The sequence below is a fragment of the Lithobates pipiens genome, unplaced genomic scaffold (genome assembly GCF_037356315.1).
Source record: "Lithobates pipiens isolate NorthernLeopardFrog02 unplaced genomic scaffold, aLitPip1_a1.2 Scaffold_22, whole genome shotgun sequence".
Taxonomy (NCBI): Eukaryota; Metazoa; Chordata; class Amphibia; order Anura; family Ranidae; genus Lithobates; species Lithobates pipiens.
In genome coordinates this window covers 131,704,776-132,281,491 of record NW_027507784.1, presented here as the reverse complement: position 1 = coordinate 132,281,491, position 576,716 = coordinate 131,704,776, and the positions used below count along the sequence as shown (strand labels likewise).

Sequence of the window (576,716 nt, the reverse complement as noted above, 5' to 3'; positions counted from 1 at the left end):
CCGCTAACCTGTTTAGATCCCCTTTTAGGTGGACTGCTGATAGGGATAACAAATGTTTTTCCGCCCACCGAAGAATCTCCATGGCCAGTACCTGAAGCGACCTGCTTCTTGTACCCCCCTGTCTGTTTAAATAAGCCACTGCCGTGGCATTGTCTGTTAGGACTTGGACGTGATGGGACTGAAGCTCCTGAACAAACAACTCCAGAGCTAAGGCAATCGCCTTGAGCTCCCTCCAGTTTGAGGACCTTATTGTCTCCTCTTTGGCCCAGGACCCCTGAGTGAAACGTGTTCCTAGATGGGCTCCCCACCCCCAGGAACTGGCGTCGGTTGTTAGTCTTTTCCCGACTGGAAAAGCCCAGACTAACCCTTCCGATAAGACATCCTGTCTTTTCCACCACCATAGGGACCTTTTTACCTGGGTTGACACTCTCACCTCTGCCTCTAGGGATGCCACTGTGTGATCCCAAGATTTTAGAAGGAAAGCCTGCAGACACCTGAAATGCATTCTTGCCCACTGGACTGCTGGCATTGCTGAAGTCAGAACCCCCAAAGCTGACATAACCTGTCTTACTGTCAGATTTAGGCTGGTCTGTAATAAAGACACTGCACCGGAAATCCTGTCCCTTTTGTCTAAGGGAAGGAAGATTTTTTGCTCCGCCGAACTTATTAGATACCCTAAAAACCGAATCTCCTGAGATGGGTTTAGGGACGACTTTTGGAGGTTCAAAATCCAACCCAACGCCTCCAGATGGCTGCGAGCTTTGCCTAGATTGGTCTGCAATTCCTCGCTGGATGGGGCGAAAAACAGCAGATCGTCTAAATAAGGAATAACTGCGATTCCCTGAAGACGCAGTGGCGCTAAAGCTTCTGCCATTATTTTGGTAAAAATTCGGGGAGATGATGACAGGCCGAAGGGTAGGGCCCTGAACTGGAGATGATGAACCACACCCCCCAACCTCACCGCCAGCCTGAGAAACTTCTGAGACTGGGGAGAGATCGGAACATGTAGGTATGCGTCTTTTAAATCTACTGACGCCATAAAACATCCTGGCGTCAACAGATTTCTGACCGAAAAAATTGAGTCCATTTTGAACTTCCTGTACCTTATGGACTCGTTTAAAGGTTTTAGGTTGAGAATCAACCGAAATTTCCCTGTCGGTTTCTTTACTAGGAAAACATGGGAATAAAACCCCTCCTGCTGTTCTTGCAGGGGTACCTGTACTACTACGCCCTGTTGCATCAGTTCCTCTAGAGAGGACTTCATGGCCAGGGCCCTTACTGGGTCCCGCGGGGTGTTGGTAATCAGGAACCTTTTTGGGGGGTTGTTGACAAACTCGAGTGAGTAACCCTGCGCGAGAGTGGTCAGGATAAACTGATTTGAAGTTATCCCTGACCACTGCGGAAGAAATTTTTGTAGTCTTCCGCCCACCTGCAGAGACGAGTCATTGCGATTTTTCGGCCTGTGTAGGAGGACGGAAAAAAATTCCGCCTCTACCTTTCGGCTTCGGGGCGGACCAACTTTTCCTTCTCCCCTGCAACTTGCTGTCCTGATCCTGAGCTTTTTGAGGTCGAAAAAGACGTTTTGGTACCTGCTTTTTCTTTTTGACCGGAAAGGATCTCTTTTTATCGGCTGTCCTGTCAAGGATATTATCGAGGTCAGAGCCGAAGAGCAAGTCTCCTGAAAAGGGTAACCCACACAGCTTATTCTTTGAAGCCGAGTCACCCGGCCAGGTTTTAAGCCATAAGGCTCTTCTTGCAGCATTAGTTAGAGCTGCTGACCTGGCTGATATCTTAATTGCTTCAGCTGAGGCATCTGCAACATAAGCCACTGCCGTAATCAGGGTAGGAAAAGAATCTAAAATTTCCTGTTTAGGGGAATCTGCAGCTATATGTGACTTTAACTGGTTAATCCAGTATTCTAAATTTCTGGCTACACACGTTGTGGCCATTGCTGGCTTTAAATTGCTCATAACTGATTGCCATGATCTCTTGAGCAAAAGATCCATACGTTTGTCCATCGGATCTTTCAAAACTCCCATGTCCTCAAAGGACAGATCCGTGGACCTTGAAACCTGGGAAAAGGCGGCATCCAGTCTGGGCACCTTGTTCCATACTGCTGCAGGGTCCTCCTCAAAAGGAAAACGCCTCTTGTGGGCTTTGGAGAAAAAGGGCTTTTTCTCTGGATCCTGCCATTCTTTCCTAATGGCCTCAGAGATGACCGGATGAACTGGGAATGTTCGGCCCTTAGGCTCATCCAACCCAGCATACATGCGGTCATGGAGTGATAATTCCTTTTTCTCCTCACTTAAACCAAGCGTAGCATGAATGGCTTTAAGGAGCCCATCGACCTCTTCAAGGGACAGTTTGAATTTAGAGGGGGCTACCTCAGAATCCTCCAACTCCTCTTCCGAATCTTTAACGGAAAGAGCAGTGGACTGCTTTTCCCTATCTGAAGGGTCTTCAGGCAGAAATTCCAACACCGGGATTGAGAGAGACCCCTGGGAAGACTCTGAAGTGGAAGGCTGACTAGCAGCCGGGTTTGCTAGTGAGTCACGAAAATTCTGAATCGTGGCGTATAGCTCCTTCTTTACAGAGGCCACCAGATCCTCACATACAGAGGCAGATTCCTCCTTAACTAAAGAAGTAATGCAGGGACTGCATAAGGTTTTCTTCCAATTTTCTCCCAGCTTGGCCCTGCAAGAAGGACATCTTTTCTTTGGGTCAGAGCTCTTAGCCTATGAAGAAAAAGACAAAAAAAGGGAAAAAAAACAGGGAACCCTTAGTGAGACCCAGTCTCAGCTTTGATAGGGATCACCACACAGGTGCACTGAGAAGAAACCAGTCAGCTTCTAGTGCCCAGACAGGCCCCTTGCCACCAGGGGGGAAAAAAAGGAGAGAGCGAGACCAAACGCCAGGAAAATAGGAAAAAGAAAGGCAGACTTTAACCGCTGCCTCTTACCTGGGCTTTGCTAGTGCCTGTGCCTGTCCCCACCGCTGCAGACGCTGAATCTTCCATAACAGGTGTGCAGAGATCCACTTGTGGCTAAACGCCGCCTCCGGAGTCACGCCATGCAGCTGCACCGGACCGGAAGCGGAAATAGGCACCAGCACCTGTCCTCCCTCCTCCCCCCTGCGTCCACGCCGGAAACGACGTTTCAGCTGACCCGATGACCCGCTCTGTCACTTCCGGCGCGACCGCCGAAAAAAAAAACATGGCGGCGGCACACGCGCGCCGCCGCGCCTACGAACGTGCGGGCCACCGAATCTTCTCCGAGCACAAGAGGGGAAGAGGAGCCCGCTTGCTACCGCTGACGAGGCGTGGGTAGGTCGGGAGGACAGCGGGTCTCTAAAGGAGGAAAAAAAAAAAAAAAAAAAAAAAAAAAAAAAAAAGGGAAAGAAGCCTAGTCCCTCAGGAACACCTAAGAGAAAAAGACTCCCTCCCAAAAGGTGTTCCCTCCGGGCCGGAGGAAACACAAAAACTGATGTGTGGTAGGGAGGCGCCTCCCTTTAAAGTCTGGAGGAAGAAGGTGTTTCCTAACGAGGAGGGTGGAGTCGCTATCTCTCAGGTGCTGTCCTGAAAGACGCCTTGGGAAATTTGCTTAATCTTCCTCCCACAGGAACCCTGAGGTCACTGGGGTTTGGGATCCTGATTGGGGCGGCTAAACAGTATGCACCCTTTCCCTTTATGTCCCGACCAATGTTTTTTGGGGGTTGAACTCTTCTCTGATTTAGAGGGTTCCTTAAAGGGACGAAAAAATTTTCTTTGGAAATTTTTCTTTTTTGCGGGAAAGGTTTTCTTTTTATCCGCCCTCCTTTCTAAGGCAGAATCTAATTCAGGCCCGAAGACTAAGTCTCCTGTAAAAGGGACGCTGCACAGGCGGGTTTTAGACGCCGTGTCTCCCCCCCAAGTTTTCATCCATACTGACCTCCTTGCTGCCACTGAAAGTGCTGCTGACTTAGCCGTAAATTTTACGGAGTCCGTGGAGGCGTCAGAGATGAAACTGGTGGCCTTAAAAAGCATAGGGAAGGATTTCAGAAGCTCCCCCCTAGGAGTGCCTGCTTTTAAATGTTCCTGTAGTTGCGACAACCAGAACTCCAGGTTTCTAGCTACACAAGAAGTGGCTAGAGCTGGTTTTAAGCCTGCCATAGAGGCATCCCAGGCCCTCTTTAAGACAATGTCTGTTCTCCTGTCCATGGGATCTTTCAGATGGCCCATATCCTCAAAGGCCAGATCAGCCTGCTTTGAGATTTTGGACAGAGGGGCGTCTAGTTTAGGATTTTTATTCCAGACCGCCTCTGGGCTCTCATCAAAAGGGAACCTTCTCTTAAGGGATTTAGGAAAGAAAACCTTTTTATCTGGTTCAGACCACTCCTTAAGGACAAGGTCAGAAAGCACCTTATGTATAGGGAAAACACTTGCTTTCTTTTTCCCCAGAGCCTCATACATCTTATCATGTCTGGATAACTGAGTTTCTTCCTCCTCAATTTCCAGTGTATCATAGATAGCACCCATTAGCTCATCAACTTCCTCAAGAGACAATCTATACTTTGAGGCTTTAGATGTTGCTTGATCAGAGTCTGTGTCAGAGGAATCGGGGCTAATCAACGTGGGGCTAGGGTCCCTGACCATACGGGGCTCCCCTGAGCTGGGTGTTGTAAGGCATGGTGAGGAGGAGATTGCAGTTGTTTTACTAGTGGATGCAGCTGACCCTACGTCAGTGATTAACTCCCGGAGGGATTTAAAGGTCGACGCCATTTCCTCTTTAAAGGAGCCCAAAAATTTTGCTAAGGGGGAATCTGCCTCAGATTTAAGCAAGCTTGCAATGCATTGCTTGCATAGGGCTTTGTTAGAGCCAGAGGACAACCTATTCCCACAATTAGGGCACTTTTTGCGGCCTGCCTTGTCTTCCTTAGGTAGCTCTTTAGCCTGAAAATAAGAAGACAAATAATTTTTTAGCGTCAGCTCCATGTCCCTCCTTAGAATCACCACCAACTGCATACATCCTTAACTGTGAGTTAACCACCACCGTGGGGCACTACAGAACCCAGCCTACAAACACCACCACTCCAACAGAGTAATAGCATGCCCAGCAGCCTACCTGGGATTGGCTGGTGCCTGTCTCCACCGGAGTGTCCTGGGGAATAGCCTCCATGGTCCCCCTCTGCCGCTACGGATCCCGCCGCTAGTCCGGTATTGCTGGACGCTGGTCGGGACTGTACAGGCACAGCGCTGGCTCTCCCTCTCCTCCTTGTACCCTAGAGACCGGGAACCGGAAGTCTCGGCACACAGTGATGACGCGGTTCCGCCGGAAATGACGCTCGGCGTCTCCGACCCCACCGCAACAAGGAGCAGAGATGGCAGGTTCCACTCACCGCTCCTGGGGGAAACCGGCGTCATTCTGCCCCTGGCCACCTCGGCACTGGAAGGAGGAGGGTAACGGGTCTGCTCCGATTCAGCTGGACGGTACCCGAGCCACAAAAAAATAGCTATGGACCCAACTGCAGCCAAAAAACAGGACCCGGTCCCTTATGGCTTACAGGTTCTCAGGCAGCCCCTGAGAGGGGCCTCCAGGTTCCTGGCAACATGTTCCTCCGACGGAGGAAACACAAATGACTGACCAGGGACCTGAGGGACCGCCTTTTGAACTGTGGCAATGTGTTTCCTGTGTCGATGGGAGGACCTCCATCTCTCAAGGGCTGTCCTGGAAGAACACTTTGGAAAAAACAATAGCAAAAAGTAAACAATAGTGTATGTTTTTTCAAAATTGTCGCTCTATTTTTGTTTATAGCGCAAAAAATAAAAACCCGCAGAGGTGATCAAATACCACCAAAAGAAAGCTCTATTTGTGGGAAAAAAAGGACGTCAATTTTGTTTGGGAGCCATGTCGCACGACCGCGCAATTGTCAGTTAAAGCGCTGCAGTGCCGAATCGCAAAAAGGGGCTTGGTCCTTTTTATCTTCAGTTTTTAAAATAAAAACAAGATAGAGAGATATTACTATATATATAAAAATTTATGTATCATCCAAATATATACGAGTTCATGCACTGTGCAGATAGTACAAGTACCAGCACCGCTGCTGTTGCTGACCTTTTCTATAAAAAAAGAAAAGCTAGTCATCTGCTGGTCAACCTGACCCAGAGGCTTTGAGATTTTCTGAATAACTCAGAACAAAACAGGCAAATCAGACATTCTGACTTTGATTGCAGCACGTTTGTACTTAGTAACTCAGGCACCATAGCAATTGACAACAGAAACTCCCCCCAGCTCTCTCTCTCTGCACAAGTTTCCTTTGAACCAGGAAAACAGAATTAAGCAATCAAGAAAATGCCAAACCTGGCCAATTGACTCCAACCCAATAGTAATCATTCAGAAGGACCTGCACGATTATTTGTTAAAAAAATAAAAAATAATATTGTGATCTCCATTCAACCCCCCTCACGATCTTAATCTAGCATTTCCACAATTCATGCAGTGCAGAGGTGTTCTCTGCTCACTCACAGTTGTCAAAAAAAAAAAAAAGAAGGAGCGGGCAAATGTTTATCAACATTGTCAGCACTGGGACAGAACTATAACCACTTCCCGCCCGCCATATAACAGAATAACGTGCGCAAAGTGGTTAAGTTATCCTGACTGGACGTCATATGACATCCAGCAGGATAAGCCACCATCGCGTGCCCGCAGGGGCATGCAGTGTGGCGATCATTGGTGTGGTGTGTCAGTTTGACACACCACATCACCGATCTTGGTAAAGAGCCTCTGACGTAGGCTTTACCATATCATCAGCTGTGTGCAATCACAGCTGATCACAGTGTAAACTGGAAGAGCCGTGTATCGGCTTTTCTCGCACTGACAGACGTGAGTAGAGGAGAGCTGATTAGCGTCTTTTTTTGTTTCGCAAAAAATAAAAAGCCCAGTGGTGATCAAATACCACCAAAAAAAAATTCTATTTGTGGGAACAAAATGATAAAAATGCTGTTTGGGTACAGTGTTGCATGGGGAAACACACAGATCAGTCTTCCTGCTTAGCAGAAAGACAGGATCTGCGTGATCTCCCCTGTCAGAATGGAGATCTGCCTTGTTTACACAGGCAGAGCCCTGTTCTGTCACTGCGGAGAACGATCGCGGATGGCCAGCAGACATCGAATCCACCGAAACCTGCCGATTGGCTCCCCCGCTGGCCAATGGGCGCGCACCCACAAAAATAGGATTTATATAACAGCTTACCTGTAAAATCCTTTTCTCGGAGTGCATCAAGGGACACAGAGCCATAGTATTAACTATATGGGGTATATAGGCACCTTCAGGTGATGGACACTGGCACACCCAATACAGGAAGTTTACTCCCTATATAACCCCACCTCCTACCTTGAGTACCCCAGTTTTGTAGCAAAGGAATATACACAAATCCCAAAACTCCACTGTGTCCCGTGATGTATTCCAAGACATTTTTTTTTTACAGGTAAGCGGTTATAAAAATCCTATTTTCTTTATCGTACATCACGGGACACAGAGCCCTAGTATTAACTATATGGGAAGTCCCATAGCAATGCTATTTGAGGGGATGGAGACATAACCCGCAGGGCACCCCCAGACTTGAGGGCCTATACTGCTGCCTGCAGCACACTGCGCCCAAAGGCGATATCCTCATGCCTTCTTACATCCACCTGATAAAACCTGGTGAATGTATGAACTGAAGACCAAGTTGCAGCCTTACAGATCTGAGCCATGGAGGCCTGGTGATGCACTGCCCAAGAAACATTAACTGCTCTGGTAGAGTGTGCTTTGACTTGAAAAGGTGGAATCTTACCCTTTAAATCATAAGCCTGAATTATAAACTTGCCGAATCCACTTAACGGCAGTGGATCTCGACGCTGCCTGTCCTTTCCTAGGACCTTCTGGCAACACAAACAAGGAGATCAGTCTTCCGGATCTGAGCAGTCATCTTTAAATAGACCTTGACCACTCTCACCACAACAAGACAATGTAGTGACTTCTCTACCCTAGAACATGGTTTTGGAAAAAACAATGGCAGGACAACATCTTAGTTCAGGTGAAAACCTGAGACCACTTTTGGCAGAAAACTTGGAGGACGCAACACAACTCTGTCCTCGTGAATAATCAAATATGGCTCTTTACAAGAAAGAGCAGCCAATGCCGAAACCCTCCTTGCCGAGTATATAGCAACCAAGATCACTAACTTCCTTGTCAGAAGGAATAAGGGAGTATGCTGGATATGTTCAAATGGCTGTTTTTTTTCTAACACTGACAAAACTAAGTTCAAGTCAAGGGTTCAAAGGGGGTCTGACTGGCGGATTAAGCCACATTACCCCTTGCATAAAAACCCAGACCAAAGAATGTGAAGCAAGCGGTCTTTGAAATAAGACCAATAAAGCTGAGACTTGGCTCTTCATAGTACTCAATGCCAGCTTCATCTCTACCCCTAATTGTAGAAAGGCAAGAATTCTGCCTATGTTATACTTCCAAGGGTGCCAACCCTTGGACTCACACCAGGAAACATAAGCCCTCCAGACTCTATAATATATAGTTCTGGAAGCTGGCTTCCTTGCATTAATCAAGGTAGAGATAACTGACCCGGAAAGCCCACATTTCTTCAGAATGTGGGTTTCAATAGCCAAGTCATTAAATTTAGTGTTTGTAAGGTAGGATGGATGAGCGGGAAATATAGGGATAAGCAGATATGCATCCCTGATGTCAATAGTTGCCGGAAGTTCTTCTCCTTGTAGGATAGAAACCACCGACCTGATCGACTCCATGAGAAAAGAGCAGATCTTCAGAAGCCGATTTAGATTCTTCAGATTTAGAATGGGTCTGACATCTCCACTCGGTTTTGGTACCGTAAAGAGGTTTGAATAAAACCCCAAACCTTGCTCTTCTGTGGGGATTTGTATGATCACTCCTTGAGCCAGTAATCGGTCTAGTGCCAGAAACAGAGATTGCCTTTTCCCTGGATCTTTGGGAACGTTTGACCTCATAAAACGAGATGGTGGAAACGCCGAAATTCTAGTTTGTACCCTAGAACTACCGTGGAGATGACCCATCTGTCCTGAATTTCCTCTTGCCAGACTTTTGAGAACTGCAGAAGTCTAACTCCCCTGCCCGGCGAGTAGGGGCATCTCTTCATAAAGAGGCTTTAGAATTCTGTTTTGCAGGTTTCCGCCCCAGGACTTCTTTTGTGCCTGGGCCTGACCCTGAGACTTTCCTCAAGATTCTGGCGGCAAAGGCCATCGCCACTGCCTAGAGCCGGATGCCCCTGGTGCAGAAGAAAGAGTCTGCTTAAATGAAGGGCATTTATTCCTTCTCTTAACTGGCAAGAGAGTACTTTTTCCACTTGAAATCTTTTGGATGCATTTGTCCAAATCATCCCCAAATAGCCAATCCCCGTGAAAAGGAAAACCAGTCAGGAGCCTTTTACATGGTGCTTCGGCTGACCAATTTTTTAACCACAGGATCCTACGCAAGTGTACTAGCACAATCGCAAGGCGGGACGCCTGGTGAATAGAATCTTTAAAAGGTGTCTATGGCAAAACAGAACGCTCTTGGCAGTTCGGCCAAATCCCAGGCTTGCTGTACAGGAAGCACCTTAAGGGTCTGTCTAAACTGGTCCTTTAGGGATTGACAGATGCCTATTGCGAATGCAGGCTGAGTAACCGCACCTGCAAAAGAAAAAGAGGCTTTTAAACAGGAATTCCAACCTTTTATCTGTTGGATCTTTAAGCATTTGTGCATTGTCAACTGGACAAGTTAGAATTTTATTCACCCTGGATATAGCAGCGTCAACTGCTGGTACATTACATCTTTTGGTGAATTTCTCCTCCATGGGATAGGGTATTGTGAATCTCTTTGGAGGGAGAAAATGCTTATCTGGGTGATCCCATTCAGCATAAATAAGCTGTTCTAGTAATGCATGGACAGGAAACACATGCAAAGGCTGTGAAGGTTTTAAGGAACCCAAAGAAGAAAAACACTTTCAACTGACTCTGTTAGGGGTAGCTTGAAATCGGAACAAACCATTTCCGTAAGAGCTTGTAACAGCAATTTCTCAGACTGTGAGGCTGAAAAGGGTTCATCTACCATTGTTTCCTCTGCAGAGGAGTAAACAGTTTGTCTTTCCTCCTGATCGCCTGAGGACAACACCTCATCCTCTACCTACTGTTCCCTTGGTAAAGGGTCCAAGGTGGGGGAGGGGGGGGGGGGGATCTACCATGCTTCCTATCCTTTGTATGGAGGATGCGATTAAAACCGCTAATCTTCCTTCTAGCCCCAACAGGGTGGAGGAAAAGGCATCTTCAGTCACGTATACAGTGGCTGAGATGTGAGAAGCAGCTGCACCACCAATTGGTTCCAAGGACTCACCCTGGCTTGCCACCTCTGGTATTTCAGGAGAAGATGACAGTGTGGAGGCACGACTGGAGTTCCCAGCACCCGAGGGTGAAGTTTTGGTACCTGTGGTGTCTTTTTTGGGAGGCTTAGTCCTAAGCACAAAAGCAGAGACACTAAGTAAATGCGCTACTTGCTGAGAAATAGTCAAGCAATACAATGCTGCTAATAAAGTTCAGCTTTGTGCTGAGTAAAATGTATTTCCTCTAACTGGGAGTGCCTGTATGCAGCACCTTACGTGCCCCCACCGCTCCTGTGTCAACAGCAGCTGTACTCTCCAGCTATTAGCTGAAGAGAACGTATTTTAAGCGCCTGCGCCGTGTGTCCTCATGGAGGCTACATACCGCACATGGCGCCGTGCTTAAGCAATGCCCCCTCTGCTCATCAACCCCCCCTCCCCCCCGTTTTAAAACTTCAAACAGTTCCCGGGTCTTGTCAGTCAGCAGACCCAGCGAGAGGGGAGGGGAGGCTGGAACAAGGCACACAAATACAATATACAATATAGGGGGGGTGGGGGAGTACAAAGTGTTGTTGTACCCCCCAGCCCCTTTCCCTCATGGGGAAAAGATGCAGAGATGCAAACGTTTTCCTGGATAGGAATCCCCTCTGAACAAAGCTGTATGATGAGACCACACACCTGCTGTCTTAACCATTTGACACAGAGCTGAACTGAGAGGCAGCACACAAAGGTATGTGCATTTACTCCCTCTAGTGGAGAACTTAAGGCATGACAACACTTTACTCAAGGAAGAAGTTCTTAGGCTCCTTATCCTCGCCGCAGGATTCTGCTGATAACAGACAGATCCAACCTTCACCCATGACGGCAGGCTGCATTTAGCAAACCTTCAAGGACTGGTTCCCTTTTTATCGAAGTTCCACTCCCTTGGACCTGCATTAGCACCCCGCCAGGAAAAACTTTAGTGGAGTGGAGTTACAGGCAAAACCTTGTTCTTCCTATACGAGGCCCGGGTCCCATCCACATTGCCCTCAGTGGCACTTTGGATGGATCCTGTCTGTGGAGGCTGTTTTAAATCCAGCAAGGGTCCCTCCAGCGGAGCTCTTCAGAGCACATCTTCACTCGTGACCAACACCTTAGACACTAGCGAAAAACTCTCCTGTACTCCTGGTAGGAAGAGGGGTTGTATAGGGAGTAAACTTCCTGAATTAGGTGTGCTAGTGTCCATCACCTGAAGGTGCCTATATACCCCATATAGTTAATACTATGGCTCTGTGTCAGCAGGGGATCTTACACTTTTTTACCCTCACTGTAGGAAGGAATGGCAGAACCCAAGATTTTCCAGCAGAACATAACACTACCTCCACCAGCTTGTCTTCCTCACAGTGCATCCTGGTACCATCTCTTTCCCAGGCAAGTGACGCACATGCACCCAGCCATCCATATGATGTAAAACAAAACTCCAGCTCCATACACAACAAGCTGCAATGCCCATTTTTTCTGATTTCAACAAATCAACTTCAGGGACTAATTATATATATATATATAAAATGGAGGCGCGAGTTTGGGGTGGAGAAACTTGACTGGCCCACACAAAGTCTTGACCTCAACCCAATAGTACACCTTTGAGATGAATTAGAGTGGAGACTGCAAGCCAGTGCCTGATCTCACAAATGCACTTCTGGGAGAATGATCAAATATTCCCATAGACACATTCTTATACCTTGTGGGCAGCCTTCCCTGAAGAGTTGAAGCTGTTATAAGGTGGGCCAACACATATAAATACATGTGTATGTAAAATGATGCCAATGTTCGCAACTGTAAAAAATAAAATAAAATAAAATGTAACACAAAACTCACCATCTTTATTTCCTTTATCCAGTATGCCATTTAGCTTACTACATAGCTGAATAATATTATCAAGTTGCCTGTTGATCTGCACATCTTTTACCCAGGCTGGTGTGTGGCACAAGGGGCATTCATTTCCAACATTTTCATCCACACAAGTCCTTAAAATACAAAGAAAAAAAAAAATCAAAGGGTTGTTCATAGCTCAAAAATACCCAATCGAAACATTATTTTGTACTGTAAAATATTGATGTTCTACTGTAGCTTAATTGAACAAAACATTACTGTGTCACTTGTAAATAACGATATTCAAATAAATTGTATTCTATGTTCAGGAGCTGGCTTACTTATACCAACATAGAAACTTCGAAGACCTGCTGTCAAGGGGAACCTGCCAAATATGAGAACTATGATTGCCGACTTGTTATTGAATGTGCAAGCTTTGGGGTTGACACCCTTGTCCTTAATTTACTACTTGGTGATTCATGGAGCTGACGTTGGAATTCCTGACCTGCACAACTCCTGGTCAATGACTCATTAAAGAGGAAGTAAACTCTCCCACTCTGATGCTTCTTTTCATTTAGTTCATTATAAGAAGTAATTATCAAACTATAGCCACTGTAATCCAGCCCAAATCATATATTACTTACTGTTTAAAGAAACTTTAAAAAACTTGTTTCCAAGGGTTAGGCAGTGCCATCTTAAGTATTGTTTTCTGAGTCCACAGTGGGGTGCATTTCCGCCCTTACATTGAGCACTTCCTGTACTGTTAACCAAGCCTCCTTCTCAATCCAACATTTCTATGGCAACCCTGCTTCCCTGTTCATAGCCGACTTGTTTTATTTCATAGTATTTACTTGTGCCAATTGTCTAATGTTTGCCTGTGTCAGTCTTATCAGCTTCAGCTGATAAGACTGCAGTAATGGCCAGGTTTACACTTCATGTGATGTCACATGGGGTGTAGGAGGAAGCTCTGAGTGATTATGCAGCCTCCTGGGATTTCAATGGTGTGCCGTAGGAAGTCCTGATAACAGATAGACAAGCACATAGAGAGTGTGCCGTAAATCAGGGGAGATCTGGGCATGCTCAGTGACGTCATTCTAAAGAACAAAAAAGGGATTACAACAATACTAAGCAAGTAAGGAGATATCTACAAGCAGTGTTCATTAGGGTTTTTTTATGCTGATTTACATGGGACAAAGTTGTGGGGGAGAGTTTACAACCACTTTGAGAACAGTCACAAATGGCAATTTTCAATGTTTTGAATTATTATCCTTAAATGGTTAAGTATTGTACATTTTCACTGGACACATAAATGTGATTATTGCAGTCTTCCCTTAAAAATAATAAAAAAAAAAAAAAAACACAACACATTAGCTAGGGACCTCATTCAACTACCATGTCCACCTGCAGTTCTGCAATCATCTGCAATCATCTTCCCAAGCTGGCAGAAGCAGCTTTTCTTCATAGGTCTTAACAGAGGAAGAGCATGTTTGCACAATAAGCTGCCATGAACTTGTATGGACTTGTATGGGGCACTCTACCAAGACCAGAGATTGCCCCATATAGGAGTGTAAGAACCCTCACTTACCAGTAAAGCCAGAGCTTAAGGAAAATTTTTGCATTTAAGATGTAATGTAAAAAAATAAAAAAAATTAAATAAAAAAGCATGGGGCTGACCACATCTGTCTTACTGTGGTTAGTAAGTAGCTGGTAGATATACATTTTAGTTTAGAAAACGAGGGTTTAAGAGGGTTGGTTAGTGCACTTAAACTCTGCTGTCACTGCAACTGCAATCGATGTTCAACCCAGGACTGAAATCCCTGATGTCGCTGTAAACAAATGCGTTGTAGACACAGGACACATTTCAAAGCCAGTTGGCTTCTTCATTCATTTCAAGGCAGTGACAGTGGCTTTCTCCATCTTCAGCATGCTTCATCCCCAGCCGTTGGCCAAGGCTGGTGGTTCTCTGGCTGCCTCTCTGACTTTCTGGCTCCCAATTCACCTTTATGCCATGCCCTCCATGTGAGTGCATTTCTATTTTTAAATAAATTGTCATTTATTTAATCTTTTATGCTACACTATGGGGTTGCTCTGTTCCTTCTTTTGTTTTAACTTAGGGAAAGAGGACTGTCTTGATTTAGTTGTATCCACTCTCCCTCTCTCTTAGATTAGAAGCATCAACCAGAAGCAGCACAGATGGACGATCAGTGGATAAGAGAGGCCAAACTAATGTATTAGTTTATAATAATAAAAACAGCCAACACGTTTCAGGGGTCAGAAACAGGGCTACAACAAAACTCCAGTCACATTTACATTATATAGTGTTTTGTTGCAGCCCAGATTAGCAAACTGATAAATGAATTAGGACTCAAATCCTTTTGTCTGGCCCTCCCTCCATTAGTGCATGCTTTTTATCTGGTAGTCTGCTGGAGCAGCCACTGGAGGGTAGCCTTGTCTGTTGTGAGCAACCCAACCTGAGCCAGTAAGCTCTCCAAATGTTTTTGTCACCTCATTACTTTGAATGAACTCACATCAAAGTCCCAGCTCCTCCTGGATGTTTTTTTCTTCATTAGAAGCAGCACAAAAGCTGTCTGTTCTCCTGCCCCAGCACAATACTGACAACAAGCATTTTAAATGGCACCCTAAGGCCTCTTTCAGACGGACTGTCCGTTCAGGTCCATCTGTCAGTTTTTTTAGGCGGACCTAAATGGACACTCCATAGAACTCTATGGAGCGTCCGATGTCAGCAGTGACATGTCCACTGACATTCGACCCGCTCCGATCCGAAAAAGTGTGACGGAGGAAAAACCTACTTTTCCATCAGTCTAAAGATCGGATCGGGTGACCACGGACTCTACGGTCCATCCTCATCCGATCCCCCATAGGGGAGAGCGACGCTCTGACAGGTCCGTCCCTGCACAGTGTGCAGAGTCAGATCTGTGATCTTCCTACTCAGCGGGGATCGACGGATCCCCCGCTGAGCAGAGCGGGCTCCGTACATGGACAAGTCCGTGTGCAGGAGCCCTAAGGCACATTCCCCAAAGGTGTAGGTCTGTAAAAAGGTACATTTGCAGCCCATTCAAAATTAATGGGATAGCTTATTATAAGGAAGGGGTAGGCAACCTTAGAGAGAAATGGAGATCTACTTGAACAACACTGATAAAGTCAAAGATCACCAGGCAGGGTTAGGGCTGGTTCACACCAGAACACAATGCCAGAAAAGCATGTTCCATGTGCATTTCCTGAACCATGTTCAAAACGTACTGCCTTTGTAATCTACTGCAGGTGATAAAACATTTTTAACCCCAAATGTAGATTGCAAATGCAGTGGACACAATAAAAAAGTATTACAAGAGAGTGCAGGGATCAGGAAGGCGCTGTGCTCAGAATGCAGGGTTTAGGAGAGCGTTGCGTTGTCTCCTACCCGGTGGTTGGCAGGTAGCTCGCGATCTACGGGTTGCTGATCCGGCTATAAGGAAAGGTGCCTACAGCGCAGGAATACATGGATGTCCTCCCAGGATTGCGCTGCCTGTGTGCCCCCTCTGTGATCTCTGAGTCCTTCGGGACACAGTTAATCACAGATTGGGGTAAATGGCCAATCACATTGGCCCTTTACCACGTGATCAATTGTGTCCAATGACAGCTGATGTAAACACAAGCCAGTTATTGGCTTTCCTTTTCTCACACTGACAGCAATGATAATCAGGGCACTGATTATTAGTTTCCTGATTATCAGTGCAGTCCCAACAGTGCCCACCAGTGCCGCCCATCAGTGAAGGAGAAAAATTACCTGTCTGCAAAACTTTACACCAAACTATAAAAAAAAAAAAAAAAAAAAAAAATTCCCCCCAAATTTTTGGTCTTTTTTCACTTGCTTAGCAAAAAAATATAAAACCCCGTGGTGAATAGATACCACCAAAAGAAAGCTCTACTTTAAAAATGTCATATGGGTACAGTGTTGCATGACAGCACTGTAGGAGCCCTTTCATACTGAAAGTGCGGGGGCGTCGGTGGTAAAGAGACGCTAGTTTTAGCGGCGCTTTACCGTAGTTTTAGAGGCACTTTTCACCCCCGCTAGAGGCCGAATAAGGGGTTAAGAGTGCCCGCAAAGCACCGCTGCCCGTTGATTTCAATGGGCAGGGGCACTTTAGGAGTGATTCACCACACCTAAAGCACCTCAAAGAAGCTGCTTGCAGGACTTTTTTTGCTGTCCTGCCAGCACAGCGCCCCAGTGTGGAAGCACTCAGGCTTTCATACTGGGATTGCAGATGAGGCATTTTTAATGTGCTTTACAGGCACTATTTTTAGCGCTAAATGGCCTGAAAAATTTCATAATATGAAAGGGGTTTAAAGCTGAAAAATGGCCTGGGCAGGAAGGGGGTAAAAGTGCCCAGTAAGCAAGTGGTTAAAGTGCATATAGTAAAGCACTGCAAAGGTCTAAATCTGGTCTAAAAGTTAAGATGCACCTAGAAAAACAAACCTTCAACTACCTATTAGAAGTCAGATGATAACGAAAAGTGTAACTTACCTACAAAACACATGTTCACATCCACCCAAGCACACAGGCTGCTTCAACATCAACAAGCTGCAGGAACAAGAAAACAACAATTTAATGAAAATAACACATTAAAGAGACCAAGATGCAGCATTCCTCAGCTATGCTTAGTAAAATAAAATCAAAAGTCATATTGCATAATAAAGACTTAATATGGCGGTATCTTTAATCGCCCTCTCTTTAGCTGTGCTAGTACTATATAGCTGATTTGCACTTTTTCTCTCATCTCTTCAAAGCAAGCACAAGTTTGCCAATTTTCTAAGCTTCTTGACAGCCCACTTGACAAGACACATTGGATACTCTAAGCTTTCCACCATCAAATTTCCATTTGTCCTTACTGTGCTTAGATTGAATTTAGAAAGACATTGGTATCTAGTTGTTGCTCTAGTTATTAGCAGGCATACAAGAATGCTAGCAATAATATTGACGATAACAACACTCTCTATAGGTGATGCCTAAAGCATTCTTCTAGGCCAGGGGTAGGCAACCTTAAGCCCCATACACACTATCAGATTTTCTGTTGAGTTTTTCCTTCAGATTTACCAAAACCATATAATATGAGGTCAAACCTTATGAGTTTCAATTTGTATGCAATCAGGCAGGTCCTTCTACTACATGGTTTTGGTAAATCTGAAGACAAAAAATCAGCAGAAAATCTGATAGTGTGTATGGTGTTTAAGAGAGATTGAGATCTACTTGACCAACACAGATGAAGTCAAACATCACTGGGCAAAGCGTCCTGTTAGGGCCGGTTCACACCAGAACGCAATGCCAGAAAGGCATGCTCCATGTGCGTTTCCTGCACCATGTTCAAAATGCGCTGCCTGTGTGATCTACTGCGGGTGATGATACATTTTTAACCGCAAATGCAGTGGATTACAAAAAAGTCCAGAGATCGGGGGGGGGGGGGCGTTGCGCTCAGACTGCAGGGACTGGGGGGGCGTTGTGCTCAGACTTCAAGGAATGGGGGGGGGGGGCGTTGCGCTCAGACTTCAAGGACTGGGGGGGGGGGCGTTGCGCTCAGACTTCAAGGACTGGGGGGGGGGGGGGGGGGCGTTGCGCTCAGACTTCAAGGACTGGGGGGGGGGGGGGGCGTTGCGCTCAGACTTCAAGGACTGGGGGGGGGGGGGCGTTGCGCTCAGACTTCAAGGACTGGGGGGGGGGAGCGTTGCGCTCAAACTTCAAGGACTGGGGGGGGAGCGTTGCGCTCAAACTTCAAGGACTGGGGGGGGGAGCGTTGCGCTCAAACTTCAAGGACTGGGGGGGGGAGCGTTGCGCTCAAACTTCAGGGACTGGGGGGGGGAGCGTTGCGCTCAAACTTCAGGGACTGGGGGGGGGGGAGCGTTGCGCTCAAACTTCAGGGACTGGGGGGGGGGGGGAGCGTTGCGCTCAAACTTCAGGGACTGGGGGGGGGGGGGGGAGCGTTGCGCTCAAACTTCAGGGACTGGGGGGGGGGAGCGTTGCGCTCAAACTTCAGGGACTGGGGGGGGGGGAGCGTTGCGCTCAAACTTCAGGGACTGGGGGGGGGGGGAGCGTTGCGCTCAAACCAAACTTCAGGGACTGGGGGGGGGGGGGGGGGAGCGTTGCGCTCAAACTTCAGGGACTGGGGGGGGGGGGGGGGAGCGTTGCGCTCAAACTTCAGGGACTGGGGGGGGGGGAGCGTTGCGCTCAAACTTCAGGGACTGGGGGGGGGGGGGAGCGTTGCGCTCAAACTTCAGGGACTGGGGGGGGGGGGGAGCGTTGCGCTCAAACTTCAGGGACTGGGGGGGGGGGGGGGAGCGTTGCGCTCAAACTTCAGGGACTGGGGGGGGGGGGGGGGAGCGTTGCGCTCAGACTTCAGGGACTGGGGGGGGGGGGGGGGAGCGTTGCGCTCAGACTTCAGGGACTGGGGGGGGGGAGCGTTGCGCTCAGACTTCAGGGACTGGGGGGGGGGGGAGCGTTGCGCTCAGACTTCAGGGACTGGGGGGGGGGGGGGGAGCGTTGCGCTCAGACTTCAGGGACTGGGGGGGGGGGGAGCGTTGCGCTCAGACTTCAGGGACTGGGGGGGGGGGGAGCGTTGCGCTCAGACTTCAGGGACTGGGGGGGGGGGGGAGCGTTGCGCTCAGACTTCAGGGACTGGGGGGGGGGGGAGCGTTGCGCTCAGACTGCAGGGACTGGGGGGGGGGGGCCTTGCGCTCAGACTGCAGGGACTGGGGGGGGGGGCGTTGCGCTCAGACTGCAGGGACTGGGGGGGGGGGGGCGTTGCGCTCAGACTGCAGGGACTGGGGGGGGGGGGGGCGTTGCGCTCAGACTGCAGGGACTGGGGGGGGGGCGTTGCGCTCAGACTGCAGGGACTGGGGGGGGGCATTGCGCTCAGACTGCAGGGACTGGGGGGGGGGGCGTTGCGCTCAGACTGCAGGGACTGGGGGGGGGGGGGGGGCGTTGCGCTCAGACTGCAGGGTTAAGGAGGGCGTTGCGCTCAGACTGCAGGGTTAAGGAGGGCGTTGCGCTCAGACTGCAGGGTTAAGGAGGGCGTTGCGCTCAGACTGCAGGGTTAAGGAGGGCGTTGCGCTCAGACTGCAGGGTTAAGGAGGGCGTTGCGCTCAGACTGCAGGGTTAAGGAGGGCGTTGCGCTCAGACTGCAGGGTTAAGGAGGGCGTTGCGCTCAGACTGCAGGGTTAAGGAGGGCGTTGCGCTCAGACTGCAGGGTTAAGGAGGGCGTTGCGCTCAGACTGCAGGGTTAAGGAGGGCGTTGCGCTCAGACTGCAGGGTTAAGGAGGGCGTTGCGCTCAGACTGCAGGGTTAAGGAGGGCGTTGCGCTCAGACTGCAGGGTTAAGGAGGGCGTTGCGCTCAGACTGCAGGGTTAAGGAGGGCGTTGCGCTCAGACTGCAGGGTTAAGGAGGGCGTTGCGCTCAGACTGCAGGGTTAAGGAGGGCGTTGCGCTCAGACTGCAGGGTTAAGGAGGGCGTTGCGCTCAGACTGCAGGGACGGGGGGGGTGAAATGAAGAGTGGTAGAGGACACTGCTATGGGAAAGGGGGGGACACTACTGTGTGTGTGTGAGGGGGGGCTGTGAAGGGGGCCCGTGGACACTATCATGGACAGGGCTACCCCCCACGCACAGTAGTGTCCCCCCCTTCCCATTGCATCCTACCTGTGCACACAGGAGACCGTGAGGTAACAGTTCTGGACAGGGGGTGGGAGCAGGAGCTGGCAGAGTGACTTTTCATATTAACAAGCTGGTAATTGGTTGCTTAGGACCCAGCAACCAATCACCTGTGTGTTAGCGTGAAAAGTTAATTTGGCCAGCTCCTGCCCCTGCCCTCCGTCCTGAGCTTTGCTGGCTCTTGCTCACTGATGACAGTGGCAGAGGCGTGGGGCAGAGAGAGGAGGACCGAAGGTGCCGCAAGGGAGGCTGAGGGCAGAGAGAAAAAGTGTGGGTCAGCAGCGCAGACCCGTTCCCGGTCTACCTGTCACCTACCCATGGTCGACAGGTAGCCCGGGATTGACGGATTGCCGACCCTGTCTCTAGGCAGTCAAATACTGTACGCAACTGAAACAGAGTGTCTTTGTGCAGAGGCGAGGCAGTCATCTTGGTACAGAAGAAGGCACGTCAGACCTACGTCCTAATAACTTGTGATCTCATGACTGGTGGGGGTAATGAGTAGTAGCAGGACAGGTGGAGGAAGCACATACTCACATGATGAATTCAACAGAGGCAGGGAGAGCCTTGAACTGCTGGTCATTGGGTACAGATTGCTTTTCATTAATGAGAACACAGAGCTGTACAGCTGTGATATAACCAACTCTTGTAATCCCAACACTCAGGAGACACATCGTCTTAGATGATCTTAGCCCCCGGTCACATCGGTGAGACTGTCATGCGATTTGATAGTTAATAATTGCATGACAAGTCAAACCTTATTGTTTGTAATGGAAGCAGTCAAATCAGAGTTACACTGGTTTTGAAAGCAATTCATGCCTTACTTTTTGCAAGTTCAGCTGCAACTTGCATAGATAGATATACATGAAACCACACAGATGTCTTCCAAGTCGCACTGACATGCAGTTTGAAATTTTGTGGCTTCAAGTGAAGTTGCACGATTTCAAAGTTTGATTAATGCCACGCTGCACATAAATGAAATTTTTCTCCCACAAATAGATGGACTTTTTTGTGGTATTTGAAAAAAAAAAAAAAAATAAAATAAAAAAGGTCTTTATAAATTTAGGTCAATATGCATTCTGCTACATATTTTTAGTATGAAAATTTTCAATAAGCGTATATTGGTTGGTTTGCACAAAAGTTACAGCATCTACAAACTGTGGGATATATACTGGAATTTGTATTTATTTATCGTGGGACTGCGATATTACGGCGGAAAATCTGACACAAATTAATACTTTTGACACTGGGAACCCGTAACACCAATACAGTGCTAAAAATATGCACCGTCGCTGTACTAATGACACTGGCTGGGAAGGGGTTAAACATCTGGGAGCGATCAAATGTTAAATGTGTGCCTAACCTGCGTTTTTTGTGCGTACTATGAGCTGCTTTCACTAAGGGATGTGCTGGATTGTATTCCCTGATTTAGAGGGAATCAAACTCCAGCACATCCTTGCTGACAGGACGGAGCTCTGCATTTTTTACATATGTAGAGCTTGGTCCAGCGTGTCCACCCATTGGCCGGCACATGCAAATCTCTTTCTGCTGTGACTAATCATAGCAGAAGTGGTGTGCACCTCTACCTGGAAAAGAAGAATCACATACACACATTTTATTTATTATATATTATATACACACACACACACACACACACACACACACACACATATATACATATACACACACACACACACACACACATTTATACACCCGATTCTGCACAGAGCGGCCGCCTTGTAGCGGTAAAGCGAGGTTTACCTTTTCTTGTCAGGATTACAAAACTTTGTTTAGCATGCTCCAACGCAGAGGTTGGGCCCCAATGACAGACACACACAGCTTTTTACCACTAATCAGCAAGAAGAGTGATAAGGAGGGACTGTGCTTTCACGGCCCCATGGCCAAATAAGAGGCCCTTTTGTCTCCATCAATTGTGATTCTGATATGATCTGATTTGTTGTTACTGTATACTTTGTTTATGGTCCGTTTTTTTTTTTTGTTTTTTTTTTTTTTATATTGCTGTTGTCTTATGCCCTGTACACCCGGTCGGACATTCCGATGACAAAATCCATTGGATTTTTTCTGACGGATTTTGGCCCATCTTGTCTTGCATACACACGGTCGCACGAAGTTGTTGGAAAATCCGATCGTTCAGAACGAGGTGACGTAAACCACATACGACAGGACTATAAAGAGGCCCGTAGCCAATAGCTTTCATCTTGTAATTTATTCTGAGCATGTGTGGCACTTTGTCAGTCGGAATTTAAATGATCTGATTTTGTTCTCGGAAAATTTTAGATCCAGCTCTCAAACTTTGAGTGTTGGAAATTCCGACGGATAAGTCCGATGGAGCCCACACACAAACTGATTTTCCGACAACACGATCCGATCGCACATTTTCCGTTGGAAAGTCCGACCGTGTGTACAGGGCATAACTCTAATAGGCATGTTGCCCAAATAAACAACCCTTCTTTGATGTGTCAGAGAGTGCAGTGCTGCCTAGTGGGTCACTAGCACAAGGAACATCAGCGGGTAAACAATACAGCCCTTCAAAAGGTTTTATGAAATCTAAATATATATTTAAAACAAATCACAAACTACACTAGGAAATGCACAATTTGTGCCCGTTCAAATATTTTATTGTTTTCTTAGTTCAGTTTAATTAAAAATCTAGGAATAGGAATTACAGCTGGAACAGGACTCTATACTCACAATAAATAAAACAAAATTCCCACTAAGGCCCGGTTCACACTGCCGCAACTTTGAAGCTGACATTCCAGCGCAACTTTGGCACAAGTTGCATACGACTTCCTTAACCACAGAATTTACTTCCTTCCTGACCAGACCACTTTTTGCGATTCAGCACTGCGTCGCTTTAAATGACAATTGCGCCGTCGTGCGACGTGGCTCCCAAACAAAATTGATGTCCTTTTTTCCCACAAATAGAGCTTTCTTTTGGTGGTATTTGATCACCCCTGTTTTTATTTTATTTGCGCTATAAACAAAAATAGAGCGACAATTTTGAAAAAAAAAAGCATTATTTTTAACTTTTTGCTATAATAAATATCCCCCAAAAATATATAAAGAAACCATTTTTTTCCTCAGTTTAGGCCGATACATATTCTTCTACATATTTTTGGTAAAAAAAATTTTAAAAAAATTCGCAATAAGCAATTATTGATTGGTTTGCGCAAAAGTTATAGCGTTTACAAAATAGGGGATAGTTTATGTCATTTTTTTTTAAATGGCGGCAATCATCGATTTTTATCGTGACTGCGACATTACCGCAGACACATGGGACATTTTTGACACATTTTTGGGACCATTGTCATTTATACAGCAATCGGTGCTATACAAATGCACTGATTCCTGTGTAAATGACACTGGCAGTGAAGGGGTTAACCACTAGGTGGCAGTGTAAGGGTTAAGTGTGTCATAGGGGCGTGTGGCTGTGTTTTCCACATCACTGATCTCTGCTCCAATCACAGTGTCACTGTTTCTAGGCAGAACAGGGAGATACTTGTTTACTTAAGAATCTCCCCGTTCTTCCTCTCCGTGAGGCGATCGCGGGTATCCCCCCAGCTATCAAGTCCACGGGACCCGCGACTGGACTCACGGAGCCTCCCGTGGGCGCGCGTGCCCCCGCTGCCTCTTAAAGGGAAATGTACAGGTACGTGATTCTGCCTGTACGTGCCCTTCTGCCAACGTATATCAGCGTGAAGCGGTCAGGAAGCAGTTAACAGAAGTCAATGCAAGTTGTGCCGAAGTCGCACCAAAGGTAGTGCAGGAATCTTTTTCTAAGTCGGAGCAACTCAAGTCGCTCCAATTAGAACTGTTCCATTTCACATAATGGGGTGCGGCTTGTCATGCGACATGTACTTTCAAAATGGGAGCGCATGTCACACCAGTGTGAACTGGGCCTAAGAGCCCTTGCACACCGACAGATAGTTTTAGAGGCGCTTTTCAGGCGCTAGCGGGGTGCTTTTAAGCCCTGCTGGCGACCACATAAAGGGTTAAAAGCCTCGTTGCTGAGGTGCTTCCGCAGCGCTGCCCATGGATTTCAATGGGCAGGGTGCTTTAGGAGCGGTATATACACCGCTCTTAAGCACCCCAAAGATGCTGCTTGCAGGACTTTTTTTTTTTTTTTTTTTTTTTTTTTTTTTAAGTCCTGCCAGCGCAGCGCCCCAGTGTGAAAGCACTAGGACTTTCACACTGGGACTGCAGATGAGGCATTTTTCAGGCTCTATTTTTAAGGCTTCATTCAAAAAACGCATATACAAATGTTTTTTTAATTACAGGTCTAAACACAGCTGCATTGTTTTGAATGGAGCCATTCATACAGGCAGGTAAACATGTACTGCATTCAGATTCCTAAGAGTAATAAAAAGTGCATCTAAGAACATGATTTTGTGCACTTACATACTCTATATTACCAAAAGTATTGGGAAACCTGCCTTTACACACACTTGAGCTTTATTGACATTGCAGCCTCAGTCCATATGGTTCAATATTGAGTTGGCCTACCCTTTGTAGCTATAACAGCTTCTGAGAAACAACAGAAAAAAAGTCTGGCGGCAGGAAGCTGGGACATTTGTAGCATTGGGGGACAACATCAGGGTCCTACTTGTGCCCAATAAGCAGCGATATGGATGAGCACACCAGGAGAGGTGTGAATATCAATGCAAACAGTCAATGGCAACCATAAAAAAGCGCTAGTCAGGATAGTCCTGTGCGGACAGATAACCATGCAAAAATCAATAAGATAAACTATTTATTGATTTATTAATACCATGTGATGATTTAAAAACAGTTAAAAATCTCCTTGCATGAATAGATGACAATCAACTTGCTCACTGCTGTAGTGGTACCTTATGGTGGTGACCACAGATGGACTGGCTTGGAGAAGAATTGCTGCAGTGGTGGACATGAGGGTTCCACCACTGCAGCAACTGTTCAACAAGCCAGTCCATCTCATAAATCAATATATGGTTTATCTTATTGATTTTTGCCTGGTTATCTCTCGGCAGAAGACTGTCCTGACTACTGTTTCATGGTTGCCATTGACTGTTTAACTCTTCTGGGAAGGCTGTCCACAAGGTTTAGGAGTGTGTCTATGGGAATGTTTCACCATTCTTCCAGAAGCGCATTTGTGAGGTCAGGCACTGATGTTGGAGATGCCTGGCTCGCAGTCTCCGCTCTAATTCATCCCAAAGATGTTCTATCGGGTTGAGGTCAGGTCTCTGTGCAGGCCAGTCAAGTTCCTCCACCCCAAACTTGCTCATCCATTTGGGTGTAAGGGCAGGCGCCCCAATACTTTTGGTAATATACAGTTGTATTTTATATACTTTTTTTTTATAGGAATTACTAAATGGCAGACCACAGCCTGAACCTGGACTGAGTGACAGTTCTATCAGGATCATCAGCCAGCTAGCCCCCAGTTCAGGCTCCTCCCATCCTCAGCAGTAAATGGTTGATAGGCCCACCGGAGTCCTAACAACCAATGATGTCACGTGCATGCCCCGACCTCTGGCATCACAGGAGGATAGAAGTAGAACTTTGTGCACAGCTGCAGCCTGCTCCACCTCCCGCCCTCTGCAGTTGAAAGCTGTAAGAAAGAACTCTGATGTAAAGGGGTGCAATGATGTGGATGCCTGATGTAAGGAAGCACTCCAGGGGGACCCCCCGACGCAAGGAGGGGCGTGGTGACTGGGACCCCCCGACGCAAGGAGGGGCGTGGTGACTGGGACCCCCCGACGCAAGGAGGGGCGTGGTGACTGGGATCCCCCGATGCGAGGGGGAGCCAGGTGCAGGGGGCACGCTCTGCCAGGGACACCTGATGCAAGGGGATAGTAAAAGTTATGTTGGTTGTCACTGTGGTGCGGGCATGCACAATTTTAAAGTGTGACACGTTTGGGATCTATTTACTAGGTGGGACACCATCGTTTATATTTTACAATATTGCATTCATTTTTTTTTTTTTTTAAGTGCATCTTTATTTTCTTCCCAAGAACACGTGTGAAAAACTGCTGCACAAATACTATGTGACATAAATTGCAAAACAAATCCATTTATTCCCCAGGGTCTCTGTTTAAAAATAAATAAATTATGTTTGGGGGTTATAAGTAATTTTCTAGCAAAAAAATACTGATTGTTACATGTAAACAGAAAGTGGCAGGAAAATCCTGATGTGCAATTGGCCCAACACCCTGGGTGTGTATTTCAGAGTCCTGACCAATATGTGAACTGTGATTGGAGGAAGTACTCCCCCCTCCCCCTCTGGAGCATTACAGGTGATGTCAGCAGAGAGGGCAGGCTGTGAAGGATCTGAGGATCTCTTTCCTCCAATCCCCGGTGACCTCATAGAGATGTATGGGAGCAGTGTCCGCTCTCAGGGGTCACATCACATGTACACTCTGACTGCAGCAACCAATCACAAGCCCCTCAGACTACACACAGTGACTGTACATGTCCTCCCAGCCCTCCTATAACAAGGTATAGATCACACACGGGACCTTCCCAGCAATGACTCTCCTACCATTCAGAGCAGTGCAGTCTCCCCTCCAGCTCCCGCACTGCGGCTCGGGTCCGGCTCCATCCAGCCATGTGCTGTACCGTGCCGGGGTCCTCCCTGTCCGGAGGTCGGTTCCCAGATCGGACACGTAAAGCCATAGCGGGCACACAGCGACTCAACGCCGGGCGGAGACTTAAAAAATGGCGGGAGATGGAGGAGAGGAGGGGCGTCCTGGAGGACACGGCGCGCATGTGTGAGGAAAGTGACACACGGGGGTGTGTCCGGAGACAGAGCGGGGTGAGGGGTGTCTGCGCTTAGCCCCCCCAGACAGAGCGGCATGAGGGGTGTCTGCACTTAGCCAGCCCCCCCCCCCATCGATAGAGAGAGGTGTGTGCGCTCAGCCCCTGCAGACAGAGCAGGGTGAAGGGTGTGTTATCAGACTGCCACCCTCCCCCAGACATAGAAGAGTGTGTGTGCGCTCAGCCCCCCCCCAGACATAGAGGGGTGTGTGTGCGCTCAGCCCCCCCCCAGACATAGAGGGGTGTGTGCGCGCTCAGCCCCCCCATCCCCAGACATAGAGGGATGTGTGTGCGCTCAGCCCCCCCCCCCCAGACATAGAGGGGTGTGTGCGCGCTCAGCCCCCCCATCCCCAGACATAGAGGGGTGTGTGTGCGCTCAGCCCCCCCCCCCCAGACATAGAGGGGTGTGTGTGCGCTCAGCCCCCCCCCCCAGACATAGAGGGGTGTGTGCGCTCAGCCCCCCCCAGACATAGAAGGGGGTGTGTTCTCAGCCTGCCACCTTCCCCCGGGCTGAGGGGTGTGTGCGCTCAGCCCCCCCAGACATAGAGGGGTGTGTGTGCGCTCAGCCCCCCCCCCCCCAGACATAGAGGGATGTGTGTGCGCTCAGCCCCCCCCCAGACATAGAGGGATGTGTGTGCGCTCAGCCCCCCCCCCAGACATAGAGGGGTGTGTGTGCGCTCAGCCCCCCCAGACATAGAGGGGGGTGTGTTCTCAGCCTGCCACCTTCCCCCGGGCTGAGGGGTGTGTGCGCTCAGCCCCCCCAGACATAGAGGGGTGTGTGTGCGCTCAGCCCCCCCAGACATAGAGGGGTGGGTGTGTGCGCTCAGCCCCCCCAGACATAGAGGGGTGGGTGTGTGCGCTCAGCCCCCCCCCCCAGACATAGAGGGGTGTGTGTGGGCGGTGTGTGTGTGTGCACTCAGCCCCCTCAGACATAGAGGGGTGTGTGTGCGCTCAGACATAGAGGGGTGTGTGCACTTAGCCCCCTCAGACATAGAGGGGTGTGTGGGCACTCAGACATAGAGGGGTGTGTGTGCGCTCAGCCCCTGCAGACAGAGCAGGGTGAGGGGTGTGTGTTCTCAGCCTGCCACCCTCCCCCAGAGGGGTGAGTGCGCCCAGCCCCCCTCAGAGTGGAGTGAGGGGTGTGTGTGTGCGCTCAGCCCCCCCAGACATAGAGGGGTGTGTGTGCTCAGCCACCCCCCAGACATAGAGGGGTGTGTGTGCTCAGCCCCCCCCCAGACATAGAGAGGTGTGTGTGCTCAGCCCCCCCAGACATAGAGGGGTGTGTGTGCTCAGCCCCCCCAGACATAGAGGGGTGTGCGTGCTCAGCCCCCCCCAGACATAGAGGGGTGTGTGTGTTCTCAGCTCCCCCCCAGGCAGAGGGGTGTGTGCTCAGAAAGCCCCCCCCAGACAGAACAGGGTGAGGAGAGAGTGTGATGGATCTGAGGAGCGGGGTCACGGGTGTGTGTTCTCAGCCAGCCCCCCCAGACAGAGCGGGGTGAGGTGTGTGTGCTCAGCCAGCCCCCCCAGACAGAGCAGGGTGAGGGTTGTGTGTACTCTCAGCCAGCCCCCCCTGACAAAGCGGGGTGTGTGTGCTCAGCCAGCCCCCCCCCCCCCCGACAGAGGGGTGAGGGGTGTACGTGCTCAGCCCTCCCAGACAGAGCGGGAGTGAGGGGTGTGTGTGCTCAACCAGCCCCCCCCTGGACAGAGCGGGGTGAGGGGCGTTTTGTGCGCTCAGCGTCCCCCCCCAGACAGATCGGGGTGAGGGGTGTGTGTGCGCTCAGCCCCCCCCCCCAGACAGCGGGGTGAGGGGTGTGTGTGTGCTCAGCCCCCCCCTCCGGACAGAGAGGGGCATGTGTGCTCAGCCCCCCCAGACAGAGAGGAGTGAGGGGTGTGTGCGCGCTCAGCCCCCACCCCCCCAGAGAGGGGCATGTGTGCTCACCCCCCCAGACAGAGCTAGGTGAGGGGTGTGTGTGCTCAGCCAGCCTCCCCAGACTGAGGGGTGTGTGTGCTCAGCCCCCCCAGACAGAGAGGGGTGTGAACAGCAACCCCCCCATAGAGGGGTGTGTGCTCAGCCCCCCCAGACAGAGCGGGGTGGGGGGTGCATGTGTACTCAGTCAGCCCCCCAGACCGAGCGGGTGAGGGGTGTGTGTGTTCAGCACCCCCAGACAGTGGAATGAGGGGTGTGTGTGCTCACCCCCCCAGACAGAGCGGAATGAGGGGTGTGTGTGTTTGCTCAGCCCCCCTAGACAGAGTGGGGTGAGGGGTGTGTGTGTTCAGCCAGCTCCCCCCCCCCCCCCCCGACAGCAGGGTGAGGGGTGTACGTGCTCAGCCCTCCCTGACAGAGCGGGGGTGAGGGGTGTGTATGCTCAGCCAGCCCCCCTTGGACAGAGCAGGGTGAGGGGCGTGTGTGCGCTCAGCTCTCTGCCCCCCCAGACAGAGCGGGGTGAGGGGTGTGTGTGCCTAGCCCCCCCCCCAGACAGAGAGGGACATGTGTGTTCCGACCCCCCAGATAGAGTGGAGTGAGGGGTGTGTGTGCTTAGCCAGCCCCCCCCCCCCAGACAGAGCTAGGTGAGGGGTGTGTGTGCTCAGCCAGCCTCCCCAGACAGAGCGGAGTGAGGGGTGTGTGTGCTCAGCCCCCCCCCCCCCAGACAGAGCGGGGTGAGGGTTGTGCATGCTCAGTCCCCCCCAGACAGCGGGTGAGGGGTGTGTGTGTGTTCAGCCCTCCTAGACAGAGCGGAGTGTGTGTGCTCAGCCCACGCCCCCCCCCCCCCAGACAGAGCGGTGTGAGGGGTGTGCTCAGCCAGCCCCCCCTGGACAGAGCGGGGTGAGGGGCGTGTGTGCGCTCAGCTCTCCTCCCCCCAGACAGCGGGGTGAGGGGTGTGTGTGCTCAGCCCCCCCCCCAGACAGAGCGGGGTGAGGGGTGTGTGTGCTCAGCCCCCCCCAGACAGAGTGGGGTGAGGGGTGTGTGTGTGCTCAGCCCCCCTAGACAGAGCGGAGTGTGTGTGCTCAGCCCACGCCCCCCCCAGACAGAGCGGTGTGAGGGGTGTGCTCAGCCAGCCCCCCCTGGACAGAGCGGGGTGAGGGGCGTGTGTGCGCTCAGCTCTCCTCCCCCCAGACAGCGGGTTGAGGGGTGTGTGTGCTCAGCCCCCCCCCAGACAGAGCGGGGTGAGGGGTGTGTGTGCTCAGCCCCCCCCAGACAGAGCGGGATGAGGGGTGTGTGTGCTCAGCAAGCCCCCCCAGACAGAACGGGGTGAGCAGAGAGGACAGGGTGTGATGGATCTGAGTTGAGGGGTGTGTGTTATCGGACAGAGCGGGGTGAGGGGTATGTGCACTCAGCCAGCCCCCCAGACAGAGCGGGGTGTCTGCGATCAGCCCCCCCCAGACAGAGCGGGGTGAGGGGTGTGTGCTCTCAGCCCCCCCCCCCCCCCAGACAGAGGGGGTGTGTGTGTTCAGCCAGCCCCCCCCCCCCAGACAGAGCGGGATGAGGGGTGTGCGTGCTCAGCCACCCCAGACAGAGCGGGGGTGAGGGGTGTGTACTCAGCCAGCCTCCCCCAGACAGCTAGGTGAGGGGTGGGTGTGCTCAGCCAGCCTCCCCAGACTAAGGGGTGTGTGTGCTCAGCCCCCCAGACAGTGAGGGGTGTGAACAGCAACCCCCCATAGAGAGGGGTGTGTGCTCAGCCCCCCCAGACAGAGCGGGTGAGGGGTGTGTGTGTTCAGCACCCCCAGACAGAGCGGAATGAGGGATGTGTGTGCTCAGCTCCCCGAGACAGAGCGGGTGAGGGGTGTGTGTGTGTTCAGCACCCCCAGACAGAGTGGAGTGAGGGGTGTGTGTGTGCTCAGCCCCCCTAGACAGAGCGGAGTGTGTGCTCAGCCAGCGCCCCCCCCCCCCCAGACAGAGCGGGGTGAGGGGTGTGCTCAGCCAGCCTCCCCCCTGGACAGAGCGGAGTTTGGGGCGTGTGTGCGCTCAGCTTTCCCCCACAGACTGAGGGGGTGTGTGTGCTCAGCCCCCCCAGACAGAGCGGGGTGAGGGGTGTGTGTGCTCAGCCCCCCCCCCCCCCAGACAGAGCGGGATGAGGGGTGTGTGTGCTCAGCAAGCCCCCCCAGACAGAACGGGGTGAGCAGAGAGGACAGGGTGTGATGGATCTGAGTTGAGGGGTGTGTGTTCTCGGACAGAGCGGGGTGAGGGGTATGTGCACTCAGCCAGCCCCCCAGACAGAGCGGGGTGAGGGGTGTCTGCGATCAGCCCCCCCCCCAGACAGAGCGGGGTGAGGGGTGTGTGCTCTCAGCCCCCCCCCCCCAGACAGAGGGGGTGTGTGTGTTCAGCCAGCCCCCCCCCCCCAGAGAGAGAGCGGGATGAGGGGTGTGCGTGCTCAGCCACCCCAGACAGAGCGGGGGTGAGGGGTGTGTACTCAGCCAGCCTCCCCCAGACAGCTAGGTGAGGGGTGGGTGTGCTCAGCCAGCCTCCCCAGACTGAGGGGTGTGTGTGCTCAGCCCCCAGACAGTGAGGGGTGTGAACAGCAACCCCCCATAGAGAGGGGTGTGTGCTCAGCCCCCCCAGACAGAGCGGGTGAGGGGTGTGTGTGTTCAGCACCCCCAGACCGAGCGGGTGAGGGGTGTGTGTGCTCATCCCCCCCCCAGACAGAGCGGAATGAGGGGTGTGTGTGCTCAGCCCCCCTAGACAGAGTGGGGTGTGTGCGCTCAGCTCCCCGCCCCCCCCCCCCCCCCCGAGACAGAGCGGGTGAGGGGGTGTGTGTGTGATCAGCACCCCCAGACAGAGTGGAGTGAGGGGTGTGTGTGTGCTCAGCCCCCCTAGACAGAGCGGAGTGTGTGCTCAGCCAGCGCCCCCCTAGACAGAGCGGGGTGAGGGGTGTGCTCAGCCAGCCTCCCCCCTGGACAGAGCGGAGTTTGGGGCGTGTGTGCGCTCAGCTTTCCCCCCCCCAGACAGAGCGGGGTGAGGGGTGTGTGTGCTCAGCCCCCCCCCAGACAGAGAGGGGTGTGTGTGCTCAGCCCCCCCAGACAGAGCAGGGTGAGGGGTGTGTGTGCTCAGAAAGCCCCCCCAGACAAAACGGGGTGAGCAGAGAGGACGGTGTGATGGATCTGAGGTGAGGGGTGTGTGTTCTCGGACAGAGTGGGGTGAGGGGTATGTGCACTCAGCCAGCCCCCCCCAGACAGAGCGGGGTGAGGGGTGTCTGCGATCAGCCCCCCCCAGACAGAGGGGGTGTGTGTGTTCAGCCAGCCCCCCCCCCAGACAGAGCGGGGTGAGGGATGTGCGTGCTCAGCCACCCCAGACAGCAGGGGTGAGGGGTGTGTGCTCAGCCAGCCTACCGGAGACAGAGCTAGGTGACGGGTGTGTGTGCTCAGCCAGCCTCCCCAGACTGAGGGGTGTGTGTGCTCTGCCCCCCAGAATGTGAGGGGTGTGAACAGCAACCCCCATAGAGAGGGGTGTGTGCTCAGCCCCCCCAGACAGAGCGAGGTGGGGGGTGCGTGTGTACCCAGACAGAGCGGGTGAGGGGTGTGTGTGTTCAGCACCCCCAGACAGAGCGGAATGAGGGGTGTGTGTGCTCAGCCCCCCTAGACAGAGGGGTGCGCTCAGCTCCCCGCCCCCCCCCAGACAGAGCGGGGTGAGGTGTGTGTGCTCAGCCCCCCCCCCCCAGACAGAGTGAATTGAGGGGTGTGTGTGCGCTCAGCCCCCCCGACAGCTGCGTGAGGGGTGTGTGTGCTCAAATAGCCCCCCCCCCCCCCCAGACAGAGCTAGATGAGGGGGTTGTGTGCTCAGCCAGCCTCCCCAGACGTTGAGGGGTGTGTGTGCTCAGCCAGTCTCCCCAGACAGAGCGGAGTGAGGGGTGTGTGTGCTCAGCCCCCCAGACAAAGAGGGGTTTGCACAGCAACCCCCCCAGATAGAGGGTTGTGTGCTCAGCCACCCCAGACAGAGTGGGGTGTGTGCTCAGCCACCCCAGACAGAGCGGGGTGAGGGGTGCGTGCTCAGCCACCCAGACAGAGCGGGGTGAGGGGTGTGTGTGTACTCAGCCAGCCCCCCGGCAGAGCAGGGTGTGTGCGTGCTCAGCCCCCCCAGACAGAGCGGGTGAGGGGTGTGTGTGTTCAGCACCCCCAGATAGAGCAGAATGAGGGGTGTGTGCGCTCATCCCCCCTAGACAGAGTGGGGTGAGGGGGTGTGTGTGCTCAGCCCCCCTAGACAGCGGGGTGAGGGGTGTGTGTACTCAGCCCCCCAGACAGAACGGGTGAGGGGTGTGTGTACTCAGCCCCCCCAGACAGAGCGGGTGAGGGGTGTGTGTACTCAGCCCCCCCAGACAGAGCGGGTGAGGGGTGTGTGTACTCAGCCCCCCCAGACAGAGCGGGTGAGGGGGGTGTGTGTGCTCAGCCCCCCCAGACAGAGTGGGGTGAGGGGGTGTGTGTGCTCAGCCCCCCTAGACAGCGGGGTGAGGGGTGTGTGTACTCAGCCCCCCAGACAGAACGGGTGAGGGGTGTGTGTACTCAGCCCCCCCAGACAGAGCGGGTGAGGGGTGTGTGTACTCAGCCCCCCCAGACAGAGCGGGTGAGGGGTGTGTGTACTCAGCCCCCCAGACAGAGCGGGTGAGGGGGGTGTGTGTGCTCAGCCCCCCCAGACAGAGTGGAATGAGAGGTGTGTGCGCTCATCCCCCCTAGACAGAGTGGGGTGAGGGGGGTGTGTGTGCTCAGCCCCCCTAGACAGGGGTTTGCACAGCAACCCCCCCAGATAGAGGGGTGTGTGCTCAGCCACCCCAGACAGAGCGGGGTGAGGGGTGTGTGTGTACTCAGCCAGCCCCCCTTGCAGAGCAGGGTGTGTGCATGCTCGGTCCCCCCCCCCCCCCAGACAGAGCGGGTGAGGGGTGTGTGTGTGTTCAGCACCCCCAGATAGAGAAATGAGGGGTGTGTGCGCTCATCCCCCCCTAGAGAGAGTGGGGTGAGGGGGGTGTGTGTGCGCTCAGCCCCCCTAGACAGAGCGCGGTGAGGGGTGTGTGTACTCAGCCCCCCTAGACAGAGTGGGGTGCGCTCAGCTCCCCGCCCCCCCCCCCCCAGACAGAGCGGGGTGAGGTGTGTGTGCTCAGCCCCCCCCCCAGACAGAGTGAAGTGAGGGCTGTGTGTGCGCTCAGCCCCCCTGACAGCTGTGTGAGGGGTGTGTGTGCTCAAATAGCCCCCCCCCCCAGACAGAGCTAGATGAGGGGGGTGTGTGCTCAGCCAGCCTCCCCAGACATTGAGGGGTGTGTGTGCTCAGCCAGCCTCCCCAGACAGAGCGGAGTGAGGGGTGTGTGTGCTCAGCCCCCTAGACAGAGAGGGGTTTGCACAGCAACCCCCCCAGATAGAGGGGTGTGTGCTTAGCCACCCCAGACAGAGCCGGGTGAGGGGTGTGTGTGTACTCAGCCAGCCCCCCTTGAAGAGCAGGGTGTGTGCATGCTCGGTCCCCCCCCCCAGACAGAGCGGGTGAGAGGTGTGTGTGTGTTCAGCACCCCCAGATAGAGAAATGAGGGGTGTGTGCGCTCATCCCCCCCTAGAGAGAGTGGGGTGGGGGGGGTGTGTGTGCGCTCAGCCCCCCTAGACAGAGCGCTGTGAGGGGTGTGTGTACTCAGCCCCCCTAGACAGAGTGGGGTGCGCTCAGCTCCCCGCCCCCCCCAGACAGAGCGGGGTGAGGGGTGTGTGCTCAGCCACCCCAGACAGAGCGGGGTGAGGGGTGCGTGCTCAGCCACCCCAGACAGAGCGGGGTGAGGGGTGTGTGTGTACTCAGCCAGCCCCCCGGCAGAGCAGGGTGTGTGCGTGCTCAACCCCCCCAGACAGAGCGGGTGAGGGGTGTGTGTGTTCAGCACCCCCAGATAGAGCAGAATGAGGGGTGTGTGCGCTCATCCCCCCTAGACAGAGTGGGGTGAGGGGGTGTGTGTGCTCAGCCCCCCTAGACAGCGGGGTGAGGAGTGTGTGTACTCAGCCCCCCAGACAGAACGGGTGAGGGGTGTGTGTACTCAGCCCCCCCAGAAAGAGCGGGTGAGGGGTGTGTGTACTCAGCCCCCCAGACAGAGCGGGTGAGGGGTGTGTGTACTCAGCCCCCCCAGACAGAGCGGGTGAGGGGGGTGTGTGTGCTCAGCCCCCCCAGACAGAGTGGAATGAGGGGTGTGTGCGCTCATCCCCCCTAGACAGAGTGGGGTGAGGGGGGGTGTGTGTGCTCAGCCCCCCTAGACAGGGGTTTGCACAGCAACCCCCCCAGATAGAGGGGTGTGTGCTCAGACAGAGCGGGGTGAGGGGTGTGTGTGTACTCAGCCAGCCCCCCTGGCAGAGCAGAGTGTGTGCATGCTCAGCCCCCCCCAGACAGAGCTGGTGAGGGGTGTGTGTGTTCAGCACCCCCAGATAGAGAGGAATGAGGGGTGTGTGCGCTCATCCCCCCTAGACAGAGAGGGGTTTGCACAGCAACCCCCCCAGATAGAGGGGTGTGTGCTCAGCCACCCCAGACAGAGCGGGGTGAGGGGTGTGTGTGTACTCAGCCAGCCCCCCTGGCAGAGCAGGGTGTGTGCGTGCTCGGTCCCCCCCCCCAGACAGAGCGGGTGAGGGGTGTGTGTGTGTTCAGCACCCCCAGATAGAGAGGAATGAGGGGTGTGTGCGCTCATCCCCCCCTAGAGAGAGTGGGGTGAGGGGGTTGTGTGTGCGCTCAGCCCCCCTAGACAGAGCGCGGTGAGGGGTGTGTGTACTCAGCCCCCCAGACAGAGCGGGTGAGGGGTGTGTGTACTCAGCCCCCCAGACAGCGGGTGAGGGGTGTGTGTACTCAGCCCCCCCAGACAGAGCGGGTGAGGGGTGTGTGTACTCAGCCCCCCAGACAGAGCGGGTGAGGGGGGTGTGTGTACTCAGTCCCCCCAGACATAGCAGGTGAGGGGGGTGTGTGTACTCAGCCCCCCCAGACAGAGTAGGTGAGCGGGGTGAGGGGTGTGTGCTCAGCCCCCCCCAGACAGAGCGGGGTGAGGGGTGTGTGCTCAGCCCCCCCAGACAGAGCAGGGTGAGGGGTGTGTGTGCTCAGGCTCCCCCCCGGAGATACAGAGGGGGTGAGGGGAGTGTGTACTCAGTCATCCCGGGGATAGAGCTGGGTGCACTATTCCTCCCTTTGACACCAACGATGGGGCACTATTCCATTCATTGACACCAATGATGGGGCACTTTTCCTCCCACGGACACCAATGATGGAGCACTTTTCCTCCCACTGATACCAATGATGGGGCACTATTCCTCCCGCGGACACCAATGATGGAGCACTATTCCTCCCGCGGACACCAATGATGGAGCACTATTCCTCCCGCGGACACCAATGATGGAGCACTATTCCTCCCGCGGACACCAATGAAGGGGCATTATTCCTTCCGCGGACACCAATGATGGGGCACTATTCCTCCCGCGGACACCAATGATGGGGCACTATTCCTCCCGCGGACACCAATGATGGGGCACTATTCCTCCCGCGGACACCAATGATGGGGCACTATTCCTCCCGCGGACACCAATGATGGGGCACTATTCCTCCCGCGGACACCAATGATGGGGCACTATTCCTCCCGCAGACACCAATGATGGGGCACTATTCCTCCTGCGGACACCAATGATGGGGCACTATTCCTCCCGCGGACACCAATGATGGGGCACTATTCCTCCCGCAGACACCAATGATGGGGCACTATTCCTCCCGCGGACACCAATGATGGGGCACTATTGCTCCCGCGGACACCAATGATGGGGCACTATTGCTCCCGCGGACACCAATGATGGGGCACTATTCCTTCCTCGGACACCAATGATAGGACACTATTCCTCCCGCGGATACCAATGATGAGTCACTATTCCTCCAACTAACAATGGGTCACTATTGTTATTGTAGTCAGCACTACAGTTTCTGTAGCTGCTGACTTCTAATTATTACATGGGAGACTGCAGCTCCTCTATAACCACTTTCTTACTGGGCACTTAACCTCCCTGGCGGTATTCCCGAGTCTGGCTCGGGGTAAGATGTAAATACCATAAGCGGTATTCCCGAGCCAGACTCGGGGTCGCATCTCTGGATCCCTGGAGGGGTTTACGTACCTTGTCCCTTAGATACAGCGATGGCCCCGCGCTGTACAAGCAAGCTGTCCTCTGCTCGATCTGTCACATCGCCAGGCTCCGTTCCCTGCGAGCGTTGCGGCGCACGGGGATGGAGTTCGGCGCCAAATTCAAAAAGTAGAGTACACAGTATAGATACAGTATACTGTAATCTTACAGATTACAGTACTGTATCAAATAATTACACATCCCCTTTGTCCCTAGTGGTTTCTCCAGTGTCCTGCATACATATTTATATTTTTAATACTGTTCTTTATGCCTGGAAACTGGAGATTGTCCATAGCAACCAAAAAGTGTCCGTTTACATCAAAAGTGGTTATAGACCAGCTAGAAAACAGCGATAATAAATTAGAATCACTCACAGAATTGAGCGATAGTAATATTTCATATTTCAAATTTTATCATACCCGGGATGTCTATTGCCGCGTACACACGGGCGGACTGTATGGCGTACTTAGTTCGTCATACAATCCGACGGACAGTCCGTCGTACTTTCGACTGAACGGACTTGACCACACACGGATGCACAAACAGTCCGTAGAAAGCTTGCGCGATGACGTGTACAGCACGTACGACGGGACTAGAAATAGGAAGTCCAATACACAGCAAAGCACCCTTCCGCCCTGTAAATCCTTTCTGAGCATGCGCCATTCTTAGTCCGTCGAACTAGCATACCGACGAGCGGATTGTCCGCTGAAACCAAAGTACGACGGACAGAATTTCGAAAAATCCGAAATTCTTAGTACGCCAGACTGCACGCTGAAAAAGTCCGCTGAAGCCCACACACGAGCGGACTGTCCGCTGAAATGTGTTTCGACGGACTAAGTACGCCATACAGTCCACCCGTGTGTACGCGGCATATCAGACTCTTGTTTGGACAGATTTAATATTTCTAATTATATGTAAGAATTACAGGCCTACAATATAAAACGCCAAATTTCCATGCAAAATAATTGTACCGCTTTCAGCACCTAAAATCTCTTTCTCTTTCATTGATGTACGCTGATGAGGCGGCACTGGTGGGCACTGATAGGCGGCACTGGTGTGCACTGAGAGGTGGCGCTGAACGGCATTGATAGGTGGCACTGGTAGTGATGGGCACTGGGTGGCAATAATGGGCACTGATTAGTACCGGTAGGTTACACTGATAGGCAGCACTGCTAGGTGGCATTGATAGGTGGCGCTGGCAGGGGGTACTGATTGGCATCTTCTTCGGGACCCATGTCCCTTGCACATAAGCCGATGATCGGCTTTTTTTTTCTCCTCACGCTGTCAGGGCGTGGGGAGTGTGCAAAGGGGAGGACGTCATTGGAGGGTAAGGGCTAGTGTACACCAGATTTGCTTCCGTGTGTCTGTGTGATTCTTGTGCATTCCCCTACAGTGCGACTTGGCGGGCTGCGTACTGCAGCTGAACACACAAAAAAGTAGTGAATGCGCAACCTTTGAAAAACAATGGCACCATGCGATCTGATGTCTGCAAATGAGTTTGGGGTGCCCTTAAAGGGGAAGTATAGCTAAAGCTTTTTTTTGACCATACAGTACTTCTCCTATGGATCACAGGAGCGGAGGTCATTTTCACACTCCTGTGACCTGTTTCCAGGCAACAGCTGGCTAATTCCCACTGTTGACTGACGTCACTCAGCTGGTCATGGCTTGGGAAAAGTCCATCCAGATTCCTGGACCGGCACCCAAATCGGCCTCTCAGCGATCTGCAGAGTTCATGAGCCAGCCCCTCCACAGCCCAGTGCTCCAGTGAGCGCTGGAGGGGTTAGCAGAGAGATGGTGGCTGACAGTTCCAACTCTGCTTGGAGTAAAGGCGGAGAACTGAATAATCGGCAGTGTTTGATTGCTCAGTTCTTACTGCAGAGCCAGCCAGGGAAAGATGCAGCAACAGATCGGTGTTCATACCCATTGACATTTTCCACATTTTGTCCTGTTACAACCAAAAACGTAAATGTATTTTATTGGGATTTTAAGTGATAGACCGACACAAAGTGGCACATAATTGTGAAGTGGAAGGAAAATAATAAATGGTTTCCTTTTTTTTGTGTGCATTTGTATTCAGCCCCCTTTATTTTGATACCCCTAACTAAAATTTAGTGGAACCAATTGCCTTCAAAAGACACCGAATTAGTAAATAGAGTCCACCTGTGTGTAATTGCTGATCCCTTATGGGGATGTCCGCTTACAGGAGGCAGGCAGACGGATCTCCTGCGGGGCACTCCTGAGGCTTCCCGGGGTCAAGCGGTGTGCAGCTTGTGGACAACGCTGACTTGTTGGCTGGGAAGAAAAGGGGAGAGCCATTGTACCAGCAGGAGGATGGTGATATGACGCGGCTCCCCCCTTACGCCAGGAGTGACGTCGCCGTCCCATGCCTCGCAAGAGAGGGGCACTTCCGTGTCAGTGAGGCTTAGAGAAAATGGTGACGGAAGCATCTCCTGCTTCGGAACGGAGGTCAGACTGGCGGCAGAGCAGGGGTCCACATCGTGCCTGAGAAAAGCAGAAGGCCCGTAAGTGCACTGGCTATGGAGCGAGAGGAGGGGCTGGTAACGGCCAAAGCAATAGAGGCGACCACATGGGGATGATTCTACCCAGCTGGCAGGGGTATTTGGGGTGGGCGGAGGCCCCCAACCCTTACCCTTGCAGGGTACCCTGCAAGGGTAAGGCAGCCCTAAAACCTAGAGAACCTGAGCCTCTCTAACAGGGAAGACTCAGGAAGGTTCATCTGCTAACAGTGACAGCAGGCATCCTGAACCCCTGACAGCTCTAACCTCTCAGGACTCTGAAGAGGAGGCAGGGATCTCTGATCGGAGCCTTCCTGATGAGGGGGTGGATCTAGAGCATAGCCAGAAGGAGTATTCAAGACCAGGTGGACACATTTTGGCTGATATGGAGGATTTCCTCAGGACAGTATACGCATCGGAGGAGATCCAGGAGCCCACAACACAGGTCTCTGCCCAGGACAGGATGTATAGGGGCCTGGTGAGGCCTCATTCGAAGGTTCTCCCAATTCACCAGGCTCTTGAAGATATCTTGATAGAATGGACAGCACCTGAGAGAAAGCTCTTGAAGTTTAAAACACAAACACGCAGGTGCCCCTTTGAGGAGGAGAGGTTTTTTTAAGACACCCAGACTGGATGCTACTCTAGCACAGGTATCCAAACAATCTGACCCCTCCTTCGAGGATGCAGGCATTATCAGGGACCAAATAGACTTCCGATCTGAGATCTACCCCCCCCCCCCCCCCCACGCAGGGCCTGGGAGGTCAGTGCAGCAGCCATGAGTCCAGCCCTGGCATCGGTCTGTGTGGCCAGAAACACGGAGATGTGGGTAACCAAGTTAATAGATCAGGTGTAGTGTACTTCCAAATCCAAGCAGATCATATACTCCTTGGAGGTAAATGGAAGAGCTGTGGCCTACTTGGCAGACGCGGTAGTTGAAACAGTGCATACTACCGCAAAATCTGCAGCCCTTCTAAACTCTACCAGGAGAGCTTTGTGCATAAAAAAAAACTAGGATGGGGACCACAGGTCAAAGACATGTTTGTGTGGTCTACCAATCGAGGGTTCCCTACTCTTTGGCACAGGTTTGGACCAGGCCCAATCTAGGTCTTCAGGGAAAGGCAAAAAGTTCCCCGTGAAGCCTAATGCCCCGTACACACGAGCGGACTTTTCGACATCCAAACTCCGACGGACTGAGTCCGGCGGACTATCCGATCGTGTGTGGGCTGCAACGGACTTTAGCGAAGCTAAAGTCTGACGGACTTTAGAAATGAAGCATGCTTTAAATTTTCCCGACGGAACTCCGCCGGACCCGGTCCCCTTTGAAAAATCCGCTCGTGTGTGTGCTACTCCGACGGACTAAAACCGACGCTAGGGCAGCTATTGGCTACTGTCTAGGAACTTCCTACGTCGAATCCAGTCGTACGTCATCACGTTCGACTCCGTCGGAGTTTGGTGTGATGGTGTGTGGTCAAGTCCGTTCGGTCGAAAAGTCCGCCAGAACTCCGTCGGAACTCCGGCGGAACTCCGGCGGAACTCCTTTGGAGGTCTGTCAGACTTAATCCCTCTCGTGTGTACGGGGCATAAAAGGGATAAGGGAAATTTTTTTTTTGATGCCCCTAGGTTAACAACCGGTTCAGGAATAAGAAGGAAGTCAAGAAGTGAGGAGGTCGGCAAGGGCAAGCAAAAGGAAAGTCTCTTTTCCAGCCCAAAACCTGCTGACAAAGGTTCTAAGTGACGCCAGTGTAGGGGGGAGGCTCTCACAGTTCCTCGCTCAGTGGGAGATCACGCAAAGCCCCCACATCCTGCAGCTAAGAGGGCTACAAGTTGGAGCTTCTTTCCTTACCCGGTCCAATTTTTGCTCTAACCCACCTACCCAAAGACCAACAGAAAGCGAGAGGTCTCCTAGAGAGTGTTAGGCAGCTGGCAGTGCAGAGGGTCATTTCGCCGGCCCCAGCAGAACAACGTGGACAAGGATTTTATTCTCATTTTTGTGTTTCCAAAACCCCTTGGGGGAAATACCGCCTTATAATAAACTGAAGATTAAACAGGTTCCTGCAGTACAAGAAGTTCCGCATGGAAAGTGTGTACAGCGTCAGGAAACATCTTTTGAAGGAGGGCTTCATGGTCACGATAGACCTAAAGGATGCATACCTTCACATCCCCATTTTTCCAGAACATCAAGACTTGCTGCGCTTTGCTGTTCTCATGGATCCGGGCATTCAGCACTGGCAGCTTTGCGCCCTGCCCTTTGAACTGGCGGCCAGCGAAGAGTCTTCACAAAGATTCTAGCGGAGTTGGTTTCCCACCTCCATCTCCAGGGGATTGCGCTGATTTCCTATCTGGATGACCTATTGGTTCACAACCAGTCCCCGGAGTTCCTGCTTTCTGACCTAGACAAGGTAGTAAATACCTTGGAGTCCCTGGGGTGGTTAATCAGCTTGGAGAACTCCTCGCTGGTTTCATCACAGACCAATATTTACCTAGGGTTCCTGGTGGATTTCGTGGCACAGAAGTTGGTACTGCCCCAAGGGAAGGTAGAGGGCCTGATAGGAGCAGTTTTGTCCCTCCTAAAGCCTAGAGAGGTCTCCCGCAGGGCCATTATGAGGATACTCTGGTTAATGACGTCTTGCATTCCCACTGTACCCTGGGCCCAGCTCCACTCCAGGACTCTCCAGCAATTCCTGCTCTCTTCCTGGGATGGAAAAAACGGCAACACTGGACAGTAAGGTTTCCATTCCAGGGGTGGTAAAAGAATAACTTGAGTGGTGGGTCAATCCTTGGAGGTTGAGGGGGGTTACCTTTGGGCCCAGCTTCAACTTCTCAGGTTGACGACCGGTGCAAGCTCCTGGGGTTGGGAGGCCCATCTAGAGGAACTATGGGCCCAGGGAGTCTGGAACCTGGTTCAGAGGGACTCTTCTTCCAACTTTAGGGAACTCTTGGCGGTCAGGAAAGCCCTAGAAGCATTTGAAGAATGGATCAGGGGAATGGAAATCCAGATCCTTTTCGACAATTCGAAAAAACGGTTGCCTTCTTGAATCGCTAGGGAGGAACCAGATTTCGCACACTGATGGGCTTAACTCAGGAACTCCTAGAGTGGGCGGAACAGAGAATCCCCTCAATCTCAACGGTTTATATAAGGGGTTTCACCAGGGGGAGTGGGAGTTAAACCCTGAGGTGTTCTCTCTTTTGCTTCAGTGCTTTGGCATGCCAGAGATAGACCTCTTTGTGGGCTCCAGCTGACTTTTTTTTTCCCAAAAGTCTGGCGGATTTAGAAAGTAGTTTTGACTCAAAAATTGTCCGGCGGACAATCCGGCCGTCTGTGCACTAGTCTGCCGGACTTTTGAAATGAACAGACTTTCCCGCACACGGAGGAAAGTCCGTTCGTTTTGAACGTGGCTCCAGGTAGACGGGACTAGCGAAGGAAGTCAATGTCGACGCCTCCATGGGCAAGATCGACACGTTGCTGGCCCCGTCACCTGGTATGGACTTAAAGGGGAGCCCCTACGCTGAAAAAACGGCATGGCCCCCCCCCCCAAAGTCCATGTCAGACCCTTATCCGAGCACACAGCCCGGCCGGTCAGGAAAGGGGGTGGGGATGAGCGAGCGCCCCCCCCCCCCCTCCTGAGCCGTACCAGGCCGCGTGCCCTCAACATGGGGGGGGCTTTGGGGAAGGGGGCCCCCACCCCAAAGAACCTTGTCCCCATGTTGAAGAGGACAAGGGCCTCTTCCTGACAACCCTGGCTGTTGGTTGCCGGAGTCTGTGGGTGGGGGGCTTATCGGAATCCGGGAGCCCCCTTTAATAAGATACCAGCCCCCCACCCTATGTGAATGAGTATTGGGGTACAATGTACTCCTACCCATTCACCTGGTAAAAAAAAATGTAAATAAAACACAACACAAGGTTTCAAAACAATCTATTGCACAGCTCCGGGGGTCTTCTTCCGTCTTGGGGGGTCTTGAAGAGGAAGAGAAGGCAGCGGCGACAGAAGACCGGGCCACCGCTAGTAAAAGAGCTAAAGGAAGAAAGCGGAGGCTCGGCAAGAAGAACCGAAGAGGGGGACAAGACCCCCGAAGTCGGAAGAAGAGGCGGCGGCGACAGAAGACCGGGCCACCACTAGTAAAAGAGCTAAAGGAAGAAAGCAGAGGCCCGGCAAGAAGAACCGAAGAGGGGGACAAGACCCCCAAAGTCGGAAGAAGAGGCGGCGGCGACAGAAGACCGGGCCACCACTAGTAAAAGAGCTAAAGGAAGAAAGCGGAGGCCCGGCAAGAAGAACCAAAGAGGGGGACAAGACCCCCGAAGTCAGAAGAAGACCCCCGGGCGGCGACGAAGAAGAAAGCCGGGCTCCTCCACTAGTAAAAGAGCTAGCAGAAGATAGCAGAGGAGTCCGGCGGGAAGACCCCCGGATCTGTGCAATAAATTATTTTTAAACCTTGTGTTGTGTTTTATTTACATTTTTTTTCACCAGGTGAATGGGTATGGGTACATGGTACCTATTCCACCGGAAAAGTCCGGTTGTGTGTGGGCAGGTCCACTCGTTTGGAAAGTCTGGCGGTTTGTCCGCCAGACTAAGTCCGCCGGATAGTTTGATCGTGTGTACGCGGCATTAGTGTAACTGGTAATTTTTTGGCTTAAAAGCAAAACGCTATGTGTGTTGCAAAACATTGCACATCACCCTGAACACACCAACCCCACCGTGAAACATGGTGGTGGCAGCATCGTGTTGTAGGGATGCTTTTATTTAGCAGGGACAGGTAAGCTGGGCAGAGTTGATGGGAAAATGGATGGAGCCAAATACAGGGTAATCTTAGAAGAAAGCCTGTTAGAGTCTGCAAAAGACTTGACACTGGCGCAGAGGTTCACCTTCCAGCAGGACAGCGACCCTAAACATACAGCCAAAGCTACAGTGGAATGGTTTAGATCAAAGAATATCCATGTTAGACTTGCACAAAGCTGATAAAGACATACCCAAAAATACTTTTTAGCTGTAATTGCAGCGAAAGGTGGTACTACAAAGTTTTGACTCCGGGGGGCTGAATACAAATGAATGCCACACTTTTCACATATTTATTTGTAAAAAAAAAAATTTGAAAACCATTTATCATCTTCCTTCCACTTCAAAATTATGTGCCACTTTGTGTTGGTCTATCACATAAAATCCCAATAAATTACATTAACATTTTTGATTGTAACATGACAAAATGTGGAAAATTTCAATTTCAAGGGACACCTTTTCAAGGCACTGTAATTGTTTTTCAAATCCCAAGTGCAGTGCAAAAGCAGTGTGTTTTGAACGTGGTGCAGAAAAGTCACAATCTGCTGTGAACTGGCCTTAAAGCTTCCTACCTGCCTGTCCACACTACATTGAGTTGTGCACACGCAGCTCAGTATACAGCTTTGACAATGCCAAGATGCATGAAATCCTGTGCATGTGTGGGAGTGATGTCATCACAGCCTGGCCAATGAAAAAGGCAGAAGATTGATACTGAGAAGACCAGCCAAAGATGTCAGCAACTGGTGAGGCCTCATTCACATGGGGTGTACAATACTTTGTACACATGCAAGACTGTGTTTACCTGCTCAGGGCTGCACGTGGGTTTTATACATATCCATGCAGGTAGTCCTATCCATGACTATTGGGACACAGCGGCTGCATAGACACAGCTACTGTGTCCCAGTATGGCATCTGTGAGGGTGTGTCTCCACAAACTCGCACTGCCTTAGTTTAGGGACATGCACCCACACAAATATTATATTGGTTCGCAGTTTCCCAATAGACACCTGTGGGTATGCCTACATGTTTAAGTGGAAATTTAGGTTATTTAAAAATTGGTGGACAGGCATGATTTTTAATCTCCTCTTTTATCAGGACTGTGACAAATCGGACAATTTTGACACTTTTTTGGGCCATTGAAATTTATACAACAATGAGTGCTATAGTCACTGATTACTGTATAAATGTCATTGGCAGGGAAGGGGTTAACACTAGGGGGTGATCAAGGGGTTAACTGTGTTCCCTATGTGTGTTCAAACTGTGGGGGAAATGTGGCTGACTAGAGGAGGAGAGAGGTAGGAACACACAAGCTGTCTCCTCTTCCCTGACAGAACCGGGATTTGTGTGTTTACACACACAGATCCCGGTTCTCGCTCTGTCACGAGCAATCGCGGGTGCACCGGCAGTCATCGCACCCCCCAGACAAGCGTATTGACTCCGGGGACACGCTGTAAGGGCACCTCCGGCAACTCGCACCTGCATTAGCGCCAGAAAGAGCAGACGTACGGCTACGACGGCTCGCGCAGGGGAGCCAGCCTGCCGCAGTATAACTGCAGCGGTTGGTCAGGAATAATCAGATTTTTGAATTGAAAAAATGCAAGACGTTTATTAAATAGCGGAGGTATGGGGAATTGACTTCCTGTGCTCATTGTACAGACAGCATGTCACTTGTGTAGCACCCAGAATAGGATATCATTGAGTGTGCACATGAATGCCGTTTGAAAACTAGACAATTACTGGAGTTCACACATCACTACATACATGTTACTGCAGTATTTGTAAGCAAACCATTCAGTAATCTGCTGAGCATATCAAAAGACTCAAAGCTGTTCACATTGACAATGCTACAGGTCTTAACACTTCTTGGGACATGCTTAAATGTAGCTTTTGCAAGTAGACAACATCAGGGTTCACAAGTTCAAGACCACTTCTCCCCAATATGGCAGCAGATGCTAGTGCTTTCCCAGGTCGGGACATTTATGTCCTGTCCCCCAACTCTATTTAGGGCACCAGGGCCTCTCCAGGTATTCCCCAGCCAAGGAATATCTATAACTGTAAGCTGTACATCTCTGTAGAATAGGTCCCACCAAGTCATGGGGGCCAGCTCCCTAGACCCACTCCTGCTCTCTTGAACCTGTGCCCAAACTCTTCCTGTTCTCTCATGTAACCCCCCTATTTATCTATGAGGAGGGGACCACTTGGTCGCCAAACAAGAGAAAAGTACCAACACCCCCTCACATGCCACCTGCAAGTTGCTATCCTTTTCAGGATTTACAGTATGTGCAGAGCAGATATTCTGACCACAACTGTTGTATTAGTCACTTATACCTTCGTGAGGCCTCATGCCTGGCCTGTATAAGCAGATACAATCACTGCAGACAGTCTTTATCAGATAGCTGAACTCACCAAAGATCTTTATTGAATGTAACAGGCATAGGTTATATATGTCAAACTTGGATCTCACGAGTAGACAGAGGCATCATTACCATGCTATATTGCACAACTGCTCAACAGGCTTACGGCGACATCACCCTGAATGCGCCCAATCTCATCTGATCTTGGAGGCTAAGCAGGGTCGGGCCTGGTTACTACCTAGATGGGAGACCACCTGGGAATACCAGGTGCTGTAGGCTAGGCTGAGCTGTTGGAGGCATCATTACCACGCTGCATTGGATGTCTACTCGTGGGATCGTGAGTTCCGATTTTGACATATATAACCTGTGCCTATTTTACCAGTGTCAGAAGACACTTTTAAATGTGAGTGCTATGTGGTTTGAATAAATAAGGAACCTTTTAAAAGGATTTTACACTATGCTATGCTTCTCTTTCAGTTCCGATTATTCCTCTCTGGAGAGATCGATTGTATAAACGCGGAGGTTGGGAGTGGCTGTTTTTAACTGTGCAGACTAGTACACCTTGGTTAAGAAAGAAATCACCTACTGAATGTAAAGATTGTATGAAAATAAGGAGATCTGAGACCGTCCATCACGGATCTCATCACGCTAAGGGAAAATTTCATGTTTGCTGGTTTCTTATATCCAGCCACTTATGTCAGTGAGTGATTTGGATCATAGCGGTGGAGGATACATTACATGAAAAATATATTTATACTTGTGGAGTGAACAAAGTTTTGCTGAACTTTGTCTTTTGTTCCTTAACCACTTAAGGACCGCCGCATGGCAATGTACGTCGGCGCAATGGCACCGACAGGCACAAGCATGTATATGTACGTGCTTGCCTTCCAGCGGGTCGGGGGTCCGATCTGACCCCCTCCCGCTGGATGCGGCGGTCCGTTTCACTTCAGGAGCGATCCGGGATGAGGGGATGGCCATTGGTTTCTGGCCATCCCCTCTCGATTGCTCCTGGCGAATGAGAAGCTTCCCCTGCTGTGTATTGTAAACACAGGCAGGGAGGAAGTAATGTCATTCTCCTCGGGGCCGTCTTTTTGACCGGACTGCGAGGAGAACAGAGAAAGTAAGTGTGCACCAACACTACACTGACATGTAGGTACACATAGGCACACAAATCCCCCCCCCCCCGATCACCCCCCCCCCCCCAGTCACAGTGTCACTGATTGCAGTTATCATTTATTTACTGATCACTGCATTTAGTGTCAGTTGTGACAGTAAAAACTGTCAGGGCAGTTAGTGTTAGGTCCAGGGTAGCCCCCTACCCCCCCCCCATAAAGGTTTAACCCCCTGATTGCCCCTAGTGTTAACCCTTTCACCCCCTTTTGCCAGTATCACTAAGCAATTGTTTTTCTGATCGTTGCATTAGTGTCACTGGTGCCGCTAGGTAGCTAGTTATTTTTTTAGGTTCACCGCCAGGTTTTTATAGCACTAGGTACCCCCATATACTACCCAATAATGGGTTTAACCCCCTGATTGCCCCTAGTTAACCCTTTCACCCCCTTTTGCCAGTGTCACTAAGCAATCGTTTTTCTGATCGCTGCATTAGTGTCACTGGTGCCGCTAGGTAGCTAGTTATTTTTTTTGGTTCACCGCCAGGTTTTTATAGCGCTAGGTACCCCCATATACTACCCAATTACGGTTTTAACCCCCTGATTGCCCCTAGTTAACCCTTTCACCCCCTTTTGCCAGTGTCACTAAGCGAACGTTTTTCTGATCGCTGCATTAGTGTCACTGGTGCCGCTAGGTAGCTATTTTTCAGCCCAGATACCTGCTGGCACCTGCGTTTTGCCCCTCCGCCCAGCCCACCCAAGTGCAGTATCGATCGATCACTGTCACTTACAAAACACTAAACACATAACTGCAGCGTTTGCAGAGTCAGGCCTGATCCCTGCGATCGCTAACAGTTTTTTTTGGTAGCGTTTTATATTTAAATCCTGAAGGCAGTGCTTGGTTTTCGGGGCCCGTACGTGGCTAGGCTCCCAAAAAGTCCCCCACATGTGGTATCCCCATACTCGGGAGAAGCAGCAGAATTTATTTTGAGGTGTAATTTCACTTATGCCCATAGCATGTGTGAGCAATATATCATTTAGTGACAACTTTGTGCAAAAAAAAATTGTAATATTCCTGCAACTTGTGGCAAAATATAAAATATTTCATGGACTCAACATGCCTCTCAGTAAGTAGCTTGGGGTGTCTACTTTCCAAAATGGGGTCATTTGGGGGGGGTTTTGTGCTATTTTGGCATTTTATGGCCTTCGAAACTGTGATAGGTAGTGAGGAGTGAAATCAAAAATTTGCACCCTTAGGCCGCGTACACACGCGGGGACTGTTCGCCCAACTTTGTCCGTCAAACAGTTTCAGCAAACAGTCCGCTCAAAATTAGCATGGACGGACATGGCCACACACGACGAATGAACAGTTTGCTGAAACCGTGCGCGATGACGTGAACGGCACGTACGACGGGACGAAAAATACGACGTCCTATACACTGCATTATAACTTTCGGCGTGTAAATCCTTTCTGAGCATGCGCGGAACTTAGTTTGACGAACAAGCCTACACACGAGGGGACTGTTCGCTGAAACAAAGTTTCAGCGGACAGTTTTTCGGAAATTCCGAAAAACCTTGTTCAGCGGACTGTTCGCTGAAACTGTCCGCTGAAAGCCCACACACGAGCGGACTGTCCGCCGAAACACTGTTCAGCGGACAAAGTTGGGCGAACAGTCCCCGCGTGTGTACGCGGCCTTAGAAATCCTGAAGGCAGTGATTGGTTTTCGGGGTCCTGTACACGGCTAGACTCCCAAAAAGTCCCACATATGTGGTATCCCTGTACTCAGGAGAAGCAGCAGAATATATTTTGGGGTGCAATTCCACATTTAACTATAGCATGTGTGAGCAATATATCATTCAGTGACAACTTTTTGTAAACTTATTTTTGTGTCATTATTCAATCACTTGGGACAAAAAAAAAAATGTAATGGGCTCAACATGCCCCTCAGCAGTTTCCTTGGGGTGTCTACTTTCTAAAATGGGGTCATTTGGGGGGGGGGTTGTACTGCCCTGCCATTTTAGCACCTCAAAAAATGAGATGAATGAGAAATGAGGCAGTCATAAATTAAAAGCTGTGTAAATTCCAGAAAATGTACTCTAGTTTGTAGACGCTATAACTTTTGCGCAAACCAATAAATATACGCTTATTGACATTTTTTTTACTAAAGACATGTGGCTGAATACATTTTGCCCTAAATGTATGACTAAAATTGAGTTTATTCGATTTTTCTTATAACAAAAAGTAGAAAATATATTTTTTTCTCAAAATTTTTGGTCTTTTTCCATTTATATCGCAAAAAATAAAAATCGCAGAGGCAATCAAATACCATCAAAAGAAAGCTCTATTTGTGGGAAGAAAAGTACACAAATTTTGTTTGGGTACAACATTGCATGACCGCGCAATTACCAGTTAAAGCAGTGCAGTGCGAAATTGTAAAAAGACCTCTGGTCCTTAGGCTGACAATTGGTCCGGGGGGCTGAAGTGGTTAATATTTTTTGATATTTTGTGACACTTCATTTTTTGGCACCATATTTTGGGACACTTTTATGGACTTTGAATTTTGTTTCTGTTCTTGTTCTTTGGTTGAATATAGATGCACACAGATTTAAATGGACATTTATGTGGGTTTAGTGCCCCACTCTTTTTAGCACTTGTTGGTGTGGCCACACATCACAATACACTTTAATTTTAGTTTAACTTATTTTCATTATATCATATAGATAGAAGTGTTATCATCACATGAGAAATGATTGGAGAGAGATTATAGGATTGTGTTGAGTTCACATTTTTTAGGATTGATTACTTTAAGATACACCTGGGCACAGCGCTGTCTTTCACTTTTTTATGTTGAGATTTTTCAATTAGATAGCTGCAGGACAGAATCTACTAATACCACCTTAGCGCGATCTAACCCCATTCTCTATTAGTAATCGGTAATAACTTACCAGATTTTATGATTGATTGCTCCTGGTTATTGTGCCTTCCTTTCTGCTTTTTTGTCCAGTGAAGATCTCCAAACACAGACTTGCTATGGACCTTCAAAGAAACCGAAAGCACTTAAAAAAAAAGAGTATTTTTATAGTTCAATATTTATATCAGATATCTACTACACCAATTGAAAACATTTGGAGTTATGTACGCTGTAGGGCTGGTTGTGCTTATTAAAGGCATGTATTATGTGCTCCTTGGTTTTATCTGTAGAAAAGTGATGTAGTGTTGGCAGGTACTGTTACTGTGTTTAATACTGTATCTTTTGCATGGAAGGTTATAAATGACAAATGAAAGGTAACAAACAGATAATATGCTTTGCCTGGTATTATACAGGCAGTCAATTTCTGTCTTCTTATATTGTGTGCAGATTCCTTTCATACTTGTTCTTTTGTTTCTGGAAAAATGATGAAGCTCCCTAATTCTGCAGTTCTCCAATATATTTAATACCATTTATCAAGCACTCTGTACAGCTGATATATTCCTTGGCTTTTGTTCAATCTATTCCACTAGATTTTTTTTTTTTATCTTGGCTTGTCTCTGAAGATACTACTTCAGGAATTCTGTTACTTTTGTGTGTGTGGTGCAATTGCCCAAGCGCATAAAATGCTTATAAGTAAAATTTATCTCTTTCAGGTTCAGTAACAAAATCCCTCACCAAACAGAAGAGTGTCAGTGTTAGACACAATTTATAAAACATGCTTTGACATTTTGTGTCTCAAAGCAAATAAGCATCTTGCCATAAATCTGGAAGTAAATGTGATTAAGAGATCACGGTTTTTCTACGAGGAACTTAAGGATAAAAGACTGTTCAGATTCAGAGCAGTCACAATGGCTTAAAAATGATCAAAACAGCTGTCAGTAAAATGTACTAACAGCTTGATTCTCTCAGTAGGTACTGCAATAAAGCATTAACCCTTTTGTCAGGATATATAATATGTCATTATACACTTGTCATCTGGGACCTGAGTCAGTTTGGGTTCAGATTTTCTCCAGTGCCAATGGATCAGCTTCTGACGTAGGTAATGATGTAAAGGTAGAAGGAAGAGATCAGAACAGGTTTCAATGTATGACAGTACAGTCTCTTTTGTCACTGACTTCTCTTCTGAATATAATCGAATAGGTGATATCATTAGGAAGAACCTACCTGTCCTATATTCAGATAAGGATCTTCTACCTATCCTACAACAAGGATGTAGGTTTGTCAGTCACAGAGCTCCATCTTTAGAAATTCTCTTGTCTCCTAGTTGTTTTTCATCAGACACTCATCCAACCCCCATCTGGCTACATACTCCAGGCTCTTTCCCATGTGGCCACATGTCTTGTTGATATTGCCATTCTTTTTAAATGATGGAAAGGTAAGTTCTCTAACCTGTCAGGATACATATTGAGTAAAATGTTATTAATGAAACCCTATGCAGAACATGTCATGTGATTATGAGATCCAAGCAGTGTGTTACACTTTCCATAGAGGGGTACCTATGGAGTGGAGGCGGGGGTAATGGGATATCTCACGTGCAAGCCTCCCTAGGGGTAAAAATAATGCAACCACCTTCCCTAGGTCCCAATGCAAAATCTAAACATTTCCTTCCAGCAAAGAATATGTTTTGGAAAATTGGTAATCACTTGTTTGGGACTTCTCTGTTTCCTGCCACACAGGGTAACCCAAGTAAACGTTATGGTGCCAGCATACTTTAATATTCTGTGAAAAGAATTGTCTTTATTGATCTTTGTTCAACATGTCTTACAGCATAGCTGCAGTGTTGTAGAACCACCAGGGGTCCTTACATCAGGCTAAAGTGACAGTAAATGTTGTTAAAGTGATTCTTTTCACAGCACTTGAGTTATATTTGGGACAAAGATCTGCAATTAGCCCAGGTTCTGAATCTAGGGAAGCAACTGTCAACACTGAGATGACACTTTATACTAAAGGAGAGTTGGGATCATACCCAGCAGGGGCCAGCACAGAGGCGGGTGGAAAAGGACCTCCAAGGTAGTTTTCTCAGAAATACTACTGGTACTTCGAGACACACCAGAAAGGCAGAGGGAGATTAGGGAAGTAAACAAGTGGCTGAGGAGCTGGTGTAGAAAGGAGGGGTTTGGGTTCCTGGAGAACTAGGCCGACTTCTCAGTTGGTTACCAGCTCTATAGAAGGGACGGCCTGCACCTAAATGAGGAGGGTGCAGATCTGCCGAGAGTGAAGATGGCCGAAAAGTTAGAGGGGCTTTAAACTAGGCAACGGGTGGGAGGGTCCAGAGATAGATGGCACGGAACACATTTCAAAGTGTAGTCTTATTTGCAACCTCAGAACACCCAATAAGGAGATAGTATGTGACCAGCCTGAACTACGTGGCATGTTCACCAATGCCGCGTAGTTGTCCGTAGTTGGTTAACATAAGAAACCACTGACATTACCTGTATTAAGTTAAATAAGATTTGGTGTTGTGGATCGTGACTCATTTTAGGGATGGGCCCTTATGTTCCCTAGCAACGGGCCCTTCCCTAAAATAACTCACGATCCACAACACCAAATTTTATATAACTAAATACAGGTAATGTCAGTGGTTGCTTATGTTAACCCCTTCTTTACATATGTTTATTGGATCTACTTTAACTGTGTTAAACCTTTTATTATGGTAATTTTTTAGTCCTTTTGGTGGGATTTGTGATGTCACACCTATCTGGGGGTGGGAGGGGCTTTGGTTGTCTTCATTTTCTGATTGGTTGATGGTTATTTAAATTCTCTCTAATGTTGTTCCACGTTTATCACATGCCTGACGAAGGGGTACTGTGTGACTCTGAAACGTTGCACCTTCTTGTGTTGTGATCATGCAATAAATTTAACCGTTTGGACGCCACTTTGTGCTGATCCTTTGTGTGCTGACTAATATCTACGTAGGGAATTTAATAAGACACGTGGCCATTCACTAATATTAGTAGAAAAGCGGTTTAACCTTAAATGGCGTAGAGGGTTCTTTACTGTAAGAGCGGTAAGGGTGTGGAATTCTCTTCCACAGCCAGTGGTTTCAGCAGGGAGCATCAATAATTTCAAAAAAGTATTAGATTAGCACCTGAAAGACCACAACATACAGGGATATACAATGTAATACTGACATAAAATCGCACACATAGGTTAGACTTAATGAACTTTTTCAACATTGCCTACTATGTTACTAAGTTAAATCTGTAATTTACATAAAGAGACACTTCTGATGTTATCTGCCATTGTGACACAACTAGTAAACTGGTAATATATGTGTTAATTTGCTTTAGTGGTAAAACTGTTAATTCTATTGTAGAAACTGCAAAGCTATTGAAGACATTACATTGTGCTTTCAATCTGCTGTAAGGTGATGGAGTCAAAATTACCCCAGTCAACACAGTGAAAAATACAATTGATTTTTATAAAATTGGTGCCATTTTGTGTTACCATTTTAATCTAGTCAGAATTTTCCTTTTTTTATTGAAGCTGTCAATTCATTGCCCAGAGTTGACTTCACTAATGACACAATCATGGTGGCTGACTGAACTCGTATATGGTAGATTGCTTAGTTTCTGGTGATTACTTTCCATTGTATTTGCAACTCCTGCTGGATGAATTGATTGAAAAATAGTCCCATACATTGTCAGCTTTAAAGCTGACTTGAGGAAACTTGTGTTTCACTGGTTGAACTTCTCACAAAGTGTAGGAGACAACATGTTATTGTAAGGTGGACCCCTGCTTATACTGCCACAAACACCTGTAACCACTTTTGACTCTCACACCTGTTCACCCCTATGGACCAGAGCAATTTTTACAATTTTGCTATGGACCTGTTGTTTGGCGATAACTTTGTCATTATAACTAAAGAAGAAAGTGCGTTGTCTCTTTAAGTGTCTCTCACACCAGAAAGTGAACAATAAAAACTGAAATTTAAGCAAAAAAGTTCATAATTTTATAGTAAAATGTCCACCCAGGTTCTGGAAAAAGTGCTAAGTGCTCAGAATCCTCCAAAAAGTGCTTCAGTGCTGAAAGGTGCTTCTTAAACCAAGAGACCTCTCACCAAACAGATATGATTTCACAGTAAGGAGATCAATAGTGTTTTATGTATTCCACCTTATAGAGCTGAAGCTCTCACCATCTGATCTCAGAGGAGCTTTACGATCCTGACGGCCAAGTCCAAAAGCAGTATCCCCGTGAGAATGCAGCACTTGGCTTCTATTCTACCATCAAATTCCAGTGGGTGCGTATCAAAAACAAAGGAAAAAATCTCGTATGGCTATGCTGTAGCAAACTTGATTTATTTAAAAAGAATTTCACTTACAAATAAAGAGAAGCATATGAAGCAGCATGGCCAAGATGTTTCCACATACAAGGTGTCTTCTGGGAGGGGATGGGGGTCCTGGCAAACTAACAGAAACTGTACGTGCTACACACATCCTATATAGAATGATGACCTTTTTTTGGGGCACGTGTGCCTAAAGTCTGCAGCTAGTTAACCACTTGCTAAAAAGCGACATAACTGTACTCATCATAGTTATTTCTGCAGCAATCATCAAGATATCATTTTCTCCTGCCGGCAATTCCCTTCACTGTAAAAGTAATCTTAGCGGCTAAGACGCTGCTGGATTACAGACAGTGAAAGGGGGTCCCACCTCCTCCAATTGATGCCTTTATTAGGCTCTCATGTGCTGTTGGGAAGCTTGCTAAGGATGTGACCAAGGGCATCGGGTTTCTGGGACAAAGCGAGAGAAAGTTATGTTGTTCGTCCAACTGTGTGACATCAGAAGCGACAAGGATTTTGTCACTTCCAGTTTTGGTCTGATGTAAACAAGCTGTCACCAGTTTGAACAAGCATCTGGTCAAACCAGTCTTGAGCAACAACTGGAATGCTGGGAGATGTAGTTCAAGGGAGCAGCCATTGAACAGAATGACTGTTTTTCTAAACTAGGGGATATATATTCTTTGCCTGGAAAAAGCCTGTGTCTTTTGCTCCGTGGGAAGAGAGTCCAGACCTGTTGGAGCGAGCTGCCTGAGAGGGAGAGACCCTGAGAGTAGGCCTAAGGTTGCAGGGATCGGAACTGCCACTGTGTACATAGCGAGGCCACTACGGTGAGTCCAGCTTATCCACTAGACCCACTGAACCAAAGTTTCAAGTGCCATCACATTGGGACCAGTGCAAGAAGGGGCCCCTACCACTGCAAGACTTTGCAGTCTTAATGAGGAGTTGGTAAATAGGCCTCCAGTCCATCCACGTAATTTCTAATAGACAGATCACTGAAGGCAGGATGCGATAAGCCACCCCCTCATAATCAAGTACCACCAGTTGTCATTTGAGTTCTCCTTATTACAATCCTGGGGTGCAATCTTATCAGTATTGGTGTTTCATAGTTGCATTATTTATCCTTTTTTGCTAAGTGACAATATACAAGTTTACTTTTCCTCAGGTCTTAGTGCCTCATTGAAGATAGCAATATCATTGAGCATTAAAAAATAATTGTGTGTTATTTGCTCTCCTTCTCTATTAACCTGACGTGCCGGTAGGGCTTAGGCCTTAAGGGTCGCAACAGAGAACAGAGGTCCCATCTTAACCTTATGGGGTAGCGGTACACTATCCATCTCACATACTGAAAGCCCTATGGTCAGGGAGTCAAACAAAGTATTATTAACCACTTCCCAACCTGCGCACGACGATGTATGTCAGCAGAATGGCACGGGCAGGCAAATTGGCGTACAAGTACGTCTATTTGTATTTGCCGCCCTGCCATCGCATACACACCGGTTGGGACCCCTGTGAGTCTGATCACGGGTCCAGCAGACTCGATCGCCACAGGGATACCCGCGATCGTCTCACGGGGAGTCTGAACGGGGAGATGCCAATGTAAACAGTATCTCCCCGTTCTGCCTAACAAAAAGCACTGATTGGCACTGATGGGCCCTGATTGGCAGTGATAGGTGGCACTTATAGGTTGCACTAATTGGCACTGATAGGCAGCACTGATTGGCAGCATTTAGTGGCACTGATAGGCAGCACTGATTGGCAGCATTTAGTGGCACTGATTGGCAGCACTGATGGGCCCTAATTGACAGCACTTAGAAGCACTGATAGGCATCACTGATGGGCACTGATTGGCATTGATAGGCAATGCTGATTACTACTGATAGGTGGCACTGATTGGAAGCACTAATGGTCACTGATAGGCAACACTGATTGGCATTGATAGGCGGAACTGATAGGCAGCGCTGATGGCTACTGATAGATGACACTTATTGACACTGATAGGTGGCACTGATTGGAAGCACTGATGGGCACTGATAGGTGGCATTGGCTGGCACTGATAGGCAGCACTGATTGACAGAGGTGGCACTGATTTGCACTGCCAGGTGGCCATGATTTGTAGTGCTGACTGTCACTGATAGGCAGTATTGATTGGCACTGATAGACAGCACATATTTGGCACTAACAGGTGCTACTGATTGGCACTGTCAGGTGGCACTGATTGGCACTGTCAGGTGGCACTTATTGGAAGCACAGATTGACATTGACAGGTGGCACTGATTGACAATGGCAGATGGCATGGAGTGGCACTGATTGGAAGCATGGATTGGCAATGGCAGGTGGCACTGTTTGGCACCACGGGTGGCACTGACTGGGGGAGAGAGGGAGTTTCACATTGAGCAGATTATGAGGCTTGTAAGAGCTGTTCAGTGTGAAACATGTAATGAAACTGCATACAGGGAGAGAGACCAGCTGTCACAACTTAGCGGTGTTGTCGGGGATGGGCAGGACCGAACAGCACCAGCCAATGATTGGGCTGCTTAAGAAAGGGGGTCAGGGCCACTTAAACGCAGCAGCCCGCCCAGACCCCACCCCATTGTCTGGTGTTTTATTGCGTCATTTTCTGTCATCGCGTTTGGAGAATATAACTCTGAGACCACTGTGTCCGGTACATGCGGTTTTAATCGTCTTTTCATGTCAGTGCATTACCTTTAATAAATCCTGGTAATAAAAGGTTTTACACTATTGTGGTGTTTGTCTCTCATTTGGGGTATATGACCTGATATCACGGTTGAAGTAAAAGAAATCTGACATTTTCCCCAGTGGTGGCTTGAAGTTTCTGTTGAGTGAATCTCCTTACAGACGTGGAGTTTTTTCAGACATACAAGCCTATGTTGAGCCCCCATAATAGGTGGTCAATCAACACTCTTTGGTAAGGGCACATCCTATTTTTTTGGTGGTGGTCACACAAGGAGGAGGAAGTTTGTGACACAGCATGCAAACTTTCACTTTTGTATCATGTTTGTGATTCTTGGACTCACTTGTTTATATTATTTATTTACAGATTATTTCATTTAAACACAACATAGTTGTGTCAGAGAAATGGCAGAAGCCGCACTCGCCAGTATCGGCACTTTCCTGTCTGTCTGTGTGGCAGAGTAGTGCTCCGGCGCATACGGGTGCGCGATACAGCGGGCCAGCGCATAAGGGTGCCCGATACAGCGTGTCAGCACGTGCATGCCATAGACCGCACAACGTAATATCCCCCTGGCTGGCCTATAAAAGGCAGTTCATCCCCTTGTTTATTTGCTGGTTTGTCTTTCAGCTTCCAGTGTTCCTGTTCCAAGTTCTGTTTACCTGTGTTTGCCTGTTGTGACCTGAATTGATCCTGACCTCCTCTGATCTTCTCTGGTACTTTTACCCCGGCTTCCTTAAAGGACTTCTCTACTACCTGATCTCTGTGTATGACCCAGGCTTGCTTAAAGGACTTCCCTACAGCCTGATCTCTGTGTTTGACCCTCAGCTAGCTTTTAAGGACTTCTCTACCACATGATCTCTGTGTATGACCCCGGTATGCCTAAAGAACTTCTCTACTGCCTGATCTCTGTGTTTGACCCTTGGCCTCCTCCTCAAGAGTCTGCTCCAGTCTTTTTCTGGATCCAAGGTGTTAGAGCCCCAGCCATTCTTCCCAACCTAGTTCAGTGCCAATCTTCCCCTGCATGGTTCAATCCATCCTACAGGAGATCTCCACGCTAGCCTCTTCTACCTGCTGGTGACCCATGCCTCTCTTTGCCCTATACCCTCTGTACCACTTTCAGTGGTAGAGTGCGCTCAGTTGCAAGGGGAGCCGCTCTCAGTATCTCGGCCTTCGTGAGTACCTGACAGTACAAACCAGCCATGTCAGTGGACGACAGAGCTGGTTCTCCCCTTGAGGCTCTATGCCAGCAGGTTACAGCCCTTACGCAGGCAGTCCAGAGACTTCAAGAGGGCTATTTCCAAATTGAAGGCTGTCTCCAACACATGACAGTATCTCCTGCTCCTGCAGATGCAGTTCCAGCATCCGCCAGTGGGGCGTCCTCCTCACAAGATCGAGCCAATACAGCTCCTGCAGTGGTAATGACCCTCCCTGAACCCAGGGTCCCCATACCAGAGTGATTCTCAGAGAACCGGAAGAAATTGAGGGCTTTTAAAAATGCCTGTCTGTCATATCTGGCTCTCCAGCCCAGGACTTTACCTGCTGAAACAGTAAAAGTGGGGTTCATTATCTCTTTACTGTCTGAAGAACCTCAAGCATGGGCCCATAATCTCCTTGAGCAGAAAAGCCTCCTTCTCAATTCTGTGGAAACGTACTTAGAGTCTATGGCCCAATTATATGACGATCCCCAGCGCACGGCCACTGCTGAAACCATCCTGCACACCCTATCCCAGGGGAAAAGACCAGTGGAGGACACCACTGTCGAGTTTCAAAAAGGGGGATAACATTTGGAATAAGCCCGCTCTCAAATACCAGTACCGTCAGGGTCTTTCTGGAACACTTAAGGATGAGCTGGCATGGGTGGAAACTCCTACCACCCTGTAAGACCTAATTCAACTGTCCATTAAATTAGACAGATGCCTGCGAGAACACCCCACCGAACGCTTCCAGTCCTCACGGCCTACCTGGACGCTACCTCGGATTCCTCCAGTTCCTTCACCCTCTCCGATTCCTTCTTCCTCTGACAGTGAACCCATGTAACTGGGTTTGGTCTGGTCTCCACTCACTCCTGATGAGAAACAAAACTGGCATCAAGCTAATCTGTGCCTTTACTGTGGAGGAGCAGGCCATTTCTTGCGTGACTGCCCTGTGAGACCCAGTAAGTTTTCCCCGCAGTACACCATGAACTTCTAAGTTGCTGGTTCAGTTCAATCCCACCTTGTCCTCCGTGTCTCATTACAGGTGGTGGAAGAGGAGGTTCGGCTGTTGGCCATCATTGACTCTGGGGCATACAGTTGCTTCCTGGATGCATCTCTGGCCCGAAAACTGCATATCCCCCTTTAAGACAAGAAACAACACCTCCAGATACACTTGGCAGATGGATCTGTCACCCAAGAAACCAGGCCCACTCTTACCTCCACGGACTCTGGCCATCAAGAATTTCTTTGCTTTGACATCATATGCTGACCCATGTTCCCCATCATCTTGGGAATTCCATGGTTGCAAGCCCATGACCCTCAGATAAATTGGAGTAAAAAATAAATCTCCTTCTCCCCTGCCTACTGCTCCCAGCATTGCTTTGTTCCAGTTCCCAATAACATTGCCACCTGTCTGACTATACAGCCAGGATCTGACAATCTCCAGCATGTTTCCTCTGTTTATCATGAAATCATGGACATCTTTGATAAGAGGAAAGCCATTACCACCTCATCGGCTTTATGACTGCCCTATTGATCTTTTTACCTGTTTCCGAGATTCCCTTTGGCCATATATTCCCACTGTCTGAGACTGATTTGAAAGCTCTCCGGTCCTACATTGACAAGAATCTCTAAAAAGGTTTAATTCGCCCTTCCTCTTCCCTGGCTGGAGCGGGTATCTTCTTTGTTGAAAAGAAAGATGGCACCCTAAGACCCCTTTCACACCACACCGCACCTTGCGTCGGCGGTAAAACGCCGCTATTTTTAGCGGCGTTTTACCGCCGGATTTGCGGCGCATTTCGGCCGCTAGCGGGGCGCTTTTACCCCCGCTAGCGGCCGCGAAAGGGTTAAAACCGCCGGCAATACGCCGCAATAGCGGCGTTTTGCCGGCGGCATTACAGCTCTGCCCCATTGATTTCAATGGGCAGCAGCGGTGGAGGAGCGGTAAACACACCGCTCCTTCACCGCTCCAAAGAAGCTGCTGGCAGGACTTTTTTCTGACGTCCTGCCAGCGCACCGCTGTAGTGTGAAAGCCCTCGGGGCTTTCACACTACACACAATGGTGCAGCTTCTTTAGGGCATTTTGCAGGCGCTATTTCTAACGCTATAGCGCCTGCAAAACGCCCTGGTGTGAAAGGGGTCTAAGACTTTGTGTAGACTACAGAGAACTCAACAAAATTACTATTAAAAACTGCTACCTGCTCTCTCTCATCCCAGAACTGTTTCACCGTTTTTGAACTGCCCGAATGTTTACCAGACTGGATCTACGGGGTGCTTACAACTTCGTTTGGATACATGCTGGGGATGTGCTGGGGATGAATGGAAGACACTTTGAGTACTTAGTGATGCCTTTTGGGCTTTGCAACGCCCCAGCCACATTTCAGCATCTAGTAAACACCATTTTCCGAGAGTACCTGGACAACTTCGTAATTGACTATCTTGACGATATCTTGATCTTTTCCACCACAGTAGAATTGCACCTGAACTGAAAGGAGAAAAATGTGAGTTTGAAAAAACAACCATCCAGTTCCTTGGGTTCATCATTTCCACAGAGGGGTGCAAAAGGTGAAAGAAATCCAGGAGTGGCCAGCCATCTCGGATAAAAAAAGCAGTCCAGTGGTTTATAGGCTTCGCCAATTTCTACCGCAGATTTATTAAAGTATTCTCATCAATCATTTTCTCCCATCACCCAAATGACTCGCTAGCAAAACCGTTTGCAGTGGTCCCAGGAAGCTTTCAATTGATTAAAGAATCTTTTTACCTCCGCTCCCATATTACAACACCCTAACCCAGCCTTACCTTATGTATTGGAAGTAGATGCCTCGAAGTCAGCGACAGGAGCAATTTTGTCCCAAAGACGAGATCAGAAGGCACTTCTTCATCCAGTGACTTTTGCTTCTCGTAGACCTAGCCCACCTGAAAAGAACTATGATGTAGGTGACCGGGAACTATTAGCCATCAAATTTGCTCTAGAAAAGTGGGGATACCTATTGGAGGGTGCCTCCCAGCCTTTCATGATCTTCACAGATCACAAGAACCTGTCTTAGACCCCAACAGGCCCGATGGGCATTATTTTTATCCAGGTTCAACTTCCACATCTCCTACTGACCTGGCTCAAAGAAAGCGTACGCACTCTCCAGAATGTTCCCAGAAACCACACAGTCGACAGAACCTAGTACCATCTTATCTCCACAAAAATGTCTCTGTCTCATCCAGCCTGATCTTAAAACTGCCATTAAACAGGTCTCCAGCCAGTATACTGAACCAGAGGTGTCCTCCTTAAAAGAATGATATGATTTGCTATGGGGCCAAAACAAAATATTTATTCCATCACAAGTAAGACTTCAAATCTTAAAAACTTTCCAAGACCACAAAATGGCAGGGCACTTTGGAGTACAAAAGACCTCCGAATTAATTCACCGTTCCTTCTGGTGGCCAGGTTAGAGACAGGACTATAACTACTATAATAAATCCTGCATTACCTGCCAACGCAGCAAGGGGTCAAACACTAAGGCCTGGTGTCTACTAAGGCCTTTACCTGTTCCGGGAACAACCCTGAAGGGAAGTCTCTATGGACTTTATCGTGGACCTGCCCCCCTCTGAAAGGTTCACCACCATTCAGGTAGTAGTCGATCGCCTCTCAAAAATGGCGCACTTCCTGCCCATGATGGGCACTCCTTCTACCCTGGATATGGCAAACATATTTATTAAAGAAGTGGTAAGACATCATGGTGTACCTCTCAACATCGTGTCTGACAGGGGAATCCAATTCACCTCCAAGTTCTGGAAAGACCTCTGCAAATCCTTAGTCCTCAGAATACCACCCTCAAAGCAATGGGCAAACAGGACAAATCAGACTTTAGAACAATATCTCCGCTGTTTTCTGTTCTTGTTCCCAAGATAACTGGACTTCCCTTCTCCCATGTGCGGAGTGAAGGAATATGTACATTCCCTAGAGCCAATGTGACTCCATTTTAAGATTAGTATCCATTTTGTCAGTATGTATATAGTCAAATATTGCTTGTTTAAGTCTTATGCCGCGTACACACGAGCGGACTGTATGGCCTACTTAGTCCGCCGAAACACATTTCAGCGGACAGTCCGCTCGTGTGTGGGCTTCAGCTAACTTTTTCAGCGTGCAGTCCGGCGTACTAAGAATTTTGGTTTTTTCGAAATTCTGTCCGTCGTACTCGCATTTCGGCGGACAATCCGGCCGTGTGTATGCCAGTCCGCCGTACTTTTGAAATGAGCGGACTTTTCCCGCCCGGAGAAAAGTCCGCTCATTTTGAGCGGGTATCCAGGTAGGCGGGGCCCGCGAAGGAGACGTCGCTGGCCCCGCCGCCTGGTATGGACTTAAAGGGGAACCCCAACGCCGAAAAAAATCGGCGTGGGGGTCCCCCCCAAGTCCACAACAGACCCTTGTCCGAGCACGCTACCCGGCTGGCCAGGAAAGGGGGGCGAGCGAGCACCCCCCTCCTGAGCCGTACCAGGCCGCGTGCCCTCAACATGGGGGAAGAAGGAGAAGAAGAAGAAGAACGGAAGGCGGCGGCGACAGAAGACCGGGCCACCGCCTGTAAAAGAGCTATAAGAAGGCGCGGTGGCCCGGCAGAAGAACCGAAGAGGGGGACAAGACCCCCGAAGTCGGGAGAAGAGGCGAGGAAGAAAGCCGGACTCCTCCGCTAGCAAAAGAGCTACAAGAAGATAGCGGAGGAGTCCGGCAAGAAGACCCCCGAAGACGGAAGACCCCCGGAGCTGTGCAATAAGGTATTTTATCTCGTGTGTTGTGTTTTTTTTTGTACTTTTATTTTACAGGTGAATGGGTAGGGGTACATTGTACCCCATACTCATTCACATAGGGTGGAGGGCCGGTATCCGGGGGCCCCCTTATTAAAGGGGGCTCCCGGATTCCGATAAGCCCCCCGCCCGCAGACCCCGACAACCAACGGCCAGGGTTGTCGGGAAGAGGCCCTTGTCCTCATCAACATGGGGACAAGGTGCTTTGGGGTGGGGGGGCCATGCGGCCCCCCTTCCCCAAGGCACCCCCCCATGTTGAGGGCACGCGGCCTGGTACGGCTCAGGAGGGGGGGCGCTCGCTCGCCCCCCTTTCCTGGCCGGCCGGGTAGCGTGCTCGGACAAGGGTCTGTTGTGGACTTGGGGGGGACCCCCACGCCGATTTTTTTCGGCGTTGGGGTTCCCCTTTAAGTCCATACCAGGCGGCGGGGCCAGCGACGTCTCCTTCGCGGGCCCCGCCTACCTGGAGACGCGCTCGAAATGAGCGGACTTTCCTCCGCGTGTGTGGGCGAGTCCGTTCATTTCAAAAGTAGGGCGGATAGTACGGCGGACTTAGTACGCCGTATTAGTCCGCTCAAAAAGTGCCGTGTGTGGGCAAGTAGCCCGTTCGGAAATTCCGACGGACAGTCTGACGTACTTTTCCACCAGACTAAGTACGTCACACAGTTTGACCGTGTGTACGCGGCATAAGATATTCGCCACACAGATTCCCATGAAGCTGTTCCTCTATAAGTTTGTTCTGTGATTCCTTAGAAACAGATACTGATTACACTGGCCTCAGTGTGTCTGCAAGTTTGTTATGTACAATAAGTTATTGTTATGAATTATATGTCTGAACATAATTGTTTTGCATAACTCTGAAAAGTCCCATGACGCACATGGGGTATTGTATAGCATTGTATGATAATCTGTTTCCAATATAAGTGTTAGAAGAATAAAAGCTTATCAGATTTACTCTGACCAAACCATACCACTGGTATCTGTGTCACGTTTGTAATGAGTATATCTCCAGGCCTGTCGGTATAGGATGAAGGGAAATCAGACTCCGCTCTAGAATAACTGAACCCCAACACGGAGTTTGCCTACAACAATTCCATACACTCTGCCACTAATAAAACACCTTTTTGGGCCAATTGTGGGTTTCATCCTTCCATTCTGCTGGACTCTATTACTGAAGTCTAAACTCCTGTGGTACAAGACCGGATAAATTTCATCCAAACCAATTTTTTGTAGATCCAGGAATCCATGCAGGAAGCTCAAAACAGCAGTGGCGGCCCGCCCCTTGGGGGGCGCCCGGGCGCCGCCCCCCCTCTCCCTAGGTGTAAAAAAATAAAAAAAGTAAAAAAAATAAAAAATAAAAAATAAAAACGGGCCCTTTAAGACATAAAAAAAAAAAAAAAAATGTCATTTAACAATTTAACACAGTGCACTATGAGAAGCGCCACGTCGATGCAATCACAAGATTGCATCCATGGCGCTTCATTTGCGGGTTAAAAACCCGCCTTGCGGCGCACTGCAGAACGCCGACTAGCTTCCGCCCGTAAAATCACTGTGATTCTACGGGCGGGAGCATTGTCATTCTTAGACAGGCAGTCACTTCCGGCTTTCGGCTGCTTCACGAAACCCGGAAGTGACGTCGGCAGCTCCGTTCCTTAGCCTGAGCGGAGCTGCCAGACAGTGAGACAGGTGAGTCACCGCATAAAGGCTTTCTAGTTTCTACTTTGTTGAGAATGTTCATGCATTTAGCTGAATGAATGCAAAAAGCTTTCACAGAAAGAAAGGTTTCCCCAGGCCAGGCGACTTTTGCCGTGGCCAATCAGAGAATGAGCTCTGAAGGGGAACTCCACGCCAAATTTCTGAAAAAAAATTTGACGTGGGTTCCCCCTCCGAGAGCATACCAGGCCCTTAGGTCTGGTATGGATTCCAAGGGGAACCCCCTACGCCGAAAAAACGGCGTGGGGGTCCCCCCCAGATCCACACCAGACCCTTATCCGAGCACGCTACCCGGCCGGCCAGGAAAGGGGGTGGGGACGAGCGGGCGCCCCCCCCCCTCCTGAGCCGTACCAGGCCGCGTGCCCTCAACATGGGGGGTGCCTTGGGGGAGGGGGGGCGTGCGGCCCCCCCCACCCCAAAGCACCTTGTCCCCATGTTGATGAGGACAAGGGCCTCTTCCCGACAACCCTGGCCGTTGGTTGTCGGGGTCTGTGGGCGGGGGGCTTATCGGAATCCGGGAGCCCCCTTTAATAAGGGGGCCCCGGATACCGGCCCCCCCACCCTATGTGAATGAGTATGGGGTACAATGTGCCCCTACCCATTCACCTGTGAAAAAAAGTACAAAAAAAAACACAACACAGGGTTAAAATATTTTATTGCACAGCTCCGGGGGTCTTCCGTCTTCGGGGGTCTTCTCGCCGGACTCCTCCGCTATCTTCTTGTAGCTCTTTTGCTAGCGGAGGAGCCCGGCTTTCTTCCTCGCCGCCAGCCTCTTCTTCCAACTTCGAGGGTCGTGTACCCCTCTTCGGTTCTTCTGCCGGGCCACCGCGCCTTCTTATAGCTCTTTTACAGGCGGTGGCCCGGTCTTCTGTCGCCGCCGCCACCGCCCGTTCTTCTTCTTCTTCTTCTTCTCCTTCTTCTCCAGGAGATGTTGCCTCGACGATCTCCCTGGCCGGAATGCCAGGGACGCGCTGCGCTGCCACTTATATAGGGACAATGGGGCGGTGTCACATGGGTTGATGTCACATGGGTTGGTCACATGGGTTGATGTCACAGTCGCCATGTGACATCAACCCATGTGACCAACCCATGTGACATCAACCCATGTGACACCGCCCCATTGTCCCTATATAAGTGGCAGCGCAGCGCGTCCCTGGCATTCCGGCCAGGGAGATCGTCGAGGCAACATCTCCTGGAGAAGAAGAAGAAGAACGGGCGGCGGCGGCGACAGAAGACCGGGCCACCGCCTGTAAAAGAGCTATAAGAAGGCGCGGTGGCCCGGCAGAAGAACCGAAGAGGGGGACAAGACCCCCGAAGTCGGGAGAAGAGGCCAGCGGCGAGGAAGAAAGCCAGGCTCCTCCGCTAGCAAAAGAGCTACAAGAAGATAGTGGAGGAGTCCGGCGAGAAGACCCCCGAAGACGGAAGACCCCCGGAGCTGTGCAATAAAATATTTTAACCCTGTGTTGTGTTTTTTTGTACTTTTTTTTCACAGGTGAATGGGTAGGGGTACATTGTACCCCATACTCATTCACATAGGGTGGGGGGCCGGTATCCGGGGCCCCCTTATTAAAGGGGGCTCCCGGATTCCGATAAGCCCCCCGCCCACAGACCCCGACAACCAACGGCCAGGGTTGTCGGGAAGAGGCCCTTGTCCTCATCAACATGGGGCGCCCGCTCGTCCCCACCCCCTTTCCTGGCCGGCCGGGTAGCGTGCTCGGATAAGGGTCTGGTGTGGATCTGGGGGGACCCCCACCCTGTTTTTTCGGCGTAGGGGGTTCCCCTTGGAATCCATACCAGACCTAAGGGCCTGGTATGCCCTCGGAGGGGGGAACCCACGCCAATTTTTTTTCAGATTACATAAGGGGCGTGTTTTATGAGAAATGGGAGGGGCCAAAATGATGGGCGGGGTCATGATGGGCGGGGTCTGTCGCCCCCCCATCCAAAAACTTCACCAGCCGCCACTGCAAAACAGTTATAAGGAATATTATGACAGGGGAAGAAGGAGTAACCCAAACTTCAAAAGAGGAGACAAGGTTTGGTTATCCGCCATTAACCTCAAATGTCCATCACGAAAATTGGGCCCAAAATTCATCGGCCCCTTTGAAGTAAAAAAAAGTGGTTAATCCTGTGGCTTTCAAATTAGCTCTACCCAGTTCTTACAAAATACATCCTGTGTTCCATGCATCTTTACTGAAGCCAGTGATCCCCAGCCCTTTTTCAGTAAGGGAAGAATTACAGCCTCCACCAGTTGAAATCGGAGGTGAAAATGAATTTGAAATAGAAGTGATAATGGACTGTATAAAAAGGGGAGACAAATCCAGTATCTCATTAAGTGGAAAGGGTATCCCCCAGAAGATAATTCCTGGAAACCTTCAAACAATGTACAAGCTCCTTGTTTGGTACAAGACTTCCACAGAAGATACCCAGGAGTACTGGCCAGGTTGGGCATCTGGAGGCTGCCCCTTGGGGGGGTACAGTCAGCCAGGTTTGCCACTTGTCTGTGCGGAAGAGTAGCACTGCAGCGCATATGGGTGCATGATACAGGGGGCCGGCACATGCGGTGCACGATACAGTGTGTTGGTGCGTGCGTGCCATAGCGCGCACATTGTGAGATCCCCCTGGCTGGCCTATAGAAGGCAGTTCATCCCCTTGTTTAATTGCTGGTTTGTCTTTCAGCTTCCAGTGTTCCTGTTCTAAGTTCTATTTACCTGTGTTTTCCTGCTGTGACCCGGATTGATCCTGACCTCCTCTGATCTTCTCCAGTACTTTGACCCCGGCTTGCTTAAAGGACTTCTCTACTACCTGATCTCTGTGGATGACTCCAGCTTGCTTAAAGGACTTCCCTACTGTCTGATCCCTGTGATTGACCCTTGACCTTCTTAAAGGACTTATCTACCACCTGATCTCTGTGTATGACCCCTGTTTGCCTAAAGGACTTCTCTACTGCCTGATCTCTGTGTTTGACCCTCAGCCTCCTCCTCAAGACTTTGCTCCAGTCTCCTTTTCTGGTTTCTTTTTCCAGATCTAAGATGTTAGAGCTTCGGCCGGGCTTCCCAACCCAGTTCAGTGCCAAGTCCAGCCCTGCATTGGTTCAATCCATCCTACAGATCTCCACGCTAGCCTCTACTACCTGCTGGTGATCCGTGCCTCTCTGTGCCCTATTTCCGCTGTACCAATTTCAGGGATAGAGTGCGCACTGCTGCAAAGGGAGCCGCTCTCAGCACCTCGGCCTTGGTAGGTACCTGACAAGTTTTTCACCTGTTTGGTAGCTGTTCAGTCCCACCCATCCTTAATAACATGACTGATTTTTGACGGCTCCTTTCTCTCCCTGCATGCAGTTACATTATATTACAGTTTCACACTCTGAGTGGATCTTACAAGCCTCACGATCTGCTCAATATGATACTGTCTCACAGGCAGCGGGGGCTACTCACTGCTTGGATGCAGCATTTCACAGCAGCCTAGGCATATCTCGAGACACTAACACCCACAGGGTGATTAGGGTGTGCCCAGGCACACTCGGCACACCCTGTGCGCACACCTATGCACAGATGTCTTTTGAAATCACCTCCGAAGTCACCAAAAGTAGTGTAGGAACTACTTTTGGGAATCTGCGCAGCGCCACAAAGTCGGCGTCACACCAATTTGGACGGTGCCGTTGCCGGCAATAGGCTCCAATTTGGCATGCGATTTGACCTGTCAAATCACATTGCAATGTTGGCTCAGTGTGAAATAGTAAAAGCTTAACTGAACAAGGTGAATTTAGAAGCTGATTGGCTAGCATGCACAGCTGCGCCAGATTTTGAGTGTTCTAATTTTAGTAGATCAGCTCAAGAGTTTTGCTGAGAAATCTGGGTCATCATGAGCAGCACAAATTAGCAGACCAATGGAGCTCACAACCATACAATGTCACAAGAAATAGGCACAACTTATGTGAAACCATATATAGATGTGGTAAGGGATAAACCTATATATTTTGTTTCAATAACCCAAAGCCAATATTGCAGCAAATGTACTGTGTCAAATGTGTGAGAACCAAACAAGTTTATTTCAGCCTACGTTCACATTGGTACGATTTGGAATGCAATTTGACATGTTAACCTCTTCAGCCCCAGAAGATTTTACCCCCTTCCTGACCAGAGCACTTTTTGCGATTCAGCACTGACAATTGTGCGTTTGTGCAACGTTGCACCCAAACAAAATCAACGTCCTTTTTTTCCTCACAAATAGAGCTTTCTTTTGGTGATATTTGATCATCTCTGCGGTTTTTATTTTTTGCTCTATAAACAAAAAAGAGCATCAATTTTGAAAAAAACACGTTATTTTTTACTTTTTGCTATAAGAAATATCCCCCAAAAATATATAAAAGTAACAGTTTTTTTCCTCAGTTTAGGCCAATATGTATTCTACATATTTTTTGTAAAAAAAATCGCAATAAGCGTATATTGATTGTGAGCAAAAGTTATAGCATCTACAAAATAGGGCATAGTTTTATGCCATTTTTATTACTTTTTTTTTATTAGTAATGGCGATGATCTGTGATTTTTATTGGGACTGCGACATTATGGCGAACATTTTTGGGACCATTGGCATTTTTACAGCGATCAGCGCTATAAAAATGCATTGATTACTGTAAAAATGTCACTGGCAGGTAAGGGTTTAACCACTAGGGGGCAATCAAGCGGTTAATGTGTTCCCTATTGTGTGTTCTAACTGAAGGGGGAGGGGACTGTGTAGGGAAAGAGATAGATCACTGTTCATACTCTGTAAGTCACTGTCACTGTCACTTCTCCCCTCAGAGAACTGGAAACTGTGTGTGTCTGTGTCCCCCGAGCGTTCGTAGGAGCCCGGCAGTGATCGCAACCACCGGGAGCTTGTATCGGCTCCGTGGGCGAGCACGCGCCCCCTAGTGGCCATAGGGAGAAGCAACGTTACATAACGTTGTTTCGCCCAGCTGTGCCATTCTGCCACAGTACAACTGCGGCAGATGGTCGGCAAGTGGTTAAATTGCATGCCAAATTGGCAGCTATTGCCCTGAAGTCAGACTGCATTGCCGGGTTGAAATCTGTTTCTAACCCGCAGCAATGTGAACCTTGGCTTAATATCTTTTAACCACTTGCAGACCGGACCATTTTGCTGGTCAAAGACCAGACCACTTTTTGCGATTCGGCACTGCGTCGCTTTAACTGACAATTGCGCGGTCGTGCGACATGGCTCCCAAACAAAATTGACGTCCTTTTTTTCCCACAAATAGAGCTTTCTTTTGGTGGTATTTGATCACCCCTGCGGTTTTTATTTTTTGCGCTATAAACAAAAATAGAGCGACAATTTTGAAAAAAACGCATTATTTTTTACTTTTTGTTATAATAAATATCCCCCAAAAATATATAAAAAAATATTTTTTGCCCTCAGTTTAGGCCGATACGTATTCTTCTACATATTTTTGGTAAAAAAAATCGCAATAAGCGATTATTGATTGGTTTGCGCAAAAGTTATAGCGTTTACAAAATAGGGATAGTTTTATAGCATTTTTATTAATAATTTTTTATTATTTATTTTTTTACTAGTAATGGCGGCGATCTGCGATTTTTATTGTGACTGCGACATTGTGGGGGACCCATCGGACATTTTTGACACATTTTTGGGACCATTGTCATTTATACAGTAATCACTGCTATATAAATGCAGTGATTCCTGTGTAAATGACACTGGCAGTGAAAGGGTTAACCAGTGGGTGGCAGTGTAGGGGTTAAGTGTTCCTAGGGGTGTGTTACTAACTGTGGGGGGGTTGGGCTTTCATTTAGTGTACACTGATCTCTGCTCCAATCACATGGAGCAGAGATCAGGCTCACTAGTTGCTAGGTAGAATGGAGAAATGTTGTTTATACAGCATTTCCTCCATTCGGCCGCTCCGTGAGACGATCGCGTTGATGCCCGCGGCGATCGAGTCCACGGGTCCCGCGACCGGATTCACGGGGGTCCCGACCAGCGCGGGAGCGCGCCGCCGCCGGCGCGCTCCCGATGGCAGGGCGGCATCGAATATCGGACGTACCTGTACGCCAATATGCCTGCCCGTGCCATTCTGTCGACGTACATCGTCGTGCGCTGGTCGGGAAGTGGTTTTAAATATGGTAAATTTGTCTTCATTTTTCAAAACACTAATACGTGAAGCTCACATCAAAAGCAAAACTGCATTGTTGCCCACACCATTGCTTTTATATGCGACTTACCAGTCGTAAGACCTTTGTGTTAGTCTTTCTTTGATCCACCTTTTTCTCCTCCAGTCTCATCAGTAGTGCAGAAAAAAAGGCTCCAGATAAGATAATATTGTTAAAAAAATGAACTTTTTATTTGAAAACTTTTGACTCACATGTCCCTGTTTGTACAGCTCAATTACAAATGTCCACCTGCCACTGCCTGCACTGGCTTCTGGGAATCACTCAGCACTCCAACAGTGCTTCCTTGCAACCAAAACAGGATGGGACAACTAGTGCATATATAAACTCCCCCAACGCATTTACTAAATATATAAGACATTGAAAGGCACTTGTTTGGTTCACACACATATATTCGATTTTTACAAACTTTCATTTGTTGCAATGTTGGCTTTTTGAAACAAAAAATATTTTTTTTGTCATATGCAGTAGGTTGAGCATAATTGGTGTCACTGTTTTTGGGTGTTTAAATCGGCATCTGTGGGTACAAATGTTTTGTTTGTTAGTGGAAAATATATATATTTTTTATTTACATTGTTCTCAGTTACCTGGCCTTCCTGTGTATCAGATATACCCTACACATAGTTGAAGACAGGGCCTTTGAAGACTTGGCACGGCAACCATCTCTTGCCACCAAACAGTACAGTTACCCACCCAGACTGAGTTACCTACAGCTAGTTCACCCTCTCTTGGGTGAACTCTGCTGAGAGCACAGCAACACCCTCATGAAGAAAATCATAGAAATGATCGGGGTAAGATTTAAAGGGATGGCTGTGGCAGTCTGACCCTACTGTTGTGCAATGAACAAATATCACTGTTCTAGGTGATAATGATATCCTCCTTAATGATCAGGTGTTGGTCCAGTTAGTGGTCTGGGCAAGTGATTCAAGAGGCAAAGCGAATGACCGCCCTCAAAAAAATAAGGAAAAAAGCTTTATTGTATAAAAAGCACCAAACATCAAAAAATATTTACAGCAACACTGTCATGGCAGGCATGGAGGGGAACATGGTTGCTGCACTTCACAAATTTATTCACTTAATCAAAACCTGACCCTAGTAGTGTTGTCACTACATCTGTTGTTGAAAACAGACGATGGTGCTCTCAAACCTGAGAAAAAAAATGTAGAGGGGGGTGCAGTTACTTATTCCTGAGTAAATCTGTTACTTATTTGTATGCAAATGTTCAGTTATTTTATAAGTACAAATTCTGCTTTTTTAAGGACCAAAGACTGTAATAAAGTCCTCGGGAAACACACAGCCAAGAGTCACCATCCGATGTGTGATTGCCATCAACAAAGGCCAGCAGGGTACTCTTACCAAATGGTGTGGGCTACCTGCCAGCAGCAAGGAGCCAAACAAGCAGAACTGGAAAATTTGAGCATCACAGGAACCAATATGTTGAATGGACACCTGCACAGCTCCAACTTCCAGACATCACCGGAACCAACATACAGGATGCACAGCAGCACAGGTCCAACATCCAGGAACTCATAAGCTCCACTAATCAGCAAGAGGGAGTCATAGAAAAATAAATCGCCACATAGCATACAATCCTTGACTAAAAATGTATTAAATAAGATATTGCACTTACATCAATGTGGACAATGCAAGCATTGTATATGGTGTGATCACAGAGGAAAAAGTAGAATGAAGTAAATGGAGCCAGCACAGTATGTTCCAACGCTTTTAGTCTATTTAGACGTCATCTAGGGTATAGCTCTGTTGGTGGTGATCGCACTTCGGATGATGACTTGGTCTTGGCTGTGTGTTTCCCGAGGTGTTTATTACCTGTCTATATGAATGATTTTCCCTCAAAGGCCGAACATTTATTTTTCACCTTATATGAACTATCTCATTCCAAGTTCATTCACACGTGTTTGGATCCTTTCACGTTTTTCTTCAATTCAGTTTGATGGACATTATGTTCACAGGTGCCAAATACTTGCTCTTATGCCGCGTACACACGATTGGAATTCCAGCCAGAAAAAGACCAATGAGAGCTTTTCATTGGAAAATGCGACCGTGTGTATGCTCCATCGGAACTTTTTTTTTTTGTAAAGTCCTTTTTTTCATTAATATACATTTTGGATTATTGTATTATTTTCTTATGCTCTCCTTTTTATTTTTTTATGTTACATTTCCACAGCACCATTATTATGTTGTATTTGTAAACCTGTTTATTGGTGGTGTCCCTTGTTAATTTTGACATTGTATTTTTGAAATGTACCTGCCTACTCACCCAAAAAATGTTATATTTGTTATTTGAAGAAAAACACATAGGCAAGTATTTTCTGGAAAAAAAGGCACACATGAACTTTGTGGCTCAAAAACTTGGTAGCTTGAGAAGTCCATATAGAAAGGAGGTCAGTCTGGTCCAGGAATCCCTGAGAACAGGAACAGCAGCAGATGACATATGTACCCAGGCTGTGGTACTACAACAGGCTGTGTGTTCTTCAGACCAGACTGAAGGCAGGCAATCACTTTCTTGTCTTCCGTACAGTCTTCCCTGCAGCCTTCCCTACAGCCTCTCCTGGAGGCTGTGGCTCTGGAGGTGGACCTGTGCCAGAAGGAGGAGGAGGAGGATGGGGGAGCGCACACAGGTGGTAGTCATCAGTTAGTTCACCACTCAACCCCTTGTGGATAGTTGTAAAAATTATTTGTTCACATTTGCGCCATTGGCCCTCCTCCATTTGCTGTAAATTGGAGGCTATGTAGATGCCATAGGCCTCTACAGTATCGAGGGGGATTTCAGGGCGTCATTAGCCTCCTTGATGAGGGCCAGTGCTGCCTCCTCTGTTTTAGTCCCCTTCCTGGGCCTTTTGCATGGAAGGACGAGGGGAGGCACCTGAGACTGGGTGTTACTGGGCCCTGCCACCTCCTGGCTGAAACCTTCCCCTGCCTCCTCCTGTGTGCCACTTGCCAGAGCCTCGTCCTGGCTAAGGTCTTCCTGGGTATGAAAAAGGGACAGAGTTTTAGTTTTTTGTTCATCAAACACACACAATTTTCAGCTCATGACTGTTGCAAATTTAATGTTACTAAATAGAAAAGACTGTGATTCTGAGCCCAGCATTTTTCATTCTTACCCCAATCATTTTTGGCGACTACTGTCTATTGATATGTAAAACACTTTTTTGTTAAATCATTTATTTCTTATCATTAATAACATCTAATTAACAATCATCATTTTCACATAAAAAATATGTATAAAAATCCTATACCTGGCTCCAACTGGGCTCCTCAATCTCCTCCTGGATCGAAGGCCCAGGTTGGTCCACTGAAGCCTCAGCTGGGGTTGAGGGAAGGCTGGAGGGAAGGGGTGCTGGAAGAGTTGAAAGCGATTCCCTGCCCTCAATCTGGTCATCAAGAAAGCGCATCCTGTTATAGTACCACAAACTAGGTACATACACCTGGTCTGCTGCTGCTCCTGACCTCAGGGATTGCTGGACCTTCTGATACTCCTTCCTATAGGTGCTTCTCAAGCTACCAATTTTTGTTTCCAGAGACCTCATGTCTGCATTGGGGGCCCGGGTCTTTACAAATTCAAGCAGCTTCTCCAGCGTTGCCTTCCTAGCTGCTTTGTTGTGATATAAGGGGTTTTTCACCTCCCATAGATTTCTCATATCTCTGTATTTATCCAGGAATTCGCCCAGGAATTCTTGATCTTTAAATGGATACATATTCTCTGCAAGACCAAACAAAAGACAAAAACACTCATCTCAGGATAATCTTAAAAGCCAATATAGGCATCAATCTAGATTCAGTATAGTCCGCTCATGTCACCAAAGTTAAAATCTTACCTTCGTTCTAACATTCGTCGCTTCCATTCCTCCTTCCTCTGCACACAGAAGGTAGTTATGACACACAAGTGTTTAAGCTTTATATACACTGCGCATGCGTGAAACTCCGCCCGCGTCACCTACCCCTGACGTTCTTTCTAGAATATTCCCCGCCCCGTCTCTTTCGTCACAGTGGGAGAGGAACATGGCGGAGACACACCAGGTGCATAATTCCAGTAATGAGGAGGAGGAAAGCCCAGAACCAGGAACGTCCCGATCCCGGAGGAGATTTAAGGCCACAAATATGTCCTTTGCTGAGACGTTGGAGATGGTCGACATCTTGAGGAGGAACGACTATGACGGGAATTATGGTCCATACCCAAACCCAAATCTGAGAAAGGCTAAGATCATGCCTAAAGTTGTGAAGAGTCTGTACAGGAATTTTGGGGTACGATGATCCAAGGATCAATTGAGGAAACGCTGTCCGGACCTCAAATTAAGGGAGCAGGATCAGTATAGAAAGATCAAGACAGTTCTTTGAAAAAGTAAGTATTTGTCGTGTGTTCCTATTATTATTGTTTTTCTTTACGGTGTTGTACATTTAAAAATGGCTACTTTCATGTTCATATGCACAGTAAGCGGTCGTAGTAAACATCGTTAGTTTCCTAAATAAATGCACTGTTTTCCCATATACCTGATTAAATACATTTGTTCATGTTATTTTTTAATTTAATAAAAGAGGTTTAGGACATTGTTGTCTAGATGTGTTTGAACCTAGAAGGAACAGCAAACTAGATTCAGTGTAATGTATGGAGATGACAGTCAGCAGCTGTCTACACATCTGGACTCAGGTGCACTAGTGTGGGACACCAGAACAAACTTTTTAGGATGTCAAACACAGGTACTCCACTGGATACTTGGGGGCCCAAAAAAGATAAGTATTCCAGCTTTAGTAGGGCATAAATCATGTCTTCAGCTTGTAATTCTGACCAAACAGACAATTGTACCCCACTTCGAAGCAATGTTTATCATTCATATTTGTTGCCTCAAATATCTGTGTGCTAAGTATACCTTTTGTTTCATTTTCATAGGGGAGCAAAGAATTGGGAAATATGAGGTCACCAGGGACCCCTCACCTCCTGAACAAGGGAAACAGAGGTCACAACCAGAGGATGTAGAGGAAGGAGAGGTGCTCAAGACTGAGACCACAACAGGTGAGTGTCTGACGCCCCAGCTTCAGGTAATAAGAGATGCATGCTTGCATATTTATAATACATGGTGTGTTTTTTTAGATTTTTAGGTAATGTACAGGTTGTGGAAGAACAATCAGATCATTTCACCAGTGACAGTCCCCAAAGGCTAATCCAGGACATCATGTGGTGCAGTCAGGATTTACACATTATCAAACAGGAAACCATGGATATTGAAGTAAAACTTAAGAACATGATTGATGTCCTAGGAAGAATTTCATTTTCCAAAAAATTGGCACTATTTTGTGTTTTTTTTCCTAAAAAGTTTTACATTTTAAAAAAGCCTAATTTTGAAGATGCACACAGTATGTCAACATGTGCTATCTGCCATCAGGGGATAGCAATGTACCCGTTTTGTGCCTGAAACCCCTTCCTCAAAACTCAAGTAGATGAGAGGAAGGTGTTGCAGCCCCAAAACACGGCCATTTGTCTCCCATGATGGGAGATAGCACATGTTGACATTAGGCATGGGATCAGAATGCAAATCCCCAGTTTGACTCCCAATTTGTGTGCATCTTCAAAATTAGGCTTTTACAAGGGTGACTTCACCCCATCTGTTGAAGGCAAGAGCCACACATTTTGGACAATATAATGTGTGATCTTGCCTTTTAAGTTTTTCAATGTTGAACTTTGTAAGTTCCAGAATTGTGTATGTTCTGTTTTGAAACATGGCTGTTTATGTAACCTTAAAACAAAAAAATATGTAGCTAACTCAAAATTTTATATTTTTTTTACAACACGTGAATGTGTACAGAGTAAAATAATTTTTACTCAACAATGTGTGGCTTCTTCTTTCAATGATCAATACCATTTTTTGTGTTTAAATTGGTGTTTACAGTGTCAATGGGTTTAGATAATAATGTACAAACCACTTGGTACTTGGTACAAGTGCACTAGGAGACAGAAAAAATAAACACAAGCAGGAATTCAAAAATCCAGATTTTTCCAGCTTTAAATGTAAAATGTATTCAACATGTGCTGGAAAAGCAATGGCCCCCCTCCCCGAAAAATCTTGCACATCATTTTGGCGCACTTCATGGGCACTTTGGGGGGGGTAAGCCAGGATGGGCCGCTTCCAGGTACGTCATTGATTGCTGAAGTCCAGCATCAGGCCCAACTGTGACCACATCATTTGGGTTGTTTCTTTTCAGAAAGTTATGCAGGATGCAACAAGATAAAATGATGGTGTTAAGTTTGTATTCCGCCATATTAATGGCCGTTTGAAACAGATGGAACCGGCTGGCCAGAATACCAAACGCGTTCTCCACAACTCTTCTGGCTCTGGCCAGCCGGTAATTAAAAACCCTCTTCTCAGGGGTGAGGGTCCTCTGGGGGAATGGCCTCATGACATGGTTTCCCAGACCGAAAGCCTTATCTGCTACGAAGACAAATGGCAGTCCTTCGACGTTCTCCTCCGGGGGTGGCAATCCCAAGCCACCACTCTCGAGACATCGGTAAAACTCGGCCCGGGTAAATACTCCTCTATTCCACATCCGGCCATTCCTCCCCACGTCCACATATATAAACTCATATGTCGCCGACACCACCGCCATCAACGCGATACTATGAAACCCCTTATAGTTAAAATAGTATGACCTCGAATGGGGTGGTGGGACGATGTGGACGTGCTTCCCATCGATTGCCCCTCTGCAGTTAGGAAAATCCCACCACTGGGCAAACTGGGAGGCCACAGTCTGCCATTCCTGTGGCGTTGAAGGAAACTGTGGAGTCAAACAAAAAAATCGAATTAGTAATTTTGCACAGAAACATTACAAGCAGATTATACACAAACATTGTTGACCAACATCAGTATAACATTTCTTGTAAAGAGTATTTAACCACCTTCAGACCGGACCATTTTGCTGGTAAATGACCAGAGGTCTTTTTACAATTTGGCACTGCGCTGCTTTAACTGGTAATTGCGCGGTCATGCAATGTTGTACCCAAACAAAATTTGCGTCCTTTTCTTCCCACAAATAGAGCTTTCTTTTGATGGTATTTGATTGCCTCTGCGATTTTTATTTTTTGCGATATAAACGTAAAAAGACCGCAAATTTTGAAAAAAAATGATATTTTCTACTTTTTGTTATTAGAAAAATCCAATAAACTCAATTTTAGTCATACATTTAGGCCAAAATGTATTCAGCCACATGTCTTTGGTAAAAAAAAAGTCAATAACTGTATATTTATTGGTTTGCGCAAAAGTTGTCACATCTACAAACTAAGGTAAGTTTTCTGGAATTTACGCAGCTTTTAGTTTACGACTGCCTATCTCATTTCTTGAGGTGCTAAAATGGCAGGGCAGTACAAAACCCCCCCAAATGACCCCATTTTGGAAAGTAGACACCCTAAGGAAATTGATAAGTGGCATGTTGAGCCCATTGAATATTTTATTTTTTTGCCTCAAGCGATTGAATAATGACAAAAAAGATTTTTTTTTTTTTTTTTCACAAAGTTGTCACTAAATGATATATTGCTCACACATGCTATGGGCATATGTGAAATGACACCCCAAAATAAATTCTGCTGCTTCTCCTGAGTACGGGGATACCACATATGTGGGACTTTTTGGGAGCCTAGCCACGTACGGGGCCCCGAAAACCAAGAACCGCCTTCAGGTTTTCTAAGGGCGTAAATATTTGACTTCACTCCTCACTACCTATTACAGTTTTGAAGGCCATAAAATGCCAAGATGGCACAAAACCCCCACAAATGACCCCATTTTAGAAAGTAGACACCCCAAGCTATTTGCTGAGAGGCATGTTGAGTCCATGGAATATTTTATATTTTGCCACAAGTTGCGGAAAAATTACAAACTTTTTTTTTTTTTTTTTTTTCCACAAAGTTGTCACTAAATGATATATTGCTCACGCATGCCATGGGCATATGTGAAATGACACCCCAAAATAAATTCTGCTGCTTCTCCTGAGTACGGGGATACCACATATGTGGGACTTTTTGGGAGCCTAGCCGCGTACGGGGCCCCGAAAACCAAGCACCGCCTTCAGGCTTTCTAAGGGCGTTACAGTTTTGAAGGCCATAAAATGCCAAGATGGCACAAACCCCCCCCCCCAAATGACCCCATTTTGGAAAGTAGACACCCCTAAATTTAGGGGTACACTAGTGAGACTAGGTAATAAATGGCGGGTGCCCTGAAACTATAAAAAAAATAACTAACCAACCAGCGTCACCTGTAACAGTTATATGGTGATCACTGGTGAAAGGGTTAACTAGGGGGCAATCAGGGGGCTTTATGCGGTAGTATATGGGGGTCCCTGGCGCTATAAAAAGCTGCGGCGAACCTAAATACCTACCTGCCTAACTAGCGTCACCTGTGACACTAATACAGTGATCAGAAAAACGATCACTTATTAGGCTGGGTTCACACTGGAGCGATGTGGGAACGCCACGAATGCGCGGCGGGTTCCCGCATCACATGCCTCCCGGCGGCAGTTCACACTGCCCTATGCGAACTGCTGGGAGTGTCAGTGAAATGTTAATGACACCCCCAGATCAGTTCGCATATCGCAGTGCGATCTGCAAACTCGGATCGCATGGTGTGAACACCCATGCGATCCGATTCTGCTGCGGACCAAAAAAAGGGTCCCGTGCGAGTTTGCGGCGGGTGCGGCGGGTGCGACACGAATTCAGACATACTATCTGTATGGCTGAACTCGAATCGCACAGAGATCGGATGTGATTTGCACTGCAGTGCGGTGCGAATCACATCCGTTCTCATAAACCGCTGCAATGTGAACCCAGCCTTAGTGACACTGGCGAGGGGGGGTGATCACGGGGTTAAACCTTTATTGGGGGGTTAGGGGGGTACCTTAGAACTAAAGGGGGCTAACCCTAACTGCCCTAACAGTTATTACAGTCACAAATGACACCCGCCGGGTGATCAGGGGGTTAAACCTTTATTAGGTAATAAATGGCGGGTGCCCTGAAACTATAAAAAAATAACTAACCAACCAGCGTCACCTGTAACAGTTATATGGTGATCACTGGTGAAAGGGTTAACTAGGGGGAAATCAGGGGGCTTTATGCGGTAGTATATGGGGGTCCCTGGCGCTATAAAAAGCTGCGGCGAACCTAAATACCTACCTGCCTAACTAGCGTCACCTGTGACACTAATACAGCGATCAGAAAAATGATCGCTTATTAGGCTGGGTTCACACTGGAGCGATGCGGGAACACCATGAATCCGCGGCGGGTTCCCGCATCGCATGCCTCCCGGCGGCAGTTCACACTGCCCTATGCGAACTGCTGGGAGTGTCAGTGAAATGTTAATGACACCCCCAGATCAGTTCGCATATCGCAGTGCGATCTGCAAACTCGGATCGCATGGTGTGAACACCCATGGGATCCGATTCTGCTGCGGGCCAAAAAAAGGGTCCCGTGCGAATTTGCGGCGGGTGCGGCGGGTGCGGCGGGTGCGACACGAATTCAGCCATACTATCTGTATGGCTGAACTCGAATCACACAGAGATCGGATGTGATTTGCACTGCAGTGCGGTGCGAATCACATTCGTTCTCATAAACCGCTGCAATGTGAACCCAGCCTTAGTGACACTGGCGAGGGGGGATGATCACGGGGTTAAACCTTTATTGGGGGGGGTTAGGGGGGCACATTAGAACTAAAGGGGGCTAACCCTAACTGCCGTAACAGTTATTACAGTCACAAATGACACCAATGCAAAAAAAAAAAAAAAAAAGCAATTGGTGTCACTGTGACTGGGGGGGCAGGGGTAATTGGGGGGTGATCGGGGGGTAAAGGGGGGGTGTGAGTGTGCCTGGCATGTTCTACTGTGTAGTGTAGTGCTTGTGCAACTCACCGATGCTCTCTCCTCGGTGCCGGAACGAAAAATACCGACACGGAGGAGAGAATACATCACTTCCTCTCCTGTGTTTACATTACAGGAGAGGAAGTGATGTCACGGGACATTTTCATTCGTCGGGAGCGATCGCGAGGGGGTGGCCATGAATGAATGGCCGTCCCCTCGTCCGGGATCGCTCCCGAACGAATACCGACCGCCGCAGGCACCGGGCGGGGGCCCAATCGGGCCCCCGACTGGCGGGCAGGCAAGGACGTACATGTAAGCCCTTATGCCTGCCCGTGCCATTCTGTCGACGTACATCGTCGTGCGGCGGTCGGCAAGTAGTTAAAGGCTAAAATATAAGGTCCACTTATCAGATTCATCACCCCTTCTGATGGCCCCTTGAAAATATTTTAGGGGGGGGGGGGGGTATGTTTTGGACAGGTAACCACGCTCTCCACTACGTAATGGAGTAATAACAAAGTAATGTGTGTTACTTTGGCCAGCCCCACCTTAATTACACTATTGGCAGCCCACTGGACAGGTAATAAGAAGTGGCATCAAAACAAATGAATAAATGGAAGCACATTTGTAGATTCTGTAATTACCTATCAAGATAATAATATGAGAAGAAAAATTCAAACAGTAGCATTTGAAAGTATTCAGGCAGGCCCTTGCACTACATGCTTTGGAGAAATTCATCCATAAATCTGACCACAAAAGAGGTAGGTATAGTGTGTATTGGGTTTGGCAAAGTCAGCAGGTAGAGGATTTCTATCAGCTGACTTAGCAGTTGGGGGGAGGGGAGTTCCAAATGATTTTGGGCCCTCCAAAAAGTCTCTGGCACTCTGCATGAATTTAAGTACAACAATAACATTTGTAAACATTTTAGGGAGTCTTTAAGGTAAAGCATTACAATGGAGCTGACAAAATACATTGTTAATTGACTAGACTATATAGGAGTATATGGGCCTCGGATAGCATGCTGGGGGGGGGGGGGGGTAGTGAAGGCAAATATGCATGAAGGACAAAAAAGGAGCATACAAAATTCCAATATGCATGTGGACAAAGAGGAAATTCCCAGCCTATTACAATTATGTTAATTATAGAATGATGAAAGAAATACAATACATTAGCAAACATTAAATACATAGAATGTGATGTTAAAGGAGAAAACTTACCCTCATATATTCCTTCTGCAGGACATGAATGATGGCAGAACAGGTCTCTGGAATAATGATTCCCAGAGCCTGGGGGGAGATGCCTGTCGAGAACTTGAGGTCCTGAAGACTTCTCCCAGTCGCCAAGTACCGCAACGTGGCAACTAGCCTTTTCTCCGGAGTGATGGCTTGCCGCATGCAGGTATCCTGCCTGCTGATATAAGGGGACAGCAAAGCCAGCAGACGGTGAAAAACGGGGTCTGTCATCCGGAGATAATTCCTGAAATCATCAGGATTATTCTCACGGATCTCACGCAGCAAAGGCATATGAGAGAACTGGTCACGCTGGAGCAACCAATTCTTGGTCCACGAACTCCTCCTCGCCCTGTTCATGGACCGGGCTTGTGTCAAAGTAAGAACCCCAACACCAAGCCCCCGCACAGCACGAACTCTACGACGAGTATGTACACGTAACATGGCTTCAAAATGTCAGCTCGTCAGAAAGAACAACAGAAAGCACTGATAAACAGCAAGGCCTGAAAGAACGAAACGCAAATCAGCAACGAGCGGACAATAAGCACTGAAAATCAAAGCGTACTATATACCAAGATATAGTCCGCAATGACAAACAAATGCAAACTGACTACACGCACTGATAGGCAGATACACACCGACAAGCACAAACTGTAGAGCAGGAAGGATCTGAAGCACAAGTCTGAAAAGCGCGACTCGTCTCTAACCAAACTTCTACAAAACACGCAATAAACACGAGATCAGCAGAAGGAGCCCAAAGGGCGCCGTACGTGGTGCTGAACTTCCCTTTTCCAGTCCCGTAGTATGTGGTGGACGTCACCGCATTCTTGGCAGTCAGAATTTGGTGTGACCGTGTGTAGGCAAGACAGCTTGAGTGGAATTCCATTGGGAAAACCATCAGAACGTCTTCCGACAAGAATTCCGATCATGTGTACGCGGCATTAATATAATATTGTATTGTCATTTATTGTTTGCATATTTGCACATTAGCACAGACACTCAGCACTGCACTTTATCCTACATATACCGAGGAGGGATGTGATCGTTGCATTGGCGACCAGGGACAGGAACCTACTGACCAGGCCCAGGGGGAAGGGGGCAGAGAGCCAAGGAAGAAAGACAGTGCAACACAGGGAGCGGGAAACACATAGATCTGCCAGAGCAGGGTGACCTGGTAAACCCCAATATCATGGTCTGCATTCAGCATTGATGGCCACAGTACCTCACAGACTGCACAGAAACCCAATTATCTGCATCAGAGAGGGAGAGAAAGCTACAATGAGTGTCAGTGTGGCCTGAACTTCATCCAGCCAGGACTATGCAGCCTACTACTCATCTGACATCAGAGAACAGACTGTATCAGTGAAGACTTCAGAGGGATGAGCGCAGGGGTCAAGTCCTGGGGAAGAAAGTGTGGAAACTGCCACCCAAGATCCACTCCCCCACCAAAAAAAAAATATATATATACGCTCATATGCATATATATTTCACAGAAAATACAGTGCAACATTTATTGCAAAGTGGCAGTTTACAAAAACAAAATAAGTTAACTTGTCAAACTAACAGAATAGTCACCACAATGGGTGATGATCTTTCCCTCGCAGGGAATTTCTAACACAAATACACCCTGTTCCAAATTATTATGCAAATTCTGTTACACAGCCCATTAGAAAATATCCCATAAACTGGAATAACGTTGCCCTTGCCGTGCAAGTTTATCAACTTTACGAGTTTTAGTATCATCTGAGCTGCGATGTGTGGTCGGCTATTTTGTGACATATGGTAAAGGTTCCCATAAATGCACAGCGGGACCAATGAGACTAATAAACAAAAGAGAAGATGGGCATTCAATGCCAAGCCCACTCCTAATGGGTGACATCACCAAATTCATTACTATTCCTCCCTATGACACCAATGATGGGGAGCTATTCCGCCCACTGACACCAATGATGATGATGGGGCACGATTCTTCCCAATGACACCAATGCTGGGGGACTATTCCTTCCACCAGAGAGTAGGTGTTCCCATCAGAGTGTCCCCCATCAGAGAGTAGGTATCCCCATCAGAGAGCCCCCCATCAGAGTTGTGACTGAGCCATCACAAAGTAGAAAAACGTGTACCTAGATAAGGCCTTGACGAAGGAGCATGCTGCAGGGGGGCAAAAGCCGGGCGGAGGAACTTGCTTATGAGGGCGGGGAGCACAGGTGATGTCATTGGTTGTTAGGACAATGGCGGTTCTAGCACCCAATGACAGTATTGCAGCGGGGATCTAGCGCTGCAGATTGGCAGGCGCGGTCCTGTATTATATAGCCGTGGCTGCTGGAGGAGGAGGACTGAGGGAGGGGAGGAAGCCGTCCTTCACTATGCAGCGATGCTGGGCATCACTGCTTAGTGAAGGATCGGCTCAGGCGGCTCTAGTCCTACAAAGGGAATGGCATTCCTGCTGTGAAAAAAGTTCAGGGACCCTTTTCCCGCAGGACTCGAGCCCTGGGTGAGCGGCCTTTGACCATCCTTGTACGTGTTGGAATTTTCCTACACTTGCTGGGATGCTACTGCCTCTGGCGGAGCTCTATTTAACCACTTAAGGACTGCCGCATGGCAATGTACACCGGCAGAATGGCACCGACAGGCACAAGCACGTACATGTACATGCTTGCCTTCCAGCGGGTGGGGGGTCCGATCGGCTGTGGCGGTCCGTTTCGCTTCAGGAGCGATCCGGGATGAGGGGATGGCCGTTGGTTTCTGGCCATCCCCTCTCGATCGCTCCTGGCGAATGAGAAGCTTCCACCGCCTGTGTAGTGTAAACACAGGCAGGGAGGAAGTGATGTCATTCTCCTCGGAGCGGTCTTTTTGACCGGACTGTGAGGAGAACACAATAGTAAGTGCACCAACACTACAGTGACATGTAGGTACACATAGGCACACAAATCCCTCCCCCCGATCACCCCCCGCCCCCCCCTCCCAGTCACAGTGTCACTGATTGCAGTGATCATTTATTTACTGATCACTGCATTTAGTGTCAGTTGTGACAGTAAAAACTGTCAGGGCAGTTAGTGTTAGGTCCAGGGTAGCCCCCTACCCTCCCCATAAAGGTTTAACCCCCTGATTGCCCCTAGAGTTAACCCTTTCACCCCCTTTTGCCAGTGGCACTAAGCGATTGTTTTTCTGATCGCTGCATTAGTGTCACTGGTGCCGCTAGGTAGCTAGTTATTTTTTTAGGTTCACCGACAGGTTTTTATAGCGCTAGGTACCCCCATATACTACCCAATAATGGCTTTAACCCCCTGATTGCCCCTAGTTAACCCTTTCACCCCCTTTTGGCAGTGTCACTAAGCGATCGTTTTTCTGATCGCTGCATTAGTGTCACTGGTGCCGCTAGGTAGCTAGTTATTTTTTAAGGTTCACCGCCAGGTTTTTATAGCGCTAGGTACCCCCATATACTACCCAATAACGGTTTTAACCCCCTGATTGCCCCTAGTTAACCCTTTCACCCCCTTTTGCCAGTGTCACTAAACGATCGTTTTTCTGATCGCTGCATTAGTGTCACTGGTGCCGCTAGGTAGCTAGTTATTTTTTTAGGTTCACCGCCAGGTTTTTATAGCGCTAGGTACCCCCATATACTACCCAATAATGGTTTTAACCCCCTGATTGCTCCTAGTTAACCCTTTCACCAGCGATCACCGTATAAGTGCCACTGGTGACGCTGGTTAGCCAGTTAGTTATTTAGGTTCCCCGTAAAGTTTTTACATAGCGTCAGGGACCCCCATATACTACCTAATAAAGATTTTAACCCCCTGATTGCCCCTAGTTAACCCTTTCACCAGTGATCACTGTATAAGTGTTACAGGTGACTCTGGTTAGTTAGTCTGCTTTTTATAGCATCAGGGCACCCACCATTTATTACCCAATAAAGGTTTAACCCCCTGATCACCCGGCGGTGATATCAATTAGGTTTTAGGGTCAGGGTCTGCATCGCCCCAGGCAGCGCTAGGTTAGTGCCAGTACCGCTAACACCCACACGCAAAGCATACACCTCCCGTAGGGGTATAGTATCTGAACAGATCAATATCTGATCTGATCAGATCTATACTAGCGTCCCCAGCAGTTTAGGGTTCCAAAAAAACGCAATGTTAGCTGGATCAGCCCAGATACCTGCTAGCACCTGCGTTTTGCCCCTCCGCCCAGTCCACCCAAGTGCAGTATCGATCGATCACTGTCACTTACAAAACACTAAACACATAACTGCAGCATTCGCAGAGTCAGGCCTGATCCCTGCGCTCGCTAACAGTTTTTTTTTGGCAGCGTTTTATATTTAAATCCTGAAGGCAGTGCTTGGTTTTCGGGGTCCCATACGTGGCTAGGCTCCCGAAAAGTCCCCCACGTGTGGTATCCCCATACTCGGGGGAAGCAGCAGAATTTATTTTGGGGTGTAATTTCACTTATGCCCATAGCATGTGTGAGCAATATATCATTTAGTGACAACTTTGTGCAAAAAAAAAATAAAATTTTTTAATATTCCTGCAACTTTTGGCAAAATATAAAATATTTCATGGACTCAACATGCCTCTCGGTAAATAGCTTGGGGTGTCTACTTTCCAAAATGGGGTCATTTGAGGGGGGGGGGTTGTGCTATTTTGGCATTTTATGGCCTTCGAAACTGTGATAGGTAGTGAGGAGTGAAATAAAAAATTTGCACCCTTAGGCCGCGTACACACGCGGGGACTGTCTGCCGAAACTAAGTTCGTCAAACAGTCCGCTCAAACTTTTGAATGAACGAACACGCCCACACACGGCACTTTTTGAGCGGACAAATACGGCAAACTTTGTTCGTCGTACTAAGTCCGCGCAACTTTTGAAATGAACGGACTCGCCCACACACGAGGCAACAGTCCGCTCATTTCGAGCGCCTGTGCAGGTAGGCGGGGCTCCGCCGCCTGGAATGTACTTAAAGGGGAACCCCAACGCCGAAAAAAATCGGCGTGGGGGTCCCCCCAAAGTCCACAACAGACCCTTGTCCGAGCACGCTACCCGGCCGGCCAGGAAAGGGGGGCGAGCGAGCGCGCCCCCCCTCCCGAGCCGTACCAGGCCGCGTGCCCTCAACATGGGGGGTGCCTTGGGGAAGGGGGGGCCGCGCGGCCCCCCCACCCCAAAGCACCTTGTCCCCATGTTGATGAGGACAAGGGCCTCTTCCCGACAACCCTGGCCGTTGGTAGTCGGGGTCTGCGGGCGGGGGGCTTATCGGAATCCGGGAGCCCCCTTTAATAAGGGGGCCCCCGGATACCGGCCCCCCACCCTATGTGAATGAGTATGGGGTACAATGTACCCCTACCCATTCACCTGTAAAATAAAAGTACCCAAAAAAAAACACAACACACGAGATTAAATATTTTATTGCACAGCTCCGGGGGTCTTCCGTCTTCGGGGGTCTTCTCGCCGGACTCCTCCGCTATCTTCTTGTAGCTCTTTTGCTAGCGGAGGAGTCCAGCTTTCTTCCTCCCCGCCGCCGGCCTCTTCTCCCGACTTCGGGGGTCTTGTCCCCCTCTTCGGTTCTTCTGCCGGGCCACCGCGCCTTCTTATAGCTCTTTTACAGGCGGTGGCCCGGTCTTCTGTCGCCGCCGCCTTCCGTTCTTCTGCCGGGCCACCGCGCCTTCTTATAGCTCTTTTAGAGGCGGTGGCCCGGTCTTCTGTCGCCGCTGTCGCCTTCCGGTCGCCTTCCGTTCTTCTTCTTGTTCTTCTTCTTCTTCTTCTCCAGGAGATGTTGACACGTCGCTCTCTCCGGCCGGAATGCCAGAGCCGCGCTGTGCGGCCACTTATATAGTGACAATGGGGCGGTGTCACATGGTATATGTCACATGGGTTGGTCACATGGTGACCCCGCCCCCTTACGATGTCATAGTCCCCATGTGACATCAACCCATGTGACCAACCCATGTGACATATACCATGTGACACCGCCCCATTGTCACTATATAAGTGGCCGCACAGCGCGGCTCTGGCATTCCGGCCAGAGAGAGCGACGTGTCAACATCTCCTGGAGAAGAAGAAGAACAAGAACAAGAAGAAGAACGGAAGGCGTCCGGAAGGCGACAGCGGCGACAGAAGACCGGGCCACCGCCTCTAAAAGAGCTATAAGAAGGCGCGGTGGCCCCGGCAGAAGAACGGAAGGCGGCGGCGACAGAAGACCGGGCCACCGCCTGTAAAAGAGCTATAAGAAGGCGCGGTGGCCCGGCAGAAGAACCGAAGAGGGGGACAAGACCCCCGAAGTCGGGAGAAGAGGCCGGCGGCGGGGAGGAAGAAAGCCGGACTCCTCCGCTAGCAAAAGAGCTACAAGAAGATAGCGGAGGAGTCCGGCGAGAAGACCCCCGAAGACGGAAGACCCCCGGAGCTGTGCAATAAAATATTTTATCTCGTGTGTTGTGTTTTTTTTTTTGGGTACTTTTATTTTACAGGTGAATGGGTAGGGGTACATTGTACCCCATACTCATTCACATAGGGTGGGGGGCCGGTATCCGGGGGCCCCCTTATTAAAGGGGGCTCCCGGATTCCGATAAGCCCCCCGCCCGCAGACCCCGACAACCAACGGCCAGGGTTGTCGGGAAGAGGCCCTTGTCCTCATCAACATGGGGACAAGGTGCTTTGGGGTGGGGGGGCCGCGCGGCCCCCCCTTCCCCAAGGCACCCCCCATGTTGAGGGCACGCGGCCTGGTACGGCTCGGGAGGGGGGGCGCGCTCTCTCGCCCCTCTTTCCTGGCCGGCCGGGTAGCGTGCTTTGGGGTTCCCCTTTAAGTCCATACCAGGCAGCGGGGCCCGCGACGTCTCCTTCGCGGACCCAGCCTACCTGGAGACGCGCTCGAAATGAGCAGACTTTCCTCCGAGCGGGAACAGTTTGCTCATTTCGAAAGTGGTCTACACACGGGCGGACTGTCCGCTCAAACCAAGTTTCAGCGGACAGTTTTTCGGAATTTCCGAAAAACTTTGTTCGTCAAACTGTCCGCTGAAACTGTCCGCTGAAGCCCCACACACGAGCGGACTGTCCGCTGAAACACTGTTCAGCGGACAAAGTTGAGCGAACAGTCCGCCCGTGTGTACGCGGCCTTAGAAATCATGAAGGCAGTGATTGGTTTTCGGGGTCCTGTACGCGGCTAGACTCCCAAAAAGTCCCACATATGTGATATCCCCATACTCAGGAGAAGCAGCAGAATATATTTTGGGGTGCAATTCCACATATAACTATGGCATGTGTGAGCAATATATCATTTAGTGAAAACTTTTTGTAAACTTTTTTTTTTTTTGTCATTATTCAATCACTTGGGACAAAAAAAAAATTCAATGGGCTCAACATGCCCCTCAGCAATTTCCTTGGGGTGTCTACTTTCCAAAATGGGTTCATTTGGGGGGGGGGTTTGCACTGCCCTGCCATTTCAGCACCTCAAGAAATGAGATGTGTAAATTCCAGAAAATGTACTCTAGTTTGTAGACGCTATAACTTTTGCGCAAACCAATAAATATACGCTTATTGAATTTTTTTTTACTAAAGACACGTGGCTGAATACATTTTGGCCTAAATGTATGACTAAAATTTAGTTCATTCGACTTTTCTTATAACAAAAAGTAGAAAATATCTTTTTTTTTTTTTCAGTCTTTTTCCTTTTATTACTTAAAAAATAAATATTGCAGAGGCAATAAAATACCATCAAAAGAAAGCTCTATTTGTGGGAAGAAAAGGACGCAAATTTCGTTTGGGTACAACATTGCATGACCGCGCAATTACCAGTTAAAACAGTGCAGTGCGAAATTGTAAAAAGACCTCTGGTCCTTAGGCTGACAATTGGTCCGGGGCTGAAGTGATTAAGGGGTACACATAATCCTTTTACTGGTCGTTTTTTTTGGACACTTTGCAAAGATAATTTTACCTTGTGGATTAGAAATACATTCACTTGGAGTTTGAGCATCCTACCATTAATTTTAAAGGATCCCAACGGCAACAGACTCTGTGATAGTTTTTACTCGCTGGCTAGTGGGTACCTAGTGTCTAGTAAACTGCTGTTAGGGCCCATAATATGTGGCATCCTATCAGGGATATTGGTTGCAGTGTTTGTTGTTTATTATACCCTGCAGTTTTGCTCTCCACTTGACTAGTGCATTTTAGGCATGGCCTTTCACCAGTGGTAAAGAGTCAACACCTACCCTACATTCTTTGTTGTATTATTGAATTATACCACTATTAATGAATTGCTGCATTTACCATTGACTAGACTATTTAACCATCTTTTTTTTCACAGCTTATTGCTGATTTTATTGAAGCATATTTATTGCCATTGGTGTGTTGGTGTTTGTTTGGCCAGTTACAGGGCATATCAGCACTGGAAACTGTCAGATAACCCAGCATTTCCAGCAGCTTCAAATCTTTCCTAAGCATCAGTGAGGTATATTCAAATTTGAACCTGCACTCCAAATAAACAAAATATTTACAGTGGGGTGAAAAAGTGTTTGCCCCCTTTCTCATTTCCTGTTCCTTTGCATGTTTGTCACACTTAAGTGTTTCGGAACATCAAACCAATTTAAACAATAGTCAAGGACAACACAAGTAAACACAAAATGCAATTTGTAAATGAAGGTGTTTATTATTAAAGGTGAAAAAAAATCCAAACCATCATGGCCCTGTGTGAAAAAGTGATTGCCCCTAAACCTAATAACTGGTTGGGCCACCCTTAGCAGCAACAACTGCAACCAAGCGTTTGCGATAACGGGCAATGAGGCTTTTACAGCGTCCTGGAGGAATTTTGGCCCACTCCTCTTTGCAGAATTGTCCTAATTCAGTTACATTAGAGGGTTTTCGAGCATGAACGGCCTTTTTAAGGTCATACCACAACATCTCAATAGGATTCAGGTCAGGACTTTGGCTAGGCCACTCCAAAGTCTTCATTTTGTTTTTCTTCAGCCATTCGGTGGTGGACTTGCTGGTGTGTTTAGGATCATTGTCCTGCTGCAGAACCCAAGTTCGTTTCAGCTTGAGTACACAAACAGATGGTCGGACATTCTCCTTCAGGATCTCTTGGTAGACAGCAGAATTCATAGTTCCTTTTATCACGGCAAGTCTTCCAGGTCCTGAAGCAGCAAAACAGCCCCAGACCATCACACTACCACCACCATATTTTACTGTTGGTATAATGTTCTTTTTATGAAATGCAGTGTTCCTTCTACGCCAGATATACTTGGACACACACCTTCCAAAGAGTTCCACTTTTGTCTCATCGGTCCACAGAATGTTGTCCCAAAAGTCTTGGGGATCATCAAGATGTGTTGTGGAGAAATTGAGACGAGCTTTGATGTTCTTTTTGCTCAGCAGTGGTTTTCTCCTTGGAACTCTGCCATGCAGGCCATTTTTGCCCAGTCTTTTCCTGATGGTGGAGGCATGAACGCTGACCTTAACTGAGGCAAGTGAGGCCTGCAGTTCCTTGGACGTTGTTGTGGGGTCTTTTGTGACCTCTTGGATGAGTCGTCGCTGCGCTCTTGGGGTAATTTTGGGCGGCCGGCCACTCCTGGGAAGGTTCACCACTGTTCCATGTCTTCGCCATTTGTGGATAATGGCTCTCACTGTGGTTCGCTGGATTCCCAAAGCTTTGGAAATGGCTTTATAACCCTTTCCAGACTGATAGATCTCAATTACTTTCTTTCTCAATTGTTCCTGAATTTCTTTGGGTCTTGGCATGATGTGTAGCTTTTAAGGATCTTCTGGTGGACCTTACTGTGTCAAGCAGCTCCTATTTAAGTGATGCCTTGATTGTGAACAGGTGTGGCAATAATCAGGCCTGGGTGTGGCTAGAGAAATTGAACTCAGGTGTGGACAACCACAGTTATAGTATGTTTTAACAAGGGGGGCAATCACTTTTTCACACAGGGCCATGATGGTTTGGATTTTTTTTCACCTTTAATAATAAATACCTTCATTTACAAATTGCATTTTGTGTTTACTTGTGTTGTCCTTGACTATTGTTTAAATTGGTTTGATGTTCCGAAACACTTAAGTGTGACAAACATGCAAAGGAACAGGAAATGAGGAAGGGGGCAAACACTTTTTCACACCACTGTACATGTAATCTAGCTACCTATTTATAAAATAATGTCCCCAATGAGACTCTGGGGGTTATTTACGAAAGGTAAATCCGCTATGCACTGTAAGTGCACTTGAAAGTGCACTGAAAGTGCAGTCGTTCTCAATCTAAGGGGTAGATCTGAAATGAGTGGAAGCTCTGCTGATTTTATCATCCAATCATGTGCAAGCTAAAATGCTGTTTTTTATTTTCCTTGCATGTCCCCTTCAGATCTACAGCAACTTTACCTCCAAGTGCACTTTCAGGTGCACTTGCAGTGCAAAGTGGATTTCCCTTTAGTAAATAACCCCCTCTGTCACCACCTCTTATTTTTAAATTTGAGCACAGGTGCAAGAAGTGTAAAGAAATATACTCTCTAGTACCCCCTGTCTTGTCTTGAAATAGCATCTCCATGCTGATTTATAGCTGCTGTATTACTAAAGCTAGAAACACTTTCAGGACTTTCTGCCCCTGTTGCTACATCCTTATCTTCCAGAACATAAATGTACACAAAATTTAAATTCATGGAAAATTATCCAAAAAGCAAATCTATACTGTATACTTAGCACCATGCTGCAGCATCTCTGTGACATTGCAGCTGTCCCATGCAGGCTCCAAGACTGAGACCTGAGTGGATCAGGCAACCGAGCAGATAGATGGATCCCGACAACATTATGGGGATACTTCCCATACTGAAAGTGGCTCTGCCCAATCAGCTGATAGCAAGCAATAGCCTGTTATCAGCCCAACTCTAGGTCACATTAGAACACAAGTAAATGTGATCTAAAGTATGGCCTAAAAATATTTGTCCATACTCTTTTAAATATTGTATATAAAAAGATCTTACAGTATATGAAACAATCCACATGCTCAAATTTAAAGCAATTCCACTCCAAAATGTACCTTATTCTCACATTTATATTTATTTTAATAACATACATATATACACACAGATAAGCCACAACATTATGACCGAGTCTTTACCTCAATGGTTCAGGGCTGTTTTGGTAAGAGGGACCTACTCAGTATTAGGTAATTGATCATAATGTTATGGCTGATTGTGTGTGCGCGTGTATACATATATATATATATATATATATATATATATATATATATATATATATATATGTATGTGTATATATATATGTATAGATATTTATACTGTGTATAGGGGTGGCCTTTCCATTAAGAGTGCACGGGCGCCGCCTCCCCTATCCATGCGCCCGGTTCCTTTCAGGATGCTGGATGCATGGAATCCAATGTGGGGTGGGTGTTTTTTTGAAGCACAGATTAGAGCCAGAGGCTTCAAAATAGGGTAGGCTTGGGGTGCTGAGAATTCGCTCACAGCCAGGCCTGGACTGGGACAAAAAATAGGCCCAGAATTTTGGACTGAGCAGCCCATGATATGTTAACTTGCCCCTTCCCCACTTTTCACCCTGATGGATCCCCTGGGAGAGGGGAGGGTGTACCCAGCAGAGGTGCAGGGGGGCAAGGGGGACTGGGAAAGAGCATGAAGAGGGGGTGGAAAGCACAGGATTGGAACCTTGAGAACATGGGGTGGGGCGAGAGCACAGGGGGGAGGCAGTGAACACAGGGAAGAAGAGGAGAATACAGGGGGGCTGGAGAGCACAGGAGGTGGGGGGTTGGAGTGCACAGGGGGAAGCAAAAACTCAGGGTGGGGTGGAGAGCACAGAGAGGGTGGAGAGTACAAGGGGGAGGCAGCGAAGAGCACATAGGGGGCAGGAGAGCACTGGGGTTGGGCAGAGAGCACAGTTGGAGGCGGACAACACTGGGGGGGCTGGAGAGCACTGGGTGTGAGGTGGACAACAGTGGGGGGCTGGACAGCATTGGGGGGCTGGAGAGCACTGGGGGAGAGCAGATGGGAGGTGGAGAGCATGGGGTGGGGGATGTGGAGAGCACAGGGGGGCAGCGGAGAGTGTGGGGGATGTGGAGAGCACAGGTTGGCAGCGGAGAGCATGGGGAAGGTGGAGAGCATTGGGGGAATGTGGAGAGCACAGAGAGGCAGCTGAGAGCATGGGGGAAGGTGGAGAGCACGGGGAAGGCTGAGAGCCAGGGGTGAGGTGGAGAGCACAGTGGGAGAGCAGAGAGCTCAGGGAGGGGCAGCGGAGAGCATGGGGAAGGTGGAGAGCACAGGGAGGCTGAGAGCCAGGGGAGAGGGAGAGCAGGGGGGGCAGCGGAGAGCATGGGGGGAGGGGAAGAGCACAGGGGGCAGCAGAGAGCATGGGGAATGTGGAGAGCACAGGGGGCACCAGAGAGCATGGGGGATGTAAAGAGCACAGGGAGGAACCGGAGAGCATGGGGGATGTGGAGAGCACATAGGGGCAGCAGATAGCATGGGGGGTTGTGGAGAGCACAGGGGGGTACCAGAGAGCATGGGGATGTGCAGAGCACAGGGGGGCAACGGAAAGCATGGGGGGATGTGGAGAGCACAGGGGGACACCGGAGAGCATGGGGGGATGTGGAGAGCACAGGGGGACATGGGGAGCATGGGGGAATGTGGAGAGCACAGGGAGCAGCGGAGAGCATGGGGGGATGTGGAGAGCACAGGGGGCAGTGGAGAGTGTGGGGGATGTGGAGAGCACATGGGGCAGCGGAGAGCATGGAGGGAGGTGGAGAGCACAGAGGGGCAGCGGAGTGCATGGAGGAGGTGGAGAGCACAGGGGGGAACCGGAGAGAATGGGGGATGTGGAGAGCACAGGGGAGCAGCGGAGAGCATGGGGGAGGTGGAGAGCACAGGGGGGCAATGGAGAGCATGGGGAGGTGGAGAGCACAGGGGGGCAGCGGAGAGCATGGGGGAGGTGGAGAGCACAGGGGGCAAAGAGTATGGTGGAGAGCATGGGGAGGTGGAGAACACGAGGGGGCAAAGATGATGGGTGGGGCAGAGAGCACAGGAGGGGCAGTAGAAATAAGCAGGATAGGAGGAGCAGTGGAGGTGGCTGCATATAAAAGAATCATTCTCTCCATCTTCCTCCTGCAGTCTTTGAATGCCTGCTTCTCCTCTCCCTCTGAAAGCATTCAAAGACTGCAGGAGGAAGATGGAGAGAATTATTCTTCTATATGCAGCCGCCCCCACTGCTCCTCCTATCCAGGTTACAGGGGGGGCGCACTCACGTTCTCTATGATCTGGCTCCAAGGTGTCTGCAGCAGGTCTCCTCTAGCTCCTCCCTCTTCGTGGTCACGCCCCGGCACAGACAGCTGAACTATATGCGCGGGCACGGAGGTGTCTCATCTAGCTCCTCCCCCTTCGTGATCACGTCCCCGGCACAGACGGCTTCACTATACATGCAGTTGCAGAGAGCTCCTTCCCCTGCATGTTTTTGTCTCCCCGGGACCGATGGCTGACCTGAACTAGCAGCTGGGCGGCCGCTGAGAGGCCAGGTGAGTGGCGCAGGCTCAAAGAGCAGCCCAGCTTTGGGCCTAGTAAGGACTTGCGGCCCTGTGGCCCACCGAGCAGGTGCCTGGTTTGCCCTATGGCCAATCTGGGCCTGCTCACAGCCCACCCATGTGTGGTACAACAGCAAATAAATATTCGCTATTGTAACACTGATCCTCCTCCCGGCAAATCAGAAAGCGGGTTTTGACACCCAATTGGCTGAAAGGTGATCCTATTGGATGCTTAGGAGGAGGGGAGGAGCCGCATGCTGGAAGATGAGAGGACATGGACCCGCTGCATGTAGTCGCTGCATGCTACCTGCCACCCACCTAGATAGGGTAAGTGCTGAACCGAGCCAGCAAATAGCATGGAGGGGGGAGTGTGTTTGTCGCACCCCCCAAAAAGAAACAACAGAAGAAGCCACTGTATATATATATATATATATATATATATATATATATATATATATATATATAGATAGATAGATAGATAGCAGGGTCCATAAATATGGAACATCAACACAATTCTATTCTTTTTGGCTCTATACGCCACCACAATGGATTTGAAATGAGATGTGCTTTAACTGCAGACTTTCAGCTTTAATTTGAGGGTATTTACATCCAAATCAGGTGAACGGTGTAGGAATTACAACGGTATAGTTTATATAGTGTATATGTGTCTCCCACTTTTTAAGGGACCAAAAGTAATGGGACAATTGGCTGCTCAGCTGTTCCATGGCCAGGTGTGTGTTATTCCCTCATTATACCATTTACAAGGAGCAAATAAAAGGTCTAGAGTTAATTTCAAGTGTGCTATTTGCATTTGGAATCTGTTACTGTCAACTCTCAATATAAGATCCAAAGAGCTGTCACTATCAGTGAAGCAAGCCATCATTAGGCTGAAAAAAAAACAAACCCATCAGATAGCAAAAATGTTAGGTGTGACCAAATCAACTGTTTGGAACATCCTTAAAAAGAAAGAAAACACCGGTGAGCTCAGCAACACCAAAAGACCCGAAAGACTATGGAAAACAACTGTGGTGGATGACCGAAGAATTCTTTCCCTGGTGAAGAGAACACCCTTCACAAAAGTTGGCCAGATCAAGAACACTCTCCAGGAGGTAAGTCTATGTGTGTCAAAGTCAACAATCAAGAGAAGACTTTACCAGAGTGAATACAGAGGGTTCACCACAAGATGTAAACCATTGGTGAGCCTCAAAAACAGGAAGGCCAGATTAGAGTTTGCCAAACAACATCTAAAAAAGCCTTCACAGTTCTGGAACAACATCCTATGGACAGATGAGACCAAGATCAGCTTGTACCAGAGTGATGGGAAGAGAAGAGTATGGAGAAGGAAAGGAACTGCTCATGATCCTAAGCATACCACCTCATCAGTGAAGCATGGTGATGGTAGTGTAAGGCGTGGGCATGTAAGGCATGGGCATGTATGGCTGCCAATGGAACTGGTTCTCTTGTATTTATTGATGATGTGACTGCTGACAAAAAGCAGCAGGATGAATTCTGAAGTGTTTCGGGCAATTCAGCAAAATTAACTCATTGGACGGCACTTCATAGTGCATATGGACAATGACCCGAAGCATACTGCAAAAGCAACCAAAGAGTTTTTTTAAGGGAAAGAAGTGGAATGTTATGCAATGGCCAAGTCAATCACCTGACCTGAATCCTATTGAGCATGCATTTCACTTGCTGAAGACAAAACTGAAGGGAAAATGCCCAAGAACAAGCAGGAACTGAAGACAGTTGCAGTAGAGGCCTGACAGAGCATCACCAGGGATGAAACTCAGCGTCTGGTGATGTCTATGTGTTCCAGACTTAAGGCTGTAATTGACTGCAAAGTATTAAAAAATGAAAGTTTGATGGATTTTTGGTCCCTTAGGCCCCTTTCACACTGACGTCCCGTTCAGGCCCGCCTGTCAGTTTTTCAGGCGGACCTGAACGGGTGCTCCATAGAGCTCTATGGAGCGTCGGATGTCAGCGGTGACATGTCCGCTGACATCCGACCCGCTCCGATCCGAAAAAGTGTAACGGAGGAAAAAGCTATTTTTCCACCCGTCTGCGGATCAGATCGGGTGACGACGGGCACTGCGGTCCGTCGTCATCCGATCTCCCATAGGGGAGAGCGGCGCTGTGACAGGTCCGTCCCTGCGCAGTATGCAGAGACGGACCTGTCATCTCCCTGCTCAGCGGGGATCGGCCGAGTGATCCCCGCTGAGCAAACGGATATCCACGGGGCGGATCAGAACTGATCCGCCCCGTGTGAAAGGACCCTTAAAAAGCGGAAGGCACATATACAAACTGTTGTAATTCCTACGCCGTTCTCCTGATTTGGATGTAAATACCCTCAAATTAAAACTGAAAGTCTACAGTTAAAGCACATCGTCGTTTCATTTCAAATCCATTGTGGTGGTGTATAGAGTCAAAAAGATTAGAATTGTGTCAATGTCACAATATTTATGGATCTGACTGTAGATATAGATATATATCGATATATCTATATATAATTCTATTCTACTTGTTGCCGTTATGTGTCAGAATTGAATGATCAGATCTATAAAATGAAAAGAGAACAACCAGATAACAGAAAACATTTATTGTAAACATTTTGCTTTTAAAAAATATTTTTTGTTTTAAAACAATAACAATGGCACTGTTAACATCATTTATAAATAAGTATGCCTGTCTTGAAAAAAATTGTTGCTGCTCACAGAGAAAGCCCTTGTGTCACTGCATTTGCTATTTTAATCAATGGCTTTTAAGAATAAAGAAAAGAAAAACGTTGGGAAATAAAGACATTGAATATGTTAATTTTATTGAACACTTTTCACTTTTTTTCATTTTACTGAAAATATTACAAAGCAAATCTTCTGAAATGGAATATAGTACTGTATATTAATTTGTGAATTTTCAGCAAAATTAAGTGCTTTTCTTCCTGGTATCAATTTGATTCCTTTTAAAAAGGCAATGCAAAAAGTTTAAATAAATTAGGTAGTGGTAGCGATAGCAGAATCAAATCATAGAAACATAATTACACATGTATTTTCTTCAATTTATTTCAATTTATTATCACCCTAAATGTGCACAAAAATTGCATTCAAAATGCTAAACACTAGCACCATTTTTCTTTTATTTGGTACAATCATTAAATAGAAAATGACTGAAATTGAAAGACCAGTAACAAGGTATATCTTTACAAATATATGCATACTATGGCGTACACTATTAAAACAGCAAGAAATCTTTGGTAGTAGAACATAATTATATCTATTTGTTTTTAACTGCATTTGTTTTTTTAATTTTAATAATGTTACCATTTTTACAAAAATGCTGGGTACCCATTAGACACATCATTATGCTCCAGTATTGTTATTGCACCACTTTTGCAGGGCTAGTACTTAATGCACATAGGCAAAACATGCAGTTCGCCAAAGGGTAGATTAAACCTTAATAGCTATAACTCTTGTTGCGATAACATTTTTTTCCTGAGACTGATAATTGCAGACCAATGAATTATATTTGTGCAGCATTCCTCACATTTTCTCTCTCAGCAGTGGGACCCAGTGCAAATCAACAGGCAGCAGATACACAACATACAACATGGTAAGTACCACTCATAGACATGCCTGGTTAATGCTGTTCAGTTCATTCTTCAGCACTCAGTATCTGCGGAAATCTGGGGATGAAATTGTTGCCCTTATACTTCACCACTCATGTAAGAAGGGTTCCTGGGACTAAGTTAGCGATATCATATTTATACACACACTATCCTTGTGGTAGGGCTGGCATTGAGCATGGTGTATCTGATAACAATTGCAGCGTGAGCTATTGTGGGTTGTTCATCCTTATTCAGTCCTAAGTCAAGGTAACAGCAAATGTAGATGTTGCTTATTTTTTTTTTTGTACCTAGTCATTATTTTACTATATTTGGAAATAGTGCAAATACATAAACAGGTGTGGACTTTCTATGCAGTGACGAAGTGAAACTTTGGGCAAAATGGCATACTGTATATGATGCAGTCTATCAGTAGTTACTAGTGACATAGTTTTATTACCGTACCTGTTGAACCTGCCAGTAAGTTTGTTATTATTAAACTACCTTTATCAGACCAAGCTAACCAGAAAAAGTGGAGGGTTGAGACAAACAATTTAACACCGACAGAGGTGCTTTTATTCATTTATGTAAAGCCTTTACTTCAAAAGGAAAACACCAGTTTTTTTTTATAACTGCTTAAAAAGTGTTAGCTGGAGTCATGCTTTTATTTGTTAGTCAAGCATGTAGAATCCATCTAAATTAAGTAGTCTATCTAACACTACCCTCTCCACAGGTTGGCTGTGCTGCTGTCTTATAGAGGGTACATTGCTCCTCCATAGATACAGTGGATAGTGAGTGGAGCCACTCTAAGACAGGAAGTGTTACTGGCAGGACCACAAGGTAAAAAAAAAGAAAAAAAAAAGAAAAGCCTAATATATAAAAAAATGCAGCCAGGACTGGTAAGTTGCATTACACTAACTGTTTGTTTTTAGGTTTAGATATGCTTTAAGCCCAGTCTAACAGCCCAAGTGCATAAATATGTGTAAAAAAAAGGAATGCATACAGTCCAGATAAATAAATCTTTTAAAGACTTGGCAAAATTCATTTTTTTATTCTAGCAAACTTTTAGAAAAATTGTAAACATTTGTATCCTCTTTTGCGTGCAACAATGAAGAGTCTGTTAAACAAATCTTCTATTATTGGACTTTATCTCTCTCATCGTCGTAGTTTAATAGTATCTTTAATTGTAAATTTATGACCACTGAACACCAAGACAGAATTTAAGAGCCAATATATGTTCAGTGTCTCCATATATATCTGGCTCTGAGTTTATCAATAAAATATTCATCTGTTTCTATAAATTGCATTTTCTTTCTGTTTGGAAATGTCATGACTGTCATTCTGAATATGGCACTATCATGGAATCAATTACTACATTTCAGTAAGGCAGTTTTATCAAAAAAGATCACAGACTTACAATGACTACATAAAAAAATATACATATTGATGTTTGTTGTTAGAGTAAAGTGATGGTCATGATTAATCACATTTAGGTTTTGTCTCCTTGGGTGACCTTGTCTTCATAAAGTGCTTAATTCTTAATTCTTTCTATGCTGATATCCCCTGAGAGGTTTTTGAGGAAAAGTCTGTAGAATCTTTATGCAACCACCACCCGTAAGTCCTGGCTGCTACCACTGCCGAGACTGGAATTATCAGGGGTTGTCTGGGCCTGAGCAAAGTTGATGAAAACCTAGAAAAAATAAAAGGCCATATTAGAAGGCTAAATACAATTACAATTCTTTCAAAGTCATGGGGCACTAACCCAAAGCAACCAATCATATTTGCTATATCTTACTGTACTTTGCATAATGTTTTTGTATATAACACAAAGTCTTGACTAAGCAATTAGTCATATTTAATTGCTGGAAACAGAATAGTAACACGAAGAATAATCTATTTACAGTCCTACATGAAAGGTCTTCAGTTGCCCCAGGAAATCTGTGTATCTTATATGTACCTCTCAAAAAGAATCACAATCGTTTTGGAGCAAATGTATTTGCTGATTTTTTTAAAGCCTATGTAACAGAGTGTACAGATAACACTGGTGTCAAAGAGCATCATGGAAAATCTAAAGAAAGAGGAAAAAAGAGAATCTGTTTGCTTTTAGGCAACTTCTCTCTACTGAGCAGTAGGAAATAGAATGGGTGGAGAGACAAGCCACTTTTCTGACTCATTCAAATGTCAGTAATCAAAGCTCCAGCTACTGAGATCTGTAAACTCAAGGGAAAACAGTTCAGATTCTCCCAGGAAACATGTGAAAAGGAGCATAGAGGTCTAACTGCTGGCTGGAAAAGGTAAATTTAAATTTTCATTTGTAATATTTAATTTTTGACCGACTACATAAAACCGAATTTCTCTTAAACTTTTTTTTTTTTTTAGTCCTAAATGCAATGAATAAGGAAAATCTAGACAACAACATAATCCCATTTAAGGAAGTCAGAGGTAAGTCCTAAATAAACTTGCTCTTGGTTATATATACTGTACAGTATGTCCAATGGCACCTTGATCAAGTATGCACCTAAAAGCTGACTTTGGTATATTTATTTTTATTTTTTCTGGACCGAAGCTGCTAGAGTTGTAAGAGATTAAACTCGATAGATGAATATCTTCATTTTAATTAGGTCCTCTTTGCTGCTAATAGGGCTGAGTGATATAAAATATAACAGACCTGTTGTCACCTCAGTTTATCAAACTACATTATCATTTGACCAGTTGATGAGTGGGAAATATGTTATATACAAAAAAGACCTGCACTTCTTACTTTCTACAAACCAACAAAAATAACAGATAAGAGCAGCTCCCACATTCTTGTGATTCCCACAGCAATCAAATAGTAATAATAATAAGTGCAGCACTGGCAAATTAAGAGAAATGGCAAATTAATCACAAAATGCCACTACCTTTGTGTATGACAATGAAAATAAAAAATCTGATTATAGATGAGTATAAACACATATAGTACATCCAGAAAGTATTCAAATTGATTCTCTTTTTGCACTTTTTGTTATGTTACAACCTTGTTCCAAAATGGAATAAACTTATTATTTTCCTCAAAATTCTACACGCAATACCCCATAATGACAATGTGAAAGAAGTTTGTTTGAAATCTTTGCAAATTTATTAAAAATAAAAAAACAAAGAATCACATGTACATAGGCATTCACAGTCTTTACCATGACACTCAAAATTGAGCTCAGGTACTGTACATCCTGTTTCCGCTAAACATCCATGAGCTGTTTCTACTACTTGATTGGAGTCCACCTGAAGTAAATTCAGTTGATTGGACATGATTTTGAAAGGCACACACCTGTCTATATAAGGTCCCACAGTTAACCGTGCATATCAGAGAGCAAACCAAGCCATGAAGTCCAAGGAATTGTCTGTAGACCTCCGAGACAGGATTTTATCGAGGCACAGATCTGGGGAAGGGTACAGAAAAATCTCTGCTGCATTGAAGATCCTAATGAGCACAGCGGCCTCCATCATCCATAAATAGAAGAAGTTTGGAACCACCAAGACTTTTTTCTTAGAGTGGGCAGTCCAGCCAAACTGGGTGATTGGGAGAAAAGGGCCTTAGTCAGGGAGGTGACCAAGAACCCAATGGTCACTCTGACAGAGCTCCACCATTTCCATGTGGAGTGTGGGGGAACCTTCCAGAAGGGCAACCATCTACAGCACTCCACCAATCAGGCCTGTATGGTAGAGTGGCCAGATGGAAGCCACCCCTTAAGGAAAAGGCACATGATTGCCCGCCTGGAGTTTTTTAAAAGGCACCTGCAGGACTCTCAGATCATGAGAAACAAAATTCTCCAGTCTGATGAAACAATGATTGATCTCTTTGGCCTAAATGGCAAGCGTCATGTCTGGAGGAAACCTGGCACCGCTCATCACCTGGCCAATACCATCCCTACAGTGAAGCATGATGGTGGCAACATCATGCTGCGGGGATGTTTTCAGCGGCAGGAAGTGGGAGACTAGTCAGGATCAGGGTAAAGATGAATGCTGCAATGTACAGAGACATCCTTGATGAAAACCTGCTCCAGAGTGCTCTGAATCTCAGCCTGGGGAGAATGTTCATCTTCCTATAGGAAAATGACCCTAAGCACACAGCCAAGATAACAAAGGAGTGGCTACGGGACAACTCTGTGAAAGTCCCGATTGAACATCTCTGGAAAGATTTGAAAATGGCTGTGCACCGACGCTCCCCACCCAACCTGATGGATTTTGAGAGGTCCTGCAAAGAAGAATGGGAGAAACTGCCCAAGAATAGGTGTGCCAAGCTTGTAGCATCATACTCAAAAAGACTTGAGGCTGTAATTGGTGCCAAAGGTGCTTCAATAAAGTATTGAGCAAAGGCTCTGAATACTTATGTACATGTGATTTTTTCATTTTTAATAAATTTGCAAATATTTCAAACAAACTTCTTTCACATTGTCGTTATGGGGTATTGTTTGTAGAATTTTGAAAAAAATAATGAATTTAATCAATTTTGTAATAAGGCTGTAACATAACAAAAATGTTAAAAAAGTGAAACGCTGTGAATACTTTCCAGATGCATTGTATGTAGATTATAAATATAAAAATTATGTGCAATCAAATGAGTATAAATCAAAGTGAAAAAATTGTGATAATCGAAAATCACAATCACAGTGCTTAGTCACACTCCAGATTGAGTGAGATTTCCCACAGTGACCTGCTTTTTAGTGTGAGGTCACTGTGGGAAATCTTGCACAGTTTATAGTGTGAATAAATACTGTGATTGTCATTTTCAATTATCACTACTTTTTCACTTTGGTTTTTCACTTATTGGATTGTACATTATTTTTCCATGTATCTTTTACACATGTGCTATATTTATACTAGTTTGTAATCTGATCAGATTTTTTCATTTTCATAGACATACACAAAGGTAGTGGTAGTTTTTGATTGATGTGTGATTTATTAGGACTTTTGAAAGCATTGCACTTTATTTATTATGAGTAGGAAATATAAGTAAATATGTTTAATTTCTGCAAACTAGAATTTTTTGCAAAATGCTTGCTGCTGTGCAAGTTAGAAGATAAGCACATATATATATTAAAAAAAGCATTAGAAAATATTTTTCAGTGTACCTCATCCAGAGTTGTCTGACTGACTGAAAAGTGAATGATGTTCAACGCTGTTTTATTAGACTCGAGAAGGTCAAATATACTGGCGACTCCTCCTACAGACATAGGGACATGGTACTCTGCCATGGTGAAGTGGTGATCCTATTCAGAAAAAATAGAATTTTTTTTATATACATAAGTACCTACAAGTATCTTTTAAAATACATTCAAAATCTTCAAAAAGTCACAAATGGAGTTCTAAGAATGAGTTTTTAAGTCAACTTATGAAAAAGATTTTACCTGTATCTACTACTGAGACATAACTACTTTATGATTTAAGAAGACAATACTGTGCATCGTACTGAGTAGCAGTGACGGCCCGTAATGCAGGGCGCAGGGGCGCTGCCCCCTATCCATGCGTCTGGCCCCCTAATCTGCATGCAAGATGCTGGACACATGGAATTCTATGTTTTTTTTTCTTCTTTGAAGCATGTGATTAGAGCCAGAGGCTCTAATAGGCTTCAAAAAAGGGTAGGCTTGGGGTATAGAGCACTGCGCCCAGAGCCCCCCCCAGTTGTGTGACAATAGCAAATGAATAGTCGCTATTGTCTTCCTGATTCTCCTCCTGGCCAATCAGGAAGCAGGTCTTGAGGCCCGTTTCCCAATTGGCCAAATGATGAAGTGATCCTATTGGCCTAGGAGGAGAAGGGAGGAGACCCGCAGCGGAAGCCGCCATGATGCCAAGGAGAAGGAGATGTCATGGAAGCCGCTGCCGGTCGCCCAGCAGAAGTGCTGCCTGTGATCTAGACCAAAAAAAATATATACCACCAGCTGCCACTGCTGTGTAGGGTGGAGGACACATAGAAGCAGTTTTCATACACTGCATTACTGACCTGGCCTAAAAGCCTGACACAGTTATATGTAGTTTGAAATAAATAGCTCTATAATATTAGGTTATATTTGCTGTACAGTATACACCAGTGGTTGTGGATGTGCGTTTTGCTGTTGGGACATAAAGGAATCTAGGAACAAACAAAGGCTCTACTGTTCTGAATTGAGGCTTAATACTCTAATTTCTGGGATAAGTGATGGAATAAGATAGAGTACACTACTTTACTATGCTATGCACTGATTTGGTTGGAGGGATTATTTTTGATTATTTTAGTTCCTTTTCACCATAATGTGTACTTACTATCTAACAGAATTTCAATGACCCAGAAACTTTTTTTATTTAGCTTATTTATTAAACATTTTAACATACTAAGTGCAGAGTGCAGGACCTATAGTGACTCTAAAAAATACATCTTGTTTTGGCTTCAAAAACTAAAATTTTGGGTGTTATGGGTTACTGAACTTTACTTCTTACACATTTTTTTAAATAAACGTATATATCTGAGAGCTAAATTCCTAGTTAACATATTCTCTGAATTCTCTAGGACAGGGATCTCCAAACTTTCTAAACAAAGGGCCAGTTTACTGTCCATCAGACAGTAGGGGGTCCGGGTTGTCCCTGGAGTAAACAATGCCTCATCTATGGTATCTGAGGGAGTAATACTGGCCAATTGTTGGTGTCGGGGGGGGGGGGTAGTATCTGATTGTTGGTGTCAGTGGAACGAATAGTGCCCCTTTGTTACTGTGTCACTGGCAGGAATAAAGCCTCAAGGGCCAGATAAAGGCGAGCAATGGGCCACATATGGCCCCCAGGCTGCAGTTTGGAGACCATTGCTCTAGGACATTGCTCCATTGCAATAAATGTGAAGTTATAAGGTAAAGAAATGTGTTGCAGGTTTTTTTTTGTATAAAAGGGTAATTGTATTAAAATATAAGTAAAAGCCAGTTTAAAGGCTTTGTTGATACAGGAGATGCTATTTGCACTACAGAAATGTAGAGCAGAGTAGAGTAGCAGCAGAGGAGGTAGAATCGCTGGGCATACAAGGTATGCTTAGGGTAACCAGATTATGTTTTTTGTGGGTATAAGTCTATAAACTTTTTTCCCATTTTGGATATATAGAAAATGGTTTGCCTGTCAAGTTTTTATTGTTGCCCTTGGACGGAGAAGAGTGCTGCTCAGGCTATGCTAGTACTGGGAATAGTATGAAGGATAGGAGCATCCACTGCTGCAGGAGTGCTGGAGGGGGGACCCCATGACTAAGCTCCAGGGGGTGGAGCGAAACACGTTGGGACAGGGCCTGGTGGGAACCTAGGCTGAGGTTGTAATTTCACCACTGAAAACTTGCGTGGATGTGCTGTCCCTCTCCATGGCAGTAAGATTCATCTTCTGTATCAATATCAGTTACAGTGTATAACCACTGTAACCAGGACTGAAAGTGAGAGTGAATCTACTGGAAGAACAAGAATAGAAGAGAAATAATCCACAGGGGGCACTTGTTCTGGTGATAATTGCTCGGTACATTTGTGCAGAGGGCTGGATTTACCTGCTCAAGAGGTATAAGTGGTCTTTACCAATTTTTGGGAGAGTGATGCAAGGCTCTGAACACAGTCTGCCTGTGTTTTCCGAGCCATGCCTCTGTCCCACAATGATCTACAAGCAGGGATGTGTATAAAAATCTGTTAAACCGTCTGCCTATCATTGATTTGCACAGACTGGGCAAATGCATCTGCACAGACCGTCTGTACCTCCTGGGTGAGTAAATACAGCCCTCTGCATAGGGGTACTGATTAATGTAACCATGTGAATAAGGCCTAAGGCCTGGTTCACACTGGTGTGACATACGCTCCGACTTTGGGAGCACATCTATGAGAGCCATCTTAACTGTTTACAGTCGGTACGACTTCTCATCCTAACCATGCAACTTTGATATCTGAAATGGTGATTACAGCAGCAGGTAAAGGAATTTATCTCACATTGGGATTGCTTTGATTGGTCAAAAGGACAAGTCAGACTATCTCAAAGCCGGAGCAAAATCATATCCTGTTCATTCAAGTCTGATGGAAGAAGGACCGATGTTGCAGAGCAAAGTCGGATCGACAGTCATACAGCAGTCGGGTCGCACCATCACCACTGGCCTAAGGCCTGATTCACACCTATGCAGGTTGCAGTTTGCATATTGAAGGTGCATTTTGCGTTTTTCAATACACAGTTTTTATCCATTGAAGTTTATGGAATCAAAAACCCGAAAAATGTCCCTGGCCCTTTCCATAAAATGCACAGATGTGAACATGACCCATAGGAAACATGTTAAATGGATTGTACAGTGTTTCTGCAAAACTAAAAACGCACTCACACATAGGTGTGAACCAGGCCAAAGGCTGGATTCACACCTATGCATTTTTAGTGCTTTTTGCATTTTGCAGATTTGCACTAAAGTCCATGTACCATGGTTTCCTTTGGTGTGAACCAGGCCTAAGGCTGGATTCACACCTATGCATTTTTTGTGCTTTTTGCATTTTGCAGATCTGCACTACAGAACGTGTTCCATAGGAAACCATGTTGAATGGACTGTAGGGCAAATCTGCAAAATTCAAAAAGCACTAAAAATGCATAGGTGTGAATCCAGCCTTAGAAAGGATTCCCCTCACTTTTTGACAATATTCCTTTCGTTTCCGCCTTAACTTTAAAAAGATTTTAATTGTTTCTTGGGAAACAGACACTAGGAGTCTGCAGACCGCTGTATTTGAATCCTACAGTTGTTGTCACAAAGAGCCTCTCATTCTGTTTTCTTCTTCTTCTTCTTTTTGTTTTTTGTTTTTTTGCAGGAATGAGTGATAATAAGCCTTGTGCTAAAAGTGCACTTATTCTTTTAAAAAATTCATTCCTAAAACACAGTGAATTTCAGCCTGAATAGTTAATCTAAAGAAATGTATTTTTTCTCTGTTTCGGCATCAAATCGCATACGCTATCCTCTCACAGTCCAGTGCTTTATACACAGTGGATCATCATCTGTTCAAACATGTTATTTACAGTGCAGAAGAGAATGATTTTCCTTAAAGCAAACAATAATCTTTTGTTCTGAATAAACCTTTTGCATTGCAGAAGAAATTTTCTTTTTTTTTCTTTTTTACATTCAGCGAAAACACAGCTTGTTTAGTCAGAAGACTTTTTATCCTCAGAAAACCGAGAACTAGGGACAGAATATAAGGCCATTGATTTGAGACTGAAAATAATGTTTAAAGGAATTATCGTGAGGCATTATAGTTGAAAATTTTTCTAGCTCCTATTTTCTTCTTATTCAGAAACATTTTAACTGTCTGCAGTCCATTATCCAGGACACTAAGGTAGGGCAAATGAAATTGCATCAGGAGTTAGTAATTAAGTGATCAGCATTGTTTCATCCAATACTGGAAAACCTGTCCAGAATTATTAAGATGTATTGCAGCACACAGTTTTTCTTTCTACGCTTTCAATGAGCAGGCACGGCTCTAGGCGATGTCAAAGTAGGATATTTGTTTTGGCAGCAATTGCTGGGAGAGCATCGTTATGAGAATAAGCTCAGGGAGAAGTGCTTTGACTGCTCCAACAGCCTACCACTTTTCACCTGTTTTCAAACTATAACTCTCATCATCCTCTAGCCAGATGGAAATCATGTGAGCTGTAAATAACTATTCGAAGTCCTTAGAAAAGTAGGAGTAGTTATACGTTGTTTAAACTATAATTAAATGCTATGTTTCAAGCTGTTTGTGGAACATCAAGGCTAACATTTAATGGAAAATGCATGGTGTTTCATATCCATTAGATTGCCTAATCATGACCAGAGTATTGTAACATTAGTTTGCAATCTCCCATGGGGATATTAACTCACTGCACTTATAATCTGCAGAAAATCCCTTTAAACTGTGTCACCATACGCTATGGTAGATGCCAAAATCAATTCAGACCTAATCTCCCTTAAAGTGGTAGTAAATTCTGTACTACCACTTGTACTTACATGTAAGCCTATAATAAGACTTTCCTGTAGGTACCGTGAAAATCTTCTAAGCTTGAACTGTTGACATGGCACGATGACATCATCGGTGCATGCGCTCTGGAGGTCCGGACCTTCAGAGCCTGTGCTGGAAATGGCGGCTCCCACGTGTATGCGCAGGCGTGACTTCATCACTTATCAGGCCAATCACATGACCAGGGCTTGCAAACCCGAAAGACAGACAGGGAACATGTCAGCCCTCTCAGCGGTGACTTTACAGCACTGGAGGGCTTTGTTCCAAGGTGAGTATTTAATAAAGTGCTAGTATGTTATTCATACTTGCCCATTAAGGAACAAAGAGGAACCCCCTACGGGTGGGACTTTACCGGTACTACCTGGTAGTGACGGTAAAGTCCCACCCGTAGGAGGTTCTTCTTTATTCCTTGATACATTTGGGATGTGGCACACCTTTTTTGAGTTCTCCTTATGGGAAACCTTCTTCATACTTGCAAATTATGCCACTGACTTGTAGTTTTTTTTTTTTTTTTTTTTTGAACATCTGCAGTTTACAACCGCTTTAAAGGGATCACCTTTTTTTAAACAGCATTGTTATGTTTTTCTCTTGGTAGAAACAAACAAGAGACAGCCCATAGCCTTGTAGTAAAAAAACAAAACAAAAAAAAAGAGAGAGACCCATATCTTTTGCTTTTAAGCACTGCTAAAAGGAATTGAAATACACCCCTATTAATATCATATGATCATAGTCATCCTGTCTTCCCAGAGAAGCAGGGCATTTTGAGAACGCTAAATACAGCACTCTCAACCTGCCCCAAAGATGCTGCTTGCAGGACTTTTCTTAACGTCCCACAAGCGCACCGCCCCAGTGTGAAAAGACAAACTACAATGAATGAGAGGTGGTTTTCAGGTGCTTTTCAGAGGCTATTTCTACCGTTCAGGTCCGCCTGTCAGTTTTGACGGCAGACCTGAACGGGCGCTCCGTGCTAGTCTATGGATCAACTGATGTCAGCAGTGACATGTTTCGCTGACATCCGACCCGGTCCGATCTGCTAAAAGTAGATGGATGGCCCTACGTTCGGATCCATTGCTGGTGGATTGGATCGGGGAGATTGGATGAAAATGGACATGCTGTCCGTTTTCATCCGATCTCTCCATAGAAACCAGCGGCGCTTGACAAGCCCCTTCCGTTCAGTGAGTCGAGAGGGACCTGTCATCCGCGGGCTCAGTGGAGATCAATGGAAAGATCTCCCGCTGAGTTGGCGGACAGAGGCGGACTCCGTGGAAGCGGATCCGCCTCGTGAGAATGAGGCCTAAAGCGCCTGAAAACCACCCAGTGTGAAAGTAACCTTACTTTGAGACAAGTCTATGTTAATAGTGCAATATCTGTTTTCACCTAAGCTTCAGTTTTAAGCTGCCCATACACTGATTTTTTATTTTTTTGCCTGCATGCTATACAGTGTGGATGTAATAATCACCCGCTTTGACTACTGTTTTTTGACAGCTGGCCCCACTGACTGTCAAAATACCCTAGCAGTGACTGAATCTGATTGGATGCAGCTGAACATTTTCCAACAGGTTTCTTCAACAGAAGTTGAATGTTCAACTTTTCATGAATAGAGCGGGTCCGGCAGGACCAACCACTAAACAAAGTTTGGCCAGTTCCTAAGGAACTGGATGCAATTTCCAGTGTATGGCCAGCCTTATACAATGGCTATAACTCTGTAGGGCCAAAGCTTTATTCAACTTTTATTAAAAAATAGATAGTAGATATAACACTTCAAAAATTGACTCTGAAAATAAGTAAAACAAAATAAGTTTTGTTAAGCTGTACCTTTAGATAAGTGTTTGGAAAATGAAAGTGCATAAAGTCGGTGATTGTCTTGATATTGACGGAAGAGTCCTTGAGATGCATCTTCACGGTGAACCCACTTCCAAACCTAAATGTATGACAAAAACATTCATATGATGGAGCCTAATTACAGGATGTACCTTGCATGTGGCTGTGAAAGCCCAAAGCTTTCAGTATCTCAGAAATAAGTCTGGTCTTGAAACTGAGAGATGGGAGCTTTACAGCAACAGCTGAAATGTCAAGAGTTCACAGTATGTGCACCGTGCGTCACTAAGTAACGTCAACAGTGTACGAGTCCAAACTGCTTCTAAATTGATTAACTGCTCACTTATACATCATTGTAGGATACTGAGACAAACTGCCAAGCAGTGTATGTCTCCAAATGCCACTATTTCTATGTCTCCGACTTTTGATGTGGATTTATTTAAAAAGCAAAAAATGTATACATTTTGCTCAAAATGAATTTGGACTTTTTCAGACCTGTGTGCTATGCTTGAAGAAGCATTAAACCCAAAACCAAATATGTAATATATTGCAGCTTACAAATCCTTAGCTGTAGTGCCTGTATTGGTTTGTAGGCTTTTTTTCCCTATCTGTTTGGGTGATCTGACCAATAATGCACCTCCTCTGTTATACAGACACCACTTAGGATGAATGAACACGGAGGGGGGGGGGGGCAGATTTGGACAGCAGCATTGTAAGTCTGGGAGGAGGGGAGTATTAGAAGTACTAGCAGATTTAAATACAGTAACAAATTGCAGCTAATCTCCAGATCATACTTTATTATTAGTTACAGCAAACTGTTTTTTTCTTTTCGGGATAAATGGTCTTATATAAATAAAAAAAGCTGATAATTTTAAGCACCCCTGCTAGTGTTTAATGGACTGTTTGATCCCGTTAACTGCAAGAGAGCTTTTCTGTTGAAAAACAGGATAGACTTACTAGCTGACCACAAGTTGAAAATAGAAAAAAGCCAAAAAATTGAAACTAATGCAGACATAACACTAAGAATTGGTAAGCTGCAATATAATAAATGTTTGTTTCTGGGTTTAATACTGCTTTAAACAGGCCAAACTTCTGCTACACACTCCACCTGACACGCTAGTGCCTGGTGTAGATTTTTGATGGGATTTAGCACTGGGAAACACTTTGTGAAAGATGAAAACTTCAGTTTATATACAACTATATAGATCAGACCAAAATGAGGGACAAAGGGACTTTGTTCCAAATCGGGGACAGTCCCTCGAAATCAGGGACAGTTTGGAGCTATGACCTAGGTAAGTATGATTATTTAAAAAAAAACATACTTCTCTTTTAACCTCCCTAGCGGTGATCCCGAGTCTGGCTCGGGTTGGGATTTTAGTTCCATGAGCGGTAACCCCGAGCCAGACTTGGGATCACATCACTGGATACAGGGAGGACATAGGGAGAGTTACTTACCTTGTACCCTGGATCCAGCGATGTCCTCCGCGCTGTGTGATCGAGCTGTCCTCCGCTCGAAACACAGTGCCGAGTGCCGCCGAGCTCCGTTCCCTGCGGCGTTACGGCGCACAGGAGCGGAGATCGGCGCCAAATTCAAAAAAGTAAAAGTACACAAAACACACACAGCACTGTAATCTTACAGAATACAGTACTGTATAAAAAAATTACACACCCCTTGGTCCCTAGTGGTCTGTGCAGTGCCCTGCATGCACTTTTATATTATAAATACTGTTTTTTCTGCCTGGAATTTGGAGATTGTCCATAGCAACCAGAAAGTGTCCCTTTTTCAGTGTTTTAGGATTTGATTACATTATTGAATAATTTTTATTATTATTTATTATATTATAAACTTTATCATACCCGGGATGTCTGCTAGACTCTTGTTTGAACAGATTTAAGAGAGTTATTCCTAAGAATTGCAGGACTACAATATAAAACGCCAAATTTCCATGCAAAATAATTGTACCGCTTTCAGCACCTAAAACCAGAACTAATCATACCGCCAGGGAGGTTAAAAAAGCAGCAGTAGCCAAGTACTTAAGTTAGAGGGTTGATTACAATATACTTTATAAACAGAAAAGCTCATCCGATCCTAGTAATACAATCAAGTTATAAATGCTTATTTAACTGACAGATATTTATGTAATGCTAACCTGCTCTTTACGTGCTGTAAGGAACCAATGCACTGAAACTTCCCCTTCACCATGATTGCTAATCTTGTACAGAGGGCTTCACATTCTTCCATACTGCAAAAAGAAATACAGTTGTTACTTTTGTGTGTCTGCAATTAACCAAATAATATTCATTTTAATATTGTTTAAAAAATATTAGAGCATTTACATTTGATTTTTAGACCGGCTCATATAATCATAAGATCCTGATTGTCAGAGCTCCATATTATCACATCTCACCATATTGGGTGTCTAGAAAATTGTCACCTGTCACCTTCCTGCCCAAAACACGACATCTAGGAAGTTGTGTGTAGCATATGTGAGAAAGAAATATTAAAGCGGAACTTAAATCATTTTTCATCTTTGCATCTATTAAATCTTCTGCTCTTTTTGTTTTAACTTTGGATAGTAAAACATTTTTTGTGACAGTAAATACTTTATACAGCCCAGTTCCTGTTTCTTGTCTGGTAAAAAGCCTAGGCTTATGACATCATGCACAGCTCTCTCTCTCTCTCATGAGAGTTTGCCAGGAAGGGAGGGGGGATGAGTCATAAGAGGGCAAATGAGAGCTGCAGAGCTGGAGGTGTGTCTCTGTGTGTCTGTGTCTGTGTAAATTCAGGAAGTGAACAGGCAGCAGCTTCAGCTGCCCACAGTTAAAATGGATGCAGCCAGACTTAGTGGAGGGAGATTTCTGCAGCATATTTGTCAAGTACAGAATCACAGTATATATAAAATAATATGCAAATTGGTTGGAGGGAAGCTTCAGAATGGCAAAGATGTTTTTATTACAAATTATGTGAGCAGACTACAGTTCCTGTTTAACCACTTATAGACCACTGCACGTCGATATACGTTGGCACATTGGCAGCGGTGGGCAAATGGGCATACCTGTACGTCCCCTTTAATTGGCGGGGCTAGCAGGTGCACATGCCCGCCACGCACAGCATGGCCTGCATCGGTCTCCCGGCAATCGTGTCATGTAAACAAGACATTTCCCCATTCTGCCTTGTGACATGACAGAGATCACTACTCCCTGTCATTGGGAGCAGTGATCGCTGTCATGTGAGTTGAAGCCCATCCCCCCACAGTTAGAATCACTCACTAGGACACACGTAATCCCTTCATCGCCCCTAGTGGTGAACCCCTTCCGTACTAGCGTCTTTTACACAGTAATCAGTGCATTTTTATAGCACTGATCGCTGTATAAATTACAATGGTCCCAAAATAGTGTCAAAAGTGTCCCATGTGTCCTCCATAATGTCACAGTGATGAAAAAAATTGCAGATCGCCACCATTATTAATAATAAAAAAAAAAATGTCATAAAACTATCCCCTATTTTGTAGACGCTATAACTTTTTCGCAAACCAATCAATATCCGATTATTGGGATTTTTTTTAGCAAAAATATGTAGAAGGAAAAAAATCATATTTTTATATATTTTTGGGGGATATTTATTATAGCAAATTGTAAAAAATATTGCATTTTTTATTTTCAAAATTGACGCTTTTTTTTGTTTATAGCGCAAAAAATAAAAATTGCAGAAATACCACCAAAAGAAAGCTCTATTTGTGGGAAAAAAAAAGGACATCAATTTTGTTTGGGAGCCACGTCGCATGAACGCGCAATTGTCAATTAAAGCGGCGCAGTGCTGAATCACAAAAAGTGCTCTGGTCAGGAAGGGGGTAAAATCTTCCGGGGCTGAAGCGGTTAAGGAAATTGACACTGACAACATTGAATAAATACAGTGTATATAGAACACCATGACAAATAACACCAAAGAGACTATCACAGCATTGCAAAATTAGCCAAAAAAAGCAATGAATGACCACCAATGCCGTGTACACACGACCAGACTTTTCAACGGACTAGGTCCGACGGTCTTTCTGACGGACTTTCCGAATGAACGGACTTGGCCACACACAAGCACACCAAAGTCCGATGGATTCGAACATGATGACGTACGACCGGACTAGAATAAGGAAGTTCATAGCTAGTAGCCAATAGCTGCCCTAGCGTTGGACTAGCATACAGACAAACTGATTTTTCGATCGGACTCGAGTCCGTCTGAAAGATTTGAAACATGTTTTAGATCTAAAGTCTGTCTGATTTTTAGACAGCAAAGGTCCAATGAAGCCCACACATGATCGAATTGTCTGGCGGATTCGTTCCATTGGACCTAGTCCATTGAAAAGTCTGGTCGTGTGTACGCGGCATTAGTTGTGGATCAATTCTCCTACTGTGGCTCATTCTGTTTCTACTACATAATTCTGCATTATGATGTTCCATTTTTAGTTATTGCTCTATATCCCAGCACCTTATAATCCCCCCAACAGCTGTATATAATTCTTTCACATCATGCCTTTATTTCTTATACATCCTTAAAAACCAATTACCCTGCCTGTTGCCCCATGTTATGACAGCCTATTACTGAGAATGCTGCCCCATATTCTCTCTTCTGATATCGTTCTTACCTCCTATCAGTGATTTGCTCACCAGCCTATTCCCACAAACCAAGAATAAAAAGAAAAATTGAAGCAAACATCTTAATTTATTGACACAGCCCAGCAATGGCTTTCCGCCTCACTTTTCAATTTCTTTAGCTTGACATGTGCACCTCAATATGTCATATTATAGTAAAGAGCAGAGGGATTTTATATGGTGCACAAAACAGTGGAAAAACTAAAACATGTACAGTCATTATGTGATGGAATCACAGCACTAAATCAAACGGAGCAAGTGTGCTGGGTCCATCTGATTTATCGCTTGTACATACTCTTCCATATCCTCTGAGAAGACATCGTGTATGCAATCCCAGATCTTTAATTTCAGATTCTGGAGTAGCTTATTAGGTGATAAAACAGAAATCAAGAGATAAGGAACGAGGAAACGCAGCTGAATCAAAACCGTATAGAAAAAGAGAACAAAGAAATATACTTTTTAAACGGTTTGATTTCGTTTTCCCTGCATCCACAGTTCTGGCAATAACTCATAATGGGTAGATGTGAAACAAAAAACCACTGATGTACCATTGTACTGTAACAATTGCATGGCTTTATAAATAGCTCCCTTCCTTGTTTTAAAAATACCCCATTCACTGTGTGCTGTGAGTAGAGCGTGCTAGCACAGCTAATAATGAGATAGTTGGTATTAGATATGTATGCCTTCATTATACTTATCTGAGACGTGACTTTGCAACCTTTTTGTAAACAAGGCAGATTTCCCTTATTAACTCCTGCTTTGTACTTTAGTTAATATAATTATTTTTAAACATAGAGGATATGTGATCAACCATATGGCATTGTATGCTCAAAGTTCACTAACAAAAAGAGCTTAAAAGTCACATAAAAAGCGATTGAAAGTTAAAATACCAACTGGAAATAGCGGAGCAGAGGTAAATGAATGGAGACGGTGAATTAGAATCACTATTATGTAATCGCTCTGAAATCCTGTTTGAAAACTCTGATACAATAAGCTTTCAGGACCTAATATTTACTGCATGCTGACTTCTCTAATGCCGCGTACACACAATCGGAATTACGGCCAGAAAAAAAGCTTTTCATCGGAAAATGCGACCGTGTGTATGCTCCATCGGAATTTAGCTCTCCGAATTCCCGCCAGCCAAAAATTGATAGCTTGTTCTCAATTTTCCCAACGGAAAAACTTTCTATCTGTAATTCCGATCATGTGTATGCAATTCCGACACGCCAAAAATCACGTATGCTCAGATTCAACTACGAGACAGAAGCTATTGGCTACTGGCTATTGAACTTCCTTTTTCTAGTCCCATCCATTTTTCTAGTGTTGTACGTCACCGCGTTATAAACGATCGGAATTTGGTGTGACCATGTGTAGGCAAGACAGCTTGAGCCGGATTCCGTCGGGGAAACCATCAGAGCTTTTTCCGACGAGAATTCAGATCGTGTGTACGTGGCATTAGGCAGGAAGCACGGGTGCAGCAGAAGTCAATCAGCGGGTGCTGGACTTGAATGTCTGCCGGCACATGCAGATCACCAAAGAGAAAGGCTGGACAAAGCTCTGCATATAAAAGAATGTAATGTGTGGTGGTTGTGGCACTGCTATGCGGTTTAAAAATAATGTGCATGTTTTACAAATTAAAATATAAATAATAAAATTTAATTTGTAAAACATGCACATATTTTGTAACTGTATTCATATATTAAGGTTAGTTTTTAAATGTCTGTGGTGTTTTCCATGTATTTTTATGTACTTTTGTGTAATTTTTAAACATTTTAGCAACATGTGAGGTTTTATAATTAGTGGTTTCCCCTATATGTCATTTGAGTAGGAATCATACAACTGTGACATGGCCGAGGAACTTATATGGAAATCCGTTTTTTTCCTCTTTTTTTCCTTTTTCTACATGTACCCGCAGCATAACGTAATTCCTTTAGTTGTTTTTGATTGATCGTTATTGCAAATAGCGGGGATATTATTATTGTTATTATTATTATAGTCAGTAATAAGGGTATAATCTAACCAATTATGGCTGCTGTAGTAATTTTCCCTTTGGGGTGTACTCACTTTTGTTGCCAGCTGTTTAGACATTAATGGCTGTGTGTTGAGTTATTTTGAGGGGGCAGCAAATTTACACTGTTATACAAGCTGTACACTCACTACTTTACATTGTAGCAAAGTGTCATTTCTTCAGTGTTGTCACATGAAAAGATATAATAAAATATAAAAATGTGAGGGGTGTACTCACTTTTGTAAGGTAGTGGGGGGTTATTTACTAAAGGCAAATTCACTTTGCACTACAAGTGCAAACTACAAGTGCAAAGTGCACTTGAAATTGCACTGAAAGTGCACTTGGAAGTGCAGTCGCTGTAGATCCGAGGGGGACATGCAAGGAAAATACAAAACAGAATATTAGCATATGATTGGATAATAAAATCAGCAGAGCTTCCTTTCAGATCTACCCCTTAGATTTACAGCGACTGCACTTCCAAGTGCACTTTCAGTGCCATTTTAAGTGCATTTTGCAGTAGTAGTTTGCACTTGTAGTGCAAAGTGGATTTGCCTTTCGTAAATAAACATCACTGTGTATCACATTTAGAACATAGTGCCATAACCCTACTTTGTAAATGACAATGAAAACAGCTCATTAGTTACCTGTGAGACGTTAGCACCACTGCACATTTTTCCTGAATTTCTTCAGAAATAATCCTCCAGAGATGCCTTTTAGTTTTCGGATCCATTCCTGAACTTGGCTCATCCTGGTAAACCAAAAAGAGAGTAATCTTAGTGACAACATTTAAGGAGCCAATTATATGTTTTTTATTCATGGCAGTAGAGGGCTACACTGCAAAGGTGAAGCAAACCCTCCACCCCTACTCCCTATTTGGCTGTGATTAGAACATGCATGCTATCAATAAAGAAACATAGACATTCAAAGCAATGATGTATGAAACAGTTCTAACGATAGGGTACAGTCATGATTTCCAAGAACACAACTGTAATACAAATAATGCACATGCCCATTGCACACCATATATGCATGGGCAGCTAAGATTGCAGGATGGGGCCCATTTTTCTATATTGTCTTTGATACTGTATATGCAGGTAAGCAGATTCTACGTGGGCCTAGGCAGATTGGGCCCTCTGCTTGCATTGCCTCTTAGGGCTGGTTCACACAAGGAATTGCACAGGAATGGGCCCTTAGACCAGATTTCTACCATCGGTACTGACCATACCAATTGTGGCGGCACAGTGGTGTAGTGGTTAGCACTCTCACCTAGCAGTAAAAAGGGTCACTGGTTCGAATCCCAACCATGACACTACCTGCTTGGAGTTTGCATGTTCTCCCTGTGCCTGCGTGGGTTTCCTCCAGGTACTCCGGTTTCCTCCCACACTCCAAAGACATGCAGGTAGGTTAATTGGCTTCTGTCCAAAATTGGCCCTAGTAAATTAATGGGTACTTTGGATTGTGGGCTCCTTGAGGGTAGGAACCAATGTGAGTGTACAGGGATGGGAGTAGACACTCACTCAGGTTGAACTGGATGGACTGGTGTCTTTATTCAACCTTACTAACTATGAAACTATGAAAACTTGTTGATACATAGTACATGATGACTAACTTTAAACAAGTATACAACATAGACCATGTTATATACAAATTGCACATTTTGAAAGAGATTCGAAATGTAACAGTACATTAATGTTATTATCTAGCTTCCCAGGCATGGTTTAAAAATTGCTCTTTTTACCAGAAGAAGAATTGATGGTTTTCCAATGAGGGCAAGAGCTGTTGAAAGTTTTCTTCTTGTACCACAGCTGTAACTGGCAGTTATTCTGTCTTTGTATTGAACAAGTTGAAGTTTATGAAGTAATTGGTTGGTCACCTATAAATAAAGAGACAAGGTAAAATATGACTAGGTTTGTCATGGTGTTTTAAGCTGTTGTGGAGACAGGGTAAATCTATGACTATACTTATAACTGACATGCTTCACACTGTCAGGCTATGGTTCACACATGGGCAACCTATTTTCTGTGTGTAGACATCCCATTCCCCCCCACACCAAACCAAGTCACATGGTGCTGCAGCACTCTGCAATTTGGCACTGCACGTACAGATGCATGGGGGGTGTCTGCTTAAGAGCAGTGCATTTTGCCTGCAAGGTAGGTACATGCATGATTGTGCAAGCATTTCTGACTTGCGCAAGTGGGAACCTTCAGAGTATGTACCTGCCTGTAGTTTGCATGTTCTCCCTGTACTTGTGTGGGTTTCCTCCAACACTCCAAAGACATGCAGGTAGGTTTTATTGGCTTCTGTCCAAAATTGGCCCTAGTATATGAGTGGGGACATTGGATTGTGGGCTCCTTGAGGGTAGGGACCAATGTGAGTGTGCAATGTACAGGGATAGGGACAATTATAGGCACTCACTCAGGTTGAACTGGATGGACTGGTGTCTTTATTCAACCTTACTAACTATGTAACTATGTACATTCTAAAAATGTCTTGTATGAAGCATTTTCTTGGTCTATGCAAGCATTTTCACATCTCACTGTGGTCTATAAAAATACTGAAGGTTTGTTACAAGCATTTTTAATGACCCAAAACACAATAAATTGATGCAAATGCAATTCTTGTAAAACACTTGTGAAGCCTTGGCAAATACTGGCATATGTTTCTCTGGATTAAGCACATATTTCTATTATAGCTATGCTAACAGCCTTGCAGGGATGGATAAATAAAAAGCAACAGAAGAGCTGAAATGCTTACCTTTTCTGGAGAAAATACTGCTCTATGCTCCCTTCACTGCTGGTCACATTACAAAACTCTAAAGCCCCGTACACACAATCGGGATTTTCCAACAACAAAATCATGGCATTTTGTTCAAAGGGTGTTGGCTCAAACTTGTCTTGCATACACACGGTCACACAAATGTTGGCCAACAATTACAAACGTAGTGACGTTCTAGACGTACTCCGTTGTTTTTCAGCTCTTTAGCACCACCCTTTGGGCTCCTTCTGCTAATTTCGTGTTAGTAGAAGTTTGGGGAGTGTTGATTTGTGCATTCCTTTGCGTTTCTTTGCTCGTTTTTCATTTTGTGCTTTTCAGTTAGTTTCTGAACAGCCGTTCGTCAACATGTTGTGGAATCAGATAGCGTGTTATTTATTATTGGCCTAAAGTTATTGCTTTGACTTTATTTTTTTGGTTGAATGTTGCACTTTTTGGTTAAGTTCTATTGGCAGATAACATGTCTATTATTTTTTTTTTAAATGCACAAATTAAAATAAAACATAATAATATTATTCTTGATATCACTAGAAAAAAAAGCCTTTGAAAATTTGTTTGCAATAACGCCATCAGTATCACCAAAGAAAATTGTGCTCTGCATTTGGAGATTTCATAATTTGCCATGTCACAAATGTTAATTCTCCATTAAGAATGCTAGTTTATAAGACCAACCGCTTCTGCTTCCGAGCATGCATGTTTGTACTTTGGACTTTTGTCCGATGGACTTGTGTACACACGATCGGAAAGTCCGACAACACACATTTGTTGGTGGAAAATTTGAGAACATGCTAGCCAACATTTGTTGGCGGCAGAGGCGTTGCTAGGTCTACAAAAGATCTGGGGCTAGAGCCCATAGCAGCGTAGTAAAGAAAGTAATACGCTTGGGCGGCCATACACAGGTATATACAGTAATATACGTGTGTGTGTATATCTCCCCAGAGAGCCCCCCACTTACATCAGGGTCCCCAGGGAGCTTCCCATTTAAAATCAGGGTCCCCAGAGAGTCTCCCCTCCCCTTGGGGACCCCTGCAGAGACTCGGGGCTATGGGCCCCAGATTCAGGGCTATAGCACCAAAAGTCATCCCCAAGCGACGCCACTGGTTGGCGGAAAGTCCGACAGCAATTGTCCAGTGGAGCATACACATGGTCAGACTTTCCAACAACAAGCTCACATCCAACATTTCCCTGTCGGAAAGTCCGATCGTGTGTACGGGACATAAGACTTTGGGCACCCGATTGCTGTCATAGAATCAACCAATCTGAATTCTGATCATTTCCTTTAATAAAGATTACATATTCAAATGCCTCAGACTTAGTTATATGACCAGCAGTAGAGAGAGGACGCAGCAGTATTTTCCCCATGAATAATAAATATTTTTGTCTTTTATTATTTTTTCTTATTCTGTTCATCTGAGCAAGACTGCCACAAATAGCTAAATGGTAAATGAAATGTTAGGCAAAACACTAAATATATATTTAAAATGCATATACCAAGTTAGCTAGTTTAATTGACAAAAGATCTGTAATTGCTGTGCAATTGCAGAACCAAAGAATCTAAAAAGCAAAGAACACTGTGCCTTGCATCAACTTTTAAGGCCATTCATAAAAATCTAAAGTAACGGGACTTTACCATGCAGAGCAAACAGCTACACAGGCTGAAAAAAAAGAATCACAGCAGCTGGGTCTCTTAGGTGCTAGATTTATATCCATGATCTGTTTGCATTTGGGGCATATTTATCAGAGTTATATATAAATGAATATGACATCTACTAATCATTCACCGTAATTAAAAATACATGTACCCGGATACAAGCTACACCTGCAGTTAATGTCCAGTGAATGTAACATTCACTGCTTATAAATATACTCCTTGATGCGAAAGTGATAAAATGTGTGAACCAAATGCTACAGTATGACTTTTTTTTATATAATAAATGTAGCCATGATTTTAAAGATCCCTACTCTTTGTTTCTTAACAAAAAGGCTAGAACAGTTGGTCTCTACTGTTAGGTGGGCTTGTACTGTAGGCTATGTATAGCCTATTCTCTGGTTATTTTTATTTATTTATGTCTTAGGGATTAGTACACCATCAATTAAATTTGGCCTTAATTCTTGGATTTCTACACTGTGCATCTCCAGTATTTAAAGTGGTTGTAAACCCTTACATATACCCAAAGAAGTAACCAGCATCAGGTGATGCACAGAGATGAAACAAACAGCAATTCAAAATCCAGAATTTATAAAGCTTGTCTGAGCTTCCAGAAACTAGGGGGCTGAGAGCTGAAGATCTGAAGTTACACTCTGCAGAGTTCATTAAAAGGAGCTCTGAGAGCTGATTGGAGGGAAGGCACCCCCCCCCCCTTCATACAGAACAGAGCTGAGACTGTGAATCAGCTTGAGTTCCCTCCCTGTCACCTTTTTGCTCTTGGTGTCAGGAAAACATGTGAGAAGTGATTCATGCTGATAGCAGAGGAACAAAGCAGCAGACGGAAATGACACTTAGTACTCTTAATTAAGACAAGTAAACACTATAGAGGGATATGCTTTGTTCATATTTCATGTCTGAGGTTTACAACCACTGTTATTATGAGAAGTCCTACAATACATACATTAATTTGACATATACTGTAAATTGTACAGTATAAAAAAACAAATTTGTGTTGGTCAGCAGACTGGTTGGTGAGTTGAGCTATGGAATGTTCTGTTTTTGTCTTTCATGCATTTGCCCTTCTATGTGCTCCTTGCTCTTAAGGCCAGCTATAGGTGGGTGCAGTGGCCATTTGTTTGTTACTGATGTAAATATGGTCAGGGGACACACTGGGCACCTTTGCTGCCATTGCACCACGTGCTGGGTGTCCAGTGTGCTCCTGTTCCTTTAAGGAGGATTGGGCTACTTCCAGGCCCACCTGCCCCTCATCTACCCATTAGCATGCATGTGCTCCCACTGTGGAGACGCTCATAAATTCAGGAATGTAGGACTGCAAGCATACACAGGGTGCCATGAAGAGTCTTTGCAGCTTATGCATGCGTTTGCAAATGCGTGCTAAATAAACTCCTGTTTTTAATGCAGACTGTTGGACAGATCAATTTGGTTGGTCAGCAGACTGGTTGGTCAGTTGAGCTATGGAATGTTCTGTTTTTGTCTTTCATACATAACTATTTTATAAGGTTTCTTCCACTCCAACCCCAACAGAATATTATTTTCTATTCCTAATTTCCCCTTCATATACTGTTTTTATTCTGAGGGTGTTATTCAACATAATATGACAAAAGTAAAAAAGCTAATATCCAAGTAAAGGGTAGAACACATTATCTGATTATTAAAAGATCTAAAATCAATGTACTTACTGATTTGATCCTTCTTTCTGGGATTCCATGTATTCTTGCATAATAATATAAGTGCTCCAATCCAGTCATGAGTTCATCCAGTGCATCCTCCTGCGGGCAATACCCAAAGGATGACCATTCTGCATTTAACCCTAAAACATTCACCATATTCCTGAATGAAGGAGAAAAATTCTGCTGAGTAAATTCCGTCCAATCCATGTGAACAAACTGACAAAATACTTTTTCAATTTTAAATACCCCATGTAGTTCCTGACTTGGATGTTTCCACTAGATGGTGAAGTATCTCCTGTGAGCATCTTGAATGTTGTGGTCTTTCCAGCTCCATTTACACCAAGCAGTCCAAAACACTTAAAATATAAAAACAGTTTAACTTAATGGCTGAATCCCAAACAATGATTGAAATAGAATAAGAGGAAATAAACATCAGTGATATATGTATGATACATGCTGACTAGCTACTGTTACTCCAAATATAAGAGTATGACAATACAATGATTGTAGTTAAATGTAAGTATAAACATTTTATTCTTTAAAATGTAAATGTTGTATATACTGTATATCATGCTTACATTTATAAACATGATGGTAGACTGTAGTATCTAAATGGACTACTATATAAGTACAGATTGTCACACAATCCAGAGGATTGCAATGCCTACTGTTAATCATCAGGAAAAATGTTTACTGGGGTAGAAAATCACAGGACCATTCCTATCAGTCTGCTGATTAAGCAGCAGGAGCATTCATCTCCCTTACACTATCCAGTGGACATTGAATGAAAAAAAATTATAGTGTGAGGGTCTGATTATTCTGCATGAGATTGTATAAAACTCTTAACTTTACCATATTTAGTTTGTTCTTCTGCAGTAAGTACCTATATTAATATAGCACAGTGTGCATGAAATGCTACTTCTTCTATGTCCTGTTTATAAGACTAACAGGTACAATTGATGGCGTGCCACAGCCTAAAGCTGGGTACACACTAAGCCCTTGTACACACGGTCGGAGATTCTGACAACCAAATCCGACTAATTCCGACTGATTAATTCCGGAAGAAGTCCGAAAGTGATGTTGCATACACACGGTCGGACTAAGTTGTAGGAAAATCCGATTGTACATAACGTGATGACGTTATTTCATTATGACGGGACTACGTTCAGGCTAGTAGCCAATAGCTTTGGTCTAGGAATTTGATCTGAGCATGCGTGGCACTTTGTCCGTCAGAGTAGGCTACACATGATCGGAGTATGTCCGATCGGAGCATTTTGTCAGAAAATTTTACCGGCAAGTTGGAAAAGTTGGTCCGTCGGATATTCCGACAGAAACAGTGCGATGCAGACCACACAGAGTCAGAATATCTGAAAAAAATGGTCCGGTAGTACACATTCCATCGGAATCTCCAACCGTGTGTACAATGGCTAACAGTTTTATTTTGTGCAACCCTACGGTTGGAGCCACTTTACTAACCATGCGAGGTTGGCTACCATTGGCTGAGAGCGCTGTTTGGGAGTCGGTCGGCTGCTGGTTTTCTAGCATGCACATCCAACAGAAGCTGGCCAAACGGCTGGCTTCTGTCGGACTGACCAACATACACATGGACAGAATGTCGCCCATTTATTTATTTTTTAACCAGGAAATGTCTCTCGACATTCTGCCCCTGTGTACAGGGCTTAAGACAATCAGCCATGCACCCCTTCATATGAAGGTCATATGTGAATGGCTGTGCGGCTACATAATTTCAATTACTGTACAGGACACAGAAATTAGTCCATCATTAACCACATCGGCCATCTTATGTCCTGAGGGGAAACACCAGTTTAGAATCTTTTTGAAATAGTATGATCATTTGCATAATATGTTAAATGGTGTACTATGGCAAAACAGTAATATTCACCTCTCCAGGTGGAATTCCCAGGCTCGTGTTGTTGACTGCAAACACTTTTTTGTTGACCTGATGGAAAACTTTGGTTAGACCTTCAAGAACTAAAAGATCTCCATTTGCATCACCAGAGTCTACTCGGTCTCTCTCGGCTTTTACATCCTCATCTTCATCTGGATCTTTCACAATAAGGGGGTACAGCTTGAACTGTTTTTTGAAGAAAGTCCTAGTGCATAAAATGGGTAAAATTGTCCTTAGTTTGCCTCACAGCATTAGTTTAAATCACACATCCTCTTAATAATACTACTACACAGCTGTCAAAACACACAGTTAAAGTAATTGTAAAGGTTTTTTTTTATTACTATTATTAAAATAACAAACATACACTATATTGTCAAAAGTATTGGGACACCTGCCTGTACATGCGCTTTAAAGACATGCCAGTCTTAGTCTGTAGAGTTCAATATTGAGTTGGCCCACCCTTTGCAGCTATAACAGCTTCAACTCTTCTGGGAAGGCTGCCCACAAAGTTTAGGAGTGTGTCTATGGGAATGTTTGACCATTCTTCTGTGTCTCTATTGGGAAGATTTCCTTATTTCCTACCCTGGTCACAGGGGCTCAGTGTGGTGAAAAATCTCCAACTTGAATACAGACAAACAATGAAATACTTCAAGTAGTATTGAGAAAGTCAAATTGCTGCCTATTCATCTATTAGCAAGATTTCCCTTTATTCTCTGTCCCAGTGACAAATGGACACCAGAATAAGAAAAACTAGAAATTCCTCTCAATGGAAATACAAGCAGAACCTAACAGAGTTCCTACCCATTCCCCCCTATCCAAATCTTACAATTAGGTTTTAAATGCAGCTCAGCTTTAACAATAAGGCCACTTACTTAACACTGTAGATTATTCCATCATTGATTAACAGTCGTAGCATAAAGCAGAATGTCCCTTGGACAGCCATGGCCACAAACATATAACCCAGTATGTCCAGGTCAAAAATATTCACTTCCTGGCTACTTCCAAAGATGGCATACTGGTCTTGTATAGCCTGTTGCTGTGCTAGTTCAATCAGCCCATAACCAAAACAGAACTGAGGGAAGACCTTAAAAAAGTTTGTGAGGGCATTGTATGTGGTATTCAGGCTCTGTAAGAAAAAAAAAGAAAATCTATTAAGATATGGAAAGTTACAAAATTTTATTAGCATATTTATAGGTTTAGCCAGGCAGTAGATGCTTGGCTGAGTCTAATTTGCAGAGAAATTATTTATGGAGTTGGTGGCACTTTTTCAGTATATTTTCATACATACAAAAAGGGCATGCAGCCTGATTTTAAGAGCCCAACTCTGAGCTATTTCTTTTTGTCATATGATTCCCCAACTGGTTAAAAAACAGCCATGGTTGCAATAGTCTCCTTTAATCTGGTGCTGTCCACAGAAGTACTGCTTATCCCCCTCAAGATGTCTTTACTCTTCTTGGTTAAATAATGCTCCGTGTTATTCATTCAAGATAATATGGGGTTGACTTACTAACGGCAAATAGATTGTTCACTTTGTAAGAGAAGTTGCACTTTGCATAGGATTTTTCCCCAGAGTTTATTGAATGAGGTGAAGCTGACTTCCATTACCCAATCATGTGTAAGCAAAAATTTAGATTTTGATGAAATTTCACCACATTCTCTAAGCTCTGGAGAAAATTACCATGCAAGGTCCAACTTTCCTTGAAAATGTAACAGCCTATTTGCCTTTAGCAAATGAACCCCTATTGGTGCAGAGGGTCATGGGACTGTCCAACAAGTTGGCATCACCACAGCACCCCGGGCTCACCTTGCACTGACGCTGAGAGCAGGATTAATTTCATTATGTTTTTACTGCTCTCTGCATAGGCTACCCACATCCTGGGGAAGAAGAAACAGAACCTCATTTGACTGTACAAATAGTTTTAATTAAACGTGATCTTTCAACAAATAACCTTGTACGTGTAGCCATGTGCTGGGCTACAGCCATATGGAGTTGGAGACATTGTTATTATTCTTCTCTTCCTCTACTGTGATACTGATACTGATGTTATGCTGCATCATCCTCCTCCAGTCAGCAGGGGGAGAGCTAAAGCCAAGCAACCCCAAGAACTCGTGCTACATTAGTGTGATGGTCAGTAGGGAAGAATGTTCCTTTCACTTCTGGTCATTGGAAAGAATTAACCCCTTACAGATAGCTAAAATGATCAATGGTGTCAGTGGAAACTTATGTGAGAGGCAGAAATTGCTACTTTCTCAAGGAACCGCTAGCAACCTCTTGAGTTTGGGTTTACTATATTTCCCAAAATACACTGTGCAGAAGGAGGAGTGGAGAGAGGATTTTTATTGAACTGCACTGGAAAGTACTTCCTCTTGAGGATAGAGAGTGAGCACCTCTGTCTGACCATTTGCCTGTCAACTGGAGACAAAACCAGCAGAAATCCAAGCCTGAGACTTGGGAGTAAGGACTCCCATGGGCAGCACAGCGGTGCCCACATCCCAGCACCACAGCCACAGGGAGACTAGAGAATCCAATCACCCTCTATTTCCACCTCTGATCGCCGCAGGCTTTTCGGGAGAGACGGAGGGGGCCCTCCCATTCTACAGTGATAGGTCCCCGTAGCATCCCGGAGACTGGTGAGAGGGCTTTTAGCCCATAGCTGATGCTGCTAGCACTCAGAGCCACTCAGAACAGGACACCAAGTGTACCCAATCCATGCTGCACCCATACTGAACCCTATACCATGCTTATTCCAAACATACACTGCACCTATACCAGCCCTATTCTGCATTATACCAAACCTTTACCACATCTGAACTACATCTACCTTCCACCTGTACCGAGACTGTACTGCAACTATACTGCATGCAGGTCAACTGGAACTTTCTTTAGGTGCACCAATGCTCTTAAAAGACCCTGCTGATAGCAGGCATATAAACATCTGAAAGGACTGCCCCTATTTATTCTGCAAGCCCCCTTTTGTTCCCCTTGCCCCTCCGTTAACCTCCTGCTTTTCTTTTAGACAGTGTGTATCCAGTTGGTCTAGGACTAGCATTACTGCCATAAATGCGCTCTGGTGCTCGGTAGATTAAACTTTACTACTGCTCGTGGCTGTATTTGAGATGGCTTTGCTACTGTTTATGCTGACCTGGATACTGAATGCCATCATGTGCCTAGTCTTTATAGTGAATAACTTTGTATGCTAAATTGTGTTATTACTATTGTTAATCCATTTCATGCCTGCTTAGTTACCAACCATATTGGGTGACAATATATTGTTTGCCTTTGCTACCTGGTTTGGTGCCTGTTTCCATTCATACAGCCAGGGCCGTCTTTAAGGCAGGGCAAAAGGGGCAGCTGACCAGGGCCCTGTCATTGTTGTGGGGCCCAAAGCAGCTGCCTCATACTTGCCAACTATCCCAGTTTACATTCCCTTCTCCCTTGAAGTTTTAGTCCTGTGCTGCTACTAATGCTGTCCAGCTCTGCCCTATTGTTGTGTACAGATGACTCACCTGCAGACCTGTGTTTACATGTAAATACTGGCATTCGTATGTATATAGCAGTCACATGCATATGTAAATAGCTGAGGCCAATGGCATTGATATGTAAATAAAGGCAGCATTCATAGGTATATCATGCCCCCCTGCAGTGAGGAGAAGATGTACTGTAACCTATCGCAACCAGTGAGCAGTATTACTGTACAGTAATCTCTAGAAGCCAATCAACAAGCAGAAATGTGCTGTAACCTCTAGCAACTAATCAGTGAGCCTTAAGGAGTACTGTAACCTCTAGCAACCAGTCAGTAAGCAGTAATGATATGCTGTAACCTCTGGCAACCAATCGCAATCGCTGCCTGATCTGATACAGTAAACTGATTTTAAGTCTAGCTGCTATTTATTGTATGTCTCAGAGAAGGTGGAGAGCGAAATTGCATGGGGGGATGGGGCCCTAAGAAAATTTTTGCCCAGGTCCAATCAATATTAAAGATGGCCCTGCATACAGCTCTGCTACTGTGTACTAAATATTACCTTCAGTGATCTCCTGGGATATTGTATTTCTGTACGCTCAACTTGTGTTAGAGGAGGCTGAGGTTTTTTGGAAAAGGTTGAGGCAAAAAACATAGGACCCAGCCTTATCAGTAGCTCCTACAGGGGTAGCACTACATATGAAATCTTCCTATCCATTATTATAGCTGTGGATACACAGCTATGCATCATGCATGTCTTTTTAACAGCTTTGGCATAACATTTATCAACTACTAAGAACAATTCCTTTATTATTCCAGTGGGATCATTTGTCAATGTGTCTAGGGAATTGTACCAAAATACAATCTTCTTCTGTAGATTAGATCTCACACTGTTTCCTTTACAGGGTAATGGATATGATTTTTGCTGATATGTGTGATATTTAGAGAAGATACCAGCAAATCAAAAAGTTACTAATAGGACATCAGTGGAAAATAATTTTAAGTGGAAATAGATAGGAAAGTATATCATATAAAAAAAACAAAAACGTTTTGTTCAGTTACTTCCTGGTTTCCAGACCTAGGCAAATGACGTCGTACTTCCTAGGAGTCTTCCAGAGGGGTGGAGGGAAGGAGACATTTCTCAGCTAACCACACCCCCTGCATGCATGCCTAAGCTTGGGCAGATGAATTCCAGATAAATCATCTGTCCTTACTCAAGATAGCCATGTCCAGAAATGCTAGGGGGTGTTTATCAAAATGATTTCTCAACAAAATAAAGCATGGAGATGCTGATGGATAGGTAAAAAGAATTTTTGGTTTGTGATACTCCAATGCAGTATAGTTCTACTTTAATTGTATTGAGAGATGCCATTTAAAGGATATTTCAGTTTTAAGTGCATAGTGGACATTAAGGTCCTATTCACACCTGCGTGTCGCAATGCGTTGCTTATTTTAGTGCATGTTTGATGTGTTTGTCGTGCAACAGCATATGAAAGCTTACTCATTTGAATTAGCTTCCCTACGCATTGCAAATGTGCCAAAGCAGCTCAAGCACCTTTAATGCGCACTGATAAGCATAAGCATTTTGCATTCCATGTTCCGTGTTTAACAACAAAGCACAACAAAATATGACACTGCTACCTGCATTTGGGGTGCCATTAAGAAATACAGAAATACATGCTGGCATTTCCAAAGCTTCAGCCCTGCAGCTGTTGTAGAGCTACAAGTCCCATCATGCATCTGCCTCTGTCATGCTTGTGGCTGTCAGAGTCTTGCAATGCATCATGGTATTTGTAGTTCCACACAACCTAGTGGGCTGAAGTTTACCTACCCCTGCTATACAAAATCTTTATGTTCACTAAGGACAAGGCACAACTGAATTTCCTTTTATATTGATTCAAGAGTGACCATCATTTTTTTTTCTACATTCAGTGAAGTAATTAAAACGTAGGCGCATACAACAAGTTATCCTAAATCATCTTTTGTTTGTAAAACAGCTGAAAGCCATGGTCTTGTTAGTTTAGCTGACCTGGGTTACCATACACCACTTCTCTTTGTGCATTGATAGCATTATTATACTTTCTGTCTATTATATATATATTATCTTTTCATAATCCCTTGCAAAGCAGAACATAATGAGGGTGGGAGAAGATCAGGAACTGCTGCATTGTACACTGTTGACACTCTAACATGTTTTCAATCCCAGGGAGCAGAAGAAGGAAATGTTTGCATAGCTCATGGGAGGAAAGCACAGGTAGGCCCCTAAAGAATAACAAAGCAAACCAGGTTGGCAATAAAAAAAATACAAATGTGCAATAATAAATAATGGTGCATAAATCCTAGCTAGCATGACCGTTTGCGAATACAGAGATGTTGAACATTTGACACATATGTATTGCAAACATATGTATTTATTCATTTAGCTGTTCCACTTCTTAAGAGACAACTACATTGTTCTAAATGTATTTTAAGGTTTTGTATTCACAGTGACAGATAATAATCATGGTTGTTATTTTATAAAATCTTGCCAGAAAGGCAAATAATACAGTGACTCTGATGAGATACATACTGTATATAAATGCACATTGTTAATAATATACATCTTTGAAGACTTAAAACATTAAATACCTGGTAATTTTTGTCAGTTGTACTTGTCTGCTGTAGAAGCATATACACTACAGAAGAAGAGATGATGGTATTGATGCCAATAAACAGGTTGATGCCCACATAAGTAATGAATGCCATGCCAGCGTTCTTGAAAGTTCCAGCTATCAGATACATCCAGGCAAAAGTTGCATAGCTGAGAGACACAATTGTAAAATGTAAACGACCATGGTCAAGTACCTTCTTAAGATAATATCAGTTATAATAATTTAGTTTATTTACCCACAGAGTGTATGTTAGACAAATTATGTTATGCTCCATAAACATATGCATTAAACAAATTTTTAAACTAAGTCACATGGTACGCCAAAGACCCTGTGCTGCACCACTAAACATCTATAATATTTGCAAGAAGGTGACCAAGGAGCACATAATTAGTCTGGGCTGCAGTCTTCCTGTTTCAGGGATATAGGTGTGGGGGGGGGGGGGTCAGCTACTGGACATTGTGTGGCTCCACTTAAGGATCTGACCCAGTTAAACCTCACTGAGGGGCATCTGGAAGAAGCTGAATGGGCACAGCTTCTCCTTTGGGGGTACTGCTCTGTTGCAAGATCCTAGTGACTAAGTACTATTGAGATTGCTGGGTTTGTAGTTTCCCTCCTGACAGGTACATACCAACCAGTCCCTTCTAGTTTTGCGGAAAGACTTTGAGCTAAGTAGTTACTCTGCTGAGAGATACATACATAAGTCTCCTTTGATTTCTGCTGAGGGGACTGTCCTGAAAATTAATCTCTATGAGAATTGCATGCTAAATTGAGTAGAAGAATTGTTCCCAAAGTTTGCAACTTAAAGAGCATTATCTGTTTCTGTTAGTGGTTCTGAAGTATCCCATACTACTCTACATTCCATCCAAGTTCTCTAAAATAATACTAAAGAAAAATACTTCCCCTAGACTTCTCTTTGTCTCAGTGTGCCTGGGCTGTGCTCTGTGTGTGCTGGCACCCTCTGCATTAGTGAAAAAAACTTTGGTCATCCTCATCATCATCTGTGCTGGAAGTGTACAGTGACTATGCTTTTGACCATCAGCCAGTGACCATTTCAGGGGTATCGCTCCAAAGCAACTTTTTCGGTTGCTTGCTGCTTTTGCAGCCTCTATCAACAAACATTTAAGAAGGTATTTCAATGTATCAGGGACCAATCATTTATGTTTTGCAAGATCAATTTGTTCAGATATTGTATATCTGAAATATTTACAATGCTTTGTTGATCAAACAAATGTAACTGTATGGACCAGCGGGGGATTGGACACTTTTAAAGCTGGGGTAAGAGCCACAGAATCAAAATAGCAGCCAAGGACAATGTCTAAGCAACAACCAGGTGCTAGCATTTTGAGAGCGAAGTCAGCACATGTTGAAGTCAAGCCAGAAAGCTAGTTAGAGATTGGACAAACAAAAATATTACAGACTGATGCCAGGGATAAAGAATGTATACGGCAGTGTTCCATATACCTTGTCAGCAGGAGGTGGAAGGCATTAAGAGGTGCTAGATCTAGGAGCTTATATGTGCTTGGCCTTCAACAGAGCCCCTGATGGTGACTATGGAATTGGCCCTAGCATAATTTTCCAGACTGAGGGTTTCAGTATTACTTTGCTGGTGACAACTGACAAACAGGTAATGACAGACTAGCTACAGGCATGGAGCACAAATGAATACACGGAGTGACAGGGTTAGAAGAACACTGTCAAGAAATGTAAAGGCTGAATGGAAGAAGGGTTAAGCCAAGGTAACAATTAGACAAGAATTATATACAGAGAATAACAAGGCTAACAAGCAGGGATGCAGAGATATACCAGAGTTGAACATCAATTTTCCTGTGGAAAGTAATGAGACATGGCAGGCCTTAATTAGACAAAGGTTGCAAACACCACACAAGTGGGGATATGGTGAAACAAGACAAATCACAGCCCAAAATACAGAAAACATAGAAGAGATCACATAGCATGAGCGAATCTGAAATAAACTTTATATCCAAATATAAAAAATAAAAATAAACACCCCACTGAGGTAACCAGCTTACCCAAATAAAATAAACAGCAGAGACACTCCTCCAAGGTTGGGGTAGTTGTAGAATGCTGGAAGTTTAAAGGCTGCTATCATTGCAATGGAAAGGCTTACCGGTATTAAGTAGATGACCTGATGAATAGAAGACAAAATAACTTCCTTAGTTGTTCATACATAAGAATGAATCTAATCAATGAGAGAATGTGTACAAGTGAAGACAATTAAAGCAATTAGCATTGCATAACATTACAATTGCCAAAATTCTTCCTTCTTTCAGATTCTTTGAGCAGGCATGTGTTAGCTCACTCAGGCATTTCAGGTAATCAGCTAATTATTGGTTTCATTACTAATGAAGCTAACATAAGGGTAAGTTTACATTCTGACTCTAGTTAACATTTAATAAACATTCTACATTAAAGAACTGGCAACTCTGCACCTGGGCCTTCGATTTGAAGGCTCATATACTACTCCTTATAACATAGGGGGCACTATTTACACCATCAGAAAATGCCCAAGGCAGAAGCAAAAGTCAGAGCAGTTTGGACCAACATATATGAACAAATTCTAAACATCTTGACAAATTTAAGGGAGATCTGCCCATGGTGCATGACATGCCGTACGATGGCATTACATTATACAATCTTATTATCAATGTATTTACAATCTCTTTAGATTTACCAAAATGAATAATATGTAATATGATGACAATCCTAAGCAATCTATGTAATTTGTATTAAATAAGACTACTCCCTACAGTACATAGTTAATGGTAGATATCAAGAGAGTTTAAATGGAATCAAATTGTGTGTGTGGTCAGCTTTGTAGCCTTTCCCTGTGTCCTCTTTTACATGAATAATAATGCCTGATTAATAAAGTTGCAATATGTGATATAGCATGTTAAAAGGCCATATAGAGAACAGGGTCATATTGTTTGAGTCATCAAAAGGGGGGAAGTCCTAATGAGGCATGACATGTTTTCCTTGCAATTTCTCCTGATTTGCAAAGCTTTTTCACTAGGTGAAAAAAGATAATTTTACATGTCAAGATTGCTTTAGCTTTTCAACTGCTGCAAGCTACTAAAATGCTATTTGTTGCACAATGAGGCAGTGGTCTTTTGATGATATAGAAGCGCATTAGGAAGAACATAGGGTAACAGTTAAAATATTTTGATTTCGTTTATTTTTGCTTTAACTTAAGTCAGACTTTTTCTTGCAGATTTGGCCATAATAGGGAAACAGTAACCCTGTCAGATTTTATTGCTGTATCCGGACTGGGGAGATTCATCCCCTCTATTTGTTCTAGTAAACATTTTCACAGGGTTTGAAAGTGAGGAAAAACCCAAACCTTCAATTAGGGACACCAGTTGAAAAGTCAATGGTTTCTCAAGTTGCTCACTTTAGAGAGATTTCCTCTTGTTTCCTGTTGTGTCTACCCAACAGGAATAGAAAGGAAATGGGACACATATGGCAAAAACCTTGACAGGGGTACCCACAAAAAAAAAAAAACTTAAACTGACTTGTTGAAAGTAGATCTCCCCAAAAGGAATGGAGTTGATCCTAGGAGCACCCAGTGAGAACTTCTCCAGCCTGGCAGCTTACACCACCAATTCACCCCCCCCCCCCCCACACCCTCCACTGCTGGCTAGTAGGACTGAAACTGTAGTTACAGCTGACAACTCCTCACGTAGGCACCACCACTCCTGCAATCACCACTGTGCCAGCACTCCTCCCAATGCACCTTCAATGCTCTCACCCCCCCCCCCATGCTCTCACCAATGCAGCTTGCCCTTATCCTCCTACTCCTGCACCACATTTGCACACCCACCTCCACTCTCACCATTGTGCCAGTCCCTCATCCTCTCCCTCTGTTCTCACCACTTTTTCCCACATGTCACTTCCTTACTTAGCATTGCCCCAACCCCTACCTCAAAGCTTGTTGCCACTGCATCAATGCCTGCCACTGTACCAATATGCACTTCTCTTCTCTCTACCACTGCAGCAATGCATCCTTCCTTATGCAGCCTTTTCAACAAATGGGCAAACTTTTGCTAGTTAATGTTGATAAAACTTTTATATTAAATTTGTAGTGCTATCAGTACCATGGACCGCTAATAAAATACTACTTCTTACCATTCATTTTAAACTAGTATTTGCTTAAATTAAATGAAAAGTCTGGGTACAACATTAATAAATGTTACATACATTCAATACTATGAATAATGTTAAGTCATTATGAAACAACTCCAAGCAAAATATGTTCATACCGAACTGCTTTTTTTATTGATCCTCCCTGAATCAATCCCAGTTTTCCTTAATATCCTTTTCAGAACTAAACATTTTGAGTAGAGCTAAGCTATCTTGCGTTTGAGATGTTATGTATATAGCAAGCAACAGATTAAATACAGAATGAAGAATTTATAGCTCCAAGAGCTAAAGAACCTTCTTGCATTTCCCCAGACTACAGCCATGTCTCAGGGCAGATGTAGTCCTGTGTAATAGGCTGTTTTTTTTATCATTACTGTGCATGGTTTGCGCTTACTAAATTCATTTCTCACTGCTAATATTTACTTGTATACTCAAGATATTAGCATCCTAATCCATGTTTTCTTGTGTTTGTTCTAAACAAACACAACCATTTAGCAGTTTTCCAGCAACCAAAAAGAGACACATGGGAAATAGATCAAATCTCTGTCGGGCAATTTTGTTGTACTTTCTAACTACACATGATAATAATAAAAATTAGAACACTTGCCCAATATTTAAAGGACCACTGTCACAAAAGATATTATATTCTGCTAACTGTATACAGTTAATACATGTAATGATTGTATATCTACTTAAGGCCCGCCCAATAGCAGTTTTAATGCTACAAGGCGGCACCTCTGCGCTGGACCACGTATATGTACGTATACGGACTCTTCTGTGCAGGGGCCGCGCATGTGCGCCACCGCCAGCTCACTCCCACTGTTATTATACATGGTGGGAGCCTATCAGCAGACAGCTGATGTCCACCAGCACCCGCGATCATCTGACAGAGAGGCAGAACAGAGGTCTGCCTATGAAAACAAGGCAGGTCGTCATTCTGACAGCAGGGAAAAAATTGAATTTGTGTCCCTGAAAAGCAACCTCACAATTGTCAGTTAACCGCTAGCCAACCAGCAGCCACAGTTTTACTGCGGCAGCATTGGCTCGGGTGCACTAATCGCCACTAGAAGCTTGCGTGCCCCCGCTCGCTCTCCGAGGGGCACTCGGAGAATCGGGAGTTGTGTGTGTAAACACACAGTTCCCGGTTTGCTGAGCAGTGAACTGACAGATCGCCTGTTCATACAGAGTATGAACAGCGATCTGTTAGTTTTCCTGCACAGTCCCATCCCCCTTTCAGTTAGAACACTCCCTAGGATACATATTAACCTCTTCACGGCCCCCTAGTGTTAACCCCTTCACTGCCAGTGACATTTTTATAGCGATCAATGCAATTTTAATCACACTGATCGCTGTATTAATGGCAATGGTCCCAAAAATGTGTCAAAATTGTCCGATGTGTCTGCCATAATGTCGCAGTAACAATATAAATCGCTGATCACCGCCATTACTAGTAAAAAAAAATTATTAATAAACATGCCATAAAACTATCCCCTATTTTGTAGACGCTATAACTTTTGTGCAAACCAATCAATATACGCTTATTGCATTTTTTTATTTATTTTTTGCCAAAAATATGTAGAATAATATGTATCGGCCTAAACTGAGGAAAAAAAATGTTTTTAATGTATTTTTTGGGGATATTTATTATAGCAAAAAGTTAAAAATAATGTTTTTTTTTTTTAAATTGTCACTCTTTTTTTGTTTATAGCACAAAAAATAAAAACCGCAGAGATGATCAAAGGCCACCAAAAGAAAGCTCTATTTGTGGAAAAAAAAGGACGTTAATTTTTTTTGGGAGCCATGTCGCACGACCACGCAATTGTCAGTTAAAGTGAAGCAGTGCTGAATCGCAAAAAATGGTCTGGTCTTTGGCCAGCCAAATGGTCCGGGGCTGAAGTGGTTAAAGTAACATGTCATGAAGGGGGATAAATCTTCAGGAGGTCAAGTGGATATACCGTAAATTCCCTATTTTTCTAATTTTAAAACCCTTTACTTTATTCATACTTATATGCAGACCTAAGTAACATAGGTGAATAACCTAATATGGGATGAATATCTTTCTCTCACAATAATTTTTTCTCTTCTATAAGATATCAAATTGATGGCAGCAGTGTTTCCTTGAGCATAGTATCAAATGCCCAAACTGGGATATCTATTTGATATACTTTATATATTGACCATTATACTTATAGGCACAAACAGGCTGCTATGGAAGTTAAAGTTGTTGTAAACCTCAGTCATGGAATCAGAGCAAAGCACATATATCTGTAGTATTTACTTATCTTTCTCCAAAGTTCTAAGTGTTGTTTCTCTCTGGTGCTTTGTTCCTCTGTTATCAGCATGTGTCACTACTGAGAACTTTTTCCTGATGCATTAAATAAATGTGTGTTGGGACAAAAAGGGGGGGGGGAGCTCTGCAGACAGCTTGTCTATTGAGAACACAGTTCTTCTAATGTGTTGAGGGTGGTTGTGCCTTTCCTCCAATCAGCTCTCACACACTGTTACTGCAGCCTCTCTGCCCCCTCCTTTGTGCTCCTGACAGATGAAGAAAGATTTTTAACAATTTCCTGCCCTTTTGAAGGGGTGTAGGAAAGAGAAGACTGCAGATAAAAAAAGTAAAACCTATATAGGAGGATTTGTTTAATCTGTGTATCATATGAGGCTGTTCACTTCACTGGGTACATAGTATGTGAGGGTTTACATCCACTTTAAGTTTTGTGCACTATACAGGTATATTCAAGCTCTCCTTTCTCAAGCTTATCTGTTAAAGAGCGCTAGAAACAAAATGCAGGTTTACGGCAGCCAATCAGAATCAATGTATTTGTCTGACCGCAGTAACATGAATCATGACTGCTATTGGTTACTGCACTTTGTCCTTAGGCTTTACACCTTCCAATTTTTTAATAAATAAGCCAATTCATTTTTAAAACATTACTCCAGTTTTGGATAACGCTTTTCTAATTAAGAAAAAAAATATTAATTCTTATTCCAAGGGTCTTCTGGCTGGTCCATTGACTTCACAGGCCCCTCCACTTCTCTTCTGATGTTAGCAGTGGGCAGTCCCTACTCCTGCACTGAACAGCACTAATATATTAATATGTGAGTGCAATTTAGTGCAAATAGCACTGCACACTTAGGCCAGCATGATGACACATTCTTAGGGGGTGTATCTAATGACATCAGAAGTAGGTTGAATGATGCTGGCTGTCATCTACCCCAAAAACATAGAGCGGACCATCTGTGTTATGCCCTGTACACACAGTCGGACTTTCCAACGACAAAATCTGTCGGAATTTTTTCAGACGGATTTTGCCCCAAACTTGTCTTGCATAAACATGGTCGCACAAAGTTGTCGAAAAATCCAATCGTTCTGAGCGCGGTGACATACAACACATACGACAGGACTATAAATGGGCAAGTAGCCAATAGCTTTCTTCTCGTAATTTATTCTGAGCATGCGTTGCGCTTTTTCCGTCGGAATTGTCTACACACAATGGGAATTTAAACTATCGTTTTTTGTTGTCAGAAAATTTTAGATCCTGCTCTCAAACTTTGTGTGTCAGAAATTCCGATGTAAAAATTCAGATGGAGCTCACACACAATTGGATTTTTCCTACAACACGATCCAATCGCACATTTTCCGTCGGAAAGTCTGACCGTGTGTACAGGACATAAGACTAAAGGTAGGCATTGCAGAAAAATTAGAAACTGCTGGCCTAATTATTTTTGGAGCTGGAGATCTGCTTTAGTACATTATGATTTTCTTTTATAAAATCCAATAAAAAAAGATATACTAAAACTATAAAACTATAAGTCACAAAACTGTTGATGTTGCAGTCTAGCAGTATAACTTGAAATGCTTATTCTAGAATGTAAGTTCCTGGTTGTAGCTTAAAAAAACACAAAAACTTTTGCTGAATATTTTATGTAATTTCCAAAAGAAATAAATATGAATTTTATTGCTACAAGTCTGTTTGTTTTAGTCCTCTTTTTTTCCCTTTTAATGAAAGAAACTGCAGCACTGCTATATTTAATGTATAAATTCATGTTCTCTTCTCTATGGCGAAGTGTGAACTGTTCATGTTCCTCTCAACGTTATTTCATTTTTATTTTTGTGTCCAGTCATACCCAGTCAGCATATTATCTCCGTTTGTTCATAAAGTGCAGAGACAAACATTTGACAAATGACAGGGACCTGTCCTTCACTGATCCTCTTAGCAATATACCCCAGCTGTCATTGACATATCCAAGGTCAGCCACAGAGTTTTGGCTGTGACTTGGACTATTAGGGTTAATGAGGTGTAAGAGAAAAGTAATGTAGATACAGTAGCAAGAACTGTGTTGGATGACTGGAGAAGTGTGATTTGTCTCTGAATACAGCTTCACTTTCCTACAAGTGCTTAAGGCAGCTGTCTGTGTTACTCAGATGTTTCCTATAAAATATTCATATCAACTTTCTGAACATTATTCAGTGTACGCAGGGCAAGGCTGCAGGCTAGCATAACAATTATCAGGTTACTGTTGCTAAAAGCAAAAATCTAAACTCAATTTTTGCTACATGTTTTCCCAGATTGCAAGGTATTTGGATTAGGTATCAGTTCCCTGCAGTTGTAGGGAAACATATATTTAAGGCTAGCCCTATGGTAACTATGGAAATAAATACGAAAACACGCAAGAACTATATTTTTTCAAATTGGTTGTGATGGTTCTGTATAAATGCTCCCTATGTATCTGCTTGTGCCCAAGGCACCATTTCCAGATGCAAAGATGACTTTTCAAATGGCACAGATTTTCAGATGGCACAGCTCCAAGGGTTGGCAGTAGACCTAACTAGCGTGTTAATGTTTTTTTCTTCTATGGTTAGTACAGATCTCTTTGCATTATGCAAAGCTGACTACTTAACACCTCTGCTTCCATCTTCAGACTGTTTTAGTAGGGTAACAAATACAGATTTGTGATTAGATCATAAAGGCATGGTGTGTTTTGGGTGGCATCTGCTGTCTCACAGAAAAACAAGGGTCTGACCTGCCACCTCTTGCCTTGACCATACGCATAGTAATCAAAGTGATAAAATAGAGCAACACTAGTACTGTAGACTAAGGTACACTATAATACCAAAAGTATTGGGACGCTTGCGTTTACACGCACATGAACAATAGACACACCTCAGTGCCTGACCTCACAAATGCGCTTCTGGAAGAATGGTTAAACATTCCCATAGACACTCTCCTAAACATTGTGGACAGCCTTCCCAGAAGAGTTGAAGCTGTTATAGCTGCAAAGGGTGGGCCAACTCAATATTGAACCCAACGGACTAAGACTGGGATGTCTTTAAAGTTTATGTGCGTGTAAAGGCAGGTGTCACAATACTTTTGGTAATGCAGTGTATATTGACCTAATACTATCACTAAAAAACACTTGAAGAACACACAGTATAATACTAAATCAAAATCCAGTTCCCCTGTCAGAACACAATACAGGCATACCCCACTTTTAAGTGCACAATGGGGTTTATTTACTAAAGCTGGAAAGTGCGAAATAAGGCTCAGTTCTGCATAGAAACCAATGAGCTTCCAGGTTTTATTACCAAAGTGTAATTGAACAAGCTGGGGTTAGAAGCTCATTGGTTTCTATGCCTGAGCCTGATTTTGCACTTTCCAGCTTTAGTAAATAAACCCAATTGTGAACTTAAAAGTGGGGTATGCCTGTAGCTCATTGGGGGAGATCTCTGTCCTCTGGAGCTCTTCAGTTTTTTTCGTTCAGCCTACTTGGTTGAACTAAAAAAAAAACTGATAGTGTTTACCAGGCTTTAGTCTAGCTCTATTTAGTAGAGTCTTTTTTCTTCTATTGGCCTATTATCTTATAGTGGCTCTTTTCAACTTATCTTTGTATATTTTGTGTAGGTTATGGTAGGTACTCAGTAATTATTCTTTAAAACTTACAATAAAACAGCATATATCAGCTTTTAAGGTAAGCGTAAAACAGCACTAGACAAAGCTTTCTTCGTAAATTTCATAAACAATCAGTAATTTTTCATTCCATTTAGCACATTTTGCCAACATGATTTGACAGGCCCTATTTTGACAGTTAAAGCATATCTAAACCCAACATTTTTTTTTAATATATTGCAGCTTACCAGTTCTTAGATGTGTTGGCTGCATTACTTTACGTGTTAAAAAATGTTAAGCAATTACAGAAAATACCTGTTGAACTTGCCAAAATTGCAGTGTCACTGTCACCTCCTGTGAGCTTAACATAATTCACAATTATCCATATGTTTATTGTGGGAACTGCTAGTTCAATAAACCCTCCATGTAATGGAAATGGACAAAGGCAGACATATTTAATGTCCTATCTATGTGACAACCATGGCTGCCCCATAGTACAATAGAGAAAATAAGCTAGAACATAAAGCAACAGAAATCGTGTTATTTGCAGGATTACCAGGTGATAATAAACATAATGCAACCAATATATCAAAGGACAGGTAGGTGAAATATATTTTTGTTTTTAGGTTTAGATAAAATTCAAGGCCTGTGGTCTTCAAAGGATGGGACATATTAGTAACTAGTATAATAGAGTTACTAGTCTTGGATGGAGATTAGTAGGTTCCAAGTCAGGGTTTAAATTTATTTCTTTATCTTCCTTCTCTTGGGAGGTAATGATCTGATACATGAACAGTTGAATACATTTAATTATCTCGGAGCAGAGAACAAACTGAACATTTACCAAGTCATAGAGGAAGCTTGTTATCCAATAAAGGACCTCTCCAACTCCGGCAATGTGCTGCAGTCTCTTAGAACCGTTGTCGTACTCTTTCACAATATAGGTAACAAAACTTGCTGTAGTGATGGAGTAGCCAACCAGAACTGAAAGTGCCACCAACGTATTCACCAAGGTAATGGTCCTGCAGATGAAGAAGAATGATTCTCAGAGGAGGAAACATGTCCCCACCAGATGGGAATTGTACATTTCATGGGCTCCTTCATCTCTCTATACTCTCGCTATTACTTATGAATAAAAATACACAGAGAACTGCTACACAGTTGTTAAAGAGATGAATAAGGGTGCCTAAAAAAACAGACAGGTAAATACATCTTCTGCATTACTGCAGCACGGCTTTTAAATTATGAGTGTGACCATAATACCCAGAAATGTATTAAGTCTCTAACAGAAAGAAGAATTTCTAGAAGTCTGGAGTCCCAGAGGAGCATGAGGCAACATAAAAGACAGCAATATATTTTGTGTGCAAGCTGATGTTTCTGTGTGCAATCCTTGACACAAGATCCATTTTTGTGCCTGTGATTTTCCGTTATCTCTGAATTTTATATAACAATCCTACTGCTGTTCAATAATTGGCTAATAATTGTGCCGCAATGCTCCAGAGAGTTTATCTATACTTGTGGCCAACATTTGCATATTTAAGGCAGTCTGAAAATCTGTCTGGTTATAGAACAAGACTGGGTAACTTAACAATTCCCACTCTTGTTATTTAGAACTGAGAGAAACTAGAAATGTTTTTTGTCAATTATTAATTTGTTTAGTATATGCATCCCAAACTGATATGTTACATTTATTCTAACTATGCAAATATACAAAATCTTAAAAAAAAAAAATGATAACAACACGGTGCACCCTTGACACAGGAATCACAGAGCATTTCAATTTTGTCAAATCCAAAGCAACAACAGTGATTACTTATGTCTCTCTCTTTCTTTCTAATATAAGCTTTGTATGTCCCATCTGGGCAAAGCAAGCAGAGAGATGGGGATAAACCACTCCCTTAAATCATACAGTTGTGTGTAAATTTGTGCCTGAGCTACTGAGCTCTGTAAATAGCGTACTTTTTAACACAGCAGCTCAGAATAGCCAAAGGAAAATTTAAAAAAAACAATTCAAAATATTCATATTACCGGAAAAATATTTTAATATTTTTTTTTTTAACTTTGATTAAAAATATATCAAATACCAATGTAAAGCATTTAAAAATAGGTATTTTCTGTCTCTTAAAGCACCTAATAAAATAGAAAGGTAAAGTAGAACTACATTTTTTATGCCCCGCCCTTTAAAAAAAAATGCCAATGCTTATTTACCCTGTTCACCCTCAAGCGCTATCCCCGACTTCCTCCTCAGTCCAGTAGCAGGCATCCTCTTCAAAGCAGAAGGACACTCTGTCAGTTTGCCCATATTACGTGAGTCCAGCCTAATGTTTACATGTCTGCCTTAGGGTTTATGCAGACAGTGCTTACAGTACTCCAGGACTGAGCTGCTCTCGCAGAGTGCCACTCAGTATTGGAAGAATGCCACACATAGCTGTTCATAAAAGGTATTTACTGTATGCTGTATTTTCCCTGAGCTTCCCATTTGACAAGCTACTGCACGTGCTTTGCACGTGCTTTGCCCATGCTTTATATGCATTGATAATGTAAATTAAAAGTGATTTCTTACGAAGAAGATTGAGTCACAGCTCCAGGAAGGGGTTGATTGTAGACAGAAATACCTAAAAAAATAAGCAATATTTTTTGAGTTTATCGTCAAGTCTACTATTTTCTCTTATCTAAAAAAGTATGCTAAGTACAAATGTATTCAAATAAACCTATTCAGTGAAGTCCTTCTACTTGTACTATTTACATTTTTTTTTTTTATGGGCTCTCAGAGAGGTGAATGCTGATTGGCTATATATCTCACCCACTGAATCGACACATTGAAATGTGGCAGGTACAACAATATATTAAAGCACTTCACATAACAATGCCCCTAACCATAAGTAAAATAATAGTGTTTGCTTGATTTAATATGTGCCTTTGCACAGACCAAGAACAAGTTGACATTCAAAATACAAATGTATTGTTAAAAAAAGCAGGCACCGTTTTGTAACCTTGTATAAAAAGATAAAGTTTATGTATAACCTGTAAAATTAAATCTAAGAAATTTTGATCAGATGTGTTCAGAAAGCAAGCGTAGTTTTCACTGAGGTTAAAGCCATTTCATGTACATGTGAATTATGAGCTCCATAGTTTTTCCCACCAACTATGTGGCATGCTTTCTGTTTCAAAAATTACAATCATAAAAAGGGTGGTCTTAACCACTTCATCTCTGGATGATTTACCCTGCTGCCTGACCAGGCCATTCTTTGCAATAAGGCCAGTGGTGGCTGGTGCTCGATAATTCTGGGGGAGGGGGGGGGGGGGATGAGGCCGTTCCAAACACAAATGAATGTGGGAAAATTGATGCAGCGAACACCCCCATCCTTCCTTCATGAGACGGACGGCCTCCTTACCTGCCCAGGATGACTCCGATCTCCCCCTATCCTCTATCCATGTCACAATGGCAGCTGGTGGGTCGGTCGGTCTTCTCCTTCGGCTGTGCTCTCCTCTCTCCTCCTTTTCCCTCCACCTCCTAGGCGTCCAAAAGGGTCGCCTGATGTTTTGGCCAATTGGGAAATGGGTCTCACGATCCGCTTCCTGATTGGTGGGGAGGAGATTTAGTGTGAAAATGCTGCCGCCGCCATCCTTGGTAGGGGAATCAGGTAGTGAAGCCATGCTGGTTCCCTACTGCACATGTGCGAGTCGTGCTGCGCGTCCTCACTGGTCCCTGCTGTGTTCTGGGACCCATGTATCTCCCAGAATACAGCAATTGAAGAAAGAGTAGGCGCCGGAAGTAGCGTAGGTCACAGCGAATGCTGCGGTGATCTATGCTAGGAAGTGGACAGGTATCCCCTCCCCCCCCCCCGAAAGGTGCCAAATGTGACACCGGAGGGAGGATTCCAAAAAGTGGAAGTTCCATTTTTGGGTGGAACTCCACACTTTAAAGGGTTTTGGTAAATCTGAAGACAAAAATCTGCAGAAAATCTAATAGTGTGTATGGGGGTCTTAGACACACAGCAATGGGGTTGATTTACTAAAACTGGAGAGTGCAAAACCTGATGCAACTGTGCATAGAAACCAATCAGCTTCCAGGTCTTATTGTATTGTCAAAGCTCAATTGAACAAGCTGAAGTTAGAAGCTGATACCATATACAGCTGCACCAGATTTTGCACTCTCCTGTTTTAGTAAATCAACCCCAATGAGTGATTTGTAGTTTATATGACTTATATGCTCCGAAATATAGAACTTAGGTGTCTATTTATAAAACATTTGTTTGATGAATGTCACAAGCATTTGTCCAGGTTACACAAATTTTCCCTGAATTTTCTCTAACACCACGACTTCCTATGGTCATTGGCTCCATCTAGTGGCCACAATGCAGTATATTTTCCTGAAATACCGCAATCAAAAAATATACCACATTTTTGGCCACTAAATTGGAGTTGATGATCATAGGAAGTCATAGCATTCTAGAAAATATAGGGAAAATTGTTCAGGCTGGGCGAATGCTTCTGACATTCATCTGACAAATGTTTTAATAATGGACCACTTAGATACATAGAGGAGAATAGGTAGCAACAGATTGAATGTATTTTGTTTCCGAGATAAAACTCTTAAGACTAAAAAACAAAAAAGCTCATAAAGAAAATACTTGTCAGTTGCCACAAAGCCTTTCAGTGCTGTATTTTTTATTTGTTTCTCAGTCTGCAGAGTGAATCATATATGCTCTGGCATACTCCCTGAACTAGACTGCTAAAACGGAAATGTGGCACAGTAAAAATCCCTTTTATTGGACTTTTTATTATTTTTTTTTTTTTTTATAGGAAGCCTAAGTCCAACCTCGAAAATAGGATTTGATTCCCTTTCAAATCACTAAAGCTGCAGCAGACTTTTATCTGCCCATTTTAATCCCCCTTTTTTAAAGTGTCAAAAGCTCTTCTACTAGGAGGGATTTTTGATGAATTGTACTTCAGAGAAGTTTATCTCCATTCATTCTAGCACAGTCTCTGTCGTTTTATTCCCAATGGGAAGCTAAAGGAACAGAAGCCACAGCAGTTACAACAATGCATTGTACTGTTTGAGCAGCAATCAGAGAAAGACAGGGAGACTAGCTCAACGCTGAGGCTATAAAGGCTGAACTGTTTGGAAAAAAAAAAACACCACGCATTATGTACAATACAGGAAAGGAAAAATGTCTGTATTGCCCATAGCAGCCAACCACATGCATCCTTTTGCTACCCTTCATTGGAAAACAGCTAGAATATGGTGGTTTGCTATAGATGCCACAGGCAATTTCAGTTATGTTTAGATAAGGTTCAACGCTAAGTTGGTTACTTCTAAAACACATTGCCCAGGGTAGAAAGAAATCATTATGTTAGAGCAAAATCATACTTTCTTGACAGTTGAAGATCAAATAAATGCATTGATTTTCAATTGTCATTGCCCTAGGGAATGATTCCCTCATTCCTTGCCGACTTGTGCTACCATGGTGACACATTCACATTTTACAGTCAGCTGTGTTAGAATCACACTATGTGCACTTTTTAACAGCTTTCACATTCAATAGTATCCAGTGAATGGTCTGTTGGTTATCTAATCATTAGATGAGTGACAGTAGGCACCTGACTACAGTGCTGCAGACCAGTGCCGGGACAAGCTCCTCTAGAGCCCAGAGTGAAGATGCAAAATTGCGCCCCCCCCATGATGTATGAGCATTATTTGTCCCCCCAAAAAAATTAGCACTAATCTGCAGTCTTGCCCCCTCAGCATAAATCCCCCCTCCTCCCAGCACAAATCTGTGCCCCCCAGCACAAAACCTCTCTCTTCCCATATGCCCCCAGCACAAATCCCCCCCCCCAAAAAAATTTCCTCCTAGCACAAATCCTCTCTCTTTCCATATGCCCCTAGCACAAATCCCCCTCCCCCCCAAAAAGTGAGCACTAATCTGCAGGCTTACCCCCTAAGCATAAGTCCCCCTTCAACCCAGCACTAATCTGACCATTCGATGGTACCTTCTTGGACTCAACGAGTTTTGAACATCTTTTCATTAGAATATCAAGTCATTGTTTCAATTTTCTTAGAACAAACTTTTACTTCAGGAATACCTTTGACAAGCTCTTGCGCATAAGGTTTCATTCCCACGGGGCAGATCCACTGTCTCGGAGTCCGCCTCTGTCTGCCAGCTCAGCGGCAGATCTCTCCACTGTGCAGGCGGGTGACAGGTCCCTCTTTGCTCACTGAGCGGGGAGGGGCTTGTCAAGCGCCGCTGGTTTCTATGGAGAGATCGGACAAAAACGGACAACATGTCTGTTTTCATCAGATCTCACCCCTGCCAGCAACGGATCTGGATGTAGGGCCATCTGTCTGCTTTTGGCGGATCGTCACCGCTGACATCCCTCGCTCCATAGACCAGCATGGAGTGCCCGTTCAGGTCTGCCGTCAAAACTGACAGGCGGATCTGAACGGTCCAACAGTGTGAAAGGGGATTTTTCTCTAGGAGCAAGTTCAGTGAAATGTGTTCATTCCCATTAGAGTCAAAAAACATTTTCCATTCTTGTTCTTTGACTTTTTTTGTGCTTGCTCAAATCAAATCGTTCCCATTAATTCTTAGATAATCAAACAAACATTCTGAAAATGACAATTATCTAAAGTTCTAAAGGTGTAAGGCCAGCTTTATGCTCTCCAGTAGACATTAACTGCTTTCCGCCCTCACCATTGTAAAATGACATTCAGGCGGGAACACAATTGTTCTGAGAGGACATCATATGACGTCCTCCCGAGAACGGGCCGTGCTCCAGCATGATCTGTCACCTATGTGTCCACCAGATGTAGGAAATGACTGAACAGTGTACTGCCCACTGCTGGTATTATGTGATCACTGTGACCAATCACAAACAAAAAAAAAAGGGGGCTTAATGAGCTATACCTCCGTACATATGTGTTGGGGGAAATTACTTCCAGTTAAACCCACAGCTGGGACACCTGTCTACATTCAATTAAGAATTATTAACTCCTCTAGACTATAAGCAGCATATAATAAGAGGAGGAAAAGACTCCTCAAGAGACTCATCAATGAGGAGTAAGTAAGTTAAGTGAGTAAGTTTTTTTAAGGAAAAATATAAATTGCTTTATTACCAAAACATACATAAAACCACCATTACCTTCATCTGTTACTGACAATGTTGTCAATTTTTACTATGAAATGGTGAAGTTAATGAGGAAACTGTGACCAATCACAGCAGATCCCATGACAGTTGTAAACAATGAATGGCTTCCTTTCATGCCATTCATTGTATACCATTGTGATGCTAGCTGTGATTGGTCACAGTGATTACATGGTAGAGACAGGGCCAACCACAGCCCATTTGTACCATGTAATTAGCTGTGGCCAATCACAGCTAATCACAACAATACACAGTGTCTATACACTGCCATTCAGTAAAAATATATGCTTGTAGCAGTGAAATTCATGCTCTGGTCACAGTATGTAAAAAAAAAAAGAAAAAAGTAAAAGAAAGAAATATACTTTTTTTTTTATGTACTGTCACCAGTCAGTGTTCCTGGTCACTGCTACACATGTTATATGATGACTCTGCACTGCACTGGGGACAGTATGTAAAAAATAGAGCTTCAAAAAACGGGTCATGCCTCTTACCAAACACCTCAGACTGTTTACTTTCTAAAAAGATCATTGTGGGAGTATTTGTCTTGGCAGGTTTGGGTCTCAAGAAATAAGATAGGCCAACAGTGCATCAAGATTGATTTATTTCGAGATATATATACCATAGTTTGTGGACTACATTTATGAAGAAAGATTATCTATTTGCAAAAATGTATAACATAAACATAGAAAAACTAAATTTTGCCCTTTTTTTGTTGTTTATTTAGCAAAAAAAAAAGTTGGTAATTAAATACCACCAAAAGAAAGCTCTATTTGTGTGGGAAAAAGTGCCCAGTATTGAAGTAGTTAAACAACATGATAAAAAACCCTTACAGGGAAATCTTATGTCTCAGGAGGTATAAGAAGCTAGAGAATGACTAAGTTTAATACCATCCAACCAAAATGTTAAATGTTATTTTTACCGGGATTGATCTAAATGGAAAAAGCATACCATTTTGAAATGTTATTCATTTATAACATCATTGTGCCTGAATAAGACAAATTGCCAGTGAGAAAATATAAACACATTTATCTATTGTTATCAAAAGTGTTTTTGGGCTAGTGGTAAATGTAGGAGTGACATTATATGGACAGGAATTATTAGAATTTTATATCACAAACATATTCTGCAGTGAAGTACAAGTAATATAGAGTAGTGTGAATATAACTTTCCCTGAAAAAGCATACATACATTCAACATTTTCTCTACTCAAAGTATCTTATACATGACACTAGAGTCATAAACACACAAAAAGAGTTGGTTAACCTGTCAGTATGTTACCAGATTTTGGGGGCAACTTTAAACATCTAGATGTTCATTCTTTTTCATAATATATGTTGACAGTAACATGTTTGTCTATGACAGCGTTTGTCAAACTTTTTTTGGTCAAGGCACCCTTTAAAAATTATAGACAATCTTGAGACACCCTTTATAAATGATGGAAAGTCTAAGTAGGACACCCAACATTAGAGTTGATTTATTCTTTTAAAGCAAATACACTTTTGCAAACTGGTACTGACTAGTATTCCAATGTTTCTCCATCACTCAGCTAATGTGACCCTACTGCTGATGGAAAGGGGTAGGGGAGGGTCAAACAAGGATTTGTGGGCGACTGACATCCTCCTTATCAATTGATAACACCATTGGTCGTAAGGATGGCAGCAGCTAGAAGAGTGTAATGGTGCACACTGAAAACCTGTGACTTATGCCGTGTACACATGAGTGGAATGTCCGACAGAAAAAGTCAGACGGAAGCTTTTCATCGTATATATCGATGGTCGTGTGTAACTAAAAGGCAGCCTTCATCCACACGCCAGCTTGTAAACAACTTTTGGGCATTTTTTTAAGGCACCAAAGGTTGCCTGAGCACCCTGGTTGAAAAAGGCTGGTCTATGATGTATTTTGGCAATGCTTGTTGGCAATTTTTTTTTTTACTGATAAAAAATAGAAATAGAAAAAAAAGACTACTAGAGCTAAAATTTTGTCATGAAAATATTTTGCTAGGGGCTTGGTTGAGAAATAAAGGTTAGCACAATAAATATTACAAGAAGTAAGTTTATTATGATAGTAATATTTTCGTCATTACTGTAATGGTTAAGGTAATTTAACTACTTGCTGTCATTATACGGTGGCAGGTTGGCTCGGCTGCGCAAATTGCCGTAGCTGTACGTTCCCCCGCTTTAACAGCAATAGCAGCCGCGTGCGTGCCCATGGTGTGTCGCCGGAGCTGATGTGCGTGGCCAGCCGCCGACCACTCGAAATTGCTCCACAGAGAGCCAGAATGTCTATTACTAGTGATCAGAAACAGTTATCTCTCTACTCCCTGTGAGTACACTCCCCCCACAGCTAGGAACACCTCCCTGGCTATTTTTAGCTCTGATCACTGTATAAATGTCAGTGGTCCCAAAAAAGTGTCAAAAGTATCCGATCTGTCTGCAGTTCTGCTAAAAATCACTAATCACTGCCATTAATAGTAAAAAAAAAAAAAAATTTATAATAAAAATGCCATAAATATATCCCCTATTTTATAGACGCTATAACTTTTGCAATCAATCAATATACACTTATTGCAATTTTCTTTTACCAAAAATATGTAGAAGAATATACATTGGCTTAAACTGATGAAGACATTGTTTTTTATATATTTATTATAGCAAAAAGTTATAAATATTGTTTATTTTTCAAAATTGTTGTTCTCTTTTTGTTTATAGCGCGAAAAATAAAAACGCAGAGGTGATCAAATACCACCAAAAGAAAGCTCTCTTTGTGGAAAAAAAGGACATCGATCTTGTTTGTGTACACTGTCACATGACCGTTCAATTTTCAGTTAAAGTGACGCAGTGCCGTATCACAAAAAAATGGCTTGGTCATTAAGGGGTAAATCCTTCCGGGGCTAAAGTGGTTAAAGTAGAACTAAAGTTTTTTTTTTATATATATATATTGGATAGATAAATAGAGAGTTATAACTCTTGTCAATGTTTCTGTCATCTGTGTCCTTTTCTGAGAATTCCCTTCACTCCCTGTCCAAAACAAGAAAGTTTCAATCTCTCCACTCTATCCAAAAGTAAACTGGTTATAGTTGAATCTATTTTATAAATAAATACCATACCCAGTATAAGCATGGGGGTCAAAACTAAAGCCCCGTATACACAGGCCAAATGTGGGGAGACATCAACAGGTTCATTTAAAACCGGCTGACATTCGGCCAGTGTGTATGTCAACTGATCCGACAGAAGCCGGTTGGGACGTGCTTGCTGGAAAACCAGCAGCCAACCGGCTCCCGATCAACGCTCTCAGCCAATGGCAGAGATTGATGATCAGAGTGTTCTGGTGGGGGGGGGGGGGCGTTCCCCTGTCAGAAGACAACAGCTCAGCAGGGGAGATCGCTGTACTAACGATCCAACGTTAGTACAGATGCTCTGACCGGAGCTGACAGTTTTTGTAAAAAAATTTTTTAGTGTGTACTAGGCTTCAGTGTGCTGATTTTTAATGCTTTTTTCTTTCATGCACAAAATACCTGCGTCAATTACAATTACAAAGGCACTTAAAACAATGCCTGGAAAAAATTGATTCTTATCACAGGGTGATATACAATCTCCATGCAGCTATTTTGCCTAGAAGGAGTCCGAGCCAGCTATTTTGTGCAGTAAGACCACTATGCTAAACCTAAGCCACCATGCTAGCCAACACCAGGTTGTGTTTTTTCGCAAATGACCCCCACTGCAAGAATCCAGAAAAGCATTTGTATTACGTAGGAGATAACAAGTGTTATTTTTAGCAGAGCAGTGGCACAAGTGCAGGAGTAGTTAGGAAACTGACTCAAGGGAATCTCCCTGGCGATCTAGAGGAGAAGCTAAAAGCTATAATCATGATGGATAGTGGTATAATTAAGCTGTAATGTCAGTGGGATTGAATGCAGGACTGGCATAATGGCCTCTCACTGCAAGATAAATGCAGGCCTAAATCTAACGTGTTTATGGAAAATAAGCGGTGTCTAGAGATCATCAAAATGCTTTATTTTCTCAGTGAAAGAATCACGAGTCCTCCAAGAATCGATTCGGGCGGCACTATTGTTTGCACTGTTGCTAAGTGACTAAACTTTTATCAAATATTTATCATCTACTGCCCATCGCTCAGTGGGAGGTTACTGCACATAATTAAAGGTCTAGAATTTAGATAGAAAACAGGAGTCATTTTTGTAATGTAGAAGATATGTTTTGCACGGCAGTAGAATGCTTATTTAGATCTTAAATTAAAGGGAGGATACGATGCAAGTCTTTTAAAGCTCCTTGGGGGGCTAGGGGCTATTTACCTTACATGTGAAGTGGATTGGAGCTGTGTGAACAGCAGGCTGCTTATTCATATTCAATGGATAGAAGTACCTTGACACATTCATGTAACTTCAAACGCTACCATAAGCATCAATTTTACATGACTGTTAGATACCGGTGTGCTAGAAGTCTTGTCTGTATGTTGAATATTGATACGTACAGTACACACTATCATATTGGGATAAGGTCAGTGGATTTTCAGAAAAAATGTCTGGTCTGTACTGAGATCTAAGTTTATAGTGTGATCTAAAGCTAAAAAAATACTTTATGGCATAAGCAAAAATCCGAAGAAGGTGAAAGTATATCTTAAACAAGGGAAATTTTTTACCAGCTAACAAAATATGTGTGATGCAACACACCGAATTGCCTCTCATGTGTCCATATAGGGGGCCAAGGTTCTGAAAGTTAGCAAAATTGTATATATACTATATATATATATATATATACACACATTTTTTTTATAAAACTATATTAACAATACCGTTGCTATGAGTTAGCATGAGAGTAGGCTAAAACCTAAAAACACAATACTTCCAGCCCTTACTCAATCTATGCAACAGCGTAAGTTTTGGCTGCAGTCCCATTTTAATTTATTACTCGCCCTATAGCACACACCTTAAGTGCCTCCATGGCACCTGTCTAACTAATTCCCAGAAAAGTGTAGACATATTTATCAGACTATGTACTTTGCTGTCCTGTAGGCTATGCTTTACACCATTCTGCATTCTTCATACACATAGCACAGCTCAGCATTAGTAGAGAGAAAGTTGACTGTAATAATTCATACATACAATAAATGCCTCATAGCTGAAGCATAATGGGTTCCTATTGCACTGACTTGTATAATTAATGTCCACTGCAATTATTTTATTTTTATTTATTTATTTTCCTTACTGTATTGTGCAGCATCGTCATCACTTAGATTTAGATTTGCTCTCAAGAGGAAGTTGCTGAAGCTGTTTAGGAATGCTGGGAGACTGTGACGACCCTCGTTATTATACCAAACCTAGACAAAAGAAAGTACATTTTAGGTTAATGTTCATACTTTGATAAGAAGCAGAAACAAGCTTTTACACTGAGTTTGCAACAACGAATGCCTTTAAAGCACTGGTATTATCTTAATTAAATAAATTAGAAACATAATTGTTAGCAGACCAGACATGTAGCACCCAACAATCTGTTATATTAAAATGTAGTAATTTCGTTTTGGCCAGCTTAGGGAAGTATTAGAATTCTGCCAGGTTTTACTGCAGTCTGAGGCTTCATTGGAGAGTTTCATCCCTTTCTTGTCTGATACATTTTTTTTCATAGGACAGGACATGAGGGGACATTTCTGTAACAGCAACACAGATCCTGTAGAAGTAAAAACCTAGGCAATCATTAATTGAGCCAGTAGGTAAATGGGGCTTAGCATGATGATGTGGTCTATGACCTCGTGGCTGTACCGTGTTGTCATTGTGTTGTTGCCTTCAATCATACGCATCACTAATTTACTATCAGACGCATCAATATGGATGTCACACCGCTTCCTCAAACTCAGTCTATCCAAAACTAAGCTTATAATATTTCTTCCCCCAGGTGCCCCTTCCTCTAACTTCTCTGTCGAGATTGATGGCACAACTATCAATTTGTCCCCACATACTAGGGTGCCAGGCATAACCCTAGACTCACATCTGATTGTGCTGCCTGCAACATCTTCAAATTATGCTCCTTCTTAATCAACGACACCACAAAGCTGCTAATTCACTCCCCAGTTAACAATCACCTCGACAACTGCAACTCCCTCCTCATTGGCTTTTCTTTACAAAGGGTATTTCCCCCTTCAGTCCATCCTAAATGCTGCTATCAGACTCATCCATCTTACCAACTGTTCCTGCTAACCCTCTTTGCAAATCTTTCCCCTGGCTTCCGCTCACTCACCAATAAAATTCAAAATACCAACAACTTACAAAGCCATCCATAACTCTGTCCCAGCTACATCACTAACCTTGTCTCAAAATACCAAATCATGCTCTTCGGCCTTCACAAGACCTCATGATCTCTAGCTCCCTCATCACCTCCTCCCATGTTTAACTCCAGGGCTTCTCCAGGGTCTCTCCCATCCACTGGAACTCCCTACCCCAATCTGTCCGACTATCATCTACTCTATCCATCTTAAGTTGATCCATGAAAACCCATTTCCTTAGAGAAGCTTATCCTGCTTCTAACTAATAAACTGTCTTTTTACTTTCTCCATCAGCGTATCCCCCACAATTGTGTCTTCTCCTTAGATTGTAAGCTGTAATGAGCAGGGCCCTCTATCTCAACTTGTATTGAATTATATTGTGACTGTACTGTTTGCCTTTATTTTGTAAAGCACTGTGCAAACTTTTTAATTGCTGTACAATGATATACATAATAAGAATAATAAATCTTTACCAGATTAGTGTTTAGATAGGATGGGCAGAAGACTTGTTTTTTGACTGGGAGCTTGGCAATGCAAGCATCCAACCACCATGAAATTCCTTTCTGCTTGCATCTATAAGTGTTGTATATTTGCATTCAGAAATGGGGTCACGGTTGACCCATATTTTTGGCCCTAATTTAAACTGGAAGTAAACTCCCCTATCGTTTTCAGCCAAGGAAGCTGCCATCTTTGCCTCTGTTTAATCTTCGAATGCTATGGTGCTGCACATGTGATTCGTTATGACACCAGCCACTGGATGGCTTGATAGTTTGGCTGAGAGCACAGACAATGTGCAGTTAGCATTCCCGACATGCCTTTTTTTTTTTTTAACTGTTTAAATCCATGGTTTTACTCCCACTTTAAGTATAACATACGTTTCCTTTAAGAAACTGCTACTGATTCCACACCTAGTTAAACATATAGAGGCTTTCAAGCATTCAGCTGGGCCTCACTGACTGAAGAATTTTCATTAGTACAATGCTTTATCAACATCTTAATGCTGCTGGCTTACACTGGTCTGGAGAGTAGCGGGTAGGGAGTATTACAATCTATTTTGGAGCATGATATATGAAAGTGAAATGGTCAGTTCAAAGGATTCTTTTACCAGTACACTTAATGCTGGCGATCTATAGTGGATAATCTGAGTGGAGTCACATATCACTGCTGGAAATCAGGCTCTTAGCGCCTCTACAACTCTCCCATAATTGCACCGCTCTCACATTGTACCTCTATGGTTCTCTCACAATTTGAAAGATATACTCTTGAAAACAGCTAGTGCTAGTGAATTCTATTTTACACAGCAGAATCTGACAGTGTATTTGAGAAAATCTGTTTTTGTAAGTTATTTAGTACTAAAGTAGATAACAACCCACAAATGAGATCTCTAAGGCCCAATGAATTGACCACCTCTACTTAAACAATTAGTTGGTTGAATCTACCAATGCACATGTTGCAGAATACCTCTCTGGTTCAGCTGTTTTGCAGTCATGTTAAAAATTGCACTAAAATAAACCTGTAACATCAGTAATCCTACAAAACTGTTGGCCCTCCAAGACCAAGGAAACTCTGTTATTATGTTGCTTGCTAGCAATTAAACACGTTATCTTCTAGAAAACCTGCACCAGCCTGAATTTTGATAATAAAAGGAAATAAGAGAGCGTCATCTTCCGTCTACGTCCATTTCCAGCATTGACAGCTTTGTCATGCAGAAGAGTGACAAAAACCAGCTGGCTCCTGCCTGTTATAATTTGTTCACCTATATGCCTGCCAGATGCTTTGTAATCCTTTTTTTTTCCTCTTCCTTAGCTAGTCTTCAATGAAGCAGAGAATAGCACTAAATTGCTGATGTTAGCCACACTCTCTGCATTATTACACTGAAGGGGCGGGTCCATGACATCCTTCAGTTGTAGTATGTCCTCAGTCTTTCAGGTTGAATGGCACTGGGTGTCTAGACTATATCTTATGGTAAAAGGGAAGTAATATGGAGGACAGCACTGGACAGGAGATGAATATTTCAAACATATCTGCTTTTTTGTTTTATTACCTCCTGGGACAGCTAAAGAAAATGCACTCAGTGGGATTTTAGAGATAACACACAAAATATAAATTACATTTTTTGCAGTTCCTAAAATACATAATTGATGTTACCTTGCTTAAAGTTAGGTTTTCAGGCACAGGTAGAAAACTTTTTATTTGTGAGTTAGGAAGGCCATAACTCCATCCTCCATATCTGCAAGAATACAAGTAAGTTATGGTTATTTATCAGTATCATTGAGAGAAGTGTTTCTATGAAATATTTATATGCATTCTTAAAGTGATTGTAAACCTTTGTGTTTTAAAAAATAAAAATAAACATGTCATAGTTACTTGCTTTGTGCAATGGCTTTGCACAGAGGTGCCCCAAGCCTCCTCTTCTGGGGTCCCCTGCTGGTGCTCCTGGCTCTACCTGTTCTGTGTGATCGCCCATAGGAAGCTGCCTACTATTAGTGGTACTCGTGTGGGCTCAATTCTGAGCCACGCTGCCTGCATCTATAGACGCAGACAGCATCGTCGGCCCCACCCCTACTCCCTTGTCACAGGATTTGATTGACAGCATTAGGAGCCCTGCTGCCATCAATCTGCCCAGTGAGGAGGGAGAGAGAGTAGAGAGCTGCTGCTCTCAGGTGCAGCACATGGATCAAGATCGGGCTCCGGTAAGTATAAGGGTGGGGGGGCATCCTGTGTCCAGAAGGTTTTTGCCTTCTGGGCACACAGGATGCATTAAGGTAAAAATCCTTAAGCCTATAGAACCACAGTTCTTTAACTCCAAGTCAGCAATGTGAATATGTTTCAAGTAGACCTGTCATGAGATAAATACTGGAGCTACTATTGCTGACACTCTCCTGAAAAACCCTCTTTAGTTTTAGTACTTTCTGAGTCACTGACCTGGAACAAGTATGCATATGAGCAAGATAAAGGAAAAGTCCCCATGCTCATAATTGTTCTAGGTCAGTGACTCAAAGTATTCAAATAAGGAGTTCAGCATGGTAGCCAATTGCCCAACATTTTCAGATCAACCTAGTGATACTTACCTGTAGACAGGTGCCTACTTGGTGCAATGTGTTTTGTTATAATTTCATGTCATGTTCTGCACTGTATTATTGTTTGATGAGTCATTCATTCTTCTGTGTTCATGTGACTTCCTTTTTTGAAGTACATACATTTAGGGGAAGAGCTGCCCCGTGGTTGCTGTCAAGAATAGGAATGTAAGACAGAGGACCTGTGATATTAATGTATCTTATTCAGTCTATGCAACGTATTCCAATGGGCCAGAGCTGAGGTTCCAGGACCATGGACTTTCTGCTAAAGAAGACTTTGTACTTGTTCAGGTATGGGCAGCACCACAGATCAGGGCACAAAGAAAGCATATACTGCTAATTGTCAATTTACTAATTCTAAGCGAGCTAGGACTGTAATCTGCAAGAACTCTTTCTTGTCTAAGAAAGATTTATGTTACTTGAAAATGTATGCACATTCTTTGAATGGTCATTGCACGTGGAAAGTTTATTAGTGGCTTGGTCTTGATATTGGAGCCTGCTGTGCTACAGGGCCTGCCTAGGGACCTAGCATGGAATCTTGGTTCGCACATCCTTGCTAAAATGAAGTACGGTGGCTTCCCTGTGTTACTAAGGGTGTAAAATGTATAAGAGAGGTGTCAAGTGCTGGGCTGGTAGAGTTGGGCACATGCTCTATATTACGTTCTCAAAAATGCTATGGATTCCATGGTTAGGGCAGATAGGAACAGACCAAGCTACAGGCAGAAGAAGAGAGGGGGTGGCCCTTGTAAGTCTGTGTGTGGGGCTACAGTGAAGAAGTGGCTTCTGGCCTGAAAAGTGTTATTGTCGGTATTGAGTGTATGAATTAATTGGCTTCACGCCATAAGTAGTGTTAATATCCATGCAGTTTAAGTGACATCACTGTACAAAGTTATATGTCTTGCGGTGCTATCAGGTGCCCCTAGGGTGGTGATGAGTGAGGTGTAAGACGCCACCTCTCAATATACATATACCTGGTATCTCTCTAAGTAAACATAAAGACAATTGAGATAAACATAATTTTTTTGAGATATTTAGATATTTTTCTATCTCTCCCACTCCCTCTAACTCATCCTACCCAGTGTAAAGTTTTCCTTACCTAGTGAGGCCATTTATACTCTAAATCTCTTCATCCGGGTCCCTCGCCGTCACTGTTTTCTCCTGATGGGACCACTAATACAGTACTGCATGTTAACCAGCTAAACCCCATGTTAATGAGCATTTAGGATTTTTTTTTTAACCCACCAATCAGAGAGAGGGGGGTGGAGGGAGGGGTTGGGGGTACTTTAGTCCTGGAGGTGGACTCTGACGATAAAAAAGTGCATTGGAATTGGAAGACTTACCGCTTCTGTATATATTGCAATGTTGTAGCGAGAAGATAGTTTTCCATGTTTGTTCCAGTGGCATTGTACAACATCTGTTTGGAGAAGGTCATACGGTGGGGAGGAACGTCACCAAATGAATCGCAAGACTGCACAATAAAACACAAATTGCAGTAGTCAATACAACAGTGAAAAGTACAATCCATAGTAATCAAACACTCTCTCTTTACAGTAACATGAATTCTGATTTGACATGGGTTGCTGCTCTTTGCAAATTATTGTTGCTATTTGCAGTTATTGCTTATTAACTACCCAGAGCACATTAAGCTACAATCCACAATCCAGAGACAGATCCAGAAACATAATCTGTTGTGTGTATATATATATATATATATATATATATATATATATATATATATATATATTAGCTACATAAGAAATGCAGATGCTATCTTTATAAGCTACCAGGGCAGGTTGATATGCATGTCTTATTAAAGCATTGTAATGTGAATCAGACTGAACTTTCAAAGTCCTGAACACCAGCTCAAGTTTGGCATAGTCTTGTCCAGTAATGGTTCCAGCTTACATAGTTTAACATAGGGGGTTATTTACTAAAGGAAAATCCACTTTGCACTGCAAGTGCACTTGAAAGTAAAGTTGCTGTAGATCCGAGGGGGACATGCAAGGAAAATAAAAAACAGCATTTTAGCTTGCACATGATTGGATGATAAAATCAGCAGAGCTTCCCCTCATTTCAGCTCTACCCCCTAGATTTAGAGTGACTGCACTTTCAAGTGCACTTGCAGTGAAAAGTGGATTTGCCTTTCGTGAATAACCCCCATAGTCTTTATCCATTGTCAGTGCCATGTAAAAAGCAAAGAATGTACTAGATTCATTTGCCTACATTCACATTCATTAGCTGGCATTTGGATAGGTTATAAACTTCTTTAGCAGTAGGTGCAAAAGGAAAAACTGCAATAAAATAGCATAAAAGAGTCGCGCTACAAAATAATAATGATATAACAACCATAAATGATAATAATGATATAGTAATCATAAACAATGTGCACCAAAAGTAAACACTTCAAATAAAGTCCAGGTGTGAATTTAGTGAGAGAATTTGAGTCCTCTTCCTTGGATGATGTCACCTGTGAGGGAACGATGTGCTGACGCCATCGCGTGACTCTGTTCCCGGAAGTGCTGGTTGCCTACTGTATGCCAGCTGGCGAGGATTTCTTTTAAAGGTGTTATTTGCATCATATTGATGTAAATGCAATCTTATATTTTTTATAAATTTACTAAAAGGTTTTACACTATGCGGAACATTTTGTTCAATGTTTTTGGGGTTGAGCCTATGGGGATGATAAAGAGATGATCACTACTGCTCAAACATCTGCCTCTATAGGAATTCTGCATGAAGACCCTGGTCAGGTTGTTTGGCCACAGGCTCTGTTGACCTTTCTTTTTAGAAGGCCCTGTGAAGCTGATAAGCCTGCATTCTTTCCACATTGAGGTGGTTGTGTCACGGACTGGATTTCACATTTATTATTTTATGATTGCTATATTATTATTATCATTTATGGTTATTATAACATTATTATTTTGTAGTGCGACTCTTTTATGCTAAAAGAGTCCCATTGTGCCAATATCTCGGAGTAGAGTTGCCGCTTCGATCACTTTAGGATATATTTTTTGAGTCAATTTCTAATAAATTTTCTCTTTAACCACTACAATACAGGGCACTTTCGCCCCCTTCCTTCCCAGCCCAATTTTCAGCTTTCATCGCTCTCGCAATTTCAATGACAATTGCGCGGTCATGCTACGTTGTACCCAGATTAAATTGTTATAATTTTGTTTGCACAAATAGAGCTTTATTTTGGTGTTATTTATTAACGACTCTGTTTTTTATTTTTTGTGATATAAGCAAAAAAAAAGAGGAAATTTTGAAAAAAAACAATATTTTCTTCTTTCTATTTTAAAAGAAATCCAATAAAATCGAATTTTGTCATAAATTTAAGCCAAAATGTATTCTGCTACATGTCTTTGGTAAAAAAAAATTTGGTTAAGTGTATAATAATTGGTTTGTGTGATCACGGACATATGTACGCAAATGATCATGTACATATGTGTGCAGGTGATCACGGACATATGTGTACAGATAAATCATTGGGACATGTGATTTTAGTGGGACATATGTGGTGGTCATGTTTTTATTATTAGGGACATGTGTTTTGGGGACATGTGTGGGGACATTGTGTTTATACTGTGTGGGTGTTGTGTGTTTACACTAGACTGGTGATCAGTGAGTAAAAAGCTGTAAAAAACAGCTCATACTCACTGATCATCAACCGGCTGCAGCGATCTGCTCTCCTCTCCTCAGCGATGACTTCCGTGTGAGGAGAAGCCGATTGCCTAGCAACCGACTGTTTGTTTACATCACATGAGGGCCGTGATTAGACAAGACCATCATGTGATCAGGAGGGCCAATCACAGAGCCCTCCTGCCGATCCATGATGCGCCGTGTCCGGGTGACACGGGCGCATCGGGATAGCGCCGCTGCGTGGGCACGATCCCCCTACTTCTGATGGACGTTCAGGAATGTCCACTCAGAAGTAGAGAGCTCCCACCCGGCCATATATGTACATTGGCCGGGTGGGAAGTGGTTAAGCACAGTTTCTTCTTAATTTTTAAATTGCAATAAAATAGCCTGAGTGTAACTGGGTCACAACTTATTGATAAAGTCCACAATTTGCCCTCTTCAACAAGCTTTATAGCTGTAACGACTGACCCAACGTTGAGTTAGAGGTGAACGAATCACTTGGCGCTTAATAAATATGACCCCAAGACTAAGAAGCCTATAGGTACTAAACCAGTATACTAATGCTCCTAAAACACAACACACCTTCTTTCAGTTGTTGGAATTTGACACATTGCTGTTTATAGGACAGGGCTACATTGATGTTAGAACAGAGTTTGAATGCTTAGTTTATGTGACATATGCACATTTAAACGGGAACTTAATAGAGCTTTAACTCGCTGCAAAATCATTTACTAGATGGGGGCAGTTTACTCTGTTACTTTTTATAAGTATTGTGCCTTATGCATATAACCAGATAAAAAGGTTTTCTCTACAAATGCTGCTAGTTGCTTTACTTTGAGCAGAAAGAAAATAAGGATGCAATCTCACAATTTAAATTTATGGTTATAGAGGGGTAAATAAAAACAGAAGACGTGGAAATCCTGAGTTGATTCTGAGAAAAGGGGAGGTACAATGGATACATTATTTGGATACATTGTACCCTAGAGGACTTCCAAAATGGATTTATATCTCTTTCTGTAAAGTAGTCTCCTTGTAATCCCCCTTATTTTTTTAAATTTATGAGGATGTTTAAGATCTGTTTTATTTTTGATCTATTGGTGATGGTTGTTTACATTATTGTTATTTTTCACAATTGGCCTTTATTGGGATGCATGTGAAGTGGTGTCAGAGAGTACACCAATTTTTTCAGTAATTTCCTTGCCCTTGATTAATTGAGTACACTTTTCTGATGTTGTCTCAGATGATTATTTAATTAACGAGTTGATGCCAAGTGTTTATGATATGTATAGTAATATCTGTACAGGCATACCCTTCTGTTAAGTACACAATGAGGTTTATTTACTAAAGCTGGAAAGTGCAAAATCAGGCTCACTTCTGCATAGAAACCAATGAGCTTCCAGGTTTTATTACCAAAGCTTAATTAAACAAGCTGGGGTTAGAAGCTCATTGGTTTCTATGCAGAAATGAGCCTGATTTTGCACTTTCCAGCTTTAGTAAATAAACCCCATTGTGTACTTAAAAGTGGGGTATGCCTGTATGTGCTTTAAAGATTTTGATGTGTTCCTAGCTGAAGAAGGGCATGGTGTCCTGAAACTGTCACTATGGGACACTTCTTTTTGTCTTTTGTGTGTTCTTTACTTCTTTATTTGAATACATTTTTGTGCAGCAATCCTTTGAACTATATATATATATATATATATATATATATATATATATATATATATATATATATATATATATTGGTATATATCTGGAATTTCAAAACATCAGTCAAAATCCTTTGACCTTATTCAGTAACATAGTATTGACAGAAATTGTACATGATAACATTCATCAGCCAAATGTAAATTCAATTAGTACAAGCAGAATACAAGCTGCCTAAAGTCGCTGTCTTGTTATTGTGATTTTCCCCTTTGCACATTGTCATTAATAAACACATTTAGCTTATTATTTGAAAGATGCATGGAAAAGAAAAAAAATACTACTACATTTCTAATTGACAAGCCATATGATTTAACATAAGGGTTCTACTTCTTCAGTCAGATGGAGAACACAGAGATCTCATTCCACCTACCATGATTCCAGCTGTGCAGTTGCAGTTGTTATATGTGGGCATCTGCTTACCAGAGTAGTTCCATGACCCCAAGCTGTTCGCAGGCAAGCATTGCCTATAAGAAACATGCCAGATGAATGTAATAAATCCGCTGGTGCATTTCATAATTTGCTACATATTTCCCAACATGACCCTTTAAACTGACCATTCTCTCACCTATCAACTGCAATTGCCTGCACTGAACTAGGTGATTTATTGCACAATTTTGTGCCATCTACTATTTACCTAATGTAACTATTTTGCTTTCATGATCTGTAAGGCAAAAAGCATATGGCTTATTATATGCATAAACCACACAATGGTGGTTACCTGCATGTTTGGACTTAAAGTGATTGTAAAGTCTTGTTTATTAAAAAAAAAAAAACAAGTATGTTATACTTACCTCCTCTATGCAGTTGTTTTTGCACAGCACAGCCTGGATCCTTACTCCTATTGAGTGCCCCACAGTCAGCAGCTTCCTATGGGGGCACCTGAGCCATGTCACAGCTCCATGTGTCCATTCAGACACGAAGCCCCGGACACAGAAGATGCATACAATGCATTAAGATAAAAAAATACCTTCTGCCTTTACAACTCCTTTTTTTTCATTTTAGATTAGAGAATAATTAAACAACCTGTTTTTTTCTGTATGTTTTTCTTTTGCTGTCTATGTCTTATTTGCGGAACTTATTCCACTAAGGGAGTTGGGGAATCCCCTCTGAGATAGTTATCACCAGAACAGGTGTCCCCATTGGAAGATTTCCTACCAGTGGTAATGGCCACTAGGACGCATAGAGGCTATATAACCCTTGGGTGGAAACAGACTCCAATTAAAACTTGACAAAGGTTTTAGCCCCAATCTATTCAAAACTAAAAGAAACGTTTTGGCTAGATATACACTTTCAACAACTAAATGGGATCTCATCAGACAAAAACAAAATGAAAAAAAAAACAGGTTAGGTTCAAGCCTGAATTTAAGGGATATTTGTCAGCAATCTATTAGAGATCTGTGTACAAATAAATGTTTTAGGGTGGATAGATGTGCTGATTTCCGACTGACAACAATAGATGATGGGAAATCTGAATGTCTTTGATAAATTTAAACCTAATAAATCTTGAGCCTGTGTAAACTGGCACATCTATATATTTCACTCATGGCAATGAATTGGTTTCCTTTTCACCAAATAGAAGAAAATGACATGCAATCTATATTAGAGAGATTTTTCAGCACGTTGGAGATATTTTAGCGCATTTTTTTGTCGGATCTCATAACTAAAACAATGCTGACACCTACTGTATCACTTGTACTTATCAGGCCATACATAGTTACTCTTGTACTATTTTTTTCAGTAAATGCGGGGAAGTAACTCAATGCAATCACTTAATGATCTCTTGGGCAGCCCAAAACAGTTTGAACAATAAAAGAAATATAATTTGTGTGGTTTGTTGCTAAACTGTCTATATTTTTGAGGCTTTAATGAGTTGCTCTGTCCATACTGAGAGTCTGCCATCAACAAATAAATTAACTGAATAAATGTATCCATCCGGCAGATAAATATTTATTCGGTTTGTTGTGGCAGAATTTTGATAGCAAAGTGTGCAATTTAGTACAAAATATTGACTAAATAAAGCTGTATATCAATCACCACCCCACAGAGGGGGTGTGCAAGGTAATAGGATATTCCTAATAAAACTGAGCCAACGGTAGAGAAGACACTTAAAATGGGGAGGTCATAGCCAATAGCAACCCATTAGGACAGGAAACTCTTACAAATTAAATATTATACTTACGCTGGGTTGTCCAAGCAGAAATTGTCTATACCAGGGAATAAGGACATTGACTTCATCAAACTTTCACTGGTCTCGTTACTTATACTGAAAAAAATAGTAAGAATATCAAGCAATATATGAAAGATAAAGTGTTGCAAAGCATATATTCTTTTATATAAAACTATTTACATTTCCATAAATTTAATGTAGGAATGGATAATTTATAGGTCTTAATAACCTCTTTAGATTTTCAATTTGTGTGGATAAATGGATGCAAAGAACATGATAAAAAGATTCAGGTTTCAAATAAAAAAAGAAAGAAATGCCTAAATTAGTCAAAATGGCTGGCAGAGACCAGCTTACATTTTATAATACAGCATGTCTAACATTTCCAAAAAATCTGTATTATATTAAATACACATTTGAATAGAACATTTTTAGTTAAAAGGACCAAGTAAATGGTAATTATATTCTAGCAGGTGAATCCAGCACAATAGTTTTTATTATAATGCAAGAAAATTGTGCAAAGCAAAGTAACCTATTGCAATCAATCAACAGCTGCCATTTTTCTGGCTGTTCAAAACTGATGAAGAATATTCTCTGTAGTGTATTATTATATGAGATTACATACCGTTGTATTAGTACAGTGAAGTATAACATAAACATTGTACTGACACATAGAAACAGTTTGAAGAGAAAAATCTAAGCCCCATACACACCATCATTTTTTCTGCTGATTTTTTCCTTTAGATTTACCAAAACCATGTAGTGCAAGCCTGATTGCATACACATTGAAACTCCTAAGGTTTGACCTCATATTATATGCTTTTGGCAAATCTGAAGGAAAAAATCAGCAGAAAAGCTGATAGTGTGTATGGGGCTTAATTATTTGGTATGAGTATAATTGTATGCTTTGCACCATTTTGTTAACCACTTGCCGACCGCCGCACGACGATGTACGTCGACAGAATGGCACGGGCAGGCATATGGGCGTACCTGTACGTCCCTGCCTTCCCGCGGGTGGGGGGCCCGATTGGGCCCCCCACCGGTGCCTGCGGCGGTCGGTATTCGTTCGGGAGCGATCCGGGATGAGGGGGCGACCATTCATTCATGGCCACCCCCTCGCGATCGCTCCCGACGAATGGAAATGCTCCGTGACATCACTTCCTCTCCTGTAATGTAAACACAGGCAGAGGAAGTGATGTAATCTCTCCTCCGTGTCGGTATTTTTCGTTCCGGCACCGAGGAGAGAGGATCGGTGAGTTGCACCAACACGACACTACACAGTAGAACATGCCAGGCCCCCCTTCACCCCCCGATCACCCCCCCAATTACCCCTGCCCCCCCAGTCACAGTGACACCAATTGCATTTTTTTTTTGCATTGGTGTAATTTGTGACTGTAATAACTGTTAGGGCAGTTAGGGTTAGCCCCCTTTAGTTCTAATGTACCCCCCTAACCCCCCCAATAAAGGTTTAACCCCGTGATCACCCCCCGTCACCAGTGTCACTAAGGCTGGGTTCACATTGCAGCGGTTTATGAGAATGGATGTGATTCGCACCGCACTGCAGTGCAAATCACATCCGATCTCTGTGCGATTCGAGTTCAGCCATACAGATAGTATGGCTGAATTTGCGTCGCACCCGCCGCAAACTCGCACGGGACCCTTTTTTTGGTCCGCAGCAGAATCGGATCGCATGGGTGTTCACACCATGCGATCCGAGTTTGCAGATCGCACTGCGATATGCGAACTGATCTGGGGGTGTCATTAACATTTCACTGACACTCCCAGCAGTTCGCATAGGGCAGTGTGAACTGCCGCCGGGAGGCATGCGATGCGGGAACCCGCCGCGGATTCGTGGCGTTCCCGCATCGCTCCAGTGTGAACCCAGCCTAATAAGCAATCGTTTTTCTGATCGCTGTATTAGTGTCACAGGTGACGCTAGTTAGGCAGGTAGATATTTAGGTTCGCCGCAGCTTTTTATAGCGCCAGGGACCCCCATATACTACCGCATAAAGCCCCCTGATTGCCCCCTAGTTAACCCTTTCACCAGTGATCACCATATAACTGTTACAGGTGACGCTGGTTGGTTAGTTATTTTTTTATAGTTTCAGGGCACCCGCCATTTATTACCTAGTCTCACTAGTGTACCCCTAAATTTAGGGGTGTCTACTTTCCAAAATGGGGTCATTTGGGGGGGGGGGGTTGTGCCATCTTGGCATTTTATTGCCTTCAAAACTGTAACGCCCTTAGAAAGCCTGAAGGTGGTGATTGATTTTCGGGGCCCCGTACGCGGCTAGGCTCCCAAAAAAGTCCCACATATGTGGTATCCCCGTACTCAGGAGAAGCAGCAGAATTTATTTCGGGGTGTCATTTCACATATGTCCATGGCATGCGTGAGCAATATATCATTTAGTGACAACTTTGTGAAAAAAAATTAAAAAAATAAAAAGTTTGTAATTTTCCCGCAACTTGTGGCAAAATATAAAATATTCCATGGACTGAACATGCCTCTCAGCAAATAGCTTGGGGTGTCTACTTTCTAAAATGGGGTAATTTGTGGGGGTTTTGTGCCATCTTGGCATTTTATGGCCTTCAAAACTGTAATAGGTAGTGAGAAGTGAAATCAAAAATTTACGCCCTTAGAAAGCCTGAAGGCGGTGCTTGGTTTTCGGGGCCCCGTACGCGGTTAGGCTCACAAAAAGTCCCACATATGTGGTATCCCCGTACTCAGGAGAAGCAGCAGAATTTATTTTGGGGTGTCATTTCACATATGCCCATAGCATGTGTGAGCAATATATCATTTAGTGACAACTTTGTGTAAAAAAAAAAAAAAATTTTTTTGTCATTATTCAATCGCTTGAGGCAAAAAAATAAAATATTCAATGGGCTCAACATGCCTCTTATCAATTTCCTTAGGGGGTCTACTTTCCAAAATGGGGTCATTTGGGGGGTTTTGTACTGTCCTGCCATTTTAGCACCTCAAGAAATGAGATAGGCAGTCGTAAACTAAAAGCTGCGTAAATTCCAGAAAACGTACCTTAGTTTGTAGATGTGACAACTTTTGCGCAAACCAATAAATATACAGTTATTGACTTTTTTTTTACCAAAGACATGTGGCTGAATACATTTTGGCCTAAATGTATGACTAAAATTGAGTTTATTGGATTTTTCTAATAACAAAAAGTATAAAATATCATTTTTTTTCAAAATTTGCGGTCTTTTTACGTTTATATCGCAAAAAATAAAAATCGCAGAGTCAGTCAAATACATTTAAAAGAAATCTCTATTTGTGGGAAAAAAAGAACGCAAATTTTGTTTGGGTACAACATTGCATGACCGCGCAATTACCAGTTAAAGCAGCGCAGTGCCAAATTGTAAAAAGACCTCTGGTCATTGACCAGCAAAATGGTCCGGTCTGAAAGTGGTTAAATACATATCTTTCACCTAACAAAATAGCACAAAGAGCAACAGTATACACTCTAAAAGAAATAGTATGATGACTACATATAACTGATAGCAGCTCATTCCTGGTTGTTAAAAGTTACAGCTTTTTATTTCTATGTTATCAAAGGAGCTTCACTGATGTTGTTTTATGAGTAGAGTATGTTCACTTTGCAAGGGAATTTATTGTGGTTGAAATTCACTTTGCAAAGGTTCCCAATCATGTTCAATTCATTTTTTTTTTTTAAAAAAAGCTTTAATTTTGCTTGCACATGACTCAAGAGAGCTTAATCTCATTCACTAATGGAAAATATGGTCCATCTTGTAGAACAACTTATTTGCATTTAGCAAATCAACCTCCAAAGACATGCAGGTAGGTTAATTGGCTTCTGTCTAAAATTGGCCCTAGTATATGAATGGGAACCTTGGATTGTGGGCTCCTTGAGGGCAGGGACCGATGAGAGTGTGCAATGTACAAGGACAATTGTAGACACTTAGGTTGAACTGGATGGACTGGTGTCTTTATTCAACCTTACTAATTTTGACACTATGAAACTATGAACCTCACTGTTTCTAATAGAAGGCCCAAGCTTCCCATAGATGTAATGTAAAAATGTTAAAAAGTCATCCTTACCCAAATACCACTGCTTGATCTGTGGTGCCATACAGTTCAGGAGTTAACAAGAGCTTAGGATATTCTGCAGTACCTGTTGAGAGTGACCCAAGGCCCATAGCCGCAATAACAAACAACACTGGGAGGAGGATCTGAGAAATTAGACCTTTCCAGTTCCGCCTGGAATTATGAAATCTCTTAACGAATATGGCCCCGGCCTTCTTAAAGAAGAGCTTCACTCCTTTCACTCGTTCTTTCTTGGTCAGAGGTTGGTCTATTTAATTAAAAAATACAGTAGGTAAGTCATATTTATTTTAATAGTTTAGGTATCCTGCATGCACCTTGATAGAAAGCATGATTGATTAATACTTTTGTTTTAAATGAGAACAATACCAAAATATAAATGTAATATTCATGGGATGTGGGGTGGGATTCTGTTTAAAGAAAAATGCATCTATAGAGTACAGGGGTACAACATTTCCTTAATTACTCTCCTCACTTCAATATGCCCATTGCTCCATCTATTAGTATATCAAGGAATTCCTCACTGAGCTTGATTATATTAATCCACTGAAGCCAATGGCAACATAAACAGTGGGGAGCAAAAACTTACAGAGATAAATTACCTAAAGGTGACTGCAGATATCTGCAAATCACCTCGTGAGTTTTTTCAGCCATTGGACCAGCCACACTACCGACCCATTGGCATGGCAGGGTGCATGCACACCATTATCCTTCATTATTCCACACAAAACATTGACAAATTAGGCCTCACTTACAAAAAAAAATTCCAGTTGCAAAATGTCCTTGTATAATAGAGAGAATTCTAAACATCTGAAGCTTTTGTTTCACAAAGAATTTATTAGATTTTAAGGTAGTGAACAAGGTATGTTTGCAGGATGAGAGGCTACACGTCTTTAAAACTGCTGGATAAACAGCAGTTTTCAAGAGGTATAGATACAGAGGCCAGGTACATACATTCCTGGAAGATCAAAAACTCTGTAAAACAGAAAATTATTTAGCGTATATGGCCAACGGGTATTACTCCTCATTAACATCACAGATTGCCTCTACTGGAGGGGAAGGGAGAAGGATCAGTTTTTCCATATTTTGGAGTTGAAGACCAAAAAATAAGAGAGGGAATGAGGGACCAGAAGAGTGGGCGAGAGAAGGGAAAAGAGAGACAGGGAGGAGAAGAAAGTGAATATGGAACCCGTTTGAGGAAGGTGGGGGGGGGGGGGTTGATATTGTCTCCTAGGAGCTCAAAAACAGCCTGGTTATTACAGGCAATGTGTGATTTTAGAGCATTGCTTGCACCATTTATGGCCAACCTGAGATAAGTACAACTTTAACCACAATATATTTTAATCCTCCTCCCAAAATAAATATTACATACATGCTACATATATTCTTTGATGTTGAATATCCTATTTTAGCAGACTGAATAAAGACTTTAAAACATTCCTCTGCAGCCTTTGAAACATACCATCGTTATCAGTAACACTATAAGAACTTGTGGAAGTTTCATCCTCCATTACATAATTGTTACTAGGAACAGGTACAGCCCTGTGGGAGAAACTCTGGTCATCCTCATCAAGTCCATCAGTCAGCTTTAGGAACACCTGCAACAAAGTAAAAACAGTCAACATTTGTAATCAGAGAAACCTTACGCTATTTTATAAGCAGAGGGACAGCAGGCTGAGCAAATCAAACCAGACTTTCGCCTGGCTGTGGACTCAAATTCTTACTTGAGAATTCCAGGGCATTCCCCAGTCAGCTAGCTGTAAGATATAACTCTTCCAGCCTCTTCTGTGACTGGCCTATAGTCTCCTTTAAGCCTTGTCTTAAAGTATATCAAACCCAAAAACAAAAATGTAATATACAGTATTGCACCTTCCCATCATTAGATGTGATGGCAACAATATTTTTTTTAAATTCTTTTATGCTTTTTTATTACATTTTTACCTACTGATCTGGCAAGAACACATTTCCTGTGTTAGCAGTCATTATTGGATGCAGAAACGTGTCAAAATAATGACTGGATGAAGTCATTATGCTGACATGAACCAGAAGTCGGCCTTCTTGCATAGGTATCTGAAGCCAAAGTCTTACCTTAAGGTGGAAATGCTTGTTTAAAAAGGCAATTGTTTCTATGTGCACTGGGTGAGGTGCACTCGTTTTGTGAGTAAGATTTTAACGCTTTGTTTTAATAAATTGATCTGGTAAGCTGATATATTGCACAATGAAGCTATTTTTGTTCCTTCAAGCTACTTTTGGAAGAAAGGTGTTCGTATGTGGAGAAAGACACAGATAAAAGTTTGCATGGAGACAAAGCCCCTTTAAAGGGCAAGGTACATATTGAGCAAATTTTTAATAGGTCAAAATCGGAATATTCACTGGTGAAAATTTCATTTTTCGTGGACTTCAATTGAAGTGGAAGGAAAGGTAGGTGGACTATATGCTTTTTTTTTCACTATATATTTTTTCACTATTATCATTTGCATATAAGTGGATATCACACTGCATTTTTGACTTGGCACTTTATATTTGGGTTTGGAAATTTTTTTAGTCACATGGATTTATTATTCATGCATTTTGAAAGTGATTTATATGCTAGGTAAATGGTTTAGTTTTGTTTAATTGTGCAAAGTTTTATTTATTTGTATTGCATTTCCTGTGTTAGGGTAATGCCAACCTGTGGAGAAGGTAGTGTTGGATGGGCTAGTAGTTTTAGATGGCATTACATAAATGGCCAACAAATTAAAGCCAAACTCCAGCTAACACTTTTTATGCAGATACAGGACCTATTTTCCCTTTGTGATATTAACTAAATTAAAGTGATTGTAAAGGTAATTTTTTTTTTTTAAATAACAAACATGTCTATACCTACCTGCTCTGTGCAATAGAATTGTATAGAGTGGCCTCAAACCTCCTCTTCTTGGGTCCCCCGCCAGCACTCCTGGCCCCTCCTCTCTGTCCAGTGCCCTGATGCAAAGCCGTTTCCCTTTGGGGCACTCATGTATGCTTGTTCCCAACCCCTGCTGCTGCATCCATTCACACAGACAGTGGTACTTGGCCAATGGCTTCTGGTACCCCAGCAAAGCCAGCGAGACCCAGACGTGAGGGGAGAGAAGAGCTGCAGATTTGCATGGCACTGGACTGAAGGAGGGCTCAGGTAAGTAAAAGAGGGGGTAAGTGTGGATACTAATACCTAATAATTTTTTACCTTAATGCATTAAGATAAAAAATGTTTAGGCTTTTGAACCACTTTAATAATTGATGGTTGTAAGAAACCCTGTCAGTGGTAAATGGTTTGTCTCAGCTTTCTATCTGCTTCTTCTGCTAGACAGCTTTGTCTGTTAAATAAACGTTGAAAAACAACAGACATTACTGGCAGTATAAAATGTAAGAATAAAGGGAAAAAAGGCATAAAAAGAAAAATAATGCAGCCACCACAGCTAAGGACAAATAAGCTATATTGCATTTTAATTTTTAACTTTGGATATGATTTAAATATCCCGAATGGGAGCCTTCCAGGAAGAATTCATAGTAGATACCCAAGCCATCTCAGGTCCTGTAATTAAACACATTCTAAATGTATTACAGCAAAACCACCACCCTTTTCGGCGTATTTTAATAGAGGTACATTCAGTAAAGGTATTTGGAATGTTGCAGTGGAATGACAATACACAATGTTTTGTATTTTTAACAGTTGTGGCCCGTCCATAAGGGGTGCGGGTGTGCCACCCCCCTAATCCATGCGCCCGGCCCCTAATCTACATGGAAGGCACCGGATGCATGGATTCCAATTTTTTTTTGAAGCACATGATTAGAGCCTGAGGCTCTAATTGGCTTCCAACCAGGGTGGGCTTGGGGCCCAGAGTACTGTGACCTGAGTCCACCCACTTGTGTGAAAATAGCGAATTAATATTCGCTGTAGTCTTCCAGATTCTCCTCCTGGCCACTCAGGAAGTGGGTCCTGAGACCCGATTGGCCAGGGAGTCTTAGGACTCCCTGGCCAATCGGGTCTCAGGACTCATTTCCTGTTCAGCCTGAAAGGAGAAGCAACGGCCATGGATCTTCCTTCCCCCTGCCTCCTTAGGTAAGGTCCATCTCCCACAAAGGGGGGGGGTGGCAATGGATCGCTGCCGCCTTCTTGTCTGGGAAGTATTGGGGGTGGCATTCGTTTTCCACCCCCAAAATATTAATTTGCCACCCTCCCCCAAATATTTAGCACCAGCTGCCACTGCTTTTTAAGATAGTACATGATGTGTGTCCTGATTGAAGAGAGTGACTTTGCATTCAATTTGATGATTATAGTACTTTTCAACACTTTGGTTTCTCAAGAAGTTCATGTGTAATCTCACCTCTTCTATGGTTGTATCTGAGATGCCGTAGCAGCCTAAACTCAGATCATGCATGTTAGCGTCCAGATCTCGGAGTAGAGATAAGTAGGCACTTGATATCTCAGCTCTGAATGGTGGTAAGACATAGACAAGTTCTCCTCCCACATCTTCTTTTAGTGTTGCTTCAGGAATATGTGATTGGATAAGAGCCGTCACCCTCTCAGAATTGCATAACCGATCATCCTTCTGGTTGGGGAACTGGAATAGCACAGATTTTTTTTTTAACCGAAAATGGAATAGAACAGATTTAATAAGAACAAGCAAACGTGGTCAGAATCCATGCCATTTACAGACAAAAGTTACAGTATTCTAAACCTGATCTCCACAGTTAAGATGCATATGCAAGTCCTGTTTTAGCTACCAAAACATTTGTAACTTTGTTAGGCTGAATTTCTGATCCACACAACGCTCCTTTTTATTTTATCATTTTTTTTATCAGAGTGACCATGTGCTTTGTATACCCTTTCCTAGGCAACACTTGGATCCCCGCTCTCTAGCCAATCATATAAAAAGTATACATAGTTCTTTACTAATTTTAATAATAAACAGCTTCTAGAAATACAGCGACAGATGAGTGTGTCTTCAGATTGTTACATCTGCCTATCTGTTTAACCACTTGAGACCCGCGCTATACCCGAATGACGGCTACAGCGCGGATCTCCTTTGCCGGGACGACGTCTATTGACGTCGTCCCGTGCAGGAGCGGCCTGCGCGCCCTGTGATCGGCGAGTCTGTGAGACTCGCCTGATCACCGATCCGAGCAAGGGGTCGATCCCGAACCCTTATCACGTGATCAGCTGTCAGCCAATGACAGCTGATCATGTGATACAACGGAGCCGGTAATCGGCTATTATTCCTCCTCGCGCTGACAGCGCGAGGAGAAAAAAAAAGAGCCGATCACCAGCGGCCGTGATCGGGACATCAGTCCCGATCATGGCCAGCCCTGCCAGTGCCCACCTGCCCCCTGCCAGTGCCCACGTGCCCCCTGCTTTGCCACATCAATAAAAAATGTGTCCCCCCCTGTCAGTGCCACCCAGCAGTGCCCATAGTGCCACCCAGCAGTGCCCACAGTGCCACCCAGCAGTGCCCACAATCTGCCTCAACTAAGGTGCTGCACCCCAGTGCCACATATCTGTGCCCATCAGTGTCATCTACCAGTGCCCATCAGTGCCCAGCAGTGCCGCCCATCAGTGCCACCTATCAGAGCCACCTATTAGTGCCACCTATCAGTGCCCATCAGTCCCATCTATCAGTGGTACCTATCAGTGCCCCTTAGTGCCACCCATCCGTGCCACCCATCTGTGTCACCCATCTGTGCCATCTTATCTGTGCCCATCTTTGCCCATCAGTGCCGCCTTATCTGTGCCCATCAGTGCCGCCTTATCTGTGCCTATTAGTGCCGCCTTAACTATGCCTATCAGTGCTCACCAGTGCAGCCTATCAGTGCCCACCAATGCAGCCTATCAGTGCCCACCAGTGCAGACTATCAGTGCCGCCTCATCAGCGCACTTCAATGAAGGAGAAAAATTACCTGTTTGCAAAATTTTATAACAAACTATTAAACATGATTTTTTTTTTGCATCTTTTTTTGTTTGTTTAGCAAAAAATAAAACTCCCAGCTGTAATTAAATACCACCAAAAGAAAGCTCTATTTGTGGGAAAAAAATTATAAAAATTTCATTTGGGTACAGTGTTGTATGCCCGCGCAATTGTCATTCAAAGTGCATCAGCGCTGAAAGCTGAAAATTGGTCTGGGACTGAGGGGGGTTTAAGTGCCCAGTAAGCAAGTGGTTAAATGAGTGTAAAATACACCCAAACAATGTTCAGTTGAATTTTATTTCCCTTTCCTTTGCTCCAGGCAGAAAAAATAAATAAATTTGTACAAATAGCATGAAAACAACTTCATATAAAAATGAAATACCCATTAAAAGATAAAATAAGAAACAGCATATGAAATATCATTTAATAACTTCAGATATTTAATGAACATATTTGATATATTATCTGTGTGTATGTTTAATTATAAAAATAAAAAACAATTATTTGATTAAAAAAAAAACAGCATGTGCTGCAATATTCAGCTTCAGTCGAGAGATTTTTTTCACATAGCACTATTTTTTATGCTGCTAGTTATCCTCGGTCCTCTGATCAGCATCATTCAACCTACCTCCTCTGAGCCCATTTCATCCTGGACTTGCCCCAATCTTTGACTGAACCATAAAGGGAAAAGCAACACAGTGATTAACTCATCTCTTTGTCACTCTGCTTTCTCCCCCTAACAGCATGCTTCTTGTTAGCGCCTTGTACTGCTTCTTCCCCTCACAATCTAGCCCTGCTGTACAGGAACTGCAAGAGGCTATCAGGTCCCTTTCAGAAATTAACACTGTACGCATTTCAAAAATACATTTTATAATGTATTACTGATTCCACAGACACTTTAATATGTATGTTTTTATATCTGCCTAGGTTTCACTTTAGGAGTCTGATTGCTTTCTAAGGATCTTAGAACTTTTTGCTATATTTCTGTCTGCTTTACTCATCAACCTCTGCCATTATTTTTATGTAACAAATAATCCTGACAAAAAACAATTTGGGCATCAATACAGTTAGTTGGATTTTTTTTTTTATGATGAACATAATACTAAGGCCCCTTTCACACTACCCCGACTTCAAAGTCATGCGATTTTGTGGTCGTGATTTTGCCGTGATTTCGACACAATTTTTTCCGCTATTTCAGGGAATGTCTGTATAACTCGCATCAAAGTCGGACCAAAGTAGTGCAGGGACTACTCTGACGTCGGCAGGACTTGAAGTTGTACTATAATGAATGGTTGTCATTGGAAATCATGGGGAACAACTTGTCATGCTACTTTGCAGTCCCTAATTGTGGAACAAGTCGTATAAGTGGGAAAGGGGCCTAAAGGTTCCAAAAAATTGTAATTAACTTAAACACCCACTTCACTATAAGGTTCCATCATGACAACACAGTTTCTTATTTCTATATCTGTCATAACATCACAATAATATTTTAAGCTTTAACAGACTTTTAAAGTGTTTGTTCACCTCATTCAAGGTCAGAATGATAGCTGAGAAGAAGAGCAAAATGGATACAAATGAGATTATTAATTGGATTGCAAAACCTTTGCATTTAGCATGCAGTTTTCAACCCACAATTGTCAGGTTTCCATGGAAAGTGAGCAGGATGTCTGTATTTAATTGTTTGGCCTTGTATATCTCCAGTGCCTTCATTAATGTATGGTCCATGCATTCAATCACAAAGTTCTTTATGCACAGGATTATAGGGGCTGTAGAAGGAAAGTTGGAATCTGTTCCATGTCCTGGCGCCCACTTATCATAGTTTATGCATGCACAGTGCATCATTATACTGCCTTTGCTTTTATTTCATGGCCTTGTGATCGAGGCATGTCTAGATTGTGAATTAGAACTTCTAGAGTCGATAAGCCGGTTCACACTAGAGGTCAACCCAATAAGATTCATCAGGCCCTGATGTTTTAAAATCAGAAAATAATTAATTTAGCAGGTAACGTTGGTTCTTAGGTCTGAGCTGAGCTAAGGAAAGGATAGTTATGTGTTAACCATTTCAGCTGCAAGTAAAATGGTGTTTTGGTAGTTTTGTTAATTCATTTTTTTTTTGTTTGGGAGATAGATCAAATTCTGCATAAAAAGGGGGGGGGGGGGGTATTTTATGTGGCGCTAACTATAATGAAACTACATGTGTATACTCAAAGAAGATCAAATTCTGCAGCTTTAACATTCTATGAAAAGGAATCTTACTGATCCTGCTGGAATGTATTAAACTGGCTACATTCTCATAAAGAATTGGTCTGGATATACAATTATTGTCTCTACAATGAATGTTAGATTGTCATCTTTGTTTGAAAAATGCAAATATTTTTATCTAATAACGATATAATTTAACTACAGATAAAATTACAAATCAAGACACTAAGATGTTAAATTGTAGACTATACGTCCTTGGCCTGTCTTTCTTGCTAATTCTAAGAAATAGAAATGAACTTACTTTTTTGGTGAGCGTGAGATGGTATCCACTTCCAAATTTCTCTTTGAGGAACATTGGGGTCCCACAACACCTTAGACCCCCTTGCTCAAGAAAGGCAATGCGATCACTCAGTACTTCTGCTTCATCCAGATGATGTGTGGACAGGATTATTGTTTTATCTGAAGTCAAAAGGTGCAGTGTTAATTGTCTATTTATTGGATGCAAAAATATGATTGTTACAGTTTCGATGTCTTATCACAAAAGAGTGGGGAGGAGTTAAGAAGAGTGATTGCACTGCACCATGGAAAACTCCCCATTGGGGCTAAATTAAAATCTCTGTATTTAATACAAAGAAAAAATTAAATAAAAGTCACATCAAACATGACTTAAAGGTGAACACTATTAAAATAACTTTGAATATTTACTCAGTGAAGCTATATTATACTACAAGGATTGGTCTATACAGGATTTAATATTTTATTTGGTTAAAAGCTGGCATATAATAATTATTCCCTGGCTTATATTACTCTGGAATTGTGGAGGTGACATGATGTTTCTACCCTCCAATTGGTTTGGTGGTGATCAAGGACACTGTAACTGGTGTGACAGTAATTAGGTACAATGTGAATAGTGTGGGTGAGATCAGGGGCAATATGACTGGTGTGGTGGTAATCAGGGACAATATGACTGCTGTGGTGGTAATCAGGGACACTGTAATTGGTGTGGCAAGATCAGTGACAATATGATGGTGTGTTGGTGATCAGGGACACAATAACTTCTGTGTCAGAGATCAGGGATACTGTAAATGGTGTGGCAGTGATCAGGGACACTGTAACTGGTGTGACGGTGACTAGGGACAATATGACTGGTGTAAAAGTGATTAGGGACACTGTGTATGGCAATGATTAGAGACACTGTAGCAGCACTGTGGTGATTAGGAACACTGTATAGGAACTGCTCTGATTAGGGACACTCTGAGTGGATTGTGGTGGTTAGGGACACTGTGAGTGGGTGGCAGTGATTGGGGACTCTGACTGGTGTGGCAGCGATTAGGGATAGGATACTGACTGGCAGTGCTGGTCTGGTGACGTTGTACTGCTGTGGTAGTGATCAGAGATAATGGCACTGACATACAGTATTATCAGTGTAGCCAGACAATTTCCATGATCACTGCAACAGTGGTTATTTTACTTTTTTTACATATTGGCACCAGAGCAGTACAGTATCCCCATAATGACACTATACTACTCTGGGGGTGATCAGAGATTTTTTTGTCTGGCCAGTTATGTCGCCCATAGGCTTACTATTGGGTATCCACTGTCGGCTGTCCCTACTCTCTCCTGAAGCCAGCTTCAGGGAACTAACACCACCTTCTTTAGATGTTAGAGAGGGGTGGGAGCCATTTTAAGCTTAGTTAGTTTTAACCTGGACTTTTACTTTAATGGTAAAAGAGTATTCTCTTTTTGACAAATGCCTAGTTTGCAACACAATAAAAACACAGTGTTGTAAACTAAGCAACTGCTTATAAATAATGTCAACCAGACATTGTTGTCATGCCATTAAAGTGGTTATAAACCCTTACAAACCATTGACCTACAGGTAAGCCTAGATTAAGGCTTACCTGTAGGTCACAGAAATATCTCCTAAACCTATATGGTTTAGGAGATATTTACCTGAAGACAGCCACCGCTGTCTACGGTGCATGCACCGTAGACAGCGGCGTGCTGGGCAAGCCGCAGATCGCGGCGATATGCCGCGAGTGTCGGCTCCCGTGCGCATTGTGTGGGAGTGACGACATCACTGCTCGGCGAATCACAGCGCCGAAGCAGCGAGACCTACCAAGAAGATGGATGCTCAGAACTACAGGGGACAGCGGTGACTTCGCTGGCTCCTGTGTCAGGTACGTGACGCATTATGGACTACTATGTGATGCATAGTAGTCCATTATGCTTTAACTTTGCAGGGAGACAAAGAGGAAGTAAACCCATCAGGGTTTACGTCCTCTTTAAATGATTGCAAATGCCACATATAACTGACTCTTAAAGCATAATCTTTTAGATTTTTGTTAGGTTTACAAGTATATAATGAATTGTACATTCCAGGAGGCAATATTATACAATGTAACTCTGTAATTTGTACCTTTCTTGTTTTTGGAAATGACTTCCCAGATGCTGCGCCTCGAACATGGGTCTACTCCAGTAGTGGGCTCATCTAAAACAACAACTTTGGAGCCACCAATTAGGGCTATGCAAATAGACAACTTCCTCTTCATGCCACCAGATAAGGTCTTCACAGGCTTGTGTCGATGATTGTATAGTCCAGTATCTTTCAATGTTCTGCAAACAAAGTAGCCAATGTCATGCTGGAGACTGCATTACTCTGTTGGGTACACTCCTTCATGTTCACAGGTAGGACAATAACCTAATTATCTTTTAGTGGTAGTATACTTACAACATACATCGTGTGCTACATTAATTGAGGATAAATGTAAAATAATATAATAGTAGGGAAAGCTGCCACTGCTTTAAAGAAGCTATTCTTTTCCTGGTTCAAACTTTACTTATCTTGCCTTAAAAAGGAGGGGTCACACATTTTTTGCACACAAGGGTGACAGTCACCTTCATGGGTGCACCATAAAAGGGTAGATTTTTTTTAAAGCAGAAGGTTACTATTTCATCTGCATGGCATTGCAGTTGTGTTCAACAGCCAATTACACTTTTCTGAGTTCCTCTTTAAGAAAATAAAACTGTATTACAAATGTATGGATGTATACTGTATAGAAAATGCATTCTTGCTAAAATAAAATATTCAATAACAGTGAAAATGCACTGCAGCAGTAAAAAGACCCTAATGAGCATTTGCATTTATATTGTGTTTTATATGTATACAGAATTCCAAAATGTTCCACAAACACTCTGCAATCAATATAGGATCATCCGGAAGAAAAAAAATGCAGTGAGGCATCGTTTTGCCATCTCCTATCATTTTTCTGGACCATTGATCAGAAAGTTCAGAGCTAGAGATATTTAACTGTGATGAATCAGTACCTCTGTCGGTAACTTTCACAAGAGACAGAGAGGAGGAAGACAGATTAAAATTGGTTCTTTTCAGGTATTAAAAGGAAAATAAAAAACTTCTAAATTACATCTGACTCGGAATTTAACACACATCTTGTCATGGCTGCCCTCTTTCCATTTAAACATGCATGAGAAGCATAAAATGTTGTTCTCTAACTTGGGAAAGGTTTTTAAAGTAAGACAAAGATTAAGGAACAATACCCAATGTTGTGTTTAGACATACATTCAGCAAAATGTCTTTTGGGTATATCAGTCCTGCGTACACAAAACCTGTTCTTTCTAGATGCACTGTTTTGTATCAGAAATTTAATCCATTTCAATAAACTGTAAAAAAATAGATTTTCAAATCTAAAAGTTGATTTAATCCCTTCTAAGCATCAGTTTGCCAAATTGCTTCGATTCAGTTATTTTAACTGCTAACGCCAAAATAGATCATTTTTTCTTTCCCAGATTAGATGTGAATGTGCCATGTTTCTTTCTTATATTTCTTTTTTTATGCAATTGGAAAACAATTGTTGTTTATGCATAAATGATTTGAATTGTTGTAAGATGTAATTATAGAGAGCTGTTGTTAAGAACATAAACTATTCAGGCATACAAGTGACAAGAAAAAAAAGACACCAACGTATTGCATTTCCCATTAAATATGTCTAAGATCAATGAAAAAGGTAATTTAAAATAACATTTATGTTGCAGGATGCCTTTTACATTTCCTTTATAATTATGTGAATATACCAGGTAATTGCCAATTAAAGAAGACCCGTCAGGACTGCTGTCATTTGCTAAAGCAGGAGCTGCACTGGGGGCTGGTGTAGTCCCACTCCTGGAAAAGGCACTAGTTTCAAGTCAGGTTCATGAATTGCACTACTTTAGGCTAAATAATTAGCAATGCCACCAGGATTTGGGCAATAGTAGCCTTCAGCACTGCATAGCAACCTAAACTGTGCCAGGCAGCATGCCTTTTAACAAATTACTTTTAAGAGTTCTCTCATATTTGAAGTTGTATGTACACCTTTACCAAACTGTATTATATTCTCTTGTGTCACTTTGGGATTTTCGGTGCTTACTTGACACCTAGCTTTATTATGTAACTTGTATAATTAAGTGTGGAAATTGTATATTTCAATCTGTCAATGCATGCCTTCAAACACAAAAAAAAACATATGTACAGTATAAGATAAATAGTGGCCCTTGTTGGAGCTTGACCTGAATGTTTGACCTAGCTGCAGATTTTTATTTTTTGTGCCCTTTGGCCTTTTTTGGACAATATAATCCATTCTCTGTCACATTTAGCTAAAAAGAAGACAGAGTAAAATGAATACATTCTGCATGGGAGAAAAAATTAATTTGGATATAAATATAATAGCTATTAATTATAAATTACTCTTATTAAGGAATTTACCATGAAATCCCATATCTTCCCCTGAAAACTGAAAGTCTTTTTTAATGTACAAATATACTTCTCAGCATTCTTAGTTATTACACGTACCTTTTTACTTCCTCATGGAGCTGTGTCTTGTTCCATTGTGGAGCTTTAATAGATCCATATAGCAGCAGGTGCTCCTTAGTGGTGAGGTGTTCAAACAGCACATCATACTGCATGCAGACACCTAAGTTTTTTCTGACTTTACTTAAGTTTGTAAGGATATCCTCACCATAGACATATATGGTGCCTGAAGAGGCACTAAAAAGTCCTGTCAGCATGGAACTGTAGAGGAGGAAATGTAAATGTAACAACAACTTTGTATTACTCTAGTATATCACTAGAACGTCAAAAGCATAAATATTTTGTACTATCATAAGCTTGTTGTACCAGTATTCAGAAGACCCCTTTCACACTGAGCCACCACCAGCGTCACTATTTTTAGCGCTGTTTTACCGTCATCTTTGCGGCGCTATTCGCCCGCTAGCAGGGCGGTTTTAACCCCCCCACTAGCAGCCAAAAAGGGGTTAAATCTGCCCGCAAAACACAGCCGGAGCACTGCCCCATTGATCCTTCTCCTCTCCTACACCGCTCCAAAGAAGCTGTTGGCAGGACTTTTTCTAACGCCTTGCCAGTGCACCACTCCAGTATGGAGCAGCTGTTTTAGGACGAATAGTTAGGCTGGGTCAAATTTACGACGGTAGAATTCTGAAAACATTTATGGACCTAAAAAGGGAATATGACCTATCGCAACAGACATTCTTTCGATATCTACAGCTCCGGCACGCTCTGAAAGCGCAGTTTGGTCCACAGATCCCTGAGTGGGACAAGATATCCTTATCCCAGGAGATAATTAAAATAGATAAATCTAGGGGAGTTATATCTACCCTTTATGGGTTACTAGGCAGGGGTCTCAAAATAGAACCTGGCTTAGCCAAGCAAAAGAAGAAGTGGGAAGAGGACGTAGGAGAGATCACAGAGGAACAGTGGAAGAGAATACTGGAACTGGGGCCTCTATTATCGGTCTCCCCATCACAGAAAGTGTCACACTTGATGCTGATATACAGGGCCTATTACACTCCCAAGAGGCTGTTCTTGTTTGGAAGGAGGACGGATGCCAATTGCCCTAGATGTCGAGGCTATGGGGACCTTCTACATATGATGTGGAGGTGCCCAAAGCTGTTTCGATATTGGGAAGGAACAGTAGAAATTATAAATAAAACATTTGGGATCAAGCTGGACGTGGACCCTAAAACCTGTATACTAGGATACAGGAAAATGCCGGGTGAACAGAAAAGTACTACGCTTGCAGTTATACGTTGCTTATTTCAAGCGCGGAAACTGATAGCACAGAAATGGCAGTCCGAGAGCGCACCTCTTGTGAGTGAATGGACCCAGGTTATCAATGATTTAATATGGAAGGAGAAAACTGTATATATACGTAGAGGAAACCTTATAGGGTTTGAGAAAATATGGAGGCCGTGGCTGAATGAAATAGGGTATCCACCTGATCAGCAATAGTAGTAGAGGAAAAAAGGTAAATAAAGTACAAGGCAGTTTAAAAACCATGGAAAACAGGTTTGGAAATTAGCCTAGAGATAATAAAGATCAACCCAGAAAAGAGAGACACTAGGGGAGGGAGGGAGGGAGGGGGGGAGGACGGGGTAAGGAGGGAGGGATGGGTTGGGAGAAGAGGGGGGGTAATAGAATGTGGGATAAATTAAAACAGAAAGTGTGAATTTGTATAGTGGATAAAGTTAACTGCTGTGTATATAATCTGTTTTTTATGACATTTTTGTACAGTGGAAAAAAATAAATAAAGAGAATCCAAAGTAAAAAAAAATCTGCCCGCAAAACACAGCCGGAGCACTGCCCCATTGATCCTTCTCCTCTCCTACACCGCTCCAAAGAAGCTGTTGGCAGGACTTTTTCTAACGCCCTGCCAGCGCACCACTCCAGTATGAAAGCCCTTGGGCTTTCACACTGGAGTGAATGGAGCAGCTGTTTTAGGACGTTTTGCAGGAACTATTTTTTTTTACGCTATAGCGCCTGCAAAACGCTCCAGTGTGAAAGGGGTCTAAAAGTCGTTTCTTACCTTATTGGCACTGAAGGTGTCCCATGCAGAGATTTCAGAGTGCCAAGATCCCAACAATGAAGCAATGACATGAAATTATAATTATAATATAATATAAATTATAATTAAAATTATAATTATGCGTGTGTGTGTATACTCATAGGCCAATTTAATAGGTAACCTGTTCCATTACGTTGTAACACAAATTGCTAATCAGCCAATCATATGGCAGCAACTAGACATGGTAAAGACAACTTGCTGAAGCTCAAACCAAGCTTCAGAATGGGGAAGAAAAGTGGTTTAAGTGACTTTGAACTTGGCATTGTTGTTGGTGCCAGACGGGCTGATCTGAGTATTTCAAAAACTGCTGATCTTCTGGGATTTCCATGCACAGCCATCTCTAGGCTTTACAGAGAATGGTCCGAAAAAGTGAAAATATCCAGTGAGAGGCAGTTGTGTGGAGGAAAATGCCTTGTTGATGTCAGAGGTCAGAGGAGAATGGGCAGACTTTGAGATGATAGAAAGGCAACAGTAACTCAAATAACCACTCTATATACCAATATTACAATATTTCTAAATATTTAGATAAATATAGCTTTTTCTTACAGTGTGGTCGTTTTTCCAGCTCCATTGTGACCTAGTAACGATGTAATGTGGCCTTCATAGAAATTTAAATTCAGATTTTTGACAGCGACTTTTGACTTATATACTTTTGTTAAGCCATGAAGAGAGACTCCCAAATTCAGATCAGTAGGGTCCTTCTCATTATAGGGATAAAGTTCATCTCCTGCAAAGAGATAACATAACAAATGTATATCTTTTACCTACTAAGGTTTTTTTTTTTATATATCTTAGTTCTATGGTAAATAAACTTTGAATGAGCAAGTAAGCACATGTTTTGGAAATACTGGACAACGCAACTGGTTTGCTTTACTGGCATCCCCTCCAGCTGCACATACCCTCCTGATTTCATTTATATACATGCATTGGGGAAGGCAAGCATATTTGCTCATTACATATATAGTATGTGATGATTAAAACATTTCCAGTTTAGTAATATAGCCTAGTGGCTGCTTTCTAAGACTTTACCCTTTTTCTCAGAAACGCCATGTTCTACAATGTTGGACATTAACAGTCCACTTGGTTTCCTGGAACACACACTTTGGAATCCACAACATTCCATCCAGAAAGATGGCAGAACAGGGAAATACCAAACAGCACTAATACCATATTGTCCTGAATGAAAAGTATGACAAGAAAAAAAAAATCATGAATTGGATCTCATGAATTGGTTAGATGCACTAGGCTATGGTATTGTATAAACTAACATGTGTTTGCCAAGTTCTTTACCTGGAAAAACTATTTTAATGTACCAGCCAATAATAAAGTAAATCAGAGCATCTATCAGCATGATCCAGCACAACCAGCCAAAACTAAAACTGTCATTCGGCATCGTTGAGGAATACATATTATGCCACTGAATCCCTGCAAAAAGAAGATTACACTTATTAAGGTGCTTATTATAGTATTGGCATGTTCAGACATTTCAATAGTAATTTCACCAAAACATCATCCCCAAATCATACCAACATGGAAATGGGTTACAGTTCAAACTAGAATAGCGCAAGTACATATTCATTAACACTTTTTGTAAATGTATAAATCATCAGTTCCTAATTCTAAACCCTGATTCGACCAAAACCTTTTTTAGTTTTCAACAGAGGGAAAAAAATGTAACCTGTGTTATGATTGTATTGCTGTCTGTAACCCCTTTGGGAGGATGTACTGTCACTTCCTGCTCCAGCAGCAAGTTGTCACAGGGTCAGGAGGTGACAACAAATATTTACAATCACACAAACCACAACAATACCAGTTGAGTTGGTAGGAGATAGGACCCCTCTCAGGTTTCTATTGCTACCTATTCCTTCTTGTTCCCATTATTTTATGGTTGCCATGGAACAGAACATAAGAGGACATCTTGCCAAAAGGGTCAGAGACTGTAATAGACAGCTAACATTTACAACCCTTCTCAAATCAACCCAGAACTATAAAATATATTTTGTCTGACTATGGGTTTTAATGGCCAATTTCCCTCTGGACCCTAAACAGAATCCATCAAGAAAAACAAACACCTGAGAAACCTCACCTAAAAGCTTCAACTCTCCCATCGGTATATTCTGAATATAATCATTAAGCTTCATACGCAGGAATATGGCTTTGTGACTTTAAAGTGTATGTAAACCCTAAAAATTATTGTTTCTTACTTGGTCTCTTTAGATCTGTTAGATATACTATTATAAGTGTTTTCTAATATCTGTTTAATAGGTGCAAAAAATGCCTGTTGGTTTTGCTGCAGTCTTAACAATTACATTGTTCTAAGTTATCTCTGAGGACTACAAACCTTTCCCCTCTATGGTATATAGAAGAGGGAGGCTTCTGTAATCCTGAGTCAGAGTGACGATATTGCTTTCTCATAGATACAATATAGTAAGTGAGCAATATCAATAACCTCTTTGTATTGGTGAGTGGCAATATAATACATTTTTGGTCTTTGGTTTAGATACATTTAAGGAGAAGTACAGCCAAAGCTCATTTGGCTGTACTTCTGTGGATCACAAGAGTGTACTTTGTTGTGCACTCCTGTGACCCATTTTCAGTAGGCAGAAGCCTGCTGTCGGCTGACATCACAGAAGCAGTCCAATGAAGTAGGGATCTGCCCACATATCTGGAGTGACATCCGCCTCAGGCTCTCAGTGAGCCTGAACTGACCACCACACCCTTCACACAGCCCCGTGCTCCAGTGAGCGTGGGGGGGGGGGGGGAGCAGAGAGCTGGTGACCAAGAGTCACCAGCTCTCTGCTCGGGTTCACTCGGTTCTCTGTGTTAGAGCCGGTGGGGAGCAGATGCAGCATTGGACCAATGTTGCATCCACCTAGGTAAGCATTATTCTAAAAAAAAAAAAAAAAAAAAAAGCCAAACCCCTTTTCTTTTAAAGTATTGTCATCCTATTATTTATGGCTGCCTCAAATACACCATAATGATTTTGCTAGGTTGTGCCTAGCAGTTAATTTTTCTATGCTAGCCCAATTAGGCATTATTTTTTTTTACTAATGCTGTCCCCTTTTCAATATTAGGCTGCAATAAATCTGTGACCTCTTTAAACAGACATGAGCCTTCTGCAAATTACTTTTGCAGGACACCTGCGATGTGGCTCCCAGAGAAAATGTAAGACTTGTAAGCATTTTTAGCTCTCTGTATCCTTGTATCTTCTTATTGTTCTGATATGCAGTTTTCAGTTGTGCAATATATGCTCAGTTTGAATTGCCCAGGTTTGTGAGGAGGATTGGTCTTAGTGCAGGCAAACTGCTCTCAATTTATATATTGCTCCATATACTGTACCTCACACAAATATAACCACACGTTACCAAGGTGCCTTAATGTTGAAACTTTTATTAGTAAATGCATGCAAATAAAATCTTTGTTTTCGACATCCGTATTAGAAACAGTTTATAGTAGAGCCTATGCTCTGAAATGCTGGATTAGGTGCTGACAAATTGCATTGCTTATTTTAAGTGCACATGTAAAAATCAGCAGCTTAGCAACACTTTTATTTTATTATTAGACTTATAAGATCATTCATTGGCCCACCTTCATTTTGCTCTTCAAAACGAACAATATACTGTGTGGCATAACTCAATGCCGTTGGAGAGAAAAGGCTCTATGGATAACAAACATAAAACAAGTGGTTATCAAAAGAGTTAGAAAGAAATTTATTTGAGAAATTTGAGAAATGAATTTGTCTTTAGCAGTGTTTTTTACCGATATAGGGAAAATAAGGATAGAACAATGTAAAACTTACCAGCAAGGTCTTTCCAGCAAAGGACAGAGCACTTTCTTTAGACACTACCACAATAAATGGAAAGAAGGTAATTATATAGATTAGGCTGCCACTTAGACCTGCCACATTTGTGTTGTGGAAGAAGACACTGATGAGGAAGCTCATGGCAATGACCGTCAAGCTATAATCCAGGAAGAACAGGAACAGGATGAATCCATTGCTTAGGGTCAGAATATTGCCAAATTTTAAAATGAGGACAAGAATGCTAACTGTGAGAATCAGAAAGCTTGCACTTTCAATGAACCAAGCAAAAAAGTGACTGCAAGAGTTGACTCCCATCATCTTCATGTACTGCAAGAAAATATGGATACCAATCCATTAGTCAAACATGTTTTACAATTTATGAATAATAAATATGTTCATAGATCAATGTAAGTGCAAAGGTTGAATTCATTTAAGTATTGTGCACAATGTTTCCTGGTATATAAATATCAACCAAGCTTTTGGGGTACAAAGGCTGGCCCCATCTTTCTCCACTTTCTAATCCTTAATATTGGATACGGCTTATGATGTGGGAAAAGATAGGGTCCAACCTGGGGCAGGTTGCAAACAGATATTACGACTTGAACCTGGGAGGGGGGCCTCCCACGTTCAAGTCGTAATATCTGTTTGCAATTTGTATACCTGGGCACACTTATATTCAGGGAACTGGGGGTGCTGAAGAGTTTTTTTTTTTCACCTTTCACCAAGGTGCACTAGGTTGGTAAATGATGCACTTTAATACTATGACCTATGATATGATCTCTCCACATCAATACAGCTCATTTGCTGGGTGAACTCTTTGAAGACCCTCTCTACCCAACATAGCTATTTGACTTTGTCACAGTAAAAAGGAACTCTGGTTCACCTTCTTACATTTTTATAATAGCCTAAACATCCCTATTACTGGTAAAGTTGCTCTTTATTTAGATTTATTTCGCTGCTTCTGAATTTACAAGTGGGTTTCTGATAAGTTATAAATGGTCATATAAAGTTTAGTACGGTAGTTCTTGGCATGACATTCTATATATAAGAGAGAAAGGAGACCATTTTGCAGTCATTTCCTTTGAAAGGCAGCAGTGATAGCAAGTATGCATTTACTGCATCTTCAGCTTTTTGTAAGCATACTGTACAACTGATTTAGGACCCATTCAGATGGGCAATAAAACACATCCTCCATGCAGAGCCAGAAAGATGTGCATCCGACTCAGAGCTGTGAGCAGGCAGCCCGTAGAAGTGGATACTTAGACACAATTGCATGTAATACTCTGGCATGCCGCTGTGTGCGGATGCTGCTCTGTGTGCATCCACTTTTTTGGGCTGCTTGCACACAGCTCTGAGGTCAATGAACATACAGTTTTAAGAATCTACTACAGTTGTATAAATCTGTTGTAAAAATCTACCCCCTTTCCAAATTCTCATCTTTGAAATGCAATTCAACCATCTATGATAATATGAAAAGTAAAATAAGCTTTGGCGCTAAAACCTAAATGGTGTATTAAAAATGCTAATACTCTGCAAATTACATAAAATGAAGCCCAATGTGGGAATTTCACCAATACACTGTATACGTGATATTAAAGCTATATGTAAATGGAAATGTGTATCCGTTATCCTACATAGTAACTATGCACAAGTGTGGTAAAAAATAATGACTATGCACAAGTGTGGTAAATGATATGATAAAAATTACAACTAATCTATCACAACTAAAAATGTAGGTGCTTTGACAAAAAGTGCTTTAGCTCACGTAAATGAGCCAATACTTATATTCTAAAAAGTGACAATCAAAAGGACATTGTGAAAATACCAAGTGAAAACATCAAAAAAATCAAAAAAATCATATAATGTCCAATCCAAAATGTGTTATAATGTCCAAAAAAATAACAATATTTGTTCAAAGTCGCATCATCTAGTTGCTGAAAAAACGCATAAGACTTTTATCAGATAGGAAGGTGAAGCAAGGTGACTGGTGAAAACAAGGGTTAAATTCCTCTCCGGTGCGCCACTCTGTGTTAGAGAAAAAATGTATATATGCGCTCACCAGACATTAAACCCTCAATGGGTTAACCAAGCAGTCACAGTATGAGCCACTGTGCAGCTCTCTCGAGGCTCTGCCACCGCTGTGCTGTGGGGATATTTTACACTCTTCCTTCCGTGAATGGTCCGTTTAGCGTTTGTACATGAAGGGAAACAGAAGTACAACCATGGTGCAATATTGTTGTAAAAACGTACTATGTTTATTAAAAACAGTTTTACTCACAAATTCCAAAAAAGATAGATCGCTGTGAAATATACTCCGCCTGGCGTTACTGCTTGAATAGCAGTGTAAGGTGCACGTCCTAGGCCACGCCCTACGCGTTTCGTCAGAGCGACGTCATCTGGAGCGCTCCAGATGACGTCGCTCTGACGAAACGCGTAGGGCGTGGCCTAGGACGTGCACCTTACACTGCTATTCAAGCAGTAACGCCAGGCGGAGTATATTTCACAGCGATCTATCTTTTTTGGAATTTGTGAGTAAAACTGTTTTTAATAAACATAGTACGTTTTTACAACAATATTGCACCATGGTTGTACTTCTGTTTCCCTTCATGTACAAACGCTAAACGGACCATTCACGGAAGGAAGAGTGTAAAATATCCCCACAGCACAGCGGTGGCAGAGCCTCGAGAGAGCTGCACAGTGGCTCATACTGTGACTGCTTGGTTAACCCATTGAGGGTTTAATGTCTGGTGAGCGCATATATACATTTTTTCTCTAACACAGAGTGGCGCACCGGAGAGGAATTTAACCCTTGTTTTCACCAGTCACCTTGCTTCACCTTCCTATCTGATAAAAGTCTTATGCGTTTTTTCAGCAACTAGATGATGCGACTTTGAACAAATATTGTTATTTTTTTGGACATTATAACACATTTTGGATTGGACATTATATGATTTTTTTGATTTTTTTGATGTTTTCACTTGGTATTTTCACAATGTCCTTTTGATTGTCACTTTTTAGAATATAAGTATTGGCTCATTTACGTGAGCTAAAGCACTTTTTGTCAAAGCACCTACATTTTTAGTTGTGATAGATTAGTTGTAATTTTTATCATATCATTTACCACACTTGTGCATAGTCATTATTTTTTACCACACTTGTGCATAGTTACTATGTAGGATAACGGATACACATTTCCATTTACATATAGCTTTAATATCACGTATACAGTGTATTGGTGAAATTCCCACATTGGGCTTCATTTTATGTAATTTGCAGAGTATTAGCATTTTTAATACACCATTTAGGTTTTAGCGCCAAAGCTTATTTTACTTTTCACATTTCTAATCTATTCCCATCTAGAGGGATAGGTTTCAAGCACAGGCAGCTTTAACCCTTCACAGTTCACTTTATTATAATCATTTTAACATTCACTTATTTAAACTTGTCTAGCAAACGGGTAAATTTGTCCATAGCGCAATCTTATCTTTTCTTTTTGCCATCTATGATAATACACCAACAACATTTTCTATAGTCATAGCAAACATGTGAGAATAGCTCTTTTGTTGACCCTTACCTCGTGTAGTCTAAGTTCTTTTTCATGTACAAGTTTTTTTACAAATGATGCTATAAAAAGGACCCAGGCAATCATCAATGCAATGGGGAGGGAGAAGGACATGCTGAAGAGGAAACTGTTGAGAGAAATGAAGAATCACAATTTATTGATCTCCTGCCAGCAGCCACCTTATGGGAGAGATTTAAGTTAAGTTATTAACGACTGTGGAAATATTTTCTTTATTTCTTGCTTGATGCTGCATGATAACACTGTGTGGCAACTTAGAAAGCTGGGTACAGAAAAGTGGCGCTGTTGGCAGGCACAACCTATCAGAATTCATATGTTATTTTCCCAAGTGCAAGTTAGAAAATTTTATATAAAACCAAATTGGTTGTTTAAAGCTACAGGGAAGTGGAACATGACCTGAACTGCGGTCCATTACAAAACCGCAACCCCTAAATGTCCCTTTTATTACTTCTGCTAGATTATTACTGCTATTTGATTTCCTCGCCTAATGGCAATGCGGAAAGTAAGTGGAAACCTTCCCAATGTGCACCACAGCAACAAACATTTGGCAAAGGTTGTAACCTGCTCTAAGCAACACTAGAAAAAACAAAAACCTTCATCTAGGCGCTGAATAAATTATACACAATTTGACCAAAAGTTTGTGGACACCCTTTTTAAATGATTAAAGCTGAACTCAAGGAAAACTAAAAGTCCTCCCTTGCAGTAGGGCTACTCACACACTGCAAGGGTTAACTGCTCAGTAAAGTCTAGGGGGACCCAGAAAAGCATTTTTACTTACCTAAACCACCACTCCCACAGGCTCCTCTGTGCTGCTAGGCCAATCCATGCAGCCTCATTTTCCCTACTCTATGCAGTTCAAGGTCCTCTAATATTGACAATGCTGATGCAGGGATCATAGCCCTGAACTGGACGTTAAGACACCAAGGGGCAGTCCCCTGTTAGCACGGAGGGGGGCTCTCTCTACTGGGGGATGGGGTGGGTGGGTGCAGGATCAGGTAAGTAAAATTGCTCTTACTGTCCCTTATGCTGTGTACACATGATCGGAATTATGGTCTGAAAAAGCTTTGATGGTTTTTCAGACAGAATTCTGACGGAATTCCGCTGAAGCTTGTGTTGCCTACACATGGTCGCCTCAAATTCTGACCGTCAAGAATGCGGTGACGTACAACACTACGACAAGCCGCTAAAATGAAGTTCAATGCTTCTGAGCATGCGTCAATTTGTTTCTGAGCATGCACTCGAAATTTTGCACTTTGGAATTGCCACAGACGATTGGAATTTCCAATAGAAAGTTTTTCCATCTTAAAAATTGAGAACATGCTCTCAAATTTCTGCTGACAGTAATTCGGCCAGCAAAATTCCGATGGAGCATACGCACAGTCACATTTTCCGATGAAAAGCTCTCATTGGTCTTTTTCTGGCTGAATTTCCGATCGTGTGTACGCGGCATTAGACTAAACAGGCAATTAGCGTTTGCAGTGTGGGCACAGCCCCAATTCCAGAAAGGACTTGTATTCGGACTCAGAGAACTTGAACTGTACTATTACATTACAGTAAACAAAGACATTTTAGACAATTGTGCACTTACAAACTTGTGACAACTATTTGAGAAAAAGCCCTTTTCTATTCTAGTATGACTGCCCATGTAAATAAAACCAGATTAGCAAGGACTTCAAATCTACTGAACAACTTTGGGTTGGTTTGGGAGCTGGGTCTTCTCATCTAACATTAGTTTGTACCTTACCTCCCAAAGGCTCTTTTGGCTGAATAGACACACATTCCTTCAGATATACTTAAAAGTATTGTGAAAAGTCTTCCCAAAAAATATATACACTATATTACCAAAAGTATTGGGACACCTGCCTTTACATGCACATGAACTTTACTGGCATCCCAGTCTTAGCCCGTAGGGTTCAATGTTGAGTTGGCCCACCCTTTGCAGCTATAACAGCTTCAACTTTTTTGGGAAGGCAATCCACAAGGTTTAGGAGTGTGTCTATGGGAATGTATGATCATTCTTCCAGAGGCGCATTTGTGAAGTCAGGCACTGATATGGACGAGAAGGCCTGGCTCGCAGTCTCCACTCAAATTAATCCCAAAGGTGCTCTATCAGGTTGAGGTCAGGACTCTGTGCAAGGCCAGTTAAATTCCTCCAACCTAAACTCACTCATACATGTCTTTATCTTTATCTGTATCATAATTCTGGGTGCAGTTTGTGAAACTGCTCCTAGGTCCATGAGGTTAGGTGGCCCACCCATTGTTGCTTGCTACCAAATGTGTGCTATTTTTTTTAATGCATACTCACCACTGTGCAAAATAAGGAAATTGATATATTTCACATTCATTTTATTTTGTAATATGTCTTATAAGCCTTTAGTGGGCTTCTACTTATTTGAATGGGCACAACTGACCTCAGTTATGTATAAAAATAGCAACATAGCCCTAGGTTTCTGACAGGCTAGGCTAAAATGGCCGACAAGGTGATGGATGGGAGATATTTGCAACCCAGAATAAGGGTCAGGTTCCATGGAAGGTTGGTGAGAAACATGGGTTGGTCTCCATTAAAGAGTCTGGTCATAAAATTTCTATGTTGGACCTGGAGTTCATGCCCCCCGGTTCCTAAGTCCAGGGTACCTGACTTGTTAAAAAAAAAAGGCTAAAAGGACCTTTTAAAACAACTCTGTGGATGCTGAATTAGCAGTATGGCTGTGCAAAAGCTAAAGTAGACATTGCTAAAGTAAGCAGAACTTTTTTGTTTTACTGCTATAGTGAATCTTTATTTTCCATCAACTGGTTACATAAAAATAGATGTGAGATGAGACCAGTAATCCCTCAGTAAGAGACTTTGTTGTACCATGCTTTCCTGCCACAGAGTTACCATCTAAGGATGTCCCAATATTATCTATAGACATATATATATAATATATATACAGTCTCTCACAAAAGTGAGTACACCTCTCACATTTTTGGAAATAATTTATTATATCTTTTCATCTGACAACGCTGAACAAATGACACCTTGTATAACAGTGTAAATTTGCTGTCCCCTCAAAATAACTAACAGAGCCATTAATGTCTAAACCACTGGCAAAAAAAGTGAGTACATTCCTAAGTGAAAATTTCCAATATGGGCCCAATTAGCCATTTTCCCTCCCTGTTGTCATGTGACTTGTTAGTGTTACAAGCACTCAGGTGTGAATGGGGAGCAGGTGTGTTAAATTTGGTAGCAGCAAAACACTCTCTCAAACTGGTCCCTGGAAGTTCAACATGGCACCTCATGGCAAAGAACCCTCAGAGGATCTGAAAAAACAAAACAATTGTTGCTGTACATAAAGATGGCCTAAGCTATAAGAAGATTGCCAAGTTCCATAAACTGAGCTGCAGCACGCTGCCCAAGACCATACAGCGGTTTAAAGAGGAAGTAAACCCTGATGGGTTTACTTCCTCTTTTTTTCCCTGCAAAGGTAAAGCATAATGGACTACTATGCATCGCATAGTAGCTCATTATGTGTCACTTACCTGACACAGGAGCCAGCTGTCCCCTGTAGTCCGCCGCATCCATGTTGCTGGTGGCGTCTCGCAGCTCCGACGAATGACAGCGGCGAAGCCGCGATGACGTCACTCCCGCGCATGCGCACGGGAGTCGCGTCTCGCAGCTCCGCCGCTGCCATTCGGCGAAGCCACGATGACGTCACTCCCGTGCATGCGCACGGGAGTCGACAAATTAGGCAAATCCATTCTTGGACTTGCCGCATTTAGTGCGCCTGCGCGCCGCTGTCTACGGTGCATGCGCCGTAGACAGCGGTGCCCATTTTCGGGCAAATATCTCCTAAACCATATAGGTTTAGGAGATATTGCTTGGACCTACAGGTAAGCCTTAATCTAGGCTTACCTGTAGGTCAAAGTGGTCTGAAAGGGTTTACTTCCTCTTTAACTGAACAGGTTCCACTTAGAACAGGCCTCACCACGGTTGACCAAAGAAGTTTAGTGCACATGCTCAGCGTCATATCCAGAGGTTTTCTTTGGGAAATAGAGATATGAGTGCTAGCAATGCTGCAGTGGTTGAAGGGGTGGGGGGTCAGCCTGTCAGTGCTCAGACCATACGCCACACACTGCATAAAATTGGTCTGCATGGCTGTCATCCCAGAAGGAAGCCTCTTCTAAAGATGATGCACAAGAATAGTTTTCTGTAGACAAGCAGACTAAAGACATGTATTACTGGAACCATGTTCTGTGGTCTGATGAGACCAAAATAAACTTATTTGGCTCATATGGTGTCAAGCGTGTGTGGTGGCAACCAGGTGAGGAGTACAAAGATACATGTGTCTTGCCTACAGTCAAGCATGGTGGCGGGAGTGTCATGCTCATGATCTGGGGTTGCATGAGTGCTACAGGTACTGGGGAGCTTCAGTTCATTGAGGGAACCATGAATGCCAACATGTACTGTGACATACTGAAGCAGAGCATGAGCTCCTTTGGAGACTGGGACGTAGGGCAGTATTTCAAAATGATAGCAACCCTAAAACACACCTCCAAGATGACCACAGCCTTGCTAAAGAAGCTGAGGGAAAAGGTGATGGAATGGCCAAGCATGCATCTAGACCTAAACCCTATTGAGCATCTGTGGGGCATTCTCGAATGGAAGGCGGAGGAGTGCAAGGTCTCTAACATCCACCAGCTCCATGATGTCATCATGGAGGAGTGGAAGAGGACTCCACTGGCAACCTGTGAAGCTCTGGTGAACTTCATGCCTTAGAGGGTTAAGGCAGTGCTGGAAAATAATGGTGGGCACACAAGATATTGAAACTTTGGGCACAATTTGAGCATTTTCACTTAGGGGTGTACTCAGTTTTTGTTGCCAGCAGCTTTGACATTAATGGCTGTGTGTTGAGGTATTTTGAGGGGACAGCAAATTTACACTGTTATACAAGCTGTACACTCACTACTTTACATTGCAGCAAAGTGTAATTTCTTCAGTGTTGTCACATGAAAATATATAGTAAAATATTTACAAAAATGTGAGGGGTGTACTAACTTCTGTGAGATACTTTATAGTAAAAATATATATATTTATATATCTATCTATATATAGATAGATATATATAGATATATACATTGTATATATAAATCTCTAAGGCCCAATGGCAAGCAGTTGTCGGATACTAAGAAGTGCACCTACTTGTCCTTTGTGTAGCAGGGGTAAGGCATGGGCTGGAATTGTACTGCAACATCATCCACACTCTGATTTGTCTGCATTTTAATGATGGCTCTATCAATATTCTCCTGTAGGTAGACAAAGCCACGGCTGTACATGTTCGTAGTAGCGTGGGGTCCAGGAACCCAGAAAGAATCTCTGATGGAATTAGTGTTTTCAGAAAGTAGGGAACGCATGGTGATACTGTAGGAGATACGCTTGGGCATGTTCGATAGATCACGTTTCTGTCTACTGCTCCCAGATGAAAGATTAAAGGTCACAGCTGTAAGCATAAATATATATTTTTTAAATTGTTAAACAAAAAACATCCTAAAACAGGTAAATAATGAAATATGATAATTAAATACATTTATTTCATGGTCATTATCATTGTTACCTTAAAGTAATACATTCTGAAAATGAAAGATTTCAAACAGGAAAATTTAGAAGAGAAAATAATCATGCTAAAAAGTTAAGGGTGAATTTAAAACAGGCTTGTTCACTAAAATAAAGAACAACATCTAACAAACAGTAATACATGTTTGCTAGAGAAATGTGCCTCTCTGAGATAACAAAAGTAACCAGAAATCTAACTGTAAAGTATATCACACTACACTTTGCAAATGATCATTGGTCTTACTACTGTCTTGTTGAATAGTTGTATCAGGTATCACTGATAGTCGTAGTAAAAGAAAGTCTCAGCTATAGGAAAAATTCTTTGCAAGATTTAAAAAACTCTGTATGTAATTACTAAATGGCAAAATTACATATGTTTTTTATGTTTGATCTCCCAAAAAATGCAACATGGTCGCCACTAGCTAATAGTGAGAAGCTGTTGTATGAAAGTTCTAATTTCAAAAGAGAGCAGAGGGTGTTTAAGATGTATTAAAGATCAGCAATGCAGAGACTGTAGGACTAATTTACTTAATATACTGTTAATCACTCAAAAAATGTTGAGAAACTTCACTCAAAATAGAACAGGAATTTCATATAACAGAATGGAACAGGCTTTTCATATAATGGGTTAATTGAAAGGACTTATTCTCTAAGGAGCTGCTAGAATGTTTGGTTCTACAGCCCTTCCCAGTGGTGACTCCTACCCTAACTGGACCCAAAACCAATAATACAACAGGAGAGTTACATGGGTTTTATTTAAGAACAAATGAAAGCGCTGTAGGGGAGAACTAATTAAGGCAGTATGGCAAAAAAAAGCAGGCCTAATAACAAATTCAGAAATGTGTACTGTTGTAACTGGATAAAAGGGACAACAATATGGCCTACTTTTAATTTGGAGCCCCTGACTATACGACTGGCCAGTGGGGATCTAACATGCAGTCTGCCGGTGTTGGGCCCCTGTAACTCTCTCTTATGGGAGTACTTTTAATGCAAAAGAAGGTCAGAAAGGTTCTGGGCTGACTCTCCATATAGCAGCACAGTTTCTATACAAACAGCAGCAAGCTCTGTGCCAATATAGGTGGCCAAAACACCTCTCACAAGTAATGTCATTCAGGGGTCCTTAAGTGAGCAGTCCATTCCTGGGAGGGTAGGGAAGAGGTCATGCCACACAGAGGGGCTCTCCTCTCAAACCTGTCCCTTTCTCCCACAATTTACTTTGCAGTCCATGTCTTTGGTAGGCCCTTTTGGATCTCTCTCGGTACAGATGGCAGGACCTCTGTGTTTAGCAGTGCAGCAGGCAAATCCCTTCCTTTAGAGAGTACAGCACAGATGCCCGTAGCTCTGTCCCTGCTCCTTTCTGCAGGAGTCTCCTTACTCCACTGCTCCTCTGGCTTCCTCTTTGTAATTTCCTGCCAGTGTTCTCTTCCTCCTCCAATCTGGTGAGCAGGCTAAGGTTCAACTACAAATGTGGCCAATCAGGTGCACTTTCCAATCCAGTGGTGGGAGACGGCAAGGTAAGATACGAAGTAGCCACAATGCCTGGGTTGTGTGGCACCCACCCCTTGAAGGGGCTGCCAACAAGGACTGCACACACAATTATTTGAGTGACGATTTTTGACCCCTGTAAATCAACTCTAGTTTTCTTGTAGGAGAGGTACATTCCTAATCAGGTTTTATGGGTATTTTAAATTTACTGATAAGATTTCAGATATAAAATAGAAAAGCAATAGTAAAAAAATCCTATCAAAATTAATAAACTGAGAGATGTCAATTACTGCATAATCTCCCTCTGTAATTGAAGGCTTCCACAGATATTAGATGACAGTTTCTGCATCTGGCCAGTCAGAAAAAAAATGTAATGGTGGACCAGTATACTTGGCATACGTTTCTGATTCTCTAATAACTGGGGGACCTGAACTGCACCTAGTTTATACCAGCTGAAATTGAAACTACTTTAACCACTTCAGCCCCGGAGGATTTTACCCCCTTCCTGACCATAGCACTTTTTTGATTTGGTACTGCGTAGTTTTAACTGACAATTGTGCGGTTGTGCGACATTGCACCTAAACAAAATTGACGTCCTTTTTTGCCCACACATAGAGCTTTATTTTTGTGGTATTTGATCGCTTCTGCAGTTATTTTTTTGCGCTATAACCAAAAAAAAGAGCGACGATTTTGAAAAAAACACAATATTTTTAACTTTTTGCTATAATAAATATCCCTCAAAAATATATGAAAAAACGATTTTTTTCCTCAGTTTAGGGTGATATGTACTCTACATATTTTTGGTAAAAAAAATCACAATAATTGTATATTGATTGCTTTGAGCCACATTTAAAGCGTCTATAAATAGGGGATAGTTTTATGGCATTTTATTTTTAATTGTTTTTCTTTATTAGTAATGGCAGCGATCTGCAATTTTTATCAGGGCTGCGACATTATGGCGGGCAGATCGAACACTTTTGACACTATTTTGGGGCCGTTGTCATTTATACAGCGATCAGTGCTATAAAAATGCATTGATTACTGTGTAAATGACATTAGCAGTGAAGGGGTTAACCACTAGGGGGCGTTAAAGGGGTTAAGTGTGTCCTAGGGAGTGATTCTAACTGTGAGGGGGCTGGGCTTCAACACACAGGAAGTGATCACTGCTCTTGATGACAGAGAGCTGTGATCTCTGTCCTGCCGCTAGGCAAAATGGGTAAATTCTTTTGTTTACCAAAGCATCTCCCCGTTCTTCCTCTCCGTGACATGATCGCAGTCATCAGATGGACATCGAATCCGCGGGACCTGCGGTCACAGAGACCCCGGGGGGGCGTGCGCATGCCCGTGACACCGCTTTTTAAAGGGGACATACCTGTACGCCCTTTTGCCTACCAGTGCCATTCTGCCAAAGTAAATCGTGGTCGGCAAGCGGTTAACATTTTATGGACTATTATTCAATCTCTGGGTTTGAGGTATGTTGTGTTTTTGCTTTTCATTCTGAATGTTTTGGGGGAATTCATAGGGGTTTATTTACTAAAATGCAATGCAATGCAAATGCAATGCAGTCTCTGTAGATCTGAGGGGGACATGCAAGGAAACAAAAAAAAATGCATTTTTGCTTGCACATGATTGGATGATAGAAATCAGAAGAGCCCTCATTTCAGATCTTCCCCTCAGATCTACAGCGACCGCATTTCAAAGTACACCTCCAAGTGCAGTTGTAGTGTACAGTGGATTTGTCTTTAGTAAATCAACCCCATAGTTCTTTATCAAATATAATAACACATACAAAGCACTTTCGCTGCTTACCCTTATTAATGTGACAACAATTAGGATTATACTGTTTTTTCAAATACAAAACAATCAAATGTGTGAAAAACAGCTAATATAATTCCATTGTTTTCAGGCAATAACCCCCTGTTACCTGCAAATAGATTGTTGGTCTCCTGAAGCTGCTGTGCTTTGGCCATCATTTCTTCAATGGAGTTCATAGGTTGAATACGGTCATAGGTTATGCAGGACATAATGTTTACCAGTGCAACACATATAGGTTGAAATTCCTGAATTACATTTATATTTGCTCCAACAAGTGAGATGAAGCTATCTGTTAGAATACAAAAAGCAAAAGAGAGATATGTATAGAAAACTGAAAAAAATAAATCCATATAAAATATGTGGACATACCACAAAGGTAACAGACAAAGCCTACTTAAAAAAAAAAAAAAACATATTAAGTGTCAAAGGAGAAAAAAAAAGAATCATAGTATGTCTATAAAAATTCTAACATGGACAACCTCTTTATGTGATCCCTTCTGTCACGCTAAATATACTTGATGTTCCTAAAAGGAGAGCTGTAATGACATGCCATGATAATGCTCAAATACAGAGCCTTAATAAGTATTCATACCCTTTGGCATTTTCAACATGTCATGTTACAACCGAAAATGTAAATGTATTTTATTGGGTTTTTATGTGAAAACCAACACAAAGTGGCACATAATTGTGAAGTGGAAGAAAAATTATAAATGGTTTTCAACATTTTTTACAAATAAATATCTGAAAAGTGTGGTGTATTTGTATTCAGCCCCCTTTACTCTGATACCCTTAACTAAAATCTAGTGGAACCAATTGCCTTCAGAAGTCACCTAATTAGTAAAAAGAGTCCACCTGTGTGTAATTTAATTTCAGGGTAAATACAACTGTTCTGTGAAGCCCTCAGAAGTTTGTTAGAAAACCTTAGTGAACAAACAGCATCATGAAGGCCAAGGAACACACCAGACAGGTCAGGGATAAAGTTGTATAAACATCTCACGGAGCACTGTTCAATCCATTATCCAAAAATGGAAAGAGTATGGCACAACTGCAAACCTACCAAAACATGGCCGGCCACCTAAACTGACCGGGCAAGGAGAGCATTAATCAGAGAAGCAGCCAAGAAGCCCATGATAACTCTGGAGGAGTTGCAGAGATCCACAGCTCACATGGGAGAATCTGTCCACAGGACAACTATTAGTCATGCACTCTACAAATCTGGCTTTATGGATGAGTGGCAAGAAGAAAACCATTGTTGAAAGAAAGCCATAAGAAGTCCTGTTTGCAGTTTGCGAGAAGCCATTTGGGGGAAACACCAAACATGTGGAAGATGGTGCTCTGGTCAGATGAGACCAAAATTGAACTTTTTGGCCTTAACGCAAAATGCTATGTGTGTATAAAACTAACACTGTACATCACCCGTAACACAACATCCCCATCATGAAACATGGTGGTGGCAGCATCATTTTGTAGGGATGTTTTTCTTCAGCAGGGACAGGGAGGCTGGTCAGAGTTGATGGAAAGATGGGTGGAGCCAAATACAGGGCAATCTTAGAAGAAAACCTGTTAGAGTCCGCAAAAGTCTTGAAACTGGGGCGGAGGTTCACCTTCCAGCAGAACAACAACCCTAAACTTACAGCCAGAGGTACAATAGAATGGTTTAGATCAAAGCGTATTCATGTGCATAGGTGTGCACAGCCTATTGCATTAGGGTGTGCACCTCAAAGCGCAAATACTTATGGGTGTGCATGTGTATACATACTGACAGTGTCAGTAGAGCAGTGGCGGCTGTCAGTAGGGAAGAGATTGGTGTCTGTAAGGCAGTGGATGCTGTCAGTAGGTTTTATTAGTATTATTTTATTTTGTAGTATTTTTTACAAACTTTTTAGGAGCCCTGTTAGGGGGCCTTGGTGAAATATCAGGGGTTTAAACAGGGGGAATCTGCACCACACAGGGAGATTAGGGTGTGCCCAGACACACCCGGCACACCCTGTGCGCACGCCTATGTTCATGTGTTAGAATGACGCAGTCAAAGTCCAGACCTAAATCCAATTGAGAATCAGTGGAAAGACTTGAAAATTGCTGTTCAATGATGCTCTCCATCCAATCTGACAGAGCTTGAGCTATTTTACAGAGAAGAATGGAACAAAACTGTCACTCTCAAGATGTGCAAAGCTGGTAGAGACATCCCCAAAAAGACTTACAGCTGTAATTGCAGAGAAAGGTAGTTCTACCAAGTATCAACAAATATTTATTTGTTAAAAATGTTAAAACCATTTATCATTTTCCTTCCACTTCACAATTATGTGCCACTTTGTGTTGGTCTATCACATAAAATCCCAATAAAATACATTTAGGCTTTTGGGTGTAACATGACAAAATGTGGAAAATCTCAAGGGGTATGAATACTTTTTCAAGGCACTGTATGTTGTGCAAATCTTACCTTAATTTCAAAGTCATTCTACAGAACGATTAGCTGCAGAAGTTCAATGTAAAGTCCTGGCACAAGGTGCCTTCAGATATATTACTGTTGACGTCTTGGAATACCCTTCCATCACCACCTTCCAAGGCACCAACATGATATTGGAGTAACTGTTAGCATTAGTGAGTCGCACTCCCACTACACTGCTGTCCACTCTCAGTGCCACAGCAAATGATTAAGTGAAATTCATCACTAGCAGCTGCTTACACATCATAGAAAGCATGTAAATCACAATTACTCTCCCACAAAACCAAGGAGTATTGAGAGAATAGTGTAATGCATCACAGGAGTCAACACTAATCTAAAAAAAACATTTATTTATGTTATATTCTGCAGCAAATAAGCACTATTTTTTATAAACGGAAATGCCTAGACAGGTTAAAGGTAAGTCTTGAGATAGACAAAGTGCAGTTCACTGCACGTAGCTAAGAGTTCACGGTGTGGGAAAGAGATGACAGTCATGATCCAATCCTAACATACTGTATTTCTTCTATGACATCACATTGTGATTCTAGCATCCACTGCTCAAGCTCTGAAGTAGGAGTCCTTTCCCCCAAAATGCATTGGCTGTAATTGATGCTCTTAACCAATAAACCTTTCAAAAAGAGACCTTTAAATGATAAGAGCTTTACTCCAGAAGAGTGTAGTTCAGAAATATGGGTAGGTCAACACTGCAAATACAGGATCCTGTTGGGTCTTTCTATACAAAATGTGTATTTTCCCTTGTGCAATTAATGGGTCAGAAGGGATTGTTATGTATTCCATTTTGTGATTGCTTAATTTTATTTTTATGTTATGCTATGCTAAAACCATTGTGACTGTTAATGAAACATTTTTTTTTACTGAAAGCTGCTGGTAGTGATTATCTTGTATCGTGCTACTGCCTTAAGTCCCCTTTGTTCAAGAAATATGATTGATAGCTAGAATTTTGATAATCGTCTTACAGAATATAAAAAGGTAATAATCTGAAATGTATGCAAGAAAACTATATGAACTGCCCAAGCCCGATCCTGCCTTATTACTTACAATTGCGTCTTAACAGACTGTAGTATTGTAGACAATTCTAACTACTGTAGGCTTTTCGTGGTGAAATAGTACCCTCCAGTGGAAAAATAGAAGAATGCACAGTGAATGAACTTACCAGTTTGGTTTAGTTTTTCAGACAGGTTTGTGACATTCAGGTTCAAGAAATTCTCCAGTACTCCACTTATAACAGTATTATTTAATAATGTCTGCAAAAACAAACACTTTCGATGTTAATAATAGCTAATGACATTGATAATAGACCTTTATTTATATTTTCACCTCGTTTACACACAGGAAAAGCTGTTCAACAAAAGTGACAGTGACAGGGGTTGATGCAAACTAAACCACTGTCAGGAGTGCAGAAGATGTAAACCATGTGCAGAAAAAGTGACTGTTGTAACCACTCCCGGCAATGTTACAGTTTGTTCCACTTCAATCCCAATTCACTGACACTTTGCTGGATAGATTGATCAACATATAAATGAGTGTCAGAATATAAATACAGGCATGTAAAAAAGAATACAAATACTGAATGCTATTATTACATACACATATCACATACAATTAATAGAATACAATAATTTTGTAATTGTGATCTTTCAAGCCCTTTCACATGACAGCCGTCCTTTTTAAGATATGGGCAGCTGGGAGTCATTACCGATGACAGAGAATGCACTGTAAGCCACCACTGTGTTTGTAGAGTCAGGTGGAACCATACCTGCATTGTTCCAATGAGCTTTTGAGCTAGCTGCATAAAAGGCCAGTTATCCAGAATTTGTTGTATGCCATTGGCTGTATTATTTACTGTATTCATGTAATCCTCCACCTGAAGTAAAGAGTTTTTGGTCTATAAGGGAACAGAAAGAAGAAATGCCATTAATAATTGTTTTATAATAACTTTGGGTGCAGCACAACTTATAGACAATTAATAAAGTGTACACACGGTCGGACTTTCCGACGGAAAATGATCGTATTGTCGGATCATGTTGTCGTTTGTGGGCTCCATCTGACTTTTTCCGTCGGAATTTCCGACACACAAAGTTTTACAGCCGGATCTAAAATTTTCCGACAACAAAATCTGACCGTTTAAATTCCGATTGTGTGTAGACAATTCTGACGGGCAAAGTGGCATGCATGCTTAGAATAAATTACTAGACGAAAGCTATTGGCTACTGGCTTCTATATAGTCCTGTCGCACGTGTTTTACGTCACCTCATTCTGAACGATCGGATTTTCCAACAACTTTGTGCGACTGTGTGTATGCAAGACAAGTTTTGGACAAAATCCGTCGGATAAAATCCAATGAATTTTGTTGTCGGAATGTCCGACCGTGTGTACAGGGCATAATACAAGTTAAAGGTATTCTCAAGAAAGATTAGATTACTAGTGCTCACAGTTTTTTTTTTTTTTGCCTTATTGCTTGTACCCAGAACCGGATTTACCATTAGGCATGGCATGCAAGTGATTATAGGCACCGCTCAGGCAGGGGGCCTGAAAACACCAGACCAGCTGTAATTTTGACAGCTAAGTCCTGGTCTTTTACAGCAGTATTTGTTGTTTCCCCTCACTACCTCACCACTCTATGGCTGGATGTGCCCTCCACCCCCCAAGGTACCCACAGAGATGATAACAAATGGCCTGTCCATCTGGCACAGTTGGTGCACTTGATATTCTGCCCCAACCCAAACACCCCCCTTACTACTGCAGCTTCCCACCATCATGCCTGCCACTTTCACTACTGCACATGAAAAAAGCCACCACTTTTTCAACCATCCCTACCCCCCACTGCTCTCACTATCACTAAACACCCACCTCACTAACCTGCCCCATTCTCACCCCCACACCTGACACCACCAACCCCTCTTTCACCTCCTCCATTATGACCACTGTATCTGCCCCTGTCCCACCATTCTCGTCACCACATCTGACACCACAACTTCATCTCCAACTTCCCTCTGCTCTCACCACCACACTTGCCATCCCCACCCCCCTCCCATTCTCACCACAATGTCTGCCACTTGCCCCCACAGCCCTGGTCAATGTCTCTCTTATCATCCCCCACATCCAGCCTGTACAATTCCCCCCACCCTTACCACCACAGTAATTCAGGCTTCTCTTAAAAAAAGGTGTGAGGAAACCTGTTGTCAATCTATTACCATGGAAAAGCAACCCCTATTGCTACTTTGAAGTTCTAACTCGACTAGCAGGTAGTTTAAAAAAAGGCTTTGTTTAGAAGTAGCCATGTAACTCCTTATCATGGCTTCTTGGCTTGTAAACGGATTTGTGTTTGTGTTGCTGTCAAGAGACTAATTTATAGAAATGGCTTTATTTATCTTCAAACCCATTCATACATACGGAAGTGGTCTGCAGGTCAACCCCTTTTATATGAACCTGAGCAGTTTCAATGTGGACATACCAGTCACTTGACAGTAAAGTATCATGAACACAAATCCATTATAAACACTGAAAAGGTTATCATAAATAGTAACACAGAAAATTAAAATAATCTATGCTCTTGTTTAAATCCAGCCATGTAACTTCCTTCTTGTCTTCTGAATGGATTTGTGTCTGTAAACAAACCCATTCACAATACATTGCTGTCAAAAGACTAAATTGATGAATAACTTATATCCTTATTTGACCTGCACTGAATAATTGAAATGGCTTTCTTTAACTTCAAACCCATTCATAGAGTATTGAAGTGAGTATTTTTTTAAATAACTAATATGTTATACTTACCTGGTCCAATCCTCCTTTTCTGGGGTCCCCCGGCAGCGTTTCTGGCTCCTCCTGTTCATCAAGTGCCCCAAGGAGAGCCGCTTTCCACAGGGGCACTCGTGTGGGCATGCTCCCGAATCCTGCTGCTGCATCCATTGACACAGACAGCCCCCCCCCCCCCTCTATTCAATGAGGACCCAAGATAGTGGCTGGAGCTGCTGGGCCTGTGCTCATCGCTTGAATTATTGGGTTTGTATAAGAAAATACTGGGCTCTGGGGTTGGAGCTGCAGGACAGACGGTTAATGTATAGAATGCATTAAGGGGAAAAACCTTGAGGGTTTACAACCCCTTTAAACGGTTTGTAGCTAATCAATCTCTTTCATATGAACCTGAGCCATTCCAATGAGGGCATTCGGTAAATACAATAGACAGTAGAGTATCATGAACATAAAACAATTAATAAATATTGAAAAGGTTACCATAAATATAAACACAGACATTTTAATTGATTCTGCTTCCTTTTCCTATTTTATATGTATTTTACACAATAATGCCCCATAAACACGGTCGGACAATCCGACCACAAAATCCAGCTGATTTTTTTTCCAACGTATTTTGGCCGAAACTTGTCTTGCATACACACGGTCGCACAAAGTTGTCGGAAAATCCGAATTTTCGGAACGAGGTGACGTACAAAATGTACGACGGGACTACGAAGAGAGGCAAGTAGCCAATAGCTTTTGTCTCCAAATTTTTTCTGGGCGTGCGTGGCACTTTGTGCGTCGGAATTCTCTACATACGATCGGAAAAAGTCCGATCTGATTTTGTTGTCGGAAAATTTTAGATCCAGCTCTCAAACTTTTTCTGTCGGAAATTCTGACAGAAAAAGTCCGATAGAGCCCACACACGATCGGATTTTCAGACAACATAATCCGATCAGACTTTTTCCATCAGAATTTTCGACCATGTGTATGGGGCATAAGAGGGAAAAAGCAGTCCAAATAGCTATTTTAAAATTTAAAGAGGCACAAGCACAAGCATGCCTTCATTGTTAAAATTGCCTCTAATTTTTTTCCTCTAAGAGCCCTTTCACACTAAGATGAGCTGGGCATTAGCGGTAAAGTGCTACTAAATTTAATGGCACTTTACCGTCGTTTTAGCTGTGTTTTTCAGCTGCTAGCAGACAAAAAAGGGTAAATGCACCCAAAAAGCACTGCTCCTCCACGCCTCAAAGACACTGATGGCAGGACTTTTTCTAATGTCCTGCAAGCGCACCGCTCCAGTGTGAAAGCACTCATCTCTCATGCTGGGGCTGCAGGGGAGGCTTTTTTCAGGCATTATTTTTAAGCCCAAAAGCTCCTGAAAAACACCCAGTGTGAAAGGGGTTTTATGGATAACATACCTCTAACAATAACAAAGTACACCAATATATAAAAAAAACAAGAAAAAGGAAAAATACTGTTTTGCACTCATTTTGCACTTATTAGAAATGTATTATTAAATTACATTTATATAATCATCATGGGATGCATGATCTTAATTATGTATAGTGTGCTAAAAAATGAATACCATTAATAGAAAAAGATGTTTAAAGAGGAAGTAAACCCTGGTGGGTTTTACTTCCTCTTTATTTCCCTGCAAAAGGTAAAGCATAATGGGCTACTGTGCATCGAAGCCCACGCTGTCACCATTGTACCCACAAGCAGGGAGCTTCCATCTTTGCCCCTCTTCCTTTCGGGGGCCACGAACTCCAGCTCTGTGACTGTCCGAAGTTGCACATTTTTTTTAACATTTTTTGTGCTGCATAGTGAGGACCAAAATAGAACCCATGTTGGGTTTTACTGCTACCCGCATCTGTTACTTAGACTTCCCCACACTTACAGTAATGTAATACAGACACATATAGATATACCTTATTCATAATCGTCTCTGTTACATCAGTGTGTGGTGTATAAAGTATCTGTCCATATAACAAAGGCTTCAGCAACATCCAGTAGGCAGCACCACTAGTAGTCTGTACTAGGTTAGCAAATAAGTTTGCGCAAAAGGCATCTGAAAACACAAAACTCCCTGTTAGTCACTTGATGCAGACAACACAAGTTGTACAATTATCACACTGGTCATGGTGACCATTGCTTACTATCAGAAGGAATTCCATATGTTTCATAAATAGTTTGTGCTCGTCCATTCTTGAAGTTTGTAGCTGATCTTGTTGTATACATGTAATAGAGGGCTTTGCTGATATTCGTGATATTTCCACTGCACACAATTTTGGAGAAGGTGGCAAAGGAAATCGAGCTGGCTCGAGAGGTTCCTGGGAAATCTAAAGGATCCTGAAAACAGGCAAGGACATACACACTGCTATCTTATTAGTGCTCAAGGTAAGGTTTAACATGTTTACTTTATCACCATAAAATGTTTAAATCAATTGAATTTAGCTGGTAAAAAAGATTACTTAAAGCATACCCGCCATGAGAAAAACTGGCCCTGCTATTGCTGAGTGCTCTTTGAAAAATGTTATTCACCTGGATGTTATTTGATCCCGCTAGCTTCAATACTACCCAAGCCATTGGCCTAGAACATGTATGAAGATCAGAAAAGTCAGACAAAAGTCAGAAGATGTTATCTACATACTCATGCCAGGTTGGTGTTTCAAACAATTAAGGAGTGTCAGCATGAGGGCCAGGCAACTAGTATTTTCAGAATCAGTGTTCAACAGTGGTAGTCTCCATGTGAAATAGCTGTATAGGTGCCTGAGCATATCTTTAGAATTCCACAGGAATGCCACAGAAGGCAGTATATAGTATAATCCTATATCCTGGCACGAGTGCTGATCAAAGACTGAATGCCATTTTACTTACTTCACTGTCTGTTTAAAATGTGTTTGATTTTTATATTTTTTTTCTTCTCCGTTGCTTTGGCTATTTTATTTGTTTGTTTTTGGCCTGAGAAGATAACTGTCTTCAAATGCCAAAACAGGACAGGCACCATTTTCTTTTCTTAATTTTATTGGAGAATTGGCCCATTAACTAACCTTTCACACCACACCGCCTATAGCGTGGGCGGTAAAACGCTGCTATTTTTAGCGGCGTTTTACCACCGGATTTACACACCGCTCCTGCACCGCTCCAAAGAAGCTGCTGGCAGGACTTTTCCCTGAGGTCCTGCCAGCGCACCGCTGTAGTGTAAAAACCCTCGGGCTTTTACACTACAGACAATGGTGCAGCTTTTTTTGGGCTGATTGCAGGCGCTATTTCTAACGCTATAGCGCCTGCAAAACGCCCTGGTGTGAAAGGGGTCTAAGGGAATGAGCCAAGAGCCCTGTACTAGATAGGCAGTGCAACTCTATATCCTTGGTATTGTCTAAAGGCAAATAATAGGAAGATACTATATAGCCTGCACTAAATTCATGCAATCTATTGTATGTAACACACAGTACATGTCATATATGTCAACTAAATAAAAAGTGCTAACTTTTTTTCTCCTGTAGCTATATGTTTTAAAATGCCATTTATAAAACGTTAAATAAAAGTAATGATGTTTAAGACATTATCTAATATTTTAGTGAAAAAATATACTCAAAGATGAAATTGTCCATTATATACCGTTACATATAACTTTGTACAAAGCTGCTAGCCATCTTAAAGAGGAACTGCAGTCTGCTCACATAATTTGCAATAAAAACATATTTGCCATTCTGTAGCTTCCCTCCAACCACTTTGCATATTATTTTATATATACTGTGATTCTGTACTTGCCAAATATGCTGTGGAAATCTCCCTTCATTAAGTATGACTGCATCCAATTTAACTGTGGGCAGCTGAAGCTGCTGCTTGATCACTTCCTGGATTTTGACACACAGAGGCACACTTACAGCTCTGCAGCAGTCATCGGTCCTCTTATGACTCACCCCCCCCCCCCCCCCTTCCTGGCAAACTCTCACCAGAGTGAGAGAGAGAGCTATGTATGATGTCATGTATGATGTCATAAGCCTCCTTTTTACCAGATAAGAAACAGGAAGTGGGCTGTATAAGGTATTTACAGGCAGAAAAAAACATGTTAAAAAGTTAAAACAACAAAGGCAGGAGATTTAATAGATGGAAAGTTGAAAAAATGACTGAAGGTCCGCTTTAATGGTATACATACTAGACTCCTCTTTCTCCTAGTACTTGTGGTACTTGTGGTATTTGATGTGTCTATAAAGGTCTTTATAAGGCTCAGCAAATTGGTGATGGTCTCCTCTGATGGCATATCTTTTAGGAAACCATCCACTTTACTAAGCAGAGCTTGCAGTGCGGATAAGATGAGGTCAAAGCTTGTTTGCATTGTTGATGGAACTGCCAGCTGCAATAAGAAAGATAACATGAGTTATTTGTAAAGAATAGACTATTGAAAGGTGGGTTATGATATGTAGCATCAGTATATATATATATGTGTGTGTGTGTGTGTGCGTGTGTGCGTGTGCGTGTGTGTGACAAAGGATTCCCAGATAACTATGGGATAGGCAAAGAGACAGCACAATAGATATAGCCTGCTTGTAGGCTCAGTTTGTCTGATTATATTTTTGGACTGAGCTTTCCAATAAGACATGTGGCACTGTAATGTGTCATTCATTGGTGTGCATACATTGCAGCTTGGAACTACACTTGCTAGTGTAGGGAGGAGAAGGAGGATTCTAACTAATAATATCCAATATTTTATATACAGTATACATGACTAAAAATATTTTGAAATGCTATGTTTCAGTCATAACCGCATTAAAAAATAAAGACAACACAAAAACATTGTACATTATGCATTCTATTACAGAATTAAGCCATTTTAGTATGTACAGCTTTACAAAAGTGAAAGCTATCATCTTAGCTATACTCTTAAGTTTTGCTCTACTATAAATAAACCACAAAATGCAGATAAATTATATAATACAATCAATTATAAGAATAACAGTATGGAGTCAATCAGTTGCAAGCAGACAATACTGATCTAAACTGGCTTCATTGGTCTTAAATTATTTATGTTAGAATAACCTAACTCTCTGACCACATCACTGAAAGTCAAGGGGGTTTATTTACTAAAGGTAAATAGGCTGTTCACTTTGAAAGGGAATTTTCCCTTAGCTTAGTGAATGAGGTGAAATTCTGCTGATTTCTATCATCCAGTCATGTGGAAGCAAAAATTATGTGAAACCTTTACAGCATATTTCTGATGGTAGTTTGTTTTAGAACTACCTGCACTTAAAGTGGTGTTGCCACCAAAAAATAAAAAATAGTTTAAAATTCTTAAAAAAAAAAAAAAAAATAAGAATTGGAATTTTTTTTTTACTCACCTCTAAATGCCTGTTCTTAGGGGGTCCCTCGTAGTCTGCCTTCTTCATTGACATCACTTCCCCTCGCGCCACACAGTCATCTGGGACCTGTCACGTGTCCTAGATGACTGTGCGGCGTATCACAGCGCCCTGCGCCGCTCGCGCATGCGCAGTGGGTGCCCGGCTGTGAAGCCACAGCCGGGTGCCCACAGTAAGAATGACGGTGCCGCGAGCAGAGCGGGGAACGAGGGGGGCTTTGTTCCCTCGCATCGCTGGACCCTGGGACAGGTAAGTGTCCGATTATTAAAAGTCAGCAGCTGCGGTATTTGTAGCTACTGACTTTGAAATTTTTTTTAGGCAAGCATGTGCATTTTCCCATTGCGTTTCAGTAACATTATCGACGTTGACAACAAAATCAGGTAGTTCTACTGCCAATTTAAGAATCTGTTGCTATGGCAGCAGCAGATTCTTAAAGTGTTTGTAAAGGCAGAAAGTTTTTTATTTTAATGCATTCTATGCATTAGGATAGAAAAATTCTGTGTGTAGCAGCACCTCCTTACCTGAGCCCATCTCTATCCAACAATGTTGCAGGAGAGACTCGGCCAACTTTCCCTACTGATTGGCTTAGACACAGCCGTGGCACCATTGGCTCTCACTGCTGTCAATCAAAGTTAATTAGCCAATCAGGGGAGAGAGGGTTGATGGGGCCAAACAGCTCCCTGTCTGAATGGACACACGGAGCTGCGGCTTAGCTCAGATACTCTCAAAGCAAGCTGCTTGCTGTGGGGGCACACAACAGGAGGGAGGGGCCAGTAGCACCAACAAGGGACCCAACAAGAGGAGGATCCGGGCTGCTCTGTGCAGGACTATCTCCAGGAGGGCCGCCGACTTCTGGCAGATATGGACAGCTGTCTGATCCTCTTCCAGGTTTCAAAGTAGAGCTCCAAACCTTGGTGGATGATGCATGGGGAGATGGGGTGCTTGATGTTAAGGAGAGATCTTTTCTGCTTCCCCCGGTGTAAAGCACCCCCTACTTTATCATCTTCCCAAGGTCCATAAATCATTAGTTACCCCTCCTAGTAGACCCATAGTGGCCAGCACAAATAGTTTCACAAGTGACCTTTCAATGTACCAATGTATCAATTCTTTCCTTCAACCTATAGTGTGTCAATTACCATCCTATATTAGAGACTCTAGCTATGTTATAGAGATGTTGAAACATTACTCTTGGGAGGACAACTACTTGTGGGCTTATTTAGATGTTTCCTCATTATATACATTGATAACCCATGACATAGGCTTTAGGGCGGTACAATAAATATCTGACAAAGAGTGGTGGATATAATTCTAGACAAGCCCACTTTTTGGTAGATAGTGTTTAATGCACAATTGTTTCACGTTTTTGGATACATTTTATCTGCAACTAAGAAGCACAGACATGGGCGCGAATTTCGCTACGGTCTATGCCAGTTAAACCATTGGCTACTGGGAGGATGAGCACATCTGGGCCAACAATCCCTTTGCCAGAAATGTGTTTTTTATGGCAGGTATATATCAATGATATTCTGCTGATCTGGGAGAGTTGTCCATATGTGTTCTCCTCCTTCATGGCCCATTGCAATGCCAATTCCATAGGATTGTCTTTTATGCACGTTTCAGATCCCAATGATCCTTATTTGGATTTGGTATCAAGATCAGACCATCATTACCACAACCATGTCAAGCCCACTGGGGGTGACTCTTATCTCCATTTATCTAGTTGTCACCACGCTGCCTGGAAGAGAAATACCTCAAGGACAATTCAATAGACTAAGGCAATAGACAATTCAATAGACTAAGGCAATAGACTTGTCTAGGGACAAGGATTATATTCTGCAAGGAGCATTAATGTCCCAAAAGTTTTTAGGCAAAGGTTATCCTCCTAAGTTGCTATAGGAGGCTTTTGATCTACATAAGGTACCCATATGTAAGAGTAGAAAAGCTGTATCAGCAGTGGACAATGTAAATGCAGTAAGATTTATCACAACTTACAATGAGCAATACAGAACAATCACTAAGATCCTCCATAAACATTTTAACATTTTCAAGTTAGACAAGAGGCTAGGCCCAATTTTACCATCCACTCCGCAGGTCATTTTTTGGAGAGCGCGTACCATCAAAAAAACCCTGGCCTCAAGTAAACTGCAGATTACCAACACTAGACCCCTTTCAGCCATTCGATCCTACTTAGATAACAGAATAGGGGTATTTCAATGGAGGAAGAGAGGGTGCCTCACATGCAAATTTATACCACACGGCCGTTCCACCATTTCTGATAAAAAGGGTAATATGTTTCATATTAAACAGTTTATTACATGTTCGAATTTGTGATCTATCAGGTGCCTATGTAATATACAATATGTAGGCCATACAGTACGTACCATGCGAAAACGTATAAGGGATCATCGTAGATACATCACAAAGGGCTATGATCAGCACAGTATCCCTAGTCACTTCTTACAGGCACACAGGCAGGATATTCGTTGCCTGGAAGTTATGGCTATTGAGGCAATTCCTAAGGGCACACTGACAGATAACGAGAGATTTTCCCTCCTTTGCAAAAGGGAAACTTTTTGGCTTTTTAAATTCAGATCTTTGTCCCCTAATGGCCTCAAAGAAAGCCTTGAATTACACACTTATATGCAACATAGACCTCTGCCTGACAGGTATGAGGTCTCCACAGGCGTCACTTCTATATATCTTTGTGTGCCATTGGATATGGCGCTCTTAGCGGGCACTTTGTGTATGATTTATTTTTAGTTTCATAATTTTTAATTGTCAGATGGTTCTCTTTTTGAAAATATAGATAAAAATTTGTTTCACATTAAGTTTATATATATATGGATATTACATTAGTTGCCTTCTGATATTGGCAATATATGCCAGAATTACATCAGTTCACAGATTTAGAAACTGGTGGTAATCAAGACCAGCTCTGAGCTGGAGTTCAGAGGTATGCCAATGCAGAGTAGGCCATGCCTGTTCTGGGACGCGGTCATGAATGTGATATCTTCCCATGCAGTACTCTATCCCTGGCCACATTCAGTTGTTTGCTGGGAGATTCCAACGCAAAAGGACCGGAGATACTGGTCATGTCACTACCCAAATACCACAGTGTCCATATTTGGGAAATGACTTGTCACTGGGTGGGCAGAGCCTGATGGGGAGCTGAGTGACAGCACAAAGCAGTGGGTGGATTTTAGAGCCGCCATTGGAACGAATAGCAGCTGTGGATCTGCCTACTGTTGTGTGCTGCCAATCAAAAGTAAAACAAATCTGATGGGGAAATTGTCTCTCAGTTTCCCATGAAGCGCCACTCACACCTACTACAAAACTCCTCAGTCAAGAGCATGTAGGTGTGACAGACACAGAGGGTGGGAGGGAGAGAGTGCTCTGAGGAAGGAATGTACAGCATAAATACTCCAACCAAAATACCAGACTCCGATCAAATCATGTACCTGTCTCTGATAGGTACATAACGCCGGTGCAAATGCTGACACATTCAATGCCGCGCCCCCAACTGAATTCTAAAGGGTGTCTACCACACCCTTTATGGATTCCCATTGTTTTTCATAATTTTTCTTGCACGTGATTGGATATTCTTTGTGAAGTGAATTTTCACTGCATTCTCTAAGTGAAAAGTGAACAGCCTATTTGCCTTTTGTAAATCAACCCCAAAGTTTTAACTCTTAACCTTTAAAGGAAAAATATATTTCTATTTCCTGTCATGACTTTTATCTGATACTTGCTAAAGCTATCAGCCATAACCAGGATATCTTTTTCTTCAGCTGACAGCTGGCTTCCTCATGAAAACATTCCGAGCAGCTCATGAGCTGCTGGAACACTTTTCATAAGCAGCGAGAGGGGAAATCACTTGGCGTAACATTATTTTTTTCACATTTTACAAAAAAATTGTATGTGTTTTGTGTTTGTGTTTTGTAGTGTATTTTTTCCAAATAAATTGTGATTGCAAAACCGCTGCGCAAATACTGCATGACATAAAAAATTGCAACAAACCCGATAAAAATGTATAATGTCTACAGTAAAGTTGTATTGTCATGGCTTGCGCAGACACTATCCAGCTAATATAAAACCTCATGTCTTCAACTCAGATATCAGTAGGTGCTTTATACTTACTCTATAAAATAATTTCAGAAGATCCACATTCTCCAGGAATATTATGGCCATCTCATATCCCTGCTCTGCAGTCAGATTACAGAACACTTGGAACGGTTTGGCCACCAATGAAGTGTTTTTACTACACTGGTATAGAATAGTAAACCAAGTACCAATCTGTACAAAAATACAAAGATAAATACAAGAATAAAAACAATATCTGGCATTTTCAAGAAGCGTGCCTACATAATTACATAGCTAGTCTGGCTGAAAAAAGACACAAGTTCATCTAAGTCAACCTATTATAAATAAATTGAAAACCTCAATATACAGAACCCTATATACACAGTTGATCAAGAGAAAAGCAAAATAACCCCTATAAAGCATAGTCAGTTTTCATAGCATTTCATAGCATTTGCTGCAACTGGGGAAAAACAATTCTTCCTGATTCCCTAGGACAGGGGTCTCCAAACGATGGCCTTCCAGTTGTTCAGGAAATACCCATCATGCCTAGTCATGTCTGTGAATGTCAAGGTTTTACAATGCCTCATGGGACGTGCAGTTACAAAACAGCTGGAGGGCCATAGTTTGGAGATCCCTGCCCTAAGACAATCAGATATTTCCTGGATCAACAATATCTGGTGTTTAATCAAATATATTGCAAAACATGGTGGTTGTATGTATGTACTGTATGCCATAAACACTAATAAACTGCAAACTAAAAGCAACGCTTCTTAAACTTCATGGACCACTGATGACCTCATATGTAACTTTTGTGGCTCAAGACGGGAAAAAAATAAAATGAATGTCCAAAATGTGTGACCTACAGTAACCAATTGCAGCTCAACTCTATCCTCATCTGAAAATAGTATATTCAATTTTATCGATAACTATAGGTTACAGCACTTTGCAGATCATCACTTCCTTTTATGTCACCTTACCCAATAAACCCAATGGTTTAATGCTTCCATAAGTGAACAGACAATAAGGTTATTAGAGCTACCTGTTTAGAGAATACAAACTTACATCAGTTTTGTTGGCAGGGATTGGTACATTCATCAAAGCTGTAATACTTGACTGGTCCAGCTTTACAAATTGAGCTAGCTCATTCTGCACATGGCTTCTGTTCCGGAAAACGTTTGCCAATATTGCTATGCAACAAAGAACATGACAAGCATTGTTAGTGCATTTTTATTTCATGATATTATTGATTATTACATTGTTAATAATCATTAATCAAACACTTTTTTCTTCAACCAATTAACCACTTGCCGACCGCCGCACGACGATATACGTCGACAGAATGGCACGGGCAGGCATATGGGCGTACCTGTACGTCCCTGCCTTCCCGCGGGTGGGGGGCCCGATCGGGCCCCCCCCCGGTGCCAGCGGCGGTCGGTATCCGTGCAGGAGCGATCTGGGATGAGGGGGCGGCCATTCATTCATGGCCACCCCCTCGCGATCGCTCCTGACGAATGGAAGTGAAGCATTGCATCACTTCCTCTCCTGTAATGTAAACACAGGCAGAGGAAGTGATGTAATCTCTCCTCCGTGTCGGTATTTTTCGTTCCGGCACCGAGGAGAGAGGATCGGTGAGTTGCACCAACACGACACTACACAGTAGAACATGCCAGGCACACTCACACCCCCCCTTCACCCCCCGATCACCCCCCCAATTACCCCTGCCCCCCCAGTCACAGTGACACCAATTGCATTTTTTTTTTTTTTGCATTGGTGTCATTTGTGACTGTAATAACTGTTAGGGCAGTTAGGGTTAGCCCCCTTTAGTTCTAATGTACCCCCCTAACCCCCCCAATAAAGGTTTAACCCCGTGATCACCCCCCGTCGCCAGTGTCACTAAGGCTGGGTTCACATTGCAGCGGTTTATGAGAACGGATGTGATTCGCACCGCACTGCAGTGCAAATCACATCCGATCTCTGTGCGATTCGAGTTCAGCCATACAGATAGTATGGCTGAATTCGCGACCGCACCCGCCGCAAATTCGCACGGGACCCTTTTTTTGGTCCGCAGCAGAATCGGATCGCATGGGTGTTCACACCATGCGATCCGAGTTTGCAGATCGCACTGCGATATGCGAACTGATCTGGGGGTGTCATTAACATTTCACTGACACTCCCAGCAGTTCGCATAGGGCAGTGTGAACTGCCGCCGGGAGGCATGCGATGCGGGAACCCGCCGCGGATTCGTGGCGTTCCTGCATCGCTCCAGTGTGAACCCAGCCTAATAAGCGATCGTTTTTCTGATCGCTGTATTAGTGTCACAGGTGACGCTAGTTAGGCAGGTAGGTATTTAGGTTCGCAGCAGCTTTTTATAGCGCCAGGGACCCCCATATACTACCGCATAAAGCCCCCTGATTGCCCCCTAGTTAACCCTTTCACCAGTGATCACCATATAACTGTTACAGGTGACGCTGGTTGGTTAGTTATTTTTTTATAGTTTCAGGGCACCCGCCATTTATTACCTAGTCTCACTAGTGTACCCCTAAATTTAGGGGTGTCTACTTTCCAAAATGGGGTCATTTGGGGGGGGGGGTTTGTGCCATCTTGGCATTTTATGGCCTTCAAAACTGTAACGCCCTTAGAAAGCCTGAAGGCGGTGCTTGGTTTTCGGGGCCCCGTACGCGGCTAGGCTCCCAAAAAGTCCCACATATGTGGTATCCCCGTACTCAGTAGAAAAAGCAGAATTTATTTTGGGGTGTCATTTCACATATGCCCATGGCATGCGTGAGCAATATATCATTTAGTGACAACTTTGTGAAAAAAAAAAAAAAAAAGTTTGTAATTTTCCCGCAACTTGTGGCAAAGTATAAAATATTCCATGGACTCAACATGCCTCTCAGCAAATTGCTTGGGGTGTCTACTTTCTAAAATGGGGTCATTTGTGGGGGTTTTGTGCCATCTTGGCATTTTATGGCCTTCAAAACTGTAATAGGTAGTGAGGAGTGAAGTCAAAAATGTACGCCCTTAGAAAGCCTGAAGGCGGTGCTTGGTTTTCGGGGCCCCGTACGCGGCTAGGCTCCCAAAAAGTCCCACATATGTGGTATCCCCGTACTCAGGAGAAGCAGCAGAACTTATTTTGGGGTGTCATTTCACATATGCCCATAGCATGTGTGAGCAATATATCATTTAGTGACAACTTTGTGAAAAAAAAATAAAAAAAAATAAAAGTTTGTAATTTTCCCGCAACTTGTGCCAAATATAAAATATTCCATGGACTCAACATGCCTCTCAGCAAATAGCTTGGGGTGTCTACTTTCTAAAATGGGGTCATTTGTGGGGGTTTTGTGCCATATTGGCATTTTATGGCCTTCAAAACTGTGATAGGTAGTGAGGAGTGAAATTACAAATGTATGCCCTTAGAAATCCTGAAGGCGGTGCTTGGCTTTCGGGGCCCCGTACGCGGCTAGGCTTCCAAAAAGTCGACCACATGTGGTATCCCCGTACTCAGGAGAAGCAGTAGAATGTATTTTGGGGTACAATTCCACATATAACCATGGCATGTGTGAGCAATATATCATTTAGTAACAACTTTGTGTAAAAAAAAAAAAAAAAATTTTTTTTGTCATTATTCAATCGCTTGAGGCAAAAAAATTAAATATTCAATGGGCTCAACATGCCTCTTATCAATTTCCTTAGGGTGTCTACTTTCCAAAATGGGGTCATTTGGGGGGGTTTTGTACTGCCCTGCCATTTTAGCACCTCAAGAAATGAGATAGGCAGTCATAAACTAAAAGCTGCGTAAATTCCAGAAAACGTACCTTAGTTTGTAGATGTGACAACTTTTGCGCAAACCAATAAATATACAGTTATTGACTTTTTTTTTACCAAAGACATGTGGCTGAATACATTTTGCCCTAAATGTATGACTAAAATTGAGTTTATTGGATTTTTCTAATAACAAAAAGTAGAAAATATCATTTTTTTTCAAAATCTGCGGTCTTTTTACGTTTATATCGCAAAAAATAAAAATCGCAGAGTCAGTCAAATACCTTTAAAAGAAAGCTCTATTTGTGGGAAAAAAAGGACGCAAATTTTGTTTGGGTACAACATTGCATGACCGCGCAATTACCAGTTAAAGCAGCGCAGTGCCAAATTGTAAATAGACCTCTGGTCATTGACCAGCAAAATGGTCCGGTCTGAAAGTGGTTAAAGTAAATCTATTATCATTAAAGAGGATCTTCACTCCTGGGACATTCTCACCCTGTGGGTCCTCGTTTGTTCTGCCTTCTTTATATAGCCTGAGCATGCATAGATATAATGCAGGTCTCTTTCAATTCTTTGGAACCTGGCAGAGACCTGTGGCACATCTGCAGATGCATGGCAGATTCCTAAACATGAGCATACACTCCACTGGATTCATGTATCAGGGACCTTGTAGATAACCGCATCACATGTGCACATGCACAGGACTCCCCAATGTAAGTCTCTGCCATTTGCAAAATATCTTCACATGTGTAGAATCTCATGGTATGCATGAGCCCCTCAGCTCAACCCTGCCTCCTGGGATGTGCTGTAGAAATCCCAAGGGTTAGGAGGGGTCCTAAGTCATTCCCACTTAGACAAAAAAACAAGAAATCTCATTTATCACTGTTTTCAACCATCAATGACATAAGTGGATTAACCAATGCGCAAAGGGGTGCGACAGAAAATGTGTTTAAAGGAACCCAAACACAGCACATTTTTCAGCATATTTTTTAAGTATTAATTATAGTATTATATCCAACTGTATATTGAAAGGCTGGAATGGAAAAACTGATTGCAATAATCGTGGTTATGCAGTTGAAGTGAATAAAGTAATTTTACTAGATTGTAAGCTTATATGGGCTAGCCTCGGTTTCCTGCTGTAATATATAGTCATTACACATTTGTTCCAAAATTTCCAAGTTCCTGTTGGACACAGATTGGCCTTTGAATATAAGTTAAAATGTATCTCTAGGCATAGTGTATCTCTATGTTTTGGATAGATTGGAGTTGACTTAGTGTCTTTCATATTTTATTTCTTGCTGGGGAGAATTACCCTGGTATTTGTACTGGTGACCACTGTCATTGAGAAGTGAGGGAAAATGCAAAATTTTAGAGTTGACACCAAAACAAGATATACGGGAAGATTTACATGTGTATGCCTGATAAGGGACAACTGTCTAAATGGGGAATTCCCCCAACTTTGGAATATTTCCTCTAATTGCCTTGTGCATTCATGGGACAAGAAGTGAAGGGAAATCTCCCCAACAGGACACCGATATAAAAAAATAAGCAGGCAGGAGTTTTAACCCTTGCCTACTCAAGACAAAGTAGCTGCCGAATCTTTTATTTTATAGGCATCTTAAAATGCAGTAAATGTATAATCACCAAATTTGTTGAGAAAATTAATAAAGACAGATTTTGAAAAAAACAATAATTTTCAAGTCAACCTAAATTTAGCATTATGAGAGGAGGATGTGGGAAAACTAACAGATATGCAATGGAATGATATTGTGGCCTCAATAGACCAACTTTCTCTTTCATTAACCCAAAGGCTCAGGCAGTTTTACATTTTCCATAGGGCATATTACACCCCAAAAAGATTGTTCCTGTTTAGGGCATCTTGCCCCAGATGTGGAGGTGTGTTGGGAGATCTAATTAATATGCTCTGGAGGTGGCCCAAACTATACAGATATTGGGAGGAGGTGTTGTACAAAATAAATCTAGTTTTTGGAACAAACTTATGTCTGGACCCTATAACGTGCTTATTAGGATACATGGAGCAGAGTGTGGGATCATGAGTTATGAGAATAGCAGTTCTGAGATGTCTGTATCAAGCTAGAAGAGTATATATTTGTGGAATGTATGTCATCATTTTTTCTATATAAAAATGCTTGTTTATTGGGAAAATGTCAAATAAAGTTGGATTTTTTATTTTTTTTTGCATTGTACCCTACCTTCAAAATCTGTACTTGTAGTATTGACAAATTGGCTGAGTGCTGTAGTGATATTTGAAAGGTCGCTCGCCGGAAGACTGCAACAAAATAAATACATAAGTACAATAATATACAAAATACATAGATTAAAATATTCAGTATCATTACAAGAAATGTTGTGCAGAATAAATGTGGTTATTGTATCCATTGTACAGGCTAATTTTGGCCAGTTGTTTAACAAAACAAAAAAAAACAAACAGGGTTCAAAGATGAGTCCATAAGCACAGAATTATCTGAATATGACCCAAGCATCGCTTATAATTACAAATAAAGTGGATTTTTATGTAGTTTGTATAGTATCTTTGTATTATTTTAATTATTATTTGGGGTAATGTTAGAGAAAGTGATGTATTATTTGCATTTTGGTAGTTTGATTTTCTGTTTTCAATCTGTGTCATTTACTCTATGTTGTATTTTAATAGTATGGATGTTTTGGTATAATATTGTTTTAATTTGTTTTATTTGTACTAAATGCTGTTATTGGTTATTTGATGTATTATTATATTATTATAATATAGTATATTATTGTGCTTTGTTCTGTTCATTTTTGTGATCTTGTGTTGTCTTTGTTGAATGTAGCTGTACCACAATCATTTCCCTTTGGGATTATTAACCGCTTGCCGACAGACTCACGCCGATATACGTCGGCAGAAGGGCATGTACAGGCAGATTAACGAACCTGTACATTGCGGTTTGCAGATGCCCGCACCTGGCGCGACCTCCATGAGTATGATCGTGGGTATCCCCGCGGACATCGATGTCCGCAGGGATACCCGCGATCGTCTCACGGAGAGGAAGAACGAGGAAATGCTAATGTAAACAAGCATTTCCCTGTTCTGCCTAGTGACAGGACACTGATCACTGCTCCCTGTCATCAGGAGCGGTGATCAGTGTCGTGTCACACATAGCCCCTCCCCCCATAGTTAGAATCACTCCCTAGAACACACTTAACACCTACAGCGCCACCTAGTGGTTAACCCCTTCACTGCCATTCACATTTACACAGTAATCAATGCATTTTTAATTGCACTGATCACTGTATAAATGTGAATGGACCCAAAATCACACCAAGAGTGTCCGATCTGTTCGCCATAATGTTGCAGTCACGATAAAAATCGCTGATGGCTGCCATTACTAGTAAAAAAAAGATTATTAATAAAAATGCTATTTTGTAGACGCTATAACGTTTGTGTAAACCAATCAATAAACGCTTATTGCGATTTTTTTACCAAAAATATGTAGAAGAATATGTATCAGCCTACACTCAGAAAAAAAAATTATATATTTTTTGGGAATATTTATTATAGCAAAATGTAAAAAATAATGCGTTTTTTTTTTCAAAATTGTCGCTATTTTTTGTTTATAGAGAAAAAAATAAAAGCTGCAGAGGTGATCAAATACCACCAAAAAAAAGCTCTATTTGTAGGGAAAAAAGGATGTCAATTTTGTTCAGGAGCAACATCGCACGACTGCGCAATTGTCAGTTAAAACGACGCAGTGCCGAATCGCAAAAAGTGCTCTGGTCTTTGGGCAGCCAAATGGTCCGGGGCTTAAGTGCTTAAAGCATTCTGAATATGAATAATTGTAATACTAAGGTGAATATTTATAAAGCAGTTAATGTGACTTTCACCTAAACATTCACTGGTGGTGAATGTTTAGTAAATGTCAGATTCACTGCTTTCTGAATATGCTGCATAGTAATTAGCATACCTGAGATTCAAAAGACACATAGCTAAATTGTATTTTATTCTGACAAGGATTGTGTGCTACATAAAATGAGTAAGGAGATACTGTACAAGAGAGACTCATTAAATGAAAGGAATCCTATGTAAAAGTATGTTGGTTAAAACTGCAACATTATTTTTGAATACTTGACAAGACAAGCAGTAAGCACTGTAAAGAAACCAAAGAGCAAGATATCAAGCAGCCATATTTACTGAAATAAGAGCATCTTGTTATCTTTAATATTATAATTTAGAAGTTGAGGGGTACTGGAGAAATACACTTATGTAGGATTGCTTTTTTGGCAACTGTAGAAAAACTGCATACAAGCTTGCTACAGCTCTCACTGATTATCATCATTGTTATTCTAACGTTTGTTATTGGCACAGACCAGTAATCACCAACCAATAATATAAATGCTTCCTATGTAAGTGTCAAACACACAAGCAAGCCCTCTCACATTTAGGGTTTCTTTCCACTATGTTGGTGACCTGCGTTTTTCTGCACTGGATAAAAGCAGGTCACTGCTAGGGTACATAGAAAACAACCGTTTTCTATGTGTCCCATTCACACCACAACACTGGTGGGATGTTCACCACATTGCAGCCAGTGCAATTCCCCAGGCTGCTCTGCAAAGATGTGAACAAAGTGGGATTTGAACAATGGGGTTGATTTACTAAAGGTAAACAGACTGTGCACTTTGCAAGTGCAGTTGCTCCAGAGCTTAGTAAATGAGGTAAGGTTTCACTTTACAAAGAGTACCCAATCACATGCGAGGAAAATAAAAAAAAAGCTGAATTTTGCTAGCATATGATTCGATGATGGAAGTCAATAGAGCTTCCCCTCATTAAAAAAGGTCTGGAGCAACTGCACTTGCAAAGTGCATACTCTATTTGCCATTAGTAAAGCCACTTCTATGTGATACTTTAAAGTAAAAAAGGAAAAAGTAAGTAGCACGATGTGTTGAAATGAAACTCACATCGACATCTGCCGGAGCTCACACCGCTAGCTTCCCACATGGTAAAATGCACCATTTTATTGTGTTGACTAGTGTGAGCCAGGTCTTAAATTTAAAAAAGATGTGCCCATCAGCACAGGCATACAGCATAACAAAAAGATTTCATTAAGATGATCCGCACAACCAGTTGTTGCTCTTTAAAATATTCATACTTATTAGAAAAACCACAGTATACAAACGCAAATAAAATCAGTTGACGCATTTCACCTACAAGGCCTTAGTCATAACTACTACTTACTACTTAGTTATGATTAAAACTTGTAGGCTGATGTGCTGACACTGGTTGTATTTGCGTTTGTACACTGTGGGTTTTCTACTAAATATGAAGATTTTTAAGAGCAACAACTTGTTGTGCGGATCATCTTAGGCTGCATTCACACCTGAGCATTTCAAAGTCACGTGTTTTTACATTGATTTTGCTGCATTTTTGTACAGGTCACCAATGTAAAAAGCAGAAAAACGCCTGTAATCTGCCCCAAAGAAGCTCACGTTCTTTTTTGAGCTTAAGACGTTTTTCAGGCATTTTGCTTCAGGGAACAAAACGCTCAGGTGTGAACAGGTGCCACTGAAATTAATGGGATTTTTGAGGGGTGAATACTCACTAACGCGTTTACAGGCCTTGAAAGGACTTAATATCTGGGAAGAAGATAGTTTTGTCTTATCTATCCCTTGGGGAGCACAAGGTGATACATCTGTTATTAATTGGAAGAACAACACCCTTTTTTAACTAAGGATTAACTGGTGTTTGGACACTTTCATTAATTTTCCATACCTAATGTTTTTTGGACTATGCAATGGATTTTAATAGTTTATATCCTTTGATATCAATATATTGAGGATAGGTTTTATCACTATATCACTATTTTGACAGCCAACATTTTCTTTATTTATTTGTTTATATGGTGTGCACATATTTATGAGTGCTGCTGTTGTGTCATATAATATATATCATAATCAGCTCACTAAGTGCAATTTTCCCATTTATAAACATTTACTTTGGCTATTCCTGTAAACTAGATAATCACATTGCTACTTTTGGTTGTAAAATGTTAGTCATTTAGATCCATAATCATAACTAATTGGTATATATATATATATATATATATATATATATATATATATATATATATATATATATATATATATTATTTATATGATTTACACTTTTTCCCGGACATGCAACAGTGTGAACCTAGTGTAGCAAAGTGAAACTTCACCACATTCACTAAGCCCTGGTGCAAATTCCCATGAAAAGTGTAACCTATTTTGCCAAGTGAACAGTCTATATGCCTTTAGTAAATAGACTATATAAAATACTAAAAAACATGTGCTAAACACACATATATATATATATATATATATATATATATATATATATATATATATATATATATATATATACCAATTTAGGCTTAAGAAAACATAGGACTCAAAATACTACTGTAGAAAAACAAGGGTTTGTTTAGCATGTGTTTTTTTGTATTTTATATAGCCTATTTACTAAAGTCAGATAGACTGTTCACTTGGCAAAAGATGTTACACTTTTCATGGGAATTTGCACCAGGGCTTAGTGAATGTGGTGAAGTTTCACTTTGCTACACTAGGTTCACACTGTTGCATGTGTGGGAATAAGTGTAAATCACACATGTTTCCGCGCCCACAGCCTAAATGCATTGCTCTTTTGCAAACGAACAGTGCATCAGAAAAGCCAGCACATTTTTGGGTGCATGAAACCACATGGTGCCAAAGCACCATGCAGTTCCATGTGAAAATATTTTTAAAAAGGGGTCAGGGACTTTTTCCCTGTGGCAAATGCAGGTACAGCAACCCGCACAGCTGTGAACCTAGCGCAAAGCGCACCACCCACACAGATGTGAACCTAGACTAAAGAATATCCAATCATGTTCAAGGAAAAAAAAAACAGCACTTTTGCCTGCACATGATTGGATGATGGAGGTCAGCTCATTGACTAAGCTCTGGGGAAAATTCCCTTGCAAAGTGCAACTTCCTTTGCAAAGTGAACAACCTATTTGCCTTTAGTGAATCAATGCCTATATCTATTTTGAACTTCTTAATTCCACAATTATAAATCCCACCTGGCTCTGTGATGACTTTGAGTGACCACATTGTTAGCCCTGTAGCGAAAATGTCCAGCCAACACATGGTAAGGCTAGCTTTAAATGGGGCAATGTTTAGACTTTCAAACAAGTGCTTTGTTATCTTTGTACTATATGTTCATTAATTAATTGTTGGAAAGGCTGCACAAGTTGCAATTTTTTTCAACAACATTGGAATTTTTTGGTCTGGTGTAACCAAAAGAATCTCAGTTATCCCAACCATAATGAAGCCCAAAGGTAAGAGCCTCAATAGCTGTCACCATCACTTGCGGCAGAGAGTATTCATATGTACAAAGCATTCTTATTTACTGTTTAGTGGTCTCACCAGTACCAATGATGAGCTCAATATGCTGCAGTAGGGTTTTCCCTGGCTTCTTAGATTGCTAAGAGTTATGATGGGGCTTAAATAGAGTAACACATTTCCTTTAAACAACCATATTGATACTGATCAACTCACAGTTGGCTCATCTGGACACTTATTTCATTTTCGAAGACCTGCCATAGGCTGCCCAGGAATGATGTTATTATTGCTGATGAACTGATAGCTGTCTGGGTGACATTAGCTCCTGTATACAACAGGTAGCCCACATCCTGCAGCAGTGAAATATACTGACAGGGCATATAGCAGTATGACAGTGAGTTGTTTGAGCCTTCCAATCCACAGATTATACTGGATAGGTTTTGGAGTTGTTGCATCTAAAAGAAAAAAACACATCTTATGTTTAGTATACAACAGCTGCATACGTATGTACTGCCTATTACCACGTTTGGTACCTTATTCTAAGAAAAGAGGCAGAAGTTTTTTGGAAACAAATGTATGTTGATTTACAGAAACAGAAATGACTTGTATTGAAAAGAAATTTGAAATAGTAGATGCATTACAAGTTCCTCATTTCAGATGGCCAGGACTTAGATTAGACAGTATAAATTAAATTTGAGTATAACGTGTTGGAGGATGCTGGAATATTTTATTGCTTCTATTTTTTTTCCCATACATTACACATCATCCCATTGCAGCATAAATAGGATGAAATACTTTTAACATAGGTAAAATAATCACTTTTTGAGTTTATTTACCTATAAACATAAAGCATAGGGGTTGATCTACTAAAACTGGATAGTACAAAATCTGGTGCAGCTGTATATGGTAGCCAATCAGCTGCTAACTTCACCTTGTCCAATTAAGCTTTGACGATAAAACCTAGAAGCTGATTGGTTTCAATGCAGAGCTGCACCAGATTTGTATCTCTCCAGTTTTAGTAAATTCGCCCTATATTGTATATACTTACATAGGTCCAAGTAGGGCCAAGGAGGCCTAAAATCTGGCTTGTATCTTAGTTCAGACTTCTGGGAAAATCAATGAACCAATCACACAAGCAGGACATTAGATCTCTGTTTTTTTTTCAGTATACCAACGGTGTACAGAACACCTCCAGCTTGCCATATTGCTTTGAATTTTGCAGAAAATGGTAGCACAGCAGACTGAGAAAAAAATATGATTTATAATAACAATAAAGTACAATACGGCATGTGTTGCAATTGTATATGCTATATATATTTTTTTTATTTGTGATATTTTTATCCTACAAAAGTAAAGATACCCCTTCAATATATTTTTCCAGTGTACTCGCTGCAGAGGGGAACCACTCCTGTTTGTCTAGAGATACTGTATGTAATTCATCTCATACACCAATTATATATTTAAGTATAAAAGTATTCTACAAAAATGTATGGTTATATATAACATACCAAATAACATAATTTGATTTATTTTGATGACATAATTCAAAACTTAAACTATTTAAAAGGAAAAAAAAAATATTCCCCTCTGGTGATCTATGTATATTGCAAGGATTTTAAAGAGGGATTCCACCTAAAAAAAAAATATTAAAAGCCAGCAGCTATAAATACTACAGCTGCTGACTTTTAATAAATGGACACTCACCTGTCCCGGGTTCCAGCGATGCCAGCAGCCGAGGCCGATCGATCGCTCGGCTCTCGGCTGCTGTAGTCACCATTCTAGGTGAGGGAATCAGGAAGTGAAGCGAATCGGCTTCACTTCCCGGTTCCCTACTGCGCATGCGCGAGTCGCGCAGCGCAATAGGAATTCTCCGCGCTGTCACTGGGACCCGTGTGTGTCCCAGCAGACAGCGCGGCAGGACAGGAAATTACATAGACTCCTGTGGGAGTCTATGCCCAGAAGTGGGTGTAAATACCTGTCTTTGACAGGTATCTCCACCCCCCTCCCCCCTGTAAGGTGCCAGTTGTGACACCGGAGGGGGGGAGGGTTCCGATCAGCGGAAGTTCCACTTTAGGGTGGAACCCCGCTTTAACATGCTTTGTTGCAGATTCCTACAGTACCTTTTGTTATTCTGTGCTAAGTGAGTCTAATGGGAGTGGTTTCATAATTATCAACCAGCTTCTGCAGCTGCAGAGCTCTAATAAGGAAAATTGCAGGGTCTGCATCACTTTAGATGTGATTTCCTATTGGGAGTATCTTACCAAAAATTTAATTTTAGTTGCAGGGGATGCTAAAAATATGACTTGTATCTTAGTGCAGACTTCTGGGAATATCGGTGAGCCAATCACACAAGCAGAAAATGATGTTTCTGGAGGGTGTTTTGTACACATTCTATGTACAGAACACCTCCAGGTAGCCATATTACATGGCACTTTTCAGAAAATTACAGAGCTGCAGATTGAAAAGGAAAGGTCATTTTTAATAACATTCACTTACAATATGACAGGTGCCGCAATTGTATATGCTACAGGCATACTCCAATTTTAAGTACACAATGGGATTTATTTACTAAAGCTGGAAAGTGCAAAATCAGGCTCACTTCTGCATCAAAACCAATCAGATTTCAGGTTTTATTTCCAAAGCTTAATTGAACAAGCTGATTTTGCACTTTCCAGCTTTAGTAAATAAACCCCATTGTGTACTTAAAAGCGGGGTATGCCTGTATATTATTATTTATTTATTTTTCCCCATGAAAGTGGAGTTATCCTTTAAATAACAGAAACATAGAAATTAGTGGTCAAGGGGTAAAAACAAAATTGGACAGTGAAACTGCTTTGCTTATCCCACCCTAAAAGTTCAAAGGAAGGAGATGGATAACATTACTGACCCTAAATAAAGGTAATGGCTAATTCCTGCCTGAAAGAGTTATTGTTGTGTGACAGCATAACTCTCAGGTACTGTGAAGAGAATTATATACATGATGTGACATTGCTTTAGCTAACTTGCCTTTTGCTTGAGTAAGTCTGGAATCGTTGATGCATTTGCTGATTCATTGCTTTGAGTAAACAAATCCTTGGCCAGCTGAATTGCTTCTTCAAGGTGCCCTACAGAAGATAAGATGATTAATCAAGAACCCTAAACCACAAGGAAATCCATACTGAAATCCTTTCTTCAGTCCAGATTCTTAGATACTCAGTAAGTGCATTAATTGCACAAAAATCTATATCACATTATAGAATACTGCTTAATTAGTGGCCTGCATGCCTTGGTTATCAAAGCTATTTATTACATTTTAGTGCCAAGCTCAGTTAAACTTTCTAAAACAAATGGCCGAAAATGGCAAATATTGGTCACAAAAGGACATTTTCTATACCGCTCAGATTGCTGGAGAGGTCTTGAGTCACATTCTTCAAGCAGTTCATTACAGTTCCATAAGGTTCTGTCAGCGGAGGAACTTGCACAGTAACTGTGAATTGCATCATAAGGTTCAGAAGTCTGCAGCAGTAAAGAGTAGTGTTAATGTCATACAACCATATTAATGACATTTTGTTTACAGAATTCTCCATGTAATAATATTGAGATACACTGTTTTGCATATATTAAGCCATGCTTTTATTGTAACATGAAAGAACACATACATAAATGTTCTATGTTATATGATGGAACTATGCAAATATTAATAATAATAATACAAATAATAATAATAGCATAGCCTCAATGGTTAAAAATCTAGTGCATTCTTTCTGGTTGACACCAAAGCTTTCAATATAGGTGTTGCTTCTTGGGACTTAAATGTGTTTGCCATACAAGGCATTTAGGAAGGGCATTACTCTTACTTCTAGATTTATTTTACATTACAGGTATTAGAGTGGAACCCCCCGATTTGGCTTTATGATGACTGTAGTGGGTAAGCAAAGCTGGAAATTCTAGCTTGAAGACCACACTGCAGGGGAAGTATAAGAATCCAGTAGATACATCAATCTATTGTTATTTACTCATGATAATTTTTTACACTTGAACACAACATTACATGGTTCATGGTGCATAATGCTTGAGAAAATAAAGGGCAAATCTGACAGGTCATGGAGGTAAGGGGATTAGTCTAAGGGCTTGTGCCAACTGTCTTTTTTTTCACATCAGAACTGCTTTTCTCCGCATACAAGAAAAGTGGAATGCAAACGTAGCTTGAAGCAGACTTAAAATTAAGTCAACTGCTACTCAGAAGGGAGTCAACCGCAGATCATACTGCAGGTCAGAAACTCTGAATGATTTCAGTGGCATCTCAAATTAGCCTAAAAACGCAAGTGGAATGCATCTAAAAGTAAGCTGTACTGGCTAATTGACACAAGCCCTAAGGCTAATCATATGATACTGGTTTTTACATGGTACACATTTTCCGGTAAACGTTTTGGCTTAAATTAGTGATATATTTCAGGTAAATGACACCAGAAAACTCTGTCGACTTACAGAATTCTGTAGTGAGAGATTCAACCAAGTTTGGTGAGCATTGACTGTGAGATGATTTAATGATAACTCTACATAAGGCCATTTTCTATCAATTTCAACTAATATTAAGCTGATTGTAATCACACAATTCAATTTGCATTTAAAAACAGATTCAAATTGCTAGAAAATGGCATATGTAAGGTCAGCTTTAAGCATAGAATAACACTATAACACTAAGAGATGTATCTGACAATTTTCTTAAGAAGAAAATTATTTGACATATAACAGGTTATATAATAAGTCTACTTACTGCTGAATGATACCGGTGGCTGTACTTTGGTTGACAGTGCTGCTGGACAAATTAGCGACTAGGTCAGTTAATATGGAAATTCCCTCTGAGTAAGAAGTAGCATTGAGGATTCTTGAAAGCATAAACAAACTATCTCTTTCTATAGCAGTTATCTGATCCACTGTGATACTGTTTGTAAAACTAGGGATGATTTGGATTACAGGTATCATTTCTATCCAGTCCATAATAATGGAATCATTACTAAAATTCTTCAGTTCTTGGATAAAGAGTTTATAAACACCTCCAAGCATGGTCTCCTGGGAAATATTTTGGGAGTTAATGGCATCAGAAACAAACATGATGATCTTCTCTAAACCAGTTATGTAATTTACTATATCAGTTGATGTGTTGGTTGCCAGGTATGGCAAAATGTTCTTAAATGTTTCTAGAGGTGAAATCCAGGTACTTATGTTTGCAGGTTGTATATGGAAGCTATCACAGACCAGCAGACTAAAGTTAGAGAGTAATCCTTTATCCAGATATGTGTTTGTAGGATCAAAAGCTGTCCAGATAGAGTAAAATAAGTTGGCTACTGCACTTAGGGCAGATGCACATTCTGATGTTGAGGACACAGTGTCATTTATTGCTGGATAATTTTTCATTAAAGAAACAATTGCCTGATAAATCTGGATTGTTTTTATATCCAACCCACTGTCTATGAGTATAATTGCTTTTTTCAGTTGATCCAATGCAGCCAGGGAAACGTCAATATTGGCAGCTGTCCAGTTCATGGAAAGAAGTTTGTTTAAGATTTGCCATGATTCAAACCATTCTGGTTGAACAGTCATATTCACAGTTGCTGCAACTAACTCATAAATGTATGCATTTGAAGATGAATTTATCGGGGCAAGAACATTGATGATCTTTGAGATTTGTGTCCACATCTGCTGTAAATCTGACATTTCTACAGGGGAACTGTAATGATCAATAAGAAACTGAATAAAAATGTGCATTGGGTTGGATTGGTTTAAAAACATTATATTTAGAGTATTCAATAACTGAGTTTCCTGCTGAAATGTAGAATTGTGAAGTGGCATGTTGTTACAGATAAAAGTCAGGCTGTCATTCAATGACTGAATTAGTGGTATTTGTAAATCTGATATCTTAGTTAAATCTGCCAGCAGGCTTATGGAGAGCCTCATTGCTTGCATTAAGCAAGCTAACTCTTCGGCTAGAGGATGCAAACTGTCTTTACTGCAGACATTGTTGAAAACGGGAGAGCTCTGCAATGCCAGATAGATCATATCTCCTAGTGATTGGTTACTGATTGAGCTAATTTCAGAATTGTTATATATTAACTGCCAGTCACATGTTGTGTTCTCTAGTGTCAGTTGGGTTGAGGCATTTTTAAAAACCGTTTGCACAAGTATTTGTAGAACATCCTGTGGGGAGCAGTTACCAGTATAGACTTGGGTCCAATTGCCACCTAAGAAAGGTTTCATAGCCATATAGAAGACATCCAGCAGCTCAGCTTCCATTGCAGATATGTTTTGGAATGGTATCCAGTTCCATTCTCCCTGGACTAACATATATGTAAAATTGTATATTTCATAGATGGCTTCTTTTCCTATTGTCCCTTTTGCCTCGATTTCATTAACAATCCTCATGCCTTCCTTTACTATTGTGAGGATTTGTACAGTGGTGGTATTGCTGTAAAATTGATATGCCAATTCAAGCCCTTGTACACCTTGTATGGTTTGTAGTACTTGATCAATGGATGATAGAATAAATGATATGTTGTTTCTGTTAATTTCTTGTAGTAGCATCAGAGCTATTTCAGCATCTTTTTGGATGTTCTGATTCATAAAAAGATTTCTAATAAAAGAGATATTCATAAGACTCTGAATTTCTGTGCCAGCTTGCTGTATAAGACCTTGGATTGGCTTATCTGACATAGTTAAACTCAAAATGTGCAGCAGGTCTGTGACAATTGAGGTTCTATTGAATGAAGTAATCAGTTCAGAAATACTGATAAGCCATTTTGCAGTTGTGTTGATTTGAATGACTGCTGTAGAACCGTTGAACCCTTCAGACTTGTTTTTTGCCCAAAGTAGCAACCAGTTGACAGCATCCAACTGAAACTTTATGTTTTCCAGAGTGCTACTGATATTATACTGTAACACGTCGGTAAGGGAGTACATACTGATTTCAGAATCAACTTTTTGTATCACATCAAAAAGAATGCTGATGGCTAGGTCTGTTGTATTCAAACTGAAGTTAAATATGCCAATATCCTTTAATATTGTAACAGTATTGACCAGAGATGTGTTTATTGCTTGAAGTATTGGGTAGCGGTACTGAAGTGCTAGAATTGTGACATTATAGAGGTCAGCAAGTTCTTGAGATGCTGACAAATTACTATTAAGCTTACTTAACCATTGTTCAGCTACAGAATAGATGATTCCTAAATTGTCTTGAGTTGATTGTCCTATTGGTACCAGCTGAAGGAGATGTGTGAGTTGAAATGTTAAATTCAGTTTGAACTCTATAGAAGTTTGATTTGTAAAAGTATAACTGTGGATTATGTTTTCTGCTTGAAGAAGGAATTGTGTAATGTTGGTAGACGTTAGAACTTTGAGTATTTTCTTCAGAGATGTCGATGTTGTGGAATTTAAATTATCTTTCATTGTTGTGTTAAGTAGCAACTTTGTGAGCATAAGAATTTCTTCATAAAGGTTCGTTTGATTTGTAGAATCATTCAATGAATACCCTGTTGCATATGAAAGTACCAGAAACACTTTATTGATTACTGCAATCTGTGACTGGTTGTAGGATCCAAACTGCAGAATAGTGCTGTTTATCAGAGTTTCATTCTGTGCTATCAACTCTAGCTGTGTCACATCAGATACAAACTTCTGTACTCCATCAATTAGTCCTGTACACATCATAGGCGTGGTACTACACACCTGCATGGATTGAATGAGGGGGAGAGTGGCATTGGCTACTTTTTCAAATCTGTCCCGTTCAGTTGGTTGTATATACTGTGAAATTAAACCAACAAGCCAAGAAGACAGATTGTAGATGTCAGTGCTTTCATTTAATAGAATATGTGATTGGAATAATGGTAATATTTCAGCAACAGCTTTACTGAGATCACCTGACTGTGTATTCATTGAACTTAGAAGATACTTCAAAAAGTTAAATATAAACTTTGATGAATTTTGCATCTGGGTACTTGCACCTATGTAAATAGGCAAGTATCTGGTAATAATGTTAGAAATATCCTGAATACTTATGGTGTTATTCAGCTGGACCAAATCATTGAACATCTTTAGTGCATCCAGATAGACTTTTATATTTGGTATGTTATTGGAAGCAATAATACTTTTTACCAGGTTGACTATTTGTGATATTTCCTCTGTTTGATTCAAAGAAGATAAAATATTGAATAATTTGCCTGGGTCAGTTGATATATCAAATTGGAATACTAATGTCTTCACAAACATTTCTAGCTCGCTGATTGTATCCTGATTAGTTACTTCAAGTAGGATTTTGGTCACATTCAGCACAGTTTGTAAAATCTCTGTCAGTTGTGCATTCTCTGTTTGTGGAAGGAAAGCTGTTAGAATATCTTCCACTACTGTTTTCAGTGCATCTACCGAACTGTTGGGTGCAAGAAGGGTAAATGAATTACTTGCAGATTCTATATCTTTTATAATAAGACTTATCTGTTGGTAATGATTCATAATCCATTGACTTATAGTTTGCATGGTGTAGGCACCTGGGGATGTAACTGAAACTCCTGTCTGATTTTCAGGCTGAACCAATAACCAGTTTACTGTATCCAACTCCAGCCGTAAAATCTCCAAAACGTCAGTGATGTTTAATTGTGACAAACTGGAAAGGATAAAGATGTTTAGTTTAGGATTGACTGTTGTCATCTCAGAGAGCAGCTTTATGGCAAAATCTGACTCATTTAAATTGAAATTTAGTAGTACACCCATATTTTGTAATGTTTGAACAATCCCTACAAGAGATGTGTTTATTACTTGCATTGTTGGTTGGTACTGAAACGCAAGAGTTGTGACATTATAGAGATCAGTGAGCTGCTGATATATGGAAATGTCATTATTCAATTGACTTAGCCATTGTTCTGCTACAGAAGAGATAGCTGCCAGTTTATTTCGTGTTGTCTCCTCCAGAGGCAAATTGTTCAAGAATTGTGTAAAATAAAATGTCATTTTCAGTTTGCACTGCAATAGTTCTACATCAGAATTGTTACTACAATTGTAGGTATGGAGCAGGTTTTCTGACTGAAGAAGAACTTGTGTGATGTTGATAGATTTTAGCATTTCTATGATGTTCTGTAGGGATGTAATAGATATGATGTTTATATCGTTCCCATTAGTTGCATTCAAAACCCATCTTGTCAATGTAAAAAATTCCTCAAATATTCCACTTCCATTGTTAAAAAAATTATTTGGAGATCCTGATGCCTGTGACAGTATCAGAAAAATGTTATTGATCAGTGTAATCTGTGACTGGCTAAAGGATCCAAACTCTTCTAAAAGAGAGCTGTTTACCAGAGTTTTGTTCTGAATCATTAACGCCAGTTGTGTCACAACAGATACAAACTTCTGTATGTCTTCAACAAAACCTGTGCAAGTCATTGGCGTAACACTACATGTCTGTATGAGGAGCAGAGTGGCGTTAGCTGCGTGTTCAAACCTGTCCTTTTCTGTTGGCGGTATGTACTGAGAAATCAGGTTGACAATCATAGAAGTCAGATAGCTAACATCAATGCTTCCATTCAAGAACATATGGGATTGGAAAAATGGTAGTATAGCTACAACAACTTGGTTCATGTTAGATTGGTTTTCTGTCAGATTAATAAGATACTGCCATAAATTAAGAATGACATTCAGATCTGCTTGTGTCTGGTTCATAGATTCAGAAAAAATTGATAGGTATTTAGTAAAGATTGCTGAGAGATCTTGCATATTTGTAGTGTTATTCAGTTGGATCAAATCGTTATACATCATCAGAGCATTCCTGAACATTTTGCCATATTGCACATCCTTTCCTATGACACCCTGGATAACTTTGGCTATTTTGAAAATAAAATCTGTCTGATTTAACTTAGAAAGGATATTGAATAGTGCAGAAGGATCATTTGATATACTGAACTGAAATGCAGATGTTTTCAAGCTGTTAATAAAAGTTTCAAGTCTACTTAATGTATCCTGACTAGTTATTTGTAGCAAGATGTCTGTCACATTTAGTGCAGTTTCTAAAGACTCTATTAGATGAACATCTTCCGTTTGTGGAGGAAATATTGTCAGGAAATCTTCCACTATTGCTTCCAGTGCATCAATGGTTGTATTGGGGGAGATGTTGTTAAAAGAACTAATTAAAGCTTCCATGTCTTTTACTAGTGTGGTCAGTTGCTGGTAGTTCTGTATAATCCATTGGGTTACTGTCTGCATTGTGTAGGCTCCAGGAAAGCTGTCTGAAGTTCCTGTCTGATTTTCTGCTTGAAGCAATAACCAGTTTATGGTGTCCAGCTCCAATTTTATTGTCTCTAATAGCTCACTAATGTTCAACTGGGATGAATTGGAAACACTGTGCACAATTTTGGATTCAACTTTTACCATCTCAGAGAGCAGGTTTACTGCAATATCATATCCATGTAAACTTGTATTTAGTAGTAAACCCATGTCCTGTAGTATATGCACAATATTAACCAATGAAGTGTTTATTGCTTGTAGTGTGGGATAGTACTGAAATGTTAAAACGGTGACATTGTAGAGATCAATAAGTTGTTCATAGACTGAAGTATTGATATTAAGCTTGCTTAGCCATTGCTCTGCTATTGAAGTTATAATTGCCATGTCTTCATGAGTTGATTGTGCCAAGGGCAGCAGATTCATGAGCTGAGTTAATTTAAAAGTCACATTTAGTTTGCACAATAATGGGTTTGCATCAGTTTGGTTTGTACATATGTAGGCATGTAGAAGGTTTTCTGTCTGAAGAAGAATTTGTGTAACATTAGCAGAATTGAGCACATCTACAATATTCTTTAGGGATGAAAAAGAAGTGATATTTAGATTATCCACTGTTGTGGTGTTTAAGAGGAAATTTGTCAAAGCTGAAAACTCTTCAAAAAGCACATTTCCATTGGTAGAATTAGATGGATATCCTAATGCATATGACAACACCAGAAATACTTCATTGATCATTTTAATATGTGACTGGTTAAAAGATCCAAACTGGAGGAGGGAGTTATTTACCAAGGTTGCATTCTGTGTCGCCAACTCCAATTGTATTAAATCAGACATAAACTTCTCTACTACTTTAGTAAGCCCAGTACAGGTCATGGGTGTACTATTACATTCCTGAATAGACTGAATGAGTAGGAAAGTGGCATTTGCTGCATTTTCTAATCTGGTCTGTTCCTCTGGTAGTGTTAACTGACCAATAATCCCAACAAGCCATGAAGAGAGATTGTGAACATCAATGCTTTCATTTAGCAGAAAGTGGGATTTGAAAAGAGGCAGTAACTCTACAATTGCTTTACTCCTATCTCTGATTTGTGTATTAGTTATATTAGTAAAATGCTGCCACAAATTGAGGATGGGCATTAGAGAACTTTGTGTTTGCTTGCTCATATCCAAGTATATAGGCAGATACTTAACTAGGATTGAAGAGAATTCTTGAATGTCAGTGCTGTTATTCATGTGGACAAATTCTCCGAACATTTCCAATGCAGCCACGACTGTCTTGATGTACTTAATATTATTAGAAGTAGTTAATATCTGCGTAATGTTGCCAATGATATTCATGAAATCTGATTGATTTAGGGTATAAAGAAGGTTTACCAGTATTGCAGATTCATTTGAGATGCTTTGTGGAATATTCATGATGGTCAGGCTGTTAATTAATGTTTCAAGCTCATTCAGAATGTTAGTCATATTAACATACTGTAGACCCTCATCCAGTAAGAGTGAAATGTTTTTATTTTGTGCCAGTAAGATCTGAAATAGGTCATTCAGTACTATGTTCATGGCTTTTCCTATAGTATTAGTAGTCACATTTGACGGGGTTTCAGAAATGATCATATCAGTGATATTGAAGACAAGCTGTAGGAAATGTTCCAGTATGTAGGCATTCTCAGAGCTGGCTGAACCATTGGTAGGCCAAAGATGACTGATTGTAGAGATGATCACGTTCTCCAAACCATTTTGTTTAAAGGAATCCCACACTTTATTCAGGAATCTAGGGGAAGAAGAGTAAACATGCTTATTATGTCTAGCGGTATGCAGCCACTGAAAGAGGAAGTAAAGACACTTTAAAAAAAAATGCAACCTGCAAGGCAAAGGCATAATGAGCTAGTATGCATAGCATACTAGCTCATTATGAATAACTTACCTGAGAACGAAGCCCCCGAAGCGGTCCTCCATCTTCATGTTCGCCGCTGCCATGTATCTCGGAGTGACTTCCTGGGTCTCCCTGCTCCGGCGCTGTGATTCGCTGGAGCCGCGATGACGTCACTCCCGTGCATGCGCACAGGAGCCGACATGAGCGGCATATCACCGTGATCTGAGGCCTGCCCAGTGCACCTGCGCACTGCTGTCTATGGCGCATGCGCCGTAGACAGCGGTGGCTGTCTTTTCGTAAATATCTCCTAAACCGTATAGGTTTAGGAGATATTTCTTGGACCTACAGGTAAGCCTTAATCTAGGCTTACCTGTGGGTCAAAGTGTTTTGTAAGGGTTTACAACCACTTTAATTGCCTGTAACTACAATATATTTACTGAAAGCTTATGCATACATTTAGAGCAATCTACCAGCTACCTGGTGTAGAATTACCATAGTAAGAACAGTAAATTTCCCACACGCATAAACTGAAACTCAAGCAAAAACTCAGACTTTTATGTTTTTGTTTTGGATATTAGAAATTACTTTTCAGGAGATGCAGATGTTATTAGAACAGTCCTTTAATGCAAATTATCAACATAAAGAATCAGTAAGAAAACTAAATCATGCAATATCACATATCAAATAGTGTCCATAAAGTGCATAGGTATCTTCCCAAACACTGTGCCTTTAAGCAGAAGCGCAATATTAATTATCTTTTAAATCAAGCACTTTGCTCCACCTTGTGTAGTAAAATTACTCACTCACCAGACATTTGTGGCCAATAAATGCCTGCCAAGCCTTTAATTTAGAACCACCAAGGTGGCCCCACTAAGCAGCAGAGCTGCCACTTGGCACGGGATCTCCAAACTAATGGAGCTCACTGTAGTAGTGTTGGCTACTACAGTGATTTTGAGTTTCAACTAGGATCCCACATATATACTTAGATTGGTCCAAGCTGGACCAATGTAAATATGTAGAATATGTATTACTATACCTAAATTTCTGCTTTTTTTCTTTTTTTTTCTTTATTGATTTTTTTTTAATTCATTTCCATTTATATATGACATAAACATTTAATATACATAACATATGTCTAATTGCTTCATCATCATAATCTTGTAACTGTACTCTTCTAGATAAACTTTCAAGACAGTTCAACGTGAGTGGAGGGATTAGCATGATATACTAGTCTCTTCAAGTAGCTCATTCTATAAAACCACATATATATATATATATATATATATTTATTTATTTGCTGTATATATATATATATATATATATATATATATATATATATATATATATATATTGTTGTTAAAGTATACGTTTAACCACTTCAATACTAGGATTTTCCACCCTTACTGCCCAGGCCAATTATCAGCTTTTCAGCACTATCACTTTTTAAATGACAATTGCACAGTCATGCTACACTGTACCCAAACAAAATTACTATAATTTTGTTCCCACAAATAGTGCATTCTTTTGGTGGTATTTGATCACCTCAGAGTTTTTCAAACTAAAATTAGGCTTCAAAAAATGAACAATAAAATAAGATATACATAATGCATTCATATGCTCAAGAACTAGTCTGAACAGGTTACTAACAAAAATAAAATATATTTAGTAATTTAATTGTCAAACTTGTATGACAACTCATTTCAAGTCCACTTTGCATATATGCTTGCCAAACTGGTCTTTGAAATGTCATGCTCTCCTGGTATAGTAATTATACATGTTCTTAATGCAAAATATAGCTTTTTTTTACTAGTCAGCTTCCCTTTCCAAATGCCATGTCCTTAGACATAACCATATAGTGGGGCTTATTTATTAGTAAAGGAAAAATCTATTTTTTTTAATTACCTTGCACATGATTGGGTATTCAAAGTGAAAACTGATTCACCTTATTTACTAACATTTACTTTGCAAAGTGAATATTTACTTAAAGTGATTGTGATTTTTTTATAACAAACATGTCATACTTACCTGCTCTGTGCAATTGTTTTGCACAGAGCAGCTCCGATCCTCCTCTTTTTGAGGGTCGCCTGCTGATGCTCCTGCCCCTCCCTTCTTCTGAATGCCCCCATAGCAAGCCGCTTGCTATGGGGCCCTTGTCCCAGCTCAATCCCGAGCCAAGCTTTGTGTGTCCATTTACACACACAACATGGCTTGGTCTTGATCCCCCCCTCACTCTCTCCTCACAAACTATGATTGATAGCAGCAGGAGACAATGGTTCTTGCTGCTGCATCCATGTCCAGAGAAAGGAAAGAGAAAAGAGAGCCGCTGCTCTCATGGGCAGCACTGAATCAGGTAAGTATAGGGGGGGGGGGGGGCTGGGGGGAAGGAAGCTGAACACTGAAGGTTTTTTAAGCTAATGCATAGAATGCATTAAGGTAAAAAAAAAAAAACTTCTGCCTTTAGAACAACTTTAACAAAGTGAAAAATTGGAAAGACCCCCTGTCTGGGATTTTTGAGGCAACAACACCATCTGTTGGTGTTGTTGCCTCAAAAATCCCAGACAGGGGGTCTTTCCAATTTTTCTCTATAAAACAGGGGTGTGGCACCAAAGTAAACAGCCTCACATCTTTCAGCATTCTCAATTCCAATGTTTTATCTTATTCACATATGAAAAAAACTGATGTGTGGCGAGGAATACATTTTTTCTTTCCAGTTTAGCATTTTGCCCTGCCTGGCTCTTCCTGTTAATGATATACAAATCTGGTTCAGGAGATATGCAGTTTAAAAATGTTCATTTATCCTCACATAAACATGAGTGATTTCCAAGTGTATTCCCCTACCCTAAGCAGAAGTGACTCTTTAAACTTAAATCTGCTGGGCTGTAATCAGCCCAGCTAAACAAATTGCTCTGTGTTCATTTGGTCTTCCCTAAGCCCAGAATTATTGTTTGCTTCAGCCTGCTGCAGGAAATGCCCTTGGTAATAGCACAAGAAGATAAAAAAATGCTTTATGAGTATCTATGTCTCCTAGTGGACAACCACGTGGAGGTTTATTGCTAGTGGTACAAGCTGAGGGAGGATATATATGTTTTGAGTGATCTTCCTCTTGCCTCCCAGGCTTTGCCTGTTGAGGATGTATACTGCTGGAGTTCTCTAACTTCCCAGGTCTGCTGCCTACAGAGGGCACATGTGCTATGAGGGAGCAGGTCTGGGCACATGTGCTGTGAGGCACAGGTCTAGAATCCAAAATCCTGCAATACCATGCTGAAGGGTACAACCAGGAGGAGTGAGGCTGAAGCCAGGATGGAAGCCCTCATCCATATGAACTGTGAATTGTGTCTGTGATTAGTTCTCTTTTGGGTTATTCTGTGCTCTAACCCTCTTTACCTTTAGGCTTGTACAAATAAATTTCCTTCAAGCAAAAACTGAAATAGTGAAATCCAGCTAATCGGTCACCTTACAAGTGTTGGAACAGCTGTGGGACAGTTTACCTTCTGAAAGATTAGGAGGGCCAGCCTAACTCAGTGACTCCTTAGGAGGTGAGCACTAGAGCACTACCCAAGGATCATTGTACCATCTGCATAAGTTTAGTACAGAGCTAGAGAAAATGATATTTTCCTTGGCCAACATACTGAAGTGTCATATTTATCATCAGTATGTTAACACAATAGGCAACCTTTACCGGAGAAAATTTGTTTATGAAAAGGACAAGGTTAAAAAAGTATTTTGTCTTTCAATCGTGTCTCTGACTCCACTGAAGGGATTTACTGTTAATTTATACCCTAGGATAAAATATTACATAGAAAGACTTACACAGCAATAAAATCTTCACAGAGGTTCTAACCTTTTGCCACTCTACTAAAAATACTTTTGTTGCTATGTCCGTTTACCTTTACTTTGAAATTAAAGCAGCCATAGATGATTTATTTATTTTCTGTTCAACAAAATGTGTGGATGGGGGAATTCTCCCCATTGTGCCTTTGTATTTCAACAGTGAGACTTCCCCGCTGTCAGAATACATTGATCAATTTTGCAGGCTATAGCCAGCAGCACTGATCAAGTGGGGCAAATTCAAGAAGGTGGTTGTACAGAAGCAGATTGGTTGATCAACTACTGTACAACCAGCCTGCCCATACATGGATCAAAGTCCTGCTGAAGTGGCCCAATTTGGATCCATGTATGGCCAGCTTAATCACTTAATATTCACCTGTTTCCATATCACAGGTATAGGAATTTAGAGGAAGTTTCACCAATGGAGACATAAATATTTAAAAAGTCTAACAGAGTTTTTACTCCCTTTAACATTCTATCCATAACATAAATAATAGTTTTGATCGGATTTGTTTAAATTACAACAATTTATAGAACAATTCAAGAACTAACCTTTCTTGTAGAGATGCATTTTGAGTTGTGTTTATAGAAATTCCCATCACATCCAGAGCAAAGGATATCCAAACATCATATGATGAACCATTCTGTAACTTAAGCATATTTTGTATGTCCTGGATTATGTCCAAAAAGAAATTCTGTGTTTTGAACAAAAGAAGTTCTTTGTCAGATGCAGATGTCCAGGCAAGATCCACTAAGAAATAAACCAGTTTATTTAAAACTGTGTTCTGTGTCCAGTTGGGTGAACTTGATGTCTTATTGAACAACTCATTTATTTCTGATACAATGTTCATAATAGAAGATATCTTGCTCTGAGAAATAGTTGGGTCTGCTATTAAGTCACTTGCCACCTTGATGATGTCATCCGCTACAGCAGAATATTTTCTTACACTGTCTGGTAAAAGAGGTGTTACAAAGGCAACCAATTCTCTGGAGGTGTGAAGCATGTTGATCCAGTTATTCTGTGAATAATTCCCTTGTAATAAGTAACAAATATCCATAGTTACATTTGAAACAAATGTATTGACTGGCCATGTGGTAGAGGCATCAGCTCTTTGTATCATTATATATACAGAATTAATTACTTTGGAAATGCCTTCACAGTCCATAGTTAAGAAAGGTTGTAACATTTGTGTTAAATTCATGGGTCCAATACTAATAGTCTGGTTGAAAATACCTACAAACAACTCATAAAGGTGAAAGATGTCTGACCCATCAGTGATGTTTTGAGAAGACAAGACATTCTGCAAAGCCCTCAGTATTTCTTCAACCTGTGCATTATTTAAATTCCCTTGCATTAGACTGTTTATAACTTCCGACATATTGAATGTGTTGAAACCTTGAATTGGGTTGTTTTCATTGAAAATATGTGTTGCATTTATCCAATTTTCCAATTGGCTCAGTACAGTTGAGTTTGATTGGTTTTCAGTTAACATTTGAACAAAAAGTTGGACCATTGTATTGGTTTTATTAGCTAGTGGCTGTAGTGCCACACTGGATGCTGTCTCATTAATAGCTGACATCACAATACTTATAATGTACTGAATAATTTTCTGTTCCTCTGAAGACTGAGTGAAGATTTGATGTTCCAGTGCTTGAATGGCGACATTTTCTAGGCCACTTTCTTTGAAAGATGTTAAAATGTGTCCCAGTACCCTTATAAGAAAAATAAAACATTTCATCATTATAGCTACATGCTTTGAACAAAAATCATGTGATATTTAATTAATGCAGCCACTACATAGAATCAAACCTGGCTTTGGTCTCAGTTTCATAATGTTCTTTTACTTTTTAAACAGCTTTTTTTAGGATATACCTATAATTACTTTGTTTCTGTGAAATTTCTCTTAGCATTTAAGAAAGTGTTGGGCCACTTTGAGTATCGGAAGATCATTTAAGTTGCCCTAGATTTTAGTTATAAATCTTCCTGGGAAGTTATAATCCTCCCAATCTAAAGCCCAAAATGTTTTTCTTGCATTTTGAATAGAGGTTTTTTTTTACCACGCTTGTCCCATTCAATACATTTTCTTTTGTTTCCTGTCATCTAAACACAAAATAAAGTGCAGGAATTCCTCCAAAGTGAAGTCAGTCTTCTCTTGGACATTTGTCACCAAAACAAGTGTCACCATTGGAAAATGACCCCTCTATTTTAAATCTGGTTGCAACTTGATTTTTCTTCACTTTCAAGCTCAGTGACAATGTTCATATGAACAAACACTATATTGTCAAAAGCATTGTGACACCTGCCTTTACACGCACATGAACTTTACTGGCATCCCAATCTTAGTCCATAGGGTTAAATATTGAGTTAACTTACTCTTTGCAGCTATAACAGCTTCAGCTTTTCTGGGAAGGCTGTCCACAAGGTGTAGGAGTGTTTCTATGGGAATGTTTGACCATTCTTCCAGAAGCACATTTGTGAGGCTATAACCACGTAATTTTTTGCAGGTATTTCCCTTCACTTCCTGTCCCATGGTCAAAGCAGGAAGTGAGAAGAAATCCCTCCAAAGTGAGGGAATCCTGGTGTGTCATCAGAGTCAACAGATCTAGTATCATTATTGGAAGATTTCCCCTCTATTTCTGTTATTATGTCAACCCAAAATTTGGGATTTTCTTTTACTTTGGATAATAATGGCAAATATAGAGGGTGAATCTTCACAGACAGCAATAAAAACAGACAAGTGTTCTATTCCCTCCTCACTCTATCCAAAACAGAAGTTTTTCTCTGCTTGTTATAAGGTGCATCTTTTTACTGTGAATAACAGTAAAATGTGCAACAAATAAACTTGGGAGCTACCTGATAATCAAAATTCCGCTGGTCTGTTAAATCCCAGAAGGACTTTGAGACCAGCTACAAGTGCACTTCTCTAAGCCAGAGCTTTCCTTACCTGTAAAGATGATATTATTTATCCTTTTCCTAGCCTGTCCTATCAAAAAACGCTTTCTTTAGTTAGATTTGGGAAGAATGAGCCCATTCAATTATACACACCCATTGTTTTATCTCAGATGGAATAACTACAGTAGTCTTCACTGTGGCCTTAAGCAGTAGTTTGAGGGCATTTGGTACTAATTCAAATGGAATACAATGGCATTAGAAAGCAACAATGTAGAAACAGTACTTTTTATGGTGCAGACAGCTAAATATTAGAAGCATGAAATGCTTACACCTGTCTCAGCATTGGAACAATATGCATGGAAATGAAGCGATTGTGCTGAACACTGGGCTGAACAATATAGTTAAATACATTTAAAATGCTCAGAATTTCTTGTCACGACTGCAACATTTTATGCTTATACAGTTAGCATGTTCTGTATGCTGTTAATAATTAATTTTAAGTTATTATATTTGATAATCTGCAGTCATCTATGTAAAAGTAGAATGTAAGTGACACAGATTATTAAATTCAAATGGAAAAAAAAATTATTTAGTATTTACAAAATACTCAGTTGCTTCTGTAATAAAGTATACATTTAAATCATGTTTCTGGCTCGATGCAATTGCTGAATGTAAACAGCCAGAATAAGTAGCACGAAAAGGATCTGTCAAAGAGCGCAATAATTTAAAAGACTGATATATGTGTCATATTTAAAGATTCTGTTTGCAAAACATGCCAATCAATTCAATGACGCAAAATGAAGAACCCAATCCTTTGTCAAGTGACAAGATCTGCAAGAATCAAATGCTTTTCATACTTTAAGTTAAGCTATCCATGTCATTTTGATGGGAAGAAGACATGCTATTGTTTAACATGAAATATTTCACTGAGCTGGTCAGTAGGGTTTTCTCTATTGTCAGAATGTATTCTGTATCTTTATTTAATATCTCCTTATATTTTATTATAGGTAATAAAAAAAAAAAAAAAGAGGGGGTGGTGCACATACGCATAGCTAACTAAGATGGTTAGGGAACTAGAGGCCAGCCCTGCTCAATGGCTGCATTTCTTTTATGGATCACCCATAGGTATATGTGCAGCAATTCTCAGGGACCCTGAAAAACTGGGCCAAGCCAAATTGTGGGAGGCCCTGGGTCATACATCCTGCAAAATGGCACAGGCAATATTCTTAGCTGAGGAAGAAACCTACTTATCAAGGAAATGCTACTGAACTTGGTTTACTATATTCTTGGATTGTTTACACCTTCTTGAACATACCCTTGTCTTTTTTCTACACCCTCTGTATCCTGTCCTCTGAGACAGTGACATTGGAATGGTTGTTCCTTTAGCATAATTTCATGTTTTCACAAGCTTTGGCTTTGCTGATCCTGATTACCAATCACCAGATTGTTCAATGTATTGCAATGGAGGTTTACCCCTCAGTTTCATCAATATGGTGACGTGAAATTAATTTATTATGCTACGATTCCCCCCATACTATTATTTGCTGTGTGGTACACCCCGCTATCCCTCAACACTGCTCTGTACACATACTTTCCCGTTTTTGAATGGTTCATTGGTTCATAGGCTTGAGCAAAAAAAAAAAACAGACTAGGCCTCTTGGCCCCTTGCTCTGGATAATGTTTGGATATGATACATTCCTACCACTGCTTTATATATTAAATGTTCTTGGTTAGATTTCACAACTATGCCTTGTGTTTGTTTCTTTGATGAACAGGAGCTATACAATTATTTTATAGTTCTCACATTTGCTGTTTACAAAATACCCTCTCACACTGTGAGAAATTGTCTGCATACAGCTTTAGACTGAGGGACAGATCCTTTGGTAAAGTTCAGACTTCCTGTAGATAGGAAAGGTATTTTAGCAAGGTTCTCAATTGTTAAAGGATAAGTTCGCCTTTGGGAACACGTTTTCATGTTCCACCCATTTTTCTCCCCGATCTCGCTGTCACAATTTTCTTAAAAACACGACTATGTGGGGCTCCACCTACCTGGCCGTGTCATTCATTCGCAGAAGTCTGTAAATGGGAGAACTACAACTATTATCAGCCTTTGCAGCTGTGAGCTTGTAGTTCTCAATAAACCACAAGGGCAGTTTTGAGTGCTTAGGTAATTGTCTCTTCCTGTCAGAGTGTAAGTGCCTACTCGTACAAGGTATGAGAAGACAGCATACACAGGTAGTTTGCAGGAGTTCTGCATGGCACTCATGATCTGCTGATCGCAGGTGCAATGTTTTGCAGGCTCCTAGTAAAAAAATAAAATAATAAACACACATTTTTTTCTACCTGCAAAAAAGATGTGCATCGATTATATTTTTTTTACAAAGATGAACGTACCCTTTAATTGACACTAATTGTTTTAAAGTAATAATAGAGGAGCCAACCTATGAAAATAGTTTTCTGCTGTACATCCAGACATCACTTAGCACAACATCTCAGACTATACCCAGACATCCTCACATCACATGTTAATGGAAACAAGAGTCTAACTTACTTTTGGGCAAGGCTTTCCAGAGGTAATGTGCTGTTCCGATTATTAAAGTAAATCTGTAATATATCAGAAGCAAAGGTAAGGATTCCTTCATAGCTTGTGATATTGAGGCTTCTAAGAAAGCTGTTCAATGCTCCCATTACATTGATAATGATAATTTTATCCATTGGCTCAGATTTGTTCAACAATGCTTCTTTTATTATGGCCTGTAAAGAGCTATGTAACACTTGGATAGATTGGTATACATCCGAGTTGTTTGTTGGTTCTTTCTGTTGTAAGAATTTCGCTATGGATGTCAAAAATGTCTCAAAAGTGTTCATATTGGTATCATTCATAAACTTGGTGAAGGATGTTATGATCTCCATGGCAGAGTCTGCTGGTAACCCTGATGATGTTATTATCATACTTGAGATGCTTTCCAATTCCTCTAGCCAATTAAATCCAGAGTTATTGCCAAGTATTAAATTGCAAGTCCATGAACTAAGGTTAGAACAAAACATGGCATTGATGGATAGGTTCATCTTATTGTGGTACAAACTAAAAAGGTTCTTAAGTGAAATTGCACAACTATCAACTGATGAGATATTCATTTTAAAAAGAAACTGTTTTAGAAGATTATTTATCATGGAAAAGTTTCCGTCAAAAATGTTAACAAGTGAAATATGTGGCAGGCTTGCATTCAGTGTGACAATGTCATCTGTAAGATTCAGAACTCTGTTGACAACATTTAATAAATGAAGGAACTCTATGGAATAATCTGTAGTCTTAAGGAAGGATGAAATATTGTTGACTGTGTTCAGCATTGATGATACCAGTTGCCACCTAGTGGGACTTGTGCTGTTTTGAGTGACTTCTAGCAACTGTAGCATCGTGTTGTACAAGAAGTTAACAATGGTTTCATTTAGAAGTATCTGCTCATGCATCGAGCCATACAGATTTAAAATATTAAATACCTGAATCAAGTATTTTGAATATTCTGATGGATTTTGGCTATACAGTTCTGCCTGACTCATAAATACTGAAATCAAAGACTCCAAATGACTTGACTGATTATGAAGTGCCTGATAAATTATATGTATAATTTGACTATCCTTTGCTGCACAGGTAATGTTTTTTGTTGAAAGTTTGTTCGTAACCATGGCTAGTGCTCCATCAATTTTTTGAACCCAAAGACTGTTGATACCTGATACATTATTTATGGTAGAAATTAACTGGAGGGTGGATGCTAGTGTCTCAACAAGGCATGCCAGCTCTTTTATGGAGTTTGAGTTTTCTATGGTACAGCCATTAATATGTTCTTCCCATGTGGTATTAATGACATATTCAAAGATGTTAATAAGTGTAACATTACCATCAATTATGGGTGATTCCAAGATTATCTGACAACCCAAATCATTCAGTATGAGTTGCAACATATTTGTGATATCTGTGCTTGAACAGTTCTGCTTTAGTGAAGGCATTGTTGGATCTGTTAAACACTGCATGCTTGAATTCAAAAGATTCATCAACTTAGTTTTCAACAATGGAAATTCATAAAAGATGTTTCCACTCCAGTTATCCAGCAATAAACTGTATACATAATATAGAACACTCTGATTTGACCTGTTTTCAACAATACCCAAGATCTGATGGGATATGTTGTAGATTGCTTGTACGTTATAATTTAATGTTGAGATTTCAGGTATGTCTTTCAAAAAACTTTCTGCTGCCAGAAGGACCTCTTCTGTGAATAACATAACAAAAGATAGATTGTTCAGCCCTCCCCTATCATGTTCCTGTAATAACTGCAGCACAAACGTAGCTTCGCTGTCTGTGATTTGATTAAAAAATGAGCTCCAGGGACTTCCACTGACAAATGCTTGTTGAATAATTTGCTGAAAGACCACTGTCGTGTTATAAATAAAGGCTTCACTGGTAAGACTTCCATTTTGCAATGCCATATTCATCATGGTTTGGACAGCAGGCAGAATGTGAGACATTTCCAACAAGCCAAATACAGACTGTATTTTATTCACTGTAGGTACAAGGGAAGGATTGCTTTCCATAAGAGACAGAGTATTGTTTATCATGACTTCTATAAGTGTTACAAAACTATCTACATTACTAGAGGTTTGGAAAGTTTCTGTCTCATTTTTCATGTAAAGAATGTACCACTGAATAGTCTGAAGCTGAATTTTTATGTTCTCTAGTTCATTCGTAGTTTGAGAAACTAGTGTTGAATTTGTGTTTAATTCCTCTAAAGTCTGCACAATTTGAAGGAGAGTTGTTTCAATTTGCTGTAGTACAGACTGATTTTGATATGCCAAGCTTGTTAAATCATACATATAAATTAGTTGTTGGTAGACATCCACTGTAGTATTAACTTTACTGAGCCAATTTTTAATAATAGAAGAAGCCGCAACAAGAGTGTCATTAATAGGCTGAGGAAATGGCAACATGTCAAGAAGATCCATTAGACTTAAACTTAGGTCTAATGTGCACTTCAAAGGATCAACAGATATATTTGTATAACATTTAGGCAGCCCACTTACATAGTCCAGCTGAGAGATCAGCTTTTTAAGGTCAACAGATCCAAGAACATGAAGGATGTTGTCAACATTCTGTTTAAATTGCTCTGAAGCAGAATAGATGGACAGGATGTTAGGGTCATTTGTTAATGTCACATTTATAATATAGCTCAGTTCTCCATAGATATCCTGGACATTGTTGCAGGTGGCATTGTTAAGATGTGCTTGAGAACACAGAATAATTGAAAACATGCTATTGATTATTTTGATTTCACCATCAGTGAACTGGTTTAACTGAGGAAATTGCTGTACATCTCCAATAGTTGAATTTATGAACTGTATAAATTCATACAACTGCTGCTGGTACTTGAGACCAGAACTTGAACACTTACTGAGTTCCACTTGGCAAGTGGAAATCGAATCCAGAAGAGTCACCAAAACATTTTCTACTTTAATAAACAATTGTTGGTCTTCAGCTGGAATAAAACCAGAGATTAGAGTGAGCAAAGCCAAGGGTGCATTGGTGGGGTTAGAGGCCACGGCCTGTAGATTTGATGGTGTAAAAATTGAAAAAATAGCAGCATATCTACCAAAATCACCAGCCTGGCTGTTGTTGAAATAAAGACTTAGCAATCCAAGGGAATCCCGTAAGGTAGTATCATTGTTCAACAAATTTAATATCTGTTTTAAGTAAAAGTCAGCAAGTACAAAGCTATTGTTTGAATTGGGGTTACTTATTATATCGCCAAAGAGAACAATTACATGAGTCAGCGTTTCAGTTATATTTGAAGTAACTAGGTTTAAGCTTTGAAGTTTTTGGAGACTTTGTGTAAATTCTTGGATTGTTGTCTGATTAAAACCAGAAAGAATTTGAAGAAATTTTGTGACATAATTAACGGCTTCTGTGCTGCTGGTAGAAAAAGATTTGATTATGGACTGCAGTTCTACTAATGTCTGAAGAGACACATTAGGTGAAGAAAACAGGCCACTCAGTTGTATCCAGTATTGAACATCATTAATGATACTTTCTGTTATATTTTTGATTAGTCCTGTGCTGTTTCCTATTAGTTCTGGTGGAACAAGTTTTTCCAGCTTTATTAGAATTGTCTGAAGGGCTCCAAAATATTGCTCAGTAGTGGAATCCATAGTCAGAACATCAGTAATGTTCAGTAACAGGTTGACCATGTCTCCGAGGATACTCTTTAACTCTGTATCTACAGGATAGGTGTTGTTAATTTCTTGCTGAAGCTTCTCTATGATTATCTGGTTTACACCATTCTGTTTTAAGAGAGTCCATATTTTCTGCACATATCTGTAAGAATAAACAAAAAAAATTTAACATAGGTCATAACTATAAGCGGTACTCAGATCAAGTACTATTGGATGTAAGGGCCTATGCTCTCGCTTTAACCATCCAACTGTGTGGGAGAACTATCCTTATTAACTTCACTTCCATGTTATTGGAAGTTTTAAAGTAAATATAGATAAATCTAAATGTATTAAATTGTACTTAAAGAGGAACTGCAGTCTGCTCACATAATTTGTAATAAAAACATCTTTGCCATTCTGAAGCTTCTGCACTTGCCAAATATGCTGCAGAAATGTTTAGGCTGACATCCTTGTTTATTGATGTGATTATACATGCTTTAATGTGAGGTATATGGACATTACTGTGGTTTCGTACTGGAGCCATCTATTGACCAAATATGGGTAACACACCTGTTTATCATTACCTCAGAACAACCTAAAGACTTGTACAGGAAGTGACTGTTTGTTTGGATTCGGAAGGTTGACCTTGTTACCCAGGAGTCCGTGTGACCTACCCATGAACACTCTCTTACGCAGTGCATGCTGGGTAGGGAATAAAAGGGACCTGAGCAGCCATTTTAGGTCTCTTGGGACCATGTTACCTGCCTGTCCGGATCTTATTTATATTTAGATCTATCAGATACTTTATACAAAATATAATATACATATATTCTTTATTAAGATATAACAACATTTTCTTAAAGATATAAAGTAAAGGGGTTAATGATTTCTATTAGACAAAAAGATTGGTTTGCTAATCAGTAGTCATGTCCTCTCAGCGATTGCATATTGAATAGTACATAATGGGTAACAATCTTCTGATGAACACTATTTAAGTGCTCCTATGAGACCACATGATATACCTGAAAAAGGAGACCACGCCCTCTGAAACGCGTAGTCATACAACCATCAAGCATAATTCATCAGTGAGCTTCTGAGGATTGTGTGGAGTCTCTCTGCTCTCCAGGATCCTCGCTAAGAGCGGGCGGCTCTTGTGCAGTGGCTACTCATGGACTATTCAGACAGAGACTGTCAGTTCACTTCACATCCAGCTTGGATTTCTGGACTCAGGAGAGCAACCACGGCCTATATGGATGTGCTTGTTTTTATCAACACAATGTGAGTGTACTACATTTATTTGTCTATATAATTTTAATAAACAGTGTCACACTAGGGCTGGTTTGCTCTCTCTTTTACTACTGCCTTTGGAGCTGAAGCTACTGGCTGTTCATTTCCTGGATTTACACAGACACACAGAGGCACACCTCCAGCTCTGCAGCCCTGCAGCTCTCATTGGCCCTCTTATGACTAACACCGCTCCCTTCCTGGTAAACTCTCAAGAGAGTGAGGTGAGCGAGAGAGCTGTGCATGATGTTGTAAGTCTAGACTTTTACCAGACAAGAAACAGGATGTGGGCTGTATAAGGTATTAACTGGCAGAAAAAAATGTTTTAGTATCCAAATTTAAAACAACAAGGGCAGAAGATTTAATAGATGGAAAGTTAAAAAAATGACTGCAGGTACACTTTAATCAATTGTAAATTACTCCTCAATAGTAGTGTTCTTGCAGTGTATCTTACTTACTGCTTGACCTGAATTTGGTAGGGCAGTCACAATTGTGTGACACAAAAATACCAGGAGTGTTTCTAGGCTGGTAGCAGAGTTTAGGTTAAGGCAAATAGAATTGCCATTTAAATGGTGAGAGGGAAGGTGTGGAGGGGAGTGAGGATTGAGATGACATTTTGTTTGCTGGGAGATGGGATTTAAAGGATAAAAATGATGAGGGATGGATGGGAATGATGTTTTTTAACCAGTTGCCGACCGCCGCACGACGATGTACGTCGACAGCATGGCACGGGCAGGCATAAGGGTGTACATGTACGTCCCTGCCTTCCCGCGGGTCGGGGGCCCGATCGGGCCCCCGCCCGGTGCCTGCGGCGGTCGGTTTTCGTGCGGGAGCGATCCCGGACGAGGGGACGGCCATTCATTCATGGCCACCCCCTCGCGATCGCTCCCGACGAATGAAAATCCTTCGTGACATCACTTCCTCTCCTGTGAGGAGAGGAAGTGATGTATTCTCTCCTCCGTGTCGGTATTTTTCGTTCCGACACGGAGGAGAACGGATCGGTGAGTTGCACCAACACTCTACACAAACAGTAGAACATGCCAGGCACACTCACACCCCCCCTTTACCCCCCGATCACCCCCCCAATTACCCCTGCCCCCCAGTCACAGTGACACCAATGTCATTTTTTTTTTTTTTTTTTTTTTTTTTTTTTTTTTTTGCATTGGTGTCATTTGTGACTGTAATAACTGTTAGGGCAGTTAGGGTTAGCCCCCTTTAGTTCTAATGTACCCCCCTAACCCCCCCAATAAAGGTTTAACCCCGTGATCACCCCCCGTCGCCAGTGTCACTAAGGCTGGGTTCACATTGCAGCGGTTTATGAGAACGAATGTGATTCGCACCGCACTGCAGTGCAAATCACATCCGATCTCTGTGCGATTCGAGTTCAGCCATTCGCCGCACCCGCCACACCCGCCGCACCCGCCGCAAATTCGCACGGGACCCTTTTTTTGGCCCGCAGCAGAATCGGATCGCATGGGTGTTCACGCCATGCGATCCGAGTTTGCAGATCGCACTGCGATATGCAAACTGATCTGGGGGTGTCAGTAACATTTCACTGACACTCCCAGCAGTTCGCATAGGGCAGTGTGAACTGCCGCCGGGAGGCATGCGATGCGGGAACCCGCCGCGCATTCGTGGCGTTCCCGCATCGCTCCAGTGTGAACCCAGCCTAATAAGCGATCATTTTTCTGATCGCCGTATTAGTGTCACAGGTGACGCTAGTTAGGCAGGTAGGTATTTAGGTTCGCCGCAGCTTTTTATAGCACCAGGGACCCCCATATACTACCGCATAAAGCCCCCTGATTGCCCCCTAGTTAACCCTTTCACCAGTGATCACCATATAACTGTTACAGGTGACGCTGGTTGGTTAGTTATTTTTTTATAGTTTCAGGGCACCCGCCATTTATTACCTAATAAAGGTTTAACCCCCTGATCACCCGGCGGGTGTCATTTGTGACTAATAACTGTTAGGGCAGTTAGGGTTAGCCCCCTTTAGTTCTAAGGTACCCCCCTAACCCCCCCAATAAAGGTTTAACCCCGTGATCACCCCCCGTCGCCAGTGTCACTAAGGCTGGGTTCACATTGCAGCGGTTTATGAGAACGGATGTGATTTGCACCGCACTGCAGTGCAAATCACATCCGATCTCTGTGCGATTCGAGTTCAGCTATACAGATAGTATGGCTGAATTCGTGTCGCACCCGCCGCACCCACCGCAAACTCGCACGGGACCCTTTTTTTGGTCCGCAGCAGAATCGGATCGCATGGGTGTTCACACCATGCGATCCAAGTTTGCAGATCGCACTGCGATATGCGAACTGATCTGGGGGTGTCATTAACATTTCACTGACACTCCCAGCAGTTCGCATAGGGCAGTGTGAACTGCCGCCGGGAGGCATGCAATGCGGGAACCCGCCGCGCATTCGTGGCGTTCCCGCATCGCTCCAGTGTGAACCCAGCCTAATAAGCGATTGTTTTTCTGATCGCTGTATTAGTGTCACAGGTGACGGCAGTTAGGTATTTAGGTTCGCCGCAGCTTTTTATAACGCCAGGGACCCCCATATACTACCGCATAAAGCCCCCTGATTGCCCCCTAGTTAACCCTTTCACCAGTGATCACCATATAACTGTTACAGGTGACGCTGGTTGGTTAGTTATTTTTTTATAGTTTCAGGGCACCCGCCATTTATTACCTAGTCTCACTAGTGTACCCCTAAATTTAGGGGTGTCTACTTTCCAAAATGGGGTCATTTGGGGGGGGGGTTTGTGCCATCTTGGCATTTTATGGCCTTCAAAACTGTAACGCCCTTAGAAAGCCTGAAGGCGGTGCTTGGTTTTCGGGGCCCCGTACGCGGCTAGGCTCCCAAAAAGTCCCACATATGTGGTATCCCCGTACTCAGGAGAAGCAGCAGAATTTATTTTGGGGTGTCATTTCACATATGCCCATGGTATGCGTGAGCAATATATCATTTAGTGACAACTTTGTGAAAAAAAAAAAAAAAAAAGTTTGTAATTTTCCCGCAACTTGTGGCAAAATATAAAATATTCCATGAACTCAACATGCCTCTCAGCAAATAGCTTGGGGTGTCTACTTTCTAAAATGGGGTCATTTGTGGGGGTTTTGTGCCATCTTGGCATTTTATGGCCTTCAAAACTGTAATAGGTAGTGAGGAGTGAAGTCAAATATTTACGCCCTTAGAAAGCCTGAAGGCGGTGCTTGGTTTTCGGGGCCCCGTACGCAGCTAGACTCCCAAAAAGTCCCACATATGTGGTATCCCCGTACTCAGGAGAAGCAGCAGAATTTATTTTGGGGTGTTATTTCACATATGCCCATGGCATGCATGAGCAATATATCATTTAGTGACAACTTTGTGAAAAAAAAAAAAAAAAAAAAAAAGTTTGTAATTTTCCCGCAACTTGTGGCAAAATATAAAATATTCCATGAACTCAACATGCCTCTCAGCAAATAGCTTGGGGTGTCTACTTTCTAAAATGGGGTCATTTGTGGGGGTTTTGTGCCATCTTGGCATTTTATGGCCTTCAAAACTGTAATAGGTAGTGAGAAGTGAACTCAAAAATTTACGACCTTAGAAAGCCTGAAGGCGGTGCTTGGTTTTCGGGGCCCCGTACGCGGCTAGGCTCCCAAAAAGTCCCACATATGTGGTATCCCCGTACTCAGGAGAAGCAGCAGAATTTTTTTTGGGGTGTCATTTCACATATGCCCATAGCATGTGTGAGCAATATATCATTTAGTGACAACTTTGTGTAAAAAAAAAAAAAAAATTTTTTTTTTGTCATTATTCAATCGCTTGAGGCAAAAAAATAAAATATTCAATGGGCTCAACATGCCTCTTATCAATTTCCTTAGGGGGTCTACTTTCCAAAATGGGGTCATTTGGGGGGGTTTTGTACTGCCCTGCCATTTTAGCACCTCAAGAAATGAGATAGGCAGTCATAAAATAAAAGCTGCGTAAATTCCAGAAAACGTACCTTAGTTTGTAGATGTGACAACTTTTGCGCAAACCAATAAATATACAATTATTGACTTTTTTTTTACCAAAGACATGTGGCTGAATACATTTTGGCCTAAATGTATGACTAAAATTGAGTTTATTGGATTTTTCTAATAACAAAAAGTAGAAAATATCATTTTTTTTCAAAATTTGCGGTCTTTTTACGTTTATATCGCAAAAAATAAAAATCGCAGAGGCAATCAAATACCATCAAAAGAAAGCTCTATTTGTGGGAAGAAAAGGACGCAAATTTTGTTTCGGTACAACATTGCATGACCGCGCAATTACCAGTTAAAGCAGCGCAGTGCCAAAGTGTAAAAAGACCTCTGGTCATTTACCAGCAAAATGGTCCGGTCTTAAAGTGGTTAAATTAAATTTTTTTTTGCTAGGAGATGGGCTATAAAGGATAAGAATTAAGGGCCACAGACAACTCGCATTATGGCAAAATTGAAATATTGGGGGTTATTTACGAAAGGCAAATCCACTTTGCACTGAAAGTGCACTTGGAAGTGCAGTCGTTCTAAATCTAAGAGGTAGATCTGAAATGAGGGGAAGCTTTTATCATCCAATCATGTGCAAGTTAAAATGCTGTTTTTTATTTTCCTTGCATGTTCCCCTCGGATCTACAGCAACTGTACTTCCAAGTGTACTTTCAGTGCAGTTTCAAGTGCACTTGCAGTGCAAAGTGGATTTTCCTTTAGTAATTAACCCCCATTATGTTTTACCATTTGATAGATGAAAATCAACCTGGCATGTATAGCCATGGCGCAGTGGTTATATAATAGCTTTTCTTTGGACTGACAGAAACAGTTGGCAGTATGCTCTGAAACTGAGTCAGGTTGTCTGTAAGGTTGATGTCGCATTTGAGATTGCATTACTGGTGAAAATTTGCTGGGGACAGGATGGCTAGAATATGCAGAGAGGAGACTCCTCTAATTTTTATGTGTTACTCCCTCCATTCTTTTGGCAGTAAGTTGTCCCTCCTCCAAAACACTGCCAGAAATTCTGCAGTACCTAAGTTGCATGCAAGACAGTGAAACCTTGCTCAATCAGCCAGGCAGGGAGCAACACATACAAGCATGTGAGTGTTTCACCTCCCTGCTGTGCCCTCCACAGCACGTAGGTGTTCTCCAGCAACAGGATTGCAACTGTGACATTGACCTTAAAGGAGTTCCAGTCTCCTTGTCGGTTTAAAAAAAAAAAGAAGCCCCCCCCCATGATCTTCTTTGCTAGTGCAATTGAAAGTGTAAACTGTTATCATCATAACAATCTTCGTTTACTCACAGAGTCCCTGGTAGGTAGACAGTGCCCATTGCTACTGTGGGCATCTGAAGCCCGCTGGTACATGTTTTCTGGATTTGGTGCAACTGGCTACCCAGCATGCACCTCCCAATTTCACGCCTGCACAGTCAGGAAACAGTGTGGCGCAATGTGGATTGGGAGGATTGGGAGTCAAGATATGACGTACATTGCCATGGGGATTAGGGCCAGAAGTGGAGGGAATTCTAAATAAAACAAAAAAAATAGCGAAAGATTACAAGCACAGGTATCGGCTACCAGTGGGACAGTGGGTGTGAAAAAAGGTGGAACTCCGCTTTAACTGATGTTTCTTAAAAAAATAGCTAGCTTGTCAGAGACCCCCATCTCCTACTGTCCTTTTGGGGCCCATTAACACCAGAAACTGCACATAATTTAGCATTTTTGACTGCATGTTTGCATTAATTTGAAGCGAGCTTGAGGTGCGTTTGATGCTCGCTTGAATGCATTTTGCATGCGTTTTGAGCTGCGCCTAGCACTTCATTTGCAGTGCATTTTTCTCTAAGTTTTTGGGCTTGGCTTTCTTGGCTTAAAGGGGCACACGGCGGTGCATCTGAAGCACGTTCGTAGCATGTTCCCTGCATTTACAGTGCAGAAAAATGCAGCATGCTCCACTTTTTTTTTTTCCGCAAATGTGCTCCACTTTTTTTTAACTGTGCTGAACTGCATTGCAATGATGTGAACTATGCCAATAGGATTACCTTCATTTTGGGGTGACTATGCAGTTAAACTGCAGTTTAAAATGCATCCAACTGCATTTGGTGTGAAAGGGCCCTGTGTGTTGTCTGCATCTTATCTTCAGTCTCTGGAACACCAGAGATGTGCAGCTAAAAGAGAACTCTCTTCTTTGAAAATGCTCAGCTAAATATTTACAGTCTGAAAACAAATAAGCTGTATATTAAAAGATGGTGAAATATTCATCAGTAGTACACTAATAATATTTCACAGTAGCGCAAGTAAAACATTCATCAATAAAATATTGTAAAGTAAAAAGTCCTTGAAAATAAAGTTCAGAATATATGCCACACTCAAGTGTTGATTCTTGTTAAGAATATCGCACGTTGAATCCACCACCAAAGTGACAAGAAGCGTGTCCCACTCCCTTTAGTGTGACACTCACCAGATCTAATTGCCATTCATTTACATGAGTGTCAAATAGCACTTTTTAAAACTCCATTCTGATCGTTCAGAAACTAATCTCCACCTTCCGTATTCTATTAATTCTCATTAGAGTAGTCATACAGTGCCTTGAAAAAGTATTCATACCCCTTGAATTTTCCACATTTCACATTAACAAAAATCAACACTTGTGTGTGACATATATTCTGGACTTTATTTTTCAAGGAGTTTTTACTTTACAATATTATATTGACTTAACGTTTAGAACGTTTATTGACTTAACGTTTAACTTATGCTACTGTGAAATATTATTAGTGATGAGTATTTCACCACCTTCTCTATTGTTTACATTAAGTAGCAGTACAAATAGCTCTGTCACTAAGTATATATATATATATATATATACTGTATTTTTTCACCACCTTTTCTATTGTTTACCTACAAATAGCTCTGTCACTAAGTATATATATATATACTGTATATATACTGTATTTTTTCACTACCTTTTCTATTGTTTATATTAAGTAGCAGCACAAATAGCTCTGTCGCTAATTATTTAACCCTTTGATCGCCTCTAAAGTTAGCCCCTTCCCTACCAGTGTCATTAGTACAGTGACAGTGCGGTCGGTGAGTTGAGTTGTAGGTCCAGCAGAGTCGATCACCGCGGAGATACCCGTGATCATCTCACGGGGAGGAAGAACGGGGAGATGCTAATGTAAACAAGCATCTCCCCGTTCTGCCTAGTGACAGTGTCACTGATCTCTGCTCTCTGCGATTGGGAGCAGAGATCAGTGACGTGTTACATGTAGCCACGCCCCCCACAGTTAGAAACAGGCCCCAGGACACACTTAACCCTTACCCTGCCCCCTAGTGGTTAACACCCTCATTGCCAGTGTCATTTACACAGGAAACAGTGCATTTGTATAGCACTGATTGCTGTATAAATGACAATGGTCCCACAAATGTGTCACAAATGTCTGACATTTCCACCATAATGTCGCAGTCACAATAAAAATTGCAGATCACCGCCATTACTAATAAAAAAATGATTAATAAAAATGCCATAAAACTATCCCCTATTTTGTAAATGCTATAACTTTGCACAAACCAATCAATAAATGCTTATTGCAATTTTTTTTACCAAAAATATGTAGCAGATACGTATCGGCCTAAACTGAGGGAAACATTTTTTTATATATTTTTGGGGGATTTTTTTATAGCAAAAAGTAAAAAATATGTTTTTTCTTACAAAATTGTCGCTCTTTTTAAAAAAAATAAACACCGCAGGGGTGATCAAATACCACCAAAAGAAAGCTCTATTTGTGGGAAAAAAAGGACATCAATTTTGTTTGGGAGCCACGTTGCATGACTGCACAATTGTCAGTTAAATCAGTGCAGTGTCGAATTGCAAAAAGTAGAAGGTGGTAAAATCTTCCGGGGCTGAATCAGTTAAAAGCTCATCTGCTTTCAGCTGTCAGTTTGTAAAAAAAAATGTATGCAACACATGTAATGTACAGTAATGATGATAATCTCCATTTAGCTTCCGACATGCATACTAATTAATACAATTATTTCTCCAGAAACCTGCGAATGAAGTCCCAAAGTTTCAACTGCCTAAGGGCTTCCACAGAGTCTAGCCATATGGCTCTCTTGTATGTGCAATAATTTGCTGTTTGACAATGGGTCTATGAAAAGAAAATACTTGACAAACCTGTACTGCTTCATTCCCATGGCTTTACTCTAACCTTGAAACCTGTGGATAACTTCAGTGTGAATTTTTTTTTCGGCTGACTCATTCTGCTAGTCTTATTCTTACCCCCGTACCCCCCGCTTTCCCCGCCCCTTCTCCGGTCATGGTCCGTGTCCCACCTCCGCTCACCCCCACCATTTTTCCGGTCAGCAGGGCTAAGATGAAAGACACAGAGCAGGCTGTGATTGTTCTCCTTCACCTTTCTGTCAGCAGCAGAGGAGGCTGGATTGATAAAGCAGCGGTTGGACAAGAGAAGATACAGAAGGGGACACTGTGAGTTACAGGAATCAGTGTGCAGTAACGTCTAGCAACCAGTGGGTGATTAGTGATGGTGTACAGTAACTTCTAGCAACCCAATCAGTTAGCGGTAATGGTGAGCAGTAACTGCTAGCAACCCAATCAGTGAGCGGTAATGGTGTGCAGTAATCTCTAGCAACCCAATCAGTGAACAGTAGTTATCTGCTGTATTCTCTCACAACCAATCAGTGAGCGGTAAGGATAGGTTGTAATCTCTGGCAACCAATTTAAATTGCTGCATGATCTGCCGACCTGCTATTTTTTGTATGTCTCAGAATGTGGAGGGGGGGGCAAGAAAATGTTTGCCCAGGGCCCAATCAGACAGCCCTGATCAGCATGCTTAAGCCCTTGTACACACGGTCGGAGATTCCGACAACCAAATCCGTCGGATTTTGTCCGACGGATCTTGTCCGAAATTGTTGCATACACTCGGTCAGACAAAGTTGTTGGAAAATCCGATCATTCAGAACGTGATGACGTAATTTCGTTACGATGGGACTACGTTCAGGCTAGTAGCCAATAGCTTTGATGTAGGAATTTGATCTGAGCATGCGTGGCACTTGGTCCAATCGGAATTCTCTACACATGATCGGAGTATGTCCGATCGGACCAGTTTGTCGGAAAATATTTCCAGCAAGTTGGAAAATTTGGTCCGACCGAAACAGTCCGATGCATACCACACACAGTCGGATTATCTGACAAAACGGTCCGATAGGACACATTCCGATGGATTCTCCGACCGTGTGTACAAGGGCTAAGAACAATCTTGCTGATGTTAGAATTTCCCAGGGATACTTAAGTACTGTATAGTATTCACATATATCAGTTGTAGTTATACTTGATAAGGTAAAATAGTGGAGCTACAGTATATATAAATCCAAGCCAAAATAATAAATAGAAAAGTAGCTGATTTACTATTAGAGTAAAGCATGTTTACTTTGCAAAGTGAATTTTGACTGAGCTTAATAAATAAGGGGAAACTGTGCTAACTTCTACTATCCAAACATGTGCAAGCAAAATACATGTTTTAAATGTCCCTTACACATTATTAGGTATTCTTTGCAAAGTCAATTTTACCATATTCATTAAGGTAAGTAAAAATTTCCTTGACAAGTAAACATGCTTTACTCTTTTAGTAAATCAGCCACTATTTATGAATGGCTCACGCCAAGCTAGGAATAGTGATTTTAATTATTAAAATATTTTTATTTATGTATTTGGCTTGGATTTACATATACAGTAGCTCCACTATTTTGTCTTATCAGGTATAACTACAACTGAGATGTGTGAATACTGTACAGTAATTAAAGCGGTTGTAAAGGCAGAAGGTTTTTAATCTTATTGCATTCTATGCATTAAGATAAAAAGCCTTCTGTGTGCAGTAGCCACCCTCAGCCCCCTTAATACTTACCTGAGCTTCATCTCTATCCAGCGATGTCCACGAGTCCCTCAGGCCATCCGGGACTCTCCTTCCTGATTGGCACAGCAGTGGCGCTATTGGCTCTCAATCAAAGTCAGTTACCCAATCAGCTCTGTGTCTGAATGGACAGAAGAGGAAGATCCAGGCTGCCCTGTGCAAATCCACTGCACAGAGCAGGTAAGTATACTTGTTTGTTATTTATTTTTTTAAACAAGACTTTACAATCGCTTTAACCGCATTCCGACCAGCCGCCGCAGTTGTACTGCGGCAGCGGGACTCGGCTGTGTGAATCGCCCTTATTTTACGTCGGTAACATAACGCCCATGCTCGCTCCCCAAGCCGATCGCTCGGGGCAAACAGAGAACTGAGAGCTGTGTGTGTAAACACACAGTTTCCGGTTCTCTGAGCAGGGAACTGACAGATCGTCTGTCCATACATTCCCTGCACAGTCCCATCCCCCCTTCAGTTAAAACACAAAATAGGATACATGTTAACCCCTCCCTTGCCCCCTAGTGTTAATCCCTTCACTGCCTGTGACATTTCAACAGTAATGACATTTTAATCGCACCGATCGCTTTATTAATGCTAATGGTCCCAAAAATGTGTCAAAATTGTCCCACATGTCCACCATAATGTCGCAGTCATGATAAAAATCGCTGATCGCCGCCATTAATAGTGAAAAAAAATATTAATAAAAATGCCATAAATCTATCCCCTATATTGTAGACGTTATAACTTTTGCGCAAACCAATTAATAAACGCTTATTGCAATTTTTTTTAACCAAAAATATGTAGAAGAATATGTATCGGCCTAAACTGAGGGAAAACAAGTTTTTTTTATATATTTTTGGCGGATATTTATTATAGGAAAAAGTTTAAAATAATGCGTTTTTTTCAAAATTGCCGCTTTTTTTATTTATAGCGCAAAAAATAAAAACCGCAGAGGTGATCCAATACCACCAAAAGAAAGCTCTATTTGTGGGAAAAAAAAGGACATCAATTTTGTTTGGGAGCCACGCGCAATTGTCAGTTAAAGCGATGCAGTGACGAATTTGCAAAAAGTGGTCTGGTTTTTGGCCAGCCAAATGGTCCGGGGCTTAAGCGGTTAAGTATCCCCGGTGAATTCAAACACCAGCAAGGCTGTTCTTAAGCATGCTGATAAGCAATGATTACTTTGCAAAGAGAAAATTGTAGCTAAGTGAATCAAGTGAAGTTGTGCTGACTTTTAATGCAGTCATTTAATTATGTGCAAGCAAAAATCTTGTATTTTATTTTTTTTTTCAAATGATTGGCTAATAAGTGAATCATAACCTTGTTTCACCCCTTATTTACTAAAACAGGTTACCTTTTACTTTGCAAATTCTTTAATTTTTTAAAAATGAATATGCTCTATTTAAAAATGTATAACGCCCACACTGCAAGGGTCAACAGCTCAGTTAGTCTAAGGAAGAGGAGAAGTGCTTTAAGTCCTTTGATCCCCTGCTTTTTTGGCAGGCAGTGGTCTCTCATGCTCTGGCAGTGAACTGTCCCTTGGCATCATCGAATTAAATGCAGGGCTACAGACTCTGTATTGGTTTTGGTGCCATCAGGACCTTAGACCGCTGGAGCATGAAGGAGATGGTGCTGGAGGGACCAGACCAGCAATGTGGAGGAGCTGAGGATCAGGCAGTTAAATCTTTTTCTCTATGTCCCCTAGACCTAAACAGGCAATAGAACTTTTGTAGTGCACTGCAAGGTAAAATTTTAACATTTCTTTGAGTTGAGCTTTCAGCAAATCAACCCCTTAGCCCCTGTACACACGGTCGGAGAATCTGTCGGAATGCGTCTTATCGGACCGTGTCGTCAGATAATCCGACTGTGTGTGGTATGCATCGGACTGATTCCGTCCGAATCTCCGTCCGACCCAATTTTCCAACATGTTGGAAATATTTCCCGACCAACTGGGCCGGTCGGACCTAATCCGATCATGTGTATAGCATTTTGATCGGACCAAGTGCCACGCATGCTCAGATCAAATTCCTACATCAAAGCTATTGGCTACTAGCCTGAATGTAGTCCCATTGTAACTAAATTACGTCATCACGTTCTGAAAGATCTGATTTTTCGCCAACTTGGCCCGACCGTGTGTATGCAACAGTTTCGGACACAATCCGTCGGACTAAATCCGACGGGCAAAATCCGACGGATTTGGTTGGCAAAATCTCCGACCGTGTGTACAGGGGCTAGTGTCTGTGAACGGCTCAAGGTAGATTAGTGTATTTTGATCGAAAATACATTTTGCTAGTGTTTTAAATCATACAGCAATACACAGAAATATTTATGGCACATAAACCATTGGACTAGGATACACTAATGACTGTTGGTAGTGCGGTAAGGAGTGTACTTTGAGACATTACAGCCAATAAATACTGTATATCCACTTAAGCCCCGGACCAATTTGCAGCCAAAGGACCAAGCCCCTTTTTGCGATTCGGCACTGCGCCGCTTTAACTGACAATTGCGCGGTCGTGCGACGTGGCTCCCAAACAATATTGGCATACTTTTTTCCCCACAAATAGAGCTTTCTTTTGGTGGTATTTGATCACCTCTGCGGTTTTTATTTTTTGCGCTATAAACAAAAATAGAGCGACAATTTTGCAAAAAATGCAATGTTTTACTTTTTGCTATAATAAATATCCCCAAAAAAATATATAAAAAAACTTTTTTTTTCCTCAGTTTAAGCTGATACGTATTCTTCTACATATTTTTGGTAAAAAAAAATCACAATTAGTGATTATTGATTGGTTTGCGCAAAAGTTATAGCGTTTACAAAATAGGGGATAGTTTTATAGCATTTTTATTAATATTTTTTTTTTACTAGTAATGGCGGCGATCAGCGATTTTTATTGTGACTGCGACATTATAGCGGACACATCGGCCATTTTTGACACATTTTTGGAACCATTGTCATTTATACAGCAATCAGTCATATTTAAATGCACAGATTTCTGTGTAAATGACACATGGCAGTGAAGGAGTTAACCACTAGGGGGCAGTGTAGGTGAGGTTATGTTTTTTTATTGTAGGGGGCGTGGCCTGGCATGTGATGTCACTGATCGTCCATCCCTAGAAAAGGGAAGAGACAATCGGTGACAGCCACACTAGGAAGCACAGGGAGAGGTTTGTTTACACAGACCTCTCCTCGTTCTTCAGCTCTGTGACCCAATCGCGGGACACCAGCGGCGATCAGGTCCGCTGGTCCCGTGGCCACGGTCACGGAGCTCAGGACCAGGTCAGGAGTGTGCCGCCGGAGGCTGGGCACTTAAAAAGCAACATACAGGTATGTGCTTGTGCCCAGCCGTGTCATTCTGCCAACGTACATCGGCTTAAGTGGATATAATACCTCCAGCATGTAATTAAACAAGGTTTTATATACAGTATAGCTGTGTGAAACCTTATTGTATTGTGGGTTATGTGCATGATTTAGAGTATGTGTGTTTTTCTTTTCCAATGGCTTTTATTGAAATTTTGAAAAAAAGCAAATACAACTTGTCAAGGTTTTAATGCTTGTATTATTTTACTAAAGTTGTCTGTTTTCCTTTCATTTGTTTTTTTTTTCTTTTTTTTTCTTTTACGGTCACAAAGTGGTGGAGACAACAGTGTACAGGGTGCTTATGGCTCACTTAATTGGCCCTCCAGGCAAACAGTTTAATAGTGCATATGGATGAAATATACATATATTTACTGTGTTACCAATCAAAGATTTATAACTTTGGCTTGTAATTCTTGTCTTACACAAACCTTGTTAGTCAGGAAAATTATTCTAATATTTTAAAGTTTAGCACTACCACTTTTAATATCAGCTTTCCTGATGATTCTCTGTCCAATGAGGGGGACTGGAAGAAGAGAAGTGATAGAGAAAGCCATTGCTAAACCACAAAGATGAATTGCTTAATTAAGAACTACGTGCATCTGTGCCATGTGAGAAATGTGTATAATTCACAAGATTGGCCGTGCACAATGACAAATAATTTGGCAGATAACATAGTAAACAAACAGTATATCATTTTAACTGTGTTTTTCTGGCGTTTATCTTGAAGATCTCAGGAAATAATCAGATTACCATTAGGTAATTTATTTACTCCCAACAGATGAAATAAACTCCCTACCTAGGCTACTAATATATGCAGGATGCCACTACGTTAAATATTGCAAGTGTACTTTTCAAACAAAGTTCCAAAATAGAGTCATCTCTTTTTGGCAGATGGAGAATATCAATAACATCTGCTTACCTGGCTCCTAATACCGGTATATGAAGCATAAAACATTTAGTGCAGGGGACAACCAGTGAGAAGCTACTCACATAAACCCTAATGCCCCGTAGACATGATCGGATTTTCCGGCAACAAATGTTGGATGTGAGCTTGTTGGCTGAAAGTCCGACTATGTGTATGCTCCATCGAACATTTGATGCCAGACTTTCCGCCAACAAATGTTGGCTAGCAGGTTCTCAAATTTTCCGCCAACTAAACTTTGTTGTCGGAAATTCCAATTGTGTGTACACAAGTCCGACGAACAAGAGGTCACGCATGCTTGGAATCAAGCAGAAGGAGTCGCACTGGCTATTGAACTTCCTTTTTCTCGGCTCGTCATATGTCTTGTATGTCACCACGTTCCCACGTTCGTAATTGTTGGCCAACATTTGTGTGACCGTGTGAATGCAAGACAAGTTGGAGCCAACAGCCTTCGAACAAAAATCCACGGCTTTTTTGTTGTTGGAAAGTCCGATCGTGTGTACAGGGTATAACACTGTGCAGGGAACCAGACATCCTTCAGAATATGTATGCAAGTTCCAAAACATATTTACCTGCCATGATACACATATGGCTCCATATGAGAAGTTCTTGTCTGTATTAAGTATGCCTTTATGACTATTCCTCTAACAGGTATACGGTACTTGCAATATAAAAATTATACTATATGAAATACAGTATTTTATGTGTATCTTAATATAATATTTATGATGGCCTATTCTATACATGGCAACATTTAGATGGAAATCCCTGTGAGTGGGAGTCGTGGTGGCACTACGAGCCAATTCGATTCTGAAGCTGACCCGTGGAGTCATTATATCTGGGTTCCCAAATAAGCTCCGGGCTGACCCTCTTCTTCTTCTTCTCCTTCTCTATTTCTTTCTCCACCCCCCCCCCCTTTTTTATTTCTTCTTCTCTTTCTTTTTCCCATCTCTCTGTTATCTACATTTAATGTATATTCGGTTTAGGACCTTACACAATTGTGTGCCCAACGATAGTCTCAGGTATTAGTGTCGGGGGTCTCCCTGCTACTCCTTAGCCTCCCCCCCCCATCCTGTTCCCCCATACGATGCCAATAGAAAATGTTTATTCTCTGACCCATTATTGCTCAGGACTACATATTTTTGTTTTATTTCTTGACAATGATGGATAGTAGATTTATTTAACATTTGGATATTAACCTGAGACCATATCTTGCCTGATGTATGCCATTTTCTTCTGATGTTGAATTTTACTTATCTTCACTGGTCATGCATTATTTACTTGTGTCTTAATATGACGACAACCTGAGAATTGGCTTTGTTCCAGTGTTATTTCTGTTATTACCAGATATTTTCAATAAAAATATTGAAATATAGATTCTAAAGCTGTATACATGTACTGGCAGAGGTGATCACAAGGACAAGAAAAAATATTAGGATGATAACCTCAACAGCTTAATTGTTCAATCAGTAACCTGGGTTTGTGTCTGGGTTTTGCTGTAGCTGCAGTAGATTTCCCACTCCTGGCTAAGCTTTCTGACAGGGGTGCCATGATCACAAATCCAAATCCTATGCAGGTAAGACAATTCCCATATAAGAATTTTAACTGTGCATTTATCTGCTTGCATGGTAGTTTTAAATAGGTATAGTACCACGTTTTATGCCTTTGGAAACTAAACACAAATGATGACCTTTAATACCACAATATTTTTTATTCTATATCATATCCCACCTTTTTTATAAACACACCCACCTTGTAAAAGCTGTTGAAGAATTACCAGATACATCTTTTATAAGCATCTGTGAACTTTGCAGGAAAACGTTCCAATCTGCGGAGCCATTGCAAACCAAACTAGTAAAATTATATTTACCTAGAGAATAAAATAAATACAATGGTGAACACCTAATACACAACATAGCCTGTATGTCTCAAGTACAATGACTACATTTAAACACAAATGTATCAATCAATAAACTAGTGTGAAAGTAGGCAGGTCACATTTCTGAAGGACGAGGCTTTAATTTCAGTAATTTTCAGAAAGGAATAGAGGTGCTCAACATTTATTCCTTTCTGAAAACAACCAAAATGAAATTAGGAGGCCAAAAAAATTCTAAACTGCTATTTTACTAAACAAATACTTCAAAAGAATCAAAGGATAATAACAAGAGGTATCTTACTTTACATTTACTATGTTAAAAATACACTATGCTTGCAGCAAAGGAGACATAATCCAGGTCTCATTAGCTGTTATCAGGGTTGTCCTAATGAGTACTCATACAAAGCAACCAACAAGGTGATCCACGTCAATAGGAAAGACATGTTTTCTACTTCCATACCTTCCATACCTGAAACACTAGGCTTTGTTGAACCATTCAAGTCATTTCACAATGGAAGAACCAAAGTTTTTAGTAGCTCAGCACAGGGTCAACAAGCTAATCTGAGCTTCTAAGAAAACATATTCTTCTGCTGTGAATTTTGGGGATGAATTAAGCGACAGTGCTTGCAGGTATAGAGGTCGGGACCATTGATGTAATGGAATTTTTTAAGCATACAAGTTCAGACAAGAATATTCTGGTGAAAGCTTAATCTGGCTCCCCACCTTTGAAAGTCATGCATTTGCGTTGTATTATAAAAATGGTGTATGTTATAGATGACTTACAAGCATTACTGGAATTCTCATTAGTCAAAGATGTCATCAGCCAGTAGATTATTTGAAATGTTTGTGTTTGTTCCACGGCAAGACAGCCATTGCTGGGTTTACAAGGCAACATCTACAGAATAGAAATATTTAGGTTACAGGAAATGGTAACAAAATAAATGCAGCTATTGGAGAAATCCAGTTTCTTTGACACCTGTTATTATCCAATAGACGTCACGTGGCAGCTGGACTCTTATGTTGCTAATGTTCTTATTAACGAGGGGTCTTCAAAAAGTTTCCACACTTTTTTATATTTAATAGAGTAGAAAAAGTGCGGAACTTTTTTGAAGAACCCTTGTACTTGGTGACCTAAAATTATCTCTCTCAGACAGTGTAAAACAGGCCATACATTATGAAATTCTATTTACTTCCACCATTGGTAGAAGGAAACAAAATTGCTTGATTCCCCTATCAACATAGTCAGTGTTGATGGGGGAATCCCTCCTGCAGAACACAATGATTACTGTTGCTGGCTACAGCATTCGCACTGGTTTTACACAAGTTGTTTGATGGATTGAATTGTGTGCAACCAGGGTGCTCATACATGGATCAAAAGTCAGCCAGGTCCTGGCTGGCTTATTGCATGCAGATATCATTAAGTGAACTCTCAGTTTATTTCCACTAAACACAATCTAGGTTCATCCAAACAAAAGGTATTTAATCACTCGCCGACCGTGCTTTAGCCAAATGATGGCTACAGCACGGCCAGCCAGTTCTTGCATGGCATCATATGACATCCTCACTTGATCGCACCCGCCACGTGCCCGCTGCGCTCTGTGACCGCTGCGTCACTGAGATACAGCTGATCACAGATTGGATAAAGGGCCAATCACAGTTGCCTTTTACCACATTATCATCTGCGTCCACTCACAGCTGATCACGACATGAACACAAGCCAGTTATCAGTATTCCTTTCCTCATGCTGACAATGTGAGAAGAAGAGAGCTAATAACTGGCTTGTGTAAAAGGGACAGCTACACTGATAATCAGGCCAATGATTATCAGTGTTCTGATTGTCAGTGCAGTCCCAACAGTGCTCACCAGTGCTGCCTATCAGTGCCCACCAGTGCTGCCAATCAATGCCCACCAGCGCTGCCAATCAGTGCTCACCAGTGCTGCCAATCAGTACCCATCAGTGCCTCCTTATCAGTGTCACCTATCAGTGCTGCCTATCAGTGCCGCCTACTAGTGCCCATCTGTGCCCATCATTACTACATATCAGTGCCACCTTTCAGTGCCCATCAGTGCTACCTATTAGTGCCCTTTAGTGCTGCCTATCAGTACCCATCAGCACCACCTATCAGTTCTCATCAGTGCCACCTATCAGTGTCCATAAGTGGCTCCTATCAGTGCAGCCTCATCAGTGCCCATCAGTGCCCATCAGTGCAGTCTATCAGTACCCATCAATCCCACCTCATCAGTGCCCATCAGTGCAGCCTCATCAGCGCACATCAGTGAAAGTGTTTGTTTGCCAAATTTTATAACAAACTATGAAAAACATTTTTTCTAAATTTTTAGTCTTTTTTCATTTATTTAACAAAAAATAAAAAACCCAGTGGTGAGTCAATATCACCAAAAGAAAGCTCTATTTGTGTGAAAAAAATAATAAAAATGTAATTTGTGTACAGTGTTGCATGACTCGCGCAATTGTCATTAAAAGTTTGACAGCGATGAAAGGTGGAAATTGACCTTGGCAGGAAGGGGCTAAAATTAAGTAGCCAGTAGACAAGTGGCTAAGGTCTTACAGTTCATATTCTTTTTATCACAGCTATAGCCTGTCCCCTGACTAGGGATGAGCCGAACACCCCCCGGTTCGGTTCGCACCAGAACTTGCGAACGACCCCCGCGTTCGGTACGAACGTTAGAACCCCATTGAAGTCTATGGGACTCGAACGTTCGAATTGGAAAGTGCTAATTTTAACGGCTAATATGCAAGATAGTGTCCTAAAAAGGGTTTGGCGACCTGCCTCCTGCCTCAGGGGACATGGGTCACTGCAAAAAAAAGTTTTAAAAACTACCGTTTTGGTGGGAGTACTGATTTTAATGACGATTAAAGTGAAAAAAAAAAAGTGAAATATTCCTTTAAATATGGTGCCTGGTGGGTGTCTGTAGTATGCCTGTGAAGTGCCACGTGTTTCCCGTGTTTAGAACAGTCCCTGCACAAAATGACATTAAGCGGAAATAACACCATTTAAAACTGCTTGCGGTTTTAATGTTATATCTGGTTCCTGCAATATGGTTGAAAATCATTCAGAAAAATGGCATGGGTAGCCCTCCCTGCCCATTACCAGCCTATTTGGGTCTTGTACGCATATTAAGGGGAACCCTGTACCCATATTAAAAAAAAGGAAATGCGTGTGGCCCCCAGGCCCTATATACTCAGAACAGCAGTTTACAGGCGGTGCAAACAAGACTGGGACTGTGTAGGTTTGTTGTGTTAAGTTGAATCTGTTTGTAATTTTCAACTGGTACATTTTTAAAGTGTAGCTCCAGTCAAAAAAAATATTTTTAAGCTTTTTGGAAAACATAGGGAAGGGTTATCACCCCTGTATAATTTGTTTTGTCGTCCATCTTTTTTCATCTCACTTGCTGTTGTCTCCTTCCGTTTGCAAGTAGGAGATGTTTGTAAGTTGGATGTTTGAAAGTAGGGGCCTGCCCTATATGCTCTGCAGAAATGGCGGAACAAGGTGTTGGTTTTGCAACAACATTGTAAGCCCTCAAAGTGACTCTTGGTGGGCGCTGGAGCGCCCTGCTGTGAACGATTATATCAAGAATTGTAATTACATGCCATTGTTGAACAGTGGTAGAAAAATTGACCTTTGGTGGTTGTGGTGCTGGTGCCACAACACTATAAGTCCTCACAGTTACTCTGGGTGGGCACAGGAAGGGGCCCTCCTGTGAAATATTATATCAAGAATTGTAATTACATGTCCCTGTTAAACAGGGGCAGAAAAATTGGGCCTTAGGCACTGGTGCCATCACACTGCAACCTCTGCCATACACTCTAGTTTTTTTGCAGGAATTAGCCCTGCTGCAAAGCATTGCATCAAAAATTGTACTTAAACGCCCCTGTTAAACAGGGGCAGAAAAATTGGGCCTTAGGCACTGGTGCCATCACACTGCAACCTCTGCCATACACTCTAGTTTTTTTTCAGGAATTAGCCCTGCTGCAAAGCATTGCATCAAAAATTGTACTTAAACGCCCCTGTTAAACAGGGGCAGAAAAATTGGGCCTTAGGCACTGGTGCCATCACACTGCAACCTCTGCCATACACTCTAGTTTTTTTGCAGGAATTAGCCCTGCTGCAAAGCATTGCATCAAAAATTGTACTTAAACGCCCCTGTTAAACAGGGGCAGAAAAATTGGGCTGCTGGCATCACCCAGAACCAAAAATGTTCTTCCAACATATCAGCGGAGGAGGAAGAGGATAGACAATCAACATAACAGGACAGTCACTCAGCATCAGCATAGGCAGTCTTGAAGGGATGTGGTATTTCAAAAAAAATTATTCGGTTACATCAGCTTCAGGTGCTTGGTAGCTGTGGGTGATCCAAGACTGATTCATCTTGATGAAGGTCAGTCGATCAACTGATTTGGTGGACAGGCGCACCCTGTGATCGGTAACAAAGCCACCAGCAGCACTGAAGGTGCGTTCCGAAAGAACGCTGGATGCAGGACAGGCCAGTAGCTCAATTGCATACTGTGCAAGCTCTGGCCAGTGATCCATCCTCAAGACCCAGTAAGCCAGAGGATTTTCAGTGGGAAAGGTGTCCAAGTCTGACCTTGCCCCTAGGTATTCCTGCACCATGTAAATTAGACGCTGGCGATGGGTGCTGGAACCAATCATACCTTGGGGCTGCGGACTAAAAAATTGTCTGAAAGCATCAGTCAGACGGCCACCTTCTCCACCGCTCCTTCTGACTGATGCCTCAGCAACACGTTGTCCAGGACCAGGAGTTTGTGACCTCCCAGTCTCTGGGAACGCATTGCACAGAGCTTTCTGCAAGGCCTCCCGGAGATGTCTCATCCTCTGCTCCCTCTGCGATGGCAAGATAAGGTCGGCAACCTTACCCTTGTACCGTGGATCAAGGAGAGTGGCCAGCCAGTAATGGTCCCTCTCCTTGATCCGAAGAATACGAGGATCCTTCCGCAGGCTTTGCAGGATCAGGGAGGCCATGCAGCGTAGGTTAGCTGAGGCATTCGGTCCGGAGTCCTCTGGGTCACTAAGGACAACATGATCCGCAGCTACCTCCTCCCAGCCACGTACAAGTCCACGTGTTTCTTGGGACTGTAAATCATCCCTATAAGACTGCTGCTGCTGATGCTGAGTGCCAGCCTCCACCTCCATGCTGACACAATCATCCTCCTCCTCCTCTTCCTCCTCCTCACCCTCTTCCTGTGTGATGGGTGGCACAGCAGGAACACTGTCTGGATAAAGGGGGCCTTGAGAGGCAAGGAAGTCCTCCTCTTCCTGCCTCTGTTCTGCCTCAAGTGCCCTGTCCATTATTCCACGCAGCGTATGCTCCAAGAGGTGGACAAGAGGTATAGTGTCACTGATGCATGCACTGTCACTGCTCACCATCCTTGTGGCCTCCTCAAACGGTGACAGGACAGTGCATGCATCCCTGATCATGCCCCACTGGCGTGGTGAGAAAAAACCAAGCTCTCCTGACCCTGTCCTGGTGCCGTAGTCGCACAGGTACTCATTGATGGCCCTCTGCTGCGTGTGCAGCCGCTGCAGCATGGCCAATGTTGAGTTCCATCTGGTGGGCATGTCACATATAAGGCGGTTCTTGGGCAGGTTCAACTCCTTTTGGAGCTCAGCCAGCCGAGCACAGGCATTAAATGATCGGCGGAAATGCACACAGACTCTCTTGGCCTGTTTCAGGACATCCTGTAAGCCGGGGTACCTGCCCAAGAACCGCTGCACCACCAGGTTAAGGACGTGAGCTACACAGGGCACATGGGTCAGTTGTCCCTGTCGGAGGGCGGAGAGGAGGTTGGTGCCATTGTCGCAAACCACCATTCCTGGCTTAAGCTGGCGTGGCATCAACCACCTCTCGGCCTGCCCCTGCAGAGCTGACAAAACATCCGCCCCAGTGTGGCTCCTGTCCCCCAAACAAACCAGCGCAAGCACGGCATGGCATCGTTTTGCCTGCGTACTTGCGTAGCCCCTGCAACGCCTACGGAGCACCGCTGGTTCTGAGGACAGAGCACTGGAAGAGGCCATGGAGGAAGAAGAAGAGGAGGGGGTGGAGGAGAGAGGTGTGTCACAACCAATAGTAGCATTTTGGAGGCGTGGTGGCGGAACAACCTCCAATACTACTGCACCTTGTCCTGCATCCTTCCCAGCAGCCAGAAGAGTGACCCAATGGGCCGTGAAAGACAGGTAACGTCCCTGTCCATGCCTGCTGGACCATGAGTCAGCGGTAATATGCACCTTACCGCTGACCGCCCTGTCCAGCGAGGCAAGGACATTGCCTTCCACATGCCGGTAGAGAGCCGGAATTGCCTTCCGTGAGAAAAAGTGGCGTTTGGGGATCTGCCACTGAGGAACCGCACATTGTACAAACTCACGGAAGGGGGCCGAGTCTACCAACTGAAAAGGCAGCAGTTGAAGTGCTAGCAATTTAGCCAAGCTAGCATTCAACCGCTGGGCATGTGGATGGCTGGGAGTAAATTTCTTCCGCCGGTCCAGCAGCTGGGGCAGGGACATTTGTCTGCTATAATCGGACGTGGATGTACCACTAGCAGAGTTCCCGGAAGCACTTGGCTGTGACACACCTAATTCTACACCTTCATTTCTCTCAGAGCAGGTTTCAGAGAGGACTGAAGGTCTAGTGGGGTTGGAGATGCCAGCTGATGAGGAGCAAGGAGAGGTCCGCTTTGTTCTTTGGTGTGGGTCTTTGAGGTATGCTTGCCAACGAGCTGCATGGCAGGTCAACATATGTCTGGTCAAGCATGTGGTGCCCAAGCGGCTGATGTTTTGGCCACGTGAGATACGCTTGAGACATATGTTGCAAATAGCAGCGGTGCGATCTGATGCACTCGTCTCAAAAAAGGCCCACACCAAAGAACTTTTAGAATAACGCGCAGAGGAAGCGCTCTGCGCAGAGGAAGCGCTCTGCGCAGGCGGAGCTCTGCGGTGTGATTCAGTCGGTGTGCTGCCCCTAAGCTGGCCCCCGGAGGGCATCCTGCCTCGTTGGACATGTGCCTCCTCCTCCTCCTCCTCCCTCCTTCCAGGCACCCACGTGGAGTCAGTGCCCTCATCATCCCCTCCCTCTTCATCGCTGTAGCAAACCTGGCAGTATGCTGCAGCTTGTGGAACATGACTGCCAGATTGCTGTCCTTCTTGAGCATCCCCTCTCTCTGTGCTCACGCTACTGCCTTCCTCTAGCTGAGTGTCATCATCAGAGCCCACCAAACACTGGGCATCCTCCTGGAGCATGTACCCAACACTGTGCTCAAAGAGTTCAGGAGACTCCTCAGGAGGACGTGGTGGGTCTAGGGAAGGAGTCACTGATGATGACATTGAGAGGAGGGACGACGATGTGTTGGCAGCTGCTTTTCTACTACCCTGAGACTGGGTGAGAGAGGATGAGGAGGATGAAGAGGGCTTGGTCATCCACTCTACCAAGTCGTTGGCATGTTGCGGTTCAACATGTCCAGCTGCAGAAAAGAAGGACAAGCATGTCCCATGGCCACGTGCTGATGACAATGCACCGCGTCCACGACCAGCACTGTTGTCTCTAGACACAGAGCCTGCTTGCCCTCTTTTATCGGCTCGCGCCTGTCTGCCTCTCCTTGCTGGCCTTCCAGACATGGTAATGGCCTGAAGGGAGTTGGGTAAAACAGTAGTTGGGTAGTTTATATTGTGCTGGAGGCACACAACACCCACTAACTCCTGCAGATGCCTTTTTTATAGAACAGCAGAGTTAAAGGGGTATATACAGATGTATACTGTGCTGTGCTGGAAGCACACACAACGTCCAATAACTCCAGCAGATGCCAATCGGGCCCAAATAGAGAACAGCTATGTAGGTGGATAATAGCGGTATGTACTGGGTACAGAGCAGGCACACAGCACGCACTATCTCCTGAGTGACACTGCTGACTGCAAGCTCTATTGTTAAAGATGGACCACTAGCTATATAGGTGAGGTGAATATCACGGTGTATACTGCGGTCAGGGCACGCAGACAATAACAAGAAAACAGCAGAGTTAAAGGGGTATATACAGATGTATACTGTGCTGTGCTGGAAGCACACACAACTTCCAATAACTCCAGCAGATGTCAATCGGGCCCAAATAGAGAACAGCTATGTAGGTGGATAATAGCGGTATGTACTGGGTACAGAGCAGGCACACAGCACGCACTATCTCCTGAGTGACACTACTGACTGCACGCTCTATTGTTAAAGATGGACCACTAGCTATATAGGTGAGGTGAATATCACGGTGTATACTGCGGTCAGGGCACGCAGACAATAACAAGAAAACAGCAGAGTTAAAGGGGTATATACAGATGTATACTGTGCTGTGCTGGAAGCACACACAACTTCCAATAACTCCAGCAGATGTCAATCGGGCCCAAATAGATAACAGCTATGTAGGTGGATAATAGCGGTATGTACTGGGTACAGAGCAGGCACACATCACGCACTATCTCCTGAGTGACACTACTGACTGCAAGCTCTATTGTTAAAGATGGACCACTAGCTATATAGGTGAGGTGAATATCACGGTGTATACTGCGGTCAGGGCATGCAGACAATAACAAGAAAACAGCAGAGTTAAAGGGGTATATACAGATGTATACTGCGCTGTGCTGGAAGCACACACAACTTCCAATAACTCCAGCAGATGTCAATCGGGCCCAAATAGAGAACAGCTATGTAGGTGGATAATAGCGGTATGTACTGGGTACAGAGCAGGCACACAGCACGCACTATCTCCTGAGTGACACTACTGACTGCAAGCTCTATTGTTAAAGATGGACCACTAGCTATATAGGTGAGGTGAATATCACGGTGTATACTGCGGTCAGGGCACGCAGACAATAACAAGAAAACAGCAGAGTTAAAGGGGTATATACAGATGTATACTGTGCTGTGCTGGAAGCACACACAACTTCCAATAACTCCAGCAGATGTCAATCGGGCCCAAATAGAGAACAGCTATGTAGGTGGATAATAGCGGTATGTACTGGGTACAGAGCAGGCACACAGCACGCACTATCTCCTGAGTGACACTACTGACTGCAAGCTCTATTGTTAAAGATGGACCACTAGCTATATAGGTGAGGTGAATATCACGGTGTATACTGCGGTCAGGGCACGCAGACAATAACAAGAAAACAGCAGAGTTAAATGGGTATATACAGATGTATACTGTGCTGTGCTGGAAGCACACACAACTTCCAATAACTCCAGCAGATGTCAATCGGGCCCAAATAGAGAACAGCTATGTAGGTGGATAATAGCGGTATGTACTGGGTACAGAGCAGGCACACATCACGCACTATCTCCTGAGTGACACTGCTGACTGCAAGCTCTATTGTTAAAGATGGACCACTAGCTATATAGGTGAGGTGAATATCACGGTGTATACTGCGGTCAGGGCACGCAGACAATAACAAGAAAACAGCAGAGTTAAAGGGGTATATACAGATGTATACTGTGCTGTGCTGGAAGCACACACAACTTCCAATAACTCCAGCAGATGTCAATCGGGCCCAAATAGAGAACAGCTATGTAGGTGGATAATAGCGGTATGTACTGGGTACAGAGCAGGCACACAGCACGCACTATCTCCTGAGTGACACTGCTGACTGCAAGCTCTATTGTTAAAGATGGACCACTAGCTATATAGGTGAGGTGAATATCACGGTGTATACTGCGGTCAGGGCACGCAGACAATAACAAGAAAACAGCAGAGTTAAAGGGGTATATACAGATGTATACTGTGCTGTGCTGGAGGCACACACAACTTCCAATAACTCCAGCAAATGACAATCGGGCTCAAATAGAGAACAGCTTTGTAGGTGTATATAGTGGTATGTACTGGGTACAGAGCACGCAGACAGCACGCACTAACACTACTGACTGCAAGCTCTATTATTAAAGCTAGATCACTAGCTATATAGGTGAGGTGAATATAGTGGTGTATACTGCGGTCAGGGCACAGACAGTAACCACTACACAAGAGCAAAATAGTAAATCAGCCAAAAACGATTGGTGTGTAACTGTGTTGAAGGTACACAGAACACCCACTGCTTCAGATGCTAACAAACACTACACGAGGCCGCCTGAAAGGCAGCTTTATATAGTGTGGGGCGTGCACTACACAGTCTGAGCTATGATTGGCCACAGGCAGGATGCCTGTGGCCAACCATTGCTCTCCTCGCTACTGGCGCTGCGATTGGCCAAGCATGCGGGGTCACAGTGCATGCTTGGCCAATCGTGAGACAGCAATGCATTGCGCCATCGCAGTGCATTGTGGGCCACACGAATTTTGCCGCGAACGGCCCAAACGTTCAGAATTCGGCGAACGCACGAACGACCGATGTTCGAGTCGAACATGCGTTCGACTCGAACACGAAGCTCATCCCTACCCCTGACAGCCGATGCCGAGTGGGACCCTGGTTTCCTGAGGGAAAGTAGTGATCTCTCTGCAGTGGTCTGACACACCCCTTGTTTTGAAGCACCTGGAATATATTTAGCTAATCTAAACTGAAAGTTTTCTTGGCTTGAATATGCCTAATTGTAGTACAATATTATTCTAGCCATATACCAGTCGAAAAATTATTTGAACACATTTTTTCATGAGAGCACATGATATTGCCATCATGTAATGACTGAATTTTGAACAATAAATCGTTCAATGGACATAAATGAATCAGTTTCTTGTTCATTTTTTGCTTTTGAGTCACACATGTGCAGTACCAACAGTTCAATTTTTAACAGGTGAGAAACACATTAACCTTTCAATTTATCGGCCATTTGGCAGAAGTTTTCCAAACTTTTTCTTGGCTCAAAAATGTCACAACCTCCAGTGGCATACTGTGACTATTGACAGGGCTTCCATCTTCCCCCGGTCTTCCATCCATGTTTGAGGACTCTGGCTGTGTGAGTAGCCAGAGTTGCGATGCTGTCGCTCCTCAAAGCGCATGTGCCAGTGCACATTTAGGAGATATTTTTTTACCTACAGGTATGTCTTATTATAGGCTTACCTGTAGATAAAAATCACAAAGTGGGCTTTACTACTGCTTTAACTAGACGAATAATTAACTAACTGTTTAAATGACAGATTTTAGAACAGTTTTTCTTCTAGTTTATGGACACCAATAGACTTCACAAAAAGTTGTTGTTTCAATGAAAAGTTTACATTGTAGTCTATGAAAATCTGAGGCTTCAATGGGGCAGAATAAGTAAATACTAATGAATAACTGTTAAAACTGAGAGAAGGATAATAATAAAAATAAAATGTTTAATTGCACGCATGAAAAGTAATTATATCTCTTGTGTATACTATCTGATGATCAGGGAAGGCTGTTATACATTTTGATAACTATATCTCACTGGATCTAACTATGTATCACCAAGTAATTATTCTTACCTGAAACAGGGAAATGCATGGCTTCATCTCAGTGGCCAAGGATTGGTTAGACAGTGTTTGCAGGATATTAGATACATTAGTTGTATTTGCTGGCATGATGACTGTTGTAAACACAGAGATTTATTAAATACGACATTAAAAATGACAACATCTATTTAAAAGAGCCTACATTATTCTTATAGTGCTACCAATACTGTAAATCTTAGGCAGCAGTTCGAGTAATCCTGTACTAGGCAAAGTAAAATGTTTGCTACAGAGGAGGTGCATAAACATCAATGTTAACAAGGAGCCCCCCAAAGTATAAGTATTTCTTGATATGGAGATAACATAGGCTTACCCTGGCTATACACCAGTCAACATTTGGCACCTTAGCAGTCAATCACTACACCCAAACGCAGTCACATATTCCAGCATGTATTACTGAGTGTATGTTTTGAGTATCAGAAAATCGAAACTTGTACAAGAGTTTTCAGATAGTCAGCTGGTGGATAAGGGGAACACAGAAATCAAAATTCTTGGTTCCTTATGGTTGGTATGGTGCCTCTTATGAAGCAAAAGTTTTCTAGTATCGGTAAAGAAAAGGTTACATTTAAGGTGCCCATTGGCATTACACCACAGTCTCTGGACTTGATCAAGCAATCCTTGGGGATGCACTGGCTTTTGCAGATGCCAACTGTCTACGGTCAGGTTTAGACAGCAAAAGATCTGATCACTAAAAGAACTTAGCTAGGCATTGCTAAGTTCCTTTAGTGAGCAGATCTTTTGTACTGTAGCTCATAAAGGTGCTTTTGCTGTGGTGCACAAATTGGTGGATGGTTTAATGATTATCTAATTTCTATTGACACCTTAAAAACAAAACCATTGCCTAAATGTTACCCTAATGGGTTTGTTTGTCAAATAGTGCAAGAAGCAAAGTGCTTTAAATCATATCAGCGCCAAAAATACTTTGAATGACAGCAACTGAAATATATTTTTGCAATCTACACTGTTTTACTAAATAGACTCAAAAATTATACAGCATTCAATCCAGGGTTGTTCAATTGTAGACCCCATTGTTGCCATACAGGTTTACTTGTTTCATTTTATAATTTATTCTATTGCTAATGAAGTATTTGTTTTAGAGAAAAATGAATTTGCTTGTGACTTCCAGAATATTCATTAAAGTGGTATTAAACCCAAAATGTACTATATTGCAGCTTACCAAACATTTTTTTCCTTTTGGGATAAAGGTTATACATGAATAAATAAAAGCTTGTAATCACCCCTGTCAGTGGTAAATTGTTTGTCTTATCCCTGTAACTGCAAGACAGCTTTTTCTTTAAACAAAAAACAATAGACTTACTGGCTGGATCGAGTAAAATAATGAAAACCTAAAAAAAAATCTATTGCAGCCATAACATCTAAGAAATGGTAAACTGCTATAAAATCATGTTTGCTTTTAGGTTTAATACTGCTTTAAGCAGAGAATATATGAAATGACACTTATTGGTCATTATAATACAACACTTAAATACTTATATTTTTTTCCAAACAGATGATATATCATGTCACAATATTTTCTTATATAGGACATTATATAGATGTTATATATTTTACCTGGATTAATAATTTTAAGTATGCTCTTTACACAGGGCTGTATGTAGGAAAGTTCCTGAGGAATTGCTGAAAAATTGAGGACGAACTCTCCAGAATGTGCAAAACTGAAAATAAACAATAAATTAACAATTACATTCACATTCTTTTACATATCTAGAGTAGATTATAGAGATAGGACAAAAATGTAAGACAATCCTAATGCCAAAAATGACTTTAGGGTCGGTTCACACTAGGACGACTTGTCAGGCGACTTAGCCGCCTGACAAGTAGCTTCCCGTTCTGTACAATGAAACCGTTCTAATCAGAGTGACACAAGTCGCTCCGACTTAGAAAAAGGTTCCTTTATGACTTTGGAGGCGACTTGCATTGACTTCTATACAGAAGTCGTTTTGCAAGTCGCCGCAGCGGTCGCGTCCAGGTCGCCTGAGGCCATCGCGCTGTAAGTCGTGCTGCCTCAGTGTGAACTGGACCTTAGGGGCTGCTGCTCTCCTAGTTAGTGACCTACAGAGTATTTCTCTTCCATGTTAGGTTTATTTATAAAGTTTGTAACAATCACTAATAAAAAAACAAGCAGTGGCACCATTTAGGGCAAGAGGCAAGATTTAACCACTTGCCAACCGCCACATGTACATTTACGCCGGCACAATGGCACGGCTGAGCAAATGGGCGTACAGGTACGTCCCTTTGAATTTGCCGCAGTGTGGTCACGTGTGCGCCGCTGGCTGCACATGCACGATCCTGCCAGCAGCTCCGTGAGTAGGACCAATACCCACGATCGCCTCACGGAGCTGAAGAACAGGGGGATGCTAATGTAAACAAGCATCTGCCTGTTCTGCCTAGTGACACTGTCAATGATCATAGCTCCCTGTGATCGGAGCTATGATCAGTGATGTGTCACACGTAGCCATGCCCCCTAACAGTTAGAATCACTCCCTGGGACACATTTAACTCCTTCCTAACCAGCTAGTGGTTAACCCCTTCACTACCAGTGTAATTTTTACAGTAATCAGTGCAATCTTATAGCACTGATCGCTGTAAAAATGACAATGGTCCCAAAAATGTGTCAAAATTGTCCGACATGTCCGCCATAATGTTGCAGTCCTGATAAAATCGCAGATCGCCGCCATTACTAGTAAAAAAAAAAATCATAATAAAAATGCCATAAAACGAACCCCTATTTTGTAGCCACTATAACTTTTGCGCAAACCAATCAATAAACGCTTATTGTGAGTTTTTTTTACCAAAAATATGTAGAAGAATACGTATCGGCCTAAACTGAGGAAAAAATAGTTTTTTTATACATTTTTTGGGGATATTTATTATAGTAAAAAAGTAAAAAAGAATGCGTTTTTTTTTCAAAATTGTCACTCTATTTTTGTTTATAGCACAAAAACTAAAAACTGCAGAGGTGATCAAATACCACCAAAAGAAAGCTCTATTTGTGGGGAAAAAAATGACATAAATTTTGTTTGGGAGCAACGTCGCACAACCACGCAATTGTCAATTAAAACGATGCAGTGCCGAATCGCAAAATGTGCTGTGGTCTTTGGCCAGCAAAATGGTCCGGGGCTTAAGTGGTTAAAGTACAATTATTTTTAGTGGAGCCCATCAACATGGAAACATGGTAAACTAATAATTACATTTTATCATTGTTTTGCTTCACTACTTTGTGAGTCCCCACCCTGGAACAACCACCTTATATACACTTCTTCTATGTCAGTGATTTACAAAGCAGTCAAGCAAGGGCAGCACAATAACATGTGCATGCGCAATTGCAGCTGCTGTATTTCCTTATGAAAGTTTTGTCTTAAATAAATACTTGAGTTTTTCCTTCGGATTTACCAAAACCATGTAGTAGAAGGGCCTGCCTGATTGCATACAAATTGAAACTCCTAAGGTTTGACCTCATATTATATAGTTTTGGTAAATCTGAAGGAAAAACTCAGCAGAAAAACTGATAGTGTGTATGGGGCTTAAGGTCATTATAGTTTCGCAAAAAGAGTTCGACCATCAGCTATATGTGAAAACAATGTATGTGAAGGACCGTAAGTATTTGCAATCCTGTTACCTGCCTTCACCTATGTTCCTAAGCTACAGGTAAGGATAGAGAGAACAAGGTCTCAGGATCAAGCAGTAGTAACAAGGTTTCTCTTTCCACTTCAGTAGTGAACATTTGTGACTCCCAACCAACAAGTACAACTAATCCTACTATTCACAGCTGATGCCATTGATTAGCTATGACTATTTTAAACCAGGGAACATGGTTACTAACTCTTTGGTTCAAGAAACAAAATGCTTGTATATAGGAGGTACACAGCTCTCTTGCAAAAATTCCCGGGGGGGGGGGTAATCTAACCTTTTGTTTTATGAAAATATGAAGAAACATCCTTTTATATACATATTCTACAATCTGTCACATTACAGACCTTCAAATTCAAATTGATTTTACACTCTGAATTGACTCCATCACAAGTTCATCAAACTGATAGGTGCACTTTCCCCTCTTACCAGTACTAGCTGACCACCATACAGAAGTTGACACATTCAAGACATTTTCTTGAGGCTACGACCCCCTCCCCACCTTGTGTATCCTGCCTTGTCTTTGTCTAATCGTATTCTAATGATCGGTTCATTTTCTCCATGTAACCAATGCCATTGAACAGCTGATATCTACTGTTCTATGCGTTTATGAGTTAATACAATTTTTTTTTTTAAAATGAAGAAAGAAACAATATTTCTCTGCAGGAATATTGGGCATATGTTATGTAATAGGTGTGGTAATCTGGAAGCTAGTTAATACTGCACAGAAATGAAGAATGGCAAAGGTGAGGTAGATATTGCACAATAGCATTAACATGATTTATGGCAGGGGGAAATCCCAGTGTAAAAGGAAATGCTTAAAATAGCCACAACTGCCTATTGTACATGATATTTCAGCATAACATAAATTCTTTAGATAGCTACAACTTATAATGGCTTTGAAGCATTTGTCAATATCTAAAGCAACAAAAGCACAATGATTGCAGCTTATTCATCATTATTTATTGCCCACAATTATGTAATCTAATGAATTGAATACCTTCTAATGTTACATTATGTAACCTGACTTTGAGTGTGTCTGTGACTAAGCATGTGGATTCTGAAGCAATGCCAATATGTCCTGGGATTCAGGAGGTCACATTGCATAAGTGTCAACCATTTACAACACACATTCTGAAGATAACAACTGGGAAGTATGAAGGTGTCAGTAAGATATGAACTCTGTGCAATTATTTTGTTTCAAACAATTGATACATGAATATTAAAACATGTATTGCGTGAATATTACTGCCCCTACCACCACAATGATCTTATCTCAGTAAAACAATGGAAATTCAAGCTAGTTTATCAACTATTTCCAAAACATTGATAGGTCTCCACAGTCATAGGGATTATAGCCTGAATCAGGTGACAATCCTTTTATGCTTTTATGTAGAATAAAACTTAAAGTGATTGTAAAATCTTGTTTTTTTTCCTATAAAAATAATAAACATGTTATACTTACTTGCTCTGTTGCAGTGGATTTGCAAAGAGCAGCTTGAATCCTCCTCTTTCGGGTGCCTCTCCTGTGCTCCTGGCCCCTCCCTCCTATTCAGTGCCCCCACAGCAAGCAGCTTGCTGTGGGGGCACCTGAGCTGAGTTACAGCTTACTTTGTCTATTCAGACACAAAGCCCGGGCCTGGCCCTGCCTCTTCTCTTCCCTGGTTGGCTAGTTGACTTTGATTGACAGCAGTGGGGGCCAATGGCTCTGCTGCTGTGTCTTAGCCAATCAGGATAGAGAATCGCAGAGGGCTGAACATTGCTGGACAGAGGGACCTCAGGTAAGTGTTAGAGGGACTGAGGGGGGCTACTGCACACAGAAGGCTTTTTATCTTAAAGTGGAGGGCCAGTTATAAAAAAAAAAAAAATAAAAATGTCAGCAGCTGCAAACACTGCAGCTGCTGACTTAATAAACACACTCACCTGTCCAGGGCGCCCGCGATGTCGGCCGCCCGAGGCCGACCCGTCCCTCGACTCTCGGGTCCCGGCGCCGCCATCCCTTGTAAGGGAAACAGGCAGCGGAGCCTTATGGCTTCACTGCCCGTTTCCTACTGCGCATGCGCGAGTCCCGCAGCTACTGCGCATGCGCGAGTCCCGCAGCGCTTTCTGAATGGGACGCGCTGTGTTCTGGAACACACAGTTCCCAGAACACAGCGCGACTCATTACCCAGAAGACGCCGCGACGAAGACAGAAGACAGAAGATCTCCGCGGAGGAGGAAGAGGAAGATTAGGAGAAAGTGCCTAGCAACAGGCATTTCTGGTAAGTAAAAAAAATATTTTTTTCATTTTTTTTTTTTTTAGATTTTTTTGTAATTTTTAAAAAATTTTTGTTTTTCAGGGTGGCCCTCCCCTTTAATGTTTAGAATGCATTAAGAAAAAAAAAACATATGCCTTTACATCCCTTTTAAGCCAGTTCAGCAGGAACTGGATGAATTTTGATCCATCTATAGTCAGGCTAGTTGTACTAAAGTCGATCCTGTTTTTTTTTCGCCTGATCACTGCTGGTCACTCCTGATCAGTAGTGATTATTGCATTGTGCCGGTGGGGAAGGCTCCCTGCAATTTTCATTGCTTCAGCCCGGGGATGAAAGGAAAGAAAATTGCATAATGTATGGCCTGCCTTATAAGGCTAGCCTTACATGTATAGATTTATCTTATTCATCCTCTGGGCTAATTGAGGGCAATTGAATATATTATATATCTGGCAAAAATTCCAGGATCCCAGTTATTATTTTCCTATGCTCATTTAGACAATAACATATTTATTACCGGTATGTGCAATGTACATTTCTTCTCTTTAGTTTTCAGAAATATATCTTAAAATATAGTGAGACTAGTGATGGTTCAGGGGAAATCAGCTGCCCAAATGAGCACAAATGGATAGGCAAAGGCACCTCCTTTTCACAAGGGCCCCCAAAGTATTTTCTCCTCTTCACTAAAGGGAAAGTGTGATCACAGAAAAAGAAACAAAACTGTGGGCTACTGATTGAATGATCACTGTGATAGCCAATCAGAGGCTATCACTGCAATCATGTGATCATTATCCGATTCCCCCAGGTTGCAGATGTTAGTAGAGAACCTGGGCTGTCACTGACCGATCAAGCGAGCTCCCAGCACAAACACAAGAACACATATATGCAGGGCCCAGGTTTAAAGCCGACCTCCTAAATGCTGCATATACACTATGTGTTACCCGGTCTTAAGGGGGTTAAAAGTATTTTGAAATATCAGGAAAAAATGTCATTAAGGGGGATGTTGATTATATCATTACACTTCTCTACTCACAGATTCATCCATTCCTGGAATCCAACGACACATAGAGAAACTCCTAACCTCAAAGCATATTGAACTATAAAATGTTCTTTGTACCAAATTGGGAGGTTACCCTTTTTTAAGTGAAATCAGACTTGAGATAAAAAATATATTTGTTCCCTGCACACCCCCATTCAAACTTAGTTTCAGCATGTTTACCTTTGTGGGTTCTTTAAATATTCCGGTAGCATCAGCAGAAAATTCCATGACTCTGTTTTACTTTGTAACATTTCTACATTTTTGGAGATATTAGTCACTAATGCAAGAATATCCGGAGATGACAAGTTGCTTGCCTTCATAGCAAAACAAGAAACAAAAGTATTATGTCATAGCGAGAATTTGTAAAGATAGAAGAAACAAAACTATTATTTCATAGCATGAATGTGTAAAGATAGAAGAATTTATCAGTTGAAAATAAGGATGAGATGGCCTACTCTTAAAGTGATTGTAAAGTCTTGCTTTTTTTCTATAAAAATAACAAACATGTTATACTTACCTGATCTGTGCAGTGGTTTTGCATTGAGCAGACCAGATCCTCCTCGGGTCCCTCTTTGGGTCTCCTGGCCCCTCCATCCTGTCGAGTGCCCCCACAGTAAGCAGCTTGCTATGGGGGCACCTGAGCCGAGTCACATTCAGACACGGAGTCACGGTTCGGCCCTGCCCCTTCTCTCTCCTGATTGGCTAACTGACTGGTTGACAGCAGCAAGAACCAATAGCACTGCTGCTGTGTCTCAGTCAATCAGGAGGAGAGTCCCCAATGGCTGAGACACTTGTGGACATTGCTAGACAGAGATGGGGCTCTGGTAAGTATTAGGGGGCTGAGGGGGGCTGCTACACCACACACAAGGATTTTTATCTTAATGCGTAAGATAAAAAACCTTCTGACTTTAAAACCACTTTAACTACCAAGGCACTAACTCAGACCAGGAGCACTTTCTCCTGACAGTGCCCCTTCTCAGGAATATATGATGATCCTCCCACTTAACAATGCAGGACCTCTGCCTTCTTTCAATTGTTTTTTAGAAATATTCATAGTTGTATTGTCCTTATGAATTTTGAATCACACATAAAGAAAAAGGAGGACCTGCGCTTCTATGTGCAGTGCGTATTTCAGCCTAAAAATTGTGAATGCTATAATGAGGGACAAGGGTTTGAAATGAATCATTGGTTTATTGTAACCTCAGGGGGTGTCCTTAAGAAAAATATCTGTGTTGCTTATAGCTTGTTTTTACTATAGTGGTAGAGAAGCTTTAATATTATTGGATTTCCTTAAATTTTTATACATAAGGTCTGTAATTACACCTTTTAAAAAAGCTCACCAGCAGGGGTAATTCAAATAATAGGAAAAACCAAAACGTTTTTAAAAATTTGGATAGAGTATGGAAAGGAGTTTAATTACTAACAGGTTTATTATTGCTGTCTGCATCCCTTCAGGGAAATTCTCCTTAATTTCCTGTCCCGGAGACAGAGCAGGAAGTAAAAAGAGAGCTCTCCAATAAGAGTAGATAATTCATTTTAAACTGTAGTTATGAGAACAAGTGTTCCCACTGGAAGATTTTCCTGTTCCTGTGAAACTCTATAGCTTTAGGGTTTTTATTACTTTCTACAATGGCCACCAGGACCAATAGAAAGGATAATTCTCCCAAAAGATGACCCAGACAGTAATACAAACCTCAAAGAAATTCTAACACCTCATGCTATCGAAAACAAACAAAAAAAAAAAAAAAAATGGTTTTGTCTGTGCATACACTTTAAAGTATACAAAGAAATGTCAGCTGCTTGGAGCTCATGCTCCTTGCTGAGTGGGGGCTCAAGCTCTGACTCACAAGAGGGAATGTTGGAGTACAGCATATAGATTTGCTACTTTCACATGGACAGCAGCAGTCTGTGCCTACTATATGATAGCTGGGGAAATACTTAGTTAGGGCTGTGATCTGCTTTACAACCTAAATGAACAGTATGCCACGTACAAGCGACTGGACTTTCCGGCAGACTAGGTCCGACGGGATAAGCCTGTTGGACAATCCAATCGTGTGTGGGCTAGTCCGACTGCTTTAAAAAAAAAAAAAATCAGACGGACTTAGAAATAGAAAATTTTCCAAATCTATCTGACGGACTAAAAATCGGTCTGTGTGCTAGTCCGACAAACCAAATATGACGCAAGGTCAGCTATTGGCTACTGGCTATTGAACTTCCTTGCTTAGTTCCGTTTACGTCATCATATTCAACATGAACAGACTTTTGAATGGACTTAGTCCAGTCGTGTGTGGCCAAGTCCGCTCGTTCAGAAAGTCCGTCGGACCTCTGCCGAAAATCCGTCGGGAAGACTGTTGGACATAGTCTGTCAAAAAGTCTGGTGTTGTGTACACGGCGTAAGACTCTGCTTATTTACCATTGTAATTCATTAGGAAGCTAATGGTAGAGTTGATTTGTCCCTAAGAATTTTCAAGGGACAGTTGAACATATTTGGGGCAAAACTCTGAACAATGCAAAAATTCCCCAACACTTGACATTCAAATATACACTTTATTCCACATCAAAAAATGCAGGTCCCATTCAGATTAGGTTGCTCTCATTAAACCTTAGCTCTGTGTGCGCCAAACAATTTAGGAGATGTTTTTTTTTCTGTTTAAAAGTGAAAATTGTCTGAACTGGAACAAATTTTCTGTCACATATGACTAATCCTGTTTTTTTGTTATGAATATGCATGTTAGAGTACTTACTGTATTTACAATATATGCATATCTTACCTGTAAAAGAAGTGCCCCCATTACGAACGTGGCCAGTGTTTCATTAGACTGACAAAACTGCTGTAAAGCTTGCGGTGTAGGGTACAGGTTTATGGTACTGCACAACGCTCCTTTCAAATCCCCTGAACTAATGTTCTCCATCACTGACTAGAAAAAAAAATCCAAATTAAAATGTTATTTAGGGAACCTTGTTGCAGTGTCTTACACTCCAATTCCATGAGGAACACTATAAAGGGCCCAATTACAGACATGGAAGAACTTTACTCCACTACAATAAAAAAATAAAATAAAAAAATGGTGATACAGTTTAATTGTTGGCAGCCCATTTACCTTTCCTGTATTAATTATTTCTACAGCAGCTGTCCAGTTGTTTGCCACTGTTATGTTCCCTAAAACAAGAAATAAGTAAATGACGTGAGTCTCTTGTGAAATTCTAATCAGCATCACTAACATCATAGGATATTACAGTATGTTATTAAGATACCATTCTAAGGCTCTAACAGTTTTTATAGTTTTTTTTTTACTTTGAATATTGGTAAGCAGTTCTGTTTCATTTAAAATGAAGGCCTCGTTCACCAAGGTGCTAAGGGCTGGGTCTTTTGTTTATGTGGCTTGAGCCGCCAGGTGTTGCATGCAGGAAAGCCATGTAAGTTTATGGGGACACAGCAACTGCATGGACACAGACGCTCATCCCAATTCGACAGGTACATGGACGAGAGACCTCAAATCCCCCTCAATTTGGAACTCATAAGTGTACATTCCCCTGCCAGAATTAGTCAATTGTTAGCCATTTTTTTCTGAACCAATACCACAAAACAGCAAACTTACGATATACCAAGCAGTACCTAGAGAAGCTTCAAATCTTCTGAAGCAAAAACATATGAAGTGATGAGACCAAAGCTGAATTTTATGGTTACAACCATAAATAATGTTTGGAGATGACTTACTCAACAAGGTTTATGAAGAAAAGTAAATCATTCTTATTGGGCAACATGAAGATGCATTTTGGTTGTTTTGGAGGTGTGCAAGCTTCAACAATACAGGGTATTTACTCAAATTTGATGTCAAGATAAATGCAGCATACATTCAGAAAATAATGGAGTAATATTTGCAATTAGCCTGCAAGTTGTGCACGGGGTGCAATTAGACTTTCCAACATGATAACGATCCAAAACATAAGGCCATGTAGAACCTTTATTAAAGTAATGGAGGGTTCTTGAGTGGCCATCACAATCTCCTGACCTGATCAAAGTGTGTGAGTCACTTTAGGGACACACAAAAAAAAAACCACAGTGAATTTACAGCTTTTTACCAAGAAAAATGGGCAGTCACATGAACAAAAATGAAGAGCCTCATTCATAACTATCAAAAAAGACTGCAAGCTATCATTGATGCTAAAGGGAGCAATACACAATACTAAGAATTAAGAACTAAGGGTATGCAAATTTTTGAATAGGATCATTTTATTATTTTCCTTTATTGTTACAGTTCTATTACTTATTGTGCTGTTCTATGATGCATAATGGTTTATTTTAATCATATTAAAAATATAAGAAATGTGTGTGATCACTAATGTTTTCTTTGAAAAATCTACAACTTACAAAGGAGAAATACAAACTAGTGTGAGCTCTTATCAAATATTTGGTGAAAAAACAAGCTTTTATTTGTCAGTAAATGTGCAAATCACAATAGGAATAACTTACATGAGTTTGCTATCTCACCAGTAGAACTTCTCATCTGGAATATAGAACTTCCTCCACCGGAATCAGCAAACCGTTTTATCCTGGGGTAATGAGCCAGATTATAATTTGCATATAAAAAAAACACAATTTATTCCAGTTATATATTTATCAAAACATCATTAAAGTGACCCTTAACTCACATTTTTATCAAATAAAATAAATGTGATAGGTCTAAATATAACAAGAATGTACCTTCAATCATTCTTTTCCTTTTTCTCCATGCCCCCTTTGTGTACCGTATATACTCGAGTATAAGCCGAGATTTTCAGCCTCTTTTTTGAGGCTGAAAGTGCCCCCCTCGGCTTATACTCGAGTCATCGCTGTCTGCCCGCTCGATCAGCGTGTCGAGCAGACAGACAGCGGCCATTCTATTCAAAAGCCGCGCCTCCGGCTCCGCCTTCGCCTGTGATAGGCGGAACACTGAATTTCCCAGCAGCCTGTGTTCCGCCTATCACGGACATCGTATCATCCTCGTACTACGGACGAGGATGATACGACGTCTGTGATAGGCGGAACACAGGCTGCTGGGAAATTCAGTGTTCCGCCTATCACAGGCGAAGGCGGCGGCGCAGCTTTTGAACTTTACAATGGCCGCCGACGAAGAGGGCACGGGACGGAGGCAAGGGAAGGCACGGCACGGGACGGGACGGGACGGCGGCGGCAAGGCACGGCACGACACGGGACGGATGCAAGGAGGCAAGTCACGGCACGGGACGGAGGCAAGGAGGCAAGGCACGGGACGGAGGCTCGGGACAAAGGTAGGCTGGACACACACACACACACACACACACACACACACACACACACACACACACACACACACGGATGGAGACACACACAGGGATGGATGGATGGATGGATGGAGACACACACACACACAGGGATGGATGGATGGATGGATGGAGACACACACACACAGGGATGGATGGATGGATGGATGGAGACACACACACACAGGGATGGATGGATGGATGGACACACACACACACAGGGATGGATGGACGGACACACAGGGATGGACGGACACACAGGGATGGACGGACACACACACAGGGATGGACAGGCATGTCTCACCCTCGGCTTATACACGAGTCAATAAGTTTGCCAGTTTTTTTGGGGGTAAATTGGGGGCCTCGGCTTATATTCGGGTCGGCCTATACTCGAGTATATACGGTATGTAAATACTAGCACCCTTTCCTGCTCATCCCTATATGGACTATACATCTTTATGCAAACACATTCAGTTCTTTGGGAATTGTAGTACGCATGGAGTGGAGCATGTGACCAGAAATGATGGCACTGCTTGCTCCACACTAGTAGCTGTTAGGTGCATTAATGGAATATAGGGAGCATGCAAAGAACAGAAAAGAAGCCTGAAAACAATGGTAGGAAAAAAAAGAAAAGAAAACAGAGCCATTATACGCTTTTTTTTTTTTTTTTTTTAGAATGACTGATGTGGAAAAAAAATGGTGTCACTGTAAATGATCTGTAATGCTATACAGCTACACAAAGCACCCGTGATTTGCAAACATGAACTGTAGAAGAAAATAATAAGACTGCAATGTAAATACTGTTTTTTTTATTATTTCTCCATGGTCATCACTGGATCTCCTTATTTCCCTCCAGTTCCGAAGGTGGTGGGCAGAGGCTCACAAACTCTTATGCCCTGTACACAAGGTCGGACATTCCGACAACAAAATCCCTGGGATTTTTTCAGACGGATGTTGGCTCAAACTTGTCTTGCATACGCACGGTCGCACAAAGTTGTCGGAATTTCCGATAGTTAAGAACGCGGTGACATAGAACACATACAATTGGACTATAAAGAGGGCAGTATCCAATAGCTTTTGTCTCGTAATTTATTCTGAGCATGCGTGGCACTTTGTCCGTCGGAATTGCCTACACACAATCGGAATTTAAATGATCGGATTTTGTTGACGGAAAATTTTAGATCCTGCTCTCAAACTTTGTGTGTCGGAAATTCCGACGGAAAAAGTCCAATGGAGCCCACACACAATCGGATTTTCCGACAACAAGATCCGATCGCACATTTTTAGTCTGAAAGTCCGACCGCGTGTACAGGGCATTAGGCTGTAGCCAGGAATACAGAGATGATATACTGTATATCCATTGACACTTACTGCCTACAATAGTGCTGGCTGAGCAGGGCTGGGGTATAACACATCAGCGGGAATCAAACTACTAAAGTGCAGGCAAATAGCATTTTGTGTTTCCCAAGCAAGAAGAAAAGAAACTGACCATGCTAGGACTTCTGTGCATAGCATGGCTAGAAAAAAAAAAGAAAGGGGAAATCTCAGATTTTGTCAGGATCCCCATGTATTTACTACATTTGGCAGATTTTGCATTCATAAAATGCATACAATTTTTACTACTAGCTTTGTGAGGGACAAATGAAAGTAAACCCCAACTTTTACATTTAAGGTTTACATACTCTTTTATGTATTTTTCCATAGAAAAAGTACTTCAACCTGTCTTGGTATCTGCCTCCTGTAACCCTCTTGCAGCTTCATTCAGAATGGCAATCCAGGCCTCCATATCTTTACACAGTTTTATCAGTCCATGCTATGAACATGCTTACAGGAGGGATGACACACAGCCTAGGGCCAGTCATAGGCTGCAGCAGACCCTGGACCAGAGTGTATTGCGTAACGGCAATGTAAGGTTCAAAACACTCAGAATCTGGCTGGGCTTTCTGAATTTTAAGACAGGCTAAACAGATGTATACAGCCTTTAGCAGGTAAGTCCATTACATATACACTATATCACCAAAAGTATTGGGACACCTGCTGTTACACACACTTAAACTTTAATGGCATTCCAGTCTTACTACATAGGGTGCAATATTGAGTTGGCCCACCCTTTGCAGCTATAACAGCATCAACTCTTATGGGAGGCTGTCCATAAAGTTTATGAGTGTGTCTATGGGAATATTTGACAATTTTTCTAGAATCACATTTGTGAGGTCAGGCACTGATGAGGACAAGAAGGTCTGGCTCACAGTCTTTACTTTAATTTATCCCAAAGCTGTTTCTCAAACTTGCTCATCCATGTCTCTATGGACCTTGCTTTGTGCACTGGTCCAAATCACTTGATGAAGGGGAGATTATGGTGTGGTTTTTTTTTCAGGGTTTGGGCTTGGCCCCTTAGTTCCAGGGAAGAGAACTCCTAAGACTTCAGCATGCCAAGACATTTTGGACAATTTAATGCACCCAACTTTGTGGGAACAGTTTGGGGATGGACCCTTCCTGTTCCAACATGACTGCACACCAGTGCACATTGCAAGGTCCATAAACACATGGATGGGTGAGTTTGAGGTGGAGGAACTTGATTCCTCCAACCTCAACCTCACAGAACACCTTTGGGATGAATTAGAGCGGAGACTGCGAGACAGTCTTTCTCATCCACATTAGTGCCTGACCTCACAAATGTGCTTCTGGAAGAATGGTCAAACATTCCCATAGACACACTCCTAAACCTTGTGAACAGCCTTGCCAGAAGCTGCAAAGGGTGGGCCAACACAATATTGAACCCTATGGACTAAGACTGGGATGCCATTAAAGTTCATGTTCTTGTAAAGGCAGGCATCCCAATACTTTTGGTAATATAGTGTATATGTCTCTCAACTTTGCTGTTTGCCTGAATCAAAGAGGTATCAACTCTTGAGCCCCATGTTGGTCAGTGAGCAATAAAAGAGAACCAGCAACCTGACCACATTTTCCCTGTGTTTTCCCTCCCATAAGCAAAGTTCACTTCATTAGATTGACAGCATTAAGCTAAACAATACAACCACAATCTTTGAACTTTGAATGCATATCTTTAGGAAGGCATATCCTGTTTCAATCTAAAAACTGTACTTTCTGCATTAGCTCATCCATCACAATGAATGCATTTTTCAGTAAGTTCTCATTGAATGTCTTAAGACTGTATGTCCTCATAAGCATGGCCCTCCTAACCCTCATGTATTGAATTGTATTGTAATTGTACTGTCTCCCTTTATTTCACAAAGTGCTATGCAAAACCGTTGGCACTATATATATATATATATATATATATATATATATATATATATATATATGTTGAATAATAATGACAATGGATGCACAATCAAAGTACCTGAATCTTGAATCTTTTCAATTTACTCCATAAACAATGGTGTAATGATGTATTGTTGCCCTGGTGACTTGTGTCCAAAAGTAACCACATTGAGTTTTTCTTTATTCATATTTCATATAACAACTTTATAAGGGCTTGTGTATATTGTGAGCATCAAAATTGCTTTCCTTCCCATACAATTCAGTGGGAATACAAAAACAGCTTACAACAGCTGGAAGCAGGTCAGAAATACCTGTGAAGGAACTAAAATGATCTCATAATCATCTCAGGCTGCTTTCAAATACACTGTGCTCTTGTGCCCATTTATACAAGCCTTTAAGGCATATTGACCAAAAAGCATGTATGAATGCAATTTTTTTCTTGGACAGTACCCATTCACATACAACATGTACTTGTTTTGGTCAACTGGTCTTGGACAAATACAAGATTGACCATTTTATGCAAATGCTCCATGTAAATATTAGGTATTAAGCAAGTTAAGGTGCTTAGTATATGTTCAGCCAGTTTTGGATTGAGTAAGAAAGGGTCAGAAGAACCCCTGTTGGGTTTTACCGCTATCCAAGGCTCAGTTTGGCAGATTTACTCTCAGTTTTGTTCAGTTGTTATTCATTTTTGTTTTTTTTTTAGAGTAAGGAATTTTTTAGACCAGGACTTTTAGGTCATGTATGGTGTTGTCCATACATTATCCCACGGTATCGGTTAAAAAGTTAATTACTTGTTTTGGAAAGCATTGTATATGTGTTGTAAGATGACAGTGGATCACAGAATGCAAAGCACGTGTGGATGAAAGTCAAGCAAGAACTAAAACTGTACAATGCGAACTACCGTATGCTTGTATGTTATATGACAGCATGTTCACCTATGATGTTTATGTACACGTACACCTGTTTACTGCATGAATAATCCATCTCTAAAGACTACGGTCAGCTTGATTCCATGCAGTGATCTCAACAAATAACCTCAGAAAATTACATTTATCTTACCTGCTTTTTGAAGTAACTGGGTTTGGTGCATAAGATTTGTTATTACATATTGTATCTGTGTTACAAAGGAAGCTCTGTAGAAATGGAATCATCCCTGTACTCTGAAGATTCCTGGGAGCCAGATAACCTGAAAAAAATGAACCTGTGCATGAGCATTCAGGGCTAAATAATATATGCTAAGAGTCTGTTTTCAGATACAGTATGTTAAAAGTTTTGTTCTTGCTTAGTAATGCTGCCTCTACATAGTTTCATAGTTAGTAAGGTTGAATAAAGACACCAGTCCATCCTGAGAGAGTGTCTACAATTGTCCCTGTACATTGCACACTCACATCGGTCCCTACCATCAAAGAGCCCACAATAAAAGGTCTCCATTCATATACTAGGGCCAATTTTGGACAGAAGTCAATTAACCTACCTGCATGTCTTTGGATTGTGGGAGGAAACCGGAGTACCTGGAGGAAAACCATGCGGGAGAACATGCAAACTCCAGGCAGGTAGTGTCATGGTTGGGATTTGAACCAACGACCCTTCTTACTGCTAGGTGAGAGTGCTAACCACTACACCACTGTGCCGCCCTACACATCTTACTTCAAGTGACTCTCATTGTACTTTACTGCCTACCCAAGAAACCAATACAAATTGTGAATGAATTTTTATTGATGTTGGAAATTTTATTGCATTTTTTTATTGGTCCACTTAAATCAATACATTCCTACCTTAATCCTGTTCTATTTAACCAGAATAGATTTTTTTTTTTTTACTATAGAGTTACACTGAATGGCAACAACAATAATACAGTAAAGAAATACTTGTTCTTCCCCTTGTCTTATTAATTAGTGAGAGGTAAGTTACAAACAGATGAAATAAAAAACAACAACAAAAAAAAAAAACCTAACCCTTACACCGTACAGAAGGCATAATTCATCAGCTTTACTCGCTTTTTCCATTCCTGTACATGACCTCAATCCACACTGCAGGCCTTGAGAAAATACTGCTTTTTCTTACCTATTTTCATGCATAGAAGCATGTTGATGATAGGATGCAGATATTTTCAGCATAGCACCAGGGGTGGGTGTGTGGAAGGCAATGTCAACTCTGTCACCCTGTAAGAGAATCAGTGCGACCACACAACAAGGCACAATGCCCAGCTTTTGGAGTCTCATCTCAAGCAAGCGTGTATTTCTATGCACATGTGCCTCACAATATGAGCACAGGTGAGTGTGAATGCCCAGAATTTGTTTTGTTGCTACATAGCTTTGAGAGGCTACTGATTGGTCTTTATCTTTTCCTGTGACACTGATCCTGTGATTCTTATGCATCTTTGTATCTATACTTTCTGTCACTTAACCTGACTTGCTCTCCTGACTTTGCTTGCTGCCTGCTGATTTGGTATCCTCAGCTGTTCTCTTGTTGCTGACCTTGACCCGCCACCTGTTCTCGCTTGCTGTCTGCTGATTTGGTGCCTCTTGTTATCTGTCCGATTCTGACCTTGATCTGTTTCCTGTCCTTGTTTGCTGTCTGCTTATTTAGTACTTCCTGCTGCCTGGCTGATCATGGCCCCAGCCTGCAATTTAACTTCAACTCATATGATCCCAGCACAGTCTGCCTATGCTCTCTATGCAGTGGGTTCCACCACAAAAAGAATCTATATATTTTCAGTCCACCCCACCAATTTTATTTCTGACAGTAGTATCTCAAGTCCATCTATTGGTATTATTATTATTATTTATATTTCTTTCTAGCCACGCATTAGTAGTGACATCTGACTTCATAGGTGAAAGTGAATTTGCTATTTAAATAATTGGGCTCCTTGAGACATCTGAAGGTACTCCAGTCTGATAGTAAAAAAGCCTAAAAAGCTGATTATTTTGCTGCCCTGACTTAGAATATCATCCAGGCAAAAAAATGTATAATGGGGGAACTTCTCATGCACTGCACAGCAATAAAAATTTTCAACAGCATTTATCAAAGTCATATTTCAGTCATAGCTATCGTAGTATACAATTTTCATGAGTTTTAGTTTAGTAGTTAGAGTTAAATTTAGGTTAGGGATTAGCTAGGGTTAACAAAGAAATGGACAAAGTGTTCTGTGCTTGTGATTGCTTACTGAGAATACTGTACTCACTCAAGTTACAATCTTTTGGGGACAGGAAACCGGGGTCATCTGCTCACCCTACTCTTCATTGTAGTCTAGCTAGACTAGTAGGGTAGAGTAGTACTGTACTCTGTACTCCACAATACCAGAAAAATGTCTGTACTTACTAGACAGTTACCTTATTTTAAAACTGCACAAAAGTGACCAAACCTGGACTAGGTCTACGACAACACAATTTTAAACACGGCACTCTATGTTTAAACACAGTAATAAAAGATGCAGCAACAAGTCTCTTGATCTAAAAAAAAACTGTTTTTATACGTCTGTTAATAGAAACAGTTTTATTTATTATAAGCCGTTTTTAAAGTTTAGTAATAGCTTTTATTGTTTTATACTAACCCCCTTTAGAAATCAGGTTTTTCTTGCATGCAACCAGTTTTCAAGGCTGTTCTGATTTAAGACTAGTCACACTGGTTCATTCAGTTTTTATCATATGTGTCAGTAATCAATCTTATACTATTAAACCTAATACATGCTGCACTGCATTGTAAGAGGTGACAGGTCCCAAGACACCCTTTCATAAATCTACAACCCTCTTGTGTGTGTGTGTATATATATATATATATATATATATTACCAAAAGTATTGGGACACCTGCCTTTACATGCACATGAACTGTTCCCACAAAGTTGGAAGCATGAAATTGTCCACAATGTCTTGTAATGCTGAAGCCTAAAGGGTTCCCTTCACTGGAACTAAGGGGAAAAACCAAACCCCTGAAAAAGAACCCCACACCATAATATCCCCCCCCCCCCCACCAAATGATTTGGACCAGTGCACAAAGCAAGGTCCATAAAGACACGAATGAGCAAGTTTGGGTGGAGTAACTTTACTGGTCTGCACAGAGTACTGACCTCAACCTGATAGAACACCTTTGGGGTGAATTAGAGTGGAGACTGGAAAAATTGTCAAACATTCCCATAGACAAACTCCTAAACCTTGTGGACTGGCTTCCCAGAAGAGTTGAAGCTGTTAGAGCTGAAAAGGGTGGGTGAACTCAATATCGAACCCTGAAGATTAATGCCGCGTACACACAATCGGACTATCCGGCGGACTTAGCCCGGCAAACAAACCGCCGGACTTTGAAGCGGAGGTCCGCTGGACTTTCCAAATGAGCAGGCCTGCCCACACACGACTGGATTTTTCCACCGGACTAGGTGCGGCGGACAAACCACCGGACTATGGTGGGAGTCCGCCGGACTTTTGAAATGAATGGACTCGCCCACATACGGAGGAAAGTCTATTCATTTTGAACGCGGCTCCAGGTAGATGGGACTAGAAAAGGAAGTCAATTCGCTGCCTTCAACGGCGAGATTAACACCTCACTGGCCCCGTCACCTGGTATGGACTTAAAGGGGAAGCCCTACCCCGAAAAAACGGCGTGGGTGTCCCCCCCAAAGCCCATATCAGACCCTTCTCCGAGCATGCAGCCCGGCAGGTCAGGAAAGGGGGTGGGCACGAGTGAGCGCCCCTCCTGAGTCATACCAGGCCGCGCACCCTCAACATGGGGGTGCTTTGGATAAAGGGGGGCCCTGCGGCCCCCCTAAAGCACCTTGTCCCCATGTTGATGAGGACAAGGGCCTCTTCCAACAACCCTGGCCGTTGGTTGTCGGGGTCTGTGGGCAAGGGGCTTATCGGAATCCGGGAGCCCCCTTTAATAAGGGGGCTCCAGATACCAGCCCCCCACCCTACAATGTACCCCTGCCCATTCACCTGGTGAAAAAAATGTAAATAACAAACAACACAAGGTTTTAAAATAATTTATTGCACAGCTCCGGGGGTCTTCTTCCGACTTCAGGGGTCTTGTCCCCCTCTTTGGTTCTTCTTGCCGGGCCTTCACTTTCTTCTCCCAGCTCTTTTACTAGCAGTGGCCCGGTCTTCTGTCGCCACTGTCGCCGCCTTCTCTTCTTCTTCCTTGAGATGTTGATGTCCCGGAGGATGCTGGGACTGTGACATCATGAGGGGCGGTGACCCCGCCCATTGTTCCTATATAAGTGGCCGCACAACGCGTCCCTGTCATTGCGGCCAGAGAGAGCGTTGAGTCAACATCTCCAGGAAGAAGAAGAGAAAGCGACGACAGCGGCGACAGAAGACCGGGCCACCGCTAGTAAAAGAGCTGGGAGAAGAAAATGGAGGCCCGGCAAGAAGACCCGAAGAGGGGGACAAGACCCCCGAAGTCAGAAGAAGACCACCGGAGCTGTGCAATAAATTATTTGAAAACCTTGTGTTATGTTTTTTTTTTTCACCAGGTGAATGGGTAGGGGTACATTGTACCCCATACTCATTCACATAGGGTGGGGGACTGGTATCTGGGGGCCCCCTTATTAAAGGGGGCTCCCGGATTTCAATAAGCCCCCCGCCCGCAGACCCTGAAAACTAATGGCCAGGGTTGTCGGGAAGAGGCCCTTGTCCTCATCAACATGGGGACAAGGTGCTTTGGGGTGGGGGGGCGCAGGGCCCCCCTTACCCAAAGCACCCCCCCATGTTGAGGGCACGCTGCCTGGAATGGCTCAGGCGGGGGGGGCGCTCGCTTTTCCCCACCCTCTTTCCTGACCGGCTGAGCTGTGTGCTCGGATAAGGGTCTGATATGGGCGTTGGCGGGACCCCCATGTTTTTTTTCAGCGTAGGGCTTCCCCTTTAAGTCCATACCAGGTGACGGGGCTAGCAAGATGTCAATCTCGCCGCTGAAGGCGACGACATTGACTTCCTTCTCTAGTCCCGTCTACCTGGAGCCGGGTTCAAAATGAACGGACTTTCCTCCGTGTGTGGGCAAGTCCGTTCATTTCAAAAGTCCGGCGGACTAGCACACAGACGGCCAGATTGTCCGCTGGACTGCGAGTCAAGACAATTTTTGAATCAAAACTTTTTTCTAAGTCCGCCGGACTTTTGGGGGAAAAAAAGTTTGCCGGAGCCCACACACGGGCGGATTGTCTGACCGTGTGTACGCGGCATAAGACTGGGATGCCATTAAATACATGTGTATGTAAAGGCAGGTGTCCCAATACTTTTGTTAACATATCGTATATAAAACTTGCATTAAATTATACACATACATACTATCACCACCCCACCCTCCTTAACAAAACAAGCAAAAAAATACCCATTCCAAGCTATCAGACACTAATAAAAAAATATGATACAAGAAAAAATAAAAAACTTTATTTAATATTCTGAAATCTGGTACTAGTCTAGGGGCCATAGCTCATGCTTAGTCCTGAGCTGGGCTCGGGGATTCATGGGGGGGCCACAAAAGATATATATATATATATATATATATATATATATATATATCCAAATAACATGCCTCAGCTCATCTCTTAACCACATGCAGCCACAAAGTCAAGAGAATTTTTGTTGGCCAGTGTATTAGTGCTCGGATGAGCACACTTAGACCAAATTTTAATGGTTCAAAGAATGTTAGGCAAAATCGTTTGCCCTCACACATGCTCACTTCATCAAATCTGGCCCTCTTTGAAAAAAGTTTGGACACCCCTGTATTAGAGGGTGGCTACATTTGTTCTAAATGGTCCTACTGCATGTAGGAATGTAGCCACTCTTACTTGCTACTGAGATGGACAAAGACTATACAGGTATACTATGGTACCTCGGATCATAAAGGTTCATCAGAGAAATGCATGAATATGTGAAGAAGTGTGGCCTTAGTCAGCACTGCTCAAGCCATGCTCCCTTAGGGTGATGCTTCTTCACCCCTGAATGGTGCATAGGCACCTGCTCCCTTCACTGCAACCGGCAGGAAGATCTTTATCTCAGCACTACAAGTTATACCTAGATTACTGCATGGATAAAAGAAATACATTTTTAATGATACATATCAATAACAGGATGAAATAGAAAAAGCTGTCCAGTCCAAGCTTAAATTCTAAGATGCATCTAGTTTCTTGCAAAATACACTAATACATAAAGAACAGCAAGCAACCAATATTACATTATCCAAACTGTTTAAGTGTGAATGTTATTGCTCTTCTGTCACATCATCATTGTGCTTTGTTAAGTAAGCCTGTAAGGTTATCCATATGGAAATAACAATGCTCATAGAAGCTCCATAATGTTACATGAATGAGCTCTATAGCACACAGAAGAAAAGTCACAACAGAATGAAAAGGAGGATGACTGTGCCTATAACAAACACATTTTTCTTTTATAATACCTCCCTACAGACCTACCAAAATCCCTGGAGTCTCCATCTAGATAGAGAGAGGGGGCAGGGGCAGTCCATCGCTCTATGTCTGAATGTGGCTCGTTTCTGGTGCCCCCATAGCAAGCTGCTTGCTGTGGGGGTATCAAAAACCATGAATCAGACTGGGACAGAAGTACAGTTAAATCTCACTTGTTTAATAATAATATAAAAAAAAAGTAAACAGTGTGAACGTAGTCAAAACATAGCCAGAGTTCAGGAATCGGAAGGGATAGTCAGACAAGCCAAAAGGCCAGGGAGCCAGAGATGAGCATAGTAGAACAGCAAGCAGAATCTGGAGCCAGAAGGAATGTCAGCCAAGCAAGTCTTTAACAAGAACACAGGGGGCGTCAGGGCCATATTTAATATTAATTGGACCCTGGGCAAACATTTTCTTGGGCCCCCACCTTTGCAGAACAGGCTTAATGACCACAGTTGTAGGCATTACTTTCAAGCATGCTCCTTTACCTCCCCAGTGGGCAGAATTCAGTATAGGTGATGGTGGATATGACTTCAGGGGGCATGATATACATATGACCGCCGCCTTTTTTTACATATGGATGCTGCCGGTCAGCCGTTATTTACATATGAATGCCGTTGTTTATTTACATATCAATGTTGGTATTTACATATTAACATAGGGTTTGCAGGCGAATCATCGGTACACAACAATAGGGCAGAGCTGGGTAGCATTAGTAACAGAACTTCACACTGAGATATCAGGACACAGCACAGGAATACAATTTCAAGGGACAATTGAATTTAAACTGGGACAGTTGCCAAGTAAGAGGCAGCTGCTTTGGGCCCCACAACAATGACAGGGCCCAGGGCAGCTGCCCCTTTTGCCTTGCCTTAAAGATGGCCCTGGGGGTGTCTCAGAGATCTGACCAAGGAGAAGGCAGAGATCATCTGGGCTGGATGGCTTAAGTAGGCAGGACTGAGGAGCAGGATATCATCAACAGGTGAGTCACTGTGCAGAGATAGGAGCTGGCAATTAGCCAACAGCTGAGCGGTTCAGCTCAGAGAAGGAAGACAGTGGGCACTTAACAGGAGGGAGGGGCCAGGAGCACCAAAGACTGAGAAGAGGAGGATCTGGGCTGCTGTGTGCAACTCCCCTACACAGAGCAGGTAAGTATAACACATTTGTTATTTTTAACTAAAAAAAACAATACTTTAGTATCAGTTTAATGCAGAGAATGCATTAAGGTAAAAAAACAATAACAGTAATGTTTCTGTTTCTGTATGGAGGACCTCAAACAAGGTACACATATCAATAAATTGCTACATGTTTAGTAGATTATTACTGGAAGAATATGCCTTTTATGTTTGTTATGTAAGCCTGTAAATTCATTCATCTGGATAGAAAAGAGCTCATAGGAACTCATAAAATTACAAGAGCAAACTGTGTGTCCATACAGTAGAAAAATATTTCTTTGGTTAGATAGGGGTTAACAGTGGATTTTCTCTTTGCTTGGATACAAATGATTATGCAAAGGAGTGTAAGTGATTTCTATAGCTCTATACAAAACCTCACATGACATAAAAAGACCGCACGCACAACACCTTTAAATAATCTGCAAAGACTGTTGCTGTTCTAAGAGGGTATTTACTCTGAAAGGCACACACACTTTCACCTGTATATCTGGATAAAAACATGATTGGTAGTCATGACACTTAGTGGGTGTATATTCACTGAACACAAACACCTTTTATGCCCACTATTGACTGGTTATATTAGCACTGGATATGTCCACATACCCTATTTCCACGTAAAAGTTAACTAATAATGCCACGAGTCATGAGTAAGAAACAGTCACATTTTTTCGTATAGTATCTGAATACAGCCACTTTTTAACATAATGAAAAAAAAAAGGAGGGATTAGCCTAAAAAACATTGTTTACAGGAAAAGACAACAGCTCTAATCAAGTTTAAATGTTAAATCAAATATTACACACGGCTGGCGGATGCGTTACGAGGGGACGTAGCGTCCGCCCGAGGGGAGGGGCCTGCCAGCGCTAAGCTCACCGCACCGCACCGCTGATCAACAGCAAGAGATGGCTAGGAGCGGGGAGGTGAGAGATCCCAGCCCAGCCATACGGAAGCCCTCGGTGCGGTGTTGCTAACACCTCGCGTTCGGAGCACGGAGCTTCCCCAGCTGCCGCATCACATCACGTCGGTCAGTCCACCCCCTCCCCCCCCCCCCCATCGCTCTAGTCCACAACGGATCCCCTCGGGCTACACAGCAGGACTCTGGAGGCATATGGAGGAGACTCTTTAGAGCCTGGAACGGATAGGAGAGCAGCGTGACACAGCATGGATAAGGACGGTAACATTTTTTAAACCACAAAAGTGTTGCAGTGTAATTATATCTACTCAGGGGAATCAAATATCATACCTGGGAGGTTAAATGTTTGCTGGTTAAGCAGATAAGGAAGTCCGACTGTGGATATGATTCTCTGGCTGCATGCTCCCTCCGACAGTTTTGAATGTAAAGTACCTATAGTGAGAAACCATTGCAAGGTTGTATAAACCAAATTAGGGCCGTGCTTGCATTGTATTGGCCAACGCTCAGTTTACCAGGAGAGGCTAATTTGGAAGGTGTTTTCCCCAAACAGTGGTGGAACCGCACGATCAATATGTATTACCTCTCCAAAATCTATCTTAATAAGGCTGCATAGACTATCACAGGTACATGCGACATTTCTACATGCGATACAATACGGGAGAAAAACAGTCGCATAGTTCAAACGAGGAGATAAATACCTGGTGTCAGGATAAAACTCGCTTAGATAGGTGGAGGAAGTGTATGGTTTCTATTCTTGAGATAAATGTACCGGCTGACGAGATGTTTTATGTTAAATGAGCAACATAAATGAGAAAATCAGTATACATGCATCAGAGCGCGGATTCAATGGTGTAGGATTGTAAAAGGCCTTTTTATCCTTACCCTCTTGCGGTTTAGGATATTCATAAGAGCGGATCAGTTTTTGATTGGACTCTTTTAAAAAAAAAAAAAAAAAAAAAAAAAAAAAACCAAGAGGAGAAGTTATGGCTGGAGGAATAAGCGCTTAGAGATTTGCAATGCTACCATAAGTTCTTCCTCTTTTTTCTCTCTCCTTCCTATGTGTCTCTCCTTCCCTTTGCCCCTCGCCGTCAGGATATACTGTCTCCGCAACAGGAAATCGAGCAGATTACCCGAATCGCTCTCAATTTTGTATATTATACAGGAAGAGGGAAAATTGCATGACTTGACCATAAGGTTCTTTTTATTTTTCCCCCTGTGTATATTAGATCACGATAAATTTTTCCTTGATATTAGGATATCGTTTCCTCCTTTTCAAGGGATTGCCCTGTCCTGAGCGGAGAATAGAGGGGAGCTCCCTAATTGCTGGAGGGTCCATCTTCCCCCGAAATAAGATATAGACGACCTTTTGCCCTCGTTCTGCGAAATCAAACAAGACACTCTACGCAAGGCCGGCCATTGAAAGATAGGAGGCGCTAGGCACTTGACAAGCCTCAAGGTGACTCGTCAATCCCAGGACCCATAGGTTTTTAACCCAGGAGAGGATTGGCGTGGTTGGAGGAAGATATCAAGACAAAATATAACGGGGTGCAGTGTATCATTCGGTGAGAAGAAGCTATTGTTAAAGGTCCCCCAAGGGGTGTTGACAGCAGTACACAGACATAGAGGGGAAAAAGGTTGGGAATCCCTAAATAGGGGAGCAAAGAAGCAATCTGGACGATCAGTTCCATAGAGGGAAAGTCGCTGGAGGAAGCGACTCCATCGAAGAAATTAGACTCAAGGGAAAGAGCTATCGGGGGGTCTAGGACCCACCCAATTTTGAGATAGATTGAATCATGAGTAAGTCAGCAAATAAGATGGCAAAAGGTGGAGCTGCGCGGAGCATAAAAGATAAGAGCTTAGATACGTCAATCCAACAATATATGACACAAGGAGCAAGCCCAAAAGAAGTTGGACTGGAGAAAAGACAATCAACCATATACGGTAAATCAGCGAAGCTGGTCTTCCCGGAAGATCTGGAAGATTTTTGTGAGAAACTGGAAATACGCCCGCCTATACTCCCCGGGTGGCAGATGGAGTAATGGGCTCATCATAGGGGGGAAAATGGGTTCGGGGAAGGGGTGGGAGGGAAAAGGGGAAGGGAATAAGGAAAATACAAATGTAAACAAGAATGTGAGATTCAATACCTCCCGTCTTTTGGGGAGAGGCGGGAGAGGCGCAGGTGGAAAAGCCCCAAACCCTCTCAACAAATAGATTAGGAGATGGTAGGGGTTTGTACGGCCATTAACCTAACAAAGGCCACTAATAGGCCAGGGGAGTCGGGGGGGGGGGGAGGTAAGGAGGGAGGTGGGTAGGGGTTGTAAAGAAAGGTGGGAGGAAGGGGTAAATAGGGGAGGTTGGGAAGGGATAAGGGGGGGAAAGGGAAGTAAAGTGGAGGAAATGTGGACCACCCTAGTAAACAAGATAAAAAGCACCTAGGTAGGGTAGAGAAACGTAGGACAATTAGATGGGTAATAGTAAAAAAGATGGTTTGAAATTTATGTCCTACAATGTGAAGGGCCTGAACACCCCAATCAAAAGACATAAGATTCTAGCTGAACTGAAGCGTTATGAGGCCGATGTTATATCTCTACAGGAGACGCATATCTCCCTCGCATCAAACATTAGATTGTATTCCAATAACTACCCGGTCTGGTTCTATAGTGATACTATTTCAGCCAGAAGTAGAGGGGTAGCGATAGGGTTCTCCAAAAGAATAAGGTTTCAGTTAAAGGAAAAAATGTGTGATGCAGAGGGAAGATATTTGTTCCTAAAGGGTACATTAGAGGAATTGGAGTGTACTTTGGTTAATATCTATGCTCCTAATAGTAACCCAATTAGTTTCTTAAATAAGATATTATATAAACTTATGGACTTTAAAGCAGGTTATGTAATTTTGATGGGAGATTTGAACTTCTGCCTCAACCCGGATGTAGATAGTTCTTCGGAGGTACAAAAGATGAGAAGCTCAGCGCACAAAAATATAGTTTCAAAGCTATATAACAACCAATTAGTGGATGTTTGGAGAGCAAAAAATCCGCTGTCACGTGATTATTCCTTTTATTCATCAGTCCATGGAACGTATTCACGCATAGACTACATATTTTTAGACCATAGGCTTTTAGAACATGTGATGGATTCAGGGATAGAAGTGATGACTCTGTCAGATCACGCCCCGATAAAACTATCCCTAAACATCTCATGGATAGGGAGGAATTTCCCTGAATGGCGGCTAAATGAAGAGTTAATGCTTAGGGAGGAGGATAGGATAAAAATTGCGAGCGAGATCGATCAATATTTTACATCTAATGATACTGAGGGAATTAAAAGAAACACGCTGTGGGATGCACATAAGGCCTACATTAGGGGAATACTGATATCTTTACAATCTAAAAAGAAAAGAACGAGAGCCGAAAAAATCAATAAATTAATGATAGAGATACACCATTTAGAACAAGACCATAAAAAAAAAAGTCTACCCCAAAAAGACCTGGTATTTAAAAAGTTACTAACGGCAAGGATGGAGCTGAAGGACCTTTTGGACCAGGAAGCTGCAAAGGCATTTAAAGGGTTGGCCAAGGAACAATACTTATGGGGAGATAAATCAAGTAAGTTTTTAGCTAGAATGTTAAAAAAGAAAAAGGGGAAAAACTTCATTGGGGAAATTAAGAATAAAAATGGAAAAGTGCTCTATACTACCAAAGATATAGCAGAAACTTTCAGACTATACTTTGAACAGATATTTGCAGACAGCAATAAAAAGGTCAAATACGGAGACAAAGAGCAGAAGATCAGGGAATTTCTTGGGAAAACTACTCTGACTAAAATTACCCCCATGGAAAGGGATATACTTGAAAGGCCAATCTCGGAAGAGGAAATAGTTAGAGCACTATTAAAATCAGCACCAGGAAAATCTCCGGGACCAGACGGTTTCACAACATTATACTATAAAACATTCAGAGAGGCCCTTGCTCCTCAACTATGTCGATATATGAACGGCCTAGGAGAAGAATATAGAATGAGTAATGAGGATTTAAAGGCTACAATTACTTTAATACAGAAGGAGGGTAAAGATCCTACACAGTGCACCAGCTACAGGCCGATTTCGCTGTTAAACGCGGATACAAAGCTTTACGCTAAAATTCTAGCTGAGCGAATGAAGGGGTTAATGTCTGCACTGGTTCACCCAGACCAGACGGGCTTCATAGGGGGACGAGAGGGAAAAGACAACGGCATAAAGACACTCCTTCTGCTTCAAAGGATGCGACAGAGTGGAACCCCCAGTCTGCTTCTGTCGTTGGACGCACAGAAAGCCTTCGACAGAGTAGACTGGGGGTTTCTGTTTAAGACACTAGAGGAGATGGGGCTAGGATCTAAGATGTTACAGAGGATAAAGGTACTGTACGAACACCCAAAGACACGTATAAAAGTAAATGGGGGTATGTCGGAGCCTTTTGAAATGGAGAGAGGTACAAGGCAGGGCTGTCCGCTTTCACCCCTTCTGTTTGTGCTATCTTTGGAGCCACTCTTGGCGGCAATAAGGGGGGACCCTGGGATAGAGGGGGTGAAAGTGGAAAAAGCCGAATATAAATACTCCGCGTTTGCGGACGATATCTTAATATACCTAAATAACCCAAAGACATCGATGCCTAAATTATTTAAGCTACTCGACCAATACGGGGAGGTCTCAAATTTTAAAATAAATAGGTTAAAATCGGAGATAATGAATATTAACATGAATAAGAGAGAGGCACAAAAGGTACAACAAAATTGGAAACTACCGTGGAAGAGCGAGCTTAAGTATTTGGGGATAAAATTAGCAAAAACAGTGAGAAAAATGTACCGCTGTAATTATATCCCGTTACTGGACGAGATACAGGCAGAATGTAAAAGGTGTAGCTATAGGGCACTATCATGGTTGGGAAGAATAAACTCATTAAAGATGATAATATTTCCTAAGATCTTATATAGGTTTCAGATGCTCCCTATTTCTCTGCCCAACGTTTACTTGGCAAAATTAAAATCTATATTAATGAAATTCGTCTGGAAAAATAAAAAAGCTAGGGTGGCCCAAGCGACACTTCGACAACCAAAGAACAGGGGTGGAGTAGCTGTGCCAGATGTGCAGACATACTACGAAGCTGTTGTAGCGTCTAGAGTGAGTGAATGGAGTATAAGAGATAATATGGAGAAAAGATGGGTGAGTTTGGAACACGATTTATGCAGAACTAAATTAGATAAGCAAATTTGGAATCCTCCATGGGAGAGAAGGGTATTTTTGGAAGGGAATAATATTACACAAAACACATTGCGGATTTGGGATAAGATATATAAGCAATTTAACGGAAAATACAATTCACCACTTATAGCATTAAAGAATAATAATTTTTTTTTACCAGGGTGTCAGGAAATAGGAGGAAATTGGGTTAGAGAGGAGGTAAAATTAAAAGATGTAATGAAAGGGGAGAGATTAGCACCATATCACGAATTGGCACAAAAAAAAGAGAGGATGATAATTGATGAGTGGAGGTACGCTCAGCTTTCTAGTTTCATTAAAAAGCTCTCTGTACGGGATAGAAATGCGGAAGATCTGACCCCTTTGGAACAATTATGTACATTAAAGACATCAAAGAAAATTGTTTCGAGATGGTACAGAACGTTGATAGAGGGAGTAGAGCTGGGGGTACCTGCGTACATCAAAAAATGGGTGAGGGAATTAGGATCACAACCAGAAAACACAACACTAAGGAAAATATTTAAATTAGTGCATGGCTCGGCTGTAGACGCTAGAACGGCGGAAATGAGCGCCAAATGTTTGATGAGATGGTATTATACCCCAGAGAGGAAAAGTAAATTTCAGCAGGACGCTGCCAGGGAATGTTGGAGAGGATGTAGAGAGGTGGGTACGATGGCACATTTGTGGTGGAGTTGCCCAAAAATAAAACCCTATTGGAACCAAATCATAGCCCACATTAAGGAGATTACAGGCAAAGAGGTGAAGGCTGACCCCTGGGTAGTGCTATTTCATGGGACAAGAAGTGGGCTTAGACAATATAAGGAATCGGTGATACCCCATTTGCTGAATGCAGGTAAAAAATTAATACCGAAGAAATGGCAAGAGAAGGAAGCCCCGTCAATGTGGGAATGGGTGGATTCGGTAGAAAAGACTTACAAAATGGAATGTCTGAGAAGTAGTCGGGAAGAGCAGAACATTACCCCAATTATAGGGAAGTGGAAGAGCTGGGTAGATTTTAGGAAGAAATGGCTCATTTTAGAGGGGTTGAGGAAGCCCTAAAAAGGCACAGTTAGGTACTATAAGGTGCTAATTAGACAGAAATTAAAGTACGTATGGTAAAACAGGAAAAGGTGGTCCACAGATAGGCGGGGGGGGGGGGTTAGGGGAAAAAAAAGGATGAAGAAAATGGGAATGTGTGACAGAGAGGGTTGAGTAGTTTAATATGTGAAACAGTAAGGCCGCGTACACACGGGCGGACTGTTCGCCCAACCTTGTCCGCTGAACAGTGTTTGGGCGGACAGTCCGCTCGTGTGTGGGCTTTCAGCGGACAGTTTCAGCGGACAGTTGGACGGACAAAGTCTTTCGGAAATTCCGAAAAACTGTCCGCTGAAACTGTGTTTGAGCGAACAGTCCGCCCGTGTGTGGGCTTGTCCGCTGTACTTTCGAAATGAGCGGACTGTTCCCGCTCGGAAAGTCCGCCCATTTCGAGCGCGTGTACAGGTAGGCGGGGCCCGCGAAGGAGACGTCGCGGGCTCCGCCGCCTGGAATGGGCTTAAAGGGGAACCCCAACGCCGAAAAAAATCGGCGTGGGGGTTCCCCCCAAGTCCACACCAGACCCTTGTCCGAGCACGCTACCCGGCCGGCCAGGAAAGGGGGGCGAGCGAGCGCGCCCCCCCTCCTGAGCCGTACCAGGCCGCGTGCCCTCAACATGGGGGGTGCCTTGGGGAAGGGGGGGCCGCGCGGCCCCCCCACCCCAAAGCACCTTGTCCCCATGTTGATGAGGACAAGGGCCTCTTCCCGACAACCCTGGCCGTTGGTTGTCGGGGTCTGCGGGCGGGGGGCTTATCGGAATCCGGGAGCCCCCTTTAAGAAGGGGGCCCCCGGATACCGGCCCCCCACCCTATGTGAATGAGTATGGGGTACAATGTACCCCTACCCATTCACCTGTGAAATAAAGTACAAAAAAAAACACAACACATGGAAAAAGTATTTTATTGCACAGCTCCGGGGGTCTTCCGTCTTCGGGGGTCTTCTCGCCGGACTCCTCCGCTATGTGTGTGTAGCTCTTTTACTAGCGGAGGAGTCCGGCTTTCTTCCTCCCCGCCGCCGGCCTCTTCTCCCGACTTCGGGGGTCTTGTCCCCCTCTTCGGTTCTTCTGCCGGGCCACCGCGCCTGGTCCGGTGGCCCGGTCTTCTGTCGCCGTCTTCCGTTCTTCTGTCGCCGCCTTCGGTTCTTCTGCCGGGCCACCGCGCCTTCTTGTAGCTCTTTTACAGGCGGTGGCCCGGTCTTCTGTCGCCGCTGTCGTCGTCGCCGCCGCCTTCCGTTCTTGTTCTTCTTCTTGTTCTTCTTCTTCTCCTGGAGATGTTGACTCGACGAGCTCTCCGGCCGGAATGCCAGGGACACGCTCCGCTGCCACTTATATAGTGACAATGGGGCAGTGTCACATGGTATATGTCACATGGGTTGGTCACATGGGTTGATGTCACATGGGGACTATGACATCGTAAGGGGGCGGGGTCACCATGTGACCAACCCATGTGACATATACCATGTGACACCGCCCCATTGTCACTATATAAGTGACCGCACAGCGCGGCTCTGGCATTCCGGCCGGAGAGCTCGTCGAGTCAACATCTCCAGGAGAAGAAGAAGAACAAGAAGAAGAACAAGAACGGAAGGCGGCGGCGGCGGCGACGACGACAGCGGCGACAGAAGACCGGGCCACCGCCTGTAAAAGAGCTACAAGAAGGCGCGGTGGCCCGGCAGAAGAACCGAAGGCGGCGACAGAAGAACGGAAGACGGCGACAGAAGACCGGGCCCCCGGACCAGGCGCGGTGGCCCGGCAGAAGAACCGAAGAGGGGGACAAGACCCCCGAAGTCGGGAGAAGAGGCCGGCGGCGGGGAGGAAGAAAGCCGGACTCCTCCGCTAGTAAAAGAGCTACACACACATAGCGGAGGAGTCCGGCGAGAAGACCCCCGAAGACGGAAGACCCCCGGAGCTGTGCAATAAAATACTTTTTCCATGTGTTGTGTTTTTTTTTGTACTTTATTTCACAGGTGAATGGGTAGGGGTACATTGTACCCCATACTCATTCACATAGGGTGGGGGGCCGGTATCCGGGGGCCCCCTTCTTAAAGGGGGCTCCCGGATTCCGATAAGCCCCCCGCCCGCAGACCCCGACAACCAACGGCCAGGGTTGTCGGGAAGAGGCCCTTGTCCTCATCAACATGGGGACAAGGTGCTTTGGGGTGGGGGGGCCGCGCGGCCCCCCCTTCCCCAAGGCACCCCCCATGTTGAGGGCACGCGGCCTGGTACGGCTCAGGAGGGGGGGCGCGCTCGCTCGCCCCCCTTTCCTGGCCGGCCGGGTAGCGTGCTCGGACAAGGGTCTGGTGTGGACTTGGGGGGAACCCCCACGCCGATTTTTTTCGGCGTTGGGGTTCCCCTTTAAGCCCATTCCAGGCGGCGGAGCCCGCGACGTCTCCCTCGCGGGCCCCGCCTACCTGTACACGCGCTCGAAATGGGCGGATTTGCCTCCTTACGTGGGCGAGTCCGTTCATTTCAAAAGTTGAGCGAACTGTTTGCCCAACCTTGTTCGTCAAACAGTCCGCTCGTGTGTGGGCAAGTCCGCTCATGCAAATTTTGAGCGGACTGTTTGCCGAAACAGTTTGACGAACAAGGTTGGGCAAACAGTCCGCGCGTGTGTACGCGGCCTAAGTTTGGTACTAACACTCCCAATAATAAAAAAAAAAAAAAAAAAAAAAATTTTTTTTTCACCACTATGATGTGACTGTTGGTAGGGACGCTGAGCGGAAAGCTGAGGTGGTCCCATAGCATTTAAATTGATTTACACTGAGTGGAAAAAAAAAAAAAAAAAAAAAAAAAATCAAATATTACATTTACTGTAGATCCACCTCTACAAGCTGATACCCTCCCAAAAAACCCAGTTAGGACCCATACTTACTGGCATTTACAAAAAATAAAAAAACCTTTGAAAAAGCTTATCCATGCATATATCTTTAACAATCTTTAAAAAAAAATATTTTTTAAGCTTTTCTCAAGGCATAGCAAAGTCAGCACAAACCAAAGCAAAGAGCTTGGAATTTCAAATATGATTCTAAAGAAACCCCTTTTAGGCATATGCTATGTGTTTTCAATGCATTTATTCAGCATTCTCATAGATTTACATTATCAGCGCTGATGTGTCCAGAAGCCTAAACACATTGCAGCAGATATGGGCATGCAATCACTTTATGGCATGTTGCATTTGGTGGGTGATACTGCTGCAGAAAATGACCTATTCAAGTAAAAGGGGCCATGCTGCATTAAGTTGAAGTGTGGTAGGATGGCATTTTCAGCATTAAAATACGTGGGGAGGAGGCGACATATGGGCTCTTCACTGCCTGCTAAACACCTCTGTAAAAGTATTCATAGGGAAGACAAGGCTTCTGCACACAATAACTACTTAAGGACCAGAAGGATTTGCCCCCTTAATGACCAGGCCATTTATTGCAATACGGCACTGCGTAACTTTAACTGACAATTGCGTGATTGTGCGACATTGTACCCAAACAAAATTGACATCCTTTTTCCCCACAAATAGAGCTTTTTTTTGGTAGTATTTGATCACCTCTGTGTTTTTTATTTTTTGTGCTATAAACAAAGAGCGTCAATTTTGAACAAAATTATTTTTTTTTACTTTTTGCTATAATACATATCCCCAAAAATATTAAAAAAACTTTCATCAGTTTAGGCCAATATATATTCTTCTACATATTTTTGGTAAACAGAAATTGCAGTAGGCATATATTAATTGGTTTGCACAAAAGTTATCAGGTCTACAAACTATGGGATAGATTTAGGGACTTTTATTTTTTTTATTGTTTTTACTAGTAATGGCAGTGATCTGCGATTTTTAGTGGGACTGCAACATTGCGGCAGACAAATCTGACCCCAAATGACACTATAAAAATGCACTATTCAATGTAAAAATTACACTGGCAGGGAAGGGGTTAACACTAGGGGGCTGATCAAGGAGTTAAGTGTGTTCCCTGGATGTGTTTTAACTGTAAGGGGCAAAGGCTACCAGGGACATAACAGAGATCACTGTTCTTGATCACTGGGAAGAGTAAATCTCTGTCATGTCTCCTTTCAGAACTGGGATCTGCTTGTTTACACTGGCAGATCCCCGTTCTGCCTTTGAATTAGGCAATCGTGGGTCACCAGCGGACATAGAGTTTGTCCGACCTGCACGCCCACCCGCAACTGCACAGGCCACCGCACAGCTATGGCGATTTGCTCAGGAGAGCCGACCTGCCATCGTATAACAACGGTAGCTAGTCAGCAAGTGGTTAATGAGCCTTAAGAGCAAAATCAGGAGACTGCTTTCAATCTTATTTATATAGCTACTGCATAGGGGCTGATTTACCAAAAATGGAGAATGCAAAATCTGGTGCAGTTCTGTATAGAAACCAATCAGCTTCCAGTTTTTCTGTCAAGGCTTAATTGAACAAGCTGAAGTTAGAAGTTCATTGGCTACCATGCACAGCTGTACCAGATTTTGCACTCTCTAGTTCCAATCTTAGTAAATCAACCTCATAGACTACAAAGGAAGGGAGGAATACTTGAACAGTAAACCTAGGTCGGACTTTAAAGGCATAGGGAACAACAATGAAATATCGAAAAATAACAATGTTTATTGAAAAATACATAGCATGAATAGAGCATTTGAAGAATTAAATCATGTATAATGATACATAATATACAGTGAATCCTTGTGCATCAATGCGTTTCACCATTAGGCTTCTTCAGGACACATTCAAGGTTTTACAGATAGCAATAGAGAGAACAGATCTTACTGTCTTGCAGGCAAATAAGTCTCGGATATAGATATCCAGATGAAGATGAAGGACTGGTTCACCATAGTCTGTACATAAATAGGTAAAACCGGGCAGATCTGCTAGCAAAATTGATAGCCAAGTAATTCTAAAGGCAAAATGATACCATAGGTAGTGACCCAGTACCATAAACCAAAGATAGAGGGAGTTAAAGCATTAAAGCCCACCAACAATTATATTAACCGGGCAAAGACTCATGTACCTAAACAGAGTACTATGAAGTTGTCCAGAATATACAAGATTTCCAAGCAGGAAAAATGAAGAGTAGCCCCTGGGAGACAGCCTTCCGTTAGCGACTAGAGGAAGGCTGTCTCCCAGGGGCTACTCATCATTTTTCCTTCTTGGAAATCTTGTTGTATATTCTGGACAACTTCATACTACACTGTCTAGGTACATGAGTCTTTGTCTGGTTAACATAATGGTTGGTGGACTTTACCTATGAGATTGGGCTTTAGCTACGAGTGCCTACCTACGAGATTGAAATTTACTTACACAACACTCAAAATTTACTGGCACAGACAAGTTTTTACTGGCATTTCCAAAAGTTACAAAATTACAATTTTAAGCACACATTTTAGTATTTAGGCTGCAAATAAGTACAATATGTAATGTGATTTAAAGTGGATATTAAGACAAAAAATTGTTTATTTTATTTACGAGAGTAAATACGATAAATTTACTAGTAAGTACAGTAAGTAGCTCAGGGACAGGAGTCAGAAGGCAAAGAAATGAAAATGGGCAGGTACACACGTGAAATGGACTCTCTCAGTGACACTGACAGCAGTGTGCAGCAGCACAGGTGATAATGACACCTCAACAACACGTCCCCTGCTGAGTCACAGTGACAGTATGTCTCCACACCAGATGGTCCTTTCAGTTCACTCCAGTCCAAACAGCACTGACAGTGCGGCTCCCAGATTGCCTTGTTCACACAAGGTTCCGACCGCTCGGCTCGGCTCCCTTGCACCATCACATCACACAAAATGTTCAGGTACTGCTTCCACCAGATCTGCCAGCGCTGCCCCACACTGTAGAAGGCACTCAAATGGTCTTGGCTGGACCAAGCGTCACAGCCATGTATTTTACTGGCAACCTTTTCCTGTCACTGGCATTTTATGGCCTATGTTTTACTGGCTGCCAGTAAAAATACTGACGGTTGGCAACACTAGTCCCAAACCCAGAACAGTCTGGATGATGTACGCCTATGTGATCCAGCCTACCCATACCACCATGCCGCAGTAAATGTACTGAGGGTGGGCGGCAAGCAGTTAAAGGGAAAAGGTTGGGGGTGGGTTCACACGACAGGTCAAATCAGGTCCGCCTGTCCATTCTTCAGGCGGATCTGATCTGACCCTCCATTCACTACTATAGAGTGATGGATCTAAACAGACTTGTGTCCATTTACACCTCCTGATCTGCTAAACAAAACAGAAAGGGACTCATTCCCCTCCATCTAGTGGATCAGAATAGGAGGGCAGTCGGGCATAAACGGAAAGCCGATTTGTTTACACCAGCCACCCTTAGAGCAGTGTAAGCTCTACATAAGCTGAGTGGACATGGACCTGTCATTTGCCCACTCTGCTCAGCAGGAGGTTAAGTGGATAGATCCCCTCGCTGAAAAAGTGGAATCCACTCTGTGTGAAAGAAGCCTTGATAACAAGCAGCAACACGAGTAAAGATCATCAGGATTATGATAACACACAGGCAGCAGGTGCTCTATAATGACAGTCACTGTCACAGTGTGTCACATGACATGGCTGTTGGGTGCTGACCTTGTTAACTTATGACCAATTAGTGAACAAAATCAGCACCCAACAGCCATGTCATATAACACACTGTGACAGAGAACTTGCTGACTGCTGCCTGTGTGTTGTAGATGGTGACATAGTAATGTACAGTGCACTGCAGTATATCTTTTACCCACCTCCAGATTCCCCTGTGCTGCAGCAGCCCCCCTTACCCACCTCACAGCCTCTTGCTTTCTGTCTCTCTCAGGCTTACTACTGAGTGAAGACCTGAGTGAAGGAAGATCACTCTGTCAGGGAAGGAAATGGGTAGCCGCAGGCGGCCGGGACTTTAATCACTTGCCGACCAGCGCACGCTGATTTACGTCAGCAGAATGGCATGGGTAGGCAAAAGGGCGTACAGGTACGTCCCCTTTAAGAAGTGGTGTTGCGGGCACGTGCCCTCGGTCTCCGTGACTGTAATCGTGGCTCCCACAGATCGATGTCCGCCGGGTGCCCGCGATTGTGTCACGGAGAGGAAGAACAGGGCGATGCTTTTGTAAACAAAGTATTTCCTTGATCTGCCTATTGACAGGACAGAGATCACTGCTTTCTGTCATCGACAACAGTGATCACTGTTCTGTGTGTTGAAGCCCAGCCCAATCACAGTTAGAATCACTCCCTAGGACACACTTAACCCCTTCACAGCCCCCAAGTGGTTAACCCCTTCACTGCCAGTGTCATTTACACAGTAATCAATGCATTTTAATAGCACTGATTACTGTATAAATGACAATGGTCACAAAATAGTGTCAAAAATGTCCAATGTGTCCGCCATAATGTCACAGTCCTGATAAAAAATCGCAGATCGTCACCATTACTAATAAAAAAATTTTTTTTTTTAGAAAAATGCCACAAAACTATCCCCTATTTTGTACACGCTATACATTTTGCGCAAAGCAATCAATATATGCTTATTGCGATTTTTTTTTTTACCAAGAATATGTAGACGAATACATATCAGCCTAAACTGAGGAAAAAAAAGTTTTTATATATTTTTGGGGGATATTTATTATAGCAAAAAGTAAAAAATATTGCGTTTTTTTTTTCAAAATTGTCACTCTTTTTTTGTTTATAGCACAAAAAATAAAAACCGCAGAGGCGATCAAATACCACCAAAAGAAAGCTCCATTTGTGGGAAAAAAAGGATGTCAATTTTGTTTGGGTACAATGTCGTACAACGGCAAAAAGTGCTCTGGTTAGGAAGGGGGTAAAATCTTCTGAGGCTGAAGCGGTTAAGCAGCCGGAGCATGCAGACTGGGTGCAGAATGCACTGTTCATGCACCTGAAAATGAAAAGTCCCCCCACTGCCTCCAGCACACATCATCAGAGAGGAGCCCAGAAAACAGAAATAATACTCCCTCCTAAGCTAGTAGGAGTGGGGGTGTAATTTAGAAAGCCCATTTTTTTATTTTTTATTCTGCACTGGGCCGGTTGTACTGGCTTATCAGCGGCCCTGGCTACAATACCTATATTAAATAGAATTAACACATACACACAATAAAGAGCAGGATGTGCTTTCTTTCTGAAATCAGATATCTAGTTGATGCAGATATTATTTTTACATATAACAGAAAAGTTTGCTTGTTTTTGTTTCCATTCTCTATATTGCAAATCAGATCACCAAACAGACAAATGACAAGCTGACAAATCTTTCTAAAGATACAGGATATGACACTCTGTACACACTGCTACTTGTTTTTGTTTTTGTTTTTTATTGCTCATCAAATACAATTATACTATATTTATGTGTTTTATTTTTATTAGATATTGCATCATTATGACTAATATTTTCTCCTTCATATACTATGGTTACATAATAGTTCGTCAGGTTGAAAAAAGTACGTTTAGTTAAAAAAATATATACGCAAAACAGAATGCTCATAGACAAACTATTAATGCATCTTCTGACTTTGGCAGACTTTAGCAGTTCCTGCCCTTTGGGATTCTCAAATAACTTCTAGACTAACACAGTGGAGCTGTAAATTATATCTCTGACCTACACATGAGCTACCTAGTGCAGGGTTTAATTATATATATATTATGGCTAGTAACTTCAAAGGATCTTCCTATCCTTTTACCTCTATTCCTTAAATGAGAAAAAAAGCATTTTGTGATTGGTGCAATTGCACTGTGCACAAAGGAAGTTACTCACTCAGCAATTGCACCAATCGCAAAATTCTTTTTTTCTCATTTAAGGAATAAATAAATAAAGGCAGCTGCTTGGTGCAGGGCCCAGAGAACAGCAGTAATCATTTGGGAAGCAGAGACTACTATAAGGATTTCCAGCCTCCCACATCTATACTTATATTGGTGCAAGCTGGACCGATGTATATACGCTATAAGATTTAATTAGTTTGTAAAATAAATTAAATTTTTTTCAGGTTTAGGAGATTTTTTTTTTTACCTACAGGTAAGCCTGTACATAGGCTTACCTGTAGGTAAAAGTAAAAAAAAAAAAAACACTATACAACCGCTTTAAGCACATGAGTTTCACAATTTACATATAGTGATAAAGAAACCAAATTTAAAGCGGTGTTCCAGCCGCAATTTTCTTTTTATTTAAGTCAGCAGCTACAAACGCTTATTATTAATAAGGACACTTACCTGTCCAGGGAGCCCGGGATGTCCCCCCCCCCAGGCCTATCCGTCCATCAGCTCGGGTGCAGACTCGCCATTGTAACTAAGGGAAACCAGCAGTGTAGCCTTCAGGCTTCATTGCCGGTTCCCTACTGTACATGCTCAAGTCGCACCGCGGTTTCTGAATGGCCCCGTCATCTTCTGGGACACACACAGGTCCCAGAAGGCAGTGGGGGGAGCAGGACTGGAATGGCACCCTGGGCCGCCGCCGAGGTAGGACGGAAGTATACTCAGCACTTCAGAAAAGGTAAGAAACAAAAAAATAAATAAATAGTTATCCAAAAGTGGTGGAGGGGTGGTCTTTCCTTTAAGATAAAGTTGTAAAAGTGGGTGGAACTCCGCTTTAAGGTAAAACATACAGATGAATACAGTGCATGTTACAGAGTATGCACATCAAAAATACATAGATAGAATACAATAGTTCCAATTACCGTCACATATATCACGGCTCATACTTAGTGGACCATAATCTCTACACCACTATCGAATTCCATCCTGGAAACATAGACTCAGTTATGTCACCTGAACTATCGGCAGCCAATAGTGCATCAAATAAGTAGGTGGTCGAAAATGTATTTTACAGGAGAAAGTCCTGGGGTATCTAGCCAAGGGGTCCACAAATGATCAAATTTGCCCGGGCATCTTCTGCACTGAAAAATATATTTCTCCAAACACAGCGTATCTGCCAAGCATGTATTACTTATATAAATTATAAAACACATGTGCTTGATGAGATTTGCATGTTTTTAACTATTAATTTTTTTCATGTCATTTTGGAATAAAAGAATTTAATATTTTATTATTGACATATTTTTCTGTTGGCACCTTAAAAATCACATTTTATTTGCAAACTAATTTGATTTGCTTTTGAGGGATGTAGTGCCTCCAGTTTGGTCCAGATAGATCTGGAATTCAATTAAACAGAATATCTTAGTATTGTATATCATTTTATGTGCAGATTCATTTTGTATCCGGCATCTTTCTTGCCTTTTGGCAGAACACTGGAGACAGTGGGGGACATTTATCAAATGAATTAGTGACATGATTATACTCATATCGGGCCAATTTGGTCAATACCACATTTTTTCTGTGGATTATTGACTTCCAAGCCTGGAATCCTGTGCATTCGGTTAATGGGTCAGATTTTCACTCTAAACACATGAATGGCCATGGCTAGGTTTCTATCCAAAAGCTACTTTAGAGCAGCAGAGGAAGAAATTTATGAATGAAGCCGCAACATTATAATACCGTATATCTCTCTTATAATCTATCTCTCCGCTCCCGTTTAGCATTGGCATGCTGTGCTACAAAGTCTGATAAATGTCCTCCATTCTGGTCATCATTTTTTATTTTTTTATGATATTAGCTGCTATTTGAACTAATAGGTTAAATACATGAAACATAAGACAGTGATGGATAAAGAAATCAAGGGAGTGGCTTTAAGATACAATAGGCATATGTTTTTAGTGAATTGAGAGCAGTATTTTCCTTGAGGCTGTGCCATTTTAAAGTGTATAGCTTATATTTGCTCATGTAAGAAGCCCAGTGCTGAAAATGAACCTTAGTAACCTTTTGTTTCTCCTTTAACAGAGTTTTATCAAAGGTTAGCAATATACGAGCATGGAGGTCGATTTACGAAAACTGGAGAGTGCTTCTAATTTCAGCTTGTTCTATTAGTTCAAGTAGAACTATAGGCAAAATTGTATTTTTTTTATCTTGGATAGAGCAAGGGAGAATTAAAACCCCTGTCAGATTTTTTTTTTTTTTTGCCATCTGTGTTCCATTTTGGAGATTTCTCTTCACTTCCTGTCCCATAGCCAAACAGGAAGTGAAAGGAAGTCCCTGAAAATTAAGGGGAATTTATTGGGGATCTCCAGGTTACCAGAAATAAGGTCCCCACTAGAAGATTTCCCCTCTATTACTTTTCTGGGGAAAACCCAAAATGTGGGATTTTCTTTTACTTTCACTTTCAATGATAATGGTAAACAGAACAATGAGAAAGTGGGAATCTTCCTAACTGGGCACCGACAGCAGAAAAAAACTGACAGTATTTTAAAGCATCCCCTTCTCCAAAAGCTTTGCCTTTAGTTATACTTTAAGCTTTGACAAAAACAAAAAAAAAACTGGAAGGCTGATTGGTCTCTATGCAGAACTGAACCAGATTTTGCATTGTCTAGTTTTATTTATCAACCCCATGGAGTCTATATGAAAAATTCACGAATGAACGTATCATTCTGTATGATTCTATTTGGGTCTCTAGAGAGCTGTTGCATATTCTCACCATAGGATATTCAGAATATTCAGAATATTTAGCAGAAATAATAGTTGTTGCCTTGTTTGTTTTTCCTTGTTTGGAGTCAGAAATATTTTTGTCTTGTTGACAGAATATATCCTGTGCAGAGCGCAGAACTGTTGGACAGGCCCAGCAGGCCCAACCCACTACAGGTTGCCTACAAGAAAATCCTACAGGAGGAGACAGAGGCAAGGTCTGTCACCATGCAGGAGGAAAGAGTAGCATTGACTGGTCTTTACTACAGGAAGATCCAGCACAAAGGCAACATTTCAGATGGGATTACTACATAGATCTGGAAAATATAAACAAAACACACCAAGATTTAAGTAAGAATACACATGATACTTTTAGACAATATTTGCTTAGTCTGGAGTTCAGATTTAAAGTGATATTAAAGGCATTTTTTTTTATAACAAACATGTTATACTTAAATGCTCAGTGTACTGGTTTTGTACAGAGCAGCCTGATCCTCCTCCTGGCCCTTCCCTCCTGCCAAGTGCCCCCAGAGCAAGCAGCTTGCTATGGGGGCACCTAAGCTGCTGCAATGTCCATTCACACACAGAGCCATGGCTTGGCCCTGCCCCCTCTCTCTCCTCATTGACTCACTGGCTGTAAGCGACGGCAGTGGGAGCCAATGGCTCCTGCTGCTGTCTCAGCCAATCAGGAAGGAGAGTTACCGTAGAGTCGAGGCTCTCATGCACATCACTGGATCATGATGGGGCTTGGTTAAACATTAGGGAGGGCTGCTGCACAGAGAAGGTTTTTTACCCTTATGCATTCAACCTTGAACCTCTAGAACCACTTTACCTTCAGAGGGAGAAGAGGTGTGGACAGAGGGAGCAAGTTGACTGCAATAGTACATATTCAATTCACACAGTATCTTGAAGGACCAAAGATAGCTCTGTCTTTTAGAATCCTGGGTTGTATAAGAATAAGAAATAAAATGGTCAACTGTGATGAAAGAAAATATTAGAAAATTCTAGTCCAGCAGCAAGGGATGCCAGCAGGGATTGCACCTAAATTCACCTGATAGAATCATACTAGCATTGTTGTGATACAATTAGAAAGTAATATGATACAATGGTAATGGGACAGTCCTTGGACAACTAATGTACACCAAATAACACATTTACAGTACATAACTTCTGGAAAGGCAACCGTGGAATATTCTTAAAGCAGAAAACATGGGGCCTTCAACAGGACAGATCAATAGTATATATATTTAAATCTTTATTTAATAAATGGGTAAAGTTTAGAAAATACATCTTTAAAAATTAGGTCATATATTCTGGGTGCCATGGTTTATATTAATAAAGATTCTGCTTTTAAGAGGGGCCCGATGCAGAGACTCTAGTTGGTAACGGTAGCACTTACACTCAAAGGAGCCCCTTGATGTATCAGGTCCTCCATTCTTGTGCCCTCTACCCTGCGAACAGTTGTGTACTATATATATATAAATATATATATATATCCAAGACACAGTAACACAAATGCACCACAAGGATGACATCAAGCCGTGCACATAGTAGTAAAATGTATTGCCACAGATGAATGTGAAAAAAACTGGGAAATGGTAAATCAACCAGAAAAAATATTATACTACGTTGGTTAACGGTTGGAAGAGATCCTGCAGCATCTTAAAGCATTAGACGAATAAATTGCACAATTAAACAGCATCAAATAGTGAAAACACAACAGCTGAACAGTTTATTAATCAGGCAGCAAACAGAAATGTCAGTGGGTGTACCTATTTCGTTCACCTGCTATGGGTAATCCTAACTAGTGAAAGGACCTATAAGGGATCTCCAGAGCAACAGTCAGTAATCAATAAAACACTTGCTCTGTACCTTCTGCTGGCCAGCTAGTTGGGGTCCAGGACCTTGCATTGGAATGCTTGGGGTTCTGTTCCTTTAGTAGTCTATGCATGCCATGGTCAAGTGTTCCTAGCCAGCAAATCTGTGTCTGATAATAGTTGCAGTGTATGTTTGACCAGCAGCCGTTCACCAGTCCTGTGTACACAGAGGCTTTTAGTCCATATGCCTGGCAAAGGTCTTCCCTCTTACTTTCCCTGGTGGTATCCTTAACATGTAGCCTTCTACTGCACAGCAGGCTCCCCCACCATCCAGCTCACAGTCCAAGGCTCAAAGGTAATGTCTGATCTGCTTCCAGATAAGGATGTCCCGCTGATCACTCTCACTGCATACAAGTGGGCTTTGGTTTGTATCAGTCTGGTCTTCCCACAGAAAGCGAGAGTTCTTCCTTCTTCAGTCCTGGAAAATTACTGTTGGCCCACCTTTACTGTTTTTGATATGAGAGTTGAAGTTTTCCAGACAGTCTGTGGTATAGCTCAATCCCTTCTGCAAACTAAACTTCCCACAATCCACCACACTGTTTCTTACTGTCTCTTGTAATCCATATGTCCCTAGTGGATGGAGCAAAACTGCACTGGCTGTTACACTTCCACAGTAAAAGTCTCTGCTAGGACTGTGTATGTGTAGAAGTCCTTTCTGGGCACACACAGAGGTGGCAGCAGATAAAGGGGGGCTACAATTAACTATCTTCTGCCAGTAAAGTATCAGGCTACATAACATGTGATGTAGTCACTTGATATTGGAAGCAGAAAAGAATGGGCATGATATTATTATATAAACCAGCTAGAATGGGCAGAGGTCGGCATAGAGACAGAATGTTAGAGTCCCTAGTGACCAGCGGGACTCTCATGGAATAGCTCAAGGTCACCATTTCCTTTCTCCCTACCCCTCCCTTTCTCTTATGCAGGTTGCTACTGGTCCTTGTAAGAGGATTTTCTGCAAAGCAATAGCAGGGATTGGTCTATTTTGGAGGGCGCAGATCACCTCACACTGCCACTCAATAAAGGTCTGATGCGGCCACTTAGTCACTGAATAGAATGGATAGTGGCTGACTAAATAAACTGAACCACGTCCCTTTTCATTTCTTTGAAGATTTCTGTTACAGATATCAATGGTTTGGGCACTGTAGTTGGCACTTTATCTAATCTACTGTCTACTTTAGAGGGTGCACAAAAATAATGGTCCTGCTCAGCATTCTATTATATGTGCACAGGACACTGGTGCTTTGCACTCTTTTCTTTTCTTTCTGCAAATGGGCACAAGCTGTTGGTGTTTTTCTGCATAAACAAAAAGCTAACACAAATTCACAGAGTACATTTACAAGGCAGGAAATGCAGGATATAGGTTCAGTTTAGAATGGTGCTGATAATTATATTGCTGCTGGTTCTAGAAATGAAGTTGGTATACCACTGAATTCCTTCAGATCTTCAGTTATCTTTTATTTTCCTCAAGTTAATACATCTATTCCTAGTAACTCTGCTTCTTTTGCAAATGTTTTTCCTTCTATGGTTGTGAAATCCTCTCCTGCCTATTCAAAGATGGTAATAGCTGAAAGTTGCATGAAGGAAACCCTTCCATGTGAACTTTCCCCTTAAGAATTCCATCTGACTAGTTCTGTGAAACAAAAAAGTGTCTCTGTAGATATCTTATCCTTATGATGCGCAATGTTCCCACCACTTGAAACTGCTGATATCCTACCTCCTGTTTTATGCAAAGAAGGAGATTCTCCTGAAGTGGATATCCGTTGCCCCCCCTTCTCTCTCCTCCTGGGAAGCCTTGATAGATGCAGCCCTACCCATGTATAGATTAGCCTACATTAATAGAGGATGCCAATGGTAATATGATAAGGTATGGGCCCCATGGGCGAGCACGTAGAGACTAGAAGGGCGGGTATGTATATGTTTGCTAGCTACAAATCTCTTCTCCTGTTCAATCCTGTAACTGTTTATCTCTGATTGCAAATGTGTACTTAATCAATTACTCTGATAATTACAGTTGTGTCTGTCCTTACCTTCTGTATGGTATCCAAGCATTTTGTAAGGTTTTGCTTCAAGCTAATCCGTATCCTCTGTCTTATTTGTTTTGACAACAATAAAGCACCTTTGTTTTGTTAAAAAACGAAGAAGATAGTTTATCCTTATTGGTTTGTAAGGCGTTTTAATCCAAATTAGACAAAAAGTCTGAAGAGAGATCAGAGGAGGATAGGAGAAGTACCCAGATCTTTTCAAAATTGGCTGCAAGCTATTTGTATTTACGCCTCTGTCATGAGAAAGCATTTCCCATAAAATGATCTGGTTTAATCCAGCACCTTGATATTGTAGCAGAAGCCTTTAGGCATTTTGGTGCCACTGTCTGGTTTACATACGATGAAAATTTCAGGCATAAATTATCACCCATCTTTGCGTTGGGCAGCGTCAGGCCCGTCAATAGCATGAATCTATCCATGGCCACCGTGTCATGCGTCTGACCCCCCAAAAACATTTTCCACCGGCCGCCACTGGCGTTGGGCCTTTAAAGACATGGGTTTATGGCTAAATGTATCATTGCTTCAGAAACCACAATTTCAACAAAAAATTTGTTGCTTTTAATGAAGGGCAATGTCGTTTTTTTTAATCAAATTGTAGATATAGACACAAATGTTCATAATGCACTAGTGCACATGTCGCTGTTTTTGAAAAGCTTTCACAACAGCCACACAGCCCCAACTAAGGGATGCTAATGTTAAAAGCCCCGACACCAGAGAAATTACCAAAAATTATGCAGTGGCTCGATTGTTACTCAAACAACAAGATGATGGATTTGTTGCATAATGGCTTACGTAAACTTTTTTAGTACCTTCTTTTTGAGGGTGAGGGTTGTCTTCTAGTTTAAAGTTTGTATTCTGTTTTCATCACCTAAACATTGTTAAGGAGAAAACTGAGAAGGAGTTGAGTGAGGAAAGAATTTCAGGTCTTTTCTCATCCCCTTCTTTTACAAACGTTGCAATTTGGTATATAAGCATTGTCCCTTAAAAGAAACCAGATTCTTTTTGTTTAATACATCATGTTTCTTACCTGCCTGGTAATTTTTAAAATTATGAAGTTGCTGCATTTGAGTCTTCTGCATCTTACATTTCTTTTGATGGGTCTCGTTTTTAGCTAAGGCCTTTTGGTAGATCTACCTTGTTATCCTAAGCAGATATTAGGTCATCCTTTCATCTACTACCTGTCCATCCTCAAAGTTTCAGTACTCTTTGTTTTCATTCCAAGGCCTTTTTCTACTACAATAAATGCATTCCCGTGGGGTTTTCCCGTCATGTTTTTATTTCAAAGTCTTTTCTACCTTCTTGCAGTGGGTTTTATCTGAAGTTGCTGTAGCTGGCGTTTTTTTCCACCTGAGAACTTTCTTTTTCTCAGCCCTGCTAATTCTCTCATCTGTTTCGAATCTTTATCCCGTTTCTTCAGTGATTGCAACTCATTTGGCATCCCTCTTGTTTAGGAGAAAACTGTTCTCCCAACTACCATTATTAAATTTCATCCCTGTTTCGAGGATATTTTCTCTCATGTTTGCATTGGCCACAATGGACCTTAAGAAACCTTACTCTTACTATCTCCAGGACTAATACATTTGAGATGAGTTTCTAATGAGTTTTAATGGTTCCTCCATGTGGCAGGAGGATTTTATTGACAATTTTGATTTAGGTTTATTTACAGATACCTCAGGGTCAATTGGTTTTGATACCTTCTTAAATGGGCATTGCTGTGCCCCATGAATGGTATGCCTCTTAAAGTGACATTTTTCCAAAATTGTTGAATTATATTACATACCGACAATAAGGGTGTGTTTTTTTTGCCATAGATTGCTTTTCATCTAAATCTGAATTTGTGGTCAAAGTGCTTTCTTTTTTTAGTCTTGTATTAAATATAACATATGGCTAAAAGCTAAGCATGTATCTGGTGTCAATACCAGCATTGCTGATTCAGTATCTTGTTTATAGCTTACAAGGTTCCAAGAACTGGCTTCAGAGGCTGTTCTGACCAGTTTTCTATGCCAAGATTTCCTGTGGGGCTTCATCTGGCATAAATCTATCCCCTATTTTGTGGACGCTATAACTTTTGTGCAAACTAATCAATATACACTTAGAGCAATTTTTTACCAAAAATATGTAGAAGAATACAGATCAGCATAAGCTGAGGAAAAAATGTGTTCTTTTATATATTTTTTGGGGATATTTATTATAGCTAAAAGTAAAAAATATAGTTTTTTTTCAAAATTGCCACTCTTTTTTTGAAAAAATAAAAACCACAGAGGTGATCAAATACCACCAAAAGAAAGTTATTTTTGTAGGAAAAAAAGGAAGGACGTCAATTTTGTTTTGGTGTAACATCTCACGGCCGCACAATTGTCAGTTAAAGCGACGCAGTGCCGTATTGAAAAAAGTGCTCTGGTCAGGAAGGGGGTCAAATCTTCCAGGGCTGAAGCGGTTAAATAAACACTGTGGCCAAAAATCTTCACATTTACAATTTTAACAGAACGTAATGTCTCAATATTTATTAGACATGTGCGCCGTCAAAAAATTTGTTTCGTTCCATTTCGTATTAGCCATTAATACATATTTGAATTCGTACAAAATACAAATTTTCATTAGGTTCGTTAACTTTTCGTAACAATAAAAAAAATAAAAAACATTCGTTATGATGAATTTATCATTATAAGGGGGCTCCCACCATCCTTGTGCTGTGCTCATTATGAGGGGCTCCCACCATTCCTGTGCTGTGCTGACTTCCTGAGTTTCATCATAATGAATAATCGTAATTAACGAAAATTCTTATTTTGTCCGATTCTGAATCTCCCATCAACTACCAGTCTCCCACTCCCATATTAAAAAAGGTAATTTTCCCAACCCTTACTCAGCAGCAGAAGAAAACCTCTGATTGGTAAACAAAACACCAGTCATGTTTCAGTTGTAACGGAATTTGGATCCGAAATTCGTAAACGAAATTTCGTATTTCGTACAAAATTCGGAAGCATAGCAATTTGTATTTTGGATCCTCCCGAATGTACGAATTTATGGAAATTCGTATGAATTTTCGATTCGTACAAGTCAAATCGCACGTGTCTAATATTTATTACTGATATTGCTCCTTTGGCTATCCAATGTTATTGCAGGGTCCCAACTAGTTCATAATCAGAGCGGTAGTGGCATCAGAAGTGGCAGAATAGCAGCCTTTTTTATTGCAGTTCCACAAAATCAGTCCATACATACTGTTATCCAGATCTAGAATTAGATTTAGTGGCTGATATGAACTGGCTTCTGGTTTCAGAGCAAACATTTTGATTTTAATACACATTGTTTAGAATTTCTACAGTTGACTTCCACTTTAAAAGAAGAAGCAGACACATTGTGCTTTTCTTTCAGTGAAGATTTAATTTCTGGACTCAGAGGCCCAAGATAAAAAGGAAAGAAAGCTGTGACGCATTTGTGTTTTTGAGCTATACATTGAAGGTGCCTCAGGAGAGAGTCATTGTGTTTCGTTGTTTTGTACATCTAATGGCCCTTCTTTATTATGTGCTGCTGAATAATATGAGTCATAGGATTATTAGAGATAAAGAGCATCCCTAGAGAGAAGATGGAAATACCCTTTGAAGCTATTTTTTTTGTTAAACCGTATTTTCTTTTCCTTCTTGCCATTTGAAAAATATATACATGTATGATTGTAACAATATCATCAGAGCTTAGAAAAGCATATTTGAAGAGCATATATGCAAAAATATAAGGTTTTTAAAGTTTTCAGAGTTTCAAATATGGTTTTGCATATTTGCATCTTTTTTGTCTATGGTTTATAAAGTCTTATTTTTAAACTGTACATTATAATAATTACAGAAATGTTCAATTAGAGGAACACTGTCACAAAATATTCTATATACTGTTCTTAGCTCAGTTAAATCAATAGATGATCATCTCATGGTTATGCATACTTGCAATACTTAGACATGTGCAGAATGAAAAAATGTATTTCGATTCGTTATTTACATAAATTAATTTAGTTAAGTCAGTTTAATTTGTTTAATTCGTTTTCGGAATTCGTTTTCAAATTGATTAGAACTTTTCAAACTTAAATTCGGACCGATTTATAAAGTTACATAGTTACATAGTAGGTGAGGTTGAAAAAAGACACAAATTTTCAAATTCAAGTTCGGACCGATTCAAAAAGTTACATAGTTACATAGTAGGTGAGGTTGAAAAAACAAGTCCATCAAGTCCAACCTATGTGTGTGATTATATGTCAGTATTACATTGTATATCCCTGTATGTTGCAGTCATTCAGGTGCTTATCTAATAGTTTTTTGAAACTATCGATGCTCCCCGCTGAGTCCACCACCTGTGGAAGTGAATTCCACGTCTCTGCCACTCATAGCCCTTGTACACACGGTCAGACATTCCGACGGAAAATGTCAGATCGGACTGTGTTGTCGGATAATCCGACTGTGTGTGGGCTCCATCGGAAAATATCTGATGGACAAAGTTTTAGAGCTGGGCTATAAAACTTTCTGACAACATGATCCGATCGGACTTTGTCCGATTGTGTGTAGAGAATTCCGATCGGACAAAGTGCCACGCATGCTCAGATCAAATTCCTAGACCAAAGCTATTGGCTACTAGCCTGAACATAGTCCCGTCGATTTTCTTATGGCCCGCATAATAGAGATGTTCCAAACTTTTTTGCCTACCAATTGTTGCACTTAAAAGTGTCAGTTTTTCCCATTTGAGAAATATGTAGATCAGATGCTAAACAGAAGCACTGCAAAATTCACAACCATTTACTTGAACAATGATTAATAGCTATAAAAAATATATGCACACCTGCTAAACTGCAGTATTTATTGACTTTAGATGATTGATAAAAACATACAGGCAGTTAAAAATCATCTGAGGTCAGATATGTAATCCTAGATTTCTACAAAAGACTGAACATGTTAGTGAAAAGGTTTATTATAGTTTAATCCTGATAGCTTTTGAACAAGTTAATTGTTGCTGGATCTCAAAAAGGTGTTGTGATAACCTTTTCCTTATGATATTATAATGTGAGTCAACAGAGATCAAATTTTATAGATACAGGCTGGTTAAACTTTTATTCCAGTCTAAGCGCAATATTTCGTAAGCCTAAAGAAGACTACATACCTTCAGTAACTGAATAACACCAAGCCATATATCTGTGATATGCCGATTTGTAAGAAGGAATATCTGGATACACATTATTGCAGTCCATGGGGAAGAATTGTGGCATGATGTATGAAAATGCACAATATTTGTATGACTATTTAAGATCAATTTTGTCACTCTATTTAGATGGCATCAATTCAAGTCTGCTAACTCCTGATGAAGAGGACCATGTCCATGAAACGCGTAGAGAAGAAAGACTTCCTATAAATCACTGCAATTGTTTAAAATGACTGTTTTATAATTGTATTTTAGTATATGTTTACTTCTTTAAAAGAAATTAAATAAAATGTTACAAATTTCATTAAAACATTGTGTCTCAAAAGCCCCATTGGTTACTACAGATACTTTTCTGATACTCCAGTCAAGTAACGTTGTCAGAAGTTAAAAAAATGAAAGCCTCCATAATGCTTTCAAAAAGTTGTTCTATAAACAAAATACTTGTGCTGTACCATAACTTGCTATTGTACCACTTCCTTCAGTAAGTCCAGACTTGCACTGGTGACCTGTTCCTGTGCTAAAGTGCCAGCTTTATGGGGACCTAGTAGCAAGTATAAAATCCATGCCTACTAAGTCATGTAAAATTTAACACAGATTTTTCTACCTTTGAAGAGATCACAGTGCTCTTCCTGTTCAGCCTCCAGCTGCAACCTAAATAAGAAAGGAGTTCTTGCGAGCTACCACGTAAAAATCCAAGTAAATATTATGGACAGCTGCTAGCTCTGATCACGTCCCATATGCTCGTGCCGACCCAGTGGACAATCTAATAAAAATGAATTTTATTTGATTGTCCAGCTGCAACCTGTCAGTTTGGTACAAAGTGCAGTCTGACTGAGAGCTGATTCACACCAGTAGTGTTGGACTGTTTTGCCCAATGCAAGAACAAAGCAATTTGCCATATGTCAGTTGACACTAATGTACTGGGTTTGCAGGCACTGAATCAATTAGGACATGTTGCATTATTGTAAAGTTTGTTCTGACATTGCAATGCGCCGCAGCACATAACAGTATCACTGAATTTAAAAAATAAAAATAAAAAAAATAAAAATGATTGCTGTGGTGTGCAGAGGCTCCAATGAGGACAGGGAAAGGGGAACTAAGGATTATTTTTCTCCTACCGTCAGGAAACAAATTTTAAATTTAAAAATATTGAGAGTGTAGCCAGGTGCTGGCCTGCAGTAATATGGAGCAGGAGACACTGCCCTTTATTCTTCTCTTCCTCTACTGAAATATCAATGTTATGCTGCACCATTCTCCTCCAGCCAGCAGGGGGAGAGCTAAAACCAAGCAAGCCCATAGTCTTCTAGGCGGAACGCTGAGAATCCTGGGAGTTGTTACAGCCACATAATGGGTTAAATAAACTTCTTACACTACATATCTCAATAGGCACTGTACAGTAGGAGCAGTGTGTAGATATTTTCCTGCTATACCTGGTATAGACTATACCAGCGGAGATCTAAACCTGAGACTGGGAGTGAGGAAGCTCAAGGGCAGTGCAGCACCATCCACATCACAACAGCGGCACCTCTGGTGACAGGATATAAAGTGGTTTATACACTATTTGGTCTAAGCAGCATTCAAAACACAATTGAGACCAAGCTTTCTGAACGCTCTAAAAACAATTCCTGCTATTTATTCATTGCAAATATTGTGAACCAAAAAGAGTTCAGCTCGCTGAATATTCCAATGCAAATATTTTTTTTTTAAATACCGTTCAGCAGGGAGCTGTTCTTTAGTTAAGGCTTAAAGTACATAGAATTTACTCTCACAAATAAAATAATAAATAAAATACTATATATATATATATATATATATATATATATATATATATATATATATATATATATATATATATATTTTTTTTTTTTTTTTTTTTTTTTTTTTTTTTCTGGAGGGGTTGACATAAAAACTCCAGCAGCAGCAAATAAATGAATCAAAAAGTTTTTTTTGCGTTATGAAGCACGCTCACCTTTTAAGTGATAATAACTGCTTTCAACCACACACGTTATATTAATGTATAACATTCTTCCAAAAAGCTGAGTTCTCTTCGTTCTAACAAGCAATTAACTTCTTGTGAATATGTGAATATTCTAATAAAAAATATAATTTAACCCCAGCTAGTAGGTGAAAAGGAGTTAAAAGCTCTCGCAAAGCTCTGCTTTGCCGGCGTTTCAGTGGCGCTGCCCATTGATTTCAATGGACAGGGGCGCACCGCTCCTAAAGCGCCTCAAAGAAGCTGCTTGCAGGACTTTTTTGGACATCCTGCCAGCGCAGTGCCCCAGTGTGAAAGCACTTTTCACATTGGAGTTAGAAGAGAAGCGCTTTACAGGTGCTTTACAGGCACTAGCGTGAAAGGGGTCTTAGTATATAACGTGGTCCATGAGACTTCTTATTTACAAGTGTTGTTTTCAGAACTGCAATGAGACATATCAGAAGGATATATTTGCTATATGAACACTGCCTTTTCCCCATTTACAGGGTATACTGTAGTAAGTCCCAACATCAAACCCATGTACTAGCTGGTCCCTCTCTTATTAAAATCATCTCTATACACTATATTACCAAAAGTATCGGGACACCTGCCTTTACACACACATGAACTTTAATGGCATTCCAGTTTTAGTCCGTAGGGTTCAATATTGAGTTGGCACATCCTTTGTATCTATAACAGCTTCAACTCTTCTGGAAAGGCTGTCCACAAGGTTTAGGCACTGGTGGGCACTGATTGGTGGCACGTCTGATGCTCTAATGTAATCAGGGTACATCTCTTACTGTCCCCTGCAAGGAAATGCCGCTGATTGGCTCTCCTCGCCACACACTCTGTCACATGTGCACTTCCTTGTTTACACGTGACCAGCTGCGATCACATGATTAAAGAGCCGTGTTAGTGGTGCTTTACAGAGCTCGGCATCGCGTCGTGTCCTAGCAACATGGCATGCTGCACGCCCCCGCGGGCGGTCGTTCGGTTGCGTCATCATGTGACGTCCATCCAGAACAAGAGCGGCACCGTTGAGCGAGTGACATGTGCTTAAGATTAGTGATAAAACATCCCATACTTTTTAAAAAAAATATGTTTTTGCAATTCACTAAAATATACCTACTTAAATACTGCCTGAGCTATTTCTTGAAGTGATGAGGAATCTTAGTGGTGAAAGCTTGAGATGTTTTCACACTGGCCCCCACCGGCATCTTATGAACCAATAGCTGGTTGTTAAGGAGCCGGCACCCGCCACGTGCTTAACAACCATGGCTCATCTGCTGTCAGCGGGATTTTGGGATTACAGCGGGATTACACAGTACCCCTACTCCTTCACCAAACAATGGCCGAAGTAAATAAAAACCCGGAGGCAGTTTTTGACAAGTCCTCCATTTAAAACTGTGGTTAGTTCTCGAGCAATGCTGGGAACTCCATGTACTCTCCTCCAATGATCAGACTTGTCCTTACACCCCCCCCCTCCCCCCACCACACACACACAGCCTCTCACTGGGATGCTCAGGGAGTGGCTGTTTCTCCTCCCATAGTCCTTATGCAGCTGAGTACAGATGGAATGTGATCACTTATAAAAAAAAGTTAAAAAAAAAAAGGTATTTATATATTTTTTTATATCTATACACAAATGTTTTAATTTTCATTTTAAATGGAGTAGGTTGTTTTATAAAGTGACTGTCTACAATCACTTCAAGTAAACAGAGAGTTTGATTTATTAAGACAAATATACTGTGCATTGCAAACGCATTTGCTGTAGATCTAAAGGGAAAGCGCTGAAATGTGGGGAAGCTCTGCTGATTTTATCATCCAATTATGTGGAAGCAAAAATGCAGATTTTTTTATTTTCCTTGCATGTGATTGAATATTCTTTGCAAAGTGATGCTTCACCTTAATTACTAAGCTCTGAATCAAGTGCACTTGCAGTGTATTTGCCTTTTGTAAATCAACCTACATATATTTTCTTAAGTTTATTATAATTATATATAGTTTAAAAGACTTGTAATAAAACTGTATATATTATAGATTCTTACAATGTGGAGTTTTTATTTGCTTTTTTACATGAAGCTGCAATTAACTTTTCTTTATTGCCTGATTTTACATATTATGTTTTTTAGCAGTTCTTAAAGCAGTATTAAACCCAAAACCAAAAATGTAATATATTGCAGCTTACCAAAGTAAATGTGGTGGCTGCATTAGATTTTTCCCCCCCTCTGTTCTCACCTGGTAATCTGGCCAGTAGAGTGCCTCCAATCTGGATGAAGAAGCACAGGGGGCACCTTTGGACAGCAGTATTGTCACACTAGGGGGAGGTTAGTGTTAGATGTACTGGCAGATTTAAATACACCAACACATGGAAGCCAAATTCCAGATTACACCGTTACAGCAGTTTTTTTTTTCCTTTTTGTGATAACTGTTTTACATGAATGGATTTTGTAAGCACCCTCATCAGTGCTAAATGGTTTGTCTCGTCTCTTTAACTGATACATTCTACTGGAGAGCGTGTTCTTTTGAAAAACAAAAGACATACTGGCTGGATCACCAGATGAAAATAGAAGAAAGAAAGCCTAAAAAACTAATGAATGCTGCCATCACATCTAAGAATTTGTAAACTTCAAATTTAAAACATTTTTGCCTTTCAGTTTAATATTCTTTTAATATATCTGCTGCTGCTAACTGTATGCTTTGAGTGGATCAAATACTGACCTTTGTTCAAAGTGTTAACATTTGAAATAGGTGCCGCTCCTTGCTACGGTGTTTAAAGGTAAACCATATGACAAGTTGATCGCACCGGTCACAGAGTGCACAATCACAGTGATGAAAGAAGTGTTCATGGATCATTGCAAGTATATACAGCATGTGTACATGTGTGTGTGTACTGTATATGTTCACACAGTGGGGTTGAGTTACTAAAAATGGAGAGTGCAAAATCTGGTGCAGCTCTGCATAAAAACCAATCCGCTTCCAGGTTTTATTTGTCAAAGTTTATTTGAGCAAGTTGAAGTTAAAAGCTGATTGGCTACCATGCACAACTGCACCAGATTTTGCACTCTCCCGTTTTAGTAAATCAGCCCTATTGTGTATATAGTGTATACTTACATACTGTATATACACTATACATAGTGATAGAGAGAAAGAGAAGGAGTAAGAAAGAATAACGTACAGTTGTCATTTTTGATAGACTGTAATAAGTTTCTCAGTGCAGAATAAGTACATAATGAGGGGGTGGCCATCTTCAAAAGAGAGATACCTTTGTATGATGCTATGAGAGAGGTAGGTGCACAAACTTCTACAAGGAAGTTTCACCACTAGAGTCTCCAAGAGTAGTGAAGAGCTAAGGTGTGTTCAGGTGCTCTAAGGCAGCTGTCATTAGTGATAGGTCGATCATCTGTATTCACTGCCTTGCAGGCATACGTGTACATTCCCCTTGTATATGTGCATCTGTGGGCTGGGAAAATCCCGCACTGCAAATGATTAGCCCATTACAGGTGACAGCTTTCTGATGTTCTTGGCCGCATGGCTTTGGAAGAGAATCTGAATTTGACTAAGCTTCATCCCTACTCGAGAGAAAGAAGCCAATATTGCAACCCATCATTACCCATTAGAGCTAAAATTACATTTAGGGCAGATGTGTCTTGGGGAAAATCTATCTAGTTCTTTGTGTGTTCACCCTGCAAATATATATTTTTTAATACACCAAATTGTCATTTTGTAAAAAAAAACTAAAGAACAAAACTAAATGTTGTAGTTTACAAGACACCCCATCAGTCCTGTGTCATGCCAACAGTAAAACATCCTGGGACCATTCATGTGTGGGGTTGCTTCTCAGCTAAGGGAGTGGGCTAACTCACAATTTTGCCTAAGAACACAGCTATAATAAAAGAAAAACATCCTCCAAGAGCAACTTCTCCTAACCATCCAAGAACAGTTTGGTGAGGAACAATGCCTTTTCGAGCATGATGGAGCACCTTGCCACAAGACAAAAGTGGTGATTTGGGGAACCCAAACATTAAAATTTTGGGTCCATGGCCAGGAAACTCTCCAGGCCTTAATCCCACTGAGAACTTGTGGTCATTCCTCAAGAGGCGGATGAACAAAAAAACCCTACAAATACTAACAAACTCCAAGCATTGATAATGAAAGAATGGGCTGCCATCAGTCAAGATGTTGCCCAGAAATTGATTGACAGCATGCCAGGGCGCATTGCAGAGGTCTAGAAAAAGAAGGGACAACACTGAAAATATTGACTGTAAACTTAATGTAATGGTCAAAAAAAGCCTTTGACACTTATGAGATGCGTGTTATTATACGTCAGTATACCATAGTAACATCTGACAAAAAAGATCTAAAAACACTGAAGCAGCCAACTTTGTGAAAATGAATATTTATGTAATTCTCAAAACTTTTGGCCAAGGCTATACTACTAGATATGACCTCAGCGGCGGACTGATAACTCATGGGGCCCCTGGGCAATAGGAGATTATGGGGGCACTGGGCAATGAGACATTATGTGGCCAGTATACACAAACACACACACAGTATACAATCACACAGTATACACAGACATGTTTCTATTAGCTGAGAAGGTACTGGAGAGGTGGGGTAGCTATAATCTAAGGATTTTTAGACCAAAAGGAAGTTGGTAAGGGACATTTCAAAGACAGATGTAAAAAAAACACATATTTTTACATACTTTCCCTGGTTTTACTGAGGCTGGCAACCCTGATGGGGCGCCCTAGTGGCATGGGCCCTCGGGCAGTGCCCGAGTGGCCCAATGGTCAGTCCGCCCCTGTATGACCTGGATTAATAAAACCTTCACACTGTATTCTGTTAGTAGATGAAGTCCATTCTCTTCGTCAAGACTATTTCTTACAAATGCAACAGCTTTTCCAGTCGTTATTGTTCATTTATCAGATCTCCCATCTCTTATGGGGAACTGCAATGTAGCAACAGTACATAGGCCACATGCACACTTTGCTTGGATATACAACACATTCCAGAGGGAGTAAACATAAAAACACCATTTCCCCATGAGATAAAATCAGCTCATCATCCTAATTAGTGTGTTTCATGGATATCTGAGAACTATTATGATGCTCTGCTCAGATAGCTCTACTGTTAGCACCTCTAGGAACTCTCAGCACGTGCCTCCTTGCAGCTCATCTGCATGCAATGTGAGTAGAGCCTAGTATGCAAATGTATTGTTTAGCTTCCAGTTAAAACGACTTATTTCTGAACAAATATAAGTATTTCAAATAGGTACCATCCATTTCCATAATTTACATGAACCAGACACCGAAAAAGCAATTGAAACTGCTTTAAAGTACACCTGTATCTATATCACACCTGAAACTAGGATATATGAACACACCATACACAGCATGATAATAAAACCTGACCTATCATAGGATAAATACAGTATTTAACCACTTGATCTCTGGAAGATTTACCCGTTCACGACCTGGACATTTTTTGCGATACAGCACTCCGTTACTTACTGCTTTATTGATAATTGTGCGGTCGTGCGACAGTGTACCCAAATACATTTTTTACTTGTTTTTCTCACAAGCAATGCTTTATTTTTGTGGATTTTGATAATTTTTTTATCATTTAATGCATTTTTTATATTTTGCACTCTAAACAACAAAAAAACAATAATTTTGAAAAAAAAAAAAAATATATTTTTTACTTTCTGTTATAAAACATATCCAATAAAAAAAATGTAAAATCTAATTTCTTCATACATTTAGGCCAATATGTACTCTGCTACATGTTTTTGGTAAAAAAAAATCCCAATAAGCGTATTTGGTTTACGCAAACATGTTTGTAGTATCTACAAACTGCTGGATAAATTTATGGATTTTTTTTTATACTAGTACAGTGGTACCTTGGATTACTAGCATAATTCCAGAAGAATGCGTGTAATCCAAAGCACTTGTATATCAAAGTGAGTTTCCCCATAGGAGCCAATGGAAACTCAGATCATTTGTTCCCCAGTGGCTTCTAGTGTATTCAGTACCGCATGTGGCCAGAGGTAGAGGGATGCCGGAGACACTCAGAAACACTCAGAGACCGCTCAGAGATGCTCAGATGCACTCGGAGAGGCGCCGAGAGACAGCGGGTGTGGCTCCAAGTGTCGACGCCCCTTTACCTCTGGCCACATGCAGTACTGCAAACCCCAGACGCGTGAATCCTGCTCATTTTGCGAGACAACGCTCGCAAACTGAGTCAGGTTTAAAAAAAATAATAGCTCCTATTGAGAAACGCTTGTTAACCGCGTTACTCTCAATCTGAGGTATTACTGTAATGGCGGCGATCAGTGACTTATAGTGGTACTGTGATATTGCGGTGGACAATCAGACACTAGCTGCCACTTTTTCCACTTTTTTGGGAACCAGTGACAGTAACACAGTGATCAGTGAAAGTTTTTGTTTACTACGTGTGCTGCTTTTACTAAGGAAAACATGGATTTGCAGGCTTTGCAGGGACACAGAATCCATACCTATATACACGTGATCCTGCACACAGCTGATGCCATGTTGCAGTAAAACTGCTATAGAGCAGTCACTAAGTGGTTAATATGCAGACTATCTATACCCAAAATATTTTTAGTTTTGGATAAAATAAGTTTAAAGCTCCTGTCAAATTTTACTTCTCTCTGGAGCTCTGTTAGAGAGAAATTCCCTCAAGACTGCCATATATGGCTCCATTCTCTGAAGAACCCAAGAGCTGAGCCAGAGAGAATCGAGCCGTGTATGATGGTCAATCAATTCCCCCATCCACACTTGTGGATGGAGGAGTATCCACTGGTATGCACTATTTCAGGAGGAGTATGCACTATTTCAGTCAGGCAGGTATCCATAGTTACATAGTTAATCTAGTTGAAAAAAACACTAATCCATCCAGTTCAACAAACAGAAAAAAATTGCGTGCACACACACAAATAGAAAGCCTCCATAGACAGTACCCATGGTTGCCTGAATACAGTGGCTCTGGCAAACAGTGAATAACACATCTGACAGAATGTAGTCACTGTTCAGCTGTTCAGCCGTTTTCCAACTGTCACAGTGGATTTAATCAACTGGTTGGTGTTTATCGAGCCACCCACTAGATAACTAAATAACAATATGGTTTATTTTCTCCATTGCATGTTTTCAAATAATCCTACAGTTGCACTGGGGCTAGCCCCATACTTGCTTTTTCTGGCACAAGGTAGGCCAGCCTCAGAAACATTTATAAAGGAAATTGATTTTTCTTTGGTCAAGCTGAAAAAGCCAAGCAAAGTGTTTAAAGCAGTTGTATACCCGCATATCTACAAAAAAAAGAAGAAGAAAAAAAAAAAACCTGCAAGGCAAAGGCATAATGCACGCGGGAATCTTCCTAACAAGGTCCGGTAGCGTCTGCTGGACCTTCACCTGGGCATTCAGAGCACATGCGCCACTGACTTCAGCGGCTGCATGCAAAGGGAATATCTGCTAAACAGTACAGGTTTAGGAGATATTCATTTTATCTACAGGTAAGTCTATAATAAGGTAAAAATGTTAAATCAGGGTATACTACCACTTTAAGCGCTTACAAGCTAACGTCAAAATTCTAGGTGAAGGTGTAAGCAACAGAACACCAACATTAAGGCTTGTTTCACACTGCTGTGACTTGGGATCTGACTTGTGAGACCCTAAGTCGCTCGACATGTGAAATCCCACGTTAGTCAATGAGAGCTGTGTTAATTAGCACTAATAAATTTGCTCCAACATTAGAAAAGGTTCCTGTTCCTGTACTACTTCAAGGTGACTTCTATCCATCGTGTGTCCATAGACTTTAATGAAAGTTGCCTCCAAGTTGGTTCCTTATCTATATTGATGTGATTTGAATCCAACATTACAGGAAGATTACCCAGGCATTCCCTGGAACTCTCCTCAACGTTGCTTTTAAAGTCTCATCAAGTTGTACTCAAGTCGCTAGCAAATCATCGGTAAGTCACCTGGCAAAGTCACACTGTTATGCCCCATACACACGATCAGACTTTCCAACAGCAAAACAGTGTATTTTTGTTTGAAGGATGTTGACCCAAACTTGTCTTGCATACACACGGTCACACAAATGTTGGGCAACAATTATGAATGTGGGAATGTGGTGATGTACAAGATGTACAATCGCGGCTCCTTCTGCTTGATTCCGAGTATGCGTGAACTTTTGTGTGTTGGACTTATGTACACACGATCAGAAATTCCGACAACAACGTTTTGTTGGCGGAAAATTTGAGAACCTGCTATCAAACATTTGTTGGCGGAAAGTCCAACAACAAATGTTTGATGGAGCATACATGACTTTCAGCCAACAAGCTCACATCCAACATTTGTTGTCGGAAAATCCGATCGTGTGTACGGGGCATAAGTCATGGCATAAGGTCGCAGCAGTGTGAACTGAGCCTGATAGCCAAGGTGATATGCACAATTTATATTATATACAGTATATACACACACAGATATACCTCACATTAAACATGTAGGAAATAGTCTCTATATTTGCTAATAAGGTTCAGCACAGCCTACACAGACTAATTTGAGAAGTAATATTAAACCTGCAATTTTACAGAAAATGAATTCATGCATTTAAATGTCAATGCATAATCACAAATTCTGAAATGTATGCAAGGTTATTGAGATCATGCATTAACGGAACTGAAGTCCCTCTATAACTAAACAGTAGCTTTTACTTACAGACTGATGATTGTACAGGAGGAAATTTAGTTCGTGTCATTGCCAAAATGAAAAATATGACAACAGGCCAGAAGATGAGTACGATAGACCACACCTAGAATAAAAAAAGAAGATACTAAATATTAGGTGTAGGACAAAGGCACACTATATTATCCATTTTCATGAATCACGCAACACACCCTTATCTGGACATCATACTAGTCGTTCAGTTTGAAACAACTATCGAAATGTAAGTTGGAAATTATTATTATATAGGATTTATATAGTGCCAACAGTTTATGCAGCTCTTTACAACATAAGGACAGATAGTACAACTACAATACGATTTAAAGTGGTTGTAAAACCTCCCCCACAACTTTGTCCCATGTAAATCAGCATAATAAACCCTAATGAACACTGCTTGTAGATATCTCCTTACTTACTTAGTATTGTTGTAATCCTTGTTGCTCTGTAGAATGAAGTCACTGAGCATGCCCAGATCTCCCCTGATTTACGGCACACTCTCTATGTGCTTATCTATCTGTTATCAGGACTTCCTACGGCATACCACTGAACTCTGCTAATCACTCAGAGCTTCCTCCTACACACCATGTGACCATGTGACCTCACATACAGTCTAAACCTGGACATTACTGCAGTCTTAACAGCTGAAGCTGATAAGTCTGACAAAGGGAAACATTAGACATTGGCACAAGTAAATACTATGAAATAAACAAGTCAGCTATGAACAGGGAAGCAGGGTTGCCATAGAAACGTTGGATTGAGAAGGGGGCTTGGTTAACAGTACAGGAAGTGCTCAATGTAAGGGCGGAAATACACTCCACTGTGGACTCAGAAAACAATACTTAAGATGGCGCTGCCTAACCCCTGGAAGCAAGTTTTTTAAAGTTTCTTTAAACAGTAAGTAATATGCGATTTGGGATGGATTACAGTGGCTATAGTTTGATAATTACTTATTATAATGGACTAAATGAAAAGAAGCATCAGAGTGGGAGAGTTTACTTCCTCTTTAATACAGTAGGATTCAGAGAGCCCTGGTTAGAGCTTACAATTTACGAGGGAGGGTCAGGAGATACAAAAGGTAACTTATTCTTAATCATGTTGCAAGACAATGTACAAAGCCAAATTTAAAATCATGATCACTTGTGGCAGCACAAAACTTAATGTTGCCACATTTGTATCAATTCATTTTATGTAGCGATTTTGCTAAAGGACCATTATTATGGTAGAAATCACCCATGTAGCGTGGATTTCCCCACACCACAAAGGAATCTCAGAATTTACCTCCACTATAACACATCGCACCCTTAAAATTTGGGATCGCCTCAATAAATCAGGTACTTTCTCCTCCTACCCCTCCCATTAATACTTTTAGGGGTCTTCCCATGGTTTAAACCAAGTGAATCACAAGCCTTCTTTCACATGTGTTGTGCAGATGGAGAAATACGCTGCTTAACACTAGGGAATAAAAAACGTCAAATTCTGAATTATATACAACAAAAATTTGGACAATTTCCAATGGATGCAACTTTATCACTAAATGGTTATGACCTATAACATCTATGATCTAATTGTCTTTTTCAAGACCATCTGTACAACAGGTGTCAAACCTGAGTACACACTTTCAGAGATGTATAAGTTGCTCCTGCACTCTACTTCTGATTATGAATTTTACTACTGTATAGAATGGGAAAGAGCGTTGGACTGTACTTTTTCCTAACGCCAAACAGATAAGATACTGCAATAATCGAATACAAACTCTATGAATGCAAAAACTCAAGAATTTTGTTATAAATTAATGACTTGATGCTATAGACTCCCATGAAATTAAAAAATATAGAGTATACCAATATATATATCAAATCACTGCTGGAGAGGCCAAAAGGTGCCTTCTTATACTGTATATTTGGTGGGACTGTCCCATGCTTGCCTACTTTTGGACTGAAGCTAAAGCTCATATATCCCAAATCCTAGAAACTCCACTTCCAGATAATCCTTCAGGGTTGGTTCACACCAGATGCTTTTCAGTGTGTGTTTTTAAACACATCCAGAATGCATGCATAGTAAATGCAAAGTTTTACAAACAGCCTAGTTTTCACCAGTGTGTTTAGTCCCAGTTTGAAAAAAGGAAAAAGCAACATCCAGTTTATTTTCCTATGAAATGTGTCTAAGCATGTGTAAATGCACTGGAACATGTATAAACATGTAGAGGAAAGGTGTAAAAAGGGGGGAAAAATGCATTGGAACGCTTTGAAACACATTAAAAACACATGTAAATGTCCATGCATAATTGCACCCAGAATGCTGGAATTGTGATGTGAACAAGCCCTCAGTGTACTTACTCAATACGTCTCAGCTCATAATACTCTATAAGAAAAGTATAGTACCACATATTACTAATGCTGCCAAAAGCCTAAAGCCCCGTTCTCGCTTTAGAAAATCATACGAAAAATACCGCTTTCTGAGTGATTGTACAATAATCTTATTAATACAGAGCTTTCGAGAGCCAATCATGACAGTTCATTGGATATTATCCAAACTGACATGCACAATGTTTTTTTCAGTACGATGCCAGATTGTACGTGTTTTGTTTAGCCACTTGCTGTCCAGCCGCTGCAGTTTTACTGCGGCATAATGGCACGGCCACTAGGGGCGCGTGCTGCTCGCCCCCATTGGCGATGCGAGTGCCCGGTGGTCGTGATCACCGCCAGGCTCCCACGATCACTGCTGACACACTAAGAACCAGAATCTGTGTATAAGCACACAGTTTCCAGTTCTCTGAGGGGAGAAGAGACTGATCGTCTGTTCATACACAGTATGAACAGCGATCTGTCATCTCCCCTAGACAGTCCCCTCCCCCCTTCAATTAGAACACAAAGAAGGAACACGATTAACCCCTTGATTGCCCCCTAGTGGTTAACCCCTTCCCTGCCAGTGACATTTTTATAGCACTGATCGCTGTATAATTGCCAATGGTCCCAAAAATTTGTCAAAAGTGTCCGATGTGTCTGTCATAATGAAGCAGTCCCAATAAAAATTTGCCAATTGCTGCCATTACTAATGAAAAAATAAATAAATATTAAAAATGCCATAAAACTATTCCCTATTTTGTAGACGCTATAACTTTTGCGCAAACTAATTAATATACGCTTATTGCGATTTTTTTACCAAAAGTATGTAGAAGAATACGTATCGGCCTAAACTGAGGAAAAAAAATGTTTTATATATATATTTTTGGGGGATATTTATTATAGCAAAAGGTAAAAAATATTAATAGTATATTAACTATAACTATAAATAGTGTTTTTTTTTCAAAATTGTTGCTTATTTTTGTTTATTGCACAAAAAATAAAAACTGCAGAGGTGATCAAATACTACCAGAAGAAAGCTCTATTTGTGGGAAAAAAGGGACGTCAATTTTGTTTGGGTGCAACATCGCACAACCGCGGAATTGTCAGTTAAAGCGTCACAGTGCCGAATCGCAAATCAATACAGTTATCGTTTGAAAATGCATTACAAATACATTACAACACATTACATCACTTCAAAATTTTTATTCTGTCGTATGAGAATTTTCGGAACTTTAGTAAACGCTTCAGTGTTGATACGAGATTAGCATGCAAAAGAAAAATGGACAATCACTCGTCCGATAATCTGATCATGTGTTTCAGGCATTATCCTAGTCCTATCCACCAACCACTGGGGAATGAATTTCCAAAGTTAATACTATTATGAAGTGTGAACGATGGTGCCTTTCTTAGAAGGATCAATATATAATGATATATTTTATGCAATTTGAGCACTATGAATACAATGCCAAAGTGAAAAATCTTTCATACAATCACCCAGGCCCAATCCATGAAACTCAAGAATTTAGCTTCTAGACATCTCCCCATTGAAGGACTACCTTCCTTTATTCCAATCAAAATGCTTGGCCTAGATCCACCAAGACCATTGTTTAATGGTTAATCCCTCCTTTTCCGACAATTTTTCCAGTGAGTGTTTTTTTTTTGTTTTGTTTTTTTACAGCCTTAACAACCAACAGTTATCATGCTCACAACCTCCTCCCTCCTTTTCTTGTTCCCAAATTTGTTCGGTAATTTCTGCTTCTTCCTTTTGTACACACATATATAAAGATAAAATAAAACCCCATTATGTTTATCAAAAATTACACATAATCCTTGTCAATGTTATACATTGGGAAGTTTATGTCTAGAATCAGCGTTATTTACATAGAATTTTTTTTTGCAATAATGACATGCTCGGGGAGGTCACTTATTACGTACAAGCAGAGTGATTATGGCGAATTTCATTTTGCTGTAAAATTACCATTTTCAACAGCAGTGAAATTGCAGAAACTCAAAATTGTATTCATTAAGTTGCTTTAGGGATGTATTTGTGTTATTTAAATTTATTTAATTCAGTGTTCCTTGTATTTGAATGTGTTTTTAATTTTGCAGGATTTCATGTTTTTATGTCTTCATCTCCAGATAAAAAAGTTATTTAAAAAAAATAAAATTGATAGAATGGAGGAAGGTTTGAACCTCCTCAAGGTGTTAATGCTGCATGAGCTGCACAGTATGGGGCTAATTTACTGAAGGCAAATAGACTGTCAACTTTTAAAAGTGCAGTTGCCCTTTGCAAGTGCAGTTGCCCCTCACAAGTGCAGTTGCTACAGAACTTAATAAATGAGGAAGAGCTCTGCTGACTTCCATCACCCAATCATGTGCAAGCAAAAATGTTGTTGTTTTTTTAAATCTTCCTGACATGTGATTGGGTATTCTCTGCAAAGTGAAGCTTTACCTCATTTAGACCCCTTTCACACTGGGGAGCTTTGCAGGTGCTACAGCACTAAAAATAGCTCCTGCAAAGCGCCCTGAAACAGACGCTTTTGTCTTTTTGGAGCGGTGCGCTGGCAGGACGCTAAAAAAAGTCCTGCTAGCAGCATATTTGGAGCGGTGAAGGAGCAGTGTGTATACCGCTCCTCCACCACTCCTGCCCATTGAAATCAATGGGGCAGAGCGGTTATACCGGCGGCATAGCGCTGGCTTTGTGGTGCTTTTTAACCCTTTCTCGCCCGCTAGCGGGGGTTAAAACAGGCCTGCTAGTGGCCGAATAGCCCCGCTAAAATGACGGTAAAGTGGCGCTAAAAATAGCGCCACTTTACCGCTGATGCCCGGGCGCGGGCAGTGTGAAAGGGGCCTTACTAAGCTCTGGAGCAACTGTACTTGCAGAGTGCAACTGCACTTTCAAAAGTGCACAGTCTATGCACCTTTGGTAAACTGCATTGCCTCAGAGTGTGGTAGGCGTGCCTTTCAAAATGAATGGCACCATAATGCACATAAGGTGTTTATTTTCGTACCTTGTGGTCACACTGGAAAGGTGTGTATGTCTACTTAAGGAGTAGATATACCCATATTACCATCACATAAGTGCCAGTATATTCATCCTGTGGTTCTGTGCCCAGGAAAGCTGCATTACATTATCACTGAGCAAAAATATTATACTTTTTGTGATTCATGGAAAAGTTCATAGCTTTCTGGAAAAAAAAGATGCCATATAGCAAAAATGTGCATTTATTTTTAATTTTTTCTTAGAATGGTGCAGAGCATTGCACCCGCGATCAGCAGATTGTAGGTGTAGTATCAGGCTCCTGCAGGCTCTCTGTACCCATATGGGCAGATAGTTACTGACTTGCAGGGAGTGTCAATGAACTACGAGAGCGCTCATCGCAGAGAACTAAAAGCCGTTTGCCACTGTGGGATGAACTGTGTAAATAAATGATGCGGTTATGCACACGGAGTCCTCTACAGCTGCATTGTTTTTCAATTGTGACAGTGGGTGCGGAGAAAGGGTCCCTGCCCACTGTCACAATGGGGAGTGAGGGAGTGTGGGAGGACTCTACATTTGTAACATGTTACATGTTACACCCTAAATACAAGTGTAACATACTACTAAATGTGAACTTGTCCTTTAAAGATCAAACGCAAGAAGATTTCACCTATCATGAAATTAGAGCAGGCATTTTAAACTGAAAGGTTCGCAGTGGGCCAAATTGAGTGGAATGGCTGAGGGCCACAAGGAAGAAGAAGATTGCATTACTTTCACAAATCAGGTTACATCGTGTGTAAAGATCAGTGGTTCTCAACCAAAACCTTGCTCCAACAGTTAAAAACGTATACTCATACCATAAGAATATGGGAATATACAATATGGTGCTGGGAGAAGTACCATCTGGTATCAGTGGCCAGTAGGAGGGATAAAAATTCAATGATATTGTCAGTTGGAGGAAAAATATGGGGGGCTTTGAATAATGCTAAGGGTTCTGGATGGGGCTGGGAGCCTGGAAGGGTCTGGATGTGGTTGGGTGTTACTTTGGAGCACAGTTGGAGGTTGGGGGGGGGGCATAGTGGAATCCTGTTGGAGGTTGGGAGCACTATTGGGAGGTTGAGGCTCTGCATCAGGCTGGGAAGCACTGTGAGATGTTGGGGGCACTGCGGGGAGGGCTGGGGGTCACTGGTTGCATGTTGAGGGCACTGTGAGGGTTTTCAGGGGATTTCAGAGATTTGTATTAGTGTACTGGTGGCAGTTATCAAGGTGAATGCTGGCCATCACTTTAAATACTTATTGGGGTTTATTTACCGTACTAAAGGCAAATCCACTTTGCACTACAAGTGCACTGCAAGTGCACTTGGAAATGCAGTTGCTGTAAATCTGAAGGGGACATGCAAGGAAAATAAAAAACAGCATTTTTGTTTTTACATGATTGGATGATTAAATCAGCAGAGCTTCCCCTCATTTCAAATCATTTCAAATCTTCCCCCTCAGATCTAAGGCAGTGCACTTGTATGGCAAAGTGGATTTGCCTTTAGTAAATCAACCCTGAGTCTTATAATCTGCTGTTGGGGTTAGTACAATTCCCCTTCTCTAATCCATCAAACTGTATGAAAACTGAGTTTTCCTTTAATTTTTATTTTTGTTCATGCTTAATCTTGTAAAATACCATACATTGTCTGGTCCAGCCATTTTACTGTAATTTGTTTTATGATGCCAATACAGTATGTAGAATAAACAAAACACAGACAATAATAAAAAAAAAAAAATCAAAGAAAATTTGATCATATGTCATTGATCATATTTTACAAAAGAAAGACACAGCATTTGGAATTTGTAGCTTTAGGTAAACCATGCATGAAGCAGAATGTAAACTTTTTTTGTTAAAGGTGTTCAGTGCGTCATAAATCCTAAATTACTAACATATATCTAGGTTATGGGTGGATGCACATCTCTTTATAAAATTTGCTAAGGAACTAAACAACCTTCAGTGATCTTCAGGCTCTTTACTGCATTGGACACATTCACAGGACTAGAGCATCTTCTGTTCCCAACCTCACACTCCATCTTCTCACTTCTTGGAACAAAATAATTCCTAAACTTGAAATCTATCATATCATAGGCCTCATTGCTGATCCAGCAGCAGTCAACTGCTCTGATTCAATCCCGCTTTCTAATTTGGGACACCGTTGAGTGGCGCAAATCACAATTCTGCCACCCTATCTGCAACCCTGAGATCCTATTATTGGGCACTCTCGACAACCCTACAATAGTTAGTATACCAACAGCTCTCTACTTCCTATCCACACTACTGGGCAAACAAAATCTCTCCTCCCCACCAACCCCAGTTGATAACCTTCTGCTACAAGACTCTCACCCAACACAAATTATCTCCTCACTTTACACCATTCTCCTCTCCCACACCCATCCCTCTCTAACCCACTCTATGAATTAATTGAACTTGAGGCCCCTCTCTCTCCCGAAGATTGGGGAAAAGCCTTTACATTGATACATTGGCTATCCCTGGTACCACTGTCTTATAGTGCTTCACACTATTTATTCCTCAGTAAAATGATACACAGGAATCCTATACTAAGAGTTGGGCCCCTTGGACTATAATATGGAATTCTCAGGAATTGACAAACTATCATCTCCCTAAACCTATACTCCCTCAAAATGGCCATGGCCAAAATTGCTTTATTGTAAGCAGCAGCCATCTGCATGGTGATTGCTAAAACACTAACTACTAGCAATTATTACAAACGGGTTGTGGTACAGTTGGAGGTACCACATCCTTATTAACCTCCCTGGCGGTATGATTATTTCGGATTTTAGGTGCTAAAAGCAGTACAATTATTTTGCATGAAAATTTGGCGTTTTATATTGTAGTCCTGTAATTCTTAGCAATAACTCACTTAAATATGTCCAAACCAGAGTCTAGCAGACATCCCGGGTATGATAAAGTTTGAAAAATGAAATCATAAATTATAATATAATAAATAACTATAAATAATTGTACCAAATAATAATATAACAATAATAAAAATTATTCAATAATGTAATCAAATCAAAAACACTGAAATTTGCTCAGTTGCAGAATTGTCACTGTCATTACTTTTCAATATTTGATGACGGATCTCCCCACAAATCGCTATCGCTCAATTCTGCGAGTGATTCTAATTTATTATCGCTGTTTTCCAGCTGGTCTAAAATCATTTTTGATGTAAAGGGACAGTTTTGGTTGCTATGGACAATCTCCAGTTTCCAGGTATAAAGAACAGTTTTTATAATATAAAACTGCATGCAGGACACTGGGAGGATCACTAGGGACAAAGGGGATGTGAAATGATTACATACAGCAATGTAATCTGTAAGATTACATTATACTGTATGTAATGTGTGTGTTTTACTTTTTGAATTTGGCGCCGATCTCCATCCCCGTGCGCCGCAACGCTAGATCCAAGGGAGAAGTTAAGTAATCTCCTCCTGCATACAGCGATGCGGTCCCGAGTCTGGCTCTGGGTTACCGCTTTTGGTACAAAACTTCCACCCGAGCCAGATTCGGGAACACCGCCAGGGGGGTTAAACAGAAATTGGACAACATTAAGAAAAATGGGATTTCAAAGGCTAAGTTCCCCTTTGGAACATGTTACATATTGCACCCATTTTTAGGGTGTAACATGTTTCAGCACTTCACCACCACCCCCTGTGACCCCTGTCCTCCACATGATAGTGGGTGAAGGTTCTTCTGTTCTTCTCCCCCACAGCCACTGTCACATTTAAAATCGGCATTGTCTGCACAGCAGGGTCAGTCATTCACAGCAATCTGTGAATGAATAAACTACAAGTCCCATTATTGAACCAGTTTCTTGATATTAGTATAAGAATTCAAGATACATCTTTCATAACTTAACTATAGTCCTTAAAATGAGATCTGTATATAATGCTCACATCTCTATATAAAGTCACAAAAATATTTATTTATAGACTTTATCTAACTGAAAATGCAACCATCGGTTATGCCAATTTCTTTTTTTTTTTAAATACCTGGGCAGCCTTTTTTATTAAAATGCAACAAGAGCCTAATCCCTTGACAAGCATGGGCCACACTTCAAATGCCTCTTCTAAGAATTATAACTATCTGAAGATATTAGTTTTACCTGATGTTATATTACTACTGTATTATCAGAGCATGGCATACAAGTACCAGATAATCAGGAAAAGTGAACATACCAAAGTTAAAAGCACACAGAATGCCTTTCCAAAATTAAAACAACGTGCCTAGAAGTACACTAATGCATCTTATGCTTCATCATTGTGCTGTGTACTGTTGTACTTAACAGGTCGATCTGCATGCCTTTCTCTCAAACTGTCTCTCTATATTTATATATACCGTGCAGGCCATGCATGGTTCAAATCTCGGCTAGTGAAGCAGGAACCAGCCAAGATTTGAACTGTGTATGGGCAGCCTGAATGTACCAAGTTGATCGATTGATCATTTTTGGTACACCCAGCATGCCGAGTTTATCTGTGATTATTGCTAGCAGCTGCTATAGCCTCTAACAATAACACTGTCTTCTCTTGGCGGGGATGGCTTCACCCCCCACGGGAGAAGACAGTGGCCCGGCAGATGGGGATTCCCGCATCAACACTGTTGAAATTCGCTCTGTGTATGGCCTGCCTACTAAGTGCACCAAAGGTGAACTTACACTTTTAGGTGATTGTCCATACATTCATTTTGATTACTCCATTTATTACTTCACTACTCATTACTTGTGGTTATACACAATTGTGTATTACTTTCTTTTAATTCAGAGTCATTTTCAAGGCGAGGAAACAAGTTTGAAGGGTTGGAGTGGTATATGAAATTAGATGCACTATGATGTAATGTGGTGTAAGGTGTGTTACCCAATTAAACTTTGTATCTAAAAGATAAAAGAAAAGGAAAATTAGATATCACGGGAGATCAGGTCAAATCTGAATATGTTTAGGCTATATTATATATTTAAAATATAATTGTGATTCTCTTGCCACATAAATCATATAACTGTTTGATCTATGTTAATTACTGAATCTCTAGTGTCTGCTTTTAACACAAATAAAAGAGGAAAAACAACTAGGGTGGGTTGTCATGCTTTTATGTTAACACAACATAATTATCAGAATTTTGTACTGAGAAATGCAAATGCAAATTCCCACACAATACTTAAAGTAGAAGTTCCGCTTGTTTGCCTCCTCCTCCCCTCCACTGTCACATTTGGCACTTTTCTGGGTTGGAGTGGGTACCTGGTTTTGACAGATACCCGCTCCCACTTCGAGCTGATCTTGCTGCGACAAAGTCAGACGTAACTTCGCCCCCCCCCTTCTTCCCTCACTGCCGGGCCATTCACAAAGCGCAGTGCATTTTGCGCATGCGCAGTAGGAAACTGACTTTAAAGCTGCAAGGCTTCATTGCCAGTTTCCTTTAGTGGGGGTGGCAGCTACAGCACCTGACAGCCGATTAAAAAAATCAACTGGGGTTACAACACCGCTGGATTCGTGGACAGGTAAGTGTCCTAATATTAAAAGTCAGCAGCTACTGTATTTGTAGCTGCTGACTTTACATTTTTCTCTGAAGGAGCCAGGAGCTTTGCTTTGAATTCTTCAGATTATATCTCCTATTGTACAAGTGTATAATTTAGATAGGCAGCTTGATGGCTTAGGGCAGGTCATTATTTTAATAGGGCTGTCTATGGCTTAGGGCAGGTCACAGTGCTATTTGTGTGTTAAGTAGAAGAAAAACAACATTCAAGACACACGGAAGAATAGTATGGTATTTTGATTATAAGATAGTTTTTAGAACTCATATAACTACAAAAGCAGGTTTGCATAATAGGGTGTGAATACCGACTACGTACAGGTACCAGATATAGGTAGAAAAGACAAAGACAGAACATTCCATAGCTCAACTCACCAATCAGTCTGCTGACCAACCGAATGAACCTGGGGTTTAGTTAGCACGCATTTGCAAACGCATGCCTAAACTGCAAGGCTTCTTGACGGCACCTTGTGTATGCTTGTAGAAATAGGTAGAAACAAACGAGTTTTTTGCTCCATTTTTAAATCACGAAATTTACTTTGAAATTTGTAATTGTAAGTGACTCCCTAAATGGCCGGGCTAGAGATGTTCGTCTTTATGTACTACAGACATGATGACAAACAAATTATGAATGAAGTAATTCCAATATTTATAAAGTATTGCCAATTTTTATTGTAAATATGCTGTAAATAAACAAGATCTGCTTACGTGTATAGCTACAACAGGCCATGCTACAGCTACAGGGGCCCAGGACCAAAAAGGGCCCAGTATTGGTTAGCTGTAAAGTTATATGCCCAGATAGCAATAACATTTAACCACTTTCAGACCGGACCGTTTTGCTGGCTTAAGACCAGACCACTTTTTGCTTTTCGGCACTGCGTTGCTTTAACTGACAATTGCGCGGTCGCGCGACGTGGCTCCCAAACAGAATTGATGTCCTTTTTTTCCCACAAATAGAGCTTTCTTTTGGTGGTATTTGATCACCTCTGCGGTTGTAATTTTTTGTGCTATAAACAAAAATAGAGCAACAATTTTGAAAAAAAAAAACGCATTATTTTTTACTTTTTGTTATAATAAATATCCCCCAAAAATATATAAAAAAAACATTTTTTCCCTCAGTTTAGGCCGATACGTATTCTTCGACATATTTTTGGTTAAAAAAAATCGGTTTGCGCAAAAGTTTACAAAATAGGGTATAGTTTTGTGGCATTATTTTTTTACTAGTAATGGTGGCGATCAGCGATTTTTATTGTGACTGCGACATTATGGCGGACACATCGGACATTTTTGACACATTTTTGGGACCATTGTCATTTATACAGCAATCAGTGCTATACAAATGCATACAAATGCAGTGATTCCTGTGTAAATGACACTGGCAGTGAAGGGGTTAACCAGGGGGTGGCAGTGTAGGGATTAAGTGTTCCCAGGGGCATGTCACTAACTGTGGGGGGCTGGGCTTTGTGTTAGTGAACACTGATCTCTGCTCCAATCGCATGGAGCAGAGATCAGCGTCACTTGTTGCTAGGCAGAAAGGGGAGATGCTGTTTACAACGGCATCTCCCCGTTCATCCGCCCCCATGAGTCCACGGGACCCGCGACTGGACTTTCGGGGGTCCTGACCGCCACGCGACCGCGCCGCCGGCAGCACGCACGCGATGGCAGGGCGACATATAAAAATGGACGTTCCTTTACGCCAATATGCCTGCCCGTGCCGTACATCGGCGTGCGCCGGTCGGGAACCGGTTAAAACATATTTTGTAAAGGACCTAGGTTTGCTGTTGTATAAAATCATTTGAAAGTGGACTCTCTGTAAGACTGCTCTTGGAGAGTGAGGGAACCCTATCAAAATTGTAATAAAGACCATATTAACGGCTTCAGCCCTGGAAGATTTTACCCCCTTCCTGACCAGAGCACTTTTTTTGCGATTCGGCACTGCGCCGCGTTAACTGACAATTGCGTGGTTGTGCAACGTGGCTCCCAAACAAAATGTATTCCCTTTTTTCCCCCACAAACAGAGCTTTCATTTGGTGGTATTTGATCACCTCTGCAGTTTTTATTTTTTGAGCTATAAACAAAAAAAGAGCGACAATTTTTTAAAAAACACATTATTTTTTACTTTTGCTATAACAAATATCCCCAAAAAATATATAAAAAACAAATTTTTTCCTCAGTTTAGGCCGATATGTACTCTTTTACATATTTTGGTAAAAAAAAAAAAAAAAAACGCAATAAGCGTATATTGATTGGTTTGCGGAAAAGTTATAGTGTCTACAAAATAGGGGATTGTTTTATAGCATTTGTATTATTTTTATTTTTATTAGTAATGGCAGCGATCTGCGATTTTTATCGGGACTGCGACATTATGGCAGACACATCGGACACTTTTGACACTGTTTTGGGACCATTGTCATTTATACAGCGATCAGTGCTATAAAAATGCACTGATTACTGTGTAAATGACACTGGCAGGAAGGGGTCAACCACTAGGGGGCGATGAAGAGGTTAAGTGTGTTTTAGGGAGTGATTCTAACAGTGGGAGGGTGGGCTTCCAGTCACATGACAGCAATCACTGTTCCCGATGACATGATCTCTGTCATGACACAAGGCAGAATGAGGAAATGCCTTGTTTATATAGGCCCCTTTCTGCGGCTCCATGACATGATCACTGGGAGACTGGCAGACTCATCCCATGGGCACGGGCATGCTGTACGTGGTGGGTGTGGGTGTCTGCAATCCCTGCCTCTTAAAGGGGACATACAGATATGTCTACCGCTGCCATTGTGCCGACATATATTGGTGTGGAGCAGCCGGAAAGTTGTTAAAGTGGTATTACCCAAACCAAAATGTAATATATTGCAGCTTAGCAATCATTAAACGTGGTGGCTGCCTTTGTTTTCTTTATTTAGGCTTTTTTTCCCCCTCTGTTATCACATGGTGATATGGCCAGTAACATACCTCCTATATTAGATTGCCCCTACACTGGATGAATAGGCGTAGGGGGTACCTTTGGACAGCAGCAATGTCAGTCTAGGGGAAGGGGAGTTTTAGATTTATGAGCAGATTTAGATACACTAACAAATTGAAGCCAAACTCCAGATAATACCCTATAAGCAGTTACAGCAAACTTTTTTTTTTCATTTTGGGATAAAGGTTTAACATGAATCAATAAAAACTGTTCATTGTAACCGCCCCTATAATAATATGCTAATCTTATTGCCTTATGAACTTTACGATAATACTTATTAGACACGTGCGATTAGTTTCGTACGAATAAAAAATTTGTACATTTGGGAGGAATACGAATCCGAAATACGAATTGCTATGATTCAGAATTTTGGACGAAATACGAAATTTCGTTTATGAATTTCAGATCCAAATTCCGTTACAACGGAAACGTGACTGGTGTTTTGTTGACCAATCAGAGGTTTTCTTCTTCTGCTGTGTGAGGGTTGGGAAAATGACCTTTTTTAATATGGGAGTGGGAGACTGACACTGGTAGTCGATGGGAGAGTCAGAATCGAACATAATAAGAATGTTCGTTAATTATGATTATTCGTTATGATGAAACCCAGGAAGTCAGCACAGCACAGGGATGGTGGGAGCCCCGTCATAATGAGCACAACACAGGGATGGTGGGAGCCCCTCATAATGAGCACAGCACAGGGATGGTGGGAGCCCCTCATAATGAGCACAACACAGGGATGGTGGGAGCCCCTCATAATGAGCACAGCACAGGGATGGTGGGAGCCCCTCATAATGAGCACAGCACAGGGATGGTGGGAGCCCCTCATAATGAGCACAGCACAGGGATGGTGGGAGCCCCTCATAATGATATATTCATCATAACGAACGTTAATAATTGTTCCGAAAAGTTAACGAACCAAACGAAAATTGGTATTTCGTACGAATCCAAATTGAATTTCGGACACTAATTACAAAGTACAAATTAACGACTAATACGAAACGGAACAAAACAAATTTATTGACGGCACACATGTCTAATACTTATTAAAGTAGAATTCCAGATTCGTGCTAACTAACCCTAAAAATGTCCCCTTCCCAATCCTAACAGCTATACTAACTAACCTGTATAAGAATGATATATACCCACCTATTTTAACCTTGCTTCAATCTGGTGATGGGGCTCCCCTGTTTCAGTCAGCACACTGCAGGGGAGAGGAGGGAGCACTTCAACAATGGCTATGCCTGAAGCGGTGACATCACCCAGGGGCTTCAATGGCCTATCTGGTGTTGGTCATCCTTCTCCTCCCCTGCAGCAGCGCTGGCCAACACATGGGAGCAGGATAATGTGACCGGACCGGAGCCACCTAAAATTAGTGAAGTATACAGAGGTTTCCTATACAGGTTAGTTAGCATAGGTGTTAGGATGGGGACACTTTTAAAAAATAGGATGAAGCTGGAATTCTACTTCATGTAAAAAATATTATCTTGTCTATGTTACGCAACATATAAAGCCCTGTACACAATATTGTACAAAAAATACCGGCTTCGAAGCGATCGTATTATAATCTGATCCTTAGGACACAGCTGTAGTTTTTTTACGAAGGGACAAACATCAAAATTTTTCTTGTACGATCGTACGATTTTCATTTAATCAGCACAGTTTACGTCCGAAAATACAATACAGATATATTATATCACTTCCGAATTTTAATTCTGTCGTATGAGAATTTTCATAGTTTAGTAACCTATTCATTTTCGATATGGAGACTAGCCTCCAAAACAAATGGACAATCGTTCGTCTGATAATCTCATCGTATGTACTAAGGTACACTTATTACATCAGGCCCAAATCACCGCATTAACAAGGTGACATAACACCTCTAGGAAAAAGTTAAAAAACATGTAACTTTATCACCCAATGCGTTTCGCAATGCAGAGATTGATGTCACAAGCCTTTAAGCAATATCAGAGAATGTGGAATATCCCAGATTAAGATAATGCACCAGGTTGGGTATTTATGGAAAGAAGCCTTTTTTACCAAATTACTAGATACTGTATATGTACATACACTATAGTAACAAAAGTATTGGCACGCCTGCCTTTACTAGACATGTGCAGTTAGTTTTGTTTCTTTCTGAATAAATGAGCAGATACATTTTTCGTTATTCGGAGAATCCAATAAATCCGAATACCCGACATTACAGTATTAAGCCTCATATACACTATCAGATTATCTGCTGAGTTTTTCCTTCAGATTTACCAAAACCATGTAGTAGAAGGGCCTGCCTGATTGCATACACATTGAAACTCCTAAGGTTTGTCCTCATATTATATGGTTTTGGTAAATCTGAAGGAAAAACTCAGCAGATAATCTGATAGTGTGTATGGGGCTTAAACAAAGTTTACCGAATGCTCTGAATAAGGAAACTAAATTTGTCAGAATTTCCAAAATATAATTGAAATTCAAATCAAATTTTACATATCGAATTCCAGTCAGAAATATATTTCTGCAATCAAAGACTGTGTGTGTTATTAAAGAACCATTTAGAAAATAATGCTCTTTTTTGTTAAGCCAAAGGTGATTTAACTGGTTCCCGACTGGCTCACGTCTCTTTATGGGGGCAGAATGGCTCCCTTGAGCAAAACCACGTACGTGCACGGGGTTCCTTTAAGAGCCACCAGAGCAGCAGGCATTTGCATGCCCTCTCATCAGCGCGTGCGCCTGTTGCATGGGGGGGACCCTGATGTGTGTGCCCGGCGGTTGCGATCGCCACCAGCCACGCGTGATAGCATGCACGAGTGCCAGTACAGGGATGTGTGTGTGTAAACACACACATCCCTGTGCTGTCAGATGAGAGGAGACGTGTCATTTGTTCCTACTATGTAGGAACAGCGATATGTCTCCTCTCCTCAGTCCTATCCACATACAGTTAGAACACACTGAGGGAACACACATTCAACCCCCTGATCGCCACCCTAGTGTTAACCCCTTCCCTACCAGTGACATTTACACAGTAATCAGTGTATTTTTATAGCACTGATTGCTGTATATATGTCAGTGGTCCCAAAAATGTGTCAAAGTGTCCGATCTGTCCATCGAAATGTCGCAATATAACTAAAAATCACAGATCACTGTCATTACTAGTAAAATAATAATAATAAAAATGCCATAAATCTTTCCCATAGTTTGTAGACACTATAACTTTTGTGCAAACAAATCAATATACACTTATTGCGTTTTTTTTTTTTTTTTTACCAAAATTATCTAGAAGACTATATATTGGCCTAAACTGATGAAGAAATTTGTTTTTTAACCGCTAGCCGGCGCCAATGCGAGTGCCCGGTGGTCTCGGTCACCGCCGGGCTCTCGCGATTGCTTGGGGCACACGGAGACCCCAGAACTGTCTGTGTAAACACACAGTTTCCGGTTCTCTGGGCAGTGAACTAACAGATCATCTGTTCATATAGAGTATGAACAGTGATCTGTTAGTTTCCCTGCACAGTCCCATCCCCCTTCAGTTAGAACACTCCCTAGGATACATATTAACCCCTTCACTGCTCCCTAGTGTTAACCCCTTCACTGCCAGTGACATTTTTACAGCAATCAATGCAATTTTAATTCCACGATCGCTGTATTAATGTCAGTGGTCCCAAAAATGTGTCAAAATTGTCCAACGTGTCCGCCATAATGTCGCAGTCATGATTAATATTGCTGATCGCTGCCACTACTAGTAAAAAAAAAAAATTATTAATAAAAATGCCATAAAAATATCCCCTATTTTGTAGAAGCTATAACTTTTGCACAAACCAATCAATATACGCTTATTGTGATTTTTTTTACCAAAACTATATAGAAGAATATGTATCGGCCTAAACTGAGGGAAAAAAAATGTTTTTTTAGACCTTTTTTGGGTATATTTATTATCGCAAAAAGTTAAAAATAATGTGCCATTTTTTGTTTATAGCACAAAAAAATAAAAACCACAGGGGTGATCAAATACCACCAAAAGAAAGCTCTATTTGTGGGAAAAAAAGGACGTAAATTTTGTTTGGGAGCCACGTTGCATGACCACGCAATTGTCAGTAAAAACGACACAGTGCCGAATCGCAAAAAGTGCTCTGGTCTTTGGCCAGCGCAATGGCCCGGGGCTTATTCGGTTAAAACATTTTTGGGGATATTTATTATAGCAAAAAGTATAAAAATATAGTTTTTTTTTTTGCAAAATTGTCGCTTTTTTTGTGTATAGCGCAAAAAATAAAAACTGCAGAAGTGATCAAATAGCACCAAAAGAAAGCTCTATTTGTGGGGAAAAAAAAAGGACACAAATTTAGATTGGGTACAGCATTGCATAACCGCGCAATTACCAGTTAAAGTGACGCAGTGCCAAATTGTAAAAAGTGCTCTGGTCAGGAAGGGGGTAAAACCTTCTGGGGGTGAAGTGGTTGAATAGTCATTGTAATCATTTGATGAAGATTTTTCTTTTGTTTGTTCACTTTGCCACATCCGAATGGAAAAAAAAAATCTAAAGTTTTTGATTCAAAATGTATCAATTTGCATGTTTCAATATGGAGTTGGCCCACCCTTTGCAGCTATAACAGCTTCAACTCTTCTGGGAAGGCCGTCCACAAGGTCTATGTATGTGTCTATGGGAATGTTTGACCATTCTTCCAGAAGCACATTTGTGAGGTCAGGCACTGATGTGGAAGAGAAGGCCTGGCTCACAGTCTCTGTTCTCTAATTACATAGTTACATAGTTAGTTAGGTTAAATAAAGACACCAGTCCATTCAGTTCAACCTGAGTGAGTGTGGATGTGTGTCTACAATTGTCCCTATTCCTGTACATTGTATCTCATTAAGATGCTTATCTATTATATTATTATTTATTTAAGGTACCCATATAGCGCCTTCAATTTACGCAGCGCTCCACACATACATCACACACTCACATCGGTCCCTACCCTCAAGGAGCCCACAATCCAAGGTCCCCAACTCACATTCATATACTAGGGCCAATTTATTATATAATTCATCCCAAAGGTGTTCTATGGGGTTGAGGTCAGGACTTTGTGCAGGCCAGTCAAGTTCCTCCACCACAAACTCACTTATCCATGTCTTTATGTACCTTGTTTGTGCACTGGTCCAAATAATATGGTGGCGGGGGGATTATGGGGTGTTCAGTTGTTTTTCAGTTACAATACCAAGACATTTTGGACAATTTCATGCTCCCAACTTAGTGGGAACAGGTTGGGGATGTGGGAACAGGTTGGGGATGGCCCTTTCCTGTGCCAACTTCATGGTCAAGTCAAGCTTTATTGTTTTTCTCCTACACTGTGGACATATAGTAGAATGAAATGTCATATCTCGCAGGTCCACGGTGTTACATACTAAATAAACATAATTATAAACATACAAAAATAGAACACAGCGAAAACGTATAAATAAAAATGTATAAACCTATACACATCTGGGAACTATGTAACTGTACATATACTGTGAGTAAATGGCTTTATATAAGATTTACATAATCACTGTAGATGAGATTGCGCAAGAGGGATATTTAAGGGCAGTCAAAACAAGGTCCATAAAAACATCTAGGTCCGTACAACCCAATAGAACACCTTTGGGATGAATTAGAGCGGAGACTGCGATCCAGGCCTTCTCATCCAACATCAGTGCCTGACCTCACATATTTAGTGTTTAGTTTTGTTTAGATTAGTTAATCTAGGTTTTTAGTTTAGTTAAATTTGGTTGACTCGTTCAATCCATATTCGGAATTCAAATTCAGCATTCGTTTTTATGTCTTTTTCAAATTTTCTTCGAATTTACAGTTTTTTTTAGTTTTCAAGCATTTGAAACGATTTTGATTTAAAAACTTTCGATTTTTTCCCCGAATGTGACAAAGTGAACAAACAAAAGAAAAATCTTCATCAGATGATTAACCACTTCACCAATGGAAGGTTTTACCCCCTTCCTGACCAGAGCACTTTTTACAATTTGGCACTGTAACAATTAAACTGGTAATTGTGAGGTCATGCAATGCTGCACCGAAACAAAATTTGGGTCCTTTTTTTCCCACAAATAGAGCTTTCTTTTGGTGCTATTTGATTAGCTCTGCGTTTTTTATTTTTTGCGCTATACACAAAAAAAAAACGACAATTTTAAAAAATATATATATTTTTTACTTTTTGCTATAATAAATATATTTTTTCAAAAATGTTTTTAAAAAAACAAATTTCCTTATAATTTTAGGCCAAAATATATTCTTCTACATATTTTTGGTAAAAAAATAAATAAAAATCGCAATAAACGTATATTGATTGCTTCCGCAAAAGTTAAAGCGTCTACAAACTATGGGAAAGATTTATGACATTTTTATTATTTATTTATTTTTTGCTAGTAATGGCGGCGATCTGCGATTTTTAGCGATATTGCAACATTGCAATGGACAGATCGGACACTTTGACACATTTTTGGGACCACTGACATATATACAGCAATCAGTGCTATAAAAATGCACTGATTACTGTGTAAATGTCACTGGTAGGGAAGGGGTTAACACTAGGGGGGTGATCAAGGGGTAAATGTGTGTTCCCTCAGTGTGTTCTAACTGTTTGTATTCTTTTTTACTAGTAATGGCGGTGATCTGCGATTTTTAGTGATATTGCAACATTGCGATGGACAGGTCAGACATTTTGACACATTTTTGGGACCACTGACATATATACAGCAATCAGTGCTATAAAAATGCACTGATTACTGTGTAAATGTCACTGGTAGGGAAGGGGTTAACACTAGGGGGTGATCAAGGGGTTAAACGTGTGTTCCCTTAGTGTGTTCTAACTGTGTGCATTGTTTTTTTACTAGTAATGGCGGTGATCTGCAATTTTTAGCAATATTGCGACATTGCGACGGACAAATCGATCTATACAGCGATCGGTGCTATAAAAATGCAATGATTACTGTGTAAATGTCACTGGTAGGGAAGGGGTTAACACTAGGGGGTGACCAAAGGGTTAAATGTGTGTTCCCTTAGTGTGTTCTAACTGTGTGCATTATTTTTTTACTAGTAATGGCAGTGATCTGCAATTTTTAGCAATATTCCGACATTGCGACGGACAAATCGATCTATACAGCGATCAGTGCTATAAAAATGCACTGATTACTGTGTAAATGACACTGGTAGGGAAGGGGTTAACACTAAGAGCAATCAATCAGTTTAGGCCAATATATATTGTAGATTGTAAGCTCTAATGAGCAGGGCCCTCTGATCCTTCCTGTATTGTAATTGTACTATCTTCCCCGATGTTGTAAAGCGATGCGTAAACTTTTGGCGCTATATAAATCCTGTATAATAATAATATATTCTTGTGGATAGCTTTCCCAGAAGAGTTGGAGCTATTATAGCTGCAAAAGGGTGGGCCAACTCACTATTGAACCCTACGGACTAAGACTGGGATTCTATTAAAGTTCATGTGCGTGTAAAGGCAGGTGTCCCAATACTTTTGGTAATATAGTGTATTTGCATCCCTGTAGCTGTGATTAAATATGGCTCATAATTCAAGCATCTCTCTGTTGACTGATAGTAATCTTGCAGACTGACAGTAATCTACAGACTCATAGCAGCTAATACATGGATGCTTAAGTGAACATGTAACATACATTAAAGACCCATAAATAGGAATTTTTAAATATTTGCTCTTTTATTCTCAATTTCTAACATGCTAAAACTTTTATTTCCCGTGGGGGTCACTTTTGAGAATAGCAGACTCTAATAGCAAAGGTGGTCTGGAAGCTGTCAGTTAAATTAAAACGCTAACAGGCACCGGGATGGATTGACAAACTACTGGAAACATGATTAGAAAATGACATTTTTAAAAAGCCGTCTTTCAATATTATTGATCCCCATGCCAGGCAAGTCAACAGGTTGCAGTGCAGACCCATATCAGTGAGTGAGAACACTGCTGAGCCTGAGATTTAAGTGTTTCTATAAATCGTAACCTCAAGTACTTTTAACAGCTACATTAAGTCTAAGCTCTGAATAAAGAACACAGCCTCAAGATTAATTCACCAACATCAGGAAATAATGATCCAATGGAAGATGAAGTGTCGTCACTTCACTGACTTCTCAACTTAATGTACGGCATGCCCACAATACTGTCACCATTTCTTTAAATTCATTATAAATGAAGAAAAAAAAAAAGGGTTCACTTACCGGCTGCCTGTAGATGCTTAGCCAATTTTTCCATAATAGCACCTTAAGTTGATGGAAAAATGAAGCCATTATTTCCCAGGTTAATGTTCCAAAAAGTCCCTTAAAAAATAAATAGAATCTAAAACAAATTAGAATAGAAAAGTCTGGTTTCAGCTCCTCATTCTGTGAGTTCTCATAGCAGGAATTAGCTAGAAAGCATGTCTTGTCATTCTAGAATGAAGCTGTCTCTGGGGCCCCATTAAGTGCTTGTTTGAAGAAGGGAGATTTTGTTGCTAGACAGCCCAGCTTGTCTCTGGCTTTGCTACTGATTCACTGTTTAGCCTTAAAAACACACCTTGACATCTCCCCTCCCCTCTCTCTGCTACAACACACCTAGGTTCCATTCAGTCACACATGTCCCAATGAAATAGGAGATAAGCCGGGTTTATGACACGCTATGTGTGGGAGAGGATTTTTTTTTTTCTTTTTATTGCAAATTAAATGTAGAAAAAATCACTGATATTGTAAAATAAAATATCCAAACTGTTGGTGACAATAAGTTAAAGTAGAACTAAAACCAAAACTTTTAATAAAGTACGGGAGGGTTATAATCCCCATTAGTTTATTTTTATTTCTTTTGCCTTCTGTGTCCCATTGCAGAGATTTCCCTTCACTTCCTGTCCCATAGCCAAACAGGAAGTGAGAGAAAACCCCTGTAAATTAGGGGTATTCCTTGGGGTCACCAGAACTAGGGCCCCCATTGAAAGATTTCCCCTCTATTACTTTTCTGGAGACAACTCAAAATGTGGTATTCACTTTTAATGACAATGGTAAACAGGAGAAATACAGAGGGCGGATCTCCCTAACGGGGATACAGGCAGCAATAAAAAACAGAAAGGTATTTTATTCCTTCTGTACTCTATCCAAAAGATTTAATAAAAAACAGTTTTGCCTTTAGATTTTCCCTCTATTACTGTTATGGTGTCACCCCAAAATGTGGGATTTTCTTTTACTATCACTTTCGGCGATAACAGTAAATAGGACAAAAAAAGAGGTTTAATCTACCTAATGGGAGCACAGACAGCAATACAATATCCAAAACTGTTGGTGACAATAAGTTAAAATAGAACTAAAACCCAAACTTTTTAAATGTTGAATAAAGTAAGGGAGGGTTATAATCCCCATCAGTTCATTATATGTTTTTCTTTCGCCATCTGTGTCCCATTGCAGAGATTTCCCTTCACTTCTTGTCCCATAGCCAAACAGGAAGTGAGAGGAAATCCCTGTAAATTAGGGGTATTCCTTGGGTCACCAGAATTAGGGCCCCCATTGAAAGATTCCCCCTCTATTACTTTTCTGGGGACAACTCAAAATGTGGGATTCACTTTTAATGACAATGGTAAACAGGAGAAATACAGAGGGTGGATCCCCCTAACGGGGATACAGGCAGCAATAAAAAATGGAAGGTATTTTATTCCTTCTGTACTCTATCCAAAAGATTAACAAAAAAAAGGTTTTGCCTTTAGATTTTCCCTCTATTACTGTTATGGTGTTACCCCAACATTTGGGATTTTCTTTTACTATCACTTTCGGTAATAACAGTAAATGGGACAAATAAAGAGGTTGAATCTACCTAATGGGAGCACAGACAGCAATAAAAACCTGTCAAGGGTTCTAACCCCACACCATTTTTCAGCGTGAGGGAAAAATAAATACAGATTACCGATCTTCTGTTTACATAATGTAATTAGCTGTCATTGGATGACAGCTGATCATGTGGTAAGTGGCCCGGATCAGCCCCTTACTCTGATCTGTGATCAGCCTAGTCTCATAGACTTGGTGATCACAGAGCATGCCGCACGTGACCTGCAGGGACACGCAGGCAGCTCATGCATGGGAGGATGTCTATGGATGCCCTCCCAGCAATTAAAGCCTGCGCTGTAGCGCCTTTCAGGTTTAGCACCTTTCAAGGCTGCAAATAGCTAAAGTGATATTGAACGCAAAACCAAAAATGTATTATAATATTGCAGCATACCAATCCTTAGATGTGGTGGCTGCATTTGTTTTCTTTTTCTAGGCTTTGTTCCCGCAGTTTTTACCTGGTAATTTGGTTAGTAACATATGTCTTGTATTGCAGTGCCCCCACTCTAGATGAAGGAGCACCAGGGGTACATTTGGCAAGCAACACTGTCAGTCTAGGGGGAGGAGAGCTGATTTAAATTTATTAACAAATTCAAATTAACAAATTCAAGTCAAACGCCAGCTAACACTTGACATCTGTAGGACTCTAAGCCCAGTGTATTATAAACCTTTTACTCCTCCAATTACCCTTAACCACTTCCCGTAACCCACCTTAAACAAACGACTGGACTACATATGGATTAAATGGCCATCCGGCCGTAATTTATTTAACAAATCTGTTTCATAAATAACATAAATAACTTTAAAATAACCGTAAACCTTCCCAGCCTTTAAACGGGTCATGGGTACTAGCATAATAACATACTGGTCACTGCGAACGACTTTTGAACTTTGACCTCTTGACCTCCAGACGGAATCCCCTGTCTCGGAGGCTATACCTAAATCGTCGCAGTGACCTACCCCTTTTAACCCTTCCAGGTTACCCCCTCGTAACCTGGAAGTACCAATAAACCACCCCCATCCATGGCTGGGTACAACAGTTTACTACCCGTACCTCCCATTATTACCTTAAAACTGCCAAAGAACCGCCTGGCTCCCCTTTGAGCACTAAAAAACCTCCCAACAAACGACCCTCACTCCACAACTAGGGAGGGTGGGTGGGGATCACTTCCTCCTCCGCTCTGTGACTGAGCGCAGCACGTACTGTAATCACAGAGCTACGCGCTAGGCTCCGCCCACCTGGCCTCCTTAAAGCGGCCCTGATCTTCCTTAAAGACGGCGACTGTGCAGTCCAGCACATGTCATGCCGTCCCTGCGCCCACCCCCTACGGCTGCTAGCTCCGGGACTCTCTTTATAAACAATTATAGTACACAGATTTATTTTTCCTTTTGGGATAAAAGATTTACATAAATAAATAAAAGTTGATAATTTTAAGCCCACCAGAGTTAAATGGTTTGTCTTGTCTTTCATCTTTGTAACTGATACATCTGCAATTGAACTTGTTCTTTCGAAAGACTTACTGAGAATGAAAATAAAAGAAAGAAAGCCTAAAAAAGAAAACAAATGCAGCCATCACATCTAAGAAATGGTAAGCTGCAATATAATAAATGTTTGCTTTTGGGTTTAACATTACTTTAATACCTGTGTATGATATAATAATAATGCCTCCTTTTTCTGTGGGCATAAATGACAAATAAAGTCATTGTAGGTTCAAACTAGGGATGAGCCGAACACCTCCCGGTTCGGTTCGCACCAGAACTTTCGAACAGACCAAAAATTTGTGGGAACCTTAGAACCCCATTGAAGTCTATGGGACTCGAACGTTCTAAATAAAAAGTGTGAATTTTAATGGCTAATATGCAAGATATTGTCCTAAAAAGTTGGATGTTTGAAAGTAGGGGCCTGCCCTATATGCTCTGCAGAAATGGCGGAGCAAGGTGTTGGTGTTGCCACAGCACTGTAAGCCCTCAAAGTGACTCTTGGTGGGCGCTGGAGCGCCCTGCTGTGAACGATTATATCAAGAATTGTAATTACATGCCATTGTTGAACAGTGGTAGAAAAATTGGGCCTTTGGTGGTTGTGGTGGTGGTGCTGGTGCCACAACACTATAAGTCCTCACAGTTACTCTCGGTGGTCACAGGAACAGGCCCTGCTGTGAAATATTATATCAAGAATTGTAATTACATGCCCCTGTTAAACAGGGGCTGAAAAATTGGGCCTTGGGCACTGCTTGCTGGTGCTACAACACTGCAACCTCTCCCAGATACACTAGTTGGAGTGCAGGAATGAGCCCTGCTGCAAAGCATTGCATCAAAAATTGTAATTACATGCCCCTGTTAAACAGGGGCTGAAAAATTGGGCCTTAGGCACTGGTGCTGGTGCCACGACACTGCAACCTCTCCCATATACTCTATTTGTAGTGCAGGAATGAGCCCTGCTGCAAAGCATTGGATCAAAAATTGTAATTACACGCCCCTGTTAAACAGGGGCAGAAAAATTGGGCCTTAGGCACTGGTGCTGGTGCCATGACACTGCAACCTCTCCCATATACTCTATTTGTAGTGCAGGGATGAGCCCTGCTGCAAAGCATTGCATCAAAAATTTTAATTACACGTCCCTGTTAAACAGGGGCTGAAAAATTGGGCTGGTGGCATCACCCAGAACCAAAAATGATGTGATATTTAAAAAAAACATATTTGGTTACATCAGCTTCAGGTGCTTGGTAGCTGGTAGCTGGTGGTTATCCAAGACTAATTCATCTTTATGAAGGTCAGTCGATCAACCGAGTCGGTGGACAGGCGCACCCTGTGATCGGTTACAAAGCCACCAGCAGCACTGAAGGTACGTTCCGAAAGAATGCTGGATGCAGGACAGGCCAGTAGCTCAATTGCATACTGTTCAAGCTCTGGCCAGTGGCCAGTGATCCATCCTCAAGACCCAGTAAGCCAGAGGATTTTCGGTGGGAAAGGTGTCCAAGTCTGACCTTGCCCCTAGGTATTCCTGCACCATGTAAATCAGACGCTGGCGATGGTTGCTGGAACCAATCATACCTTGGGGCTGCGGACTAAAAAATTGTCTGAATGCATCGGTCAGACAGCCACCTTCTCCACCGCTCCTCAGCCTCAGCAACACGTTGTCCAGGACCAGGAGTTTGTAACCTCCCAGTCTCTGGAAATGCATTGCACAGACCTTTCTGCAAGGCCTCCCAGAGATGTCTCATCCTCTGCTCCCTCTGCAACGGCAAGATAAGGTCAACAAGCTTACCCTTGTACCGTTGATCAAGGAGAGTGGCCAGCCAGTAGTGGTCCCTCTCCTTGATCCGAAGAATACGAGGATCCTTCTGCAGGCTTTGCAGGATCAGAGAGGCCATGCAGCATTGGTTAGCTGAGGCATTCAGTCCAGAGTCCTCTGTGTCACTAAGGACAACATGATCTGCAGCCACCTCCTCCCAGCCACGTAGAAGTCCACGGGTTTCTTGGGACTCTAAATCATCCCTACAAGACTGCTGCTGCTGATGCTGAGTGCCAGGCTCCACCTCCATGCTGACACAACCATCCTCCTCCTCCTTGTCCTCTTCCTGTGTGATGGGTGGGACAGCAGGAACACTGTCTGGATAAAGGGGGCCTTGAAAGGCAAGGAAGTCCTCCTCTTCCTGCCTCTGTTCTGCCTCAAGTACCCTGTCCATTATTCCACGCAGCGTAAGCTCCAACAGGTGGACAAGAGGTACAGTGTCACTAATTTATGCACTGTCACTGCTCACCATCCTTGTGGCCTCCTCAAACGGTGACAGGACAGTGCATGCATCCCTGATTATGCCCCACTGGCGTGGTGAGAAAAAAGTGAGCTCCCCTGACCCTGTCCTGGTGCCACAGTCGCACAGGTACTCATTGATGGCCCTCTGCTGCATGTGCAGCCTCTGCAGCATGGCCAACGTTGAGTTACACCTGGTGGGCATGTCACATATAAGGCAGTTCTTGGGCAGGTTCAACTCCTTTTGGAGCTCAGCCAGCCGAGCATGGGCATTAAATGATCGGTGGAAATGCACACAGACTTTCCTGTCCTGCTTCAGGACATCCTGTAAACCCAGGTACCTGCCCAAGAACCGCTGCACCACCAGGTTAAGGACGTGAGCCACACAGGGCACATGGGTCAGTTGTTCCTGTCGGAGGGCAGAGAGAAGGTTGGTGCCATTGTCGCAAACCACCATTCCTGGCTTAAGCATCAACCATCTCTCGGCCTGCCCCTGCAGAGCTGACAAAATATCTGCCCCAGTGTGGCGCCTGTCCCCCAAACAAACCAGCGCAAGCACAGCATGGCATCGTTTTGCCTGCGTACTTGCATAGCCCCTTGAACGCCTACGGAGCACCGCTGGTTCCGAGGACAGAGCATTGGAAGAAGCCATGGAGGAAGAAGAAGAAGAGGGGGTGGAGGAGAGAGGTGTGTCACAAACAGTAGTAGCATTTTGGAGGCGTGGTGGCGGAACAACCTCCAACACTCCTGCACCTTGTCCTGCATCCTTTCCAGCTGCCAGAAGAGTGACCCAATGGGCCATGAAAGACAGGTAACGTCCCTGTCCATGCCTGCTGGACCATGAGTCAGCGGTAATATGCACCTTACTGCTGACCGCACTGTCCAGCAAGGCAAGGACGTTGCCTTCCACATGCCGGTAGAAAGGTGAAATCGCCTTCCGTGGCGTTTGGGGACCTGCCACTGAGGAACCGCACATTGCACAAACTCACGGAAGGGGGCCGAGTCTACCAACTGAAAAGGCAGCAGTTGAAGTGCTAGTAATTTAGCCAAGTTAGCATTCAACTGCTGGGCATGTGGATGGCTGGGAGTGAACTTCTTTCTACGGTCCAGCAGCTGGGGCAGGGAAATTTGCCTGCTACAATCGGACGTGGGTGTGCTGCTAGCAGAGTGCCCACAAGCACTTGGCTGTGACACACCTAATTCTACACCTTCATTCCTCTCAGTGCAGGTTTCAGAGAGGACTTAAGGTCTAGTGGGGTTGGAGATCCCAGCTGATGAGGAGCAAGGAGAGGTCCATTTTGTTCTTTGGTGTGGGTCTTTGAGGTACGCTTGCCAACGAGTTGCATGGCAGGTCAACATATGTCTGGTCAAGCATGTGGTGCCCAAGCGGCTGATGTTTTGGCCACGCGAGATTCACTTGAGACATATGTTGCAAATAGCAGCGGTGCGATCTGATGCTCTCGTCTCAAAAAAGGCCCACACCAAAGAACTTTTAGAATAATGCACAGAGGCAGCGCCCTGCACAGGCGAAGCTCTGCTGTATGATTCAGTCAGTGTGCAGCCCCTAAGCTGGCCCCCGGAGGGCATCCTGCCTCGTTGGAAATGTGCCTCCTCCTCCTCCTCCTCTCTCCTACCAGGCACCCACGTGGAGTCAGTGACCTCATCATCCCCTCCCTCTTTATCACTGGAGCAAAACTGGCAGTATGCTGCAGCTTGTGCCAGATTGCTGTCCTTGAGCATCCCCTCTCTCTGCGCCCACGCTACTGCCTTCCTCTAGCTGAGTATCATCATCAGAGCCTACAAAACACTGGGCATCCTCCTCGAGCATGTACCCAACACTGTGCTCAAACAGTTCGGGGGACTCCTCAGGAGGACATGGTGGGTCTAGGGAAGGAGTGACTGATGATGACATTGAGACGAGGGAAGAGGATGCGTTGGCAGCTGCTTTGCTAGTACCCTGAGCCTGGGTGAGAGAGGATGAGGAGGATGAAGAGGGCTTGGTCATCCACTCTACCAAGTCTTCGGCATGATGCAGCTCAATACGTCCAGCTGCCGAAAATAAGGACAAGCATGTCCCATGGCCATGTGCTGATGATGATGCACCACGTCCACGACCTGCACTGTTGTCTCTAGACACAGAGCCTGCTTGCCCTCTTTTATTGGCTTGTGCCTATCTGCCTCTCCTTGTTGGCCTTCCAGACATGGTAATGGCCTGCAGGGAGATGGGAAAACCAGCAATTGGGTAGTGTATATGGTGCTGGAGGCACACAACACCCACTAACTCCTGCAGATGCCTGTATGTTAGAACACCAGCAATAAAGGGTAGATTCAGGTGTATACTGGGCTGGAGGCACACAACACCCACTAACTACTGCAGATGCCTATATGAGAGAACACCAGCAATAAAGGGTAGATACAGGTGTATACTGTGCTGTGCTGGAGGCACACAACACCCACTAACTCCTCCAGATGGCTCTATTAGAGAACAGCAATAAAGGGTAGATACAGGTGTTTACTGCGCTGGAGGCACACAACACCAACTAACTCCTGCAGATGGCTGTATTAGAGAACACCAGCAATAAAGGGTAAATACAGGTGTAAATTGAGCTGTGCTGGAGGCACACAACACCCACTAACTCCTGCAGATGGTTCTATTTGAGAACAGCAATAAAGGGTAGATACAGGTGTATACTGCGCTGGAGGCACACAACACCCACTAACTCCTGCAGATGGCTGTATTAGAGAACACCAGCAATAAAGGGTAGATACAGGCGTATACTGCGCTGGAAGCACACAACACCCACTAACTCCTGCAGATTGCTCTATTAGAGAACAGCAATAAAGGTAGATACAGGTGTATACTGCGCTGGAGGCACAAAATACCCACTAACTCCTGCAGATGGCTCAATTAGAGAACAGCAATATAGGTAGATACAGGTGTATACTGTGCTGAAGGCACACAGCACCCACTACCTCCTGCAGATGCCGAAACACTACACAAGGCCACCGCGCTGAGTGGGGCGTGTACTAAACAGCCTGAGCTATAATTGGCCACAGGCATCCTGCCTATGGCCAATCATGGCTCTCCTTGCTGCCGGCGCTGTGATTGGCCAAGCACGCGGGATCACAGTGCATGCTTGGCCAATCATGAGCCAGCAATGCACTGCGATGGCGAATGGCCCACAAAGTTCTGGCTTGGAACGGGTGAACAGCCGGTGTTCAAATGGAACGTGCGTTCGACTCGAACACCAAGCTCATCCCTAGTTCAAACTAAAGTTACTAAATTATTAATAGCTAATTTTCTGCAAAAAGTTTTAAAAAATAACAGACTCCAAAATAATTACCTGAAATTGTGTCTATTGGCTGCTTTTATTAAGTATTTTATTTCCATTACTGGGATCTACAGAGGGTTCTTTAGCAGAGACCAGTAGAAAACAGCAGGCAATCCCAGCTCACCACCCCACCCCCAGAGGAGGGGCCTCAGAGGGCCACATGACCAAGGATTCAGGTAAGTAATTTTGAGTGTAGTGGTGTAGTTGCCACCAGTCCTGGGACAAGGCCATTTGGTGCCCAGGGTGAAGATGGCAAACTGTGCCCCCCCCCCCTTTTTAAGAAAGAATCAATGTAGTTTCAAAGCAAGAATATGCTTAAAACAATACAAATTCAATTATCACCCCACACTCAGTATTTCGCCCCTTTACATGACCCCCCCCAACAGTATTGTTACTGTTATGCCTGCTAACAACCAAGGCCGTATTTAACCACTTGCTGACCAGCGCACAACGATATACGTCAACACAATGGCCCTTTTTTTTTAAAGTTTTTATTGAACAATTCACATTTTAACATAGCTCTGCAAGTTACAAGGCAATACTGGAGAAATGCATAAAACAAAGAAATGTGGCTTATACCCATATAGACACAGCAGATCAAAAACTTATTCAGATAGCCACCTCTGTATCCCCCCCCTTTCACAGCCATGTCTGTATACCCCCTTTCCACAGCCACCTCTGTACCCCCCCCTTCCACAGCCATGTCTGTACCCCCCCTTTCCACAGCCACCTCTGTACCCCCCCTTCCACAGCCACCTCTGTATACCCCCTTCCACAGCCATGTCTGTACCCCCCCTTCCACAGCCACCTCTGAACCCCCCCCTTCCACAGCCATGTCTGTATCCTCCCCCTTTTCACAGCCACCTCCGTATATCCCCCTTCCACAGCCATGTCTGTATCCCCCCCCTTCCATGGCCACCTCTGTACCCCCCCTTCCACAGCCATGTCTGTATCCCCCCTTTCCACAGCCACCTCCGTATCCCCCCCTTTCCACAGCCATGTCTGTATCCCACCCTTCCACAGCCATGTCTGTATCCCCCCCTTTCCATAGCCACCTCCGTATCACCCCCTTCCACAGCCATGTCTGTATCCCCCCTTCCATAGCCACCTCTGTATCTCCCCCTTCCACAGCCATATCTGTATCCCCCCTTTCCACAGCCACCTCTGTATCCCCCCCTTCCATAGCCACCTCTGCATCCCCCCCTTTCACAGTTATGTCTGTATATCCCCTTTCCACAGCCACCTCTGTATCCCCCCTTCCATGGCCACCTCTGTATCCCCCCTTCCACAGCCACCTCTGTATCCCCCCTTCCATATCCACCTCTGTATCCCCCCTTCCACAGCCACCTTTGTATCCCCCCCTTCCACGGCCACCTCTGTATCCCCCCTTCCACAACCACCTCTGTATCCCCCCTTCCACAGCCACCTCTGTATCCCCCCTTCCACAGCCACCTCTGTATTCCCCCTTCCACAGCCACCTCTGTATCCACCCCTTCCACAGCCACCTCTGTATCCACCCCTTCCACAGCCACCTCTGTATCCCCCCTTTCCATAGCCACCTCTGTATCCCCCCTTCCTTTGCCACCTCTGTATCCCCCCTTCCATAGCCACCTCTGTATCCCCCCCTTCCATATCCACCTCTGTATCCCCCCTTTCCACAGCCACCTCTGTACCCCCCCTTCCACAGCCATGTCTGTATCCCCCTTTCCACAGGCACCTCCGTATCCCCCCTTCCACAGCCATGTCTGTATCCCCCATTTCCACAGCCATGTCTGTATCCCCCCCCCCTTTTCACAGCCACCTCTGTATCTCCCCCTTCCACAGCCATGTCTGTATCCCCCTTTCCACAGCCACCTCCGTATCCCCCCTTCCACAGCCATATCTGTACCCCCCATTTCCACAGCCACCTCTGAACCCCCCCTTCCACAGCCATGTCTGTATCCCCCCCTTTTCACAGCGACCTCTGTATCTCCCCCTTCCACAGCCATGTCTGTATCCCCCCCTTCCATGGCCACCTCTGTACCCCCCCTTCCACAGCCATGTCTGTATCCCACCTTTCCACAGCCACCTCCGTATCCCCCCCTTTCCACAGCCATGTCTATACCCCCCCCTTCCACAGCCATGTCTGTATCCCCCTCTTTCCACAGCCACCTCCGTATCACCCCCTTCCACAGCCGTGTCTGTATCTCCCCTTCCATAGCCACCTCTGCATCCCCCCCTTCCACAGCCATATCTGTATCCCCCCTTTCCACAGCCACCTATGTATCCCCCCCCTTCCATAGCCACCTCTGTATCACCCCCTTCCACAGCCATGTCTGAACCCCCTCTTCCATAGCCACCTCTGTATCCCCCCCTTCCACAGCCATGTCTGTATCCCCCCTTTCCACAGCCACCTCTGTATCCCCCCTTCCATAGCCACTTCTGTATCCCCCCTTCCACAGTTATGTCTGTATATCCCCTTTCCACAGCCACCTCTGTATCCCCCCTTCCATGGCCACCTCTGTATCCCCCCCTTCCACAACCCCCTCTGTATCCCCCCCTTCCACAGCCACCTCTGTATCACCCCCCCCCTTCCATAGCCACCTCTGTATCCCCCTTCCATATCCACCTCTGTATCCCCCCTTCCCCTTCCATAGCCACCTCTGTATCCCCCCTTCCATATCCACCTCTGGATCCCCCCTTTCACAGCCACCTCTGTATCCCCTCTTTCCACAGCCACCTCTGTATCCCCCCTTCCACAACTACCTCTGTATCCCCCCTTCCACAGCCACCTCTGTATCCCCCCTTCCACAGCCACCTCTGTATTCCCCCTTCCAGAGCCACCTCTGTATCCACCCCTTCCACAGCCACCTCTGTATCCCCCCTTTCCATAGCCACCTCTGTATCCCCCCTTCCATATCCACCTCTGTATCCCCCCTTTCCACAGCCACCTCTGTACCCCCCCTTCCACAGCCATGTCTGTATCCCCCCTTCCACAGCCACCTCTGTATCCCCCCTTCCATATCCACCTCTCTATCCCCCCTTCCACATCTAACTCTGTATACCCCCCTTCCACATCCCCTTCTGTATCCCCCCCTTCCACAGACACCTCTGTATCCTCCCTTCCATATCCACCTCTGTATCCCCCCTTCCACATCCACCTCTGTATACCCCCCTTCCATATCAACCTCTGTATCCCCACCCCCTTCCACAGCCCTCTCTTTATCCAACCCCCCACACCCGCCACAGCCACCATTGTAATCCTCCCTTTAAATAGTTCTCACCTCTTTTCACAAATTCCTCCCCCTCCTTCTCATCCTCACCGTGACACTGCACCTTTATGGTATGTGTGTGCGGTCTTTTTCCAACACAGTCTCAGATCTGTAGCATACAGCCAGAACACTTCACTCTGTTCTGTGCTGTGCTATAGATGTCTGAGGGGGGTGACGGGACGGGGGGCACGGACGACCACTCTGACCTGCCTCACTCCCTGTCACAGGCTATCCACTCCGATCATGCAGCTCCTGACAGAGGGAGAAGAAGGACGAGTCGGCGCTTACACACACAGCCCGCAGCTGTTCTCCTCCCCTGTCAGTGTAGCCGCTTGTATTAACCTGGCCGGGAGAGCAAACGGGGAGGACGGACCAGCTGTGTTTGTAAATGCTCCCCCAGGAGAACTATTCTAAGGCAGTGAGGGATTCAGGGGCAGCTGCTTTTTTTGCCCTGGGTTAAAGACAGCCCTGAACCCGCCCCCTCTAATACTCTGCCCAGGGCACTCGTCCCTCCTGCCCAACCCTTGTACTGGCTCTGATGAAGACTTTACCCATGACCGTGTAAAGGTGAAGTTCCCTCACAGTTCTCCCTGGGGCCTCCTCCTGTGATCGGCGCACCCCCCTCCCAGATAGGGGTACCCTCCTGCTGCTGTCTAGTACTTCATTCTCCACTTCTCACCGGCTGACAGTGGCCTGTTACCTCAGCTTATATAGGAGGCCCGTCCCCTCCCAATACCAGTTGGGAATTGGTCAGGGCTCCCACATGAGCTGCCTGCCACTCCAGTTCTAGGCCCTGCCCCTCTTCCAGAACATTCTCACTGGAAGCAGGGGAGGCGCCTCATAACTGAAGCACAGGTGGTCACACCCACTGCTACACTAACCACTCCCTGCCCCCAGATCAAAACAGACAGGCCTAGCTCAAATCATAGGCCTGCCTAAATTTACCTGTGCTGACCGTTTCCCTAATAAAAAAAATCCTATGCTAGCACCTACCTATGGTAGAGGGTGCTACATTAGGTTTATAATTATTTTTTCTTTTAAAGCCAGATTATATATTGGATGGAAATGGAAGGGGGGGGGGGGTTGTATAAGACATTTTTTAAAGCCCAGAGATAGGATTTAACCATATAATGGTATAGGATTTAACCACAAAAATGTATATTTGGATTTGCTATTTCTTTTTTATATTCACTTCACGAAAAAATATTTTATCAATATATCAATCGATTTCTTTTCCTCCTCGCTTTTATAAACAATTCTCGCCTGCCTGAAGTCAATGATATTATGAGAAGCAGAGAAGTGATAATCTTTGTGAATACCTAATAATTCAAGTAGGTTTCAATCTATTATCTTCCATAAAGTAAAAAAAACAAAAAACGATGAATCATCATCAGTCTCAGGCTATATTTAACTGGTTTAATCTCTACATTGCGGCTTCTGTGTATGAGAGTCACAGCAGTCATAGCTGCAGGGGGCTGGAAGTATAACGTAAGCGATTGTGTTCTATAAGGCTGAATGAAAAATCCACAAGAATGGGAAGTGTCTCAGGCCATGGGATACGTCTCATTACAGGTAACTTCTTTTTCTTTTCTTTTTTTTTTAACATAACAGCACTAAAAGCCTTTTCTTGAAACTATTATTACCTATTGTCCACCCTGCTGATGCTGTCTCCGGCTTCTTGGGTTTGTAATATGCTTCCCAATAAACATAATACTTGTATATTATATTGAATGGGAATACTGTATCTAAAGGTCTTTAATGTATGTTTATTCTGTTTTGGGAAGTGATTGCCGCCATCCCTATTTCTGTTCTTGAAATGGGAAAAAGACCCTCTTATGGGATTTTGAAGGCAACCAAAAAAGAAAAATGCATAATGCATTCACAATCATATGAAATGTGCTAAGGAGCAGACCGGCGCAGCTTGCTTTTAGTGAACAGCAGTTCACTGAAGGCCGCATGCTCTGTGATCACCAAGTAAATGAGATCCCAGCCCCTTACCACATGATCAGCTGTCAGCCAATAACAGCTGATGACGTGATGTAAACAAAAGATTGATAATCGTCATTTTTTTCTCTCACGCTGACAGCATGAGGGGAAAAAAAAGCTGATCACTGGCTTCTGACAGAGGGACATCAGTCTCAAACACAGAGAGGCACTGCTGTTATGCAGTGCCCTCCAGTGCCACCTGCCAGTTTCCACTAGTGCTACCTACAGATGCATATCAGTGCCGCCTACTAGTGTCCACCGACCAGTGCCCACCAGTGCCACATATCAATGCCCATTAGTGCTGCCAACCAGTGTCCATCAGTGCCTCATCATCAGTGCCATCTATCAGTGCTGCCTATCAGTATTATTTACCGATGACCACCAGTGCCCATCAATGCCACCTATCAGTGCCGCCTATTGGTGCTACCTATCAGTGCCACCCATCAGTGTCACCTATCAGTGCCCACCGGTGCCACCTCATCACTGTCCAGTGTCCATCAGTGCCGCCTTATCAGTGCCTATCAATGCAGAATATCAGTGCCCATCAGTGCAGCCTATCAGTGCCCCTCAGTGCTGCCTCAACAGCGCACATAAGTGAAGGAGAAAAATTACCTGTTTTTAAAATTTTATAACACACTATGAGACTGTTTTTTGTTTTATTTTCTAAATTTCTGTCTTTTTTATTTTTTTTAGCAAAAAATAAAAAACCCAGCAGTGATTAAATACCACCAAAAGAAAGCTCTATATGTGGTGAAAAAAAAGATAAAATTCCCATTTGGATACAGTGTTGCATGACCACCCAATTGTCATTCAAAGTGTGACAGCACTGAAAGCTGAAAATTGGCCTGGGCAGGAAGGGGTTTAAGTGGCCAGTAAGCTAGTGGTTAATTAATTAATCTAGAAACCTGTTGGATGTATGATGCCCAAGCAAACTATCTGCTGAACATCACATCCTCCAAAGAGATATGTGTAAGGCTGACCACAGGTCAGCCTGTGTTTGTGGGAGGAGTCAGGCTGCATAAAGCCTGCCCTCCTCTGCCTCCTCCTCTCATTGGACGCTGGCTCTCGTGCGGGGGGGGGGTGTATCAGCCCCCGCCGGTGTTCTGCCTAATAGAGTCCGGCCATCCATATGTGTCCGCTCCGTACTGCGCATGCGCAGTACGGAGCAGACGAAGCTTCGGAAAATCTCCGAAGCTGAACGGCGCCTGCGCCGTGAGTGGAGGAGGTAGCCCCACTATCCAAGCGGACATAGGGTTTAGAATTTTAGAGGGCCCCTCGCGGGCGAGCTTCGCTCGCCACGCTTCGGGCTCGGCCTCGCTGCGCTCGGCTCTTTTTTATTCTAACTCTATGTCCACTTGGATAGTGGGGATAGAACCTGGACTCACGGCGCAGGCGCCGTTCGTCCTCGGCAATTTTTTAGGAATCTGTGCTCCTGTGTACTGCGCATGCGCAGTACGCAGAGGACAGCATCTGATGGAGGACCCTATTTGACAAGACACCGGCTCCGCTCGTTGGGAGGAGATCCCGGCTGCTGTTTCTTCCAGGGTTTTCCACCGGAGAGGGGGGGGGTTTTCGGGTGCCTGGCATCTCATCCAACCCCGCGAGGGGGGCACTTCAACCCCCCCGTCCACCCGTTGTTTCCACCTGCCCGCTTCTCCTGGTGTTCTGCTGGGAGGGGGGGGGGGTGGTCTGCCTGGCAGCTCCTGCATCCACAAGGGAGCCACTTCTCCCGCCCACCTCCTTGTCTCCTGGTTTTCTGCCGGGGGGTGCATTCAGTCGCCTGCTTCTCCCGGTGTTTTCTCCCCGGGGGAGGGGGGGGGTTTGACGGCTGGGTGGCTCCTGTCCCCAAGGAAGCCGCTTCTCCTGCCCCCCTGCTTCGCCCTGTGGCTGTCTGGGGGGGGGGGGGGTGGTGGTGTGGCTGCACGAGTGAGGAGCGAGTTAATTCAAACAGCTATGGCAGTAAGATAATTGTGCTTTGGATTATCCAGGAAGTTGTTACATATCATGTCAAATATTTACATATGTTACCTTTATTGTCAGCAACTATAAAGCCAGAACTTTTTCATGTCAACATAACCGTTGGTTAAAAGGAAAAAAAAATTAGGAAGGCATGTTTTGGGATGTGTTCGGTGCACATGGGATGTGAGGGGTGTATTTTTGTTGGGTGGATTGGTCTGGCAGGGAGATCCATGTTTGGGGCAGAACGGCAGGGCCTCATTAGTGGTGGGTTGCATATACCTCGTGCCGCCGGTGGGTGAGGGTTTAAGTCACTGCAAGGAGGGTTTGGCTCGGTATCTGTCCAGCATGTGTGTGCCTATTGTATGGGTGGAATGATCATGCTTGCCTGGGGTTTTGTTGCATCGTCGGTTTCTCATGCGATTGTGCGGTTTCTCATGCGATTCACTGTTTCTCATGCGATTCACGTTTGCTCATACGATTCACGTTTGCTCATACGATTCACGTTTCTCATGAAGTACACGGTTTTCTCATGGAATTCGCGGTTTGGCTATTTGCGGTTCACTTTCGATTTGCAGTTCTCATGCAGCTTGTGGTTTTCATGTGGGTTGCGGTTTCTCATGCAGTTTTGTTTTTATTTTTTCTTGCTTCTCACGCCAATTCATGTTTCTTACTTTTCTCATGTTCTTGCGTGTCCCATGTTTCTTGCGTGTCCCCTCACATATCCCGTGTTTTTCACGTGTCCCGTGTTTCCCACGTGCCTCACGTTGCTCACGATTCCCATGTTTGCTCGCGGTTCCCATGTTGCTCATGTTTCGTGTCACATAACTTTAGTTCGCTGCTTTTCCATTAGCTAGTGCTCACGTCCAGGATCTGTCACGTCTACAGTTCCATAGGGCTGAGGTGTAATTTTATATTGATAGTTGGCCCACTATCTTCTCGCTTGCGGTCCATACGTCATACATGCAATTTATGGTTTCACTTGCAAGGTATGGTTTGTTTCTTAAGTTTTTCCATGTTTCTTACGTATTCTCATGGTTTCTTACATATTCCCATGTTTCTTACATATTCTCATGTTTTCTTACGTATTCTCATGTTTTCTTACGTATTCCCATGTTTCTTACGTTTTCTCATCTTTTCTTACGTATTCCCATGTTTCTTACATGTTTTCTTATGTATTTCCCATGTTTTCTTACATTTTCCCATGTCTCGCACGTTTTTTATGTCATATGCCTTTCATGTCCTTGCCCTTCATTCGCTGCATTTTCATTAGTTGGTGCTTACATCCAGGATCTGTCACGTCTACAGGTCCATACGGGCTGAGGTTTTCATTGGTAATTGATTGTCGTCCCACAATCTTCTCGCCTATAGTCCATACGTTTATGTTCACCGTTACACCTTTACTACTACCCACCACGGTCTGTGGGTTCCTTAGCCCTGAGTGTTCGTTTTTAATTTCCTGTCTGGGCGCTGCAGGTTGCTCGGGCTCATTTCTGCATACATTAGGGTGATGTTGTCATTAGGTTTGCATTCATGTGCTGTTGGTCCTGTCATTTCGGCACCCACGTTCTTATACTTGTCAGGTACCAGGCGGGTTGACTTATGTTTTCTGGTTGTTTCACAGAGCTGGGTTGTCCATGTTCTTCCACCATGGGTTACCCATCACGCCTATGGGTTAACAGATTGAGGTGATCATTTTTAATTGGCTTGTTTAGTGGCAAGTCTCCTCATCTGTTTTTTCACCACTCACATTTTGTTCTAACTCACGTTTCTCATGAGGTTAGTTCTTATGCAGGTAAGTTTCTCATGCAATTTAGGTTTCTCATGCAATTTACGGTTCTCATGCAATGTTACGTTCCTCGTGCAATGTTACGTTCCTCGTGCAATGTTGCGTTCCTCGCGCAATGTTGCGTTCCTCGTGCAATGTTGCGTTTCTCGTGCAATGTTACGTTTCTCGTGCAATGTTACGTTTCTCGTGCAATGTTTTCGTTTCTCATGCAGTGTTACGTTTTCTCACGCAGTGTTACATTTCTCACGCAATATTACGTTTCTCACACAATGTTACGCTTCTCACGCAGTTTTTTGTTTCTCTCGTTGTCCAGGTTTTCTCTAGTTTTCCCTGGTTGTCCCTCGTTTTCCCTGGTTGTCCCTCGTTTTCCCTGGTTGTCCCTCGTTTTCCCTGGTTGTCTCTCGGGTCCCCAGGTTTTCTCTCATGGTTTCATCTATTCACGTTCTCGTGCTTCTTGTGCAGGTGGTGTGTTCTTGCAGCCTCGGTTTTATGCTGCTCACGTTTGTATTACAGTAGATGCCGCCGATATTGTGTTTCCAGCGCGATACTGTCGCGCTGTTTCCTGGCGACAGGCTTCTGTAATCAGCGCGATCCCGTTGCGCTTGTTCTCGTGCTGGCTGCAATAGGAAAATGTAATTTTCTTACAGTAGCGAGAGCGGCGATAATGTCGCCTCACTCTTAAAGCCTGCATGCCTTCTCGGGGGCATACCAGGCCCTTAGGTCCAGTAGGGATTTTAAGGGGAATCCCCTACACCGAAAAAAACGGTGTGGGGTCCCCCCCAAAATCCATACCAGACCCCTATCCGAGCATGCAGCCCGGCCGATTAGGAAAGGGGGTGGGGACGAGCGAGCGCCCCCCCCCCCCTGAGCCGTACCAGGCCGTGTGCCCTCAACATGGGGTGCCTTGGGGAAGGGGGGGCCGCGCAATGCCAGGGACGCGGTGTGCGGCGACTTATATAGGGACAAGGGGCGGGGTCACTGGTTGATGTCACATGGTGACCCCGCCCCTTATGATGTCAAAGTCCCAGCATCCTCCGGGACTGTGACATCGTAAGTGAGTGGGGTCACTATGTGACATCAACCGGTGACCTCGACCCTTGTCCCTATATAAGTCGCTGCACACTGCGTCCCTGGCATTGCGGCCGGAGAGAGCGTCGAGTCAACATCTCAAGAAGAAGAACGGAAGGCGGTGGCAGCAGCGGCGGCGACAGAAGACTGGGCCACCGCTAGTAAAAGAGCTGGAAGAAGAAGCGTGGCCTGGCAAGAAGAACCGAAAAAGGGGACAAGACCCCCCGAAGTCGGAAGAAGAAGGCGGCGACGAAGAAGAAAGCCGGGCTCCTCCGCTAGTAAAAGAGCTAGCAGAAGATAGAGGAGGAGTCCGGCGAGAAGACCCCCGAAGACGGAAGAAGACCCCCGGAGCTGTGCAATAAACTATTTTAAACCTTGTGTGTTGTGTTTTTTTTTTTACATTTTTTTCACAGGTGAATGGGTAGGGGTATATTGTACCCCATACTCATTCACATAGGGTGGGGGGCTGCTATTCGGGGGCCCCCTTATTAAAGGGGGCTCCCGGATTCCGATAAGCCCCCCGCCCGCAGACCCCAACAACCAACGGCCAGGGTTGTTGGGTAAAGGCCCTTGTCCTCATCAACATGGGGACAAAGTGCTTTGGGGTGGGGTACGGCTCGGGGGGGGGGGGGGCGCTCGCTCGTCCCCACCCCCTTTCCTGACCGGCCGGGCTGTGTGCTCGGATAGGGGTCTGGTATGGATTTTGGGGGGGACCCCACGCCGTTTTTTTCGGCGTAGGGGATTCCCCTTAAAATCCCTACCGGACCTAAGGGCCTGGTATGCCTCCCAAGGGGGAACCCATGCCGTTTTTTTAATTTGGCGTGGAGTTCTCCCTTAGGATTCATATCAAACACAGTGCCTGGTATTGGCGGGAATCCAATTCAGATCCCCACACCAGTGTGAACCCGGCCAGCAATACTTGTCGCTTATCGGGAAAGGAAAAGAAACATTTTTCCTTGCCCGATGCGAGCCAGCTCAGCGCTGGCTCCCGCGACGGGGCTCGTAGGGTGTCAATCTCGCCGATAGAAGCAGCGAGATTGACACAATATCGCGGTCACCTACTGTAGCTCGCGCTACTCATGTTTCCCGTTCAGTCACGTTTCCTTCTTGCAGGGTACATTCTTGTCACAAGTTTCTTTGGTCTGCTCACATTTTTTCCCAATTGTGTTCCTGACCAGTGGGGTGTTGTTCCTCACTACCTTTTATTTCCTAGCTGCGTCTGGTCAGGAGTTGCGTTATGGTATGGGACGATTGGTAAGTCAGCCTTTTGCAGCTTCTACTGGCTCAGGGGCTTTGGTGGATTCCAGAACTCTCTCGGGACCTAGGCCGTTATCAGTAGGCTCGGGTCTTGGAAGCAGGTGACGGCATCACATTTTCTTTTTAGTTCCAGTTTGTTTTGATGGATTGGTTTTCCTTTTGGCGGACGCAGCAGCCTTGATCATTAGGTTTTGTTTGTATACCAGGAAGGAAACACTGCTTGGCATGTTTTTCAGGCTTCTGGTCTAGGTTCCAGTCCTGATGGTTAATATCCAGTTCCTATTTGTTTTGTTTTTTTGCCTCTTCCAGCTCGTATCGGCGCACAGCACTTTCAGGACGTGGCGGTTTGGATGACCTGTTAGGTTGTTTTATCTTCTGTTCTTTCGATTGAAGCCGTCCTCAGGGTTCCAGCAGAGTGGACCCCCTGCTGTGCCCAGCTGACTTCCCATTGTGAGTCTTATTTTCGTGACGTATCTGTCATGCCCGCAGGTCTCCTTTTGCATTGCTTACCAGCTTGGGACTCAAGGCAGTGCTATAGCTGACTTTTTGTGGTTCCTAAGGCCAGGGGAGTGGGCTTCTGGCCCAGAGTCTCGCTTATTTTAGCCAATCAACTTGTTGGCACCCCAGCCTTTTACGTTACAGCTGCATGTTCGCAAAGACTCAGCATTCAGGGGTGGCACTGTTATCAGGTTCTTGGAGCCTGGCAAGGTGTGGTGCTCAAGGTTGGTTATATCGGCTTGTTAGTGTTTATTTGGTCAAACCCTGGGATGGTCCTCTTCTGCCTTTTCCTAGCGCTCCCCTTTCTGCAGCGAAGTATATACTTCATTGCCGCCACCCCAGGTTAGACATTAATTCACTGTGTAAGCTGGTTGTTAAGCTTTCTTCCTACTGTGTTATTTTTGCCCCCTTTTAGGCATACTGACCACGTGACCCCAGCACACTTCAGGTCTATGTTCTTTGTTGTGCTTTGTTCCTTTCCATACTATCCACAGATTGACTCCGAGTACAAGTGTAAGGCTGACCGCAGGCCTCCTCCCCTCTGCCTCCTCCTCTCATTGGATGCTGGCTCTCGTGTCCCACCCACCCATTCCCTTTTTCTTTCCATTTCTTTTATTACATTTCATACTTGGGTATGCCCCCTTTTAGGCATACTGACCACGTGACCCTGGCACACTTCAGGTCTATGTTCTTTGTTGCTCTTTGTTCCTTTCCATACTATCCACAGATTGACTCCTAGTACAAGTAACATTGCCAAAGTATCAACTCTATATTGATGTGTACAATGGAGCTTGAAATAAGGGAAGAAAATAGATTTGGCGCTATACCATTTCTAACTCAAACTAAATGAATAAATAAAAATAAAAATAATTTACATAAATTTTCCAGCACACTGGTGAATAATTAAAGTAGAAATGAAAAATAAAAATAAGAATAAAAAGGAGAATAAAAAGGTGAAGGTGTATTCCTATATATATATATATATACTGGTCAATGAATATCAATAATCCATACAAAATATATAAACCATAAATTCAAATATTAAAGTGCAAGTGCCAGTGACAAAACATGTGTCATTATTTAAATGCACAAAAACAGAATGAGTGTCCAGTCATATAATAAATATAATAATAAATATCATGTAGTAAGAAGTCCGTGAAAAAAATCAAACTAAAAATGTGTGTGTCAATAACACAGGTGACAAAAATATAATGGAACAAATATTGTAAAAACTTGATTATAAAAGTTGATGGAAAAGATTAATATAAAAATTGATATAAAAAATTTTTTTGTGAGAAAGTGGTAAAATATGAGAATAAAAACAAAATAAAAATAAAAATAATGATGAAAAAATATATAACGACAAAAAAGGTGAAAAAATATAATAACAAAAAAGGTGAAAAAATATATCTTCTATGTGTGGGGGAGGGGTGGAGGGGGTGACTTCAATTGCTGCTCCCAGTGCTCGGTGACCACTTATGAAATTTGCTCTCACCAGAGGTATGACCCCATCCGGGGTGGATCAGCCTTCACAGTATAAGCCACTGTGTCGCTCTCTCTGGCTTGCCTCTGCTGTGGTGCTGGGGAGTCCCTCGTTCCTCCGTGGGTATAAAGTGCCTCGTTTACATATAACAGGGAAGAGGCATATCCATGGTGTAGTACGTTCAAAGTATAAATTTTATTTGAATAAGCATAAAACTACTCACAAGCAATCAGATGTAATCACGTTTGTTTTACTGTTTGCTTTTTAAATGTCCCGCTCGGCTTCCTCGTCGTCTAAGCTGAAGGTGTACGCTGTCTGGCCACGCCCTACGCGTTTTGTCATGCGGACGTCATCCGAGCGCTCCGGATGACGTCTGCATGACGAAACGCGTAGGGTTTTCTGATTTGATAACAGTATGGAATAATTTTTATTATTGTTATATTATTATTTGGTATAATTATTTATAGTTATTTATTATATTATAATTTATGATTTCATTTTTAAAACTTTATCATACCCGGGATGTCTGCTAGACTCTGGTTTGGACAGTGAGTTACAGTGCCTTGCGAAAGTATTTGGCCCCCTTGAACTTTTCAACCTTTTGCCACATTTCAGGCTTCAAACATAAAGATATAACATTTTTATTTTTTGTGAAGAATCACCAACAAGTGGGACACAATTGTGAAGTGGAACGAAATCTATTGGATAATTTAAACTTTTTTAGCAAATAAAAAACTGAAAAGTGGTGCGTGCAAAATTATTCGGCCCCTTTACTTTCAGTGCAGCAAACTCACTCCAGAAGTTCAGCGAGGATCTCTGAATGATCCAATGTTGTCCTAAATGACTGATGGTGATAAATAGAATCCACCTGTGTGTAATCAAGTCTCTGTATAAATGCACCTGCTCTGTGATAGTCTCAGGGTTCTGTTGCAAGCGCAGAGAGCATCATGAAGACCAAGGAACACACCAGGCAGGTCCGTAATACTGTTGTGGAGAAGTTTAAAGCTGGATTTGGATACAAAATGATTTCCCAAGCTTTAAACATCCCAAGGAGCACTGTGCAAGCGATCATTTTGAAATGGAAGGGGTATCAGACCACTGAAAATCTACCAAGACCTGGCCGTCCCTCTAAACTTTCAGCTCAGACAAGGAGAAGACTGATCAGAGATGCAGCCAAGAGGCCCATGATCACTCTGGATGAACTGCAGAGAACTACAGCTGAGGTGGGAGAGTCTGTCCATAGGACAACAATCAGTCGTACACTGCACAAATCTGGCCTTTATGGAAGAGTGGCAAGAAGAAAGCCATTTCTCAAAGATATCCATAAAAAGTCTCGTCTAAAGTTTGCCACAAGCCACCTGGGAGACACACCAAACATGTGGAAGAAGGTGCTCTGGTGAGATAAAACCAAAATCCAACTTTTTGCAATGCAAAACGATATGTTTGGCGTAAAAGCAACACAGCTCATCACCCTCAACACACCATCCCCACTGTCAAACATGGTGGTGGCAGCATCATGGTTTGGGCCTGCTTTTCTTCAGCAGGGACAGGGAAGATGGTTAAAATTGAGGGGAAGATGGATGCAGCCAAATACAGGACCATTCTGGATGAAAACCTGTTGGAGTCTGCAAAAGACCTAAAACTGGGACGGAGATTTATCTTCCAACAAGTCAATGATCCCAAACATACAGCAAAATCTACAAAGAAATGGTTCACAAATAAGCGTATCCAGGTGTTAGAATGGCCAAGTCAAAGTCCAGACCTGAATCCAATCGAGAATCTGTGGAAAGAGCTGAAAACTGCTGTTCACAAACGTTCTCCATCCAACCTCACTGAGCTCGAGCTGTTTTGCAAGGAAGAATGGGCAAGAATTTCAGTCTCTCGATGTGCAAAACTGATAGAGACATACCCCAAGCGACTTGCAGCTGTAATTGCAGCAAAAGGTGGCTCTACAAAGTATTAACGCAAGGGGGCCGAATAATTTAGCACGCCCCACTTTTTATTTTTTTATTAGTTAAAAAAGTTTCAAAAATCCAATAGATTTCGTTCCACTTCACAATTGTGTCCCACTTGTTGGTGATTCTTCACAAAAAATAAAATTTTTATATCTTTATGTTTGAAGCCTGAAATGTGGCAAAAGGTTGAAAAGTTCAAGGGGGCCGAATACTTTCGCAAGGCACTGTATACCTAAGAATTACAGGACTACAATATAAAACGCCAAATTTTCATGCAAAATAATTGTACCGCTTTTAGCACCTAAAATCCGAAATAATCATACCGCCAGGGAGGTTAATGGCCACGTGTGTTTTTAACAAGGCTATGTCTTTTGTAATAAAAAGTGGTTTTATATATCAATGGTTATGCATTTTTCTTTTTTTGGTTGCGTTTAAAATCACATAAGAGGGTCTTTTTCCCATTTCAAGTATCTAAGGGTCTTTTCTTGACTTTTCACTTTTCACATTTACTTTTTTTTTATTTCTTATACTTTCTTTAGATATGTGTCATTAGACACCTGCATGTTTGTTTCTCAGTCAATTACACACATTGTATAACTTGTTGACTAGGCTGTTTTCAATTAACCACTTAACGACCACCCAATGCCATTGCACGACATCACAATGGCATGTACAGGCACAAGCACGTACATGTACGTGCTTACCTTCCAGCGGGTGGGGGGTCCTTTTGGACCCCCTCCCGCTGGATGCGGCGGTCCGGTTCGCTTCAGGAGCAATCAGGGATGAGGGGATGGCCGTTGGTTTCTGGCCATCCCCTCTCGATCGCTCCTGGCTAATGAGAAGCTTCCTCCCAGCGTGTATTGTATACACAGGCAGGGAGGAAGTGATGTCATTCTCCTCGGGGCGGTCTTTTTGACCGGACTACGAGGAGAAGACTAAAAGTAAGTGTGCACCAACACTACACTGACATGTAGGCACACACAGGCACACAAACCCCCCCCCCCCCCCCATCACCCCCCCGATCCCCCCCCCCAGTCACAGTGTCACTGATTGCAGTGATCATTTATTTACTGATCAGTGTCAGTTGTAAAAGTAAAAACTGTCAGGGCAGTTAGTGTTAGGTCCAGGGTAGCCCCCTACCACCCCCCAATAAAGGTTTAACCCCCTGATTGCCCTTAGAGTTAACCCTTTCACCCCCTTTTGCCAGTGTCACTAAGCGATCTTTTTTCTGATCGCTGCATTAGTGTCGCTAGTGTCGCTAGGTAGCTAGTTATTTTTTTAGGTTCACCGCCAGGTTTTTATAGGGCTAGGTACCCCGATATACTACCCAATAATGATTTTAATCCCCTGATTGCCCCTAATTAACCCTTTCACCCCCTTTTGCCAGTGTCACTAAGCGATCATTTTTCTGATCGCTGCATTAGTGTCGCTAGGTAGCTAGTTATTCTTTTAGGTTCACCGCCAGGTTTTTATAGCCCTAGGTACCCCCATATACTACCCAATAATGGTTTTAACCCCCTGATTGCCCCTAGTTAACCCTTTCACCCCCTTTTGCCAGTGTCACTAAGCGATCATTTTTCTGATCGCTGCAATAGTGTCACTAGTGTCGCTAGGTAGCTAGTTATTTTTTTAGATTCACCGCCAGGTTTTTATAGCGCTAGGTACCCCCATATACTACCCAATAATGGTTTTAACCCCCTGATTGTCCCTAGTTAACCCTTTCACCAGCGATCACCGTATAAGTGTCACTGGTGACGCTGGCTAGCCAGTTCGTTATTTAGGTTCCCCGTCAGGTTTTTATATAGCGCCAGGGGCCCCCATATACTACCTAATAAAAATTTGAACCCCATGATTGCCCCTAGTTAACCCTTTCACCAGTGATCACCGTATAAGTGTTACAGGTGACTCTGGTTAGTTAGTTTGCTTTTTATAGCATCAGGACACCCACCATTTATTACCCAATAAAGGTTTAACCCCCTGATCACCCGGCGGGTGATAACAATTAGGTTTTAGGGTCAGGGTCTGCGTCGCCCCAGGCAGTGCTAGGTTAGTGCCAGTACCGCTAACACCCACGCGCAAAGCATACACCTCCCGTAGTGGTGTAGAATCTGAACAGATCAATATCTGATCAGATCAGATCTATACTAGCGTCCCCAGCAGTTTAGGGTTCCAAAAAAATGCATTGTTAGCGGGATCAGCCCAGATACCTGCTAGCACCTGCGTTTTGCCCCTCCGCCCAGCCCACCCAAGTGCAGTATCGATCGATTGCTGTCACTTACAAAACACTAAACACATAACTACAGCGATCGCAGAGTCAGGCCTGATCCCTGCGATCACTAACAGTTTTTTTTGGAAGCGTTTTATATTTAAATCCGGAAGGCAGTGCTTGGTTTTCGCGGTCCCGTACGTGGCTAGGCTCCCAAAAAGTCCCCCACATGTGGTATCCCCATACTCAGGAGAAGCAGCAGAATTTATTTTGGGGTGTAATTTGACTTATGCCCGTAGCATGTGTGAGCAATATATCATTTAGTGACAACTTTGTGCAAAAAAAAAATAATTTTTAATATTCCTGCAACTTGTGGCAAAATATAAAATATTTCATGGACTCAACATGCCTCTCAGTAAATAGCTTGGGGTGTCTACTTTCCAAAATGGGGTCATTTGGGGGGGTTTTGTGTTATTTTGGCATTTTATGGCCTTCGAAACTGTGATAGGTAGTGAGGAGTGAAATCAAAAATTTGCACCCTTAGAAACCCTGAAGGCAGTGATTGGATTTTGGGGTGCCGTACGCAGCTAGACTCCCAAAAAGTCCCACATATGTGGTATCCCCGTACTCAGGAGAAGCAGCAGAATATATTTTGGGGTGCAATTCCACATATAACTATGGCATGTGTGAGCAATATATCATTTAGTGACAACTTTTTGTAAACTTTTTTTTTTTGTGTCATTATTCAATCACTTGGGACAAAAAAAAATATTCAAAGGGCTCAACATGCCCCTCAGCAATTTCCTTGGGGTGTCTACTTTCCAAAATTGGGTCATTTGGGGGGGGGGGGTTGTACTGCCCTGCCATTTTAGCACCTCAAGAAATGAGATAGGCAGTCATAAATTAAAAGCTGTGTAAATTCCAGAAAATGTACTCTAGTTTGTAGACGCTATAACTTTTGCGCAAACCAATAAATATAAGCTTATTGACATTTTTTTTTTACTAAAGACATGTGGCTAAATAAATTTTGCCCTAAATGTATGACTAAAATTGAGTTTATTCGATTTTTCTTATAACAAAAAGTAGAAAATCTGTTTTTTTCTCAAAATTATCGGTCTTTTTCCATTTATATCGCAAAAAATTTAAATCGCAGAGGCAATCAAATACCATCAAAAGAAAGCTCTATTTGTGGGAAGAAAAGGACGCAAATTTTGTTTTTGTCTTCTCATGTTACACTGACTTTCTCCTCCAAAACAGTTCTGTGTCCCCAGTCACAGAATGCTGTTCTACTCTCTTCTGCTTGATTTCTACTTCCTCTGCTTGATCCTCTTTACATCCAAGTCCGTTGTTCCCCAGTCACAGGAGCCGGATGCCTCCTTAGAGATGAAGATCTGTATATTTAGCTCCTTCCTATCGGTTCCTCCATCCCTCCTCCGCGCACGCCGCATCCTCCCACGTAGGGACGCGTGGAACAGCAACTCAAACATCCATTCTGCTCCACAGAACTCCTCCCTGGAAGCATGTGACCCTAGCTTATATGAGAGGCCTGCCCCCTGCCAATACTAAGAGATAATTGGTCAGAGCTTCTCACACGAGCTGCCTGCCACTCAGGTCTCAGGTCCCACCTCTCTTCCAGAACAATCCATCTGAAAGCAGAGAGGGCATCTCTGAGCCAAAGTACAGGTGGCCACACCCCGCACTACACTGAACACTCCCAGTCCCAAATCACAACAACCAGGCCCGGCCTAAAGCACAGGCCTGGCTAAATTTACCTGTGCTTGGGCCCTGCAACTATAAAAATACTACTCTAGCACCTACCTTTAGGTAGAGGGTGCTACATTCATGTTCTATTTTTTATCAAATATACTTTAATAAAGCTGTTTATAATTGACCAATTGATCTTCTCTGAAGATTTCCTTGTGGACCTTTAGACTTCCTTAAATAGATGCTTATATCTCTAGAGCAGTGATGGTGAACCTTGGCACTCCAGATGTTTTGAAACTATATTTCCCATGATCCTCAACTTAACTTCAGAGTGCATCATGGGAAATGTAGTTCCAAAACATCTGGGGTGCCAAGGTTTGCCATAACTGCTCTAGGGGATCACGCTACCATCCACTCCCTGTATTAATTGTATGGGGATGATTTGCATGAGATAGAGTTTGAGGCATCTGATTCAGGCTGCTGAACTTCTATTTGGAAAGGTGTCCATAGGTTTACCTATTCCAAACCCAAGAAACCCATTTTAAGCCAGTTTAAATTGACAATAAGAGAGTACTTGCTTGAATGAAGTTCAGTAATGGCTTTTAATGATAAAATGTATAGTTTTATTGATGTATACAGTTGCTTTATATAAATATAGACAGCTTAAATTACAGATATAAGAGTACTTGGCTGACTGGAACTTCAGAACTGCCTTGACTAGGGGATGTGCTCGCTTGTGAGGCTCTTCTATAACCACTTATACTCTGAATTACTTATCTAACAAATGACCAGACGACACGTTATCCTCTTTGGAGTCGAATGGCCATAGCAGCCCATTTTTTTTATTACAAACATATGAAAAAATACAAAAATACTCTGAAACATAACTTAAATGCATATAAATACATTTTCAACAAAACATATATAAACCAAATATATATACATCCAGCATTAACCCAATTTTTGATCTAGAGGTCTTTGAAGGTAAATTAGAATTTTAACCCACCAGTTGTATCGGTAAACCATAAACAGGCCCCCCGCCGTGTAATTACGCAAGCTCAGGGACAAACCAGCAACTTCCTTTCAGATACAACCTCCTCCATTCCATTAACATTTTAAGGGAGAAAAAAGGACACCCATACCTCCATCTGTGCCCAACCCCCTTAAACCTCCATTATTTTTTCCAGCACCACCTTCAAAGACCCCATAGACCTAACGCCACAGCAAGCGCATGTGACACCTTACATGCGTGATGCCCACCACATCCTAACTGCCCGTTGCACACCGTCCTGCACCCCCAGCTGCCAAAGGTCAAGCCCGATGGCATTCAAGTGGACGCCATCAGAATAATAAAAAATGCCAAGTTTCTTCCTCTAAATCCCGATGACGCACCGCCAGCCCACCATTCCGGACAAAAAACGTGGCCACCGCCTTGTTTACCTTCACCCTGGCCCTATTTAAGCCCGCAATAGAGCGCGCCAAACGCCAAGCAGTCCTGGCCACAATATCGGACCAAATAAAAATTGTATCAGGGAAAGAGGCTTGCAACCGTAGCAGATCAAATTTGATATCCCTGATTAACTCCCGGGCACACCGCAAACCCAGATCATTACCCCCCACATGTAACAAAACCACATTAGGGGGACAATCCAAGCGAGCGTACCTGTGTATTTCTGGCAACACCCTAGACCACAGCATTCCCGGGATACCCAACCAGCGAACCGTGCCTTCCTCCCTAGACAAACCCAACAACCTCCCATCCTGCCGGACCTCAGCCCTCCTGGCACCCCAATACACATATGAGTGTCTGAGGATCCACACCAGACAGGCCTCCGATTCTTAAAGAAAAGAAAAAAACACAAGGAATAGAATGGCAGGGTGGAATGGGAGGAGAGCAAGGTTGCACAACGCTTTTTGAAGAAAAGAACGTACCATCCTGGACCGCCCCCGAAAAAACTGCACCCCCCCAATCCGGCTTGGACCCACCGTCCCCCCTGCACCTACAATAAATGAGGGTGGACGTACAACCTAAATCGCGCTGATTCCCAACACCCAATGCTCTGAACCGCTTTGTCATTCAATCCCCACCGGACCGCCTCAGTGGCAGCCCCAATGCGGAAAGAGTGAGAGGAATAATTTTTTACCGACAACCCCGCAGCCACCAAACACTTTTTAAATACCGCCTGAAATTGAAATCTAGACAAGGCCGTGCCATCCTCATGTCGGAAGAAAACCCCCTCCCCCTGGGGCCTGATACAGTAAAATTCCCCCACAGACGCCACCGGACACACAGGGGAACCCGGAATCGACCGCAATTCCACCCACACACCCTTGCCCAGCCTATCCGTCTTGGACCTGCGCAAGAACACACCCAATGCCCCACCCCGCACAAACACCTCGCTCACATCCAAACCCCCATCACCTCTCTTATTCCTACTCACAAGCTCCCCCACCCGAAATGCCCCGAAAAAGGCCAGAACAAAAACCGCCCGGAATAACACCCTCTCAAACTGTAAAACGCAAACACGTTGCAACTGTTTCACCACCTCGCCCAAAAGCTGGAACGAATCTGGTCATCTGGTATCAGCCGCCGAGCGACCCGCGCGGTAACCGCGCATAGCTCGCCGAACCATAAAGACCTTAGTAACATCCCTCTGGCCAGCCAACTGAAACATAAAAGCCAGCCCGGCCAACTTTTGCGACATATAAGACGCCGACACCCCACTTTCAAAATTCCGACCAATAAAATAAAGCGGCAAATGAACCCTACCCTCCTTGCTACTGCAATCCCCCACCTCCTGCACCAAAGCACCCCATTCTTTCCAGACCTTACTGTATGCTGACCAGGTAGCCACCGATACTGACTTACGAATCAACAGCTGTGCAGTGGTAATGTGATGCTCCATAACCTCTCGGGGCACTGAAGCCCGTACGCCTCCGCTTCCGGTGCCAATTGACTAAATCTGTCCCACTGGAAACGAGATAACGCATCAGCCACTGAATTTTGCACTCCAGGAACATGCACAGCAGTCACAAAACAATTAAAACACAAACACTTAAGAACCAGATAGCGCAACAAATGCACCACAGGAGGAGAAGATGCAGTGTTGTTATTAATGGCTTGCACCACCCCCAGATTATCATAATGAAAAAGCGAATGCGACGATTCCGAAAATCCCCCTCCCATAGCTCGACCGCCAGTACAATGGGGAACAATTCCAGTGCCGCCAGATTGCGAACCAAACCTGCGTCCCTCCAAGACACCGGCCATTCCCCAGCGCTCCACCTACCCTGAAAGAAAGCCCCAAAACCACCTGAACCAGCCGCGTCCGTGAACAGTTCCAGGTCAAAGTTAGAAACCACCCGATCCAGCCAAAGCGAGCGGCCGTTATAACTGGCCAAGAAAGAATCCCACACCAACAAATCAGCCTTGTGGTCCTGGCCCAAGCGGATGAAATTATGAGGAGCCTGCACGCCGGCCGTGGCCGCAGCCAATCGCCAGCAGAAAACACACCCCATTGGCATAATGCGGCATGCGAAATTCAACTTGCCCAAGAGCGATTGCAGGGCCCGAAGCTGAATCTTCTTCGCCCGCAATGCTCCGGCTACCTCCCGCTGCAGATCCTCCAACTTGTCCATCTGCAAATGGCACTCCATCGCCATGGTGTCTATGACAATCCCCAAAAAACGCAGCTCTGTTGTCGGACCTTCTGTTTTATCCGGGGCCAACGGGACCCCAAAAACCCTCGAACAACTGCTGAATAGTAGCCAAGAGAGACGCGCAAACGTGGCTGTCCACAGGCCCAATACACAGAAAGTCATCCAAATAATGGATGACAGAGGATAAACCCGAAACATCCCGCACCGCCCATTCCAAAAAAGAACTAAACTGCTCAAACAACGAACAAGAAATTGCGCACCCCATGGGCAAACACAGATCAACATAAAACTTGCCCTGCCACTGGCAACCCAACAAGTGGCAGCAATCCGGATGAACCGGGAAGAGGCGGAAGGCCGCCTCTATATCCGTTTTTGCCAACAATGCCCCCTTGCCAAAACGCTGCACCCACTCAACCGCCGTATCAAAAGAAGTGTAAGACACAGTGCAGAGGCTGGGATCAATGGAATCATTAACCGATCCCCCCTGCGGATAGGACAAATGATGAATGAGCCGAAATTTGTTCGGCTCCTTCTTAGGAACTACGCCCAACGGGGAGACCATTAAATTACACATGGGTGGATCCCCAAACGGACCAGCCATGCGCCCCAATGCAACTTCTTTGAGCAACTTGTCTGTGACAACAACCGCATGCTCCCTGGCCGACTTCAAATTGTTCGCAACCGGCGGAACCACCTGAAGCTGACTATTCAACCGAAAACCCTCCGCAAACCCCAACTCCAGCAACTTGGCCGCAACCTGATCAGGATAGCGCCTTAGAAAAGGCACCATCCTTCCTACCCTCACCGGCGTCACCCCCTTTTCCAGTGTCTCCCCCCTTTACCCCGTCCCTGCTTGAAGCACCGGGACTGGGAATGGGAACCCCCGCACGCGGAACACTTGTGCCGGAATCAACACTTGGCCCCGAATTTGCAAGTGCCAGCATTGAATTGCCAACAGAAACCCATGCGGTTCCCGGCCGGTTGTCCGACGGCCGCCGAGCTCCCGGCCCCTCCCTGAAAGGGAGGCAAGGAGCCCCTTGGGGAGGACATCAGCTTCATCCAAAGACTAATGTCCTTGTGGTCCCACCGCAAGGACGGGAGGACCGCCTTCTTCTGCCTAAATTGCTCATCATAGCGCAACCAAGCAGTCCCCCCGTAGACCCTCTGCGCCTCCCCGTTGGAATCGAGGTAGCAGAAAAGCGGCGAGCAGTTTTCCGGCGCCTTCTCCCCAATAACACTTGCCAGAATCGCAAACGCCTGCAACCAGTTAGCAAACGTGCGCGGGATCAGCCTGTACCGCCGCTTCTCCTCCTCCTCCTTCTTGCTCTCATCCGGCTTAACTTTGTCCAAGTTAAACTTCTCCAGAGGTAGCAAGGAAAAAATCTCTACATATTCCCCTTTCCAAATGCGGTCTCTCACCTCAGTCTTCAAGTGAGCGCCCAAAGGCCCCTCAAAACAGACGTAGACCTCACATTTTGCCGCGTCTGCCAGACGCAAGCCATCTCCTCCCGCTACCCCCTTAGCGGTCACCGCAGCCTCCCCAACCGCTGCCGGTGCAGCAACCACCGCCGGCAAAGTCGCAGAAACAACCCCCGAAACGGCCGGCCCAGTAGCAGCTGCGAGCGGGCCGATTGCCGGCCCGTCCGCCGCGGCCACCACTACCGAGGGAACCCCCGACGGCAAACCCTGAACCCCAGTCTGCGCACCCAATGCCCACGCAGCAACTGGAGATGCCTCAGCCGCCGGCCGCGAACCAGCCTCACAGCGCACCAGGACCTCCCGCAACCTCGCCAACAAGGTGTGAACTACCCCCACATCCTGAGAACCCGCTACCTCTAAAGACAGGTAGCCCGGCCCCAGATTCACCCCCCCAGGGCCAACCCCGAGGACACCGGACGCCCCAGCGCCCCCCACCCCTCCCAAAGGAACCCCCTCAGGAATGACAGAAGAAGATGAAGACATAGTAGAAGGTCTCTTACCTGGCTGCCGCTGCCCAAGGGGACACCCTGTGCCGTCCTCGGTACCGCATCCTCCTCCGGCTCGACAAGCTCCCCCTCCGACAAGCTGTCTTGGGAACTCCCAGCCTCCGATCGCTCCACTACACCAGGCCGTGGGTCAGGATTCCTCGCCGGCGTAGAGTGCCCTGCAGTGCCGTCCGCACTGTGCGCCGTGGGGGCCTGCACCCCCCACTCAGTGGTTTCGCCACGACGAGCCCTGGGCCGGCCGGGGAGGCCTGCCTAGCCACAGATCTAGACCGCAATTCGGACCGGTCCCCCCGATGGAGCCGCGGCGTACCAGCCGTCCTGCTCCGCCCCCGTCCATCAGGATTACAGGCCCTGGCCGTGCCCGGCGACTGGCCAGCACCCGCCGAAGCCTCTCTCCCACGCCGAGCTGTCCTCACCGCAGGCAAGAGGACCGCCGAGGCAGCCGCCATCCGACCCCTCTCCAGCGCCGGGGCGGGAGCAACCTGGCCCCTGGATAGCCACCCCCCACGCACGACGCGAACTGGCACTCCCCCCAACCGCCACCGGCCTACGCTTAGGCGGCGGGGTAGCAGTGTCCCTATCTGGGTTCCCCCCAGCCCTATCAGCGGCCAGCTCAGGGCTGTACCGCTCTGGAGGCGGGGATCTGCGGGCCCTGAGGCGGCTGGGAGGTTGAGGGGGGGAGAGAGGGGGAGGGGGGCCGCCGGGTACCATGCACGAGGCCTGGCAGGGGCCCTGCAGCAAGCCCGCTACAGAGGCCTCCAACCAGCCAGCACCACGGGCCACCGCCTCCTCCCGCAGCCGCAACAGCACCGCTTCCACATTCATGCTTTACCTAACAAAACCGCTGGTCCGCTGGGCTTTACAAACAAAACGCAGGGGAGAGCTGAAAAAGCTCTCCTCCTGCTTCCTATTCCTCGTCGCGAACTGACCTGTGCGCCGACTCCGCCCCCTTCCTACGTCATCCCCTCCGCTCGAGGGCCCGCCCCCTATACATTTTTCTTCACCCAGCTGATCCTCACAGCCCCCACCCTCGTCATGTCGGCCCTCCCCCTAATTTAATGTCCGGGCCATTTCTTTTGGCTTGTCTTTTGCAAGGTTACCATAATGCTTTACATTACAACTGCCTGAATGTTGCCATCAAGCTTATTTCTTCTGGTTGATTTCCATCATGTGTTGCAGGAGCAAATATTAGGCAGGTTGCCATCACACTATATAGTTCTGTGAGAAGTACAGATGTCCTACTGTTTGGTAACCAATCACCAAATAAATATACAACCCTGTATCTTACTAAGGTGAAAAGACAACTCTTATTGGCTTAGTGTAAGATTTTGCTTAGTTAAGTTCAAGTTAGGGTTATAACCAGTGACGTAGCTAGAAATCCTTTCACCCGGGGCAAAGACTCAGTTTGGCACGATCCCCCACAGGGTTGCCACCTTTTCCTCAAGCCAAACCCAAACACTTTGTCGCTGGACAAATCACAGCAAAATCAGGAAAACAGAATCGTAGAATGCCTGTCACCCAAAAGATTTTCCCTCCGCGATTGGGGTGCCATTGAAAGTAAAGGGATTATGAGCACATGCTATGATTTGAGCAGATTCAGGAATCATGTGCAGAAACATGGCAATTCCGTCTGCAATCCGGAATTTGTAAGTGTGAATAGAGCCTGTGAGTCTTATGCACAGAATGCAGGGGACAGGAATGAATAATGCATATTAGGAGTCATGTATACAAAACAAAAAGAGCCCAGGAGTCAGTGGTGTTTAACGCACAGTGTAGGGCTAGGAAGAGTGAAAAATCCCCCCCCCCCTCCACGGGAGAAATACACTCCCTCATGTTACCCTTTCAGCGAAAACCCCACTCCTCCTCCTGCAAAAAAACATCCAGCACTAGTTTTTATTCTCACCCTCCACCCCCACCAGCAAAAATGAATTCTCCCCCTGTCCCAGACTAACCCCCCCAAAAACATATCTTCTTCCCCCTTCCACAGCACAAGTTCCCCTCCACTATCACCAAAATCCCCAGTCCCAACACAATTTCCCTTTCTTCCCCATCCCAGCACTCATCCCCACCCCTTCCTATTACAAATCATCTTCCCCCTACTAGTACAAATCCTTCTCCCCCCAATACCCCCATGGATGCAGACAGGGGGTACCAAGAAGCCTCCTGTCGGGACCCCAGCACACAGGGGGACCTGGACAGCAGGGGGATCAGAGCAGCGGGCGGGGGGGCCATAAATAGTAGGGCAGCAAGGAGGCAATTCAGGGTGACCAAAAGCATACAACACAAGTCAGCAAGAAACAGTGGGCCCAAGAGAACTCTGGCTCTCATGCTTTGCAATCGAGCATTCTAGCATTAGAATTGAGTTATACAAGCTGTACACTCACTACTTTACATTGTAGCAGTATAATTTCTTCAGTGTTTTCATATGAAAAGATATAAAAAAAATACAAAAATGTGAAGGGTGTACTCACTTTTGTGAAATGCAAGTTATATAGCCAAGGACGGGGCCAACCACTGACGTAATCGGATGACCCCCCTCTGACATCACATGACATTAGAAGGGGTGGGTCACTCGGTTACATCCCCGGGTGTCTCCGCTCTTGCCTATATGACAGCTGTCAAAGTGAAGAGACAGCCGTCGCTGGGGGGCCTCCCATGGATTTTTTAGTTCTTTCTATTTTCGAGTCCGTCGGGCAGCGTGATTGAAGATAGATGTACATCGCGGGACACTTTTTTTTTTTTTATAAAGGAATTGTCAAAAACTGTCTCTTGTGGTTTTTACTGTTTGACACACTTTTTATGTTGAATGGGTAAGGGTACAATGTACCCGATACCCATTCACATGGGGGGATCGGGATCTGGGCTTCCAGATTCCGATAAGACTCCTGCCCGCAGACGCCAACAACCACCAGCCATGTAAGCAGCAGCCTTATATAGTGTGGGGTGGGACTTAGCCCCTGAGCAATGATTGGCCAAAGGCACCCTGCCTTGCGCTGTGATTGGCCAAAGCATACAGGTCAGGTGCATGCTTTGGCCAATCAGCAGCGGTCAATGCCTTTAAAAGTGCCAATACAGCACTCACAAGTAAGGTTACAATAACACTGGGTCTGGGACTGATATCACCTGGCTCTGCATCAACGTGTAACGCCACTAGCCCACGTGGCTTAGTCTTCCTGACACTGCCCAATTCTGAAATCAGATAAAAGGTTAGGCAAAATACTTCCATCAAGACCTAAGTTTATATATAGAAGAGCTTCCATTCTTTGGAATAGACTTGTCCATAAAGCATTGGATCCACCTAAAACAACCTCTTTTCAAATCTTCAGATGCCAAAGATGCCCGCCATGCAGGTCAGCAAAAAACAACGTAAGAAGCTGAATTCTTTAAAATCTATGGCAACAGGTAGAGAATACAAGATTAAATAACTGATTACTTGTACCAGCACACATGTGACATACGTCATTGAATGTTCATGTCAGCTTCAATATGTGGGCAGAACAACCAGACCACTGTACATCAGAATTCGTGAACACATTAACAATATCAAGAAAGGCTTTACCAAACATAGCCTGTCATGTCACGTCAGCCAGCCGCGTAGCGCCTCATACAGTATGTTCGTTTGTTCGTAGTGTTATTGGAATCTTATTTGCGAGCGCCATATCGGCACTTTTAAATAATTTTTATACATTAATAAAATGTATGTAATTTACCTCAGGAGAGGCTGAGTAATTTGTGATTGTTAGAGCATACTACACTATTTGCGGATGTTTTTGATTTATTGCGGAGTGTATGGAGATACAGCCAGCTGAGGTCGGTACATGCATCTAGGTGCCATACTTTGTGAATGAGACCAGATGATCATCATACCTATAGAAGGATTGTTTCCCTAAAAGCCCATTTGATCTGTAGTAATTTACAGATCCACTTGCAAGGTGAGCAAGCATTTTAGCTTGTGTGGCAGTGAAGCACATCGTTTATAAGGGTGAAGAGCCCTCAACACTTGCACCTTTTTTGCTTTATGTTTTTGGATATAAACTGTGGACTACTTGGAATCTTTTTTCAGTGAAACACATGGTTTTTAATCAATTCCCTCCCAGCCTAGTGTATCTCAACTCCAGTCCTCAAGGCGCCCCAACAGGTTGTGTTTTCAGGATTTCCCTCAGATGAAACAGCTGTGGTAATTACTAAGGCAGTGAAACTGATCAAATCATATCTGCAAAATAATGGAAAGCCTGAAAATGTCCTGTTGGGGCGTGTTGACTAGGGATGGCCGAACGGTTCGCCCGGCGGTCCTTTCGTGGCGAATTTCGGCTGTTCGCCGTCCGCCCGATCGGCGGACTATTGCCGCTGTTCGCCCAGCGGACTTCCGTGTTTACTGTGTAAAAGAACTTTGACCTATGATGACACATCCATCATGAGGTACAGGACAGCCAATTGAGACATTACAGCACATGGACACTTGGACATTCCCCCTAACTTATAAATAGACCCGATCCGGCGGCCATTTTACATTCTTTCTTCTGTCACTATAGGGAGAGGTTGCTGTGTGGAGCAGGGAGAGACTGCAGTGACCCAAATAGCTAGCTATTAGGTCCACAAAAGTTCTTTTAAGGACTGGTATCATGGTATAGGTGTTAGGTGTAGTTCAGGATATAGGTTTGAGGCACTGCTGTGCTAGTGATTGTTGCAGCAGCCTGTCTTTTTTCAGTGTAGAGAGAGGGACAGGACGCTGTGTGCAGCAGGGACAGTCAGTTTAATCATTAGCTGTTACTATTAGGTCCACAAAAGTCCTTTTCAGGACTGGTATGGTAAAGTAGTACAGGATATAGTTTTGAGTGCTATTCAAGTTATTGTTCCAGCAACCTGTGTTTTGTCAGTTTAAATAGGGACAGGCAGGAAGCTGTGGGTGGCAGTGAGGGACACTCAGTTTAATCAGTAGCTGTTACTATTAGGTCTACAAAGGTTCTTTGCAGGACTGGTATGGTAAGAGGCTTGTACACGTATAATATTCTTTCTTCCAAATATAGAAAGAATATTATACTTGACTGCTGCCCTTCTGCTGCAGTAGTCCTTTATGAGTATAGGGACTGAGGTACAGTCTGCTAATCATTCACAACTAGGGATGAGCCAAACACCCCCCGGTTCGGTTCGCACCAGAACTTTCGAACGGACCCCAAATTCGTACGAACGTTAGAACCCCATTGAAGTCTAAGGGACTCGAACGTTCGAAATAAAAAGTGTTAATTTTAACGGCTAATATGCAAGATACTGTCCTAAAAAGGGTTTGGGGACCTGGCTCCTGCCCCAGGGGACATGGGTCAATGCAAAAAAAACTTTTAAAAACGGGCGTTTTGGCAGGAGCACTGATTTTAATGACAATTAAAGTGAAAAAAAAAGTGAAATATTCCTTTAAATATCGTGCCTGGGGGGTGTCTGCAGTATGCCTGTGAAGTGCCACGTGTTTCCCGTGTTTAGAACAGTCCCTGCACAAAATTACATTTAACGGAAATAACGTCATTTAAAGCTGCTTGCGGTTTTAATGTTATATCTGGTTCCTGCAATATGGTTGAAAATCATTGAGAAACATGGCATGGGTAGCCCTCCCTGCCCATTACCAGCCCCTTTGGGTCTTGTACGCATATTAAGGGGAACCCTGTACCCATATTAAAAAAAGGAAATACGTGTGGCCCCCAGGCCCTATATACTCAGAACAGCAGTATACAGGCGGTGCAGACTGTGTAGGTTTGTTGTGTTAAGTTGAATCCGTTTGTAATTTTCAACCGATACATTTTTAAAGTGTAGCTCCAGTCAAAAAAACTATTTTTAAGTTTTTTGGAAAACATAGGGAAGGGTTATCACCCCTGTATAATTTGTTTTGCCAAGCCGAGGACGGCGGACGTGTCTGGGGAGAGCTCCGCCGAGGCCTAGCTCCATCGAGCCCCATCCTCGGCCACCGCAACTTTTTTCTGCCCGCCGGCCTCTTCATTCCGCCGGTGGGCCATCGGAGCTCCGGACGGAGCTGATATTTTTGCCGGATTCGCTGCCGTTTTTACTCCGCGGCGGCGGGTGGCGAGACAGGCCGGACGCCGCCATCTTGCGGCCTACACCGCTCCACGGAGCCTCCGGACGGCGCATCCTGGGTCCCACCCCGGCCGGGACTGCGGAAGACACTCAGCGCGGGCCCCTCAGGACAGCCTCTCCTGCACCGGACCCCCGCTGGTCGCCGCTCGGATGCCTGTAAGGAAGCCCAGACTCCAGCTGGAAAGGTGAGCTCCGGCGGCCATCTTGCTCCACCCGAGGCCTCTAGCAGCATAATTGCTCTCCCTCTTCTGTGGCCGGATTGCTGCCCCATCCGTCGCAGGCATTAATCCCTGCCTCAACTAAGCCTACCAACCCTCCTGAGTGACTGCCTGCATACATCAGTCACACCCTCCTACCCTGCATCTACCCTCGGCCTGCTCAGCAGCCATCTTGGTTCACCCATCTCCTTCTCCTACTCCCTGTGGCCTGCACCTGCTTGCTATTTGCCCTGGTTTCTGTCCTAGCTGGTGCCCTCTCCCCTTATACAACCCAGTGGGACAGTGGTGTCTGGATCTTCCCCCCCTGACTGTTGGGGACTGCTGCGGCCTGCTCTCCTGCTCCACCTCCCCTCCCCTCACAGTTGGCTTGTGTTCTCTAACCGACAGCATACTTCGGCCTTAGCCGCCTTCCAATGCTCCCAGTCGCTGCACCTCTATGGGAAACACCACATGTAACTGAATATATGCCTAGTCCCAACACCTCATGGTGAAATACGGGCCGAAACACCTTCCTCAGTCTTTGTCCCCGGATTTGCGGCCCTCACAGACTCTGGATCGATTTTTAAGCAGACCGGCCTCCCCAGCTCCTTCTCCAGGTTCTTTCACGTACGCACAAGTGGCCTCCCAAGTACCGGCACAAGACAGTCCACATTCCTTGTCACATAGCCACTCAGACGCGATGTCCGCCCCGGTCACAGTCGATGTACCTGATGATAAACTGCGAGCTCTCCTGCAAGACTTGACAAGTAATGTTTCTAAGGAAATGGGTAAACTGGCCCATGAATTACGGGGGGAGCTTGCCCAGATTGGGGAACGGACTGATGTCCTGGAAACCAAATTTGATGACCTGATACAGTATGTCCACGTTTTGGAAGAAGACAACGCCGGTCTGAAACAATCTGTCTCTCAGCTCCAATCCCAACAGGAAGACCTGGAGAATAGGGAGCGTTGCCAAAACCTTCGGATTAGAGGCGTCCCTGAGGCCGTTAGTAAGGGGGAGATCAAACCATACCTACTTAGTCTCTTTAATGTTGTTGCCCCTAAAATCCCGGACATAGACTGGAGAATGGATAGGGCCCACAGATCCCTGGCCCCAAAGCCCCCTGCCGGAGCCAACCCTAGAGACATTATCGTACGCTTTCACTACTACGATAGCAAGGAAGCTTTGACCATGGCCACCAGGAACAAATCCCGTTTGGAATTTAAAGGGGCCAAGACACAAATTTTTAGTGACTTATCCCCTATCACTCTTGCCAAGCGTTGTAGCTTCCGCCCTTTGACTGCCCATCTGCAAAACCATCAGTTTCCGTATCGTTGGGGGTTCCCCTTCCACCTCTCTGCTACTAAAGATGGGATTCAATACTCTATGAGAGATCTTCAGGAGAGTGAAGCTTTCATACGTAACCTGGGCCTACCACCGCTTCCAGATGAGGATCCCATGCCGCTTCCGACGACGCCCAGACCCTCCTCCATTCCTGCTCGGATCTAGACCCCTGCACGCCAGAAGTCGCAGAAATCATTTTCTACCCCTCAGCGTAACCTGCATCCTAGACTCCCTCCCTGATGGAAGCTTCCTTGTGTAGTGTTTGGCTGGCCTCGGCCTCGGCCCCTATCTCACCATGTTTCCTCTTTAACAAGGGGTGTTTCCAACTTTAGTTACAGGTTATATTTTTTACTGCCCCTGTTTTTTTCTGGTTGTTGGGACTTCAGTGTTCTGCTCTTATTCCCTGTAACTATTGCTGGAAGGTGGCAGGGTCTCTCCAGATGAGCTGGAACCCCTGATGTGCCTCCTTTTGTTCCACGGCTACGGCTGTGGACTCCTGGGTGGTTTTTACCCCCCAGGCCTTTTTTCTAATAGTAATGTTTTTTTTTTCTATTTTTTAGGCCTATTTTTCTGCCTTTTTTTCATTTTTTGTTCAATTTGGATGCACTTTTCTATGCTTTACAATCGCATTGTTGTTATTATATGCCTTCATCTGCCTTTCACTTCTAGGACACACCACGGGTCCCAGTATCTTCCTGGTTGGTATGGTTATATCCGTTTTTTGTATGTATATTATGGGTATCTTAAGCTTTCATTGTTTTCTACACGATGGCTTTGAGGGTACTTACTTACAATGTTAAGGGCCTGAACTCAATCCATAAGCGCTGGTTAGCTTTGAAGGAGTTCAAGTCCTCAAACGCAGATGTGGTCCTAGTCCAGGAGACCCACTTTCGCCCAGGGGGATCTCTTAAATTTGCAGCCAAACATTTTCCTGTCTCTTTTATGGCCTCTGACCCCTCTGGTAAAGCAGGGGTGGCAATACTGATTAAAAAGACCTGCCCGCTACGGGTTAAGTCCTCATTTATTGATCCACAGGGTAGATACATCCTCCTGGACTGTGACTACTTATCTCGTTCTCTTACTGTTATTAATGTCTAACTCAGGCCAGATTCACTTCCTTACTGAGGTCTTGGATAACCTGGGCACCTATGCTCAGCCATTCATGATCCTTGGCGGGGACTTCAATATGGCCATGTCTGCTAGGAAAGATAGGCAGACCCTGTTTTCAGACAATCCCTCCTTAAAAACGGAACGTCAATCTACTGCGTTTCGAAAGCTCATTAGATCCCATAACTTCTTAGACATCTGGAGGATTAAACACCCTACGCATCGGCAATTCTCCTTCTACTCTCCCCCACACAAGATGTACTCCAGATTGGACTACATCTTTGTTACGGCGCCTCTTCTAACGTCGGCAGTAGCCTCGGAGTTAAATCCCATAACGTGGTCTGATCATGCATCGGTCCAGTTTGACCTCGCCCTCACCCTCTCTACACCTAAGACCTGCCACTGGAGATTCAACGAGTTTCTCCTCCGTGATCCGGTTACCGAAACCCATTTATCCCACGGTTTAGCCGAATTTTTTCAACTTAACGAAGGGTCGGTGCGGGACGTGTCCACTCTTTGGGAGGCCCACAAGGCCGTTTTTAGAGGATTGTGTATTTCCGCTGGCTCCCGCCTTAAGCGAGACTCGGCTGCGCAGAGACTAGACCTCCTTTCGCAACTGCAAAAAGATGAAGCTCTGCTTTTGTCCTCCCCATCAGTGCCACGTCTTCGCACAGTGACCTCTCTCCGCGAACGGTTAAAATCCTTAGATATGCATAAGTGCTCTAAAGCTCTGCTTTGGGCTAAACAGAGGTTCTATGAATTTGCCAACAAGCCTCATAGGATGTTGGTGAACAAGCTAAAGCCCCGTCCATTTCACTCCTATCCTGATCTCCTGCTGCAGTCGGACGGCACTCCGACTTACTGCCCCTTGACGATGTCTAAAGTATCTGGTGCTTTCTACAAAAAATTATATAACTGCCTAGCTTCAGACCCTAACCATGTGTTCTCCCAAGACAGCTTTGATGATTTCTGCGCTTCCTTGAAATTGCCAGTGTTGTCTTCCCCACAAGTAGACACCCTGAATGCTCCCGTTACACCAGACGAATTGGCTGCGGTTGTAAAAGACCTTCCGTCCCATAAGTCCCCGGGCCCCGACGGGCTTCCTTATGTTTATATAAAACTTTTCTCCCGACGCTGAGCCCTCATCTGCTTAATCTCTTTACCTCCCTACAGAAGGGCATTTTACCGCATTCTCAGTTTCTCCATGCACACATCACAGTTATCCCGAAACCGGGTAAATCCCCTACCCTACCAGATAATTACAGACCCATAGCCTTACTTAAAGCGGTAGTAAACCCGCAATGTTTTTTTTTTTTTTCTAAACCTGCAAAGCAAAAGGCATAATGAGCTAGTATGCACCGCATACTAGCTCATTATGAAATACTTACCTTAGAACGAGGCCCCGACATCTGGCCCGATCCACGCCGAGGGAGCCGACATGCTCCCTCGGCGTCTCTTCCGGGTATCGCGGCTCTGGCGCTGTGAGTGGCCGGAGCCGCGATATCGTCACTCCCGCGCATGCGCGCGGGAGATTTCAGTCCGGCCGCACGAGCGCTGCCAGATTTTCACGGAGAGAACCCCCTTGTGCGCATGCGCCGCTGCAGTCAGCGGCGCATACCGAGGGGAATATCTTCTAAACCGTACAGGTTTAGGAGATATTTTTTTTACCTACAGGTAAGCCTTATTATAGGCTTTCCTGTAGGTAAAAGTTAAAAAAATGACCATACAACCACTTTAACTCCGACTATAAAATTTTCACCAAAATCTTGGCTAATAGGCTTTCCTTATTGATCCCCGCCCTGGTTCACAATGACCAGGTGGGATTTGTACTGGGCAGACGGGCTGGGGACAACACCAGGCGTACCATTGACCTCATAGATTTACTCGATAAAACGTCTTGCCCGGCCATCGTTTTGAGTTTAGACGCACAAAAAGCCTTTGACAGGCTGGGATGGCCTTACATGTTTGCTACGTTCCAGCGTTTTGGCTTTTCTGGTTCTTTCCTGTCAGCCCTGCAAGCCTTATACTCATTTCCCACATCCCAAGTCCAATTGGCATCTTACAGATCCCCGCTCTTCACACATAGTAATGGTACCAGACAGGGATGCCCCCTATCCCCCTTGTTGTTTATACTATGCTTAGAACCCTTGGCCACAGCTATACGGGAGGATTCGGACATAAGTGGAATTTCCCTCAGACTGAAAGAATACAAGCTGTCTCTTTTTGCAGACGACATACTCCTCACCCTGACGAAACCTCTAACCTCTCTTCCCAAACTTCACACTCTTTTAGATTCATTCGGTAGACTCTCGGGTTATAGGGTTAATACGACTAAAACCGAAGCGCTCCCTATTCATATTCCCCCCACGCTTCGAGCTTCCTTGGAATCCACATACCCCTATCGTTGGTCCCCCGTTTCCCTCAAATACCTCGGCATTCACCTGACCGCCAAGTACAGCTCCGTCTATGAAGCTAACTATATATCTTTAATAGCGGAAACGCATGGACTGCTCAGAAGTTGGTCGTCGTGTCCCCTATCTCTCCTGGGCAGGATTAACGTATTGAAAATGGCCATACTCCCTAAGTTTTTATATCTTTTTGAAACATTACCAGTTGCTATCTCTATGCCTCAGCTTAGGAATATTCAGCGAGCCTTTGCTAAATTTATATGGAGGAATAAGTTGCATAGGATAGCCCAAACAGTGGTTTTTGCTCCACGGTCTCATGGAGGACTGGGAGCCCCCGTTATAGTGAAGTATTACTATGCAATGCACCTTCTGGCGGCTGTCTCCTGGTCGTCGTATTTTGCTACCAGTAGATGGTCAGAGCTAGAAATGAGTGTGGTCACCCCTGTCCATCCCTGCTCCATGCTGTGGTCTGATCTGACCTCCTCTATGGCTCAGCTTAGGCGCATATGCCTTGGACCGATGCTTTTTACTCTCTCCATATGGAAACAGTGTCACAAACGGTTCTCTCTCTCTTCTCCATGCTCACCCCTGTTGAATGTCATTTTTAATCCAGATATGCCTGACAGCCTCTCGGTGAAGAATATGTTTCCTTGGTATAGGTCTGGCATCTTCCAACTCCGCCATCTGGTGCATCCGGTATCTCGCAAATTCCTATCCTTTCTTGAGCTTCAGGATAAATATGACATTCCAGATCGACTCTTTTTTTCATACATTCAATTTAAACATTATTTCCACTCCAGATCCCCTAACCTGACTTTGGCCAACCCTAACACCTTTGAAACTTTGTGCTCCCAAGGTCCATGCCAGAAAGGACTTATATCCTCTATATATAGTGTCCTCCACAATTCAATCTCGCCCACCACGGAAACACATCTCTACATGAGAAGATGGGCTACAATTTTACCGTCCCCCTTAACCATTTCTCAATGGCAGGATGTCTGGACTTCTACTTCTAAAGTCTCCAGATGTGTGGAGCAGAGAGAGACGGCCTATAAGATACTAATGTTCTGGTACAAAACCCCTGAAATGTTACATAAATATGATCATTCCATATCTAAGCTGTGTTGGAGATGCCTAAGAGATGAGGGCACCCATTACCATATTTTCTGGAGCTGCCCTTTGATTATACCTTTTTGGTCTATGGTCCAATCCCTACTACAATCTGTTTTGGAGGTAGATATCCCGTTAGACCCTAAACACTACTTGTTAGGCCTACCTATCGCGGCGTTATCTAAACACGCCAAGAAACTGACAGCCTATATTCTCCTAGCTGCCAAGAGAGTGATTCCTGCTCTTTGGTTGTCCCCCTCCCCTCCGTCCCAGCCGCAGCTAATTTCTGCAATTGCATACATACGCAGGATGGAACGTATGACTGCGTTGGTACAAGACTCTCTACCCAAGTTTTCTAAAATATGGGACAGGTGGGACAATTCCACGTTTAACCCTGAGACGACACCTTAATCTATGGCTATTTACTCTCGGGAATGTTTTTCTCAGGTTTGACCTTGGGATTCATACTCCACGACCCCTCCCACAAATACAAATACATCTCTTGGTCTATTTACGTATCCTTATTGGTAGATTCGTGGTGTGTCCTTTTCTCCTTATCTTTTGATGTGCTGTATTAAAATGTTAACATTTTATATCCCGCCTGCGGCGGTTTTCTTTGTTGCTGTTACATTGTCAATCTTGATTATTTGTATCGGAATGTACAAATTCATCTGTTGTACAAAAATCTTTTTTTCAATAAATATACATTTAAATAATTTGTTTTGCCGTCCGTCTTTTTCAGAGCATGCAGACAGCATGCACAATCTCCTACCGCTGACTGCAAGCTCTATTTAAAACGAGCAAGATAGTTAGCTATATAGGTGGATATAGCGGTGTATACTGCGTTCAGAGCACGCAGACAGCACGCACAATCTCCTAACACTGACTGAAAGCTCTATTTAAAACGAGCAAGATATTTAGCTATATAGGTGGATATAGCCGTGTATACTGCGTTCAGAGCACGCAAACAGCATGCACAATCTCCTAACACTGACTGAAAGCTCTATTTAAAACGAGCAAGATATTTAGCTATATAGGTGGATATAGCGGTGTATACTGCGTTCAGAGCACGCAGACAGCACGCATCTCCTAACACTGACTGACAGCTCTATTATAAAAGATAGATATATCGCTAGATATATAGGTGAATATAGCGGTGTATACTGCGGTCAGGGCACGCAACAACCACTACAGAGGAGCAAGAACGAAAACGATTGGTGTATACTGTGTTGAAGGTACACAGAACACCCACTAACTGCTACAGATGCCAACACACTACACAAGGCCGCCGCGCTGGCGGCCTTATATAGTGTGGGGCGTGTACTACACAGCATGAGCTATGATTGGCCACAGGCATCCTGCCTGTGGCCAATCATGGCTCTCCTCGCTGCCGGCGCTGTGATTGGCCAAGCATGTGGGGTCACAGTGCATGCTTAGCCAATCATGAGCCAGCAATGCACTGCGCCATCGCAGTGCATTGTGGGCCGTGAGCGCCACACGAATTTGGTGTGAACGGCCCATAACGTTCGGAATTCACCAAACGGGCGAACAGCCGATGTTTGAGTCGAATGTATGTTCGACTCGAACATGAAGCTCATCCCTATTCACAACCTACTAGTTCCACAAAGGTCCTTATAAGGACTGGTAAGGTATAGGGTACTACAGTACATAGGGTTGAGTGAGGAACAGTCTACTATTCCTTAATGACTGGTATAGGTCCACAATATATAGGGTTGAGGTGCACTACTGCTGACTGCTGCCCTATACTGCAGCAGTCCTTTATCAGTATAGGGACCGAGGTACAGTCTGCTAATCATTCACAACCTACTAGTTCCACAAAGGTCCTTATAAGGACTGGTAAGGTATAGGGTACTACAGTACATAGGGTTGAGTGAGGTACAGTCTGCTATTCCTTAAGGACTGGTATAGGTCCACAATATATAGGGTTGAGGTGCACTACTGCTGACTGCTGCCCTATACTGCAGCAGTCCTTTATCAGTATAGGGACCGAGGTACAGTCTGCTAATCATTCACAACCTACTAGTTCCACAAAGGTCCTTATAAGGACTGGTAAGGTATAGGGTACTACAGTACATAAGGTTGCTATTCCTTAAGGACTGGTATAGGTCCACAATATATACGCTTGACCTCTGGCCAGAGCTTGCCCAATTTGCAATCGAACTGTTGGCTTGCCCCTCATCCAGTGTCCTGTCTGAAAGGACGTTCAGCGCAGCAGGGGGGGATCGTGACCGATAAGCGTACTCGCCTAGCTCACGACAGTGTTAACTACCTCACATTTCTAAAAATGAATGAGGCATGGATCTCGGAGGAATTCAACACATGTGACCAGTAGACCATGTATATGTCTATAAATGATTTTTTTAATCGAGCACACAGACCTTCTTTCTTCATTTGGCTCACTTCCTTGTCCAAAAAAAGCACACCGTACTATATGCCCGTACCCTCCTGTTTGAAGAGGTTGAGCGGTGTCATATTTTTGGGGCCCAGCAGCAAGTTGCTGGTATCAGTGATGCTGTTAGAGCTCTCTATCTTAGTGCTGGTGTCAGTGCACTCTATCACGGTGCAGGTGTCAGATCACTCTATCACTGTGTATGTGTCAGTGCTCTATATCACGGTGCTGGTGCTGGTGATCATCTCCTGCACCCTCTTCTTTGCCTACCCTCACCTTCCTTCGCCTCCATTGTCTCAAGATTCCTGAATTTTCAGAATTTCACATATACAAAAAGAATGCTTGTAGTTGTCACCTCATACATGTGTTATGTCATTGGCCATGTAAAGTTCACCATCCCTGTGCTGACTTCCTCCTGAGGCTGTATCTCTGCTGTGCATATTATGAGGGGCTCCCACCATCCCTGTGCTATGCTCATTATGAGGGGCTCCCACCATCCCTGTGCTATGCGCATTATGAGGGGCTCCCACCATCCCTGTGCTGTGCTGACTTCCTCCTGGGGCTGCTTATTATGATGGGCTCCCACCATCCCTGTGCTATGCTGACATCCTCCTGGGGCTGCTTATTATGAGGGGCTCCCACCATCCCTGTGCTGTGCTGACTTCCTCCTGGGGCTGTACCTCTGCTGTGCATATTATGAGGGGCTCCCACCATCCATGTGCTATGCTCATTATGAGGGGCTCCCACCATCCCTGTGCTATGCTGACTTCCTCCTGGGGCTGCTTACGGTGCAGGTGTCAGTGCTCTCTATCACGGTGCTGGTGTCAGTGCTCTATATCACGGTGCTGGTGTCAGTGCTTTACGTCACGCTGCTGTTGTCAGTGCTCTCTATCATGGTGCTGGTGTCAGATCACTCTATCACGGTGCAGGTGTCATTGCTGTATGTCACGCTGCTGATGTCAGTGCTCTCTATAACGGTGCTGGTGTCAGTGCTCTATATCACGGTGCTGGTGTCAGTGCTTTATGTCACGCTGCTGATGTCAGTGCTCTCTATCCTGGTGCTGGTGTCAGATCACTCTATCACGGTGCAGGTGTCATTGCTGTATGTCACGCTGCTGGTGATCATCTCCTGCACCCTCTTCTTTGCCTACCCTGACCTTCCCTCTCCTCCATTGCCTTCATGCGCTCCACAGTCCTGAATTGTCACAATTTCACATATAAAAAAAGAATGCTTGTAGTTGTCGATCCCAGATTCACCTCACACATGTGTTATGTCATTGGCCATGTGGTGGGACTATGTTTGCACAGCTAGTAATTATTTTGTGGCTGCAAATTTGACCTGTAGGTTTGCAAAGTTCGCCTCCCATTGAAGTCAATGGGGCCCGCCGTGAACGTTACGGTTCGCGAACTATCGGCCGTGTTTGCGGTTCGCGTTCGCGAAACGTCCCGTCGGAAGTTCGTCCATCACTAGTCTTGACTGGAGCTGAGAAACACTGGCCCAGCCTATAGCAAAATCATAGGGGGTCGGTAGTTTTGTTATCCTAACTGGACATCATATGACTTCTTTCAGGATAACAGCAGGCGTGCGCCTGCGGGGGGCACAGTACTGCGATCGGTGGTTAGGCTTGTGCAATTCGTTTCGTAACAAATCGAAATTCGGCCGAATTTTGCCTCTTTCGGACATTCGGATGCATCCGAATGTCCGAATAAAAAAATAACAAATTACAACGAATACGAAAGAAATATAACGAATGAATTCGAATGAATTCGACATGATTCGAAATTATTTCAACCGCATTCGAAATTATTTCAACATGATTCGACATTATTTCAACTGCATTCGAAATGATTTCAACATGATTCGACATTATTTCAACCGCATTCAAAAATATTTTGTGACCCGACTTTAGGGCCATGTATCTCGGGGTCACTTGGTGCTAGACACTTCAAATTTTGGATATGTTGTAGTGCTAGTATTATTGTGTTTGTATACCAAATTTGGGGTTTCTAGCTATAAGTGACCCCGACATATGTGGCCCCAAAATCGGGTCGCAAAATGTTATTAGTTATTAGAGCAGAGAATGACATTTTGCGACCCGATTTTGGGGCCACATATCTCAGGGTCACTTATAGCTAGAAACCCCAAATTTGGTATGCAAACACAATAATACTAGCACTACAACATATCCAAATTTGAAGTGTCTAGCACCAAGTAACCCCGAGATACATGGCCCTAAAGTCGGGTCACAAAATATTTTCGAATGCGGTTGAAATAATGTTGAATCATGTTGAAATAATTTCGAATGCAATCGAAATTATTTCAACATGATTCGACATTATTTCAACTGCATTCGAAATGATTTCAACATGATTCAACATTATTTCAACCGCATTCGAAAATATTTTGTGACCCGACTTTAGGGCCATGTATCTCGGGGTCACTTGGTGCTAGACACTTCAAATTTGGATATGTTGTAGAGCTAGTATTATTGTGTTTGCATACCAAATTTGGGGTTTCTAGCTATAAGTGACCCCGAGATATGTGGCCTCAAAATCGGGTCGCAAAATGTCATTCTCTGCTCTATTAACTAATAACATTTTGCGACCCGATTTTGGGGCCACTTATAGCTAGAAACCCCAAATTTGGTATGCAAACACAATAATACTAGCTCCCCCGAGATACATGGCCCTAAAGTCGGGTCACAAAATATTTTCGAATGTTGTTGAAATAATGTCGAATCATGTTGAAATAATTTTGAATCCGGTAGAAATATTTTCGAATTTCGTTGAAATATTTTCGAATGTGGCCGATTTTTCGAATTCGGTAGAAAACTAAACGAAATCCGAAAACGAATTTAAGGAAGTTAACGAATATAACTAAACGAAATTAATGAATTAACGAATTAAAACGAAACTAAACGAATTTTTTCCTTTTGCACATGTCTATCGGTGGTGTGACGTGTCAGTCTGACACACCGCAACACTGATTTCAGTAAAGAGTCTCTGACGGAGACTCTTTACCACGTGATAAGCTGTGCCCAATTACAGCTAATCACGGTGTAAACAGGAAAGCCGTGTATCGGCTTTTCCTCACTCGCATCTGACAGACGCGAGTAGAGGAGAGCCAATCGCCTGCTCTCCTGATAGGGGTAATCTGCGCTGATTGATTATCAGTGCAGCCCCCCCCCCCCCCCGAGGATGCCCGCCCAGGACCACCAGGACCACCAGGGATAACCACCACTGATGACCACCAGGTATGCCACCCAGGGCTACCATTTATAAAATTGTATAAAGCCCCATACACACGGTCGGACTTGTACAAACTTTTCCGTGGACTTTTGTACAAAGTATGTTGTCCACAAGTTTGTATTGCATACACACGGTCGGACTTTTTGACAACAAACACGAACGTGGTGACGTCACAACGTACGGACGCCACTTCAAAAGAGGACGTTCAATGACTCCAGCGCCACCTTTGGTCAACTTCTGTATTGTAGTCTGATCGTTTGCAATGGTTCTGAGCATGCGTGTTTGTACCTTGTACAAAAGTCCGATGCTTTTGCATACACACGGTCGGACTTTGCTCCATCGGACTTCTGTTGTCAAAAAGTTTGTCCGTTCGCAGAGCCAACAAAAGTCCGATGAAAACAGAAAAAGTTTGTCCGATGGAGCGTACACACAGTCGGATGTTGCTCCAAAACAGCTAATTTGCATGTTTGTTGTCAAAAAGTCCGACCGTGTGTACGGGCCTTTACAGAAACAAAGAAAAACATATTTTTTTCCAAAATGTTTGGTCTTTTTTTATTTGTTTAGCAACAAATAAAAATCCCAGAAGTGATCAAATACCACCAAAAGAAATCTTTATTTGTGGGAACAAAATGATAAAAATTTAGTTTGGGTACAATATCGCATTACCGCACAATTGTCATTTAAAAAGTGACAGTGCTGAAAGCTGAAAATCGGATTGGGCGTGAAGGGGGGAAAGTGCCTGCTATTGAAGTGGTTAAGGATGAATGGTCCTAAACACTGACACTTGGGTTGTTTTTTTTTGTTTTTTTTTAACTGTAGCACAAAGTTTATGAGAGAGTGCTACCTTCAATTTGTTGCCGTTTTTCATATTTTGGATTTTTATGTCATTAAGTATATAAGGTGCTGATGTCATATGATTATGTTTTTGATATGAGAGATTTTCTATAATATGTTTAAACACCTATGAATATGTTCACTTATTACCAGAGGAGGGTCATATAATTAGGCTATCTGTTTAAAGCAGCGCTAATATACACTTTTTTTCTTTGCTCAATAGATTGTCCATCTTGGCCTCATAATCCTTTTTCTTCAAAATGGCCAGTCCCCCTCCCCTATCTGCTGGATGGATGACCACTTTTTTCTTCTTTTCTATTTCCCTTATAGTTTTCCATGTATTTTTCTGCTTAGCCCCTTTTATCTTCAATTTTTTAATGTCCTCCGCTCTTTTCTTAAAAACTTCCAGACTATCATTACTTGAGTTTTTTGGCTTGAAGGTGGAATTGTTTCTCAAGTTTTTTTAGGTTTAATTTTCTAATGTACATTTGTAGGTCTGTATAGACTTCAAACTATTCCAAATCCTTATACATCCAAGTTCCAAAGGGATGTACTGGACTATAAGAACCAACAGGTATATAAATGGCAAGAGGATGAAGAATATAGAGGATAAGAGACAGCAGGCATCTCCATGAACAATGAATCCAGGCAATTCTCTGAGGAAAGGGAGGAAGAAGATGGCCAGTGGACAGAAGTTAGACATCATAATCAAAGAACACCCAGACTCACACAAAGGAGACCCAATGAGGGAACCCCAATGCAGAACAACAGATCACACCAGACCAATAGGAACCATAACCCCAGATCAGAATACCAATACGGAACCCCTACACCTCAAACACCGCGGACACCTAGAGGACATGTTAATATGTACAACTAGGGATGAGCCGAACACCCCCCCCCCACCCCCCCCCCCCCTGTTCGGTTTGCAGCAGAACATGCAGAAAATGAGTTCAAACATGCAAACACCATTAATGTCTCAGGGACATGAACGTGAAAAATCATAAGTGATCATTTTAAAGGCTTATATGCAAGTTATTTCATAAAAAAAAGTGCTTTGGTCCTGCCCAGGGGATATGTATCAATGCAAAAAACAACCATTTTTTCGGGAGTAGTGATTTTAATAATGTTAAAAGTGAAATAATAAAAATGTAATATTCCATTAAAGTCTCAGGGACATGAACGTGAAAAATCAAAAGTGCTAATTTTAAAGGCTTATATGCAAGTTATTGTCATAAAAAAGTGCTCTGGTCCTGCCCCAGGGGATATGTATCAATGCAAAAAAAACAACCATTTTTTCGGGAGTAGTGATTTTAATAATGATAAAAGTGAAATAATAAAAATCAAATATTCCTTTAAATATTGTGGCGGGGGGGTGGCGGGGGGTGTCCTTAGTATTACTGTAAAGTAGCGAATCTTTCCTATGTTTATAACAGTTCCACAGCAAAATGACATTTCTAAAGGAAAAAAAGAAATTTAAAACTGCTCGTGGCTGTAATGTATCGGATCCTGGCAATATAGATAAAAATACTGGCAATATAGATAAAAATACCAAAAATACCAAAATAAAATGGCATGGATGCCCCCCCCCCCCCCCCCATCCATACTAGGCCCTTCAGGTCTTAAACAGGGGCACAAAAATTGGGCTTTGGGTGGTGGTGCCACAACACTGTAACCCGTAACAGATACTCTTTTTTTTTTTTTTTTTATATTAATCTTTATTAAGTTTTCACAATATACAGACCACATTTTAAAATAACATTACCAAAATTTCAATACATATTCCTTCCTTTCCGGGGCCTGAGTTTTAAAGTTCTAGGAAGGGGGGGAGATGAAAATACATCCATACATCACATCTACTTAACAAAATGAAAACAATATCTAGTCAATACCATAATCCCCATTATCCTTCCTCGAGTATTTTTACAATTCCTACATTTTTCCTAATGATATACCCCACCCCCCTCCCTCCCACCCTTTCTATCAATACAACCCCCCCCCCTCCCCTCCCCTCCAGTATATATATTTGTGCTTTTATCCTACCATGTGTCGTGAATATGTTATAATGCTTCCCATACCTTTAATGTCCTCTACCCTGCTCCCTCCCACTACCCATCCCCCCTCCCCCTCTCTTCTATATATATTTGTGCTTTTATCCTACCATGTATCGTGAATATGTTATAATGCTTCCCATACCTTTAGTGTCCTCTACCCTGCTCTCTCCCAATACCCATCCCCCCACCCCCTCTCTTCTTCCTTTTCCTATCGTGGTTCAAACTGGGGTATGCATCTCTTCTATCCAATCTCTCCAATTTCTATTGAACTCTTTTAAGTTATTTCGTTTTGCGTATACTGCTCTCTCCTTACATAGATATTCGTTTACAGCACTCATCCAATCCTCTACTGTGGGGGCTAGATTTGATTGCCATCTCCTAGCAATCATTCTTCTGGCTTGGAATAGGCATCTTAGAATTACCGTTGTTACTCCCTTTCTCTCTACTTCCTCATTTCTATATCCTAAGATACACACTATGGGGTTTAATTCTATCACAGTCCCAAAGGCCCTACTTATTGTCTCTACCACTTCTTCCCAGTATCTAAATAATTTGGGACATTTCCAGAGCATATGTATTAAATTCCCTGACCCCCCACACCTGGGGCAACAGTCATCTGTTCTCTTACCAAATCTAAATAATTTCTGGGGGGTATAATATGCTCTATTAATTACCATCAGATGGGAAATCCTATGGGGAGGAGAAACCGAGACCTTTGGACATGCTGATAGAATATTTTTCCACTGTGCCCGTGTTATATTGCCTAAGTCATGCTCCCATTTCCCCTTCTCGACCCTCCCTTTCCTCTCACAATTAGTCTGTTCACTCAGCTGGGCATAGAATTTAGATATTAATCCTTTAGTGGGTCCTACTTGTGCTACTGGATATAGCAAGGGCAGTTCTTCCCATGTTAGTGATACATTTCCAAACTGGGTCTTTAAGGCATGCCTCACTTGTATATAAGCATAGAATGAGTTTTGTGATATCTTAAATTCTTTTTGCAGTTGATCAAAAGATTTGATACCCCTGCCGCCATATAAATGGCTAAGCCTTACAATACCACATTTTTCCCATTCTAAAATTTTTCCAACCCGCCATATTTCCTGTAGCTTCTTATTGTTCCAAAGAGGTGTATACTTTGTTATTTTACTATATCCCATTTTTTTTTAACTATATCCCATAGCTTTAACATCATTTTTACTGTAGGACATCTACACTGAAATGAGTCCGCTTCCAAGGTCTCAATCAGCTTGCTATGTGGGGAGCCTGTTAATACTAATCTCCCATTTGGGGTTCCTCCGTTCATCTCATCAATCCCCCCTAGCTGTTGTAATTGGGACGCCTAGAAGTAGCACTCCGGATAAGGGACTGCGAATCCTCCTTCCTCTCCCGGTAGCTGGAGCATCCGCAATCTCAATCTAGCCTGTCCTCCCTTCCATATTAACTCCCTAAACAACATCTCTATTTTATTAAACCAACTTCTATTAATCCATATTGGGGCATTATGCAATATGTATAAAAGTTGGGGCATCCATATCATTTTTATCAGATTACATCTACCAGCCACCGAGAGAGGCATTCGCTTCCATATAGCAATCTTTTGTTTAAACTTAACCAATAATGGGACTAAATTATAACTTATAAATTGCTTAGGATCCCTTGTCAAGGTTACTCCCAGATATTTCAACTTGTCCACTGTTGGCATTTGGGGGGTTCCCAGGGCCGTTTGCTGATCAACTGGGTCCAGAGGGAGACATTCCGACTTTTCCCAATTAATCTCCAGCCCTGAGAAGCCTCCAAACCCTTGCACCAATCCCATTGCCCTTGGTAATGAGTACCTCATATCCCCCAGAAACAATAGGATATCATCTGCATAAAGTGAGATTTTTTCCTCTCCAGTTTTTCTTACAAAACCGACTATCTCCCGGTTTGCTCTAATTGCACATGCCAAGGGCTCTATAGCCAACGCAAAGAGCAGGGGCGATAATGGACACCCCTGCCTCGTCCCTCTCCCCAGCTCTATTTTCCCGGATAACTCATTATTAATTTTTAGTCTCGCACTAGGTTTATCATATAACATCCTAATCCAACCTATGAAGGAAGGACCCAGGCCAAATTTCTCCATGACTTTCCATATATATCCCCATTCTACGCTATCAAATGCTTTCCTTACATCCAATGCCACTACTGCACCCGGAGTATCATTATCCATTGGGATCTGCAAATTCAAAAAGGCTCTTCTAATATTTATACTAGTTGACCTATTAGCTATGAACCCTGTTTGGTCCATATGGACTAATCTTGCTATAACTCAATTAAGCCTAATCGCTAATACCTTGGCCAGTATATTTGTATCGGTACACAGGAGAGAGATTGGTCTATACGCTGCAACATCTAGGGCGTCCTTTCCTTCTTTATACAACAGGATTATAACCGCCTCCATCATTGATGGTGGCAATTTACCCTCCCCACATGCTCCTCTTAACATCTCAAGGAGTTCAGGAAGCAGTATCTCGCCAAAATTTTTATAAACTTCAATCGGTAGCCCATCCGGCCCTGGCGACTTCTGATTTGGCATACTCGCAACTGCTTCCTGAAGTTCTTTCAAAGTTATTGGGGCTTCCAGTTCTTCTCTTTCTTCTTGTTTCAAACATGGTACCTCTAGTTGACCTAGAAATGTTTCCATTTGCTCATCCATCCCCACTTTCTGTGCAGTATATAATTTTTTATAATATCCTTCAAATACTTGGCATATACTCCCAGTTTCCGTTGTAACCTCTCCCTCAGGAATCCTAATCGCCGATGTTGAGGAGGGACCCGTGTTATTCTTCACCAGTTGTGCCAGCATTTTTCCCACGCTTTCCCCTTCAGCAAAGGAGGCTTGCCGTTGGAACATATGTTGTATCTCCGCTTTCTTCAGGGTTATTAGCCTAAGTTCTTCTTGTTTATCTACCCAGATTTTTTCTTTGCCCTGGCTGGGGTCACTAATAAAATCTCTTTCAGCCTCTAACACTTCTCTCCCTATTTGTACCTCCTGCTCCCTAGACTTTCTATTTATTTTTGCTATTGATTGGATCAGGAGACCCCTCACAAAAGCTTTCAGAGTGTCCCATAGGATCCCTGATGTTACTGTACCCCGGTTATATTTTAGAAATTCTTTTAGTTCCCACTGAATTCTCTCAGGGCGTTCTTCTGTCTCTTTTTTTATCAGTTCCAACCAGAGCGGGTTCACTTTCCACATCCTTTGAACCTTTCGTTCTCTCATTTTTAATACTGCTGTTACTGGGGAATGATCTGAGATCCCCCTGGGCTGGTATTCAATCTTTTCCACCATTTGTAAAGCCAGATCATTCCCCAGTATCATATCAATCCTGGACAATGTAGCATGCGTGACCGAGTGACAACTATACTGCCGGGCTCCCGGGTTCCCAGTTCTCCATAAGTCCAGTAGTCCTACTTCTTCCAGGTACTGACCCATCCTCCCCTGCCCAGCTGGTTCTACCAGTATTTTTTTTGGGAATCTATCAATTTTAATATACAAGACCGTGTTAAAGTCCCCTACTATTATTATAGGAACACCATCTATCCCCACCAAGAATTCCTGTAATTTAAAGAGCACTTCCATTTTAAATGGTGGAGGGATGTAGATATTTGCCAACATACATTCTCTATTTTCAATTAAGCAATGTAAGAAAATGTATCTGCCCTTTTCATCCAGGCTGACCCGATTACATACAAAATTCACCCCCGTTTTTACCAAGACACTCACCCCTCTACTATATGTCGAATAAACAGAGTGGTATTGAAATTTATATTTTCTACTCTGCAACCGGTATATTGTGTCTCTATTTAAGTGGGTCTCCTACAGGCAGAACAGCTCCACTCCATATCCCTCCAACATGGTTAACACAGCTTTTTGTTTCACCTGCGTCCCCAGGCCCCTCACATTCCAGGAGCCTATCTTAATTTTTCCATCCTGCATAACCATAAGCAAATAAAGACAAATAATAGAGCAGGGAAAGAAGAGAGCAGGATAACCAATCTGCTGAGGATACTATTGAGATCCAATTGTCTCCCAGTGCCCCCCGACTCCCCCCTACCTTCTTTTATTAACTTCTCATATATTATGTGTCTCTTAATGTGGATTATACTATATAAATATTTATTACCATTTACCCCCTTGTACCTAGTAGATTTTCCTTGTTTTTTACCACCCCAAGTTTTACCACCCCATATTTTGTGTCCTTTCTTAATTTGAGTTATTTCCTGCACCCCATTTATTAATGCAAACATATTTTTTTTCCCCTTCAACCTCCCCCGTGTTTTCCCCCCTCCCCCCCCGTTCTACCTCCCTCCCCCCCTCCCCCACCTTCCTAGGTGTTACCCTAGGGGCTATTAGTGACCTTATACCACACTCTTCGCGGCCTATTTCACCACCCACACCTGTTACACTCGCCGTGTATTACCTCCCTCCCGCCCCCCTCCCATACAACGCACACACAACAAAAAATAAAAAATAAAAAATAAAAAAAGGGAAAAAAACACACATACTTCATCCCCCCAGCTCATTCTAACCTCCTGACCCTCTTACTACCGAGAACCCTAGCATCTAAAATTTTTCTTTATTTTCTTCTATCCATTTTTCCACTTCCATTGGGGAACAAAAAACCTGGGTATGCCCTAGTGCACTAATCCGTAGCTTTGCAGGATAAAGAAGAGCATACGGCACCCTGAGCTTCTGTAACATGCGTTTCACCTGGAGGAACTCTACCCTTTTTCTCTGGAGTTCTAAGGAAAAGTCAGAATATAGTGAAATTCTAACACCCTTATACAGTACATTCCCCATTTCCCTTGCTTTCCGTAATAACACCACTTTATCTTTATAATTAAGTAATTTCATCAGTAATGGCCTGGGACGGCCCCCCTCCAATGGTGCTCTAAAGGGTACCCTATGCGCCCACTCTATTGAGAACGTTGTTGAAAAAACCTCCCTTCCAAACAGTTCAACCAAAAGATGCTCCATAAATTCAGTAGGGTTTACACCCTCGCTTTTCTCGGGGAGGCCTACTACTCGCACATTGTCCCTCCTGAGCCTATTTTCCATTTCGTCCATTCTTGTTCTATATCCACTGAACTGCTCCTTCAGGCTTTCTACTTCTTTAATTAGGAAGGTTGTATCGTCTTCTAATCGACTAGTCCTTATCTCAAGTTCTGTCGTCCTTTCCACCACTTTCTGTAGGTCTTGCCTTACCACCATTAGATCTTCCTTCACTCCCTTCATTTGATTACAAAGTTCTTTAAGTGAAATGTTGCATGCATTTACGGCCAATAGCACATCCTTTATAGTTGGCTCCTTTTCTATCGGGGGGGAATCACCTACTGCAGTTTCTATATTCTGTTCCCCTGCTTCCGCATTTTTATTTACTGAGGGTTTTTACCACTACTCCGACTTGTGTGTTGATATTAATATTTGACTGTCCCACACTTTTCCTTTCAGTCGTTACACCTTGCTGCCCTTTTGACTGTCCTTTTTTTGGGGGAGTCTGAGATGACTGTGCCGGGTTATGAGCAAATTGTTCTAACTTAGCTGCTGTGGCAGACTGTTGCAAGCTTTTTTCCCCTCTTTCTTTTGCAGAACGCAGGTGCTGCATCTTACTTTCCTTTTCTTGCCCCTTACTTCAGAAACAGTTCTGGATATATCGTATTTTAAAAAGTTTTTAACTTTTTAACCCAGCCGCCCAGCACACAGTAATCGCTTAATGCAATATTAGCCGTATTCCAGTATTCAGTTCAGGTATCACAAAAACTTCCTATTTCTTAGTTTCACAGCACAACGAACATTTATTTTGCACACATTAGCTCAGGTACCGTTCAGCCTGTTGATTTTTAGCACAGACACTATCCCTCGGTTGATCTGTTAATGCAATACTGAGCTAGGCTTATAGCCAGTCCACAAGCTCTCAGAATCAAATATTCCTGGATCACTGTTTACAAATGTTCGTTTTTCAACCAGAGGTATTTCTTTGCATATATTACCTAAGTTAACAGTCTCTCATCTTAAAGCACTCTAACGAGGCAATGCAATCCAGAAATCCAGAGAGAAAAACATGACAAGGAGATATAAGTCCTTCTTACCCCATCCAGCGCTCTCCTGCTTAAATATTATCGGTTCTAGGGCATCACTGTATCCCAGCTAGCTCTGCCGGACCTCCGCCTGTCATGCCCCACAAACTGCCAGCTTCTTCCTCCCCGCAATCCTGCCGCTTACCTCCTTCTTCCTATCGCGGCTTACTGGAGAGCGGGGGAACCTTCAGTATCTGCTGTGTGCGGCGTCCCTCAACAGGAGAGATTCGGCGTTGGTCGGGGGTACTCGTGTTTGTTTTTGAATAAAGATGTGATGCGCTAATTACAAAACATTCAAATAGCCACAACAGAACAAAAAATGTGCAATTATAGAGCTATATAAAGTGCAACCGTGCATAGATCAATCAGAGAATATCCCTATACATATATGTCAATGAGTTAAAAAACCATGCCGGTGATTGATAAGTGCAAAAAAACACAGAAAAACACATAAATGTTTAATGTAAAAAATAAGATATAAGATATATGCACGTGTTCAGCGTGTAATATATATATACAAAGAAAAATAAATAAATATTAAATCGTGATTTGTGTAAAATGTCCCATACACAATCAAATCAAAACGTGCAATTCGGTAAGCACACTCAATTAAACGTGCAATGTGCTGGGTAATAAGTCCATTCGTGGTGATCCGTGCAGGTGGTGTGAATGCTAAATAATTACCTCACTGCTGTGGGTAACACAGCAAAAATAGTAATGGACACAAATTTTAAACGTGCAATTCAGTAGGCACACGAGATTAAACGTGCAACGTGCTGGGTGATAGATCCGTCCGTGATGGTCCGTGCGGATAATGTTAATACTATGCAATTACCTCACTGCTGTGAGTAACACAGCAAAAGATAGTAATGGGCACCAAGGTGATTGCAGGGATGGCTGTATAAACGAATTTTCTTTAGGAGACTTCTTATGGCTTCCTCATGGATGGTAGGTAAACTCAGAGGAATGAATCAGAGAAAACCGCCATAGTGTAGTTGTTTTTTAAAATAAAGCAATTTATTTAAATGATTTAAAACTACTCACAAGTGAAGCAGGAAAAATAGACACATACGACAAACAGCAAATAAAACCGGATACGAACGTCACTTCCGGGCGTCCCGGAAGTGACGTTCGTATCCGGTTTTATTTGCTGTTTGTCGTATGTGTCTATTTTTCCTGCTTCACTTGTGAGTAGTTTTAAATCATTTAAATAAATTGCTATATTTTAAAAAACAACTACACTATGGCGGTTTTCTCTGATTCATTCCTCTGAGTTTACCTACCATCCATGAGGAAGCCATAAGAAGTCTCCTAAAGAAAATTCGTTTATACAGCCATCCCTGCAATCACCTTGGTGCCCATTACTATCTTTTGCTGTGTTACTCACAGCAGTGAGGTAATTGCATAGTATTAACATTATCCGCACGGACCATCACGGACGGATCTATCACCCAGCACGTTGCACGTTTAATCTCGTGTGCCTACTGAATTGCACGTTTAAAATTTGTGTCCATTACTATTTTTGCTGTGTTACCCACAGCAGTGAGGTAATTATTTAGCATTCACACCACCTGCACGGATCACCACGAATGGACTTATTACCCAGCACATTGCACGTTTAATTGAGTGTGCTTACCGAATTGCACGTTTTGATTTGATTGTGTATGGGACATTTTACACAAATCACGATTTAATATTTATTTATTTTTCTTTGTATATATATATTACACGCTGAACACGTGCATATATCTTATATCTTATTTTTTACGTTAAACATTTATGTGTTTTTCTGTGTTTTTTTGCACTTATCAATCACCGGCATGGTTTTTTAACTCATTGACATATATGTATAGGGATATTCTCTGATTGATCTATGCACGGTTGCACTTTATATAGCTCTATAATTGCACATTTTTAGTTCTGTTGTGGCTATTTGAATGTTTTGTAATTAGCGCATCACATCTTTATTCAATTACCTTTACCAGTGAGAGACAACTCATTTAGTGATTGCTGCTTTTTTTCATTTGCTATTCTCGCCCTCTTCTATCTTTTCCATAGAGCGCGGAAGTCTCTATATATACTCACTCGTGTTTGTTTGTTTTTTTTTTCCGGCCGTGCACGCCGAATTCGGAACCCGGAAGTCAGCGGAGATCACCGAAAGGCTCGGTGCAGTAGTATAGTGTAGCGCCGTTACTCCTCCTCCCGTCCAGCTACGCTACTCAGCTCCATCCCTTCTCACGCTGCACTCGGCCGTGGCATTAAGCGTTCCACGCTCTCGTCATGGGGGCCTGGGAGGGAGTCATACACGGCGTCTTCCCATCACTCGCTCACTCCACCTTGCACATCCGGTCACACCCCCGTTGAAAAAAAAAAAAACCGAGCTTCTTTTCTAGATACTCAGATACACAGATGTTGGGTGCAGGAACAGACCCTGCTGTGAAACATGACTGCCAGTTTATTGTCCTTCTGTGGCACCCCCTCTCTCTAGGTTCACGTTACTCCCTTCCTCAACCTGGGAATCAACATTGGAGCCTTCAAATCGCTGCACATCCTCCAGCAGCATATAACTGACACTGTGGTCGAGTAATTCTGGGGACTCCTTCGTGCATGATGGTGGGGCTACGGAAGGAGTTATACTGTGGAGAAGGAGTCGGTGGAATAGGCCACTTTGGCAGCTGAGTTGGAAGGCAAACTACTCTGAGCCTGGGTGACAGAGGGTGAGAAGGATGAGGACGGCTTCGTTAACCACTCCACCAACTCTTCTACATGTTGTGGCTCAATAATATGGCCAGCAGCAGCAAAAAAGGACAAGCGTGCCCCACGGCCACCTGCAGAGGATGCAGCATCTCCAAGAGCACCATTGTTGACTCTTGACACAGAGGCTGCTTGCCCTCTTTTAGTGGCCTGTGGCCTGGTGGCCTTCTGGACATGATGTATTTTTTGTTTTGCAACACCACACTACACTGTATTAGATACTGTGTACACCACTTGAAGTGTATTAGAAAGTGTACAACGGCTGCACTGTATTGTATACTGTGTACACCACGAAACGTGTAGTAGAAACTGTACACACTGTATTATATACTGTGTACACTGCTTGAAGTGTATTAGAAACAGTACACCATGGAATGCACTGTAGATATAGGCTACACTGAATGCAGAGTGTGTATATATATATATATATATATATATATATATATATATATACAGTATCTCACAAAAGTGAGTACACCCTTCACATTTTTGTAAATATTTTATTACATATTTTCATGTGACAACACTGAAGAAATTACACTTTGCTACAATGTAAAGTAGTGAGTGTACAGTTTGTGTACAACAGTGTAAATTTGCTGTCCCCTCAAAATAACTCAACACACAGCCATTGATTTTTAAACCACTGGCAACAAAAGTGAGTACATCCCTAAGTGAAAATGTCCAAATTGGGTAAAAGTGTCAATATTTTGTGTGGCCACCATTATTTGCCAGCATTGCCTTAACCCTCGTGGGCATGGAGTTCACCAGAGCATCACAGGTTGCCACTGAAGTCGTCTTCCACTCCTTCATGATGACATCACAGAGCTGGTGGATGTTAAAGACCTTATCCTCCTCAACCTTCCATTTGAGGATGCCCCACAGATGCTCAATAGGATTTAGGTCTAGAGACATGCTTGGCCAGTCCATCACCTTTACCCTCAACTTATTTAGCAAGACAGTGGTCGTCTTGGAGGTGTGTTTGGGGTCGTTATGTTGGAATACTGCTCTGCAGCCCAGTCTCCAAAAGGATGAGATTATGCTCTGCTTCAGAATGTGACATTACTTGTTGCCATTCATCGTTCCCTCAATGAACTGTAGCTCCCCAGTGCCTGCAGCACTCATGCAGCCCCAGACCATGACACTTACACTACCATCCTTGACTGTAGGAAAGACACACTTGTCTTTGTACTCCTCACCTGGTTGCCGCAAAGCAGGCTTGACACCATCTGAACCAAATAAGTTTATCTGGCTCTCATCAAACCACATGACATTCCAGTAATCCATGCCCTTTGTCTGCTTTTCCTCAGCAAACTGTTTACATGCTTTCTTGTGCATCATCTTTAGAAGAGGCTTCCTTCTGGGGCGACAGCCATGCACATCAATTTGATGCAGTGTGTGGCATATGGTCTGAGCACTGATAGGCTGACCCCCACCCCTTCAATCTCTGCAGTAATGCTGGCAGTACTCATATGTCTATTTCCCAAACCAACCTCTGGATATGACCCTGAGCACGTGCACTCAACTTCTTTGGTCGACCATGGCGAGGCCTGTTCTGAGTGGAACCTGTCCTGGTAAACAGCTTTATGGTATTGGCCACCATGCTGCAGCTCAGTTTCACGGTCTTGGCAATCTTCTTATACTGTAGCCTAGGCCATCTTTGTTTAGAGCAACAATTCTTTTTTTCAGATCCTTATGGCAGTTCTTTTCCATGAGGTGCCATGTTGAACTTTCAGTGACCAGTATGAGAGAGTGAGAGTGATAACACCAAATTTACAACACCTGCTCCCCATTCACACCTGAGACCTTGTTAACACTAACGAGTCAAATAACACTGGGGGGGGGGGGTGGCTAATTGGGCCCAATTTGGACATTTTCATTTATTTACTTTTTTGTTGGCTGCTGTTTAGACATTAATGGCTGTGTGTTGAGTTATTTTGAGGGGACAGAAAATGTACACTGTTATACAAGCTGTACACTCACTACTTAACATTGTAGCAGAGTGTCATTTCTTCAGTGTTGTCACATGAAAATATAGAATAAAATATTTACAAAAATGTGAGGGGTGTACTCACTTTTATGAGATACTGTATATATATATATATATATATATATATATATATATATATATATATATATATATATATTTGCACGTTTTAAACAATTAATTCAGTGATAAGAAAACACTTTGCTCTTTGACTATGTACAGAACTTATAGGAAAATATGCTGGCATCCCCACAATACTAGACCAAATTGGTTTACTAATAAGGGACAGACAGATCGGCTACAGATCGGCTACATATGCTTTTTAACAAAGATCTTTGGCAATTAGAAAGACACTATAACTGAACAATAAATATGGCCACCGACCAAGTGTCCCTGTGTTGCTAGGAAACCGCAGCATATGTAAACTCAGAAGTGTAACAATATGGCGCCGCTCCTGATGATATTGATGTGACGAAACGTGTAGGAAGGAGCCTCCAGCGTCAGTGTGTCACTTCCGGTTTTGGTCCGTGGAGCACATATGCTTCCCGGACTTACTGATTCTAAGCGCCGATTATTCTTTTACACAATGTAAGTGCATTTCTATACCAATATTGAAATAAATGGTAAAAACAGATTTACACTATGGGACCTGTTTGTTGCCTCCGCATGTGAAGAGTCTGGAGGGACAGGAGATCGCGGGAGAAACCGAGGTAGCCCTGTATCTGGACTTGTGTACTGCCACAAAGTGCTGTGAATTTTACCTCTTAATAGGGGAGAAACTCTGGTTAGTGAGGTGGAGAAGGGGGAGCACGTGTGATAACCACCACCCCATCACAAAATTTATGAAAGCCAATCAATATTAATATTACATTGTGGACTTTTGTTTTTTTTACAGCATGTCACTTTATGGACTTTTTATTGTAACATAGCACATGTCACTTTTCACGAAAGCTAAGGAATATTACAAGCACACCACTTTATTGTATATTGTGTGAGTTATATAATCTTAGTGATTTATGAATTTATCCACTAATAAGGTACTGCAATCATATATTTATTAAGAAGTTTTGATTTATATATGTATCACCACAATTTAATTGCCAAACTGCTTCACTGTCCTAGCATAGTAATTGCAAGCACACTTAAAGGGATACAAACCACAAGCAGCCCCACACCCACTCCTTTTAAAGAAACATTTGCACCTAAAATGTATGTTTTTAATTACCCGTTATAAGTGTATGTGAAACACTGAATTTGCATCCTGCCCATGATATGTCATCTATAAAGATGGTCCCTTTCAGTTTATATAGTGTGACGGAATGCAATATTTCTCAGGCCACTGACATGGGATCATCTGACTGACAAATGCAGGTAAATGATTACAGAAGATAACAGATAATCTATTATCTCAAGTGTGACTTCATTTATTATCTGGGTGTTCCGGTAATGCAACCAGCAGCAGAAGGCTATTTGTCTGAGAGGTTATTTTAGAAATTATTTTCCTGTGCTAGATCTATTTGAATCAAGTTATAGCTTAAATCATGGGTCATTATATGCAAGTTTAAAGCGGAGTTCCACTCAAAAGTGTAACTTCCACTTCTCAGTCTTCTCCCCCACCCCCCCCCCCCCCTCCGGTGCCAAATTTGGCACATTTCAGGGGGGAAGGGGGAACAGGTACCTGTTTTTGACAGGTACCATTTCCCACTTCCGGGAGACGGGGCCATGGCTCGGTCTCTCAAAAGTTTGGACCCCTTCTTCTACCTCTGCCACCGGACCAATTAGAAAGGGCAGCGCACATCACGCATGCACAGTAGGGATCGGCTGCGGTGCCAACATCGCGGGGCCCCCTGGACAGGTAAGTGTCCATGTTTTAAAAGTCACCAGCTGCAGTATTTCTTGCTGATGACTTTGAATTTTTTTTCGAAGTGGGCTGGACCTCCTCTTAAAGATGCCTCTTTAAAATCATGAATCAGTTTCCTAAATTGATTGATTGATGTTTTATACAAGGTCATGAGGCACAAGAATACTTCAAGCATTTGTTCAGTAAAGCTAGCTATACACTAGTAGAATTTGTTTCAAAATTTTTCATTCAATCACTAATGGTATAATGTGACATTAATTTTTAACCGCAGCAATGAGAAAATATGAAAGAACAGGATGAAAAATTTCTAAAAGCATTTGTGGTTTTTCGTTTGGTAAAGTCCATTCAAGACCCAAAATGGTAAAGTACTTTTAAATGACATTTGTCAAGACTTCAAACGTATTAAGAAATTGCGTATGAATTTTCGTACAAATGTTATTACTATTACTTCATTCGAAAATCTGATAGTGTTTGGCCAGCTTAAGACTGTGGTCAGGGCCAGTGTTCTGTCAAGAGGTGCCCCCCCATCCAATAGTGCCCCTGCATGCGCAGAACGGGCACGCACTTCAGCTGATTTACCCATCAGCTGGAGTGACATGACCAGGGTGCAAGCACACATCATAGGAGGCATCTCTCGATGGAAGATACCATTTCACAGCCACAATTGAAACCTATACAAACAGCAGGGGGGAGACCGTAGTTCTCACATTGTGCCTCGCTGTTGCAAGCTGCTTTACAGTGTGCTGATGGTCCGGTTTTGTCTGTGTTGCAGTGTGGGTTTACTGTGTTGAACAACCGGTTTTGCCTGTGTGACAGGGCGGGTTGCAACACAGACAAAACCAGCTCTTCAACGCAGCCACTAGCTGCTATCCAGCAGCAGCGATGTACAATCTGAGAACTACGGTCTCCCCTGCTGTTTGTATAGGTTTAAATTGTGCCTGTGAAATGATAACTGCCATTGAGAGATGCCTCCTACAATGTGTGCATGGTTACATCAGCCCAGCTGATCGGCAAATCAGTTGTTGTGCTGTTTTATACGGTGCAAGCGCAGTACATACCGGGTACTATTTGATGGGGGGAACTTCTAAACAGAACACCAGTGCTACCACTAGGTGAGCTAGGCAGCCACCTAGGGCACACTACCGCTAGGGGGCATAACCACAGGTCCATGGAGCTACAGAGCACTGCACGAGGGCCCAGTCCAGTGACAGCAGCAGGTGCGAGGAGTGGGGCAGCGAAGGCAGCAAGGTGCGGGCAGGATAACACCTCATGATCCTGGCTCCAGCTACTGTCATGTGCCATCCCCACAATGCGACGGGGCAGCCCAGGACACAGAAACTGTGGGGAAGGAGAGCGGTGAGAGGGCAGGGCAAGCACCAATAGCCCGGGAGGGAGAAGACCTCCCAATATGCCATCCCAGCAAGCCCGGCGGCCAGCGCCTGTCAGAGCCTGGAGCCCCCCGGACTCCTTCAACCATGATGTCGGGATGACTGAAGCGCCGGAATGATTGAAGTGTCAGGATGATTGAAGCGCTAACACCAGGTGTTTCGGAGTACCTTTATCTGCTGATTGTTAAACTTTCTGGAATACATATATTTCTATTATTGTGTAGGATCTGGGCCTGCTGTCCCTCCATTCCCCTCTCTCTCTCCCTCTCCTTTTCCCTCTCTCTTTCTCCCTCCATCCCTCGTATATCTCGGACTCTATCCATACCCCCTTTGAGCCAAGCCCCCTTTGAAGCCACACCCAATAGTTCGCTGAAACCACACTCAATTTTCGCCACGGCACACAAAGCGAGCCAAATTTTTATTTTACCACAAAAAAAAGTGTTCCTATACATTTTTTTTTACAATGTTGGCAATGTTTTTACAATGCATGCATATGCAGCCTCACTGAAATGGGTCGCCTTCTATGAGGCCATGTATATGCATATATGTGTTTGTGCTGCCCAGCATGCTCAGAGACCAGGGTTTGGTCTTTGCTGCAACATTCATCTGGAAGTAGCTCTATTAATAGTTACATAAACCCGAGTATATGTACACAATTCCATCAGGACTCCTATTGGGCTTTTTGCTGATATTACCTGTTTGTACATTGAATGTATGTACTATTAATTATTAACTATTATCATGCATTATTAGCTATCAACTATTATCTTTCCTTATGCTGCATACACACGACCGGACTTTCCGGCAGACTAGGTCTGCAGAATCAGTCCATTGGACAATCCGATTGTGTGTGGGCTAATCCGATCGTTTTTCATAAAAAAAAAATCAGACGTACCTAGAAATAGAACATGTTTCAAATCTGTCCGACGGACTCAATTCCTATCGGGAAAACCGTTTGTGTGTATGCTGGTTTGACGGACCAAATACAACACAAGGGAAGCTATTGGCTACTGAACTCCCTTTTTTAGTGCCGTCTTATGTCATCACGTTCAAAACAGAACTTTTGAGACTTTTGAACGGACTTAGTCCGGTCGTTGTGTGGCCAAGTCCGTTCATTCGGAAAGTCTGTCGGAGCTCCGCCGAAAGTCCGTCGGGAAGACCGTTGGACTTAGTCTGCCGGAAAGTCCGGTCGGGTGTATGCGGCATTACAGTATATAAAGCTTGTATTTTTTTCCATACCGGTTTGCATCTATATACTTATAGTTAGAGTGTTTGAAAAGCCTTAAAGGATAACATCTGGATCAGTAAAAAGCCCCCTATTAGTACACCCCCCTACACAAAACACTAAATAGTTATTACATTTGTAAAATTCCTTACTATTGAAGAAAAAAGTCTATTTGAATTTTCAGGAAGTCAGCTCTGTAGTTCAAAAAATGCATCATGTATTCTGCCAAGGAGGAGCTGTTAGCACAGGGATTACATCGTATCCTCTTCTCTCTCTCTACACTGTAATCAAACTACATTTCCCATCATGCTTTGTGAATGTGGAAGGGTACATTAGGCCTGTACATGTGAAAGAAGAACTGCCGTCTGCTCAGATAATTTGTAATTAAAACAACTTTTCCATTCTAAAGCTTCCCTCCAACCACATTGCATATTATTTTATATATACTGTGATTCTGTGCTTGCCAAATATGCTGCAGACATTTCTCTCCACTGAGTCTGACTGCAAACTTTTTAACTGTGGGCAGCTAAAGCTGCTGCCTGTTCCTGGATTTACACAGACACACACAGAGGCACACCTCCAGCTCTGCAGCTCTGATTGGCCCTCTTATGACTCACCCCCCCTCCTGGCAAACTCTCACAAGAGTGAGAGAGAGAACTGTGCAGGATGTCATAAGACTAGACTAATGACAAGTCAAGAAACAGGAGGTGGGCTGCATAAGGTATTTACTGCCAGAAATAAAATGTTTTACTATCCAAAGTTAAAACAACAAGGGCAAAATATTTAATAGATGGAAAGATGAAAAAAGTTAGTGAAAGTCCGCTTGAAATGTAAACAAGCTCACTTTAACCACTTTCAGACCGCACCATTTTGCTGGTCAATGACCAGAGGTCTATTTACAATTTGGCACTGCGCTGCTTTAACTGGTAAATGCGCGGTCATGCAATGTTGTGCCCAAACAAAATTTGCGTCCTTTTTTTCCCCACAAATAGAGCTTTCTTTTAAAGGTATTTGACTGACTCTGCGATTTTTATTTTTTGCAATATAAACGTAAAAAGACCGAAAATTTCGAAAAAAATTATATTTTCTACCTTTTGTTATTAGAAAAATCCAATAAACTCAATTTTAGTCATACATGCGGGCCAAAATGTATTCAGCCACATGTCTTTGGTAAAAAAAATTCAATAAGTGTATATTTATTGGTTTGCGCAAAAGTTGTCACGTCTACAAACTAAGGTACATTTTCTGGAAATTACGCAGCTTTTAGTTTATGACTCTCATTTCTTGAGGTGCTAAAATGGCAGGACAGTACAAAACCCCCCCAAATGACCCCAAGTAGACACCCTAAGGAAATTGATAAGTGGCATGTTGAGCCCATTGAATATTTTTTTTTTTTGCCTCAAGCGATTGAATAATGACAAAAAAAAAACACATTTTTTTTTTTACACAAAGTTGTCACTAAATGATATATTGCTCACACATGCCATGGTTATATGTGGAATTGTACCCCAAAATACATTCTGCTGCTTCTCCTGAGTATGGGGATACCACATGTGGTCGACTTTTTGGAAGCCTAGCCGGGTACGGGGCCCCGAAAGCCAAGCACTGCCTTCAGAATTTCTAAGGGCATACATTTGTAATTTCACTCCTCACTACCTATCACAGTTTTGAAGGCCATAAAATGCCAAGATGGCACAAAACCCCCACAAATGACCCAATTTTAGAAAGTAGACACCCCAAGCTATTTGCTGAGAGGCATGTTGAGTCCATGGAATATTTTATATTTTGCTACAAGTTGCAGGAAAATTACAAACTTTTTTTTTTTCCACAAAGTTGTCACTAAATGATATATTGCTCACACATGCTATGGGCATATGTGAAATGATACCCCAAAATAAATTCTGCTGCTTCTCCTGAGTACGGGGATACCACATGTGTGGGATTTTCTGGGAGCCTAGCTGCGTACAGGGCCCCGAAAGCCAAGCACCACCTTCAGGCTTTCTAAGGTCGTATGCAGGGTCTCCACGAGAAAGACATGGAAGCAGAGAACACGTGCATATGGTGAATTGGGTCAGTGGACCAATATGACCGCAACTCAGTCTTTTTGGTTATACCCATGTTGAGGGAGAGGCCCAGAAAGATCTTAAATTCGGAAACCGTAATTGGTTTCCAATGTCTGGCAAGGGCGGACCAGGGAATAGTGGCGATGTGTTGACCAGCGTACAAATTGCTTTGGTCCACAATAGATCTATACAGATCTTCGGTGAAAAACAGTGAGTAAAAATCAAGTGGCGTAAAATCAACTGTTTCCACGTTAATGCCAGGTTGGCCAGTGAATGGGGGAAGTAGGGGTTCTGCAGAAGTGGTGGGCACCCAATCAGGATTGGTGAATTCTGCAGGAAGGGTACTATGGGTACGACGGGCCTGTCTTTGTCTTCGTCTTGGTGGCAGAGGGACACTACTTGTGCTTGCCACCTCGCCAGCTTGAACTGCACTTATGGGACTCGCCATGTCACCACATGCTACTGCAGTGCTGGATGTACATCCAGGGTGTACTAGGCCGCTGGTGCTTGCCAGTTCACCAGAAGGATGAGCGGCTCTAGTACGTCTCTGCTCCATACGAGGGACCTGTGGTTCCTGCACCTCAACAACAGAAGAAGTTCGGGATCGGGTACGCCTGCCCTTAACAGGGACCTCATCTTCGTTGTCAGAGCTATCTGTCATGGAGCCGCTGTCCTCTACAGGTTCATATTCTGAGCCTGAATCTGACAGATGAGTGACTTCCTCTTCACTATCTGTCATTCTCAGAAACGTGTAGGCCTCTTCACTAGTGTACCTTCACTTTGCCATTTTGGGCTCTAAATTTAGGGGTACACTAGTGAGACTCACAGGTAAAAAAGCACCTAGGCTGTCAGCGACTGTATCAAAACGCTACAAAAAAAACTGTTAGCAATCGCAGGGATCAAGCCTGACTCTGTGAACGCTGCAGTTATGTGTGTTGTGTTTTGTAAGTGACAGTGATCGATCGATACTGCACTTGGGTGGGCTGGGCTGGGCTTGGCGGAGGGGCTAAACGCAGGTGCTAGCAGGTATCTGGGCTGATCCCGCTAACAATGCGTTTTTGGGAAACCTAAACTGCTGGCAATCAGGGGACTTTATGCGGTAGTATATGGGGGTCCCTGACGCTATAAAAAGCTGCGGCGAACCTAAATACCTACCTGCCTAACTAGCATCACCTGTGACACTAATACAGCGATCAGAAAAACGATTGCTTATTAGTGACACTGGCGACGGGGGGTTATCACGGGGTTAAACCTTTATTGGGGGGTTAGGGGGGTACCCTAGACCTAATGGGGGCTAACCCTAACTGCCCTAACAGTTATTGCAGTCACAAATGACACCAATGCAATAATAAAAAAAAGAGATTACATCACTTCCTCTGCCTGTGTTTACAATACAGGAGAGGAAGTGATGTAGTGCTAGCATTTCATTCGTCAGGAGCGATCACGAGGGGGTGGCCATGAATGAATGGCCGCCCCTCATCCCGGATCGCTCCTGCACGGAATCCGACTGCCGCTGGCACCAGGGGGGGGGGGGGGCCCACCCGCGGGAAGGCATGGATGTATCTGTACGCCAATATGCCTGCCCGTGCCATTCTGCCGACGTACATCGGCGTGCGGCGGTCGGCAGCTGGTTAACATAAATCAAACCCCTCATTCTGCAGCCAGCCAGCCACACTACTCAGGAACACACAGCAGGATAGGTAGGTTACAGCCTTATAAATGCAAAGCATGTTTGTGCTCTCTCCCTCCAGCCACAGCAGCAGATAAACATATTGCCCTTACTTGAATTATGTAATCATTACTGAACTGAACATACATGCCCATGATGATATATTATATACACTATACTGGCAGGATCAGAGGAGGAGTAGGAGGGAGGAAGGAGGAGGACACCACCTCCATGGGCAGTACAGACCGAGGTGTGTGAGACCCCTCCGCTCACGGCAGCATGCGGGGAAGGAAGTACAAGTCCTTGCTCACTGTGGAGAACTACAAGTGGGCAGTGACAAGACCGCTGGCTGGGAGTACAGGAGGAATAGCAGCCAGAGGTCTTACAAACAACATATTACCAGGCAGTTTTATCTGAAAATTAGCAGGCTGTTGCGGAGGAACTACAGAGCTAAGAAGAAGATGGATGGCATATTAGGTGAGAGTAAGAGATCAGCAACAAAGACATGATATTTTTTTTTTTCCTTGGAGTTCTGCTTTAAGGCTTTTCACCTTAATGCATTCTATGCCTTAAAGCAGAGTTCCATCCACTCATTTGTCTCCTCTGCCCCTCCGGTGCCACAATTGCCACCTTTCAGGGGGAGGAGACAGGTATCCGTCTTTAACAGGTATCCTGTTTCCACTTCTGGGAGTCTGAGCCGCGGGGCTCCCTCCTCCTCTACTTGTCACCGGGCCAGTAGGAGAGAGGAGCGGGGCCTCGTGCATGCGCAGTAGGGTTCTTGGTGTCAAGCCACAAGGCTACACCGCCGGATATCCTTACCCGCATTGGCGGTGGCAGCACTCGACAGCTGACGGAAACATCAGCTGCGGTGCCAACATCTCTGGACTCCAGGTAAGTGTCCTACTGTTAAAAGCCAGCAGCTGCAGTATGTGTAGCTGCTGGCTTTTAATTTTTTTTTGGGCGGAACATCGCTTTAAGGTAAAAAAAAATCTGTGCTCCAGCACATGACCCCCCCCCCCCCCCTTTTCTTACCTGAGTCCAAGCCCGATTAGATCCGGCGATGTGCACGAGTTCCAGCCAAGGTCTCTCTAGCTATTGGAGAGATTGGTAGCAGCAGGAGCCATTGGTTCCCGCTGCTGTCAATCAAATCCTGTGACATGGAGGTGAGGGCTAGTCCCGCTTCCTGTGTCAATGGACACAGCAGCGGGACATGGAAGCGAGCCCGCATGGGTGCTATCATGAAAAGCGGCATTCAGTGGGGGCATCATGAAGAGGAGGAGCCTGGAGCGCCAAGGGGGGACCTCAGAAGAAGAGGATTGGGGCTGCTCTGTTCAAAACCATTGCACAGAGCAGGTAAGTTTAGGCATGTTTGTTATTGATTTGTATTGAATTTTTTTGATCATAACAAAGAAATTACAGTCAATGTCATAGAACAATGTATTCCCAGTCGCGTCTTTACATTTGACTATTGTTTAGATCATATATGATAACATAACATAAAACAGTAAGACATAGCTTAGTTATTTTTTATGCTTATCACAGTGATTCTCTACCCTCTGGATGCCCCAGGGGAAACACACTGCGTCTTGGAGGGTGGGGTCACAAGGCTTCTGCCTATAGCCATATTAGATCCATGCAAGGCATATCAGGCAATTTAGGATTATCCCATGACCAGTGTAGTTCAGAGGTACCCAACCTGCCTCATACTGCTATACCACTTGTACTCCAACATCCCCATTTCTTACCCTTCTAAAATCATGAGACCACACCTTAATTTTGGAGTATAAATGGCCATAGCAGCCTATTTATTATTCACACCATATAAATAACTCCAATATCAAATATATACCAAAATATCACCTCCGTAACAACTTGTTTAACTCCAGTCTGTTGGTCTTTGACAGCACCCCCGAACTCCAACACATATTCCCCCAATACACTGCGGGACCTTTTTCCACACGATAGGCCTCCAGCGGATAATCAGCTCGGAGACAACCCCCTTCCCGCAGTGCAACCATTCCAGTATTCCAGCCAACCTTTCGCTGGAATACACCGGAGGGGCACATACTACCGATGAGCCCCCCACCCCTTTCCATCACATATGTTTACTGCCACCGTCAAAGACCAACAAAACACTGCCACAGCCCGCAAGGATGACACCTTACCCTTAAGGGCTCCCCCACACCCCCGGGGCCCGCTGGATCCCATCTTGCAGCCCCAGTGCCCAGAAAACAATCCCCACTACCTAGAGGTGTATTCCAACACCCTCAATTACAGGCCCACATTAGTTTCCACCTCTACTTGCCTGATCACCAGGCCCCCCATTCTGAGCCACAACCTCCCCACCACCTGAGTGTTAGACAACCGTATGAAGTCGTAAAACATCTGACTTAACGTCCAAGATCGGCTCCCTGATCATTCGAACCCAAAAGCATTACCCCTTGCATGCATAACCCAAACGACCGGCGGTTTATCCCGCCGCGCCTAACGTTCCACTTCCCAAATCACCTTGCTCCATCTCAACCCCCATACCCCTAGCCAGTGAACACATGCCTCTCTCCTCTAACTACCCAACTGTCTGTCAACCGATCTCGCATTTCTGCTCTCCTGCCCCCCCAACAAACATACAGATAACAAAGAAAATCCAGACAAGGCGCATAAGTCCTCCATCTGGACGAACAAATCGCCAAACAAAGGCAGCGCCAACTTTAAAGTAAACCAATGTACCACATACCACAAACAACACAGGTTGTATGTACAGCCTACTCCCCCACTCTTTTTTATTTTTTTATTTTTTATTATTATTTATTCCACCACCACATTAAGGCATAGGCGTAAGTGCGTAATCTCTTTGCTTCCCACCTACCATTCCTCCTTACCGCCACCTCATCCAACCCACATCTGGCAGCTTCTACAGCCGCCCGATGCAGAACGAGTGTGAAGCATATTCTGCACCATCAACCCTTGCGTCCCAGTGGCATTTTCAGAACACCCACCCAAACTGGAACCTCAACCAATACTTCCCAGCCTTGTGCCACATGAACTGCCCCCCATGCCATCTGTTCAAAACCCTAGAAACTCCCTAACCGTTTTGTCCCATTTTATTTTTTTATTAATTAATTAATTCTTTTACAGCAGCACCTCCACCCCTCTAACCCTTTGACAATTTTTTTTTTTTAAAGTGTCCAACACAAACTCCTTTTTTCAATCCACCCTGCACAGCAAGTTAAACAAAAGCCAAAAACCCACCAGTTTCCGCTCAATGGCAGATACCAACCCCCGTTTACCAAGTTCCTGGAACCACAGTACCACCAACAACCTTACCCCCCACATAGCCATGTTTGACCTCAGACTCCTGCACCAAACAACCTACCCTTCCTTTCATAACTTCACGGAAGCTGCCCATGTGGACTCACTGGCTGACTGCCCTGTTACCTCCCGTGGTGACTCCAATGCCATCTCCCATATACAGCCCGAGTAGGGAACTCCTCCCCCTCTGTGGCCAGCTAACTCTCTGAACTTATCCCACTGAAAATAGATGCAAGGAGTAAGCCCCCAGTGTTTCCGATGCCTGCAAGATAAATAGCATATAGAAAATGTTCAACCGCACCTAACGCAACACAAAATGGCATAGCCGCCGTATGACCAGTTGTGACAACGTGGACATGTGGTCCTGCATGACCCTTACCCCAGCTCCATAGCCAGAACCACTGGATAAAAATTCCAATATCACAAGTTTACGAATGAACACCCCACTTCCACCCAACAAAATTGTGGGCAAATTTCCTCACTCTATTGCCCCTGAAATTTTTTTCCTCCAAACCTGTTTACCCCGCCGTGTTCGTGACCTCTTTTCCCATCGACCTGGCATCCACCTATCGTCTGTTGTATGTGGCCAAGAACTCGTACCAAACCTTCTAACCCTCCCTATGTTCCGCATTCAACTGTTTAAATTAAACAGGGCCTAACACCCCCACTGTAGCAGACAGCAGCCGTCGGCCAAAAGCCACTCATCAGAATAAAACCGGCAGGCGAAATTGAACATACTCAGCAATGAATGCAAAGTCCTCAACTGTACCTCACGCCGTCCCTGGGCCTCCCACACCCCCTTCTATAGTACCTCCAACTTGGTCACTGACAGACAACCCTCCGTAACCCCTGAAACAATCACAATGCCAAAACAAAATAGTACAATATCCCTCATCGGCCCCCTGTGTTTGGCAGCCAATGGCACTAACAAACCTACCTGCAATGTGCTGCAATGTATAAAGTATAATCGCACACACACCGGAGGAAGGCGGCCCAACACACAAACGTCCAAGCCATGAATGATTGAATCAGGGACCAACACGTCTCTACCCCCCCACTCCGGTAAAGAACTAAACATCTAACCATTGCCCACTAAATTGAGCAACCCATGGGCAGGCATCGATCCAAGTAAAAACTCCTCTTGCCAGCATCCATCCAGCAGCCAAAGCTCTCCGAATAAACTGTAAGCGAGTGGAACACGGATTCCTAGTTTGCCATAGGCGCCCCTTTTCTGTCACACCTTATAGCTGTGTACCTGAAGTATCGGACACAGTGCACCGCAGCGGATTCTGACAGAACTTTTTTTTTTTACAGATAAGTGGGGAAAACAAGGCGAAACTTGTTTGGTTCCTTCTCAGGCACCACCCCCGCTGTAGACACCATTAAAAAACCCCAGAGGCAAGCAGCCTCTCCATTTCCTTATCCGGGTATCTACTTATGAAAGGCTGCAACCTTTTCACCCCCTTCCAAATGTCATCCCTTGTGTGACTAGGCTCGCCTGTACATTGTCCTCTGAAGCCACAATACAATGAATGGGTCCCCCCACCCCTTTAACACTCGTGTTTAATGTCAAAAACCTTTGAACTGACAGGAGCCCACATTGCACTGCCAACCCACTCCCCTTTCTTTTCGGCCGACCGTCCAGAGGGGGGTATACCCCCCCCGAAGGAACTGCTTCGGGGGCCTCTACTACTACAGAAACCACAACCAGAGGCCGCTATCCTTTGATCCCCACGAAGAGACGGCCATAACGACCTGCGCAGTCTAAACTGCTCATCATCCCATAGCCAATCAGATCCCCCTTTTTAACATGTGCACCCACCAATGGCCTACATATAACAGAACAATGCCGAACCAGGTTCGGGTTCTTACCCCCATGACAATTGCATAATGGCGACCGCCTTCCGCAAAAGCAATCGGTACCTCCTCTTACCTTCATCCTTCTTCCCTTAATCTTCCTGCTTGACCCTATACACTTAAAATTGAAATTCCCCTTTTTTATTTTTTTATTTATTTATTTTTTTGAAGGGGGTCATAACGAGAAGATCTCCATACACTTGCCTTTTCAAATCGTATCCCGGACCTCCTATTTAATTGTGTTCCCAGGGGACCCTCAAAGCACCCGTACATCTCACTTTTTTTTTTTTTTTTGCGTCTGCAATCCTTATAATTCTCCATCCTACCATTACCTGACAACCCCACCGCTGCACCACTGTCCCCAAACTGGCAGGCGCACTGCCTGCCACTTGTGGGCCAGTATCCAACACCTCTGTTCCCGGCAGAGCAACTGCCACTGACATTGCACCCCCCTTTCCAACCCCCCAACAAATCCTGCAATGCAACTTAAACGAAAAACATTTAGACATTATTTGACTTACCGGGCTGACTGGAACCCCAACAGCCGCCTCGCTTGCCTCCATCGCTGGCTTGCATCCCTGCGGCTCCTCCTCCTCGCACACTGACAGCTCTCCTACCGACCTGCCGTCCTAGACCAGGACCAGTGGTGTCATCAGCCCCCCAGGCAAAGAGGTCCTGGGGGCCGTGTTGTAGTGCCTGTCTCACCCCCGAAGCTCCGCCTCCTGCCACGGTTCCACACATGCCCTCACATACTGTGACCTGAAAGGTTAACCTCGACCTTCCAACGCCATCTTGTGCCAATCTCGTGCCACCCGTATAGGCCACGCCCACCCACGGAACTCCACCCTCTTTAAAAAAAAATTTTGTATAAGCAGCCCGATGGCCATACTTATAAGTCTCCCTCGCCGAGCCTTCCTCCCCGCGCAGCGATGCAGGCAGAGGAGGTAGTAGTCCTGTGATTCACGGGCGGGGAAGCGGCACCATAACAGCCCGTGGTCCTGCCCACCAAGCTGGGCTGGCGGCGTGGAGTCCGCCCAGACCCTGCTCAGGCAGACGGCTGGCTATTCTTTGCTGGGGGACCAGATTGTTCCCCCCAGAGGGCTCCTTGCCTGGCTCATGGCCTCGGATGAGGGCCCTGGTGAAAACAGAGTGTCAGAGGCCACAAACTCTGCATGCACAGCAACCCTCGCCTGACAACCTCGACCCGCTCACCCGGTCATCCATAAAGACCCTCATCCGAGTGACATATCAGCCATGTTGGAGGAGCAGTGCAAAAAACTGCCTCCTCCTTTCTTTCTCCACAACTTTCTGTTCCTCACCCCAGCCCCGCCTCCTCCTTATATATAACCACTCCCCCTTGGACTTTACTCACTGTCCCCTCCCCTCTTATCTCTTCATATTAACCCATGCATTGTCTCCCCTAAACACATGGTCATGCCCGGCCCTGCACTACTTTTCTGTCTTTTCCATTCTGGGCCTCACTTGACCAGTGTAGTTCAGAGGTACCCAACCTGCCTCATACTGCTATACCACTTGTACTCCAACATCCCCATTTCTTACCCTTCTAAAATGATGACTACTTTTTCTTTTCTGTCTTTTCCGTTCCGGGCCTCACTTTTCAATGGTTCACATTTAGGCATGACTCTTGATAAAAAGAAGAAGTAGACTTAAACAAATTTTAGCTAGGAATTTAAAGAGAAAATTGGATGCAACGTTAACATCGTGAGTTACGTGCAAATCTTTTGTTTTTCAGTACTCTATGGGCCGAAATTGGGGATTGTTATATAGTTTTGTTAATTCCTTACCAGTCTATCCAAGGTTTCCAGATCGGGTATCTGGAGTTGTAACTGCCTTGGGAAGCAGCGAACATAACTTCATATGTGATATGTAGGTTGGTGGTTCTGACTACTTCTGCAAGGGTTGGAAGCTCAGTTCTTTTCCAACGCCTCACTAATTCTAGTCGTGCACTTATGAGAATGTGAGAGACGACGCTTCTTAAGGGTGAGGGATAGTGTAGGATAGCCATTCTTGGGTTGTTTGTAATTTGAAAGTTAGTTATGTGTTGAGACTGAAGATATCAGACCAATAGGTTTGCAGGAGTGGGCAAGTCCAGAATATATGTATCATGGAGCCTCTTTGGCCACATTGTCTCCAGCATAGTGGAGACAATTGGGGATATAAACCTGCTAGTCTTGTAGGAGATAAGTACCACCTTAGAAGTATCTTTTGGTATAGTTCCCACAAGTTGACGCTCTTGGTAACTTTATATGTAGATGTGATTGCATATCTCCATTGGTCAGGTGTATAGGGTGCTTTCAAGTCTATTTCCCAGGTTCTCATAGAGGGAGTTTTGGTGAATATAGATTTTTGGTGTAGAAAGTTGTAGAGCAAGGATATGCCTTTGATAGAGGCGTTATGCCACGTACACACGATCGGACAATTCGACCGTGTGTGGGCTCAGGCAGACTTTTTCTTCCCAAAAGTCCGGCGGACTTTGAAAGAAGACTTGACTCAAAATTGACAAACGAGAAGACCGGGCCAACGCTAGTAAAAGAGCTGGAAGAAGATAGCAGAGGGGCCTGGCAGAATAACTGAAGAGCGGGAAAAGAGGCCGGAAAGCCCGGAGAAGCCGGAAGAAGACCCCCGAAGTTGGAAGAAGACCCCCGGTGGGTGATGATGACGAATGAGAAAGCCGGGCTCTTTCGCTAGCAAAATAGCGGAAAAACAGCAGAAGATAGCGGAGAAGTCCGGCAAGAAGACCCTCGAAGTCGGAAGAAGACCCCCGGAGCTGACTAATAAACTACTTTAAAAACCTGTGTTGTGTGTTTTCTTATTACCACTTTTCCCCCCAGGTGAATGGGTAGGGGTACAATGTACCCCATACTCATTCACATAGGGTGGGGGGCCAGGATCTGGGGGTCCCCTTATTAAAGGGGGCTCCCGGATTCCGATAAGCCCCCCGCCTGCAGACCCTGACAACCAGTGGCCAGGGTTGTCAGGAAGAGGCTCTTGTCCTCATCAACATGGGGACAAGGTGCTTTGAGGTGGGGAGCCGCAAAGCACTCACCCCCCATGTTGAGGGCACGCGGCCTGGTATGGTTCAGAAGGGGGGGGGGCACTCGCTCATCCCCACCCCCTTTCCTGACCGGCCGGGCTGCGTGCTCAGATAAGGGTCTAGTATGGACTTTGTGGGGACCGCCATGCTCGCAAGGTGTCAATCTCGCTAATGGAAGCAGCGACATTGACTTCCTTCGCTAGTCTCGTCGTACCTAAAGTCACGTTCAAAATGAATGGACTTTAGTCCGTGTGTGGGCAGGTACGTTCATTTGGGAAGTCCAGTGGACCTCCACCAAAAGTCCGGCGGATCGTCCGCCGGAAAAGTCCATTAGTGTGTGGGCAAGTCTGCTCGTTCGGAAAGTCCGGCGGACCTCCCCTGGAAAGTCCGATGGATTGTCCACCGTATAGTCTGATCGTGTGTACGCGGCATTAGGATTTGTGAAGATTTTCATCCTCCATGAAATTACAGTGGATGTATCTGTAACAGAGGACAGTTAGGTGTGAAATTTGAATATACGTATAATGATCTTTGGGTTCTAGGCCATATTTGAGCTGAGTTGCTCTAAAAGTTTTAAGTGTGGGACCTATTTGGATGTTGTGATAGATGTGATACCCTTAGATTCCCAATGTCTAATTTTTAAGTTTGGGATTAGCAGTTGTAAACTAGTGATAGGAAGAGGAATGGACTTAGAAGTTGCGTCAACTATGGGGTTGTTCAGAGGTAACTTCCAAGCTTTGAGAGAAGCTCTCATAGTAGGTGATATATTTGGGGGGAAATGAGGCATAAATCTGCTGGTTAACAGGTCATATAGTTTGAAATTGGAACATTGGTATGAATCTAGTTCTTGCCATCTTGAAGTATGTTTTTTTGGAAACCAATGTTTCAATTGGGCCAGAATTGCTGCTGTATAGTAGCCCTTAAGAAGAATATGCCCCACTCCTCAAGCTGTTCTAGATTTAATTAGCTTTTGGAAGGTGCATCTAGCTTTCTTTCCTTGCCAGAGGAATTTATTTATCATTGACTGTGCTCTAGAGAAGAAACTTTCTGGGACCGGGATAGAGAGGGTCCTAAATAGGTATATAAATTGGGGTAGTAGTATCATTTTGAAGGCCACAAGATGACCAGACCAGGTCGATTCTGATCTATTTATATCTTGCAGATTTGGGTTAAGTTTGTGAAGAAAGGAGGTATAATTAGCATCTATCAGTAGATCTATTTTATTTGCTATCAGTGTAATGCCTAAATACTTTATTCCTTCTGTAGTCCAAGCATAATGATATTGCATTCTAAGCCCATTACTCATAGAGGTATCAATCCCTAAGCCTATTATATAAGATTTACTGTCATTGACCTTGTAGTAGGAAATCCAGTTAAATAGATTTAAGGCTTCATGTGCTGCATCCAAGGAAGAGTCCACCTCTGTCATGAGCATGATAATATCATCGGCAAAGAGACCAATCAAATGCATATTGTTACCTATTGGAAAACCCTTTATGTTTGAATGATTTCTAATATAGATGACTAACGGCTCCATTAGGAGGTTAAATATTAGGGGTGACAAGGGGCACCCTTGCCTCGTTCCATTGGATATAGTGAATGGAGCTGAAAGACATATAGACTTTGGCTGATAGTTTAGAATATAGGGCCAGGATTGCAGATAAAATAGTACCATCAAAGCCAAATGAATCCAACACTTTGGCTAGATACAGCCAGTGTATACAGTCAAAGGCCTTCTCTGGATCCAAAGTTAGGAGCAAAGATGATGCATTTGTGCCATATGTATGATATTAACCAGTCATTGGGTAGCATCCAAGATTTGTCTGTTTTTCATGAAACCTGTTTGGTCAGGGTGTATGAGCATGGTTAAAATGTTAATGACGTAAGTCTATACGATTGCCGTAAAGTTTTGGATCAATGTTTAATAATGATATTGGTCTGAAATTTGAAGGAGAGGTGGGTTCCTTCCCCAGCTTAGGCTTACAATCAGAGCTTCAAGCATTTCTGGCGGAAAAGAGGAAGAGGCAGCTGCAGAGCGGAATATTTCTAGTAGGTAAGGGGATAGCAAGGTCTTAAATTCTTTGTAGTATTCCCCATTGAAACTGTCAGGACCCTATGCTTTTATCTCTGGATGTGAACAAGGCCTTTGACACTCTGTCCTGGCCTTACCTTATGTCAGTGCTCCGCCATTATGGATTTGGCGCCCCGTTTATGCGGTGGCTGGCGGCCCTATACGATGCCCCTCAAGCTAAAATAAAATATTATGGATTTGAATCCGCTGTTTTTCCCATTTGGAGGGCACTCGGCAAGGCTGTCCACTTTCACCCCTATTGTTTGTGTTAGCTTTGGAACCACTGGCTGAGGCAATTCGCTCACATCCAGACATAAAAGGTATTCCGATTGCTGGTTCTGAGCATAAACTGTCATTATTCGCAGATGATATCCTATTGACACTGACGTCTTCCAGAGTCTCTTTACCCAACCTATTCTCCCTATTGGAATCCTTTGCATCTCTCTCTGGTCTGCGGGTCAATCCCACTAAATCAAAAGCAATGTCTGTAAACCTTCCCCCATCAGAATTGGCCTCCCTAAAAATGAACTTCCCTTTTCAGTGGCTCCCCTCGCTGCCCTATTTAGGGATACGTCTTACTCCTACTTATGAGGGCTTGTACCAGGCCAATTTTCCCCCTCTATTTAGGAAACTTAGTGACTCGTTATCTTCTTGGACTCACCTTCCGCTCTCTTGGTTCGGCAGGATCGTCGCAGTACGCATGACTTATCTCCCAAAATTATTGTATTTTTTCGAGTGTTACCGGTACCGGTAGCTTCCCACATCCTGCGACTTCAGGCCTCGAATCCATAAGCAAATAATGTACGCTCGTCGAGTTAATGGAGGTTTCGCGGTCCCCAATCTTCAAGCCTATTATGTTGCGGCGACCGTAGCTCCCTTGGCCCACCTTCACGACACTTACCAAATGCCTCTATGGGCCACCATGGATCTTATCGATTCTCATCCTATTCCCATCTCCTCAATACCATGGTTGCCCCCACAGGATCGCCCGCGTGGGTTTGGGCCTTGTATGACTCATTCCCTCCGGGTCTGGGACTCTGTTAAATACTCGGCAGGATTGCTGTCCCCCCACCTGCCGTTATTACGTCTTGTTCATTGCCCTTTATTCCCCCCTAGCTGTGAAAACCCTAGGCAATTCTCCTGGTGGGCGGATAATGGCTTTATGGATGTCAACTCTCTGCTCACCCCAATGAGAATGCTTACATTCGACTCCCTGAGATCTTCCCATGATATCCCCCTTAGAGAGCATTATAGTTACCTTCAACTCAAGCATTTCATTCAACAGCTTCTTAAAGCTCTTCCCACCCCGTACGCATTGACCCCCTTTCAATGTGTTTGCAGGACCCAACCTCATTCCTCGGAACTAATATCCTTGATTTTCTCCTTTATTACCACTTTTAAGACACCCCCCGTTAGGAAATACCATCTTCAATGGGAAACGGACCGGGGTAAGAGGTTGGATGTAGAGGACTGGCAGACCATGACATTGTCCCTTATGAAAAGCTCCAGAAATGTGTCCATCCTCGAGAATGCATACAAAGTTTTTTACCGGTGGTATTATACTCCATCCAGGATAGCTCGCTTTATCCCCTCCTACTCACCCAATTGCTTTCGGGGCTGTGCAAGTGCAGGCACAATGGCCCATATTTGGTGGACATGCCCTAAGGTCTGCAGATTATGGATTAGGGTTTATACCCTACTGCGTAATATGCTCCACTCTAATTTTAGAAGGGACCCCTTCGAAGCCCTCTTATGTAAACCCATCCCAGAACTTTTTCGCCCAGAGAGGCAGCTAGCCCAGCATCTCTTTAGTGCCACTAAGATTACTATTGCAAGAGCGTTGAAGACTCCAACACTTAGCTTTGAAGCTGTTAAAAACCGCATGAACGACATAATGGTTAATGAAAAGCTGACGTCATTTACTTCTGACACCCATGCCAAATTTCTCAGAGTGTGGCAACCATGGATAACTCACATTCGGCCCTCTAGGTTTAATGACCAACTTCTTTCAATTTAAGGGCATGTGGGCGCGGCCCCTGAGGACCCCTTTCCTTCTTCTTCCCTTCTTCTTTCCCCCCTCTTGCTTTTTATCTTTTTCTCTACTCCCTCTCTGTGGGCACTCTTACCCACGGTCTGTACGCTATCTATTCCCTTTTTTCTATCTGTCTTTTCTGGTGGCTCCCATTTTGAGGAGTTGACATGTGGTTGACGGTTATACCGACATGAGATATTTCGAAGTCGAGGTGACACATCTCAGGGGGGAAAATTTAATCTTCTTTTCATCTTTATCTTTCTTCTTTGCTTCTTCTGCATGCCTGCTTAGCAGCAAAGCCCGGCATCTATGTGTCTTTACATCAACATCCCTGATGATACCTGAGCTAGGCTGCATTCCATATGGCCTATTTTGAGACGCAATCGAATCTACATTGTGATTATTTGTTTATACTGGGCCTTTGCTTTTTACTACCTTTATTGCCTTGTGGAATATTATAACAACTATGTACCCTCCCCCCACTGAGACACCCTTTTTTTTCCTCTTTTTTCTGTCTGATGTCTCTGTCACATGACTGTACTGATATGTTATGTTTGACTTTCAATAAAACATTTGTAAAAGAAACTGTCAGGACCCGGTGATTTATTCAGAGGGAGAGACTCTAATGCCGCGTACACACGACTGGACTTTTCAACATCAAAGGTCCGACGGAACAATTCCGGCAGACTATTCGATCGTGTGTGGGCTGCAGCAGACTTTTTATTTGCAAAAGTCTGACAGACTTTAGAAATGGAACATGTTTCAAATTTTTCTGCCAGAACTCCGCCGGACCCAGTTCCTATCGAGAAATCCGCTCGTGTGTATGCTAGTCCGACGGACAAAAACTGACGCTAGGGTAGCTATTGGCTACTGGCTATGAACTTCCTTATTCCAGTCCGGTCGTACGTCATCACGTTCGAATCCGTCGGACTTTGGTGTGATTGTGTGTGGCCAAGTCCGTTCATTCGGAAAGTCCGTCAGAACTCTGTCAGAACTCCGTCAGAACTCCGTCGAAAGTCTGTCGGACCTAAGTCCAGTCGTGTGTATGCGGCATAAGGCTTTATGTATCTCTGATTCATTGAATGGAAGATTTATGTATTGGAGCTGGACTGGTGATAACTTAGGTATGGATAACTTCTCTAAGAATTGGTTAATAATCTTGGGGGTTGGTTGGAAAGTGGAAGGATCATCTTTTAGGTTGTACAAAGTTCAGTAGTAGTAGCTAAAGGCATTTGCTATTTTTTGGGGATGATATTCTTTTTTTTTGATTCTAGTGTGAACTATATATGATATTTTAGACTTGTATCTATGGCCATTAAGGTTTTGCACTAAAATTTGCCCTGCTCTGTTACCATTAACATAATATGTCATCTTAAGTCTCTTGGTTGTTTTTCAACATTTTCCAGTAGATGGGATCTGAGCTGTGTTAAGTTTAGGGAGAGGGTTGGAGAGGATTTATGTTTATTTTGGGTTTCCAAGTCAGAAATTTATTTTGTCAGTTAAGCAAGTCGCTGCTGCCTTTGCCTTTAATTCTTGCCCCAATTTGTATGAAAATACCCCTTAGGTGCGCTTTATGGATGTTCCATAACACAAATGGGCTTTGTACCGAGCCTGCATTGTCAGCAAAGAAATCATTCAAATGGTTACGGATCTTTTCCCTTGTCTCCTGCAGCTGTAGCAAATAGGTTTTGACTCTCCAGATTGGACTCAGTCTGGAGGAAAACAGAGTCTGTTACGGACAGAACTATTGAGGCGTGGTCAGACCATGTTACAGCAACCGATTTTGTTTTGCAAAACTTGCTGGTCCACCAGGAAGAGGTCTATTCTGGTGCACACCCGATGAGGCAAAGAAAAAAAGGTGAAATCCTTTTCACAGGCATATAGGCAGCACCAGGCATCATACACATTTTGTTTGTGGATAGATGGTAATAGCATTGGATTATGGTGGGTGTTTTTGGATGTGGAGTCCATTGTAGGATCAGGGGTGACATTGAAATCTTCACAAACCACAACTAGACCTTTTACATATGTCCTGACCTTTTTCATTAATTTATTGAAGAAGAGTACTTGGTATTTGTTGGGGGAATAAACATTTACTAGTGTATAAGTAGTAGAGTTTAAGTCACAGAGCAGTATTAAGAATCTACCAAGAGGATCCTGATTCTCTTCATGTAGTGTAAATGCTTGTAGTCTTGTATGGCTATTAAGACACCTTTGGTTTTAGAATCCACATTGGCGGTAAAAACATAGGGAAAATTTTTATGTGAGCATTTCGTTGGTGCTTGGTTGCAGAAGTGAATCTCCTGGGCACAAAGTATGTCACTATGGTGCAAGAGTGCCTCCTTCCATAATGACTTCCGTTTCACAGGGTGGTTGAGCCCTTTGGCATTAATGGAGAGTATATTTATTGTCATGATGAACAAGTGGGATACATGCTTGTGGTGGAGAAGATTTCCCCCCTGTGTTGTTTGATTTGCTTTTGACTGACGTAAGCAAAGTAGCAGCGAGTAGATTCCCCCTGTAGAAAGCTTGTTATAGTACTTACAGTATTGGAAACTATTCTGATTGGTCTTTGTAGCAGTGTCCAAGAAAAGATCACCTTGTAGGGGTTCCCGTTGTGATCCATTTGGGACAGGTGAGACTTTTCAGAGTTTTCGGTGCTGTTTACATGCAGAAAGCAAAAAGATAAAACATAGAGATAACATAGAAAGGGACAAAAATGAGCCTAGGAAGTCATCCAGCCTCCTTAGAGCACGCTAGAATACAAGCTCCCAGACTCCGCCAGAAAAAGCTAGGCACGCGGCCTCTCACTCCGGCCCCTTTAATGTGCCCCTGTCAAAGTTGTAATTATACGATTTCACGCTTGTACTTGGCAAGGGATACACGAAACCTGTAAGATTGTGATTGACATTGTTCTGTAAAAACTAATGTTTTTCTTTTGTGGTCTCTAGTTGTTTCAACATGGAAGAGAACTGTCTTTTATTTTTCCCTGTTGTAATTTGTTAAAATTCAATAAAATCTTTAAAATAAATAAATAAAAGAAAGGGACAAAATAAAAGAAAGCATGATAACAAATTTAGCCTCAATCACACTGTGTTTGGTGCAACGAGCAAGGTGGGTGAAGATCATCCAAGGACAGCATTTTGCTGCTATATATAACTGGGGGAAGTTCAATTGTTTAGACTCTATCACTATTCACTTAGGGACTAAGAGTAGATGTAGACCATCTGGCCTCATTTATGCGTGGGATGTGGCGTTTTTTGCGGTGACTTTTTTCCACTCATGTACAAGTTGGCGTGGAGTGCTTGTGGTAGTGTTTTCACTATTAGGATCAGGTAGCATACCCTATTCTTTCAGGAGATTGATTCCTTTTTCCAGGGATGTCACTGCATAGGTATGATTATCCCTTGTGATGGAAATTTTGGTCGGGTAGCCCTATATGTAAGCAATTTTATGCTTACGCAATAGTTTTGTCACAGTATTCAGGCTTTTTCATTTTTGCAGTGTATATTGCAATAAATTAGCAAAGAACTGTAAGCTTTGGTACTGTTTTGGAATTTGCTCCTGCTTTCTCATTGTTGTCATGAGATGTTCTTTGACATGAAAGAAATGCAGCTGAAGCAACACAGCTCTAGGTACTCAGTCGGGCTGGTGGGACGGCTTAGGCAGGAGTTGAATCCTGTTGATAGTGAGATCTGTGAGACTTGGTATGAGAGATTTAAATATAGTAGCTGCATAGAGGCACAGGTCAGATTGGTGCATTTATTCAGGGATCCCCCTAATTTTCAGGTTGTTTCTTCTGGACCTGTCCTCCATGTTTGCTAGCTTTGCTTTAATCCATTCATTGTCAGCTTCCCTTTCATCATGGGCATTGACTAGATCAGGGATATGCAATTAGTGTCCCTCCAGCTGTTGCAAAACTACAAGTCGCATCATGCCTCTGCCTTTGGGTGTCATGCTTGTGGCTGTCAGAGTCTTGCTATGTGTCATGGGACTTGTAGTTCTGAAACAGCTGGAGGTCCGCTCATTTTTTCCTCAAAGTGATCCACTCTATTCCCCACATCTTGTATGTCTCTGTTAAAACGGTGCGTATATGCGGCCATGTCTGTTTGTAGTGAGAGAAAAGGGAAGGAAACTCCCTGTTGTTTGGACTTTAACGGCACATACAATAGTCAGAATAAAACAATATTTATTATCAAAATGTATAGACAAATATAGCAATCAAATAAGGAAAAGAATTAGATATCAAAGAATCATAAAAATACATGCAGTAATATCCATAATATAATGCAGATGGTAGATGGACAGATCACCCATGTAAAATGAGGTGGGCCAGGGTGCTCAAAAACCCTACGTGTTTCAGAGAAGTTCTGGTCTCCTTCATCGGGGTAAATCTAGAGCAAGAGGCGTATTTCTAATGAAAAGCATAAATAACAGAATATTAATGAATCAGAATGGCCAATAGGAAATGGGGGTACAAGTAGACATTATCGTACTTATATGTCTAATTACAGAGATGAACGCATGTAGTATACTAGTAATTAAAAGCAACACAGGTCAAGCAAATATCCAGCGTGGTGTTCCAGTGTTCAGGGCTGACCTTTCTGGAGGGGCTCCAAAATAAAGATTGGGGGGACCGAAAAGGACCCCAATTCCCTGTCCGGTAGAGTGGGACTGGCAACAGGGTAAATACCGAGGGGGCCACTGAGGCGTAAATGGCAGGAGACCCTGGGGGAAGAAGGAGAGAAGGAAAGGATGAAAAAAAAAAAGGGAAGGGAGAGGGAAACATCGGGCCCCCGTGGCCAAAAGATGGCCCACAGGGCTCCCTGTCAAAGGATGAAAATAGTCAGTAGGAGAACGAGACATAGACAACAGTTACCTGGAAAAAATAGAAGAGTCAGGAGCAGCAAGACCGTTCGCTCGGCATCCCACAGCAAACAGCTGTGGAGTACCGATGAGCGTGTGACCGGGAAATAAAAGCACACATCCCTCGAATCAGCAAAGGTGATTGCTGCAGCTGATGGAGGGGGAGGAGACACAGGGTCAGGTGCCAGAATGCCCCCCGAGCAGTGAGAGCGGAGTCCCGTCCCAACGCGCATGCCCAAGACATCAGCGCCGGAGCGGGGCTCTGCCCCCTCCACCCACCAACACGTCAAGCTTCACGAGCGGACAGCGCATGTCCGCTGGAGTTGCAAGATGGAGGGCAGCCGACGTACCACACGCAGGTCGCATCTCCTCCCAAGCCGACATAGGAAAGGAAATCCCGGTGGCTTGGTGTGTCGGGTGATCCCGCAACGGAACACTGAGCCAAAGGGGAAAAAATTGCAATACAAACAGGATAAGTAAAAAAATTGGAGCGGCACAAATTAAGAATATATGGAATAGAAGTGTAAAAAAATGCAAAGGAAAGCAATAAGTATCAGTAGATCATATAGTATGGTTTAATACTCAAGGAATTGCCAATATATAAGACTAAATTTAGAAAGCTCGGAAGACTGGAAAATCACATTATACAAAACATACATAACCAAACAGAAAAGGGTAACAATATTATCAAAAAAATAAATAAATAGGTAAAAAAACACACAACAAAAAGAAATAAAGTACTAATAAATATGCAATATCCATATAAATACAGGCATATGGAGAAAATTATTATTTTTTCCCTATAGCCTGTTGAGAAACTTTCAAGAAAAGGTTTAAACCAGATACAATCATTGAGGCCTGGTGGCTGTGTAGCCTTTAATTTAAAAATCCAATGAGATTCGACTTGTAAAAGGGTCTTATTCCAGTCCCCCCCTCTAGAACTGGGGTGTTTTCGAACCAAAATTTAAAATTGGATCTTAGGAAATTTGCCGTTGTGAACTGCAGTCATATGTCGACCCAGAAGTAAATCCGGGTCGCATGACTGCATGCTTTTGATGTGTCTGTACGCTCTTCTCCAAAACTCTAATTTTGTTTTTCCAACATAAAAACATTGGCACTCACAAAGCAGCAAATATACTACCCCTGCCGTGCGGCAATTGGCGAAATGCCACGGGTAGAAAGTTTGGCCATTGGGTAGGATGAGATTTTTCTGTACTAGCATGTACTTACAGTAATGGCATTTGCCACATATGAAAGTACCCTTATATTTACATTGGCGGTTTCTGTCCTCTCCCCGAAATTCACTGTTTACCAATCTATCACCAATGGAGGTGGCCCGTCTAAAGGTGAAATGGGGTGTGGGGGTGACAAATTTTCCCAGGGATGGGTCACACACCAACAGATGCCAGTATTTATCAATGATCTTTTTTATATCATTATGTTGGTTGTTGTATCGCGTAATGATTCTAGTAATGTTGCTATCATTAGAGGATTTAGTAGAAGGAAGTAGAGACTCCCTAGTGCAGGTACAAGCTTGTTTGAATAAGCGTTTCAGGGAGGCATGCGAATAACCTCCCTGAAGACTAGCTCATCAGAACAATTACGACGTATCCTCAGATACTGGCTGTAGGGGATGGAGTTCAACAGGGGTTGCGGGTGGAAGCTAGAGGCATAAAGAATGGAGTTGCCTGCCATAGATTTCCTATACAATTTGCTTCCAATGAAGCCCTTTTCTTTTCTATACACTTCAACATCCAGAAAAGTGACATGTTGTGGGTCAAAGGACATGGTAAATTGCAGATTATCATTCTTGTTGATTCTGGACAACCACTGTTCCAAAAGGTCAGAGGGTCCATCCCAGATGATGAAGATGTCATCGATGTACCGGTACCCATCAATTTTGTTACAAATAACCGACGCCCGGTTAGATGCACAAATACAAGCGCTAACACCCCAAATTTGTGTGTTTTTCTTCTGGGGACTGTGGAATTTATTTTACTCCTATTCAGCAGCTGCTTTATATAAGGTTTTATGTCAAATAAAACCCACTCAGTATCACAAAAAATCTATAAAATGAATCAATGCATCAAACGATAGATTAATCCATCAATAGAGAAACATGCATAACGTGCATAATACTATGTTTACAAGGGATAATTATTAAGTGCAATAGCTGTTCAGATAAAAAATATTAATCATGCATGACCTCGTAGTGTACATTCAGTCCACAAATTAAAAAAAAAAATGCAACCCCAGTGGACATGCGCTGTCCGCTCGGGAAGCTTGACATATCGTGGGTGGAGGGGGTGGAGCCCCGCTCCGGCACTGATGTCTTGGGCATGCGTGCTGGGACGGGACTCCCCTCTCACTGCTCGGGGGCGTTCCGGCACCTGACCATGTGTCTCCTCCCCCTCCATCGGCTGCTGCAATCACCTTTGCGTCAGCTGATTGGAGGGATGTGTCCTTTTATTTCCCGGCCACGCGCTTGTCGGTACTCCACAGCTGTTTGCTGTGGGACGCCCAGCGAACGGTCTTGCTGCTCCTGACTCTTCTATTTTTCCAGGTAACTGTTGTCTATGTCTTGTTCTCCTACTGGCTTCATCTTTTGACAGGGAGCCCTGTGGGCCATCTTTTGGCCACGGGGGCCCTGATGTTTCCCTCTCCCCTCTCTCTTCCCTTTTTTTTCATCCTTTTCTTCTCTCCTTCTTCCCCCAGGGTCTCCTGCCATTAATGCCTCAGTGGCCCCCTCTGTATTTACCCTGTTGCCAGTCGCACTCCACCGGACAGGGAATTGGGGTCCTTTTCGGTCCCCTCCAATCTTTATTTTGGAGCCCCTCCAGAAAGGTCAGCCCTGAACACTGGAACACCACTCTGGATATTTGCTTGACCTGTGTTGATTTTAATTACTAGTATACTACATGCACTCATCTCTGTAATTAGACATGTAAGTATGATAATGTCTACCTGTACCCCCATTTCCTATTGGCTGTTCTGATTCATTAATATTCTGTTATTTATGCTTTTCATTAGAAATACGCCTCTTGCTCTAGATTTACCCCTGATGAAGGAGCCCGAACACTTCTCCGAAACGCGTAGGGTTTTTGAGCACCCTGGCCCACCTCATTTTACATGGGTGATCTGTCCATCTACCATCTGCATTATATTATGGATATTACTGCATGTATTTTTATGATTCTGTGATATCTAATTCTTTTCCTTTTTTGATTGCTCGATTACATTGCTTGATTACATTCAGTCCACAAATTCAAAGTCTGTATCCAAACATGTAGTCCATCTCCAATATTATAAGTAAGATTGGAGGGGGATTTGGTCTGGATTTTTAGAGTGTCTAGCTCCTTCTGGATAAGTCTAAGAAAGGCCGCAGCATTGGGACTTGTGCTAGGTGGTGGACAGTAGACTGGATCTATTTGGATTGTCTACCTCCTCGAAAATCGAGGGAAAATCAATCCGATCGATGAGATCCGTAGGATCATTTTCTTCCAACAAGGAGGTCAATTGACTGATAGCCCGTTCCTCTTGTGGAGTATAGTCAGAGGGGGTTACCTGGTGAGATAATAACTTTTTCAAAAGTAGTTTTCAAACAAAAAGTTGAAGATCCTTATAGATTTCAAAGGTATCTACATTTTGGTGTGGGCAAAAATTCAAGCCTTTCTTGAGGACATATAAAGGGGGAAAGCACTGCGCTATAATTGGTGAAAAAATGGCCACAACGGCCACAACAGCAGCCAACACTAAAAACAAACAAAGTTCGACAGATAAAATAATAAAAACAGTGTAGCGCTTCAATAATAATAAATGTAATCAACACAAATTATAAAAGTAATAATAGCAAAAAATCGCACAGAACCAAATGCCTGGAAATAAAAGTCCAACATAAGGCACTCATTCCACTATGTTGATGGCATGGGAGTGACCAAACCGTCACATGGAAGGAAAATGGTGTACTGGACGAATATGTTCATGCAGGTAAACTTGATTGTAAACATCAATGAGTAGTAGATAAATACTTCTTACCGGAACAGTTGGACTCACACAGTCATATGACGGTTGAGTCTAGAAGGCTTGGGGTCACAATCAAGGACCAAGGAGTGTGAGGAGAGAGGTCAGTTGAGCTGGTGGAGGAGCTCCAGGCGGTTGTGGGCTCGAAGGTGGATCCTTTCAGATGGAACATCAAAGGTCGAAGTAATCAAGCTCAAACGCAGCCCGTTGGACCAATACTCCAGCCTCCCCCGAATGGGGAGGGGGGTGTTTGTGAAGTTTTAAACCAAAACAATGGAGAAAAGGAAAAAGAAAAAAAGGCTCCACATGGTGCGGGTCAAACGATATAAAAACGTTGGTTTATTGAAGTCAAAAGGTAATAAATGACTTGGTGATCACATAAAAAAACGAAATGAACTTAAAAGCAATGTGTTGGTACCCCACATTGCTTTTAAGTTCATTTCGTTTTTTTATGTGATCACCAAGTCATTTATTACCTTTTGACTTCAATAAACCAACGTTTTTATATCGTTTGACCCGCACCATGTGGAGCCTTTTTTTCTTTTTCCTTTTCTCCATTGTTTTGGTTTAAAACTTCACAAACACCCCCCTCCCCATTCGGGGGAGGCTGGAGTATTGGTCCAACGGGCTGCGTTTGAGCTTGATTACTTCGACCTTTGATGTTCCATCTGAAAGGATCCACCTTCGAGCCCACAACCGCCTGGAGCTCCTCCACCAGCTCAACTGACCTCTCTCCTCACACTCCTTGGTCCTTGATTGTGACCCCAAGCCTTCTAGACTCAACCGTCATATGACTGTGTGAGTCCAACTGTTCCGGTAAGAAGTATTTATCTACTACTCATTGATGTTTACAATCAAGTTTACCTGCATGAACATATTCGTCCAGTACACCATTTTCCTTCCATGTGACGGTTTGGTCACTCCCATGCCATCAACATAGTGGAATGAGTGCCTTATGTTGGACTTTTATTTCCAGGCATTTGGTTCTGTGCGATTTTTTGCTATTATTACTTTTATAATTTGTGTTGATTACATTTATTATTATTGAAGCGCTACACTGTTTTTATTATTTTTTCTTGAGGACAGAGATTTCGTTATTAGACAGTGTATGTGAAGACAAATTAACAATATTGAGATCAATGAGGGGTTCATCAGTTGATGCTAGAGTGCTACTTGTGTATAAGTGTTTCGGATTGTCCATTGAGGGAAGAGTCCCTGCTAGGACCCGCTCTAAAAAAGATGGGTTGTTAGAGATAGTGTTAAAGGAGTCAATGGTAACAGTGCTGAGTGAAACCGAGGGATCCTCGGTATTAACTGACGAGGGATGTGTAGGCGCCAAAGGTATAGGTGCTGAAGATTTATTCAAAGAGTGCAAGGGTGTAGGAATAGAAGTGATTCTTTTGGTTAAATCTAGAGTCAGTTTTTTTGCCTGTTGCTCTTCAGAAGAGTTACCATGAAACTGGTGCTTTGTGCTCAGTCCTGTGTTGGGATTGTGACTCATTGAAGAGTGAGGGTGTTGAGGTGTAGGGGGCGTATTGTTATTTCTCTGATGGATATTCTTGGTAATATGCATAGAGTTGGGAGGGGCTCTGGTTGAATTAAATTTAGTGAGTGTAAAATTCCATTTATAGGCCCTGCCGTCAATAAAGATGTTTTTGTCACTGGAGAATTTAAGACCTTTTTTTCTAAGGATATCTCTGTTGAAGTTCTCAAGATGGACTTTGAGTTTGTTTTCTTTAAGTAATATAGGTTTTTGTGGTTTCAGTTGTTGTAGTCCAAACCAAACAAACTTGGGAATATATTCAGAAAAAAAATTTCCCCGTACTCCGGTGTTCTACGCACTACCCAAAGTCCACAAGGACATAAATAATCCCCCCGGTAGGCCTATTATTTCAGGTGTGGGGGCAATAAGTGATAACGTGAGTAAACTCAAAGATTAATTCCTTAAACCATTGGTCACAGCATTGCCCTCATTTGTTAAAGACACGTTACATTTCCTCCAGATTTTGGAACACCTACGAATTCTGGACAATGCTCTATTTGTCACAGTGGATGTAGAATCCCTATATAGTTACATCCCTCATACCAAAGGCTTGGTGGTCATTCAACACCTCCTACAAAGGGAACAACAATTGGACCCTACATATTTAGAAGATGAAGACTTATCGATGTACTCAGACCCTCTGACCTTTTGGAACAGTGGTTGTCCAGAATCAACAAGAATGACTTTACTCTGCAATTTACCATGTCCTTTGACCCACAAAATGTCACTTTTCTGGATGTTGAAGTGTATAGAAAAGAAAAGGGCTTCATTGGAAGCAAATTATATAGGAAACCTACGGCAGGCAACTCCATTCTTTATGCCTCTAGCTTCCACCCGCAACCCCTGTTGAACTCCATCCCCTACAGCCAGTATCTGAGGATACGTCGTAATTGTTCTGATGAGCTAGTCTTCAGGGAGGAGACGAATAAACTTTGCGACCGATTACTGTCGCGTGGTTATTCACATGCCTCCCTGAAACGCTCATTCAAACAAGCTTGTACCCGCACTAGGGAGTCTCTACTTCATTCTACTAAATCCTCTAATGATAGCAACATTACTAGAATCATTACGCGATACAACAACCAACATAATGATATAAAAAAGATCATTGATAAATACTGGCATCTGTTGGTGTGTGACCCATCCCTGGGAAAATTTGTCACCCCCACACCCCATTTCACCTTTAGACGGGCCACCTCCATTGGTGATAGATTGGTAAACAGTGAATTTTCGGGGAGAGGACAGAAACCGCCATTGTAAATATAAGGGTACTTTCATATGTGGCAAATGCCATTACTGTAAGTACATGCTAGTACAGAAAAATCCCATCCTACCCAATGGCCAAACTTTCTACCCGTGGCATTTCGCCAATTGCCTCACGGCAGGGGTAGTATATTTGTTGCTTTGTGAGTGCCAATGTTTTTATGTTGGAAAAACAAAATTAGAGTTTTGGAGAAGAGCGTACAGACACATCACAAGCATGCAGTCATGCGACCCGGATTTACCTCTGGGTCGACACATGACTGCAGTTCACAACGGCAAATTTCCTAAGATCCAATTTTTAATTTTGGATCAAGTACGCCCCAGTTCTAGAGGGGGGGACTGGAATAAGACCCTTTTACAAGTCGAATCTCGTTGGATTTTTAAATTAAAGGCTACACCTTTTCTTGAAAGTTTCTCAACAGGATATAGGGAAAAAAAAAAAAATTCTCCATATGCCTGTATTTATATGGATAGTGCATATTTATTAGTACTTTATTTTTTTTTGTTGTGTGTTTTTTTACCTTTTTTTTTGATAATATTGTTACCTTTTCTGTTTGGTTATGTATGTTTTGTATAATGTGGTTTTCCAGACTTCCGAGCTTTCTAAATTTAGTCTTATATATTGGCAATTCCTTGAGTATTAAACCATACTATATGATCTACTGATACTTATTGCTTCCCTTTGCATTTTTTTACACCTCCATTCCATATATTCTTAATTAGTGCCTCTCCGATTTTTTTACTTATCCTGTTTGTATTGCAATTTTTTCCCCTTTGGCTCAGTATTCCGTTGCGGGATCACCCGGCACACCAAGCCACCAGGATTTCCTTTCCTATGGCGGCTTGGAAGGAGATGCGACCGACGCGTTGTACGTCAGCCGCCCTCCATCTTGCAACCCCAGCGGACATGCGCTGTCCGCTCGGGAAGCTTGACATATCGTGGGTGGAGGGGGTGGAGCCCCGCTCCGGCACTGATGTCTTGGGCATGCGTGCTGGGACGGGACTCCCCTCTCACTGCTCGAGGGCGTTCCGGCACCTGACCATGTGTCTCCTCCCCCTCCATCGGCTGCTGCAATCACCTTTGCGTCAGCTGATTGGAGGGATGTGTCCTTTTATTTCCCGGCCACGCGCTTGTCGGTACTCCACAGCTGTTTGCTGTGGGACGCCCAGCGAACGGTCTTGCTGCTCCTGACTCTTCTATTTTTCCAGGTAACTGTTGTCTATGTCTTGTTCTCCTACTGGCTTCATCCTTTGACAGAGAGCCCTGTGGGTCATCTTTTGGCCACGGGGGCCCTGATGTTTCCCTCTCCCTTCTCTCTTCCCTTTTTTTTTTTCATCCTTTCCTTCTCTCCTTCTTCCCCCAGGGTCTCCTGCCATTAATGCCTCAGTGGCCCCCTCGGTATTTACCCTGTTGCCAGTCGCACTCCACCGGACAGGGAATTGGGGTCCTTTTCGGTCCCCTCCAATCTTTATTTTGGAGCCCCTCCAGAAAGGTCAGCCCTGAACACTGGAACACCACGCTGGATATTTGCTTGACCTGTGTTGATTTTAATTACTAGTATACTACATGCACTCATCTCTGTAATTAGACATGTAAGTATGATAATGTCTACCTGTGCCCCCATTTCCTATTGGCTGTTCTGATTCATTAATATTCTGTTATTTATGCTTTTCATTAGAAATACGCCTCTTGCTCTAGATTTACCCCTGATGAAGGAGCCCGAAAACTTCTCCGAAACGCGAAGGATTTTTGAGCACCCTGGCCCACCTCATTTTACATGAGTGATCTGTCCATCTACCATCTGCATTATATTATGGATATTACTGCATGTATTTTTATGATTCTGTGATATCTAATTCTTTTCCTTTTTTGATTGCTATATTTGTCTATACATTTTGATAATAAATATTGTTTTTATTCTGACTATTGTACGTGCCATTAAAGTCCGAACAACAGGGGGTTTCCTTCCCTTTTTTTGTCAATATAGGATGTGGCACAACACTTTTGCACAGTAATGCCAAATTCGATTTTTTTCCCGTTTGTAGTGAGAGAAACATTTCTTTTAAAACCATACCTAGCACGGGTTGGTTCTGTGTGGGGAAGAATTCTATCGATTCTAGCAGTTCTCTTGTGTCCTCCTTTGATTCTGAGGCAGGGCTCATAACTGAGCTCAATCATTTGTCATCCAACCGGGGTTTTGTCTTGGCTGGGCTGCAGGATGATGGGGTAGGGGGATAGTAGTGTTTGTCACTGGGGGATCCATCATTTGGAGAACAATTACCTTTTTTTGATGTCTTTGTCTTAGACGAGGCTGTCGAAGATCAGTAGGCATCTTACCCATCTCCTCTGCCATTCAGTGTGAAAAGGACCGTCAAGGGCTGGGGTTTCGAATCGCTCCTCCATTTCATGGACTATGCCCACTGTTGAATCGGGGTAAATAACACCTTGGATTGGTTGCTTTGTGCCACTATAATCCCTGTCTCTCCAGAGCTCTGGGATCACACGTCCATCCGGCTTCCACCCTAGGCCATGCCCCTAGGCATGTTTGTTATTTTAATACAAAAAAAAGGTTTACAACCACTTTAATGTTATATGCTAGTTGCAGTAGTTCCTCTGCTCCCAATTACTTTGGATAACTGTATAATTTCCCAGGAATGGAATAACTTTTACACAGAGGCCCTGTCTTGACTTCTGAGTAGAGGCACTGCCAATTTTATTATTAAACCCACTCTTCCACTTAGTTCAGGTTCTGGTTCTCTTTTTTACCTATAGGTTTAGCACAATATCTTGTTTGGAGAGGGTCATTTGCAATGGCGGCTGGTTGTATATTTTTGGGAGTGAAGAGGCAATCCGTTTGCTGCCATCCCCTGGTGGTCAGTCGGGTCTCCCGCATCCCCCAGTTGGTTGATCGTTTGGTCGATCGGTCCCCGCACTTACCCTATCTAGGTCGAGAGCTTCCTCTGGGCGGTGGGTGGCAGCTTCACCATTGGTCCCTTCCTTCCTTGGCTTCACGGCGGAGTGGCTTCCCCTGCGTCTCCTTCCACCTCCTCGGTGGCCAATATGATTGCTTCTCCTCTTGGCCAATCGGATCTCAGGACCCACGTCCTGAGCCGGAATTGGTTGGGAGGAGAATCAGGAAGACAAAAGCGAATATTGATTTGCTATTGTCAAACAACTGGGTGGGCTCGTGGGGAAGTGCTCTGCGCCCTGAGCCCACCCTATTTGAAGCCAATTAGACCCTCTGGCTCTAATCATGTGCATCTAAAAAATAAAACATTGGAATCCATGCGTTCAGCACCCAGCATATAAATTAGGGGTCGGGCACATGTATTAGGGGGGTGGCATCCCAGGGCCCTGTATGGACCATCCGCCTCTGGTCATTTGCTATAACCCCTCCCAAAAAAGAGAGCTACATATGTTCCCTTGCTTTAGTTTAATACAATTCCTAGTGGTTGATATGTATTTTTACCATGTTTGAAGTGGTTGTAAACCCTTACAAACCACTTTGACCTACAGGTAAGCCTAGATTAAGGCTTACCTGTAGGTCCAAGAAATATCTCCTAAACCTACACGGTTTAGGAGATATTTACTAAAAGACAGTGACAGCTGTCTATGGCGCATGCGCCGTAGACAGCGGCATGCAGGCGCACTATTATGCTTTACTTTTGCATGGAATGAAAGAGGAAGTAAACCCATCAGGGTTTACTTCCTCTTTAAATGGTTAGGTTTTTATTAGGCTCACCTTTGTAATATATGAATGTGTAAATGCTGTCACATGCAGGCACATGACATGTTAATGATTGTTGTAATGTTGTAATATAATGTTGAATTGTTAGTGTGTCTGGGCTTCGTTCACTAAAGCAGATCGAATGTAGGTGTCCAGACATATTTTCCCTAAATAATGCATACGATCCTGAAAGTGTCAATTCACTATATCGTTTTGTGTTATTTACGGCGAAAAACGCTCAGCAGATACTACATGAGAAAGCATTAAACTCAATCCACAGAAGGAAACAATTAAATGCCTGTGGTAAAGTAGTGGTCCAGGCCAGGGCCCTCTTAATGAGTGGGCACCCCTGGCCACTGCCCAGGGGCCCCAACTGCATGGGGGGCCTCTGCACTTTCCCTGTCCCCTTGCAGCTTTGTAAACATGTACTGCTTTCAAGTTGATCGGGTCAGCAGGACCATCAGCAGTGCGGGGGAGGCTGCCTGTAATACTCCCCTCTCATTTAATCACAATAGATCTTCAATATATTCTGAGGCATCTCGAGTTGGTGGGTGGAGCCGAGGGTGTGACTACCTCCTCCACTCCTCCCAAACACTTGTTCACAATAGGCTGAGGAGAAGAGATTACAGCAGCCTGGGAGTGTCCGTATCCAGGAATCCAGTAAGTGACTGAGCACTATACCTCCCTCTACTATCCAGACCTACCACTATACCTACCTATACTATCCAGACCTACCACTATACCTTCCTATTCTACCCAGACCTACCACTATACCTTCCTCTACTATACAGACCTACCACTATACCTCCCTATACTATCCAGACCTACCCTTATACCTCCCTATACTATCCAGACTGAGCACTATACCTCCCTCTACTATCCAGACCTAACACTATACCTCCCTATACCCTCCAGATCTACCACTACACCTCTGTATACTACCCAGACCTAACACTATACCTCCCTATACTATCCAGACCTACCACTATACCTCCCTATACTATCCAGACCTACTACTATACCTCCCTATACTATCCAGACTTACCCCTATACCTCTGTATACTATCCAGACCTAACACTATACCTCCCTATACTATCCAGACCTACCACTATACCTCCTATACTATCCAATCCTGTTATTATACCTCCCTATGCTATCCAATCCTGCCACTATACCTCCCTATACTATACAATCATGTCACTATACCTCCCTATACTACCTAATCCTGTCACTATACCTTCCTATACTACCCAAACCTGACACTGTACATAACTACACCTGATACTGTACACTCCTGACCTCCCCTTTACTGTGCCCTCCTGCCCCCGCCCCCATACTGTGTACAGTCATACATTAATACAGGCCGCTGATAGGCTGGGAGTGGCATTTATGACAAGGGGGCAGTGTGTACAGGGAAAAAGAGTCAGTGTATATGAGGAGGGCAGTGTGTAGAGAGGGCAGGACAGTGTGTATAAGGGGTGAATTTAATTTGTGATAATTATCTAGTTTTCTGTATTTGTTGTTTCTAATCAGACTAAAAAGCCATGCTCAATATGTAGCATTATTTAGCCACACCCACTTCATGCCACCACGCGCATAGCGTGCCATAGGTCACCATCTCTCTGGTAGGGGCCCTAGTGCATTACTCTGCCCAGGGGCCCATGATGTTATTAAGATGGGTCTAATCCAGGCATGCAATATTTAAGGAATGTAAAAATATAATAGCCACTTTTGAGTAGTCTCTGCCTTTCTGGATTAGTTCTTTCAACAGTAATGCATAGAAACGTACATATGGAAATATGGAAATCATTGGGGTTGATTTACTTAAAGCATAACTAAAGGAAAAATTAGTTTTTAGTTTTGGATAGAGTGGAGGTGAGGTCAGGTTTTTATTGTTGTCTGTGCCCCTATTAGATTCACGCTCTCTATTTGAACTGTTTACAATTGTAGCACCGGTACTCCTGATGAGTACCCGCTATGTATGTAAATTTAGTTTGTGCCCAAAACTGTAGTTGAGTTTTGGGGTTAATTGTATGAAATTATGCTTTGTCATCAGTTTGGCTTGGCTGTATCAAGGTTTTGCCTGGTCATAGGTGGGGTTTGCACCTGTGAGAGGCATTAGAACACAGTCTGGTTGGACGCATTGGGTACCAATCTCTCTCAGGGCCAATTAGTGGGCGCGTTGGTTCCGCTGTGTATTCCGTGAGAGGGTACTTAAGGTGCTAAAGTCACGTGGTTCTGGGTTCCGGTTCAGACGTTTTTGCTGACTCCATGGTCCTGGTCCTCCTGGCCAGCCCCCAGAGGCCCTCGTGGCCTGGTGTGCGGATCCATCTGTTTCCGAACCTCGGAACTGGCTAGCTTGAGGCACAGTAACTGGAAGGAGGATTCTAAGGTTTTCCGGTGTCGTCTCAGGTTTGGAGAGGCCCAACAACTCTACATGTAACCAGAGGAGGACTCGTCAGTAAGAGGGCCATGCACGAGGCTGGCTGCTCGGTAAGAGCCTGGAAGCTGAGCTGTTAAGGACACTAATTGAATCTGCATTTCTTACGGTATCGCCGGACCGGCTGCAAGATTCTGGTACAGTAAGAAAGTTCCTACTTCTATCCTTCCGTTTGCAACTAATTTTTCAACCAAGTCTGTGGCAGAGACTTTGCTAAGCTAAAATTACTTGTTGGCTGCTAGTATCCATAAACGAGGATCTAGCCGACAGTTAAAGAATCCAGTTGCGAGTGACTATTCCCTGGTAGTGATGGCCGAACGGTTCGCCCGGCGGTCGTTTCGCGGCGAATTTCCGACTTTCGCCGTCCGCGGGTTCGAACGCCTTTTTCCGTCGTTCGCCCCGGCGGACTTACGTGTTTAATGTATACAAGAACTTTAACCTTTCGTGACACGTTTATCATGTGTTACAGGACAACCAATTGAGACATGACAGCTCATGGACACTTGGACATTCCCCCTAACCTATAAATACACCCGATCCGGTGGCCATTTTACATTCTTTCTTCTGTCACTGTAGGGAAAGGATCCTGTGTGGAGTAGGGACAGAGAAAACGCTAGCTATTTGGTACACAAAAGTTCTTTTCAGGACTGGTATAGGTGTTAGGTCAGCAGCCTGAGTTTCTTTTGTCAGTTTAGATAAAGGGACAGAGCGCTGTATGCTGCTATTTTAGGGACAGCTCAGCCAGATTAGTCTTTCTTCATCATCATCATCATCATCATCATTAGCTGTTACTATCAGGTCCACAAAAGAGCTGTTCCAGCTAATCGTTCCAGCCTACTCTTTTTTGCCAATTTGTATAGGGACAGGCAGGAAGCAGTGTGTCAGGCAGTGAGGATAATTTTAAAGACTTGCTGTTACTATTAGTTCCACAAAGGTTCTTTTCAGGACTGGTATCAGTGGTACGGTAATAGGCTTGTACACGTATAATATTCTTTCTTCCAAATATAGAAAGAATATTATACTTGACTGCTGCCCTTCTGCTGCAGTCTGCTAATCATTCACAACTCACTTGTTCCACAAAGCTCTTTATCAGGACTGGTAACTTGGTCTGTCTAGGGTGCTACGGTACATAGGCTTGGGTGCGGTACAGTCTGCTGTTCTGTAAGGACCGCTATCGGTCCACAATAGATAGGGTTGCCGTGCACTACTGCTGACCGCTGCCCTATACTGCAGCAGTCCTTCAGCGGTATAGGGACTGACGCACAGTCTGCTAAACACTAATACACAACCTGCTTGGTCCACAAAAGTTCTTATAAGGACTGGTAACTTGGTATAGGGTGCTACGGTACATAGGCCTGAGTGCGTTACAGTCTGCTGTTCTGTAAGGACCGCTATCGGTCCACAATACATAGGGTTGACGTGCACTACTGCTGACCGCTGCCCTATACTGCAGCAGTCCTTCAGCGGTATAGGGACTGACGCACAGTCTGCTAAACACTAACACACAACCTGCTTGGTCCACAAAAGTTCTTATAAGGACTGGTAACTTGGTATAGGGTGCTACGGTACATAGGCCTGAGTGCAGTACAGTCTGCTGTTCTGTAAGGACTGCTATCGGTCCACAATACATAGGGTTGCCGTGCACTACTGCTGACCGCTGCCCTATACTGCAGCAGTCCTTCAGCGGTATAGGGACTGACGCACAGTCTGCTAAACACTAATACACAACCTGCTTGGTCCACAAAAGTTCTTATAAGGACTGGTAACTTGGTATAGGGTGCTACGGTACATAGGCCTGAGTGCGTTACAGTCTGCTGTTCTGTAAGGACCGCTATCGGTCCACAATACATAGGGTTGCCGTGCACTACTGCTGACCGCTGCCCTATACTGCAGCAGTCCTTCATTGGTATAGGGACTGACGTACAGTCTGCTAATCACTAACACACAACCTGCTTGGTCCACAAAAGTTCTTATAAGGACTGGTAACTTGGTATAGGGTGCTACGGTACATAGGCCTGAGTGCGTTACAGTCTGCTGTTCTGTAAGGACCGCTATCGGTCCACAATACATAGGGTTGCCGTGCACTACTGCTGACCGCTGCCCTATACTGCAGCAGTCCTTCATTGGTATAGGGACTGACGTACAGTCTGCTAATCACTAACACACAACCTGCTTGGTCCACAAAAGTTCTTATAAGGACTGGTAACTTGGTATAGGGTGCTACGGTACATAGGCCTGAGTGCGTTACAGTCTGCTGTTCTGTAAGGACCGCTATCGGTCCACAATACATAGGGTTGCCGTGCACTACTGCTGACCGCTGCCCTATACTGCAGCAGTCCTTCAGCGGTATAGGGACTGACGCACAGTCTGCTAAACACTAACACACAACCTGCTTGGTCCACAAAAGTTCTTATAAGGACTGGTAACTTGGTATAGGGTGCTACGGTACATAGGCCTGAGTGCAGTACAGTCTGCTGTTCTGTAAGGACTGCTATCGGTCCACAATACATAGGGTTGCCGTGCACTACTGCTGACCGCTGCCCTATACTGCAGCAGTCCTTCATTGGTATAGGGACTGACGTACAGTCTGCTAATCACTAACACACAACCTGCTTGGTCCACAAAAGTTCTTATAAGGACTGGTAACTTGGTATAGGGTGCTACGGTACATAGGCCTGAGTGCGTTACAGTCTGCTGTTCTGTAAGGACCGCTATCGGTCCACAATACATAGGGTTGCCGTGCACTACTGCTGACCGCTGCCCTATACTGCAGCAGTCCTTCAGCGGTATAGGGACTGACGCACAGTCTGCTAAACACTAACACACAACCTGCTTGGTCCACAAAAGTTCTTATAAGGACTGGTAACTTGGTATAGGGTGCTACGGTACATAGGCCTGAGTGCAGTACAGTCTGCTGTTCTGTAAGGACTGCTATCGGTCCACAATACATAGGGTTGCCGTGCACTACTGCTGACCGCTGCCCTATACTGCAGCAGTCCTTCATTGGTATAGGGACTGACGTACAGTCTGCTAATCACTAACACACAACCTGCTTGGTCCACAAAAGTTCTTATAAGGACTGGTAACTTGGTATAGGGTGCTACGGTACATAGGCCTGAGTGCGTTACAGTCTGCTGTTCTGTAAGGACCGCTATCGGTCCACAATACATAGGGTTGCCGTGCACTACTGCTGACCGCTGCCCTATACTGCAGCAGTCCTTCAGCGGTATAGGGACTGACGCACAGTCTGCTAAACACTAACACACAACCTGCTTGGTCCACAAAAGTTCTTATAAGGACTGGTAACTTGGTATAGGGTGCTACGGTACATAGGCCTGAGTGCAGTACAGTCTGCTGTTCTGTAAGGACCGCTATCGGTCCACAATACATAGGGTTGCCGTGCACTACTGCTGACCGCTGCCCTATACTGCAGCAGTCCTTCATTGGTATAGGGACTGACGTACAGTCTGCTAATCACTAACACACAACCTGCTTGGTCCACAAAAGTTCTTATAAGGACTGGTAACTTGGTATAGGGTGCTACGGTACATAGGCCTGAGTGCAGTACAGTCTGCTGTTCTGTAAGGACCGCTATCGGTCCACAATACATAGGGTTGCCGTGCACTACTGCTGACCGCTGCCCTATACTGCAGCAGTCCTTCATTGGTATAGGGACTGACGTACAGTCTGCTAATCACTAACACACAACCTGCTTGGTCCACAAAAGTTCTTATAAGGACTGGTAACTTGGTATAGGGTGCTACGGTACATAGGCCTGAGTGCGTTACAGTCTGCTGTTCTGTAAGGACCGCTATCGGTCCACAATACATAGGGTTGCCGTGCACTACTGCTGACCGCTGCCCTATACTGCAGCAGTCCTTCAGCGGTATAGGGACTGACGCACAGTCTGCTAAACACTAATACACAACCTGCTTGGTCCACAAAAGTTCTTATAAGGACTGGTAACTTGGTATAGGGTGCTACGGTACATAGGCCTGAGTGCGTTACAGTCTGCTGTTCTGTAAGGACCGCTATCGGTCCACAATACATAGGGTTGACGTGCACTACTGCTGACCGCTGCCCTATACTGCAGCAGTCCTTCAGCGGTATAGGGACTGACGCACAGTCTGCTAAACACTAACACACAACCTGCTTGGTCCACAAAAGTTCTTATAAGGACTGGTAACTTGGTATAGGGTGCTACGGTACATAGGCCTGAGTGCAGTACAGTCTGCTGTTCTGTAAGGACCGCTATCGGTCCACAATACATAGGGTTGCCGTGCACTACTGCTGACCGCTGCCCTATACTGCAGCAGTCCTTCATTGGTATAGGGACTGACGTACAGTCTGCTAATCACTAACACACAACCTGCTTGGTCCACAAAAGTTCTTATAAGGACTGGTAACTTGGTATAGGGTGCTACGGTACATAGGCCTGAGTGCGTTACAGTCTGCTGTTCTGTAAGGACCGCTATCGGTCCACAATACATAGGGTTGCCGTGCACTACTGCTGACCGCTGCCCTATACTGCAGCAGTCCTTCAGCGGTATAGGGACTGACGCACAGTCTGCTAAACACTAACACACAACCTGCTTGGTCCACAAAAGTTCTTATAAGGACTGGTAACTTGGTATAGGGTGCTACGGTACATAGGCCTGAGTGCAGTACAGTCTGCTGTTCTGTAAGGACCGCTATCGGTCCACAATACATAGGGTTGCCGTGCACTACTGCTGACCGCTGCCCTATACTGCAGCAGTCCTTCATTGGTATAGGGACTGACGTACAGTCTGCTAATCACTAACACACAACCTGCTTGGTCCACAAAAGTTCTTATAAGGACTGGTAACTTGGTATAGGGTGCTACGGTACATAGGCCTGAGTGCAGTACAGTCTGCTGTTCTGTAAGGACCGCTATCGGTCCACAATACATAGGGTTGCCGTGCACTACTGCTGACCGCTGCCCTATACTGCAGCAGTCCTTCATTGGTATAGGGACTGACGTACAGTCTGCTAATCACTAACACACAACCTGCTTGGTCCACAAAAGTTCTTATAAGGACTGGTAACTTGGTATAGGGTGCTACGGTACATAGGCCTGAGTGCGTTACAGTCTGCTGTTCTGTAAGGACCGCTATCGGTCCACAATACATAGGGTTGCCGTGCACTACTGCTGACCGCTGCCCTATACTGCAGCAGTCCTTCAGCGGTATAGGGACTGACGCACAGTCTGCTAAACACTAATACACAACCTGCTTGGTCCACAAAAGTTCTTATAAGGACTGGTAACTTGGTATAGGGTGCTACGGTACATAGGCCTGAGTGCGTTACAGTCTGCTGTTCTGTAAGGACCGCTATCGGTCCACAATACATAGGGTTGACGTGCACTACTGCTGACCGCTGCCCTATACTGCAGCAGTCCTTCAGCGGTATAGGGACTGACGCACAGTCTGCTAAACACTAACACACAACCTGCTTGGTCCACAAAAGTTCTTATAAGGACTGGTAACTTGGTATAGGGTGCTACGGTACATAGGCCTGAGTGCAGTACAGTCTGCTGTTCTGTAAGGACCGCTATCGGTCCACAATACATAGGGTTGCCGTGCACTACTGCTGACCGCTGCCCTATACTGCAGCAGTCCTTCATTGGTATAGGGACTGACGTACAGTCTGCTAATCACTAACACACAACCTGCTTGGTCCACAAAAGTTCTTATAAGGACTGGTAACTTGGTATAGGGTGCTACGGTACATAGGCCTGAGTGCGTTACAGTCTGCTGTTCTGTAAGGACCGCTATCGGTCCACAATACATAGGGTTGCCGTGCACTACTGCTGACCGCTGCCCTATACTGCAGCAGTCCTTCATTGGTATAGGGACTGACGTACAGTCTGCTAATCACTAACACACAACCTGCTTGGTCCACAAAAGTTCTTATAAGGACTGGTAACTTGGTATAGGGTGCTACGGTACATAGGCCTGAGTGCGTTACAGTCTGCTGTTCTGTAAGGACCGCTATCGGTCCACAATACATAGGGTTGACGTGCACTACTGCTGACCGCTGCCCTATACTGCAGCAGTCCTTCAGCGGTATAGGGACTGACGCACAGTCTGCTAAACACTAACACACAACCTGCTTGGTCCACAAAAGTTCTTATAAGGACTGGTAACTTGGTATAGGGTGCTACGGTACATAGGCCTGAGTGCAGTACAGTCTGCTGTTCTGTAAGGACCGCTATCGGTCCACAATACATAGGGTTGCCGTGCACTACTGCTGACCGCTGCCCTATACTGCAGCAGTCCTTCATTGGTATAGGGACTGACGTACAGTCTGCTAATCACTAACACACAACCTGCTTGGTCCACAAAAGTTCTTATAAGGACTGGTAACTTGGTATAGGGTGCTACGGTACATAGGCCTGAGTGCAGTACAGTCTGCTGTTCTGTAAGGACCGCTATCGGTCCACAATACATAGGGTTGACGTGCACTACTGCTGACCGCTGCCCTATACTGCAGCAGTCCTTCAGCGGTATAGGGACTAAGAGTTTTGTCACAGGGTGATTTAAAAAATGACAGGCAGAGGAAGAGGCAGGCCCTTCCGCAGGGGTGGTAGGGGTAGGGCAGGAGCAACAGCCTTGAGCCAAAGTGGGAAGTTGCAGAAGGTGCGTTCAATTACTTTAAAGGACGCACCAGACTTGGTTGAGTGGCTCACTCAGCCTTATTCTTCTGCACCCTCCTCATCCTCTCGATCTGCACCCTCTTCTTCACTCTCTGCTATGTGCACCCCCAAAGACACTACCACCAACAACACCACCACCACCACATACCTTCCGCTTGAGTGCAAATGGGGGCCTTCATGCTCCAGTGTTTTAATAGGGACCCCCGTATAAAAAGCATGAGGGTCAAGGACCAGTACTGGGTGGCAACGTACTTAGATCCCCGGTACAAACACAAAATGGCGGAAATGTTACCGCCGTCGCAGAGGGCTGTCAGAATGCAGCACTTCCAGGCCTTGCTTCGAGAAATGCTGCATTCTGCTTTTGCGTGCGCTGGCAGAGGAGCAATTCCCACTCCCAGAGAAGGATTTGCGGGTACCAATCCAACAGCGCCTGCAAGAAGAGGCCGGTTTGAAGATGTGTTGGTGACTTCGGATATGAGGTCATTCTTTCAGCCGACCCATCGACAGGTGTCATCCGGATCCAGCATCAGGGAACGCCTAGACCGTCAGGTGTCCGACTACATTGGGTTAACGGCCGATGTGGACGCTCTGAGGAGTGATGAACCCCTAGACTACTGGGTGGGCAGGCTTGACCTCTGGCCAGAGCTTGCCCAATTTGCAATCGAACTGTTGGCTTGCCCCTCATCCAGTGTCCTGTCCGAAAGGACGTTCAGCGCAGCAGGGGGGATTGTGACCGATAAGCGTACTCGCCTAGCTCACGACAGTGTTAACTACCTCACATTTCTAAAAATGAATGAGGCATGGATCTCGGAGGAATTCAACACATGTGATCAGTAGACCATGTATATGTCTATAAACAATTTTTGGAATCAAGCACACAGACCTTCTTAATTCATTTGGCTCACTTCCCTGACCCAAAAAAGCACACCGTACTATATGCCCCTACCCTCCTCTTTGAAGAGGTTGAGCGGTGTCATATTTCTACTGGGGCTGCTTATTATGAGGGGTTCCCACCATCCCTGTGCTGTGCTGACTTCCTCCTGGGTGTTCTTATTATGAGGGGCTCCCACCATCCCTGTGCTGTGCTGACTTCCTCCTGGGGGTTCTTATTATGAGGGGCTCCCACCATCCCTGTGCTGTGCTGACTTCCTCCTGGGGGTTCTTATTATGAGGGGATCACACCATCCCTGTGCTGTGCTGACTTCCTCCTGGGGCTGCTTACGGTGCTGCTGTCAGCGCTGTATGTCACGGAGCTGCTGTCAGCGCTGTATGTCACGGAGCTGCTGTCAGCGCTGTATGTCACGGAGCTGCTGTCAGCGCTGTATGTCACGGAGCTGCTGTCAGCGCTGTATGTCACGGAGCTGCTGTCAGCGCTGTATGTCACGGAGCTGCTGTCAGCGCTGTATGTCACGGAGCTGCTGTCAGCGCTGTATGTCACGGAGCTGCTGTCAGCGCTGTATGTCACGGTGCTGCTGTCAGCGCTGTATGTCACGGAGCTGCTGTCAGCGCTGTATGTCACGGAGCTGCTGTCAGTGCTGTATGTCACGGAGCTGCTGTCAGCGCTGTATGTCACGGAGCTGCTGTCAGCGCTGTATGTCACGGAGCTGCTGTCAGCGCTGTATGTCACGGTGCTGCTGTCAGCGCTGTATGTCACGGAGCTGCTGTCAGCGCTGTATGTCACGGAGCTGCTGTCAGTGCTGTATGTCACGGAGCTGCTGTCAGCGCTGTATGTCACGGAGCTGCTGTCAAGCTGCTGTCAGCGCTGTATGTCACGGAGCTGCTGTCAGCGCTGTATGTCACGGTGCTGCTGTCAGCGCTGTATGTCACGGAGCTGCTGTCAGCGCTGTATGTCACGGAGCTGCTGTCAGCGCTGTATGTCACGGAGCTGCTGTCAGCGCTGTATGTCACGGAGCTGCTGTCAGCGCTGTATGTCACGGAGCTGCTGTCAGCGCTGTATGTCACGGTGCTGATGTCAGTGCTCTGTATTACGGTGCTGCTGTCAGTGCTCTGTATCTCCTGCACCCTCTTGTTTGCCTACCCTGGTCCCTGACCTTCCCTCTCCTCCATTGCCTTCATTAGCTCCATAGTCCTGAATTGTCAGAACAATTTCCCAAATAAAAAAAAAATGCTTGTAGTTATCGATCCCAAATTCACCTCATACATGTATTATGCTATTGTCCAGGTGGTGGGACTACGTGCTACCCCCTAATAATTACCCCGTGGCCGCAAATTCGACCTAAAGGTTTGCGAAATTCGCCTCCCATTGAAGTCAATGGAGCCCGCGGCGAACGGTCGTTTTCGCGAACGTTTGTGCCCGTTCGCGTTTCGCGTTCGCGAAACGTCCCGTCGGAAGTTCGTCCATCACTATTCCCTGGATTATGTAAAGAGAGACTTTTATTGAAATCAGCAGTTCCAAAATACCTGAGCTATATTTCATCCATATACCCTCTATTCCCAACTGAGAGACTAAGTTCTGTTTAACAGTTTTATGCAAATAAAAACCCTAAAAAGGAATTCCAGTGTGGTCTCTGCAGTTACTGGGCCATCAACCCTGGGAACCCCTGGGGTTGATTTCCTAAGGGCACATAGACTCTGCAAGTGCAGTTGCTCTAGAGCTTAGTAAATAAGCTAAAGCTTCACTTTGCAAAGAATACCTAATCACGTGCAAGGAAATTTAAAAAAAAAAACAGCATTTTTGCTTGCACGTGATTGGAGGATGGAAGTCAACCAAGCTTCTGCTCATTTACTAAGATCTGGAGCAACTGCAAAGTGCACAGTCTATGTGCCTTTAGTAAATCAACCCCTACATGTGTCTTTAGTAAATGCACCCCATTACTTTTTAGTAACTCTACCCCATTACATGTAGTAAAATGTATCTATTTTCTCCTGTCATTTCGTCTGATTTTTAGAGACTTTTTTTGTGAGTACCGTATATACTCGAGTATAAGCCGAGATTTTCAGCCTCTTTTTTGAGGCTGAAAGTGCCCCCCTCGGCTTATACTCGAGTCATCGCTGTCTGCCCGCTCGATCAGCGTGTCGAGCAGACAGACAGCGGCCATTCTATGATTCAAAAGCCGCGCCTCCGGCTCCGCCTTCGCCTGTGATAGGCGGAACACTGAATTTCCCAGCAGCCTGTGTTCCGCCTATCACGGGCGTCGTCTCATCCTCGTACTACGGACGAGGATGATACGACGTCCGTGATAGGCGGAACACAGGCTGCTGGGAAATTCAGTGTTCCGCCTATCACAGGCGAAGGAGGAGGCGCGGCTTTTGAATTTTACAATGGCCGCCGACGAAGAGGGCACGGGACGGAGGCAAGGCAAGGCACGGCACGGGACAGGACAGGACAGGACGGGACGGGACGGGACGGGACGAAGGCAAGGCACGACACGGGACGGAGGCTCGGGACAAAGGCTCGGGACACAGGTAGGCTGGACACACACACACACACACACACACACACACACACACACACACACACACACACACACACACACACGGATGGAGACACACACACACGGATGGATGGATGGATGGATGGAGACACACACACACACAGGGATGGATGGATACACACACACACAGGGATGGATGGATGGATGGATGGATGGAGACACACACACACAGGGATGGATGGATGGATGGATGGAGACACACACACACAGGGATGGATGGATGGATGGATGGAGACACACACACACAGGGATGGATGGATGGATGGACACACACACACACAGGGATGGATGGACGGACACACAGGGATGGACGGACACACAGGGATGGACGGACACACAGGGATGGACGGACACACACACAGGGATGGACAGGCATGTCTCACCCTCGGCTTATACACGAGTCAATAAGTTTGCCAGTTTTTTTGGGGGTAAATTGGGGGCCTCGGCTTATATTCGGGTCGGCCTATACTCGAGTATATACGGTATACAAGCATATCCATCATTTGCTGCAAAAAAAATCACAATCACTCATAATACCATGTACATGCATATCACAATGGTCTAATCCACCGGTCTTCAAAGTACAGACCACAGGCCGCTACCATGTTTTTTTCCGGCCCGTAGATTGTGTCCTCAGACCAGGGGCAGATCCAGAATCTAGTCTCGGGAGGGGCACTTCCAGAAAATAAGTTTTTATGCGAGCAATTTATCTGGGAAATGGCTGGTGTTGGCGCTTCAATGATCCTGGCACCATGGTTGATATGGTGTCAGGATGATCGAAGTGCATTATTTCTATTATTACATTGTTATAGAAAATGAAATAGTTAAACTCACCATAATGCAGAATCAGTGGGAGCCCTGGGCGTTTCACTTGCCACCGTAGCCTGCCACCAGATGCGGATTGTCACTTGCCTTGTCACCTGCCACTCATTGCAGATTGTCACTTGCCACATCACCTGTCACACATTGCGGATTGTCACTTGCCACGTCACCTGTCACCAGATGCGGATTGTCCCTGCCACAAGTTGCAGATTGTCACTTGCCAATGTACATGAGGGGAGCTCTGAGGGGAACACAAAAACGTGGAAGGGCGCTCTGAGGGGGACATAAATGTGGGAGGCTTTGGGGGGGATATAAATGTGCGTGAGGAGGGCTTTGAGGGAGACACAAATGTGCATTGGAGGGCTCTGAGGGGGACACAAATGTGCATGAGGGGGCTCTGAGGGGGACATAAATGTGCATGGGAGGGCTCTGAGGGGAACATAAATGAGCATCAGTGGGCTCTGAGAGAGATAAAGACATGCGTGGGAGGCTCAAATGTGTATCAGGAGGCTTTGAGGGGGACACAGACATGAGTGGGGGAGGGCTCTGAGGGGGGCACAAATGTTCATGGGGAAATCTGAGGGGGTCACAAATGTGCGTGGGAAAATCCGAGGGGGGCTCGGGGGGGGGGGGGAAATAAATGTGCATGGGGCTCTGATGGGGACACAAATATGTGGGAAGACTAACAGTAACAAAGATGTAAGGCCCCACTGGAAGTTTAATCCCAGTGTATGAGATTCTGGCATCACCATCCAGAACCACTGCCAGCTGCCTGTCCAATCTATTCTGTTGCTGAGGATCATTTATAAATAACAGATTTTTTTTGGCCTGCAAATTTGTGTAAAATATACAATGTGGCCCTTGAAGTAAAAAACTACTGGTATGTTGTTTCATGCACTAGCTTGTGTGGACATACCACCAAACGAAAGCTCTATTTGTGGGAAAAAAAAGGACAAAAAAGGTATATCGACGCACGATCGCGCAATTGTCAGTAAAATTAAGGCAGTGTGTATTGCAAAAAATGGCCTGGTCATTAAGAAGGTAAATCCTTCTGGTCCTTAAGTGATTAATGCTGCGTTCACACTTATGTAAGTTGGATGCAGTTTTCTCTGCATCCAATTTGAATGACAGGATAATGTGACCGGCTCTCAATGGAGCCAGTTCACACATCTTTGAGCTGGCTGCAGAGCGCACTGTAGAAAAATCCTGTGTGCCTTTGGCTCCATTTCCTGTCTGAATTCAGGCAAAAATTGAGACCTGATTCGTTCCTGAAATGGAGAACAGGGACGCACTGTGCCCCCTGCTGATAGCCACTATGCAAATAGTGTGAACCCAGCCTTAGTGATCTATAAGGGATAATTCTTCCCAGTGAACACAAGTGTAAGGAGAAATCTTCCCACTATCATACTAATGTATCATGAGTTGTAGACAAACCCCAAACTGGGGGGACACGCGTGCTCTGGGTGATGCATCTAGGGGGGTGCCGTCAGGGGTTCCGTCCCCACCTGCCCTGGGAACTGCTGCTCTCAGGGTGTCACTGCTGCCCAATCAAGTGTAATGGACAGGCAGGTCTCTCTCCTAGTCCTGTCCAGTGCCCAAACAGCCTATGTCTTTTCTGCTTATACGCATAACGCCCGCTATATTGCCACATACCATTTTTCTTGGGGGGGTTGCAAAAAAATGTCCAGCCCTGGGTGCCAGATGTGCTAGCTACAGTGCCTTGCAAAAGTATTCAGCCCCCTTGGCTTTTTACCTATTTTGTTATATTACAGCCTTGTGGGAGCCCTGACCAATCCCTATCTGGTGTTGGCAGGGAACGGGCCCAGTGAGGTCACATGTCACTGGGAAGGAGAAGTTGAGGAATGGTGTGCTAGACAGTCACAGGAGAACACCCCCGGGGGGGGGGCTAACGATCACAGGAGGAGGCCTGGGGAGAGCTATGAAGAAACATTGCCTCTGCACGGTCATTGGCAATGTCTCTGTCACCACACGGTCCTGGAACAGAGGGGCAGGAGAAGCTGTCGGAAAGCATAGTTTGGACAAGTTCCTCACCAAGGGCTGGAAGTTTGATGAGTGTTACCACAGTGGATGGCTGGAGGTGCCAGAGAATCTGTGAGGAAACTCTGATTCTACATGGTCATTAGTAGAGTCTTTTTCATGCACACGGTGGAGAGTGAGGAGTCCTGGATCAGAGAAGAGACTGTGGGGATTTGTGTCAAATCAGTGTGGCCAGAGGGCACATGGTTTGCAAGTTGGGCTGGCTGAGAGCAGTAGTCCATTTCCTAGAAGACAGGCTTTTAACCTACTAGACCTCCAGGGAGAGGTTCTGCAGGCCTCAGGCCTAGTAGCAGCGAGCCACCAGAGCCAGTAAAGGGGCTTATTTAGAGTGAGTTCATACTACCCAATAGAAGAGGATGTGTCATACTTTAATTAGCAACTACAAGTTTGTGCAGGAGGAATCAAGTTTGTACAAGAAGAAGAAAGTTTTGCAGGAGGTGAAGAGATCTAAGAACATTGCTTTTACACGGTCAAAAGTGATGTTTCTGTCCCTCACACGGTGATGGATGGTGAACAGCAGTCTGCATGGAGATGCAGGGGAAGATGTATATCTAGTCTATTATGCACATTCAATCTTTAGGCTCTAACTTTATTCAAAGTGTATTGGAATCTTTAAATATGATGGCAATGATGAATTCTATGGGCATCCCATATCCCTATCCCTATCCAAGTTGTACCCCCCAATAAAACAACAAAAACAAAGCTTGCAAAAGACTGTTCATTGTCTCTGTAAAGGATGCATGAAGTCTGACAGTGGGGTGACTTGGTGGATTGTTTGTCAGTAGTGCTAACACCATGGCTACATAAATGATTAAAATCAGGGGAGGGGTATCTGTGCCAGGCGAGGGGTATCTGTGACAGGAGAGGGGATGCTTGTGCTAGGAGGGGGATAAGTGCTGGGGGGGGGGGATTTGGGTAGGGAGGTAGAATTTGTGCTGGGAAGAGTAATTTAGAGGAGTTATGCTAGGAGGAGCGTTTTGTGGAAATGTGTCCTAGGAAGGGGGATTGAAGAAAGAAGATTTGTGCTGGGAGAGGGGTACCCAAGAGAGGGTTATCTATGCCAGGAGAGGTGTATCTGTGCCAGGAGAGGGGATGCTTGTGCTAGGAGGGAGAGGTAGAATTTGTGCTGGGAAGGGTAATTTAGAGGGGTTATGTCCTAGGAGGGGGATTGAAGAAAGAAGATTTGTGCTGGGAGGGGTGAGGGAGATTTGTGTGTTTCTACCAGTGTCCCTGATGGTAAACAGGACAAATAAAGAGGGTGAATCTCCCTAATGGGGACAGAGACAGCAATAAAACCCTAAATATATGTTCTAATACCTCTCCACCCTATCCAAAACTATAAAACAACGTTTTTCCTTTAGTTATACTTTAAGTAGACACAAAATATCCTTATAAATTTCAAGTATTGTATGAAAATAGCATAAAAAAATCACACACATACTGTATATAAATACCCTTTTTCCTCCAATAAAAAAGACAATGCTGTAGAATAACGGTATTTATATATTTGTGTGATTTTTTTTTATACTATTTTCATTCAATATTTGACATTTATAAAGGTATTTTGTATTTGATTAATTGAACTTGGTTGTTTTTGATACATCATGTGTGTCCTGTGAAAGCAGCTTCGCTTTGAATGGTATTCTAGTCACTTTATTTCTTTTGTATTAATACATATGCTGCTGGGTCCCACTGACTTAGTCAATTGGCATATTTCTATGGTTTAAACCATTTTACCTCTTTATGAGCAATAAAAATTGATGGGTTCTAATTCTTCTCCACTGTAGCCATCCCACTGGATATCACATGAGATAAAATACTGCATGGTTTCAAAAGATAAATACAGCATGTTTCAGGAAAATACCGCATGCAGTATTTTCGAAGTATTTTTTTTGTGCGTTCCAAAAAAACTTTTACTGCATTAATGAAGTCCCATACACACTATCAGTTTTTCTGCTGAGTTTTTCCTTCAGGTTTAGCAAAACCATGTAGTAAAAGGGTCTGCCTGGTTGCATACAAATTGAAACTCCTAAGGTTTGACCTCATATTATATGGTTTTGGTAAATCTAAAGGAAAAACTCAGCAGAAAAACTGATAGTGTGTATGGGGCTTTAAAAGTAGTAGATACTACATTGTGAATGGAGCCCTATGTACCTGTAGCCTCCCTGACGGTATTCCCGAGTCTGACTCAGGGTAAGATTTGACCACCTCAATATCGGTCACTTAAACACCTTCCTGCCCAGACCAATTTTGAGCTTTCAGCGCTGTCGTATTTTGAATGACAATTGCGCGGTCATGCTACACTGTACCCAAATTACATTTTTATAATGTTTTTCCCACAAATAGAGATTTCTTTTGGTGGTATTTGATCACCTGTACGGTTTTTATTTTTTGCTAAACAAATAAAAAAAGACAGAAAATTATGAAAAAAAAAAAAGTTTTTTTTTGTTTCAGTTTCAAAACTTTGTAAATAAGTAAGTTTTCTCCTTCACTGATTGGGCTGCACTGACAGGCACTGATAAAGCGGCACTGATGGGCACCGATGAGGTGGCACCAATGAAGTGGCACTGATGAGGTGGAATTGATGGGCACTGATATGTGGCACTGATAGGCGGCACTGATGGGCGACACGGATGGGTGCTGATAGGTGGCACAAATTGGCACTGATAGCTGGCACGGACTGGCATGGATAGGAAGCATTGATGGGCATGGATAGGCAGCACAGATGGGCATGGATAGGCGGCACAGATGAGCATGGATGGGCACTGATAGGTGGCACGGATGGGCACTGATAGGTGGCATGGATGGGCACTGATGGGCAGCACGTATGGGCACTGATAGGCGACATTATATTGTACTGATAGATGGCAATCAGTGCCAAACAATAATGCATGCCAATCAGTGATGCCCATTGTGGGCACTGATTGGAATCCATTGTGGGCACTGATTGGCATTCATTGTGGGCACTGACTGGCAACTCTGGTGGTCTAGGGTGGCATACCTGGTGCTGGACATCCCTGGAGGTCCAGTGTGGGCATCCTCGGATAGGGGGGGGCTGCGCTGATAATCGATCAGCACAGACCCGCCCTGTCTGTCTACTCGCGTCTGACAGACGCGAGTGAGGAAAAGCTGATCACAAGCTCTTCCTATTTAGACTGTGATCAGCCGCGATTGGACACGGCTGATCATGTGGTAAAGTCTCTGTCAGACTGACACCCCGCAACAACGATCGCCGCGATGCACGCCCCCGGGGGTGCACAGCGGCTCAAAATCCTGAGGCCTTCATATGACGCCCGGTCAGGATTTTGAAACCACTTTGCCGCTGTCATTTTTCTATATATGGCGGGCGGCAAGTGGCTAAATACGATAAACGGTATTCCAGAGCCAGACTCGGGATCACATCGCTAGATCCATGGAGGGGTTTACTTACTTTGTCCCCTGGATCCAGCGATGTCTCCCTGCTGTGACCAGCGAGCTGTCCTCCGCTCAATCTGTCACATCGCTGAGCTCCGTTCTCTGTGAGCGTTGCGACGCACGGGGACGGAATTCGGTGCCAAATTCAAAAAGTAAAATACACAGTATAAATACAGTATACTGTAATCTTACAGATTACAGTACTGTATCAAATAATCACACATCCCCTTTGTCCCTAGTGGTTTGTCCAGTGCCCTGCATACAGTTTTATATTATAAATACTGTTCTTTATGCCAGGAAACTGGAGATTGTCCATAGCAACCAAAAAGTGTCCGTTTACATCAAAAGTGGTTATAGACCAGCTAGAAAACAGCGATAATAAATTAGAATCACTCGCAGAATTGAGCGATAGTAATTTGTGGGGAAATTCATCATCAAACACTAAAAGTAATGACAGCGACAATTCTACAACTCAGCACATTTCAGTGTTTTTGATTTGCTTACATTATTGTTTAATTTTTATTATTATTATATTATTATTTGTTATAATTATTTATAGTTATTTATTTTATATATATATATATATATATATATATATATATATATATATATATATATATATATATATATTATAATTTATGATTTCATATTTCAAATTTTATCATACCCGGAATGTCTATTAGACTCTTGTTTGGACAGATTTAAGTGAATTATTTCTAAGAATAACAGGCCTACAATATAAAACGCCAAATTTCCATGCAAAATAATGGTACCGCATTCAGCACCTAAAATCTGAAATAATCATACAGCCAAGGAGGTTAAGGCCACCATGTTTACTTTGAATGCTCTATAAATACAGGTTTGCAGGGGTCCTGTGAAACATCACAATTCTTTGCTATGATGTGATGGCTTAACTTCTGGACACTATTTTGAAGTTCCATGTTGTGCTGGCAATATATGCTTTAACCTTCTGTAAATTAGGCCCCCTTCTCCATGCTTTCCTTCATCTGTGAGTAAGCTCTTTTGGCTCAAACATGTCAAAGCCAAGCCTCGTACACACGATTTCCGACAGGAAATGTTCGATGACAGACTGTTGGCGGAAAATCCGTTTGTATGCTCCATCGGACAATTGTTGTTGGATTTTCCACGGACAAATGTTGGCTTGCAGGTTTTCAAATTTTCCGTGAACAAATTTGTGTTGTTGGACTTTCAGTGCGTGTGTACACAAGTCCGTCGGACAAAAGTTCAAAGTACAAACACGCATGCTCGGAAGCAAGGACGAGCTGGAAGTGGTCGGTCTTGTAAACAAGCATTCTCGTAATGGAGAATTAACATTCGTGATGTGGCAAATAATGAAATCTCGAAATGCTGCGCACAATTCTCTTCGTTAACCACTTCAGCCATGGAAGATTTGGCTGCTGAAGGACCTGGCCATTTTTTGCGGCACTGCGTCGCTTTATATCAAATAGAGCTTTCTTTTGGTGGTATTTGATCGCCTCTGCATTTTTTATTTTTTGCACTATAAACAAAAAAAGTGCCAATTTTGAAAAAAACACAATATTTTGTACTTTTTGCTATAATAAATATCCATATTAAAAAAAGCAAATTTTTTCTCAGTTTAGGCCGATATGTTTTCTTCTACAAATTTTTGATATAAAAAAATCGCAGTAAGTGTATGTTGATTGGTTTACACAAAAGTTATAGCGTTTACAAAATAGTGGATAGATTTATAGCATTTTCATGATTTTTTTTTTTTACTAGTAATGGCGACGATCTGCGATTTTTATTGTGACTAGGACATTATGGTGGACACATCAGACAATTTTGACACATTTTTGGGACCATTGGCATTTATACAGCGATCAGTGCTATAAAAATGCATTGATTATTGTAAAAATATCACTGGCAGTGAAGGGGTTAACACTAGGGGGCGATCAAGGGGTTAATTGTGTTCCCTTTGAGGTGATTCCAACTGAAGGGGGAGTGGACTAACTAGAGGAAGTGACGGATCGTGGTTCCTAGCTAATAGGAACACACGATCTGTCACTGCTCTCAAAACAAAACATGGATTTGTGTGTTTACACAAACTTCTGTGTTCTGTCCCTCGTGCTCGCGATCGCTCGTGGCCGGCAGTCATCGCGACCATCGGCACCCCCGCTGTGCAGCGGGCGTGCATGCACACCTGCTATCCCGGTGCCGCAAGCTGACGTATAGTTATGCCGTTTTGCTGGATTGTGCCGAACTGCCGCTGTATAATGACGGCGGCTGGTCGGCAAGCGGTTAATGGAATAATAATGAAGCTTCTTTGCTGGTGATACTGATGGAGTTATTGCAAACAAATTTTCAAAGGCTTTTTTTTCTAGTGATATCAAGAATAATATTATTATGCTTTTTTTTTTTCTTTTTTTTTTCTTTTTTTAGGCAAGTTACCACAACACCATTATCCCGTAGTTTTAAGCTCAAAGATACAACTATGTTGGTGTCCCTTGTTAATTTTACATTGTATTCTTTTAAATGTAACTGCCTGCTCCCAAACTGTCATTTGAAGTAAAACACATAGCCAAGTATTATTCTCCACAATTTATTTATTGTTCATTAAAAAAAGAAAACAAATAAATCTGGACATACTATCTGCCAATAGAACTTAACCAAAAAGTTCATTCTATGCATCCAAATATATAGAAAATAACACAAATCAAATCATTATTCAACCCAAAAAATTATGCCCAAGCAATAACTCCAAGGCCAATAATAAATAACACGTTATCTCCTCCGATTCCGCAACATATCTGGTTGACGAACGGCCGTTCAGAAACTAACTGAAAAGAGCAAAATGAAAAGTGCGAAATGAAAAGCGCAAATAAACACTCACCAAACTTCTAATAACACAAAATTAGCAGAAGGATCTGTGGCCATGTGTATGCAAGACAAGTTTGGGCCAACGCCCTTCGGACAAAATTCCACGGTTTTGTTGGCCAACAATCCGATCGAGTGGACTAGGCTTAATACCCCATACCCCCTTTCGGAAATTCAGACGGAAAAGTCAGATCGGATTATGTTGTCGGAAAATCCCATCGTGTGTGGGCTCTATCGAAGACTCAAAACGTTTGAGAGCTGGATCTAAAAATTTTCGACAACAAAATCCAATCAGACTTTTTTCGATCGTTTGTAGAGAATTCCGACGCACAAAGTGCCACACATGCAAAATTTGGAGACAAAAGCTACTGGCTACTGGCCTCTACATAGTCCTGTCGTATGTTTTGTACATCACCTCGTTCCGAACGATCAGATTTTCCGACAACTTTGTGAGACCATGTGTATGCAACATAAGTTTCGGCCAAAATCTGTCTGAAAAAAATCAGATGGATTTTGTGGTCGGAATGTCGAACCGTGTGTATGGGCATAAGGCTGGGTCAGGGTGTACTCTTATGCTGGAATAATGTGAACTTATCCTGGAATAATAAAGTTTTGTCAAGGTTGATGAAGGAGTTCAGCTGGCTTGTTTGTGTATTCTTAGAGGAAGTGGGCTGAATGACGCTGGCTGTCATTCCAGTCATTTTATGACTACGGTTCTGCTTTAGGCATATCTAACAAAAACATACCTAGAAAGTTGTTGTTTTTTTTTCAGTCTCCATTTACAAAATCTGCTGCCGCTCACTTTCGTTTTGTTTTTTTTGTTGAGCATTTTTGGAGCTGCATCATTCATTTGAATGGGCCTCCCTCCACTCCAAAAATGCTCCAAAAGAAGCTCATGTACCAAATAATGGCACAGAGCCAGGAGTGTTTGTGGTCACGATTTTTGCTGAGGTTGTAGCACAATTTGTCGCTCGACAAATGTGGCAAAATTGTCCCGCGTTTGGGGTGCCATTAAGAAATAAATGTCATCACAAACGCATTCTTCCACGTTTTGCTGCAATTCTGGGATTAAGGGGCAGAATCGCGACTAACTGCAACTGCAATGTAGAATAAGATGTGAATGAAGCCTAATGGTGGCCAATAGACTGGATGGAAAAATCGTTTGAAAAGCTGTCATTTGTACAGTTCGTTAGTTTATCATCCAGTTAATAGGCACAAATCGAAAATCGTTTGTGACCTTTTTGAGCCAAAAAATCGAAGGAAAGCTTGGAAAACTTTGGCCGGACAGACGATAAATTTAAAGGTTAATATGTTTCTCCCCCGAAAAAGTGATTCATTTATGTCTGTTGACCGATTTATCAATCAAAATTTGTTCATTACATGATGGCAAAATTGTTTGCTCTCACGACCATGTTCTTCGACAGGTGTATGGTTAGCATTATGCCCCATACACACGGTCAGACATTCCAACCACCAAATCCGTCTGATTTTTTCCGACGGATTTTGGCCGAAACTTGTCTTGCATACACACGGTTGCATACAGTTGTTGGAAAATCCGATCGTTCGGAATACGGTGATGTACAAAACGTACATGGGACTACGTAGAAGCCAGTAGCCAATAGCGTTCGTCTCCAAATTTTTGTGCGTCGGAAATTCTCTACACATGATCGTAAAAAGTCAGATTGGATATTTTTAGAAAATTTTAGATCCAGCTCTAAAAGTCCAATAGAGCCCACACACGATCGGATTTTACGACAACATAATCGGATCTGACTTTTTCCATCGGAATTTCCAACCATGTGTACATGGCATAAGATGCAATGACTGTAAAATGTCTGTATAAATTCAGTACAACTATGTAACACCAGCTAGAACTTTAGTTTTCAATTTTGCATAGAGTAGGAGAGGTTTAGAACACTTTTATAGCTTTTATTACACTCTCTGACCCTCTTGGGAAGAGTTAACCTCCCTTCCAGTCCTAGTAAACTTAAAGAAGTTGTAAAGTGCATCTGCCATTATATAATTTACCATTGCTGAACCCCATAGAGAGTATTGGTTCTCTGGCTGTCATGCTGATGGTAATGCTTCAATACTCCCTAAGTCACTGACCTGAGATAGTTATGGAGATAAGGAATGCTTACATTAACTTACAGCCTCCTTGTTCTGAGTCTGTGTTTCCAAAGTATTGAAAGAAGAAGACAGACTCTGCCAGGCAACTAGCATTTCAGAAGGAGGCCAGAAATGGCAGCCTTTTTGTTCTTTTGTGACATATATTTTAACCCTTACCCATTCCATGAAAAGCTAAAATAAATGGCCAGAGGTTCTACTTAATAAAAGTCTTGATGCATCATGATACTTTTTTTTATGAACAATTGAACTGTAAATAATAAAGGGGAATTCCTACAATTATTTACTTATGAATGTTGGGCAGCGCTCAGAAGATAGTAAATGTGTGCCCTTATCATGGAAAAAGAAATAGTATTTTTCTGGTTTTAGGGTAAGCAGGATTTTGTCAGAACAATGTATAAAATATACAAAAAGAAAATTAAAAATGTTTTTAGTTCCATGTTTTATCCATTATTGTATTTTGCTATGATTTACATACATGATGTGTGCTTTGTGCTTAATCAGTCTAGGTCGTCAGTATTAATTTTCCTACTTTGTACCTTCCATTCCTGGCTCCTTGTTAATATTTTCCAGGTAATTTTGCTATGCAATATCCTTTTATATCTGTATTGTTCACTGATGTCATATCTGCTCTAAGTTCTTGTAGGTGTTAAAAAAAACTACGACAGTCAAAGCTGTATTAAAGTCATTCTAAAGACAGAAGTTTTTTTTTACCTTAAAGCAGAGGTTCACACAAAAATGGAACCTCCGCTTTTCGGAACCCTCCCCCCTCCGGTGTCATATTTGGCACCTTTCAGGGGGAGGGGGTGCTCCCGCGCTCCCCCCCCCCCCCGCTGTCTGCTGGAAAACACACGGTCCCAGAGACAGCAGGGACCATCTGAATTACTCCCGCATGCGCAGTAGGGAACCGGAAAGTGAAGCCACAAGGCTTCATTTGCTGATTCCCTTACCGAAGATGGTGGCGGCAGCACCCAAGAGCTGTGCGACAGATCGGCTTCGGGTGCCGACATCAGGTAAGTGTCCTTATTTTAAAAGTCAGCAGCTGCAGTATTTGTAGATTCTGACTTTTTAAAAAAGATTATTGGCAGACCTCTGCTTTAACCACTTAATAACCGCCCTATAGCCGAATGACGGCTTCAGGGCGGTTTCTTAACTGTGGGAGGCCGTCATATGACGTCCTCCCAGAATTCCGCTCTCGCGCGCCCCCTGGGGCGCGCACTCGAGAGCATCCGTGACCGCCGGGTCCTGCATCACGGATCACGGTAAACGGCCGCTCGTCGCGGCCGTTTACCACGTGATCGCTCCGTCAAATGACGGAGTGATCACTTGTAAACAAACCAGCGTCATGTTATGACGCCGGTTCCTCCCTCCCCCTCTCTGTACCGATCAGAACAGCAGAGGGGGAAGAGATCGGTGTCAGCAGCGATGTGGGCTGCATCTGCAGTGCCCACATCGCTGCTCACCGAAAATTAACCCCTCAATTCCCTGCAAATACTCTGCAATACCCTGCCATTACTCTGCATTACTCTGCAATACCCTGCAATACCCTGCAATACCCTGCAATACCCTGCATTACTCTGCATTACTCTGCATTACTCTGCATTACTCTGCAATACCCTGCAATACCCTGCAATAGTCTGCATTACACTGCAATACTCTGCATTACCCTGCCATTACTCTGCAATACCCTGCCATTACTCTGCATTACTCTGCATTACTCTGCATTACCCTGCATTACTCTGCAATACCCTGCAATACTCTGCAATACCCTGCAATACTCTGCAATACTCTGCAATACCCTGCAATACCCTGCAATACTCTGCATTACCCTGCAATACTCTGCAATACCCTGCAACGCTCTGCAACACCCGCCAATACCCTGCAACACTCTGCAATGCTCTGCAACACTCTGCAATGCTCTGCAACACCCACCAATACCCTGCAACACTCTGCAATGCTCTGCAACACCCGCCAATACCGTGCAACACTCTGCAATGCTCTGCAACACCCTCCAATATCCTGCAATGCTCTGCAATGCAATACTCTGCAACGCCATACTCTGAGATACCCAGCCATACTCTGATATACCCAGCCATACCCAGCCATAGTCGGTGATACCCTGCAATACCCAGCCATAGACACCCCCCCCCCTCCCGCCGCCCTCCGGTGCTTCTACCGACTCGCCAATACTATCAAATCCAGAATCTTTTTTTTTTTTTTTCAGGTTTCCCAGCTTAGAGGTGAGATGCGGGGTCTTATTGACCCCACATCTCACTGTAAAGAGGACCTGTCATGCCATATTCCTATTACAAGGGATGTTTACATTCCTTGTAATAGGAATAAAAGTGATCAAAAATTTTATTTTTGGGGAAAAAAATGTCAAACTAAAATAAATAAAGTAAAATGAACAATAACATTATTTTTTTTTTTAAAGCGCCCCTGTCCCCATGTGCTCGCATGCAGAAGCGAACGCATACGTAAGTCCCGCCCACATATGAAAACGCTGTTCAAACCACACATGTGAGGTATCGCTGCGTACGTTGGAGCGAGAGCAATAATTCTAGCCCTAGACCTCCTCTGTAACTCAAAACATATAACCAGTAAAAAAAAATTAAATCGCCTATGGGGATTTTTAAGTAGCGACGTTTGGCGCCATTCCACGAGCCTGTGCAATTTTGAAGAGTGACATGTTAGGTATCGATTTACTCGGTGTAACTTCATCTTTCATATTATGCAAAAATTGGACTAACTTTACTGTGTTTTTTTTTTTTTAAGCACAAAACAGTTTTTTTTCCAAAAAAAAGCATTCGAAAAATTGCTGCGCAAATACCGTGCGAGATAAAAAGTTGCAACGACCACCATTGTATTCTCCAGGGTGTTTGCTAAAAAACATATATAATGTTTTGGGATTCAATGTAATTTTCTAGCAAATAAATGATGATTTTTACATGTAGGAGAGAAATGTCAGAATTGTCCTGGGTGCTCCAGAACGCCTGATGGCGCTCCCTGCATGTTGGGCCTCTGTATGTGGCCGCACTGTGTAAAAGTCTCACACATGTGGTATCGCCGTACACGGGAGTAATAGCAGAATGTGTTTTGGGGTGTAATTTGTGGTATGCATATGCTGTGTGAGAAATAAACTGATAATATGACAATTTTGTGAAAAAAAAAAAAAAGTGAAAAAAATCTTGATTTTGCAAAGAATTGTGGGAAAAAATGACAACTTCAAAAAACTCATCATGCCTCTTACTAAATACCTTGGAATGTCTTCTTTCCAAAAAGGGGTCATTTGGGGGGTATTTGTACTTTTCTGGCATGTTAGGGTCTCAAGAATTGAAATAGGCCGTCAGTACTTCAGGTGTGATCAATTTTCAGATATTGGCACCACAGCTTGTGGACTCTATAACTTTCACAAAGACAAAATAATATCCACCAATTTGTACTTATTTTTACCAAAGATATGTAGTGGTATAAATTTTGGCCAAAATTTATGAAGAAAAAATTACTAATCTGCTAAATTTTATAACAGAAATGAAGAAAAATTCATTTTTTTACAGAATTTTCTGTATTTTTTCTTTTATAGCACAAAAAATAAAAAACCCAGCGGTGATTAAATACCACCAAAAGAAAGCTCCATTTGTGTGAAAAAAGGGACAAAAATTTCATATAGGTCCAGTGTTGCATGACTGAGTAATTGTCATTCAAAATGTGAGAGCACCGAAAGCTGAAAATTGGTCTGGTTATTAAGGGTGTTTAAGTGCCCAGTGGTCAAGTGGTTAATGCAATCTTTGCAAGGTAAAAACACTGCTGGGTGCAGCTACCTCACCCCTTATACTTACCTGAGCCCCATCTTGATTCAGCGATGTGCAAAAGAGCAGCGGCTCTCCCGGGTCTCGCTCTCCTCATTGGCTCACTGCTGCTGTCAATCACAGCCACTGAGCCAATGAGGAGAGAGCGGGGGAAGGGCCAATCCACACTGTGTGTGAATGGACAATGTCTCAGAAGCGAGCCTGCTTGAGTGCCCCCATAGTAAGGGGCTTGCTATTGCAGCACTCATCAGGGGGCATGAGCCAGGACCGCCTGTGCGGACCCAAAAATAAGAGGATAGGGGCTGCTCTGCATTAATACAACCTCTAGAATCACTTTAAAACAAATCCTTGATTAACACCCCATAGTACCCCCCCCCCTCAAAAAAAAACAAATTTTCCCACAGTCTGCCTGTCCTGCCATGTGACATTTCTTAAATAGCTAAGGGATGGGGTCACTCTGCAATGTCACCTGGTGGCACCGCCCCCCCCCCCCCGTGATGTTGGCGGCTCAGCATGCACTGGTTGACAGGGGAACCCTGCTGACAGCTGATGACTCGGTGGCTGGCTTTCCGAACCACTCCTTAGCAACCAGCTATACATAGTGTGTTAAAGTGAAAAGACAAAAGAAAATAACATTTCTGGTGTGGCTCCATTGAAGTCTATTACATGCAAAACACAATCTGCTGTGGGAATAAGTCTCTGACCCTTTCCAAAAACGCACTAGCTGAAAAACGCATAGATGTGAATGTGTACCATAGGAAACCATGTCCAATGGACTGTAGTGTATTTCTGCAAACTGCAAAACGCACTACAAATTGCATAGGTGTGAACGTAGGGTAAAAGAGTGTATCACTGATAGTCTGCATAGTATGAAACTAGTAGAATGAGAGGCTGCCAAACCAGCTGCTGAGACCAGTGCTTGTAATCGGAAGAAATACCATTAACGCTGGATTCACACCTATGCATTTTTAGTGCTTTTTGCATTTTGCAGATTTGCACCACAGAACGTGTTCCATAGGAAACCATGTTAGATGGACTGTAGTGCAAATCTGCAAAATGCAAAAAGCACTAAAACTAAACTGCACAGGTGTGAATCCAGCCTAAAGGTCCAGTCCACATCTAGACAATTTATACAGTTTTCAATCTCACTCCCTAATGTAGGAGGCAGTTTTAGACCACCAAAATAAGTTTGATACTCTTTTGATTTTCCTCCTGACCTATACTGGAATAAAGTATTTTCTGGACCTTTTAGCAGTGGTGTGGCACTTTAATTTACAATTCTGTTACACCAACACTGACAGAGCAAAGACAATCAATGTTATAACAGGGCACAGATTAACTTACATTTATTAAGGACCCATTACATTGTGCACTGTGGCGACTACTGTATGTGCGGTGCCATCTACATTAATCTATATCAATGAATAGATCAATTATTATTAATAATAATAATAATAATAATAATAATAATAATAGATTAATAATAGATAAATTAATTCATAATTAATAGATTATGAATGCCACCCCATTGCATTGTACAGTAGAAAAATCAAGGGGAGGATTTGCTAAAACTGGAGCACACAGGATCTAATGCAGCTGTGCATAATAGCTAATCAGATTTTAATTTCAGCTTGTTCACTTAAACTTTGACTATATAAGCCTATGTTCACAATGTTAAATGGTAATGATGGGCTAATGGCGCAACCTCACAATGAATACAGGTTTGAAATCGTTCATCTGAACTTGCACGATTTCAAAGCCGCATTTCAGTCCAACTTTGGGGATGACTTGAAAGATATCTGTGTGGGTTCATGCACAGATGTTTATTAAAGTTCCACCCGAAGTTGCCAAAAGTAGCGGCGGAACTACTTTTGGAAATTGGTGCAATGCCGCAAAGTCAGCATTGCACCCATAGGGATGCTCCTATTGCCGGCAATTGGCTTCGATTTGACATGCAAATCGCATGTCAAATCGCGCCAATGTGAACAGGGGCCAAAACCTGGAAGCTAACTGGTTTCTTTACAGAACTGCACCAGGTTCTGTGTGCACCAGTTTTAGTAAATCCCCTCCATTATACTTAGTATAACTTCAGTAATGCACATACTGTGTGCCTTGCTTTGCTGAAAAAAGGATTGTGTATCATTTTTAGATGCGTCGTCATGTGTTGGTAGATCATTCCTAATGTATGCATGGCCTTAATGCAGCACATGTTAACATGCCACGTAATGCATGATAAAAAAATACATAATGCACCTATCTGGCACTTAGTAATATGCAGTTCAGTACTCCTCCACTAATCCACAACAGAAGACATACATAGGCTGCTCCTGTAAAGGAAGTTACAGGAATGTTAATTGATGTTGTTTTTAGGATTATTCAGTGAGTTAATACAAAGACATATGATGATGTCCAAGGTGCAGTAAAAAATTCCTTTTACATCAGTGTCAAACTGGAAAGCCAGTATTGCCAAGAAAAAACAGCATTGCCAACAGAGATGCGAAAAACTTCTAGGTATGCATATCAAAATACAGGTCAAATTAAGAAGGAGACATTAACCACTTCAGCCCCAGCAGGATTTACCCCATTAATAACCAGGCCATTTTTTGTAATATGGCACTGCGTCATTTTAACTGACAATTGCGTGATCGTGTGATGCTGTGCCCAAATAAAACAGATGGCCTTTTTTCCCCACAAATAGAGCTTTCTTTTGGTGGTATTTGATCACCTCTACGATTTTTATTGTTAGCACTATAAACAAAAATAGCGACAATTTTGAAAAAAAACAACAATATTTTTCACTTTTCGCTATAATAAATATCCCCCAAAAAATAAAAAAATAAATTATTTCTTCATCAGACTAATGTGGATTCTTCTTTATATTTGTGGTAAAAAAAATCATAATAGAGGAAAAAATAGAGCATAGAATTATGGCATTTTTGTTTTTTTTATATATATATATATATATATATATATATATATATATATATATATATATATATATATATATATATATATATATATATATATATATATATATATATATATATATATATATATATATATATATATATATATATATATTTTTTTTTTTTTTTTTTTTTTTTACGGGACAGTGACAATGCGGCAGACAGATTAGACACGTTTGACACTTTTTTGGGACCAGTGACATTATTAAAGTGATCAGAGCTAAAAATAGCCACTGATCACTGTATAAATGACACTGGCAGGGAAAGGGTTAACACTAGGGGGCGATCAAGGGGTTAAGTGACGGGGGTCAGAATGGGGATCTGTTTTGTTAACATTGGCAGATCTCCATTCTGGCTCTCTGTTTAGTGGCCGGCAGATATTGCAGCTGCAGGCCACGTGCATCATCTCCGGCGATGTGCCGCGGCCTCTGGCAGCACGTGCGTGCCTGCTATAGCTATTGCACGGAGCTCCATACCAGTACAGTGATTTGCACAATAGAGCCGCCTTGCCACAGTATATCTGCGCTGGCTGGTCGGTAAGTGGTTAAGCTGCTCTAAAGTAATTGTTTTCATTTTTTAATCTATTAAATCTTCTGCTCTTGTTGTTTTAACTTTGGATAGTAAAACATTTTTTCTCTGCCATTAAAAATACCTTATACAGCCCACTTCCTGTTTCTTGTCTGATCATTAGCCTAGGCTTATGACATCATGCACAGCTCTCTCTCACTCTCGTGAGCGTTTGCCAGGAAGGGGGGTGGGGGTGGGTGGGTCATAAGAGGGCCAATGAAAGCTGCAGGACTGCAGAGCTGGTGGTGTGCCTTAGTGTGTCTGTGTAAATCCAGGAAGTGAACTGGCAGTAGCTTCAGCTGCCCACAGTTAAAATGGATGCAGCCAGACTTAGTGGAGGGAGATTTCTGCAGCATATTTGTCAAGTACAGAATCACAGTATATATAAAATAATATGCAAATTGGTTGGAGGGAAGTTTCAGAATGGCAAAGATGTTTTCATTACAAATGATATGAGCAGACTGCAGTTCCTCTTTAAAGCGGAGGTCCACCCTAAAGTGGACCTTCCGCTCATTGGAATCCTCCCCCCCTCCGGCGCCACAATTGGCACCTTTCAGGGGGGAGGGGGGTGCAGGTACCTGTACAGTACGGGTATCTGCACCCACTTCCGGCATAGCTATCTGCGGAAAGGGGCGTAGATTCTGCAGAATCTACGCCCCTTTCCGAAAGTCCCCCGCTGCCTGCTGGGAAACACACAGATCCCAGAGGCAGCGGGACCATACTTATTGCGCAGCGCGACTCGCGCATGCGCAGTAGGGAACCGGGAAATGAAGCCGAAAGGCTCCACTTCCTGATTCCCATACCCAAGATGGTGGCGGCAGCACACGAGAGACGATTGAGAGATCGGCTTCGGGTGCCGACATCGCGGGCGCGCTGGGCGGGTAAGTGTCCTTATTTTAAAAGTCAGCAGCTGCAGTATTTGTAGCTGCTGGCTTTTAAAAAAAAAAAAAACGGCGGAACTCCCGGCGGACTCCCGCTTTAAGCTGACTAAAGAGTCTAACATCAACATATCCGTTATTGTACTACTAGTTGTTTCTTTAGGGTAGGAGACCTGTTGGTATTGTTTTAGGTATTCGATATGTAAATAGAAGCTGTGCAGGCTGTAAATAAAATAGATTACGTCATCACCAGGATAACTGTGTTTAATCAATACTAGTTAATATTGTGGCAACACTACGACAACGGTTCTCTGTTCTTGACAGACTGCTGTCCTAAAATCTTAGCGTTAGTAGGCTCCTTTTGACAATTGTTCAACTTTCGGCCAACAAATATTGGATGACAGGCTAATACATTTTCGGCGGACAACAGTATGAGTCCTGTGGTTGTCACCTCATCCCTTTAAACCCAAACACATATTATTTACACATTAGATTTTCATATGATTAGTACACAAATCCATCACACAAAAGTCGAAAGTACAAACACGCATGCTCAGAATCAATGCTCACCAAACACGAAATTAGCAGAAGGGGCCCAAAGGGTGGCATTCCAGGGCTGAAATTCCTCATAGTATGTCACTACGTTTGTGTTTGTGGCACGACAATTTGTGTATCTTTAGTATGCAAGACAAGATCCTGGCACACGCCCTTTTGACAAAAATCAGATGCTCGGTTGGCCAACAGTCATACCGTGTGTATGAGGCTTTAGGTTAGGCTGCTAATTTAATGTGGTTTGCTTATTCTTTGGGCCTGGAATCGCACCAAATTAGCACAGGACCCTTTTTCAAAATTGCACTGTGAGGCATTGATGTGAAAAAGCACCATTGAAAATAATGTAATTTTCTTTGTCGTACGATTCTGTGTGACTCAAGTCGCATCTGAAGTCGCACTAGTGTGAACCAAGCTTCGGGGACATCAGAGGTCTGGAACCTGAAGCAGATGGCAAGGAGGGCTGACTTCCAGGACCTGGAATAGCTAGTTGGCTATGAAAAGTGGAAGACAGGGCTTCATCACTGAAACCATCAATTGTACCATCTTTTTCGCTCGCTTTTTTAACCACTTGCCGACCGCCGCACGACGATGTACGTCGACAGAATGGCACGGGCAGGCATAAGGGCTTACATGTACGTCCTTGCCTGCCCGCCGGTCGGGGGCCCGATCGGGCCCCCGCCCGGTGCCTGCGGCGGTCGGTATTCGTTCGGGAGCGATCCCGGACGAGGGGACGGCCATTCATTCATGGCCACCCCCTCGCGATCGCTCCCGACGAATGAAAATGTCCCGTGACATCATTTCCTCTCCTGTAATGTAAACACAGGAGAGGAAGTGATGTATTCTCTCCTCCGTGTCGGTATTTTTCGTTCCGCCACCGAGGAGAGAGGTTCGGTGAGTTGCACCAACACACCACACATACAGTAGAACATGCCAGGCACACTCACACCCCCCCCTTTACCCCCCGATCACCCCCCAATTACCCCTGCCCCCCCAGTCACAGTGACACCAATTGCTTTATTTTTTTATTTTTTTTGCATTGGTGTCATTTGTGACTGTAATAACTGTTAGGGCAGTTAGGGTTAGCCCCCTTTAGTTCTAATGTGCCCCCCTAACCCCCCCAATAAAGGTTTAACCCCGTGATCACCCCCCGTCGCCAGTGTCACTAAGGCTGGGTTCACATTGCAGCGGTTTATGAGAACGAATGTGATTCGCACCGCACTGCAGTGCAAATCACATCCGATCTCTGTGCGATTCGAGTTCAGCCATACAGATAGTATGGCTGAATTCGTGTCGCACCCGCCGCACACGCCGCAAATTCGCACGGGACCCTTTTTTTGGCCCGCAGCAGAATCGGATCGCATGGGTGTTCACACCATGCGATCCGAGTTTGCAGATCGCACTGCGATATGCGAACTGATCTGCGGGTGTCATTAACATTTCACTGACACTCCCAGCAGTTCGCATAGGGCAGTGTGAACTGCCGCCGGGAGGCATGCGATGCGGGAACCCGCCGCGGATTCATGGCGTTCCCGCATCGCTCCAGTGTGAACCCAGCCTAATAAGCGATAGTTTTTCTGATCGCTGTATTAGTGTCACAGGTGACGCTAGTTAGGCAGGTAGGTATTTAGGTTCGCCGCAGCTTTTTATAGCGCCAGGGACCCCCATATACTACCGCATAAAGCCCCCTGATTGCCCCCTAGTTAACCCTTTCACCAGTGATCACCATATAACTGTTACAGGTGACGCTGGTTGGTTAGTTATTTTTTTATAGTTTCAGGGCACCCGCCATTTATTACCTAATAAAGGTTTAACCCCCTGATCACCCGGCGGGTGTCATTTGTGACTGTAATAACTGTTAGGGCAGTTAGGGTTAGCCCCCTTTAGTTCTAAGGTACCCCCCTAACCCCCCCAATAAAGGTTTAACCCCGTGATCACCCCCCGTCGCCAGTGTCACTAAGGCTGGGTTCACATTGCAGCGGTTTATGAGAACGGATGTGATTCGCACCGCACTGCAGTGCAAATCACATCCGATCTCTGTGCGATTCGAGTTCAGCCATACAGATAGTATGGCTGAATTCGTGTCGCACCCGCCGCACCCGCCGCAAACTCGCACGGGACCCTTTTTTTGGTCCGCAGCAGAATCGGATCGCATGGGTGTTCACACCATGCGATCCGAGTTTGCAGATCGCACTGCGATATGCGAACTGATCTGGGGGTGTCATTAACATTTCACTGACACTCCCAGCAGTTCGCATAGGGCAGTGTGAACTGCCGCTGGGAGGCATGTGATGCGGGAACCCGCCGCGGATTCGTGGCGTTCCCGCATCGCTCCAGTGTGAACCCAGCCTAATAAGCGATCGTTTTTCTGATCACTGTATTAGTATCACAGGTGACGCTAGTTAGGCAGGTAGGTATTTAGGTTCGCCGCAGCTTTTTATAGCGCCAGGGACCCCCATATACTACCGCATAAAGCCCCCTGATTGCCCCCTAGTTAACCCTTTCACCAGTGATCACCATATAACTGTTACAGGTGACGCTGGTTGGTTAGTTATTTTTTTTATAGTTTCAGGGCACCCGCCATTTATTACCTAGTCTCACTAGTGTACCCCTAAATTTAGGGGTGTCTACTTTCCAAAATGGGGTCATTTGGGGGGGGTTTGTGCCATCTTGGCATTTTATTGCCTTCAAAACTGTAACGCCCTTAGAAAGCCTGAAGGCGGTGCTTGGTTTTCGGGGCCCCGTACGCGGCTAGGCTCCCAAAAAGTCCCACATATGTGGTATCCCCGTACTCAGGAGAAGCAGCAGAATTTATTTTGGGGTGTCATTTCACATATGCCCATGGCATGCGTGAGCAATATGTCATTTAGTGACAACTTTGTGAAAAAAAAAAAAAAAAGTTTGTAATTTTCCCGCAACTTGTGGCAAAATATAAAATATTCCATGGACTCAACATGCCTCTCAGCAAATAGCTTGGGGTGTCTACTTTCTAAAATGGGGTCATTTGTGGGGGTTTTGTGCCATCTTGGCATTTTATGGCCTTCAAAACTGTAATAGGTAGTGAGGAGTGAAGTCAAATATTTACGCCCTTAGAAAACCTGAAGGCGGTTCTTGGTTTTCGGGGCCCCGTACGTGGCTAGGCTCCCAAAAAGTCCCACATATGTGGTATCCCCGTACTCAGGAGAAGCAGCGGAATTTATTTTGGGGTGTCATTTCACATATGCCCATAGCATGTGTGAGCAATATATCATTTAGTGACAACTTTGTGAAAAAAAAATAAAAAAAAATTAAAGTTTGTAATTTTCCCGCAACTTGTGGCAAAATATAAAATATTCCATGGACTCAAAATGCCTCTCAGCAAATAGCTTGGGGTGTCTACTTTCTAAAATGGGGTCATTTGTGGGGGTTTTGTGCCATCTTGGCATTTTATGGCCTTCAAAACTGTAATAGGTAGTGAGAAGTGAAATCAAAAATTTACGCCCTTAGAAAGCCTGAAGGCGGTGCTTGGTTTTCGGGGCCCCGTACGCGGCTAGGCTCCCAAAAAGTCCCACATATGTGGTATCCCCGTACTCAGGAGAAGCAGCAGAATTTATTTTGGGGTGTCATTTCACATATGCCCATAGCATGTGTGAGCAATATATCATTTAGTGACAACTTTGTGTAAAAAAAAAAAAAAATTTTTTTTGTCATTATTCAATCGCTTGAGGCAAAAAAATAAAATATTCAATGGGCTCAACATGCCACTTATCAATTTCCTTAGGGTGTCTACTTTCCAAAATGGGGTCATTTGGGGGGATTTTGTACTGCCCTGCCATTTTAGCACCTCAAGAAATGAGATAGGCAGTCGTAAACTAAAAGCTGCGTAAATTCCAGAAAACGTACCTTAGTTTGTAGATGTGACAACTTTTGCGCAAACCAATAAATATACAATTATTGACTTTTTTTTTACCAAAGACATGTGGCTGAATACATTTTGGCCTAAATGTATGACTAAAATTGAGTTTATTGGATTTTTCTAATAACAAAAAGTAGAAAATATCATTTTTTTTCAAAATTTGCGGTCTTTTTACGTTTATATCGCAAAAAATAAAAATCGCAGAGGCAATCAAATACCATCAAAAGAAAGCTCTATTTGTGGGAAGAAAAGGACGCAAATTTTGTTTGGGTACAACATTGCATGACCGCGCAATTACCAGTTAAAGCAGCGCAGTGCCAAATTGTAAAAAGACCTCTGGTCATTTACCAGCAAAATGGTCCGGTCTGAAGGTGGTTAATAAACCATTTTCCATCTGGCTTTTCATGTCAGCCTTAAAATCACCATCAGATAATAGAAATGCATACTAATCCTAACAAATGTCACAGAGCACACTGCTTTACAACAAGGGCTAACTGTGTGAACCCAAAGCTCCCAGGTTAAAGTGCGTAGACTTGATGGTGAAAACCTATAATTATGGATTTACTTATTTACCCAACCTCTCCTTTCCCTATTGAAATAAAGATTAACACTCACCGAAAGTTGCTGTAAAATACAGAAAAAGATTAGCAGCCTGAAAGCAATACAAAGCATTTATACAACCTTGACATTGCTATGTTTTCTGCTTTTCAGGTGGATACAGCATGCTGATAATTAAACCTTTTATTAAGTGAAACACCAAACTCAGCTGCCATAAACACTGAGAGCAACATTACACAGAAAAAGTATGACAACAGGATCTCATAGCTCCCAACTGTCCCTAATTTTGAGGGACTGTCCCTGATTTGGAGCAATGTCCCTCTTTCCCCCTCATTTGTCCCTCTTTTTGGTCTGATCTATATAGCTCAGGGCCGTCTTTAGCGCAGGGCAAACGGGGCACTTGCCCTGGGCCCAATGTTTGTAGGGGGGCCCGCACTGCTACCCGATGAAGGTTTTGCAGAGTGCACAGAGGACACAGGAGGCTGTATTCCCGTGCTAGCCAGCTGAGAGGGGGCGGGGCCGGGAGCTCCACTGACGCTCTGACCCCGCCCCCGTACAGCCTGTATGCTCAGAACAGAGTGGCTGTAGTGAGAGCCAGTGATCGGAGTGGGAGTGTCAGTGAAGCTCCCGGCCCCGCCCCCCGGACCTCTGTATTCCCCAGCCAGTATAGAGGGGGCAGGGGCGGGAGCTCCACTGACGCTCCCACTCCGATCACTGGCTCTCATTACAGCCGCTCTGTTCCCAGCATACAGGCTGCAAGGGGGCGGGGTCAGAGCGTCAGTGGAGCTCCCGGCCCCGCCCCCTCTCAGCTTGCTAGCGCGGGAATACAACCTTCCGTGTCCTCTGTGCACTCTGCAAAACCTTCATTTGGGGCCCCAATTCACGGGTAACAGGGCCCCCCTACAAAGCATCAGTGGAGCATCAGTGTTGTAGTGAGGCTGCCCAGGTATGTCCTTGCACCCATAAAATGCCTGACTGCTTAAACCCTGAGCTGTGTTATTCAACTGTCAAGCTGTGCGTTGCTGAAAGTTCTCTGACCATCACCTGTAGCATGTCCGCAGTCTCTGATTGTCTCCTGCAGTATGTCCGCAGTCTCTGATTGTCTCCTGCAGTATGTCCGCAGTCTCTGATTGTCTCCTGCAGTATGTCCGCAGTCCCTTATTGTCTCCTGCAGTATGTCCGCAGTCTTTGATTGTCTCCTGCAGTATGTCCGCAGTCTCTTATTGTCTCCTGCAGTATGTCCGCAGTCTCTGATTGTCTCCTGCAGTATGTCCGCAGTCTCTTATTGTCTCCTGCAGTATGTCCGCAGTCTTTGATTGTCTCCTGCAGTATGTCCGCAGTCTCTGATTGTCTCCTGCAGTATGTCCGCAGTCTTTGATTGTCTCCTGCAATTTGTCCGCAGTCTCTGATTGTCTCCTGCAGTATGTCCGCAGTCTCTGATTGTCTCCTGCAGTATGTCCGCAGACTTTGATTGTCTCCTGCAGTATGTTCGCAGTCTCTGATTGTCTCCTGCAGTATGTCCGCAGTCTCTGATTGTCTCCTGCAGTATGTCCGCAGTCTCTGATTGTCTCCTGCAGTATGTCCGCAGTCTCTGATTGTCTCCTGCAGTATGTCCGCAGTCCCTTATTGTCTCCTGCAGTATGTCCGCAGTCTTTGATTGTCTCCTGCAGTATGTCCGCAGTCTCTTATTGTCTCCTGCAGTATGTCCGCAGTCTCTGATTGTCTCCTGCAGTATGTCCGCAGTCTCTTATTGTCTCCTGCAGTATGTCCGCAGTCTTTGATTGTCTCCTGCAGTATGTCCGCAGTCTCTGATTGTCTCCTGCAGTATGTCCGCAGTCTTTGATTGTCTCCTGCAGTTTGTCCGCAGTCTCTGATTGTCTCCTGCAGTATGTCCGCAGTCTCTGATTGTCTCCTGCAGTATGTCCGCAGACTTTGATTGTCTCCTGCAGTATGTTCGCAGTCTCTGATTGTCTCCTGCAGTATGTCTGCAGTCTCTGATTGTCTCCTGCAGTATGTCCGCAGTCTCTGATTGTCTCCTGCAGTATGTCCGCAGTCTCTTATTGTCTCCTGCAGTATGTCCGCAGTCTCTGATTGTCTCCTGTAGTATGTCCGCAGTCTCTTATTGTCTCCTGCAGTATGTCCGCAGTCTCTGATTGTCTCCTGCAGTATGTCTGCAGTCTCTTATTGTCTCCTGCAGTATGTCCGCAGTCTTTGATTGTATCCTGCAGTATGTCCGCAGTCTGATTGTCTCCTGCAGTATGTCCGCAGTCTCTGATTGTCTCCTGCAGTATGTCCGCAGTCTCTGATTGTCTCCTGCAGTATGTCCGCAGTCTCTGATTGTCTCCTGCAGTATGTCCACAGTCTCTGATTGTCTCCTGCAGTATGTCCACAGTCTCTGATTGTCTCCTGCAGTATGTTCGCAGTCTCTGATTGTCTCCTGCAGTATATTCGCAGTCTCTGATTGTCTCCTGTAGTATGTCCCCAGTCTCTGTCTCCTGCAGTATGTCGCCAGTCTCTGTCTCCTGCAGTATGTCGCCAGTCTCTGATTGTCTCCTGACGTATGTCCGCAGTCTCTGATTGTCTCCTGTAGTATGTCCGCAGTCTCTGATTGTCTCCTGCAGTATGTCCGCAGTCTCTGATTGTCTCCTGCAGTATGTCCGCAGTCTCTGATTGTCTCCTGTAGTATGTCTGCAGTCTCTGAACCTCTCCTGTAGTATGTCTGCACTCTCTGACACTCTCCTGTAGTATGTCTGCACTCTCTGACACTATCCTGTAGTATGTGCATTAATGTGCCCCTTTACTTGCTCAATTATTTAGGATTGCTCCACTGCTCAGTGAGAGGTAATGATGTGTATTAGCCTGTAGCAACCAATCAGCGAACAGTAGTGATCTGCTTTAATCTCTAGCAGCCAATCAGTGAGTGGTAATGATGTGCATTAACCTTTAGCAACCAATCGGCAAGCAGAAATTATGTGTTGTAACCTCTAGCAACCACCCAGCGAGCAGTAAGGATAGGCTGTAACCTCTGGCAAACAATTGCAATCACTGCGTGATCTGCTGCAGTAAACTGATTTTGAGTCTACCTGCTATTTTTTGTATGTCTCAGAATGGAGGGGGGTGGCCCCAAGAAAATGTTTGCCCAGGGCCCAATCAAAATTAAAGACGGCCCTGATATAGCTGTATATAAAATTCACTTTTTATCTTTCAAAAAGTGTTTCCCAGTGCTAAACCTTTCATCCAATTTCTAAATGGCTGCATTTGTATATTTTAAAAGCCAATATAAAGGAATAGTAGTGGTAAAAAAGTCCTTGCGGATTTAATTAACTTTTTTTTGGGGTTAATTCTCCTTTAACCACTTGCCGACCGCCTCACGCCGATGTACGTCGGCAGAATGGCACGGGCAGGCATAAGCACGTACATGTACGTGATTTGCCTCCCGCGGGTCGGGGGCCCGATCGGGCCCCCGCCCGGTGCCTGCGGCGGTCGGTTTTCGTTCGGGAGCGATCCCGGACGAGGGGACGGCCATTCATTCATGGCCACCCCCTCGCGATCGCTCCCGACGAATGGAAATCCCCGGTGACATCACTTCCTCTCCTGTAATGTAAACACAGGAGAGGAAGTGATGTATTCTCTCCTCCGTGTCGGTATTTTTCGTTCCGACACGGAGGAGAGCGGATCAGTGAGTTGCACCAACACATCCCACACACAGTAGAACATGCCAGGCACACTCACACCCCCCCTTTACCCCCCGATCACCCCCCCAATTACCCCTGCCCCCCCAGTCACAGTGACACCAATGTCATTTTTTTTTTTTTTTTTTTTTTTTTTGCATTGGTGTCATTTGTGACTGTAATAACTGTTAGGGCAGTTAGGGTTAGCCCCCTTTAGTTCTAATGTACCCCCCTAACCCCCCCAATAAAGGTTTAACCCCGTGATCACCCCCCGTCGCCAGTGTCACTAAGGCTGGGTTCACATTGCAGCGGTTTATGAGAACGAATGTGATTCGCACCGCACTGCAGTGCAAATCACATCCGATCTCTGTGCGATTCGAGTTCAGCCATTCGCCGCACCCGCCGCACCCGCCACACCCGCCGCACCCGCCGCAAATTCGCACGGGACCCTTTTTTTGGCCCGCAGCAGAATCGGATCGCATGGGTGTTCACACCATGCGATCCGAGTTTGCAGATCGCACTGCGATATGCGAACTGATCTGGGGGTGTCAGTAACATTTCACTGACACTCCCAGCAGTTCGCATAGGGCAGTGTGAACTGCCGCCGGGAGGCATGCGATGCGGGAACCCGCCGCGGATTCGCGGCGTTTCCGCATCGCTCCAGTGTGAACCCAGCCTAATAAGCGATCATTTTTCTGATCGCCGTATTAGTGTCACAGGTGACGCTAGTTAGGCAGGTAGGTATTTAGGTTCGCCGCAGCTTTTTATAGCGCTAGGGACCCCCATATACTACCGCATAAAGCCCCCTGATTGCCCCCTAGTTAACCCTTTCACCAGTGATCACCATATAACTGTTACAGGTGACGCTGGTTGGTTAGTTATTTTTTTATAGTTTCAGGGCACCCGCCATTTATTACCTAATAAAGGTTTAACCCCCTGATCACCCGGCAGGTGTCATTTGTGACTAATAACTGTTAGGGCAGTTAGGGTTAGCCCCCTTTAGTTCTAAGGTACCCCCCTAACCCCCCCAATAAAGGTTTAACCCCGTGATCACCCCCCGTCGCCAGTGTCACTAAGGCTGGGTTCACATTGCAGCGGTTTATGAGAACGGATGTGATTCGCACCGCACTGCAGTGCAAATCACATCCGATCTCTGTGCGATTCGAGTTCAGCTATACAGATAGTATGGCTGAATTCGTGTCGCACCCGCCGCACCCGCCGCAAACTCGCACGGGACCCTTTTTTTGGTCCGCAGCAGAATCGGATCGCATGGGTGTTCACACCATGCGATCCAAGTTTGCAGATCGCACTGCGATATGCGAACTGATCTGGGGGTGTCATTAACATTTCACTGACACTCCCAGCAGTTCGCATAGGGCAGTGTGAACTGCCGCCGGGAGGCATGCGATGCGGGAACCCGCCGCGCATTCGTGGCGTTCCCGCATCGCTCCAGTGTGAACCCAGCCTAATAAGCGATCGTTTTTCTGATCGCTGTATTAGTGTCACAGGTGACGCTAGTTAGGCAGGTAGGTATTTAGGTTCGCCGCAGCTTTTTATAGCGCCAGGGACCCCCATATACTACCGCATAAAGCCCCCTGATTGCCCCCTAGTTAACCCTTTCACCAGTGATCACCATATAACTGTTACAGGTGACGCTGGTTGGTTAGTTATTTTTTTATAGTTTCAGGGCACCCGCCATTTATTACCTAGTCTCACTAGTGTACCCCTAAATTTAGGGGTGTCTACTTTCTAAAATGGGGTCATTTGGGGGGGGGGGTTTGTGCCATCTTGGCATTTTATGGCCTTCAAAACTGTAACGCCCTTAGAAAGCCTGAAGGCGGTGCTTGGTTTTTGGGGCCCCGTACGCGGCTAGGCTCCCAAAAAGTCCCACATATGTGGTATCCCCGTACTCAGGAGAAGCAGCAGAATTTATTTTGGGGTGTCATTTCACATATGCCCATGGCATGCGTGAGCAATATATCATTTAGTGACAACTTTGTGAAAAAAAAAAAAAGTTTGTAATTTTCCCGCAACTTGTGGCAAAATATAAAATATTCCATGGACTCAACATGCCTCTCAGCAAATAGCTTGGGGTGTCTACTTTCTAAAATGGGGTCATTTGTGGGGGTTTTGTGCCATCTTGGCATTTTATGGCCTTCAAAACTGTAATAGGTAGTGAGAAGTGAACTCAAAAAATTACGCCCTTAGAAAGCCTGAAGGCGGTGCTTGGATTTCGGGGCCCCGTACGCGGCTAGGCTCCCAAAAAGTCCCACATATGTGGTATCCCCGTACTCAGGAGAAGCAGCAGAATTTATTTTGGGGTGTCATTTCACATATGCCCATGGCATGCATGAGCAATATATCATTTAGTGACAACTTTGTGAAAAAAAAAAAAAAAAAAAAAAAGTTTGTAATTTTCCCGCAACTTGTGGCAAAATATAAAATATTCCATGGACTCAACATGCCTCTCAGCAAATAGCTTGGGGTGTCTACTTTCTAAAATGGGGTCATTTGTGGGGGTTTTGTGCCATCTTGGCATTTTATGGCCTTCAAAACTGTAATAGGTAGTGAGGCGTGAAATCAAAAATTTACGCCCTTAGAAAGCCTGAAGGCGGTGCTTGGTTTTCGGGGCCCTGTACGCGGCTAGGCTCCCAAAAAGTCCCACATATGTGGTATCCCCGTACTCAGGAGAAGCAGCAGAATTTATTTTGGGGTGTCATTTCACATACGCCCATAGCATGTGTGAGCAATATATCATTTAGTGACAACTTTGTGTAAAAAAAAAAAAAAAATTTTTTTTTTGTCATTATTCAATCGCTTGAGGCAAAAAAATAAAATATTCAATGGGCTCAACATGCCTCTTATCAATTTCCTTAGGGGGTCTACTTTCCAAAATGGGGTCATTTGGGGGGGTTTTGTACTGCCCTGTCATTTTAGCACCTCAAGAAATGAGATAGGCAGTCGTAAACTAAAAGCTGCGTAAATTCCAGAAAACGTACCTTAGTTTGTAGATGTGACAACTTTTGCGCAAACCAATAAATATACAATTATTGACTTTTTTTTTACCAAAGACATGTGGCTGAATACATTTTGGCCTAAATGTATGACTAAAATTGAGTTTATTGGATTTTTCTAATAACAAAAAGTAGAAAATATCATTTTTTTTCAAAATTTGCGGTCTTTTTACGTTTATATCGCAAAAAATAAAAATCGCAGAGGCAATCAAATACCATCAAAAGAAAGCTCTATTTGTGGGAAGAAAAGGACGCAAATTTTGTTTGGGTACAACATTGCATGACCGCGCAATTACCAGTTAAAGCAGCGCAGTGCCAAAGTGTAAAAAGACCTCTGGTCATTTACCAGCAAAATGGTCCGGTCTGAAAGTGGTTAAGGGGCTGTGGCAGGGGGTGTGTCCTATGCCTACATACATTTGTTAGTAGGTGTCCCTCATTCCCATCTCAAAATGTTGGGAGGTATGGAATCTTACAGTATATAAATCAGGGTTGAGGATTGTTTGATATATACATTTTTTTTATTTCTTTTACTTTCTCCTTAAATTTACAAGTCCACACTGTAAAAGCTTACAAGCTGACCCATAATTAAGGATGAGCTCAGGCGTGTTCGCAAACAGCACGTACAGAGCCCACCAGGAAGTTGGCACTGCAGAGCACTAATCACAGGCAGTGAGACATTGTCCCATTGCGTGGCTGCAGAGATCGGGAAATGTCTCAATGCCTGTGATTAGCGCAGCGCAGTGCTGACTTCCTGGCGGGCTCTGCATGTGGAGTTTATCCTTACCCATAATGCGCCTAACATTCTCCCTTCTGCTTGATACTATAGCGTTAATTTACCATACCTCTGGACTTTTTGAAATGGGAATGAGGGGCACCTATTAGCAAAAGTATGCAGGCATAGGACACACACCCTGCCACGCCCCCTTAAAAGAGAATTGTACAAAAAAAAAAAAAAAAGATTGGTTAAACCCACAAGTGCTTTTTTTTACCACTACTTTTCCTTTATATTGGCTTATGGAATTTACAAATGCAGCAATTTAGAAATCAGATGAAAGGTTTAGTGTTGGAAAACACTTTTTGATAGATAAAAAGTGCATTTTATATACAGCTATATAGATCAGGCCAAAATGATCAAAACCAACACAAAAACAACACACACTCTTCCCAGCTCTCACCTCTTTACAACACCCACCCCCACTCTTCACAAATCCCTCCCCCCCGCCCCCTCTCTTTCACAGCTTTAACTTCTTCAACAATGCCCTATACTCTTCACAAGTATGTCAGAAAGTAAGAGAGAGGGGTGAGAGAGAGAGAGGGGGTGGATAGGTGGGGACAAGAGAGAAAGGGAGAGGAGGTAGGTAGGAGAGAGAGGGGGAGGGGGTAGGAGAGAGAGAGGGGATGTCACGCACCTGGTTATTGAGCCCGATATGCAGAGGGAGGCCTCCCTTACAGTCCTGACTCGCGGCCCCTGGTAGAACTGACAGGAGGCACACGAGTGCAGGACAGCACGAGTGCCTGGCAGGATCAACAGCTGGTATGAAGGTCTGATGCTCCAGATGTAGCTGGGACAGCAGGAAAAGCAGGTGGAATGCAGCAGACTGGAAGCTGAAGCTGGGAGGCAGGCACTCACAGGATTCGGATGGATTCGGATGGTCCCAAGATTTGAGACACAAGAAGGTCAGGCAAGCCGGGTCATACACTGGAAAGCAGTCCTGGAACAGGTGCAGAAGGCAGAAGGAAGATCAATAGGCAAGCCGGGTCGGCAACAGACTGGTGCAGATAAGCCAAAGGATCAGGCAGGAGAGAGGTCGTGGACAAGTTGGGATCAGATGCAGGCGGATGGCAAGGATAGTCACAAGACAAACGGAAAGTCTCAAGAACGGACCAGGAACACAGGAAACTCTCAGGGAATGCTGTAGATCAGGCAGCAAGATTCCTCTGTCATGACAGGGTTTAAATAGCGTTTCTGACACCAATGGCCGTGCTCCCGTGATCACGCGTGGCAGCTCGCACCAGTGTGCGTGGAACTGTTGCTCTCAGCAAGCCTTTCCTGACATTGCCCCCCTCCAAGGGGCAGCCTCCAGATGCCCAACCGGGCTAACTTTTCAGGGTGAGCTCTTTTGAAGGACAGGATTAATCTCTTGGCATGGATGTTATTTTCCGGTTCCCAAGAATTTTCTTCTGGGCCGTAACCCTTCGTTTTCACCAAAAATTGGATCTGATTATTCCTTTTCAGACAGTCCATAATTGCTTTCACCTCATATTCTTCTTCCCCATTAACAACCACAGGTTCAGGGGGATCAAAACTTCGTCCAGGAAAAGGGTTAGCGACAGTGGGCAAAAGAGGGAGACATGGAAAACGGGGTGTAACTGAAAGGACTCTGGCAGTTCCAGCTCGTAGGCCACCTCATTGATCCTTCTCTTCACTGAAAAGGGGCCTGCTAACCTAGGACCCAACTTCTTAGAGGGGCAAGCAAGCCTTAGGTTCACCGTAGATAGCCACACCCGATCTCCAGGTTTCAGGACTAATTCTCCCCGTTTCTTCCTGTCAAAAATGTATTTGTTGCATTCCTGTGCCTTGGCCATGGTTTCCTGTAATAACTTATTATTAGAGTTGAAGAAATTTATGGTTTCAAAAGCGGCTTGCACCGGACATTATGGAAGAGAATTGGTTAAGAATGATGGGTGGTATCCGTAATTGGCGTAGAAGGGAGTTTGCTTAATGGAAGAGTGAGTAGAGTTATTATAGGCAAACTCAGCCAGTGGCAATAGAGACATCCAGTCATCCTGGGAAAATGAAGAAAAGCATCGCAGGTACTGCTCCAGAGTCTGGTTGGTCCTCTCCGTCTGCCCATTAGTCTGTGGGTGATAGGCAGAGGAGAAGGGCAATTCGATGCCAAGGGTTTTGTATAGTGTTTTCCAGAAAGTGGAGGTGAACTGTACACCCCTATCTGAGGTAATGTTGACAGGAATTCCATGAAGCCGGACAATCTCCCTGATGAAAACTCATGCCGTTTCAGGAGCAGATGGTGTTCCTTTCAATGGAATAAAGTGTGCCATCTTGGATAGCCTGTCGATGACTACCAATAAAGCAGAATGGCCTTCTGGGGGGGGAGGGTGCTCCACAATGAAATCCATGGAAATAGATTTCCAGGGCCTGTCTGCCATGGATAAGGGTTTGAGCAGACCCCAAGCCTTGGTTCGGTTGCACTTAGTCCTTACAGTCTTTAGCAACCTGGGGCCACCAGAAAGTATGCTGCACCAAATTGGCTGTTTTGGAAACACCAAAGTGCCCCGCTAGGGCACGGCCATGGCAAAGTTTGAGTATGGTGACCCGGAGGCTCTCGGGTATGGAAATTTTATCATTAAACCACAGCAGGCCATCTTTTGCAAATAACTTTGTCTCCAGAGAGGTAGGAACATTGACAGAAGCCTGTTTGACCCAGGCAAGTAGATCTTCCAGCACCAGAAGAAAATTTTCCACAGTTAGAATGGTGTCTGGGGTAGCAGATGTTCCAGAGTCACTGAACATGTGGGACAAGGCATCTGGTTTTGTGTTCTTTGAGCCAGGCTGGTATGTAACGTGAAAGGAAAATCTAGAGAAGAACAGTGCCCAAATGACTTGACGAGGTTTTAAACTTTTTGCAGTTCTCAGATACTCTAGATTCTTGTGATCTGTGTACACTAGAATCGGGTGAGCTACCCCTTCCAGCCGATAGTGCCATTCTTCTAGCGCCGCTTTAATTGGCAAAAGTTCTCGGCCCCCAACGTCGTAGTTCCTTTCTGGAGCAGATCATTTATGGGAAAAGAAGGCAATAGGAAACAAGAGAGACTTGGGACCTTGAAGTTGTGAGAGAACGGCTCCGACAGCGATCTCAGAAGCGCCCACCTCCAGGACAAATGGCAGAGCAGGATCAGGGCGTTTCAACACTGAGGCAGAGGTGAACAGATTTTTGAGGGAATCAAAGGCTGCTTGGGCTTTGGGAGTCCAGTGAAAACGGATTCCTTGTTTGGTGAGCTGAGTGATTGGTGAGAAAATGGCAGAAAATCCTTTAATGAATTTACGATAAAATTTAGCAAATCTAACGAACCGCTGGATCCCCTTCTTGTCTGTAGGGGGTGGCCATTCCAAAATGGCTAAGATCTTTTGCGGATCCATCTTGATGCCCTCAATGGAAATAATCAGTCCTAGGAATTGTATACTTTGTTTTTTGAATTCACATTTTTCAGCCTTGGCATATAAGCCGTGTTGATGAAGACAACTGAGAACCCACTTAACGTGCTCATGGTGACTGTAAATGGAAGAGGAGAAAATCAGAATGTCGTCCAGATAAATGATAACAAACAGATCTAAGTAGTCCTGGAAAATATCGTTAACAAAGTACTGAAAGGTGGCAGGGGCATTGCACAATCCAAACGGCATCACTAAATACTCAAAGTGTCCGAATCGAGTGCGAAAGGCCGTTTTCCACTCGTCACTGTTTCTGATGCGGCCCAGGTTATAGGCTCCTCGAAGGTCAAGTTTAGTGAAAATGGTTGCAGCCCCCAACCTCTGGAAGAGTTTGGGCACCAGAGAGAGAGGATAGCGATTTTTGATGGTAATCTTGGTGAGTTCGCGGTAATCTATGCAGGGTCAAAGGGTATGGTCCTTCTTCTCTAGGAAGAAGATGCCGGCTCCTGCCGGAGAGATGGATGGGCGGATAAATCCCCTTTTTAGGTTATCATCAATGTATTCCTTGAGAGTAACTAGCTCTTGTTCAGTGAGAGGAAAGATTCTCCCAAAGGGGATCTCAGCCCCAGGGAGGAGCTCAATAGGGCAGTCGTACACTCGGTGTGGTGGTAATGTCTCTGCGCCCTTTTTACTAAATACATCCAAGAAGTGATGAAACTCCTCAGGGACTGACTGGCGGATTTCAGAGTCCAGGCATAGTAAGGCAGAGAAGTTGTTAGGGACTTCTGGAAGACAGTACTGGTGGCAATAGGGAGATGAAAAAGTAACTTCTCTGGTAGTCCAATTAATGTGGAGGTTGTGTGCCCATAGCCAAGGCATACCCAAGATGATGGGGAACAGAGGTGAGGTGATAATATCAAAGCGTAATAGTTCTTTGTGGCAACTGGCAACGGTGGCCAACAGAGGGGTTGTTTCCTATGTGACAGATTCTGATTTGATGGCTGACCCATCAGCAAGGTACACGAAAAGTCCTTGAGTCTTGGGTAGCAGAGGAATAGAATGTCTGGCTGCAAAGGTGGAGTCCATGAAGCAACTGCATGCCCCAGAATCAATAATAGCGGTTACTTGAAGGTTCCTTCCGGACAACTGCAACAAAACAGGAACAGAACGGTGAGCAGAGGCATTGATCACAGCAGAGACTTGGTTAATAGAACTTTAGAGGCACTTACTGGACTTAGCCGGGCAGGCTCTTACATATTGTCCTGGTTCCCCACAATACATGCATAGATTGTTCATGCGTCTACGTTGACATTCTTCTCCAGTGAGAGAGAATGCCCAGCTGCATGGGTTCAGAAGTGTCTGGGGTTGGGACAGGCTGTCCGGAAGGAGCAGGGTAAGACGGGCTAGAAACCCTTGGTAGCATCCAGGTAGGACTGGATTATCCCATGGTTCTTTCAGATCTGCGTTCTCGCAGACATCAATCAATTTGTATGGCTAAGACAATAAGGGCCTCCAGGGTCTGCAGTACCCCTACCTTAGCCAGTTCGTCCTTAAGAGGATCTGACAGTCCCATATGAAACTGATAGCGGAGGGCCGCATAATTCCAGTTGGCATCAGTGGCCCAATGACAGAATTCAGCAATATAGTACTCAACAGGCCTGCGACCCTGCTGTAAAGAGTGGAAGGCTGCCTCCGCAGTCACAGACAGTTGTGGGTCCTCGTATAGCTGTGCCATGGCATCCAGGAATGTAGTCAGATTAGTCAGGATCACAGCCTTCTGTTCTAGGAGACGATGTGCCCAATACTGAGGTTCTTCCTGCAGCAGGGAAATCACAAAGCCTACTTTGGTAGTGTCCAAAGAAAAGGTGCAAGGCTGAAGAGTGAAGAAGAGCTCACAGGAGTTGCGGAAGGTCCGGAACTTGCAATGATCTCCAGAGAATCTCTCAGGTGTGGGTACATGAGGCTCCAGGGGTAACCACCCCTGCTGTAGGTGAGGAAGAGGAACTGGCTAAGGCTTGAGAAGTCCCTTGAGGGACAGCAGGAGGTGTGAGCTCCTGCACACGCTCTTCCAGGCGGTTATAGTTTTCCTGAAAAGTCTTTACGGCCTGAGTCAGGCCAGCCAGGTGTAAGCACAGTTCGTCCATAGGTGAGGCTCCCCGCTCGCGCTCAGACATGGCTGCCTGATACTGTCACGCACCTGGTTATTGAGCCCGATATGCAGAGGGAGGCCTCCCTTACAGTCCTGATTCGCTGCTCCTGGTAGAGCTGACAGGAGGCGCAGGAGTGCAGGACAGCACAAGTGCGTGGCAGGATCAAAAGCTGGTATGCAGGTCTGATGCTCTGGACGTAGCTGGGACAGCAGGAACAGCAGCTGGAATGCAGCAGACTGGAAGCTGAAGCTGGGAGGCAGGTAAACACAGGATTCGGATGGATGGTCCCAAGGATTGAGACACAGGAAGGTCAGGCAGGCTGGGTCATACACTGGAAAGCAGTACTGGAACAAGTGCAGAAGGCAGAAGTAAGATTACTAGGCAAGCCGGGTCGGTAAAAGACTGGTGCAGATAAGCCAAAGGATCAGGCAGGAGAGAGGTTGTGGACTTTGTATGTTGCTGTGTCCGCAGCACTGAGCCAACACACACTGGCAGTTTAGCCATTCTTACAGTGCATTTCCTGGCACAGTGCAGGACTTCTGTTTTCAGGGGGCTAGCGGCTCTGTTGCTGCAGTGTGTTGGAAAGAGGCCCGGCATGTCTGGATGGGGTCTCTGCTGATGGACAGGTGGGGATGTACGGCTTCAGGATGATCTGCACCCCTCTAAATGTTGCGCTTGGGACGACTCACCGGCTGCCGCCCCCCCACACTACGGCACTGATCTGACATACCCCATAGCATTTCAAATACAAAACATTCTTCTATAGTAATATTACTTTCTTAGTGTAAATGATAGTGTTTTATTCCTGCGCTACCACTGGTGATCTATCAAATGTCAGGGGCTGCTGCTACTACCAGAATGGATCACGCCGTATCCACTTAATATTAAACTAAAGATATGTTGGTATTGCGCTGTCCCTATATTAAATAACCCTCCGAGGGTGATAAGTATAATGCCTAGTTACATAAATCAATAGTGTAATATAAAAATATATATCTATAAATGTCTACTGAATAATAACAAAAAGTGCAAAGTTCTACATTAAATAAAATAAAATAAACACACCCCAAAGGTGATAGAATCCAAATAAATGAAAATCAAGTGAACAAAAGGTAAGTAACTAAAAACAGTCTCTTAAAAAATTACTATTTTGATAAAGTGCAGAAAAAATGCAAAAAAAAAAAAAAAAAAAGTAAACGCACTACAGAGTCAATTGAAAACCTCCACGGAAACACAACTGCTTCAATTGAGTGCAAAGCCAAAAAACATTGAATTGATCATAAAGTGCCAAGTGCGTCTTATAAATGTGAAAATAAGTAAACACTCTCCAGAGGTGATATAAGTGAACCACCCTAATAATAAACAAATGATATACAAGAAAATAAGAAAGAGTATACCTAGACCAAAAAGAGGGTACCCTCTCCTGATCACATGGGAATAAACTTTAGAATAAACAAAAAATATATATAGTAGTAAACGCACTACAGAGCCGGCTGTAACATACGTTATATCAGAATGAATCCAGCCTCTATAGATTAAATATACATATTGAAATCCATCAAAAAGAAAAAGATATAAATATTCAAGTCCATAAATAAACAACAGTCTCCTTTAAATGCAAGTGCTTTGTGCAAACTTGTGCAAATTCAACTGAGGTGTGGATCTCCCAGTGCTTAATCCCGCTGTGATCACACTTTAGTGGGCAGTGGCCCCTTACCTATAGCAAGGAGGGAGTCGCATAGAGGTATATAGATTTCTTTATATGTCTTCTCTCCTGGTAAATTCGGTCACCTTCTCCTTTGAATTTTATTCTTATTGCTCCATAGGACCCAATAGATTAATAGAGAGGGAATACCATAGTGTAGTATTTCACAAATAGCATTTATTAAAAAAAATTCATACACAGGGTACTCACACATTAATAGATAGAAAAAAAGCCTTTTTCTAGTAATCAGCAGCAAGTGCATCCACAGTCAGCTTCCTTCCCGTCCCTACGCGTAACATCACATGACTTCATCAGGGAAAGATGATGAAGTCATGTGATGTCACGCGTAGGGACGGGAAGGAAGCTGACTGTGGATGCACTTGCTGCTGATTACTAGAAAAAGGCTTTTTTTCTATCTATTAATGTGTGAGTACCCTGTGTATGAAAATTTTTAATAAATGCTATTTGTGAAATACTACACTATGGTATTCCCTCTCTATTAATCTATTGGGTCCTCTGGAGCAATAAGAATAAAATTCAAAGGAGAAGGTGACCGAATTTACCAGGAGAGAAGACATATAAAGAAATCTATATACCTCTATGCGAATCCCTCCTTGCTATAGGTAAGGGGCCACTGCCCACTAAAGTGTGATCACAGCGGGATTAAGCACTGGGAGATCTACACCTCAGTTGAATTTGCACAAACCAAAAAGTAATGAAGTATGGCCTCGATATAAAAAAATAACTATTCATATAAAATGTACCATCATCCAGTAATAATTCAAGGAAGGAGGGAGGTTGATTGGAAATTGTGAAAGTGGGGGGGGGGGGAAGGAGCTGTGTGATATAGAGCTCCCTATACCCATTCACAAACCAATCATACCAAAAGCATGTTGGACTATACCGGTACTTGATTTAATAGATAAAAATCAGAAGATATATAGTAGAATAATACAAATTTTAATACAAAAAGAAAAAAAATTTCACACAGACAGAGAAAAATATATAAATACATAGAAACATATCCTATTTAAAAAGCTAGTACATCCCAGATTCTTATGTACAGTTACTCATGGTGGAGTTCCGTTCTAGGAGTACATATTGGGGATTCCTCGACTAGTTTTGTGGAATTTATCCGCTTCATCTGGAGGGAGTCTAAGAGTTAAATATACATTAGAAAATTCATACCTATTCATACAATTATACAATCATATATATATATATATCACAAAATAAACAAGAATCAGCAAAAGTATACAATTATATTTACAAAGAAAAGGGATTGTAGGAGAGATTTATTACGAAGAACCCAAAAAAATAAAAAAAATAAGGCAGACGTCAAGTCCACTCAGATTTTCTCCCCCCGGCGGACATGGGGGATATAATGCACATGATGGAAAGTAATAAGAGAGAGTATAAAGAATCAAAACATGGGTTTGGTATAGGTCAGTGATGGCAAACCTTGGCACCCCAGATGTTTTGGAACTACATTTCCCATGATGCTCATGCACTCTGCAGTATAGTGGAGCATCATGGGAAATGTAGTTCCAAAACATCTGGGGTGCCAAGGTTCGCCATCACTGGTATAGGTATTACCTGCCAGAGGCTGTGCATCAGGTAAGTAACGTTGATCATTGAATGCTTAGAAACTTGAACCCAATGTTGTCTATGTATATTTGAGTCAACCACGTTTGCTATAGAATGGATAAGAAGAAAAAGCGAACGGGGGGGAAAAAAAGGGAAAGGGAGAGGGAAGGGGAGAGGTAAAAGGAAAAAAAGGAAAAACCAAATCATATAATAAGATATATTATACAACCATAAGTTGAAATAATGAGGTTGATCAATTCTGTGTAAATATACCTGACACGGGAAGTGTCTCAATCATAAGATTGGTGGTATATGGATCACCATTTTGAGGATTTTTTATGTCTGTAATTACAAGGTATTGAGACCAATATATCCCACAACTATCCAAAGATGGTCAGTGGGGGTAAGTGCTCCTCAGTTTCAGCGGCTCAAAAGCAAGTAAGGTGTTCCTACAATAAATATAAAATTGGATATATTATAAATGGGCACCTCAGATGGCCACATTTAGTATAGATAGGTCATAAGGTAAATGGTAGTAGGTCCAACGGGTAGTCACGTACCTTTTATTTTTTATTTTTTTCTCTCCTCCTGGATCGCCCCCTTCTGATATCATTGGTAATCCTAAATTTGGAATAATGTAAAATCTGATCTATTATATATATGTATATGGGTTATATTATGTGGTTATTATATGGTTTATTATATCTTTGCTCTGTCATAATTGTATTATTGGAGCCTTTGTTCCATAGACTTTTTTGTTAGAACTTTTTTTTTTTTTTTTTATCCTTCCCCTTTTGGAGTCGTTCGGTTCCTTCCTCTTTCTCCCCCTGGCGGACATGTACACCTCCTGGCCAGGAGGGGCAGTTATCTTTGTTTCCTTCCCTTCCTTTTTTGGCTTGCAGGTTCTCATGGGCTAGACATTGGTATACCTGTTGTCTTCCGCCCTTCCCTAGCGCACTTCCGGTGCGACGCCTGACTGGCGTCCACCTGTTTAGTGTGGAGGTGTTGACAGCGTGGTGATTGTTTTTCCCGCCGGCGGGAACGTCGGCGGCGTCTGACGTCACATCCTGTTGGGGATCCCATATAACAGCTGTCTGGATTGAACGCTGTTATGGGCTTGCACTCTATGTGATGGATGGAAATTTGTTACTTCTCAGTCCTACCCAAGGTATTTGACAACCAGGTACGTGACAACCCGTTGGACCAACTACCATTTACCTTATGACCTATCTATACTAAATGTGGCCATCTGAGGTGCCCATTTATAATATATCCAATTTTATATTTATTGTAGGAACACCTTACTTGCTTTTGAGCCGCTGAAACTGAGGAGCACTTACCCCCACTGACCATCTTTGGATAGTTGTGGGATATATTGGTCTCAATACCTTGTAATTACAGACATAAAAAATCCTCAAAATGGTGATCCATATACCACCAATCTTATGATTGAGACACTTCCCCTGTCAGGTATATTTACACAGAATTGATCAACCTCATTATTTCAACTTATGGTTGTATAATATATCTTATTATATGATTTGGTTTTTCCTTTTTTTCCTTTTACCTCTCCCCTTCCCTCTCCCTTTCCCTTTTTCCCCCCCGTTCGCTTTTTCTTCTTATCCATTCTATAGCAAACGTGGTTGACTCAAATATACATAGACAACATTGGGTTCAAGTTTCTAAGCATTCAATGATCAACGTTACTTACCTGATGCACAGCCTTTGGCAGGTAATACCTATACCAAACCCATGTTTTGATTCTTACTCTCTCTTATTACTTTCCATCATGTGCATTATATCCCCCATGTCCGCCGGGGGGAGAAAATCTGAGTGGACTTGACGTCTGCCTTCTTTTTTTTTTTGGTGTTCTTCGTAATAAATCTCTCCTACAATCCCTTTTCTTTGTAAATATAATTGTATACTTTTGCTGATTCTTGTTTATTTTGTGATATATATATATATGATTGTATAATTGTATGAATAGGTATGAATTTTCCAATGTATATTTAACTCTTAGACTCCCTCCAGATGAAGCGGATAAATTCCGCGAAACTAGTCGAGGAATCCCCAATATGTACTCCCAGAATGGAACTCCACCATGAGTAACTGTACATAAGAATCTGGGATGTACTAGCTTTTTAAATAGGATATGTTTCTATGTATTTATATATTTTTCTCTGTCTGTGTGAAAAAAAAATTCTTTTTGTATTAAAATTTGTATTATTCTACTATATATCTTCTGATTTTTATCTATTAAATCAAGTACCGGTATAGTCCAACATGCTTTTGGTATGATTGGTTTGTGAATGGGTATAGGGAGCTCTATATCACACAGCTCCTTCCCCCCCCCCCCCCCCCACTTTCACAATTTCCAATCAACCTCCCTCCTTCCTTGAATTTGCACAAGTTTGCACAAAGCACTTGCACTTAAAGGAGACTGTTGTTTATTTATGGACTTGAATATTTATATCTTTTTCTTTTTGATGGATTTCAATATGTATATTTAATCTATAGAGGCTGGATTCATTCTGATATAACGTATGTTACAGCCGGCTCTGTAGTGCGTTTACTACTATATATATTTTTTGTTTATTCCCATGTGATCAGGAGAGGGTACCCTCTTTTTGGTCTAGGTATACTCTTTCTTATTTTCTTGTATATCATTTGTTTATTATTAGGGTGGTTCACTTATATCACCTCTGGAGAGTGTTTACTTATTTGCACATTTATAAGACGCACTTGGCACTTTATGATCAATTCACTGTTTTTTGGCTTTGCACTCAATTGAAGCAGTTGTGTTTCCGTGGAGGTTTTCAATTGACTCTGTAGTGCGTTTACTTTTTTTTTTTTTTTTGCATTTTTTCTGCACTTTATCAAAATAGTGATTTTTTAAGAGACTGTTTTTAGTTACTTACCTTTTGTTCACTTGATTTTCATTTATTTGGATTCTATCACCTTTGTGGTGTGTTTATTTTATTTTATTTAATGTAGCACTTTGCACTTTTTGTTATTATTCAGTAGACATTTATAGATATATATTTTTATATTACACTATTGATTTATGTAACTAGGCATTATACTTATCACCCTCGGAGGGTTATTTAATATAGGGACAGCGCAATACCAACATATCTTTACTTTCTTAGTGTACTCACTCGCTCAGAGGCAGGAGAGACTTCAGTCACAGACAGTGCATGGTGAGCTCACGGCCCAAGGATGGAGGTTCAGGTATCGGCACCTTTCATCCATGATGTATCTCCCACCTTTTGGGCTTCAAATTTCCCACCCACATATCCCTTTATTTCTGAGGCACAGCATGCCGGGGATTTGAGTGTGGATGGGCAGACACAGAGGTAGGGGCAGGAGGAGGAGCAGACGGGAGAGGCCTCTCTCCTCTCCAGTCTGTATTTGTGGGGAACTGTCCTGGCTCTGGGCAGTGTGAGAGAGAGTGTCGCAGACACTGAGATTAGACAACTGTAGCCAGCCCTCCAGACAGTTAGTAGAGTAGGTAAATTTAGTGGCTCAGGGCTCCACCCAAAAACTGAAACCCTGCTATCTGCTTTTCATGTATGTCTTTAACCTCCCTGGCGGTATCCCCGACCGTGACTCGGGTTTGTTTTTTTCTTGTAGGAGCGGTAATCCCTAGTCACTCTCGGGGTAACATTGCAGAGCGACCAGCGGAGATCTTACCTTCTCCTGGCACTCCAGCGATGTTCTCCGCTGTCCTCCGCTGTCCTCCCCTGTGATCGCCGACGCGATCGCCGCCAAGATCATGGCATCCTGACTTCCTGGTTCTGTTCCCTGCGAGCAGCAGTGGCGCACGGGAGCGGAACTGGGCGGGAATTTCAAAAAGTGAAACACAAACACATAAAAAGAGGTGATACACTGTAATCTGAGAGGATTACACTGTATCATCTCTTTATCTGACTGATAACTCTACAGTGCCCCTTGCCTCCAATAAAATAGCCAATAAAATCTAACATGGCATCAAAAAAGCGCCACTTCGCTACAAAATTGCCTTTGGACCAGCTGAATGACAGCGGCAGCAACACGGAGTTGCTCGCAGAAATTAGCGATAGTGAGTCGTGGGGAGAATTGTCGTCTGACACTGACACGGATCTGACAAGCGACAGCGGTGATGATCCTGCACCTGACCTCAGAGATGTGTGCAATTGGTGCCCTATCGACTGCGATACAGACCAGGTAGCGCCGCCAAGATTCCCCTTCACTGGATCACCTGGGATGAAGGTAGATGTCGAGTGTGACAACCCTCTAGCATACCTGCAATTATTCCTCACTGAGGATGTAATTGAAAAAATTGTCACAGAGACAAATCGCTACCAAGAACAGCAATCCGCTACGCTGCATGCCAGGTTTTCCCAAAACAGAAAGGGGGAACCAGTGACCAAAGAGGACATCTGGCAGTTCCTGGGACTCATTATTCTTTAGGTGGTGGTGGGGAAACTGCTCCAGAAATGGTACTGGACCACCAATAAATTACTGGCCACTCCGTTTTTTGGCGCCGTGATGTCCGAATACCGTTTTTCCCTCATCATGAAGAATTTCCACTTCACGATCAATGAAGAGTTTGATGAGGCCACGCATCCTGCACCCAAACTAAAAAAAATCTGGGAGGTATGCCAAATTATCGTGACCAATTTCCAGCGGACCTACGTGCCAGAAAGTATATGTGTATAATAATGTATAATGTATAGTGTATAATAATCAATAATCAATAAATAATAATAATAAATAATAATAATAATAAGCCTGAGCTGTGAATCTAGGTCAGGTTTCAGTGACTCAGGGCTGGATAACTCATCCTAGCAGCCTCTCTGGTGCCCCCCCCCCCCCCCCCGTTTTCTGTGACATTGGAGAATGCCAAGACAACACAACCCCCCCAATGACCCCATTTTGGAAAGAAGACACTTCATGCTATTTGCTGAGAGGTATGTTGAATCCATGGAATATTTTATATTTTGCCACAAGTTTCGGAAAAAAACTTTATTTTTTTTTTCACACAAAGTGAACACTAAATTATATATTGTTCAAACATGGCATGGTTATATGTGGAATTACACCCCAAAATACATTCTGCTGCTGCTCCTGAGTATGGGGATACCCCATGTGTGAGACTTTTTGGCAGCCTAACCACGTACAGGACCCCGAAAAACAATCACCACCTTCAGGCTTTCTAAGGGTGTAAATTTTTGATTTCACTCCTCACTGCCTATAAGAGTTTCGGAGGTCATGAAATGCCGAGATAGCACAAACCCCCCCCGACACACATTACCCCATTTTGGAAAGTAGACACCCCAAGCTTTTTGCTGAGAGGCATGTTGTGTATTTTGCAGATCTCGCTTTTTGTTACAAAGTTTTGAAAATTCAAAAAAAAAAAAAAAACAATTGAGAGCTGCAAAATACTCACCATGCCTCTTAGCAAATAACTTGGCTTGTCTACTTTCCAAAATGGGGTAACCATGATAGGTAGTGAGGAGTAAAAGTCACAATTTTACACCCTTAGAAATCCTGAAGGCGGTGCTTGGTTTTGGGGTCCTGTACGCGGCTAGGTTCCTAAAAAGTCACACACGTGGTATCCCCATACTCAGGAGAAACAGCAGAATGTATTTTTCGAATTTTGTTGTCGGAAAATTTGAGGTCCTGCTCTCAAATTGTTTCCGTCGGAAATTCCGACGGAAAAAGTCAGATAGAGCCCACACACGATCGGATTTTCCGACAATATAATCCGATCGGACCTTTTCCATCTGAATTTCTGACCGCGTGCACAACAGCTTAGACTTCTTTGGGATATGACTACCAAATTTTAAGAAGATAAGATGCATTTATTGATATTATGTATAATTATACAATTATACTGTATATTTCTCTATATACTGTATCTTCCCTCTCTCTCTATATATACTGTATCTCCCCCTCTCTGTATACTGTATCCCCCTCTCTCTGTCTCACTGTATACTGTACCCCCTCTCTCTCTCTCTGCATATACTGTATCTCCCCTCTCTCTGTATATACTGTACCCCCCTCTCTCGCTCTGTACATACTGTACCCCCTCTCTCTGTATATACTGTATCTCCCCCTCTCTCTTTATATACTGTATCTCCCCCTCTCTCTGTATATACTGTATCCCCCCTCGCTCTCTCTCTCTGTATATACTGCATTTCCCCTATTCCTATATACTGTATCTCCCCTTTATCTCTATACTGCATCTCCCCTCTTTATATATAGTTTATCACCCCTGTGTATACTACCCCCCTCTCTCTCTCTGTATATACTGTACCCCCTCTCTCTCTCTCTGTATATACCGTACCCCCCCTCTTTCTCTCTGTATATACTGTATCTCCCCTTCTCTTTGTATATACTGTACCCCCTCTCTCTCTTTGTATATACTGTATCCCCCCTCTCTCTGTATATACAGTATCCCCCCTATCTCTGTATATACTGTACCCCCTCTCTCTCTGTATATCCTGTATCCACCCTCTCTCACTCTGTATAATGTACCCCCCTCTATCTCTTTGTATATACTGTACCCCCACTCTCTCTGTATACTGTATCCCCATCTCTCTGTATATACTGTTCGCCCCTCTCTCTCTGTATATACTGTTTTCCCCCTCTCTTTCTGTATATACTGTATCCCCCTCTCTCTCTGTATATACTGTATCCCCCCCTCTCTGTATATACTATATGCCCCCTCTCTCTTTGTACCTACTGTACTTCCTCGCTCTCTGTTTATACTGTATCCCCCTGTCTGTATATACTGTATCCCTCCTCTCTGAATATATTGGATCCCCCCTCTCTCTGTATATACTGTATCCCCCCTCTCTCTGTATCCCCCTCTCTCTCTCTCTGTATATACTGCATCTCCCCTATTCCTATATACTGCATCTCCCCTCTCTCTCTGTAAACTATACCCACCTCTCTCCCTGTATATACTGTACCCCCTCTCTCTCTGTATATACTGAACCCCCTATCTCTCTCTCTGTATATACTGTATCCCCCCTCCAAAAAAAAGTGTCATTTATTAAAGAGGAGCAGGGATGGAGGCCTTAAAGCAAAGCATTTCCTTTATCGGTGAAGCTCTGTTTTAAAACCTCCAGCCAAAATGTTTTTAATGCTTTGTATAGAGTAAGAAATAGTTACTGTCATGTTTTAAATGTGGTATGTACCCATTAAGTTGCCATTCTGTCAGATTTTAAATAGTGACTATGTCCTGAAACAGGAGATTTCTCTTCTCTTTATGTTTTTATGCCTGTCTGCTGGACAGGAAGGGGGGATATTTTTCTCTTATGAGGGTTGTGTTTTATGGTACCCACAAGGTCTATGCTATATATGTAATGGACAGGGCATAGTATATTTTTAATCTCTAACTAAGCAAAATATAGACAGACTAGTATTAAAAATTAAAAAGCCATCAGATTGGTGTCAAAGCTATCTAATCAGAACTGCCATTCAGTATTAAAACACTTTCAAAAAGGTGGAACATGAATATGTAATGAAAATCTTTACATGAATAGTAAACACATTTGTTGACCTGAGCTAGCAATTATCTTGGTTTACTCAATATAAGTGAACATGACCATGCATGCATGATTCAAATTATCAATTGTGTTTGGTGGCTTTATCTATGTTGTGTGATAGAATTGAGTTTATAAAAGTGGTTTGAATTATCTATATTGTAACAGCCCATTGTAATATGATTATAAATTTGAATTAGGTGATCCACATGACTGTGACACATTGTATAATGAAGTCACATGGCGACACCGCATTATGTACTTTAGAGGCTCACAAAACCAACGATGTCAGACAATCTATTGTGAAAAATCTTTACATATTTCAAAAATATCACGTGTGATGATAACGCTTCTTATGGTTGCATGTGCTGCTATAACGTGGTGTCATTTATTCGAAATTTGAATTACTTGTCATTCGATGTGCATTACATTACAGTGTGCTGCTGAAAATGCTGCATACATGAATTTTGGTTAGTTGGGGTGCATTTGTAAGCCTATTCAAATAATTAGGCTGCCCTAATGCAACACGCGTTAACACGCAGGTGTTTAACGTTCCACAGCAGACCAGGTTGGTGTGAATGGGTCCTTAATTTATAAAAACTGCATGAAAAAGGTGTTTAAAATCATAGATAATATAAATCAGATTAGCTTACTTACCAACTGGCAGTATATGGTATAAAATAAGTATTTGCATAAACAGTTATGTGGGTTTCAGTGGGGACTTGTAGCAAGTTAGTTATAGGTTAATGTGGGAAGTATGGAGTTTAAGTGATACTCTTTACTGGCTAAAAGCCTAAATTTGGTACAAAAGGGTATCAGTTAAATTTTGATTTTAAAGTTCGATTTTAAATCTAATATTGAAAGCATACCAATTGTAAAATTTTTGCTAAAATAAAACATAAAAAATGTTAGGCCTTTGTCCAATTTTGGGGTTTTATTTTTCTGTTTGCTTTATGTAAACAAGTAGCAAACTGTGCAAGCAAAGAACAGAAGACTTTAGTTCTTGGAAATACAAAATTGTAAACATACCGGTATATATTTCCATGTAGAAAAAGAAATGTTTTTTCTTTGGACTGTTGATAAAACTTTTTATTTGCAGGTATTCAGCACTTTTTAAAATTAATATTGCAGGTATGATAAGATAAGTCACAATCATTACTTGAAGAAATCACAAGAAATTCAAGTATTCCACTGTCACATGTGATGTGGTCAATAACTACTATATACAGGAAAACCTTTTATGCATGCAAGGCTTGTTCTGAATTGTAGGGGTACCTTGAAATCTTTGATAAAATTATCAGAGATGATCAAAACTTTTATTTCTCCAGGCAGTGCATGGGAAGTGCTCATATCTCTGTGTAAACCCAGATCTGTCTTCTGCATGTAGTGGATACTACATGCTGTGCTCACAGTGGCCACATGAACTGTTAGAAAAAGTTTTTTTAAGGCTTTGGTTCTAAGGCCGCGTACACACGGGCGGATTGTCTGCCCAACTAAGTTCGTCAGACAATCCGACAGACAGTCTGTTCAACTTTTGAATGAACGTACTTGACCACACACGATGAGCAGACAGTCCGCCGAAAGCTTGCGCGATGACGTGTACGGCACATACGACGGGACTAGAAATTCGACGTCCAATACACTGCAATGCAACCTTCGGCGTGTAAATCCTTTCTGAGCATGCGCCATACTTAGTCCGTCCAACTTGCCTACACACGAGCGGACTGTCCGCTGAAACCAAGTTTGGACAGACAAAATTACGGAAATTCCGAAAGACTTAGTCCGTCAGACTGTCCGCTGAAAAAGTCCGCTGAAGCCCACACACGAGCGGATTGTCCGCTGAAACACGGTTCAGCGGACTAAGTTGGGCAGACAATCCGACGTACACACGGGCGCGTACACACGGGCGGACTGTCTGTCCAACTTAGTCCGCTGAAACACATTTCAGCGGACAGTCCGCTCGTGTGTGGGCTTCAGCGGACTTTTTCAGCGGACAGTCTGGCGGACTAAGTCTTTCGGAATGTTGGAAAGACTGTCCGCTGGACTCGCATTTCGGCGGACAATCCGCCCGTGTGTGTGCCAGTCCGCCCTACTTTTGAAATGAGTGGACTTTTCCCGCCCGGAGAAAAGTCCGCTCATTTCGAGCGGGTATTCAGGTAGGCGGGGCCCGCGACGGAGACGTCGCTGACCCCGCCGCCTGGTATGGACTTAAAGGGGAACCCCAACGCCGAAAAAAATCGGCGTGGGGGTCCCCCCCCAAGTCCACAACAGACCCTTGTCCGAGCACGCTACCCGGCCAGCCAGGAAAGGGGGGCGAGCGAGCGCCCCCCCCCCCTGAGCCGTACCAGGCCGCGTGCCCTCAACATGGGGGGGTGCCTTGGGGAAGGGGGGGCCGCGCGGCCCCCCCACCCCAAAGCACCTTGTCCCCATGTTGATGAGGACAAGGGCCTCTTCCCGACAACCCTGGCCGTTGGTTGTCGGGGTCTGCGGGCGGGGGGCTTATCGGAATCCGGGAGCCCCCTTTAATAAGGGGGCCCCCGGATACCGGCCCCCCACCCTATGTGAATGAGTATGGGGTACAATGTACCCCTACCCATTCACCTGTAAAATAAAAGTACCAAAAAAAACACAACATACGAGATAAAATATTTTATTGCACAGCTCCGGGGGTCTTCCGTCTTCGGGGGTCTTCTCGCCGGACTCCTCCGCTATCTTCTTGTAGCTCTTTTGCTAGCGGAGGAGTCCGGCTTTCTTCCTCGCCGCCGGCCTCTTCTCCCGACTTCGGGGGTCTTGTCCCCCTCTTCGGTTCTTCTGCCGGGCCACCGCGCCTTCTTATAGCTCTTTTACAGGCGGTGGCCCGGTCTTCTGTCGCCGCCGCCGCCCGTTCTTCTTCTTCTTCTTCTTCTTCTTCTCCAGGAGATGTTGACACGACGCTCTCTCCGGCCACAATGCCAGGGCCGCGCTCTGCGGCCACTTATATAGGGACAATGGGGCGGTGTCACATGGCTTTATGTCACATGGGTTGGTCACATGGTGACCCCGCCCCCTTACGATGTCATAGTCCCCATGTGACATCAACCCATGTGACCAACCCATGTGACATAAAGCCATGTGACACCGCCCCATTGTCCCTATATAAGTGGCCGTGGAGCGCGGCCCTGGCATTGTGGCCGGAGAGAGCGTCGTGTCAACATCTCCTGGAGAAGAAGAAGAAGAAGAAGAAGAAGAACGGGTGGCGGCGGCGGCGACAGAAGACCGGGCCACCGCCTGTAAAAGAGCTATAAGAAGGCGCGTTGGCCCGGCAGAAGAACCGAAGAGGGGGACAAGACCCCCGAAGTCGGGAGAAGAGGCCGGCGGCGAGGAAGAAAGCCGGACTCCTCCGCTAGCAAAAGAGCTACAAGAAGATAGCGGAGGAGTCCGGCGAGAAGACCCCCGAAGACGGAAGACCCCCGGAGCTGTGCAATAAAATATTTTATCTCGTGTGTTGTGTTTTTTTTTGGTACTTTTATTTTACAGGTGAATGGGTAGGGGTACATTGTACCCAGTGGCGGAACTACCGCCATAGCGACCCATGCGGGCGCTATGGGGCCCGCAGCCCATCTAGGGCCCAGTGAGTGTCGTTGCCAAGCGGGTGCGAGCCGCACCGGGTGACACCCGCCAGCGGGGTGACACACACCAGGTAGCGACAGCCGCACCACTAGCACCTCTGCCTTCTGTGCTCGAGCGCAGGCTGAGGGACTCAGCGGCGCGGACCTAAGCCACCTCCCCTCCTCTCTGTTTACATCCACAGAGAAGGAGGAGCCTGCGCTCGAGCCTCGAGGAACACACACAACGCTGTATGGGGAGACTGTCAGCGCTGTTGTAAGGTATGTAAGGGAGGGTAGGGGGGTCTGCACTACTGAGGGGGAGCCTGTACTACTGGGGGGGGGGGTCTGCACTACTGAGGGGGGCTGCACTACTGAGGGGGGGGGCTGCACTACTGAGGGGGAGCCTGCACTACTGAGGGGAGCCTGCACTACTGAGGGAGGGTCTGCACTACTGAGGGGGGGGGGTCTGCACTACTGAGGGAGGGTCTACACTACTGAGGGGGGTCTGCACTGAGGGGGTCCTGCACTGCACTACTGAGGGGGGTCTGCTCTGCACTACTTAGGGGTCTGCACTACTGAGGGGGGTCTGCACTACTGAGGGGGGTCTACACTACTGAGGGGGGGGCTGCACTACTGGGGGGGGGGCTGCACTACTGGGGGGGGCCTGCACTACTGAGGGAGGGTCTGCACTACTGAAAGGGGAGCCTGCACTACTGAGGGGGAGCCTGCACTACTGAAGGGGGGGTCTGCACTACTGAGGGGGGGGGTCTGCACTACTGAGGGAGGGTCTACACTACTGAGGGGGGTCTGCACTGAGGGGGTCCTGCACTGAGGGGGGTCTGCACTGCACTACTGAGGGGGGTCTGCTCTGCACTACTTAGGGGTCTGCACTACTGAGGGGGGTCTGCACTACTGAGGGGGGGGCTGCACTACTGAGGGGGGGCCTGCACTACTGAGGGGGGGCCTGCACTACTGAAGGGGGAGCCTGCACTACTGAGGGGGAGCCTGCACTACTGAGGGAGGGTCTGCACTGAGGGGGTCCTGCACTGAGGGGGGTCTGCTCTGCACTACTGAGGGGGAGCCTGAACTACTGAGGGGGGGGCCTGCACTACTGAGGGGGAGCCTGAACTACTGAGGGGGGTCTGCTCTGCACTACTAAGGGGTCTGCACTACTGAGGGGGGCCTGCACTACTGAGGGGGAGCCTGCACTACTGAGGGGGGGAGTCTGCACTACTGAGGTGGAGTCTGCACTACTGAGGGAGGGCCTGTACTGCTGGGTGATCTACACTACTGAGGGGGAGTCTGTACTGAGGGGGTCCTGCACTGAGGGGGTTGTCTGCAAAGCTGGGGGGGTCCTGCACTGAGGGGGGTCTATAATGGGGGTGTGGGTACTAAGGGGGATGTCTGCATTGCTTGGGGGTCTGCACTGAGGTGGGGGGTGTCTGTACTGATGGGGGTCTGCACTTGGGTGGGGGGTCTGCACTTGGGTGGGGGGTCTGTACTGCTGGGGGGGTCTGTACTGCTGGGGGGGTCTGCACTGAGGTGGGGGGTGTCTGTACTGATGGGGGGTCTGCACTAAGTGGGGTGTATGTACTAAGGGGGTGTCTGCACTGCTGGGGGGTCAGTACTACTGAGGGGGTCTGCACTGAGAAAGGTGGGTCTGCACTGCTGGGGGTGTCCTGCACTGAGGGTGGTGTCTGCACTGAGGGGGGCCTGTACTGATGGGGATATGCATGTGTGTCCTTCAGGGGCTGCATACGGTATACTGCATACTTTGTTGGTTGAAATTAATATAAGCTTTTGCCTGGGTACTGTGCTACATGAGTGTGGTAATCTGTTGTTCACTGGCATTCGTTCATTTTTTTTTTTTTGTGGGGGGGGGCCCATACAACATTTTGCTATGGGGCCCTGTGATTTCTCCACGGCCACTTATATAGGGACAATGGGGCGGTGTCACATGGCTTTATGTCACATGGGTTGGTCACATGGGTTGATGTCACATGGGGACTATGACATCGTAAGGGGGCGGGGTCACCATGTGACCAACCCATGTGACATAAAGCCATGTGACACCGCCCCATTGTCCCTATATAAGTGGCCGCAGAGCGCGGCCCTGGCATTGTGGCCGGAGAGAGCGTTGTGTCAACATCTCCTGGAGAAGAAGAAGAAGAAGAAGAAGAAGAAGAACGGGCGGCGGCGGCGACAGAAGACCGGGCCACCGCCTGTAAAAGAGCTATAAGAAGGCGCGGTGGCCCGGCAGAAGAACCGAAGAGGGGGACAAGACCCCCGAAGTCGGGAGAAGAGGCCGGCGGCGAGGAAGAAAGCCGGACTCCTCCGCTAGCAAAAGAGCTACAAGAAGATAGCGGAGGAGTCCGGCGAGAAGACCCCCGAAGACGGAAGACCCCCGGAGCTGTGCAATAAAATATTTTATCTCGTATGTTGTGTTTTTTTTTGGTACTTTTATTTTACAGGTGAATGGGTAGGGGTACATTGTACCCCATACTCATTCACATAGGGTGGGGGGCCGGTATCCGGGGGCCCCCTTATTAAAGGGGGCTCCCGGATTCCGATAAGCCCCCCGCCCGCAGACCCCGACAACCAACGGCCAGGGTTGTCGGGAAGAGGCCCTTGTCCTCATCAACATGGGGACAAGGTGCTTTGGGGTGGGGGGGCCGCGTGGCCCCCCCTTCCCCAAGGCACCCCCCATGTTGAGGGCACGCGGCCTGGTACGGTTTAGGAGGGGGGGCGCTCGCTCGCCCCCCTTTCCTGGCCGGCCGGGTAGCGTGCTCGGACAAGGGTCTGTTGTGGACTTGGGGGGGACCCCCACGCCGATTTTTTCGGCGTTGGGGTTCCCCTTTAAGTCCATACCAGGCGGCGGGGTCAGCGACGTCTCCCTCGCGGGCCCCGCCTACCTGGAGACGCGCTCGAAAAATTAGCGGACTTTCCTCCGCGTGTGTGGGCGAGTCCGTTCATTTCAAAAGTAGGGCGGATAGTATGGCGGACTTAGTCCGCCGTATTAGTCCGCTCAAAAAGTGCCGTGTGTGGGCAAGTCCGTTCATTCCAAAGTATGACGGACTGTCCGTCGGATTGTCTGACGGACTTAGTTGGCCAGACAGTCCGCCCGTGTGTACGCGGCCTAAGGCCGCGTACACACGGGCGGATTGTCTGCCCAACTAAGTTCGTCAGACAATCCGACAGACAGTCCGTTCAACTTTTGAATGAACGGACTTGACCACACACGATGAACAGACAGTCCGCTGAAAGCTTGCGCGATGACGTATACAGCACGTACGACGGGACTAGAAATACGACGTCCAATACACTGCAATGCAACCTTCGGCCGTGTAAATCCTTTCTGAGCATGCGCCATACTTAGTCCGTCCAACTTGCCTACACACGAGCGGACTGTCCGCCGAAACCAAGTTTGGACGGACAAAACCAAGTTTGGACAAAATTACGGAAATTCCGAAAGACTTAGTCCGTCAGACTGTCCGCTGAAAAAGTCCGCTGAAGCCCACACATGAGCGGATTGTCCGCTGAAACACGGTTCAGCGGACTAAGTTGGGCAGACAATCCGCCCGTGTGTACGCGGCCTAAGAGTCACAATCACACTTTAAACTGTGTCCAACATCCTGCTGAGTACTATTGCCTCTATTGATGATTTGCTATTAAACTGCATGTGGTGAAGTTGTTTCTGGATCCTCTCTTTCCTGTCCTCTACTCCATTCACAAAACTTCAGGAATTCGTTTGGCTAAATTCAACATGTTTTTCAAATAATGGAAAGTATATTGTCATTCGTCCAACTGTGACCCATTCAGGTTTTGGAGGCTGGGCGCTCACAAGATGTCTTGAGACTGGAACAGAGGACTCAAAGAGGAGGTTGAAGTTGTAAAATTGAAGCAGTGAACACATGCAGTGGCGCCGCGGGGGGCGGGGACGAGTCCGGCATTCATGTCTGTGGACTCGGGAGCACGCCCACAATGTAAACCCCTCAGGAGAGCGCTTCTAGGGGGTTATCTGATGTGAGGAGGAGCTGCGAGAACCACCAGGGGACCCCAGAAGAGGATGTTCGGGACCACTCTGTGCAAAACGAGCTGCACAGTAGAGGTAAGTATGACATGTTTGTTATTTTAAAAAAAACATCACTTTAAAGCTCTCTGAACACCAGTTAAAGCTCCTGTCACTAAATAAAATGGTTAGCTTACAGTCCTGTTTACACCTTGCTTTTGCTTGGTGCTTCAGTGCGGCTTCAAGCAAGCTTGCCATAGACTTCTATGGAGACTTTGAAAACGCTTTGAAGCACCACTGAAGCTACATGGGGTAAAATTTTTGAAGCAAAGCCGAAGCAAAGCAAAAGCAGGTGTAAACAGGACTGTAAGACCCTTTCACACTGGGGCGCTTTGCAGGTGCTACAGTGCTAAAAATAGCACCTGCAAAGCGCCCTGAAAGAGCCACTGCTGTCTCTCCAATGTGAAAGCCCCAAGGGCTTTCGCACTGGAGCTATGCGCTGGCAGGACGGTAAAAAAAAGTCCTACTAACAGCTTCTTTGGAGCGGTGAAGGAGCGGCATCACGGCTATACCGTCGGCATAGCGCTGCTGCAGCAGCGCTTTGCGCTGGTTTTAACCCTTTCTCGGTTTCTAGCAGGGGGGTAAAAGCACCCCACTGTGGCAGGAGCTTTAACTAGCATTTAGAGAGCTTTAACAAAAAATGTTCTAAACCCTGTTAAAGCCTTGTTCAGGGGGGTAAAAGCACCCCACTATCGGGGAAATAGCACAGCGAAATTGGTGGTAAAGCGCCGCTAAAAATAGTGACATTTTACCACCGATGCCACCCCCACCCCAGTGTGAAAGGGGTCTAAGCTAACCATTTTATGTAGTGGCAGGAGCTTTAAATAGCATTTAGAGAGCTTTAACAAAAAATGTCCTAAGCCATGTTGAAGCCTTGTTCAAGCCTCGTTGAAGCTGAAGCAAGTGCGCCCCCCCCCAGTCACCAAAGAAAAAAAATGAAAAAAAAAATGAAAAAATAATTTTTTTTTTTTTAAACTGGACCTTTAAAAAAAAAAAATTAAAAAAGGTCCTTAAGTGCACTGTGTCCGGGCGCCGGACGCAGCACACTATGGGAAACACCACGTCAATGCAATCATGAGATTGCAGACGTGGAGCTTCATTTGCGGGATTTTAACCCGCTGTTAGGATTTTCAGATAGTGAGTCTGACTTGGTGGAAGGGGACCTCTCTTACGGCTCTGGTTCTAGTCTCTCTGGAATGGGAACAGGGAGACCGGAGCGCAGCGGGGTAGGAGGGTCCAGCCAGGTGCAGCAGCAGATGCTAGGTAGATAGAGATCTTCAGGTGCAGGAGCTCTCTGTAGCAAGAAGGCAGCTGGTGGAGAAAGGCCACGGACCGTGGAACCAGGATGGGTGGATCTCTGGATGAGGAGGTAGCAGACACAGAAGCAAGCAGGAGCCAGCAGAAGAATCAGGTAACAAGCAGAGGTTCGGCAACAGGAATCAGTCCAAGAAGGGTCAAACAAGCCGGGGTCGGAGCAGGAGAGATCAGCGGAGTCAACGGAGCCGGGTCAGGTATCAGATAGGGTTCAGGCAGAATAACAGATCACTTCGGGTACAAGCTGCAGACGAACAGCACAGAACCTCCGCAGCTGTGCCTTTAAAAAGGGCCACTGGCGCCAATCGTACTAACGCGCACCCGTGCGTGCGTGTACCGCGCGCACATACGAACGACGTGCACCCGCGCGCGTCTGAAGACGCTCGTGCCCACGACGACCCGCGGCACGAACGCGCGTGCGCGTACGGAGACCCGATCGCACAGAACGGGCGGATTCCTGACATTGCCCCCCCACAAGGGGCAACCTCCGGGTGCCCCTAGTGGCTCTTTTCTCCGGGTGTGCAGCAAAAAAGGCCTGGATTAGTCTATTAGCATGTAAGTTAGCAGCAGGTTCCCATGAATTATTCTCCGGGCCATAGCCCTTCCATTTAATCAGAAACTGACCTTGTCCCCGTCGTCTTCTGAAGTCCAGGATGGCCTCCACTTCAAATTCCTCGCTGCCATAAATCAGCACAGGGTCAGGTGGCCTTGTTCCTCTACCAGGGAAGGGATCAGATACAGCAGGCTTAAGCAGAGCTACATGGAAGACTGGGTGTATTCTCATGGAATCAGGTAAGGACAATTCATATGACACCTCGTTAATCCTCCTCTTAACAGGAAACGGACCCAGAAATTTGGGTGCCAACTTCCTAGAGGGGCAGGCTAATTTTAAGTTAGAAGAAGACAGCCATACCTGGTCCCCGACTTGAAGGATCAATTCTCCCCTTCTCCCTCGATCGAAGCTCCTCTTGCTGTCAGCCTGAGCCTTGGTTATGGCCTCCTGCAGGGTTCGGTTATTCCGTTGAAGAAAAGATACTGTGTCCTGTACTGCTGGAACATGGGATTCTGTAAGGATATCGGGAAGAAAAGACAGGTTAAAACCGTAATTAGCAAAGAACGGGGACTGCCCTGTGGTAGCATGGCTGGCATTGTTGTAGGCGAATTCCGCCAGAGGTAACAGGGAAACCCAATCGTCCTGAACAAAGGAAGAAAAACATCTGATGTATTGCTCGAGGGTTTGGTTGGTGCGTTCCGTTTGCCCATTGGTCTGTGGGTGGTAGGCGGAGGACAGGGCCAACTCTATTTTCAAAGCTTCACATAGGGCTTTCCAGAAACGAGAGGTGAACTGAACCCCTCTATCAGATATGATGTTGGTGGGTACCCCGTGAAGCCTGATTATCTCCTTGATGAAAATGTGGGGAGTCTCGGTCGCGGAGGGGGTTCCCTTTAAGGGTAGGAAGTGGGCCATCTTAGACAAACGGTCACAAACCACAAAGATGGCAGTACAGTTCTCAGAAGGGGGAAGTTCCACAATAAAATCCATAGTAATCATCCGCCAGGGGCGGTCGGGTGCGGGAAGAGGTTTAAGCAGCCCCCAGGCCCGATTTCTGGGGACCTTATTCCGGCTACACACGGGGCAAGAATTCACGTATTGCTTGCAGAACTCCCTCATGCCTGGCCACCAGAAGGAGCGTTGTACAAGCTCCAAAGTCTTGCGGACACCAAAGTGCCCTGCGAGCGGATGGTCATGGAGGAGACCCAAGACCTTTATTCTGACGTCTTCAGGGACGAAGATCAGATTGTCCTTCCAAAGCAGGCCCTCCCTGGATGCTAATGAAATTCCTGGGGGACAGGAGGATGTGGAGGAAGCTCTTCTTAACAGAGACACTAGGTCTGGCTGGATGAGTAGAAAGGTGTTAGCAGGGAGGATGGTATCCGGGGGCGTGGTATCCTTGGAACTGTCAAACATGCGGGAGAGCGCATCCGGCTTCACATTTCTTGATCCAGGGCCATAGGTTATGTGAAAGCAGAACCGAGAGAAGAAGAGGGCCCAGCGGGCCTGCCGAGGTTTTAGACGTTTAGCGGTACGGAGGTACTCGAGATTCTTGTGATCCGTGTAGATGAGCACGGGGTGTACCGCCCCCTCAAGTAAGTATCTCCACTCCTCCAAAGCAGACTTAATGGCAAGTAATTCTTGGTCACCCACATCATAATTCCTCTCCGCCGGAGAGAGTTTTCGAGAAAAGAACCCCACGGGGTGCATCAGGTCATCTTTACCTAGGCGCTGGGAAACCACCGCCCCTACTGCTATCTCAGAGGCGTCTACCTCCAGAATATAGGGTCTAGACGGATCCGGGTGACTGAGGATGGGAGCTGAGGTAAACAAGTCCTTGAGTTTCTTGAAGGCGGCCTGGGCTTCAGGACCCCAATGAAAACGCATATTTTGCTTAGTGAGCTGGGTGATGGGGGAGATAATGGCTGAGAACCCCTTAATAAATTTTCTATAGAAATTGGCGAAGCCCACAAAGCGTTGGATGCCCTTTTTGTCGGTGGGGGCTGGCCATTCGAGGACAGCAGCAACTTTTTGTGGGTCCATCCTGATGCCTGCTGGGGAGATTTCAAGGCCGAGAAATTGGATATCCTGTTGCTCAAATTTACATTTTTCGGCTTTAGCGTAAAGTCCATGTTGCCGGAGCCGAAGCAGTACTCTGCCGACGTGCCCCCGGTGCTGTTCCAGGGACCTGGAGAAGATCAGGATGTCATCAAGAGTTACGATGACAAAAATATCCAAAAAGTCCCGGAAAACATCGTTAATCAAGTGCTGGAAGGTGGCTGGGGCGTTGCACAACCCGAAAGGCATCACTAGGTACTCGTAGTGCCCAAAGCGAGTTCGGAACGCAGTCTTCCACTCGTCACCTGCTCGTATACGGACCAAGTTATAGGCTCCCCTCAAATCCAATTTGGTAAAGATAGTAGCCGACCTCAGTTTTTGAAAGAGTTCCGGAATCAGGGGTAGGGGATAGCGATTTTTAATCGTGATTCTGTTCAGCTCTCGATAGTTCACACAAGGTCGAAGGGTCTGGTCTTTTTTAGTAACGAAAAATATTCCAGCACCGGCAGGAGACGTGGAGTGACGGATGAACCCCTTCTTGAGGTTCTCGGAGATGTAGGCCTTCAGGGCCTCTTGCTCCTTCTCGGACAAAGGGTAGACACGTCCAAACGGGATCTCTGCCCCAGGAAGGAGCTCAATGGGGCAATCGTAGGGGCGATGCGGGGGAAGGGAATCAGCCCCCCGTTTACTGAAGACGTCCAGAAACTCGTGGTAAGGCTCGGGGACTGATTGACATAAGTCCAGGTCTGGGTCTAGGCAGAGAAGCATTCCGGACTGTACAGAAGCCTCAGGAAGACAGTGGTCCTGGCAGTAAGGGGAGAGGAACCTCACCTCCCCGGAAGACCAGTCAATGGAGGGATTGTGTGCCTGCAGCCATGGTATGCCCAGGATCACAGGAAAAAGTGGGGACGAAATGACATCAAGAGTTAATAGTTCCGTATGTCGGCAGGAGGTGGTGGTGGGTAGTGGAAGGGTCTCCTGGGTGACTCGGCCAGATTTAATTTGTGAACCATCGGCCAGGAAGATAGAGAGTCCATGAGGTGTTTTCTGGAGTGGAATGGAATGTAGGTTGGTGAAGGCAGCGTCAATGAAGCAACCGCAGGCCCCGGAGTCAAGGATGGCGTTGACGTGGATCGTTCTTCCCTGTAGCTGAAATGAGAGCAGAAGGGCAACATGGAAAGAGTTGGAAGGCAGGGTTATGGAACTGTGAGACACTGAAGAGAGGCACTTACGTGTCTTAACAGGGCAGTTGGCCACATAATGTCCGGAACCGCCACAGTATAGGCACAAGTTCATCTGTCGGCGGCAGGCTCGCTCTTCAGGAGACAGGGTAGGCCGGAGTAATCCAAGCTGCATGGGTTCCTCAGGAGCGGGAGTAACACTGGCAGGCCCCCCTTGAGGGGGAGGAGAGAAGAAAGGTGTGGAAGACGGGGTTCTGGCGGTCATCCAGGCAGGTCTCTGGGGTTGGGAGGAGCGTTCAGCCCTACGCTCGCGAAGTCTTCGATCGATCCGAATGGCCAGGGCAATTAAGTCCTCTAAGGTGTCAGGGGTACCAACACGGGCTAATTCGTCCTTAAGGCCCTCACACAGGCCCATGCGAAATTGATGTCTTAGGGCCGACTCGTTCCACTGGGTATCTGCGCTCCAGCGTCTAAAGTCCGAGACATAGTCCTCAGCCGTCCTACGGCCCTGCTGGAGCGCAGTTAATGCAGATTCTGCAGTGGCAGACCGCTGAGGATCATCGTAAAGTTGAGCCATCCCCTCGAAGAAGGTAGAAAGAGTCTGAGTAAGGGGATTGTCATTCTCCAGAAGGTGGTGGGCCCAGGACTGAGGTTCTCCTTGCAGAAGGGAGATAACAAACCCCACTTTAGTTGCCTCCAGGGAGAAGGTCCTGGGCTGGAGGGCAAAGTATAGCTGGCAGGCATTGCGAAAAGCCCAGAATTTAGAGCGGTCCCCTGCAAACCTCTCCGGAATGGGAACCCTAGGTTCAGGTGGAAGCATCATGACTGCCGAATGGGCGGCTGGCTGAACAGGGGGAGGCTGAGGTGCAGTGCCTGGTGAACCCGGGGTAGAGAGATGCTGAACACGCTCCTCCAACCTGGTGTAGCCATCCTGAAGAGACTTCACGGCCTGGGTGAGAGCCGCAAGGTGGGAGCAGATCTCCTTCATGGCGGAGGCCCCTTCCGCAGACTCAGTCATGGCTGTTCGTACTGTTAGGATTTTCAGATAGTGAGTCTGACTTGGTGGAAGGGGACCTCTCTTAAGGCTCTGGTTCTAGTCTCTCTGGAATGGGAACAGGGAGACCGGAGCGCAGCGGGGTAGGAGGGTCCAGCCAGGTGCAGCAGCAGATGCTAGGTAGATAGAGATCTTCAGGTGCAGGAGCTCTCTGTAGCAAGAAGGCAGCTGGTGGAGAAAGGCCACGGACTGTGGAACCAGGATGGGTGGATCTCTGGATGAGGAGGTAGCAGACACAGAAGCAAGCAGGAGCCAGCAGAAGAATCAGGTAACAAGCAGAGGTTCGGCAACAGGAATCAGTCCAAGAAGGGTCAAACAAGCCGGGGTCGGAGCAGGAGAGATCAGCGGAGTCAACGGAGCCGGGTCAGGTATCAGATAGGGTTCAGGCAGAATAACAGATCACTTTGGGTACAAGCTGCAGACGAACAGCACAGAACCTCCGCAGCTGTGCCTTTAAAAAGGGCCACTGGCGCCAATCGTACTAACGCGCACCCGTGCGTGCGTGTACCGCGCGCACATACGAACAACGTGCACCCGCGCGCGTCTGAAGACGCTCGTGCCCACGACGACCCGCGTCACGAACGCGCGTGCGCGTACGGAGACCCGATCGCACAGAACGGGCGGATTCCTGACACCCGCCTTGTGGCGCAAATGAAAGTGCCAATTAGCTTCCGCCCGTAGAATCACTATGGGCGGGAGCATTGTTGTTTAATTTAGAGGTTACTTCCGGGTTTTACGAAAACCGGAAGTGACCTCACAGCTCTGTTCTTTGCATGGCCCGAGCGGAGCTGGAAGCAAGGTAAGTGCCTTGCAGCCCTGAGGCTTTTTGTTAGTACTGTGTACTGAGGAACATTTGCCAGCTCAGCTGCCTAGCTGATGTGTAATTGTAGTGCCTTTGTGCAGTCCTGCTTTTGCACATAATCTTGTCAGTATTCCTAACCTCCCTGACCCGCTCTATAAAGCAGTGACAATGCTTTCTCCTTGCTATACATCCCTCAATTACTTGATAAGACTGTCTTATCTCTGTGCAGTTTTCTGGACATGTCCTTCAGTCATTCCTAATCCCTCCAACTCCAACACATAATATCATCCTTTTGGTTTCTTATTGTCTGAGTTCCTGCATTAGTTTACTGCCCTTGCATTCTTGTCTGACCCTGCTAATTATGCCTTCAATTCTTATATTTCTTTGCATTTTCATTAAGTTTAATAATGAGGATTTAAATTATAACGTTAATGCTTTGGTTCTGCTGTTGTGTTTTATATTAAATTGCAGATTCTTTTATTACTCATTAACTCTTCCACTGCTTGACTTCTTGCACAACTATTAGTCATAAGGACAGAGTTTAACCACTTGACCACCGGGCACTTAAACCCCCTTCCTAACCAGACCAATTTTCAGCCTTCGGTGCTCTCACATTTTGAATGACAATTACTCAGTCATGTAATACTGTACCCATATGAAATTGTTGTCCCTTTTTTTTTCCCACACAAATAGAGCGTTCTTTTGGTGGTATTTAATCACCGCTGGGTTTTTTATTTTTTGCGCTATTAAAAAAGACTGAAAATTTGGTAAAAAAATAAATAAATTTATTTGTTTCTTTTAAAATTTATTGCAGAGTATTGGCAGAGTATTGCACAGTGTGTCAGAGTATTGCACAGTGTGGCAGAGTATTGGCACTGGCAGAGTATTGCACAGTGTGGCAGAGTATTGGCAGAGTATTGCACAGTGTGGCAGAGTATTGCACAGTGTGATACAAAAATGTAAATATATCAAGCACGGCGCTGTCCCATCCTATCCAGTTCCTCCAGAATACTTCTAAACAATATATATGTTTGTTACATCCACTCCGGGCGTTGCTGCTCTTACTGGGGTCCACTGGGTGGCAGACAATCCTAAAAAGTACAAGAGCGGTGTCAGCGTATTTACATTGTAAACACACACTAGGGCGTCACCTGAAGAAGGAGGCCACGCCTCCGAAACATGTTGTCACAGAAACAGTCTGCTAGAGCCAGCGTTAGAGCCAGCACACACGCCGATAGATCCGCCCCCCTGCCGCGAGTGACGTCATCCACAGCCGGCAGGTTCGTGCGTGTGAGGCGTGGAGAGAGGGATAGCGTACCTGCAGCAAGCAGGCGAAGTGAGTGCCTGGTCACCTCTGCTGTTAGCCCCTGCAGGGAGCTTGAAATCGGGGAAGGAGGTAGCCGTGGAGGCTTCAATTGTTAATGCAACAACCAAATCGGCGGTTTGTGAGTGAAATACTTAATGCACTAGGGCTGGTGTGCGCTCTTTATTGCACAGTGTGGCAGAGTATTGGCAGAGTATTGCACAGTGTGGCAGAGTATTGCACAGTGTGGCAGAGTATTGGCAGAGTATTGCACAGTGTGGCAGAGTATTGCACAGTGTGGCAGAGTATTGGCAGAGTATTGCACAGTGTGGCAGAGTATTGCACAGTGTGGCAGAGTATTGGCAGAGTATTGCACAGTGTGGCAGAGTATTGCACAGTGTGGCAGAGTATTGGCATAGTATTGCACAGTGTGGCAGAGTATTGCACAGTGTTGCAGAGAATCGACAGAGTATTGCACAGTGTGGCAAAGTATTGCACAGTGTGGCAGAGTATTGCACAGTATGGGCAGAGTACTACAGATTATTGGCACTGAGCAGCACTGTGGGCACTTCACATCCAGCCCACAGAGCTGCTGCCATCTCTCCCCCTCTTTCTTCTCACTGTACAGATCTGTACAGAGAGGGGAGGGAGGAACTGGTGTCATGACGTGACACCGGTTTGTTTACAAGTGACAGAGTGATCACGTGGTAAACGGCCGCTATCAGCGGCCGTTTACCGTGATCCCTGATGCGCCCGGTCACGGATGTTATTCTTCATACATACACATATATATATATATATATATATATATATATATATATATATATATATATATATATATATATATATATATAATGCAACATGTCCGATGATATTCAAGCATTGAGCTGTTTGTGCTGCTGAGGGACTGAGGAACCATTGTCATAGGCATGGACAGGACATCCTGGGACTTGTACTTCCACAAAGATCAGAACACCATAGGTTTGTTATTTGTGAGCATGCACTTTAAGTAATAATACCTTGTGTAGATCTGCTCTGAGTTATGGATTCAAGTGATATTGAACCCAAATGCAAACATGTAAGATATTGCATTATTCCAGTCCCTAAATGTGATGACTGTATTCGTTTTATTTTTTTAGTCTTTCTTAGACTAAACGTACATGATGTGCAGAGCCCTGTGTATAATGTACAGCCTGGTATATGATGTAAAGAGCCCTGTACAGCCTGGTATATGATGTACACAGGAGACGGAGTGGGTGGATTCTATAAGGGGTGTGGCTTGTGAAAAGTGGGAGGGGTCAGAAAGGAAGGGCGGGGTCTGGCGCCCCCCCATCTTAAAACTTCACCAGCCGCCACTGGCATACTGTATTTACAATGTAATATAAACACAATGCACAATTCAGTTTACCATATTGCAATCTAACACGGCACACAATAGGGCTAGTGCATTACCACTAGAGATAACAAAATTTTAATAAAAAAGACATGTTGCTAGAAGCAATCGGGTATTAACTTAGATTTATCTAAAAAAATTTCTAAAGGCGAAACTCTTTTTTTAGTTTTAGATAGAGTGGTAAGGAATTAGAATGTATATCCTTACTGCTTTCTGTGACCCTGTTAAAGAGATTCACTCTGTTTGTGGTGGTGATGACCACTGTTACTGGGAATGAAAGTGAGTGGTAGCCACGCTCACCCTTTGTGCTTTCAGGGTTTGTTTATTTTATAATTTTTTTGCTAGCAATTTGTTGATTTTTTAACGATTCGTTAATTTTTGTACGACTCGGTGGAGTCATTTTTTAGCGCCTAAACCACTCGGTTGAATAAAAATAAATTTGTTCAAACTTTATCACACGATTTGGCGCACTTTTGTTTTTTTGTTTTTTGGTGATGTGCTTCGAGGCTTGCGAGAGGATCGGAGCTGATCTGGTGATTACGAAACACTCGAGATAGATGGTCGTCTTCCGGCTTCCTGCACCGTGACTCCTACATGCTTGCATCCGCGCAGATCGGTTCACGAGAGGATTCGACCCAAATCGAGGATTACGACATATCCGAAGACGTGGCCCGGTTCCGGCTTTCTGCATCGTAACGATTGTGTGTCCGTATCCGCGCATACCGACCGGTATCTGGTAAGCCTCCATTCACTATTTGATTTACAGAGTTGAAGGGTCCATGTGGTCAAGCACTATTTTTGTTTGAAAAAACAAGGTCGACTACATTTTTGTTGTACAGTCACATTGGATATTTTACACTATGTTGCACCATTATACACATTTTTTTTGACTTTATGATGTTTGGTTTTTCAAATTTATTGGACATTTGAGTTACAGATTATTGTTTCTTATTTGAGGATTGATTTTTTGAAAGTTTTTGAAGATTGATACTCGATTGTATCTTGCACTAAACGATTTCACCTCATTGAGTTTTTCACTAAAATTTAAAAAGTTTTTTAAAAAGTCACATTTATACTCAGAGGTTAAGCGCTGCACTTTTGTCTTTCTGTTTTGTTGTGCCCAGTATCTTGGTTACAGTGTTCAGCTGCTGACTTTTAATTTAATTAATTTAATTAATTTTTTTAAATCTTTTTTACTAAGCGCAGATATTTTATTTCTTTTTTTTTAATTTTTTTTTATGAAAGTGAGGGTAAATTCAAAAATGTTAGTTGTCACCAGAACAGGAAGAGATGGGAAATCATTCAATAGTGACACTTGTTCTGATGACAACTAAAATAGGTTTCCCCTCACTTTTGAGAGATCTCTTCTCACTTCCTGTTGTGAAAGAAAATCTCCCCAATGGCACACAAATGGCATTACATGAGTAATAAACAAGTCCACAGGGGATTTGTGGTGGTTGGAGCAGTTGAGAATTTCTGTACCACAGCCCGAAGTCTCAAAGTGGATGATATGTTCTGAAGCCCATAAAAAGCTCTGGTGCAAGCAATTACCTTCAGAAGTCACATAATTAGTGAAAATATGTCCACCTGTGTGCAATCTAAGTGTCACATGATCTGTCACTACATATACACACCTTTTTTTTTGTTTACAAATGTTTTTATTGAGCAAAGTAGAAAAGTAACAAAAGGTAGTTGCATAAACAGTCATTATACAGTATTCATCACAACTTTGACATTGAATACATATTATCAACAGTCGAGACTTAGCATATTTCTTAAGCATACAAAGATCCTATTATGTAGAGGGTACACTTAAAGATACATGTACAGGCATGGTCTGTTAAGATATGTTGACATTAAGTGGCATTCAGTCCTATTGACACAAGGCATTTCTGTGGGTCTTCCAGGGTCCCCACCTACGATCATATAAATGCAGTTTATCCTGTAGAGTATACAAAATTCTCTCCATTATCATAATCATATCTACCCTATCTCAGATGGAAGGCAGGGGCACAATGGGGGTCTTCCAGTAAAGAGCTGTAGCCCACAAGGTTCATATACATACAGTATGTATAAGACATTCCTCTCTACAGGGGATCCCCAAGTAAACACATAGAGATTGTGAGCTGCAAAAGAGTTCCGACAATCGCAGAGGCCACAGCCGTTACCCCCTTCCACACTGGGGATAGCAGTCCATAATCCCAAAAGATGTGCTTAAAAGTGCCTGGGAGTTGACATCCCCTAAAGCAGAGCCCAGAGATGCCTGGGAACATTACCCAGAGCCTAGAAGGGGTGTAGTACCATCTGGTCAACACTTTATAGGCAGTTTCCCTATTCGCTAGAGACTTGGTGGGTCCACGTAAGTTTTGTATCATGGTGCCCCAACTCTCCGGGGTAAAATGTTCATTACAATCCATTTCCCATTTACTCTGATAGGGGAGCTCATCCGAGAAATATGCGGCCAGGGTGGTTTTATAAAGTGTTGAAAAGTGTTGAAATGATGCCTTTTCCTCTGGGAGAGTCCCGGCAAATCAGTTCGAAGGCTGTGGGGGGGATTTCCACCAGGCAAATCTGTTGGGGTGATTAAATGCTGAGGCAAATAATGGTTCTCCTAGGAGGGACGATCCTGGGGGCGCAAGTGAAATCAGTCTAAGTTTATTCTTATACCTGTGCCAGAGAGTGAGTGAATGGGAAACTATAGAATTAAGGGGTGTAAGGTTGTGCGTAAGGTTGGAGGGGGACCATAGTATATACGAAAGGCAGTATGGACTAACTGAGGTGGTTTCAAATTGGACCCAGGGTACTCTAGAGTCTGGAATGTTCCATTTTGCTATTTGGGAAAACCTGGCCGCCAAATAGTAAAACCAAAGATTAGGTAGACCCAGGTTGCCAGAGGACTGAGGTTTATATAGGACATGTTTGGAGAACCTGGGACGAAGGTTCCGCCAGATGAATTTATTGATATCCTGCTGTAGCTTATCGATAAAAGGTTTTGGGATCGTGATAGGGAGGGATCTGAAAAGGTATAAGAGTTTTGACAATAGGGTCATCTTGACTGCCATAACTTCGGGAGGCAAGATTCACAAGCTGGGTAGTTAGCCGCACAAATGGATGAAAATTGCGTGGTGATGTAGATGCCAAGGTACGGGATTTTATCTGTTGAGGATCCCCGGAGTGCCTCACACTGGGCAGAGGGCATATTAATAGGAAGAGCTGTGGATTTTGTTATATTTACCATAAGTCCAGAGACAGATGCAAATTTGTTTAAATTTGTTTAAAATCGTGAATAGGTTGGGAAGGGATATTTGAGGCTGGGTCAAGAAGAGCATGATGTCATCTGCATACATACAGAGTTTAAAATTGGAGGATTCTAGGGGATATCCAGAAATATTTGGGTGTTGTCCAATTCTTCGATTGTCTCCGATTGCAAGGGGTTCTAATGCTAGGGCAAATAATAAAGGAGACAGAGGGCAACCTTGGCGGGTGCCCCTGCCCAGTTTAAAAAAATTTGAGTTACATCCGGGCAATTTAATTCTTGTTTTAGGAGAACTGTATAAGGCCTGAACTCCCTTTAAAAATTTGTCTCTAAAGCCCATCTGTTTAAGGACTGAGAATAAATAATGCCATAGCACACTATCAAAGGCCTTATTGATGTCAAGGCTCAAGAAGAGGGCTTTTGTTTGGTGTAAAGTAGCATCTTCAAGCACGTTTAGGGTTAAGCGAATATTATCTGTAATGAGTCTATGGGGAATAAATCCTGATTGGTCAGGGGAGGTTAAGGTCTCTATAATATTGGCTAGTCTGTCTGCCAAGATGCGACTAAAAATTTTAAGGTCATTGTTAATGACCGATATCAGTCTGTAGTTTTGTGGAAGTGTGTGGTCCTTAAGGGGTTTGGGTAAAAGGGACATGTTAGCCAGGGTCAGTTCATTTGAAAATTCGTCTCCATTGAGTATGTTATTAAACATCTTGGTCAGCCTTGGGGCCAGGACTGGGGCATAGTGTTTGTAATAACTGGCCGTAAACCCATCCGGGCCAGGGACGACTGAGCGTTTCAAGACTTTAATTACGGTAAGTACTTCATCGTCAGTAATGGGTGTATTCAGGGATTCTATCTGGGAAGATGTCAAAAAAGGTAGAGGAAGGGAGGACAGCCAGCCATGTGAGGCTTGGGATGGGTAGGAGGGTGGGTGGGAGAGTAAATTGGAGTAGAATTTTTTTAAAAACGTCAGGACTTCTTTAGGATGTGAGACTACATGACCGGAGGCATTACGGAGCTTATACAGATGAGGGGGGTGTATGGTCTGATTCAGTTTACGTGCGAAAATAGAGGACGCTGAGTTACTATGGAGAAGGAATTTGGCTTTGGACCAACAGGGGGTTTTTTTGTAGATAAGAGGGTATCCAGCTCTAATCTTTTCTGGCCTACCAATTGGGCATTGGGTAATGTCGGATTCCCTATTTGCAACTTGTGTAACTCACCCAATTCTACGGTCAGTGCATATATTTGTTGCCAGCGCTCCCTATTTTTTCTTGAGGCAATACTAATGAGATGGCCTCTCAAGACCACCTTATGGGCAGCCCATAGAGTGCTAGGGTATGTTTCTGGTGTGGCATTTAGCATGAAGTATTCCTGGATGGCAGATAAAATTTCTTGTCATGTGATAGGGTCTGCAAGCAGGGAGTCATTCAAACGCCATGTGTAGGGAGTGTCCGACAGGGTTACTATATTAGAGTTACTATATTATGGTCAGACCATGGGCATACATGGATAACCGAGGTAGTAGAGTTGGCTAAAATGATGGGGGTACAGAAAATGTAATCCAACCGAGCAAAATAATTATGGGGATGGGAGTAAAAGGTGTAGTCTTTTTCTCCGGTATCATGTGAGTGCCATGCCTCTGCTAATTGGAAGGTTTGTAAAGATTTAGACAGCGATTTAGGAAAGGCTGAAGAGGAAAGGGAAGTAGTGCTTCTGTCAAGTTGGGGATGTGCTACAAGGTTAAAATCGCCTCCGACATACATATGTGTCGAAGAATATCGATCTTAAATATTAAAGCGGAGGTCCACCCTAAAGTGGACCTTCCGCTCATCGGAACCCTCCCCCCTTCCGGCGCCACAATTGGCACCTTTCAGGGGGGAGGGGGGTGCAGATACCTGTACAGTACAGGTATCTGCACCCACTTCCAGGATAGCTCTCTGTGGAAAGGGGCGTAGATTACGCCCCTTTCCGCAAGTGCCCCGCTGCCTGCTGGGAAACACACAGATCCCAGAGGCAGCGCGACTCGCGCATGCGCAGTAGGGAACCGGGAAATGAAGCCGAAAGGCTCCATTTCCTGATTCCCATACCCAAGATGGCGGCGGCAGCACCCGAGAGATGATCTAGAGATCGGCTTCGGATGCCGACATCGCTGGTGCGCTGGACAGGTAAGTGTCACTATTTTAAAAGTCAGCAGCTGCAGTATTTGTAGCTGCTGGCTTTTAAAAAAAAAAAAAACACGGAGTCCCGGAGGACTCCCGCTTTAAAGAAGGAGGCGAAAAAAGAGGGCTGTGCTACGTTAGGCGCATACACATTTGCGATGGTTATATACAAACCTTTTTGAAAGGCCCCAGAGGCTGCAACATCTAAGCAACAGGCACCACTAACCAAACACTGCCCAAGACCAAAAAACTCTCCAAACAAGTAAGGGACAATGTTGATGAAAAGTACAAGTCAGGGTTAAGTTGTAAAATATATCCAAATCTATGATGATTCCCTAGGAGCACCATCAAATCTACCATAACCAAATGAAAAGAACATGGCACAACAGCAAACCTGCCAAGAGACTGCCACACACCAAAACTCATGGACCGGGCAAGGACGGCAATAATCAGAGAGGCAGCACAGAGACCTAAGGTAACCATGGAGGAGCTGCAGAGTTCCACAGCAGAGACTGGAGTATCTGTACATAGGATGACAGTAAGCTGTATGCTCTATAGAGGTGGGTTTTATGGCAGAGTGGCCAGAAGAAAGCCATTACTTTCAGCAATAAACAAAATGGCACGTTTTGAGTTTTCGAAACGGCATGTGGGAGACTCCCAAAATGTATGGAGGAAGGTGCTCTGGTCTGATGAGACTAAAATTTAACTTTTTGGCCATCAAAGAAAATGCTATGTCTGGTGCAAACCTAACACATCACATCACCCAAAGAACACCATCCCCTCAGTGAAACATGGTGGTTGCAGCATCATGCTGTGGGGATGTTTTTCAACAGTCGGGACTGGGAAACTGGCCAGAGTTGAGAGAAAGATGTATAGTGCTAAATATAGGGATGTTCTTGAGCAAAACCTGTACCACTCTGTGTGTGTTTTGAGGCTAGGATGGAGGTTCACCTTCCAGCAGGACAATGACCCCAGACACACTGCTAAAGCAACACTTGAGTGGTTTAAGGGGAAACATGTAAATGTGTTGGAATGGCCTAGTCAAAGCCCAGACCTCAATCCAATAGAAAATCTGTGGTCAGATTTAAAGATTGCTGTTTGCCAGCACAAACCATCCAACTTAAAGAGCTGGAGCAGTTTTGCAAGGAGGAATGGGCAAAAATCCCAGTGGTAAGATGTGGCAAGCTCATAGAGACTTATCCAAAGTGACTTGGAGCTGTGATAGCCGCAAAAGGTGGCTCTACAAAGTATTGACTTTAGGGGGGTGAATAGTTATGCATATTTACTTTTTCTGTTGTCCTATTTATTGTTTGCTTCACAATAAAAAATAAAAACATCTTCAAAGTTGTGGGCATGTTCTGTAAATTAAATGATGCAAATCCTCAAACAATCCATGTTAATTCCAGGTTGTGAGGCAACAAAACATGAAAATGCCAAGGGGGTCACTAAGGACTCGTTTACACTTGCTTCAAACTATGGATTCAGACAGACTTTGTTAAAGCACTCTGAATGTCAGTCAAAGCCCCTGTCACTAAATAAAAGGGTTAGCTTACAGTCCTGTTTACACCTTGCGTTTGCTTCAAAATGTATACTCCGTGTCACTTAAGTGGTGCTTCAAAGTGTCTTCAAACCCTCCATAGTCTACAGCAAAGCTTGCTTGTAGCACCTGCAGCTTTTGAAGGCTTAAATTCAGCTTTAGCTTGGCTTTGTTTCGGAGAATATGCAGGTATGAGATATCAACACACACACACACACACAGGGCATCTGGCAAGCAAATGTTTGGTCTAGTTGGCAAGAAGAAGGTATGGTCTGTAAACAGTAAATTGACTGGTCCATTTGACAGGTAGAACCCAAGGTCAGTAAAAAAGCAAGAGGTTGGTCCAGGCAGCTGGCAGAAGATATGATTAAACACAGATAGGTTTCAGTTACTGTAAGGCAGCAGGCAGATCAGGATACAGGTACAGGTTAAAGGGGTTGTAAGCTTCCTATGCATTAAGGTGAAAAAACACCTTGCACTCTCCGCCCCCCCCCCCCCGAGCCCCCGTTTTACTTACCTGAGCCCCGAAACTCCATGGGAGTGGTCCCGCGCCGTTCTCTCCATGGCTGATCGGCTCCTCGTTGGAAAGATTGATAGCAGCACAGCCATTGGCTCCCGCTGCTGTCAATCAAATCCAGTGACGTGGCCAAGGGGGGGGGGGTGAGTCATACACTCCGCGGCTATGCACACCAAGTGTATAACAAGGGAGTGCACCCGCAAGGTAACCCCCTTGGGAGAGAGCTTCCCAGAGGGGGTTAGCACTTGCAGGGAGGAGCCAAGACAGCCGCCGTGGTACTCTAGAAGAGAATGTTCGAGGCCACTCTGTACAAAATGAACTGCACAGTGGAGGTAAGTAGGACATGTTTGTTATTTTTAAAAAAATAAAAACTGAACCTTTAGTGTCCCTTTAATGGGCAGCTAGTGGGGCATATGGAGAAACCTATAACAAGCACTGGATACAGGGATCGTGTTTTAAATCAGGTTTAAATCAGACCTCAACAGGATGCATGACCAAAGGAGATGAGAAGGGAGGAGTAGGCAGATGTGTGTTGTCTGGCTAAAGGACACCAAGAGTTTTGGCTGCAGACTGGTGTCAGGAATCAGCAGCTGAGATGGCCAGATCTGTGTGGCTACACTTAGGAAACCGAGACCAGACTATAGATAGCTTTAGGCTGGGTTCACACCGCTGCGGGGGGAGAACCGGATGTGATTCGCACAGCAAATCACATCCGATCTCCGTAGCGCTGCGAGTTCAGCCATACAGATAGTATGGCTGAACTCGCAGCGGTCCCGCAGCAAACTCGCACGGGACCCTTTTTTGGGTCCGCAACGGAATCGGATCGCATGGGGGTTCACACCATGCGATCCGATTCCTGTGCGAGTCGGCAGATCGCACTGCGATCTGCCGACGGATCTGGGGGTGTCATTAACATAACATTGACACCCCCAGCCGTCCGCATAGGGCAGTGTGAACTGCCGGCGGGAGGTATGCGATGCGGGAAAACGCCGCGGATTCGCGGCGTTCCCGCATCGCAGCAATGTGAACCTAGCCTTAAAGTAAAATGTGGCTTACAGTGAAACCAAAATCCATCCCGGACATGTGTGGTTCGCTTCTTTCTGAATAGAAATTCGGACAAATTTATTGTTGTTGGATGTATCCAAATTTCCAAATTTCAATAGTAACGAATTTAAACACTTGCCTACAGGGCACTTTCACCCTCTTCCTGCTCAGGCCAATTTTTAGCTTTTAGCGCTGTCACAATTTGAATGACAATTGCGCGCTCATGCAACACTGTACCCAAATTAATTTTTTTTATCATTTTCTTTACACAAATAGAGCTTTCTTTTGGTGGTATTTAATCACTTACGAAAAAAAGAGTGAATTTTGAAAAAAGTTTTTTTCTAGATTCTGTCAGTAAATTTTCACTGATGAGGCTGCTGATGGGCACTGATATGTGGCACTTATGGGCACTGAAGAGGTGGCACTTATGGGCACTGATTAGATGGCACTGATGAGGAGGCACTAATATGCTGCACTGGTGGGCACTGATAGATGAGCACTGATAGACGGCACTGATGGACACTGAAAGGCAGCAGTGACTTGCATCACTAATGGGCACTGATGGGCACTAATTGGTGTCCTTGATGGGCACTGATTGTTGGCACTGGGGGGCTTTACTGTAATCAGAGAACTGATGATCACTGCCCTGATTACATGTCCAGGTGTTCCCTGCGAGGAGATGCCGCTGATTGGCTCTCCTTGCCACACACTCTGTCACTGTGAGGCAATAAGAGCCGATCCCCAGCACTTCCATGTTTACTTGTGACCGGCTGTGATTGGACACAGGCGATCACATAGTTAAAGAGCCACATGATTGGCTCTTTACAGAGATCAGGGTCGCACCATGTCCTAGCAAAAGGGAGCAGCCACGATCACCGCGCCGCATGCCCACAGCATTCTGGGGTGAAGTCATATGACGTCCACCCAGAACCAGAGCCACACCATCCCTCTGTCATTTGACGTGGGCGGGCGGTAAGCGGTTAAATTAATCCGTAATAATGAAACTACATTTCGGACAAAATTTGAATCAAATTGAACCAGTTTTGAATTTGATTCAAAGTGTTTTAGAATTTGATTCAAATTCAAATTTCCAAATACAATCAAATAGAATAGAAAATAGAGAAATAGAATACTAAAGAATATAACAGAATATAATAGAACAGAATAGAATACAATAGAACAGAAAATAAAGGAATAGAATAGAAAATAAAGAAATATGATAGGAATAAAGAAATAGAAAAGAGTAGAATAAAACAGAACAAAATGGAATAGAAAATAAAGGAATAGAATAGAATAGAAAAGAATAAAATAGTAAATAATTCTTCTGAAATTAAAATTAAATTTAATAAATTGGAATTGGAATAGGATGGAAAATAAAAGATTAGAATAGAAAATACTACTAAGAAAAAAATAAATACTACTAATACTGTACAACTAGTGTCCCATCAACATCTGTCTCAGTGTACCAGTGTCAAACACAGTATACCATTACACAAAACCTCTGTAATACTAGTGTCCCAGCAATATCTGATGTGAAAGCTGAAAAATGGTCCGGGGCGGAAAAGAATTGTCCAGTATTTAGGTGTTTAACCAGTTGAGATCCGCGCTATAGCCAAATGACAGCTACAGCGCGGATCTCCTTTGCCAGGACGACGTCTATTGACGTCGTCCCGTGCACGAGCGGCCTGTGCGCCCCTTGAGGGGCGAGCGCGGCGCGCTCTGTGATCGGCGAGTCTATGAGACTCGCCTGATCACAGATCCGAGCAAGTGGTCGATCCCGACCCCTTACCACGTGATCAGCTGTCAGCCAATGACAGCTGATCATGTGATACAACGGAGTCGGTAATCGGCTATTATTCCTCCTCGCGCTGTCAGCGCGAGGAGAAAAAAAAAGAGCCGATCACCGGCGGCCATGATCGGGACTTCAGTCCCGATCACGGCCAGTGCCCACCTGCCCCCTGCCAGTGCCACCTCATCCATAAATAAGTGCCCCCCGTCAGTGCCACCCAGCAGTGCCCATAGTGCCATCCAGCAGTGCCCACAGTGCCACCCATCAGTGCCCACAGTGCCACCCATCAGTGCCCACAGTGCCACCCATCAGTTCCCGCAATCTGCCTCAACAACGGTGCTGCACCCCACTGCCACATAACCGTGCCCATCAGTGTCATCTACCAGTGCCCATCAGTACCCATCAGTGCCGCCCATCAGTGCCCAGCAGTGCCACCTATCAGAGCCACCTATCAGTGCCCATAAGTCCCATGGTACCTATCAGTGGTACCTATCAGTGCCCCTTAGTGCCACCCATCCGTGCCACCCATTCGTGCCACCCATCCGTGCCATCTTATCAGTGCCCATCAGTGCCACCTTATCTGTGCCCATCAGTACTACCTTATCTGTGCCTATCGGTGCCACCTTAACTAAGCCTATCAGTGCCACCTCATCAGCGCACTTCAATGAAGGAGAAAAATGACCTGTTTGCAAAATTTTATAACAAACTATTAAACATGATTTTTTTTTTTTTTTTTTTGCATCTTTTTTTGTTTGTTTAGCAAAAAATCTAACTCCCAGCTGTAATTAAATACCACCAAAAGAAAGCTCTATTTGTGGGAAAAAAATGATAAAAATTTCATTTGGGTACAGTGTTGTATGACGCGCAATTGTCATTCAAAGTGCATCAGCGCTGAAAGCTGAAAATTGGTCTGGGTTTAAGTGCCCAGTAAGCAAGTGGTTAAATAAAACATATGTACGTTATACAAGGGCTACCAAAGCTGACCAATATTCAAATTGTTACAAATTCCAATCAATTTGAATTTGAAAAACAAAATGAGTACATCATATTCGTGCTGATGAAACAAATGCTGGTCATAGTTCCTTTCTAAAAAAAAATTCTCTAGTTCAGGTGTACTACTAGTGCCCCATCAACATCTGTCACACCGTACTTGTGCCCAAAAACATCTATAGTAGTAGTAGTAGTGTTTGTCCAATCAACATCTGTCAAAGCTTACCGGTGCAACCAAGCAGCTGTCACAGCAGTGAAAAAATATTGTGGTGCCCGCATCTACCGCATTATTAGTATACAACTATTTAGATAATAAATATTGTAATTACTTCAGCCTTTAACCATGTAGCATCAACAACAGGGTGCAGTCCATGCGACCAGAAAAACTGTAAATAATAAAAAAAAGAAAGGACAAGGCCTTCCAAAAGAACACTACGGTTGAATTTAATTAATTTTATTTAGAAAAAACACACCATAATACCAAATATGACAAAATACCAAAAATAGCGGTCTGAGTATAACCTTCAAAGATATTAAAAAAGACAAAGTTGTCATTTAAAAAAAAGACACAGCAGGCATTTTCCAGTGTACAGAAACATCTGTACAACTAGTGTCCCATCAACATCTGTCTCAGTGTGTACCAGCGCAGACAAAAACATTTGTCACACACAGATTCGGTTTCAATGTTTTTGAATGCAGTTGAACTGTTTTTGAATGCGGTTGACTTCAGAAATTTGAATACAAATAAACAAAACTAAACAAATCCCGAAAACGAATGAAACAAATTGAATGAATCTAACTAAACGATATTAGTTAAATAACGAATCAAAATGAAACCAAACAAATTTTTTGTTTTGCACATCTCATCCATCCAAACACCAGCAAACAGCAAAAATTAAGATATACAGTGGAGATGGAAAGTATTCAGACCCCCTTAAATTTTTCACTCTTTGTTATATTTCAGCCATTTGCTAAAATCATTTAAAGTTCATATTTTTCCTCATTAATGTATACACAGCACCCCATATTGACAGAAAAAGAAAAAAGAAAAACTGAAATATCACATGGTCCTAAGTATTCAGACCCTTTGCTGTGACACTCATATATTTAACTCAGGTGCTGTCCATTTCTTATAATCATCCTTGAGATGGTTCTACACCTTCATTTGAGTCCAGTTGTGTTTGATTATACTGATTGGACTTGATTAGGAAAGGCACACACCTGTCTATATAAGACCTTACAGCTCACAGTGCATGTCAGAGCAAATGAGAATCATGAGGTCAAATGAACTGCCTGAAGAGCTCAGAGACAGGATTGTGGCAAAGCACAGATCTGGCCAAGGTTACAAAAAAAAATTCTGCTGCACTTAAGGTTCCTAAGAGCACAGTGGCCTCCATAATCCTTAAATGGAAGATGCTTGGGATGACCAGAACCCTTCCTAGAGCTAGCCGTCCGGCCAAACTGAGCTATCGGGGGAGAAGAGCCTTGGTGAGAGAGGTAAAGAAGAACCCAAAGATCACTGTGGCTGAGCTCCAGAGATGTAGTTGGGAGATGGGAGAAAGTTGTAGAAACTCAACCCTCACTGCAGCCCTCCACCAGTCTGGGCTTTATGGCAGAGTGGCCCGACGGAAGCATCTCCTCAGTGCAAGACACATGAAAGCCTGCATGGAGTTTGCTAAAAAAAAACACCTGAAGTACTCCAAGATGGTGAGAAATAAGATTCTCTGGTCTGATGAGACCAAGATAGAACTTTTTGGCCTTAATTCTAAGGCCGCGTACACACACGCGGACTGTCCGCCCAACTAGGTTCGTCAAACAGTTTGACAAACAGTCCGTTCAAAATTAGCATGAACGGACTTGACCACACATGACGAACGAACAGTCCGCTGAAAACTTGCGCGATGACGTGAACGGCACGTACGACGGGACGAGAAATTCGAAGTCCAATACACTGCAATGCAACCTTCGCCGTGTAAATTCTTTCTGAGCATGCGCGAGACTTAGTTTATCGAACAAGCCTACACACGAGCGGACTGTCCGCTCAAACCAAGTTTCAGCGGACAGTCTTACGGAAATTCCGAAAAACTTTGTTCGTCAGACTGTCCGCTGAAACTGTCCGAACAGTCCGCCCGTGTGTACGCGGCCTAAGAGATATGTGTGGAGAAAACCAGACGCTGCTCATCACCTGTCCAAAACAGTCCCAACAGTGAAACAGTGTTTTATTGCTATGAATTATAGGCCTACAATATAAAACGGAAAATTTCTTTGTGAAATAATTGTACCGCTTTGAGACGCAAAATTCTTACATAATCATACCGACTGAGAGGCTACAGGGAAACAATAAAAATGAAAAATTCCTTTACCAATAGTGCCTGGGGGGTCCCCTTAGTCGGCCTGTAAAGTGGCGCATCTGTACCGTGTATAGAACCTGCTGCTGCAAAAATTATAAAGAAAAAAAAAAATCACATTTAAATTGATTTTCCCTGCATTCTTTCTTTTTTTTAAGCTGGAATTTAGACGCTGGGCATGTGGGTGGCAGGGAGTGTTTTTTTTTTTTTTTTCGATGCAGACACTCTACAGCTGGTGGTTTGCTGTTGTCAGATGTGTTGCAAGGACCTGTGACACCACACCTACCATTATCCCTGTCAGTGGAGGCTGCTAAGAGGTCATGAGATATAGTGGGGCTTGACATAAAAGGTGAGGAGTGAGGAGGAGAAGAATTGTGTCCCTTGTGTGTAGCTTTCAGGTGCTCTTGCCAACAGGTTGAGTGGTAGGAGGTTAATGGAGGTTAAATGCCTTGTCAAGCCTTTGGTACCCAAATGGCTAGTGGTTTTGCCACGCTTGATCTGCTTGCAGCAGAGGTTGCAAATTGCAACAGTGTGATCAGCTGCACATGTGCTAAAAGAAGGCCCACGCAGCTGAGCTGTGGGAAGTGGGCCGAGACATAACAGCTCCACAATTTGCTAAAGTGGGGTGACTACTCTTTACTTTTCCATGATGGCTGCCTTTTGAGGACAACCTGCCTTGTTGGGGTTGTTTCTCCTCCTCGCTTTCTTCCTCTGCTCTATCCGAGTCACACCAGTGACATCATCATCACCCCCCCCCCCCTATCCTCATCACTCGAGCCTACATGGCAATACACTGCAGATGAGGGAACATGACTGCCAATTTGTTGTTAACCACTTAAGTCCCTGACCATTTGGCCGGCCAAAGACCAAAGCACTTTTTTCGATTCGGCACTGCTTCGCTTTAACTGACAAATGCATGGTCGTGCGATGTGGCTCCCAAGCAAAATTTATGTCCTTTTTCCCCACAAATAGAGCTTTCTTTTGGTGGTATTTGATCACCTCTGCTGTTTTTATTTTTTATATGTTAGAAAGCATCTCCAGCTCAAGCTATGCCCGTCCTTTTGAATGGATCCCCTATATAGAGGAGTGTATTGCTCCCATGGTTTAGAGAAGCAGGATCTCCCAGTCTGTGGATAGTGTAGGACCCACTAATCCCACACCCACTAATGGGGTACTTTGTCGTAGTAAGTTGGCTTAAGCACCTGTGAGGGGTTAGCTCGGCAGCGGGTGTGTGTGACCCCCTGGATGGGTTCACAACACAAAATCAGGCACAGCAGACAGCGTTGTAGGTGCAAAAAAACAAAAGATGCGGTTTATTTATGCTACATGCAGTGAAACATATAACAGCCAAACAAAAATAAAACATGAAAATAAATCCTGGTCAGCTTGACCTCTAAATACACACATAGATTCCCTATCTAACAACTGAGTGCAGCCTTGTGCAGCACCAGTCCCTGTCTCTGTTGTAGAGGTTGGCCACACAGGCGTTAACTCACCACACAGAACAAGTGTCACACTCCCCAGTCTATACAACACAAAACTGGTTCCAGGATGGAGCATCTCCCTAAGCATGCTGGGGTTTTTGTAGAGGTCTTAATGAGCCCACTTACTTCAGCTGGGCTCATTAACTCTTCCCCTCTAATTGTAAAAGTCTGCATAAAGCCTGAATCTAGGGCACACATATTTCCCATCCTGGATACAACCAGGTGACTTTACCTGCGTGCTGCCACATACCCCCCCCCCTCTTGTTTCAACCTTGGGGTTGTAACACAAGCAGTCAGACACGCATGTATCCGAGACAAAGCATCCACATTCCCCATTTTAACACCAGGGCGATGCTTAACTGTAAAGTTAAATTCTTGTAGGGCCAGGAACCAACTATTTACCCTTCTATTGGTCTCCTTGTTTTGAGCCATCCACTTTAAAGGAGCGTGATCAGTCACCAGGTCAAAGTGCCTACCTAGCAGATAGTACCGAAGGGAATCTAGAGCCCACTTCACTGCTAAACATTCCTTCTCAATCGTGGCGTAATTTACCTCATGGGACTTCAACTTCCTGCTGAGGTAAATGACTGGGTGCTCTTCCCCGTTCCAGACCTGGGATAACACTGCTCCTAACCCAACGTCTGATGCATCAGTTTGTACAACAAAGTCCTTAGAGAAGTCTGGTGAGTACAACACTGGCTGGCTACATAAGGCTGTTTTTAAGGACTGAAATGCTTCTTCAGCCTCTGGGGACCATTTAACCATGACCGACTCTTTCCCTTTTGTCAGGTTGGTGAGGGGCACAGCCTGAGAAGCAAAATGGGGAATGAATCGTCGATAATAGCCAGCGATTCCCAGAAAGGCTCGTACCTGTTTCTTGCTGTTGGGACGTGGCCAACTCTGTATGGCCTCGACTTTATTGACTTGGGGTTTTATCACCCCCCTCCCAATAGTGTACCCAAGATATTTGGCCTCCTCCTGTCCAATGGTACACTTCTTTGGATTGGCCGTAAACCCAGCTTCCCGGATAGAGTGTAGGACTGCTTGTACTTTTGGCAAATGTGAGACCCAGTCTGTGCTATGGATAATCACATCATCCAGGTAAGCTGCAGCATATTTCTGATGGGGCCTCAGAATCTTATCCATTTTCCGCTGGAATGTTGCCGGTGCATTCTGTAACCCAAACGGCATTCTCTTATATTGGAATGCCCCATCTGGGGTTACAAACGCAGTTTTCTCCTTGGCCGACTCGGCCAGGGGAATTTGCCAATACCCTTTGGTGAGATCAAGAGTTGTCATATATCGGGCTGTTCCCAGCCGGTCAATCAACTCATCTATACGCGGCATGGGGTAGGTGTCAAATTTTGTAACTTTATTCAATTGTCGAAAATCGTTACAAAACCGCCAGCTCCCATCAGGTTTGGGCACTAGTACGATAGGACTGGACCAGTCACTCTGGGACTCCTCTATCACACCCAATTCCAGCATCCTTTGAACCTCCCCACGTATTGCCTCCCGTCGGGCCTCTGGTATTCTATAAGGTTTTAGTTTTACCCTTTCTCCTGGCGGGGTGATAATGTCATGCTCTACGCCAGATGTTTGTCCCGGCAGCTCAGAGAAAATCTCTTTGTTACGAAGTACAAACTCTTTAACCTCCTGTTGTTGGGCTTTTGATAAGGTGTCTGCTATTCCAACCTCAGGAACTAAGCAATCAGGCTGTGCTTGTGACAAAGTCTCTGCGACTAGGGATTCCCTATCCCTCCAGGCTTTCAGCAGATTGACGTGATAGATCTGCTCTGGCTTTCGTCTTCCTGGCTGTCTAACCCTGTAGTTCACCTCACTAATTTTTTCAATTACTTTGTATGGACCTTGCCATTTGGCCAGAAATTTGCTTTCAACCGTAGGGACTAGCACCAATACCCTATCCCCCGGGGAAAAAGTACGGGTCTTGGCCCCACGGTTGTACACTCTCTGCTGTGCTAACTGCGCTTGGGTCAAATGTTCCTTTACGATTGGCATTACCTGTGCAATTCTATCTTGCATCAGGGCGACATGCTCAATCACGCTCCTGTGAGGAGAACACTCATTTTCCCAAGTTTCCTTGGCGATATCCAGCAGCCCTCTTGGGTGTCTCCCATAGAGCAACTCGAAGGGTGAGAAACCCGTAGAGGATTGGGGTACCTCCCTAATGGCAAACATCAGATAGGGTATTAGACAGTCCCAATTCTTTCCATCTCTATCCACCACCTTCTTTAACATTTGTTTTAGGGTTTTGTTGAATCTTTCAACCAACCCATCTGTTTGGGGGTGATACACAGATGTACGCAATTGTGTCACTTTGTACAACTTGCATAGTTCTTTCATAACCCTGGACATAAAGGGTGTACCTTGGTCCGTGAGCAGTTCCTTACAAATACCCATGCGGCTAAAAACAAAAGATAGCTCTTTGGCTATGGTTTTGGCCAAGGTATTTTGAAGAGGAATTGCTTCCGGATAACGGGTGGCATAGTCCAATATAACCAAAATGTACTGATGCCCCCTAGCAGACTTCATTATTGGACCTACCAAATCCATTGCGATCCTCTCAAAGGGGACCTCAATGATAGGAAGAGGTACCAGCGGGTTACGGAAATGTGGCATAGGTGCCGACTTCTGACACACAGGGCAGGAGGAACAATAATTTTCTGTTTCCTTCATGACCCCAGGCCAATAGAATCTCTGCAGTACCCTCTCTCTGGTTTTCTCGGTCCCCAGATGACCTCCCAGAATGTGCCCATGGGCCAATTCTAACACCAACTTCCTGTAAGGTTTGGGCACTACAAGTTGCTCAATGGTTTCTTCTGCCCTTTGAGCCACTCGATACAGCAGGTCCCTTTCCATAGTGAAGTAAGGATAAGTGCAAGTCTTATCTGGGTTCACTAACTCACCATCTATTTTCACCACATTTTCCTGTGCCTTTATTAGGGTGGGGTCTTTTAACTGTTCTGTGGCAAAATTTTCCCTGTGAACCTCAAGATCCGAAAACTCCACAGACGGCATGTTTTCATCTGAGGATGTTGGCTCCTCCCCAGTTTCTCGAGTTTCCCCCGCCAATACCAACAAGGGAAATTCAGGAGAGTCCTCACCACTCCCAGAGGAATTCTGGTCATCTTCCTGGTCTATAGGGGCACCAGTGGGGGGCTCAGGACAATCCCAGAGTTCCCAGAATTTTGGAAAATCCCTTCCCACAATAGCATCATGTGGTAAGTGAGACACTAACCCCACCTGATGAGAGAGGTTACCTTTGGGGGTCTCAAAAAACACTGAAGTTACAGGATACTCTCGGGTGTCCCCATGCACACAAATAACAGCCACCTTGTTCTTCCCAGAGAACTTTGTAGTAACTAATTCAGCTTTTATCAATGTTACCAGGCTACCTGAATCCAGCAACACATCAACATTTCTACCATTAATACACATTTTACATAAATGTTTCTCAGGTCCCCGAATGGCAGTGCATGCAACTGTCGCAAACAGCGACTGACGTCTCTCCCTTATAAAGTCACATTGCATAGGCTCATCCACAACTGGGCAATTGGCTGCAATATGTCCCTCTTGCCGGCAGCGGTAGCAAATAATCTTTTTCGCTGCCTCTTGCAGCCTGGGCTTCCCGGGCTGCTCCCGCCAGACCTTAGGTAGAACTCCCACCCTCTCACTCTCTCCACCCTCACCCCTTGGAGTCATCTTACCCGCCACTGGGAATGATCTGGTCTTAGGGTGGAAAGTCCGTGAGTCCCTGGAAGAGGTGGTCAGGTTCTCTGTAGCCAAGTACCTCTCAACCAGTCCACAAGTTTATCTGCATTTTCTGGATCTCCATGGCTTACCCATTTTTGGATGGCAGTAGGAAGAGCTCTCAGGAAACAATCCATAACAACACGTTCCACAATGTTTGGTGCAGTCAAAATCTCTGGCTGCAGCCACTTCCTGCTCAGGTGAATGAGATCATACATTTGAGACCTGGGGGGTTTTCCAACCTGAAAAGTCCAATTATGCACACGCTGAGCCCGGACGGCCAGGGTGACACCCAGCCGTCCCAATATTTCTGTTTTTAGCACCACATAGTCTTTTGCTTGGTCAGGCTCTAGGTCATAATAAGCTTTCTGCGATTCCCCAGTTAACAGAGGGGCCACCAGTCCAGCCCATTGCTCCTTAGGCCACTTTTCCCTTTCAGCAGTCCTTTCAAATGTGGTCAAAAACACCTCCGGATCATCCTCTCCAGTCATTTTTGTCAGTAAACGGCTCACACCAAAGGATGCGGTATTAGTGTAACCACTTGCCTCATTGGTCTGCGGACGTTGCTGTATTAATGTCTCTATTTGCTGTTGAAAACTCTGCTCTTGCTTCTGCAACAGGTTTATGAAGCGGGCTTCAGATCGCTGCTGGGCTTGTTGCTGAGCTTCCAGACTCTGCTGCAAAGTTGCAATTGTCTGCTGCTGGGCTGCAAGGCTCTTTAGTAAACCTGCATTTGTTTGCTGCTGATTTGCATTTGCTTGCTGCTGATTTGCATTTGCTAGAGCCAGCTGTCTCAGTATCTCTTCCATGCTGGCCTTAAAAAAAACTGCCAAAATTCTCCACCAACTGTGAGGGGTTAGCTCGGCAGCGGGTGTGTGTGACCCCCTGGATGGGTTCACAACACAAAATCAGGCACAGCAGACAGCGTTGTAGGTGCAAAAAAACAAAAGATGCGGTTTATTTATGCTACATGCAGTGAAACATATAACAGCCAAACAAAAATAAAACATGAAAATAAATCCTGGTCAGCTTGACCTCTAAATACACACATAGATTCCCTATCTAACAACTGAGTGAAGCCTTGTGCAGCACCAGTCCCTGTCTCTGTTGTAGAGGTTGGCCACACAGGCGTTAACTCACCACACAGAACAAGTGTCACACTCCCCAGTCTATACAACACAAAACTGGTTCCAGGATGGAGCCTCTCCCTAAGCATGCTGGGGTTTTTTGTAGAGGTCTTAATGAGCCCACTTACTTCAGCTGGGCTCATTAACTCTTCCTCTCTAATTGTAAAAGTCTGCATAAAGCCTGAATCTAGGGCACACATATTTCCCATCCTGGATACAACCAGGTGACTTTACCTGCGTGCTGCCACACACCATATAGCAATATGGTGTGACCAAATCCCCATATTTTTTGATAATGTTTTTTGAAAATGTCTAGGTGTTTTAAATAAGCCTTGCTGGAGGTAAATGTCTTTTTTGCATGTGTGCACTGTAATATTTTGTTTCCTTTTGAATGGAGACCCCTAAAAGTTGAGAAGCTTAAATTGTTTTTAGGCCTTACGTTCAACACGGGGCTTACAAAAAAAATGAATTGCATGCATATTGGTCTACCAACCCCATCCACCACATGCCAATATTTTCATTTATCATGTCCAGGTCCCGCTTTGACATTATAATGCGCTTCCTGCATTTCAGTGATAATTTGCAGTGCCTCCCCCCGAAATCATCCAGAGTTTGATAAATTATATAAAATTTGCCCCCTAATTGATTTTTTCTCCAATAGGTTTGTCAAACTTTATATCCCTGACCAGAACATCTCTGTGGACAAACCCCTGGTCCATTTCACAAGCCGGCTGAGAATCAAGCAATATATCCTCAGTAAGAGGGTGAGGTATGGATTGAAGCTCAACAAGCTCTGTGAAAGCTCCAATGGATATGTGCATGCCATCTGCATGTACGAAGGCAAAGACTCCCAGTTTCAGCCCCCTGGGTGTCCACATGGGAATAAGCAGGGAAATTCTCTGGGAGTTGGCATTCCCACTCTTGCAAAAGTGGTATCACATTTATATGGATAGTTTGCTCCTTTTCTGCCACCTATGGAAGTACATCATAATGTGGGAGGGGACACAGATAAAAAACAGAAAAGGATGGTGCTATAAGCAAAATAACCACAAGATGACAATATAATAACCAACTATATAAACATTACCAAGACTATACATAGCATTACATTTTACTTGACAGGTGTAAGCCCTTGTACACATGGTCGGACATTCTGACAACAAAATCCGTTGGATTTTGTCCGACAGATTTTGTCTGACGGATTTTGTCTGAAACTGTTGCATACACACGGTCGGACAAAGTCGGAAAATCCAATTGTACATAATGTGATGGCGTTATTTCGTTACGACGGGACTACGTTCAGGCTAGTAGCCAATAGCTTTGGTCTAAGAATTTGATGCATGCGTGGCACTTTGTCCGTCGGAGTAGGCTACACATGATCGGAGTATGTCCGATCGGAGCATTTTGTCGGAAAATTTTACCGGCAAGTTGGAAAAGTTGGTCCGTCAGATATTCCGATGGAAACAGTCCAATGGAGACCACACACAGTCGGAATATCCGACAAAACGGTCCGATAGGACACATTCCGGCGGAATCTCCGACCGTGTGTACAAGGGCTAACAGCACTGTCATGAATCTGCAGTAATACTTTCATGCCCTGTCTGTCTGCTTACCTCTGGTTTGTGTATCAGCCTTGTTGTCCCGGTCTGCTGCTTCCTCTCTATCCTCCAGTAGCCTACCATGAGCGTGAACTGGGAGACCCTGGGAGCCGCGACCTAGAGCCAGTTGCAGCGAAGTCCATCCCCACCATTACGGGCCCTGGTGAACACCTGCTGGCTCTTAGACTCCGCGCCCTAGGGAATCTCATGCTCTAGCTCCCAGTGTGAACCGTGTTGGTGCTCCAGAGGACTTGCTTTCCTGAACCACCCAGAGCTCCATCTGCAGCAGTCAGCTTTAGGGTCCACTACCTTAGCGGTGCACTCCTGACCCAAACGGTGTGCATCTGTCACCTGGCCCCAGGTGACCTGACAAGCACACTGCATGTACCCACAAAATGGCATAACATTTCAGTACCCAAAATGATCAAAAGGTGACATTTTAATGCCTTTACTGCTCATCACTTTTGGGTAAATTATAAACGAGGGACCTCGAATTATTGCTTTCACTCATACGTTTAGGGCAATGTACAACATATGTAGCGCAAGCACTGTTTACATACATGTGTGCACCCTACACATTTGTTTGCATTTGTGAGTTTACACAGGAGGACGGAGGTACTTTTAAATTATTTTTTTGTTATTTTTATAAATTTTATTATAATTTATTTTTTAACTTTTTGATTTTTTTTACTTTATTGCTATCACAAGGAGGCTAATAAGACCACCCCAATGACTCCCATGCCCTCCACTGAAGTTATTTAAGCCTAGATTGTGCTTAATTAGCTGCTTCCCTAGCCACAGCAGCTGGGGAATCACATCGCCAAAACCAGAAACACTCAGAGCTGAAAACTTCTGGCTTCATACGCATCAGAGGAGATCAGGGAAGGCTTTTGCCCAATGTTCTACTGCTTGCCAACTGTCAGGGCTGGCTTAGCCCTTCTTTATCTGGGCTGGCTGCTCAGCTGTCGGCTAATTGCCAGCTCTCATCTCTCTCCACAGTCACCCAGCTATTACTGATCTTGCTCGTCTGACCTGCCTACTTAAAGCTGTCCAGCTCACTTCATCTCTGCCTTCGCCTTGGTCACATTACAAGAAACCATCTCCTGCGGTTCTATTTAAAGACTGGCTTGCTGACATCCCTTCTGGCTCCATATCCTGCTTGCTGTTGCTCTACTTGGATCCCTGACTTCTGGCCTTGCTGATTACCCAATCTGGTTATTGAACTCTGGACTGGCTGACTACTCGATCCGATTACTGGACTCTGGCTATCCTTTGACTACGCTTGCTCTATTTACCTTTTATTTTTTATTAATAAACAAGTGTGATTTAATTGTACTTCTGTCTCAGTTTGGTTCATGGTTTCTGACACCAACCTGGACATAATTGTTGTGGCAGGAGTGGGAGAGTTCATTACGGAGGACAATTAGCTGCGTGAGCAGGCAGCCTTCCATTGCTTTCATGGGGCGACCTCTCCGAGCTAATCGCAGGAACCCCTACTGGTATTCTTGCATTATGAAAGTATGGGTGAATCCGGAGGATTGAATGCACCCTCAGTGACAGCTGGAACAGTCAGTTTGCTAACAGAAGAAGTCGACGACGGCCTCTGTATTTCTCACAAGATGTCTTTCCTATATACAGTAAGGTACGGCTGTCACTTTACCATTTATCTTGGATTCAGGTGAATGTCATCATACGTCATAGGTTCTCGATGTGACCTTCTACAAACAATGTTGCAATGAGGATATTTCCACCCATATTTGCTATGTGTAGAACTTATATTTTTCTCAGAATACTTTTCTCTAAATAGCTTACTTTACAGTTTGCACATGATATGCAATCTATCAAATGATCACAGCCTGTGTAAATATACAGTATATAAGACCACCATTGTTCCTCTTCATTCACTTTTCATAATGGGCGTGATATGGATTCTGGTCAAAGACATTAAAATAGAACTCCAGCCAAGGTATAAAAAATAAAATTCACCAGTTAGCCTATGTAATAGCAGCTTATGTGTCTGCTGTTTGTTCTGACTGCAACAGTAGTTACACTTACAGCTCACACAACATTCACAGCAAAGCAACTATTTTATTATTGTTAATATGGGGGATTTGTGAAGTTGCTTTATATGCAATGGCTAATTTTTGTCTATAACATGTTGAGGTAGATTATGAGAGATAGGCTTAGATACCTTGATTTAGTATCATACCGAGATAGTAAGGATTACTTATAAAAATACAAAACTGACACTGAAGTAATGAATCAAGTGAAATAAATGATAATGAGTGGAATATTGCAGCTGCTGCAAAAATAGTGCTAAAACTTTGACTATAGTGAACAGCGCTAGCAAATACAGAGGTGAAACACACATGTGAAAATTGCAGGCATACCCCACTTTTAAGTACACAATGGGGTTTATTTACTAAAGCTGGAAAGTGAAAAATCAGGCTCATTTCTGCATAGAAACCAATGAGCTTCCAGGTTTTATTACCAAAGCTTAATTGAACTAGCCGAAGTTAGAAGCTCATTGGTTTCTATGCAGAAATGAGCCTGATTTTTAACTTTCCAGCTTCAGTAAATAAACCCCATTGTATACTTAAAAGTGGGGTATGTCTGTAGTGAACAAATAACATAAATGGATAAATAATAAAATATTGTGGACTTATTTAAATGATATTCGGCTATTTTTAGAAATGTTATTACCGTATATACTCGAGTATAGGCCGACCCGAATATAAGCCGAGGCCCCCAATTTACCCCCAAAAAAACTGGCAAACTTATTGACTCGTGTATAAGCCGAGGGTGAGACATGCCTGTCCATCCCTGTGTGTGTGTCCGTCCATCCCTGTGTGTCCGTCCATCCCTGTGTGTCCGTCCATCCCTGTGTGTCCGTCCATCCCTGTGTGTCCGTCCATCCATCCCTGTGTGTGTGTGTGTCCATCCATCCATCCATCCCTGTGTGTGTGTGTCTCCATCCATCCATCCATCCATCCCTGTGTGTGTGTGTCTCCATCCATCCATCCATCCCTGTGTGTGTCTCCATCCATCCACCCATCCCTGTGTGTGTGTGTATCCATGTGTGTGTGTGTGTGTGTGTGTGTGTGTGTGTGTGTCCAGCCTACCTTTGTCCCGAGCCTCCGTCCCGTGCCTTGCCTCCTTGCCTCCGTTCCGTCCCGTGCCGTCCCGTGCCGTGCCGTGCCTTGCCGTCGTGTCGTGCCTTGCCTTGCCTCCGTCCCGTCCCGTCCCGTCCCGTCCCGTGCCGTGCCGTGCCGTGCCTTGCCTTGCCTTGCTTTGCCTCCGTCCCGTGCCCTCTTCGGCGGCCATTGTAAAATTCAAAAGCCGCGCCTCCTCCTTCGCCTGTGATAGGCGGAACACTGAATTTCCCAGCAGCCTGTGTTCCGCCTATCACTGACGTCGTATCATCCTCGTCCGTAGTACGAGGATGATACGATGTCCGTGATAGGCGGAACACAGGCTGCTGGGAAATTCAGTGTTCCGCCTATCACAGGCGAAGGCGGAGCCGGAGGCGCGGCTTTTGAATAGAATGGCCGCTGTCTGTCTGCTCGACACGCTGATCGAGCGGGCAGACAGCGATGACTCGAGTATAAGCCGAGGGGGGCACTTTCAGCCTCAAAAAAGAGGCTGAAAATCTCGGCTTATACTCGAGTATATACGGTATTTATCCATTTACACCACAGTAAGGATAACTTTCCACACAGTTGTGGCAGTGTTGGATTGTTAACTTGCTGCAAATTTTCACTGCCAAGCTGTACACTTGCAGAGCAATTGAAGCATATATTCTATTTGCACTTTTCCAATTTGTAGCAAATTTGGTGGAAAATCTCCATCAAGAGCAAAGTTACGGTAGTGAGTCTACAGCAAGAGCTCTGCAAGTCTACACCAAGCTTACTATATATATTTGTTTTTTGGGGGACCATACTTAGTTAGTTATGTGACATGGTGTGTAAACTATTATGCGCAGGTGTCTGCTTCTACTAAAAATCTTCCTTTCAGTGCCTCCCCAGAGTTTCCAGAATGACCTCAGAGGCTACAAATAAATGGCAACCACCCCAGGATGTAACTGGTCTTTACAGTAAGGAGCACATGGTAGGGCAAAGCATGTCAAAAAGCAACAAAGAAAAATTCCAAGCTCACTTACCAACCAGCCTGCTACAAAACAAATTCTCCTGCCTAACAGTTCAGACAGGACAACTCAGTTTGTTGCAGGCTGGCTGGTAAGTGAGCTTGAAATATTTCTTTGTTGTTTTTTTTTGTCCTCAGAGGCTGTTTTTTTTGTCCTCAGAGGCTGTCTTCTGGCACTGAATGAGTTAACTGCAGCTGCTGCCTGTCTACTCCCTTATGCTCTCTCCTCCATTCTGAGAACTCGTATTACTACAATCTCACAATGGATAGCTTTCTGCGAATGGGCAGGGGAGACCTGTCATTCAGCTATTCCTCTGTGCACTTACAGAACACCTGAAGGTAATGGAATATACACCAGCACATATAACTAATATCCCAAAAATATTTACTAAACTTCAGCTTTAATATTTTCGGGATTACTAACTCTGAACAGCTGTTCTGATCAGCAATTCTGACTTCACTGGCTGCACGCTTGTTCCAAGTCAGTGCCTCTGAGTGTATTTAAGCATTTCAACGGAAAGAAATCAACATTGGCATTCTCCTCATTTATTTGAGCAGAAAGCATTTTTTCCAGTTACAAAATGAATGAATCACAATGCCACCATATGACATGAAAGGCTGTTTTGTGCTGAGTGTTAGTGGTGGCTTAAGCCAATATTTGAACTGTGCACATTTTTGGGAATCCAGGAATACTATTGTGGTTTAGAAATAATTTAGTTGGCTTTGAAATGCCCTACAATTGTTTAAAGAGGGTTCAAAAAGACATCTAATGTAGTGTAGCTAGTGTAGTTGGTTCTGTTTCCTAATAGCAGTAAGACTTCATTGGCATGGGTCCCAGTGGCAAGTATCTACCGATTCCTGCGACTGGGATTGACAGCTGTGCACGGATAGCTGTCGCCGCCAAGCCTGCACACTGAAATGACAGGACATGGGGAACCAAAGTTATTTTTGACTGGTCACACAGCCGCATACAGCGGTCAATCCCAGCAGCGGGAATCAGTGGACTTTTTCTCCTGGGATTCATTGCTTGGCTAAACACCCCTGCAAATGGAGCCTAAAAGCTCTCCTTTCCATAGCTTTCTGTTGAATATTACGTTGACCATTCTCTACTGTCTTGTGGTAAAGTATAGGGTGAGCATTTCTTGGTGCCCAATGAAGCCAGGCTGATTAGAACAGTAGTGGTGTTTTTCATGCAGTTCCATAAAGGAGCCTATTCCAACATATGGGTACACCGGGTAAGCATATTTTTTACGCATCCATGTACTGTAAAGAACTGACACACGCCTGCAATGTGCCAGATGTCAGAAGGATTTGTGTACTTAGGATTACATAGTTACATAGCAGACGAGGTTGAAAAAAGACACAAGTCCATTAAGTCCAACCTATGTGTGTGATTTTATGTCAGTATTACATTGTATATCCCTGTATGTTGTGGTTGTTCAGGTGCTTATCTAATAGTTTTTTTAAATTATTGATGCTCCCTGCTGAAACCATTGCCTGTGCAAGAGAATTCCATATCCTTACCACTCTTACAATAAAGAACCCTCTACGCAGTTTAAGGTTAAAGCGCTTTTCTTCTAATCTTAGTGAATGGCCATGTGTCTTATTAAATTCCTTTCACTGAAAAGTTTTATCCCTATTGTGGGGTCATCAGTATGGTATTTGTACATCAAAATCATATCCCCTCTCAAGCGTCTCTTCTCCAGAGAGAATAAGTTAACTGCTCGTAACCTTTTCTCATAACTAATGTCCTTCAGTCCCTTTATTAGTTTTGTTGTCCTTCTCTGGACTCTTTCCAGTTCAAGCACATCCTTCATGAGGACTGGTGCCCAGAACTGGATGGCATACTCCAGGTGCGCCGGACCAGAGTCTTGTAGAGTGGGAGATTTATCGTTTTATCTCTGGAGTTAATTCCTTTATAAATGCATGCCAATATTCTCTCTTTGCTTGCAGCAGCTTGACATTGCATGCCATTGCTGAGCCTGTCAACTACTAGGATCCCCAGGTCCTTTTCCATCCTAGATACACCCAGAGGTTCTCCTCCCAGTGAGTAGATTGCATTCCTATTTTTGCCAGCCATATGCATTATTTAACATTTTTCTACATCAAACATCATCTGCAGTGTAGTTGCCCACCCCATTAGTTTGTTCAGATCTTCTTGCAAGTTTTCCATATCCTGCGGTGAAGTTTTTGCCCTGCTTAGCTTAGTATCATCTGCAAATACAGAGATTGAGCTGTTTATCCCATCCTTCAGGTCATTTATGAATAAATGAAATAGGATTGGTCCAAGGACAGAACCCTGGGGTACCCCACTTTCCACCCCGGACCATTCTGAGTACTCCCCAATTTATCACTACCCTCTGAACTCGCCCCTGTAGCCGGTTTTCAATCCATACACTCACCCTATGGTCCATTGCAACAGACCTTACTTTGTACAGAAAATGTTTATGCGGAACTGTATCAAATGCTTTTGCAAAATCCAGATGCACTACATCTATGGGCCTTCCTTTATCTAGCTGGCAGCTCACCTCCTCATATAAGGTTAATAGATTGGTTTGGCAAGAACAATTCTTCATGAATTCATGCTTATTACTGCTAATGTTACAGTTGTCATTACTAAACTCTTGTATATAGTCCCTTAACATCCTCTCCAAGGGCTTGCATACAATTGATGTTAGGCTAACTGGTCTGTAATTCCCAGGAATATATCTTGGGCCTTTTTTAAATATTGGTGCTACATTGGCTTTTCTCCAATCAGCTGGTACCATTCCAGTCAGTAGACTGTTCGTAAAAAATTAGGAAAAATGGTCTGGAAATTACTTGTCTGAATTCCTTAAGGACCCTCGGGTGCAAACAATCTGGTCCCGGTGACTTATTAATGTTATGTTTTTTAAGTCTATTTCTAATTCTGTCCTCTGTTAGCCACAAGGGTGCTTCCTGTGACAGGTCATAAGGATAAACATTGCAGTTTTGGTTACTGGAGACCCCCCCCCCCCGATTCCCTTGTGAAGACTGAGAAGAATAATAAATTCAATACCTTCGCCCTCTCTCCATCCTTAGTAACCAGATTCCCTTCATCATTCTTTATGGGACCAACATGATCTGACCTCCCGTTCTTACTATTTATGTATTTAAAGAATTTCTTGGGATTTTTTTACTCTCCTCCACTATGTGCCTTTCGTGTTCTATCTTAGCCGCCATGACTCACCCTTACATTTTTTGTTGCATTCTTTGTAAAGTTGGAATGTCTGTCAGGCTGTACCCCAGTACATATCCCTCAGGTCAGTCTGTCCTGCACTATAATCCCCCCCGGTCAGTCTGTCCCCCTCAATTCAGTCTGTCCTGCAGTATAATCCTTTCCCCTCCCTCCCAGGTCAATCTGTGCCCCAGAATAATCTCTTCTGTCAGTTTCTATACTTCAGTGATGAATGAACACAGGAGCGATCAGTACTGATTGCTCACTGTGTTTATTCAGAAATTCAGGAAGGGACTGCCATGTTTACCAGGCCCCAGCCCCCCACTCTTTTTGAACACAGCACCAATATCCCACCCCAGCAGAAGCATGGGAAGTGGGCCAGCAGCGCTGTAGGGAGGGGCACAAGGGATCGGGAACGGGACAGTGCAAGGGGGGGTCAGAGAAGTGGGAGGGGGATCTACTTTTAGAGCCAAATGCCACTGTGGCTCCTTTGCAGCAGTGCCAGGACAAAGTCAGCTGGTGCACAGAGAAAAGGACGTCAAACTGTGCCCCCCCCCCCCCAGGTGGAGTAGTGGGCAGGGTTAATAACGGTGCTTGTAGTGCCAAGCTGCAACATACAGTATGTGATAGTTATGGCATGCGCTAAAATAGTGCCACAGGTTATGGCAAAGCTCTCCCCTTTACATAATAATATTGCATCCAGGGCAGATGTCCCTCCTTCCCCTTGTCCTGGCCCTTATTGTATAAGCCCAAAGCAATCCCATTGTGCATTCCTCTAGGAACTCTGTGTAAAAGGACACATGGATCATATACAACCCATAATAATTTCATAGTATCCCTATAAGATCTGTGTGTGAAGGACACATGGATCATAACAGTCTGCCCCCCTCCCCATCAACATGTCTATGCACGGCAAGGCAGTGACAGAGGAGGTGGACTGCAGTAATGCTACCAAGGTGGGAGTGAAAGGGGCAGGAAGGATAATAATGAGTGCTCAGTGTTTTAGAGGCACCCATAATGAAGGAGTAAACAGGGACCCCCATCTATAAATGCAAGGAGTAATCTGAGAACTGGAGTGAGGACCCCCCCAGGATAAGGCGATATAGGGGAGCAATTGGAAAAGAAGCTATGACATGCACGCGTTTGGTGCATGTGTGCTCCTTCATCAGACATAGTCATCGCCCATCTTAGGTGTGGTATATAGACCTGGCAGGGCGGGCTGGCCAATCAGCTCATGGGGCCATCCTCCTTTCAGTAGCCATAAACACCAGGGAAGCCGCGGGGTGGTAATTGGGTGTAAGTTTTACAAAACATATGAAACTTTATGTATGGAAAGAGAGCACATATACACACAGATATATAGAAAACAGGACACACAGACGGGGAAGAATAAAAAAAAACATGAAACACCAAGACTTACAGAAAAATTAATCAAGATGGGATGGTATAATAAATGTACTTACTTGAGCTGTTTCTATGTGTGGGATTTAATAGTGTCTTAAGACTATAAAGATCCTGTGAAACAATAAATGGGAATTGATTAGCAAGCAAGACA

At 43.6% G+C, this 576,716-nt stretch overlaps 2 protein-coding genes and 1 non-coding gene across 3 annotated transcripts in view; 1 reads left to right on the top strand and 2 right to left on the bottom strand.

Moving 5' to 3' along the window:
• The window catches only part of BARD1 (BRCA1 associated RING domain 1), a 146,419-nt gene extending 119,789 nt beyond the window's left edge, over nucleotides 1–26,630 (bottom strand). The window contains exons 1-3 of the mRNA XM_077448326.1: nucleotides 26,439–26,630; nucleotides 16,736–16,792; nucleotides 12,217–12,365 (exon numbers count right to left, since the gene is read on the bottom strand). Of these exons, the coding sequence (XP_077304452.1) occupies nucleotides 12,217–12,365; nucleotides 16,736–16,792; nucleotides 26,439–26,572 (340 nt within the window). The 5' untranslated portion in view covers nucleotides 26,573–26,630. The remainder of the gene's footprint in view (nucleotides 1–12,216; nucleotides 12,366–16,735; nucleotides 16,793–26,438) is intronic.
• Nucleotides 26,631–46,604: 19,974 nt separating this feature from the next.
• On the top strand, nucleotides 46,605–46,723 carry LOC143925880 (5S ribosomal RNA). The gene has a single exon (XR_013262087.1). It is a non-coding gene; the product is annotated as a 5S ribosomal RNA (ribosomal RNA).
• Nucleotides 46,724–98,526: 51,803 nt separating this feature from the next.
• ABCA12 (ATP binding cassette subfamily A member 12) lies at nucleotides 98,527–367,199 on the bottom strand. Its single transcript, XM_077448325.1, has 58 exons — nucleotides 366,872–367,199; nucleotides 344,780–344,873; nucleotides 298,740–298,866; nucleotides 293,584–293,663; nucleotides 292,211–292,269; nucleotides 291,881–292,027; nucleotides 289,290–289,423; nucleotides 283,740–283,843; nucleotides 282,144–282,244; nucleotides 271,487–271,598; nucleotides 270,580–270,697; nucleotides 249,703–253,518; nucleotides 244,811–245,971; nucleotides 233,075–240,328; nucleotides 231,692–231,813; nucleotides 231,325–231,422; nucleotides 228,535–228,773; nucleotides 223,182–223,258; nucleotides 218,269–218,393; nucleotides 217,264–217,419; nucleotides 211,929–212,126; nucleotides 209,923–210,115; nucleotides 209,695–209,834; nucleotides 205,782–205,910; nucleotides 205,179–205,269; nucleotides 201,668–201,847; nucleotides 197,848–198,145; nucleotides 192,663–192,777; nucleotides 189,086–189,415; nucleotides 188,875–188,944; nucleotides 186,577–186,711; nucleotides 186,316–186,462; nucleotides 185,833–186,013; nucleotides 183,219–183,437; nucleotides 180,792–180,988; nucleotides 178,674–178,831; nucleotides 174,593–174,829; nucleotides 171,712–171,847; nucleotides 170,247–170,499; nucleotides 166,190–166,273; nucleotides 164,381–164,474; nucleotides 160,008–160,135; nucleotides 157,739–157,820; nucleotides 154,540–154,651; nucleotides 144,735–144,786; nucleotides 143,016–143,193; nucleotides 134,159–134,274; nucleotides 132,106–132,277; nucleotides 126,889–127,142; nucleotides 126,011–126,221; nucleotides 124,354–124,463; nucleotides 124,117–124,267; nucleotides 119,735–119,869; nucleotides 118,641–118,744; nucleotides 113,492–113,584; nucleotides 111,339–111,444; nucleotides 104,652–104,789; nucleotides 98,527–101,230 (listed from the first exon to the last, which is right to left on the bottom strand). The coding sequence occupies exons 1-58, from the start codon at nucleotides 366,938–366,940 to the stop codon at nucleotides 101,138–101,140; spliced, it is 20,013 nt and encodes a 6,670-aa protein (XP_077304451.1). The 5' UTR covers nucleotides 366,941–367,199; the 3' UTR covers nucleotides 98,527–101,137.
• Nucleotides 367,200–576,716: the final 209,517 nt, after the last annotated feature.

What these genes read in the sequence shown, in the direction of transcription:
- ABCA12 (XM_077448325.1), bottom strand. Translation starts at nt 366,940, where the DNA reads ATGGCTTCATTTTTCCATCAACTTAAGGTGCTATTATGGAAAAATTGG. An exon ending in TTTTGAAGAGCAAAATGAAG is followed by an intron (nt 186,712 to 188,874) that starts GTGGGCCAATGA and finishes TTCTTTTTGCAG; the next exon opens with GGATTCAGTGGCATAATATG. An exon ending in GCTGTGACTCAATCTTCTTC is followed by an intron (nt 143,194 to 144,734) that starts GTAAGAAATCAC and finishes CTTCATCTGCAG; the next exon opens with GACCATTACCTTGGTGAATA.